General features: G+C 42.2%; 1 protein-coding gene and 1 non-coding gene across 3 annotated transcripts; one reads left to right on the top strand and one right to left on the bottom strand.

The window, feature by feature from the left end:
• Nucleotides 1-155,348: 155,348 nt before the first annotated feature.
• LOC124555425 lies at nucleotides 155,349-471,820 on the bottom strand. Of its 2 annotated transcripts, none has more exons than XR_006968552.1 (3): nucleotides 471,417-471,820; nucleotides 323,225-323,283; nucleotides 155,349-155,631 (listed from the first exon to the last, which is right to left on the bottom strand). XR_006968552.1 is itself a non-coding variant. In XM_047129329.1 (3 exons), exons 1-3 carry the CDS (start codon nucleotides 471,223-471,225, stop codon nucleotides 155,407-155,409), a joined length of 366 nt encoding a protein of 121 aa, XP_046985285.1. In that variant the 5' UTR covers nucleotides 471,226-471,328; the 3' UTR covers nucleotides 155,349-155,406. The 2 variants fall into 2 exon arrangements, 1 of the variants encoding a protein (XP_046985285.1); XM_047129329.1 differs by lacking the exon at nucleotides 471,417-471,820 and adding an exon at nucleotides 471,144-471,328.
• Trnas-gga lies at nucleotides 257,792-257,875 on the top strand. Its single transcript is given in 2 exon segments — nucleotides 257,792-257,831; nucleotides 257,841-257,875. It is a non-coding gene; the product is annotated as a tRNA-Ser (tRNA).
• Nucleotides 471,821-576,716: the final 104,896 nt, after the last annotated feature.

Below are 576,716 nucleotides of genomic sequence, written 5' to 3'. Positions count from 1 at the left end.
ATCCGAAAAAATGACGTTTTGCCGTTCGTGCACCCAGGTTCGTCGTTGAGTACACCATCGCAGGCGCTCCTGTCTGTGATGCAGCGTCAAGGGTAACAGCAGCCATGGTCTCCGAGCTCATAGTCCATGCTGCTGCAAACGGCGTCGAACTGTTCGTGCAGATGGTTGTTGTCTTGCAAACGTCCCCATCTGTTGACTCAGGGATCGAGACGTGGCTGCACGATCCGTTACAGCCATGCGGATAAGATGCCTGTCATCTCGACTGCTAGTCATACGAGGCCGTTGGGATCCAGCACGGCGTTCCGTATTGTCCTCCTGAACTCACAGATTCCATATTCTGCTATCAGTCATTGGATCTCGACCAACGCGAGCAGCAATGTCGCGACACGATAAACCCCAATTGCGATATGCTACAATCCGACCTTTATCAAAGTCGGAAACGTGATGGTACGCATTTCTCCTCCTTACACGAGGCATCACAACAACGTTTCATCAGGTAACGCCGGTCAACTGCTGTTTGTGTATAAGAAATCGGTTGGAAACTTTCCTCATGTCAGCACGTTGTAGCTGTCGCCACCGGCGCCAACCTTGTGTGAATGCTCTGAAAAGCTAATCATTTGCATATAACAGCATCTTCTTCCTGTCGGTTACATTTCGTGTCTGTAGCATGTAATCTTCGTGGTGTAGCAATTTTAATGGCCAGTTGTGTATAAGGTGACCGTCGAGACGGTGTCACCAAACGTGTGCTTCGTTAGTTTTCCTAAACCCGAATATGAGAGCGTCTAAAGTAGCGGCCATTCTTACAGTCTTCTCCCCACCACTTGGCATGCAAAAGATTGCTCTGAGTGTGTGGAAGTGTTTATATTCTGGCCCTGCTAGCTAGGGAGCATGAATTACGGAATTGGTTAGGCATCAGAGTAACTGTTATTTGTAGGTTCCTGAAAAGAGTTTCTCTGCCAAGTAACGTAATTTAATGAGAGTAGGTAACCTACATTTAGGGCAAAGAACCCGTTCCCTACACCATTATATTGTTTTTACTATCATGTTGTTTACAAAATGATTCAGGATAGAAATGGTTTACTGATAACTAAATTTAAAAAAGGCCACACAAATGTTGATCCAAGTATCAGGTAGTTATAGATGACAATGCTTTGCTACCCGATAAGTTAAAACAAACAAGTAAGAACACAAGTAAACTCTGCTGAAATGGTTTCTGCAATGTGCTGTACTTAAACAACGTTCATTAACGTAGTTGGAGAACCGTTCCTAACTGAGGTTCAGCATTCTGATCTTGCTTAGCCGAACGCAACACGAAGGAAGGTTTAGTATACAACTCAAAAATAAACAGTAAACTTGATGAAGAGGCACGCTTGTGACATCATATGCATATGTAACGTACTCGGCCGGCCGTTGTGGCCGAACGGTTCTAAGCGCTTCAGTCTGGAGCCGCGTGACCGCGTGATGGCAGGTTGGAGTCCTGCCTCGGGTATGGATGTGTGTCATGTCCTTAGGTTAGTTAGGTTTAAGTAGTTCTAAGTTCTAGGGGACTGATGACCTCAGATGTAAAGTCCCATAGTTGTTCAAATGGCTCTGAGCACTGTGGGACTTAACTTCTGAGGTCATCAGTCCCCTAGAACTTAGAACTACTTAAACCTAACTAACCTAAGGAGATCACACACATCCATGCCCGAGGCAGGATTCGAACCTGCGACCGTAGCTGTCGCGCGGTTCCATACTGCAGCGTCTAGAACCGCTCGGCCAACCACGGCCGGCTAAGTCCCATAGTGCTCAGAGCCATTTGAACAATTTTTTGTTACGTACTCCCTGCGCAATTGCAATGCGTCATGACCTTTGCTGCACGGTGTGTCATTGTATGTATAGAATGCAAGACAGCTGTATCTGCTCCGTGCTGACCGTCACCTATAAAACTGCTTATTCTTGTCTGAAGTGTCAGTGAAGTGTCAGACATTTACTCTTACCGAGTTCTTCTGTGAATCAGAAGACTGTTTGTCCCTAGTCTGTCTATAATGGCTGTGTACACTCGCCTTGTCGGTGGGGTGCTGCGCATAGTGACGCCCTCGCAGTTCTCACAAAAACGTATTAAATAACACGACTCTTATCTATCTGTCCACTTGGAGAATATACAAGTCTCTCAGCTTATTTGACGCTGATCTATTTAGAGTCCCTTGTGATTAAAGTGACCACAGAATAAATCTCTCTCCACACCCCACGGTGTGTTTAGCACTCTGTGTATAAATACAACGTTTTGGAGAGAGCTCTTTCTTGTCTGCAAATTGCATATATCGAGCTACCTCTCATATTTCTATGAACAACATTGCCTCCCTTCAAAATTGGAGTCCGCCAAATAAACTACTACATACAGGAATTATTTATTTCACTCTAAAAACATCCAATTAGTGTGAACTGGGCACTCGCCTCGCCCTTGGGACACCTGAGGCAGTTAACGCGCCGTTGGCCCCCTGTGGCGAAACAAGCTACGCGACAGAGTCGAGACCCGTGCTGCATCCCTTGCCGCCGTGATATTTATGACCCGTCTCCGTCCTTTGATACGGGTCTGCAATGTGGCTTTTAAAGAAGCATGTTGTGTCGTGGCTCGTCACCTACTCTCCGTTCCAGATCTGTGTTGCTACTGAAATGTATGTACACGCATATGGGAAAAGGGATTACTTAATTTAGTATTCTGATCAGCAAAGTACACTTTCATTTTCACTTGATATGGAAAGTAAGTCTGTTACGCCCAAAGTATGGCGTATGACGTATCATAATAATTGTCTCCTCAAGGAGATACCCATGAAGGCGGTAAAATGAACTGTCGCCTTATCTGTTGCCAATGGAATGCGGTAAAAATGGAGTGCTACCTTTCAAGAGATACAAAAATTGGACATAGAAGGCTAGTGAGGATCGAAGCCAGGCCCAGACCTGAGCAGTCTCCGCTATGAAAACTGCTGACACTGATCTTGGACACCACTTGAATTTGATTTTCTGACATCAACACTATTTAACACTAAAAAAGAACAACGAATCAAATTTTTTCTTAACAATTATTTCTCAGCATAACCTACCCTGCAACACCCCCAAAGGCTTTCCAGATTGTTTCTGATCACCCTCTATATGGGATTTAGACGTTCTACTAATACGGTAGAGTCCCGTTAATCCGAACTGATTTGGACCAGACCTTGTTCGGATTAGCGTAATTACGATGACGAGTTTCTAGAATGAAGTATACCAAGCAGATAAGTAGGTACACCATGGTAACAAATGGGAACAAGTGTGGGAACAATGGTTCACTCTCACTCCCTGCCCTTGTTGTTGTGCATTGTTGAGACCTTTGTAGTGTATGAGATCAGTGCACTGCCAGTTGGCTCGCAAAGCGCTTGGTTATGTTAATTATCGATCGCTGGCACCCGAAACAGTTTACTGTATTCCTTCAGGTGTAGTGGTGTACGTATTTTCGTCATGAGTAAACGGAAAAATACAACATTAACTCTCAAAGAGAAACTGAATGCTTTAAAGCAAATAGACAATGGTAAATGGAAATGAGCGTTTGGCGTCATTGTCGGGAGACCCCTTGCCGGGCAGTTCCGGCCGCCTTGGTGCATGTCTTACTACATTCGACGCCACATTGGGCGACCTGCACGCCGGATGGGGAGGAAATGATGATGAAGACAACACAACACCGATCGTTGTGTTTGGTCGTTGCGGACGCCACAAGACATCCGTTAAAGTTCGTTTGTTGATCCTTTTTTTTTTTCTTTTTTACAGAGGCTAACTAGCTCTCTGAACAAACACCTTGGGCTACCGTGCCGGCTAATAATGATGATTAGGACTACACAATATTACAATAGCCAGTCTCTGAGCAGAGAAAATCTCCGACCCAGCCGGGATTCCAAGCCGGGCCCTTATGATTGACATTCTGTCGTACTGACCACTCAGCTACCGGGGCCGGACCCATCGGGGAAATGTAGACAATGGTGAGAATGTATCAAAATTGGCAACGGAACTGGGTGTTGATAAAGCAACCATTTGTGATTGGAAGAAGAACCGAGTGAAGCTTGAACAGTCCTGAGCAACGTCTTCGGGGAAAACACTCGAAATTCGCAGACTTTGAAACTGTCCCAGTACGATAAAGTGGATGAAGCTCTTTTCCTTTGGTTTACGCAGGAAATAGAAAGGGGAACTCCTCTGAGTGGAGCACTGGTTCAGGAGAAGGCTGTTTACCTGAACAAGTTAACGAATGGTGATGGGTCTTTTAGTGCGGGTATGGGTTGGTTGGACAGATTCAAAACACATCATTGACTCCGTCAGCTAACAATTACTGGATAAATGCTTTCTTCTGACCGTGATGCAGTGAAGGAATGCTTGGGTGAGTTTGAAAAAGTGATAAGAGAGGGAAAGTATTCTCCTCAACAAATTTATAACGCTGATGAGACTGGCCTTAATTTTAGGGCATTGCCAACAAAAATCCTGGCATCAAAAGCAGAAGTCCATGCTCCTGGTTTTAAGATGTGCAAAGATCGTGTGACTTTATTAGAGTGCAGCAACGCTGCTGATAATCACAAACTGCCTTTAATTCTGATCGGCAAATCTGCTAGGCCCAGAGCTTTCAAAAATTGCAGCAAGAAGTCCCTGCCCGTGTATTATCGCAACCAGAGAAAAGCATCGATGGATGGTAAGCTGTTCAAAGAATGATTCACATAGTTCAAATGGCTCTAAGCACTATGGGACTTAACATCTGAGGTCTTCAGTCTCCTAGACATAGAACTACTTAAACCTAATTAACCTAAAGACATCACGCACATCCATGCCCGAGGCAGGATTCGAACCTGCGACCGTAGCAGGAGCGTGGTCACAGACTGAAGCGCCTGGAACCTGTCGGCCGGCTCAAACAATGGTTTCACGGCCAGTTTGTTCCCTCTGTTCGACGGTTTTCCAAGGAAAATCATTTATCTCTCCATGCAGTCCTTTTGATTGTTAACGGTCCATCTCACCCCAGCACTGAGGAATTATGTGATGGAGAAATTGTGGCGAAGTTTAACCGCTGAATGTTACACCACTTCTAGATTCGATGGACCAGGGCGTACTGCAAACATTAAAACTGATTTACAGAAAACAATGTTTAAGAAAGCTGATCCAAGATGACAGCATTCCTTTAGTGGACAAAATAAAAAAGACCAATACGAACGATGTTCTTTCTTGGACCGCTGAGGCATGGCAGAAAATTTCAGAAAATACTCTGAGAAAATCGTGGACAAAACTGTGGACATCTCTTGAATTTCAGGACAACCTAGTTGAAAATTAAGAGAAAAATCTACTACAGTTGATAAAGACAATCGCTAGTGAAGGAGACGTAGATGAGTGGGTGGCAGCGGGTGGGGCATGTGTAGAGAACCTTACTGACGCTGATTTGGTTGCTGCTGTGACTCAAGACCAGGAAGAAGTGGACTGCTGTGATGGAAGTGACAATGAGCCTGAAAGCGACTAAGGAGAGCTGGTGCCACACAGTGACGCAGCAGAAGCCCTTGACCTCGCGCTACGTTATTTGGAGCAACAACCCACTGCCACGCCTGATTTGATGTTTATGAGACGATGGCGCAACTATGCGGCAGACTACCTTCATTACGCCAAAAAATAATGACTGAGTTTTTGTCATCTAAAAAGTAGGGATTAAAAGTCCGCTGTATTTTAGTAAGTTTGACAGCTTTCCTTTCATTGTCATGCATTGTTTAAAGCGATTGTTTTCTTGCCAATTTTTCTGATACATGTTAATTGTAGTGTGTAAGTTAAAATAGTGTGTATGTACAGCAGTTTACCGCACAGTTTTTCATACTTAGACTAACATCTTTCATGCTCGGATTAACCGGACGTTCGGATTTCCGGGGTTCGGATTAGCGGGGCTCTAACTGCGGTTGCGCTGAAATGGTAATCATTTACTACATCCAAGCATATTGTACTCCTCATGCCTTTCATATCCCACCTCCCCAGTGCTGCAGTTTTAACGGCCAGTAAGGTACGTAGTCAGACATCTTTGTACGAACAAAAAATGGTTCAAATGGCTCTGAGGACTATGGGACTTAACTTTTGAAGTCATCAGTCCCCTAGAACTTAGAACTACTTAAACCTAACTAACCTAAGGACATCACACACATCCGTGCCCAATGCAGGATTCGAACCTGCGACCGTAGCGGTGGCACGGTTTCAGACTGTAGCGCCTAGAAATGCTCGGCCACATCGACCGGCCTGTACGAACACCCATAATCCTTTTGATATTGATGTGTGGAGAGCGTAGCTTGCTTTGCATAATATATTTTTCAGAGATCCTGCTGGTTGTTCTGATTAGGTCCGTTCTTTTAAAGCTAGCAGACTACCGTTGACCTCAGGGCATGTTATATATTTCTGATAAAAGCATATGTGAGTGAAGTAAGGCGATATCTTTGTGGATCACTTCTGCTATCAATCAAGCAGGTAGTTTTGACCAGCGTTTTCTTTCAGTCACTGTCAGAACTTCTCTTCTCTCTGGATCAGAGGTATCGTATGATTAAGAGCAGAACTAATACGCCACAAAATTCCACATAGGAAGGAAGATGAATGTTTTACACCCAGACATCAACCAAGTCAGTAGAAACGAAGTACTGTAAGATGGCAAGAACTATGCCCCTTACATGAAGTCATTAAAGATCACCGAACTCACGTTGAGCGAACAGTAGGGCTGAACAAAAATGACTGACAAGGCACAATGCATCTTGTAGGGGGTATAGTATGGACGTATTGGAATAATTAATGTTGGGTGATGGTTTTAAAGTAATTCACGTGACATGAAAACTTTGTGGAAACGCGTAGATTTACTGGAGGCTAGTTTCTCCCACGGAAGTATTCAGAGTTGACCACAGCCAGGTGGCGACGCGTGGCTGGGGAGCGGCAAAGGGAAGCGACAATAGGCAACTTAGGGCGCCTCAAACTCTGATAAAGCGGTAACGGGGCGCGGCCACCAGCTGCCTGAAGATGAGTGACAGTGAGGGGGTAATTGACCCCATGCTGGTGTACCGAGAAGCAGATGGAGAACCTGTACGCCTGTTGATAAATGTCCGTCATCCCATTTTCAGTGAAACATGTGAGAAAGCCGCACAAAGCTACGGTGGAGCTGTCAACAGAGCCCGAAATATGTGTGTTCGTGACTATAGCAACTTCACGCTGAATTCAAGGTCCGCATAGTCTGAAGTAAATCAGGTGAGCTGGCCGGTGTGGCCATGCAGTTCTAGGCGTGTCAGTCTGGAACAGTGTGACCGCTACGGTCGCAGGTTCGAATCCTGCCTCGGGCATGGATGTGTGTGATGTCCTTAGGTTAGTTAGGTTTAAGTAGTTCTAAGTTCTAGGAGACTGATAACCACAGATGTTAAGTCCCATAGTGATCAGAGCCATTTGAACCAAATCAGGTGAAGTGTGACAGAATGAAATACGCCGGCCTCCGATGGGAACGCAGGACCAAGGAATTTGAAGTACTCTCCTGGGAGTCAGAATTCCGGAAAAATTGGTGTTTTATGCAGATGCTAACCTTGATGGGTAGCCTGGGAGGAGCCAAATAGCAGAAGTTGAGAGGAAGTGAAATTTTGTGGGAATTTGTTCACTTCCCAGAGCAGGCATTGGTCGGCACTGGGAAGCGACACGTAATTAACGCGACTTGCGCTGCAATTGGTGTAAGTGATTCTGCTGGAGGGGAAACCGAGGTGAAGAGCGGCTGGCAGAAGTCTCCGTAGAGGTTTTCCATTCCTAGCTTGCCTAGAGTGCGGATTTGGCGTTCTTTACTCAGTTTGCCTGAGAGAGTGTGAGCATCTCTGCAGTTTGGGATCGAAAGTTTTCGTTCAGCTATGTACTGAGCAAGATAGCTAGGAGTGAATAAACGAGCGCAGCCTTGCAGCACCACGAGGGCGGCCGATGTCCGCACAACGACGCCGCCCTGCCACGCTGAATTCGGTCATATTGCGCCCGCTCCGACTCGAGTTAGGCCACTGATTAATTTGTTGGATCGTGTCGGCAAAATTTCCATGAGGGTTTCATGGGCCGCATATTGTAGAATTCTTCTTACACTTCGCATTACGCCTGGGTCAGTCGATAGGAATTAATTTTGATTTATCATGCTTTACTCCACGTAAACGCAAATTATTCCCATGCCTGTTAGGAGAGTCATGTAATGTGATGATTGAAGGTCATGAGTTAAAATAAATTTGTGCTAATCGACTGCATCTGTTTTCAACCAAGTAGTTGAAATCCCAAGTCACTTTCTTAATTAATTTTATGTTCAACATTTGCATCTGGTGTTCAATAGCTGAATATAACGTCAATGTGCACCCCTTTTTAATAAAAATGGATCAATTCTGAATCAATTAATGTCAACACTGCCACCGCAGTTCAATCAGGAGTCACAGGGCGTTATTACTTTCTTTGCGTTATCCGATTTTGCGGCAGTTTTGCACTCTCTGTTGATCTGTTAGTCAATTAGCTGGGGTGAACACACGCCAAAACCAAATAAGTGACGGGTGGGGTGTTACAGCACATGTTAGTACACAAATGAAAGCAGCTCTGTTCTTGATAAAGGAAGCAGAGTAGCATTTTCCTTGTAATGATATAGGTAAATTACGGAACAACCCAATCCGGATGGCCATACGGTGATCTGCGCTCCACGCTTCCCGAATGCAAATCCACTGTCCGAACCACTGCACCGCCTTGCTTCATCAGCATCTTCTGAGGATTTCATAAAAACCACAAGCATTCAAATGTTTTATACATATCATTTTTTCATCACCACTAGTGTAAATTATGGCAGTATTCCGTGATTTCTGCTCGAGGCCTAATTTGGGCCTTCGGGTTTCGTTTTTCAGTTTTGGAGATCTGTCTGTTCTTGAAAAGTGTTTTAAGTCCGTTGCATCCCAGTTATTATCATATGGTCAGGCGTTTTTAGGGATTTGAGAGTACTGAATGAGGATATTGTCGGAGTGATTCTGGAGGATTCCCATGTAGTTCATGTCGTTACCAAATATCTTTCAGTATATGTCTAAATTGTTCAAAAGAATTAGCGGAAACTGACTTTCTGGTATTTTAATTATGTTTTAATACTGGATCATCATTGCTCTTATAGTATAGCTTTGGAACTTGGCTTCTGGGGTGTGCAAAAACTAAGTCGCACTCCATTTGTACGATTAATCCTGCATTACAATGTTTGGTGACCCATGACCCGTCTTAACAAAATGCGTGTGTGTGTCTGTGTGTGGGTTATGTGTTTTTGGGTGAGAAGCACAGAAACACAGCTTGTCATTTTTGGGTAGGGTAATCTACAGAATACATACAAAGCTAAGTCTTAAGGGAACTTAAGCGCCACGAACATTCAATTTGTACCACAAAGTATGTATCTTAGACCCTTTTTTAAAATTATATCAATGTGCGGTCTCTCTTGCCAACAATACTTTGGTGCAGACATTCCCTGCTACCACAATTATTTCCAACATGACAAATATTAATTATTACTAACTAACCCTATTAATAAAATATAAACATCTTTCATAAATTGTGGTTTGACATTAGACGATAGAAATATACACGTCTTAACAGTACAGATAGAATATTCAGACTTGCCTTCTGTGTTCTCATCTGAAACCTACACTGTCGAAGATGTTTTATCGCCTTCATGTGCGTATGCCTCCCTTCAAACGCGTGTCTAGCCCTATATCCTTAAACCTTGTTTACTCCTTGTCCTTTCAGGAACCGTTTCCTGCCGTCCTCCAATATCACCCTCTATGTCCTTTATAATAGTCAGACTGACAGTTCAAAGAAAAGCCTAAATAAATGCATAAATTTACATTCTTCGGAATTCGATTCAGTATCTTGTCGTTGTTATCTATTCTAGCCATGTAGACCTCCACATTCCACTGTAACACCACATTTCAAAATCTTTTATTATTTTTCTCTGTACTGTTTATTCTTCACGTTTCGCTTTCACATAACACTATATTATCCCAAAATACTTAAATTTACATTAGGTGTTAAAGTATTTCTAATTTTCAGAAAATCTGTTTTTGCTATTCCTAGTCTATAGTTTATGTGCACTTTATTTCTAGCCTTGTCACTTATTTTTCTACGTAGATAGTTAGATGTCTTATATAAGGGCGATCAAAACGCTTCCCTTCGAAGGGCGAACAGTCCAAAATCGGTATGCCTATCAGGCAACATCGCAGTGACTACTGAGGCAACCACTCCAGCGACGCACAAGGTTGAAGATACTCGTTTGGCAAAACACCGTGTCCTGCTACGTGAAGAGCTGCCTGCTGTACATCCTCGTCCGACAGGAATCGTCGACACTTCAAGGCCATTTTTAGGGGATCTAAAGCGTGATAATTGCTTTAGGAGAGATCGGGACTATAGGGCGCGTGCTCGACTGTCTCCCTCTTGAGTTGGCCTGACTCCGGTGATACGACGTTTGCGATAAGGGGACGTGCATTATCTGCACTGAACTTGACGCACTATTCTACAACAGTGGCTGTCAACGGACACGCTGCCCCGTACACATTCTTCATTCTCCGATTAAAGTCTGTCAGTGTTTGTTCAAAAATTTTTCAAATGGCTCTAAGCACTATGGGACTTAACATCTGAGGTCATCAGTCCCCTAGACTTAGAACTATTTAAACCTAACTAACCTAAGGACATCACACACATCCATTCCAGAGGCAGGATTCGAACCTGCGACTGTAGCAGCAGCGCGGTTCCGGACTGAAGCGCCTTGGACCGCTCGGCCACAGCGACCGGCGTCAGTGTTTGTCCTTTAGCAGTAAAGAAAAGAATAACGGCATGTTGGTCCTGTTTGGACCCATTTGTTAATACGTCGCCATAGTGCACGTTACCGAGTTTATCGCACGCGCGTCGGAAGGCTTGAATACCACAATAAACCCTTGACTACATGTCGGTGCTTACACACTCGCATCGGAGTCGCGCTATTCTGCAGCAGTGCCCTAGAATGGAAACTTATTGATCACTCTTCATACTTTCAGTCACCAGCATTGCTTGATTTAATTTTACCTCGTTGCATTATCTGACTTTTCCTGTTGATGTTTACCTTGTAACGTGTTTTCAAGAGACTGTCCACACCTTTTAGTTAATCATTCAAGTCTGCTACAGTCTCTGACAATTACAATGCCGCAGGCAGACATTAATGTTTCTAAATTTCTCGTTATTTTCCTTTTATGCTGGGTCAGTGTATAGACTGGATAACATGGACTGCAGGGTAAAACTCTGTCTGATTCTGCCCACTAAAAAATGCCTTACACAGTTATGCAATAGAATATTTTAGACGTTTACACTGCATCAGCACTGACCGTCCTCTGATATACAAAAAGGGAAAGGGGACAGATAAAAAGGGAAGGATAACTTAGCAAATGGGACAGCTTTTTTAATCCGCATCACTGTATGGAACAGCTGAGAAAGATAACTATATAAACGAAGGAAAGTGACAACTTTGATGAAGAAGTGTTTGTTCGAATGAATTTACTGGTGGTTGGCCTGCGCTACTAAGACCAGTAGGCTAAAGCTCTGTATATGTAAAGCATGAACATCCTTTTCTCCTCCACTTGCTACTGTTTGCAATTCGTGATAGGCTGAAATCGTGTCACGTGACACATTCGGTCATTTTAGTGTTCCAGTCACATTTGTAACACGATACGTGTGATGCATTTTCCAAATTCTACACTAAAATAGTGTCACACTGCTGTGCTTCCAGCCGTATTCTTTGAGACCATAAGAGAAGTAAGTTTTATAGGATTTGTGAAACAAGAACTTTTTTATGCATTAACGTATATCCTAAAATTTAAGATGCGCTGAAAAATAATCATGTAACAAAGAACTGCGGTGTTTTAACTTGGATCAAATTCGAGGTCAAAGTTGCTGTGTAATGTGAGGTCAAATTCTTTACGTAGTGATGTGTTTTATTTGTCTGGAGTCGCTTGAAACACTCATAATTCTTATAGCATCTATTAGAGCCAACAAATCTCACTATTGCTTCACTTTGTTTTTTAGTTATTGTAAATTCTTAAAACTGTTGCATACTCTTTTCATTCATTTATTTGCGATGAACATCGTCACAACAAACAAAGAATTAAGAGAACAAACGACAAACATAAAGGACATACATATATGATAGTAACACAACAGTCGACATTTTTAATCCTCAGCATTTTACAACTGTTTCCATGCCAGACTACACAATCAGAGACAACGCTACTAGGAACAATACATACTTCAAACAATTTTTGTTGTAAATTTTTGCAGAAAGTTCAGACCGTAAATCAATTATGAATTAATTACGTTGGAATAGAGATATAGATATGTGGGCTGCTACATATCAAGCAGGACTATTATGAATGCTCCATGCTTGGGTGATACTTCTGTACTGTAGATACTGTTCACTGTATGCCCCTTATGCTAAAGAATTTATGATTTATATAATACTTTGCCACAGTAAAAATCCCTTGACATAAATACAACATTGTTGTTGTTGTTGTGGTCTTCAGTCCTGAGACTGGTTTGATGCAGCTCTCCATGCTACTCTATCCTGTGCAAGCTTCTTCATCTCCCAGTACCTACTGCAACCTACATCATTCTGAATCTGCTTAGTGTATTCATCTCTTGGTCTCCCTCTACGATTTTTATCCTCCACGCTGCCCTCCAATACTAAATTGGTGATCCCTTGATGCCTCAGAACATGTCCTACTAACCGATCCCTTCTTCTGGTCGAGTTGTGCCACAAACTTCTCTTCTCCCCAATCCTATTCAATACTTCCTCATTAGTTATGTGATCTACCCATCTAATCTTCAGCATTCTTCTGTAGCACCACATTTCGAAAGCTTCTATTCTCTTCTTGTCCAAACTATTTATCGTCCATGTTTCACTTCCATACATGGCTACACTCCATACGAATACTTTCAGAAATGACTTCCTGACACTTAAATCAATACTGGATGTTAACAAATTTCTCTTCTTCAGAAACGCTTTCCTTGCCATTGCCAGCCTACATTTTATATCCTCTCTACTTCGACCATCATCAGTTATTTTGCTCCCCAAATAGCAAAACTCCTATACTACTTTAAGTGTCACATTTCCTAATCTAATTCCCGCAGCATCACCGACTTAATTAGACTACATTCCATTATCGTCGTTTTGCTTTTGTTAATGTTCATCTTATATCCTCCTTTCAAGACACTGTCCATTCCGTTCAACTGCTCTCCCAAGTTCTTTGCTGTCTCTGACAGAATTACAATGTCACCGGCGAACCTCAAAGTTTTTATTTCTTCTCCATCGATTTTAATACCTACACCGAATTTTTCTTTTGTTTCCTTTACTGCTTGCTCAATATACAGATTGAATAACATCGGGGAGAGGATACAACCCTGTCTTACTCCCTTCCCAACCACTGCTTCCCTTTCATGTCCCTCGACTCTTATAACTGCCATCTGGTTTCTGTACAAATTGTAAATAGCCTTTCGCTTTCTGTATTTTACCCCTGCCACCTTTAGAATTTGAAAGAGAGTATTCCAGTCAAAATTGTCAATAGCTTTCTCTAAGTCTACAAATGATAGAAACGTAGGTTTGCCTTTCCTTAATCTTTCTTCTAAGATAAGTCATAAGGTCAGTATTGCCTCACGTGTTCCAGTATTTCTACAGAATCCAAACTGATCTTCCCCTAGGTCGGCTTCTACTAGTTTTTCCATTCGTCTGTAAAGAATTCGTGTTAGTATTTTGCAGCTGTGGCTTATTAAACTGATTGTTCGGTAATTTTCACATCTGTCAATACCTGCTTTCTTTAGGATTGGAATTATTATATTCTTCTTGAAGTCTGAGGGTATTTCGCCTGTTTCATACATCTTGCTCACAAGATGGTAGAGTTTTGTCGGGACTGGCTCTCCCAAGGCCTTCAGTAGTTCCAATGGAATGTTGTCTATTCCGGGGGCCTTGTTTCGACTCAGGTCTTTTAGTGCTCTGTCAAACTCTTCACGCAGTATCGTATCTCCCATTTCATCTTCATCTACATCCTCTTCCATTTCCATAATATTGTCCTCAAGTACATCGCCCTTGTATAGACCCTCTATATACTCCTTCCACCTTTCTGCTTTCCCTTCTTTGCTTAGAACTGGGTTTCCATCTGAGCTCTTGATGTTCATACAAGTGGTTCTCTTATCTCCAAAGGTCTCTTTAATTTTCCTGTAGGCGGTATCTATCTTACCCCTAGTGAGATAAGCCTCTACATCCTTACATTTGTCCTCTAGCCATCCCTGATTAACCATTTTGCACTTCCTGTCGATCTCATTTTTGAGACGTTTGTATTCCTTTTTGCCTGCTTCATTTACTGCATTTTTATATTTTCCCCTTTCATCAATTAAATTCAATATTTCTTCTGTTACCCAAGGATTTCTACTAGCCCTCGTCTTTTTACCTACTTGATCCTCTGCTGCCTTCACTACTTCATCCCTCAAAGCTACCCATTCTTCTTCTACTGTATTTCTTTCCCCCATTCCTGTCAATTGTTCCCTTATGCTCTCCCTGAAACTCTGTATAATCTCTGGTTCTTTCGGTTCATCCAGGTCCCATCTCCTTAAATTCCCACCTTTTTGCAGTTTCATCAGTTTTAATCTACAGGTCATAACCAATAGATTGTGGTCAGAGTCCACATCTGCCCCTGGAAATGTCTTACAATTTTAAACCTGGTTCCTAATCTCTGTCTTACCATTATATAATCTATCTGATACCTTTTAGTATCTCCAGGGTTTATTAATTCTATAGTATATAAGATACTGTGACCTGTCTCAGTAATAAATGAAGGCTTGCATAAGCACTGCAGTAAGAAAGCTTATAATAGTACGACTTATAGCCTGGTGGCTTGAATAAACCTTGTTCTCTCTGTAATAGTACATGTTATGTTTTAACTAGTTATTTTAAACTTCGTTCACAAAGCCTGCTCCAAAATTCTGGCCTTTGTCTTGCAGCTACGATTTTTCCTTCTAGTAACGATATTTTCCGACCTAATATTGGTTACGTTTACCTGTTGCTATTGTTGAGCATTCGAAATGATTAGTTTAAAACTATTTACAACACTAGGTAATCGGGCTCGCTGCCCTAACAGGAACTATGATACTTATCACTGTTGTTGTTAATGGCAGCAGCAAGAAAACTGGATTTTGTCCTCGTCACAAAAGAGATTTTGCGGTATACTTTCCTTAAATTTTTTGTTATGAGGATTAGAGACGTTCAACTGTTAAGCTAATACTCTGTCTTAACAATATTTGAGCTCCTAGCAGGGTAAGCCGATGAAGACGTCGACGGCCCTTGGCGCGCCGGCGACTGCCCGGAGAGCGTATTGCTCCCAAGGCCGGAGCAGAGTAGCGCTGCTATTTTAAGCCGCGCCGCGCGCTCTCTGCCCACAGCCGTCCGCAGGCACAGTCTCCACGACCAGCAGCTCTGCTCGTACTGGACGCTTCCTTGATAGGATAGCGTCCATGTCCACTACTATGAGAATGATCAGTGGTCCACACTAGCCATCTGCAAGTATGACCTTGCCAATACTTCTTCGCCAGCCATATACAAGATATCTTACACGAGCATACACTTTTTATTCTGCGATAATTTAAGTACAGCGTGGCAAGCTCAGCTGGTAAGAACATTTCTCGTAAAAAAGTAAGGGACCGGGTTCGAGTCCCAGTCCTGACAATAGTTTTAATCTGTAAGGTATTTTCGTAGCTACGAACACCCCGCTGCAGAATGATAAATTGGCACCGGAACTTAAGTTTGGATTGCTAGATGGAGATTTGAACCTCCGTCTTCTCAAATACGAGTCAATTAGGGTCCTCTGTCTTAGCGCTGAGCCACGTCAATCGGCTGATGAAAGCGAGACTCGCAGATATTACCCTGGTGTGCAAAACTGTATGTCAATGCCAAGTAACATAACTCATTGAAACTTTGAACATGCATAGAAATAACTGTTTCAGTATCGTACAGAAGACAACTGAAAGAAATAAGTAATGAGACGAATAGAAATGACACTTTATTTTAAAGAAAAAAATTACACTGAAGTCGCATATGGTCCGCTGGACGTTATATAGGGCGGACATGGTTCTTAATAGGGTGCGTGATCGTCATTGACGGCAATGCATGCTCTGTAACGTGCTGTTAATAGCTGCCGAAAGGTCATCGGCGCATGTGGACGTGCTGCAACACGTCTCCCCAACGCACCCAACACTATCTCGGTGGGATGTAAGTGGGGGGATTCGGTAGCCCAGTCCATTCGTCGAATATCCTCTCGTTCCCAGATCTCCACCTGCGCTGTTCGATGCGGTCGCATATTGCCATCCAAAAATGAATTCAGGACAAGATGCACTCTTCAAAAGACGTACGTGGGGAAGGAGCTCAGTCTCGAAATAACGTTAACTGGTGAGTAGACCCTCTTAAAAAGAACTGGATGTCAGTACGCCCATGCAACGTTATGTCTCCCTACACCAGCACACTTGGACCACCAAAACGATCAAGTTCTGCGTGTTCCTGGGTGCGTTATGTGTTCCCAGCTCTCACCATACATGAAGGTAAGAACACCATCCTCGAACAAGATCGTTTAGATCGTTCAGTTGATATGGTGTAAATAAATAAATGTCGTGTGACTAGGGCCTCCTGCCGGGTAGACCGTTCGCCGGGTGCAAGTCTTTCGATTTGACGTCACTTCGGTGACTTGCGCGTCGATGGGGATTAAATGATGATGATTAGGGCAACACCAGTCCCTGAGAGGAGAAAATCTCCGGCCCAGCCTGGAATCAAACCCGGGTACTTAGGATTGACATTCTGTCGCGCTGACCACTCAGCTACCGGGGGCGGACTGTTATGGTGTGAGGCGGCATAATGTTGCGTGGGTATACTGACCCCGAGATCTTTGAATACGGTGCACTCACCAGTCAATGTTGTAACAATGATGAAGAACATGCTGCGCTATATACCAGAGGCGTTTATATGTATGAATGTACACTACTGATCATTAAACTTGCTACACCAAGAAGAAATGCAGATGATAAACGGGTATTCATTGGACAAATATATTATACTAGAACTGACATGTGATTACATTTTCACGCAATTTGGGTGCGTAGATCCCGAGAAATCAGTACCCAGAACAACCACCTCTGGCCGTAATAACGGCCTTGATACGCCTGGGCATCTAGTCAAACAGAGCTTGGATGGTGTGTACAGGTACATCTGCCCATGCAGCTTCAACACGATACCACAGTTCATCAAGAGTAGTGACTGGCGTATTATGAAGAGTCAGTTGCGCGGCCACCATTGACCAGACGTTTTCAATTGGTAAAAGATCTGGAGAATGTGCTGGCCAGGGCAGCAGTCGAATATTTTCTGTATCCAGGAAGGCCCGACAGGACCTGTAAAAGTGTGCGTGCATTATCCTGCTAAAATGTAGGGTTTCGCAAGAATCGAATGAAGGGTAGAGCCACGGGTCGTAACACATCTGAAATGTAACGTTCACTGTTCAAAGCGCCGTCAATGCGAACAAGAGGTGACCGAGACGTGTAACCAATGACACCCCTTACCATCACGCCGGGTGATACGCCACTATGGCGATGACGAATACATGCTTCCAATGTGTCTTCAACGCGATTTCGCCAAACACGGATGCGACCATCATGATGCTGTAAACAGAAACTGGATTCATCCGAAAAAATGACATTTTCCCATCCATGCATCCAGGTTCGTCGTTGAGTACACCATCACAGGCGCTCCTGTCTGTGATGCCGCGTCAAGGGTAACCGCAACCATGGTCTCCGAGCTGATAGTCCATGTTGCTGCAAACGTCGTCGAACTGTTCGTGCAGATGATTGCTGTCTTGCAAACGTCCCCATCTGTTGACTCAGGGATCGAGACGTGGCTGCACGATCCGTTACAGCCATGCGGATAAGATGCCAGTCATCTCGCCTGCTAGTGATACGAGGCCGTTGGGATCCAACACGGCATTCCGTATTACCCACCGATTCCATATTCTGCTAACAGTCATTGGCTCTCGACCAACGCAAGCAGCAATGTCACGTTACGATAAACCACAATCGCAATAGGCTACAATCTGACCTTTATCAAAGTCAGAAACGTGATGGTACGCATTTCTCCTCCTTACACAAGGCATCACAACAGCGTTTCACCAGGTAACGCTGGTCAACTGCTGTTTGTGTATGAGAAATCAGTTGGAAACTTTCCTCGTATCAGCACGTTGTAGGTGTCGCCACCGGCGCCAACCTTGCGTGAATGCTCTGAAAAGCTAATCATTTGCATATCACAGCATCTTCTTCCTGTCGGTTAAATTTCGCGTCTGTAGCACGTCATCTACGTGATGTAGCAATTTTAATGGCCAGTAGTGTATTAATTGTACTGCATCATGCAATATCAGCGTTTACGAGCATACAAAAGTGTGTACGTTTAACGTAAGGAGGTTGGGCTAATATAGTCTATTCCACACTAAAATGCGGGGCTCCTTGCTTCTTGTGTGTGGTAAATTTGTTCCTTTATACTTCCGAATTAATAGTATCTTAGCATCACAATGATGAGAATCACTCCCCACAGTCGCAAGACACAGTCACCATCTTCACGGAGAATGCCATCGCGTTGAATTTTTTCTTCTGTGGAGAGTGGAGATAACGCTATTCTGTCGACTGTATTTTTGTTTCGGGCTCAAAATGGTGAACCCAGGGTTCATCACCTGTCACAGTCCAGGGCAAGAAGGCCTTCTCTTCAGCTTCAAAATGTTACAGTAACTCAAAACAGAGGTTTCTTCTATGAGATTTGTCTTCCACCTTAAGACAGCGAGCAACTCACCTTGCACACACTTTTGAGTATCCAATAGTGCAGATAATTGGATCCACATTTCCTTTGCTTATTAACAGGAGCAGCGCCAACTGCCGAGTAGTAAAACGTCGATCCTCGCGAATGAGAACATCAGCAACATGTCAAGTGTGACAGTCGCAGATGGTCTCCCTGCTCGCAGAAAGTCGTGGAGCTCACACCAACCGCCTTTTGGCGGCCTCATCCTCTGGTCAAAGGCATCAGCTGTACTCTGGTCGACTGCACATGATCCGCAGACTTCACACAAGCTTTCGTGGACGTTAGCCACAGTTTGTTTCTCCATAGTGAGAAACTCAGTGAAGACACGCTGCTTATAATATATAACACTTACAAACGTCATTTTTATCAAAACTAGGCATGATTGTCTTTGTGGATAGCCGCGATCGTTCTTTGAATAAAAATGTGGCATTCCAGTCTTTGATCGCTATTTTTTTATTTTCAATAACCGGTTTCAGGCTAGCTGCCCATCTTCAGATCTGTTACATAAAGTTAAAAATATAAAAACAAGATACATTCTATAGTTTCTGATAGAACTATCTTAGCTTACAAAATTTTTTTTTGAATGAATTAAATTACAAACATACCACATATTGCACTAACAGAGTAGCCTGTCAGTATAGAACTATTGGTTCGCTGTCATACCTAAAATAATTTTTAATCTTTTAAAACCTTATACCACAGTTTGGAGAAACCTGATTGGTAAAAGTAAAAGGTGCCCTCTAACTGTAAGAATTGTGCATATGTACTAAGATGTTATTTTATCACCATACATATTAATGGCGAATATACTTTTTAAAAATAAGACAATTTTTAAAGAAATAACATTTCCATAATCTTTTTTGAGTGGACCATGAAATGAAATAATTTACAATAATTTAAAAAAACGTGCGTTTCCTCTCCTTTGTATTGATTGCTGGTGGAGAGGATATCCCTGCGTCAGAACGTACACAGCGCCACGCCAAGTCCTCTTCCGCCGCGCCCAATTCACTTCGCCGCCAGTACGCTCAGGGCCGTTCCGCTGCAGCTGGTTCTTACTGGAGAGTGCTGTTGCATTCAAGAGTAAACCTAAAACATGTCTTTAAGAATCTCATAATAACCCCTGTGCATAAAATCACTTTGCTCATTAAGTAGTAGGTCTGGGTTTTTCATTTGGTGAGCGTATATTTCAATCTCTTCAAGCACGATGAGACAGAGACTTTTTGGAGCTTTATGTAGCACCTTCATTTGTTAATTTATATTGCTCACTTCATGCTTACTATCCTTTACATGCGCTCCAAATGCTGTCCGATTGCTATCACTGCAATGTTTCCTGTACTGGATTTTAAAATTCCTCCCTGTCTGGCCTATATAATAACTGTCACATTCAGCACATTTGATCTTGTATACTCCGGAATTGTTGTATTTTATTTGTTTTGTCGTTGCTGTTTTATGTCTTAGTCTATGTGCCATTTGCCCTTCATTCTGGAATGCCACAGCAATGTTTTTTGGAAAGCATTTAGCAATTCTTTCCGACACAAGCCCTTTGTATATCAGAGTGACAAACTTCTTCTTAACTACAATTTGCCTAGAATCATTACTGATACCCGCGGATTCGTTTTTGATCTTGTTAAACATACGTGTAACATCTTGTGTCCTGTACCCATTAGCTGTTACTACTTGCTTAATAATGCCTAGTTCTTTCTGCAACTCATCTTCCTTTAGTGGCAATCTCAGGGCTCTGTTGCACATTGCATGAAAGTACGCTCTTTTATGCTGTGTCGGGTGGGTCGACGTCGCTTCCATAATGTTGTCGGAACAAGTTCAAATGGTTGGTTCAAATGGCTCCGAGCACTATGGGACTTCACATCTGAGGTCATCAGCCCTAGAACTTAGAACTACTTAAACCTAACTAACCTAAGGACATCACACACATCCATGCCCGAGGCAGGATTCGAACCTGCGACGTAGCGGTCGCGCGGTTCCAGACTGTCGGAACAAGTGTCTTTTCTATAGACGCCGAAAACGTGCCTGCCTCCCTCCTTTCTGTCGGTCAAATCTCAATAGTTAATCGCCCCATTGTTCTCCATTTCTAGCGTGAATTGAATTTTTGGATGCTAATAGTTTAAAATTTAGTCATTTCCACTACTTCTTCTTTTTTCTCATTAAATAATAAAATAGTGTCGTCAACATATCGTCTGTAATAAATTAACTTCTCCTTAATTTTTGGAAAAGAGCTGAAAACTTTGTTCTGAAAGTCATTTTTTGTAAGCTAAGATAGTTCTATCAGTACCTATATAATCTCTCTTCTTAATTATATTTTTAACTTTATCTAACAGATCTGAAGATGAGCAGCTAGCCTGAAACCGGTTACTGAAAATAAAAGAATATCGATCAAAGACTGGAATGCCATTTTTAACGTCATTTTGTAACATTGCTTCAGCCACGTTATTTGTCGGAAGAAACGGGAATTTTGCACGCATACTCAGGAAACTTCAAGAATTCATACCTAATATCAATAGACAAAGTCCAAGAGCATCATACAATACACATTAGACAGACGTCTGCCGAACAAAGTTGTGAGAGATGTAAAAGACCCACGCTGGTTCGATAGCCATGTTAGAAAACTGGTTCGAAAGTAAAGAGAGCTTCACTGCAAATTTAAACGTAGCCGAAGCTTCGCAGATAAACAACAACTAAGCTATGCCAAATAAGCGCAAGGAGAGCGATGCGTGAAGCATTCAAAGAATTCTAAAATAAAAGTTTGTCTAGCGGCTTGACAGAACATTCTGAGAATTTTTACTCTTATGTTAAATCAATAAACGGATCGAAACCACGTGCCCAGACACTCTGTGAGCATAATGTCACTGAAACAGATAACGATACAGAAAGGGCCGAAATACGTTATGTCTTTCTCCAAAACTGTTGTACAGTGGATGCTGCTTTAAATCGTAGCACGAATGACAATATGGCTGATACCGAAATAAGTGACCATGGTGTAGAGGAGCAACTGAAATCGCTTAACAGAGGAAAGGCCACTTGATCTGAAGGGATATCAGTATTATTCTACACAGAGTATACGAAAGAACTCCTCTTCCGGCAGTAGTGTGTGGTACGTCTCTAGAGGAGCGAAATGTTCCTGATGATTGGAAGGGTCGTCGAACAGACGAATTAAACTATACACCTACATCTTTGACGTCGTTCAATTGTAGAATTTTAGAACATGTTTTATGCTCGTGTATCACGACATTTATGGAGATCGAAAATGTCCTCCGTAGGAATCAACGTGGGTTCCGAAACCAACGATCGTGTGAAACCCAGATCGGTCAGTTCGTCCACGAGATCCCAGAAACCAGTAGATATCGGCGCCCAGATAGATGGTGTGTTGCTTGACTTCCGTAAGGGGTTCGACACAGTTCCGTAGTACCTGCTAATGAACAAAATACGAGCGCACGGGATATCAGATCGATTATGTGACTGAACTGCAGAGTTACTGGCAAAAGGAACACAGCATGTCATTCTCAACGGAGAGAAGTTTTCAGTTGTGAAAGTAATTTCAGGTGTACGTCAAGAGAGTGTTACAGGTCCATTACTTTTCACAAAATATACAGAGTGAATCATCTAAAACTTGTACCACAAATTTTTCGGAAATGGAAAGTGCTATTGATGTGCGGTTTTCACAGAATGGATTCGTAGTCAGGAACTCGTGTTATAAGATATTGTAATAATACATAGAAAGTGTACTTTTTGTGCAAACATACACTTTTTAAATGGAACAATGACGACTGACATTAACAGACTAAAGGTAGGATAACTTATAATGTCAGTGGTTTTTGTTGCAGAATTCTAGTGCGAGTCGTTTACGAGCTATCGCATTTTGAAAATTTTCCATACCGACTCTTGTTTGTTCCATTCAACCTGCGTAGTTACTAGGTAAGGTGTTGCTATCTTTGCTTACAGCGTACTTGTGTGTTCCTTGAGTGCATTACCACTTGCTAGTCAGTTCGCGTGTGGCACCCCAAGCATTAGGTCGTGAGTGAACGATGAGATTTACAAATGCAGAAAAAACCGACATGCTCATGGGGTACGGAAAGTGTAGGAAGAATCCATTTCGTTCCTGTACGGTGTATGCGGCAAGGTATCCCAATAGACGTCAACCATCTCGGCAATTATTTATCAACCCCTTCAACCAGTTACGTGAAAGCGGTAGTGTAGCACCTAGACAACGTAAAAGAAGGAAACAAGTGACGACTGAAGAGGGAGAAATTAATGTTCCGTCTGCTGTTGCAGCTGATCCGCACGTTAGGTCACGCGCAATCACATGAAGAAGTGGCATGAATCAGGCAAGCGTCCTACGCATTCTCCACCGACAGAAGTTCCATCCGCGTCACATCTCTCTCCATCAAGAGCTGCACGGAAATTATTATGTGGACCGTGTTAACTTATGTGCATGGGCATTAAGACAGGGTACTCCAGATGTATCACGTATCTTGTATAGTGATGAAGCCACATTTACCAATCATAGTCAGGTGAATCGCCGAAACATGCGCTATTGATCTGTCGACAATCCCTGCTGGCTTCGTCATATAGAACGTCAGCGTCCATAGAGTGTAAACGTGTTGTGTGAGATAGTGAACCATCAGCTCATAGGCCTGTTTTTCACAGACAGAACACTGAAAGCGCACATGTATCGCAGCCTCCTAACACACCACCTTCCACGGATGCTAGAAGACATTCCTCTGCAGACTAGGAGGAAGCTGTGGTACCAACATGATAGCTGTCCACCCCATAGTGCACGATGTACTACAGCAGGTCTCCAAGAATTGTTTCCAAATTAACTTGGCCGGGCGTTCCCCGGATTTGACGCCCATAAACTTTTTTCTGTGGGGAAAGCTGAAAGAAGCTGTCTACTAGTACAGGCCAACTATACCCGATAATATGCAACGACGTATTACTACAGCCTGCTCAGAGATTTCCACTGAAATGCAGCAGTCATTCCATAAAACACGAAGTGTGTTTTGCTGCTGCCGGTGATCGTGTTGAACACAGCCTACGATGGTCTGTTTTCTCGGTAATGGTCAGGATCCACATAGTGTATGCACTTGTGTTGTTCTTTAGTATGTGCTACCACAGGTATTGTGCAAGCGTCGGTGGAGAAACTTTTAAAAATACGATATCTCGTAAACGATGCGCCCCAGAATCCTCCGACAAACGCCGCTAACATTCTAATGTACCCTATATTTAGTTTATTAACATCAATAGGCATTGGTCCATTTAAAATGGTGTATGTTTGCAGAAAAAGTACACTTTCTAAGTATTATTAAAATCTAGCTATCACTACGAGCCCCAGCCTACCAATCCATTCCGCGAAAGCCGCACATCAATAGCACTTCCCATTTCCGCGACATTTGTGGTGCAAGTTTAAATGATTCACCCTGTATTAATGACGTAGAAGACAAGGTCGGAGGTCCCATCAGGCTTTTCGTGGATGATGCTATTGTATACAGAGAAGTCGTAATACTAGAAAATTGCAGCGAAAAGCAGGAAGATCTGCAGAGGATCGACGCTCGATGCAGGGAGTTGTAATTGACCCCCAGCATTAACACACGTAACGCATTGCGTGTACAAAGACAGGAAAACTCATTATGGTATGATTACACTGTTACACAACAATAACTGGAAGCAGTTACTTTTATAAAGTATCTAGGAGTATGCTTACGAAGCGATTTCAAAGTGAACGACCACGTAAAAACAATCGCATGAAGGACACATGCCAGGTTGCGAATCATTGGAAGAATCCTCAGTAAATGTAGTTCACCCACAAATGAGGTAACCCATAAACCCCTGGTTCAACCAATACTTGATCGTTGCTCGCTAGTATGGGATCCGTACCAGGTATAATTGATAGCGGAAACAGTAGATCCAAAGAAAAGCAGCACGTTCCGTTACAGGCTCATTTAGTAAATTGTGACACTCCGCCACACGCCACAATTTCTTTTGTAGAGTATAGCTGTAGTTGTAAATATAACGTTTCGCTTTCGTAATATTGCTGTCGGTTGAGAAAAAAAGATGTGGGCCCTGTTTTGTGGACAGCCTTCGTATTTTTATTTAACGCATGGAAAAATCATTCTTTCGAGAATGGTCTATAACTAGAGTTGGGAGACGCGGCAAGTAAGGTGTTGTGTATTGTGTAAGGTGTTACTATCAAAGATCAGAAGTCCACCCTCCAATATGAATCGAGAACCGTATCACGTCCGGCATCTAATACGTCGAACAGTGAACGCTTGCGGAAAATTAGATGAATGCTAGCTATACTGAAGGGTTCTGATAACCTTCCTTTCCACATACCATCGACGATTAGAATCAGAAAAGGAGAAATGACTGTGATGCACCATGTACCCTCCGCCACATATTTTACGGTGGCCAACAGAGTACGGTTGTCTGTTGTTGCCAGCTTCGGAGATGCTATTGCGAATCCGAAATACACGAACACTGCACACGAAAATGTTTGAGCAAGATGAAAACGTACTGCATACCTATTATCAGTAAACCAAAACAAACAAATATTTTCTTTTAGTACTTTCTAAGCAAGAACTTATTTTTAATTGTATAATGATTTTTTGTACTTTACAAAGCACGTATGGTCAATCCAAGATACCGAACACGTCTCTCCCGAAAAGCACTACTATCAAATGAAGGAAGAAAGAAGATTAATGGTTAAATTTCTTTTCTAACCTGATTTGCATGGCAAACACCGCCACCAATGCCGGTGATTGGTTGATGATCAAGCGCTCCCTAAAGACAGGGATATCAGCTAGGGTAATATCTTAGAGACAGATTTATCATATATCTTGAAAATGATGACATGGTTGGTGAGAAAGTGAGAGGGCCAACAATAGACAACTTTTAATCTGTTCAGCGGCACTAAATTTGGAGTTCCTTCCTATTTGAAATACTGAAGTTAACTTCGATCTCATCAGTTTTCAGTAGTCCTGGAAATTTGATATTTTCCATTCCATATTTTCTTAAGTATTGATATAATGCGCATGTTACCCAAAAAAAATATTACGCAGCATTTTAGGTAAAGTAATGTGACACGGTCAGTGTGAGAGATCCTTGAATAAAATAGAACTAAATCATAGCTCCCTACCATTGATTTGTCTCCGTTGCCATGTACTACCGTACTAGCAAAAAAACACACACACACACATCAATATTTAGACTTAAGCGCCTAGAACCGCTTGGCCACACTGGCCGGCCAGAAAATGTTAGAATAATCTAGCTCTGTTCGGAATTGCACTGTGTGTGTGTGTGTGTGTGTGTGTGTGTGGGTTTGTGTACATGTGCACACAAGAAAGTTTGAGAGGGTTTGGGGTTTAGTTGGAGTGGTTCTACATGTTGTAGAAGTCATGTGAGTGACACGTGGTTGAAGTCTCAGCTATCTCTTTCATTCCTGTTGGATTTAATCGGTCAAAATTTAATTTTCGATACAGAAAATGTTAGAAAAAAAATGGTTCAAATGGCTCTGAGCACTATGGGACTTAACATCTGAGGTCATCAGTCCCCTAGAACTTAGAACTACTTAAACCTAACTAACCTAAGGACATCACACACATCGATGCCCGAGGCAGGATTCGAACCTGCGACCGTAGCGGTCGCGCGGTTCCAGACTTAAGCGCCTAGAACCGCTCGGCCACACTGGCCGGCCAGAAAATGTTAGAATAATCTAGCTCTGTTCGGAATTGTACTGTAAATTTTAGCAATGCTTTAGGATATTTTACAAATTTCTGAAAACTTCAGGGATGTTCGTGAATGTTATCAAATGTTCTGAAAATGGAGTACTTTCCAAATTTCCTAAATGAGCTGGGAGTTTCTGCAACATTTTCGGATGTACTGGAATTGAAATGTGATTTGTTTAGAATGATCTCGATGGTTCTTGAGTGATCCCTAATGTCCCGGATTTGGAAATACTTAGTGTTTTATAAAAATTTCTGTTTTTCAGAGTTTTTTTTTCTTTACTTTCAGGTGAAAGCATAGTGTGGCATTACTAAAGTGAAACAGAATGAAGAGTGCTATGTTCTTTGAGGTTGATTCTCTGGCAGCATACAAGACATTAACAATAAGTGAATACTCGACGCGAATATTTAAGTGTGAATTTTAAAAGTGATATTTAATGAGTTCGTGATTTTCAGTCTCCCATGCCAAAACGTACGGGAGTATATATTGCACCCTAAGTAGGAAGAAAGTCACAAAGAAAAGGAACAGGGGAAGTATGAGTAAGATAACTCGCTTCAGAACGGAATACTCTGGGGGAGAGTGTTGTACCTAGGATCACACTTCAGTCTAGTGACTGGTTTTAGAATCAGGTGAAGGACTCCGCTCTAGGGACCGCCATAAGGCAGTGTCCGCCATTTTCTACAGTTTCTGTGGTTGTTAGACATGAGGTTTTATTTATGCAGCATTTGTACATATGTCGCGTTCTACAAATTTAAATGTTGTGTAATATACGAGGGCTGGAACTTAAATAGTGGCAGCTATTTATTCACAACCGATACAAAAGAGTTACATGTTTGCACCTGTTACTGTGCTTCAAAGTAAGTCACCAGCGTTGTGTAGAACCCGTTACCAGCGATGTGGAACGCGTAGTACACCGTTAGCAGAGCCTCTTCTGTTGATGGTGTGAATGGAGGGGTCTGCTGCCTGTCGAATCTCTGGAACAGTTCTGAAACGAATGCCACGAAGTAGTTCCTTTATCTTCGGAATAAATCAAAGTCACAAGGACTTAAGTCCGGGGAGTATGGTGGATGGTACAGTACTTCCCAGTCCCATCGACCGAACAGAGCAGCCACAGCTTGCACTGTATGCGCCCGCACATTGTCCTGCAAATTGACGGGTGGGTTGCGCAGAAAGTGTCGCCGCTTCTTTCGCAAAGCTGGTCGCAGGTGATGCTCCAGAAACGAACAATAATACGACTTAAGTCCTTGTAACTTTCATTTGATTCCAAAAATGAAGGAACCACTTCGTGGCATTCGCTTGAAAACTGTTCCAGAGATTCGACAGGCAGCAGACCGCTCCATTCGCACCATCAACAGAACAGGCTCTGCTAACGATGTACTACGCCTTCCACATCGCTGGCAATGGGTTCTACACAACGCTGGTGACTACTTTGGAGGTTCGAATCCTGCCTCGGGCATGGACGAGTGTGATGTCCTTAGGTTAGTTAGGTGTAAGTAGTTCTGAGTTCTAGGGGACTGATGACCTTAGAAGTTAAGTCCCATAGTACTCAGAGCCATTTGAACCAACCATTTGAACTACTTTGGAGGACATTAACAGGTACAAACATGTAACTCTTTCGTACCGGTTGTGAATAAATAATTGCCACTATTTAAGTTCCAACCCTTGTATTAAAGTTATTTGGAATTTATGGTTTAATTCTCTAGGCACAAAATTTTTCGGTGAATAAAATTCCATATACTTTATAACTACACTCCTGGAAATGGAAAAAAGAACACATTGACACCGGTGTGTCAGACCCACCATACTTGCTCCGGACACTGCGAGAGGGCTGTACAAGCAATGATCACACGCACGGCACAGCGGACACACCAGGAACCGTGGTGTTGGCCGTTGAATGGCGCTAGTTGCGCAGCATTTGTGCACCGCCGCTGTCAGTGTCAGCCAGTTTGCCGTGGCATACGGAGCTCCATCGCAGTCTTTAACACTGGTAGCATGCCGCGACAGCGTGGACGTGAACCGTATGTGCAGTTGACGGACTTTGAGCGAGGGCGTATAGTGGGCATGCGGGAGGCCGGGTGGACGTACCGCCGAATTGCTCAACACGTGGGGCGTGAGGTCTCCACAGTACATCGATGTTGTCGCCAGTGGTCGGCGGAAGGTGCACGTGCCCGTCGACCTGGGACCGGACCGCAGCGACGCACGGATGCACGCCAAGGCCGTAGGATCCTACGCAGTGCCGTAGGGGACCGCACCGCCACTTCCCAGCAAATTAGGGACACTGTTGCTCCTGGGGTATCGGCGAGGACCATTCGCAACCGTCTCCATGAAGCTGGGCTACGGTCCCGCACACCGTTAGGCCGTCTTCCGCTCACGCCCCAACATCGTGCAGCCCGCCTCCAGTGGTGTCGCGATAGGCGTGAATGGAGGGACGAATGGAGACGTGTCGTCTTCAGCGATGAGAGTCGCTTCTGCCTTGGTGCCAATGATGGTCGTATGCGTGTTTGGCGCCGTGCAGGTGAGCGCCACAATCAGGACTGCATACGATCGAGGCACACAGGGCCAACACCCGGCATCATGGTGTTGGGAGCGATCCCTTACACTGGCCGTACACCACTGGTGATCGTCGAGGGGACACTGAATAGTGCACGGTACATCCAAACCGTCATCGAACCCATCGTTCTACCATTCCTAGACCGGCAAGGGAACTTACTGTTCCAACAGGACAATGCACGTCCGCATGTATCCCGTGCCACCCAACGTGCTCTAGAAGGTGTAAGTCAACTACCCTGGCCAGCAAGATCTCCGGATCTGTCCCCCATTGAGCATGTTTGGGACTGGATGAAGCGTCGTCTCACGCGGTCTGCACGTCCAGCACGAACGCTGGTCCAACTGAGGCGCCAGGTGGAAATGGCATGGCAAGCCGTTCCACAGGACTACATCCAGCATCTCTACGATCGTCTCCATGGGAGAATAGCAGCCTGCATTGCTGCGAAAGGTGGATATACACTGTACTAGTGCCGACATTGTGCATGCTCTGTTGCCTGTGTCTATGTGCCTGTGGTTCTGTCAGTGTGATCATGTGATGTATCTGACCCCAGGAATGTGTCAATAAAGTTTCCCCTTCCTGGGACAATGAATTCATGGTGTTCTTATTTCAATTTCCAGGAGTGTATTTATACGACATATGGTCAGCTAAGCCATACTATGTAGGTCGTGCACCATCTTGTACCTTGAACAAAAGAAGGTCTTTTACCATTGAACATATGATACTTGGAAATGAATCGAGTTCCTTTAATGTGTTAACAATTTCTACCTGTCTTTAAACTGAAATTTTTGATAGTTTCCAGTAGCTTCTACTTCAAAAAGTACTTAACTTGTAACTGGTGTCTGATAATACTTCTGCTTAACTTGATTTCACTTACTGATTATATGGTGTATAATACAGAAATAATGTGACAGACTATTAACTACATTATTGACAAGATTTTTTCACCTTCATCGCCTTTATATTTCAGTCAAATTTTCAAGAGTAATATTTATAATTTCAGAAAATAACATTAAAGCACATAAATATTGAATGACATCATTTAAAATCTGAATAAGAAAATACATTAAACTTTTATTCAAGGACCAGGTAGAGCCGAAAACCTTAAAAATTTTCCAAGGTGCAACACTCTCCCCTCTTATCAACAAATGGGAGAGAGAGATAAAGTGGCAAAAGCCGTGAGAAAACTCCATAGCTCCTTTTTCTACCGTTATCGGGTAATGTGTCAGACAAAATAAAAATATATGTTTCCTATCTGCAAGCAACAAATATTTGTGTTATTTGGCAAATTACTGACCTTACTCTTATCCCATGTAACACAATAGGTGAAGTGATACTCAAGAAAACTGTATGAGTGAAGCGGGCCGATGATGATTTTGATGTTGAAAAAGAATAGGGAAGGATTGAAGAGAGACTGATCCAAGACACGCTGAAATCGTTGAAGAGCTAGCGCATAGACGTCCAGATTTCCTTTTGATGAGAAAGATGTAGGGATTGACGTTTCTCTTAAACGGGCAATGGACAGCAAAGCATTGAAGGGACGTGGACCAAGACAAATTTTGTGTTTATGACACTGAAATGATAACCTCCCACGTCGTGAAGGACTACCCCAACATGTGGTGTGTATGCTCCGGACTTAGCAGACATTACCACATTGCATGGCTAGGAAGTCTTGCTACAGCTGTTTCGCAACGGCAGCATAAAAACCCATTTTCTACATAGTGATTTATTTTTATGTGGCGACTTATATATTTCATATATTCCATTGCTGCCTGACACTATAACTCTGCAAGTCAATGCCTCGAAACTCTTACCGTGTGGAAATTAAAATCAAAATTTCATCTTCTCCGGAAACAAAATTTTGAGGTTTATAGCTTCAAAATTACTTCAAATGGCACACACATATAAATAATATTAATAGAACACTAAATAAAATACGTTACAGTCTGCGTTTACTCTCTGTCAAAGCAAGTTATAGCACTGTCCGAACTGTCTACTTTGCCCAATTCCACAGCATCCTACTGTATGGAATTATATTCTGGGGTAATACACAACCTAATTCAGTCATCTTCTTAACTTTAAAAAAAACTGTATCGGCAATGCAACATGCTCGACAAACAGATTCTTGCAAAACAGTCTTTCAAAAGTCATCAATTCTACCTCTTCCTGTATGTACATACTAGAAATCTGTAAATATATTAGAAAGAATTTAAAAGATGTAAATGAAAACTTTAATACCATGAACATGATACAACACAAAAGGAAAAGTTTTATGTCCACTCAATAAGAACATCAGCCTATAAAACCTCCACAGTAAATAGCGCTGTACAAATTTACAGTGGTCATCCGTATAAAGTAAAAGACGTATCATCATTCTTACGCTCTTGTGAAACCCTAAGGCCATTCTTATTGGATCATTGCTTCTATTCAGTAGCAGAATTTCTAGATCATTTAAGATACAAAAGACTGGAGACAAGGCAGTGCAGCTACTGCAAGAACCTTTGTGGACAAAGCTAAAATTCATGTATCTGAAAAATGGTTCAAATGGCTCTGAGCACTATGGGACTTAACATCTGTGGTCATCAGTCCCCTAGAACTTAGAACTACTTAAACCTAACTAACCTACGGACATCACACACATCCATGCCCGAGGCAGGATTCGAACCTGCGACCGAATTCATGTATCTATTGAAGTAATTACTGTATTCTTATATACAGGGTGAAGCGAAATTCGCGCATTCGGGCTTCGCAGCGCGACTTCTCACAAGACAGCAATAAAAAATGTCTCGCAAAATTTCGTCTCGCGAGTACATCCAGAAGAAAAAGGACGTTAAGGAGTGGCAATCTGGCAACACTGTAACCACATGTATGGTAACTACTTCTGACAGCACGCGCTGTTTGGACTGTGCAGTTGGTGCAGTGTATAAAGTTTTGGGTTAGCATGCAGAAGGTCGAGGGCTCGATCCTGGCTTCGGGCGCATGTTTTTTATTTGCTAATTTCATTCTGACATTTCATTCTGTAATGTACATCATTTCTTAGGTCACACGTACCCTAAATTAACCACGTTTTGTAACGCTGAACATAACAAATACATGGTTAGACAAATAAGAAATAGACAGTTGAAACAAATGACCTGTCATAGGACAGAATAACTACAAAAACAATATCAGTTTGGAAATGCTAAAGGTGACAGGACAGTATCTTAACACACCATCTATTGGTCATTTATACTACATGTAATATGAGCGCTCAGACGTCGCACATTAGCAACCAGTGACAATAATAATGTCCATGTTAACGACCGCATGACCTTCACAACACAATACGATGTCCTCAGAACAAAAGATGCTCAAAGCGACCTCCCTCCACGTCCGAACATTGCGCAATTCGCCGGATCATACAGATCTGGTCCCTTCACACCAAAGGTGCATCCACAGTAAGAAGAGCAACATGAACATACTCTACCAATTCTTCCACATTCGTCGGCGGAGTAGAGTACATGTGCTCCTTCAGGTGTCCACACAGGAAGAAATCCAGTGAATTTAGGTCAGGTGAATGCGGTGGACATACAACTGGACCGCCACGTCCGAGCCATTTCCCTGGAAATGTTCTGTCCAAATACTGTCGAACAGTATTTCCAGAGTGTGGGGGTGCACCATCACGCTGGAACCATATCCTCTGCGGAACATGTAGTGGAAAATCTTCCATCGCATCAGGCAGATAGCTCGAGAGGAATGTGTGATACTTCTTGCAGTCAACTAGTCAGACAACATGTAGGGCCCAACCAACTGGCGCCCAATATTCCGGTCCAGTCGTTGATACCAAAGTGAACTCGGTATCCACGGTCGTGGGTGATGTGGGAGTTAACCTCATACCAATGGTGGGCATTGTGCATATTGAAGACATCGTCACGAGCGAATGCTGGTTCATCTGACCAAATGACGATGTTCATAAAGTCATCGTTGGCTTCCTGTTGTTCTTGGAACCATTCTCTGAATTGCATTCTTTGATGGCGATGTGCAGGATGCAGGTGTTGCGTGAAAGTTTAATGATAGGGGTGCAGCCCATGCTCGTGCAGCATGTTAACGGTCATGCTTTGTAAGACACTCAGCTGCCTTGCTACGCTACGTGTACTTCGCTGAGGTTCTTAGTCTATGACCTCCAGAATAGCTTCCTCAGCAGCTGGGGTACAAAGAGTCTGTGGACGACCTCTATCACGCGATGGCGGAAGGGGACAACCCGACTCCCGAAGGCGCAGCTCCAGATGACGAAACACATTTTTTCTTGATGGCGTCCACGAGGATATCTAGCAACCTATTCAAGAGCGGCAACACCAGCCCGGTTATCTGATGCACCAAGGACCAGAAGCATATCCACATATACATCGTTTGTCTATGCCATATGTCTGCCACACTGATTTAGTGATTTACAATGAGAAAATTCTATACGTGTACTCATTTACAATGAAGTCTGTCACGGGCTCGTTACTTTGCTCGCAACTAGTCCTTGTCTGGTGGACAGCGCATACAGTACAAACACGCGGTCAGTCTTGTGCGATGTTCCACCTAATGCACATTACCCGTCTGACAGATACTGTTCTGCATGATTCATCCCGACACCGCTAATTGTGAAACGTTCGGTTTCGAATTACACTGTCTCCTTAACGGTAACAGACGTGATCTTTCCACAGTCCTATCGATAGAATAATAATAATAATAATAATAATAATAATAATTCCCGTGGAGGCCCGGGAAAAGAATAGACCTCCGGTATATTCTGCCAGTCGTAAAAGGCGACGAAAAGAACAAACCACTAATAGGGCTAACCCTCCTTTTAGTGTGATTAGTTGGTTCAGGACAGAACTAAAGAAGCCTCGGACAAGCGCCGTCATGGTCGGGGACGACGCTTGAACCCTATGCCTGCCCACAATGGTAACGACACTGCTAGCCAACTGGAAAATGATTCAAATCCAAATAGAGGTGTTTTGCAGGATATGCTTCCTGCAACCACCCTAGAAAGAAAACAAAGACAGAGGATGAGATGGTCAGATGAAGTTAATCGACACCTCATGTTCTGTTATTACCAAGCAACAAACCTAGGAACCAACACAACTGGATACAGATCACAAGTATACACAACATTTATTACCAGATACCCAGAATTAAAATTTTTAACAGAACAACGACTAGCTGATCAGATGCGTGTAATAATCAAAATTAACAGGATACCCCAGTCAGAATTAGAAAACATCAAACAACAAGTACAACAAATACTGGAACAAAATAATGTGCAATCAGAAGAAGAAGAAAATACAGTAATGGACTCAAACATCCCAGAGCAAACAAACAAAGAACAACACGCATGAATTAAACAGTCAGAGGAAAACGAAATCTTAAGACAGCCACCAGAACAAGCACAAATAGAACACGAAGTGACACACATGTTAGAAATAGAAGAAAAATTTCAGCTGACATATATAGAATACAAAGACACAAATACAGACATTAGACCATTCTTGCATAGACCGCCAAATAACCCACAAGTCGAAACAACAATAAAAACTATCAACACAATCATACACAACAAAATAAATGAAAACACGACTATGGAAGAGTTACAACTACTTGTTTATATAGGAGCTCTCACTACACTAAATATACACACTAGGCAAAACCAACCAACACACAGAAGAAACGCACAAAACCTGCATGGCAACACAAGCTACAGATCAGAATAGAAAAACTGAGAAAAGACATTGGACAGCTAACACAATTTATAAGAAATGAAATGTCAGAAAAAAACGAAAAAGGTTAGGTAAAATCTCACAAGAAGCGATAGAGCAATTAGATGAAAAGAAGTAGAAATTACAAGCATTGGCCAAACGACTTAGAAGATACAAAAATGTGAAAATAGAAGGAAACAAAACCAAACATTCAACACAAACGAAAAGAAGTTTTACCAGACAATAGATAACACACACATTAAAATAGACAATCCACCAAACATAACAGACATGGAACACTTCTGGAGCAATATATGGTCAAACCCGGTACAACATACCAGGCATGCACGGTGGATACAAGCAGAAACAGATACATACAAGATGATACCACAAATGCCTGAAGTGATAATTTTACAACATGAAGTCACCCAAGCAATTAATTCTACTCACAATTGGAAAGCCCCTGGAAAAGATAAAATAGCAAATTTCTGGCTAAATAAATTCACCTCAACACATTCACATCTAACTAAATTATTTAACAGTTACATTGCAGACCGATACACATTCCCTGATACACTTACACATGGAATAACTTATCTGAAACCTAAAGATCAAGCAGACACAGCAAACAAATATTAAAGAAGAACTAAAAGAAAAATATAGACAAAGACTAACAAAAATACTGAAAACAGAATTGACAGCAAGAAACAAGACAAAAGCTATAAATACTTATGCTATACCATTATTGACCTACTCATTTGGAGTAGTGAAATGGAGTAACACAGACCTAGAAGCACTCAATACACTTACACGATCACAATGCCACAAATATAGAATACATCACATACATTCAGCAACTGAAAGATTCACATTAAGCAGAAAGGAAGGAGGAAGGGGATTTATCGACATAAAAAACCTACATTATAGACAGGTAGACAATTTAAGAAAATTCTTTATAGAACGAGCAGAAACTAGCAAAATACACAAAGCAATCACTCATATAAATACATCGGCTACACCACTGCAATTTCATAACCACTTCTACAACCCTTTAGATCACATAACATTAACAGATACGAAGAAAGTAAATTGGAAATGGAGGGCACCACATGGCAAGCAACCGTATCATCCAACACAGCCACACATCGATCAAGACGCATCCAACACATGGCTAAGAAAAGGCAATATATACAGTGAGACGGAAGGATTCATGATTGCAATACAGGATCAAACAATAAACACCAGATATTACAGCAAGCATATTATTAAAGATCCCAATACCACAACAGATAAATGCAGACTTTGCAAACAACAAATAGAAACAGTAGATCACATCACAAGCGGATGTACAATACTAGCAAATACAGAATACCCCAGAAGACATGACAATGTAGCAAAAATAATACATCAACAGCTTCCCTTACAACATAAACCTATAAAACAACATGTTCCCACTTAAAAGTATGCACCACAAAATGTACTGGAGAACGATGAATACAAATTATTCTGGAACAGAACCATTATAACAGATAAAACAACACCACATAACAAACCTGTCATAATACTCACCAATAAAAAGAAGAAATTAACACTACTGATCGAAATATCCATACCCAATACAACAAATATACAAAAGAAAACAGGAGAAAAAATTGAAAAATATATCCAACTGGCTGAGGAAGTCAAGACATGTGGCATCAGGATAAAGTTGACATTATGCCAATTATACTATCAACTACAGGAGTCATACCACACAATATCCACCAGTACATCAATGCAATACAGCTACATCCAAACTTATATATACATCTTCAGAAATCTGTAATTATTGACACTTGTTCAATTACCCTAAAGTTTCTAAATGCAATGTAACATATACCGTACAGTTAAAAGGAAGTCACGCTTGATCAAGGTCCGCGTCACCTTCCATTTTTAACCAGACGTAACGTCTGAGACAAGAAAGAAATAATAATAATAATAATGAATTGAGATACGTACTAAACAGCATGCGGTTACCAGACTCAATGTTGAAAGGCATAATTAGTGGGACCATGGTGATAAAACATACAAATAGTAACCGAGTTAGGACATTATTCACAAAGCACGTTGCTAGTCCTACTGGTAACGTAAGGCCCTAACGAATTGTAATGGACCTGAACGAGGCAAGAATAATAATTGGTACTAATCTATGGGACCAATGAAGGAAGGTACAAAGAAAACAGGTTTCACATCTGGCAGATGAAGTAGTGCAAATAAATTCACGTCCACGATGTGGAAAGGGCTTCTTCCAAAGTTGACCAGTCTTCCATTTCTACGATTGTAGTATGTAAGTGCAAATATTTTCTAGAAGACCTGCTGCAATCGCTGTTGACGATTAAGATGCCAGGTACCGTACCATCTGGACTACATTTATCAAATAAAAAACGTATGCCTCAACCCAGGAGCGAATACTCGACTTCCTGCATGCTAACCCAAAACTTTATACACGGCACCAACTGCACAATACAACCAATATGAGCTGACAAAGGTAGTCACCATACATGTGGTTACAGTGTTGCCAGATTGTAACTCTTTAACGTACTTTTGCTGCCGGATGTACTAGCCAGACGAAATTTTGGGAGAGACATTTTTATATCGCTGGCATGCGAGGTGTGTGTGTGTGTGTGTGTGTGTGTGTGTGTGTGTGTGTGTCCACAATCTGGAAAGATTTATAGGATGAATCAATAAATCAAATCGTCCTCCATGGAGCCCCCACTTGGAACCATCAGATTTTTATCTGTTTCCAAAACTTAATGAACACATTCGAGAACTCACTTTGGTAGTGAAGAAGCGGTACAAGGAGAGGTGAGGCTGTGATTCCGTCAACAAAGACATACATTCCACAATGACACTGTCAACATACTGGTAAGTCGTTGGGAGAAATATGTTCATCGCCAGGATGACTGTTGAGACATAAATATGTAGACATGAACAATGAAGATGTAGAATGTTAATAATGCTTATTTCACTTAAAAAGCTTTAAACTTTTTCACATAAATAATTCAGAGACATTACTTTTCAGGACGCCCTCGTCATATTTCCTGCAGAGGGCTATCAGCCGTTCCTATGTGACGAGTTCGCCGCAACCGATGCAGTAAGGGATGCCGAAGGTGGAACTATGCGTCACTCAAATGGTATCACCACCATTCTCCGAGAAGGTCTCCATATTGCCAAAGTGGTGGGATGTTGGGTCATTTATAGTACATACAAATTTATTCTTTGGTAACTGATTCGGCAATTGTACGTTCGATCAACGAAAAACCGCTCCAGCTGCTAATAAGAACTTTATTAAGACCACGACCGGTTGCAGCCTTTATACCCGGCTATTTTCGACTGAAAAGTTTTTTATGTTGCCGAGCAACAGTTATACAATAATATTCAAATGGACACACCGCCACTTGACTGTATTGTTGCTTATTTAATTACGACCCAGGTTTTGGTCTTTTATCCCATTTTTAAGTTACTGCCGGCCGCGGTGGTCTAGCGGTTCTAGGCGCGCAGTCCGGAACCGCGAGACCGCTACGGTCGCAGGTTCGAATCCTGCCTCGGGCATGGATGTGTGTGATGTCCTTAGGTTAGTTAGGTTTAAGTAGTTCTAAGTTCTAGGGGACTGATGACCACAGTAGTTAAGTCCCATAGTGCTCAGAGCCATTTGAACCATTTAAGTTACTGAATCTATGTCATTAACATATATTCAAGACATCACGCTAAAAATCGGCCATAAATGAAGGAAAATATTGACTCCCCACGAAATGCCAGATATAAAATCACCATCTTATAGAAAGATCATTAAACAATAGTGGGAGCACGTCATATTTAGTAAAAACAGGTTTACTTTGGTATCTATATTTTGAATTGGATCTAAAACTGCCATTCTCAGTGCATAATAAGCTAAGATGAAAAACAAAGCTTACACATGTACAGTATAAGTACAGAAAGAATAAATAACTTGCCTTAAAGATACCGTGCAAGTTCGTGGCTGAATCTAGATCCTTGCAGACATGCAGTCCACAATGCGTCTCGGCGACGTTAGCGCCCTCTACACTTCCCCGTGTTCGTGGTGCAAAAGTACCACAGAGACGCACTCAGGTTTCCTACAGCCATCTGGGTGAATTTGAAAGGTTAACGGTTGTACGATAGGGGACGTAACTTTACAGTCGATTTGGACACGCAGCCCACTGGAACTGTTTAATACTTTTACTAAATCTAAAAAAAGTTATATCAACCATTTATTGTTAAAATATGCAAACTAAAACGTCTAACGAATAAGAATACTACTCTTCTTGAAGCTAAGGATGCGAATACGTCTAATACATCGAAATGTAGAAATTTTTTTGGAAATTTGTGGTAAGATCTTATGGGACCAAACTGCTGAGCTCATCGGTCCCTAAGAACACACACTACTTAATCTAACTTAAACTAACTTACGCTATGGACAACACACACACCAATGCCCGAGGGAGGACTAGAACGTCCGACAGCAGGAGCCGCGCGAACCGTAACAAGACGCCCTAGACCCCGCGCGGCGAAATGTGCAGTTTTATACTCATGATACGCCCATTTTTCTCATTGGGCAAGTAACTTTTTAAAACCAACTGACTTGTACTTTTTTGTCATTTGATGTTTGTCTGCAGCAGAACGTAAGTTACGTATTTTTTCTGTACTTGTACTGTACATATATAAGCTTTGTTTTTCATGTCCTATTATGTAAAATATTTCTGTGTCCATCTTATTATGCATTGACAACGGCAGTTTCAGCTCAGCTTACCGAGCGTAGTGGCCCAGAGATTAACGCACTGGACTCGCATTCGGGAGCGCGACGATTCAAATCTCCATCCGGCCATACAAATTTAGATTTCGCCTGATTTCAGTAAATCACTCCGGGAAATGCCGGGATGGTTCCTTTGAAAAGGACACGGTCGATTTCCTTCCCCATCCATTCGTAGTCCGAGCCTGTGTTCCGTCTCTAATGACCGCACTGTCGATGGGACGTTGAACTTTAATTTTCCTTCCTTCCTTATAGATCCACTTGAAAATAGCCTGATATAAATTCTGAAACCAGTCATCGGTTTAATAAAGTTCTTATTAGGAACTGCAGCGGCTTGCTTTAATTAACTTAATCTCTACTAATTTCTCACTTACTCACTACTAGCTCTCTCCTGGCAATTTACAGAGCAGATCACTGATTGGACTCTTAGGTATACCGGCTAGTCAGCCTCTGTCTTGAATGTAGTTTGAAAGTAACACCTGAACCAACGTCTGCACGCTTCACAGATAGAGTAAAGCATACCACCATTGCCTATGTCTCATTTTTTTCCGTAGATGTCTCCTTATTAGTTTCATTTAACTAATTAGTGCAGTGACTGAAACAGTGAACTGCTATTCAACATGAACAGGTTCGGTTCACTGAACAACTACATATCTTTTAGCTTTTTGAATAGTTTCTCTTGTATGCCGCTCAGATAAAGACGTCGATTCAGCCACAACACATATGGGTGTTGTCAAGTTAAAGAGGTTGTGGGGAGCGTAGAATCAGAATAGGCGGCTAGGCGGCGTTCTTGACGAGTCACGTGGTCCCGCCACCTACAGGCCAGTATGCGTTTATAAGAAAAGGCTAGTCTCCACCGACATGTCGTTCTCCCGAGTGAAGGTTGTTAAAATATACCTTGTGACGTAATACTGCTCTTTGCTGGGTCGGACTACATATTGTTATACAGATTATCGACTGCCGTTATCATAACGACTTTGTGAGGTATTACAGAGTTTCTGGAAATATAATTCCACCTTGAAGTTTGGTCGCTCACGCCGACCTAGCTCAGATTTTGCAAACTTTTACTTTGTTCTGTAGACGTTAACTGAAGAGTTGAGATTAGAAGTGGTACAAGTGCTTGCTGTGGCAATCTGCATAAATGACTGCCAAAGATAAATTGCTATTTATAAATTATGTGACTTACCATCGAAACATCAGATAATTTCCGTTGATGGTCAGTTAGTTTGTGAATACTTGTAGGTATGGCTAGAGATTGTAGAGTCACTGCATTATTATTTATAATATATTAAAAATACTTGTACTTCTTGCTTCTTAAAACTCTTTAGAGTAAAACAGGTACAAGTGCTAAAACATCTTATTTACTGAAGATGTCATTTATTGAAGATTTTTGGTACAACACACGTGATATACAAAGTACAATACATGTTCACTTTAAAAGAAGGATAATGTGAGTAATTAAACCGAAATTATTCTAATAAGCTGAAAAACTGTAGATAAATGTCAAATAAAATTAAAAACCAGAGCCGGCCGGTGTGGCCGTGCGGTTCTAAGCGCGTCAGTTTGGAACCGCGTGACCGCTACGGTCGCAGGTTCGAATCCTGCCTCGGGCATGGATGTGTGTGATGTCCTTAGATTAGTTAGGTTTAAGTAGTTCTAAGTTCTAGGGGACTGATGACCTCAGTAGTTAAGTCCCATAGTGCTCAGAGCCATTTGAACCATTTTTTAAAAACCAGAAAGTAAAAACCAGAAAGAATATATATCGGAGTGGTTCCAGCACATACAAGAGATTATTCATAGTCCCTTTCCATAATCGCCTCACAGTCAGTGTCTATAGAATCGTAACCATTTCCTCCTATAGTATCTCTTGAAGAATGTCCTTCCTGGGCTATGCTGGTGATGCTGTACATTGTGTTGTGCATTATTGTCTTCCTCGTCGCTTTCTTTGACCACATCCTCTTCTTTCTCCGTTCCCTCTTCTCACACCCACGGTAATGTGGTCTCGGAATGGGATGTATTGTTATAGAACTCATGGTAAAGGTAAATAGATGTAGTTCTTCGTCTACTGAAGGTTTTTCCATTTCCCAAATTTTGTGTCTCACTCACCTTGATGCAAAGGCTGCAGAAGAGATATTGATTGGGGACCAGTATTGGGCCTCGTAATGCCCACTTACAAAAACTCAAGACCACAGTTTATTGCATACCTTAACGGCGTTTTTAGAGGATTTTCTTCGCTGATACAGAGCCGCCTGGTATTCCTCCCTTGTATTTTGTTTTCGTCTGTGTGTTTGGTAACTTTACCCTTTGCTGTGTCATCCATGAGTTTGAATGAAAGGAAGTTTTCTGTTTTCATTTCCATTAAGGAAAACGTTCTGCAGACCTGATTCACTGGTTCCATTCTGCCTTGGGGAACAAATACAAGTATGAAGTGTTTCTTTGCCTAGACAAAAATTTTCATCATGCGCCAAATACGTATAAATCGGTTCAAGGACCTTATGATCTATTGTATCAATTTTTAAAGTTCAAATGTGTGTGAAATCTTATGGGACTTAACTGCTAAGGTCACCAGTCCCTAAGCTTACACACTACTTAACCTAAACTATCCTAAGGACAAACACACACACACCCATGCCCGAAGGAGGACTCGAACCTCCGCCGGGACCAGCCGCACAGTCCACGACTGCAGCGCCCAAGACCCCTCGGCTAATCCCGCGCGGCCGTATCAATTTTCTGACCTTGCTTGAAAACGTACAAGCTGTATTTCAAAATGCAGTTTACTTAAACTTCAGTTAAATATTACTATCAGTACTCTTAAAACCGTGCACATTGTGCTATTGCTGTACTTTCAAAAAAATTGCATACCTGAATCTTCATTAAAGACAACAGTACTTCTCCTTCTGTCCGCCATTTCACTTGTATTTGATGTATTGTAAATACAGTCTAGGCATTGGCTTAGAGCTTACACTTTATCATCACAGAGTGCGGTACAATGCAGGAAATCGCTTGTAGTTGTTTAACTCAGAAGAGATCCACAGTTCTGCTTACCTATTGTGCATTTAGATGATTATCTTGTGAAATGACACTTGTACCACTTGTACTCTCAGACTCTAAATTGTGAATTAATAAAAGGTGTACACGTGGGTAAACAGTAAACAAACAAGCGCGTAAAAAAGTAGCGTTGAGGATTCCGGCCACAGTTGAAGACCATAGGATTCTGAACGCAACACGCATTCAATGAAGGCAAACATCGACCCCGAGTTTCTTGAACTTTGGCATCAGTGTAACAGCAGCAACTTCAACAACTATAAGAATAGTGCATAGAGTCGCGTGCCAAGCTGATGCAGAAAGTCTACTATGAGCAGCGGAACGAGTGCAGTAGCCTAAAAGTTTCATAATTTTCTCTACCGAAATTTCATTTTCCTATTCCTAAGCAAGTAGTAATACCAAATCCACCTCTGTCCAGCACGCCAGTGTGGCTAATTTCTACTTGTTCGCGATAAGTCACTACCCACACTTCGATGAATAGGTACTGGTGTGTTACACTATTGATAAGGAGCAACTGGATGTTCTCGATGGATTCACCAACACTGCGCAAGAGATTGCTCAGTTCACAGCAGATCACGGAACCCTCAACAAGCATTGGCCCAGACACCTGTCCATCAACGCCGCTGCTGGGCTCCAAACCTAGCACTCAGTAAATGAGCCGCGAACCACAAGAGGTGTCCTTCTCTGTTCAATGGCTGGATGAGCGTTGGGTAGCCATTCTTAAGTGATTCTGCCTGTGCATCAAGCAACTTGTGTATGCAGACCACTGTAAAATTATGTGTAGCAATGGGCTTACCAGACAGCATTTCTACTGGTCAGGCATGTCCCAGGACACTGCACATACTATACGTGACTAATGCTTCACCATGGCAAAATACGTCATAGCGACCTCGGGAGCACATCCATATCGACTACGATGGCACCATCCTCAGTGACATGTGGTTAGAGGTCGTCGACGCACACTCCAAACTTCCCTTTTTACCTCACTCCAATGCCACATAACCATCTGCAACTATTCGTGCCCCAAGACAGATATTCGCTTAAAGGGCGCCCTGTGACCTTGGTCTCAGACAACTTACTTTATTAGTGAGAAAAGTGCGCTCAGTTTAAACATTAATATACAATGGTTCCAGGGCTCTCGGGCGTCCAGCCGGATGCGATCGTTGAACTTCTACGATATTTCGGCGGATAACCTTTCCGCCTTTATCAGGTGGTTCTGATGGAATGGTCTGTCTGCTCATTGTCGGTGTTATTTATGTCTCCTTGCTCTCTATGAGTGACAGCCACCCAGAGGTTGCCTAAAATGTGGAGTCTTTGTCATTTGACATTTACTCCAAAAATAATGGGGTGGAGATTATAACTGGGACAAGGGGAAAGACTAGATTTACCTGAGCAAAGCAGGATTAAATAACTGGTATGTGCTAGTAGGACTAGCGGTTTTTCTTCTTAGTCCTCGCTCTTGGCACCGCATCTATGATGCTTTGCCAATTGCCATTGCGTGAAGATGGGATGAGAATTGATCAGGGCTTGGTCTTTCTTGGAGACGACCTTGTGTAGCTTTGCGGCTTCCCAGCCAAAGTCATATGGTTGGTGGGAAAGAGGGGGTTTGGGAACATCGGGAGGGGTAAAGAGGTATGGATGGTAGAGGTACGGATATGTACCATCTCGCAGTGAATCCGCTAGCATGTCCATCGCCATCTCAGAGCCTCGCGGTTTGTCCGGCAGCGGCAGGTGGTCGTGTTTGGCAGCCTCTTCTTGAACCATAGCAGTGATATCAACGACTTGTGGTGCTTCTCCGTCCTCTTCTTCCGGCTGCTGCGCCGCCTCCTCCATCTCATCGACCACCTCTCCAGCAACCTGCGTTTCTGCATCGGCCAGAGAGGCGGTCGTCTGGGATTCCACATCTACCCCCTTCCTAGTGGGGGTCGACGCCTCTTCTTTGCGAGTCGCAAGGGTCAAGGCTTCCTTCACTTGCCACACCTGACAGCGCGCCTCTTCCAGATCCGCCCTCAGAGACGCCCTCTCCTCCGCCATGGCGAATTTGAGCGCGGCGACGGCTTCGTCCGTGGCTTTCTGTAACGATTCACAGAAACTATCGTAGTCGTCTTCTTCGCGGTGGCGCGGTCCGCTTCCCCTTCTTGGATAGGGGTGCGTGGCGGCCGCCTTGTCTTGTTGGGCCACTTCTTCAGGTTTAGCGGTCTCAGTCTTCTTGTTCTGCTTGCTCCAATTGTTGATATAGCTGCAGCGACGATGATTTGCAGCATGTGCACCGTCGCAGTTGACGCACTTCGGAGCAGCCTCTCGCGGTTTATTCCAGACGTGTGTATCATGTGCCTTTGCACACTGCATGCAGGCGACCATGTTGCCACAAGACTTTGCTACACGGCCAAGCTGTTGGCACTTGTAGCACTGCTGCGTCTTCTTTTTCTTCTCGCTCTTCTTTCCGATTCACACTTCATCGGCCAGGTGCTCCAGTAGGACTGCGAAAAGGCGGGATCTTGATTTCCCCTTGGCATCGTCTCCCTTGCTACGTCCAGCCATGTCTGCGACGTATACCAACGGCGACAGTGACAGCGACGAAGTGAACTGTAGCGAGTCCAGCAGCGAAGTGCGTGGTGTTATATATGTCGGCGGCCGCAATCGGACCGTTGGCGCAGGGAATCGAAGCCCGGCTGCAGGACATAAATAACACCGACAGTGAGCCGACAGACCACTCGCTGAGTGGCAGTCGAGCGTGGAGCATCGGTTCCGCTTACTCCCGCACGTTCAGCCATAGGCCCCCGTTTGCACGGGCGTAAAACCAGAAGTGTCACCGGCTTTGTTTTTATCAAAACATTGACGGGCACTAGCAACGAGGTCTCGCAGCGTAGCAAAACGGCACTTGGAAAGTTTTGCGTGGCGTCGCCCGACATCAGAAATGTCATGTCTTCTCTTCGGATCGGAATTTCGAGCTTGGATGGTGCTTTGGGATCGCGCCGGTCTCATTCTGCCGACGACACGAGTCGCGTTGGCTTGTTGCCGCGGGCCGCTCCACCTACCTTTTCGACCATCTCGGTTGCCGCAGAGCCAGGCTCTGCTGCCCCCAAGAATAGGAAAAAAGTAAGCCAGGACCTGGAAGCAGGCTGCGGAACCAAAGAGAGGTTTTCCGCCGCTTCCGTCCAGAGCTCCACGTCTGCTATCGTGTTATGAGGCCAACAATGCAACCAGGAAACCCAACGGTGCCAACAAAAGTTGTATCTGGCAATCCCTTGGCAGCAACCCCCCTTTCCACTCCATACGTGGCGACGTCTACACAAAATGCAACTACACATAGAATGCTAACAAACAACTACATTGTCAGTATTTGCGATCCACTCCCTCCTTCCCCTCTCCTGAACCCGCTCCTGCTTGCCAACGCCCAAAACCGACTAGCCCAACACATCCTCGACCTAAACGGTGGCAGGCAGAAGACCCATCAACAGACTAAAATCCTCCCAAAACCCACTACTGCAACCCAACCCCCCACCCGATCCCAATTCCTTAAATCCTCCACCCCCCCTCCCTCCCCCCTACTGAAGTGCACGTCCAGGAATAAGCGGCATGCTAAGAAGGACCACAAGGACAGACATAAGAAGAGCAGGAATCCCAACCCAACTCACTCCCCCTACCCCTGAGGAGCCCACGGTTCCTGAGCCACCGGCAGCACCTGTCGTCGTCCTGGAAGGGAACCAGGAAACCGCTGCCCTGAAACGGAACCACGAAACCGGGGAGGATTCGGAAGGCTTTGTGCTGGCGAGAAATACCTTTCTCCAGCCGAGGCTTTCACCTACTCGGGTAGTGGAACCCACCCCAAACAGGTTTCAGGCAGTGGCCGAAGCGCCAGAGGAACCGCACGAAACAACAACACAGAATCACACATCACTCCTCCGCCCACCAATCGTCGCGTAACTACAAGGAACTCCATGACATGATCAAAACACAAATCAAGGGTAACAACTTCACAGCAAAACCTACAGGGGAGGACAAAATAAAGATCACTACACAACATAGAAGACTACGACTCCATAAAAAAGGCCCTCACTGACAAAAATATACCACACTACACATTACCCAACACCAAGACAAGAATCAAAATCGTCATCATTAGGGACATCCCCAGATAGCTCTCCCCTAAGGCAGTCAAAACAGACCTGACTGCCCAGGGATTTGCCATAAAAACTGTTGAGCAGATGGTCAAGAATGAGGCAGAGAGTAAGTGGCCATTATTCCAAGTCACTCTGTCAGGCATGCCCCTGAACAGTCGTGAGATCAAGGTTGTACTGGCAGTCCCTGTCACCATGCAGCCGCTCCACTGCAACAACAAGGTTGAGCAATGCTTCAGCTGTCAGGGACTGGATCACATAGCCACCCATTTCCAGATGCCCGTGCACTGCAGGAAATGAGCTGAACCCCATGACACCAGGACTTGTAACATGAAACACATGGACCTGCAGATTAGGTGAGCGCTGTGTGGGAAAAAACACACGGCAGGGCACAAAGGCTGTGCGGTCTACAAAAAACACACACAGAAGGTAAAGGGTGCGACGCCCCCCCTCCACCCCCCACACACGAAAACAAGACACCACCACCCCATCAAACCACACAGTGAGACAAAACAGGACAACACACACAGACAAAACTTGGGTAAAACCAAGGCCTGACACACCAAGGGCAACATATGCGGAAGTGGTTTCTCCATCAAAAAGCCACGGAAACGTCGAGAAATCGACCCAAGCCCTATCACCACAACACCACACACACACACACACACACACACACACACACACACACACACACTTGCAAGAACAACACCAGGAAAAACACAACAACCAGACCCACTAAGACAGAGGAAGTTCTAGGGAACCCCACACTTAATTCACCACCTTGGATCAGTTGTTATGCATTATGGTCCAGACCATGAACCTCATCATGGAAATGAAGGAATTCAGGGAGGCCCAGAGACAGAACACTCAGGTCCTCATTGCCCTTCAAGCAGCAGTCCAACAGTCGCTCCCCTCGGTGACTTCCTCAGTAGTTTCATCATGGATAGGCAACCAAATATTCAAGGCTTGACAAAGTGCGTCTTTAATGCAGATGGCATTGTTCATCAAGAGGTCGAGTTCAGAGAACTCATGAAGGAGTTTTCCATCGACATACGCATGATGGAGGAAACCCACCTAAAACCGGGTGTAAAACCGACAGTTCCCAACTACATTAGCTACCATAAAGACAGGCCAACCCAAGGCGGAGGAGTGGCCATATACATAAAAAGAGGGATCGCCAACCACCAGGTATACCTACCAGCTACCAATAAAATTGAAGCAGTGGTGGTGGAAGTAACAACTGCCACCGGACCGCTAACAATTGTTGCGATCTGCTGACCCCCACAAGACGAGATAGACGAGGGAGACATAGCCACTCTAGGGCAAATTGAAGGCAAGCTCATAATAGGAGGCGACTTCAGTGCCAAACATCCCAATTCGAACTCTAGAGTAACCTGCAGAGAATGCACCAAACTGCAAAAACTAGTGCGCGACCACCACTTCAAAACATGGGGTTCAATTATATTCGGAATATTCTATGAAGCTTTGATGGCTGCTGCTGCTCTGTCCTGAATATACATAGGCCTACCGAGGACGTTTCGGTCGTCTGCAGTGTAATTCCAAAATATTTATATTTTCTGCTATTTGCAGTGGTTCATCGTAAAGACATATATTGTCTTTGGTTGATGTTGTTCCTCCTCCCTGAATACCATTTGAACTGTCTTCACTTCGTTTACTTTTGGGTCATGTAGGGCGTCTGTTTTAAGGAGCTATACAGGGTGAAGCGTAATTCACGCAATCGTGCTTCGCAGCGCGACTCTCCACATGCCAGCGATAAAAAAATGTCTGTCACAAAATTTCGTCCGGCGAGTACATCCAGCAGAAAAGGGATGTTAAAGAGAGGCAATGTGGCAACACTGTAACCACATGTATGGTAACTACATCCATGAGCACGTTGTCGCCGTGCTGTACTGCGGGTGCAATCGGTATAGTTTTGGGTTAGCAAACAGGAGGTCAATAGTTCGATCCTGGGTTGAGGCATGCGTTTTTTTGTTTGATAAATGTAGTCCATGTGGTATGGTATCTGACATCTTAATAGTCAATAGCGATTGCAACGGGTCCTCTAGAACACATTTACACTTACACACTACAATCGTAAGAATAGAACATTGGTCAGCTTTGAAAGAAGCCCTTTCCACGTCGTGGGCGTGAATATATTCGCACCACTTCATCTACTAGATGCGAAACCTATTTTCTTTGTACCCTCCTCCAATGGTCCCATAGATTAGTACTAACTATTATTCTTGCCTCGTTCAAGTCCATTACATTTCGTTAGGGCCTTACATTTCCAGTAGGACTTGCAACGTTCTTTACGAATAATGTCCAAACTCGGTTACTATTTGTATGAGTTATCACCATGGTCCCACTATTTATGCCTTTCAACATTGAGTCGGGTAACCGCATGCTTTTTAGTATGTATCTCAATCCATTATTATTATTGTTATTATTATTATTATTGTTATTATTCTGTCGGTGGGTTGAGGAAACACCTTGTCTGTTACCGTTAGGGAAACAGTGTAATTCGAAACCGAGCACTTCAGAATTAGTGGTGTCAGGGTGAACCATGTAGAACAATACCTGCGAGACGGAGGAGGAGGAGGAGGAGATTAGTGTTTAACGTCTCGTCGACAACGAGGTCATTAGAGACGGAGCGCAAGCTCGGGTGAGGGAAGGATGGGGAAGGAAATCGGCCGTGCCCTTTCAAAGGAACCATCCCGGCATTTGCCTGAAGCGATTTAGGGAAATCACGGAAAACCTAAATCAGGATGGCCGGAGACGGGATTGAACCGTCGTCCTCCCGAATGCGAGTCCAGTGTGCTAACCACTGCGCCACCTCGCTCGGTCCTGCGAGACGGGTAATACGCGTTAGGTAGAACAGCGCACATGACTGATGGCGCGTTTATAATGTATCAGCTGTCCACAAGACAGGGAGTAGTTGCGAGCGGTGTAGCGCGCCTGTGACAGAATCGAATGTACATGTCTACACGCATCGAATTTTCTCATTGTAAACCTCTAAGCCAGTGTGGCAGACGTATGAATATGTGGATATGCCTCTGGTCCTTGGTGCACCTGATAACCGGGCTGGTGTTGCCGCTCGTGAATATGCTGCTAGATATTCTCGTCGACGGCATCCACATAAAAATGTGTTTCGTCATCTGGAGCTGTGCCTTTGGGAGTCAGGTTCTCTCCTTCCACCATCGCTTGACAGAGGTCATCCACAGACTCGCCACGCGTAGTGTAGCAAGTCAGCGTCGGCTGCACCCCTATCATTATGCTTTCATGCAACACCTACATCCTGCCGATCGCCGTCAGCGGATGCAATTCTGTGAATGGTTCCAATAACAAGCCTACGATGACTTCGTGAATACCGTAATATGATCGGATGAAGCAGCATTTACTCGTGAGGGTGTCTTCAATATACACAATGCCCACCATTGGTGTGTGGTTAACCCGCACGTTACCCGCGACTGTCGATATCAAGTTCACTTTGGTATCAACGCCTGTGCCAAAATATTGGGTGATAGGTGTTTGGGCCCCTACATGTTGCCTGACCGGTTGACTGTACAAAGGTATCATGCATTCCTCTCAAACTATCTGCCTGATGCGATGGAAGATGTTCCACGACATGTTCTGCAGAGGATATGGTTTAAACATGGTAGTGCACCTCCACACTCTGGATTTAATTTGCGACGCTATTTTGACAGAACATTTCCAGGAAAATGGCTCAGATGTGGAGGTCCAGTTGTATAGCCACAGCGTTCACCTGACTTAATTCCCTAGATTTCTTCCTGTAGGGACACCTGAAGGAGTACGTGTACTCTACTCCGCGGACGAATGTGGATGAATTGGTATCGTGTGTTCATGCTGCTCTTGTTACTGTGGACGCAGCTCTGCTGCGAAGGGTCTAAAGCTGTATGATCCGGCGGGTTGCGCAATGTTTGGACGTGCGGGTAGGTGGCTTTGAGCGTCTGTTGTTCAGACAACTTATTTTGCTGTGAAGGCCATGCGGTCATTACTATGGACATTATTATTGTCACAGGTTGCTAATGTGCGACATCAGAGCGCTCATATTACATGTAGTATAAATGACCAGTAGATGTTGTGTTATTATATTGTGTTATCATCTTTAGCATCTCGAAATTGATATTGTTTTTGTAGTTATTCTGTCCTATGACAGGTCATTTGTCTCCATTGTCTATTTCTTATTTGTCTAACCACGCATTTGTTATGTTAAGCCTTACAAAACGTTACAAATTTAGGATACATGTAACCTAAGAAACGGTGTATATTACAGTATGAAATGTCATAATGAAATTAGAAAATAAAAACATTGCTCCCCAACCCAGGATCGGACCATCGACCTCCTGCATGTTAACCCAAAAGGCCGGCCGGAGTGGCCGAGCGGTTCTAGGCGCTACAGCCTGGACCGCTCCGGTAGCAGGTTCGAATCCTGCCTCGGGCATGGATGTGTGTGATGTCCTTAGGTTAGTTAGATTTAAGTAGTTCTGAGTTCTAGGAGACTGATGACCTCAGCAGTTAAGTCCCATAGTGCTCAGAGCCATTTTTTAACCCAAAACTCTACCCACTGCACCAACCGTACAGCACGAGTAGTATGTGCTGACAGAGATAGTCACCATTCATGTGGCTACAGTGTTGCCAGACTGCCACTCTTTAATGCCCTTTTTCTGCCGGTTGTACTTGCCGGATGAAATTTTGTGAGAGACATTTTTTATTTCTGGCTTGTGAGGAGTCGCTTCACCCTGTATATATAACTTCCTTGAAAATGAATAAGGGCCAAATTAACAAATGGTTGTCTGACTATTACCTGTGGGTCTACAGACACTCATTCTTATATAGTCCAACCGGACAGTTTGTTTGGTTTAATAACTTCTAGATTAGCAAGACAGGAAGGCAGATTTATGCTTTCGTTTACAAAGTCGTTATATTTAATTGAAATGCCCCCCAACACCACAACACCACAAAAAAGTGAAAAGCTCTCGAAGTGACGTACCTTACCTGACCGGAAAATAATTACCAGTGGCCGGCCGCGGTGGCCGTGCGGTTCTAGCCGCTCCAGTCAGGAGCCGCGCTGCTGCTACGGTCGCAGGTTCGAATCCTGCCTCGGGCATGGGTGTGTGTGATGTCCTTAGGTTAGTTAGGTTTAAGTAGTTCTAAGTTCTAGGGGACTGATGACCACAGCAGTTGAGTCCCATATTGCTCAGAGCCATTTCAGCCAATTACCAGTGCTAAAAGTTGGTCTCTGTGAACAGCTAAGACGAGCAGAAACGGTTTCTGGTGGAACAAACTGACTCACATTACGTACGATAATATTTTGCATAAGTACTTCCACGTAGACATTTTCCTACTCCTCACGCTGGCTCTCTTCTATCTGATGAAATTGATGCTCCAGTTAATTAAATTTATGAAAGACGCGAATTCGAAACAGACGTAATTTTATATTTGTTATTGTACTAACAAATTGACATAACCCTTACACACATAAACTGATTAATGTACAAATACCTCCTGCCCTCAGCATAGTCATACAAAGATCGATTTCTCAATACACGTTTGAAAATTATATGAGAAGTTAAAGATATATTTTGTGAATAAAGTACGAACTTACTGCACCCGAGCACCAGTTAAATTCAGTTCGTAAAAGGAGTAAGACCCGCCACGCGTTGATAGTAGCAGTTAGTGTCAATCTGCTACACATTCGAGAAGAACACCTAAGCCACTACGATGTTCCAGTGCAACACGCCAAGACGTAAAGAAAAAGTACTCATTACCTTGTGTTGCTTAGCGGACAAATATAGAAGAACGATATATGCTTGTTGTTCTCGTTTCTATAATACGAACTCATTACTCCACTTTACATAGCTCTCTCTCCCTTTCAGAGCATCTTATCGTAGCGACGCTCATTGCCACTTCATATCTATGTCACCCCTCTGTCCACAGCAGTGCTGAAACGGAATACATGAAATTCAGCGGCTGACCATCACATAAAACTTCTAGCGACCACTTCCTGGTCAGCACTGTCTGCCTGCTCTCAACGACAACAACAAACTCCAACTAAATGCCACACTCCATCTGCCACTTCCTCGACACGAAACTGGCATACCCATTAAGGCGACCCCCCCCCCCCCCCCCCCCCGAAAGACCACAGGCAAAGATTTAAGTGCAGCTGATGTAGCAGAGAAAATGCGGAAATCGATCAATGTATTACCGATACAAGAGCAAAAGTGCGTGCCGGCAGGCGACATGGAAATAAATTTAATATATGAAAGATGCTTGATTAAAGCAGACACCTTTCATTTATTTTCCACTTCTCACTTTTCTAATCTTTGTAGTGCCTTCCGTAAGTACACTCTTACTGCTAATCCCAATAACATTTTGTCCACATACAGAATCATTTCTACTTTTGAGCCTTCCTCTGTTATGTTCGTCTCATTTCAACAACGTTCGCCTCATATGGTCTCCTTGGAGAACTCCAATCGTCGATATCATTTTCTCTGAGCAACATTCTTGTTTATTTGGATCAAATTTCGTTGAAGGCATGCCTCGATTGTTTTCACTAGCACGTCTCCCTCTCTGGTTAATCTTTTCAGCTTCCTTAGTATCTTTCCTCTATTTACTGAGATCTACAAAGTTTGCATAGTACTTTCTTCTTGTGTGTCTCAGCGTGTCTTCTATTTGGTCCTTTAAGTATTTCACTGCCTCCACAGTGCTCCAAACTGTCATTTAGGGATGTTTCACTGCGTCGAGTAGTCTTTTTTCGAGTATTTTCGTGAATATTTCGAAGGAAGCGTTTTGTAGCGCTACTCCTCAGTACGAATCCAGGGATGCTCTGCCTTCCTCTACTTCATACAGGATCTTTACTGTCTGTCTATTGGCACTTGTTCATCAGATCCTTCCATAGTTCCTCTATGCTGTAGATGGAGTCTTTGAGGTATTCCACGTATATGTTGTCTGAACTGTAGGGTCTTGTCCACTCGTCACTAATAGGGTACCTAAGGGATGCAGCGTTCTCGGAATGCTATACAACAATTCAAACAAATAACATTAGTAGTTTTATTTTTAGAAAACAAATTGACAATACTTAACTTTGATTACAGCAGCTATCACTAGCGAGAGGCGACATGAAAACAGTAAAATTCTTGCTATGCAAAAAGTCCAAGTGAGTCCTTGATACGGATCACGACAATCTGACAGCGTAGCACTAATGTCAGATGCAGACTGAGGCCGATCTGAGAGGCCGAGGCTGGTAGGAGTGGCGCTTATATTCACTTCTTGAAGGGGGCGCTCCTGGCGTGGAGCAGTCCAATTCCGCGCACCATTGGCTGACGTTTCCTCACCGCCTTCTCTGGTTTCCTGTTCGTCTTAGTTCCACTACTTGTGGTTACGCCAGAACATGAACCTGCCGCTTTCTTGTTTCCTTCTTTTATTGTTTGTCTGAGTTCTGTAGTTGTTATTAATTCATAGTTGTGTGTGGTCTCCATTGCTTCAGTTTCACATGCTTGTTTTTTTCTGTTTATTCAGTATTTCCGAGAAGTGTGTTTCTCACTTGTTCATGGGAATTTGTCCTGTTGTGGGTGGGAAAGCTATATCTGTCTGTTGTGTGTATGCCTGTATTGGTTTCGGACAATGGACCACAATTTCCGTCCGTGCAGTTCATGTACTTTTGCAGAAACAACACCGTCAAATACATGTTTTCTGCCTCTTACGGCAAAGCTGGGCGCTTCTAGAGCATATCCACAATGCAAATCTCAATAAGGAAGATGTGCTCCATCCTTTCTTCTCTGCTTACAGGAACACTACAGTCCAGGGCCAATCACTAGTTGAAATCCTTCGAGACCGTCGCACCGCACGCCAAAGGACCTCTGCGGCCAGCACTGCAACATCCGGTGTCCAGCGGTCACCCACGATATGTTCGGGACAGTATATGTCTCTGGTTCACCGCATAATTCCGGGCGTCGTCACACCAAGTCAGGGCCGCAAGATGTTCTACACAGAACCAAATGGAGCGTGCCTAGTGCGGCACGCGTATCATCTCCACCCTTGGACTGCCATTCATCGAGCGGGGAACAGCTTGGCTCCAGCGTCAGCCCAGCAGCATTTCCGGCGTCTTTCTATCACACCACCTCCGGTGGCCTCCTACAAGAACGACACAGCTGAGATACGCGACGACATCGCGCACCCTGGATCGCTCACTTCTTCCGCGACTCAAGCGTTCAACGCCGCAGACGCCCCGCCATCTTTGGCATTCGAGATGGCCGAGAGACTTCTGACCACCCTGTTGCCACCAAACGTGGGATGGAGCCTCCTCTAGTGGAACCGGGGAGCGAAACACCCAGCTATTATACACTCCTGGAAATTGAAATAAGAACACCGTGAATTCATTGTCCCAGGAAGGGGAAACTTTATTGACACATTCCTGGGGTCAGATACATCACATGATCACACTGACAGAACCACAGGCACATAGACACAGGCAACAGAGCATGCACAATGTCGGAACTAGTACAGTGTATATCCACCTTTCGCAGCAATGCAGGCTGCTATTCTCCCATGGAGACGATCGTAGAGATGCTGGATGTAGTCCTGTGGAACGGCTTGCCATGCCATTTCCACCTGGCGCCTCAGTTGGACCAGCGTTCGTGCTGGACGTGCAGACCGCGTGAGACGACGCTTCATCCAGTCCCAAACATGCTCAATGGGGGACAGATCCGGAGATCTTGCTGGCCAGGGTAGTTGACTTACACCTTCTAGAGCACGTTGGGTGGCACGGGATACATGCGGACGTGCATTGTCCTGTTGGAACAGCAAGTTCCCTTGCCGGTCTAGGAATGGTAGAACGATGGGTTCGATGACGGTTTGGATGTACCGTGCACTATTCAGTGTCCCCTCGACGATCACCAGTGGTGTACGGCCAGTGTAGGAGATCGCTCCCCACACCATGATGCCGGGTGTTGGCCCTGTGTGCCTCGGTCGTATGCAGTCCTGATTGTGGCGCTCACCTGCACGGCGCCAAACACGCATACGACCATCATTGGCACCAAGGCAGAAGCGACTCTCATCGCTGAAGACGACACGTCTCCATTCGTCCCTCCATTCACGCCTGTCGCGACACCACTGGAGGCGGGCTGCACGATGTTGGGGCGTGAGCGGAAGACGGCCTAACGGTGTGCGGGACCGTAGCCCAGCTTCATGGAGACGGTTGCGAATGGTCCTCGCCGATACCCCAGGAGCAACAGTGTCCCTAATTTGCTGGGAAGTGGCGGTGCGGTCCCCTACGGCACTGCTACCAGTGTTAAAGACTGCGATGGAGCTCCGTATGCCACGGCAAACTGGCTGACACTGACGGCGGCGGTGCACAAATGCTGCGTAGCTAGCGCCATTCGACGGCCAACACCGCGGTTCCTGGTGTGTCCGCTGTGCCGTGCGTGTGATTATTGCTTGTACAGCCCTCTCGCAGTGTCCGGAGCAAGTATTGTGGGTCTGACACACCGGTGTCAATGTGTTCTTTTTTCCATTTCCAGGAGTGTATATTTCCCCTCGTGCGACTAGCCGTCTCCATCAGCGACCCGGACATTTTTGACGTTAACGACCGCCTTTTGTGGAGAGGGACCTTGTACCTCGCCCAGATAGTGACATCGGTTCTATGAGAGACGATATGGACCTTATCGAGTCAAAGAGATTGCAGGGCACAGCGATTCAGAATACGCGGCGCTCGTGATGACTCACCTGGTCCGGCCAGCTAGAGGATAGAACACGTTTATGATGGATAGACAGCTGTAAAAAATGATAACTTCATGGCTGTGACTGCACAATTCATTGACTAAAACTGCATTCTGAAGTTTGTTATCTAGTTTTAAATGGCGTAACAGACATACAGCAGGAAACACTGCCAAGGAATTACAAAATTGTAGCTTTCACTACAGGTAATGTACCCAAATTGTGAAGACAATGATGATGTGCAAGTAGTAGCACGTACCTTGTTTTGTACATATCTTAACTACAACTGTGCAAGCAAGCCTTGAACCCATTTAGGATACAAGAGAAAAAATGAAGCCTAGAGTAGAATTTTTCAAACAAAGTCCTCGATCCCCCAAAAGAAATTACACAACATTCAAAAGCAAATGGATGTCCCGTTTTTAACACATAAACATGATTTCCCAACGACTCCACATATGAAATGTTCGGCAGGCTTTTGAAAGTAAAGAACATTTACAAGACACCCTCTCTATCCCCATTGCGGATTCGCAAAAAAGGTGTCCTCTGAAAGCTGGATAATTATTGAAAAGTCTTGTTAAGTACTGTCTACTTTTGAGCAGGTAACCAAAGAAATCAACCGTGAAAAAAATTAACTTTTCCAAAAGATGTTTTATTAAGTAAACGCTAGCAAAATTATTGTCTGAGATTGAGAAAGTCAGATTACAGCACTGAAACGTTAACTGCTAAACGTGTGTATGGACTTTGTAATCGCCTCTTTCAAATTATTGGATCCTCGCTTCAGTGAGCGCAGGTTTCCAAAGACTGGGCAGTGTTTAAAAGAAAATGAGGAAATCCTATTACCAAGAGCTGTGCAATATGACAAAAACCCACTCAATATTCTATACATAATTCGCCAGCAGCACCACCAGTTCTAGTTGGCACTTTCAGGTCTGACAGTGGCAATATTTGAGAAGATTTTTATCAAGCTGCAAGAGGGTTGATCCAAAGTGGTTCAAATGGTTCTAAGCACTATGGGACTTAACATCTGAGGTCATCAGTTCCATAGACTCAGAACTACTTAAACCTAACTAACCTAAGGACATCACACACATCCATGCCTGAGGCAGGATTCGAACCTGCGACCGTAGCAGAAGCGCGGTTCCGGACTGAAGCGCTAGAACCGCTCGGTCACAGCGGCCGGCGTTGCAAGTATATTCGAGCTTAATAAGTATATCAAGATGCCACTGATATACAGATCACATGCTCTGCCTCGTGATGACTGGGTGTTGTGTGATGTCCTTAGGTTAGTTAGGTTTAAGTAGTTCTAAGTTCTAGGGGACTGATGACCATAGCTCTTAAGTCCGATAGTGCTCAGAGTCATTTAAAACATTTGAGCAGATCACATGAGCCGTTGCAATGATAGGGAGAAAATCATGAGTTGTTTCCCACCTTACTTAAAATAATTAACCGGCTTCTTTGTATCGTGGCCATCTCTGTTCCGTGTGAGCGCTTATTCTCAAAGAAGGGGCAAACAATATCACACAGACGATTCCTTCTTTCAACTGAAATGGTTTCGGAAATGATATTTCATAATTTCAACTTTCAATAAATACAGCAGATCTACTGAGACATGAAACAGCAAAATCTCATCTTACTTATTGTGTACATCTCTGGACAATGTGCACTGAATTTTACAGGTGTCGTATTGCACTTGAATTTTATTGTATTTTTGTTTGGTCCACTAAATACACTCCTGGAAATGGAAAAAAGAACACATTGACACCGGTGTGTCAGACCCACCATACTTGCTTCGGACACTGCGAGAGGGCTGTACAAGCAATGATCACACGCACGGCACAGCGGACACACCAGGAACCGCGGTGTTGGCCGTCGAATGGGGCTAGCTGCGCAGCATTTGTGCACCGCTGCCGTCAGTGTCAGCCAGTTTGCCGTGGCATACGGAGCTCCATCGCAGTCTTTAACACTGGTAGCATGCCGCGACAGCGTGGACGTGAACCGTATGTACAGTTGACGGACTTTGAGCGAGGGCGTATAGTGGGCATGCGGGAGGCCGGGTGGACGTACCGCCGAATTGCTCAACACGTGGGGCGTGAGGTCTCCACAGTACATCGATGTTGTCGCCAGTGGTCGGCGGAAGGTGCACGTGCCCGTCGACCTGGGACCGGACCGCAGCGACGCACGGATGCAAGCCAAGACCGTAGGATCCTACGCAGTGCCGTAGGGGACCGCACCGCCACTTCCCAGCAAATTAGGGACACTGTTGCTCCTGGGGTATCGGCGAGGACCATTCGCAACCGTCTCCATGAAGCTGGGCTACGGTCCCGCACTGCGTTAGGCCGTCTTCCGCTCACGCCCCAACATCGTGCAGCCCGCCTCCAGTGGTGTCGCGACAGGCGTGAATGGAGGGACGAATGGAGACGTGTCGTCTTCAGCGATGAGAGTCGCTTCTGCCTTGGTGCCAATGATGGTCGTATGCGCGTTTGGCGCCGTGCAGGTGAGCGCCACAATCAGGACTGCATACGACCGAGGCACACAGGGCCAACACCCGGCATCATGGTGTGGGGAGCGATCTCCTACACTGGCCGTACACCACTGGTGATCGTCGAGGGGACACTGAATAGTGCACGGTACATCCAAACCGTCATCGAACCCATCGTTCTACCATTCCTAGACCGGCAAGGGAACTTGCTGTTCCAACAGGACAATGCACGTCCGCATGTATCCCGTGCCACCCAACGTGCTCTAGAAGGTGTAAGTCAACTACCCTGGCCAGCAAGATCTCCGGATCTGTCCCCCATTGAGCATGTTTGGGACTGGATGAAGCGTCGTCTCACGCGGTCTGCACGTCCAGCACGAACGCTGGTCCGACTGAGGCGCCAGGTGGAAATGGCATGGCAAGCCGTTCCACAGGACTACATCCAGTATCTCTACGATCGTCTCCATGGGAGAATAGCAGCCTGCATTGCTGCGAAAGGTGGATATACACTGTACTAGTGCCGACATTGTGCATGCTCTGTTGCCTGTGTCTATGTGCCTGTGGTTCTGTCAGTGTGATCATGTGATGTATCTGACCCCAGGAATGTGTCAATAAAGTTTCCCCTTCCTGGGACAATGAATTCACGGTGTTCTTATTTCAATTTCCAGGAGTGTATTATATGTACCTACCATACAACCACAGCTTTCTAAAATTTGTTGCACACAGAAGGACACTTACGTTTTTGATCACCTTGTTTAAGATTAATCATCCGATTTATGTGTGGAAATATTTACTTATGTGTTTATTTTTGAAAATATATATTTATTCAGCAGGTAAATTCAAATATCTAGTGCAATTGTGAAGTTGTAGATGATATGTGTTTAAAATAAGTATATTTATAATCCATAACTATAATTGAATATCTGAAGTTCATGCATCATTATTGGTTGTTTTGTACATTTTACAAGTAAGGTGATGCATTTAAAGGATACTTATGTAACTAAAGAAGCACATGTTCTACTATAAAATAAATGTGTTTACATATATAAATATACTGTTTATTGCATCCTGCAATATCAGTCAACATTTACTTAGGTAAGTGATGAATTAAGGTCAGTCACAAACCGTTCCATGTTTTGTTATTACGCAATAAACGCATTTCAATATTTGTTTGTGTATCATAAATAATAATAAATCAAGATCGATACATTCATACTTTTGTTTTGTGATAAAAATTGTATTCGTACCGCCACTTATTTTATCTCTAGTTTCCTGAGGAAGTTTATCATATAGTTCCCCAAAAAATGGAGCTTGGCATATTCCATACAGGCAAAATGATGACATATCTGCTTGCTGTCAGCACTTGAGGCAGCTACGTGTACCTCTACCTCAGACGAACTTCCTTAGCAAGAGTTTTGAGTGGTGCAGAGCTATATCTGTCAGGCACATCATCACGATATCGGTATCAAATTGGCAGTGCATTGTATGTATTGTTTTACGTTTCAGTGCTTATATTATATTTCAAGGAATCGTACCTATCTCTGCGTTTCAGTCATCTTGTACGCAACATGTTCTCTAGTTTTATCAAGGGCACGTATTATGAGCTGTGGATACTTGTGAATGGTAGATGAAAAACTGCCTTATTCGTCAGTTGTATCGTTTATTCTAATTCGTTATGTTACTTCTTTGGTCTGTCTCCATCAATTAGTCTCGTTCTATTTCTGCTCTGTGTGACAAACAAGGAAAAATTAAGTGCGAATGAGAAAAGAGTATGTGGCACACTCAGAAATGTGGATCATCCACAAGGACTACGAGGGGCCTTATAGAAAAAAATGGAAGAACAGTGATTCAACCTTTGGCTGGTAAGATGAGTCAAGGTATTCTGGTTTTCAGACAGGTACACTCCTTGTCTTTGGTGTGCTGTGACTGACTGGAGAACATAGAGCAACACATTTATTTGCCTTCTGACCACAGTCTAGAATCATGTTGGATGCATAAAAATTCACTGTATAAGACAATGAAACGCGCAGTTTTTTGAAACCCCTTACTTGTCTCCAGTGCAACGCAGAAGTTTGACATTTGGCTCCAAGGGGCCTAAAACCTTCCTCTGTAATGTCGCAAAAGTGTGGCACCCTGCGACGTCACCTTCTGACCTGGCGACGTTTCAAACAGCAACTTCCGGGCTAAGAGGCCGTGGTCACCGACTCACCTCGGAAGACGTAGCTCGCAGTTCGCAACGTAACGTCAGGAGGAAGAATTTCTACTGTTCGACAGCGGCCTCTTATCCCATACGTTTTAATTAATGATGCGAAAAAATGGCCAGAGCTGAGAAGTTAATATGAGAAGTAAGTTGGGTTAATGGTCTTATATTTTCACCAAAATTCACCGCAGTTCCTTCCAACACTACCGTGGACGTGTCACGTGAGGGAAAGATCATCACCGCCCCCTCCCCCTCTTATCCATATTTCACTCTTAGTTTTGTCACCTCTGCGATGGAGATGGAAGGTCATAACCGCGACACACAGCGTTGAAGTCGAGCGGTTTTATTATGAGTGGCCGAGGAAAACATTTCAGACAACCCGACGCTCAGTATCGAAATGAAAAAGCCTTAGGGTGTGGTATAAAAGGCGTCAATTAAACCACTTGTACTGATACAAGAATATAGATTTTTGCCGTTAACTTCAAATCTTCAAAAATTCATGGTTTCTGACCGCTGTCAATAGGAAGAATTTTTAAAAGCGCATTTCAAAGTTCCAAGTCATGCTGGCAGAAAGTCGCAAACAGGTACACCTCCATACTGTTATCTCCACTCACCAAATAAATTATAGCAGTCCATGGGTATAATTCCTTAATTCACTGCCTCGTTTCTCAACATACTATCTCAATAAATTATATCTAATAATATGCCAATTAGAGAGCACGAACAGATTATCAGACATAAAACGTATGAAAACTAGGTACTAGAATACTCGTAACAAAAAAAATGAATTGCAACAATTTCGGCTAAATCCAATATGTCAGACATACGAACGTCTGTCCTTGACCAATTGCAGCTTATATGATGCACGAAGCTGCCAAGACACCGGACTAAAAGTTTCGTAACTTTCTACACTATAAACGCTGCTCTGACACCTCGTCATACACCACGTGCGTTCCAGTTAGCTTCTCGCTGAAGTATATGACTGACGCATTGGGTATAGCTGTGTCCTCTGTATTTCACAAATTTTGCTTTCCTGTATTCCAGGACCACGTTATGAGAGCTTTCATCTGTGATAATCTTCACGTGCTCCTGAAAACAAGTATTTTGAAGCATAATTTATTATAGTGGCATATTGGCAAGTGAGGCACCAGATTATTAAATCTAACTCGTTCGTGTTTGTATGGTATATTTATACAGTGTGCAGTTTCATTGTATCAAAACATTACATTGTTTCGAAACAGTCACGTGTTTCAGGCGGCCCATCTACAGCAAAGTTACACCATAAAAGTCAGTCTACATAAGGGCTTCTGACTCTTCCTTGGACCTGCTAGAAAAGTTTAATCTCGTCGCTGCTACCAGATCAATCATTAATACTCTGCAGCTACCTAACTGCATTCCGCAATACTCCGATTCCCACAATTGGACTGGAAAATCAATGCAATCTCTAGCTGGTTCCTACTCCAGTGATATCCTCAATGACTTAATAGCATCTTTGTTCATAGTTAATGGATAAATGGTAACACAAAAATACTTCTATGAAGGCAAATATAATATGCAGGCTTCAGTTACATCTCATCAAGTGTATCACTTTTATTAAACATCACCTTTAGCTGGATGATGCCTCCGCACTCTGACACGAGGCATCTTCCTGCTGAGCAGGAGCACGCTCATCAAACTGCAACTCTCACCCAGAAAACCGGAAAATGACTGTTCAGAATTCGACGCCAACGCATGGGAAACCACTGCCCAAATCTTTTATGATTTCTGTATTGAAAAAGTTACTTTTGACAATGAAGGGTCACTAGCTCCCGACCTTAGAAATTTTAAACATCTGTAAACACTATCTGCACACCAATAGGAAGACTGCAAGGTTCCAACATCTGTGAGGCCTGCCACCCAGCCCCTTGATTCCGCGAAATCCAAGTAGCTCTACAGAATTGTTTTAACATTCAGGTTGTTCAGCTAGTCTGGCTCAGAAGCAGAAAGCAGCCACTTTACTGGCTATTTCCTGCCACCACTTACAGGGCTTTTCGGCAAACTGCTGCATCCAACCTGGACTTTTCGTAAGTTTATTTCCAACGTGTCCGCCTCCTTGGCTAAGTGGTCAGCATAGATAGCTGCCATGCAGAGGATCTGGGTCAGATTCCCGGTACTGCTAACGATTTCTCCTTGGTGAGAGGACTGGTACGGGTTGCGTCCAACCTCGTGATGCCAATTAAGGAGCTACTTGACCGAACAGTAGCGGCTCAACGGTCTGGAAAGTCTGCAAAACGGCCGGCAGAGCGGTGTGCTGATCACATGCCCCGTCATATCGCATCGGCACGACGCCCCAAGGCAGAGGATGACACGGCGGCCGGCCTGGCAAGGAGCTCGCTTATTTCCAACATGTGACTGAAAACGGCTGCTATCGTGGGGAAGCCACTAGACCTTAAGCCAGCACAGTTATTTATTAAAATGTTCTCCAACCATCAAGAATACAACAATTCATAGAATAACCTTACAAGTCCACAATAAAATTAAAACTTTTTAAAATCTTTTCCAAAAAGAGTCAAATACTTTAAATCACTGACCAGCAGTACACAGCAGCGCCACATGCGGCGCGTATTACAAAATTGTATGCCACGTTGGCATGTAAAAATCATTAAATGTGATCAGTAACAGCAGTATTAAAAAGCAAAATAATAATACAACTTTTTGAATCTTTGGCAAAAAAAAAAAAAAAAAAATTCTTAAAATCACTAACCAGTAATACACAGCAGCGCCACATATGGCGCGTCTTACAAAACTGTATGCCATATTGGCACGTAAAAATCATTAAATGTCAAACCGTGCAGAAAACAACAGAACTTTTTAAAACCTTTCATGATTGTGAAGGGCACTTACGACAAGGTCGTGTACATTTTTAATTTATTCAATGAGCAGAATCCGAAGATTAAATATATATTGGAAATTGAAATGGAAAAGAAATTGAGTTTTCTGGATTTGCTCATTACGAGACGTGATGAGAGCCTTGGCTTCTCAGTTTTTCGGAAGCCAGCGCAGTCTCATGCCATATTATGCACTGATTCCAATCATCCAATTAGACACAAGGCAGCCTACTTTCGTACTATGGTAGCACGACTGTTGAGTTTGCTTCTAAATGAGGACGAAGTTAATAAAGAGCTAAACAATTTGAAGCAGTTTGCAGTGGCCAAGGCTATAAGCAATCACTTGTCACCGGTTTGCACAGGAAGCATAGGCAGGTGAAACCAACAAGGACAGATGATAGAGAAAAGCACCTAATATTGCAATATAAGGGACCAGTCTCAATAAAGTTCGTCAGCTCGATCCTAAAAAGATTTAGGTTAGGATTCCGTACGAGGGGGCAACTAAGGTATAAGTTGAAACATAGGCTCGACGAGCATCATCCGGCATATGTAAGTTACAATGTGGATTCTGTGACACATTTTATATTGGACATATGGGTAAAAGTTTTGTCATCCGCTTTAAAGAACATGCAGGGCTTTCTAATAGGACTGTTTGGGAGCATTTAAAAAATGAGGGCCGTCGGTTTGGTAGTGTAGACAATACACTTAAAGTTTTGCATCAAGCATCGAAAGGCATGGAGCTGGATATTTTGGATGAACTAGAGAGTTTTAAGAGCAAAATTAAGGTACCAGATAAAGTGGTGAACGAACAACTCGATTTTCGTTTTAGTTGGTTCTTCGTTCTATTCCAAAATGATGTGTAGTTTATCTCTCTCCCCCTATCACCAATCCCGTTGTTACTTCCACCAGCCCGTGGACCGTGAACTCTTGTGTAACGAGGCTTCGCCCGCGTTTCCTTCACCCCATTTCCTTCCCCCAACAACCCTCCCCCCCCCCCCTTTCTACTCATTTCCTAATGTTCTTGTAGAGGAATTTGGTACCTGGGTTCATTGTCATGTACTGAGTTCAGTTTCCAGCTTTTTTAATCTATCTGGCTACCACCTGCAACTCGTACTTCCCCCCACCCCTTCACCCTTTCCACCCCCCTTTCTCATTTCATAAAAATACAGTGCATATTTTACAGTATGTGGTTCGGTTCTTACATCGTTATTATATTCTATTGCTGATTCAACGAGGAGTACAGCTCTTGTTTTAAGTATGCACTATTGTCTGTGGTCTTCAGAGGCTGCTGCTGGTTTAATAATAAAGTTTCTGTGTTTCGTGTGTCTTTACGCTGCTTGTGGTATGATGAATACGGCATATTATGAAGCTTGGTTATTGGTTGATTATGTGGTCTTCATCACTAAATTATTTTAAAAAATTGTTTGGGTTCTTTTCTGTTAGCATTTGTTATCTATACGGTTACTACTGAGTAACATATTGTTTCTCTTTTGTACATGGCAGTTTTTATTTTTTATCTATTATGTTGTAAGGAATTGGCGTATAGTCATTTCTGGTCCAATTTTCAGTAAGTTTCTCTTAATACTGTTACACTCATGCTGCGCTATCCATTTAACCTCCTCCTTTTTCAGATCCTTCATCTTCATTCTCCTCTCCCTCCCAGTTTCCCAGTCCTCCATCGTCCCCCCCCCCCCCCTCACCTCCTTCCTTCTCACTACAACCACACTCCCAACCTGCATGGGTATAGTTATGCTGTGTCTTCTCTGGTTGGCAAGTACATTTCTGTTGCCTTGAAAAAAGGACAACTTGTGATTTAATGTTTGTTTTTACGTGTGAGATATTATGAAAAAGCTGTTTTATCTGCACGGAATTCGTAAAGTTTGGTGTGATAAAACTTTTATGCTTGTAAATGGTCGGAAATGATGAGGATTTTAAGTCTCCTAGATAGTGCTGTTTTCTTTTACTGTTCGGTGGTTTCAAATAGTTCACAGTTTTTGGTAATGGATTTAAAAAGTAATAATTTCATTGTTGATTTGAACGGTTTCACACTTAATGATTTTTACATGCCAACATGGCACATAGTTTTGTGATACACGCCGTATGTGACGCTGTTGTGTATTACTGATCAGTAATTTTACGTACTTGACTCTTTTTGTTAAAGATTTATAAAAAGTTCTCCTACTGTTCTGATTTCGTTTAGTACTAATGTTGCTGTTGTCAATGAATGATTTTTACGTGCTAACATTGTATACAACTTTGTAATACGCGCCGAATGTTGCGGTTCTGCGTATTACTGGTCAGTGGTTTTAAGCATTTGACTCTTTTTGCTAACGATTTTAAAAAGTATTAATTTTATCGTGGACTTTTACGGTTACTGTATGAATTGGTAAAAACTGTCGTATTCTTGATGGTTGAAGAATATTTTAATAAATAAAAAGGTTTCCTCTATCCTGATAGTGCGCTCCTTTCCCGACACTTCCTTACGACAGAGGGAGGAGTAAACTGCCAGTTATCTGTATGCACTGTAAACGTACATTACACTTTATTTGATATCTTCAGAAACGCCATATTCGACTTCGTTTTGTACGTTTAAAACGATATGTTGTGTATCTTTCGTATATGCTTAAGAATTTGGTTATAACTGTATTACGCACGAGTGTAAATTTGGTTTTCTGCCCCGTATGTTGATCTGAAAACGGGTCTCTGTCAGAAACTAATCATCGAACGAAAAGTAAAATATTTGCAACTTGGACTGGTTTTTCGTTCTCTTTACAAAATGTATTGACAGATTACTGAAACGCTGAGCATAACTTGTAGGCTGGACAATGCCCCTTTCTACTAGAAGCCGGGAACTTGCTCCGGCTTCGGTAACAGCCAGTAGGACCTTAGGGTAAGGCCAGGAATGATACGTTACTAGTGATAACACTTCTCTGCATTGAACTGCTAAGCTGGACCAATTTTTCATAGGTGGAGATAAGCATCGCATGGACTAACCAATCATCTCCCCAGACCTGTATCCTACATAGCACGTTTGATTTGCATTAGGAAGACATAATTCATTGCATCGGCCGGCAGCTTTAGATATCTTCACACAGCTGTCATCAATCACAAATTCACAATAAAGTTAATGGTTCGCTGGTTTATTTGTTTTCTGCCGAGTTAATGTTGACCAATTCATTTCACTATGTTTCGGTAGCTTCCTTAGTTGTCTTCATCTCGTGTCGAGCGCATGTTCCCATATTGCGAGCAATGAAATCTGCACTCGACATCAAACGAAAATAAAATAGGAAAGCTGCCGAAATATCGTAGAAATAGTATGAAAAAATTAACTCGATTATCAACCCGTGCATTTAGTAATGTCGACACAGCTCTGCCTTCCGAGAGATATCGACTGCCTGTGGAGCTCATGAGTCACCTCACAATGGGACCTTGGTTTGATGAAATACCTCCCTCAGAAAAGTTTTTACCTGACTATCCAATGCAGAGTGACCAAATATATTGTTCGGTTATAAATTACTTACGACATATGTAATGCTAAGCTCTGTATATAATTGTTATAAGGACACTAATACGGCACGTAGGGAGTGTTGTGTTCCACAATGTAGAGCGAGCATTGTAATCACTTCTTTCTAACGAAAGGTATTCGTCTTCTTACGATTGTAGTAATGATAACACTACTGATCATTAGTTAAATGTCTTGCGTATAAATAGATCTAGTTTTATCGTGTGTGGCGGGGGCGTACTTTGAATACCATCGTTTCTGCCCCATTTTCCTGTTCAAGTCGCAAAAAATTCGCGGGAACAACGATTGTCGGTATGTCTCCGTGTGAGCTCGAATCTCTCTATGATAATCTCTCCTTATCTCTTTAACAACAACAATAAATTCACTTGTAAAGAAAAGAAGATTAATATTTAACGTTGCGTTACGAGGAGATCCGTAGGACACCGTCGCGTGTTTAAATTCGTCAACTTAAAATGAGCCAGAGTTTTCTGTGGCTTCATTTTTGTACATGTAAGACACGACGCTAAAACATTACAGTCAAGCATGCCTATCTCCAGCTACAATAACTACTAAGAATATGAAATCAAGAGTTAATATGAGCGTGACTTTTGTAAGGATTATTGAATCACAAACTTGTACCTCCAATAAAAGGACTATTCGCATTGCTTTACAGAACCAAAGGACTTTGCCAGGCGGAAAGTCATCTAATGGTATAATTAAAGTGATATACTTACCAATTTCCCTGATGAGTGATAAAAATTTGTTGGGGACGTTTTTGCGTAGATGAAAAATGAAAATTTATGTTAAATTCGATGGGACCAAACTGCTGAAGTCATCGGCTTACACACTACTTAATCTAACTTACGCTAAGGACAACACACACACACATGTCCGAGGGAGGACTCGAACCTCAGCCGGAGGGGGGGGGGGGGGGGGGGGAGCCGCGCGTGACAAGGTGCCTCGGACTGAGCGGCTACCCCGCACAGCTGCGTAGATTGATTTGGCTTGTAACCGATCCTGAAATTCATCTGCCGAGTGTAGTTAACGCTGAGACATTAGGTAGGACATTCCTGCAAACACACCTGATATTCCTCCAACCACAAGTTTCAAGTTCTTTCGTTGTACACAGGAAAAATATCACGCAGTTCAAGACAACAGGTGATTTCCAAACTGTTGCCGCAGTATGGCACGCAAGCTACTATCTATAATGCTTTCATAATCCCTTTCGTTCATTCTAGCAACGACCAGAAATAAAAATAAAAGCCAAAATGTGAAACTACGCATAGCTCCAGACTACCACACTTTTTCTACAATAATTCCATATTTCGACGTAGCCAAAACACACTCAGATAAACATCGTTCAATAGTCGCTGGGCAGGTCAATCCACGCCCATATGAGCAAAAATATTCTAATAATTTTATGAAGCAATTATTATTACTTGTATTCAGAAGGACGATGCGTCGAATTGCCATCCGCCCATCCAGGTTCTTATTTTCCGTGGTTTCCCACGACTTCTTAAGAAAAACGCTGCAATGGCTCTTTTTAAAAAGATAAAATCTATTTACTTTCGTATCCTTCCCCAATCCGAGCTTGTGCTCCGTCCCTAAAGACCTCCTCGTCGTCAGAAAATTAAATGCTGATTTTCCTCTTCCTTTGGTTCAAGGGATTTAGGAAAAACCGCGGAAAATTTTAGCGAAGGTTTGAATCTTTCTTTCCCACAAAAGACACAGAACAGAAGCTGCGACATGTACCCAGTGCCATCTCGCTTTGTAAGAACCTATAAAACATTGTGACTTATCGAGTTTGGTCTACATTGTATTTGACATTACCGTATTGCCAGTTCATACTCTTCGTACACACATTACATAATTTTTTGAAATTCTGTTTTTTGCTATCACACTAAATGTACGTAGCCAGTTAGAAATATTTTTAATAATATACTACATACAGGGTGTTAAGTGGTACAAATGGACATATTTCTATTGATGACTAAGGACAGTGTACTGAACAATATTACATCAGTACTGACTTCATTTGCAGACTAATAATTATAACAATCTATAACAATAGATAGATTGAGGAGTTCCTAGATAACAGAACGCAGCATGTCATTCTCAATGGAGAGAAGTCTTCCGAAGTAAGTGTGATTTCAGGTGTGCCACAGGGGAGCGTCATGGGACCGTTGCTGTTCACAATATACATAAATGACCTGGTGGATGACATCGGAAGTTCACTGAGGCTTTTTGCAGATGATGCTGTGGTGTATCGAGAGGTTGTAACAATGGAAAATTGTACTGAAATGCAGGAGGATCTGCAGCGAATTGAAGCATGGTGCAGAGAATGGCAATTGAATCTCAATGTAGACAAGTGTAATATGCTGCGAATACATAGAAAGATAGATCCCTTATCATTTAGCTACAATATAGCAGGTCAGCAACTGGAAGCAGTTAATTCCATAAATTATCTGGGAGTACGCATTAGGAGTGATTTAAAATGGAATGATCATATAAAGTTGATCGTCGGTAAAGCAGATGCCGGACTGAGATTCATTGGAAGAATCCTAAGGAAATGCAATCCGAAAACAAAGGAAGTAGGTTACAGTACACTCGTTCGCCCACTGCTTGAATACTGCTCAGCGGCGTGGGATCCGTACCAGATAGGGTTGATAGAAGAGATAGAGAAGATCCAACGGAGAGCAGCGCGCTTCGTTACAGGATCATTTAGTAATCGCGAAAGCGTTACGGAGATGATAGATAAACTCCAGTGGAAGACTCTACAGGAGAGACGCTCAGTAGCTCGGTACGGGCTTTTGTTAAAGTTTCGAGAACATACCTTCACCGAAGAGTCCAGCAGTATATTGCTCCCTCCTACGTATATCTCCCGAAGAGACCATAAGGATAAAATCAGAGAGATTAGAGCCCACACAGAAGCATACAGACAATCCTACTTTCCACGAACAATACGAGACTGGAATAAAAGGGAGAACCGATAGAGGTACTCAGGGTACCCTCCGCCACACACCGTCAGGTGGCTTGCGGAGTATGGATGTAGATGTAGATGTACTGTGTTTGTTGGCTGATTAGTAATTCAAAGAAAGAGTGGTACAGGCAAGCCATTAACATTAATCTTCCCCTGGGAAGCAGGCCAGGTACTGAAGTGTGTACACGTGGACGCAAAGTGGACAGTCTTAGAGACACGTGTAGTCCACTTCACAGTGCAGTTACCACCGTGCAGAAAACATCAGACAGCAAAAATTTTGTGGTGTGTCTCCGGAAAGACCATTAGATGCATGAGAAAAACAACCATCACACTGAAGTTGGTATATATTAAGGTAGCAATTATCACTGTGTCTGCACCTATACCCCTAACACACTGTATGTAAAGTTAGAGTGATGGATATTCAGAGAATCTTGTATTCTCTGTGGATTAGCAACAGGACGTACTACCTACAGAGCCGATGTCACTAACGAATATTGTGTGGTGGCCGTCGACTCACTGCTAGCAGGTTTGAATCCTGCTGGTGGAAGAAATTACACTAATGGAAATGGGAAGTTTACACCATAACACCTTGGCCAAACGCTACCAAACTGATACTCCAAGATTCCCATTCCTGTGGGACAGGTCGCGCGTTGTCACTGAACACCCGGCTCCCCCCGTCGGAAGTTCGAGTCCTCCCTCGGGCATGGGTGTGTGTTGTCCTTAGCGTAAGTTAGTTAAGTTAGATTAAGTAGTATGTAAGTCTAGGGACGAATGACCTCAGCAGTTTGGTCCCATAGAAGCTTACCACAAAATGGTTCAAATGGCTATGAGCACTATGGGACTTAACATTTGAGTTCATCAGTCCCCTAGAACTTAGAACTACTGAAACCTAACTAACCTAAGGACATCACACACATTCATGCCCGAGGCAGGATTCGAACCTGCGACCGTAACGGTCGCGCGGTTCCAGACTGTAGTGCCTAGAACCGCTCGGCCACTCCGGTCGGCTGCTTACCACAAATTTCCAAATTTTCCTGTGGACATGCTGATTAAAATTTCATCCTTACGTGAAATTATCAATGCAGAAATTCCTACAGATGAAGAATTGTGTGACTAATAATGGTTATTGGGTGTGTATAACGTTACTCGGATTTTTCAGATGGAGATCGTATCACAGCATGCCCAAAGGACGTTTACGTACAGTTTATTAACACCTTTCGGTATGTGAGAAAGTTTCAACTACTGACGTGAAGGACATGAGAGTATCATACCGGCAAATCGCACGTATAGTAGTTTGTGGTGCAATGACTCCAGAACGAGTGATGATAAGATAGACAACAGTATGGCAGGAAGGGTAGGCACTAGTCACTCCAGAAGGACTACACTACGAGAAAATCGAAGGATTGTCCGACTGGCTCTGACGAATAGACCGATGGCAACAGCTGCAGGCATTGCAGAGATTACAGGGAGCGTCTCATCACGAACCGTAGGGAACAGAGTACTGGAAGCTGCATTACATCTCTAGTAGTCGTTCGTCGTTGACCGGCGACACCACACCGCAGACAACAGAGACTTTCATGGAGTAGAGCAATAGTCAACCAGGAAACTGGGTGTCTGTCTGTAGTGTTCATCAGTGACTGCCGCTTCCGTCTGTGGCGGTTAGATCGACACCACTGTATCTGTAGACGATCTGTAAAGACCTCATAAAAGATCATGGGAAGCAGCAATCAGCGAGACCTATACATCTCCAACTTCTAGATCTGTGGTGTGCGGAATACTGGATATCAAATGGTATATTCTAACAGGATAACGTAAGACCCTCACTGCATTTCACACCGCAGACACCTTGAGGAATATACAGATCCTTGATTAGCAAGTCCAGACCCTAATTCCATGCCAATAGACCGTATAAGATGTGCTACGGGAAGATATATACTTTCGTACCAGTTATCAGTCAGCAGCCGGCCGGTGTGGCCGTGCGGTTAAAGGCGCTTCAGTCTGGAACCGCGTGACCGCTACGGTCGCAGGTTCGAATCCTGCTTCGGGCATGGATGTGTGTGATGTCCTTAGGTTAGTTAGGTTTAATTAGTTCTAAGTTCTAGGCGACTGATGACCTCAGAAGTTAAGTCGCATAGTACTCAGAGCCATCAGTCAGCAGTCTTCACTATATGACACAACATGTGTTTCAGGCATGGCAATAAACTCATTAGTGTGACACTGAGGCTGTTTTCTCCCAAATCTCAACAAATGCAAGGGCTTTAATGCATGTTCACACCTCATATTTATGTTGATGATGGACATCGATATCGAATGCAACGAAACTCTTATCATTTAGTGATCGTTGTACGACGAGCGTATCAGCAAAGCTTGATAAATGTCACATTAGTGTTTCACGGTGCGACACTTTCCATTTCCGTTGGTGTATTTCACCGATCAGGAGAGGAGAGGTAGTGGTGGTGGAGGCGGCGGCGGTGTAGAGCTCCTCATCATCAGACATTGCTGCAGTATCGTCAATTAAACTTCAAACCGCTCCACAGTCTCTCCTGGCGTGAAAGCATGTGCACCTTCGATGGTGATCAGTCCGTCGAATGAGGAGACTGAGCTTGGTGTACCCACCGGTGCTGCAGTTCCAGAAGGGCAGGCTACGTGCCGATACCGAGTTTCATTGTCACCTTCAGTCACACTACCGTCAATAACACAATTACGGCGCTGCAGTCCATATACAATATACATGAAATAGTCATACTTAAGACACATTACCAACACGTCTCATTAGAAAGGTGGCAAATGGGTGTGTTTGATTACTTAATACTATGCTGGCGTTCTGTCTTACGTTTGTTGATGTCCAGTATTTCCAGCAGGGTCATCTTTCTGCTTTTGCTTACAGTATGTAGAATTTCACATTCTACATAATATGCGTGGTTTGCTGTTAAAAGGTGATCGGCAAATCGAATCTCTCTTAATCTCCAGCTTCTCTCATTTTCAGATAACCTAACTGCCATAGCTCTGTCTTTATGTTTATTGAAAACGGCGAATAATGCTCCGTATGCAGTTCACATTGCTGCTGAATTATTTGGTCATAAAGTTACGTGTAACACAAAGGACTACCCCATTTTTCTTCCAACGAACGCTGGAGCGCTTTCTTTTCAACTTTCGGTCTCACACGTCTAGATATTCAACAGACCTGCGTTACAGTCATTGCAATCAAAGTTGATGTGTTTCAAAGTGGTTTTAATTCACTAGAAGCAGTTATAACGGCCATTGAGTCAGCAGAAAATGTCTCGAAATGTGTTTTTTTTTCTTTTTTTACTTCCTAAGACCCAAAGCAGCTAACTCTAAAGAATGCTTTTCATTTGAACGCTAGTAAGTAATATGTTGAACGACGTACGGGAACCGTAAACTATTAACTACAGCTGACTTCCTGCTGGAGGGTAAATTTAATATTTTATGAGCTCGGGCATAAAAATTCAGTAGCCACGCAGTTACATTTGCAATGCAAGAGGACGCTCCGTTATGAAGGATGATAGCGCGACTATCAAGTACAGATGTGCTCCGAATCAGCTGTGCGCTCTTGTTCGTGTTGTGGCTACGGAACCAGTTTGGCTGTGTACATCACGGCCGCGGCCATAGCGCACACAGCTATGCGGCCTCCATAAATAACGGCCCGGCAACTATACGGAATAATGCAGACAACAAAAGCATGTTGTCTGCATTCCAGCTCTCGCTACCTTCGGCATTTCGCTCCTAAAAAACTGAGCTGCTCTGTTAAACTGGGAGTCTTGCGATTCGTTCACTGTGCACAGCCGTTTCCCACTAAAAATTATGGACTATTTTCCCTTCGAAGACAACGCAAAAGGAAACAGAGAGCATATACCTTTTATGTCTCCCATCTGTAAAATAGCTGCTGCTTATACAGTGAGATAAATGCTTCCTGATCAACTTGCGATAAGAGTGATTACAAAGAAAATAATTTCATTTCACGTATTTCGATGTGCAACGTAGTTTACGATCAGGCATGTGAGATGTTGACACAGAGTATGTATCCGCAAAGGGCATATGTATAATCATCTCCTCATATGTCGCTATTGGGGTCATGGGATTGTCGCACCTCACGTACTCATGTTGTGAAGTGAAGGAACTAAGAACAATTACCATACAGTTAATTAATGAAATGAATGTCAGTGTTTCCAAAAAGTTTGAAGGCAATTTCATTAACCATCGTATATTGAAAGGCTTACTTTCATCGTCTGTGACGAGGTCGGGACCGTAGCTACTCAGAAATTACTACATACCACAAGTATTTGCCTGACCGCAAAATTCATTTATGGCTGTTACACTGAAAAAGTTGATTTAAAAAATAAATATCAATAGTTTGAAAACCAAGTAAAGTTTATTGCCTCAGTTTTCATTAAAATGACTTTAGGGCACTTGCATCTTCCAGAAACCGAAAATGTTCATAAATAGGGAAAGGGAATCTCAGAGTCTGCTTTGCAGTCTGTAAGTGCGATCACAAATAACAGTGAATAAGAATGTTTCTTGCAACATATGAAAATTTTACTCGGTTAATTCGTGGCGTGCCAAGTTCAGGAATGCTACTGGTAGGCCGTCAAGTTCAGCTGAAATTGTGCAGCAATGAGACAGTTTTTTGTATGAAGTCCAAGAAAGCTCCAGTGAATATAGGCACAAAATAACAAAATACGTTCCGCCAAGTTTATAATTTACGTCATTAGATACGAACAACTTACGAAGTCGACTACTGAGCATGACGTCGAAAACCTAGTTTTAGATATTGAAGTATAAAACTATGCTTCAAACCCACTTATTGATGCATTCGGTATGTATTTATTTTCGGGACTACTACGACAGCTAATATTACAGATTCCATTCATGTCCTCTCTTTTTCACAGTTTCGTTGGTCTCTAGTTAAGACTGTGGTTTCTACTCGTAATAATGAAACAAATTCACCGACTAGCAATGTGACTTATCACACATACCGTCTCTTTTCTCACATTTAGCCTTCTCTTTGTTTGGATCAAAAATTCGCGATACAGGTAACCTACTTTCTGGTGACATTTCATTCAGAAATTGGAATCGCTATGTGAAAATTGCAGTCCTCTTTTCCGATAACATCAGCCATATAAAACCCAGCTCTCACTTTTCTCATGTGACATCCAGAAAGTCATGGGTCAAGGTAGCCAGGTAGATTTGGCATATCTTTATTCCCGAAAACCATATGACTCACTATCACACCTACGCATATTATAATAAGTATTATTGTATCGCGTATAGAGCGAAATTCTTGACTGGCTTCAAGATTTCTCACCTGGGAAGATACAGCATATTATCTTGGACTAAGAGTCGTCGACAGATGTAGAGGTAAGCTCAGGCGTGCGCCAGGAAAGTGTGTTTGGACCCATGCCGTTCATGTTGTATGTTAGCGATTTTACAGTTAATATTAATAATAACCTCTGACTTTTCACAGATGATGTAGTTATCTATAATAAAGTACCGTCTCGAAAAAGCGGATATTAATAAGATTTAAAAGTGGCGTAAGGATTGGCAACCTGATTCACGATGAGTCACATTTGGCATCGGTCAACTCAGAAAAATATCTGGGTGTAACACTGTAGGGATTTGGAATTTGTAGTGTTTACGATATATCGAGACAAACACTGATAGGTCCGCTGAGCGACGCCAGACAAATAGGAATAGATACCATAATTTTGTATTATAGATTTTATATGAATTGATGTACTTAAAATGTTTGTTTTGTATTTATTTCATGACCTATCATCCAGTTTGTCAATGTGTTCCAGTGCGTTCTGACGACGCGGCAGCGGGTTTACCGGACGCTGTTTGGGTCCAACCGACAGTAAGAGGGCCGCAGACGACCTGGAAGACATCGTCGAAACTTAGTTTAATTATTAAAACTGTTTTGCTAATAAATGAACATAAAATTTTATTCATTTCCGTATCTAATGTTCGACTGTTAACATTAAAAATTGTAATACATCACATCGGTACTTGCTGATGACTGATTTGTATGGAATAAGTTCTGGAAAGACGTATTACGATAGTTCAGTTGCGAGAATTGGTTGATACCGCAATCTTTAATTTTGAGACATTCTAGTTGTATGAAGATTACCCAGGCAACTTTGAATGGCTATTCTTATAGCTCAGTGGAAGGTATTAGAAGCATAAATTAACAATGAAATGACAGAAGGTGTTCTTACGCACAGAACAGGATCGGAAGTGTAGCAATATCTCTGACAGCTAATATTGAGATGATTTAGAATGATTATTTTGCACTTCAATATTCAACGCGTACTGAACTCTAACGAAACTTTAAGAACTTTTAACGCTTGTTTAACCAGTTAGATAGTGATCTGATAGAAGGAAATCAGTGAACGATATTACTACGATTGTGAATTTAGAACTTGTGAGTTACGCTGAGTGAACCGAATAGCATCATTAACGACAGTTAGGCGTTGTTGAAGAACTTATATGCTCTGTGGTGGTGGATTACTGATTCCTTGCAAGTCAGTTAGAATTAATATCGGAGTGATGTTTGAAAACGCATTATTACAATCATCAACAAGAGTGTTATACCTCGCTGCGATTCTAGCTGACGTGGACATTGACATTAAAACTGTATTGACGAGGTGCAGTTAATGATATCATTTGAAGTGAGTTATTCAAACGTTTACATACTCAAGAAAAGGCTGTCTACAACTGTGCATAAAAGAGGACATTTGCACGAGAGGTTATCGTGTTGTTGGAATATTGTTGTATGAAGTCTTCGTTTGTTTCAAAATATCGCAAACTTTTCCCAAGAACGTAATTCAACATTATACGTCCAAATTATCCATGCGCCTACTCCTTGTTAGCGAAAACGGCCTTCTGTAGAAGAAAAGCATTTACATAGAAGAAGATTTGACTTACATGAATATTATTGATGGTTCGCCCAAGTCCTGGTTATACTACGATTTTCACTTGCGGCCTGGGGATACTCGGTCATAACAGCAGCTATACAAGAAATAAAAGTCCTTATTCGTTAATTAATTCGTAGCAGGCAGTCTGTAGTCGGCGTCAGGAGAGGAGGGACAGCGCAAGTTGAATAATCACATAGAGACACCCGCTTGTGGCGTTACACCTCGCATGCCCCCGCTTCCGCTAACAAATGACACCCAATGAAGGCGATGACATGCCATGTGGCCTTGGAAGCACCTAACTCGATCCTGCTTGCAGGAGTGAATTAAGCAATCACTTTGAAAACGGCCGGCGCTGTGGCCAAGTGGTTCTAGGCCCTTCAGTCTGGAACCCCGCGACCGCTACGGTCGCGGGTTCAAATCCTGCCTCGGGCATTGATGTGTGTGATGTCCTTAGGTTAGTTAGGTTTAAGTAGTTCTACGTTCTAGGGGACTATGACCTCAGATGTTAAGTCCCATAGTGCTCAGAGCCATTTGACCCATTTTTCACCCTGAAAACGGGTTAAACAAACTCAATCACGGGGATTAAGTGAACAGGGAGAGCAGTATGACAGTCATAACAATGGAAAGAGCCCAAATTCGTCTCCATAACTGAAATATATTTTGCTTTCCAGATTTAAACGGCAGCGTAAAAAGAATACCAAACATTGAAATCAGGAGGAGAGATTGTTCGATATCAGAAGAAGTGTTTAATATCAGGCTCATGGGTTCTAAGCAAGAGTTAAAATAAAACCTGTAAAATTGCAATCAATAAAGTCCATGTATTGTTAAGACAAGCGAGAGATAGAAACGCTAGCAATAAGGAGTAACAGTGGAGCATGATGGCGCGGTAGGCGATAGCCTCTCGCCATGTTGACCTGGCAGCTGCTGGCAGTCGCCCACGAGGTCCTCTGTGATGGACCTGGACGCTTCGTCTGCCTGCTCCACAACGTCGAAAAATGTGGAACTGAGTGAGCCTGCTGGGTCTTATTTAAAATCTTGGTCCCACAAAGCAAACAAGGGAGTGCTACCTTAAACGGTCGTTCCTACCACAAGCTGTGTATCTTTTCAGGGAATTCTGAGAGAACTCTCCAGATCTGTTACCTATCGTTGCCATTACCTGGCTGGTCCTAACCGCAAACTACATCAAAGAAATTAATCCCTCGCCACCTTGCGTCCTTCCTCAAACCAAGGAGCTTCTCCGACCGTCAGTGCCATCTTGCTGACCACCAATACCTATAGTTTGAAAGGCTTTGCCTTAAAATTCAACTGTCCCAAAATTACTAACGTACAAAGGGACTAGTGTTAAATACTGTCCGTCTCTCGTCTGGAAACACACAGAAGATCGAGATTCAACTTATATCTTAATTTACTAATAAAATAAATGTACTATCACACGCTCACCTCAATAAAGTCTTCAAAAAATCTCGCAACATCATGCGCAATCTAGCTCGAGGGGATCATTAACTATCATTGCCAACAGTGATGCCATGCCATATTGTTATTTTTATTACAGTTGTTGGATTCGCAGCAAGCCTGTTGGGGCTAAGGTCTCGGAGATCCGGCACGGGACAGAGAAACTGATACAATATCGCTGTCCGACATGCTTATGGACTTTTCCCAGACGTACGGGAAAGAACGACGCTGCAGAATATCAACAGAAAGTTGGTGTAATTGCTACTATTGGAAACAAACTAATTAACCTTCTCACATATTTTCCATATTTCCACTGAATAATGTCTTAAGGAAAAATTTTCTAGCTTAACTCATTACTTAAAATGCGGTTTTGATTGCACAAAAGCGAATAGTAAGAACAACATGTGATACTCACCCGCAGTCATCTTGTAGATACCTCTTCAAAGAGTTTGGCGTCTTAACTGCACCTTAACAGTATACAGTATATATATTCGCTAATGAAATAAATACTCCATCGTAATTTAAGGAGAATACTGATGACAATGCTTACAACACTAGAAGATGAAAATGACCTTACTTACCTATTACTAAAGGTGTCAGTGACTCGGAAAAGAGCTGAATATACACCAACAAAAATTTTTAACCTTTTGCCTAATAGCATAAAATGTCTGAGAGGTAGCAAAGCAAGTTGTAAATCTAACGTAAGATCATTTCTTCTAGACAACTCCCACTATACCATAGAGGAACTTTTATTTGAAAATTGGAAGCACGTAAGAAAAACCTTCTTTTTAAGTGCAGTTGTTTGAGTAGGACGGAAAAGTAACATGTTCATTAATGTTAAAAGTAATCATCTACACGCATCCTGTAAACTGATTCGTTCTAGACCACTTCGGTAAAAAAAATCTTCAAATAATCTATGGAAATGTAACTAACTAATTAACCAACTAATGTAGGGACATAATTCATTACATTACGGTCCGTGAACTGTATCCTCTCAGTAAGTATAAAATTTAAAATTCGCGAAAGACAAGATAACAGTTGAGGACTTGGAGGCATACCAAAACACTTCGTAGCGTTGTTGCATTGCATTAAAATCTTATTTATGGGCAGCTACAAATAAAACTGCCAAAAAAAATGTTTCAGAGGGAGCTATTAAAGTTCAGAGTACAAAGAAATGCTAATAGCTGAGGCGTTCAAGTCAGTTAATACATTTTATAGGCAGCATGCAAGGCACTGAAATTGTGCACATGATGTATTTTACAGCAACAATATTAATGTGGATAGTTGCATCTTCGAGAGTCAAAGAACTTCTTTCGCAGAACCGTTATCTGGCAGTGATTTTTGATGCCTTAGTAATGCTCTCAACGAAAATAAAACTCTAAAATACAAAATAAAGAGTATTGTGTGAAATGCATTCCATCATAACATTGGTGCTCAACAGACAGTTGAACTTCAGTGCTACGATCGATATCACTTGACACGTTAATCTGTATCAGTAAGAGAGATACACGTTGGTGTCAACATACCGTGTAACATCCAATTCCTAACCCTGCCTGTGAGACATTCTTTCAGCTAATATCTATGACAGTGACGTATTGTGATGGGAGGAGGCTTTCTTCAGTCTATCGATCTAATGGTCCTCTCGATCTAATGTCTTTACGTAATCGTCCTAAATGGACTGTGGCGGGAAACTACATGGCTGGTTTACGGGGAAAGTAATTTCCCCGTGACGGCTGGTGTTTCCAACATTCTTTGGAAAATAATTACAAAATTCCTGGCAGGGAGCAGTGCGTTACAGATGCTCTAGTAGCGGGAGCATGAAATACCCTATGAAAATGCCTACATTCTACTACTGATTGGCTGAAATGCCTAATTTTTAATAATATCGTGGTGCGTTTTGGAAGTTCGTGAAATTAAGGAGCTGCCAGCGTTAGTAGGGTATGGTAGAAATGGTGTACCCACTGGAGTGGAGGTGTTTTCGTTGCGTATTGTAAGTCGGGTGAAGGTGATTCTTCGTGATCAAGCACATTACGTAGTGCGTTATGGAAGACTGAGGGGATCCGAAGTGCGTTATAGTCAGTGGGGCATGGAATATTGCTTAGGCACTTTCCTGTGTTTGTCGGCTAGTGCAACAGATAAGTGAGCGTATACTTGCTCTGTAAATAGACAAGAGTTCAGTCAAGAGCGTGGAGCCAACAGCTAGCTGGAGGTGGTGTTGGATAAAAGTGAGGACTTAGCTAGGGTTAATTCATGACAATAAAATAATTTTTATCCATGCAATTTTGAGGATGATGTTTTTATGTGACTTAACCCCATTGGCTTTAAACTATATTTATGTTTCGTTGAGACGATTGTCGACATTAATTGATAGTGACCATTTGTAAGTAATACATGAACTGTTAACGGCCTATATACTCCAGTCCAGCACTCGAATTTCTGAATATTTCTGAAAGTAGTTAGATCGCTGGTGCAGTTAGCTCACACAGGACACCGTATGGTGTATGAAGAATTCCACCTTCCTCCTCAGGTATGTTCACAGGTTTGCCACGTATATTTTATTTTAATAAATTGTTAATCGTGATTCAAAAAACCTTTACTACTCTGTTGCTTATGGCTTTTGTAATCTTTTGACAGTTGTTCAGATGATGAGTTAATCTCGAAACGCATCAGTGAATATGGATTACTGAACACCAAGTGATAACGTTCTAGCGACCTAGTCTGCAGAGCAGTACGTCGCGTATTTTGTCACGAGCACCGCACATCTACATCTGCATCATACTTATTAAGTCACCTAATGGTGTGCGGCGAAGAATACTTCTGATACCACACACTGATTCTCCCTACTCTGTTCCATTCGCGAAAAGCGCGTGGGAAGCCTCTGTATTACATCTAATTTTTCAAATTTTCTCGTCGTCGTCATTAAGCGATATATGTGTGGGAGGAAGTGAATGGACTTTGTTGAGCATCTCGGTAACGCTCTCGCACCAACAAAACGATCCTATGACGAAACGCCCCGCTCTTCGCTGTACCTTCTCCAATCTCTTACGTAAGTACTACCTGGTGAGTATTATAGACTGATGAACAACCTACATCGACATCATTACTCTGCAATTCACGAAAGTTCCAGGCATAAGACTCACCGAACCACCTTTAAGCTCATTCTCCACTTCTCCGCAGCTCGTGGTCTTGTGGTAGTGTTCTCGCTTCCTGCGCACGGTGTCCCGGCTTCGATTCCCGGCCGGGTCAGGGATTTTCCCTGCCGCGATATGACTGGGTGTTGTTGTGTTGAATTCATCATCATTATTCATCCCCATTACGGTCGAAGGAAGGCAATGGCAAACCACCTCCGCAACGACCTTGCTTAGTCGGCGGTGCGGGTCTCCCGCATCGTTCCCTACGCTTGTCGGAGTATGGGACCTCATCATCACCCTCTGTTCCACTATCAAAAATGTACGCTTAAATTTTCCTGTACGAGATCTAATTTCTCTCAAAATATTATTATGATCATTTCTCTCCATGTATACGGGCGCCAACAAAATATTGTCACACTCTGAGGAGTAAGTTGGTGATTGAAATTTCATAAGAAGATCCCGCCACAGCGAAAAACGGTTTTGTTTTATTGACTGCCACCCCAATTCGTGTATCATATCCGTGGCACTCTCTGCCCTACTTCGTGATAATACAAAACGAGCTGCTCTTCTTTGCACTTTTTCGATGTCCTCCGTCAATCCTATCAGATGTAGATCCCACACTGCACAGCAATACTCCAGAAGAGGGCGGACAAGAGTAGTGTACGCAGGTTCTTTAGTACACCTGTTACATTTTCTGTCAGATAATCGCAGCCATTGGTTTACATTTCCCACAATGTTATGTATGTGAGCATTCCAATATAAGTCATTCGTAATTGTAATCACTAAATATTTAGCTGAGTTTACAGCCTTTAGGTTTGTTTGATATATCATGTAACTGAAATTTAGTGGCTTCTTTTTACTGTTCATGTGGATGACTTCACACTTTTTATTAATTACAGTCAATTACCACTTTTTTAACCACACAGATACCTTGTTTAAATCATTTTGCAATTCGTTTAGATCATCTGATGACTATACATGACGGTAAATGACAGCATCATCTACAAACAATCTAAGAGGTGTGCTCAGACTGTCTCCTAAATCGTTTATGTAGATCAGGAACAACAGCGGGATATAAAGCTGCCTTGGGAACACCAGGTATTACTTCTGTTTTACTTGATGACTTTCCGTCAGTTATTATGATCTGTGAACTTTCTGACAGGAAATCCGAATCCAGTCACACAAGTGAGACGATACTCCATAGGCACGCAATTTAATTAGAAGTCGCTTGTGAGGAACAGTGTCAAAAGCTTTATGGAAATGTAAAAATATGAAACCAATTTGACGTCCCGTGTCGATAGCACTCATTACTTAGTGAGAATAAAGAGTTGTTTGTACTTCACATCAACGATATATTCTGAACCCGTGTTGGCTATCTGTCATTAAATTGTTTTCTTCCCGGTGATCCATCATGTTCGAGCACAGTATATGTTCCAAAATCCTATTGCAAATCGACATTACTTATTCGGGTCTGTAATTCAGCGGATTACTCCTATTTCCTTTCTTGGGTAACTTTGCCACTTTCCAGTCTTTGGGAACAGATCTTTCTACGAACGAGCGGTTGTATATAATTGCTGAAAGGAACCCGATTGGTATGCAATCTGGACCGGAAGCCTTGCCTTTCTTAGGTGTTTTAAGCTGCTTCGCCACACCGAGGATATCAACGTCTAAGTTACTCATGTTGGCAGCTGTTCTTGGTTCTAATTCTGCAATATTTACTTCGTCTTCTGTTGTGAAAGAATTTCCGAAAACCGCGTTTAGTAACTCTGCTTTAGGAGCGGAATTATCAATAACACCACCATTGTTATCGCGGAGTCAAGGTATTGACTATGTCTTGCCACCTGTGTACCTCACATACGATCAGAATCTCTTTGGGTTTTCTGCCAAACTTCGAGATTCGAGATAGAGTTTCGTAGTGGAAACTATTAAAACATCTCGCATGGAAGTTCGCTCTAAATTTCCAGCTTCTATAAAACATCGCCAGTCTTAGGGATTTTGCGTTCTTTTAAATTTGGCATGCTTTTTTCGTTCCTTCTGCAATAGTGTTTTGACCTGTTTTGTGTACCATGGGGGATCATTGCCATTGCTTATTAATTTATATGGCATAGATCTTTCAACTGTCAGCGATACTATTTCTTTTAATTTAAACCACATCTGGTCTACGCTGTCGCTTACGCCTACAATACTTAAGAACTGGTTGAACAAGTGCCATATCAGAGCCTTCCTTCGTGGACGAGTCACATTTTCTAAAGTTTCTTCCTATAAATCTCAGTCTCGTATCTGCTTTTCCTACTATTTGTTTTATGTGGTGATTCCACTTAAAGTCGCTCTGGATATTTACTCCTAGATATTTTACGGCAGATACTGTTTCCAGCAGTTTCTTATCAACATTGTACTAATACAGTAATGGATTTCTTTTCCTGTGTATGCTCAATATGTTATATTCATTTACGTTCGGGTCAACTGCCAGAGGCTACATCATTCATCAATCCTCAGCAGGTCATTCTGCAAATCTGTACCGTCTTCTGGCTTTGCTACTTTTTTTATAGACAACCGCATCATCTGCGAACAGTCTTAAAGATCATCAGATTCCTTTTACTAGATCGTTTATGTACAATGTAAGCAGTAATGGTCCTATTACACTTACTTGTGGTACTCTGGAAGTTACCTTACATCTGTCGATTTTATTCCGTTAAGAGCGACGTGCTGAGTTCCATCTGCAAGAAAGTCTTTAATCCAGTCGCAAATCTCGTCAGATACTCGATAAGCTCATATTTTTTGATTAAATGGCAGAGCGAGACGCCTTTCTGAAGTCAAGGAATACGGTGTCAACCTAAACGACGTTGTCTACAACGCTATGGATCTCTTGGAGGAACAGTGTGAGCGGAATTTCAGTAGATTTTCGTTCTTCAAAAAAGTCATAATTCTTGAGGAGAAAACATGTTCCATAATTCTACAACAGATTGACATCAACGATATAAGTCTATAATTGTGTGCATCTGTCCTGCAGCTCGTCTTGGAACCGGACACGACCTGCGCTTTTTTTCCAGTCTCTAGGAACTCCTCGTTGCTTCAGCGATCTACGATAAAATGCTGTTGGAAGGGGAGCAAGGGTAGGTGGATTCAGGCCGGGGCTGCGACTGTGACTTGGCACGATGCCACAGAACCTCCGAGACACGGACAGAAGAAACGTTTCGAATATTCCCACAGTTCTTCGAATACAGGATCTCTGAATTTACCCAACGGGGTTTCACGTTAACTACGTCTCTTTCTTCCGAAGATTCTCACGTCAGTTTTCTGTTCATTTATGGCGACCTTTCGTATGGGCTTTACTGACGCGTTGCGACCGTAGTTGCGTGTCTTTGAACTCGTTCGTTGTCGGTTCCAGTGCTTCCAAACACTTGAACAATATTCTAGAACTAGCTGCACTACGGTTTCGTATGCAATTTCTTTTACAGCTAGTACTGCACTTTCGCAGAATCGTTTCAGCAAATGTAAGTCCTCTATTCACCTCTCCTAATTATTTGTTTCTTATGATCGTCCCATTTCATATCATTTCTTAGTATTATGCCCTAAACCTAAATATTTACCCGATACGACCTTCTCAAGATCTTCATCACTTATTTTGCGATCGGATACTTTACAGCTCTTTCACTTTGTGGTAGGTCTTATATCCAAATTACATACATTTAAAGAGACCTGTTATTCATTACACCAAGTGCAAATTTGGACCACATCATCCCTTTATTCCTTATGATCGTTCAACGCCAATACTTTCCTGTACTCATCTGCATCTTCAGTGAGAAGTCTTGCAACTTGGGGATGATTCTGAACCATCGCTTAGACTGGACTGAACACAAACTGCAGTCTGTAAAAAGGTGTCAGGGCCACTTGACTCACTGCAGAAATATAAGGAAGTATCTATTTCCTTTCGAGCTTAAAAGGGAGCTCCCCATACTTGACTATGGTGATGACATTTTCCGAAGAGTTTCGTACGATAGCTCATACATGCTGGAACTGATTGTGAATATTGTGACATATGCTTTTTCGACCGTATCACCCGAGTCTACGAACAATTATCACGGCTGCTTGCCGACAAGCGTAGAAATTATCATACTCTTCGTTTGTTCTATCATTTTCTCAATCATCTAAATCTTTCCAATTGGTATTCAGCTCCTTCACTACTATCCGAACTCCACAGCAGAAATGCTCGCTCTCAACAAAGTAAAATTCTCTGTGTGCCATCACATAACATTGCCATGTTCTCTAAATCATTTTCTTTATCAGGAATCTGACTTTAGACAGTCTTCCTCAAAATATCACAGAAGTTCCATACGAACATCAAAAGACAGCTCCTGATAGAAGTTCCGTGAAAATAGCCATTTCTGCCACATTCTATGCAACTAACTCTCGTCAGTCCCCCTCCCCCTCACCTTTTCCCTTCCACTTGTCAACAGGATTTTCTATTTATGATCTGTTCTTTCCGGAAAGCCACTGTCACTGTCATTTCAATTTTTTCGTTTTCCTTTATTCATGCTACTTCAGACTATACTAAAGATGGCTTCAAAAGTGCTAAGCTATTCTATATCGTTCTAAATACCTTCTACTATTATTATTATGTTCTAAAAATGAAATAACTTGTGTACGCTCTCTTCTCTCTTTCTTTCTTTCCAGTAATTTTTCATTCTTTCCCTTTGTTTCTCTCTTCTTTCTGCCGGCCATATTGCACCTGCATTTTTCTTTTTTCTCTCCTGTTAGCCCCTGAAACCTTTTACTTTTGCTCTGAACCTTTCTCTTTCTCCTACGTCTTCCTCCATTATTTCCATTTGCCTCACGTCTGCTCCAGCTTCCTTTATCCACATCAGTGGTGTTTCGGGGTTTCTGTCAAAAAAGTTTAAAGTTCTATTTGTTATCCTGTTTTGTTTCTGAAAGTATTTGTATGGAGTGTAGTCATGTATGGAAGTGAAACATGGACGATAACCAGTTTGGACAAGAAGAGAATAGAAGCTTTCGAAATGTGGTGCTACAGAAGAATGCTGAAGATAAGGTGGGTAGATCACGTAACTAATGAGGAGGTATTGAATAGGATTGGGGAGAAGAGAAGTTTGTGGCACAACTTGACTAGAAGAAGGGATCGGTTGGTAGGATATGTTTTGTGGCATCAAGGAATCACAAATTTAGCGTTGGAGGGCAGCGTGGAGGGTAAAAATCGTAGAGGGAGACCAAGAGATCAATACACTAAGCAGATTCAGAAGGATGTAGGTTGCAGTAGGTACTGGGAGATAATGAAGCTTGCACAGGATAGAGTAGCATGGAGAGCTGCATCAAACTAGTCTCAGAACTGAAGACCACAACAACAACAACAACAACAACATCCTATTTTCATCTATCCTTTTTAGGTGCCCATAGAATGCAACTGTTCACTTCTTCATCGTGGCTGATATTCGCTCGGTCTTTTCATAAGGTTCTTTATTATGTCTTAATTTTCATTTCCAGTTCTCATATTTTGGTCCCAAGATTTCAAACTCCAAGCACCTTCCCACGCAGTGAAGCGAAGTTTTATATTTACATAAGAAATATATTCCCAGCACCACATCTTTTACAGATCAATAGTGTAATTATTTGTAGTGGTATTGATGAAGTGTGCTTTAAGTTTAAAGAAACTTATATCTAACGTAAATTATGAACTGCGGCATATTAATTAAATGCCAAATAAAACTATACATTTATCAGAATCGACTGTCTTTTGCATTTCCGCAGAAATATCAGCGCCACTGCAATCACTTTCACAGAACTTTTTCGTCACAACGAAGTCTCCAGCGGCTTTCCACAGATTCGGAGCCGGGTACCCGCCGAAATTCTGTATGGCTTTGTATTCCATCGCCATCGTTTTGCGGGAACAAATCTGTTGAAATTCGAATCGGGTGTAGATACCAGAAAAGAAACACTTTCCGAAACCACCCAGGATCTGCGCTGAACACTTTCCCCAGTGGAATCGATACAAACAGATTTAACCTACACAGCGTTTGCAAGATGCTCGTAAATTCTTCAATGATTCTGGCACGTTATTCATGTCGCACTAGAGACACGCATCTCGTGAAAGATTCCCAATCTACTTCATCGACAAATTAATATTTTCTTTTAATTTAAATAACTCCCTTAGACTCAAAACTAACAACAAATATGAACAAATCTCACCCCTCGTTTAATTCCGCGCAGTGAAGCTCCGTACACAAATCGTTACTCCATAGAACAATAAATTATTCCCACAAAAAAATTCTCAGATAAGTAGATAAACATGCATCTGTCTTCCTAGGTAATCATTATTAATTTCCATTTTCCAAATTTCGCCGAGCTCCATGCACCCAAATTTGCGTGACCATAACTTGTAATTTGGAAATTACAACAAACATAAAACCATCTAAAAACTTAAGCTTAGCACATGCATACACATACATATATCCCTTATATACCCTCAAAACCCTAATTTATACGCATACTGTGGACTGATTTTTGACATGATACCGTTCACCAAATAATCGAGTTCTCCGACCTCCTCGCACCCAAATGTGCATCTTAAAGATCTCTTTATAATTCCGCATACCTTGTGCCAAAAAAATCCTTACGTACGAAACAACAAACAAGCTACAATAAATCCTAAAATAAAACATTTCAAATTACCCCTCCAAATAATCTTATAATCTAAACACACATACATTTATTTCTTAACGTACTTTCCCCTTCTTAATGTACAGTCACAATTCTGTCACATTTCTTAATCCTAGAAGTTTTCCTGAAACATGGTATTTGAGTCCGTAGGCATTAGGGTGCGAACATTGTGCCACTATAAATGGCCCATAGTACAGCTCAAACAACTTTTTATTTCTCCATCCACTTCGTTGGACTTTTCTTTCTTTCCTATTTTGTATTTAATAGGTTTGTACCGCCCATCATGCCCTTTCTTCCTTTCCGCTGCCAACTTCTCCATATGGGATTTTACCGCCTGTTCCCTCTCAGCTGCCGACCCAACTTGGCGCTGCGGGAACTCCACAGTTTCCGTTAATAGAAATTTCGGTTTGACGCCCGTCATCACCTCCAAGGGCGAATATCCAGTTGCGTTACTTTTCGCGCTGCTTAGAACATCCTCAAATGATCGTACGTATTCCACTCACTTTGAGTGATTATCTCTCTCGTAAGTCCGACACAGTCGTCCAACTTCTCGCATATACCGGTCGCAAAGGTTACTCGCCGGGTGGTACACGGACATTTTAATGTTTTTTATACCCTGGTAGTTCATAAATTTGTCCCAAACGTTTGATGTAAACTGAGATCCGTTGTCAGATAACAGCATTCCTGGTTTTATTACGTTTTATAAGAAATCCTTCTCTAATTTAGCTATCAGCGTCTTGCTGCTAGCTTTCCGTATCGGATAAAGTTAAATAAATTTTGAAAAGAGGTCCACAACAACAAATATGTACTTCGTACCGCCACGTCTTGTGGGCAGAGGGCCAAAATTGTCAACCGCCAATAATTCTCCTACCTTGGTCGGCACTATACTTTGCATTTCCCCTTGTTGAGTCGTAGTACAATGTTTTACTCGCTGACACCGATCACAGGGAGCCAGCTGTGCGGATACTCGCCTGGCGAGGTTATTAATGTCGATGTATTGCTCTATAAGTTCCTTACACTTCTGGGCCCCGTAACGACCGTGACTTACATGGACGTAATCTATCAGCTGTTCCACATACGAGGGCTATTCGGAAAGTAAGGAACGATAGGTCGCGAAATGGAAACCACAGTCAAAATCAAAACTGTTTTATTTGCAACAGTTAGCTACAACTTCCGGCTACTTATCTCCATAGTCAGCGATCCGACTTAGACGTTTGTCGTAGCGTTGTACCAACTTTCCAATACCCTCGTTATGGAAGGCAGCCGCCAGTGCTTTCATCCAATTCTTTATGGTGGCCCACAGCTCGTTGTCTGTGCCAAAATGTTGTCTTCATAGCCAGAGGTTCATGTGAGCAGAGATGAAACTCCAATTGAAAACGATGTCTTGAAGAAGAAAACTCACGACAGTTATGTAATGTTGGCTGCATAGCTTCAGGCGAAATTACTCGCCAGCCCTTCGTACTTAGCGGGAGATACTATTGTTCTAGGTATCTTTATGTGTTCCCTGTGTGTTCAGAACTAAAAAGGACGATGTAATGTGATCTACGGGCATACTAGAGACACTGTCCAACAGACCAGTGCAAAACTTCATACGATTTTCACTGTGGTTTCATTTCGCGACCGATCGTTCCTTACTTTCCGAATAACCCTCGTATTTGTCTGGAAAGTACGGTCTCCAGTAATCCTTCTTCTCATCTTTTCTGCGAAACAGCACACCCTTGTGGATCTTGAAACAGTGGGGTATTTTTTCGTAGCCCTTGCTGTCAAAGTTGATTTTGATGTTCCGTCCAAGGTCATCATTTAGCGCTCTCCGCATATCCCTGCAGACTGCACGAATTTCCTTTTCCCACGGTACTCCTTTCATGTACAGCAGCTGAAATTCGTTCTTTGTCTCCTCCCCTTCATTGTGTTCCTCTCCAACGGGTTGCCGTGACAGAGCATCGGAAATACAATTCTCGGTCCTTTAATGTAGCGTATCTGGTAACTAAATGGCTGCACGAACATTGCCCAGCGCATCAAACGGTCGTTTAGTATTCTACAGTCTTGCAGAAAGCTAAGGCCCTTATGATCGGATAGCACTGTTACCTCTCTACCTTCCAAATACATACGGAACTTTTTGAATCCATACACGATTGCAAGCAGCTCATTTCTGATATGCTGTATCCACATTCGTGTCTGTTGAGTATGCAGCTGGTGAGCCACACTGCGGTGTTCCATCTTCCAGTCGATTTGTTTTTCTTGGAAGATTTCGCAGCCTATCCCTTAATCTGAACTGTCTGACGACAAACAGAATGTAAGTGTCCTGTCGGGATAATAGAGCAGCTTTCTCGCACGCAGTTTATCGTATATGTTCTGAAGTTCTTTTTCACATTCCTCGGTCCATTTCTAGGATGCATTTTTCTTTAATAATTTACATAAATTTGTTTTATTCATTCCCCATCCCCCAAGAATTTTCGATAAAACCCACATGATCCGAGGTACGATTTTAATTGCTTTCTGTTGGTTGGCCTTTTACAATCCGTGATTGATTTTAGTTTCTCGGTACTCTGTAAAATTCCCTCAGATGTAAGAGTGTGTCCTAGAAACTGAATTTCCGCTCGGACAGTTTCGCATTTGGCACTCTTTAACGTCATTCCACTGGGATGGTCAGACGGGTAAGAAACACATGGACAGTGGTTGGATGGGCGTATTGATAGAGAGAGGGGGAGGAGGAGATGGACAGAAAGAGTGGCAGGAGGACGGAGGGGGGAGGGGGGGATGGACAGAGAGAAGGTCTTGTGGAAATGACACTGAAAGGGGCAAGGAAGAGATGGACTAATAGAAGATTGGAATAAATACATACTCGGGCAACGCCGGGTACTCAGCTAGTAAGGAACACATAAATAGATATAATATTGCTGATCCTATTTGATAAAACGTTTTTGTATAATGAAATGCTGAAAACATTATAGGTCCTGTAACATTCCCATGTCACTTCCGTTGCTGTGGAAAATTCACCGTTTACTATGGAATACTGGATCCTGTTAGTCAAATCTTTCTCGAGTCTGTCGCATATTTGTGGAGATACTCCGTATGATCGTAGTCTAGTTAGTAGTGAATTATTTGGTACAGTCTCTAAAGCTCTACGAAAATCTAAGAAGATGGAATTTGCCTGTTTACGTTGTCACATTACGAGTTGTCAATTCTCATAGCGTGAAATGAGACAGGGAACGTTAACTGCCACTACCCAGTGCGGCAGCCACGTAGGGCTGGCCCCAGTTAAGGAGAATAATTTGTGAGTGTGGTATTTTACCCAATGGGTTCACTCAGTTTAGGTTTAGCGGTTGAAAAAGAAGGAACAGCGATTACAGTGAAAGAAATATAAGATGGATATTGCATTTACAGGGAAATTACGTTACTAACCTTACAAACATAATACAATACAACCAAAAACAGCATAACGCAGCGATGAGACCCGCTCACTGCAACTTTAGGCTTGATTCTGTGGTAGACATTTAAAAGGTACAATTGTTTTTAATTATTAATATTGCACTATACAATATAAATGAATAACAAATAACGTATTGGAGCAATCGCAGCCGATGAAGTGTCAAACGAAAGCTTAGAACGTCATCAAACGCCACAGTAGGCTCCATTTCAAATCTTGCATGTATAGGTTAATTACAAATTTCATGAAACTTGTTTAAAATCTTTGTTCGTAAACGACTAAAAATATTGTAGCAAATGATACAGAATGTGAAAGGCACTCTCTTAAAACCTTGAAAAAAAGTAAATAAATAAGAAACATGGTGCCGTCAAGTTTGGAAAACCGTCGACAGGGGTGTCACTGGCGGTAGTTCCTGAAAATTTCAGCTGCTGACCTGGCACTACTCCACTGGCCACCACAGTCGCCGGACTTGAAGCCTTATGATTTTTTTCTTGTGGGAGCTACATCAAGGATGGTGTTCTTGTTCCACCTCTATGACAGAACCTCTAATACTTTCGACACAAACTGCTACAGTTATTCTTACCGTCTCTTCTAATGTGCTGGAACGGATTTGGGCAGAACTAGACTACCGATCAGATGTGTGCCGTGTGAAGAAGTGCGGACAAATGGAGCATTTATAAACACTACAAAAACTTTGCGAGTAGTTATGTTGTTCCTGTCCAATAAACCCTCCACAAGCTACACGTAGTATGAGGGCAGTATGAGTTACCTACTACCTCACCTAATCGTCCCAGATAATGATTACCTACAGATAACTATGGTGTATGCTTTAAATCGTTATGTATATATAAATGGCCAGTAATAAAAGTTGTATCAAATTTCTGTGGAAATAGGAATAATAAAAAACGTTTCCATGAAATAAAATGCATCGAGAAGGCAGAATGACGCATTTTCTTCAAAGTAGGAAGCTGCCCCACTTCTTAAGTTTTTAACTGTGAATACATAACTGGATATGCGTCCTGAATTAATGACCTGAAAATATTCCCCTTAGTTTGAAATCCGAACCATGAATGAATAACAACGCTTTATGACTACTGTTAATTAGTATTACTGAAACATAAGGTAACCAGCATACTTTCACAGCGCAAGGAGACAACAAATGGGCCATTAATATAAAGTAAATGGAGATAAATTGCAACCAAGGTTTTCAACTGTTCTAACACCATGTACTATAATACCCTGTTGTTAAAAAAAATTAAAGTCAGTGTCAAGCAACCTGATTGGAAAATTATGCGTTTCACTGATCACAAAGTGAAGAAAAGTAGAAATTTCGAGAATTCTTGTTAGTTGCACTGAAATATCTTGGGAAATATATGTTTGGGTTCGGAACTTCACGTATCATCAATATTAAAAAATTACAAAAATCCGATTGCCAAAGACGAAAACATGACTGTAGAGTTTTTGAGTCGCACAGATGCTGTACAACTCGCATATAAATATGTAGCATGAACTTCGTTTATAACTATCAGTTTCCAAGCTGGCCATATTTATTTTGGATTTCAAAGTAGCTGTTTCATATTGTAAACCGGGTCTAAACATTTTGATAATAACTTATGTAATTCTACAGTGGTGAGACTGAAAATATCCGCACCAGTTGTGACTTTGTATCATTATAAAAAACAATAATTTGTGACAAAACAATTTTGGATTTCAACGTAGCTGTTTCATATTGTAAACCGGGTCTAAACATTTTATAATAACTTATGTAATTCTACAGTGGTGAGACTGAAAATATCCGCACCAGTTGTGACTTTGTATTATTATAAACAACAATAATTTGTGACAAAACAATTTTGGATTTGGCTGGTTCAAATGGCTCTGAGCACTATAGGACTTAACTTCTGAGGTCATCAGTCCCCTAGAACTTAGAACTACTTAAACCTAACTAACCTAAGGACATCGCACACGTCCATGCCCGTGGCAGGATTCGAACCTGCGACCGTAGCGATGGCGCGGTTCCAGACTGCAGCGCCTAGAACCGCTCGGCCACCCCGGCCGGCAATTTTGGATTTCAACGTAGCTGTTTCATATTGTAAACCGGATCTAAACATTTTGATAATAACTTGTGTAATTCTACAGTGGTGAGACTGAAAATATAAGCAACAGTTGTGACTTTGTATTATTATAAATAACAATAATTTGTGACAAAACAATTTTGGATTTCAACGTAGCTGTTTCATATTGTAAACCGGGTCTAAACATTTTGATAATAACTTATGTAGTTCTACAGTGGTGAGACTGAAAATATCCGCACCAGTTGTGACTTTGTATTATTATAAATAACAATAATTTGTGACAAAACAAAGTCACAACTGAAGTGAATATTTTTAATCTCACCATGTAGCTGAGTGGCGGATGTTCCGTTAGTAAAATTCTGTGTAGTACTGTATTGTTTATGTAGTGAGAGGTTACCAATAATAGTAACAATTTTCTGTTTCTTTTAATAAAATATACTAGGAGCCTTAAGGCTAAATGGCGGTCATTGTTTCAGCATTTAATATATATTCCATAATGTGTGACGTCACCGAAGGAACGTTTAAGGGTGAGCAGCAGCATGCACGTGGTCTTACAGAAACGACCGTGTGGGTCGCTCTCGTGGTAGTGTTGTGGTTCTACACAATGGCAAAAGGTAGTTTCGTGCCATAGATCTACCACAGACATAAAGTATAGAGGCTACCGGTGCAGAAGTCAGTTTAAGGCGAATATTTGGCACATTATTTCGGCTTATCTTCCACCCTTCACCCACCACCGTCCCCCCCCCCCCCCCCCCCTTGTGAAACACAAACACTTTACACATGGAACTTTAGCGTCTGTTAGGTATCGGCTATCGTGTAATCATGTGAAGGGATCTAAACACAAAATATAGAGCGTGGAGCTGTCATACCGATAACATAAGTGGAGAGAGCTGTGTAGACACGCCGTGAGGCGGTCGCGCTGGGCGATATAGATCCGACGACCATACACATATTACTCCTGATACTAACAGAAATCCTAACATTCTGGAGCGTTTCGCCACGAAAACTTGGACCCAGACGCAACAACCACAGAGCTGAAGTCTTACTGTAGTCCAGTAGTTCTGGAACTAGCGAGTATCGGAGACGAAGCCGGGAAGATGGAAAACTCGCAAATACACTACTGGCCATTAAAATTGCTACACCAAGAAGAAATGCAGATGATAAACGGGTATTCATTGGACAAATATATTATACTAGAACTGACAACACATTCACGCAATTTGGGTGCTTAGATCCTGAGAAATCAATACCCAGAACAACCGCAATAACGGCCTTGATACGCCTGGGCATTGAGTCAAACATAGCTTGGTTGGCGTGTACAGGTGCAGCTGCCCATGCAGCTTCAACACGATACCACAGTTCATCAAGAGTAGTGACTGGCGTATTGTGACGAGCCAGTTGCTCGGCCACCATTGATCAGATGTTTTCAATTGGTGAGAGATCTGGAGAATGTGCTGGCCAGGGCAGCTCTGTATCCAGAAAGGCCTGTACAGGACCTGCAACATGCGGTCGTGCATTATCCTGCCGAAATGTAGGGTTTCGCAGGGACTGAATGAAGGGTAGAGCCACGGGTCGTAACACATCTGAAATGTAACGTCCACTGTTCAAAGTGCCGTCAATGCGAACGAGAGGTGACCGAGACGTGTAACCAATGGCACACCATACCATAACGCAGGGTGATACGCCAGTATGGCGGTGACGAACACAAGCTTCCAATGTGCGTTCACCGCGATGTCGCCAAACACGGATGCGACCATCATGATGCTGTAAACAGAACCTGGATTCATCCGAAAAAATTACGTTTTGCCATTTGTGCACCCAGGTTCGTCGTTGAGTTCACCATCGCAGGCGCTCCTGTCTATGATGCACCGTCAAGGGTAACCGCAGCCATGGTCTCCGAGCTCATAGTCCATGCTGCTGCAAACGTTGTCGAACTGTTCGAGCAGATGGTTTTTGTCTTGCAAACGTCCCCATCTGTTGACTCAGGGATCAAGACGTGGTTGCACGATCCGTTACACCAATGCGGATGAGATGCCTGTCATATCGACTGCTAGTGATACGAGGCCGTTGGGATCCAGCACGGCGTTCCGTATTACCCTCCTGAACCCACCGATTCCATATTCTTCTAACAGTCATTGGATATCGACCAACGCGAGCAGCAATGTCGCGATACGATAAACCGCAATCACGATAGGCTACAATCCGACCTTTATCAAAGTTGGAAACGTGATGGTACGCATTTCTCCTCCTTAGACGAGGCATCACAACAACGTTTCACCAGGCAGCGCCGGTCAACTGCTGTTTGTGTATGAGAAATCGGTTGAAAACTTTCGTCATGTCAGCACGTTGTAGGTGTCGCCACCGGTGCCAACCTTGTGTGAATGCTCTGAAAAGCTAATCATTTGCGTATCACAGCATCTTCTTCCTGTCGGTTAAATTTCGCTTCTGTAGCACGTCATCTTCGTGGTGTAGCAATTTTAATGGCCAGTGGTGTAGTTACACACCGGATCAGGTAAAACTTCCAGGTGGGAGAACCTGTGGAGGAAATTCTGCAAATGTTGACAGAAAGGGAAGTGCACTCGGTTATCGAAAAGCTTACATACGTACTCCACATCCGTGCCTCAAGCTCACCACTGAACCTGACGTAAGGGACTTGCCTGCCCATGGCATCTGGAACCTCATAGTCACCAATCGTAGGACGTGTAGGCTTTGGCAGCGGTATCACGATCCAGCTGAACGCCTATGCTGCGGAGCCTTGAGGAACAGTCGAAACGACTACATGAGGACGGGGGCCGCCGATGGCAAGAAAAAGACATCGGATATGGCAAATATCCAGGAAGCGGAAAGCGCCCACCAGAGAAAATAAGCTATTCCACTGCGAGAACGGTCTCGTATGTGACGATCGAGAAAAGGCGGGTGTTATGCAAAAAGCATTAGAGTCACAATTCAGAACCCATGTCCACGTCAACGACGAGAAAGACAGACAGAAAAGAATAATCACTGGACGAGTGACTCAAGTAGGAAATACGAGGCCAACAACTAAATTTGCGTCCCCTTAGCAATCCGACAGCATGTTCTCTAATTAAGCGTCAGGGAACCACATATCCCCTGGTTCTGACTATAGCTGCACCCAACTCCTACAATACCTACCTCCTCCTGCTATACCATACCTGACAAGCGTGTACAACGCTTGTTTAAACTTGTGAACATTTCCTTTCGACGTGAAAAACTGCGAAGGACGTCACCCCTGCAAGACCGAAAACTGCGGAACTAAGTACCTTCTAACAGGCCTTAGCAAAAGCCTTGTATTAATAATCCTCACTACCCTCTTTCTGTTGCTTGCAAAGAACAGTCTCCTTATGCCTGAGCAGTTTGATCTCTGCGTTGTGCATTCTATTATCCAACAATCTCTGTCTTGATAGAACAGACCTACCTGGCCGGGGCAGAGAGTGAATCAACAAGAGCACTATTCCTGGATATAGAAAAGACGCTTGACAGCACCTGACACGATGAACTCTTCCACAATCTGGACTCACCTAGATGCTTACAGCATATAATCTGGATTATCGACTCCTTTCTTGCACAACGACAGCTTTTCTTAAGAAATGGTAGTCGATCCAGCTATACACGACCGACTGAAGTAGGCGTAACTCAAGATTCGGTCTTAAGCCCTGTCCTGTACGCTGTCTACATGAACGACATTCCTAAACAGGTCCAACGGTGAGATAGCTCTATGTGTCGAAGATACTGCGATATACAACAGCTGTCGCAACCTCTTTTCATTCATCGTAAATTACAGCAGCATCTGGACAAAACTACGCAGAGGTGCATCGTTTTGAGCGTAAAAATTAATCCGATAAAATACCAAGCTATCTATTTCACGACTTAAGTCAAACTCCTAGACTGTCAACTCTCCTTTGGTGACCGGAATTTGCCTAGGCGTGACTCGTTATCATATCTATGCCTCGAAACTTACCGACGTCTTTCCTGACATAAACGCATTGCAAACGCCACTAACAACAGATACGCACTCCTGTTATGACTTTACCCTCTCTTGAGGTGTGAATAATCAACTATGAAAGGCATAATCCTCCTCTGGCGTCAGATTATTCTTCCAGCTATCCTGTATGGCTCGAAAGTATGGTCTATGGCGTCAGGCACCACCCTCAAACGTTTCCAAACCATCCATAATAAAGTACTGAGAATTATCTCAGGTGCTGACACATACGCTGGAAACACAACATTGGAGATCTCTTAGGACAGTCCACCATTTACGCCTTCATCCTAAGTAAATCAATAAGATTTTATGTGCTAACACAAACATCGCTCTACATAATGAATCAAAATTTAGGCAATGAGACTCCTTAATCTTTATATAAACTTCCAAAACTTATTCTAACACGCCACTTTAAAGATACACAAACATTAAACACAGGTAGTTACTCAAACCCATCCTCCAGACAATCATTACCTAGACCACGTTAGTGCTTCCTGAAGTTATACGGGCACAGACCAGTGGCGTGTCAAAATTGAAACCAAATGTAGAGCAAATGAGACCGCGGTCTTTGTTCTTCGGCCTTTTGTCGGTAGCCTGTCGTCGCTGGAAGTTTTCATCTTTGGCGAGTGATACTGAATCGCCACGTGTGTAAGGCGGCAGTAGAGATTGCCTGGGATACAGAGTAGCCACGCCAGTTAAACACTTTAACATTTGTTGGACTTATAATATTTGACGGTGGTTTTATTCAGTGAGCTGGAGCGCAAAACCAACATTAACGTTATCTGTGGGCCCAGATGCAACAAAAAACTTTGTCTATTTCGCTGAAATTAGTCTAATATTGTAACTCACCTATGGCAGGCTTGTTTGCCGGTTTTTGCAGTGATAAATAAGAATAATGAATTTTAATTTTATGCAGCGATTTACAGAGAGACTGTGTTGTCAGATTTTCGAGTGACTTTGCACGTATGTGTTCCGTTTACATTGCTCTGCTGCACTACATTAAATAAGATTTATCTTTGTTTTCATTTTAAATCCTCGGTAGTATAAGGCCACGGTTCATATATATGTGAATCGTTTTCAGTAAATCTTTATTTATTTCAAATGATATTTATTCTGTTGCGGCAACATTATTAAAACCCACAGGATTTATGCATATAGTTTATTTCGCTAAACTACCTACTACATTATAATTATATAGGTGTCATTCGTTAATAAATGCTTCGCTTGTGATATAATAAAGCAATTATTTAATTAATATAAGTATTATTTAAAGATAATTAATTATATTAATTATGTTAATATAATACAATCATAACTATACTTTATATATATATATATATATATATATATATATATATATATATATATATATATATATATATATATATATCTTTTAATACGGTACAAATGGCGTTCGAACGACCCCTATAACAATGAAGTGAGTCAAGCCGACAGTCTACGTCGTACATTGTCCATATCAGGAGCAGATTATACAGCCGCGGTGTTGTTGCAAGACGTCATGTATGAATAAAGCAAGTCGTGCTTCACACGAGCGGTTTTTTTTTCTGACTCCGCTGACCCATTGAGAGAAATTCGTATTCCTCTAGGGAGATCATAAATTTTTGGCTTAGAATATGCTCTATGACTCTCTAACAAATGGATGTGAGCGATATTGGTCTATAATTCTGTACATCTGATCTATTATCGTATTTGTAAACAGGAGTGAACTGACTCTCTTGCTGCCACACTGGACTATTTACTACTAAAACGATTTCCGATAAATATGCGTTAGGAACAGAGGTAATTCCGACACGTGTTGAATGTTAAATCTGAGTCCTTTTTTAGTGAGAGTGTATCAGAATCTGTTTCTGCAATATTCTACGCCTGATACCATGAAACCAAGATGTAGATTTGCCATACTTTAATATTTTGTTTAGAACGTACTTACACAGACCACGGTTTAAAACGTCTTTCAACCTTTAACACAATTGTTCTCCGTTTGACAGCTCTAATGTAAATGTTTTCAGTTCGTCTCTTAAATAAGTTGATAATGACTTGCTGTCAGTTCGGACAAACACAAAAAATATCCTAACTTTCTTGAAGACTGTTTGCCTTTGGTGACCATTGACTGTTCCTGTAATAACAACATAACTGCTAATTTCTCTCTCACGAAAGATACTCTCGTGGCAAAATCTCGTTGCTTAAATACCACATGTAACCTTGTTCTGCGTGAGAAAACCAAGGGAACTCCGTTCTTTTAAAGGGCCAGTAGCCAGTCAGAATTCATCTGGTATGACCTAATTATGGTGTCATGCGTAATACACTGACGAGAAAAAAATCTGAATACCAAGAAACAATGAATTTCCGGGAATAAATTGGTTTAGTTAACTTATTTAAGTCATTAATGCTGCAAGAGCACAGATTAACGTCGAGGTAATCCATTGCAAATATGAAATGCTGGTACGTTATACGAAAAATGTGTGTGTGAAATCTTATGGGACTTAACTGCTAAGGTCATCAGTCCCTAAGCTTACACACTACTTAACCTAAATTATCCTAAGGACAAACACAGACAACCATACCCGAGGGAGGACTCAAACCTCCACCGGGACCAGCTGCACAGTCCATGACTTCAGCGCCTAGACCGCTCGGCTAATCCCGCGCTACATTATACAACCTCGCATTTTAAGAAAACCAGATTTGCATCCTCGTTGTGGTGCTACTAGCGCCGCACTTAGGCAACTGATGTGAAATTAGAACAGACATCATCTTTCAAGTGTAGAAGCACACCAACCAACTTTTGTTTATGTCGCACAGCTCCTTTTTAGTGTTACGATTTTTTTCCGTCAGTGTAACATGAAACACATAGTAACAAAGTACACCCATTACACAGTTTAGTCACGTTAATGTAACCACTGCCTATGTTCAACGTCAACGTGCGAAAACCATTTACAGACGGTATATGGAAGCACTAGCAGTGGAGGGTACATAAAGCGTGTCGGGGAGTGGGGGATGCGGATAACAGTGCATGCGCTGTCGTGATACGGAAACGGAGTGATTTATCTGGCGTCCAAAAATGCATGATCAGCGTTTTCGGGCCAAGGGTGGAATCATTTCCGAAACGGCTAAGTTTGTAAATTGTTCATGTTCCACCGTTCAAAATGGTTCAAATGGCTCTGAGCACTATGGGACTCAACTGCTGAGGTCATTAGTCCCCTAGAACTTAGAACTAGTTAAACCTAACTAACCTAAGGACATCACAAACATCCATGCCCGAGGCAGGAGTCGAACCTGCGACCGTAGCGGTCTTGCGGTTCCAGACTGCAGCGCCTTTAACCGCACGGCCACTTCGGCCGGCATGTTCCACCGTGGTTAAAGTATATCGTGCATGGGAAAATGGCGCTATCCAAAACCGGCGCCGAGGCAACTTTGGTGTGCCACGGGCTGTAGATAACAGTGGTGAACGATGGGTGTGGGTACTTGTATGGGCGAATAGAAGTGCAGGTTTTGAGCAACTGACCGCCCAGATGAATCACAGGGCTACCAACATTGTCTCCTCAACGATCGTTCATCGAACGTTGCTGAGTATGGGTCTCCGTATCAGGCGCCTGGTTCATGCATCCATGCTGACCGCTATTCATCGGCGATGAAGGCTGGAATTTGCATGCCAGTACCGCAACTGGGCGTCCATTTAATGGCGACAAGCGGCCTTTTGAGGTGAATCTCGTTTTTTGCTCCATCCGATAGATGGTCGTTGGCGTCTACGTCATAAAACGTCTGACAGCAGACAACCTGTAACAATCGTCGGAGCGTTATTGATCTAGGAAATGTTTTCGTGGCATTCCCTGAGTAGGAGTGGTCTCTTCATTCTGGAAGGCGCAATGGATCAATAAAGGTATGCATCTGTCCTTGGGACCATTTCCACCGCTGTATGCAGTTTCTTTTCCCTTGTCGCGATGACATCTACCAGCAAGACAATGCAACGTGTCACCCAGGTGGGAGGGTACGTGTGTTGTTCGAAGAGGACCAAGATGAGTTTATCGTGCTCCCCTAGCCACCAAAGCCCCCACCCAGAAGAGAATCTGTGGGACCACCTCGATCGGGCTGTACGCGTCATGGACCCTGAACCGAGAAACCTAGCGCAGCTGGTCACAGCACTGGAATCGGCGTGGCTCCAAATCCTTGTCGGTACCTTCCAGAACTTCATTCACTCTTCTCCTGCACGTCTCGCAGCGATCCGCGCTGCAAAAGGTGGTTGTTCAGGCTTTTTTACAGGTGCTCATATTAATGTGACTGGACAGTGCAGAAGCTGATCGTTACAGCAGAGGACTTCATACTTTATTCTGTATTAGGACTCTCAGTAATTACCAAAAGTACACGGAGCGCTAGTTCGGTAATCTCGTTGGCGTGTTTTGCGATTACGAGTGACCTAAGTATGTTTACGGGAAAATGATATCATGCGGCTTGACCCAGGGCCAACGAGATATACGAGCCCTGCAAAGAACTCGTGACGTCACACTAATCGGCTTCTCCGCCACACTTCGTGAACGCTCGGCTCCTTGAAGGGCCCATGGGGATTGAATATTTAATTGAAAGGGTATCCACTAAAGGTTTTATTTTTGTCGTGTCTTATCGAGAACTGGAATGCATTCAAGCACGCAATCAATAATTATTAAACTCGAAGGAAATAGTTAGTCACTCCCCCCCTCCCCCGGAGACAGCTGCTGGCACTCGTAAGACCTGCAGTGTCACGTGCTGTGACGTACGCGCCACGGCCTGACTTTCCTGTGGGCCTCGGCTTGACTTGCCGCGAGAAATCCGCATTTGCTGGCGTACTTCTGCAACTGTCTTGGGTAACTGTTGTTTGTTCAAAATGGATATTCCATAACCGTGCTGAAAACGTCCGTATTGTCCCCAGAAACGCTAGCAATCGCGACGCAATTGCGTTCCTCCTCTCTTCAGATCAGTAGGCATACATTACGGTAGCGATTAAACACGCAAGTTCAAAAATGGTTCAAATGGCTCTGAGCACTATGGGACTTAACATCTATGGTCATCAGTCCCCTAGAACTTAGAACTACTTAAACCTAACTAACCTATGGACATCAAACAACACCCAGCCATCACGAGGCAGAGAAAATCCCTGACCCCGCCGGGAATCGAACCCGGAAACCCGGGTGTGGGAAGCGATAACGCTACCGCACGACCACGAGCTGCGGACAAACATGCAAGTCAATAGCACCTCTGTTCTAAAAATAAAGTAGACTCTTCAAAAGGGTTGCTGTGCATACACTCTCGCAGTTTTTCATCATTTCTTGCGTACCTTTCCATGTTGTGCTTAACATTCTGCTGATGGAGCCGCAGTTGACGACGAGTAGGGAAGGATTCTGCCACCACCAAGTACACAGTGTGATCCTGTCACTCTAATTATCCTGGAGTTGTTGAACGGAGAAAATAGATATCTAAATGAATTGCACTGACAACTATTTAAAATCAATGTAACCCTTGTGAACGTGTTACATTGTCAGACAAGAGGCATTGCCTCTGTTTCAACTAACGGTGCGTGTTATGATTACTGTACCAATTCCGGTTCTACAACCAAGGAAGTCATATAGAATTTGACCTTTCCTGCCTGGAGAGACATTTTTGTACGTGAAATTTGATTTGTGATCAATAACTGTAAATATACTTCTCTTGTGCTCTTTCGGAAAGGAATGGATGAGGTTAATAACTGTAATGTTTCTCTCCGTCAGCTCACTTCTTTGTGCATGTACGGACAGTGCGCAAAATGATTTATATTCTGTAGCGCCTATGATCGTTGACATAAATGGAGGGTCTTTATACAGCTTAGCTTGTTAAGCTCATTTTATCATCGTATTATATGTAAGTTTCTTGCAAATTTAGGCTCATACACATCCAGACTGTAAAGCCTCCTATTTTACTGCTTTGGTAATGGACGTGTTCCTTTGCTTGTGGCAACTGAAGCTGGTTTTCTTTACCACTATAAGTTAGTCTAACGCATTATTGCGAAGAAATGGTAATTTCTTTATATACTACCCTTTACATTTTCTTCTTTATACGCTGAACTGTCTTTCGCTATTGTTACAATTACGGATTATTTATGACACAGTTACTCCGGGGATGTAGTCGTATAGTAAACTTGTAAAAGGAAATCAAGTAAATTTTTATTGATTATTGTTTCACTTTGTTTTCCTTCTCATCTCCATCACATCTCAGTACCAATACCAGTTCTAAATAACTAGTACTGACTAATTCGACGAACACACAAGTTTTCAGCTGTTTTGTGATACAGTGAAGGGCTTCATTAACACATAAGTCGCTGCCTGCTATGCTGCGTACCAGACAAAGATGTTATACAGGTCTTCTCCTCCCGTATTCAGTGGAATGTGAACTTTATCGATAAAATCTTGTGGTTAACAACTTAAAAATAAACCATGTAAAATTATGGTCAACTAAAACAGTGACTTAACCATGTTTATTTTAAGACTATGCAATAGCTTGACGGTTTATTCATCATCACTACACTCAATTATCTCATTATAGTCTTTTTGAGTTTTATGCCGGGAAGAATTGGAGAAGGAACAAATCTCTCTTAACAGTTTTTTATTTCTCATTAATTATTCATAAAACCTCAGGTTGTTCAAGTGTTTAAGATTGTACTGGACACACACAACATTTTTTATATTTTCTATTGTAAATCTATTCATGTCTTGGGTCCACTTTTCATTTACAAGAGAAAAGAGAAGTTCCGAGTTAGCATTATGACTAGATATAGAAAAAGAGAAGTCTACAATTTCCAGCAGTTCAGAACAGCAAACAACACTAGACGACTGACTGAAATACGCACACCAGACTTCAACTGCCAGTTGATTTTGTTTCCGTTTACAATCTTTCAAAAATTGTATACAATTAAAAAACTGATCAAAGCGCAATATATCACTGACGTTTACGTTAATTTGTTCGTTGAGATATGTGGCACAGTTTTCAGCATCCTCCCAAATAAGAATTCTGAGAGCTGCATCCACTTCAAGGCCCCAAACTGTCGATATTGAGCCAAACACTTCTGTAGATGTTGAGTAGCAGGACTATACACAGCTGTCATCTCTTTGGTAAGGCTGTCACATTCCTGTGAGTGACCTGCTTCCCTTTCACGTGTAAGTATTTTCTTAATTTTTAAGGGCATATAAATATTTTTATACCTTCCCTGAAAGTTTCTAAAGTAGATTCAAAATCATAAATAGATTCAGCTACATAATTTGATTACTAATTATTGTTGTTGAAACCTGACACCAATGAATGAAAAAACGACAATTTAGCTTCACTTACTTCATCCTCGAATTTTTTTTTTACGTATCACAGGAATACAGCTTTGAGAAATAAAGTAAGGTTTCAATGCTGGGAACACATGAATCAACCTCTGAGTACAAGTAAATAGTGAAAACCACCTAGTTTTTGTATGGTATAACAATGGCCCTGAACATACAGTACCAATGGAAACGTACTTGATTATTTTCAAAACAACCGAATCAGTATCAGTCTTCAACTTAGAATCAGAACCATGCTGAACACAGTTGTGCAGAACATGTGCTGAAGAGCCCACTCCTACCAAGTTTGAACTTAATGACTTTTTTACATGGCTGAACACATTGTTCGCTGCAGCTCTTCCGATTTCACCAAAATTAGTGTTAGAATTATCACCAGCAAAAGCTGCAACTTTCTTTTCTATATTAAGTGTTTGTGATGTGTCCTTTATGTAAGTGGCCAGTGGGTCTGATTTTTCACTAGACGTGCAGTTCATTTCACTCACTTTCGTATTGATACCACCTGCTTTGGTATCAAAGTATTGTACTAGAATTGGGAACACATTTGAAGGACATAGCTTCTTCCATCTTTTGCAACACTAAAGCAAGAAATACCTCTCAGCTCATACTATAACGTTTATTGAATGTGTCGATAAACCAGATGTAACAATAACTTCAGCTTTAGTGTGGGTACATGAAACTTGCTTAGCAATGGTAGGATCTTTGTAGAAAACAGTGTGTAATTTAGTTGTGCAATCCACTGACTTAAAGCTATTATTGTGAAGAACCTTCAATTGCACATACCAAATCATTCTCTTTGCTTTGATTCGGAACGAAAAAGTTTGTAAATTTGAAAGACGAGCTTACACTCTGCACATGGGTCTTGTGTTTAGAATAGCTTTCATGTAATTCTAGATCCAACGCACCTGACAATAACGTGATGATATGAACCTCTATGATTATAAATACCTGCTTAGTTTAATACGATCCAATCTCAACCCTTACGATACTTACGCGACTTACCTTTATTACCAACTAATTCAAGCAGGGAAAATGAAACACTCTGCTTCATGTTCGTTTCTTCCTCTTTTGAATTATTTGTACTTTCCCATAAGCAGATCGTTAAACCCTGACTTTCTTATCGGCATTTTGTATTCAACTTCTTAATTTATTTTGATGCAAAAGACATATCAATAACTCAAATCTAACCGCAGCCTCCGAGGCTAGTAGAAGCAAAATCAAAAAACATAATGCGGAAGACAGAACATACCGGTCGAATACAGAATAGGCAAATTCCTAATGATGTCACCAACGACACAAAAATAAGCTTATTTTGTCGAAAGTATTACAGTGCATTTATTTACGATTAATTAGAGCTACGACTGATTTCCTTTGTTCAAAACTCGCATTTTTTTCTAGCTCGAAAAATAGGTCTTTTGTAGATTCTTATGAAATCCGCCTTGACACATTTTCTTGCCTCGAAAAGAGAACGTGTCTGGGAATATGAGAACGTATGGTAACCCTACTTCTGGCTACGTCACAATTATAGTGGAATTAAGGAAGGGAGGCGTGTTACGGTTTAACGAGTCAGCTTTCTTTGAGGCCTTTACACACACACACCGTTCAGTCGTGCACGGATTTGTTTGGTGCTGTCGGTGTTCGACACAGATTCGTTAATCGTTACAGCGCTTCCAAGGCCGCGCGCAGAATAGTGGTTCGGGGGGGGGGGGGGGGGGGGGGGGGTTCTGTGCTTCTGCTAGGAATACAAAATACGAGATAAAAAGTTTTTGGTTCAGCCCGGACCAGCGGCCATTTGTATAGCCATTTGAACATCTGTCTTACTGTAGCTATGTTACAGTACTTTAAACAAGGTCTGGATGACGAACCGGAGCTGGCGCCCAGGCAAATTGTGCGAATCGATTAATTCTTTTTGCTGAAGAATTTAATTGGACTGAACTTACGCTCAGCAAATGGCACAATTTGTATATGCACCATTCTGATTTTACTTGCAAAAGCAGTCCCCTTGTTCGGATTTTACTAGGAAAACTAGTCGCCCTTCAGTAACTCCGGACTGAAAGGTGACTGAGGGTTGAAATTTGGCCCTCCTGTGTATCGGACCCTTTTTCTAAGATAAGTTTAAACCACTTGAAAAAATCTTGCTTCCTTTGGATTTTACGTGCAAAAATACTAGATTTTTCTGGGAGATTTTTTTGAAGCGCGCCACTTCTGTCCTTTAAACTCGCACGAATCGGTTTATACTTTGCACGAAAGTAGATATATGGGTTAACTCAAAACGATTTTTTCTGTTCAATAACCTTTATCCGTTGTCGAGATATGATGGTTTAACTTATTTCTTGGAGGTTTTTCAAACTCAACACATCTATATTTAAAAGTTGAACGAATATGAACTGGTTCAACCTTTGCAGAAAGGCAGATAAATGGATACAGACAAAACAAAATTTTTAATCCAATAATCTTTATCCTTTGTCGAGACACGATGGTTTGAAGTCAAGTTATATGTAGCACATAACATCCTTTCTTTTGTGTACTGAATGCGAGGAAACGGTTAAACTGAATCAAATAAAAAATGCATTCTTGTACGTTTTCAAACCGAACTTCATTCGGATTTCAATTGCAAAAAACACATTTTCGAGAGTTTTTTATGGGCGCTACTACTCTTTTTGAAACTTACGCGAGCTGGTCCAAATTTTGTAGCAAGGGAGACAAATACATATAATTAATGGTCGTCCTGTCGTTTTGTGAAAGCTTTATCCGTTGCCACGATATAAGCAACACAGTTAGAAAGACATTTAAAAAAACCTATACCGGATCAGTCGTCATCCGAGTCAATAAAAAATGGTTCAAATGGCTCTGAGCACTATGGGACTCAACTGCTGAGGTCATTAGTCCCCTAGAACTTAGAACTAGTTAAACCTAACTAACCTAAAGACATCACAAACATCCATGCCCGAGGCAGGATTCGAACCTGCGATCGTAGCGGGCTTGCGGTTCCAGACTGCAGCGCCTTTAACCGCACGGCCACTTCGGCCGGCCGAGTCAATAAAAATCAACATTGGTTGGCAAGCTATGGCGGTCTAATGTGAAAATTAAAGTAGACTAAAAGTTGGGAACCTATCGTAGCACATAAACAGGCGAATATGTCCTGGGCAGAATTCGGCATGTAAAAGAAAGGATCTAGCTTTTCGACTTATCTGGTAGCTTCAAAGACATTTAAATCAAAACATCTTGACATAGTCACACTTTTTACGACTTAACCCTGCTTCCCCAGCGCAGTGAGCTCTCTTAGACCCACTCCCTGTTACATGTATGGCGAGGGATGTAAGAAAGAATAGACACAAATTTATGTACCTCTAAAGAGTGGGACGTATCTAAAATAGGAAGCATCCGAGAGTGTGGAAGAATGTATAATAGGAAGTATTCGAGACTGGGGATGCATACATCCTAAACTATAATACACGATGTGTCACGTTGCACGACACGGCAAGTGCCATGTTGGGCGACGCAATGGGAAGTGTCACGTTATACGACGTGACACCATATATAAAGTTTATGAATGTCAAATTTGTTACTTTACTTGACACGGTGCATAATATTACATGGCATGGGTGTTAATATCAACAAGTAAGAAAGTGCGAATATGTCAAGACGTTTTGATTTAAATGTCTTTGAAGCTGCTAGATTAAGTCGAAAAACTCGTTCCTTTCTTTTACATCCCTTGTGTTACGATAGGAGCGTTTTTCATTCTGGTACTGATATGGATGTGAAGATAGCTACAGTGACACCAATTAATATATCCTCGCGATGGCATCCGACACTTACTAGGGCTGCCAAGTCGCGAGGAACTAGTTCAAGTGCAGTCAACATACAGCCGATTAGCGATAAATCGGCGGGCTCCGCACAGCGAGGCAGACTAGTTTTCTCGTGGACGGTCGTGAAAGTGATTTTATTCGTCCGGTCTAGAAGACTATTGCGGTTGACTTAGATTCATTGGTTTCTCGATCAAGCTAGTGATGTCCCTTTGTTCCGAGTCGACTTTGCGAAACTTCATTGTATGAATTGCTTGTTGTGTTAGTGATTGTCTCGTTGGTAATAGAGCCCTTCTCCTTTATTCACTCACGTTTATTTCGAGGAGAACCAGTTTATAAGACATGAATATCGGCCACTGCATTGTTGAACGAATCATCATCTTCGGTTGCAATTTCGTATGTACAACCGAGAAAAGCCTAAAGCAAAATCGCTGCTTCTCTGGAATAGGAGTCCAACGGCTTGATCATTGTGTCATCTTGAGATCCAGATTACAAAGTAGCACTGGTTGTCATATCTTTTTTTCGTAATACATGGTAATGCCTCTTCAATTTAGGACAGCCAGAACATATTTAATAATGATTAGTGGAACTGTTATCGTCCAACCGTTTTCGGAACTTGGATGATCCATCCGTGCGTACTCTCCTCCCTCCCCTAAATGTGCATTTGCAGTTTGGTAACTTCAGACTCTCTCGCCAAAAATAACTTTATGGTACGTTACAGCACTTCACATGGGTCCACAGCCTCGTTGAATTTTTTGAATGACCACGTATTTGCCAGTGACTACATATATTTACCATAGATCCCACAACTTAAATGTCGACTTTAAGTTAGTTATTATCAAGTTGCGGTTGGTCCCGGCTGAAGTTCGAGTCCTCCCTCGGGCATGGGTGTGTGTGTTTGTCCTTAGGATAATTTAGGTTAAGTAGTGTATAAGCTTAGGGACTGATGACCATAGCAGTTAAGACCCATAAGATTTTCACACACATCTGAACATTTTTTATCATCAAGTGCTCTCGCTGCAAGCAATACTATGTATTCCATCCACATATTACATAGTCCTTGCATCGAACAATGAGAATCGATAACTGTCGCAAAAAATTACTCACACTATGCGACATAGCAACATGGATACAAGAGACGAAACAGACATGAGCTTGTACGCCTCTTGATAGCGTCCGTTTTTTCCCCCTCTATTGAGATTCGATTCCCACAAAAGGGGGCCGGCTGGCAGCAGGTTAGTACGCCGCTCTTCAGCTTACAGAATTTTTTTAAAAAATGAAGATAATAAATAATAAAAGCAGGCGATAAAATCGGTTTTAGCGTCCGTTACACACATCATTTATATAAAGGATCAAAAGACATCTCGCTACGATAACATTTCATAAAACTGACATATAAATAAAGCACTCCTTACTGAGCTTTCTAGTATATAACAGATGGAAATCATTTTCGAGAAGCTGGTTCGTGGTACCAATGAATATCAATATCGCACTTCATAGTCTTCCAGCTTCGCTAATTAAGATTTTCCATAGTTCCCTATATTAGCTGAGGAAAAATCGGGGACTGTTCCTTAAAACAAGTGACGCTCTATTTTCTTCGTTATTCTTCTCCAGTTTGACTTCACAGTTCGTCCCTAACGACCACCACGTCGAAGGGACGTTAAATTACAAACTCACTTTGTGTAATATGTCATTATTATTTAACTAAAGTGGCTGATTAAAATTAATAGGTAATTATTACATTATCCCCCTCACTAATCGAGGTCATAGTTATATTTCACTGGACGGATGTTAAACATCTGAGAAAAGTCATGACAAATCACGCACTAATGGTCTTTACCTGAAATTTAATGGTGCCAACGCATTTCCTCTGCAATTCGTTCAGTTATCAATCAACTGTGTTCAAAATAAATTCTTAGAAATCGATGCATTTCCGTCATTACCTAAGAGCTCTGGGTACCAATCAAATACCTCAGCCGAATAAGCAAATTAGAATGAATACAGCCACCAATTTTCCTTATTATATGGTTTCTCTTTCCTTCTTCTTTTTACCGTTAGTACTGCGTAATAGAAGTTTATCGTCATTAGTACCAGCCGTGAAAGGAAGATTTACTTCGTTCAAAATGTATACCTAACTTGAAGACGTAAAATTGCGCTGTTTTGTTATAGAACTCTCGTTTTGTTGATGTTATCCTTGTCCCCACAAAAATATTTAATGGCGAATGAAAGGCACACATGGAATGGATTACAGTATTTATTGTGTCATAATACGACTTTCAGTTGGCACAACCTTATGTAGTAATGACCCTTCTCTGAGAGAAAGCATTTTGTTAGAAGTACAGCGCAACTTTCTCAAGTATGTATTTTCTTCGTTACGTATACAATTTGTAATGAAACGAATGTTTAGTAATGCTAAATGCAAAGACGAAATCGACATTTCCACTACTATCATTAGCATTAAGACTTCTTATGCGGGAGAAGGGAACTTCCCAAGAAAATTTAATTATTTTATTTAGTGATGAAACATCAGGTAACCACTCCCCCTAAGCGTGTCGCTGAGGTTGTAATAATTTAATTGCTTAGTTCCTAGAGTTTTATTATTTTTGCATTAAATATCATAGATACTGTTGCTGCTGCAAGTGAGTTTTGATTCTCACACAGCAGTCGAAAAAAGGACCTGGTGTAGACAGAGTGCAACCGTTCTTCGTCACTAATAAGACAAATTCAGCAAGATTCGTGACTTATTTCGGAACAAAGAAAGCATCATCTCAGCCATTTTGCAGCTTGAATTTATGGTATTCTAACAAGTGACTTAATTTTAGTACTCAATTATTGTGTTTCTAAGCACATATTCAGTGAGGGTATCCCGATCATTCTTCTGTCTGTTTTTATTAACGAGGAAATTTATGGAACTGGTTGTCGCAGACTAACTTTCATATTCACTAGTGGAATGTTATCTACAGTCTCCCGTAAACTGTCGTGGATAATTCACAGCTGCCGCTAAGCAGCACGTAGCCCTTTGCCGATGTCAAAAAATGCACCATAATGAGTATTCCGTGTGGCTCTAAGCAGAGATTTGAACCAAAATTTTCGTTTTCAGTATCCCTATTTTACGAGATACATTATTTCACCCAAACCTTAGTAACAGACCACGGCTTAAATCTGCCACCAGCTGCATGACAATCCTCCAAAATTTAGAATCAACGTTTATACTGTAGATAAGAGTTCTTTTCTTTGGATTGCTAGTCCTGCAAGGTTAAGAGGAGGAAATGGGAAGTTATTTTGTGTAAAAAGAGATGTTAGTTTCCGTTTTTACTTAAGTGCTATGATCCGTTGCGACCGAATTAGATCATCTTCAGATTTAAAACTAAAATATAGACGGTACGTTGCTACTACCACCGTCAACTGATGAGCGTCGTTATTCCTGCAACGCAATGCCTCTTTTATGCAAATAGTCAGTTTTTCGAATAGTGCAACATAGAAAGCTAAAGATTCAAGCTCCACTTCGATTTCCAGGGAGTACTGAGTTTCCGGTGAAAGGCAGAGTCTGGATTCGGGCCTCATGCGATAGGCAAGTGTCACCTTCCACGAAGGATATTGATGTGGAAATGTACAGAAACCTTTCTGGATTCTTTCTATCACGTTGACTGCACCACACATTCCCGGATCACAAATCTAATAAACCTTGGATAAACGTAATGTGGATGATACAAGAAAAATCATAATCTAACTGTTCTGTGACAACTCCGGGCACAATACACTCATGTTCAGAAAAACAGAACACCTTGAACGCCTAGAGATATATTCACAGGACATGTACATCAGTATATTCTGTAGAAATGATTAACATTTCAGTCACCTCAGTTCAGCATGTGTCCTGCTGCGTATTAGACACACAGTACCCCATGCGCGTGATAACTTGTTGTTCCATGCGTGATGGCATCGACACGTATAAAGCGCTAATGGTGTCCTGTGGTACAGCCATAAGATCAATGAGAATTTACAAAGCTGAGTACTAATGCTATTAAAAGATATTGCAGACCAGAATTACGCGCTATAAGTTAATGTCTGCCTTGATACACTTTAGTTGTGTACGAAACTTTTCATTAATATGTGAATTTAGGTATGTCTTTGTTTTCAGTAAAATTGAGAAAACTTACAAATGCAACAGTAGCAGGGAGAAACATTGGCACCTAGTACGAATTTCATGTGAGCTGTTACCCAGTAGTCCTGCAGAAAATATTAGAACCAAAGGAATACCCAGAGAAGCAGTTGCAATACGACATTAATCGTTGTACATTCAGTGACTGAATTACATTGCTGCTTTTAATCAATCTGTGACTAAAACTGAAGCATAACTTTCGTTTCAACCATGGTCTAAAAGCTCTGAGATCACTGCTCACCGATATTATAAAATATACACGTACTGGACAGCGAGAGAGTTTCTTTCCGTTTGGAAACCTTACCTCTCAGTCTCAAGTAATGTAGCACTGTCGATGTGTCATCAATGAAATTAGTTAAAATATGTTCAAGACAATGAACTCTTTTAGGAAATATTTGTTCTTTATTTGGGCTTCGGACTTTCATTCGTTTGACCGGCTTCAATGGTTAGAATTTGAACAGAAAGTATTCTACAATGTCCAGAATAATTTTAGAACATATTATGCATTGGTATGCAACCAACACACGTGTTTGCCTTCTTATCACTTGGGTCGCTATTTCTGTAAGACTCACATCCATGACCGTATTGGCATTCGAATTATGGACTGCAACAGGAGGTGGAGAAAAATATGGAAACACCAAAAACATTATCATGCCTATACTATGTGGGAAAACCGTTGGCACTCAAACGGCTTCCCGGATCCTGTACGATTTTCAGGAGGCTCTTATACCATTCTCCTCGCAAAACGGTGGCAAGTTCAGGTAACGACGATGGTGGTGGGTCGTGATTATGCAACCTTCTTTCAAAAGCAGTCCATAAACGCTCAATAATAGTTAGCTTACAAAACTAGTCCTTGACGATGTGAGCTGTGTGAACATGGGGCCTGTCGTCCTGGGACACAGCATCGCTAAAGATGAACGTACACTGTATCGTGGGATAGACCTGATCAGCCCAGATGGTCACATAATTCTTGGCAGTAATGTGACCTTGCAAAGTAACTACGCGTCTGAAGGAATTTCCACGATATCGTTACGTAAATTATCACTGAACCCCCACCATGTTTCACTCTTGAGACGTAGACTCGGCCTGAAGCTGGAAACCGTGTGCAACGAAATTCATCCGACCAAATTACTTTCTTCCATTGCTCCATAGTCCAGGTTTGATGGCGTCAGCATCAAGTTTTTCTATTACGGGCATTTTCATCACTTATGTATGGTTTCGGAATTCCAGCCCCGCAGTTCCCGACTTATGGAGCACCCTTCGTATTGTTTTATTGATGACAGGGTTCGCGAGTGTGGTATTCAGTTCTGCAATGATTTTTTCAGCTGTCGTCCTCTTACTTTTCGTCATAGTCCTCTGCAACGACCGTCTGTCACGATTACTCAACGCACACTTTCGTACGCGTTGTTACTTAGCGTATGATGTCTTTCCGCTTTCCCTGCATGCAACATAAATGTTCGATACGGTGCCTTTTGAAACAGCAAACATTTCGGCTCCCTTGATGACGGAAGCACCCGCCACACGAGCACCAACAATTTGTCTGACGTAATGCACTAAACCACACAGAACACTGTTCTCACCACAACGTATTGAGCACATTGCACAGGTGCCGTTGGTGGTCAAATACAACAGTGTCACCTGCAGCCTTGGCTAGTACCTGCATTTACACTACTGGTCATTAAAATTGATACACCAAGAAGAAATGCAGATGATAAACAGGTATTCATTGGACAAATTTGTTATACTAGAACTGACATGTGATTACATTTTCACGCAATTTGGGTGCATAGATCCTGAGAAATCAGTACCTAGAACAACCACCTCTCGCCGTAATAACGGCCTTGATACGTCTGCGCATTGAGTCAAACAGAGCTTGGATGGCGAGTACAGACGCAGCTGCCCATGCAGCTTCAATACGATACCACAGTTCATCAAGAGTAGTGACTAGCGTATTGTGACGAGCCAGTTGCTCGGCCACCATTGACCAGACGTTTTCAATTGGAGAGAGATCTGGAGAATGTGCTGGCCAGGGCAGCAGTCGAATATTTTCTGTATCCGGCAAGGCCCGTACAGGACCTGCAACATGCGGTCGTGCATTATCCTGCTGAAATGTAGGGTTTCGCAGGGATCGAATGAAGGGTACAGCCACGGGTCGTAACACATCTGAAATGTAAAGTCCACTGTTTAAAGTGCCGTCAATGCGAACAAGAGGTGACCGAGATGTGTAACCAATGGCACACCATACCATCGCGCCGGGTGATACGCCAGTATGGCGATGACGAATACACGCTTCCAATGTGCGTTCACCACGATGTCGCCAAACACGGATGCGACCATCATGATGCTGTAAACAGAACCTGGATTTATCCGAAAAAATTACGTTTTGCCATTCGTGCACCCAGGTTCGTCGTTGAGTACACCATCGCAGGCGCTCCTGTCTGTGATGCAGCGTCAAGGGTAACCGCAGCCATGGTCTCCGAGCTCATAGTCCATGCTGCTGCAAAAGTCGTCGAACTGTTCGTGCAGATGGTTGTTGTCTTGCAAACGTCCCCATCTGTTGACTCAGGGATCGAGACGTGGCTGCACGATCCGTTACAGCCATGCGGATAAGATACCTGTCACCTCGACTGCTAGTGATACGAGGCCGTTGGGATCCAGCACGACGTTCCGTATTACCCTCCTGAACCCACCGATTCCATATTCTGCTAACAGTCATTGGATCTCGACCAACGCGAGCAGCAATGTCGCGATACGTAAACCGCAATCGCCATAGGCTACAATCCGACCTTTATCAAAGCCGGAAACGTGATGGTACGCATTTCTCCTCCTTACACGAGGCATCACAACAACGTTTCACCAGGTAACGCCGGTCAACTGCTGTTTGTGTATAAGAAATCGGTTGGAAACTTTCCTCACGTCAGCACGTTGTAGGTGTCGCCACCGGTGCTCTGAAAAGTTAATCATTTGCATATCACAGCATCTTCTTCCTGTCGGTTAAATTTCGCTTTTCACCCGATGTTTCCATGTTTCTGTGCCGTAAGGTTAATGCGTTGCGTAGAAAACAGAAAGGTGATACAAACCCGGATTGGCTCTGCGCACCAAATTATCGACCGTTGATATGTTACAGTGATCAGCCTGAGAACGGATTTTATGTTGCATTGAAGATGTGTCTACTCCTCAGAAACACAGCACACTAACAGGTTAAAACAAGTAATCAAACTAACAGGGTTTACTCGATTCCCAGCAACATGATGTGCACGACGTTTTCCCCCCACACGTTGTGCAACCAAGAAAAATTATGATTACAAAACCATACATCAAATGAACAATGAGGATAGTTGTATTAAGTATGTTCCCTGTAGCACAGGTTACCGTTAAAGAGGAAAAATAAATTTGTTGGTTGGTAACAGCTTAGACATCAAGAAAATGTGAAACCATGTCTTGGAAAGCAGAATTAGGGTCGCTAGAAATACAGCGCAGACATCTGGCTGAACTAAGACAGAATATGAAGCCTCCTCAGCCTGCGGCGCGTAAACAAGAGCAAGAAGAGAAGAGAAGAGGTGCTGAAGGGAGCGTGAGGATGGGCCCAATTACTGTCGTCCGCCCTGCGGACGGCCGTGTTTGATCTCATTATATGCGTGCCACACCGCCCATCGCAGCATAAGCATTAATTAAGTCAAATTGCAGCAATTATAGCCACAAATGTTCTCGTTTCAGTTTGAGGGGGAGATAACGTGGCACGCGTAAGAGCTGTTTTCTATTAGCAGCAGCAGTTCCCGTGGTGAAAAACGTCGCCGGCTTATTAAACGCTTCTCTCAATCAGACAGGCTTACTTGCAGTCTTTGAGGTCCGCTGTAGGACGGGCGTATGCACAGCCCGTAAACTTCTCACAGTAGCTGAAAGATTCTTGTTATGAATTTTAAAGGAGCAGTTTCTTGTAGTGGTGTCGAGCTAAAACCATATTACATTTATTATCGACCCAAACGTCGAATTTGACATCGTTATCTCTTGTTAAGTTTGATTCTTTCGGAGAGGTGAGCACTTTATTATTTCGATGTGAGATGCTGCTAATCGGACAGAAACTAATGAGAGCGAACGCTTTCCTACAGTTTCAGCTTGAGTAAAACAAAGGTTTCTCATATATTAACCGAATCATAGCGTGGATTAACGACTGTTTTGCTAGCTAAATTGTTGAGATTTACTGTCCGCACTCCCCTTTGGGTGAATCTCACGGTGCTTCCACACCGCCACCACACAGACAGTTAAACACGAAAATACACGTAACAGATTTTAATAGACGGTAAGCAGAAGCAGTAAGGTTTAACATCCCGTCGACGAAGAGATCATCACAGTAGGAAGACAAGCTTTTATTAGCGAAAGTGGGGGGGGGGGGGGGGGGGGGGGGGGGGAGGAAATCGACTGCGGCCTTTTCAAAGATTTCTTCTTAGCATTTACTATTTGGGAGTGAAGGCAAGCGCGGAAAATCTACATCCGGACTGCCGGACAGGAATTTGAGTAGCAGCCTTCCTAAATGCTGTTTTCGTTACCAATTGGCCATATCTTCTCATAGAATAAGTGTCACATTCATTGTAAGCAATGGAGCATTACATGAAGAACACTTGTAGTCAGATATTACTAGAAGGAAAAAAAAAAGAAATCACTATAGTCGAAAGAACTTGGTAAGTGCTAATAACGACCCATAACGTTCGCGAAGGAAATCTAAACAAGTTAAGAAATGTCTCACACTACATGCGATACATATCATTTTTTCCTCTTAAGTCCACGTAAATACCACATATTCCAAGATGAATGGTCAGTATTCAGAGATATGACATGAACGATCATTTGAAGCAAAAAATATAGTAAGCATTGGCACCAAAATACGTAGTTTAAGGGCTATGACCAGTTCTTCATCTTCGAAAATGTTAAACTAATGTCTTTTACTGCAAGCTCTTTGCTTTCCTTATTTTGGGAGTTAGTTTTATGGATCATAAGAAAAAAAAGTCCAGTGAACATGGGCTTAAACGCGTGTCTCTTAAGAGTTATGTGCATTTGTTCACCTTCGTTACTGCGAAACACATCTTTTCTACTGAACAAGTGCTCATACATCTTAAGGTCTGCTTTTTACAGCCCATGTGTCCTGGACAATTTTTCTAGTTTTGGCCCATACTGTCTACCCCTAAAATATAGAAAACCGAGAGCTTGTGGCAGAAGAGATTTGATTCACAGTATAGAAGATGAAGAAGTCGTAGCTCTTTAGGTATGCATTTTAGAGCCCATGTTTACTGGACCTTTTTGTTGCAAATACTCCGAAAATTGACTATTCCTCCTGAGACACGCTGTACACACTGAGGTGCCAAAAGTCATGGGATAGCCGTATGAACCAATACAGATGGTGAAACTATCACGTACACAAGGTATAAAAGGGCTGTGCATTGGTGGTGGAGTCATTTTTACTCAGGTGTTTCATGTGGAAAGCTTTCCGACGTAATTATGGCCACACGAAGGGAATTAACAGACTTTGAACGCGTTGAACGCGAAATGGTAGTTGGAATTAGACACATGAGACATTCTATTTCGAAAATCATTACGGATTTCAATATTCCGCAATTCATAGAGTCAAGAGTGGACCAACAATGCCAAATTTCAGGCATTAACTCACATCACAGGCAACGCGGTGGCGGACGAGAGAAGCTGCGATTGCATACGGTTGTTGGTGTTTACAGACAAGCAACTCGGCGTGAAATAACCACATAAATAAATGCGGGACGTACGACGAACGTATCCGTGAGGACACTGCGTCGAAATTTGGCGTTAATGGGCTATGGTGGCAGAAAACCGACGCTAGTGCGTTTCCTAACAGCACAACATCGCCTGCAGCGCCTCTCCTGGGCTCGTGACCGTATCGGTTGGACCATAGGGGACTGGAAAATCGTGGCATGGTCAGATGAGTCCCAATTTCAGATGGTAAGAACTGATGGTGGGGGCCGAGTGTGGCGCGTACCCCACGCAGCCATGGACCCAAGTTGCCAACAAGGCCATGTGTAAGCTGTTGGTGGCTCCGTATGGCGTGGGGTCTGTTTACATGGAATGGGTCGGGCCTTCTGTCCAACTGCATCAATAATTGACTGGAAATGGTTACGTTCGGCTACTTGGAGACCATTTGCAGCCATTCGTGGACTTCAAGATCCCAAACAACGACGTCGTGTCACTGGGACACAACTGGTGGCGATTGGTTTGAAGAAAATTCTGGACACTTCCAGTGAATGGTTTCGCCACCCAGATCGTCCCACACGAATCCTGTTGACAGTTATGGGACATATTCGAGAGGTAAGTTCGTGTACAAAATCCAGCATCGGCCACACTTTCGCAATTATGGACAGTTACAGAGGCAGCATGGCCCAACATTCCTGCAGGGAAATTCCAACGACTTACTGAGTCCTTGCCACGTCGAGTTACTGTACTACGCCGTGAAATGGAGGTCCGACACGATTTAGGAGGTATCCCATGACTTCGACACCTCAGTGTATAAGCAGAACACCGTGCCAGCCCCGATAGTCAGTCATTTTAATTCCTGATGCCGATGGTGTAGACAGCTGTCGAAAGTTCGAGTGGTTTATTCGAAATGACGGGCCTTGTAAACCTATAGTAATGTTATGAAACATAGAGACACCTCAAAACTGGTGTCGGAGTGATAGTGGAGGATAAATGCATGTCATTCATCGGAAGCGCTCTTTGAATTGTGTTACCAGGTCGCCTGAAGGATCGACTGACTGCGGCAACTTGGCCTCGACACTCCACGAGGGGCCAGTCCACCACGCAGTTTCAGTATGCCAAATTCAATCAACAAAGGATATAGCGGTGCAAAGGAGAAATGATTTGATCCCACTGACAGCCATGGGACTGTGACGAACCTAGACTCTCCAGTGTATCTATTCCCACAGAGAAGCTAGTAACACGGTGTCCTGGAAGAGAAGCATGTGAGTTTTTGAAGGAATGGAGAAGAACAACTGGCAAGTTGTCACTAAGGTGTCCGTGGGTACGTAACTGGAAAGAGGTAAGAAGATTCGGATTTAATGACGCGTCGACGACGAGCTCATTAATCACAGATAAGAAAGCTCCAACTGGGAAAAATTTAGTTTGAGGGAAGCAGTTGAAAATCTAAATCTGAATGGCTGGACGGAAACGTCAGTCCAGCTTCTGGTGAATACATCAATGACACAGCCTCTGCGCCATCATGCTCCTCTCATATTGAGGAACGACTACTACGTGACGTGATACGTAACTACGCTCACTCCGCAAACGTTCTGCGGTGATGACAACAAGCCGGCACCAGAAGTATACGTCTAGTCTCTTCCTGTGTGACTGTCAAGTAAAGGAACAGAACCACAGCAAATCTCCACAAAAACAGAACAACAATATTATGCTTCACCTTAAAGGTTTCATTATGAGCATCATGTCTGCCAGTAGATGGCGTTTTGTATGCTAGATCTTTCACAAAACGCTTATGCCACGTTTCCGCGGAACAATCACGTCGCTCACACCACTGGATGTGGCAGCGCCCTGCTCTTGTCATTATCACGTAGTGTTAATGGGATACCGCCGCGAAAATGACGTTCCTGAACATCTTTCGAACAGTAAATGTGCATCTGCAACAATACGCTCAAGCCACGTTACGGAGCGTGACAGACAGCAGATGATATACCACCATCATCATTTCCTTATTATTTCTATAGCGGATGGTGTGTGAGAGGAAAGGCTGTCACTATGGCTCTGTATGAGCTCCAATACATATCTAATTCTACCATCGTGATCACTACACAAATCTGTAGGTAGCATCTTCAGTATTAAAAACAAATCTTTTCCACGACAAGAACATCATTACCCGTTTTATCAAAACCAGCTTCAGACGCAGGTAATGATAACAGCAAACAATGGGGAAGTCTCCCATTGTAGGCCTGTGTACAATCCTACTGTATCTTACGAGGTTTGACTGCAGACTGTTGACTGTAGACAGTTTTTGGCACTTATCTTTTATTGCTTTACCGGATCCCGCCATTCCCTACATAGTTCTCCCATTGAAGTAATCAAAGAAACAGCAGTAGGTAGATCACAGCTTATAGACATGTGGGTATCATTGTCTCCAGTTGTTGTTGTTTTTGTTGTTGTCTTCAGTCCTGAGACTGGTTTGATGCAGCTCTCCATGCTACTCTATCCTGTGCAAGCTTCTGCATCTCCCAGTACTTACTGCAACTCACATCCTTCTGAATCTGCTTAGTGTATTCATCTCTTGGTCTCCCTCTACGATTTTTACCCTCCACGCTGCCCTCCAATGCTAAATTTGTGATCCCTTGATGTCTCAGAACATGTCCTACCAACCGGTCCCTTCTTCTTGTCAAGTTGTGCCACAAACTCCTCTTCTCCCCAATTCTATTCAATACCTCCTCATTAGTTATGTGATCTACCCATCTAATCTTCAGCATTCTTCTGTAGCACCACATTTCGAAAGCTTCTATTCTCCTCTTGTCCAAACTATTTATTGTCCATGTTTCACTTCCATACATGGCTACACTCCATACAAATACTTTCAGAAACGACTTCCTGACACTTACATCTATACTCGATGTTAACAAATTTCTCTTCTTCAGAAACGCTTTCCTTGCCATTGCCAGTCTACATTTTATATCCTCTCCACTTCGACCATCATCAGTTATTTTGCTCCCCTAATAGCGAAACCCCTTTACTACTTTGTGTCTCATTTCCTAATCTAATTCCCTCAGCATCACCCGACTTAATTCGGCTACGTTCCATTATCCTCGTTTTGCTTTTGTTGATGTTCATCTTATATCCTCCTTTCAAGACACTGTCCATTCTTATCTCCAGTAACATTCATTTAATGGCTTCACTGACTTTACCTCTGTTCACTTTCATTTCTAAGAACTACTTTGAGCAAGCACTGTTTGCTATTCGGATTCAAGGAACAGCAGTCGTACAGACGAAATGTACGAAGCGAACTGAACACAGTGAATGAACACTTACACCAACGTTCGTTACGCCACACTGAGAACGGCCCCCCTCGGACTGCATCAGTTGCCGTGGTAAGTAGTCTACATCTTCATTTACGTCATCATACATACTCCGTAAGCCATGGTACGGTGCCTGGCGAAGGGTACCCTGCATCACTACTAGTCACTTTCTTTGTTGTTCCACTCGCAAATAGAGCGATGGTATAATGACTGTCCATACGCCTCCGTACGAACCCTAATTTCTCTATCTTATCTTCTTGGTCCTTCCGCGAAAAAATCGTTGATGGCAGTAGAATCGTTCTACAGTCAGCTTCAAGTGCCGGTTCTCTGAGTTTTCTGAATAGTGTTCGTCGAAAAGAACGTCGCCTTCGCTCCTGGGATTCCCATTTGAGTTCCCGAGGCATTTCCGTAACCCATGCATGTTATTCGAACCTACCGGTAACAAATATAGCAGATTTCCTCTGAATTGCTTCATTGTCTTTCTTCAATCTGACCTGGCACGGATCCCAAACACTGGAGCAGTACGCACGAATGATTCCTATGTATGGCGTTCTTTACAGATAAACCACACTTTCCAAAGATTGTCACAATAAACCGAAGTTGACCATTCGCCTTCGCTACCACAAACTTTACACGCTCGTTCCATTTCATATCGCTCTGCAGCATTACGCTTGGATATTTAATCTATGTGACTGGGTCAGTAGCACACTACTAATGCAGCATTCCATTTTAAGGGTTTGTTTTTGCTATTCGTCAACATTAACTTATATTTTTCTACATTTGGAGCTAGCTGATATTCGTTAAACATACAAGAAATTTTGTCTAAGTCACCTTGTATCCTGCTACAGTCACTGAACGACGACAGCCTTCCGTACACCACAGCACCACTGCTACTCACCCTGTCCGCCAGATAATTTATATCTAAAGAAAATAGCAGCGGTCCTATCACACTTCTCTGGGGCACTCCTGACATCCTTGTCTCTGATGAACACGTGCCGTCGAGAACAACCTGAGGAGTCTTCGAGACACTCACGTATTTGAACCTGTTCCGTATGCTCGTGTCTTTATTAACAGTTTCCGTCTCAAGGACATTTATTATATTCAAACTGATAAAATGTTCAAGAATTCTGCTGCAAATCGATGTTAAAGATATTGGTCGGTAAGTTTGACGGTCCGTTCTTTTACCCTTCCGATATATAGGAGTCACCTGTGCTTTTTTACAGTCGCTTGTGACTTCGTGCAGGGTTATAAAAGCGCTCGCAGTCTGCATATGCGAAAACACTTCCGTTGTATCGAGCAGCTCCTGTATTTTGGAACGCAGACATCAGTCCTCTGTACTCCTCTGCCTGGGATGATCTCGAAAATAAAGCGTGCAGTTGAAGAACTGGAGCAGCGAATTATGTACTAAATGGTTCAAATGGTTCTGAGCACTATGGGGCTTAACATCTGAGGTCATCAGTCCCCTAGAACTTAGAACTACTTAAGCCTAACTAACCTAAGGACATCACACACATCCATGCCCGAAGCAGGATTCGAACCTGCGACCGTAGCAGCAGCGTGTTTCCGGACTGAAGCGCCTAGAACCACCTGGCCACGCGAATTCGTATCACAGCAGGAACACTCTCGTGGTTATCCCACGCACCCTGACTACAAAATTGTATGTCAGTCTGGTGATTGGACCTGTTGTACTACCATTCATCAACAGCATTCCAGGGGGCGTTTTCCAACAAGATATGGGACATCATCGGATGAAAATTCCAGCTTCATCCACAACCAGCATTAGCCGTCCCTGTATTGACCGACGAAGTGTAACTGGCACGGAACTCCATCCTACAAACTGACATCCGGCACTTGTTCAGCAAAATGCATGCACGTCTGCATGCATGCATTCAACATTCTGGCGGTTGCACCGGTTGTTAATGTACCAGCATTTCACATGTGTAATGGCTTTACTTACCCTTACATTAACCTGTGATCTTGCAATGTTAATTGCTTAAATGTGTTACCTAGACAACTGTATTCCCGAAATTTCATTGCTCCACATTAATCATTCTTCTATGTTACATAGTTTTTCATCAATGTATTTAAAGGGGTAAAATAGAGCAGAACATCGAGAAAACTGTTCTCCCGTATTACTATATTGAACAGAACACATAGCAACGATATAGAATAAGTATTCTGCTGAAGACGCGCAAGGCATAGCTAAAGGTGCGGAAGAAAAAGTGAAGAAGTTTCGGCGCGCATCATTCTCGTCACGTGTACGCTCTCCGCGCACGGCTACAGCTTAATTACAACCCGCAAATAAACACCTCAACCCAGTCTGATGCTCGTTAATCTTCTAGCTTTCCCGCTTTCTGTTAATTAAATATATCCGCTTGTCCATCACAGCGCCGAGGTCAACACTCCCCTGGCACCTGAACTTGGAGCGACGTGAGGTGGGAGTCTAATGCAATATAATTCATCAGCTCCGGCTGGCAGATACGCGCGGATTTAATTCATCCCGCATGGTAGGCTCTCGTAAATTATTCCCCGGAACGGCCCGTAGCAGTCCGCGTAACGAGTAAAAAAATAAATAAATATATTACAGCAGGTAGGTGCAATTCGCAGTTCTGTCTGTACGCGATACAGCTGCGAAGGCGTTACCAGAGAGCTCTTATTGATCTCCGAGAGTTTTGTGCGCGCACGGCGTATAGCGACGAAATGCTATCAGAGAGTGCGTAATTACAACTGTTGTGGTTCGTTGCAGCAATCACTACCTCGCACTCTTTTCACTGGACGCAAGAGGAGGACGCGATCTTAAGTAGTAGCAAACATGGTCGCAGATGCCATAGAAGGGAAGGTTTGTAGCCACTCAAAATTCTTTTCATTAGCAGAGCTATAATTCGTAGTCGCGCTGATAATCTTATTTCGGAGAGCTGCCTCCACCGACACTGAAATTGCATATCACGCTGTGATGTGATACTTCGTTTTGTACATCAGGAAATTGAATTTCGAATTAATCTGAAGTTCCAGCCAACGTTTCGTATTAATGCCTTACTATGTGGTAGTTGTGCGGAGTACCTTTTTATGATTGGACTTCTGTTATCAGATTTAGTTATAACTTTTGAATGTAGCAATGCGAAAGAATCGTATTTCCTTTTATTTACCTTTGTCCTACTTCTGTTACTAGTATAACTGTCTACACAGGATGAGACTAAACACTATTATCATATCTTCACGGCATGTTCCAGGGCGTTTATGGAACAGTTTTTGTATGGAAATCTGTATTTGGTATCGTGAGATTCCAGTTTCTCTCTTTCCTCGGAAAAGGACGCTGTTTAGAACTGTGCTTAATAAATGTTCATATGGAAGACAATCTCTGCATCTGACAAGTATTGTTTTCTCTCCAAGACTTTTTTGGGTTAGAGAAAGTAAGGAACTAAGACTAGTGTTTAACTCCCCGTTGGTAAAGAGTTAGAATCGGAGCACAATCATGGACTAGGAAGTACACTGGCCGTGCCCTTTCAAAGAAAGCATCCCGCGATTTGCATTAACAGATTTAGGGAAATCTAGGAAAACCTAAATCTGAATGACTGAATGGGCATTTGAGCCGTCGTCCTGCAGAATGCGACTACAGTGTGCTAATCACTGCGCCACCTCGCTCGGTTTGGGTTAAGGAACAGACCAAAGTCACATAGCGATAAATCTTGAGGGCAAGCTATGTTAAGAATAATGTCAAACCGTTCTTTCATTGCAGTATTTGATGTACGATGACGAGCATTGTTTTAACGAAATATTAATTTTTGAAAGCCAATATCGTTGTCTTCTGTTTCATATTATCCAAAAGGTTTCAGCAACGTTATGTAATAAGACACAGTCGCTGTTCTATCCTTTCCGAGACAGTCAATCGTGATGATTCCCTATGAGCTCTACAAAGCAAACGTTATGTCATTTCCCGCCAATAAATCGGTTTCCTCTTTTCTCGATGCAATTTGGCATTCCACGACTCATTATAGCTGTTATTTTGCCTCCAAAGTGTGGTGGCGGAACCATATTTCTGCAACTGTCACATAAGCACGTCAAAAGTTCGTCAGACTACACTCTAGAATATTCTTCCACGACACCGCAGGTTCATGGTTTTTATTATATCTTCAGGAGAGAAATCGCTTTGTATCAGTCCTACGTTGATTACGTAGAAAGAGACACTGTGAATTAGCAGCAATCAGACATTCGTACAATAGGGATCTATTTTCGGTCTTTGTTGTTTTTGACAGATATATATAAATGAAGTTTCACTTGCATTGTCAGAAGACGAATATTTTGTCCAGATTATACAGTTATAACAATAACAAGTAGTACAATTCCTCTCAATAAAAAGAGAGCTAATGTAATATTTCAAAATATCGACAGCTGGCTCAAGAGAAATGGATTATAATTAAACTTTGATAAGACTCGGTACAAACAATACAGCACCTCTTGTCGGATTTCACAAGCTATAAAACTAGTCTACTCAAACAATGAAATACGAGAAGCAGATATGGTTATGTTTTTGGGACTACAGATATACTACAAGTTAAACTGGGAAACCTAATGCCTAGGATTAATGAAGCGCCTTATTCACCTACATTTACAGTACGCATGATTACTAGTACATGTGTTTAAAATTTGAGGGAATAGTTTATTCTTTGTGTTTCCGCTCAGCTAATGAGCAACAGAATAATTTTTAGATATATTTGGTTTTAAAAGATACTGCAGAAAGTTCTTCAAGACATGTGATGTTTCGACAAAATTTTCTCAAAACATATACAGGGTGCTACAAAAAGGTACGGCCAAGCTTTCAGGAAACATTCCTCACACGCAAAGAAAGAAAATATGTTATGTGGACATGTGTCAGGAAACGCTTACTTTCCATGTTAGAGCTCATTTTATTACTTCTCTTCAAATCACATTTATCATGGAATGGAAACACACAAAGCAACAGAACGTACCAGCGTGACTTCAAACACTTTGTTATAAGAAATGTTCAAAATGTCCTCTGTTAGCTAGGATACATGCATCCACCCTCCGTCGCATGGAATCCCTGATGCGCTGATGCAGCCCTGGAGAATAGCGTATTGCATCACAGCCGTCCACAATACGAGCACGAAGAGTCTCTACATTTGGTACCGGGGTTGCGTAGACAAGAGCTTTCAAATGCCCCCATAAATGAAAGTCAAGAGGGTTGAGGTCAGGAGAGCGTGGAGGCCATGGAACTGGTCCGCCTCTACCAATCCATCGGTCACCGAATCTGTTGTTGAGAAGCGTACGAACACTTCGACTGAAATGTGCAGGAGCTCCATCGTGCATGAACCACATGTTGTGTCGTACATGTAAAGGCACATGTTCTAGCAGCACAGGTAGAGTATCCCGTATGAAATCATGGCGGTGAATCGAGGAAGTACAGTACAAACTGACGAAACTAAAATGAGCTCTAACATGGAAATTAAGCGTTTCCGGACACATGTCCACAAAACATCTTTTCTTTATTTGTGTGTGAGGAATGTTTCCTGAAAGTGTGGCCGTACCTTTTTGTAACACCCTGTATATACGTACATTAATGCCCGTTATCATTACGAAAATTTCTCTTTTATAAAAAAGATTGTGGAAACCACAAATATAAACTACGATTAAAGACAGCTTTTGCGAAGACTTCAAGAACAAAACATTAGCAGAGATAAGATTCAGATACATGGGTCCACACGTATTCAGTTAGCTGCCAGCATCTACTGAAAGTCTTGTCAGTAATACGATGGTGTTCAAGGCTGTACTAAAGAGTTTCGCTGGGATACTCCTTCCATTCAGCGGAACAACTTCTTTATCACTATACAACACCCAGCTCCATCCATTTCAATGAAACATGCAAAACCAATCATTTCATTTAGGTGACAACAAAAAACTAAACGATTCGTCTATAGCAAAGATTAAATGAATCTGCTAGTTCATGCCCTTTCATCATAAACTGTTTATATTTTTTCTGCTCGTTACAGAACAACCTCACCGCTGCTTGCCCCGCTTCATCGCCATCAAAGTGAAGTCCTCGAAGGTGTTCTTTAACTTCTGGAAACAGATGAAAATCAGATGGGGCCTAGTCGTGACTGGATGGAGGATTATCGATGACAGTGAACCTAAGGCTTTGGATTGTTGCAGATGTCGCAGTGCTCGTGTGCAGTACTGGCTGTCAATGCTGAAGGATAGGAATTTCAATTGTAGACACGTTTTCTGCGGTTAGAAACTCTATTACAGCATGCAGTTCCTCATGCATCTACGTAGTTATCTTACAGACTGCCATGTTACACACTACAGTTCGCAGTTCTCAAGCGGCAGAAGGCTCCAAATATGTAGACACGAAGAAAGAAGATTTAGAATGTTAATAATGTTTGTTTTATTTTAAAATATTGAACAATTTTCACCTAAAAAATTCTGAGGGATTGCTTTTAGAATATGAAGTAGCAGTGCCTGTATTATTAAGAAGTGCAGTGCAATGTTTCTTCGGACATACATGCATACCAGACCCTCGACTCTTGATAACGATGTCCTTCCTGTACAAGAATATGCATAACGTATGTAAGCAGATTGTGACAAAAGATTGACGACATATGGAAGTTGGGATCTGGCTGTGATTCGTGCACGGATAGCCGAAGCGGTTAAGGCGAACGAGTCCCGGTCTGGAACCAATTTTCATTTTCGTCATTCTAATATACAGCTCAATGTGGTTCATATTCGCAACTGGGAATATATTTCTTGTATTTCTCGACGGGTGCAGTCGCTGCAGTGCCTGTTGAATCAGAAAATTGCATACAAATTGCATCTTTACAAGGTGATGAATAGAATGAAATAAAGTATGTTAGTTAATGACATCGGTGCATGACAACAGTTAGTACCAAAAAATCTGAAATCATAAGTGATAATTCTATGGTTTCGTTTAATTAATCACATACGAGGTAACTTCAAGAAAAGATCGACTGATGCAAGCTCAGCTCACCATTATCTTAGTGGTAACCCAGAGCAACTTACAAGCATGTGTAGCTCAGAATTCTTCCAAGGTAACCGAGCGAGGTGGCGCAGTGGTTACACACTGGACTCGCATTCGGAAGGACGACGGTTCAATCCCGCGTCCGGCCATCCTGATTTAGGTTTTCCGTGATTTCCCTAAATCACTCCAGGCAAATGCCGGGATGGTTCCTCTGAAAGGGCACGGCCGACTTCCTTCCCCATCCTTCCCTAATCCGATGAGACCGATGACCACGCTGTCTGGTCCCCTTCCCCGAACCAACCAACCAACCATCTTCCAAGGTAAAGAATAAGAAATTTCTGTGACCAGAATTAAAAGATTGCATGCAACAGATTCTTTGAATAACTTTTTGTAGCAGTCAGATAATCTCACAGGTAACGATATAAAAATCCGTCCACAAATGAACATTTAAAAATCAGCATTTAAAAGAGCATAAACAGTTTAATAAAGTAACGTCTCATTGTTTCTGGCTTCTTCTGTCAGATTACCTCAAAAGTATACCATACGAGGGCATACTGAAAAGTAATACGGGAAATGTATTCGCAGTTGCGAGTATGAACCACGTTAAGCTGTATGTTACACTGATGACAATGAAAATTTCTGCCTGACTCGGACTCGACCCAGGACTTCTTGCATTACGTAAACGGTCGCCTTAACCACTTTGGCTACTCGTATTAAAATCACACCCCCTCCCCCCCCCCCCCCCCCTCCCATAAACTTCCATATGTTATCGTCCTTGTGGCACAACCTGTGCTCATACGTTGCGTATATTCCTGTCCAGGTAGGACACATTTGTTTAGAGTTGAGAGCCTGCTGTTCTATGTTACGCCCTCAGTGCTCTTTCTAAAAATTTTGAGAATAGAAATATTCCTACAGCACTTTCGTATCATTTGCCTCCTTCATCTTCCTGTCCAACTTCTGCAGTTTCTCTGTCCTGTTGTGGCGCTCCCGAAGCTGCTGTAGCGTCCTCTTCCCTCACGGTTTTAGCGTCTAGGCGTCGCATGCTCTACTTTCCGACGATTGCATCACATGGCTTCATATGGTACACTGAGGTGACAAGTCATAGGACACCTACTAACATCCTTTTGCCCAGCGTAATGCTGCAACTTGACGTGTCATGGAATCAACAGGGCCCAACCCTTTCCATGTAAATAAGGCCCACGCCATTACAGAACTTCCACCAGCTTGTACAGTGCCTTTTTGACAACTTGTGTCCTTGGCTTCATGGGCTCTGCATCAAATTTGAACCCTACGATGAGCTCTTACCAACTGAAATTGGGACTCATCTGAACAGGCCACGATTTTACAGTCTTCTAGGGTCCACCGATATGGTCACGAGCCCAGGAGAGGCGCTGTAGGCAATGTCGTGATGTTAGCAAACGCACTCACGTCGGTGTTCTGCTCCCATAGCCCATTAACGCCAAATTTCGGCGCAGTGTCCTCACGGATACATTCGTCGTACGTTCCGCATTAATTTCTGTGATTATTTCGTGCAGTGTTGCTCGTCTGTTATCATCAACAGCCCTACGCAAACACAGCTGCTGTCGGTCGTTAAGTGAAGGCCGTCCGCAACAGCGTTGTCTGTAGTGAGAGGTAACGCATGAAATCTGCCACTCTCGGCACACTCTTGACACTATGGATCTCGGAATACTGAATTCCCTAACGATTTCCGAAATGGAATATCTCATGCATCTAGCTCTAGCTTCCATTCCTCAACCAGAATCTTCTGTCGTACAGCCATAATCATGTCGGAAACCTCTCCACATAAATGAATTGAGTACAAATGACAGCCCCGTTAATGCATTGTCCTTTTATAGCTTGAGTACGGGCTACTACCGCCATCTGTATATGTGCATATTGCTATCCAATGACTTTTTTTCTTTTTTCAACTCCGTGTATGCTGATGGGTACTATAGTCTTCTAAACCATTTCCTACTCTTACAGATACTTTATCTTACCAGATCTTACCAGACTTCTACATCAAATTGGCTTAGGTACATTATGTACTTATTTACACAATACATTAAAACATTCTTTCGGCTACCTAAGAAGATGAAAGAGATGTAGCTCCCCGCGTAAGGCAGCGAATGTCTCAGAGTTCCACATGTTCATTAAATTCCATGTGAATACAGGCAGTAGTTACATGGACACTGTAATCGAGTTGTTTCTCAGTGCTGTACTGAACGTCAGCGGTGGAATGTAAATACATATGCTGTGTCGAACACAGCCTTATGAATATTGTGTGAGAGGTCACCGATTCTACCTCACGCTTAAAACTACTTGGACTCAGTCATCAAAGAGACTGTGTATATCAGAATGAGACTACTTAGGAGTACGTGTGTATCTCGTATTATACATCGTGGTGAAAACAAAGATGATGGCACCAATGGAATCCTTGGCCTGTTACATCTGTGTGATTTCGTTACTGCTGTGACGGGCAGTTGCATTCCAGATGATAGCAATTGTGATTAATGTCGAAATCTCAGATTTTCACAGAGAATTAACGCGACAAGTTAGTTGCGTGTTTCATTGATCAATAGCACGGTGTAACCATTATGATGTGGAACGTGTCAAATTCACAAGAAATACGCACAGGAAACAAGTTTTTTTTTAAATTATAGTGTTATACCTAAATATTTCTATTATCTATCGCATTCCCTTAATAGGCACAAAATTCATATAATATGCATAGTGCATCGAAAACAGTCTATACAAAATACACCGATATTTCGGAGACATTTGTCAGGCTCATCTATTTACTCTCTGTATGTCTGGAACATCGCTGAAAAATAACCACTGAGTGAACATAGCGTCATCACTGTGTTATCAAATAACACCACTCACGGCTTAGGCTTTAGGCCTCTTCAGACTGGCTAACTGCTGCGTACAAGGCAGTACCAGGGGCCATCTATGATCGTATGACATCTGATCAGCATGTCGCCAATAATTCCAGCAGTTACTGCCAGTTAATGAATCCTGATGGTGCCGCTGCTTCTTTTTTTCAAGCAGCTTCCCATCTGACCTCACGAAGCTGGGTGTAAATTGTTCCTGACCTCCATATCTCAGAGAAAAGTCTGAGAAGGTAGCAGGAATTGCGCCTAGGTGCTTCCGCACCGATGACAGTGGCTCTAACAATTTCTTTCCTTTAGCTAAGGTGGTAATCACTTCTGCTCATTTCCTTTCTGATAAATAGGATCTTTGTGCTTCTTCTTTTTACGTCAAAGTCACATAGATTTCTCTGCACTATCTGTTTAGGATTAACAAGTGTTTCTTAGTTGTCAGATAGATCTAAAACTCCTCCATGTTCTTGTTTTAGTTTGTTAGCAGGTAATGTACATATAATAATTTTAACTAGTTAAATGCGTTTCTTTTCGTATTAGGGGGCGGTATATCATCCGGGTTCAGGAAGTCTATAGGTGTTGTTGCCTTAGGTGGGATCTGCAGGTGTGCGCTAACTTACGTCTGATATAGACACGGTACATCTTTGTAATCATTCGGCCACGGAGGCGGTCAGCGATGGTTGCGGTTAAACAGAAATTGTAATAAAGTGTGAAACCAGTGACACAACAGTGTGCGCCCACATTCAGAGTAGGGTCTTTATCCGTGATGATGATACGAACTCTCATAGATGAAGGAAAAGGGTGTTTTTATCAGTTTGTGACCAGGAAATCAAGTTCAGATACAAACGAGGTGAATGTTACGTAGTCAAAAGTGTTGTGGCATAATGCTACCAGTGGAATGCTGTGACCTACGAATCGTTTACTGTATGACGATATACACTGAATTACTGCGTTCTTAGTTAACAGCACTGGTTAGCAGGTCCTTACCTTCCGATCAACTGCACTAGCATTAACTGTGTTTATGATTCTGTCCCATTTGATTTTCATGCGCTTCCACTGTTCCAACATGATGGAAACCTAGCTCACTATGCAGCTTCAACACGATACCACAGTTCATCAAGAGTAGTGACTGGCGTATTGTGAAGAGCCAGTTGCTCGGCCACCATTGACCAGACGTTTTCAATTGGAGAGAGATCTGGAGAATGTGCTGGCCAGGGCAGCAGTCGAATATTTTCTGTATCCGGCAAGGCCCGTACAGGACCTGCAACATGCGGTCGTGCATTATCCTGCTGAAATGTAGGGTTTCGCAGGGATCGAATGAAGGGTAGAGTCACGGGTCGTAACACATCTGAAATGTAACGTCCACTGTTCAAAGTGCCGTCAATACGAACAAAAGGTGACCGAGACGTGTAACCAATGGCACATCATACCATCTTCCTGGGTGATACGCCAGTATGGCGGTGACGAATACACGCTTCCAATGTGCGTTCACCGCGATGTCGCCAAACACGGATGCGACCATCATGACGCTGTAAACAGAACCTGGATTCATCCGAAAAAATTACGTTTTGCCATTCGTGCACCCAGGTTCGTCGTTGAGTACACCATCGCAGGCGCTCCTGTCTATGATGCAGCGTCAAGGGTAACCGCAGCCACGGTCTCCGAGCTGATAGTCCATGCTGCTGCAAACGTCGTCGAACTGTTCGTGCTGATGGTTGTTGCCTTGCAAACGTCCCCATCTGTTGACTCAGGGATCGAGGCGTGGCTGCACGATCCGTTACAGCCATGCGGATGAGATGCCTGTCATCTCGACTGCTAGAGATACGAGGCCGTTGGGATCCAGCACGACGTTCCGTATTACCCTCCTGAACCCACCGATTCCATATTCTGCTAACAGTCATTGGATCTCGACCAACGCGAGCAGCAATGTCGCGATACCATAAACCGCAATCGCGATAGGCTACAATCCGACCTTTATCAAAGTCGGAAACGTGATGGTACGCATTTCTCCTCCTTAGACGAGGCATCACAACAACGTTTCACCAGGCAACGCCGGTCAACTGCTGTTTGTGTATGAGGAATCGGTTGGAAACGTTCCTCATGTCAGCACGTTGTAGGTGTCGCCACCGGCGCCAGCCTTGTGTGAATGCTCTGAAAAGCTAATTATTTGCATGTCACAGCATCTTCTTCCTGTCGGTTAAATTTCCCGTCTGTAGCGCGTCATCTTCATGGTGCAGCAATTTTAATGGCCAGTAGTGTATAATAGCTGTCAATTGAGTTAATATTACACAGTAAGGGAATTAATTAGAGCCTATTTCATACTATCTATTGAACGTTTCACTAGTTTCAAAGTACTTCTCGAAGAAGTGGTTAGCACACTGGACTCGCATTTGGGAGGACGACGGTTCAATCCCGCGTCCGGCCATCCTGATTTAGGTTTTCCGTGATTTCCCTATGTCGTTCCAGGCAAATGCCGGGATGGTTCCTTTGAAAGGGCACGGCCGACTTCCATCCCCATCCTTCCCTAATCCGATGAGACCGATAACCTCGCTGTCTGGTCTCCTCCCCCAAACAGCCCGTTCTTCCTTAATCCGATGAGACCGATGACCTCGCAGTTTGGTCTCTTCGCTCAAACAACCCAACTAAGTACTTCTCGAAGAAAAAAGAAAAAAAGTAACCTATGGGCCGGTTTCCGCATACTTTAGACGTAGATTTATATGCAAATTTAAGACATTTTCGTACGTATTAAGTGAAGAATTTAGGTTGTTTTCATTACACATATATTTAGTAATGCCGTGCCTACTCGAGGAATTAAAGGTTTTAAGTTCTATCTTTTATTTCTTTTCAACACGCGTAAAGTGCTTATCGTGCATATGCGATCTTAGGCCTAGTTTTTCGGGTACACATATTTTGAGTTTTAACGTTAGTTTAAGAGCATTACGTTACTACATTAATAGTACACACGTATATTAGTGTATAACTTAGTCACCTTTTGATATGTTGTTAATGGAGTATTACTGTTATTGCCCAGATAAATTTTGTAAAAATATAGTAAACAACCATGAACGAGAAGTGTTTGAGCTACCGCAGGAAAGCTAATTCTGAGGTTCTTTGCAGCTGTTGTGACAGATGGTTACATTGGGGGAATGTAGTGGGATGGGACTAGGGAAAATAAATCGGTCTTTTCAATGGTATTGCAGAGTATGTTCAAGGGATAGGAAAATAGCTGAACAAGAAGGGAAGATTAGAGCCCTTGAGGCTGAATTGGTTTGTGTTAGGGAGGAACTGATGAGATTATGGGGGCAGAAGAGTGAAAACAGGTGGGAAGTGGTAGCATGGAACAGAGGCCACAGAAAGAGAACAGTATTTGGCAGTATCATCATTGGTACAAACAGTAGATTTGCCTCGCTACCTCAGATATCTAAGAAAGAGGCTCATGTATATGTAAGTGTAGTCAGTACTCAACAGACTTTCACCAGGAAACCAACAGTTTAAAAAAAATAGAACCGGAGGTAGCAGCCATGGAAGAGGCGTGGGCCAGATCTCGCACGAAAAATTAGGTGACAGGTACCAGGTCACCAGTTTTTTCATGCCCAGTGCATGTCTTAGCCAAGTGCTAGAGGATGTTGGATCACTGACCAAGGGTTTTCAAAGCAGGATCTTGTTGCGGAAGTGGTGGAGCCGGAAACAGTATTGACAGGGATCAGGGAAACAATACCAAGTGTGATCTGGTAAAAATAGCATCTGCAACGAACCATGCAAATGTTAGCTTGGTTGCTGCTTTGATGCGATATGATCGGCCCCAACGGAACAGCTCTGTCAGAAGGGTCAATATGGATCTAGAATAGCTGCGTGAGGTGGCTACTTTGTCAGTCTTAGGCTTGGTTCTTGTTGATGTTATTGGTAGGTAGAACTTCATAAGACATGGCCTGCTTCTCAATAAGAAAGGGAATGTTAAATTGGCTGGGATGATAGCAAAATCTTTAAGGGGTTCACCGAATGTCATGTGAGTACCTCTTTTTTAGGCTAAGATCAGTGTCCAATGACTCAACATGGAATAAAGTTAAGCTTAATGAGAAGCTCAGACAAGCAGGTCCTAGAGATGTTAAAATATCTCAAGATTCTCATAAAAGTACAGTGAAAAATAATGTTAGTACGTCACAAGATTCTCATAAAAGCACAGTGGAAAATAATGTTAGTATGTTGCATCAGAATGTCAGAGGATTAAAAAACAAAATAGATGAGCTTGTTGTTTGTTTAGAAGACTTACAAACTGCGGGTGGAATAGATGTACTATGCCTGCCTGAACATTGTATAGTCACAGATATGGAAAAGATAAATGTAGGTTGATATAAGCTTTCAGTACATGTAAGTAGGGACACTATGGAAAGACGAGAAGCTGCCTTACATGTTAAAGTTTATCGTTGTGTGAAAAATTTAGAAACTAAAACATTTTGTGTAGTGCAAGATATAGAAGCATTTACGTGTGAGCTCAAACTGAATAATGGTACTTTTATAAATTGTGGCTGCGTATAGGTTCCCACTGGGAAATTTTCAGCTATTTTTGAAAAAAAAACTGGATTCTTTGTGGTGCTCTCTGTCAGACAGTGGACAGTGGGAAGCAAATTATTTTTTGTGGGGATTTCAATATAGATTTTCTGAAAGAGTCCAATACGAAGCTTGACCTTGAAGTGTTACTTGGTTCTTTCAAAGCAAGATAGATAGATAGTGTTTTTATAGACCAAGATAAATTTAATCAAATAAAAACTTTTCCTCTTAAGAATGGTCTGTCAGATCATGATGCACAGCTAGTTACAGCATAATTATGACATAGCTCCATATAGTAATGCAAAACAGTTCTCCAAAATTAAACAATTGCAAATTTTAGGGAAAGCTTGCAACAGTTAGACTGGAATGAGATTACATGGAACCTGATGCTACTTTAATATTTAACCAATATCATGATACCTTAGTGAGTATATCTGAAAACAGTTTCCCTAAGAAAACAGTGAAATATAATCGTAAGACACCACTAAAAAGCCATGGCTTACTAAAGGGATAAAAATATCTTTTAAAGAGAAAAGGGAAATGTGTGTTACATCTAGAAGGAGTAATGATTCAGAAACAGTGAAACATTATAAAAACTGTAGCACTGTATTAAGAAAAGTTATTAAAAAGTCCAGAAATATGTGCATTATTTCTGAGATTAGCACCTCTGATAGTAAAATTAAAACAACTTGGAATATTTTTAAAAGGGAAACAGGGCAACCGAGAGCACAGGAACATTGTACTTCTATCAAACTCAATGAAAAGTTCGTTAACAAAAAGTCAGAAGTAGGAAACATTTTAATAATCCTTTTTAAATGACGTAGAGAAAATAAGATCCAGCTGTTCATTAGAAAATGCAAGGCACTATATAGAAGATGCAATACCTTTGCAATTTGATAAAATTGATATTCAACCAACCTTTCCTACTGAAAGTAGGAAAATAATAAATTCACTCAAAAGTAAAAGCTCGCATGGAATTCATAGCTCCAACAGAGTACTAAAAGGTTTTCCAAACAGATATGTAGGATTCTCAGCCACAGATGTAGTATCTCACTGAAACAGGGCATTTTTTCAGATAGACTGAAATTTGCTATTGTTAAACCATTGCATAAAATATGCGACAGGGCTAATGCTAACAACTACTGCCCAGTCTGACGCCTGACTGCTTTTTACAAAGTTATTGAAAAACTAATGTATGCAAGAATACCATCACATAGTTGCAAAAATTAATCACTAACAAAATGTCAGTTTGATTTTCAGAAGGGCTTTTCAACAGAAAATGCTATGTACACTTTCACTGATCAAATGTAAAATGCTTTGAATAACCAAAAATCGCCCATTGGCATATTTTGTGATCTCTCAAGGCTTTGGGCTGTCTGAATCATGAAATTCTTCTAGATAAGCTTAATTATTGTGGTATGAGTGGAACAGTGGAAAAATGGTTTACTTCATATTTAACTGGAAGAATGCAGATGGTTAAAATTAATAGTATAGATAGTCTTCAAAAGTCAGTAGAGGCCTCTAACTGAGGAGATATCAAGAATGGTTTCCCACAGGGTTCAGTCTTGGGTCCCTTGTTGTTCTCAATATACATTAATGACTTGCCACTCTATATTAGTAAAGATACAAAGCTCGTTCTTTTTGCTGATGATACAAGTATAGTAATCACACACAACAAGCAAGAATCAATACATACAATTCTGTGCAGTAAATGGCATAACACCACTGATAAATATACTTTGATCATAAATCTGTTGCTAAGGCAGAATATTGAAAATGTCTGGGTGTGTGCACTGATGAGAAATTGAATTGGAAGGAACACATTGATGATCTGCTGAAATAGTCAGGTTCAGCTACTTCTGCTATTAGGGTTTTTGCAAATCTTGGTAATAAACATATCAGCAACTTAGCCTACTATGATTATTTTCATTCTATGCTTTCATATGGCATCATATTTTGGGGTAATTCATCATTGAGAGAAAAAGTATTCATTGCACAAAAGCGTGTAATTAGAATAATAGCTGGAGCCCAACCTAGATCACCTTGCAGACATTTATTTAAGGAGTTCGTGATATTCACAATACCTCCGCAATACATATATTCAGTTATGAAGTTTGTTATTAATATCCCATCCCAGTTCAAAAAAAGAGCGAAGTGCATAGGTACAACACCAGAAGAAAAGATGACCTTCTCTATTCTGGGGTAAATCTGACTTTGGCACAGAAAGGGGTGAACTGTGCTGCCACAAAAAATCTTTGGTGATTTGCCAAATAGTACTAAAAGCCTGACAGCCAACCAACATTAAAAAAAATTCCAAATGACAACTCCTTCTGCTCAATAAATAAATTTTTAGATATGAAATAGTAACTGTAAAAAAATTAATTTTATTGTGAGAAGAAAACTTACGTTACACTGAAACGTTTCACATCATTACGAAATGTTGTATTCATGATCTGTGGAATAAGTGTTAATGTAATGTCTATTCAAACGAGTAAGTACCTGTGGTATATGAAGATGAACACACGGATTTATATACATACACTGCCAGTGGCATGCAAGAAACACCAAATCTGATTTATTTCTAGTAAATTTGGATATGTATGAGGGGCAGTCAAATGAAAATCAAACACCCGTCACAACAGCACTATCGACTGGTTCCATTCAAAAGTAATAATCACACGCGTTAAGACATTTATTCAAATGAGAGGCGAAACTAGGTGTGGCTCGTGGTTTCCGTACTGGAGAAGGCTGCGATATTAATCGATCGGAACAAACCTAGAATTGGAACTACGCTACATACCTTGCATGTCATCACAACCAAGTTTTCAGAAAAGGGGGAAGGGTCAATATTACACTCTAGCCAAACGTTTACACACTGTATCTTCTCTCCGTTTCATGATCAACTACTTAATAACGTCAAAAGCTAACTCCAAGATAAACCCTATAGGTAGCTTATTTATCCCCTGACGTCGCATTTCCCGATAGTTTACCATAAAAAATCGTATTAAAAGACGCATTTTGGAGAGCTTTTTAATGCGGTGTACATAGCTTCGCTGCACGCTTAATGTTTTGGTGTTTTTATTTCTAAACTTCGGACTTTAATATTTTGCGCGCTCGAACCGCGGCGTTTGAGTTCGCGCAACGAAACAGTGATGTTTCCGTGACGTCACGGGTCTTGTGCTGTGCCTGACTGATGTGAGTATCCGTCATGTTAATTTACATATTGTATTTGTCGTATCATTCACACTTGTGTATTACGAATTTAAGCAGTTAAAGTGATATAGCGTATAAAAGATCTCTCCCAAATGTTTAGTTTTTAGTACCATTTCTTGTGCTAAATGTCTGCAAATTTACATTTAGTACAGTAGGCCGTACTATGAATGAGGACGAGCTTTGGAATATGTAGCGTCAGTAACTAAACATGTCACTATCCTTTTTTATGCACTTTATTTCGTAAGCTAAGCTGATAGTTACAACAAAAGAGTAGCTTCTTATCACCTCTTAATGCACTTTCGCTTACTTTAATTCATTTGTTTGTAGATGAAATCAGCTGTCTCCCCTTATGTGCTGCAAAATATTCTCCGACCATTTCACTGAATTGTGGCTGATTCAGTAGTTCTTTTTTGTGAGAACACATCGCAAGTGCACAAAGTCTCTTCTCGCTCATAATATTACCCATGACAACAAGAAGTGATGGTCTGGGGTGCCATTTCTTTTCATAGCAGGTCCTCTTTGCTTGTCATCCGCTCCACGGTGAACAAACCTTACCAAACTTCATTCACCATACGCACTCTGGTCATGCGTCTGCCGTGAAGATATGTAATGTCATTGGGTACACAGTACGATCTCCTGTAGTTCTCGTAGCCAAAAATCTAGGCAGCAGCTATTACGTTTCTGAATTGTTAAGGTCGGTGGCTGTCCCTTGTCTGCGAGTTTTCCATGATCACATCTTGCCCGTGCTACGCTTACTAACATAGAGCGTTCGACTGTTTCCGTGGCCAGCTTGTTCTCCAGACCACTCAACCTTTGAAAGCATATGGTAATGTATTGCCGAGATACTAGCCCGCAATCACTCGCCAACCACTACGATTTATAAACTCTGGCGTAGTATCGAGGCAGCATGGTATAACTTTTACGTATCTAATATCTCAGCTCATTTCGGCTCGATACCCAGCCGAATTAGAGGCGTTGTTACTGCCAGAGGTGGCAGCTCTTTGTACTAAATTTCACAACCCGTATACCCGCAAATCACCTACAAATTTAATCATGTATTCTTCCTACGATATTGTAGACGAACAAGTAAAAAATATCGTTATTTTTTACCACTCCCGGAGTTGCAGTTTTAACGGCTGCCAGTGTATTTACACACGGAACTGCTATCATGCGTTTCTGTACAGGTTTCATCCTTGATTGGTTTCTATACTTATGTAATTGATGATTATTCCATCCACAGAAAATTACGCACCACCTAAAAGATTTGAAACCTATGAGGCATGTTTGGTATGCTTTCTGGAGTTGTATGTCCGCACATAGGTCTCAACACCACTGATTCTGAAAGATTCATCATGAATACTAAAATTACAATTCATTTCATGCTTGACACAGTTGTATATTCATACGACTGTTTTACCCTTGGATAAATTCATTTTATACAGTAATATACGCAACACATACATGGTGAGTTCTTTGTGTGGACGGAAAGTGAAATGATATACAGGGTGGTGCATCTGAAGTTTCGGATGAGATTATCTCGAAAACTATACGTCGGGTAAAAATAGTGGGTAAGACAAATTCGTAAGCTCAAAGGGGAACATAAGATGATACTACTCGTGACCTCCAGCCCACGCCCCCTTGGGTGGGGCGGGGGGCAACTATTAAATCTTAAACGGAAACACCCATTTTTTATTGCAGATTCGGATTCTCCATAAAAAAAAGTAATCAAGTTTTGTCTGAAACAATTTTTAAACCATTGAAAGATGGTGCTGAAATCGAGAAAAATTAAAATTGGGGAAGAACTCAAGAACTCTTATTTTGAACTATCCGAGAAGGACGCATCAAATCGATACAAAATGTGCACCAATTCTTTCATTAATTTTTTTTTTTTTTTTTTTTTTTTTTTTTTTTTTTTTTTTTTTTTTTACAAAATGTGTCAGACCCGCCACAGTTTTTGATGGAGGGAGGCGGAATGGTAGTGACCAAACTGCGAACTATGGCTCAGTATAAAGGTCGGTGCAATGCGATCAAACGTCACTTCACTTTCAGATTGTGAACCGTAAACATCAGCTGACAAAAGTAACTTATTCTTTAGCGAAACCTGGCTCACTATCCTCCTACAGAGATTGTTGATATGATGTTAATTTTAGGTGGATGCCATAACATTTATGCTGCAGCTGCGCAATTGTATGCGGATCGTTTGCCAAAGAGGCGACGTCCAAGCGAACACATTATTCGAATTTGTACTTAACGAGCTCGAAATGCATGCATGCACCGTCCACCTCGTCATCGCGAATACAATGAAAATGACGCTTGTGCCCTTACCGTTCTCGCCTGTGTTCAACTGGATCCCGAAATTACTTGTCGTGCGGTTCAGAGACAAGCTAGAATACCAAAATCAACTGTTTTGAGAATTTTGAAGGCACATAAATATCATGCGTATCATATCACACTGACACAGACATTAACGCCGAAAGATATGCAAATACACGCGCATTTCTGCCAATGGGCCTTGGAAATGATATGAGGTGACAATGATTTTTTTAGATTCGTTACGTTCACCGTTAAAGCCACATTCAAAAACAATGGCGAATTAAATCGTCATGAATGTCATTATTGATCCCCTGTCAATCCACACTGGCACAGACCCGTTAACAATCAACACAAATGGTCGTTAATGGTCTGGTGTGGAATTTTAAACGGTTACTTGATAGGACCGTATTTTTTTGACCGAAATGTTACTGGGGAATCTTATTTACAACTTCTCCGGTATGATTTGTTGGAGCTAATGGAAGATATTTATTTAGAAACTAGGCAACGAATGTGGCTGCAACAGGACGGAGCAGCTCTCCATTATGCTAAAAATATGCGGAACGTTTTAAATCTACGGTATCCTGGTCGGTGGATAGGACGCTGCCGACCAATTCAGTAGCCTCCACGTTCACCAGACCTAACATCTCCTGATTTTTTCCGTGGAGTTGTTTAAAAAATATTGTTTATGAAAGACAGCCCACAACCAGAAACGATATCGAGCAACGCATTCGAAGAGCGTGTGCAGCCATACCACGGAATGGGCTGCTCAAAACTGTGGACAACTTTCGCAGACGATAGACTTTATGCATTGAAGCAAATGGGGATAATTTTGAACAATTTCTTCGTGGCTAATTTCATTATTTAAGCACCCCAAATTTTGAGAGGCAAGGGGGAACACACTAATGAAGCACCCTAACATGTGAGAGGCAAGTGGACTCACACTAAGGAAGCACCCCATGGGAACATCATTCTACCACGTCCATGTCGTTGTTCCTGGATAACGCTAAAAGTAGGGTACAGTACATTTTGTACAAAAATAGCTTAATTTGGCTTAAGGAATGAATTGGTGCACATTTTTTATCCATTTTATGCGTCTTTCTCGGATAATTCTAAATAAATTAGAGCTCTTCCCCAATTTTACTTTTTTCTCGATTTCGAGCCATCTATCAATGGTTTAAAAAATGTTTCAGACAAAACTCGATTACTTTTTTATGGAGAATCCGAAACTGCAATAAAAAATGGGTGTTTCCATTTAAGATTTAAAAGTTGCCCCCCGCCCCACCCAAGGGGGCGGGGGATGAAGGTCACGTGTAGTATCATTTGATGTCTCCCTTTGATCTTACGAACTTGTCTTACGCACTATGTTTACCCGATGTATAGTTTTCGAGATAATCTCATCCGAAACTTCAGATGGATCACCCTGTACAGATAATTATGAAACGAATCGAAAAGTTATTAAGCATATCTCAGGCAAACTAATATTTTCGGGTCTACTGTTTTTGTTTCTGTTATTTTTTCCTCACAAATTAAAAGTCCGGAAGACATAACACCAACGAATTCGTACGTAAAAAGTCGCTGTGAAAATTACATCCATCTTGCTCGTCTATAGGAAGTACGTTTATCGTAAAATGCACGAAAAACTACAGTAGTGAACCAAGCGAAAGTGGGTCGTAGCTTCGGAAAAATGGTTCAAATGGCTCTGAGCACTATGGGACTTAACATCTACGGTCATCAGTCCCCTAGAACTTAGAACTACTTAAACCTAACTAACCTAAGGACATCACACAACACCCAGTCATCACGAGGCAGAGAAAATCCCTGACCCCGCCGGGAATCGAACCCGGGAACCCGGGCGTGGGAAGCAAGAACGCTACCGCACGACCACGAGCTGCGGACTAGCTTCGGAAACGCTGTACTTAATCCAGACTTGGCCGGCAACGTTATTTGGCAGGCGTTGCCTAGTATCCGTCTCGTATTGTCAACAGTAGCTGGAAGTCACCCTTGTGGCTGCTGATTCCCAAAAGACATTTTTACAAAAAAATGTATGACATTAATTACGATTAGGCCACAGGCCAACAAGAAATCGGAAGAGCAATTTACGTCTGCACATTATCTGCACTTTCTGCAGACGACTTTTCCGTATGTATCGAAAAGCCGCCCTAAATCTGCGGCAAATACCTACTACCATACCTACATCTACATTTCAGTGAAGTGAAAAATGCTGTGGGAGCTGAGTCATCACCATCGGCATGTTGCTCCATATGTTTGAATTGTTCTCTCTGACTGTGTGTTTTCCATATTCGACATATGATTAATAGTTGTCGAAATCCGAGTACTATAATCAGCTGACGTGCCTTCACCTGGATTAACGCTTCGTTTCTTGACTCTGAGTATGGAAAATTTGAAGGTCTTGTAGTTTACATTGTTCTTGTGTGGATACGAGGTCCGTGATTGTTGACTGATAGTCTTCAACCGATGTCCATCGAGAAGAAAGGAAGGTTACAATTTGGCTTTCTGTTGGTGATGATGTTCTTAGAGATGTAGCGAAGTTCAGTTTGGAAAACAGTGGGACCAAATATCAGTTGTTTTCATTTTGAAGGAACTACCCCGGCCTTCGCATTAACAGATTTGGGGAAACGACACAAAACTTAAATCTGAACAGGCGAAAGTAAGTTTGAATCTTGCTCTTCGCGAATAGGCGTCCTTTGCCTTACCGCTATAGAAAGTTTTTACTGTGTCTTTGTAGATACCGTAACTATGTTGTCATATGTGAATCTATGATTCAGAATATTTGTGTCTATTCACACAGAAGTTAAGTAAAGCAGAAGTGAATGGAGTTTATCGTTAATCGGTATTTATTTAATCATTCTTCTTCTTCAAAAAATGGTTCAAATGGCTCTGAGCACTATGGGACTTAACTTCTTAGATCATCAGTCCCCTAGAACTTAGAACTACTGAAACCTAACTAACCTAAGGACATCACACACAACCATGCCCGAGGCAGGATACCTGCGACCGAAGGGGTCTCGCGGTTCCAGACTGTAGCGCCTAGAGCCGCTAGGCCACTCCGGCCGGCTCCTCTTCTTCTTTTTCCCGGCATTTTCCCTTGTCTTCACGGGGTCGGCATTGTATTTCTGGATCAATACTAGAGGTAGAGGATAGCTGGATGACTTCCCCCCCCCCCCCCTCCTCCGTCCCCCGCCCTCCTACTGGTAATGAATTTGTGTACCCTATTTATCTACGTCTTGTATTATCCCATGTGAAAGTGTGAGAAAGTTTTTCTAAACATTTGTGAATCATGTAAGTGGGGTAGGACGTGGGTACCAGCCCAATATTCACCTGGTTGGATGTGGAAAACTCTCTAAACACCACATCCAGGTTGGTCCGACGGGCGGACTGGATCCAGGGCCGGAGCGCCTAGTTGATAAACCGAAAGCGGTGTGCTAACGCGCACGGGTTGAAACATCCCCTTAGAAAAATTATAAATGACTGTGCTGGAAAACCTCTTACGTTATTTGATTTTCAAACAGCTGAGCGAAACTTAACGTACTCAGACAGTTTTCTCTTTACTTATTCTGATCATCACTAAACTGACACGCAATATTTTTAGCGCAACGCAGTCTGACTTTCAATAATCCCTACAAAAGAATGGCCCTGACTAACAATAACCTATACCTTACATGAATCACTTAGCTCACAAAAATATTCGTTACTCAAACTACTGTAATACAGCGAGCACCAATACTGCCAGCTAAATAAAAGATTCTAACTACTGAAGGCACTACCTACTGACAGGTATAGTTAGCAAATGAAAGATTTTGATGTAAAACAAACAATGTATTTACCTTAATAGTGTTCAAAAGTCATCAGTCTTACAAATTTCCTTTTTTTGACGGACACACGTACAGATCGTCCGCTCCCAAAACTCTGCCATCTCTCTCCCCACATCCACCACTGCTGGCGGCTCACCTCCAACTGCGCAACGCTACGCGCTGTTCACATCCAATTGCCCAACACTACAGTAGCAAATATTCCAACAATGCAAATCAGCCACAGACTGTACACAGCACAGTCAGGGATTTTCATACAGAGCGCTACGTGGCGTTACCAACATAAAAACCTAAACAGCCTACTTACGGGGTATCTGGACCTGTCAGACGGTGTTTAAATCATCGGCAGTAATATACCACATGACATTAGTGGTCGGTGAAGAATTTCACTGTGGATATTGCCCCAGATTACGTTCCATTTATTTGATAACGAATTTCTTCCATAAGATTTTTCCAGTTGTTACTTTATCATAATTTCTTAGATAGGTTGTTTGCTAGATTTTCCGTGTGGATAGTTGACCTTGCGTGTGTGGCTGAATGCAGTCGGCACAGAAGAGAGACGAAGATTAAATACAGTACATAATGTATGTAAGCGTTACGGTAGTACTCGCAGCTCTGTTGTAAGGGAGAAGAGGATCCGCTTCCAAGCATAGCGAAGGAGCTCAGCCCCAGCACTCACCGCAGCTCCGTGGGCCATGAGTTGTTGGCTGCCTGGGCCCTTCCTGATAAATCACACGACCGTAACGAGCGGGCAGCGTCGCATCTTTGGCGATGAGACACATTTATTGCGCCCCCGCTGTGTCCACAACTATTAGCGTTGTATACGACGCTGGGCCCGGCCCGCCTAAACATGAAAATTAACTCGCTACATTTCCAATGAAATATCTTTTTATTAAGGAGAATAAAATTTGACTGCAGATTGTAATAGAGGCGCTGACGGTCAACACAAGTGCCGCGTCGTTGTAAATCAGCTGGCTGCATCTCATTTAAGCGGGAACATCTGCTGGGCTGATAGGCTACTTCTGTCTTACCTTGTCGGGCGTGGGTGGTAGCCTACCGGCTGTCATATTCGCTTCCTTTCTCTTTGTTTGTGTGTGAGTCTTCCGCCCCACATTTACAGTCCATCTGAGCCACCGAGCAGAGTGCATCAGACACTCAGAAACAGCCTCCATATCCGGGACACTAACGCACGCTACTATTCAGGCGTTCGGCCTCGAGACAGCTTGTTTCCATCGTGCTGGTGACCGTATTTTTTTAGCCAGAATTTACCTCACAGGAGAATAGAGATGCTGGTGTACAGTTACTTATTACCAACGTACGCCAATAACTTGGGTTTCATTACAGACCTCTTTGCAGTATCCCATAAAGTCAGGATCAGCAGTCCAGCATATCCATCTGTTGGATGAGAAAGTTAAGTTCGGAGACTACTTTCATACTATTCGGAAACAGTGGGTTACGTGTCAGAGCTATTTTCAGTTCTTTACCTTGTCTGATTAACAACAGAAATAGTATTAGACTCTCTATACACTCAACACTATCGTCATAATAAAAGAGACCTGCACCACCGATCGTGAAAATTGCATCAATAAGAACAAGACAAATTACTGAAATGAACTTTATACCACAGAATACACATATGACAGTAAACGCATCGTTATGGTTACAGAATTAAGCATGAGCACTGACTTTGAGAATTCAGTATCCTGTGCAGCCCGCATGTGCTCCAACCAAAGGCACAGTGGCATGAAAGCAAAGAGAACCTCCATTATAAACTAGCATATTTTCTTTATTTTATTCGGTCCAGTACATATGAAATCGTTGGAGAGGTCTTTGATGCACTAGATGCAGTGTAATAAGGGGTACAACCCCTTTCGTTCATACGCAAGAGAAGCGCATATTGTTCAGTTTAGACACGCGTGGTTTGCCCAAACTGAAGCTCGAGTGGGGTGTATCTGTAGAAAGTCTGCGGACGGAATGGGTTAACGATATAGGCACCATACTGCAAATACTTTCGTTAATTATGAACAAAAGCTAATATTTATTAAAGACATAGACTTCATCGAGCCTCTATTTGTTCGTTTACCACATCACAGTAGTATGCAAACATTGGTATATCACTTTTCATGAAAACTGTTAATGTTTGTAATGTGAAACTACTATCGCCAAACGTATACACCATTGTAAAATCTGTTATTTCAAGACTGACGTATGTTCAAGTTTAACAGTCGCGTAGAGTCGTTCTCATACACGATCGTGCCATCACATCGGTGTCGTATTGAGCTTTGTGTGATGGCGTTATTCACTGCGTTAGCAAGGCTAAAAGCGCAGATCAGTAAGGTGTTATACATCTACGTTAGATCTCATAGAACCTTTAAATAATTGTGATCGGGATAAATGTGTATTATATGAGGAGTGTTACCACCAGTCCTTTAACTTTTATGAACGCTCTCACATGGCATGCGCTGCCGAATTTACAAAACTTTCTATAATCCAATTACGTCATTCTATGACAGTTTACCTGTATCCATGGCAAAAGTTTGATTGTCTAATAGGATTACACAATTGCAATAATACTAGCGAAGTTCACATCAAAATGGAGGCAGACTGATCCGAAAAAAGCCGCCTATACTGTCGCAGTAAGTAAAAACTAAATTTACATCCATATCGACAGATAAGTTATAGTCATGGCGATACATTAAAGTGCGACCCATCTTTCTGCCATAGAACCAGCACCCAGCATTATGCTACTACCAATAATGATGTAACTTCCCGGATCCTCCCGAAACCATCTGAAGATGAACCTGAAAAGGTTCGAAAACCGGTTTATGGAATAAAGCATTATTATTCAAAAAAGTGAGTGGTTGCAGTTGTGTATAACTCATTTACATACAATAAGTAAAAATTTACATGGTTACCTTTTGATCTATCTGAATAAAACACCTTTTGTTATATATACTGAGCTTGCGCCATAATAATACACATATAAAACGGTTGCGTATGATTGATAGGTCCTAAGTTTTTATACACAACGAATCATCAAATCTTGCACTCCAAATACTGTGGATATGGAAAGTGCTATTGATGTACTGTTTTCACAGAATGGATTGGGAGTCAGAGGTACGTACTGATAGCCAATAATAACATCGTAATAATACTTAGAAAGTGCATTTTTGTGCAGACATACATTTTTTTAAATGGAACTGACATTAACAAACAAAAAGTAGGGTAAATTAAAATGTCAGTGGTGTTTGTTGCCGGATTCTGGTACGAGTCATTTACTAGATTTCGTACTTTGAAAATTTTCCACACAGACATTTATTTGTGCCATTCAACCAGCGCAGTTGCTAGGTACGAGATCGTTGTGTTCGCTTACAAGGTGCTTGTGTGGTCCTTGAGCGAACTGCGACTTGCTACTCAGTTAGTGTGTGACAGCCCAAGCAGTTGGTCGTGAGTAAACGATGGAATTTACCAATGCAGAAAAAGCCGACATGCTCATGGTGTGCCGGCCGCTGTGGCCGAGAGGTTCTAGGCGTTTTAGTCTGGAACCGTGCGACCGCTACGGTCGAGGTTCGAATCCTGTCTCGGGCATGGATGTGTGTGATGTCCTTAGGTTAGTTAGGTTTAAGTAGTTCTAAGTTCTAGGGGACTGTTCACCTCAGATGTTAAGTCCCATAGTGCTCAGAGCCTCAAAGCCAGCTCGCGGTGTATGGAGAGTGTAGGAAAAATGTAGTTCGTTCCTGTACGGTGTATGTGGCAAGATATCCCAATCTCAACGATCTCGGCAGTTATTTATCAACCTCTTCAACCACTTACGTGAAATTGGTAGTGCAACACTTATACAACGTAACAGAATTAACGACCGAAAAGAGAGAAATTAAGGCTCTTGCTGCTATTGCAGTTCATTCGTACGTTAGCTCTCATACAATCGCACGAGGAAGTCGAATGAGTCAGTCAAGTTTCCTACGCGTTCTTCGTCAACATTCCAACCCTAACACATCTCCATCAAGAGCTGCGTGGAATAGGTCATGAAAATCGCATTAACATCTGTACATGAGCATTAAGATGGATACTTCAGATGTATCATGTGTCTTGTTTAGTGATGAAGCCACATTTACCAATCATAGCCAGGTGAACCGCCGAAACGTGCAGTATTGGTCTGTTGACAATCCTCATTGTCTCCGCCAGGTGGAACGTCTGCGTCCATGCGGTGTAAACGTGTGGTGTAGGATAGTGAACCATCAGCTCGTAGGCCTGTTTTTTACAGATAGAACCCTGAACGCGTACAAGTATCGCAGTCTCCTAACAGACCATCTTCCACGGTTGCTAGAAGACATTCCTCTGCAGACTAGGAGGAAGCTGTGGTAGCAACATGATGGCTGTCCAGCCCATGGTGTAGGAAGTACTGCAGCATGTCTTCACGAATCGTTTCCAAATTAACTTGGCCGGCCGTTCCCCGGATTTGATACCCGTAAGTTTTTTTTCTGTGGGGAAAGCTGAAAGACGCTGTCTACAAGGACACACCAACTACACCCGATGATATGCAACGACGTGTTACTGCAGTATGCTCGGACACCTCCGCTGAGATGCTAGCTCGTGTACAGCAGCCGTTCCATACCAGACTGGAAGCATGTATTGCCGCTGCCGGTGGGCAGCAGTTTGCGGTTGTTTCCTGATGATGCTGTGGTGAATGATGAGGTGCCAAAGTTGAGTGACAGCATGAGGATACAAGATGACTTAAACGAAAGTTTTATGAATGGCAGATAGCTCTAAATGCAGAAAAATGTAAGCTAATGCTGATGAGTAGGAGAAACAACCCGTAATGTTCGGATACATCGTTAGTATTGTCCTGCTTGACACAGTCACGTCGTTTAAATATTTGGACGTAACGTTGCAAAGCGATGTTAAATGGAACGAGCATGTGAGGATTATGGTAGAGAATGGTCGACTTTGTTTAATTGGGAAAATTCTAGGAAAGTGTGGCTCATCTGTAAAGGAGACCGCACATAAGACGCTAGTACAACCTATTCTTGAGTACTGCTCGAGTGCTTGGAATACGTACCAGGTAGGATAACAGGAAGACATCGAAACAATTCAGAGGCGGGCTGCTAGATTTGTTACTGGTAGGTGCGAACAACACACAAGTGCAACAGACATGCTTTAGGAACTCAAATGGGAATCCCTGGAGGGAAGGGGACATTCTTTTCGAGGAGTACTACTGAGAAAATTTAGGGAACCGGCATTTTAAGCTGACTGTAGGACGATTCTACTGCCTCCAACATACATTACGTGTAAGAACCACTAAGGTAAGATACTAGAAATTAGGGTTCATACGGAGTCATATAGATAGTCGTTTTTTCATTGCTGTATTCGTTAGTGTAACGGGAAAGTACACGACTAGTAGTGGTACTGGGTACCCTTCGCCACGCACCGTGCAGTGAATTGCGGGGTATCCATGAAGGCGTACATGCATGTTTTGAACACATCCTGTGATGGTCAGTTATCTTGTTACTGGTCAGACTCTACATAACTAGTGCATGCACTTGCGTTGTTCTTTAGTGTGCGCTAGCACAGGTATTGTAGAAATGTCAGTGTGAGAACTTTTCAAAATACGATATCTCCTAAACGACTCGCACTAGAATCCTGCAACTAACACTACCGACATTATAATTTACCATACTTTTAGTTTGTTAATGTCAACACACTTTCGAAGTATTATTACAACCTGTTGATTGGCTAAAAATAAGAGCCCCTGACTGCCAATCCACTCTGTGAAAACCGCACATCAGCAGCACTTTCCACATCCGCAATATTTGCGGTGCAAGTCTTAGGTGATTCACCCGTATTTGATTTCCACAAATGTTCATAGCTCACATATAGCTTTTACACTCTATGCTGGAGCATGGAACCTGAATATAGACAATACGTTAAGATTATTTAACTGTATTTTTTTCTTACGGCAATTTTCACTGTACAAACGTATCGTATCCAAGTATTTCAGTTCCTTTGTACCACATATAATGGCTTCAGTGACGCAGTATGTTACCATACAGACTGTGGTAAATAATTTTATGTGATATGGTACATTGCGTTATGACACTTTCTCCGGCGTTCTCATCATATGTCATTACACTGAGACTTAGATCGATAAGTAAATCTCACATGTTTTCTCCACTGTTATACAGGTTACCTGTTGTTGATCGGTTGATCAAAACCATTTGAGCCGTAGGTTACGCACAACGGCTCGGGAACTATTCCATAAACATCACTTTCTTCAAGGATGAAACTCTCCGAAGAGTGGCACCACCAAGCATCGGCCAGTAGTCGTATTGTGGTACGGTCGCGTCACGAGTACCCGCTGTCGGTTGTGCGAGGGGCACAAGAGGAAAGTGCCCTTTGCGCATGCGCCACATGTGTAGTGACGTCCTAGTAGTAAACATCAGCCATTTTAAGTCGGGTAAGGGGGCCCATGCTGGTACATTTGACAGTACCGTCGGCACCAGCTGACGTAACTACAAACTGCTAAGACGCGTGTTGCAGGATAAAGCAAAAATAACCAATCTGTGTTCGCTTCTGGCGAAATTTTCTCTCCAAGTGGTAATACCGCCGACCACTGCTTATGGATATGATATTGCAGTACCTTTGTTATTCCGAATTACAATGTAATGTTCCTTTGGACCTGCATGCATGTCCAAAGGAACATTGGATCATAATTCGGAATAACACAGCCGGCAGCGATGGCCGATCGGTTCTAGGCGCTGTAGTCCGGAACCGCGCGACTGCTACGGTCGCAGGTTCGAATCCTGCCTCGGGCATGGATGTGTGTGATGTCCTTAGGTTAGTTAGGTTTAACTAGGGGACTGATGACGTCAGATAGTCCCATAGTGCTCAGAGCCATCTGAACCTTTTTTTTTTTTTTTTTTTTTTTTTTTTTTTGGAATAATACAGGCACTGCAATACCGTATTTATCAGCCAACACTGGGCAAGCGACTTTCAAGTAAAATGTCTCCCCTGTATGGGAACATACGTAATAGATGTACGAATACAGGTTGTAGATACATGGCTGACGACATATGGAAATTTATGTCTAGCTCTGAGTCGTGCTCGGATAGTCTAATAGTAAAACGACCGCTAGCGATAAGCGGGCATTCCTGGTTCGAGTCCCGATCCGGCACAAATTTTCACTGTCGTCATTCCTTTATACAGCTGCTGGTTTTTCATATTCACAACTACAAATACATTTAAAATACTGGCTATGGAGAATCACGACGAACCGTTGTGCCGACGCATTCTAAATATGAGTGTAGACTAAAACCTGGGTTGACCAGAACTACTCCCTCTTACCCTACGTTCTCAGTCAGTTCCCTCTTCGAAGACATGATATTGATATTAGAGAGACCACATTGGTGATGCTTCACTTACAAATCGTCGCAGAGCATTCGCTCTACCTCTACCGCACATTTATGCTATCCGTGTACGACCGTTAGTCTCATACGAGGTACTGTGAAATTTCTTTACAGCATCAGAGTTAAACGCCGTGAGGTCTGGTCAGGGGTATGGCCCTGAACGGCTCTCGGATACAAACAAATCCTACACGTCCATCTACTGCTATGATGTTTGACTACATCCAGTGTTCTAAATGGATGTGACCAGGTCGAACAGCCGGCCGGGGTGGCCGAGCGGTTCTAGGCGCTACAGTCTGGAAGTGAGCGACCGCTACGTTCGCAGGTTCGAATCCTGCCTTGGGCATGGATGTTTGTGATGTCCCTAGGTTAGTTAGGTATACGTAGTTCTAAGTTCTAGGGGACTGATGACCTCAGCAGTTAAGTCCCAAAGTGCTCAGAGCCATTTGAACCATTTTCAGGTCGAACAGTGAAAGGTGGCTACACTGAGCCACAGTGCCAGAGATTGCGCCAAAGAGTATTATTCCGCCGCCTCCACTGGCAGTGCTTGTTGAGAACTCGTAGTAGAGAGTGCTTGCTGAGATGTCGTAGTGAAAAGTTCTTGTCGAGAAGTCGTAGTGGAGAGCGCTTGTTCCATGTTTTATGCAGTTGTTTGATGGGATTGACAGCAGATGTTGTTCTAATGGAGATATTGTAATGATTAGAGTGCTTTTCATCAATATATATGAAGGTAACAAAACTCGCTTTATTTTTCATTATTTTAATGTCATAAATAATGCGTCATTACAGGTTCAGTCAACAAAGCATCTGGCTTGTGTTCTTGTATTAGAGTGTAATCCTGGTTTTCTTGAGCAATTATAGTATTTCTAATTTTTTTTATCACTTCAGTATAAATGGTATTTGAAGTTTCTTGTCTTATTGAAGAGGAACCGTGCCAGATGTGTACGTTGAGTCATACTTCCACACACAGAACAGTTATACTTGTGCTTTGGTTTCGTAGGTTTTATAGTTGCTGGGGACTTAATTCATTAATTGTGTTAACAAAAATTTTCATTTCATTCTTTGTTGTTGTTCTATGCAGTCAGATTGCGTACAAAAACTAGTCAGGGCCAACCGTTTATGAGACTTCGTAATCGGACAGACGACAACTACTAAAAATTTAAAAAGTATTTGCATTTCATATTTATATAATTGAGCCCCCATGCAACAGATCGAAACCTTGTTGAAGGAACCAGGTAGACACTCGCCTGGATTAATTGGGGGAAACAATCAGGAGGGCAGTACGTGGATTACAACCCTCCTCCTCCAGAATACGAATCTAGTGACTTACGTTATTACTACGCCAGCTCACTCTGTTTGTTCGTCAACAAAGAACTGCTTTACCAACAAACTTCACTGAGTCTGGAATTTCTTTCTTGGCACTCTCATTCAACACATACATTACTATTTTCTCATAGGTGACTGGATTAAAGAAACGGGACAACATTGCCATTTGCGTATCGAAATTTTATCTTTCTTTATTTAGTAACACAATTTTCATAGTACAGCGTTTGACGATTCTTCAGTAGGTGATCATCCCAGATAATCGGTCCACGTAAAAAATAAGAACAGAATGCTGCAGTCCGGTTAACAAATTAACACAACGTACACCGCTCACTTGCTTTGCTTCAATTTCAGCCGCTGCCAAGCGTTTGAGGAACAGTGGTTTCACAGTCTTCTGACTGTCTTCAGAATTTCCAGTCCAGTTTCTAACTTCGGTACTGCAGCGTTTCAGAGTTCCCAGCACCTGCAACAAAACAATGTTTCCATTATAGTGAGCTATAATTTCAGATACCGGCGTTCTGTCTCGTGTTCCTCAATACGGTGAAATACTTATCAAAAATGGAGAAATATTCCTTTCTTGAAGGAAAATTCTGAATGACTTAGCATTTGAAACCTTAAATACTATGGACATTTATACATCTGAACGTTAAATAATTATCAGGTACATATATGAAAAATCAAAATGTAAACATACAATTGTTGTCTGTCCTTATGGTAAAGAAAACTGTTTCATCTTAACGAAAGAATTCAAAAAGTAAAAGATTTCAAACAAAATATTTTTTGCAATAATCACTGAGATAACGTGATCATAACCGTTATTTAACTGTTTTCAAGAATTTCCAACACAAACAGTATTATTGTTGTTGTGGTGGTCTTCAGTCCAGAGACTGGTTTGATGCAGCTCTCCATGCTACTCTATCCTGTGCAAGTTTCTTCATCTCCAAGTAACTACTGCGACTTACATCCTTCTGAATCTGCTTAGTGTATTCATCTCTCGGTCTCCCTTTACGATTTTTACCCTCCACGGTGCCCTCCAATTGGTAATCCTTTGATGTCTCAGAACATGGCCTACCAACCGATCCCTTCTTCTTGTCAAGTTGTGCCACAAATTCCTCTTCTCCCAAATTCTGTTCAGTACCTCCTCATCAGTTATGTGATCTACCCATCTAATCTTCAGCATTCTTCTGTAGCACCACATTTCGAATGCTTCTATTCTCTTCTTATCTACACTATCTATCGTCCATGTTTCACTCCCATACATCGCTACACTCCATACAAATACTTTCAGAAAACATTTCCTGACACTTAAATCTATACTCGACGTTAACAAATTCCTCTTCTTCAGAAACGCTTTCCTTGCCATTGCCAGTCTACATTTTATATCCTTTCTGCTTCGACCATCATCAGTCATTTTGCTTCCCAAATAGCAAAACTCATTTACTACTTTAAGTGTCTCATTTCCCAATATAATTCCCTCTGCATTGCCTGATTTAATTTGACTGGATTCCATTATCCTACATCTACATGTTTACATCTACATGTCTACTCTGCAATTCACATTTAAGTGCTTGGGAACCACAGTGCAGAGGGAACCACAATCATACTATCTCTCTACCATTCCACTCCCGAACAGCGCGCGGGAAAAACGAACACCCAAACCTTTCTGTTCGACCTCTGATTTCTCTTATTTTATTTTGATGATCATTCCTACCTATGTAGGTTGGGCTCAACAAAATATTTTCGCATTCGGAAGAGAAAGTTGGTGACTGAAATTTCGTAAATAGATCTCGCCGCGACGAAAAACGTCTTTGCTTTAATGACTTCCATCCCAACTCGCGTATCATATCTGCCACACTCTCTCCCGTATTACGTTGATGTGCACCTCATATCTCCCTTTTCAAGACACTGTCCATTCCATTCAACTACTCTTCCAGGTCCTTTGCTGTGTCTAACAGAATTACAGCGTCATCGGCAAACCTCAAAGTTATTATTTCACCCCCCCCCCCCCCCCCATAGATTTTAATTCCTACTCAAAATTTTGCTTTTGTTTCCTTTACTGCTTGCTCAATATACAGATTGAATAACATCGGGGAAAGGCTACAACCCTGTTTCACTCCCTTCCCAACCGCAGGTTCCCTTTCATGCCCCTCGACTGTTATAACTGCCATCCGGTTTCTGTACAAATTGTAAATAGCCTCTCGCTCCCTGTATTTTACCCGTGCCACCTTCAGAATTTGAAAGAGAGTATTCCAGTCAATATTGACAAAAGCTTTCTCTAAGTCTACAAATGCTAAAAACGCAGGTTTGTCTTTCCTTAATCTATCTTCTAAGATAATTCGTAGGGTTAGTAAAGCCTCATGTGTTCCAACTCCAACATTTCTACGGAATCCAAACTGATCTTCTCCGAGGTCGGCTTCTACCAGTTTTTCCATTCGTCTGTAAAGTTTTCGTGTTAGTATTTTGCCGCCGTGCCTTATGAAACTGATAGTTCGGTAATTTTCACACCTGTTAACACCTGCTTTCTTTGGGATAGGAATTATTATATTCTTCTTGAAGGCTGAGGATATTTCACCTGTCTCAAACATCTTGCTCACCAGATGGTAGAGTTTTGTCAGGACTGGCTCTCCCAAGGCTATCCGTAGTTCTAATGGAATGTTGTCTACTCGCGGGGTCTTCTTTCGATTTAGGTCTTTTAGTGCTCTGTCAAATTCTTCACGCAGTATCTTTCCGTTCGAGCTTTGATTTCTCTTATTTTATTATGATGATCATTTCTCCCTATGCAGGTTTTGTGTCAACAAAATATTTTCGCATTCGGAACAGAAAGTTGGTGATTGAAATTTCGTAAATAGATCTCGCCGCAAAGAAAACCGCCTTTGTTTCAGTGACTGCCACTCCAACTCGCGTATCATATCAGTAACACTCTCAACCCCTATTGCGCGATAACACGAAACGAGCTGCCCTTCTGTGCACTTTTTCGATGTCCTCTGTCAATCCTACCTGGTAAGGATCCCACACCGCGCAGTAATATTCCAGCAGAGGACGGACAAGTGTAATATATGCTGTCTCTTTACTGGGTCTGTCGCATCTTCTAAGTGTTCTGCCGACAAAGCGCAGACTTTTCACCTTCCCCACAATATTATCTATGTGATCTTTCCAATTTAAGTTGCTCGTAATTGTAATTCATAGGTATTTAGTCGAACTGACAGACCTTAGATTTGTGTGATTTATCGTATACCCAAAATTTATCGGATTTCCTTTAGTTACCCATGTGGATGATCTCGCACTTTTCTTAGTTTAGTGCCACTTTCCACTTTTCGCGCCATACAGAAATTCTCTCTAGATCATTTTGTAATTGGAACTGAACGTCTGATGATTTTGCTAGACGGTAAATTACAGCGTCATCTGCAAACAATCTAAGGGGGCTTCTCAGATTATCACCTAGAACATTTATGTAAATCAGGAACAGTAAGGGGCCTCTGACACTACCTTGCGGAACGCCACATATCACTTCTGTTCTACTCGATGATTTACCGTCCATCACACTACGAACTGTGACCTCTCTGAGAGGAAATCACGAATCCAGTCACACAACTGAGAAGATACTGCATATGCACGCAATTTGATTAATAGTCGCTTATGAGGAACGGTATCAAAATCAAAAAAATGGTTCAAATGGCTCTGAGCACTATGGGTCTTAACATCTATGGTCATCAGTCCCCTAGAACTTAGAACTATTTAAACCTAACTAACCCAAGGACATCACACAACACCCAGTCACCACGAGGCAGAGAAAATCCCTGACCCCGCCGGGAATCGAACCCGGGAGGTATCAAAATCCTCCTGGAAATCTAGGAATATGGAATCGATCTGAGATCCCTTGTCGACAGCACTCATTACTTCATGGGAATAAAGAGCTAGCCGTGCCGCATAAGAACGATATTTTCTGAATCCGTGTTGGTTATGTATCAATAAATCATTTCCCTCAAGGTGATTCATAATGTTCGAGTACAGTATATGCTTCAAAATCTTACTGCACATTGAGGTCAGAGATATGGGTCTGTAATTCAGTGGGTTACTTGTATTTCTTTTCTTGAATGTTGGTGTGACCTGTGCTACTTTCCAGTATTTAGGAACAGATCTTTCGTCAAGTGAGCTGTTTTATGGTGTATGATAGCAAAGAAAGGCGCTATTGTGCCTGCATACTCTGAAAGGAACCTGATTGGTATACCGTATGGACCGGAAGACTTGCCTTTCTTAAGTGATATGAGTTGTTTCGCAACACTTAAGATATCTACTTTTATGTCACTCATGCTAACAGCTGTTCTGGTTTCGAATTCTGGAATATTTACTTCTTCTTCTTTCGTGAAGGAATTACGGAAACTGTATTTAGTAACTCCGCTGTAGTGGCACCATCTTCGGTAATATTTTCATCGCTATCGCGCAGTGACGGTATTGACTGTTTTTTGCCACTGGTGTACTTTACATAAGACCAGAATATCTTTGAGTTTTCTACCGTATTTTGAGACAATGTTTCATTATGGAAACTATGAAAAGGATCTCGCATTGACGTCAGCACTAAATTTCGAGCTTCCGTGAAACTTACCCAGTCTTAGGGATTTTGCATTCTTCTGAATCTGGCATGTTTTTTTCGTTGTTTCTGCAACAGTGTTCTGACGCGTTTTTTGTACCATGGTGGATCAGTCCCGTCTCTTATTAACTTATGCGGTATGAATCTATCTGTTGCTGTCGATACTGTATCTTTGAATTTGAGCCATATCTGGTCTACACTTACATAATTAACTTGGAAGGAATGGAGACTCTCTCTTAGGAAGGCATCAAGCGAATTTTTATCTGCTGCTTTAAATAGATATATTTTGCGTTTAGTTTTATTGGTTTTGGTTGATATGGTTCTGAGCCTCGCTACAATGACCTTGTGTTCACTAATCACTGTATCCGCCGCTCTCTAGCCAGCCGAAGTGGCCGTGCGGTTCTAGGCGCTGCAGTCTGGAACCGCGAGACCGTTACGGTCGCAGGTTCGAATCCTGCCTCGGGCATGGATGTGTGTGATGTCCTTAGGTTAGTTAGGTTTAACTAGTTCTAAGTTCTAGGGGACTAATGACCTCAGAAGTTGAGTCCCATAGTGCTCAGAGCCATTTGAACCATTTTTTGACGCTCTCTAGTAGGTCAGTATTATTTGTGGCTAAGAGGTCAAGTGCGTTTTCGCAACCATTTGCAATTCGTGTGGCCTCATGAACTAATTGTTCAAAGTAATTCTCAGAGAAAGCGTGTAGTACAATTTCGGAAGATTTTTTCTGTCTACCCTCGGCTTTGAACATGTATTTTACCAACAAATCGATGGTGGATTGAAGTCTCCACCAATTATAACTGTATGAGTGGGGTACTTATTTGTAACGAGATTCAAGTTTTCTTTGAACCGTGCAGCTATTATATCATCTGAGTCGGGGGGTCAGTAGAAGGAGTCAATTATTATTTTGGTACGGCCGTTGAGTATAACCTCTACCTATAGAGGTGTATAATGTTTTCTTCGCCACATCAAAAGGTTTAACGCAGTACTGCGGCACGCTTTATGGAATGAGATCGAACTTTTATCTGGTTTGTTAAGAAACTGTTTTAAAAATGTGTTTGATCACTGGCTCTTTACGCAGTAATCCATGAGGTGTTGCCAAATTACCTCAGTGAATGTTTGACGCTGAAAATACCTACATACCAGTGCAGATGCTTGCAATACGGGATGGGTGAGGTGTACGTGAAGAAAGCGCTTCCATTGATCAACTGTATTAGCTATTAACCATTCAGTTAAATATTCTCTCGTTTTTTGTGACTTATCACTTTTACAGGATCAGTTAAAGAAAAATAAAGAAGTAAAGAATATTGCAACAATACTGCTACTGCAGAGTACATACAATACAGACCAGTTCCTTTACAGAAACACCTTTCCATAGATACTCTGAGCCGTTCTTGCATTACATCCCCGTCTCTATATACTCGAGTTGCACATCGGCCGCCGCGCGGAGTAGCCGCGCGGTCTTAGTCGTCTTGTCACAGTCCGCACGGCTCCCTCCGTCAGAGGTTCGAATTCTCCCCCGGGCATGGGTGTGTGTGTGTGTGTGTGTGTGTGTGTGTGTGTGTTGTCCTTAGCGTAAGTTAGTTTAAGTTAGATTAAGTAGTGTGTCAGCTTAGGGACCGATACCTCAGCAGTTTGGTCCCTTAAGATCTTACCAACACCGCACATCAGCCATGTCTACATCAGCCGATTCACCCACAATGAAACGCTGCTCACTTGCAGATATAAAACTGCGGAAAGCAAAACAACAGACAAAACTAAACGGTTAGCTACTAACGGAGCAAAAGGTCATTTTATTGTGCTTGACAACAGCCAGTGTCCTTAGACACCAGAAAATTATTCTGTACAAATATTCGGTACATCACATATAACATATACTGAATTGGTATCCTTGTGATTAATAAAATCAAATCGCTCAAAAAACAACCATTATCAGTCTTTTAAAGCATTTTTGTTGGCTACCTGAATTTGATCATAAAGGCATCTTACGATTTGTTTAGTTATTATTTAGTTTTTAATATTTCAAAACAATACAGTATTATAGGTGGATATTCAGAAAAAAATAAAATACAATTTTTCGTGTACAATGTTCAGCATAAATTGTGAACAAGATGAAGTACTTGACGTAGGTTACGCATAGTAGTTTGACTGACAATGGAGCAAAAACTGATAAAATCTTCTTATACAGGGTGTAACGGTTATAATGGTAGATATTTTTATATCTGGTACTTTAATATGTGTACACATCAGTTTGTTGGTTGCTTTTCTCTGAATAGAACTGTCTTCCCACAAACACGTCACAAACTTTATGACCTGATGGTTCCTGCACAGTCGTACTGTACCACGAACGAGGAGAATACAAGTGCCATAACCATATTTCCCAGAAACGTAGCTCATTAAAAGAGGAGTCACAATAAGCGAACAAGTATCTCGGCTTATCTATAGATACTCGACCGTTTGTGACAAAACGGCCGTACAAGTTTTCCAAGCAATTTAGATATCCAGAATGAGGTTTTCACTCTGCAGTGGAGTGTACGCTAATATGAAACTTCCTGGCAGATTAAAACTGTGTGCCGGAGCGAGACTCGAACTCGGGACCTTTGCCTTTCGCGGGCAAGTGCTCTACCAACTGAGTTACCCAAGCACGTCTCACGTCCCGTCCTCACAGCTTTACTTCTGCCAGTACCTCGTCTCATACCTTCCAACCTTTACAGAAGCTCTCCTGCTATACTATTTTCCCATCTCCAGCTAGCACAGTAGTATCCTGCTACCCTATCTTCGACGTGAAAACGTAGCATTGTTCCATTTTTGACATGTGTTTGAAGTAAATTTCGGTCCATTATTCTCAGCTGAACTGATCGCTGTTTGAGAAAGTCCACATCATCATGATCAACTCGTGTTGTTGCATAAAAATTTCACACACAGAGGAAATTCGGTAGCGTACTGACCGGGAGAGATAGTGATTCCGGTTCGAGATTCCGTCCAGTAAACAGTTTTAATTTCTCAAATACAAAAAATGAATCGTATACTCTGCCTAGATTAAACGATTTTTTCAAGTTAAAGGTTTGTTTTTTCCCAGTCTGAGAACGATCAAGTATTCCAGGAATTTCAGTAATGCCGAAAGGTTATTTATTTTTTCGTATGAAAGGCCAAGTGTCATAACAAAGACTATCAAAAAAGTCGTGCTGTTTCATTTATATGTCTGGATTTTAAAAATAAAAATTAGATGGGAAATTTGTAACTGCTTATTCGTCTTTTAAATGTACAGGATGTAACCAAACTCTACCGTTAAATTTTTGATGGTTGTTGAGGAATATTTTCTGAGTGGATTGATAAGGCATCTGTCGTCTCCAGTAGCTCGTTACGGAGTAATTGCATACTTTTGATTTGTCACTCCCATTTATCTTAGTATCTGTGTTGCGTCGAAGAATCTGCTCAACATCCGAAGTGTCGACGATATATGATGTGTGGTTTGTTTGGAAACATTCCTGTCCCATTCCCTCACGGTATTTGCTGCTGACAATGCTAACGCCCACTTTACTCTTCGCCCTCTTGCTTGCAGTCGCTATTGCTCAGTTCCGTCTCTGGTAGGGTTTCATTGTAGGTTCACTGATGAAAAGTTATATGCTATACTGGTGTACGTGTTGATTGAATGAAATGAAACTGTCTCACGAACAACCATATTACAGTACGTTTGCACCTGTACCTAAGTGCCTACAATAAACCGGATTATTCCGTTCTGGTGATAGCATATTATAGGATTTATCACTGTTGCGAACGTATTTTCACTGAAACTGGGATAATAAAGCGAATAAATGATAATTACCTTCTTACTCTGTAATGACCTACAGGTCCCTTATTTAGAAAACATCGCTGAAAAACCTTTGAAAATTTTGATGTATAGAGTTTAGGATGGAATATCAGTGAATTTTATATGAGTATATATAACACTGACAACAACGAAAATTTTTTTACTTGAACTGCAATAGGAAAGAGTTCAGCGCAGTTTCGATATCGAAGTCGTCTGAGATAAAACTTCAGAAGTTTTCGCATTTTTGGATAAATGTTTCTCTGGTTTCTTGCCATGCCAAGAAAAGCGATGAGCATCTATTCAAGAATTTCGCCATTAGCAACTACGTTCTCATACTATCGCATTTTGTTTAACACATGTTATCTTAGGTGTTCATATGTTTTAAGGGTGGCTGTGAATTAGATGAGTGTCAAAACTGGCTTATGTCATGTCATTTAAATTACAGCTGTGAGCACACAGTTAGGCATGAAATTAGCTGGAATTGAAGAAGAAAATGTGAATAGTCTGCCTTGCCTGTGTTAACGCAGCTATCGTGACCCTAAGCGTGATGAATACTAACCTTTTTGTTCTTAAGTATAAAGGATTTGCAGAGGATTATTTTTGGCATTAACTCAAATCATAAGCTCCATATTGTACAAATGTTTCACTCCTACCGCGCCTTCCCTAAGCAAAAAACCTCATCTAAACATTAGGAGAGGAGTTTTGCGTACATTCCATTTGTCCACGAACTATATTAACATTACTCTGAAGGTTATTGGTGTGTTATAGGATCATGATTTGAGTTTCTGAAGCGAGGATGTAGAACCACCTAGCATTCGCAAATCTGTGGGAAATACCACCTAAGCAACACCTCTTGTTTACGTCTCGCACTAATATAACAGCATTACCGAGAAAAGAAACTTTTGTAAACAGTCGTCGCCAGTTTTGTAAAAGCCTCGTCGCTACTGCTGTGGAGGCCGAGTTGCCACTGTTGTGTATGGTAAGCCGAGTTTGTGAGTTCATGGAACGCCTTAATGTGCGGTACACCACTAAGACAATTCCTCCCTGCCATTATTACACAGTTATGCCCCAGGGTCAGGTAACAGGATAGAAGAACAAAGGTTCTACAGCACTCCAGCAAATTAGTAACAAAGTCACACATATGAGACGAAAAGATTTACTTATCTTTGTGACTAGCTGAATAATGAAGCCTGCAACACTGCTTGTATTATAACACAAAGAAAAGGCCCTCAATGGGTGAGTGCAAATAATCGTAGTATATGGTTCAAATGGCTCTGAGCACTATGGGACTTAACTGCTGAGGACATCAGTCTCCTAGAACTTAGAACTACTTAAACCTAACTAACCTAAGGACATCAGACACATCCATGCCCGAGGCAGGATTCGAACCTGCGACCGTAGCGGTCGCGCGGTTCCAGACTGTAGCGCCTAGAACCGTTCGGCCACTCCGGCCGGCTTCACATTATATAGCAATTGCAGTTTACAACATCTGTCTGTTCACTTCTAAATTCACTAAACGACGTTCCCTGTCTAAGTCAACCCTGGACGATGATCTATAACCAAGTGGACGAGAGCTGCTGTTCTGTCTTCCGAGTAGGCTTCTCTCCGTTATCATCCTGTCATTGGCGGATTGTACTCGACCGGCAATTTGCAGAGGCGGAGTCGATATCTTCATCCTCAGCACTACCCATGGCGCTGGTGGAACTCGCACAAGTGGCGAGTCTCTATGGCACTGGCACCAGCTCGCATCTTTACGTCTCTGGTGTTTTTGCTCTGGCTGTGTCTTGTTCGGACGACACAGCAGAAACCTAACAGTCAGTGATGACATTTCAACCTCAACCTCAAAATCCACACCGAGACAGCAAAATACAGGAACGTCCGATATGTTTCCTCATCTTTTAACATCAGCCTGTCTGGATACGTGGAAAATGTTCTGTAACACTTGTTGCAGAAGTACTCTTGGTGACAAGGCAGACCAATAGACAGGCCAGGAAATGAGCGAAATGTGTCTGTTGTAAGAAGAAATCCAAGCAACGTGTGATGGGGTAGTATCTGGTTGAAATGCAGTGGTGTCAGCGAAATTTACAGTCCTATGGATATACATGAGTGAAATGATAATTATGCCCAAATTAGGTTCATGAAAACATGGTCGCTCGATTTCATCAAAAAGGCTTACACATTTTTTCCCTCGTATTTTGAGATGCGACATGCAGTTGTGGGCCGAAATGAGGTGTGTCTAGTTTACTTTAGTAAGAGCTCGTCCTAAAAATCACTGTACTAGCTCACGGAGGTGAGTTCCACAACTGCTGTTCGATTTTTTGTATGTGGTATGTGAAAGAAGTGCGTTTTTCCTGCTTCTCCTCTTCTCCTGCAGACACAGTGTTGAAATACATTATATGAACTGAGTAAGAGACTGCAGCGACTGCAACGCTGCTAATAGCATGTACTTCAAACCAGATCGCAATGGATGAAAATACGATGCTCGCAAAGTTAAATCTTGTTTATGAAATGAGAGTAACGACAGGTCGCGCGAGAGAAAAGTGTCCGCTGATTGACCTTTCAAAAATACAGAGAAAAAACTTCTGGATTCGCTGGTTGTGCCACTCCCTTGCCGAGCTCCGGTAGGTAAATACGTAACCACGATGCAACCCGAGAATGCGACCTGTTATTTTTACAGTTACTTTCAGAAATTTGCTATTAATCTTTCATGAGTGATGACTTGCCCTCAGTGGCATTTTAATCTTATGTTCTCTGAAAATTACGAGTATTTTTGAGTACTATTTTTGTGTATCGACTTACTGTAACGAGAGTTCTCTAGTTTCCTCTTTACATGCGTTTGCTTTAGTTATGATGTTAAACAAATGTTCTTCATTCGAATAGTAGATCATGAAGTTCTTGTTCTGGGTGGAGCCCAGTGGTGACCTTATACACTGTCCAGCCACGGTAATGTGACCATCTGTCACAGACTAAATAACCACCTTTTGCAGCGCGGACGTATAGAAAGAGAGTAGTGATTTTTTGGAAGGTACCGACAGGGATGTGGGACCAGGCCGACTCCAGTGCTGTGGTCAGCCGCGCCATGTTTCTCAGTTGAGGATCCAAGGCGCCAACAGCTCGATCGATATGGACCCACAAATTCTTGACTGGTTTTAAATCCGGTGATTGGTTCAAATGGCTCTGAGCACTATGGGACTTAACATCTCAGGTCATCAGTCCCCTAGAACTTAGAACTACTGAAACCCAACTAATCTAAGGACATAACACACATCCATGCCCGAGGCAGGATTTGAACCTGCGATCGTAGCAGTCGCGCGATTGCGGACTAAAGCCCCTAGAACCACTCGGCCACCGCGGCCGGCTAAATCCGGTGAGTTTAGTGGTCCAGTGCGTACAGCTAACTCATCCTGGTGCTCTCCGAACCACGCACGTGCACTGCGAGCTGCGTGATACGTTGCATTGTCCTGTTGGTAGATATCTTCACACCGAGGAAAAAATAAACTGCATGTACGGATGGACATGGTCCCCAAGGATAGATGGAAACATGTGCTGATTCACTTTGCCTTCCAGAATGACGAGATGACTCGCGGAATGCCACGAAAATTTTTTCCAGGAAATAACGCTCCCTCCTCTTTTCCGCACCCTTCTGATTACTCTTGCAGGGCCGTACACGTAAACGCCCATCTGCCCAATGGAGCATAAGACGTGGTTTATCTGAAAAGGCCACATGTCGCCTTTTATCGGGTATCTAGCTGCGGTACTGGTGTGCAATCTCGAGCCTTCGTCGCCGATGAACAGCAGTCAGCATGGGTGCATGAACCAGGCGTCTGCTGCGGAGTCTCGCACTCAGCAACGTTCGGTGAACGGTCGTTAAGCAGACACCGTTTGTAGCCCTCTGGTTCACGTGGGAGGTCGGTTGCTCAATAGCTGCACGGTCTCTTCGTCCGTACCCATCTCCGCCGCCGTTGTTTACCCCTGTCATCGATGCCCGTGGAGCACCACACTTGCCTCGGCACCTGTATTGGGTGGGTTGGGTTGTTTGTGGGAGGAGACCAGACAGCGAGGTCATCGGTCTCATCGGAGTAGGGAAGGATGGGGAAGGAAGTCGGCCGTGCCCTTTCAAAGGAACCATCCTGGCATTTGCCTGGAGTGATTTAGGAAAATCACGGAAAACCTAAATCAGGATGGCTGGACGCGGGATTGAACCGTCGTCCTCCCGAAGGCGAGTCGAGTGTGCTAACCACTGCGCCACCTCTCTCGGTTGCATCGGTATTGGATAGTGCCACTTTGACATGCACGGTGTATTTTAACCACGTTGGAAAGCAAACGGTTTAAAAAATTAGCCGTTTTGTAAATACTTCCATCCGTGGCATGAAACCCAATGCTCATGCCGTTTTGGACGTCAGATAAATCGCTCCGTGTCTTCATTACAAAAACGCGCTGTTTTTCTTGCCACCCTACACGCTTTCTATACACTCCACTGCAATTGCTGCCGCCTGGCGTCGATGACAGTTATTGCACGTCGACGTCGAACAGGCAGTGATCACATTAATGTGACTGGGCCGTATATTCTGACACTCATTCACTTCACCGAGTAACATTTCCCCTAGCTGCAGGCCTATTATGAAGCCCAACAACAAGTGCACGGTGGTTGTAGTTAACTTTCGCCACTTAGGTGAGGTAGGCTGAAAACTATTTACCGCACTGGTACCAACGTCACAGGAATGATATTCAGACTGTGAGCTGCAGGATTGCGTTGTTAGTAATGATAGAGAGTTTGCCCCTGGTAGCTGAGTGGTCAGCGCGACGGCATGTCATACCTAACGGCCCGAGTTCGATTCCTGGCTGGGTCGGAGATTTTCTCGGCTCAGGGACTGGGTGTTGTGTCGTCCTTATCATCATCATTTCATCCCCATTTACATGCAAGTCGCCGCAGTGGCCTCAACTTGAAAGACTTGCACCAGGTGAACTGTCTACCCGACGGGAGGCCCTAGCCACACGGTATTTCCATTTCCAATGTTGGAGAGTAAACCTGCCGTTAGGAGACGGTACTGGAACGGCCACGTAGGACTGAAACCCAAGGATCAGTGTGCATTACAGCCGTAGACAGTCAACATGGGTCCTGAGAAGGGGAGCTGGGCTTTAGTTGTAAGGCTGTTTATCAAAACAACAGCAATAGTGCTGCTGCTCTTCGAGAGTATCGACTCATTAAATGAATACGGAGAGGTCCTCTTTGCGCACCGGGGCTAAAAAACATTATTCGGAAGTTCAGATTAACTGGCGATTTGGAAGCTCTCCTGGGAGAAGCCGACGGTCAACTGCGCCACAAATTATTGAAGAAATTACTGTTGCCATGGCTAAGAATGCTGCACGCAATGTGCGATCTTCAGGCAGTGCACGAGCTGTGTCACGACAGCTGAAAATTTCATGGTACATCATTCGAAAAATGCTACGAACAACTGTGAAATGGTATCTTTGCCAAATTCAGATTACCCACCATAGTTTGTCACGTGACGCAGACATTCGAGTAGACTTTGCTCTTACGTTTCTTGCAAGTCTTGAAGTTGACAACATGTGACTTGGAACATTTTGGGCCTAATAAAGCACACTTCTCACTGGGGCAGTGAACACTCACAGTTGTCGCACTTGGGGATCCTCATCGCCAACGAACGTTCATGAAGCCTCCTGCATAATGAGGGCGTCACTGTGTGGTGTGGCTTCATGACACAGTTCATGACTGGAGCACTTTTCTTTGAGACCGCTACGGTCGCAGGTTCAAATCCTGCCTCGGGCATGGATGTGTGTGATGTCCTTAGGTTGGTTAGGTTTAAGTAGTTCTAAGTTCTAGGGGACTGATGACCTCAGATGTTAAGTCCCATAGTGCTCAGAGCCATTTAAACCATTTTGAACCAAGGACGTGCAGTCTGAACGCCCCACATTGCTGTGATCTGCTTCGCCAACGTATGCTCCTCCCTCCACGGGAGAGAGATGCTTTGGACTCAACTGTTTTCTTTTATGCACATTGCTCGTGATATTACTCGGCTCTCGGCACGCCGTAACACATTTGGAGAAAACCGAATCATTGACCAAGAAGATCACCAGGTTTTAACCTGTTCTTTTTCTGGTCGTGGTGCTACTTGAAGGACTGGATATGTTGACGAGATAACGCACTTTGGTGGTTGAAGACGAGCATAGCGGGGGAGCAGCCATCGTCCCACCTAATATGTTTCGGGCAGCAGAAGAGCAATCTAGTGTGGCTCCAGGCTGTCATGGGTGCAGATGGTCGTCCCACTGAGCGACGTTTGAAACCTGGAACTTAAACATGGTACACAGGTCGGACCGCCAGAGCCGCAGGAGCCGGCTTCGCTCTCTCACCGCCCACCCTCCCTCCCGCCACCTTCCACCACGGCACAACCTTGTCGTGAGTTGGTTATAAGGACCAAATTTCATCGGATTAGGCATACTACTGTGCTGTCTCCGAGTCGTTAAGACGCTCTCCGAGCCCCATTTCGCTAAACACCTGACACGGTATCACTTCGTTACAGATCTTACGACGATGGTGTGGAAATTGCCATCATATTTATGTGATTTGAACTGGCTTATATCACCTTGGAACCATTCCTGTGTACATTAGGATCATCCGAGTCGTGTTATATGCTCTTGCACACTTCACCCCCCCCCCCCCCCCCATTATTAAGCGAGTACACATCTGGTGCCGCGAGCTACCAGTACCACGCACTCACCGATGCTGATAGAATTGTTGCGCTTGCCTTGCCCTCCCCCCCCCCCCCCGTCCATTTATGTCCATACACAGTACTTCTTATTCACCATCACGAACCCTTTCGTTGTGTACTCCAGGTAGTTCATCTCATTTCACTGAATATAACTCTCTAGGGACTGGGCGATCTACTGATTTTTGTTTTATAATGATGAGACAAAACGTTATGAAAATATGCATAATCGCTTGTTTGTCCGTCTTTGGAACTAAATGCACCACTGATTCTGCGTATCAAGGCTCCGACAGTTCGTTGGTAGGTTTGTGGAGGTATGTGGCATTAGATGTCTACGTACAGGTCATGAAATTCGCGAGTGATGGCATCCGAAAGCGACGCAAATGGGTTCCATAGGATTTACACCAGGCGAATTTGGTCGCTGAGACACCAATGTGAGTTCACTATAATGCTCCTCAAACTACTGTAGCACGGTTCTGGCTCCGAGACAAGGACAAGTATACTGCTCGTCGGGGAAGATATCAAGCATGAAGGGATACAGATAGTTTGCAGCTGTCAGCGTGTCTTCGATTACTACCACAGGTCCCATGAAGCGCAGGAGAATGTCTCCCAAGTTTCATCACTATCAAAGTGAATTCCTCAAAGGTGTTCTTTAGGTTTTGGAAACAGATGAGAATCGGATAGGCACAAGTCGGGACTGTATGGACGAATATCGACAACAGTCAACCCAAGGTGTCGGATTTTCGCAGGTATCACAGCACTTATGTGTGTCCTGGCATTGTCAATGATTCGGTTTTCTCCAAATGTGTTACGGCGTAGCCGAGAGCCGAGTAATATCACGAGCAATGTCCAGACCTTCTGTGACTAAAATGGTACTGAAATAGAGGATGACAGACTAAAGGCCGAAACACTAAATCTCTTTTTCCAAAGCTGTTTCACAGAGGAAGACTGCACTGTAGTTCCTTCTCTAGATTGTCGCACAGATGACAAGATGGTAGATATCGAAATAGACGACAGAGGGATAGAGAAACGATTAAGATCGCTCAAAAGAGGAAAGGCCGCTGGACCTGATGGGATACCAGTTCGATTTTACACAGAGTAAACGAAGGAACTTGCCCCCCTTCTTGCAGCGGTTTACCGTAGGTCTATAGAAGAGCGTAGCGTTCCAAAGGATTGGAAAAAGGCACAGGTCATTCCCGTTTTCAAGAAGGAACGTCGAACAGATGTGCAGAACTATAGACCTATGTCTCTAACGTCGATCAGTTGCAGAATTTTGAAACAGGTATTATGTTCGAGTATAATGACTTTTCTGGAGACTAGAAATCTACTCTGTAGGAATCAGCATGGGTCTCGAAAAAGACGATCGTGTGAAACCTTCAAAGCAGTGTGCCGTACAAGCACTTGTCGAGGGGCATTCACATGAAACATACAAATTTTATGCAACACGCCGAAATAAGGAGACGCATCCTATCTCAGAACTTAAATACGATCAGTTAATATCTATAAAATGGCTTACAGTGTTCTGGGACAAATTAATGACTTGTCTAAGTCATTAGTCTTGCTCTCTCAAGCTTAAGATCCCGTTATGTTGTAGTAGAACAGATTTTGATACTAACAAGTAGTGTCAATAATTTTTAATTTGACGCGTAACTTCTGTTGTACATGCAACTGATACAAATTTTAATATAGGAACTAAACTGGAAGCCGTGTTCCTTCACGGGCTGTGTAGCGCAACGAAAGCTTCTAGTTTTTCTCCTTGGTTGAGCGTATCACTGAGAAATCACAGAAACTAAATACATCGATGACGGAATTGCTGTTATTATCAATGGTTTTCACTGAACCCCACATCAGGTGTCTAACTGTTATATAGGGAGAGCAGCGAATTTCGGTATATTTAATGGTAAAAAGCGGAAAAATTGCGTTCTTTCCATTAATGCTGTTTTATTACTGAGGATAGTGATCTTATTGGCCCATTTCCGAGTAACTGGCGGCTACAAAGATACAATGTCTTTGTAGGCTAGGCAGTTTTAGCTAATGACGGATTAATAAGACGAAAACCGATTAGTGATAAGCAAATATTAGTAGAACAAAACACAGTTTGTCTATCAACCTCAAATATGGAATTATTCTGCAAAACAAAAAAAAGGTCGTAGAACCCTTTCCCACATTATCAGTATGTTACGACTGCACGGCTAACTGTAAAGATAAATTTTGTGTGCCTTCTTAAAAGAGCTTTAATAAGCAAATAGCTTATTTCTCAGTCACCAAACACTCTGTCTGTATAGGCCAAATACGACTTTTATACTACAATTACTTGGAAAGAGTGCGGGGTGTAACGACACATTTGAATTGTTGTAAGAGATACTGCCTGGTTATACTTAGTAACGATTAAATTGATTCGAACATTTTGTAGCTTGTGTTTCAAAAAGCTTTCACTTTGAATCTAAATAAAAAAGTCTAAGTTTTGGGTTATTATAAGCCGCGTGCACAATACTACAACTTCACAAGGATATACATTATTATTAAATTCGTGAATGTATAAAAGACAAGAAAATCACAGTTAAACCATTATCAATCTATTTCATTAGGTAGTGGTGTTACAGAGCTGGAACGCAATGACGTGGTCATTGTCATGATAATGGTCGTTATTATAACAATTTAATTTTGTGTTGGACATTAACCTGGTCTGAATCACGCTATCCTACTTGTTCCCAGCAGTAACGAACAAGCAGCAAAGCAAAGGCTTTAGAAACAGGCTAAAAGGACGTGTGTTTCAGTCACATTACAATATTTCTATTTAAAAGCAAACGCATATTTTCATCAATAATTCCAACTGATGATTGTAGGTTGTTAGCCAGCGCCGTCTCGTGGCGTCTTTCTGATATGGAAAGACCAGATTAATATGAGTCATATTTACCGTGGAGTTACAAGAGCACAGGAATTATGAACTAAGATATTTTTATGGCACTTGAATTAGCAGTACTACAATAGGGGTAATGAACAAACAATTCGGATATCTGATTCATACAATGAAGATACATTTCTGCAGAGTGCCAAAGTACTGCAAAGTACTAAAGTATCACTGTCGAAGACATATTCCATCTGAAATGCTACTCCTGGCTAGATCCTTTGTTTCCGCAAGAATATATCTGACGAAGTGCCTAAAAAGCAAATATGCATGCTCAGAGTATACGTTTGTGTTCCATATGCAATGACAAAAAAAATCGCAGCATCAAAAAGTTATTAATGTAGAGTAACAAAATTTCGGGAATACATTTGTCTAGGTAACATATTTAAGTGATTAGCAATGCAAGATCACAAGTTAATGTAACTGGTATATAAGCCATTGCAAATTTGAAATACTGATATATTATTAACTGGTACAACTTCCAGAATGTTGAATAGAAGCACGCAAACGTGCATTCATTGTGTTTACAGGTGCGGGATACCAGTTTGTAGGTGGGAATTCCATGTTCATTGCACTTGATCGATCAGTACAGGAATGTTTAATAACGTTTCTGGATGCTGGGGTTGTCGTCCCAAACGTGTTCGATTTGAGACAGATCTAGTGGTCGAGCAGGCCAAGGCAACATGTCGACACTGTAAGTGGACGAGCCTTATCCTGTTGGAAAGCACCCCTGGAATGCTGTTGATGAATGGCAATGCAACAGGTCGAATCATCAGACTGACGTACAAATTTGCAGGGATAAAACACGAGTGTGATCCTGCTGTCATATGAAATCGCACCCCAGACCATAACTCCAAGCATAGGTCCAGTATGTCTAGTATGCAGACGGATTGGTTGCAGTCCCTCAACTGGCCTCCTTCTAGCCAACATACGACCATCACTGGCACCAAGGCAGAACCAGCATTCATCAGAAAAAACAAGAGACCCCCATCCTGCCCTGCAATGAGCTCTCGCTTGACACCACTGAAGTCGCGTATGGTGGTGGTTTGGGGACAGTGGAATGCACGCTACAGGGCATCTTTCTCGGAGCTTTCCTTGAAGTAACCGATTTGTAACAGGTCGTTGTGTCACTGTGGTGCCTACTATCGCTCAAATTGCTACTGAAGATGCAGTTAAGATGCACCACAGCCGTACGCCGAACACGATGATCTTCCCTTTCGGTAGTGCCATGTGGCCGTCCGGAGCCCGATCTTCTCGTGACCGTATGTTATCGTGACCACCGCTTCCAGCAGTCATGTACAGTGGCAACATTCCTGCCAAGTCTTTCTGCAATATCGCAGAAGGAACATCCAGCTTCTCGTAGCGCTGTTCCACGAACTCGTTCCAACTCAGTGAGGTGTTGATAATGGCCTTTTTGTCGCCTTAAAGGCATTTTTGGCTATCATCGAGTCTCTACGTCCAATCTCAGAGGTGATTAACGCTCACCACCGTTACCCCGTGTATTTAAAACAAACCTGATTTTCAACCTTACAGTGGCCATATTAGCGCCACTGTTATGCTACTGACGAGAAATTAGGAATGACATCATCTTTCAGATGCAGAAATACTCACACCGACTTACACATACACACACACACGCGCGCGCGCGCGCGCGCACACACACACACACACACACACACACACACACACACACAAAATCAATCCTTACATCAAATGAAAGAATTGCATCTACTTCGCGAGTCGAAACACAGTGTTATCAGGAGTTTAGGAGCATGACTTCATTATGCTGGCGCCCTACAGTTTCGATCATTACAATGGAGGTAACATCAGTACTTCAAAAATTTAAACATTGAAAGGTGACTACACTGAGCCAATGCGCCAGAGATTGCGCCAAAGAGTATTATTAAGCCGCCTCCACAGTGCTTGGGGAGAGCTCGTAGTAGTCAGTACCTGTCGAGGACTCGTGGTGGTCAGTACTTGTTAAGAACTCGTAGCAGAGAGTATTTGTAGGCAGTGCTTGCTGAGATGTGATATTGGAGAGTTCTGGTTGAGATGTGATAGTAACGAGTCGGTGCGGAGAGATCGTAATGATTAGAGTGCTTTTCATCAATATAAATTAAGGTAACAAACTACTTTTCTTTTTTTCTCATTATTTCAGTGTTCTAAATAATGCGTCATTACAGGTTCAGTCAACATAGCATCTGGCTTGTGTTCTTGTATTAGAGTGTAATCCTGGTTTTCTTGAGCAATTATAGTACTTCTATTTTTTTATCACTTCAGTATAAATGGTATTTGAAATTTCTTGTCTTATTGAAGAAGAACCGTGCCATATGTGTACGTTGAGTCATACTTCCACACACAGAACAGTTACTCTTGTGCTTGTTGTTGCGTTGGCTTTATAGTTGCTGGGGACTTAATTAATTAATTGTGTTAACGAAAATTTCATTTCATTCTTTGTTGTTGTTCTTTGCAGTCAAATAGCGTAATAATACTAGTCAGGGCCAACCGTTTACGAGACTTGCGTAATCGGACATACAGCTACCAAAAAATATTTGCATTTTATTTAATTAAGCCCCCATGCACGTGGCGACCGCTGCTTCGGATCGTCCCTTGGAATTCTTCTGTTGTAAAAATAGTAGACAGTAGTATTATTGTAGTAATTTGTAGTTTAGTAATTGTAGTCTATATTGCATGTGTAGATTTGGTAATTGGCATTCTTCTAATGGTATTTTTCAGAATTTAATTTTATTGTCTTGTATACGCGTTTGACAATTTAGTGCAGTTATTTCAATCGTTCGTTAATCGTGTTTGAGGGAAACATATCGTGTGAATGGTATTGTTGGTGATAACGTGTTATATTCTCTGTAATTTTCGTATTGTGACGAGTTTTGTATGTTTTGTAAATGATTACGCGGTCAATGAAACAGGCAAAAATGATGAATAGTCAGAATAACGAAATTGTTGACATGGCGAACTCGCCAACACAGGACAACAGTATGATGAATAATGGTGTTGAAAACAATTTAATAAGTAGGGAAAATAGTCCGGAAACAGTTCAAAATTTTTCTCAATCAGAAAATTCACAGATTACGTGATTAACGACAGAAGAAATGGAGCAGTTAATGAGTGCAATATTATATTTGGGATCACAAATGGGAACAATGGAAAAACGGTTAGACTCACTGGGATCACAAATGGGAACAATGGAAACACGGTTTGGATCTGAATTAAAAACAGAGATAGGAACTTTGGGATCTGAATTAAAAACTGATATGGGAACAATGGAAACACGGTTGGACTCACAAATAATAACAATCAGAACTGAGATGGGAACACTGGAAACACAGCTAGACTCACGAATAGGGACATGTTTCAAAAATATGAAAGATGAGTTAAAGAAAGAAATCAGAGAAGAAGTACAACCGATTTTGAATTCTCACAATAATAGATTAATTGCAGTAGAGATTAGACAAAGGGAACAGGATAGAGAACAGGAAGAAAGAGATCGCGTGATAGTACAAAAATTTTCAGAGTTAAATTTACAACGTGCACACGATAAGAAAGAAATATTTGAGAGAATCGAGGAATCCGTACCAAATGACAGAATAAATAATCTAACACAACAATATGAACAGTTAACTACCAAATGTGTCAATACTGAAACCCGAGTCGCGACACTTACGGAAGACGTAAATAAACAGAAAGAAAAAATAGGTGATTTAGCGGAAAGAGTTGAGGAGATATCAGATAAATTGACAAATCTTAGTTTACATGGGGACAGAGATTCGGATGATACAGCTCCATTACCATTCGCAGAAACCGAAGAGTACCAGAACATAAACAAACATGTTGAAAATCAGGGAAAATTTAATGAACGCGTTAAAAGGGAAGTTGAGGCATTACGAAAGCAAGTCAAACAGATCGAAGGCGAAATTGTAGGAAAAGACAGCAAAAGAAATTTGGAATCACAGATAGCAGAGGGCTTTGAAGAAAGTAATTTGTTTCATGTACGGGATGCAACAAGAGAGCGCCAGGTGCGTGAATTTAACAATAATCGTCATTGTGACTGGGACAGACGCGGTAGGTCTTTGTCGCCACGAGGCGAAAACTTTGACTATAAACACTTTTTGACTGTTCGGAAATTTAAGATCTTCCGCAATTCTAAGAATGACATACATCCATGTGCATGGTTAGATCAATTTATGTACGCATTTCCGCCAAATTTGCCACTAAGTCACAAACTGGAAATTATGTGCAGCTATTAATGTCCTCAGGGGATTCACTACTCTAAGTGAATATGTGCCGTAGCGTGCATAGGGCCCCGAGCTGCAGTGGTGCTATTTCCCTTTTAGTTTTCTGCACCGCTGCCTACTCTTTTACTATTCTTTGCATCTGTCAAACCAACTCTTCGACTATCAATCTATCTACAGAATCGTTAAACAATAACCTGATATGACTAATTTACCCAAAAGTGACTTCGGAAATTACCGTTTGGACTTACTATATTTTCTGCAGCATTCATTCGTAGTTTAAATGAAATTTTACCTGTTCATCTTCGTGACAATATTACTTCATATGTTGACGATATTCTTATTGCTAAACATTCTTGGTGTGAGCACAACAAAATTTTGGATTCATTGTTACGTATCTTTGCAAGAGTTGGCATTACAGTGAACTTGGAAAAATCTGAATTTGGTCGTTCACAGGTGAAATTTCTCGGTCACATTATTTCTACAGAAGGTATTCTTCCTGATCCAGAAAAATTAGACGCTATTCGTAATTATGCTGTTACTACCACAAAACGTGAGGTTCGTAGTTTCCAAAATTTTTGTGGAATGATATACTTTTGAAAAATTTTTGTGGAATGACATACTTGTGAGAAACTAACAGCTACATGTAAACATGCGGAGAGTACAAGGATACCGCGCTGTGTTTTGGCGGCGGCACATACTCAAAGCAACAGTCAAGTCTGCGCGCCGCTCAAGGCAGTCGTTGACCGCGAACAATTGCTTCCTACGTCACGCGCCTACAGCTGATCGAGCGCTCAGTGCGAATGCACTGACAGCCGTAAACAAATACACAGTTTAATTTCTCCGATTAAATTCAGTATAAAGCTATAGTGACTTGATGAATTATGTTATTAACATTCAGTATTTTTCAGGATACGGTTCTATAAAATATTTAAGAACTTCAGGTAAATTCTGTGTGTCTCCGACGTTAAGAGGACTTGCTATCGAGAAAATTTCAGAAAGAATGTAATTTCCAAGAAGAAACTAATAAACTAAAAAGGTAACTATTAATTGAGTTCATTTTTCAGGTAACATATTTCCACTTAGGTACGTACTTTAGACGTAATTTGCTGCTCGCGATTACGTGATTCATACTTTGTGCTAATTTCATGTTCTACGAAATTACTTGTGAAGCGACGTGCTTGCGTACGTTAACTGATTTTGACAATGATTATTAATGAACTGGGTTGTAACTTGTGCATATTATGCATCGCTTGGCTGCACTGCTTTTTCACTGATGTCATATTTTTTTTATTATGTACCTGCTGTGCTTATTTATTTAAATTATAATTGTCACCTGATTAGTTGTGCTGATATGTATGTAAGTTATACTTTGTGATTTATCTGCTTGCGCCTTCATGTTTACTTATTAAGATTACATATGAACATTTATTTGCTTATGCTGATATGATGCTAATGACCTGTTTGCTGCTATGTGTATGGATTGCATATTTATACATTTCTGTTTGTCGTCACAACTACTCTTTAATTTGGTATATAGCAATGCTGATGTACAGTGTACGAACATAGAGTTTAGGTTACACTATGGTATAGGTTACAGATTGTTCGCTTGGCAGAGCCTCGTTGTAAGAATTGTGCTGCATCCACTTGTTGACATTCTGTTCTCTACTGGTATATTTACTCGCTATTGCTTATTTTAAGATAAGAAAATGAACTGCTATAATTCGACGAACGACATTAGTACAAGAAACTTCATAGAAGTCACATGAGCTGAGGTTTTATGGAAGCTGTATAAATTTATGCTAATAGGAAGGAAGCTAACGACATGACATACCAAAACTAGGTTTAGACCATTGACAGTTATTACACTGCATTTTTCGTGAGCAATTGAAATAGGAAGTGACACTTGACACAAGAAATACTCCACATGTTTGCTTCTGTTTGCCATAATTCTTGAAGTGGTGTACACACTGTGAAATATTATGATCATTCACACTCCGTAATCGTACTTAATTACTGAGAGTTATTCGAACTAAGTCTGTTAGAGGTCATGTATGCATTTCTTTGTTTATAATTCATAATGAGTAGAAGATTTGGGTCAGATGGATTACACAGAGGTTGTGTGTTGACAGTGTGTCTTCGGATTATATGGGATGATAAGGTTTGTATTAGGATTTTATCTGTACTTGTTCGAAGAGACTGACTAGAGGAAAGAGTTGTTATGGAAGTGAAAAGATATTGGTAATAAGGTTTATATGTATCGATGTATTGAAGAGGTATTATTGAGATTATGTGAAGTTGATGATTATTGGAGTTTTTGTGGACAAGAGGTAAGGTAAATGATATTGATGATAAGGTTTATATGTATCGACGTAAGAGGTATTATTGAAGTATTGAGATTATGTGATGCTGATGATTATTGGAGTTTTGGTGTATAAGAGGTAAAGTAAGTGAGGTGCATATTTTTTTTTTTTTTTTTTTTTTTTTTTTTGTTGGTCTATATGGAACAAGGAGGATGAAGATAGCAGACTAGAACACTAAAGTAGAAGGAAGATAGTCTATACACACACTTTGTTAAATCACTAAGCAGTACATAATATTTTTTTTTTTGAAGAGAGGAAGTATTTGCATATCTTGGCACACTGACAGTTGTTCAGCAACCGTACATTTTGATCTGGCTTGGCAAACATTGGTCTTGACATGATGACTATGACGTTGACTAACTATTATTGACTGTTATACATTGCTGCCACTACTACTTGATACACAAGATGAACATCAAATTTTGACAGAGTTACATTTACACAGTTAACGCTATTCAATTACACAGTAGTACTTAATGTGGATGAAAGATGAGTGAGTGTGTTTTGTGTGTTTTCCTTTCCTAATCCTACCCACCTATCTCCTAAATATTATTTTGTTTGTTTGTAGTGGCTTGCACTGACACCCATAAATATTATAGGTTTACTGATATTTGAGTATTTGTAATAGTTAATATGACAATTATCTGACATCATTTGAGTGTTTGTTATGATTTGTATGTTTAGTGTAAAAGCATTTGTATGTGCATTCAAACTATTGTTCATGCCTGAACTGTCTGATTAGTGATAGTGAATATTATGGACTGTTACCTGCACTTTTTCAACATGATGGGTGCCACTTAGAAATGTTTAATTTCTGCTGATGAACTGTGTGATTAGTGATAGTGAATATTATGGACTGTTACTTGTACTTTTTCTACATGATTGGTGCCACTAGGACATGTTTAATTTCTGCTTATAAACTCTGATGAACAGTGTGATCAGTGATAGTGAATATTATGGACTGCTCTCTGGACCTACTCAACATTGCTGGGTGCCACTGTTAGAACTGTTTCTACTGAAATGATGTTACTTCTTGCTGTCTGCACCTACTCAATATTACTGGGTGCCACTGATGGATTGCTTCTACTGAACTAATGTCACTTGTTGCTGTGTGTACCTGCTCAACATTACTGGGTGCCACTGATGGACTGTTTTTTACTGAAATAATGTGACTTATTGCTGTGTGTACCTGCTCAACACTACTGGGTGCCACAGATGGAACTGCTTTTACTAAAATGATGTCACTTGTTGGTGTCTGCACCTGCTCAACATTACTGGGTGCACAGATGGAGCTACTTCTATGGAAATGATGTCACTTGTCGGTGTCTGCACCTACTCAACATTGCTTGGTGCCACTAACAAACTGCTTTTACTGAAATAATGTGACTTGTTGCTGTGTGTACCTGCTCAACTTTACTGGGTGCCACTGATGAACTGCTTCTACTGAAATAATGTCACTTGTTGCTGTGTGTACCTGCTCAACATTACTGGGTGCCACTGATGGACTGTTTTTTTACTGAAATAATGTGACTTGTTGCTGTGTGTACCTGCTCAACATTACTGGGTGCCACTGATGGAACTGCTTCTATTGAAATGATGTCACTTGTTGGTGTCTGCACCTGTTCAACATTGCTGGGTGCCACTGATGGACTGCTTTTTACTGAAATAATGTGACTTGTTGCTGTGTGTACCAGCTCAACTTTACTGGGTGCCACTGATGAAACTGCTTTTACTAAAATGATGTCACTTTTTGGTGTTTGCATCTGTTGACCATCGCTGGGTGCTACTACTGGAACTAATCATGGAAAGCATGTTATGTGAACATTTGTATAAACTTATTTTTTGTGTATTGTGTAAACTATTATGTAAAGTCACATGTATGAAAGAATTTGTATCGCTTACTGTATTTCATATATTAGGTTATTGAAAGGTCAGTGCAAAGCAAAATTTTAACTAATTATGTGATATTTAGGTATTAATATTATCTTTTATTTTTGTCTGTATTTTTCTGGACGAATTTGGTGGTATTTTCACCACCAATGCTGGCAAAAATACCATCAAATTCTGGTCTGTGGAGGAGGGGCATATGAAAGGTGGCTACACTGAGCCAATGCGCCAGAGATTGCGCCAAAGAGTATTATTAAGCCGCCTCCACAGTGCTTGGGGAGAGCTCGTAGTAGTCAGTACCTGCCGAGGACTCGTGGTGGTCAGTACTTGTTAAGAACTCGTAGCAGAGAGTGTTTGTAGGCAGTGCTTGCTGAGATGTGATATTGGAGAGTTCTGGTTGAGATGTGATAGTAACGAGTCGGTGTGGAGAGATTGTAATGATTAGAGTGCTTTTCATCAATATAAATTAAGGTAACAAACTACTTTTCTTTTTTTTTCTCATTATTTCAGTGTTCTAAATAATGCGTCATTACAGGTTCAGTCAACAAAGCATCTGGCTTGTGTTCTTGTATTAGAGTGTAATCCTGGTTTTCTTGAGCAATTATAGTATTTCTATTTTTTTATCACTTCAGTATAAATGGTATTTGAAATTTCTTGTCTTATTGAAGAAGAACCGTGCCAGATGTGTACGTTGAGTCATACTTCCACACACAGAACAGTTACTCTTGTGCTTGTTGTTGCGTTGGTTTTATAGTTGCTGGGGACTTAATTAATTAATTGTGTTAACGAAAATTTCATTTCATTCTTTGTTGTTGTTCTTTGCAGTCAAATAGCGTAATAATACTAGTCAGGGCCAACCGTTTACGAGACTTGCGTAATCGGACATACAGCTACCAAAAAATATTTGCATTTTATTTAATTAAGCCCCCATGCAACATATTGTTAGCAGACTTTCTTGTGATCGTTTTTTTCTTGGGCTGAATCGTACTACATGTAAGTGGCAGTTAGGGTGCAACAATGATTATCTGAGTAGCTGAGTCTCTAAGTAAGGCTGCACAACGGCTGCCTTAGTTCCAATCGAGCGAAGTGATGCACTGGTTAGCATACTGGACTTGCTTTCGGGAGAACCACGGTTCAGACACCGTTCGCCCATCCAGGGTTAGGTTTTACGGCATTTCCTAAACAGCTCTAGTTAAATGCCAGGACAGTTCCTTAGAAAAAGTCACAGCCGATTTTCTTCCCCATCATTTCGTATTACGAGTTTGTGCTCCGTCGCTCATGACCGCGCTGTCTACGGGACGTTAAACACCAGTCTTCCGTTCTTACTTTTCGTCTTACGGTCTAACTGACGACAGTATGTCCCATACCTTTAGGGTTGAAATTATGTAGACGGTACAGGAATCTAAATTGAGTATGCTGAAATACAGAAGTGTTGATCTGAAAATTAATATTTCAGGCAGTAGGATACTTGAATTAGCATTGCGTATGAGGTACGTGGTTTTAAACAGCTTCTGTTTCACAATAATAAAGTACCTGCCGCTCTGAACAAATATGTTACTACCTTTAAAATCAACAAGATCGAACATGATACAATTTACAATTCATGGCTGGTTGTCAGAGATGGAGTATTAATCACCGTAGAAATTAGCAGATATGCATTTAATTTCTTGTACAGTAGGATGTTCTGCACGGGAAGCAGAGCGAAGAGTAAGGTTTAGTAAAAAAAGGCAATATAGCAGCTGGATGCAATTTATTGCTGTGGATACAAAATTATGAGCAAATGGGTCATTCAATCCACTAGGAGGCTACCCAGATTCTCGAAAAAGAATTGTTAGCACAGTACAGTTTGAGGAGATTTACTTGCTTGTGAAACTTATACTTGGAATACAATGGGGAAACAGGGGCAACTCAGAAATCAGTTATGTGAATGGATTATGTTGTGAGGGATGCATTTGGTCTGGCTGTCATTATTTTGAGCAGTTTTTATAAGTTTTAGTTGTTGTTGTGAGATGCGACTTAATAAACTCTACGTAATCGTCTCCGACCATTATTTCTTTATATCAAAGTACTTACTTTAGCATCTTCTACCATCTTCAATAGTTTGGGATAGTCTGTGTAAACGTTTAGGTGTAGGAATCATCTGCGTGATGGTCGCTCGTCTGGTCTCGTTGGCCATTGGTTAATGAGTTTGAAACTCCAGTTCATATAAATCCTAATGCTAAATAAGAATAATTTCAATTAATTGGTTACTGTGAGAAAGGGAGCCTTTAAAATATCGTACTTCGTTTTGTAATCTGAAAGTTCCTCCTAAACATTTGCGATTGCGTACGTTCACATAGCGCAGGAGTTGCGCAGTATCAGTGTTTTACACGTGATCTTAGGCGCTCCCGATTTCAATTAACACGAGTTCTGGGAGCATTCATCTAATGCAAGTACATTTTACTCTTACTTCTAATTACCCTGAAGTAGCCAGAGATGAAATGTTACACAGGGTGTACATTTTTACATGTCCCGTGTTTTCCCCCATCTTACTTTTATTCAGCGTTTGTTTCGGCATGACACGAACCAGCAATGACGGGCAACTGCGCATTAATGACGATCATTTTAATTTTATGGCTGGATGCCTTCCTGTCGCCATTAGTCAACTGTGTTCACACAGGTGGTTTATTCGTCTACGACCAACTGCCTTGAGTTATTTTATACTTTTGTTCTTACTGAACATAAAATAGCGTTATGAGGAACATATATTACTGAAGTTTGGCCTTAACAAGTCGGGACTGCATGTAATAATAAACGCCGTTGAGATATGTATTTTAAGTCCACGTTTGTCATCAACCTAAACAACCACAATGGTAAGCATAACTTCATTATGTGGTCTACCTTAGGTTATTTAATTGCATCTCTAACACTTGAAAATATATTTACTCTCCAGTAGCAATCTATTTAACAAACTTGACAATAAACCAGTCAAAACAGACATTTACCTTATTCTTAAACAGCATAAAATATTTTTCCGTGCCTCGTAAAATGTGTACAGAATATATTTGCAGCGAGGCGATGAACAGCTTAATGGGCTTCTGCTACCGTAATGGCTACACGGCAATAACAGCCCACAATTGCAAACTCAGGGACCGCCACTGAAACAATTTCCTTTCATCTGGTGAGCAAAATATCACCAAACAGGTGCAAATATTTCGGTTGGCGAAGATGTCAGTGTGACATGCGAAGTAGGCTGTCCGCGGCCGCACATATAAGCATACAATGGCTCTTAGCACGCCATTGTATGATCAATCTTATTATTCAGCACGGCTATGCGATCGTAAGAATTTAGTGATATTCTCCTGCGACACCGACTATGTTTGAGGTAATACGTATCATAAATATAAATTCCAAGGAGGGGAATGACACGGCCAGTGTGAGCTGCCTCCGACGTCACGGCGGGCGCGCACAGGAATGCGTCCACTGCCGTCGCCGCCACAAACTAAGTACGTGCAGGCTGTATGCGTGACCCATGTGAACGTACTGCCAAATGGCACGTACCAAGTGCATAATTATTTTTATGATAATGAGGTACGCTAAATTTTTCTTCTTTTTTATGGGCTTATACTTGTGTTGCAAGGTCAGTACTTGCTGAGCAGTCATCCACTGTGGGTATGCTACTATTTTCCTGTGGTCGGAGCTGCTACGTGAGAGCACGTCACCTTTAATGGAGGACGAAGAAAAGTCTTGCACGGCACATGCCTCTATATGTTTAAACTTTATTCCGCGTGTGACTGCAGCCTTCCTCCTTTCATAAGCGTGTTCCATAAATATCGTGTTTAAGTTTTTGTCTCGGAATCGGAGATCGTGAAAGGGCCTGAGAGTGATCTAAGTGGTTCATCATTAGTCGGTTATTATATTACATAGTAAAAAGCGCATTGTGATGCGAATGCAGACAATGGACAACAAATTCGAGAGAGCCATAGTTATAATAATGGGTACACGTCACAAGATTAAAAAACATACTGTCCACCCTGCCAGTCCAATAAATTTCGAGACTGGATTAAAAAAATACACTTCCGGAAAAAACTATTACATCTTTTTAGAGGATTCTACACAACTGGCCATGAAAATTGCTACACCACGAAGATGACGTGCTACAGACGCGAAATTTAACCGACAGGATGAAGATGCCGTGATATGCAAATGATTAACTTTTCGGAGCATTCACACAAGGTTGGCGCCGGTGGTGACACCTGCAACATGCTTACATGAGGAACGTTTCCAACCGATTTCTTATACACAAACAGCAGTTGACCGGCATTGCCTGGTGAAACGTTGTTGTGATGCCTCGTGTAAGGAGGAGAAATGCGTACCATCACGTTTCCGACTTTGATAACGGTCGGATTGTAGCCTATCACGATTGCGGTTTACCGTATCGCGACATTGCTGCTCACGTTGGTCGAGATCCAATGACTGTTAGCAGAATAAGGGATCGGTGGGTTCAAGAGGGTAATACGGAACGCCGTGCTGGATCCCAACGGCCTCGTATCACTAGTAGTCGAGATGACAGGCATTTTATCCGCACGGCTGTAATGGGTCGTGCAGCCACGTCTCAATCCCTGAGTCAACAGATGGGGACGTTTGCAAGACAACAACCATCTGCACGAACAGTTCGACGACGTTTGCAGCAGCGTGGACTATCAGCTCGGAGACCATGACTGCGGTTACCCATGAAGCTGCATCACTGACAGGAGTGCCTGCGATGGTGTACTCAACGACGAACCTGGGTGCACGAATGGCAAAACGTCATTTTTTCGGATGAATCCAGGTTCTGTTTACAGCATCATGATGGTCGGATCCGTGTTTGGCGACATCGCGGTGAGCGCACGTTGGAAGCGTGTATTCGTCATCGCGATACTGGCGTACCACCCGGCGAGATGGTATGGGGTGCCATTGGTTACACGTCTCGGTCACCTCTTGTTCACATTGACGGCACTTTGAACAGTGGACGTTACATTTCAGATGTGTTACGACCCGTGGCTCTACGCTTCATTCGATCCCTGCGAAACCCTACATTTCAGCAGGATAATGCAAGACCGCATGTTGCAGGTCCTGTACGGGCCTTTCTGGATACAGAAAATGTTCGACTGCTGCCGTGGCCAGCACATTCTCCAGATCTCCCACCAATTGAAAACGTCTGGTCAATGGTGGCCGAGCAACTGGCTCGTCACAATACGCTGGTCACTACTCTCGATGAACTGTGGTATCGTGTTGAAGCTGCATGAGCAGCTGTACCTGTACACGCCATCCAAGCTATGTTTGACTCAATGCCCAGGCGTATAAAGGCCGTTATTATGGCCAGAGGTGGTTGTTGTGGGTACTGATTTCTCAGGACCTATGCACCCAAATTTGCATGAAAATGTAATCATATGTCAGTTCTAGTATAACATATTTGTCCAATGATTACCCGTTCATCATCTGCATTTCTTCTTGGTGTAGCAATTTCAATGGCCAGTAGTGTAATTCACTCAAGATTTACTGTTGCAATAGTGCGTATGAGGTACTTGAAACGATTACATTTACAGATCAGCAGCACAAGCGAAGAGGTACCAGGTATCGACCCATGCTGAAAAACCTATATTAATACGTGGTGTAGCCTCCACGGGCGGCAATTCACGCGCTGAATCTGGCATCCAGTCGATCGTTCATATGGTGAATACTGTTCTGTTATACGTTATCCCACGCCTACTCGACCCGTCCACGTAGTTCTGTAAGAGTCGGATGAAGTGCCGTACAAGTCACTTCTCGTCTCGTGTTCTATTGGAGACAAGTCCGGAGATCGTACTGGCCAAGGAATATGCTGCACTTGGAGAGCACACTGATTTCCTCAAACAGGGTGCGAGCGAGCGTTATCCTTTGGAACAACACATCACCTTCCTATAGCAAGAACGGCAAAACGCGCAAACGACCATCACTTGCGTGCAGGCACAATCTGCTTTCATCTGCGCCAGTCGAACCGTGCTCGTCGATACTGTGACGTGAGTGGAAGACGGGCTAGATGTGTGCTTGCCCGTAGTCGACTGCTAATGCTAATAACCAGTTCGCAACAGTTCGTGTTGACACGTCTAGGAACACAAGCCCTCTTATCTGTGGTGTGCTAGCAGTACGAACCGCCACTCCTGGCATTACAGTACGACGATCCTGGCGGGAATGTGTGCGAATCTGTGCTCCGTGGACGTTCAGAAACTCGTTTACGAGTGTAAGAATGTTCACGTGACAACTGGTACTAGCAATGTTGCACAACTGACGCAGCACGTCTGCCTAATGTGACAACTCTCCGAAAGGACCATCCCGCTACTCGGAGGGTCACAATTTCATAACTTTCAAACTCATCCATTCAGCGGTAGGAAGCACGAATGCGTCTCCGTGGATAGTTAGCTGCTTGCTTCACACGACTGCACCACACTGAGTCCTCTGGCTGTGAGCATTCCCTGCAAAAGCAATGTCACTGCGCTATCTGTTGGCGAACGAAGTTGAAACCATTATCGGTTCATCTACTATCCCCAACGTGGCATATGCCGTCATCGGAAAAAATCGATGTCGTCTTTCCAGGTGTACAAATTTTTTTTCGGCAGTCTCGAAAAAAGTTAAGGTGATGATTTTAATTTTTTAGATGTTCTACACAATTTTTCCCAATTTGAGTACAATGCACAGAACGTTCATGCAACAACGTGAAAATGTCGAAAAATTCGTTGTTTGAGACGTTGTTCCACTCGCGCATCACATTCGCATCTTCTTCGGGTGGTGACCCATCAGAGACCCAAAATTCACCCTGTCGTTTTGAGGTGGGTTCGTAGTGATAACACCAAGTCTCGTATCTCGTGATGATTTGTTTCTGTAAAAGAACTGCACTTGTTTTTCATTTCAGTCAAGTCGCAGCATGCATTCCCGAGTCGCTGTTTCTGTTCGGAAGTCTAGGTATGCGAGATAACCCTTGCACACATTGTTCTCTTTCTCAAAACATTCCGGAGAATATCTTGAACACTTGATTCTGAGATGTTCAGTTTGTTGCTGCATTCTGACACAACAACGTTGACACACTGTGGCCAGACATCCAACATTGGCTGCTCAAAACTGACTAGTCGAATGCACAACTGTTGTTTATAGTTGTTAGTCCAAATTTGGAAATTTGTGGTAAGGATTATGGGATCAAACTACTAAGGTCATCGGTCCCTAGGCTTACACACTAATTAAACTAACTTACGCTAAGGACAACACACACGTCCATGCCCGAGGGAGGACTCGAACCGCCGACAGTGGGAGCCGCACGAACCGTGACAAGACACCCCTGACCGCACGGTTTCCCCGCGCAGTTGTTAGTCCAAGCTGGCACCGCAGTTACTATCAGGAAGAAAATCAGTCTCGGAACGTTTTGGAACGACGGCGTATGTATGTTTGGTTAAATGTTTTGGCACTACCATGTTTGCTTGATGATGAAGTCAAGTCTCGAAACATGCAGTAAAAATGTAGTAATTTAAGCTAGATAACAGAACTGCAACTAGTAGCGGCATCTATTAAAGTGTTATATATTTTTACAGAAAGCGTTAACTGCCATTATGGCGAAAACCTGCGCTCAGCCTCCGACATACAGTTTATGGGGCTAGAAACCGTTGTAAATATTGCACAAAATTTTCTGACGATATCATTGGATATAGAGGAATGAAGATCAAGGTGGAACGCCGTGTCATTAGAGACGCAGTACCAAACGGTTGCGGACTAGTATGGGGAAAGAAACCAGCCACGTCCATTCGAAAAGAGCCGTCTCAACATTCGACTCTAGTGCTTTAGAGAAATTATTGAGAAAATGAATTTGGGCTGCCGGACATGGCAGTGAATGTCTCCTCTTCCAGAATACGAGGCCAGTATCGTAACTATCACGCCAACTTTCTCGATGAACGTTCTGCCAGGCACTTAACTGTGAACCGCAGAATAATAATGTAGGTGTAAACGCAAATGTAGATCATTGTGCAGCTAAGGAGTGGTATCGGTCCTGCTGCGGAATAATTACTCTTATTGAACTTCTTCTTGGCCCACAATCCCCATCTCTTGTGTCTATGGGCCACCGAAGAGCCCTTGATTTCACTCTTCTTGGCACACTCAGCGCGACTGACACCGTGGCGTGCGTCTGACCTGCTTTGCGATGTCTAGGGCATCTACCCTGCGAAAAGAGGCTAAATGTCGTCGGTGCGGTATCACGTTATAAACTTGAGAAATAGTACATTCTGCTTATCACTTCTATTTAATTTGGTTTTAAATTTAAGTAATCCTATGAATGTACTCATTACTGAAGGCCGAATACTCTAAAAGTAAGCGAAATATTGATAGAGTTATGCGCTAAAGCCGGCCGAAGTGGCCGTGTGGTTCTAGGCGCTGCAGTCTGGAACCGCGAGATCGCTACGGTCGCAGGTTCGAATCCTGCCTCGGGCATGGATGTGTGTGATGTCCTTAGGTTAGTTAGGTTTAACGAGTTCTAAGTTATAGGGGACTAATGACCTCAGAAGTTGAGTCCCATAGTGCTCAGAGCCATTTGAACCATTTTTTATGCGCGAAACCTGACACATATGTGGAACAGAATATAGTAAATATGGTCTACAATATGGGAAATATGCCCTATAAATACGTTGACCACGTACTTAAAAGAAATGAACTAACATAAAATAGAAACAGCTTACAGAATGAAATACTTTATTAACGATTTCCAACATCAACGGTAATAAATTAACCTTGCTGACGGCTTTTATCTGTGTCTGTTACAATATGTTCTAAATATTTTTACCGGATTCTCAGTAATAAATTTGTTAAGTCTGTTTTCCAAACTGTAAAAGATTACAACCGCTTCAAATGACGTTTGAATACAGGAATTCAATGTAGCAGTGCTACTAGGAGAATCTAGTAGGCTATGTAGTATGCGGTCTCACTTGCGTATTACATTTTGATTAAGACTGATTTCGGGTGGCAGACATCTATCAAATAAATCCTGTATAGAAAATTATAAAATTAAAGTTGCAGGTACCTATAACTTCATTAACTGCCTCATTACGTACGAGAAAGGTTATTGTAAAGATAATTTGTATTGGTGCTGGTTACATCTCACATTACCGTACTTGATGAATTTTTCATAATTTCCGTCCAGTAAGAGAAACAATTTTTTTTAATAAATTAAAAATGATCGTAGTAGTACAAAGTAACCTGAACCCTGTTAAATAAGGGTTGAATGAGTAGCAGTGTATTTGATCATATCTCCTTGAAAGATTTTAATGTTGAAATATTTAAGAAACATCTTATTTACACTGGAAATTATAGTTTTAATATCAGTGTGCAGGTATCTTTATTCTTATGCTACTCTGTACAATGAATGTGTCAGACAAATTACATGGTTTAATTTGGAATAGAAAGCCATTAGCATTTTTCTAGTTTTTTTTTTCTTGTATACGACGGCATCTGTGACCATTGCGAGAAACTGTTATTCATTTTCTTCGCTAGCCATAAATTAGCTCAAAAATCGTAAAATTCATTACAAATATTACATTAATGCACTGCCTGATAAAAAGAAATATAGCACCCAGAAACTAAAGAGGAAACGAAATGAAACTTACGGGTCGAGAGAGTATGTGAAGTTATTTTAGTGATTACAAGGCCGAGTCAACTTTGCAAATAACGTTACAGTATGAGCCCACTGAACATTATATGTTGCGCTCCCTCTGGCCTGGGTGCAGGCATTAATTTTTTTTTTTTTTTTTTGAGAAGGGTGGCATATAGCCGTAATATCATCTCCTGCGGCAAGGTAGCCCATAACTGTTGCAACTGGTCCATGATATCCTAATAGCTGACACTTGGACGGCGTTGATGTCCGCCTGCCGCTTGGGTTCTGAGGCCATCCTTGGTTCCTTTCGGCGGCTGGCTGATTTGGTGAAGACAACCAGCATCGCACGCGGAGTGCAAGCTGAGCTTAATATCTGCAGCATAGTGCCCAGAGTCGATCGCGGTCCTCTGGTTTGGAGCCGCGTGGAGGGTCTAAACCAGAGGCTCAGACGACTCTGCGACTATAATGGTTGCAAATTCATCGACCTCCGTTATTGGGTGGAGAACTGTAGGGCCCCCCTAGACAGGTCAGGCGTGCACTACACACCGGAAGCAGCTACTAGGGTAGCAGAGTACGTGTGGCGTGCACACGGGGGTTTTTTAGGTTAGAGGGACCCCCCCTTGGGCGAAACGATAAAATACCTGACGGCTTACCAGAGAGGACATTATCATCGTTGATAAAGAACGTCCGTCCTCAGAGACCAAAAACAGGAAAAGTTAACGTAATATTGGTAAACTGCAGGAGTATCCAGGGCAAGGTTCCTGAATTAGTATCTCTTATTGAAGGAAATAGTGCGCATATAGTATTAGGAACGGAAAGTTGGTTAAAACCGGAAGTGAACAGTAACGAAATCCTAGACACAGAATGGAATATATACCGCAAGGATAGGATAAACGCCAATGGTGGAGGAGTATTTATAGCAGTAAAGAATTCAATAATATCCAGTGAAGTTATTAGCGAATGCGAATGTGAAATAATCTGGGTTAAGTTAAGTATCAAAGGTGGGTCAGATATGATAGTCGGATGCTTCTATAGACCACCTGCATCAGCAACCGTAGTAGTTGAGCGCCTCAGAGAGAACCTGCAGAACGTCGTGAAGAAGTTTCGTGATCATACTATTGTAATAGGGGGAGACTTCAATCTACCAGGTATAGAATGGGATAGTCACACAATCAGAACTGGAGCCAGGGACAGAGACTCTTGTGACATTATCCTGACTGCCTTGTCCGAGAATTACTTCGAGCAGATAGTTAGAGAACCAACTCGTGAAGCTAATGTTTTAGACCTCATAGCAACAAATAGACCGGAACTTTTCGACTCCGTGAATGTAGAAGAGGGTATCAGTGATCATAAGTCAGTGGTTGCATCAATGACTACAAGTGTAATAAGAAATGCCAAGAAAGGAAGGAAAATATATTTGCTTAACAAGAGTGATAGGGCACAAATCGCAGAATATCTGAGTGACCACCATCAAACGTTCATTTCTGAGGAAGAGGATGTGGAACAAAAATGGAAAAAATTCAGAAACATCGTCCAGTACGCCTTAGATAAGTTCGTACCGACTAAGGTCCAAAGCGAGGGGAAAGATCCACCGTGGTATAACAATCATGTACGAAAGGTACTACGGAAACAAAGAAAGCTTCATCATAGGTTTAAGAGTAGTCGAATCATAGCTGATAAGGAAAAGCTGAACGAAGCGAAAAAGAGCGTAAAGAGAGCAATGAGAGAAGCATTCAACGAATTCGAACATAAAACATTGGCAAACAATCTAAACAAGAACCCTAAAAAGTTTTGGTCATATGTAAAATCGGTAAGCGGATCTAAATCCCCTATTCAGTCACTCGTTGACCACGATGGCACCGAAACAGAGGACGACCGAAGAAAGGCAGAAATACTGAATTCAGTGTTCCGAAACTGTTTCACTGCGGAAAATCGTAACACGGTCCCTGACTTCAGCCGTCGCACGGACGCCAAAATGGAAAATATTGAAATAAACGATATCGGAATTGAAAAACAACTGCTATCACTTAGTAGCGGAAAAGCATCCGGACCAGACGAGATACCCTTAAGATTCTACAGTGATTATGCTAAAGAACTTGCCCCCTTTCTATCAGCAATTTATCGTAGATCGCTGGAAGAACGTAAAGTACCTAGCGACTGGAAGAAAGCGCAGGTCGTTCCCATTTTCAAGAAGGGTCATAAATCAGATGCGAATAATTATAGGCCTATTTCGCTTACGTCAATCTGTTGTAGAATAATGGAACATGTTTTGTGTTCTCGTATTATGACGTTCTTAGATAATACAAATCTCCTCCATCATAACCAACATGGATTCCGCAAACAGAGATCATGTGAAACTCAGCTCGCCCTATTTGCCCAAGAAATTCACAGTGCCGTAGACACTGGCGAGCAGATTGATGCCGTATTCCTGGACTTCAGGAAGGCATTTGATACGGTTCCGCACTTACGTTTAGTGAAAAAAATACGAGCTTACGGAATATCGGACCAGGTTTGTGATTGGATTCAGGATTTCCTAGAAGAAAGAACACAACATGTCATTCTTAACGTTTCAAAATCTGCAGATGTAGAGGTAGTTTCGGGAGTACCGCAGGGAAGCGTGATAGGACCTTTATTGTTTACAATATACATAAATGACTTAGTTGACAACATCGGTAGCTCCGTGAGGCTATTTGCAGATGACACGGTTGTCTACAAGAAAGTAGCAACATCAGAAGACTCGTACGTACTCCAGGAGGACCTGCAGAGGATTAATGCATGGTGCGACAGCTGGCAGCTTTCCCTAAACGTAGATAAATGTAATATAATGCGCATACATGGGGGCAGAAATCCATTCCAGTACGATTATGCCATAGGTGGTAAATCATTGGAAGCGGTAACGACCGTAAAATACTTAGGAGTTACTATCCGGAGCGATCTGAAGTGGAATGATCACATAAAACAAATAGTGGGAAAAGCAGGCGCCAGGTTGAGATTCATAGGAAGAATTCTAAGAAAATGTGACTCATCGACGAAAGAAGTAGCTTACAAAACGCTTGTTCGTCCGATTCTTGAGTATTGCTCATCAGTATGGGACCCTTACCAGGTTGGATTAATAGAAGAGATAGACATGATCCAGCGAAGAGCAGCGCGATTCGTCATGGGGACATTTAGTCAGCGCGAGAGCGTTACGGAGATGCTGAACAAGCTCCAGTGGCGGACACTTCAAGAAAGGCGTTACGCAATACGGAGAGGTTTATTATCGAAATTACGAGAGAGCACATTCCGGGAAGAGATGGGCAACATATTACTACCGCCCACATATATCTCGCGTAATGATCACAACGAAAAGATCCGAGAAATTAGAGCAAATACGGAGACTTACAAGCAGTCGTTCTTCTCACGCACAATTCGTGAATGGAACAGGGAAGGGGGGATCAGATAGTGGTACAATAAGTACCCTCCGCCACACACCGTAAGGTGGCTCGCGGAGTATAGATGTAGATGTAGATGTAGATATTCACACATATTCTGTTAAGGACAAATCTAGGGATCTTACTGATTACGGTAGTACCAACAAACAGTTCACAGGGACATGTACCATCTGTAAACGAGCATTGTTCTGTTGAAAAATGGCACCACGATACTGTCGCATGAGTAGTAACACAGGAGGATGTACTGTGTGCGCGATGTACCGTTGTGCCGTCAGAGATTCTTCAGTTACTACCAGCCGAGACCTAAAATCATACACGATGGCTCCCCACTACATAACGGAGCACTAAAACCACTGCGCCTCCCCAAAACATTGCAAGAACGGTACCTCTCTCAACATCGCCGCTATACTTATGGTCGATGGTCATCCGACGTAGTGCAGAACCACGGTTCATCGCTGAATACAATACAACGTCATGCTTTCCTGTAACGGCACCGCTGCAATCACAGCCATATGTGCTCTGCTGTTACGGGAGCCCAAGTATGGGACGATAACTCCTAGTCCAGTTCCTGATAGCCTCCAACCAATGGCGTGGGATGACACAGAGTGTTGCAGGGAGTCCATTACTTGTCGTCGGATGTCAGGTGTACGTGCGAAGGGGTACGATGTGCTTGGTGCACAATACGGCGCTCCTCTCTTGTTGTTGTCAGACGTGGTCAACCGGAACCTTGAAGAGAAGTATGCCTGCCCTCCTCTACCAGACCTCGTTTTTAATTTAATTCGTATGGCTAGGGCCCCCAGTCGGGCATACAGTTCGCCGAGTGCCGATCCTTCAATTTGACGCCACTTCGGCGACCTGCAGTCAAATCAAATGGTTCAAATGGCTCTGAGCACTATGGGACTTAACTTCTGAGGTCATCAGTCCCCTAGAACTTAGAACTACTTAAACCTAACTAACCTAAAGACATCACACACATCCATGCCCGAGGCAGGATTCGAACCTGCGACCGTAGCGGTCGCGCGGTTCCAGACTGTAGCGCCTAGAACCGCTTGGCCACCACGGCCGGCGACCTGCAGTCGATGAGGATGATAGGATGATGATGAAGACAGCACAACTCCCAGTCCCTGGGCGGAGATAATTCTCCGACCCAGCCAGAGATCGAACCCGGGCCCAGAGGATTGACAATCCGCCAAACTAACTATTCAGCTACCGGTACCTCAGCTGACACAGAGAATTGCAGCTCCAATCATTTACATATCCGACTATGATGTGTACATGTACGAAATTACATTGACGTACGACTATGTTTTCGGGCTGCTTCGCTTTTCTTGATAGCCAGTGTATTTCTGAGTAAGATCACCGAAGTTAAGCGCTGTCGGGTTAGGCTAGCACTTGGATGGGTGACCACCCGGTCTGCCGAGGGCTGTTGGTAAGCAGGATGCACTCAACCCTTGTGAGGCAACTGAGGAGCTACTTGATTGAGAAGTAGCGGCTCCGGTCTCGTAAACTGATATACGGTCGGGAGAGCGGTGTGCTGACCACATTCCGCTCCACATCCGCATCCTGTGACGCCTGTGGGCTGAGGATGACACGGCGTCAGGTCGGTACCGTTGGGCCTTCCAAGGCCTGTTCGGACGGAGTTTAGTTTAGTTTAGCGCATCTCTGAACTTGAAAAGTAGCGTAAGTACGCTCCTTTTATTACATTACGTTTTACTCACAGTTTCGTATCAGTCTGAAAAAAGTAACTAGTATGTATTTATTGCATCATGCACTATTCTGCCAATACTAGCGTAATTAATCTGCTCCAGTACGCTACTAAAAATCATATGTGGCGATTCAGTTTCACTTTCATACGGATGTATCTTCTGTATGAGTCAGTGGTCTCATCTACAGAAAGCCAAACGGGCGCATCTCCAATTGTCTTGATATCCTAAATATTAGCAGAAAATAAACAGCTAAGGACAGAATTCAGCTATTTCTTCTAACACGCATATTCAGTATATTCTGACAGTATTTCTGTTTCGCTTTTGGTGTCACCCGAAAAACAGAACCTGGATCAGGGCGCCTCTTTCTTAATGCCGAGTATCTGTGAATTTTCATGCCAGTACATTTTTAAAGCAGTGCCGCTTTCAGGTTCATCCAGGCTATTTTTTCCGGCACAAGCACCCCGCACAGACTATTACACAAAAGACTGTTTTCTGCAGTACTGTCAATACTCTGATAATGATGCGTATTTCGCTACCAAATGCGAAAGTCATCATTAAATTATTGTATCAGCAATTTACTTGCAGGTTTGTTGTAACTTCGGTGTGTATAGCTACAACAGTCTTAGCGGCCACTCTATCCGTAACTGAAGCTGATACTGTTTTAATTGCTCTTTCCTTCAAGTGATATCACAAATTATACGTAAATGTACAATAAAGAGAATGAAAGCCTCTAATTGCTATCACCATAATACAATGCAATCTTGATCCATCTAGTGAATAAACGTCACTTGACGACGATAATGATAGTTTCGTATAGGTGAGCATTTAAACTTTACTGTGTAGCTACTTATCCGTCATTTACTAAGCTTTCTTTTTACGTTCGCTAGGAGAACGCGATACATTTAGTGGGACATACGTTCCACGCTTTCACAACAAGATTTATACCTTAAGTTTCACATGACAAACATGAATTTATGCAAAAATCCAGCCTCTAGTCATTACTCAATGTATTTAGTAATTACTATTGATTACTTTATTTTTCATTTTATAGTATATATCTATTGAAAATACACTAGGTAACGTAAAGCCCGTACCCATAAACGAGACTGCATTCGAACCACCGCTTACCGGTTTACGAAGCAGCGACGCTAACTTATTCCGCCAGTAATATGCAGTGGACTGACTTTTGTTACCACTAAATTACGTGCCTGTCTGAAACAGGAAGTGCCTTCCTGAAAAAATATCACAGTTTCGGTCAGACGAGAAATCTTGTAGGTAATAAATAGTCATTGCCCAACTTTTGTCGTTCCGTTTTCTGATTTTTCCGTTATACTTAACATTTGGACGCCAGTGTGGACCAAACAGTTACTTTCTACTATAAAGATTATGTATAAGTGCGCACAAAATCTTCACTATCTATTGAAGAAAATAATAATAAATATATTCAAAAGCACAAGTGCTCGTGAAAAATGCTGATTTAGAAAGAAATTCTATTCCGTAAGTGCAACGCTAACACCTACAACTTATTAAAAACCAGTTCAGTTTAATGGACTGTCTTATGACTCATCGTGGCACTTCACATCGAAAAGAGTTGGAAAATGTACCTCCGGTGAAGTATGGCAAAGTTTCGTCGGAGAAACGTCAAAATACAATAGACTCAAGGGCTAAATGTAGGCAGTCAGTGACAATAGCTAAGCGTCATGCCGCTTGGATATGATACGCTATAATACGTCCAAACTCACAGCTGTGTCTAATGGAACATTATTATATTTGTTTCTCCAGGGTAAAATTACTGCTTTCTCGTTAAAAATGAAGGTTACTTAAGATTGTGCTTTATTTTACGTTAACATTGCTTTGTTTATTTTCTGTGTTTACACATAGAACGTGAAAACTATGTTATTTTAAAACAAATAGTTGTGTATACGCTAACCTTAACCCACTGCGCGTAGTTTTCAGTGCGAAAAACTCTGTGTATTGGAATAATTTGGGAAAATGTGCGAATAAATTTTGTTCTGGATAATTCAGCAATTACCTCTCGGTATACAGTAAGCCAAAAGATCCACATACTTGTAAATTTTCGAATATATTTTACACTTGCTGTAAAAACTGTTACATAGGATTTTGTCTTGCTGAATTCGCAGATTTTTCTTCTCAACCGACGTAGATTGTGCATTGGTTAACTAAATGGACCCTCATGTGGAAGGAGCAATGTTCGGAGCCTCGCACGGTATCCTGATTTAAATATTTCCATGGTTTTCCTAATTCGGCTACAGAGAAGTTTCTCATTTTTTTATTTGATCCCTTGCTCTGTTTCTAACTCCTCAGCTGCATCGTGAACTGAGAACACGTGCACTCCAAAAAGAACCTAAGTAAAAACAGCCAGTGACCATAATCTTTTTTCGATCACAAACGTCCATTGAAGTCGTGGTTCTTTTTAATCCTAATCACGATTTACAAACGAACAAAACATAAGAGAGGAAAGGGAAAAAAGACTACAAACAGCTAGACGTCGAACTGCAGAATCGGGACGAAATCCGAAAATATATTTTATAATTAAGCTACGTTCGTAATGCAGTGTACCGCAGATGCCTTCTCAATGATATTTTCCAGAGAACTGATACCTATCCATATATTAAATTAGTTGAGGTTTAGATCGAGCTTTGCATCGACATTCGTCAGTTTGTAACTCTAAAGTAAAACAAATAAAGGTTCTTCTTTTCTGTATGCTCAAAAAGCCGGTATACCCGACTAGATACTTTACCATCAGGTATAGTAGTGGAATAACATATTTGTGTACCAATAGAGTATAGCAAATTGTATGAATATTTATTACTATTATTTTTACGTGCTGTGATTAATGTGTGTGTCCGAACGTGGATGTAAGCTTTGTGTGTGTGTGTGTGTGTGTGTGTGTGTACAGAAGCACGCATTATTTGTTGTTTGATGTTCTTAGTATGACGCGTCATCACTGAACAGTATTTTCAAACTGTATTGTATCTCCATATTCTGACTGTTTGAAGAGCGTCGGGTTCTCATTCAGATAATGGTTCCCGTCCTCTTATAAAAGAATGCAGAAGGAACTTCTTACTGGAGCGCTCCCACAGTAATGCCAGTCGTAATAACGCTAATTACGTCCTACAAGTGCCACTTCGATACCACGACGGCTGGTACGTCTGTACATATCAAACACAAGTCACGTGGAAATTTTAGTAAGGCATACGAATAGTACCAAACGGTGCTTCTACTATTGTATTATTGTTGGCACCAACTAAATGCCATTCAAGGCTTGGTCACAGTCATGATTTCCAAGCGAATAATTTCATCTACAAAGATTGTACACACTCTTCACTACGACAAAGCAGTGTTATATGACCAAAGATCGTCACTGTTGCACAACCAGGAACATTCTATTTTTCCAAAGGGGAAATATAAGTTGGCACATTTCCGGAGTCTCGTCGTTTACCCAGATCTGAAAAAGGAATAGCTTTTGCCGCCGTGAATGGCTTCTTGGTCTACATCAGTCGCACTTTTGCAATAATTCATATCTTTATGTAACTATGGCATGTATTCCTTGACGTATGAAGAAATTAGGGCTGCATTTTCATGTAACTCTCTAAGAGATCACTCCTCAGATACACTCAAAAAAAAAAAAAAAAAAAATCACGAAGGAGTTATGCAAACTGATCACAAATTGATATTCATACAGGTATCGACGGAAAATGCGAAATTGTTAACTTTGGCGGTCGATGGATGTATCTGTGACGCTGCAGCGCCAATTCACCGCGCAGCAGGTGAGTATGCTAAACAGCGGTAACAGGGCACAAAGTCTTTCTGAATTCCATGTACTCAGCTCGACAGTAACTGTTGCTCGAAGACAGGCACGTGAACAATATGTGCAGACGTCAGCATTTGAAAGAGGACGTCTAGTTGGACCACAAGGACCATTAATAGGCGGCTCACAGAAAAGAGGCTGAGCTCACGGCACCCTTCGCGCTGACTTCCATTGACCTCTTTGCACCAACAAGCGCGTTTGCAATGGTGTCGATCACATGCGGCCTGTAATCTCATTCAGTGGATTAGAACTGTCTTCAGTGACGAGTCATGCTTCGAACTGATCCTCGATGAACAGCGAAGACGTGCCTGAGGACGCCCCGGAGGAATTACGATCTGGAGTGTCTTTTTTTTTCATAGCAGGATCCCACTGGTTGTCATCCGCGGCACCCTTACAGCACAGCGGTACGTCGACGATATCCAACGCCCCGTTTTGTTGCCCTTCATGACAAGCCACCTTGGGCTTACATTTCAGCAAGATAATGCACGCCCGCACATGGAGAGAGTTTCTATTGCTTGTCGTCGTGCTTGCTAAACCCTGCCTTGGCCAGCAAGGCCACCGGATCTCTCCTCATTTGAGAACGTTTGGAGCATTATGGGCAGGTCCCTTGACCGCTCGAGATTTTGACGATTTTGCGCGCCAATTGGACAGGATTTGGCACGATATCCCTCAGGGGGACATCCAGTAGGTCTGTCAATCAATGCCAAACCGAATATCTGCTTGTGTAAGGGCAAGAGATGGACCAACGCGTTGTTGACTTGCTCAGTTTGTGAAGCTCTTTCTCTGTGATAAATCATCCAATTTTTCTGAATATTTAAACATTTTTTCGTCTGTACATGTCCATCACATCTAACAATTTCCGTCCATTTCGGATAATTTCTTCGTGGTGTGTCTTTTTTGTGTATATCCGGAATCATTAAATACAGGATGAAGCAGAACTCCATCGATCACCTTTTAGAGCTGACAGTACGGAACAAAACAAGGAAATAACGTCCAGTAAACATGGGCTCTACAGAGCCTACTTTAAGAGCTATGAGCACTTATTCATCTTCGCGAGTGTGAAACATCTCTCTTCTATTGAATAAGTGCTCAAAGTTCTTAAGGTATTCACTTTAGAGCCAAGATTTACTAGATTATTTTCTTGTTTTTGTCCATACGACCCCTGCGAAACTCTGTTGGTGGAGTTCTGGCTAACCCTCTATATATCGAGGTGCTGTTTCTGTTAAGTTATAATGGACGATGTGGTGAATTTTCTGACGTAAGCAAGTAATTTTTAAAGTTTGTAACTGTTAGGTTTATGCACCAGTGGAAAGCATCATAGAAGAGGAAGTCAACTACTTAGCATGCGTGACAACGGTCATGTTATATGATGATACCAACACCGTAAACCACTGTCGCCATCACAAGAAGAGGTCCTCTACCCTACAATACCAAATGCAAGTAAACACATAAATCTGGTACAGTTTGTATGTTCATACGGGCGCTTGAAGCCTGCCAATATGTACTCCGCTCTTTTGGATCAGACAGCTTGCTCTTGAAACTATTCAGAATTTCACAATGAACACGACAGTCTACAATGTGGACATACATCATGTGATTAAAAGTATCTGAACATCTGGCTGAAAATGACTTACAAGCTCGTGGCGCCCTCCATCGGTAATTCTGGGATTCAATATGGTGTTGGCTCACCCTTAGCCTTGATGACAGCTTCCACTCTCGCAGACATACGTTCAATCAGGTACTGGAAGATTTCTTCGGGAATAGCAGCCCATTCTTCACAGAGTGCTGCATTGACGAGAGGTATCGATGTCGGTCGGTGAGTCCCGGCACGAAGTCGGCGTTCCAAAACATCCCAAAGGTATTCTATAGGATTCAGGTCAGGACTCTGTGTAGGCCAGTCCATTACAGATATGTTATTGTCATGTAACTACTCCGCCACAGGCCGTGCATTATGAACAGGTGCTCGATCGTGTTGAAAGATGCATCGCATCCCCGAATAGCTCTTCAACAGTGGGAAGCAAAAAGTTGCTTGAACGTCGATAAAGGCCTGTGCTGTGATAGTCGCACGCAAAACAATAAGGGGTGCAAGCCTCCTCCATGACCGGCCTGAGCGGCCGAGCGGTTCTAGGCGCTTCAGTTTGGAACCGCGCGACCGCTACGGTCGCAGGTTCGAATCCTGCCTCGGGCATGGATGAGTGTGATGTCCTTATGTTAAACGTTCACCAGGCATTCGCCATATCCACACCCTAGCATCGGATCGCCACGCTGTGTACCGTGATTCGTCGCTCCACACAACGTTCTCCCACTGTTCAACCGTCCAATGTTTACGCTCCTTACACCAAGCGAGGCGTTGTTTTGCATTAACCGGCGTGATGTGTGGCTTATGAGCAGCCGCTCGATCGTGAAATCCAAGTTTTCTCACCTCCCGCCTAACTGTCATAATATTTGCAGTGGATCCTGCTGCAGTTTGGAATCCCTGCGTGATGCTCTGTATAGATGTCTGCCTATTACACATAACGACCCTCTTCAACTGTCGACGTTCTCTGTCAGTCAACAGACGAGGTCGGCCTGTACGCTTTGTGCTGTATGTGTCGCTTCATATTTCCACTTCACTATCACATCGGAAACAGTGGGCCTAGGGATTTTTAGGAGTGTGGAAATCTCGCGTAGAGACGTATGACACAAGTGACACCCAATCACCTGACCACATTCGAAGTCCGTGAGTTCCGCGGAGCGCCTCATTCTGCTCCCTCACGGTGTCTAATCACTACTGAGGACGCTGATACGGAGTACCTGGCAGTAGGTGGCAACACAATACACCTGATATGAAAAACGAATGTTTTTGGAGATATCCGGATACTTTTGAGCACATAGTGTAGTTATCGTTTATGTTGAATGTCGCCAATCTGTCCGAGCAGCAGAGCTTTCTGAAAAATATTTACTTATGTACTGCTGATATAGTCGTATATATGGGTCTGCTACCTAGAAACTACGGTAGACCATAACTTTACATCTTGTATTGTAAGTATTATTTCACACCTTCAGTTAATAACGAATTTTGGAGTAATACTTTTTCCATGTAATACCCTGAAGGTACCCTGTTGGTGACAAGCGCTCATGATATCACCTTAAAATAATATGAATAAAATCTCAAGAAACTGAAAATGTGTAAAATAAAATACGCTAACGAAAAAGAACAAATACTGATAACATTATAGCAGCAGTACCACGCAGTCCACACGTAACTACGAGGCAGCTAGAATGTGCAAGTGGCATCAGCTAAAGGGGGTGTTCTGCCATTACTACATTCTAATGCATTTCATCGTTTCCCCGTTTTGCTACATGCACAGCTTCATGGCAATGACTTTCTGAATTGGTTACTGTTCTCCAAAAGGTGTCTACGGCAAAGACAAAGTGTTTCCATGCAAGATTTTATTTACAGATGAGGTATCGTTCACAAACTATGAGCAAATCAAACTTTTCAATATGCGCTGCTGGCCAGTTGGAAATGACGCTATCTGTGAGAAGTGGATAAGCAAAGACGTGCCGCGCGGGATAGCCGCGTGGTCCAAGGCGCCTTGTCACGGTTCGCGCGGCTACCCCCGTCGAAGGTTCTAGTCCTCTCTCGGGCATGGGTGTGTGTGTTGCCATTAGGGTAAGTTAGTTTAAGTTAGATTAAGTAGTGTGTAACCTTAGGGACCGGTGACCTCAGCAGTTTGGTCCCATAAGACTTACAAAAAATTTCCAAAAACAACGACTGCCAAGGTGTAGTAGTGGCTTTTCAAGAATCTCATCAGTGCTTCCTGTTTTAGTGATAAAATTCTCAATTACTAAAAAATATCCTGTCACAATTATTGAAAGAAACCTCACTGGATGAAGAGCAACTCACTTGGTAACAATAAGGCGATTTCCTGCCCATCCCGCATACATAATTACAGATTTTCGTAATATAACATTTGGAGGTCATTGCATCCGTCTTTCGGGAAAACCAAAATGACCTGCACGCTTACCAAACTTAACACTGGATTTTTCTGAAGGAAAAATTCGAACAAGACGTCTACAAGGAAACAGGGACGACTCCCAAAAACACGCAATGCCGTCTCATACGGGCCACTACTGCGATAAATACAGATAAAATTCAACGTACGGCATCACTTTATTACACGTATCAATGGTGCTTACAGTGGGCAGACATTTCGAAGGCATTTTCTCTTGATGGTGGAGCACTGGTTATCTTTCAAGTTCCGCATGCGCATAATAGAGAGGGAAAAAAATTCGCACACTAGGGCTTCGCAGCACGATTCCTCACATACAAGCAACACAAACATGTTTGTCACAAAATTTCATCCTGCGCGTATTTCAGGCAGTAAACAGAGGTTAAAGATTGGTAATCTGGTTGCATTGTAATCACATGTACGGTCAATACCTGCACAAAGCTGTACTGCTGTGCAGTAGGTGCAGTGGATACCATTTTGGGTTGCAATGCACGAAGTCGAGAGCTCGATTGTGGGTCGAGGTGTATTTGTTTCTATTTGCCAATTTCATTCTGCCAAATAGTACTCTAATATACACAGTTCCTTAAATCACACGTCTCCGACATTTACGTCGGAGTGGCCGAGCGGTCCTGGGCGCTTTCGTCAGGAACCGCGCGACCGCCTCGGACATGGATGTGTGTGATGTCCGTAGATTAGATAGGTTTAAGTAGACCTAAGTTCTAGGTGACTGATGACCTCAGATATTAAGTCCCATAGTGCTCAGAGCCATTTGAACCAATTTTTTTTTTTTTTTTTTTTTTTTTACATTTACGTCGTAATATTATTTAACGGCAAACACAACAAAAACGTGGTCAGACAAGTCAGAAACAGACAGCTGAAACAAATGACGTGTCATAGGACAGAAAAACTACAAAAGCAATATCAATTTCGAGATACTAAATATGATTCTACAGTTAAATAACTCTCCATCTACTAGCCATTCATACTACATGCAATACGGACACTCAGATTTAACACATTAGTAACCAGTGAGAATAATATTTTCCGAATTAATGACCGTATGACATTTAAAAAAGAATACATTAACTTCAGAGCAGATGCACAAAGCGACCCTCCTGCACGTCCGAACATTGCGCGACCCGCTGGAAAAATTAGTGGAAAGTTCCTATGGGACCAAAATACTGAGGTCATCGATCCCTAGACCCGCTGGATCATACAGTTCTGGGCTCTTCGCAACCTGGCTGCATCCACAGACACAAGAGCAGCGTGAACACGAGCCATTAGTTCTTCCACATTTAAAGTCGGAGTAGAATACATTTGCTCCTTCAAGTGCCCCACAGGAAGAAATACAGGGAATTTAGGTCAGGTGAACGCGGTGGAGGGCACAGAACTGGACCTCCCGGTCCTAGCCATCTCCCTGGAAATGTTCTGACTAAATACTGGAGCACATTGATTCCAAAGTATGGAGGTGTTCATCATGTTGAAACCATAACCTCTGCCGAACATGAAGCAGAACATCTTCCATTGCGTCAGGCAAATTGTTTGAAAGGAATCCATTATACCTTCTTGTAGTAAACAGGTCAGACAACAAACAGCGACCAAATCTCCTGCTGTCCAATATTCCGGCCCAGACGCTGATGCCAAAGCGAATTGACATCCATGGTAGTGGGTGATGTGCGGGTTAACATCACACCAATGGTGGGCGTTGTGCCTATTGAAGACACTCTCACGAGTGAACGTTGCTTCACCCGACACAATTACATTGTTTGTGAAGTCGTTGGCTTCCTGTTGTTGTTAGGACCACTCGCAGAATTGCATCCCCAGACGGCAGTCTGCAAGATGCTGTTGTTGCGTTAAAAAATAATAATAGGGATGCAGCCTATGCCTGTGCAGCACATCAACGACCGAGAGTTGCGAGACATGCAGCTGCCTTGCTACGTTACATGTACTATGCAGAGGTTCTTGGTGTATGACATCCAGAAAGCTAGAGTACGGTGAGTCCGTGAACGACCTCTGTGACGCAATTGTGGAAGCAGTGAACCTGTCTCCCGAAGGCGAAGCTCCAGACGACGAAACACTTGAGTAATAAAGTCATCAGAAGATCAAAACAAATTGCAAAACGATTTGTAAAAGATATCTGAATGGTGCTAAAAGTGGCAGTTGACCCTAAATAACGAAAAGTGTGAGGTCATCCACATGAGTACTAAAAGGAACTCGTAATCTTCGGTTACACGATAAATCAGTCTAATCTAAAAGTCGCAAATTCAACTAAACCTAGGTATTACAATTACGAATAACTTAAATTGGAAGGAACACATAGAAAATGTTGTGGGGAAGGCTAACAAAAGACAGCGTTTTATTGGCAGGACACTTAGAAAATGTAACAGACCTACTAAGGAGACTGCCTGCACTAAGCTTGTCCGTCCTATTTTAGAATACTGCTGCGCTGTGTGGGATTCTTACCGGATAGGACCGACGGAATACATCGAAAATGTTTAAAGAAAGGCAGCACGTTTTGTATTATAGCGAAATATGGAAGAGAGTGTCACAGAAATGATGCAGGATTTGGGCTGGACATCATTAAAAGAAAGGCGTTTTCCTTGCGACGGAATCTTCTAACGAAATTCCAATCACCAACTTTCTCCTCCGAATGCGAAAATATTTTGTTGACACTGACCTACATAGGAAGGAACGATTACCACGATAAAAGAAGGGAAATTAGAGCTCGTACGGAAAGATATAGGTGTTGGTTCTTTCCGCGCGCTGTACGAGATTGGAATAATAGAGAATTGTGAAGGTGGTTCCATGAACTCTCTGCCAGGCACTTAAATGTAATTTGCAGAGTATCCATCTAGATGTAGATCTGGATGACATCGACCAGGATATCTAGCACCATATTCACGAGCAGCAGCACCAGTCCGGTTATCAGATGAACCAAAGACCAGAAGCATAGCCACATACTCAACGTTTTTGTATGTCATACGTCTGCCACATTGTTTTAGAATAACACAAGAAGAAAATACGATATGTGTACGGATGTGCATGGAGCCTGTCACGGGTGCGTTACTCCGCAAGCAACTAGTCCCTGTCTGGTGAACAGAGCATACGGTATAAACATGTTATTAGTCGCATCTAAGGTACATCATCTGTCTTACAGATTTTGTTCTGCATGATTCAGCACGACGCTACTAACTGCTAAATGTTCGTTCTCGAACTACACTATTTCCCCAACGGTAATGGATGTGATGTTTGCCGGCCGTTGTGCCGAGCGGTTCTAGGCGCTTCAGTCCGGAACCGAGCTGCTGCTACGGAAGCAGGTTCGAATCCTGCCTCGGGCATCGATGTGTGTGATGTCCTTAGGTTACTTAGGTTTAAGTAGTTTTAAGTCTAGGGGACCCATGACCTCAGATTTTAAGTCCCATAGTGCTTAGAGCCATTTGAACCACTTGATGTGATGTTTCCACATTTCCATCGACAATAATAGCAATAACAATAATAATAATAATAATAGTAAAGCGTGGAGATACATACTAAACAGCATGGGCTTGTCAGACTCAATGTTGAAAGGCATAATTAGTTGTTCCATGGTGATAATACATACTAATGGTAACCGAGTTTCGAAATGATTTGCAAAGCGCGTTGCTAGCCGTACTGGTGACGTAAGGCTATAACGAAATGTAATGGACCTGAACGCGACAAAACATAAACTAATCGGTGGGACCAATGAGGGAGGGTACACAGAATACAGCTTTGGAATCTAATAGTTGCAATGTTGCTAAGCAGCTCGCGTCCACGACGTGCAAAAGACTTCTTTAGAAGCTGACCAATGAAAACGATTGAACTTCCATTTCTCTGTTCGTACAGCGTAACTGCAAATATTTTGCATAAGACCCACTGTAATCGCTGTATGACGATTAAGACGCCAGATACCGTACCACACAGACTACATTTACCAAATAAAAACGAATACTCCTTGACCCAGAATCTAACGCTCGACCTCCTGCGTGCTAACTGAAAACGCTATAGACTGCAGCAATTGCACAGACCTACTGCTATATGCTGACAGAGGTAGTTACCGTACATGTCATTACAGTGTTGCCAAATTGCCAATCCTTAATGTCCATTTAATGCCGGTGATATGGAAAGGACGGAATTTTGTGATAGAAATTTTTATGTTGCTAATATGGGAGGAATCGCACTGCGGAGTCCGAGTGCGTGAATTCTTCTTCATCCTGTATATCTCTGACGTCCTGTTAGAAGGCTCTCTCCAATGACACAGAAAAAGTATATTCTTCGAATTTAAGAAATCGATGTCATAAGTTGGCAGTTATAAACATTAATAATTACTTGAGTGCGTCACGTAAATAGTCACAGTGTCCGCTGCAACTTAACAAAAACCACATCTGGATAAATGTACTCGTTCTGGATATATTTGGGAGGATAGCCTGTCTGTTACTCGTCCTGCAAGTGTATCTCGCATAGACCAGTGTAGACCCGATTTGAAGACAGCTGATTAATAGCATTCTGCTCATTAAGAAGAACTGATTGTTGATGTCACGACTCTTCATAAAAAGAGTACATAAAGTACAATTTATTCAAATAAAATTCTTGTACGAAAATTCTGCTCTCATTTCTATGTATTTCAACATGTTCACTGCTGCCATTTCGCCGGCGAACACTGCAGTGTTTCGTTCCCGACGTTGTGTGACTGAAGTGGGTACATGCTTCTCTCAGTGTAATACGGTGTCAGTGCACCCCTGATTCCTTCAAGAATCCAACCCCCACGTGTGAAACAGCTTCAAACTTCTAATTACAAGTGAATTAATGTGCTAAAAAATTGACGTTAAACACGTACGAGAAAAAAAAGTTTGTGGGGCGTAGATAAGTGCTCCCATTATCAAACACAGGTGATCTGCAGTCGCTTTTAAACAAAAGCTACTTTTTTCTCAAGTATCACAATATTCATGACGTCATATCTCCTGAACCATATGTCGTACATTGATATAAATTTGTAGGTACATTCAGTGTTATATGCGGACACTTGCCAGAAAATTGTTACTAATACAGTTAGTAATGAAGAAGAAATAAATTAAAACGTAATGCCTGATGCGTCAGTTTTACTGCATGAACGGCGCAAATGTAGGAAGCAATAAACTTCTTTCCTTTTATCATTTTGCAGAGGATGTCAAAGAGAAAACTTTTTCGCAAAGGTTTGAAATTATGTATAAAAATTGTTGTAGTCGCTAAGTGCTCTCATTCTCAAATACAGGATGAATATCATCCTGGCATTTGCGCGCCATCAGATATGCTGCCTCAAGACAAAACACACAGCTTCTAATTGTAATATCTGTCTTATTGTGTTAAACTTTTAACATAAGATCATATCTCGTAATGAGTAGATTATGAAAGCATTTTAAGTGCTTAAATTCGGTCGGTAACCACGCGAAACATCGAAAATCAAATTGTAGGTCCCCTGGAAGCCGCTAGCCAAGCATCCTGCAACTGATAGCGGGTTCTGGGATGCTGATTTAGTAATATCTATGGATAGTGGTTTAGTAATATCCATGGATAGTGTGTTAAGTTCTAAAAAACGAAGTTCCAATGGTTTATCAAGATACTGTACCTGATTTCCCCTACACCGGCGTCAACTCAATCACGAAATAAAAATTAGAGCACAATACTGTAAATTTAGTGGAGAGTGTGGCCGCCGGCAGCCACACGGCATCATTCAAATGGTTCAAATGGCTCTGAGCACTATGGGACTCAACTGCTGAGGTCATTAGTCCCCTAGAACTTAGAACTAGTTAAACCTAACTAACCTAAGGACATAACAAACATCCATGCCCGAGGCAGGATTCGAACCTGCGACCGTAGTGGTCTTGCGGTTCCAGACTGCAGCGCCTTTAACCGCACGGCCACTTCCGCCGGCCGGCATCATTCGTCCCTGCTGTGTCCGCCTACAGCCTCGTGGTCGTCGAAGTACTGAGGAACACATATAAAAGTTAGATAAAAAGCATGAACTGCTACAAACGTGCTAGTTATGCGGTCTATTAAGAAGTCATTCCCTACAGCACGAAGTATCGGCTGCTCAAATGGTTCAAATAGCTCTGAGCACTATGGGACTTAACATGTCCCCTAGAACTTAGAATTACTTAAACCTACCTAACCTAAAGACATCACACACATCCATTCCCGAGGCAGGATTCGAACCGGCGACCGTAGCGGTCTTGCGGTTCCAGACTGAAGCGCCTAGAACCGCTCGGCCACACCAGCTGGCCTCTGCTCAAATCCTGGCCTATAAAAAAAGCCCGGAAGGAGATGGACTTATACACTGACGAAAAGCGTACTGTCCCACGGTGTGTGACAGTGGCGGTCTGTGGTCAGAAACTTACCTTAAGCTGTAAGTTAAATATATATAAGATAAACAACATGATGAATTAAGTCCACAAACATGGTGTTAAGTGGTCATCAAGGTCTTCATTAGAAACATTCTACATTGACTGTGGATACGAAAGCATTACGAACCGTCATTATTCCAAATACAACCGTACTTGTCCATTCTAGTATAAATATATATTTTTTGAAGATAATACATAAACTCATTCCAATATACACTGACGCGACGAAAGTGTTGGGATAGCGATACGCACGTATACAGATGTCGGTAGTGTCGCGTACAGAAGGTACAAAATGGCAGTACATTGACGGAGCTGTCATCTGTACTCAGGTGATTCATGTGAAAAGGTTTCCAACGTGATTATGGACGCACTACGGGAATTAACAGACTTAGAACGGGGAATGGTAATTGGAGCTAGACGCATGGGACATTACATTTTGTAAATCATTAGGGAATTCAATATTTCGCGACCCATCGTGTCAAGAATGTGCCGAGAATAACTAATTTCAGGCATTACGTCTCATCACGCACAACGCAGTGCCAGACGTCTTTCACAGAGCAGAGGCGTTTATGTAGGGTTTTCATTGCTAACAGAGAAGCAACACTGCGTCGAATAACCACAGAAATCAATGTGGGACGTATGGCAAACGTATCCGTTAGGACAATGCCGCAAAATTTGGTGTTATTGGGCTTTGGCACCAGACGACCGACGACAGTATCTTTACTAACAGCACCTCTCCTGGGCTTGTGACCATATCAACTGGAAGCTAACGATTAGAAAAACGTGGCCTGGTCAGATTTTTTTTATTGTTCCTTTTTTATTTATTGTTTTTTATTATATATAGGTACTGAAGCCACTGCAATGTCCGTGCGACGAGCGCGGCAGGCAGGTGGCGGCAAGGAGGTCAGGGGTCAATTAGTCCGAGGCCTGGCCATGGTGCCGCCCCCATACCCGTCACCACTCACATTGGCTGTAAAGGAACATTGATTTTTTGAGCCAGACTATTCGCTTGATACATCAACGGGGGAAGGTTTGAGAGCTCGAACAGCTATCCAATCCCCGTTTTATTGAATGCAATATGGAGCATATTATCATACTTGCGACGCTGATCCGCGTAGTTTTTAATTTTAAAATATTCCGTTTCCATGTGTGACAGAAATTCGCTGTAATCGTCGCCCGTCAGCCGATTGAATACATGACTTGTATAGTGACCCAACAGCCACATGACGGCATTATTTTTAGTTGGCGGAAAATATTTGACGTCTGGTCTGTGCAGTAAGTTCGTGTCTATGTTATTTTCAGAAGGCCTATTTATAAGGGCGAATTGTTGACGAACCCATTGCCAATTGCGCATGCGGTGACTGCAAGTATATCTGTGGAGAACAGTATCCACTTGGTGACAATCTGGACAATGGGCTGTGTCGCTTAGCCCAATCGCATGCAGGCGCTCATTTGTGCTGATAATGTTGTTGACCGTTTTGTACCACGTCGACCTGACCAAGGACGGAAGTACACTGCTGCTGATGTTCGCCCACAGGACATCCCAATTGACACCAGTACGCTTTTGTTCGATTTTGTTCTTGCCCTCATATTGTTTCCTGTGCTCCAGAATGTCCTTGGCAGTTAAGGGGCGATGTTGGACAAGGACCTCGCCCAAGTAGCTCTTTTCCAGATAATATGTGCGGATGTGGGAGAGCTGGTAGTCGATCGTCTGTACATTGATCGGCGGTTCTACGCTTTTCGGCGCGATTGCCTCAACCAACTTGGCCGTAAGAGTGTCAGAGTAGCTTTGGATTAAGGATGTCCTCCGTTTAATGTACAAAGCCGTTGCTTGGCGTTCAGATCGGTTAGACCCATACCGCCATGCAGAGGGTCGAGGGTCACAGTCTTCACGTCAACTCGAAATATTTCCCCCCGCCACAGAAAATTCGTCAACTTGTTCATTATCTGTTTGGCTATGACGGTGGGGAGTGGAAAGACCTGTACCACATAATATGCTCTCGACAGGATACATGTATTTATAAATTTAACCCTCTGAAATTGGTTCATGCTGAGATGGACGTTACCTATTAAAGCACACTTGACTTTGAGCGAGACATCCCGCCAATTTGCCGTTATCATCTTTTGTGGGGGGACCGTCAGTATCGTCCCAAGAGATTTGTGTTCCATAACATGGTTATCCCATTCTAGGCCGACATCGTCAAGTCCCCTTATACGGAGAAATTTGCTTTTAGTTTCATTCATTTTTGCGCCAGAAGCGGAACAATAGCTTCTGAGGTCTGCCTCCAGTTGAATCACATCTTTCCTGTTCCTCACGACGATACCGACATCATTAGCATATGCACCAACTGCAGTTTTCTTCCCGGCGATCGTTATGCCCGTCATGTGCTCTTGTACTAGCCGCAGCAATGGTTCTAGTGAGATGACAAAGAGCAACATGGAAAGGGGGCTTCCTTGGAGGACTCCCCTTGCGATGGTAATTGGTCATGTGAGCTGGCAGTTGACGGAGATCGTGGCGGCCAGACCAGTGATCATACTGCGCACGACAGCGATGGAGTCCTGCCGGAAACCCATCCTCCGCATCGTTTCGAAGAGGTATTTATGGCTGACACGGTCAAATGCTTTATGAAAATCGACAAAAAGGAGGCCGCAATTAATGGTGCTGGAAGACGACAGAGCGACGATATCTCTATATTGTGCTATAGTCTGAAATATTGATGGCCTATAAGCACAAGTTTGCTGTTGCCCAATTATGTTTGCGGTCAACGGCATCATTCGTTTGTTTAAAGCTCTCGCAATAATCTTATAATCTGAATTAAGAAGAGAAATCGGCCGGAAGTTGTTAATCTTTTTACATCCCTTATTTTTAGGAATCAACACGATTTTAGATTCTTTAAGTTCTGGTGGTACAAACTTTACCCGCAGGACGTCGTTAACGGCTTGTGTCAACTTATCACCTATGATACTCCAATATCGTTGATAGAATTCGACCGGAAGGCCATCAGGGCCCGGCGATTTCCTTTTAGGGGAGCCACGAATTATTTCAAAGACGTCACCTGGACTAAAAGCCGAAAATAAGCTGGCGTTGTCGTCGGCCGTAATTGTGGAAGTTGTAAAAGCAAATAACTCATCCGAATCGTCCTCTTGCGTTGCTTCTGCCTCATACAGGGCACTGTAATACCTGTGGATTTCTCTGATTATATCGTTTTGCACAGTGAGGACAGTACCGTTTTCTAATCTAAGTTCGTCCAAGAATATCCGTCGGCGGTTATTGCGGTGTTTAATCTACATCTACATCTACATCTACATTGATACTCCGCAAGCCACCCAACGGTGTGTGGCGGAGGGCACTTTACGTGCCACTGTCATTACCTCCCTTTCCTGTTCCAGTCACGTATGGTTCGCGGGAAGAACGACTGTCTGAAAGCCTCCGTGCGCCCTCTAATCTCTCTAATTTTACATTCGTGATCTCCTCGGGAGGTATAAGTAGGGGGAAGCAATATATTCGATACCTCATCCAGAAACGCACCCTCTCGAAACCTGGACAGCAAGCTACACCGCGATGCAGAGCGCCTCTCTTGCAGAGTCTGCCACTTGACTTTATTAAACATCTCCGTAACGCTATCACGGTTACCAAATAACCCGGTGACGAAACGCGCCGCTCTTCTTTGGATCTTTTCTATCTCCTCCGTCAACCCGACCTGGTACGGATCCCACACTGATGAGCAATACTCAAGTATAGGTCGAACGAGTGTTTTGTAAGCCACCTCCTTTGTTGATGGACTACATTTTCTAAGCACTCTCCCAATGAATCTCAACCTGGTACCCGCCTTACCAACAATTAATTTTATATGATCATTCCACTTCAAATCGTTCCGTACGCATACTCCCAGATATTTTACAGAAGTAACTGCTACCAGTGTTTGTTCCGCTATCATATAATCATACAATAAAGGATCCTTCTTTCTATGTATTCGCAATACATTACATTTGTCTATGTTAAGGGTCAGTTGCCACTCCCTGCACCAAGTGCCTATCCGCTGCAGATCTTCCTGTATTTCGCTACAATTTTCTAATGCAGCAACCTCTCTGTATACTACAGCATCATCCGCGAAAAGCCGCATGGAACTTCCGACACTATCTACTAAGTCATTTATATATATTGTGAAAAGCAATGGTCCCATAACACTCCCCTGTGGCACGCCAGAGGTTACTTTAACGTCTGTAGACGTCTCTCCATTGATAACAACATGCTGTGTTCTGTTTGCTAAAAACTCTTCAATCCAGCCACACAGCTGGTCTGATATTCCGTAGGCTCTTACTTTGTTTATCAGGCGACAGTGAGGAACTGTATCGAACGCCTTCCGGAAGTCAAGAAAAATAGCATCTACCTGGGAGCCTGTATCTAATATTTTCTGGGTCTCATGAACAAATAAGGCGAGTTGGGTCTCACACGATCGCTGTTTCCGGAATCCATGTTGATTCCTACATAGTAGATTCTGGGTTTCCAGAAATGACATGATACGCGAGCAAAAAACATGTTCTAAAATTCTACAAGAGATCGACGTAAGAGATATAGGTCTATAGTTTTGCGCATCTGCTCGACGACCCTTCTTGAAGACTGGGACTATCTGTGCTCTTTTCCAATCATTTGGAACCCTCCGTTCCTCTAGAGACTTGCGGTACACGGCTGTTAGAAGGGGGGCAAGTTCTTTCGCGTACTCTGTGTAGAATTAATAAGGTGATATAACGCAGCCGTTTCGTCCTCGCTGACAGATCTGGCTTTTGACCTAATTTTAAGACCCTCCAGTTGTTTTCTCTTTAAGCTTAATAATTTAGCTTTAATTTTCTTGATGTCGGACCTGTCTGAGCCATCTGCCTGATCATACAAGTCCCGTAAAACCATGTAGTAAAATTCCATTGTACGGTGAACTGCCCGAGATCTCTCTATACTGTATGATATGATTACTTTCCGTAATTTGGGCTTCGCCTTGCGGGTCCACCACTCCAAAACACTCGTAAAGTTGTGTACAGAGTGCAAGCAAAATTCCCAAGCTGTCTTTAATTCGGCCTCGAGCTCTTCGTCTGTTAAAAGGCCGACATTCATGCTCCACTGCTTCCTAAACCAGTGAGTTGGTTGCCGGTCTAAGAGTATGCAGGCACTCACACTACAGTGGTCAGAAAAGCTGACTGGAGTTATTTCCACTTGTAGCAGATTCCTCACTATGTGACTCGACATATAGATTCTATCAATCCTGCTGCTGGGATAATGTGAAATTTGCGCATATTTCACAAGCGTGGGATAATTAACTTACCACGCGTCGCTCAATTTCATTTGGGAGACAAGAAAGTTTAATTCATGGGAATAACTAAAAATGGGGGACTGATCTTTATGGTGTAATACACAATTGAAATCGCCTGCAATGATCAAGTTTGGAGAGTCTCTCCGCAATAAGTAAATGATATCCTCCTTAAAAAACTTTGATCTGTCAGCGCGCACTTCCAGATGGCGCATACAGGATGATTACACTGACGTCCATGATATTCACGCCTATCCCCCGTCCAGAGTCTAACTTTTCGACATCGGTTAGAGATGTTCCTTCCCTGACTAAAATCGCTGTGCCAGCACTACATTCGGGAGCGGAACTGATTATTGCAACATAGCCGGGAATGTTAATTTGCCGGCTGGTGTGGCCAAGCGGTTCTAGGCGCGTCAGTCTGGAACCGCGAGACCGCTACGGTCGCAGGTTCGAATCCTGCCTCGGGCATGGATGTGTGTGATGTCTTTAGGTTAGTTAGGTTTAAGTAGTTCTAAGTTCTAGGGGACTGATGACCTCAGATGTTAAGTCCCATAGTGGTTCAAATGGCTCTGAGCACTATGCGACTTAACTTCTGAGGTCATCAGTCGCCTAGAACTTAGAACTAATTAAACCTAACTAACCTAAGGACATCACACACATCCATGCCCGAGGCAGGATTCGAACCTGCGACCGCAGCGGTCACGCGGTTCCAGACTGAAGCGCCTTTAACCGCACGGCCACACCGGCCGGCTAAGTCCCATAGTGCTCAGAGCCATTTGAACCATTTGAATGTTAATTTGCCATTTTGCGACCTCTTGTAAAAGGGCAATATCCGTACCAGAGTCAAACAAAAATTGTTTTAATAAAGAAAGTTTTAACTCTGACGTAATCCTATTGGTATTAAGGGAGGTGATAGTGTAGGCCTGTAGCATATAGATAATGAGATGTAAAAGTATAACAAAGCGATGGCATGGCGCTCAAGAGTGCCGTCTGCAGGATTAAAAAAAGGGATAATGTGAGCAGCCATTGAAGGATTATTGGATCAGGAAGCTAAATAAAGACCATAACAAGTGATACTCTGTGAATCATAGGCCGGTTGAAGCAAGAACGACACAGTGAATGCTGCAAACCATAACCGGATAAGAGGACAGAAAGAAACACGAAGAAGCTTTGCAACCTTAGGCGACAACACGGAACAAACTTGGAACCAACGGAATTACTACTGTGGGGGATGGGCTTCGCCGAGTTCTTTGCTGTTGTCATCACCGAATCCTTCCCTCACAATTTCATAACTAATATTTCGGGGTACTACATCCGCTTGCGACGAAGTGGAATTTCCCTTGTTGCGGGGACCGGAGAGATTTGGCTGTGGATTGAGCCTTCATCGTGGGGCGTTTTGAGGTCCCGGAGTTTTTGTGGATTCTTTGAGACCCGGTGGCGTCGTTGTCGCAGCACTGCCGCCGGCAGCTGGCTGGTTGGTAAACACTTTCGCTTGTGTACTTCCGCCCGGAACTTGTTGTCGGGCGTCAGCTGTAGCGCGTTGTTGACACAACACTTCCTCACCGTGTGCGCGTTGTAGCGGCTGTTGTCCTTCGGGCGCGGCACGCAAAATTGGAGGTTCCTGTTCATGACCTGGCGTCTCAGAATCCGGCATCCCCTCAAATCCATCCGCACTGGCTTCAAAATCGACCCGCATAACATCATCTGGTACTAAATCCTCCGCGATTGATGGTTTTGGTTTCCGGGCTGCAGGAGTCGTATGAGACACTTCCTTTTCTGAATGCTCATCACTATGTTCCAGCGGCCTTTTCTTTTGCTGAGATTCACTTTCAAGACAAACTGGCGCACCAGTTTGCCGTCCTACGAGTGGTGGAAACGCATCAGCGGTTATGGGCGGGGTCTCGGAGGTAGTTGCCTGGGGAGCATCAACATCAGGGTGTGCAGAAGAACCAGAAGTATCTACTGCCATTACCTCGTTAAGTGTCAATCTACGCCGCGGCTGGAGATTATTTTTCAAGACAAAAACCTCGGCGGGGACAGTCCTGGCGAAGATGGCCTAATTAATTGCAGATATGGCAGGTGGGGGCCTGACCAGAATATATAATGTGAGCCTTATAACCATCGACCGTGATGTAAGAAAGAATGTTCATTTTTACTTGCATGTCCACAGATCTAATCCCATTGAAACATTGTAATTTGTAGCAAGACGACCAGTTTTAGTTGACAATTTCTTTAACCTCACCAAACTTAGAAAGTTCATCTTTAATTTTAGCATTGTCAATATCTACGGGCAAGTTAAGTAATCGAAGTGTCTGAATGAGGTATCGGCACGTGTTACAGTAACTATACTAGTGGTGCCGTCGCGATGAACAAAAGGGACTTGTTTGCCGATTTTTTCAATAAGTCGATCAACTGCAACTGGACTGAGAAACTTGACAAACACGTAATAACGATCAGAATCTAGCTGGGTGGTGTGCACAGAATCAGAAGTGATGCCTATTACGTCGGTTAGCCAGTCATGAATCTAGAGGGCGGTCGGTTGAACTCGGCGGGTATCCTTGTCAAAGCCAAAAACCAGGGTGTTTTTCCGTATGGTGGTAGACATGGCGCTGCAGCTGTAGGGAATCCGGTCAAGCCCGAATCCCGTACAAAATCGGCAAGTTGCTGACGAAAAGGACGACCACAAAAAAGTACAATACACGTGAATCACTCGGAACACAGAAACACACAACGGCAAACAGTAAACACTGGCAAGGATAACGACGATGCGGAGCAACCAGCTAGCACGTCCGACCGCGGCGACAGCGAAAGGCGGAATGGTCAGATGAGTCACAGTTTCACTTGGAGAGATGATGGTAGGGTTCGAGTGCGGCACAGACCCCACGAAGTCATGGACACAAGTTGTTAACAACGCACTATGCAAGCTAGTGGTGGCTCCATAATGATGTGGGCATGTTTACGTACAATGGACTGGGTCATCTGGTCCAACTGAACCGATCGATTGAATGGAAATGGTTGTGTCCAGCTACTTGGAGACCATTTGTAGCCACTCAAGGACTTCATGTTCCCAAACAACGATGGAATATTTATGGATGCCAATGTACCATGTCAGAACATTTCGGACACTTCAAGCGAATGATCTGGCCACCCAGATCGTCCTTCAGTGGGACTTAATCGAGAGGTCAGTTCGTGCACAAATTGGTGCGCTGTCAACATTCTCCGCAGCTCGTGGTCGTGTGGTAGCGTTCTCGCTTCCCACGCCCGGGTTCCTGGGTTCGATTCCCGGCGAGGTCAGGGATTTTCTCTGCCTCGCGATGACTGGGTGTTGTGTGATGTCCTTAGGTTAGTTAGGTGTAAGTAGTTCTAAGTTCTAGTGGACTGATGACCATAGATGTTAAGTCCCATAGTGCTCAGAGCCATTTTTTGTCAACATTCTCGTCATTATGAACGGCTATAGAGGCAGCATGTCTCATATTTCTGCAGAGGACTTCCAACGACTCGTTGAGCAGATGCCACGTCGAGCTGCTGCACTACGCCGAGCAGAAGCAGGTCCGACACCATATACGGAGGCAGTCCATGACTTTTGTCACCTCAGTGTAGTATATAATAATAATGTCGTGTGACTAGGGACCCCCGTCGGGTAGACCTTTCGCCGGGTGCAAGTCTTTCGATTTGACGTCACTTCGGCGACTTGCGCGTCGATGGGGTGGAAATGATGATGATTAGGACAACACAACACCCAGTCCCTGAGCGGAGAAAATTTCCGACCCAGCAGGGAATCGAACCCGGGCCCTTAGGATTGACATTCTGTCGTGCTGACCACTCAGCTACCGAGGGCGGACACCTCAGTGTAGTCAAAGTGAGACATGTGATGTTTACACCTGCAATATCTTTTGATTCGTTTGAGATGTTGATAACATATTTTCAAATAGAGCTGTAGACAAATAGGGTAAGCGGCTCACAAAGTAATAACTAGCATATGTTCGTAATATAATTAACTACCGTTATTCAGACATCAATTTCGTTATCTCAAATGTAACTACACCACATTGTCTAATCGAGGATTACTATTTTGGATACAAATTCTGTAATATAACCATTCCATAGGATTGTTAATAAATTACACAATAAATATTTATTTAACTTGGGTTTTCCTCTTAATGTTTCGATATATTGAATACTACACTATCCAGAAGCTCATGCAACTCAAGGGTAAAATGCTTCTCGAAGGAAGGAGATATTTGAACAATTATTTAGCGCTCAGTGGAGGATGTGAATGGAATGGAATGGAGCGCAACCAGTGTCTACAGAGATCAGGTTTGTTGAGATGTATGGCGAAAATCATTCGTTGTTTGTAGAACATCTACATTGTTTGATGATTACTAATTTTTAAATAATTTGTTATTCTAGACAACGTGTTCAACATTCGTTATATACGGGGTGAACCAAAACTTCATCAAAAAACTTTCGGAAGTGGTAGTATGGACCACAACAAGTAAAACCTGTCTAGTAAACATTGGACCTAAACTGCATGCATAATAGCTATGAGCAATTGTCCAGTAGAAGTTATGCGTCTCACAGTAGCAAAGACGAACAAGTGTTCATAGCTCTTAAAGTTTTCATTTTAGAGCCCATGTCTACCAGACATTTTTTCTTGTTTTGATCTATACTACTACCTCTGAAAGTTTGTAGGTGGAGATCAGGTATACCCTGCATGAAACACACTGCCTGAGTTCCCTCAGTACACTGACAGTAACATGCTCTCACCCACGCCAAGATGCCTCCTTCCCAACAGGCCTGCAACATTATTACCTCCCGCCGCTCTGTCGAACATGGAAGCATACCTTCGATGCACTGTGGTAATAAAACAGCAGCTAATTAGAGACGAGAGCTCGAAGCTTGTCCAATAAGCAGACCGCGTTGGCTGTACCTAGCAGTACGATTTTGCCCGACGTATAAGATGTGTTTTATTTTGCTGTTCTTGAGTTGTCGTGTGATATATAGCACCAGTCACCGTGATTAGGTAACAAACAATGAGCTAGTCGACATTCACATTGCCCTTGAAACTGTGAGTTCTACGGGAAAGAGAAGATGTTGCACTGAACAGTTACTAAATAAAAGAGTGTTAGCAGCTGACAACACTGCAGTTGTAGACCAGTGTTCGAGAGTAATGGGCATATCTTTACTCAAAGAGGCCAAGGCAGGACACCGAAAAACAGTGAAGGTGCGACAATTTGATGAAAACATTTTTTGGCATCTATAAACTACGACTCAATCAGCACCAGAACAATATATTATGGACTTGATATCACCTACCAGCTTATCTGGAATGCCGCAATTAAGAATAGTTTGCCCTCCCGCCGGAGGTTCGTGTTCTCCCTCGGGCATGGAGGAGTGTGTTGTTCTTAGGATAAGTTAGTTTAAGTAGTGTGTAAGTCTAGGGCCCGATGACCTAAGCAGTTTGGTCCCTTAGCAATTCACACACATTTGAACTTTTTTTTTTAATTTGCTTTAAAAGAAGTTTTTTAAGAATGACCATAGTTTTTTTTTTAATTATGCCGATACCCCAAAAATGTGACTTCCCCCTATTTCATTCTATTTAGGCATGATGCTATTTCACTACCGCAGAAGTATTTAAAACCCACAACTGTAACATGAGGACAAATGAAAATTCCCATTTCATACATGATCGTGATCAACACGTAAGATTTTCTGTAAATGACTAAACACTAATCGTTTGTGATAAATGAATTGAGCTTTCGATCTGCCTCCCTGATTAAAAGAAACCGAGGATAATGTTTAGGCTATAACACTACATCAACGACGAAGTCTTTAGGTAAAGTACACGACCAAAGCTAGGACAAGAACAGAGAACAAATCGGCCGTGTCCTTTTCAAAGGAATCATCCGGGTACTCACCTGACGTAATTAAGGGAAATCACGGACAACTTAAATCTTAACGGTCGGACCGAAGTTTGAACTTCGCTACTCCCAGGTCCGAGTCTAGTGTCTTTATCCCTCCGTCAGCAACAGGAAGATTCTATAGAATTTTACGCACCTTGGGAACATTTGGCGAAAGTTTTTGGGTACTTCGAATTGCGCATTATAGCGCAACTGTACAGAATAGTATGTGCAACTCTTGTGTAAAATAGTGTACAATGAATGTCTTTGGAAAGAAAGTGTTGCTCTGGGCATCTGTAAATGATGTTTAATAACACAATCAAAAGCAGTAATAATGTTCTGAACATTTTTAAAGACTGTTTGACATTTTGAAAGCAGTTGCACGGGTGTGGAGTGTTTTGTGCCAGCCACAGCGCATAATGTGCAGGCACTCATAGGGCTCGTGATGGAGCAGCAGAGGCCAGATTTTTTATCTGTATCCTGTATCAGTGCATTTGAGCAAAAAAAATATTTTTGGCAATTTCCAGTAGCTCGTTCGACGATCTGAAATAAGTTCAGAACAGATGCTTTTTGTTTCATCATTAGAGTTAGGATGCTGGGCAATTTCCAGTAGCTCGTTCGACGATCTGAAATAAGTTCAGAACAGATGCTTTTTGTTTCATCATTAGAGTTAGGATACTGTATTTCTTTAGTTGTTGTAACGGTATCATTGTATCACTAAAGAGCCTGAGTAATAAACCAGTTTCCTAACAAGTAAATGAAATTGACAGGGGAGCTGTACAGAGGGATCTCCAAGTGATATTGTTGGGGGGCTGTAAGGTTGGAGGGCGTTGGGGGTGAAGACTAATTTCGTTAAATGTGTAGAATGAAAAGTATGTCCCTTGATTGTACTTATTTCTTTAACACAGCGATTGTATTTTGTATGAACTGTTTGTGCATTGTGTATTAAACCGTGGACCTAGAAACGTCGGAGAGGCTTCGTTCTGTAGTAGCTCTCAGTGGTTCACAACCCCGTAACATGCCACAGCAGTCCACCCACCCCACCGCCGCCCCACACCGAACCCAGAGTTATTGTGCAGTTTGGCCTCCAGTGGAGCCCAACCCCAAATGTTTGCATGGTAAAGTAATTATGGTGTACGAGTACGTGGAGACAGTATTTGTGCAGCAATCGTCGACATAGTGTAACTGAGGGAGTAAGGGGAACCACCCCGCATTCGCTGAGGTAGATGGGAAACCGCCTTAAAAACCATCCACAGGCTGCCCGGCACACCGGACCTCCACACTGATCTGCTGGACGGATTCGTGCTGGGGACCAGCATGCCTTCCCACTCGGGAAGCAGCGCGTTAGACAGCGCAGGTAGCCGGGTGGGCATGAACTATGCAAGGCACGCTATTACCACCCACACAACACACATGCTACTCTATGTTTAAAATGATCATTGTAAAATTTGGTGCATCGCACTGAGGATCTCATCGCTGCTCCAACTTCATGACTTGCTATCACCTTATTCACCCAGTTTGCACTGAAAGGGAAGGACAGCAATTACAAGGTGTTGGCTAAGTAACATTCTGTGACTACAGTGTTGCTCCCCTGTGTCTACAAATGATGATCACATACTTTTCTTTTAATTCTTCATGATTAAACTTGTAGAACTTTGTGGGTAGGAAAATAAATCTTCATTCTTATATATTCTATGATACATAATTATTATTAAGTATTGTAACAGCCTCGATTTTTTCGATCTGTTTTCTGAGGATGGGTAGAGAAGCAGGAGCCCACATGCCTTACCACCATTGCCAATGCTGCAGTGTCAGCGCTGATGTTGCGGCGTGACCAATAAGATTTTTCCAGTTAGTTCGGTTGAATTTTACCTGTAGCGGACGTGGATTCCATCTTGCTCTCTGTTACTGGCTTTGGCACACATAAGATCGATCCTGGAGGGACTGAAATTTTCGGCAATGCCCCCATCCCTACCCATATGTAGGACCTCTGCATCATTTCTCTCCACTAAATTACTTTGGTGTCAATTACAGTTTCACATTATTGCCCCTATATTCACAGCATATCCTGTCTCCTACACTCCTAACTTGGTCATTCTGTACAATATATAAAACAGGATGTATGAATATATATGAGTGTGTGTCCAGAGTCTCCTACTAAACCACTCAATCGATTTCAACCAAATTAGGTTCACACAATGTTTGCTACCTGAGAATCAGCACTGTGGAGGTTAGAGCCTCCTATCTCCCATGGGAGCGGACATAAGGGCAAACATGTAGGCTGCCCTGCATGACAGACATGGCTGGCTCTGAGCACTATGGGACTCAACTGCTGAGGTCATTAGTCCCCTAGAACTTAGAACTAGTGAAACCTAACTAACCTAAGGACATCACAAACATCCATGCCCGAGGCAGGATTCGAACCTGCGACCGTAGCGGTCTTGCGGTTCCAGACTGCAGCATGACAGACATGATGTGTGGATAGTATCAGCATGCCTTGAAGGGACAACAGATGCAGATGGATACAACTGAGGAAAGAGGGAGGAGAGGGAGAGTGAATGAGGATGAGGATGAGGTAGACAGAGGAAGGGAGGCTGCGATGCACAGCGAGAGAGGGAGAGGATGAGATGGACAGAGTGAATGGTATGAGGAGAGGAACAGACAGAGAGGAGAGCAGGTGTGTTGTGTGGTTGGTAATTGCATACCTTGTAGTTGCTATACATTTGGGGATGAGCACAACTGAGCTATGAAAGGGAAGGAGGAGATGGATAGGGAGAGAGGGGAAAGGATGAGATGGACAGAGGAATGGGGAAGGGACATGTAGACAGAGAGGTGAGAGTAGAAGATTTACATAGCGAGACAGGGAGGAGGAGCTGTAGAGATGGTGTGGAGGAGGATGAGATGTACAGATAGAGGTGTGAGGGTGAGGTGACAGAGAGAGAGATGGGAAGGAGGGGATTGACAGACAGCGAGGGGGCTACAGGAGATAAACAGAAAGAGAGGGGGAGGAGGAGACCGGCAGATAGAATGGGGAGGAGGAGATGGACAGAGAGAGAGGGAGCAGAAGTTGGACTGAGAGAGGGGGAAAGGGTATAGCGTCAGAGAGAGGAGAGGAAGGGGTGGACAGAGAGAGGGAAATGAGGAGAGGAAGGGGTGGACATAGAGAGGGAAATGAGGAGAGGAAGGGGTGGACAGAGAGAGGGAAAATTAGAGTTGAACAGAGAGTGGGAGAGGAGTGGATGGTCAGAGAAGAGGATGATGAGGAGCAGGAGGGACAGATAGACAGAGGGTAGGAATATGGACAGGGAGAGAGAGATGGGGGAACGGAAGTTTGACAAAGAGAGTGGGGAGGATCAGATGCACAGAGGATGGTGAGAATGAGATGACCATAAAGAGGGGAAGGATGGTACAGAAAAACATGGGGGATATGAACACAGAAAGGTGAGGAGGACTTAGACAGAGAGAAGAAGGGGGCAGTAGACAGAGAGAAAAGGATGGAGGAGATGGATAGACGCGTGATACATGTATTAAATGGACCATGGACACGTATACCGTGGCGGCAATACACCCCAATAGTCGAAAAGAGTAAGGAAAATTCTCACAGTCGGAACTGCTTCGGACAGCTTTCAACTGTCAACTGGTATCGACTACAGAATGAAAACGATGCCCGTCAACACGGCACCAGAAACATTGATGCTTTTCCAAAGAAGCGCTAACATACCACCAGCTGTATGTGTACATATCGCTATCTCATGTCCTAACACTTCAAAGTATGCTCACGAGGGCGAGGCAGCAGACAAAAGGTTGGTCTCAAAAAATGGTTCAAATGGCTCTGAGCACTATGGGACTTAACATCTATGGTCATCAGTCCCCTAGAACTTAGAACTACTTAAACCTAACTAACCTAAGGACATCACACAACACCCAGCCATCACGAGGCAGAGAAAATCCTTGACCCCGCCGGGAATCGAACCCGGGAACCCGGGCGTGGGAAGCGAGAACGTTACCGCACGACCACGAGATGCGGGCAAGGTTGGTCTCCGCTTCTCTGTACATAAACATTCAGGTCGCCTCCTATCGTCATTCTGTATGTGGAGGCTAATCTCAGCAATTTCACCAATAGATACACTGATCCACGAAGAAGGTTTTTGTGTGTAATTTATAAATACTTCGTACAAACTGAATTATGATGAATTAAAGTTAGGATATGATGACGATGCCACTGCAATCTAACGAACAGCCACCATAACTCGAGAGACTAACAGTGTCTTGAGGCAGGAAAAAGCGTAAAATAAGAATCGCATCGATTAGTATGGTCTAGTGTCCCATGAGCATAACGTGAAGTTGGAAAAGTCGTTTGTGGAATGGGGGCTTTCTACGTCAGTACCTTGTTTGGGAAAACGTTTCATACTTATGTGCAGTGCGATGGAGTCGAGAAAAAAAGAGGTAGAGCGTTTGGCTGAAAACTGAGTAGTTGTTGGATCGAATCCCAGCTGGTTCACTTTTTCTCACTCTGCCTTTTAAGTAGCATTCATCTCTCAGTCATGTGCAGACTCGCCAGAAACGAAACGTGGCTCGGGTTCCACGTTACGCCGTAGCTCCCCTTTTCCGGTTAGATAACTGGTTAGGGACTTGCAAGTCATCCAAGTGACATGAAGTCAGCCATAAAGAGTCAACGACAAAGAACTGCGGCGTGAGTCTCAACAATGCATCACAGTGCATACTAAGCTTCACAAGAGGAGTGTTATGATCCTGATCGTGTAGATCATGTGTGTGTCTTCTCATTTCCTCTTTTACTTGTGCCGCCCCAGCCAGCCTCCGAGACACACTAAATCACCCACAAGCACACATACACCCATGATTTGCATACAGTATTTAGATTGGTTGTACACATATTACTTACACCACGAGTGCTTCCATCATTGTCATGAGAATCACACCAAACGATAGTTCAATATGGAACGTATAACATCCATGCCTCCAGATAACTTTTCTGGCGTGTGTTGCTTACATCGTGTAAGTTATGCGAAAGCGGCGATATTCAGTTACTTGACGTTATTCTCTGAGTTTTATTCGTGGCCCCCAAACAAAATACGCTACCCTAGGCAAGTCATCTGGCCGTAGATACTTAATGCTACCCGTAGGAAGCAGGACCGGTTCACTAGTAACAAATAATTGCTGGTGGTCAGGTTTGAACGAGCGACACACAGCACGCCAGCCAGCGACACACTACAGACTGATGACCATAGCTGTTAAGTCCCATAGTGCTCAGAGTCATTTGACACACTGCACTACAGTTTGAGAGACTATTTGTGGCAGTTGAATGCTTCAGTCAGTCGCGAAGTAACGCGTCTTGCGTTTAGCTTAACAGCTGTTTGAGACGCGTTCGCAACGCTTGGACACACCTCAAAAGTGGAGCCCACAAAAGACGCCAGCAGTAGCTCTCCTAACAGACGGCCTACTGTTTGCTATCAGAAACTACAGAGTTTCGCTTACCATTTCATTTATTCACGACAGCCTAAGATTTTTAGAGAACTAGAGTGCCTCATGCTACTCGTAACAAGTGAATTCATGCTTCAGAGCGTCTGCGAATGTTAATGAACAGACGATTTACTGAGCTACATAGTAGATGACTGGCTCTGAGCACTATGCGACTCAACTTCTGAGGTCATCAGTCGCCTATAACTTAGAACTAATTAAACCTAACTAACCTAAGGACATCACACACATCCACGCCCGAGGCAGGATTCGAACCTGCGACCGTAGCGGTCACGCGGTTCCAGACTGAAGCGCCTTTAACCGCACGGCCACACCGGCCGGCCTACATAGTAGATGGCAGGCACTATTACAGCCTTACCATCAGTTGTCTATTTTTTTCATTTACTGTCGTTGGGTGACGATGGTCTGGCAGCAGTATATGTCCACTAATTACACGAGAGCATTTACAAAATAAACTGGCATAATTAAAAAAAAAACATTGGAAATTTAAATATCTTAAGGCTTTTAGAATTGTTATGTTTGCACACTGGAAACATTAAGTAGCAGACGGCCGTCTTTCACAAGAAAATGAATAATCTTTATGAAATACTGCAATACTTCACTTCATGGCAAAAAGTTGTAAGAAATAAGCATAAGTGAGGGCCGTGTTCGTTGTCGGAGAGGAAAGAGGAACGTTATAAATCCATGCAGCATTCGATGGAACGGCAATAAACGGATACAGTCGGTGAGGCGTTGTTCGGGGATATGGAGAGAGTTGTAGAATTTTGGTGGAGCGGAAATCCATTTTTCTCATATAGCGTCATAGCAGGTACATAAAATTCTCAGCGGTTACCTATGATGCCCTCAGTTCTAAAGCCATTTATAAGTTCGACTGACATGCAGCATTCGATGGAACGGCAGTAAACGGATACAGTCGGTGAGGCGTTGTTCGGGGATATGGAGAGAGTTGTAGAATTTTGGTGGAGCGGAAATCCATTTTTCTCATATAGCGTCATAGCAGGTACATAAAATTCTCAGCGGTTACCTATGATGCCCTCAGTTCTAAAGCCATTTATAAGTTCGACTGACGTCAAGTTGTTTCTATGTGAAGTTCTTCTTAATTAAGAGTCACGTGTACAATGTCTAGATCGGTAGATAAATAAATGTCCTGTGACTAGGATCCCCCGTCGGGTAGACCGTTCGCCCGGTGTAAGTCTTTCGATTTGACGCCACTTCGGCGGCTTGCACGTCGATGGGGATGCAACGATGATGATTACGACAACACAACACCCAGTCCCTCAGCGGAGAAAATCTCCGACCCAGCCGGGAATCGAACCCGGGCCATTAGGATTGACATTCTTTCGCGCTGACCACTTTTATTTTTACATTTTCTTCGTTGTTGATCGTTGTGTTTCGTCGTTGCGGACGTCACTGACATCCGTTAAAGTTCGTTTGTTGATCCTTCCACTCAGTTTTTTTTTTTTTTTTTTTTGTTACAGAGGCCAACCAGCTCTCTGACCGAACACGCTTAGCTACCGTGCCGGCGACGTACACGTAGGCCCTGCTTGACATCAAATCGTTGTAAGCGGTGCGAACCTGTCTGCATCGACTTTTCTACACCGTTTTCTCCGAGATGAATTGTTGCAAATGTCTTTGGGTCTGGTTCTCTTGACCAGAGATCACAAACGTGCATAGATCCCCACCCGGTATGAGTCAGGAGCGTATTACTTAATTTAGAAGCTGTATTCAACGAAGAATTTTATCAGAAATTAAGTCCGCATTCACGTAAATAAAAGAGCGGAATGTCGTAAACTTATTCGTAGTACTGGCGCACAATCCACTTTCCTTTTATAATGAAGAGAGGAGATGAAACATTTCTAAGAAAATCCGGTAGTCATGATATCATGGCTGGAGCTTCAAAATATTTCACTGGCCTCTGTCTGCGCAGTCTCTATGCCACAATGACAGATAAAATTGTAATCCACCGAGAGATTTACTAGCAGATTTCTTCTTATGAAATTCATCCAACCCGTCCATCATCACATTAGCTGTGTAGAAAGGCGCGTCGTTTCAGCAGCGACGTTACGCCTAAAAACAGATGCGTAGCGGAGAGCAGCACAATAGTGAAGTGTTTTGTTTCGGCGGGCGGCCTTTGTCCGAGAGATTCGTCACCGCCTTCAAATATACACACACCACGCTTCCCTCACACCCGCAGTCGAACCGTGAACAAAGGTTTTTGCGCACGATCCGGCCAAACAGACTGCGTATAACGCATGTTAGTGCCGACGATTGTGGGTATGTAGTTCCTCCGATGCTACGCCACTTCTCGGGAGTGTTACGTGAAATCCTCAGCATCCAAAGGTTCCACACCTCACGAAAGACTGTAGCTCCACCATGTTCCCCGCGCCTCATATAGAAACGTTCATTTTATCCTCTCGTCACTGCGCATTTTGGCTGCCCGCTCTAAACAATATAATTACACAAATACGTCTACAGACCACAAAAGAAATTGCACAGTACCCTGTTATATTTCTTCTCACTGCACCACAAATAATAATTTTTCTTCCATTGCACCAGAAGATTCCGTACAAGAACACTGAATGCTCACACAAACCTGTGAAGTTTTTCAGACTTTCTTTTCAACTGCTGCAGAAGACTACTTTGGCAACTCAGTTACAAAGGTCAGTTGTAGGACGATTCGTCGAGAGACAACATAGAATTGTTCGAACTGTCGTAGTTCTCTTGAAAGGGCGTTGATCTCAAGAACGGATGCAGCAGGCGATTTAGTATCCTCCCAGGTACAAGCGCATGGTTTCTATTGATACTATACTCATTCTGCATTGATGTTTTAAAAATATCGCAGCTAGATGTCTTCAACTTGTCGAAAAAAACTTGAATTATGACATGTAAAGAAATCTTTTGTTAAACTGACACGTTCCACATCATTATGAAGTGCCGTATTCATGATCTATGGAGCAGGTATTAACCTAATCCAATCTGCTCTCTAAAACGTACACTGCATATTCAGTTGCGATGAACAAAAAATGCACTTAGTATCTCCTATGATACTCAAGCACTCATATTTCAGAATACATTAATTTATGACAGATTTTTGTTAATTCTATCCTTCTCGTTATGAAGTGTATTACTTTTCCTACAGTAGCGAAACGATAATCTTTAACATACCTTATACGACACTCAAAATTTATAAAATTATGAGGCGAACGAAACCATATTCGACTACTAATAAAGTTTAAATACACCGCCCGACAAAAACAACGCGGAACACCCAGAATGACATGGGAAAACAAAATGAAATTTCACACGTTGAGAGGGCACGCAATTTTATTTCAATAATTTCAAAATCGAGTCAAATTTACAAATAACTTGGCAGTATGAGCCCACTTACCAGTATGTCGTTGCACCCTTCCGCCCCACCCTGACCTGGATGCAAGAACTGATTCGGTTGGAAAAGATTTCGTAAAGCCATTGCATTCAATCGTGAGGCAACCTTCCCCAAAACTGTTGTAACTGAACCTTGATATCCTCGATGTTTCCATTGAGACGAAGTTGACGTCAGAGCTCGTCCAGTACATGTTCTATTAAGGATAGATCTGCGGAGCTTGCTAACCACGGGACTACCTCAACATCAGGCAGACACTTCAGAGAGACGTTGGTAATGTGTGGACGAGCGATTTCCTCTTGGAAAAATGGCACTACGATACTGTCGCATGAGAGGTAACACATGGGGATGCAGGATGTTCATTACGTACAGTTATGCCGCCAGAGCTCCCTCAGTCACTACAGACATCTGTGTATGCATGAATATCCAGGGTGATTCCGTGATGATGTTACGAATCTTCAGGGAAGGTGAAGAAGGATAATCTTATCAATTTGAGGTAACGGACCCTGGTTCCGGAACGAACGACTCGGAAGTTATAAGGAAAAACCGTTTTGATAACTCTGACAGTGGAATACATGTACCGGAACTGTTTTTGCCTAGATGGTAGAGCAGACAACTCTGACACATGGAAGTATGGATCGAAACAAGAAAAAAATTCTATTAACAATGGGCTCTAAATGCGTTCCTTAAGAACTGTGAGCACTTGTTCAGTAGTGGAGCTGTGTTTCATAGTGGCGAAGATGAACAAGTGTTCATAGTTCCTCAGGTATACATTTCAGATCCCATGTTTCTTGGACTTATTTCCTTGTTTTGGTCCATATTGCCAGCTCCGAAAGTTTCCTACCCTAGAGTTTTAGCAACAGCAGTACCAGTACGTGCATTCCAGATATCAGAACGATTTTCGCTTATGATTTGCGACTCGTTGTTTTCCGGACCAAGGTCCCTTACACCAAATTGCTACATTTTTCCATCTCCATCATCCCTGAAAGTTTTTATCACCATCACAGAATTACCCTGTCTATACAAACATATACAAACGCCTGGGCTTATAGCTTCGACGGTATGTAGCGTCGCTGGATGACATTTCCGGACGCGGGTTCTTATGCTCATTTTGTTCCTTAAGATGCCTTCAACATCCCCTTTGAGGTCTGTCGGTGTAATTTTGAAACACCCAGTATATGTAGATGTTGATGGGTGGAAAAGTAGATTCAATACATCCAGGTTTGCATTACTTGATAATATTGCACAGAATAGTGAGATTATCACATGTATACAGGAGTGTACATGGGAATCTTAAGCTCAATGTTCCTATTAACTATAATTTTTCGAGATGTGGCTGGAAAGATGTAATCTTTTCAAAAAGGTATTTTGTAAGCCGCTTATTCTATGAATGATCAATCACATTTCCATAAGAATCTACCAACGAACCACAGCACAAGATGTATTGAACTACTAATATTATCTGCACTCATCTAGCGTATTGCTGTACGGTATGAGATCCTTCCCAATAATTGTCTAACAGAGCAATACAGCCGATTTACAGCCCCACATTCTTACCAAATCCATGCTTGTGCTTCCTCTCTGATTAATGTTCCAGAACCGATTACTTTCTACAAATAGAGCCAGAGAGGCCGTTTCTCGGTGTTGTTTGCCTGGAAGCTGTGCTTCCACAGCAGTCAACTTCCATGTGCCTTTATTGCGAGTCTCCCCCCGTCCCCGCTGCCGAGCAGACAAACTACAGAACGAAAGCGTTAATATGGAATAGTTTTGAGTCTCGTCGACACGTTAATTTCTTCAAGTACTATCCTCTTCGGTACAGAATTTCAAAGTGTGCTTTATCTCTTTAACAGAATTCTGTATTGAAAAAAATATGTTTTCTGATCTTTAATGTAGCACTAACGTGTGATACCGTTGTCGTCTGCCTTACAGTCTGCTTTCTACATTCACAAGTATACTTCAAAAGCCACCTTATTATGTGTTGAATACGGTACTTTTGTAACACTGTCACTTCCTTCTTTTCTTGTTCCAGTCGCATCTAATTCACGGGAAGAACGATTACTGATAAGACTTCATGTGGTCTCGAATCTCTCTAATTTTATCTTCTTTACCTTCATGGTCTTTGTGCGAGATATACAGGACATAGGAACGTCGCGCTCAGAATTTTAACTGTAGACCATACCATGATACAGGACGCTGCTCTAGCAGCACGGGCCACTGGAGATGACCAAGCATCTCCTCGATACTTTTACGAGTACTAACTGAATCTGTCTACATCTACATCTACATCTACATCTATACTCCGCGAGCCACCTTACGGTGTGTGGCGGAGGGTACTTATTGTACCACTATCTGATCCCCCCTTCCCTGTTCCATTCACGAATTGTGCGTGGGAAGAACGACTGCTTGTAAGTCTCCGTATTTGCTCTAATTTCTCGGATCTTTTCGTTGTGATCATTACGCGAGATGTATGTGGGCGGTAGTAATATGTTGCCCATCTCTTCCCGGAATGTGCTCTCTCGTAATTTCGATAATAAACCTCTCCGTATTGCGTAACGCCTTTCTTGAAGTGTCCGCCACTGGAGCTTGTTCAGCATCTCCGTAACGCTCTCGGGCTGACTAAATGTCCCCATGACGAATCGCACTTCTTTTCGCTGGATCATGTCTATCTCTTCTATTAATCCAACCTGGTAAGGGTCCCATACTGATGAGCAATACTCAAGAATCGGACGAACAAGCGTTTTGTAAGCTACTTCTTTCGTCGATGAGTCACATTTTCTTAGAATTCTTCCTATGAATCTCAACCTGGCGCCTGCTTTTCCCACTATTTGTTTTATGTGATCATTCCACTTCAGATCGCTCCGGATAGTAACTCCTAAGTATTTTACGGTCGTTACCGCTTCCAATGATTTACCACCTATGGCATAATCGTACTGGAATGGATTTCTGCCCCTATGTATGCGCATTATATTACATTTATCTACGTTTAGGGAAAGCTGCCAACTGTCGCACCATGCATTAATCCTCTGCAGGTCCTCCTGGAGTACGTACGAGTCTTCTGATGTTGCTACTTTCTTGTAGACAACCGTGTCATCTGCAAATAGCCTCACGGAGCTACCGATGTTGTCAACTAAGTCATTTATGTATATTGTAAACAATAAAGGTCCTATCACGCTTCCCTGCGGTACTCCCGAAATTACCTCTACATCTGCAGATTTTGAACCGTTAAGAATGACATGTTGTGTTCTTTCTTCTAGGAAATCCTGAATCCAATCACAAACCTGGTCCGATATTCCGTAAGCTCGTATTTTTTTCACTAAACGTAAGTGCGGAACCGTATCAAATGCCTTCCTGAAGTCCAGGAATACGGCATCAATCTGCTCGCCAGTGTCTACGGCACTGTGAATTTCTTGGGCAAATAGGGCGAGCTGAGTTTCACATGATCTCTGTTTGCGGAATCCATGTTGGTTATGATGAAGGAGATTTGTATTATCTAAGAACGTCATAATACGAGAACACAAAACATGTTCCATTATTCTACAACAGATTGACGTAAGCGAAATAGGCCTATAATTATTCGCATCTGATTTATGACCCTTCTTGAAAATGGGAACGACCTGCGCTTTCTTCCAGTCGCTAGGTACTTTACGTTCTTCCAGCGATCTACGATAAATTGCTGATAGAAAGGGGGCAAGTTCTTTAGCATAATCACTGTAGAATCTTAAGGGTATCTCGTCTGGTCCGGATGCTTTTCCGCTACTAAGTGATAGCAGTTGTTTTTCAATTCCGATATCGTTTATTTCAATATTTTCCAGTTTGGCGTCCGTGCGACGGCTGAAGTCAGGGACCGTGTTACGATTTTCCGCAGTGAAACAGTTTCGGAACACTGAATTCAGTATGTAACGAAACATGCTGCTTTTCTTTTGATCTTCTCTTGTTTCTATATCAATCCTATCTCGTACGGGTCTCAGACTGACAAGCAATATTCAAGTATTGGCCAAAAGAGTGTTCTGCAAGTTACTTCCTTTGTTAATAGACTACATTTCCTGAGGATTCTTTCAAAGAATCTCAGACTGGTATGTGCCTTTCTTGCTGTTAGTTTTGTGTGGTCATTTCACTTGAAATCGCTCTTCGCGCATACTCTTCAATATTTCATGGAAGTAACTGCTTCCAGTGATCGTTCCACAATCGTGTACTCATACACTAATGGGTGTTCTTGTCTATGTGCACGCAATACGTTAGATTTGTTTATGTTGAAGGTCAACTGCCACTCCACGAAGCTTCTATCCTCAGCAGATCTTCCTGCCTTTATAGTGTTGCGACTTCTCTGTATACAACAGCATCATCTGGTATGTGCCTTTCTTGCTGTTAGTTTTGTGTGGTCATTTCACTTGAAATCGCTCTTCGCGCATACTCTTCAATATTTCATGGAAGTAACTGCTTCCAGTGATCGTTCCACAATCGTGTACTCATACACTAATGGGTGTTCTTGTCTATGTGTACGCAATACGTTAGATTTGTTTATGTTGAAGGTCAACTACCACTCCACGAAGCTTCTATCCTCAGCAGATCTTCCTGCCTTTATAGTGTTGCGACTTCTCTGTATACAACAGCATCATCTGCGGAAAACCTCACTGAACTAACAACGTTATATACTACGTCATTTATATATATTGTGGAAAGTAATAATTCTTTAATGATCCCTTTGGGCATGCCTGCAGTTACTTTTACGTCGGTAGACTTCTCTTCAATCAAAAGGACGTGCTATGTTCTGTTTGCTAGAAACTCTTCAATCCAATCATACTGTTCTTCTGATATTCCGTACGCTCGTATTTTGTTCATTAGACAGCAGTTCGGAACTGCAACTAACGCCTTATGGAAGTCAAGGAACATGGAATCCACTTGCGTGCCGGTATCCATTTCTTTATAAGTCTTCTGGACTAACAGAGTGAGCTGGATTCACACGATCGTTATTTTCGGAACCCATGTTGATTCCTAGAGAGGAGATTTTTGGTCACCAGAATGTCATAATACACGAGCATAAAACACGTTCCAAAATTCTACAAAAGACTCGAGTCAGAGATATAGGCCTATAATTTTGTGGAACGATCAGTGATTTTGTCCAATCATTAGGAACGTACTCCTCTAGGGTTCTGCGGCACCCTGCTACTGGAAGAGGGGAAAGTTCTTTGGCAAACGCTGTGTAGAATCGAATTGGTATCACGTCAGGAACAGTGGCATTTTCTCTGTTGATTGATTTCAGTTTCTTTTCTATCCCTTGGTCACTTATTTCGATATCTATCATTTTGTCGTTCGTGCGCAAATTTAAAGGAGGAAGTGCAGTGTGATCTTCCTCCGTGAATCAGTTTTGAAAAAAAAAATTAAAAAATAGTTTAGGATTTGGGCCATTTCTGTGTCATCCTTTGTTTCACTGTCATTATGGTAACATAGTGTCTGGACAAATGGCTTCGATCTGTTTACAGATTTAACATAAGACCAAAACATCTTAGAGTTTTCTGTCAAGTCGGTAGATAGAATTTTGCTTTCGAATTCGTTCAATAATTCACGCATAGCCCTCCTTACGCTAACTTTGGCTTCGTTTAGTGTTTGTCGGTGAGTCTTTGAGTACGTTTAAATTTCCAATGAAGTTCTCTTTGCTTTCGTGGCAGCTTTCTAACGTTAATGTCGAACCACGCTGGGTCTTTTCCATCTCTCCACTTTTCTCTGAGCACATACCTATGTAAAGTGTATTTTACGGTGCTCTTCAACTTTTTTCATTGACGTTCAACATTATCGGTGCTGAAGATGAAATTTTCATGTTGATCTTTGAAGTAATCTGAAATCTGTCTTTTTTCCCCTCTTGCTAAAATGAAATACCTTTCTAACTTTCTTTGTACTCCTATTTGCAGCCGTATGCAGTAATGCAGTAACAGCGTTATGATCACTGTTAACAAATTTATAAAATATAGAAGAAACTTATAGTTATGTCGTATAAAGTGGACCTGGCCACCGTTAAAATCCATGTTATAATCGATCAGTTACCTGGACTTTTACGGCAGCTGTCACCTTATGGCGGAGGATATTACGTAAGACTTTGCTCTGATTTTTAACAAACTGGAGATATGTGACTGACTAATATCAAACCACGACTTCAAGATGTAAGAGGAGGACTACCGGGGAAGTGATAATGTGTTTGTTAACAACGATAAGGCTGTTACATTTTCCTTGGCTAAAGATCGTGGCATTGCCATGCTGGAAGCTATGATCTATAAGTGAGGAATGGACTGTGTGTTTGGCCCTATGGAAAGCCGTATAAATGTACTAAATGCCAAATATAACATTTAAAAAAAAAATTTGCTCGCTCTACTCTATGCTAGTCACTTCAGTGTAGTGATGAAAATTATAAATCAGGCACCAACAAAGACGACACAGTTATTATACATTAGTGTCATATTAAAGCAGGAGAAATATATTTTTCACAAGCTAGGACTTTCTTCTTCGCTGTACTACAAAAGCAGGCATATATTACCGAATTAGGATTGGTTCCTACAGACAATGTTATGCCACAGGTCTTAAGGAAAATAGCAAACTTAAACTATTTTCTATAAAAGGTTTAGGATATAAAACATATATGTAGCGCCCATGTCGCTCTGCAATTTGTCTACCAGGTTAATAAGAGCACACAAAGGCTTTCTGTGTAGAAGTACGCCTTCCAGACCATTATGACTGAGAAAGGATTATTAAATATACTCTCTCTACCAATAGTTTTAATTACTTGCCTATAAACTATGTGGAAATTTATGTTAGCCACTTAATACCATTGCTTTTCTTCTGTACTGGCTTTGTCTCATGTGGAAATTACGTTTCAAATTCAAGAGGATGGAATGTTCTTCAAATTAACCTTGGATTTTTCATACAAATTAAACACAACGTGGTCCCCCAGGAGTCAGAACTCTCAACAAGAATATCCTCACTGCAATTAAAAACCAGCAGTACTACTTAATACCCTAACAACTACTGCAGAAGAAAAGGAATAGAAACCAAAATCACCACACTAGTTAAACACTAGCCCAATAACAAATATTATCTAAAATTTCCTGTAACGCGTCTTACTTCCAACTTGCATAAATTTATACTGGAAATAAAATGTTTTTGAAGTTAGTCCTGAAGGTCACACAACACAACCGTTTACACCGCGTTTTGCGAAGTGAAAAGTGTTTGTTAAACCACAATTATCAAAGTACATTTAACATGTGTATGACGTATCCTCTGGACGCGAAAGAAGAAGGATCTGTCACAGCAAAACACAACAAGCTGACAGTGCAGGACATTATACGGATGGTCAGCCAAAACCATATAAAGTAAAATCAAGTTTTTCAGTAACCAAAACCCACTGATGATGACACAGAGGTGCCGAAACATCTTTGTCTAACAATGAGAAGCAGCGTTTTGCATAAAAGGCGGAACTATATCCACACACATGGTCCACGGCTGTCTCGGTGCCATCGTTTAGCATCACAAAATGACTCTGAGCACTATGGGACTTAACTTCGGAGGTCTTCAGTCCCCTAGAACTTAGAACTACTTAAACCCAACAAACCTAAGGACATCACACACACCCGTCCCGAGGCAGGATTCGAACCTACGACCGTTGCGTTCGCGCGGTTCCAGACTGTAGCGCCTAGAACCGCTCGGCCACTCCGGCCGGCTTAGCATCACAGATTTCATGCAAGCCCCATAGTGTAATATTGTTCCATTCAGCCTGCGAACTTGGTGCAGAGCAAGTTTCAAGGAACCATTCACTTTGATGATGGCATACCTGAACACAACCAAAGTTTCTGCCAAAGACCATTCCTTTTCCTGTTTTACAGGGTGCTTAAACCTCTCACCTTTATGTACTCTGATGAGGTGTGGACGTCCAACATCTTTTCGCCTACTCATGATTTCTCCACCCTACGACAGTAGAAATTAGGTAACGTTTGGTAATGGCTGAGGGAACTCTAATGGCACAACGTTCGTCACGGACATCCTGGGTCGTCATGTGTTTCCTCTCATGTGTTTGTATCCCGGTGTCATTTTTCAACACGACAATGCCCGTCCACACACGGCTGGTATCTCTATAAACTGTGTGCACGAAGCTGAGGTACTCCCGTGGCCAGCAAGATCCTCAGATCTATCCCCAATAGAACGTGTGTCCGATGTCATCTCCGTCTCAGTGTCAGTATTCCGGATATCAAGTGCCAGTTAAAACAGTTACGGGCAGCTTACCTCCGGAGAGGATATTACGGCTCCATGACATCCCTCCCAACCGAATAAGTAAATGCGTTCAGGCCAGAGAGGTTGCTACGTCATAATGATAAGTGGACTCATTCATTGTAAATTTGACTCGATTCTGTAATCTCTGAAATAATGTACTATACATCCTCAAAGCGTGAAGTTTCTTTCCTTATCTCCTCTCCTTCTAGGTGCTTCACTTTTTTTGTCAGCCAGTGTACTGTTCCTTGCCGCGTCATGTGTCCACAAACCCAGCAAGCAGCATTTAATCTCGCTGTGGCCAATGATCAAAATGTTTGGCTAATCAGTGTATATTCCTTTCGCCACATATCTGAGTCATATTGTATTAAACTCCAACAAAACTGAAGCTTCAAATCGCTGTAAAGCATTCTATACGTATCCTAAACTGTCCCGCCGTTAAGAAGACATACCAACGCTAATACATTCGACTGTCATTTGTCATTAACTTTATTTGTACGCTAGTGCATATTTTGGCCCCTGCTGATAACAAACACTCTATCAACGGTACTCTCTCTGTACTGCATACTGCATAATAAGTGTAGTTATACCGCTCCTCATCTGTGAACATCTCTGTTACTTTTTCTTTTGTTTCCTTTTCTTTTCGTAATCTGCTTAGTTCACGCTGCAAACGAATGCTAGCAGTTAAATCTGTTGCCTCTTCATGGTGCTATATGTATGGTCCAACAGCTATAGGAAGTTCTTTGTTATTTTATACGCCATAAATATTCATAAATATAAGTATTGTAAAATGAAATTGCATAAGAACGAAAAATCCAACTATGTGAAATACTGTACTTTAAAAAGATGGGCAGACTTATATTCAATAAATGCAAAATGGTCGAAATAACCTCTGAGACCAAAGAAAGCAAAAGTTATGAGTCGCGAGGAGGAGTAGCAAGAGAGAATCGATAGAGGGCAGTCGGCACGTATAGTGTTTGCGAGTTGGTTCACGTGATGGTTCAAATGGCTCTGAGCACTATGGGACTCAACTGCTGAGGTCATTAGTCCCCTAGAACTTAGAACTAGTTAAACCTAACTAACCTAAGAACATCACAAACATCCATGCCCGAGGCAGGATTCGAACCTGCGACCGTAGCGGCCCTGCGGTTCCAGACTGCAGCGCCTTTAACCGCACGGCCACTTCGGCCGGCTTGGTTCACGTGAAGGATGATTGCGAGACAGCTGTCCATTGCGCAAAAAGCACAGTGTAAATGCTGTAGTTGTTGAGGACGACGACGGAGCATTAAATGGGCTCATCGTTCTACAGCTACATTGAAACAGAAGTCGGAGGAGGAGGACAAGATGACGGCATGTGGCAGTTGATCGTGACCTGTCTTAACAATTGTATGAAATAGGCTCAGTAAGAACTGTATTGTGAAAGTGCCTTACTACGTTCTCTTTCATTTCGACGTTTGCCTAATAGCAGAACGTACAGCACCATAAATACTAGGTTCAATCGTATATGATGAAGTGGTATTCCAAAGACGCATTTTTCAGAAATATCTGTATATCGCTGCACGCGTGCCTGATATGTCTCTGCTTCAGCGCCAGTTGTCATGTTCGGTTGTTCAATAAGTATTTCCCAGATAAATATATTCTAAATGTGTATTTTAAGTATATTGTTCTCCATATGTTTTTTTTTTAATTTTATGAAATATAAAACATCTCGTGTTGTATCTGTGTCTTCTTTTCACATGTGGAGTATTTTTTAAACAGTATTTTTTATTTTTAATAATGTTACACTTGAAATTGTAATTACACTAGTGTCGTGTCATTATTGTAAATCTGTACAATAATGAGGAAAAACAGAATTGTTCGGATCAAAGAAACGCTAAATGCACTTTGATTTTTCGCACTAAGTCATTTGACAACTGCAGTTTCATGACAGGAGCAGGAAGGAAGAAAGGATTTCCCCGTTCTTTCCCTCGGCCGATCAACGTTACCCAAGCCCAATGGCAGAGGAGTGGGGGACAAGTGGTGTGGGAAACGCTGCGTGTCGGGACGCCTAGTTCGCATCACTGATTATGATATTGACACGGCGAGTGTTAGACGCGCAGTCTACTGTTTCTTTCGGTTAACGGCCTAAAGACTACGAATATTTTATTATTCGTACATGTATATATTATACGACAATGTACTCAGGAACTATTTCGATGAACCTAGAAAATATTTTGCATTTACTACGTACGAAGTTTGATCAGCCACAGTATGACGTGGACACTATGATCACTAGCGAAGAAAATACTTTTGCAGCACTGTCAGAAGATTTGATTAAAGACGCCATCGATAATGACATAATTATGGAAAGTCACACTACCTTAAGGCTTGAAGACGAAAGCGCAATTTCAGGTCCTATTCTAAATGAAGAACATTGTGAAGAAATGGTGGAAGAGAATAAAAAAGCAAAATGTGACTCAGACCTTGGGTATAAACAAAAAGCCGTTACATTTGGCGATCTGGTACAAATAAATTTGAAACTGTAAAACATAGAAACAAAAAGGTCACAAAGAGAAAAGATCTCTATAAACGAGAAGCATGAATTGCTGCAGGTATCCCCAAGTATTTACTAGACAAATTTCAAATTGTCATGGACAAATCAGTACTGATACATGATCTGAAATAAAGAAGTGCGCTTTACAAGCGAGGAATGATAGTAATTTATCACAACATTTGTTCAAGGCTTCTTCAAAATGGATTCACAATTTTAAAGTAAGGCACTAGATTGTTTCAAGTAAAATCAGTAATTCATCAGTCAAGGGCAAATGGCGAATAAAGTGGAACTGAGAGGGACGTCTTACGAATTCGTGAGGACTGAAATCGAAAATTGTGTGGTCTGGACAGACCAATGTGTATAACTCTGGCCAGTCAGACTTCAGCTTGGAAATTGAGGCAGGAGCAATGTTATTCTACAGAGGAACATCAAAAAATGAAATTCTAGCAAAATCCTTGAATGCTTTAACATGTAGTTACACGATGCACCTCATTATATATGCAGGCGGAAACTTAATTGCACCCTCGCTAACAGTTTTGAGAGAAAGAGATGGTTATTTCGCAACAAAAGTTGACAAAGATTTATGCAAAGCAGATAATGTCCTTGTGTTCACTTCTACGTCTGGTATATTGGCGTCAGACCTCGTAAGGAAATGGTATGAATAGGTTTATATACCTAATACGAATTAAGTCTATCTTGTGTTTAGGTTCATGCACAGGGAAAAACGAAAAAATACGTAGCACAATTGATAAACATGGAAAACAGGCGAATATTTAAACTATTTCTGCCGGAATGATCACTACGATTCAGCGATTATTCGGCCTTGGAACAAATTTTTGAAATATTTTTCAGACGTAACTATACAATTACAACGTTAACATGCAATCAGGAAATAAAATTCTAAAAATGCAATCCCTCACTCGCAATCAGTTTTCTTCTCCCACATTCGTCAACCTTCACAAATATGCATGGTACTAGAGTGGTTCCACTCAACAATAACCTCCTAAATATGAGACATATGTCCACTATTGCTTTAAAAACTGTAATCCTGTTTGTGGCTCCTGTCATGAAACTGAAACTGTCCGATTTACTTGGTGTATTCAGTATTTTTTACGCTAGATAATTCCGCGGTTCCTCAATACCGTACAAATTTACAATAACGTTACAATAACGTACCAACAATTTCAAACACATACACCAAAAAACTTTTGCATCACCCCCGTTCCCAGAACTCCTGAAGACAGACGTTGACTGTAGATATTGTATCACAGACACAGACTGTTCAGAGATGTCACTAAACCCATCCAAAAATTTAAAACAACCATGAATGATCAGCACCTATTAGACGGAGGTGATCCGACAGCCGATCAGTTCCAGTCATTCCACCAGGAAGGAGGTACACGGCTCGTGTTGTCTGTAGTTCAGCCAAGCCTAGACGGTCAATACCGCGGTTCGATCGCGTCTGCGTTGTTACTTTGTACCAGGAAGGGCTCTCAACAAGTTAAGTGTCCAGGTGTCTCAGAGTGAACCAAAACAATGTTGTTCGGACATGGAGGAGATATGGAGAGACAGGAACTGCCGATGACATGCTTCGCTCAGGCCACCCAAGGGCTACTACTGCAGTGGATGACCGCTACCTACGGATTATGGTTCGGAGGAACCCCGACAACAACGCCACCATCATGAATAACGCTTTTCGTGCAGCCACAGGATATCGTGTTACGACTCAAACTGTGAGCAATAGGCTGCCTGATGCGCAACTTCACTCCCGACGTCCATGACAAGGTCCATCTTGGCAACCACGACACCATGCAGTGCGGCACAGATGGGCCCAACAACATGCCGAAGGGACCGCTCAGGATTAGCATCACGTTTTCTTCACCAATGAATGTCGCATATGCCTTCAATCAGACAATCGTCGGAGACGTGTTTGGAGGCAACACGGTCAGGCTGAACGCCTGAGACACACTGTCCAGCGAGTGCAGCAAAGTGGAGGTTCCCTGCTGTTTTGGGGTGACATTATGTGGGGCCGACGTACGCCGCTGGTTGTCATGGAAGGAGCCATAACGGCTGTACGATACGTGAATGCCATCCTCCGATCGATAGTGCAACCATATCGGCAGCGCATTGGCGAGCCATTCGTCTTCATGGACGACAAAAAAATGGTGCAAATGGCTCTGAGTACTATGGGACTTAACATCTGAGGTCATCAGTCCACTAGAACTTAGAACTACTTAAACCTAACTAACCAAAGGACATCACACACATCCATGCCCGAGGCAGGATTCGAACCGGCGACCGTAGCGGTCGCGCGGTTGCAGATTGAAACGCCTAGAACCGCTCGGCCACAACGGCCGGCCATGGACGACAATTCGTGCCCCCATCGTACACATCTTGTGAGTGACTTCCTTCAGGATAACGACATCGCTCGACTAAAGTGGCCAGCATGTTCTCCAGATATGAACTCTATCCAACATGCTTGGGATAGATTGAAATGGCTGTTTATGGACGACGTGACCCACCAATCACTCTGAGGGATCTACGACCTTTCGCCGTTGAGGAGTGGGACAATCTCGACTAACAGCGCATTGATGAACTTGTGGATAGTAAGTCACGACGAATACAGGCATGCATCAATGCAAGAGGACGTGCAACTGGGTAGTAGAGGTACCAGTGTGTACAACAATCTATACCACCACCTCTGAAGGCCTGGCTGTATGGTGGTACAACATGCAATGTGTGGTTTTCATGAGCAATAAAAAGGGCAGAAATGATGTTTAGGTCGATCTCTATTCCAATTTTCTGTACAGGTTCCGGAACCCTCGAAACCGAGGTGATGCAAAACTTTTTTTGGTAAATTTGAAAAGATTACTCCAAATGCAAAACGAAAACACAGATACGACACAACTGACAAGTGGTATAGCATTGAAGCGGACACATCTTATATCTCATTTCTGGCAAATGCTTTTTTGGAATAACACTTCATTATATATGACTGAATTTGGTATTTATGGTGCTATACGTTTTGCTATTACTCAAGCGTTGAAATGAAACAGAAAGTAGTGTGGGGGTGGGGATTTCGAAAAAAATGACTTTTTCGACAAATCTGAGTGCAGAATTGTAACGTACAGCAAAAAACCACAGAACTCTTATTTGAAGTTTTGTGTGTATCTGTTACTGTTTCAACGGTATTCATTAAGAAATATTGAACTCAATTCAACTCTTCTCAAGTGGGGCTTTCACCCGCCTAACTGCCGTATGGGCTCGTATAAAAATGCGTGTCTCTTATTTTGATCTACACTACAACATATTAAAAGCAGATGAAGCGTATCCCTAGGTTTACTAATTTTTGTCTGTGTGTTTTTTTATATTTTTATTTATTTACACGTCAAGTTCCGTAGGACCAAATTGATGGGCAAATCTCCAAGATCATGGAACATGTCAGTGCATGTAATTACAACATAAAAGTAATAACAGATAAAAATAAAATGTTTATGAGCCCGAAAAACTCAGTCCATAAATAAACGCAATCAACAACACAACAAGAATCAGCTTAATTTTTCAAGGAACTCCTCGACAGAATAGAAGGAGTGACCCATGTACTGCTAAGATTTTTGAATTCGAGTGGTAGCTTATTGAAAATGGATGCAGCAGTATACTGCACACCTTTCTGCACAAGAGTTAAGGAAGTCCCATCCAAATGCAGGTTTGATTTCGCCGGCTATTAACTGAGTGAAAGCTGCTTATTCTTGGGAATAAACTAATATTGCTAACAAGAAATGACAGTATGGAATATATATATTGAGAGGCCAATGTCAAAATACCCAGACTCGTGAACAAGGGTCGACAAGAGGTTCGTGAACTTACAGCACTTATTGCCCGAACCACCCACTTCTGAGGCAGAAATATACTTTTAGAATGGGAAGAGTACCCCAAAATATAATACCATTTGACATAAACGAATGAAAATAAGCAAAGTAGACTAATTTTCGTGTCGAACGATCACTCACTTCAGATACCGTTCGAATAGTGAAATGGCTCTGAGCACTATGGGACTTAATATCTGAGGTCATCAGTCCCCTATAACTTAGAACTACTTAAACCTAACTAACCTAAGGACGACACACACATCCATGCCCGAGGCAGGATTTGAACCTGCGACCGTAGCGGTCGCGCGGTTCCAAACTGAAGCGGCCACTCCGGCCGGCTCGAATAGTGAAACTGGCAGTATTAAATCTTTGTACAAGATCCTGAGCATGGACTTTCCACGACAGCGTACTATCTATCTGAACACGTACAAATCTGAACTGTTCAGTTTCACTAATCATATGCTCATTCTGTGAAATTAAAACATCAGGTTTTGTTGCATTGTGTGTTAGAAACTGGAAAAATTGAGTCTTGATGTGATTTAGCGTTAGTTTATTTTCTACAAGCCATGAACTTAGGTCATGAACTGCACTGTTTGAAACTGGGTCGCTGTTGCACACAACATCCTTTACTACCAAGCTAGTGTCATCAGCAAACAGAAATATTTTAGAGTTACCTGTAATACTAGAGGGCTTGTCATTTATATACATAAGGACCAGGAGTGGCCCCAATACTGATCCCTGGGGCACCTCCCACTTAACTGTACCCCACTCGGACCCCACATTACAGCCATTCTCAATATTGTGAATAATGACCTTATGCTGTCTGTTGCTAAAGAAACAGGTGAACCAATTGTGATCTACTCCCCATATTCCGTAATGGTTCCACTTCTCGAGCAATATTTTGTGATCAACACAATCAAACGCCTTAGTTAAAACAAAAAATATGCCTAACGTTCGAAACCTTTTGTTTAAACCATCCAGCACCTCACAGAGGAAAGAGAATATAGCATTTTCAGTTGCTAAACGACTTCCAAAGCTGAACTGTACATTTGATAGCAAATCGTGTGACATAAAATGATCAATTAACCTTACACACACAGCCTTTTCAATAACTTTAGCAAAAAGTGACGGCATAGAAATAGGTCTAAAATTGCCTACATTCTCATTTTCTCCCTTTTTATAAAGCGGCTTTACTACTATTTTAATCGTTCAGGAAACTGACCATTCCTAAAGGAAAAATTACAAATATGACTAAATACAGGGCTAACATGTGCAGCACAGTACTTTAATATTCTGCTAGGCATTCCATCATATCCATGAGAGTCCTATTAGTGTTCAGTGATTTAATTATTGACTCAACCTCCCCCTTGTCTATATCAGAGAAGAGTATTTCAGACATCAATCTTGGAAAGACATTTGTGAAAAAAGTTATATGATTCCCTACAGAAAATAAATTTTTATTTACCTCACCAGCAATGCTCGGAAATGATTATTAAATACTGTACATGTATCTGGTTTATCAGCAACAGAGATATTTTTACTGTGAACTGACTTCATATCATCGCAGAAGATGCTGAATAGCACTGTGATGTAGTGGTTATGATACTAAACTGTTGCATGGAGGGTCACCAGTTCAAAATTCATCTGGATTGTACGATTTTAATTTTTATATTCGGTTCGAGTCGATTCTACAAGTATCCACAAATGTCTAGAATCATTGTACTGGAATATTCTGTGGTCTTGTATATACTATATGTGTTCAGGCTGGAGGCAGTTCGCTCTGAGCTCTTGTATCTACAAGTGCTCAATAAACCTTCGTTAAGTGAAGTTAGTGTTCATCATTCATCTAATTACACCTTCATCTACGTAACAATATAGTCGACTTTGTGCTGCTGACCAGACACTTCCTTCACAACTGACCATATGGTTTCAATTTTATCCTGTGAATTAGTTTTTCTGTTTGCATACCACATACTATTTGCCTTTCTAATAACATTTTAAGCACCTTAAAATACTGTTTGTAATGGGCTACTGTAGCTTGATTGTGACTACTTCTAACATTTTGATATAATTCCCACTTTGTTCTACATGCTACCCTTACCCCACTAGTCAGCCACCCGTGCTGCCTGATACTGCTAGTACACCATTTAGGACTTCCTAATGGAAAGCAAATCTCAAAGAGCATGAGAAATGTTTTAAGGAAAGCATTATATTTATCATCTATGTTATCGGCACTACAAACATCCTGCCACTCTTGTTCCTTGACAAGGTTTAAAAAACTCTCTATTGGATTAATTTTCATACATGGTTTGTAATTATATGTTACATTTGTTTGAGTACAAAAGCCTTTTTGTGTTACAATTTGTGCATCATGGTCTGAAAGGCCATTCACCCTTTTACTAACAGAATGCCCATCTAGTAATGAAGAATGAATAAAAATATTGTCTATGGCTGTGCTACTGTTCCCCTGCACCATAGTTGGAAAAAAACACAGTCTGCATCAGACCTTATGAATTTAGGAGATCTACCAACATACTTTTTCTTGCTCTATCATATACAAAATTTATATTGAAGTCACTACATATAACTAATTTCTGGTAATTTCTACAAAGTGAATCAAGAACCCTCTCTAGCTTGAGCAGAAATGCTCTAAGTCAGAGTTAGGGGATCTATAAACAACAACAATTAGAAGCTTAGTTTCACTAAATTCACCTACCCCTGCACAACATTCAAATATCTGTTCAGTGCAGTGCTGTGACACATCTATGGACTCAACTGGAATACTGTTTTTTAGGTACATAGCCACTCCCCCATCCCACAAGGAACTCCTTGAAAAACTAAGTAGTTCACTAACTTTATCTCTAATACCTCTTATATTTTGTTGAAATATGCAAAACCCTTCTCTACTTGGAAATATGACGTCCTCTGAAGGTGAGCCCTTAGTTACAGGGAATTCCTTTAAGCAGTATACCTATCAGCAGACTAAAAAAGGTGCAGCTCTAACACCAACTACTACAGGAATTTTTCCATGAGTGATCCCAACACCACCCACTACACTGTCACCTATAACTGTTGCCAGCCTCCCCTTCCCATACCTATTGATGTGCAGGTCATGCCTAGTGAAACCCGATCTACTGATAGACCCAACTGGCACCACTAAAATGTGACCCATGCCCTCTGCCATCACCGCCCTCTCCAGCCCATGTTAAGCGCCTAACAGCCGCATTAAGATGGGGTCGATCATGACGCTGACACAGTTTCACGAAATGCACATTAGTGCCAACAGTTTGAGTAGCTATCTTTACCAGGTCACCATCTACATCACATTCTCTGTCCCTATCAAGACTGTTCCCATCTCCACCCACTATCACTACCCGATACTCCTTCCTAAAATTCTTACACAACAACCTTGCGCTGTCAGTCACCTGAGCCAACCCTGCACCAGGCTTCGCAATGCTGGTGACCTGGTACTCACTCCCCAACACTTCCTGCAACTGCTGGCCCTCACCTCTACCATGCGAACTACCTAGCAGCGGAACCTTCTTCTTTCTGTTAGACTTTGCAACTGACATAGGCCTCCTAACTGCTGAGGCCTGCTGCATGTTCCCTACATCTACAGCTACAAGAGGCTCCTCTCCACTGAACTCTGACAGTTGGTCAAACCTATTGCAAATAGTCAAAGTATAACTGTCTGAATACCTCCTCCTCCTAGCTACTTTCTTGCCTGTTCCCATTCCCCACCACCCTTCACCATCCTCAACCTATCTAGTTCCTCCTTTGCGCGTTGTAACTGCAGCTGAATGGTACAGGTCTTATGCTCCTGCTCCTCTATCAATTTATTTCTACCAAAGATTCTGCATTCCCAGGAGAGGATCTCGCTAGAATGCCCACTGGCTTCCCCACTGCATTCTCCCCAGTGAAAATACTTTGAACAATCCCACACTGTAACCCACTACTCACAAACCTATGACAGAGCCCACACTTCTCACTCATGATAAAATTTTACAGTTACTGAAAGAAACTATATTTCTACGTTACTTCAGTTACACCAGTAGAACTATTTACAGAACTAACAATCGCGGTCTTCAAATTCTCGGTCAACTAAGAAAGCAACTACTTGTATTAATACTACTACACCACAGCTAATACCAGTCTGAGGTGTGGGGTTGAACTGTTATTCTGTTATTCTGCGCAACAGATTAATCTGAGATGTACCCTTTACCCTGTGGCTCCTGCAAGATGTAATTTCCACCCCCACACTACTACAGAAGTCGGACAGACGCTCCTAACGTTCTAAAGAGAAATGCCTGAAAAACTTTCAGCAATAAATATCTTCTGGAGTCGTCCGCTGTAAGGAAATGACACAAAAATTCACAAAATTTCTTACGTAACTAGTCGGATATTTGGGTACTGGAGTAGTGCTAGTTAGTGTAAGAAAAACATGAAACTAACGAAAGTTATTATTTATTTTGCAAAAATTCTGAGAAATCACAGTGGCACTTTTAGTTATGAATTGAACAAGTTATATCCTGGCTCTTTTCACAATGTGAAGTTACCTCTCAAGGATAGGATTCGCTAATGAAATTTCTATACAAAGTTTAAGATGGTTGTTGACTTGGCAGAATGGCTAAGAGGTGCACCTACTCAACTTGAATAATTATCCTTTAGAATGTTGCTAGGTACGGTCGAGGCTGTCGCGTGTGAAATGCAGTGAAGTGTACTGTTGTGGAGGAAATATGGGGCTCGCAATAGCTGTAGCACACAGTACCGTAAGCTGCGATGACTGCTGTCTGCCCTGCTTGCTGCTGACGAATAAGATAACTCTCGTTCTATCTGGATTGACCTTCGCCAATCAAACTCTCCCTATGCCTTGATGAAGTCAAGGATTCCTATTCGCCCCTAGTCTAACTATTGGCATGGTACACCGGTCAGATAACCAGTCCACCGTGATGCCACTCACAATTCGCTCGCGGGCATTTAACTATAACTCTGTCCATTCACACTGTACAATAAGTGTGCCGGCCAACACAGTGAACAACGCTTAATTGCAAGGACTCAATACAGAGTCGCCCTTTGATTCGCTCTCGACAGAGGTGCTCTCCCAGTGAAGTACTGAGTAGAGATTTGTTCCTCGCTCCAAGAGCGACAACGGAACGGCGCCTCTCCACGCCAGACGTGAAGGGGTATATCTTTTGGTCTCTTCCATTATACCTTCAGCTCAAGGCATCAGAAATATCGTCTGCCAATCAGCATTGCTCTTCTAAAACGGGAGAACGACGTTTCGTTTAAGGCGACCAATCAGGAAACCTGCAGCATTGGTGTTTGGCGTTTGCTGTCTCCCTGTGAAAATCTCTGAAACTGCGTGCTATGTGCAAAGAATTCGTAGGCTGGCTACTCCCACACAATGTAGCAGAATTTGCTTTTAAACCGAACAGGGAGTTGTTCCCCCTTTCACCGGCCGACATAGGCTGGGTCGTCCTCTGAAGGGACCAGCGTCCCATTGTGCAGTTTCTCTCCCGAACTAAAAGCTTCTGTGACCGTTGTGTCTGGAATGTATGGGTGTACACCAGCCTCGAGTATTTCAACCACAGTGTGCTTACTTGTTAATTGCATATCGTTTACATGAATTCATACAACATTGACTTTGTCTTATCGAGTTTGGGTTCGAATGAAGCGTCTTGATGTGCGGAATATGATTTTGAGGGCGGAATATGAAAGCAATGAAGGACAGGAGACCACAACATCTTACACCAGTACCAACAAAAATTCATAACATTATTAGCTAAAACAAAAATTCAAGTGGCCACTGGAACACTCAACGAAGTTAATACATTAAATGAAAATTTTACTGAAATATTTCACTAGAAACAATAAGAAACATCAGCTGAAAACTAAACAACTTTCAATGCAACAGAAAACTCTAAAAAAACACAGCGAGCGAACGTTTCCAAATATTTATTAAATCGTTATTTCGCCACAAACAGCACGAATCACCGCTGAAAGCTATTACATTTAATAACTGTATGACAGTGTACAAATAACTTAGTCAGTACTTAGCTTTGTAACGCCTCACCAACATGCCCTCAGCGATAAATTGCTTTCTACATGCAAATGAGCTATGCAGTAGCGATTAGTAATCTTTTTCAGCTATGATATTTTGTGTTGTGCTGAATGACATTGTCTGTGGTAACTCATTTGTCAACCGAGTGTGTAAATTTATTCAACAGAGAAATTCTTGAGTGAAAAGTATATGATTGGCTACCTACAAATAGGGTTGTAGCATACGAATCCTTTGTATTAGGGTAGTCCTGTACATAATGTCATATCACTAAACCAGGAGGGTGACATGTTGAATTGACGGAGATAATTGTGTTATCATTCATGGTAACCTATGGAGGGTTTGGAAACCATAACGTACCATCTCAATTTTATTTTTCTCTTTACGGATTTACTCACAGATACAGAATCAAATTTCGCCGATCTTATTTCAACTATCCCACTTTAATTTCATATGGCTGTTGTGATAGTTTTCTCTATTAACGCCTGATTTCGGCCTTGATATGAAGGAGAAACCCACTGACTATTCCTTTGCTATCAGGTGAAAGTTTTCATTCCAAATGATGCATTTTCTGCACTAGTCCGAGTGTTACAATAAAAAAGGCATATGGCGCAACGACCTGATGAAAATCTTTTAACTGAACGCCACTTCGGTGACTTGCGTGTCCCTCAGCCAACGACACTCGGTGTTCCCAGGTGCTTACCAATACAGGAACCAACTGGCCCCGACATCACTTAACTTTGGTGATTGAGCGGAAACCAGTGTTTCCAACGAGGCACGGCCGTTGGCAAGTTCGAGTTTGCCGTATATTATATCAATATTTCTGTTTTGTCGGCATCTGTATTACGGCCTAGACGGAAAGGCAGCCGACTTGGATGATCTGCTAACTGAAAATATTAATAATAACATTAAAACGGAAAACACTTCCTAATGTTCTGTAAAATTACATTTATTTGGTCTCTAACTGGCTTCTTATGCCGTCTTCAGAAGACAACTTAAAGTCGCAATCACAGAAAAAAACATTATGTGCGACGTCCGCAGATATTATTTGTACAAAACATACAAAAATGACACAAAGCGTTCACATAGAGGAACATCTATGAAAACATTACTTTTTGTTACATACACTTACGTAAACTGAAAATGGGGCAAACAAAGTTATATGTTGAGATACATTTAACAAAAAAAAAAAAAAAAAAAATGGTTCAGATGGCTCTGAGCACTATGCCACTTAACTTCTGAGGTCATCAGTCACCTAGAACTTAGAACTAATTAAACCTTACTAACCTAAGGGCATCACACACATCCATGCCTGAGGCAGGATTCGAACCTGCGACCGTAGCGGTCGCTCGGCTCCAGACTGTAGCGCCTAGAACCGCACGGCCACTCCGGCCGGTTACATTTAACAGCTGATGAGAAATAAGATAAATTTACTGTTTTAATCTAGTATTTGTAACAAAAACTTGATTTAACAAATGGGAGAAAGGAAATTCAGGCTGATAATTTAATACAAGCACTAATCTGGAATTCTGTGTCATGTGTTTGCTGAGTTCCATTATTTTCAGTATGGTCATCCTTCTGCTTTTCTGAACAAAATATAAAACTTCACATTCGATATCACATGAATGGTTTTCTGTTAAAAGATGATCAGCAAAAGTGGAGTCTTCTTTCCTTAATCTCCATCTCCTCTCATGCTCATATAGCCTAATTGCGATAGGTGTGACTGACTGGCCAATGTATACTTTTTCCCACTGCTTACATGTGATTTTGCACATACAAATCTGTGCCAAAGATTAATAATTCTAACCCATTACAAACAACTGTTAATACAGTTGAGAAATGCGTGAAACCCTACTATATATATATATATATATATATATATATATATATATATATATATAGGGGTCAAGGCGGTTGGTAGAGGTAGCACCTTTGCTTGGGGTTGACTCAGTACTGGTCCTCACCACCCCAGGGATGAGCTGAGGAGGTATGCAAGACCTTTGCCTCTGAGGAAGCTACGTCCAAGACTGTCCGTGCGTGGTGAAGAGCCACATCCTACACGAGGTGACCCTGTTAACGCAGAACACGGCGGATCTATAGGAGAATACCTTGAAAAAAAATCTCACATTCCAAATCCTCAATGCGTCTGTACTCGAGTCGAGCGGCAGCGAGGTCAGCGTCTGTCCATCTAGTAGGTGCGGCTGTATTATATGCTCCAGGAACTGACAATCCCTGGTTCTAAACACCCAGTGGAAACACTGGACCAAAACTTACAAGCTATCATGATTCGTGAGAGTAATGACAGAATTACCCCAGGTGGTAACCAATCCACTCGTCGACAGACGACAACTGGGTTTTCGGATTCTGGGGAACCCGGGCCATCACGATCAGAGTTCTCAAGCAAACTTCGTCCCAAGGTTCCCATGTACATTGGTACCTTTAACATTCAGACCCTAATTCAACCTGGAAAATTACACAACTTAGAAACAGAGCTAGACCAACAAGAAATTAAGATCTTAGCGTTACAAGAAACTAGAATTACGGATGAAAATACAATAGACTATGGAAACTATCGCATCTTCAAGAGCAAGACTGACAAACGAATTGCCAATGGTACGCCACTCCTGGGCATGGCATTTGCGGTGCACAGAAATATATTAGGCTCAATTGGAGAGGTCTCTTCCATAAATAATCGCCTCATGACCATGCGTATCCAGTGCGCCAACAAGAAATACACATTGATAAATGTTCATGCACCCACAAACATAGACAACAAAAAACGCCAACTACAAACTGAAAAATTCTGGACTAAACTTGAAGATGTCATGGCCAAAATTCCCCGGGATGATATCAAAATCTTAATGGGAGATTTCAATACACAAATTGGCAGAGAGAAAGAACACCAAAAAACTGTAGGAAAATATCCAGCACGCAGATTCACCAACAGATACGGACTGAGATTTATTGAACTATGCCAACAAAATAATCTAAAAATAATGTCTACATCTTTGAGAAAAAAACCTAGAAAACAAAAGATCTGGAGGTCCCTCATACAAGAGATCGGCGAATATCAGATTGACCACATTGCCATCTCCTATTTCGTACAGAAAGAGATCCATGATGTCCAAGTCCGCAGAGGGGCGAACATTGACTCAGACCACTACTTAACACGCATTAAAGTGAAATTCACCCCAAAAAAATTCTATCCGAAGAAAACACACATGATGAAATTTGACACACGAACAATCAAAGAAACCAATCTGAAGGAGGAGTGGGAAAAGGAACCAGCTGACTCTTGGGAAAAATTTCGAACAAAAATTACAAAGAAGGCAAAAGAACTGATCCCATTGAAAAAGAACACAAAACACCCCTGGTGGGACTCTGGATGTGAAAAAGCGCTGGAAGAAAGAAAGAAAGCCTTTCTGAAGTATAACAGTAAAAAATCCCCAGAAAATTTAGATCACTTCCACAACACCAGAAGACAAGTGGCAAAAACAATCAGACAAGTCAAGAGGAAGTACCTCAAGGAACAGTGTGAGTCTATTGAAGAAAATTTGCGTAACTATAATGTACGAGACTTCTATAAGACCTTTGCTGGGAGAATCAATGGATACGGCTCACGAAATCTATGTTTCAGAAAACCAGATGGAAAACTAGCGCTCACAAATCGGGAAAATTGTGAGGAGCTGGCAAGATACTTATCCGGACTCCTCAATTGCCCTGAACCTTCTTCAAGATTCCCTCAAGAAACTGCTATCTACACAAATCCAGAATCCCCACCACCTACGCCGGCCGCGGTGGTCTAGCGGCTCTGGCGCTGCCGTCCGGAACCACGGGACTGCTGCGGTCGCAGGTTCGAATCCTGCCTCGGGCATGGGTGTGTGTGATGTCCTTAGGTTATTTAGGTTTAAGTAGTTCTAAGTTCTAGGGGACTTATGACCTAAGATGTTGAGTCCCATAGTGCTCAGAGCCATTTTTGAACCCACCACCTACACTAGAGGAGATCCAAAGACATATTCATAGACTGAAAAACAACAAGGCATCCGGAGAAGATAATATCACTGCAGAACTACTTAAAAATCTTGGACCAAATTCCCTCAAAGAACTCACTCAAATCATCACAGACATTTGGCAGACAGAAAAACTACCAGAAGATTGGAAATGCGCCCTAATTCATCCACTGCATAAAAAGGGAGACATGGCAGATATAAACAACTATCGAGGAATCTCCCTTCTCCAAGTCACTTATAAAATCCTCTCAGCTTGTCTTCTTCAACGAACACAAGAACAACTCGAACACAGTATTGGTGAATACCAAGCTGGCTTTCGCCCTCACCGATCCTGTGCAGAACAAATTTTCAATTTGAAGACAACACTAAAATACAAAGCAGTCAGAAACAGTCCGATCATTTGTTCCTTTGTTGATTTCGCAAAGGCTTATGATTCAATCGATAGGCAATCTCTCTTTATTATCCTTGAGGAGCTAGGACTCGATCCGAAAACCCTAAACCTTATCAAAGAAACTCTCACAAACACAACTTCTAAGATAAAATTCCTGGGTGAAATATCAGAGCCCTTCCTGATCAAAACCGGCGTCAGACAAGGTGACGGCTTGTCTCCACTCCTCTTCAACCTTGTCTTAGACAAAGTCATCCGAGAATGGGAAAAAGAACTGAAGAATCAAAATTGCTGGAAGCGTATACAACTAGGAAGATCTAAAGATGGTATTAAAATTTCATGCTTGGCATTTGCAGATGACGTGGCCATTCTAGCAGAAAACGAGACCACAGCAATTAAACAGATAGACATTCTCAAAGAATGCGCCGAAAAAGTTGGGCTACAAATTTCCTTCCAAAAAACCAAATTCATCTCCTCAAAATTTGAAACTCAAAAACTGACTACAAAATATGGACAAATTGAGAGAGTTCCATTCTTTAAATACTTAGGCGAGGTCCTAGAAGCCACAGGGGGAGAGAAAACTGCACAAAAAGTTCGACTGCAAAAACTGAAAACAGCATACTGGAAAACCCACAACATCTACAATAAAAAGTGTCTCTCCATTCACTCAAAAATACGACACTACAATACAGTAATCAAGCCCGAAGCACTATATGCCAGCGAAACACTCACACTCCATAGAAAAGGCGACCTGGAAGGCATCCTGAAAGAGGAACGCAAAATCATCAGAAAGATTCTTGGCCCAAAAAGAACGGAAGATGGATACAGGTTACAGTCTCGGAAAACTACAGAAAAATTATCTAACCTCGCCGCAGACATCCGGAAAAGAAGACTAAAATTTTACGGTCATATCCACAGACTCCCAACACCCAGACTCTCCCACAAAATTTTAATATACATTGAAAAATTGAAAACCATACCCTGAATACAAGAAACCAAAACAGATCTAGCAAATGCACAAATAAATTCTTCAGAAGTTATAAACAGAAATGTATACAGGCAAAAAATCAATAGTTGGAAAGTACAACCCGAGAATGAAGTTTGCAAGAGACAGGGGACAAAATGGACAGAGGAAAGAAAGAGAATTCATGGGGAAAGAATGAGAGAAGTTTGGAGAATTAAAAAATTGAATCGGAAAAGCTTTGCGTGATCCGTATGGGTCCAATCGCACATAATAATAATAATTATATATATATATATATATATATATATATATATATATATATATTAAGTGATTAGAACAATTCAGAACTTCATTAGCCGATATTTTTAGTCTGACGGATTTACAAGACGCCGGAAAGACTAGTCCTGACAATGCCGAAGAAAAAGACTGATTCACTCTCAGTTTCATGGAAACAGCCGGCTTTACCACAAGGAAGAGCTGCAAATCTCAAACAGCCACCCGGATCCAGCATATCAAAGACTTGTACGAAAGACACCAGATGACAAGAGCTATTTTAATAGATGTTACGACAACATACGATAGGCTACTGTGAAATCCCGTATTTTATTTGAAAAATCAATAAAATTACACTGTTTCTCAACCTGTGCTGTCAGAAATATCTTTCAGAATGGTGAATTCTTTTTGAAGTTCTAATGTTGTTGAAACAGGTAGAGGAAACAGAAAAATTATTTCCCTCGGGGAGTGTGCCACTATTAGGGTTATTTTTGTTTAACATCTATAAAAATGATCAACTTCTACCAGAAGAGGCCCAAAGTTACATGTACTCTTCTTAACTCAAAATACTTTCTACATTACACAAGACTAATCCGGATTGAAAAACACTGAAACACTGTGCAATTCACAAGTACCTCAGGCTTACTTTGAATCACATCTCGTCAAACCGTCCCAGCCGCCCGAGTGGCCGAGCGGTTCTAGGCGCTACAGTCTGGAACCGTGCGACATCTACGGTCGCAGGTTCGAATCCTGCCTCGGGCATGGATGTGTGTGATGTCAGGTTAGTTAGGTTTAATTAGTTCTAAGTTCTAGGGGACTGATGATCTTGGAAGTTAAGTCCCATAGTGCTCAGAGCCAGAACTGTCCCAACATGAAACTCAGAGTAGCTACCAGAGATGATCTTATGTGTAAATCGACTGGAACAACATGCAGAGCACCACCAAAACTATGATGGCTTCTGCACTTTCTTTGTACTACTCTTTCAGTCGATTATGTGCGCCTTAATGGCACAGATCTCACTATGTCATAGCAGTGGAAAGGACATGCAGTGGGATGGACAAAAATATGGAAACACAAACTACACATACCACATTAAAGTGCCTAATACGGTGTAGTAAAACCATTGGCATTCAAAACACCTTCGCGTCGTCCCGGAATGGATCAATACAGGTCTTTTACTGTTTTCAAGGGAATCTCATTCCACCCTTCCTGCAAAATAGTGGGAAGTTCAGGTAATGATGATGGACGTGGACAGCGATCACGCACCCTTCTCTCCAAAGTAGACCAAAAAGGCTCAATGATATTGAGGTCTACCGATCGAGGTGGCGCAGTGGTTAACACACTGGACTCGCATTCGGGAGGATGTCGGTTCAATGCCGCGTCCGGCCATCCTGATTTATGTTTTCCGTGATTTCCATAAATCACTCCAGGCAAATGCCGGGATGGTTCCTTTGAAAGGGCACGGCCGACTTCCTTCCCCGTCTTTCCCTGAGACCGATGACCTCGCAGTTTGGTCTCTTCCCCCAAAACAACCCAACCCATATTGCGGTCTGGAGACTGTGGTGGTCAGGTGAGAAGCGGCAATTCATCCTCGTGCTCGTAAAACGAGTCCGGGACGATGAGAGCTTTGTGAACAGGGGCTCTGTCGTTTTGGTACACGAGGAACAAACACTGAACCATGGGACGGACCTGATCAGCTAAAATAGTCATATTATCCTTCGCAGTTATGCGACCTTGCAGAGTACCCATGGGCCCCTTGGAATACCATATATTCTCTGAATCCCCACCTTGCTTCACTCGAGGAATGTAAACTCGCCCTGAAATTGGAAACCCTGTGCAACAAGACACATCCGACCAAATGACCTCCTTCCATTATCCATAGTCCCCGTTTTATGGCTTCTGCACCACTTTTCCTCTTCCGGGCATTTGCATCACTTATGGGCGGCTCAGGAATTCCAGCTCTCCCTGCAATTCCCTGTTTCAGGAACTACGTTTGTGTTGCTTTGGTGCTGACAGAGTTCGCGGTAGTGACACTCAGTTCTGCACTGCCTTTTGCTAGTGTCGTCCTTTTATTTTTCTTCACATTTCTCTTCAATGACTGTCTCACATTTCTCTTCAATGACTGTCTGTCAGGATCACTCATTACACTATTTCGTCCTCGTTTTGACTTAGTGTATGGTGTTTTCCCGCTTTCCTTGTATGCGGTATAAATCTTCGATACGGTGCCTCTTGAAACACGAAATAATTCCGCTGTCTGGCTACAGAAGCACCAACTACACTAACACTAACAATTTTCCTACGTTTGAACTCACTTATCTCCGACATAATGCACTCGCAACTGCACAGAACACGACTATGACTACGAGTGACACTTGGAAGGACTTGAGGTCGCTGCACAAGTGCCGTTCGTGGTCACATACAACAGCTCCACACGTAGGCTTGGCTAGCATCTGAATTTATCTTCAAGCTTACATTTCTAGCGGCGTTTCAGCATTTTTATCCAACCCCTATAGTTCTCAATCAGACAGACCACATTAATACGATTTGTCTGCAGCGGATCGGTCTGGAGAATTTATACTGCCTCGGTGTAATTGCTCTTCCTATCGTTCAATGAATAAAAGTTTTTCCTTCAAAACTGAGACGTGTTAGAAGCTAGTGTACTGAAAGATTAATGGTAGTCGAAGAACTCTCTCCTGGCCATACAGAATAATGGATCACTGGAAGTCTCTGGACCGACATGGCTTAGGCGTCCAAAGGAGATGTGATTTCAATGTAGATTCTAGATGTTTCTGAATGTGGGGTGAACAGACTTAATTTTAAATGTTGCGATGCCTTTCATATCATCACGGTTACGGAATTCAAATCTGTAAATGATTAACAATTGTTTTGATTTTCTTTCATTAGCTGGCGAGGTATTTATGTATTTTATATCATTTGCTTCTGATACGATAAGTAAATAAATCATTACTACCCGACCAGGTAAACTGTGCTCCCGTACATAATGGTAAACGGAGATGGTATAGAGGCATGCTTCTGCAGCTGCAAGTGGAGTGTTTCCTACTGATGATCGGATAACCGATCACTGCAGTAAGTGCAGAACCTTCGATTCATGGGAGAATGATAATAACGACCCTCCTTAGAGGGCCACCTACCGCATTTCATTTAAATAAACGATAACAAAATCAGGTGATCGGACAAAATATTAGATCAAAAATGGTTCAAATGGCTCTGAGCGCTTTGGAACTTAACATCTGAGGTCATCAGTCGCGTAGACTTAGAACTACTTAAACCTAACTAACCTAAGGACATCACACACATCCATGCCCGAGGCAGGATTCGAAACTGCGACCGTAGCAGCAGCGCGGTTGCGGACCGAAGCGCCTAGAAGCGCTCGGCCACAACGGATGGCAAAATATTAGTGATACCCTTAACAGAGCACTCTCATAACGTTGTAAAACGCTGTAGATGATATGGAGCTAATAACAGGCACTTATCTGACCCTACACCTCTGACTTAAGCCAAGGCAGTTAGGGTTTGCGTACGTGTCAGTAGGTTGTATAGAATCACCGCAGTAAGATATGTCGACGTGACAGAATTCCAGAAAGGGGCTACCGTGTTTGGATGCGCCCGTGGCAAAACTATGAATGAAATTTCCTGGTTTGTTAGAGCGTCAATGCCAACTGTCCAACTTATCTGCAAGGAATGACGCATCACTCGCAGCCCCGTAACACGGTGTAAGAAAAGAGGCCTTATTAAGACCCTAACCGACAGGAACCTGATTATCACTCTTTGTTAATGACAGTCCGGCAGGAATTGCTGCTGTCTGTGAACACAGTCACATGTCAACCAGTTTCTGAGCGTACATTTCGAATAGAGCTCCATGTAATGGATATTTGAAGTTGGATACCTAACAAAAGAACATTACTCACAACGGCACGTAAATCTGCACATCTTAAATAGGCTAAACAGCACAGAAAATGGACAGAAACTTACTGTTGGTGTATAGTGTGGTCCGATGAGTCGGAATTTTGCCTATTTTCAAATGAACTTTTAAGCTGCGGCATGTGGAGAATTTAGTTCAGGCCGGAGATGTTTCTGTGATGCTTTTAGAGTGTTTTTCTTACCATGAGTTGGGTCCACTCATTAAAGTTACCGTAAACATGAACCATGGTGTTAATTTAAACATTTTCGTTGACCAAGTGTTGCTCTTTCTTCTACATTTTCATGATGAGTATGCTCTGGACACTCTCGTCTTCTAAGACGGCAAGATGTTCACGAGGTCGCACACTTACGTTCGTAGTTTGACGAACACTCAGACATCTTATTGCGTCTTTAATGGCCCGTTACAACTTCCTATCATAATCCCATAGCAAATGCCTGGAACCGTTTGGGACAGGGAGAGTAACGTAACAGTTATCATTCATGCAACTTGGTACCTTCCCACGATCTAACCATCAGTCAGATATTGCATGCCTAAAAGAAACTTATAGACTGTCTTCATCTACATCTACATTGATACTCCGCAAGCCACCCAACGGTGTGTGGCGGAGGGCACTTTACGTGCCACTGTCATTACCTCCCTTTCCTGTTCCAGTCGCGTATGGTTCGCGGGAAGAACGACTGTCTGAAAGCCTCCGTGCGCGCTCTAATCTCTCTAATTTTACATTCGTGATCTCCTCGGGAAGTATAAGTAGGGGGAAGCAATATATTCGATACCTCATCCAGAAACGCACCCTCTCGAAACCTGGCGAGCAAGCTACACCGCGATGCAGAGCGCCTCTCTTGCAGAGTCTGCCACTTGAGTTTATTAAACATCTCCGTAACGCTATCACGGTTACCAAATAACCCAGTGACGAAACGCGCCGCTCTTCTTTGGCTCTTCTCTATCTCCTCCGTCAACCCGACCTGGTACGGATCCCACACTGATGAGCAATACTCAAGTATAGGTCGAACGAGTGTTTTGTAAGCCACCTCCTTTGTTGATGGACTACATTTTCTAAGCACTCTCCCAATGAATCTCAACCTGGTACCCGCCTTACCAACAATTAGTTTTATATGATCATTCCACTTCAAATCGTTCCGTACGCATACTCCCAGATATTTTACAGAAGTAACTGCTACCAGTGTTTGTTCCGCTATCATATAATCATACAATAAAGGATCCTTCTTTCTATGTATTCGCAATACATTACATTTGTCTATGTTAAGGGTCAGTTGCCACTCCCTGCACCAAGTGCCTATCCGCTGCAGATCTTCCTGTATTTCGCTACAATTTTCTAATGCAGCAACTTCTCTGTATACTACAGCATCATCCGCGAAAAGCCGCATGGAACTTCCGACACTATCTACTAAGTCATTTATATATATTGTGAAAAGCAATGGTCCCATAACACTCCCCTGTGGCACGCCAGAGGTTACTTTAACGTCTGTAGACGTCTCTCCATTGATAACAACATGCTGTGTTCTGTTTGCTAAAAACTCTTCAATCCAGCCACACAGCTGGTCTGATATTCCGTAGGCTCTTACTTTGTTTATCAGGCGACAGTGCGGAACTGTATCGAACGCCTTCCGGAAGTCAAGAAAAATAGCATCTACCTCACCGAAATGAGATTATTATGAAGGTTAGAGACAGTGTTTCGTGGAATCAGCGTGATGCCTGCTGAGGGTGCCTAATATTTTGTCTGATGGTCTTATAAGACGTTTTTTCTTCTTTTTTAAAGACCTTAAACAGTTGTGTCAAAAGCAGTGCGGTCATGAAATATACTTGTTAGTTTCGAAGTACATTTCATCGGCTTTCTCAGGATGATACTGTGGCTGTCGGAGAGATTTAAAATATTCATCTTGCAGAATGTTGTGTAATGATTGAACAGGCGCAAAAACGAATCGTGGACTGGCCCTGTTGTTTGTCAACAGAAATGCGCACTTCACTACGTTAGCCGTCCACGGTGGCCGTGCGGTTCTGGCGCTGCAGTCCGGAACCGCGGGACTGCTACGGTCGCAGGTTCGAATCCTGCCTCGGGCATGGGTGTGTGTGATGTCCTTAGGTTAGTTAGGTTTAAGTAGTTCTAAGTTCTAGGGGACTTATGACCTAAGATGTTGAGTCCCATAGTGCTCAGAGCCATTTCAACCATTTTTCACTACGTTAACACTCATTTCACGTTTAAAGTGTTGTGCCCATTTCAGTTAGAGAAACTAATTACCGTCTTACAATAAAACGTCCAATTCGGCACCTGTGTTTAGCCACTCTCAGTTGGCCAGTCATTTAGATCCTTTTAAAATGGGATCACAATGGTAAAATATGTTTTCCCGATTTTTTTTTTATTTATTTACTTTTTTTCTCCTGGCTTGAAAGCCCAACTCTGTGCGAGAAGGGCTACAAAGCGTCTCTTCAGTTTCTCCTGGTGTAGATGAAGAGAAACAAACACGACTTTACTTGTACTCTATATACTGACGGCTCATTGCCCCAGGTGCAGAAAAACATGGCCGTTAACATCTCTAATGTGGAAAATATCACCAAGGAATTGGAAAACCAAAAGAACGGCTGTAAGAACGGCTACACAGAAAAAACAGGTTCGGCGAGAGCTATACTGAACAACGGCTGTACAGTCCTGACAAATATGTCTCATGGACTGTGTCTCTTACGTGCAGTGGTATACTGCCTGGAAAAATTGGACCACTTTTGCGGAGACACGCAATCAAGTTTTACACCAACCTAGAAAAAACCGGCAACTGCTTGGCAGTATCACAGGTGACCACGAATTGCGCAACTGTGCCAATGTGGCATGACATTAACTCATTAAGAGAAAAAGAATTAAGCATCTATACGAAGAGGAGGAAGTGAGGTGAACCTAACGCAATGTGGTTTTATTTCGGTGAGTACAGAATCAACTTAAATCGACAACGAAATTCACATTACGAGTACGCTATTGGTCATTGTCAGTAGGAAGCTGTACCCCTTCGGGCCGGATGAAAGTAATGCTGTGCTGAGTACTTCAATTATTGTAACTGGCCCCTGATATCTTGGATATTGACGCTGTCGTGGAGTTCAGCTGGGTCCACACATGTTCTATAGGTAACGAGCGCTACCTAGTGGAAGGTGGCACGACGGTGCGCTGCAAACAATGCCTCCGAACTTTTTAAGTGAACGCTCTTAAAACGTTATACATGAAACAAATTTTGTTAACATTCTACATCTTTATTCTTCATGTCAATATAATTATGTCTCAACATACTCCCCCTGTCGAAGAAAACATTTCTTCCAACAAGAGACTAATTTCTCGAAATCGTCTCTACCGATTTTCGTCCTATTCGGATAATTCCTTAGTGTTGCGTAAGTTTTTTTCTGCCTTACAGGGTATTTGCCGTCATCACTTTCTTGTGCTGCTTGTGCTTTGAAGCAACGGCGATCCTAACTCTGCATTCGAACGTTGCTTTCTGGAGAATACTCGTTACGATTCAGATAAAATTGACATTGTGACTTGTCTAGCTGTCTCACGTAGCTGAACGTCTTCAAAATAGCATCGAGCATGGCTATGAGAACGAATACTTCGTACATAACCTTAGATCCGTATCAGTATTTCTCTGACTGCCTCTCTTATGCACATAGCCCCGAAGTGGTGTCACTGCGAGCAAACCTCACGCTGGCCGGATAACACAACGGCTTACCTCTGTACTTCCGCAGCTACCCAGCGAAATCAAGCGTGACATTGGGAATGGAAGCAGAATCTCCGATCATGGGAATCGAACTGAAGTTTGCCTGAGCGTAGACGAAAAAAGGGAAAAGAAATGCGCGGCGCAGAGCACAAAGAGCTGTCAGTACCATTAAAGTGTCAACGACTCGAGAGCTCACAAGAACTGTGACACCTCCTCGCAGACTCGGTTACAGTTCATCTTCACGCTTTGACAGACCTATTGCTTACCATAACATCAGCTTAACTCCAGCGACAAGGGAATACGGCCTGCACGATCCAAGAAATCCGACAGACATGTTAGAACAACGAACGTCTGTAAGTCAAACTGCTTTCTTTTTCAGGATTTCCAGAAAATTGTCGGTTGGTGATAGAGACAAACGCGATTATCATGACACGTTGTAACTTATTCAATGAAAGCTAGTGTCTCTCCTCATCGTCACCCCAAAAAATGTTAGTAATCACAACAAAATGTGACTTTATGTTGAGCACATATTACCCATTACAGGAATTTTGAAACAGACTTAAGCAAAAATTAGCTATACTGACGTTTAGAAAAACCATCACAATAGCTAGATGGTAATATATTATCTTTTCCGATTTCTGTATTTTTTACTGTATTTTCACATTTCATCCAGACAGCTCGCAAAGCGACTGCAAGAAGTCGCTGTCAGTGTATGCCAGCAGCGTTTTCGCACATGAGAGGTACCGCAAAAAGTTATCCTAGTCGTGAGCTCTGCTAGACTGGGAACGCTCCATCCACAGATAATCTATTCGGACCTTTACACTGAAAGAGATTTTCAGCACTAGTATTTGGAAGAAGGGGGAGAAGAGGTAGTGACGAAAAGGTCCTGTTCACCAGACATAACGCCAGTGTTGTGGAGTAAACGCAAAACCTCTCCACAAAGTGTCTTGTAGTAACCAAGTAATTGATCTGTCCTTCGGATGTAACTTTAAGCAACTCTTAATGCAAGCATAGTGTTTTATTCTCTCTCTCCCTTACATCCGTAGAAACATAGATAAAACACTACACTATGTTAAACTACCGCTGCCATTCACTTCTTCTTCTACGCTCCAAGCACGAGTGTTAATAATAAAGATTTTATTATCCGTCAGTTTTAGTTCATATACAACACATTATTCTGGACTGCAAAATCATTGTTCAGATGGAGCTTTAACTCTCTTCTCTTAGTCGCCCCACTTAAGACCTAGATTAAGTCTCAATAGTGCATTGATATGTAAGCATAGGCTTTAGCAGCCGTTGCCACTATCAATAAAATTCTTCAGGGTATGTGACTACATGGTCTACATGTAAAATTCTCCTGCGTTTCAGACACGTTTGCAGTTGGCCTTCTTCAGGGTATTTTGCTGACAGAGGAAGACTATTTGCAACAGGAAATGTAGCAGGAATTTTAAATATTGACAGTTCGGTCACATACCTTGAAGACTTTATTGACAGTGTGATGATATGATCTTTACCCATTATTTTTTTTTCAAACATCGTTGCCCAAAATCTACAAGTCTTAATTCCCGGGCAGTATTGAAACTATTACCTGCGTAACTAAAAGACTGGACTTATTACAGCGATTTCAGACCAGCGAAAATGGAGTAATGATACCTGTCAGAGAATTTGCTTTCAATTCTTCCTTTCATTCAGTGTCGTTATTTTGATATGTTGTTGTTGCGGTCTTCAGTCCTGAGACTGGTTTGATGCAGCCCTTTACGCTGCTCTATCCTGTCCAAGCTTCTTCATCTCCCAATACGTACTGCAGCCTACATCCTTCTGAATATTTTGATATAAGAACTTTGATTACCAGAATAAAGCTTCCTGAGCAGCTATGACTATACAAGGCAGGAATGTATACTTCACTCACAACAGTACACTATCGTTCGCTGATAACATTACTGTGGAAAATTTTCTCTATTTACGGGAAAACCTTCGCTTCTGAATAACACTTCATACATTCATTGGCTGTCTTGGAACAAAATTTCTATACCATCTGTGTTTTCTGTTTCTATAAAAGAAATTGTGGATGAAAGTCCCCTTAGCAATGAAATCATAAAATATGGAGCACCAGGCTGATGAAGGATGGCGAAGGAAATCGGCAGTGTCCTTTTCTAAGGCACGATTCCGCCGAATTTCAGGATGCTTAGGGAAACCATTGCAACCTAAATATAGATGTCCCAACAGGGTTTTAAGCCTGCTGCTCCTCAATAGAAGACACGACTTTACTTCTGTGTCACCTTAGAAGTTTTCTTTTCAGGTTTTTTATTGGGACCCGTTTTTCCTCTCGGAATTAATCCAAAAGAAAGGAAAAAGCACAGGTTACGATTCTCTGTTAACTAAATATTTTCAGTTAAAGTAACATTTCTTGTGGTGAAGAAATTCAATCACTCTTGACGTCTGGAATTCTTTGATATCTAGCATCATCTGTATATATCTTTCAGTTTAATATCCTGAATTTTAGGCTAAATTCTTTGAAAAAATAATTTTTTTATCAAAGCAATATATCTGGTAAAACCGCATCGCGTTCCTTTTCCTTTGGATTTGTACTGTCGCGGACGAATGGCTTTATTTGGTTGGATTTTGTCCCACTATTAATAAATTATGGTATTTAGGCAACTTTGAAAGTTGTTTTATACTTGCTCTTCAATTTCTGCAGCAGTTGTCAGTACTGTGGTTTTAGAACGCCTTTGAAGCGGTCTTCTGTTTATAACACGTATCTTTATGGGGAAGTTCACCGTCTGTCCGGAAAGTTCCGAGACTAATTTTATTCCTGGCGTATAACGACGTCAACTCAGTAACTACGGTGGCAGCTTGAAGTAACAACTTACTATAAACTGGAGTAAGGCCCAGGTCATAGCAATCTATAAAAAGGGTAGAAAATCGGATGCACATAACTACCGGCCAGTTTCACTGACATCGATTTGTTGTAGAATTATGGAACATATTTTATGTTCAGACATAATGACCTTTCTAGACTACGAGAAGCTCATGTGCAGAAACGAGCACGGTTTTAGAAAACAGCTGTCATGCGAGACACAGCTGGCCCTCTTTGTGCATGATATACAACAGGCTCTAGATACCGTCTCCAGGTTGATGCCATATTTCTCGACTTTTCGCACTGTCGCTTGCTGCAAAAAGCGTGCGCTAACGGTCTATCCGATGACATATGCGGATGGATAGAAAGTTTTCTAACAAACAGAGAGCAGTATGTCGTCCCGAGTGGGATGACTTCAACAGAAACAAGCGTAACATCAGGTGTGCCCCAGGGCATCGAAATAGGTAGGCTGCTTTTTGCGATTTACGTAGACGACTTAGTTGATGGTATGGCATTAAACTGTTTGCCGATGATGCTGTAGTCTACAGGAAAGTAATATCACACGAAAGTTGTGAACAAATCTATAAGGATTTACAGAAAATAAATGCGTGGTGTAATGACTGACAGTTATCTCTCAATATTAGTAAGTGTCACCTACTGCATATAGCAAGGCGAAAATCATCATTAATATACGAGTACAAAATAAATGACCAGTCTTTGGAAGCGGTAACATCCGTCAAGTATCTGGGTGTGACTGTTCGAAATGATCTCAAATGGAATGATCGGATTACACAAGTAACGGGTAAGGCGAACTCTAGATTGCGGTTTATTGGTAGAATCCTGAAGCGATGCAGTCCTTCAACAAAGGAAATTGCATACTATACGTTAGTTCGTCCAGTCTTAGAGTATTGTTCGTCTGTATGGGATCCTTACCAGTTGGGTCCCATTCAAGAGATTGAAAAGGTCCAAAAAAGAGCGGCAAGATTCGTGACTGGTACATTTAGCCATCGCGAGAGCGTTATCAATCTCATAGAAAGTTTGAAGTGAGATACACTTGCAGATAGTCGACGCGCTAAACGGAAGGGGCTGCTCACTAAATTCCGAAATCCGATCTTCGCCGAGGATGTAGAGCATATATTATTACCACCAACTTTAAAATCGCGCAATGATCACCATTCAAAGATAAGGGAAATTAGAGCTCGGACTGAGGCGTTCAGACAGTCGTTTTTCCCTCGTGCAATCCGCGAGTAACAGAGTGGGGCCGGCCGCAGTGGCCGAGCGGTTCTAGGCGCTTCAGTCTGCAACCGCGTGACCGCTACGGTCGCAGGTTCGAATCCTGCCTCTGGCATGGATGTGTGTGATGTCCGTAGGTTAGTTAGGTTTAAGTAGTTCTAAGTTCTAGGGGACTGATGACCTCAGATGTTAAGTTCCATAGTGCTCAGAGCCATTTGAACCATTTTTGAACAGAGTGGGGGAAATGTGACTTTGGCGCGAATTGTGCCCTCCGCCACACACCGTTTGGTCGCTAGCGGAGTATATATGTAGATGTAGATGTAGAAACAACAGAAGTGCATCAACCAGTCACCTGTAAGAAGGCAATTGTTGTAAGTAGTGGGCGTGCGGCCGTTGTGTCAACGCTTTTGTGACACAAATGGCAATGGATCAACATCTCTATACGAAGTTCACATAAAATTCTCCACAATGCTTTCAAGAAGGGAAAATTGTGTACAAAGTATGTCCTGCACACTTTGATTCTCGACCAATAACAACGAAACGTGGACGCCTGCCGCGACTTGATAGAAAGGCAAAACGTGGACAGTTCTTTTCGGAAAAAAATTGTCATATGTTACGAGAATAGAATTTATTACTACAAACCTACTACAGAACGCCAAAGTGCAGAAATATACATGACGATACAACGCTTTCATGACATAACCGACATACAAACCAATTTGACGCTTGATTTGAACAACAGCTCTAAGAGTAACTTTCGTGACAGTTTCACATGGTTGAATGAACGTTCTGTGATTTGTACTGAAGTGGAAAGCGACCGTGTATAACACCTGAAGTATTAAAACCACCGCCTTAACTTTCCCAGCTCAGTTGTAACACGCAGCTCATCTCCATTTGTTTTGTCACCTTTCTGGGCTGACGGAAAAAAAGCGCAACACCAAGAAGGAGTTGTGCGACATAAACGAAATTTGGTAGACGTGTTTCCACATCTTAAAGATTATGTCTATTCAGATATCACGCCAGCGGCACTATGAGGGTTCAAATCAAGTTTGCTTCAAATACACATTGTAACGGTCGTGGACGTTAGTTACCTTTAATATTGGACGTGATATTAGTTAAGAATGCCTTAAAGGTGACACAGACGCCGTTATCAGCACCTCACTGCGTTTGAACGACGTCTTCTAATAGGGATACGAGAAGTTGGATGTTCCTTCTGCGATATTGGAGAAAGACTTGGCAGGAATGCAGCCACTGTACATGATCGCTGGCAGTGGAGCTCACGAGAATATACGGTCGCAAGAAGACAGGGCTCCTGACGGCCACGTGGCACTACCGAGAGGGAAGACCATCGTGTTCGGCGTATGACTTTAGCGCGTCGTACTGCATCTGCAGCAACAATTTGAGCACCACTTGGTACCACAGTGACACAACGAATTGCAACAAATCTGTTCCTTCAAGGACAATTCCCAGCCAGGCGCCCTGTAGCGTGAATTTCACAGACTCGAAACCATCGCCATTTGCGACTTCAGTGGTGTCAAGCGAGAGCACATTGCAGGCCAGGGTGGAGGTCTGTAGTGTTTTCTGATGAAAGCTGGTTCAGTCTCGGTGCCAGTTATTGCCATATGTTGATTAGAAGGAGGCCAGTAGAGTGACTGGAGCCAACCTACCCGCATGCTAGACACACTGGACCTACACACGGGAACCAGCTACTAGATGGTTCGATTAGTCTTTCGCCCCTATACCCAGCTCCGACGTTCGATTTGCACGTCAGAATCGCTACGGACCTCCATCAGGGTGTCCCCTGACTTTGTCCTGGCCAGGCATAGTTCACCAGCTTTCGAGTCCCAACGTGTACTCTCTAGGTGCGCCTCACCTCGCAATGAGGACGAGACGCCCCGGGAGTGCGGAGGCCGCCGCCCCGTGAAGGACGGGGAAGCCCCATCCTCCCTCGGCACGCGCAACGCGAGATCTTCACTTTCATTATGCCTTTAGGTTTCGTACAGTCCAATGACTCGCACATATTTTAGCTGCGCTCGCAAATCCTCTATTGCAGTTTTTAAATCTCTAATTTCGTTTGAACTTTTTGTTGTTTGTCGCGTTGCGCCCGCGGCCCAGTTTACTGTTATATCGTCAGTTTGGTCTTGCTGGAAATGGTCATCTGTCGACGTCATTGCGACTGTTGCAGTAGGCTCGTGCGTCTCGTAGATTCTGTCTGCAGCGAGCAGCAGATTGTCAACTGATCTTTCGTCGTATACAGGGTGTTACAAAAAGGTATGGCCAAACTTTCAGGAACCATTCCTCACACACAAATAAAGAAAAGATGTTATGTGGACATGTGTCCGGAAAGGCTTAATTTCCATGTTAGAGCCCATTTAAGTTTCGTCAGTATGTACTGTACTTCCTCGATTCACCGCCGGTTGGCCCAATCGAAGGAAGGTAATGTTGACTTCGGTGCTTGTGTTGACATGCGACTCATTGCTCCACAGTACTAGCATCAAGCACATCAGTACGTAGCATCAACAGGTTAGTGTTCATCACGAACGTGGTTTTGCAGTCAGTGCAATGTTTACAAATGCGGAGTTGGCAGATGCCCATTTGATGTATGGATTAGCACAGGGCAATAGCCGTGGCGCGGTACGTTTGTATCGAGACTGATTTCCAGAACGAAGGTGTCCCGACAGGAAGACGTTCGAAGCAATTGATCGGCGTCTTAGGGAGCACGGAACATTCCAGCCTATGACTCGCGACTGGGGAAGACCTAGAACGACGAGGACACCTGCAATGGACGAGGCAATTCTTCGTGCAGTTGACGATAACCCTAATGTCAGCGTCAGAGAAGTTGCTGCTGTACAAGGTAACCTTGACCACGTCATTGTATGGAGAGTGCTACGGGAGAACCAGTTGTTTCCGTACCGTGTACAGCGTGTGCAGGCACTATCAGCAGCTGATTGGCCTCCACGGGTACACTTTGCGAATGGTTCATCCAACAATGTGTCAATCCTCATTTCAGTGCAAATGTTCTTTTTACGGATGAGGCTTCATTCCAACGTGATCAAATTGTAAATTTTCACAATCAACATGTGTGGGCTGACGTGAATCCGCACGCAAATGTGCAATCACGTCATCAACACAGATTTTCTGTGAACGTTTGGGCAGGCATTGTAGGTGATGTCTTGATTGGGCCCCATGTTCTTCCACCTACGCTCAATGGAGCACGTTATCATGATTTCATACGGGATACTCTACCTGTGCTGCTAGAACATGTGCCTTTACAAGTACGACACAACATATGGTTCATGCACGATGGAGCTCCTGCACATTTCAATCGAAGTGTTAGTACGCTTCTCAACAACAGATTCGGTGACCGATGGATTGGTAGAGGCGGACCAATTCCATGGCCTCCACGCTCTTCTGACCTCAACCCTCTTGACTTTCATTTATGGGAGCATTTGAAAGCTCTTGTCTACGCAACCCCGGTACCAAATGTACCGCTGTTATAGCCCAACGTGCTCTATAGAGTGTCGAAGCGTTGCCTTGGCCCGCTCCGTCATCAGATCTGTCTCCAATCGAGCACATACGGGACATCATCCACAACCAGCTTCAACCGTCATTTTACGGGTGCAACATGCTTGGAACTCCATCCCATAAATTGAAATCCGCACCTGTACAACACAATGCATTCACGTTTGCATACTCGCACTCGACATTCTGGCGGTTACAGCGGTTATTAATGTACCAGTATTTCACATTTGCAAAGGCTTATTTCACGCTTACATTAATCTGTGATCTTGCAGTGTTAATCGCTTAAATATGTTAACTACACAAATGCATTCCCCAAATTTCGTTACTCTATATAAATTATTTTTTGGGGTTGTGATTTTTTCCGTCAGTTCTATTAGCCAATTTATGTCTTATCCTCTTCCATACTTTTATAGGGTCTTTAGATAGGATTAAATAATCTGGTATGACTACCATCTTGCTTATGGTGCAGAGCGCGGTCAGTACTACATCCCTGTATCGAATCACATTGTTCAAATATCGTTTGTTAAAATTTTGTTGTGTATGTATTTTTCATACTTAAGCGCAGTTGATCTTCAGATAGTTGAGTTTCATAGGATGCTTTGGTGTCGTGTGCTTCTTGCTAAAAACTGGTATATGTAGGATGGATTCATCAACTAACTTAATTCACATACTCTGGCACCATGTTTTCAGTGCGTAAGCAGCGGAGCCTCTGTTGTCCCGCAAATTAAAATAACGAAATAAATGCTTTGTTATGGTACCATTTTGATCACTTAGGATTTTAGTTGTCTGTTTCACGTAAATAGCTTTGCGATTTCACAGTCTTGAACCAGTTTCTTCTCATGACGGTACTGGGGTTAGAAATAGTAATGAGTAGATTCAGGCTCCACATGTACAATGCTAATGCTGAAATTTGCTTAGCAGTACGTTGAGGGATGGGTGAAACCTCAACCACTTGATAAAATTTCGAATGTTCGTATGTATTAACGTAATGCGCCTGTTGTTCTCTATTAAAATTTGAGAAGTGCATTGTTAAGGAATTTTAAAACTTTTTTGATTTTCATCCCAGTTGACGGTGGTCATGTCCTGCAAAGTGGACAAGATGGAGATCCATGGTTAACGTTTTTCTTTTATCTCCGTTAACCATTCCTGTCTGAAAAACGTTTCTATGTCATCTAGATGCATTATTCCTGATTCTGCATATTTAATTTTTAATTTTGCACCACTATGGTCTTGGTATCCTTGGAGAATTTGTGTACCCGTGTGTGATTCTACTAACCCATTGAAATATACACTAATGTCGTCCTTCTGGATCTGAACTACACTTTTAATTCAGGATGTATGTATTCTGATAGCTTTTTATCAAGTTTTCTTAGCAAGGGTTCCACAGTGATGACAGATGCTAAAAGTGGATAACACGGTTTTAATGCTTTGCTGGTAGAGGTGTATATAGTTCTTAATAACTGTGAGAAAGATTTCCCCGAATCCAAAGAATCCCATGACTTTGGAAAGGTAATTTTCGATAATGCTTGACATTGTCAAGAATGAGGAAAAGCTATCTTAATGTTAAATACAACCATTATTTGTATAGATCGCGGATTTATAGAATGATATGACATCTTTCGATTGAACTAGCAGATCTAAAATAGTCAGAGAAAATATTTTCATAAAAAGTTCTATCTACGTACAATGTTTTCAGTATAAACAGAAAAAAAGTAACAAAGAAAAAAACCCACAAAATATCGTTACAAATCGTAACACTTCACTCATTAAAACTACTATGTGTTCCGTGATGCTGCTATTTAAGATAAAAAGAGTCTTGCATTTGCTAGAGAGCACCACTGTACGCACAGTTACATTACAAAATTTATCATATTAATGCCAAGTTGAACAGTATAGAAAGGAATGTTGGTAGTTTAAGTTACGATAATGAAAGAGTTCAGTAAGATAAAACAATAATTCTAATAATCAGGCAGCTGATTAATAATGGGAGTTAGAAATAAAATGCAAAGTACGAGTACAAAAAGGAATGTTATATCCTCAGGAGATTCATTACTCGGAAATTACGAAATAATTTTTAAAAAGTTGCAAAATACGGAAGGGCAGGGAGTGAACATTTCTCCATGAAGTTGGTTGCAGCCACTAGGGCCGCTATATACCGGTGCATGTAGCTTGTCGCCGCCAGTTGCCAATGGAGGCCATGCGGAAGCATTTCCACCGTCTTCCCGTGATGCAGTAAGCGTCATAATCACTCCTTTCTGCATATCAGTGTATCAGATTTTAACTCACGACATCGAAGTATCGGTCCACTATAGCAGCTCCCAAAAAATATTAAAATACTTGTTCCGATTATGCTTGCACTGTTCATTTAAAATCACATCCGGAAAGCAAATTTAAGCTACTAAAAATTTCAATTTCCTCTAACACATAAACTAATCTTCCATTATTTGCTGTAAGTAGGATTTTTTGTTACGTTCTACGTTTTTTGCAGAGTATTTCTTTTTGACTATGTGTGTTCCCAAAAACTGTTTTATTTTGGAAGTATGTGTGCTCTTTAAGACGTGAATTTAACGACAGTTCCGTCTGTCCGACTTAACATTAATCTGTCACTACAGTTCATTTAGTACACACCTGACCTCCGAATTTGTCGCGTTTCGGTCCAATTTTATACCGGAGACGCAAGCTCTTGTCTTTTAGAAAAACAGTTGTAACGTTTCCAACAAGCCCACATTCATTTTTATATTGTTCAACTTTGTATTAATAAGGTAAATTTTATCATGAAACTGTGAAGACAGTGGTGCCCTCTAGCAAATGAGTGACTCTCTATATTAAATAGCAGCATCACGGAACACGCAGTAGTTTTAACGACTCCGGACTTTGTGGTACAACATGTGACGTGTTACGCTCTGTAACGATATTGTATAGTTTGTTTTTTGTTACTTTCGTTTTATATTGAACATATTTTAAGTAGATAGACCTTTCAATGAAGAATATTCTTCGTCTATTTTAGATCTGAAAACGATTGCTAGCACAATTGAAACCGGTCATATTATTTTATAAACTCGCGATCTAAATAATTAAAGGTTGTGTTACATAGTTTTACTATTGTACGTGTGGTGTCGGACATATCAGAAAAAACAGACACCACACATATAATAGCAATATCTAAGCTTTGACGGACTTTCACGATATGTATGTTCAGTGTGGATGCACCCCAGGTCCGACCTCTTGTGGCAATCACGCGAGATGCTGCGAGGAAACTGGACTGTGCAGGGGGGAGGTGGAGGGGGCGGGGATGGGGGGGAAGAGAAGGGAATGGAAGGGAAGGGAAGGAAAGGGTAGGGCACTACGGAAGTACTGAAAGAGACGTTGGAAATTTGGGTCAGACGTGAAAAGCGCTCGGATAGTCGAAGCCGTCAAGGTGACCGTTCGAGTAAAGCGGGAAATCCGGGTTCGAGTTCCGATCCGCCACAAATTTTCACTTGTTGCCACTGAATTATTTCACTGCCCTAACATGGCTGTCTTCGGTATTTCTCCTTCATTTTATAGATTTACTGTTGATGATCTCCTATATCCTCTGACAATCATTTTTTACTGTGCTGTAACTTTTCTTTGTTGGATTTGTGGCATGATTTTCTGTCGGAGTGATTATTTCGCTCTTGTGACTCTGTTGATTGTGATTCTTGTGTTCAAATTAGTTTTCTGAGTATCCTATTTTTGGATTTAGTTTCCCTTGTGCACTCTAATGTTCTTTCTCCACACTTGTCGCTTTAATTGGCCGACTTCTTACATGTATATAGACGATGAGTCTTATGTTCTTTGTTTCCAATGTATGTACTGAAGCCAAGGACATTTGCCTTCCCTGTTTGTTACTTTGAGTATATTCTGAAATAACTGTTGAGTTGAAATGTCTTTACGGTTTCACATTATCAGCTCTCGTGCCTGTCTTTTTTGCAAACGTATCTATAGTGCTCTATTTCATCTCTATTTTGGGGCCGTTAGAAACCGCATATTCCCACTTATTATCCACAGATCACTGTGTTTCGTACATCAATCTGTTTGCTATAGATGTTAGCTATTTTACTCCTTCCATAGATTATTTTTAATTATGATTTTACTTAAAAACTGTTTTTGTTGGAAGTCAGAGATCGTTTATCTGTTCTTGGGATTAATCACCTCAGCAATAAATAAACAAAAACTTGTATGCTTTAACTAAAAGCAATGCGAGAATGGCTGTTCCCAAGGAATATAAAAATGTCGATTCTCTGGCGTTCAAATTTGCTTAATTTAATTGCCTATCAGGAATTTGAAACAGTTCTTTGCTTTTACTTCTATATACTTCCTTCTCTTTTAATATACACAGTTGTTTAGAAGCTTATCATTACTAGCCTGTTAATGTATTGTCCCACACGTATGAGCCTCATTCTGTGACATGGCTTCTACAATCCCAAGGTACATGGTATCAGATGCCTGACACAGATCACACAATTCCTGTAAATTAAGAGAAAGTGGTTATTTAGCTCAGAACGCACTCGATGATACAACCTACGGAATTTCCAGTCGGGATGACAACTCTATTCAAAGTGTGTTATTTTTCAAATCGTCATAGCTAAGTTCTGATCTAACAGTAGGAACTTCTTTGCCCGAAAATGCCATTTCCATTGTAGAAGACACACGGTAATGCTATGTGTGTCTGTAGAGTATCATATATTAAATGTACTCCCTGAGTGTAGTCATCTGGCGATCATATCAGGTACCGCATTGGACAATGATTGGATCTGGGTTTGGTGCACTATCAGTTCCGGAATCCAGTATGCGCAAAGAGGAACAGAAAGTTAATGTGGTCACGTATATGACAATTTTACGAAGACTTAAATGCTGAGCCGCAAAAGACGGTGGCGTTTTTGACTTCAACCCGCCCGTCATTCCTCGTTACACTTTTTATTACTCAGACCGAACAGGTCTCCGAAGGTCCAACGGTACCGATCGACCGCCGTGTCATTCTAAACCGATAGGTATCACTGGATTCGGATGTGGAGGGGCATGTGGTCAGCACATCGCTCTCCCGGCCGTTACCAGTTTTCGTGACCGAATCCGCTACTTTTCAGTCAAGTAGATCCTCAGTTGACCTCACAAGGGCTGAGTGCACCCCACTTACTACCAGCGCTCGCCATACGCGGGCGAGACCCATCCAAGTCCTAGCCAAGCCCGGCAGTTCTTAACCTCGGTGGTCTGACGGGAACCGCTGTTACCACTACGGCAAGGCCATTGGCTTATTCCTTGTTATATAAATCCATAAAACCAGTCTTCAGACTAAAGATGATACCAATAAAAAGAGTAATAATATAATAGGAAATGTCTGTGCTACTGTAAAGTAGGGCCCTCCACATCAAACCCGTTAACGCATATCAGGTGTCAGTATTTAGAGCACATAATGCTACATAATAAGGACCATGTGACGTGTGGAAACTGTCATTTGGCAGTACATGAATCTAGAAGTTCATATTTATCTCCACAATAAGGCGGAACCTCGTGAAGCTATCGCATGGTTTAGGAATTGGATTCTCCGGTATACGTGGTGAAGAGTGAGATATAATTAAAGCCACAAAACTTTAACCCAAAAAGAAAACAAAATTGGCGAAAAGCACCGTCAGAACAAACACACCAACTTTTCAAGTCCGTTCTCTGTAACGGCAAATAATTCGTAATAAATTATGCAGTATTATGCAATACAGACACAAAGAAGTTTATGAAATTAACTTCCTTCTCAAAGGAAACACACAGTGCAGACATTGCAGATTCTTGATTATCTGTGTATTGACATTCGGAGGATTTTGACGCTGCATAGTGCAACCACCGTTTACGAATACCATTTAGCTGTGAAGCGGATCAAAATTCATCTTCACTCCACTCTCTTTCCCGCAGCATAACCGCCTTGCCGAAGAATCCACTGACAGCACTCCAAAAGATGTAGAGACTCAGTTGCAAGTAAACATTATTCTAGCAAGATGTGAAAAGGATGATACTTATGCTAATGAAGAAAACCCAAAACGTATCACTGCATAATATCAGTTTCTCGTGGCATTTAGTGAGAGCTGACATGTGTATTTGTTGTAGTAAATTCCAAGAACGGCGATTTTTACTTCTGTGGTAGAATCACCTGTTCTTCAAACAAGTTTTCTCGAAGCAAACTTAAATGTTGCGTGAAGACTTTTGATGCCATTCGCGAAGAAGGGAAGAGTGTCAATCCGGAAACTGAAGTGAAGGAAGGAACGTTAGAGAGTAACGTCCCGTCAACGAGGCCATTAGAAACGGAGCATAGGACCGGATTAGTGAAGGAGGAAAAAGGAAATCTCCGCCCTTCCAAAGGAACTATCACGGCATTTGCCTTAAGCGGTTAAGGGAAATCACCGAATACCTAAATCTGGCTGGCCTGAAGAGGTCTGAACCAGCACCTTCCCGAATGCGAGTCCAGCGAGCCAACAAGTGCTCCACCTTGCTCGGTATCCAGAAACTATCCAGAAACTATTCAGTGTGCACTTCTACTGTTCTTTATTAGTTTCGATAACGTCCTTCTTCAACTAATCTTATGTTACCAATACTTCATTTGCAAATACAATTTTGCAATCGGAAGAGGTGACAATATAATAACTTTTTATGGAAAAAGTGTACTGAGAATGATTCCTACGTGCCCAACAATAAAGACGTTCAACTTGGTGGTTCTACCGTACTCGATTCAAACTCTCAAATGGACAATAAACAACTAACCAAACACGTCATCTCGCTGACACACATTTTCGTTGAGACGGACACAAATCTCCCGATTGTTTGTCATCCAACCCACAGGAAGAGCAACATAATATTACAAATTTTCAAAGAAAATTTACTCCTCAGAGCAACAAAATTGTTGCATCACTGAAATTTGTAATAAAAAACTGCTACACTGATGCCCATAAGAAGCACTGTTCAATGAAAGACAACCACAAAGATCTCTTTATCTCTGTGATGTACGAAGGAAACAGGTTGCTCGTTATTTCATAAATCGCTTTCGACTGTTCCTCCACGTGAAAACAGGCCGCCCACGAGTCATTACCTACTTTCGGTGAAAGAGTACGGAGCCTGACCTTGTACCACTTCGGGAAACTACATGCTCCTGTCTACAACATCAAAGTGAGTTAAAAGCCAGTCTTTGAGTCAATGCCTTCTTAAGAGACAGCTAACTATGTAAGTTTAGATCAGATGTAGCTTAAATTCAAAGAAATAGTATCGACAGCAACGGTGAGATGTATATCAAATAACTTAATAAGAGACGGAACAGACTCCCCCCCCCCCCCCCCCCCGCATGGTACGCACAATAGATCAGAACACTGTTGTAGAAGCAACTCGAAAAACATGCCAAATTAAAAAGAATAAAAAAATCCCCAAGATTGGCTATGTTTTACAGAAGTTCGAAATTTAGCGCAAACTTCAATGCGAGATGCTTTCAGCAGTTTCCACAACGAAACTATGTCTCGAAATCTGGCAGAAAATCCAAAGAGATTCTGGTAGTGTGGGAAGTACACCATCAGCAAGACGCAATCTATATCTGCGCAATAGCGATTGTAATATTACCGATGACAGTGCACTAAATCGGAGTTATTCAATATGGTTTTTCCAAATTCCTTCGCCAGAGGTAACAAAGAGAATATTTCAGAATTCGAATCAAGAACTGCTACCGATATGAGTAACTTCGCAGGAAAGCAGTTTAAATCACTTAATTAAGGCAAGTCTTCCGGTCCAGATTGTAAACCAATTAGGTTACTTTCAGAGTATGTTGATATAGAAGCTCCGTACTTAACAATCATATACAACGCTCGCTCGACGAGAGATCCGTACTAAAGACTGGAAACTTGCACCGATCGCCCCAGTACTCAAGAAAAGAAAGGAGTAATCCGATGAATCACAGACTCAAATCGCTGACGTTGATTTGCAGTTGGATTTTCCAACATATACTGTGTTCGAATATGAATTACCTCGAGGAAAGTGATCTGTCCACACAGTCAACACGAATTCAGAAAATATAGTTGTTGTGAAACACAACTAGCTCTTTGTTCTCACAGAGTAATGAGTGCTATCGATAGGACGTCCAAATTGATTGCATATTTCTACGTATCCATTCCTCACAAGCGACTTCTAATCTAATTGCCTACCTATGAAGTATCTTCTCATTTATGCTACTATATTCGTCATGTCTTGTCGGATAGGTCACAGTTCGCAGTAATTGACTGAAAGTCATAGAGTAAAACAGAGATGAAATCTGGCGATTCCCAAGGAAGTGTTATGGGCCCCCTGCTGTTTCTAATGTATGTAAATGATTTATAAGGAGACAATCTGATCTGTTGTCTTAGATTGCTTGCAAACGATGCTGTCATTTGCCGTCTAATAAAGTCATAAGAAGATCAATGCCAACAGCAGAATGATTTGGACAAGACATCTGTATGGTGCAAAAAGCGGCAGTTGACCCTAATAATGAAAAGTGTGAGGTCATCTCCCATGAGTACTAACAAGAATCCGTGAAAAATTTGTGTTACATGATACATCGCAAAATCTACAAGCTGTCAGTTCAACTAAATGCTTAGGGATTACAATTACGAACAACTTAAATTATAACTAAAGCGTAGATAAGGTTGCGAATAAGGCAAACCAAAGACGGTGTTTTACCGGTAGTACACTTAAAAGAAGCTACAGGTCTACTAAAAAGAGCACTACACTTGTCCGTCCTCTGCTATACAACTGTTGTGCGGTATGGGATCCTTACCCGGGAGGACTGACGGAGGACATCGAAAAACGATACTAAAGTGCCTGTGTTATTACGAATTACGATGCAAAGTTTCATCGGACATGTATGCATCGTACTTATCCGCCGACACGGGCAAGCGACTTTCAAGTAAAATGTCTGCCCTGTACGGGAATATACATAGTGGATGTACGAGTACAGATTATAGACATATGGTTGACGATATATGGAAGTTTGCGTCTGGTGTGAGTCGTGCTCGGATAGCCAAATGGTAACGCGGCCGCTCGTGATAGAGTGAAAATCCGGGTTCGAGGCCCGGTCCGGCACAAATTTTCATTGTCGTCATTCCATTATGTAGCTGATAGTTGTCCATACTCGCAACTGCGAATGCCTGTCTCGGACATCCAAAAATTACCAGAGAAGGGAGCTCGATTTGTATTTTCGCGAAATAGGGGATAGAGTATCACGGATATGATAAGTGAGTTGAAGTGGCAATCATTAAAACGAAGGCGTTTTTCGTTGCGGTGAGATCTTTTATCGAAATTTAAATCTCCTAATGCGAAAATATTTTATTGACAAGCACCTACATAGGGAGAAATGATCATTGTAATAAAATAAGAGAAATCTGAGATAGTATGAAAGATTTAAGTTTTTGTTTTTTCCGAGCGCTGTTCGACGGTGGAACGGTAGAGACATAGCCTGAAAGTGGCGCTTTGAACCCTCTGCTAATTATTTAAGTGGAAATTGCAGAATAATTACGTAGATGTAATGGTAGCATGGTATGTTGCCTAATTTCTTTAAAAAAAAGTTCAAGTGTGTGTGAAATCTTGTGGGACTTAACTGCGAAGGTCATCAGTCCCTAAGCTTACACACTGCTTAACCTAAATTATTCTAAGGACAAACACACACACTCATGCCAGAGGGAGGACTCGAACCTCCGCCGGGACCAGCCGCACAGTCCATGACCGCAGCGCCTGAGACCGCTCGGCTAATCCCGCGCGGCCTAATTTCTTAATTAGATCCACCAATGTGTAGGGGAACTGCTTATAGGCCGCTTGTATAGTTTAACGAGCAGCGCGCTAACATACGGGCTAGGGAGATGAGACAAATCCCAATTGAATCCACCGAAAAAGCAACGACCGTTGGTCTAGTACACTGACCAGAGTGAATGTGGTGTTAAGCCGATTTTCCACGTTCTTTACGCAGATGTTGCACTTGTCATTAACTATCGCTTCTGAGGAGACGATACACAGTTAAAAAACAGCACACAGAAGAATTTCAGAAACATATGGCCCACACGATTTCTCTCCATCAGGTCCGTCCGCAGCTCGTGGTCTAGTGGCTAGCGTTGCTGCCTCTGGATCACGGGGTCCCGTGTTCGATTCTCGGGCGAGTTGGGGATTTTGTCTGCCCGGGGACTGGCTGTTTGTCTTGTCCTCACCATTTCATCATCATCACATTTGTGACAGTGACTGGATTGGGTTGTGTAAAAAATGGTCTTTTGTAAAAATTCGGACTTCGTACTGGCGCTGATGACCGCGCAGCTCAGCGCCCCACAAACCAATCATCATCATCATCCCTTAGGTCAACTGACGATTGCAGCATCCACCCACAAAGTTAAAATAAATTTACGAAATAATGACAGCAGCGAACCCCGTACTATGGGATAAACATAAGGAAAAAAAGAGACAGAAAGACCAAAATAAAACTGACCAAAAAATGTTTTACGGAATTTCGTGGCTACGTAATGAAAACAGTAGAAAGATCATTAGCAACTATCAGAAACATGTCCGAACTCTGGAAAACATTGCACGATAGTAAAAGGACCTGCAGGAAAATCCGACCAAACTGTGTCACCGGTTATTTGCGTAAGTGGGAATTAAAAGATCTTCGTGCCAGAACTTGAATCTTTATTCCTAGAAATATTATATTTTCCAGACTAGCCTGGGCGTGTTCAGTTCTTCTGCTGATTTATCATCCAAGTGCTATCTGGGCATGTGAATCTATAGTTTTTCGGTCCTCAGGTGAGGTCTTGTTCAGTACGTTGAGTTTTGCCATCTCACGTTTCCTTATGTTTTTTTTTTTTTTCTTTTTAATGGCTCTGAGAGCTATGGGACTTAATATATGTGGTCATCAGTCCCCTAGAACTTAGAACTACTTAAACCTTACTAACCTAAGGTCATCACACACATCCATGCCCGAGGCAGGATTTGAACCTGCGACCGTAGCGGTCACGCGGTTCCAGACTGAAGCGCCTAGAACCGCACGGCCACATCTGCCGGCCACGTTTCATTATGCATCAGAAAATCCTAACCAGAAGTCGGATGTTAAGTTTGATGATTGGAGTGCAATTTATGGACAGTTTTCTTTCAATCATGTTTCATAAAGGTGTTATAACAAATAATGTAAGTAAATTCTGCAGTTTGGACCATGAATTATGTAATGGCCATAGTGACGTATTGGACATTTGTAGGGGACGGAAATAACCCTTACTTACCCACTGTGAAATGTCTTCCACAACATTCCACTCTTCTTCGGCGTAATTGAAATCATTCTCATACGCGATTTATCGTATTTAAGTTGATTTTGGCAAAACTGTCATTTGTTGCAGTTTTCTGTTTTAAGTACTTACTTGTTACAATAATGCACAACTGGTCAAGGCCTAGATATTTACTTTCAGTTAATTCGATATAAACCTTTTCTGAAGGTTATTTTGTTCTTAGTTGTTGTCAGCAGCTGCAGACTATTTCAACAGAGAAAAAGTCAGTCGTCAGTTGCACAAGAAAACCTCTATTTGGCTCACTTTACCGGTTTCGTCAGTTTAAATTACAATCTTCAGAAGTGAAATAGGCTCAAATCATTGGTAAGCCAACGACAAAAAAATACATGATATGCGTGGCGAGTAGCTAACAGTTTACTGCCAAATCTCACGTCGTACATAGTACGTGCGTTGAAACTCAACTAACATACTAATGACATGAAGGGCATTGAACAGGCCTGTAGACAAAGTAGGAGCGCTAGTGCACATACAGGGTGTTACAAAAGGGTACGGCCAAACTTTCAGGAAACATTCCTTACACACAAATAAAGAAAGATGTGATGTGGGCATGTGTCCGGAAACGCTTAATTTCCATGTTAGAGCTCATTTTAGTTTCGTCAGTATGTACTGTAGCGATTCACCGCCAGTTGGCCCAATTGAAGGAAGGTAATGTTGACTTCGGTGCTTGTGTTGACATGCGACTCATTGCTCTACAGTACTGGCATCAAGCGCATCAGTACGTAGCATCAACAGGTTAGTGTTCATCACGAACGTGGTTTTGCAGTCAGTGCAATGTTTACAAATGCGGAGTTGGCAGATGCCCATTTGATGTATGGATTAGCACGGGGTAACAGCCGTGGCGCGGTATGTTTGTATCGAGACTGATTTCCAGAACGAAGGTGTCCCGACAGGAAGACGTTCGAAGCAATTGATCGGCGTCTTAGGGAGCACGGAACATTCCAGCCTATGACTCGCGACTGAGGAAGACCTAGAACGACGAAGACACCTGTAATGGATGAGGCAATTCTTCGTGCAGTTGACAATAACCCTAATGTCAGCGTCAGAGAAGTTGCTGCTGTACAAGGTAACGTTCACCACGTCACTCTATGGAGAGTGCTACGGGAGAACCAGTTGTTTCCGTACCATGTACAGCGTGTGCAGGCACTATCAGCAGCTGATTGGCCTCCACGGGTACACTTTGCGAATGGTTCATCCAACAATGTGTCAATCCTCATTTCAGTGCAAATGTTCTCTTTACGTATCAGGCTTCATTCCAACGTGGTCAAATTGTAAATTTTCACAATCAACATGTGTGGGCTGACGAGAATCCGCACGCAATTGTGCAATCACGTCATCAAGACAGATTTTCTGTGTACGTTTGGGCAGGCATTTGTTGGTGATGTCTTGATTGGGTCCCATGTTTTTCCATCTACGCTCAATGGAGCACGTTATCATGATTTCATACGGGATACTCTACCTGCGCTGCTAGCACATGTGCCTTTACACGTACCATACAACATGTGGTTCATGCACGATGGAGCTCCTGCACATTTCAGTCGAAGTGTTCGTACGCTTCTCAACCACAGATTCGGTGACCGATGGATTGGTAGAGGCGGACCAATTCCATGGCCTCCACGCTCTTCTGATCTCAACCCTATTGACTTTCATTTATGGGGGCATTTGAAAGCTCTTGTCTACGCAACCCCGGTACCAAATGAAGACACCCTTCGTGCTCGTATTGTGGACGGCTGTGATACAATACGCCATTCTCCAGGGCTGCATCGGCGCATCAGGGATTCCATGCGACGGAGGGTGGATGCATGTATCCTCGCTAACGTGGGACATTTTGAACATTTCCTGAATCAAAGTGTTAGTGACGCTGGTACGTTCTGTTGCTGTGTGTTTCCATTCCATGATTAATGTGATTTGAAGAGAAATAATAAAATGAGCTCTAACATGGAAAGTAAGCGTTTCCGGACACATGTCCACATAACATATTTTCTTTCTTTGTGTGTGAGGAATGTTTCCTCAAAGTTTGGCCGTACCTTTTTGTAACACCCTGTATAAACTGTAAGAAATTCCGCAACAGTTGAAGCGCAAGTACGCATTAATCTTCATACAACCATGTAAAATGATTAACAAAAGACAATAAACCATGAACAAAGTGTTAAGCCAACAGAGATATAAAAAATAGCATTACCATGTAAAGAGAGCTAAACAAAAGAAGGTATACTCTTCAAATTTTATCATCAGTTTATGATGGCGCCATGGGTCACAGGAACAGCAGCGATACGTCGACCTGTTCAGTACCCTGCAAACAAGATCGGCCGCTGGACGCGCCGTAGCATGAAACACAATTAAGGGAGCTGCAGTCGAGCTTCGATAGCACGGATTGGACACAACCGACCAGAAGACTGCGATGGGCCCCAGCGCGTGTTTGCAAGTTGACTTGGTGTGTGGAAACGTGCCTGTAGCTTACCTAGACGCAAAGGAAAACCCTGTGTGTGGGAGCTAATAAACAAGTCAGCGTGTGACGATTACACATTAAAAATAAGTAGCAATTTGTGGCCATACTAAGAATACATCGTGAGAAAGTAAAAAATCTATTTTACATTAAAGCTATTAGTACATATTGGATAGAAACAATAAAATAAAATTACATTAAAATCTGTGTCCCAACCAGCTTCAAAAGTGTAATCAGATACAATAAGAGTTGGACATTATGTAGGCTACTGTAAGTCATTTAACGAAGAAGCTATACATTCAAAAAACAATTTGTTTTTCAGTGTGAGTTGATCGTTCATTAAATCCTTAGAGTTAAGGTGGGAATGTTTATAAATTTCAATTTTTTCTTTTAAAGAAATCATTTTGCACCCTTGTCTAAAGAGTAACAATTGAAGCTAGAGGGACTTACCTGCTTGTTTATGGTAAAATGTTTCCGTAAGTGTGTGAAGCACGCTGTAATTAAGGTTGTACCAACGAAGTGCATTGGAGAGTGTCGTTTCAGTTTCCTGTTGAAAACTGTCTCTTCTTCTAATTATTTCGATCTTACGATCAATTTATTTATGTTTTTAAACTACGAATTTATAGCTCCCAAGTTCTCGGATACCAGAAAGAGCTCGAGAAAAATTTACAGTAGGGCTACATACATAACCAGTTAACTGAAAAACTGGCTGAATAAGTTAATTTAACAAATTGGCATGTGGCGGCAGCACGTAGCACTAACTTCAGAGACAGCCAGGTGAGCCACAACCATATCGATTCCAAGCGCCATATTAACAATATTTGGGTTTTCAAAGGGTTTTTTAAGCCCGTTTCTCTGAATGCTAGGTTGTGTCTCACCCTCTCCCCCCCCCCCCTCCCTGCCTGTGTCAGCCCACACAAAAAAGCTAAACCTCGAAGAAAAGCGGAAAACTGTGTAACTGGCGGGTAGGTAGAAGGCATTACTCCTCTCAGAATAAAATGTCGTTGTGAGGTCACAACGACACGACTAGTATCAGATCCACGTTGATCAAAGTCTCGTCAGGAGCAGACACGACATCTCGTCAAACCAATGCACAGAGCATGACAGAGGCTACATCGTATCAACGTGAGATATGTTGTGTCCTATTACATAAATGTATCGAGTGAGAGAAACGTGACTCTATATTCCTCTGGACCCACCCTAATCTCTCTTATCATACTCCCATTATTCCTACGCGATATGTTAGATGGTGACAGCAGAATTGCCGCCAAGTCTTCCTCGAATATGTTCCTTAAATTTTCGCTACACGGCTATCAAGAACATCTTTCTTCCAGAGATTTCCATAATCTCGCTATACGATACTCTCTCATTGTTATGGGTTAGTCATCATCACTATTAAACAGAGCAGAAATTTTTTCCAAGTCTTTCTACAGTTGATTGCAATGAAAGAAGACAAGGAAAGATAGAAGAAGGAAAGGAGATTTACAACATCACGCCATTTTGATTATAACCATGTTCTGTTAGGAGAGGTGCTTGCGTACTTGTTTTACTTCCAAAGATAACGTGAACAGGTCTGTTGTGCGTCAGTACACTGCACAGAAACTCAAGCACGCGCTGTCTTGTCCGAAGAGGATTTTAAGAAGTTTTGTCCCTATTAGAAATTTCATATGTTGTCGAGCGTTACAGGTACAAGAAACCTGCTATTAAAACTGCCTCTATCTCGGTATTGTACATTGATTTAAACGACATACAGCCGCTGGTTCACTACATCTTTTGTCTGGTCATACAGTGCGTATTTTGCTGCCACACGGCGGAAAAGGATGTAAATTGCTATCTTGTAACTTCTTTCACTGAGCAATTTAAAATTAAGTTGTGCGTTGCAATAACGAAAAACATTTTCTGAGACCATAGTTCAGCATCAAGTAAGAAGGGCCGATTTGTAGACTGGGAGCGGAGTAGACAGTAGAGTGAAGACAGATGGGGAGCGACCGCTTGGCGGTATTACACAGCGGGCATCCTGGTGGCCTGTCGCCACGCCCTGCCTTGCTTAACCGCCGTTTCGACACAACTCGTTGGCTAACGCTCATTGGTCAGCAAGCAGAAATTTGATTCTCTCCCGTGTAGCAACGCTTGAACATTTTACAGCTTTAAGTCTCCTTCGAAGGGAACCTAAACTTTCTTGCGAAAACATTTTCTAAACTCACGAAAAACAGATGAACTAGACTGTTGCTTTCAAGTGGATGAAGATCTTTAACGGTGTTAATTTTTTATTTTTGTTGCATGTTTGTTTTTAATATGCAATCTGAAAGCACACCATTATAAACAAGTCCTCTACACTACCGATGAAAAGTTTCGATCCTTTATCACAACAATGGATTTCTGGTTAAAACGGGGATATCATTTTGAATATTCTATCATATCCCCGTTCAGATAACAAAACAAGTATAAACATTTAAAAACTAATCGCCTCCTATGTATTTTACTAGATGTTCGCATAAAGCGGCGCTGATGAGTATTCACAACAACACTGATGGGCCTTTATCTGAGATAGTTCCATCTGAACAGGCGTCATTCCTTCAGCTGTGTAGCAACAGTTCGCATTATTTTACAGTGCATTGTGTGCATCCAGCTGTGTATTAGTGTTCCTGATCAGGTTCATACAATATTACATCCCAGTGGGACAGAAGCAGGAGACTGAAGTTGAAAAAGTTATGTAATTGTAGATCTGCATTAGGAAGGCTATTGTAGGAGGACTATAGCAAGAAAAGTTGGCCTAGCCCAATCTGCAGTGGAGTATACATCTCTGCTAATGCAAGTGTTTCGCGACCTGTAAGATGCCGAGTCACATCATACAGGGAAGATGATTTCATACATGTGCAGAGTAAACGTCAGGGGACTCGTACTGCGCCTAAAATTTGCGAATAAATAAATAGTATGTGAGCAGCTCCAATCTCTGTCTCAACAGTGGCTCGCCATCTTCGTGAACAAGCTTTAAGGGGCTTCATAGCGGCCGAAAACTCTTTATCACGTAAACAAAATACCGTGGCAAGACTGCAATGGGTACAATAGCAAAAACACTAGAGCGTGCAGCAATGGCCCACAGTATTATTCACGGATGAGTCTAAGTTTGAAGTATTTGGGAGCCTGATGTCCAATGTTTCTTAGACTTAGGGGAGAACGTATGAAGAGTCAGTGTCTGACACCAACGGTGAAGTACGGTTGCGGTGAGTCATAGTGTGGGTATGTTTCACGGGCGGTAAAGTCGGTGATCTAGTGAAAATTAATGGAACATTAAAGAAGGAGGGGTATCTCAGGATTTCGATCACAGATACAGCTCCACCTCACAAGAGAATTATTGGTGTGTTCTGCAGCAGGGCAATGATCCCAAACATGCTTCTAAATTCTGCTGAGGGTAAATCAATAGAAAAGAGAAATGTAGAGAACTGAAGAATATGGTTTGGTCAAGTCAGTCACCTGTCATAAATGTGAAGTCATCTAATGTTGAGGACCTATGGAATCATTTACAGGTGTTTCGCACTGCAACATCTTGTAAAACATTACAAAATCTCGTCTCCATAATGCCAAGAGCATGTGCAGCTCTTTTGAGGACCTAGGGCGGATACTCTGAAAAAGCTGAAATGTAAATCAGATTGCATTTTACTTAATAATAGAGAGAGAAAATGCTTATTGTGATAGTGTAATTTATATGATGTGGTTGTACATTAAAATATAGTATATGGTTCTTATCATGGGTGAACTTTTGACTGAGTGCATATTTAATAATTATGTTTACGGTACTAGCTGTTTCTGTAACTTCTCTCTTTCGGCAATGCAAAATCATGCTAAGGCGAAACTAATGAAATGAAGAAACTGAATGGTAACTAGTACTCTCACATTGTTACACGAAATAAAAAAAAACATGGGAACGTCTTACATATCTATACACGTGATGACCCCAATGTGGCTCGCATTTGAGTATGATATTAACAAGAGTGTCACAATGCGATATAAAAACATGTGGCATATAACTAATAGTTATCACATTACGTAACGATTCGTTTACAGCCAGTGCTCCTAAAACTACTGAAGAAAATAAAGACGTGCAAACGAAACCGCAAAGGTATATGTCAAGGAAATTTTCAAATGTATGCAGGCCCAAAAAACAAAGTAAGAAGATGACCACAGAAAATCTTTGGCACGAAATCGCAATTAAAATAGACGGGTTTAACAAAAGTGGCATTTATTAAAACACATTATCCCACTGGAAAGTAATTTTATGTAGTCCAGATGGAAAAATACTTCAAAAGCAAGGTACACCGAACACAGAAATGCCCACAGACTCAACCCCCACAGGAAATCTGAAGTCACCACAAGTGTTTTAGTTTCTGATTGGCCGGCCGAAGTGGCCGCGCGGTTCTGGCGCTGCAGTCTGGAACCGCGAGACCGCTACGGTCGCAGGTTCGAATCCTGCCTCGGGCATGGATGTGTGTGATGTCCTTAGGTTAGTTAGGTTTAACTAGTTCTAAGTTCTAGGGGACTAATGACCTCAGCAGTTGAGTCCCATAGTGCTCAGAGCCATTTGAACCATTTTTTTTGTTTCTGATTGCTTATTTGTCAACATAAAAACAGACCTCCAGACATTCCATAAAATGCATAAAAGCCGTAGAACAAACCTTTATGAAGAATTATTTCACAAAATGAAAAACGCAGATAAGAAAAGTAGAATTTGACTCACTTAATTTCCTCAGATATTTTATACTATTCTAAAAGCACTTGTTCTACTTGAATCGACTGTAATATGACACAATGTTCTTCGTATAATGGGGAAAAATCTCCTAATCCATTGACAAGTAGATTATAAATAAGCTTTGAATCGTAGCTTGTAACTTAGTTTTGATTTGATTTGCCTAAGTATATTCGTTAGGTAAGAAGAGACCACGCACAAGCCCTGGTGAGGAATGAAACAGGTCGCGTCCTTTTCATCCGACCGTTCGCCTGCATCTCGTTACATGTAGGGACAGGTATCTTAACACCAATCTTCCAAAATTCGAGTCCTGTGTCTCAACAAACCACTGAGCAGCCTCACTCGGTATACATATACGTAATAGTGTTTTTGTTGATGTACCACATATTCGCATCTTTACGTGATTATTCTGCAAATTTTTCGTGTGTAATGGACCACAAGAGAACCATTTCTGCATTTGAAGAATAAGTAGGAAATGTGCACTGCCATTTCGTTTCATTAGTAAACACGAGCGCAATAGCTCTTCCTGAGTTTATTTCTCTAAACTGTTGCGTCTTGAGAGCGATTTTGTACCACGCAATTGATGCATGACTATAGCTCTCATGAAAACAAATTAAACGAATGTTAGAAAAAAGTTACATTTTCATTCACTTCAATATCTCTACTGACTTGCACTGTCTGTACATATGGCGCACATAGAGGTATTTCACGCAAAAAGTTGGCCACAATTATCAAAAATGTTCAAATGTGTGTGAAGTCTTATGGGACTTAACTGCTAAGGTCATCAGTCCGTAAGATTACACACTACTTAACCTAAATTATCCTAAGGACAAACACACACACCCATGCCCGAGGGAGGACTCGAACCTCCGCCGGGACCAGCCGCACAGTCCATGACTGCAGCGCCTAAGACCGCTCTGCTAATCCCGCGCGGCCCCCCACAATTATCATTTGGTATTTTCTACACTCTGAGAACTTAGGGAACGTATATGTAGGATAATGATGCATGTATATACTTTGTAACATGAAATGAAACGAAATTATGGTACTTTTATTAGATTCTTTACGTATTAGTGTTATTCCCCTGTGAGAAGCACATCTTTTAGGAAAGGTTTGCTGATTTTATTTGGCTTCAGTCTCATGCGTGTTATTAATGGACCAGAATTCAGTGGTAGACTGTTTATTATGTCCAGATTTTATTCTTCTCGTGAGAATTTCCTGCAAACGTTTGTGTGTACAGATGAAAGTGCTTACTGCAAGTCTCAGCTGCTTCTTCCGGTAAACTGCCTCTGGGTAAGAGGGCATGTTCAATGACAGTTGCGCCATGCACGAAAATCCTGTGTTCAGTGGGAGACATAGGTTGCCAGGGATATAAATCAATATAGAATCTTGCTGTTTCAACAGTATATGCAGAAAACTTGTCTGTCTACCTTGCGTCCATTGTAAATACCCTCTAGAATAACCCTGAACACATGAGTTGGAGATCTACACGTGTTATTTCTGCTGATGTTTCAGGTTCTGCAAAAAATCTTGTGCTGGTATTTCTTTCATTTCCATAGCCTTGCTTGCCAATATCTATAATTAATCCTAGTCAATTTCTAAACATTTCTTGTGTTACGTTTCTCCTCTCTTGAACAAGTTCCTTTTTCTCTTTTGAAAGAATTTACCACTTCTGGATGTTTATTCCGTAGAACAAATGCAATAAAAATTCTAAACATTTAATTCGGGCATACAGGGTAGACAGGCTGAATTGAAGAGCTTCTGCATTCATTAGTTCAGTTTTTGATAATTCATTAAAGTCTTTTGAGGTAACCTCGCAAATGTAGCATCCCATTGTTGATGCTGTCTCTTTGCTGCATTTCAGAGCTTTGCATCTACCATAGTCGTCAACAATGTGTTTTTTATAGATACATCGTCCTTTGCTCTTGCAATTTTTGTTTGGAGTAATGTTTCAATTTGCCAGCTGATATAATCAATTTATTTATTAGTAATATCAGCTGTTTCATGGATAATTCTTATTGGTCTGCACTAGTGAGGTGAATATGACGTAGGAGTTTTCCAAACAATTAGATCTTTATCAGTGCGACTAATAAGTTGCAGAGCCACTAAAGATGACTGAAATATGTTCTTATCAGAATCATGGTCGTTTTCAGATTCTGATTTAAACCCCATTTTTAGATAAGTTCCAATGCATTTATGTCATCACTCGGAAGATCATTTCAAATTTCTTCCAAATATAGTATTAATCGCTCACATGTGTAACCAAGCAAGGCCTGAAGTTCAATCTTCACACATGAAACGGGACCTTTGGTCTTTTATATACCATCGATTTCTGCAAGCTTGGACTCAGAATTCTCTGCTATGATCTCCCCAAACAAACAGGACTATTACAGAGTTCCCTGCCTGCATCTCACAGGGAATGCACCGTCCTCTGTCGACCCTGTACTGGTCACACTTGGCTGACCCATGACTACATTCTCTGACATGCGGATGCCCCCACTGCCGATGCAGAGTCTGCCTGGTGGTGACCCACTTACAGGCTTCACTTATTTGGCTACTGTGAGATGGCATCTTAATCTTTCTGTCACACTACCTCTTATGCTAGCAGATGACGCCAAATTGGCTGACCCAGTTTTACGTTTTGCCCACGAAAGTGGTTTCCATTCATCCCTCTGAGGTAAGGCTTTTCGGCATCAATGACTGCCAGAGAAGTTGGTGGAGCACCTCTCTCCTGCTCACCACCCCTTGGGTGGGTATTCGACAATATTCCTGGGTTTATTGTGTATTCCCAACTCTCACCATATGAGGGTATATCCCGGATCACTACTCAGACTGTATCTGCTCTCATCTGACTGCATGACCCCCTTGCTCGTTGGACCAGTCCCTGTGCTCTTGGAACCATCGCAGATGGTGCAGTCCTGTTAAACGTGGTTGCAGTAGTACCCATTGTTTGACGTGGGTCTCTTCATGACTGTCCCATAGTGTTGTGGTCATCTGCTGCTGTAGTTGACATTACATGAAAGCAGTCTCTTTGCCTGACGACCAATACGTTGCGTTCGTTGACGTCTAGTTTTCTGTGCGTGACTGGGAGACCTCTGGCAACATTCTACAGCGCTTTTTCATTTGCATCGAGTAGTTAATGCGCTATGGTACTTTATCTATTTCTTCCTTAAGTGTCGTCGAGCAGCGTAGATGAAGATAAGTGTAAAAGTGGATTGATTACATCGAGATTTGCATCGATTGACAATATTACACAGAACAATGAGATTATTTCACTCATAATCCACATGTATACAAGACTATACTTGGGATCCTTAAGCTTGAACCTTCAATTAACTGTAACTTCTCGAGACATTTATGGGAAGATGTAATCGGTCGAAAAGATATTTTGTAAGCCACTTATTCCGTGGATGATGAGTTGCATTTCCTTACGATTCTGCCAGTGAACCCCTGCATGGTATCTGTTGTATTATGTATACAATCTAAATTAAGATATTGTATGCTTGTTGTTGATTCCAATGGCTTACTACCAATAGCGTCAACAAACAGCAATGGCCCTCGTCACCTCTTTATATACAAAATATGTTATATTTATTTCCAGACAGTCCGCCGGCCGAAGTGACCGAACGGTTCTAGGCGCTACACTCTGGAACCGCGAGACCGCTACGGTCGCAGGTTCGCATCCCGCCTCGGGCATGGATGTGTGTGATGTCCTTAGGTTAGTTAGGTTTAAGTACTTCTAAGTTCTAGGGGACTGATGATCTCAGAAGTTAAGTCCCATAGTGCTCAGAGCCATTTGAATCATTTTGAACCAGACAGTTCAAAAAATGGCTCTGAGCACTATGGGACTTATCATCTGAGGTCATCAGTCCCCTAGTACTTAGAACCACTTAAACCTAACTCACCTAAAGGCTTCACACACATCCATGCCCGAGGCAGGATTCGCACCTGCGACCGTAACGGTCACGCGGTTCCAGACTGAAGCGCCTAGAACCGCTCGGCCACACTGGCCGGTGAACCAGACAGTCCCAACATCAGTCCTGTGAAGTTCTTATTCCTGCATTTCGCTACAACTTACTGGCTTTGCAACCAGCTATACAATCGTCTACATCTGCACCTAAACATGTACTCTACACGCCACTGCGCAGTGCATAGTGGAAGGTACGTTGTAGCAGTACTATCGATTTTCTTTCCTATTCCACTCTCAGATACCGACTGAGGAAACAAAATGATAGTCTTTATGTATCTGTACTCAATCTAATCCCTCTTATGATCAATACACCGGATATACGATGGTGGTGACATAATGGAGTCTGTCCTCGTTGACTGCATTTTCCGTCAACAGTGTTTCGTGAGAAATATGTCGTCTTTTCGCAGACCTTTCTCCATTACATACTGATGTGTTAAAGTGATACATATATTAAGCGACACTTGTAGCAAAGCTCCTTATTTCTGTTTCTTTTTTTGTGTGTGTTTCACTTTTTCATTTCGTGTCCACACCAAATGCACACAGCACACGTTGGTTGTGCGTCTATGTAAGAGCAGCCATATCCTGTAAGAAGGGCTACCACCTCCTATACAACCGAAGACTGCACTTAGAATTTGTATCAAACTTCCAATACTGTCTATCCAAGTGTAGGATAGTGTTGTGTGCTACGGTATCCCTACCAGAAAGGTTTCGTAGAGAAGGACACGGCCAATTTAGATCCCATCCTTACCTACCCTAAGAGGAAGAAATGATCATCATAATAAAATAAGAGAAATCAGTGCTTGCACCGGGAGATTTAAGTGTTCGTTTTCCGTGCACTGTTCAAGGGTGGTTCGATGAACCGTCCACCAAGCACATCATGTAGATGTAGATGCAGACATATCCCACACTTATGCTTCTTCTGCCATAAACGTCCCACAGTACATTATGTTATACGAGGACACCACCTGTATGAGTTTGTGTTATCGATTTAAAACTGTAGGCAGACAGAACATAGTTGATAACCTTTTCTCAGTCTTGATTGTCTGGAAGGTGTACTTCACCACTAGTTAACTTTCTTGTGTCCTTAGTACCCCAGTAGACAAATTTGTGAACGGAATCTTTAATATGGGAATTGTTTAAGTCTGCTCGACAACGTTCCTTTAGGTATCATCCATCTCGACATAGAATTTCGATTCATGGTATATCGCTTTAACAAGGTTCTGGACTGAGAAAAAGTTTTCCCCAGCTTTAATAAAGCATTTATGCACAATACCTATGTCATCTGTTTTCGTGTCTGTGTTAGAAAAGATCTACCCTGTATTGGTCAACCTTTTTTTAAAATTAAAGTATCCTACATGTTGAATTTTGTACAGAAATCAAACAACTTTTTTAGTAGAGTATTGCAGTGTAGTACTGCTTCCTACCATTAACAATTGTTCCGTTAAAATTTCAGCTCTCTACAAGACACTTCCTGCTGATACTGAAATGCAATTTTCTTACTACTCCAGCAGAACAATAGAATCAGATGCGTTACATAGTTTTCCACACAGTTTATAGGCAAACAATTAAAACTGTGGTCACATAAATAATAGTTTATAACCTTTTATCGGCCTTGATTGTCTGGGAAGTGTACTTCAACACCACCCAAACTTTAGTGTGTTCTTATTACTCTAGTAGACCAATTGAAGAACGATATTAGTACTACATATCGCAATTCGAGAATATCCCTGCTTTTGATGATATTGTGGAGAACAGCGCCTCAGATTTAGAACAAGAAGTTTTTCTCCGTCTTTATTAATATTACACTTACGTGCAATAGTACGTTATACTTGTTGTTTAAGGCGATGATAGTCTTCTACACGTAGCTGTTACGATAGTTGCGGCAGTAGATTCACTACAATACCCATTTTAATGTCGTCAGTTCCACATTGTAGCAGGAGGGTATTTGTTTGTTTAAGTAACGCGCTACGGTAATAGTTAAACATTAAATCATGGGACACTGACAGGTGCTCACTGGCTGTTAGATAACATCACCGTTCTGACGATTCATTGGCAGCAGCACGACACTACGCATTAGCATGGTTAGGCAGGTGCAGTTGCAAGTGATGTGCTATGGCAGTATTTGCGTGGTGCTCGGAGAAGAAATCCAAAACACCAACTTATCTTTTATGTCCCTCATCTTTGAAGTATAGTGTAAACTGATGTGCACCTAGTAAACAGCATCGAATCCATCATTTTTATGCAAGTACGTGAACCTACGATCACTCTCCTCCAAAATCAGTCAACTTTGCGACACACTTTACAACAGAATCAGTGTCCTCTTCTTGTCCAGTTACCTTTCTACTGCAGAAACGAAAAGCTGAAGATGTCCCCCTACGTTTCACCTCCACCCCCCCCCCCCTCCTCTACCCCCAATGAAACAGAGGAGACTGGATATGTGTCAACAATTTCTTTTGTGTTTTGAGTGTGAGGTTACGGGTTCCTTTATAAAATTGTGATAGGTGATGAAAGTGTTAACAGCTATATTATCACAATTATGACATCACCAGGCAAAGTCATGCGCACAGTGTTCTGGGATGTTCAGGGTGGCCGGCCAGAGTGACCGAGCGGTTCTAGGCGTTACAGTCTGGAACCGCGCGACCGCTACGGTCGCAGGTTCGAATCCTGCCTCGGGCATGGGTGTGTGTGACGTCCTTAGGTTAGTTAGGTTTAAGTAGTTCTAAGTTCTAGGGAACTGATGACCTCAGAAGTTAAGTCCCATAGTGCTCAGAGCCATTTGAAACATTTTTTTGTTCAGGGTGTGATGCATTTGTAATTCATGCCTAAAGGCACCACCATAAACACCGTAAGGTACTGCGACACCCTCATAAAACTGAAAGCACGAATTCGAAAATTGCCTCCACAAACTGAGCACCCACTCCATCATCATAACAATGTAAGACCACACACGAGCGCTGAGACATCTGCGACGTCTTAGGTTCAATGTTAACAGATCGTCCTCCATACCCGACTTGGCTCCATCCTATTTTTATCTGTTTCCAAAACTTAAAACACCTTGGAGGGGCCGGCCGGAGTGGCCCAGCGGTTCTAGGCGCTCCAGCCTGGAACCGCGCGACTGCTACGGTCGCAGGTTCGAATCCTGCCTCGGGCATGGCTGTGTGTGATGTCCTTAGGTTAGTTAGGTTTAAGTAGTTCTAAGTTCTAGGGGACTGATGACCTCAGACGTTAAGTCCCATAGTGCTCAGAGCCATTTGAACCATTTGATCCTTGGAGGGCGTCACATTGATAGTGATGTAGCTGCTTAAGCAGACGTGACATTGTGGCTCTGTAAACGAAGTCAGACATCCTACAGCAACACATTGGTCTCTCGTTGGGAGAAGTGTGTTCGTCACCAGCGTGACTACGTTGAGAAATAAATATGTAGACATAAGGAATAGGGCTGTAGATTTTTAATAACGATGGTTTTATTTAAAAAGACTTAATAGTTTTCACATTAAAAAATCGGAGGCATTACTTTTTAGTTCGCCCTCGTAGTCTCTTTCTTCTGATACTATGTTCTGGATTTGGGTATTACTTGTAGTTCTCGTAACTTTCAGTGCTCAGTACCAGACTAAGCGAAGTGACGTCTTGACGTTTCATCCGATGTGAACATACCTCTGTTTGACAGTCTCCTTCCTTCCCGTTCAGTGATGATCATTGTGAATCGACCTTTACTTCTGCCATAGCACATAGGAACAGTGAGTTCTATCTGCTAATGTATTCTTTGACTCGTCCAGCATCGTCGTCAACGACGAGGCCTTCGATTGTTGTCGGCGAGTGGCGCGGAAGCGATGCGTACGGCGAGCAGTGTGTGGCGCGTGTGAGCGCTGCCGCTGGTTCCGGCTGCTGCCCGGGGCTAAACCGTTAGGCAGCTCTCATTGTGCACGCCTAGCGGGACTCGGGTGACGCAGCCACGCGACGCGATGCGACGCCAAAATCCTCAATCGGCGCATATTGTCAGGGGCCATTGTCAGCCTCAAGCCTGCAGCGATGCATTCCCTTTGGCGCTGCTATCGTGCAAAAAACAATGCGCTATCTGAGACGTACGTTTCCTTATGCACTTCCATGTGTCTTGATTAGAGCTAACTGATTTCCGACAAGGGCAGTATCCTGTTAAATGACTCACTCTCAACATAGCTGAATCCTACTTCACGTAAATATTTGACTTTTGGAGAAGACCGTAGGCAATATACCAGCATTTGCACAGTGCAATGGTAAGGAAATTTCAAAATTCAGTAGTTCAAGGTTCCCGTTAATAAACGTTGCAATTCTCTTTGGAATTTTATTTTCGATTTACTGGTTTTGAGTTCGCCCATATTATGACTTTTATTAGTATTGTTACTTATGTCAAATTGAAATAATCAAAGGGTAACGCTAAATGCATTACTGCATATTCTTTTTCCAGTACAGAAATTACTTAATACTTTGAAGTGATATGAAGTGAAATTCTGAAACTGTAGTAAATAATCGCCGTATCTGCAACGATATGAATGAGATCCCACTGAGTCTGCAAAAACATATACTCTTCTCTATTTCTTAGCCCAATCGTATTTCGGCGTTTCTCTCCATCATCAGTGTTTCTTAACTTTGTTTCATACTTGACAGTTTCAAAAATATATTTCAAAAGCAATAATGATGGTATCTTATGAGTGTCAGATCTGCTGTTTTGGATGTCACTACTGCGATTTGAAATTTCTACCCAGAAATTACTATAACATTTTTTTTTTAAATTCTCTACAACTTTCATAAAGGAAAGTATTGTTGAACATTTACATGACGAGCTGCAGAGGTAGAATGTATAGATGTTCTTGAATATAACACAATATAATAATAAGCAATACAGTAAAAACCGAGCGACGTGGCGCAGTGGTTAGCACACTGGACTCGCATTCGGGAGGACGACGGTTCAATCCCGTCTCCGGCCATCCTGATTTAGGTTTTCCGTGATTTCCCTAAATCGTTTCAGGCAAATGCCGGGATGGTTCCTTTGAAAGGGCACGGCCGATTTCCTTCCTAACCCGAGCTTGCGCTCCGTCTCTAATGACCTCGTTGTCGACGGGACGTTAAACACTAACCGCCACCACCACCAATACAGTAAAACAGAGATTAAGTTACTAGAACTAAGAGTTAGTAGAAAGAGTAGGCTTAGTTTTCATATGTTGTTATTGCTATTATTACTCAATATATACATTTTTCTTTCATGTATGAAAGACCCCCTATTGTTTACACAAAAGAACAAAATAAGTTTGAGTAAATAACTGTAGAAGAAACAGATTTTTTCCTAAAATAATTGGATTTTATTCCTATCGATATATGTGCAAACACTGTTATTGGAAAGCATCAAAAAACAATGAATCCATATAAATTTATGAGGATTTATGTAAACGACATACTAAAAGTATAAAATGTTTCCATAGGTAAATTTCGTACCATAGAAATTAACCAAAAATCTTAACATTTAACTCAATTAAAAGATTTGCAATGGACAACAGTTAATCACTTTTACAACGAGTACAAATCCGAAATTTCAGTAGTGTGGGAAGAAGGAAACAAAATAAATCATATGGCGAAAGCATTATAATTTAGGAAATTCTACATGACTGTGACCCCTAATAATAATAATAATAATAATAATAATAAAGTTATCTACTTTATTTCGTCGCTGGTCTACGCTTCAGCGACATTGATAGGAAAATTTAAAAACCTTTTGTTCCAAAAGGGGCTCACGATTAATGACAATTAGGCGAAGAATGTAAACGAACTTAAGTGAAACGACTGAGCCATGATGATTTCGTCACACGCTTGGTTAGATTTATGGCGGTTTCTTAGCAACTGATCGAGGTATGAACGACCAGCAGATGAGTTTGAAACATCGTGACAGACTTCTCCAGTACGCAGCGACTTAGTTTGTACCCCAGCACCTGAATCAGTCGACAGGGCCTTGAAGCGTACTCGGATGGCTCAACTAGTATAAGTATAGTCCGGTTAGACGAAAAATATCCAGACTGTGATATGAAGAACATCATTAGAACAATATACTGAACGAGGTGATGCAATGGTTCGTATTCGAAGGAGTGGGGATCAAAGCCCAGTCCAGGAATCGACAGTTAGGTTCCCGGGGTTCCTTTAAATCGCATTCCGTGAGAGCTGGAATTGTTGTTTCAGTGGGACCACAGCTGTCTTCCGACCTAACATCAGCCATTTGAACTAATACTCCACTTCTAATAACATGACATGGATTTTAGAATTCTTTCGTCATACGAAAACGTGTATTGAAATTGATACAAGGATGTATGAGACATAATTTGGAAAATGCTTTCATCTATTTCCACTTGCCGTTTCTTCTAGATTTGACTGGCTCTGAGCACTATGCGACTTAACTTCTGAGGTCATCAGTCGCCTAGAACTTAGAACTAATTAAACCTAACTAACCTAAGGACATCACACACATCCATGCCCGAGGCAGGATTCGAACCTGCGACCGTAGCGGTCACGCGGTTCCAGACTGAAGCGCCTTTAACCGCACGGCCACACCGGCCGGCTCTAGATTTGAGACATCAGTTTAACCTCAGCATAGGTATAAGTATTTCCTCGCACCATGTGGCGGACTGGTGATTCAACCAGTCCACATCATAGAAGTGGAGGTTCATCATCCGTAAGGCGTTTGTCAGGAAAACAGTCGTTCACGTCTGGAACGTGTGAGCTGATGCGGTCCCCTTCTTCCAGTGTATCCATAATAATTATTAAAGCGTCTTCCCCAATTACGATATACTAAGCGTTGTTCCCGGGAACTGACAGTGTTCGCGAAATCTTCGCCATAGACTGTAACAAGTCTACGATTAATGTCACGTGATCTGACATTTTCCACCTGCAAAATCAGAAACATGCCTCCTCACCATCGTTGCTCTAACTATCGAGGGAACGATTGTGTCACTTGTAGTTGGGGAGTATACGCGGTATGTAACTGTGTGATAAGCAAGCTTAGTCCGTGATGATGATACAAACTCTCAGGGACAATGGAAAATGGTAAATGTATCAATTTTACCAAAGAGAGCGTGGTCCAGAAACGACCGGGTGCAAAGTTATTAGCGAAAATCGATCTAATATCTCTGACAGTGGAATACATGTACCGGTAATGTTGTAGCTAAGATTATAGGATAGGCATATTTCAGTGATGATAGAGTATACTAAAAACAGAACATAATATCTAGTAAATATGGGCTCTAAAATGCATACCGTAAAAACTATGAGCACTTGTTCATCTTCACTACCGTGAAACACGTCTTATGCGCTGAATAAGCGCCTATAGCTCTTAAGATAGGTATTTTAGAGCCCATGTTCAAGAACATTTTTTTCTTTTATTGGTCTATACTACCTCCTCAAAGAATATGGAATCCAAACAGCTTGCAGTAGAAGAGATGTTTTCACAAAGTTACATATGGAAAATTGCTCATGGGTTTTAAGGTAAGCGTTTTAAAGCCTACGTTTTCTAGAATTTTTGTTCTTGTTTTGGTCCATACTAACACTTCTGTAACTTGCCTACCCTATAATAATAGCAACAATATTACCGGTAGATGTTGAGTTGTAAAAGTACCGTAGGTTACTGTAGACAATTGTAAGTAAGCGTGGACTACAGTAGTTTTCCTAGTAGCTTTCGTCAGTGAAAGTCATACTCACGTCACCTGTATGATAGGTCTGTTGCATACCTATCGCGCGTTACCTCATAACGATATCTTCCTTTACATATGCTACCAGTGTCTTGCTAGATTCTCCTAAAAACCGGACGTCGTGAACCGTCTAGAAACTGAGTAATGATATATAAAGGGCCAGGAAACCTGTGGAACATTTTTGTTCTACATAGTTATCCTCCTGTCTACTACTTAAAAGTAAACAGTATGCAGAGGAAAATTTTAATTGTCAATGGTCAAGTCACGTTCTACTCGAAAATTGTTGATTGTTAATGCGAAACAGAGGGATGCTGTACCAGAAATAAATAAAACAAGACAGATTTCTCGCATAGAGCTACAAAGCGCAATTTACTCATCAAACAGGCAAAATAAAATAACACAAAACAAAAATATATCAGAATGTTCTATTGAATACAAAATAACAGTAATTATATACACACATCAAACAAAGTTTTGCATCACCCCGGTTCCCAGAACTCCTGAAGACAGACGTTGACTGTAGATATTGTATCACAGACACAGTTCCTTTGACTGTGCAGAGATGTCGCTAAACCTGCAGAAAGATGTAAACAACCATGCATGAGCAGCGCCTATTAGACGGAGGGGGTCCGACAGCCGATCAGTTCCAGTCATTCCACCAGGAAGGAGGTACACGGCTCGTGTTGTCTGTATTTCAACCATGCCTAGACAGTCGATACCGCGGTTCAGGTGTGTCCGCATAGTTACTTTGTGCCAGGAAGGACTCTCAACAAGGTAATTGTCCGGGCATCTCGGAGTGAACCAAAGCGATGTTGTTCGGACATGGAGGAGATACAGACAGAGGAACTGTCGATGACATGCCTCTCTCAGGCCGTCAAAGGCTACTACTGCAGTGGATGACCGCTACCTACGGATTATAGCTCGGACGAACCCTGACAACAACGCCACCCTCTTAAATAATGCTTTTCGTGCAGCCACAGATCGTCGTGTTACGACTCAAACTGTGCGGAATAGGCTGCATGATGAGCAACTTCACTCCCAACGTCCATGACGAGGTCCATCTTTGCAACCACGACACCATGCAGTGCAGTACAGATGGGCCCATGAACATGCCGAACGGACCGCTCAGGATTGGTATCACGTACTCTTCACCGATGAGCGTCGCGTATGCCTTCAACCAGACAATCGTCGGAGACGTGTTTGGAGTTAACCCGGTCAGGCTGAACGCCTTAGACACACTGTTCAGCGAGTGCCGTAAGATGGAGGTTCCCTGCTGTTTTGCGTGGCATTATTTGGGGCTGACGTACGCTGCTGGTTGTCATGGAAGGCACCGTAACGGCTGTACGATACGTGAATGCCATCCTCCGACTGATAGTGCAACCATATCGGCAGCATATTGGCGAGGCATTCGTCTTCATGGACGACAACTCGCGCCCCCAACGTGCACATCTTGTGAATGACTTCCTTCAGGATAACGACATCGCTCTACTAGAGTGGCCAGCATGTTCTTCAGACATGAACCCTATCTAACATGCCTGGGATAGAGTGAAAAGAACTGTTTCCGGGCGACGTGATCCATCAACCACTCTGAGGGATCTACTCTGAATCGCCATTGAGGAGTGGGGCAGTCTGGACAAAGAGTGCCGTGATGATGTGGCACCGATACGTAATGCGAAACTGACCATTACATGCGACGAGTGGTGGGCCCGCTGGTATAAAAGGAGGCAGGAAATATTGTGTTGTCAATAGAAAATTAGTAACAGCAGGATGGGTCGGTCAGAAGGCCTCAGTGGCTTCGACTGTGAGCTACTCATTGTATTTAACCTGAGTAACAAATACATCAAGGAAATTTAAACCCTTCTAAACCTCCCCAAGTCGACCGTTGATTTGATTTTGAAATGGAAACGTGAAAAAACAACCACAGTTAAACCAAGACTAGGCACACCTTATGTACTGACAGACAGCGCAGACAGCGACCGTCGAGTACTGCGCAGGGTGGTTGTAAAACATCGCACGAAATCAGCGTAAGGAATCACTCGTGTGTTTCAAAGTGCTGCCAGCTATCCAAGTAGCACAACGACAGTGCGAAGGGAGTTAAAAAGAATTGTTTACAATCGTCGAGCAGCCCCTCTTATACCAAACATTACTAAGTCAGTGCTAGGCGAATCTTGAGGTTATGTAAGATTCGACGTTACTGGAGAGTCGATGACTGGAAAAGAGTGATTTGGAGTGATGGCATACTCTGTACCTTGTAAGGTTTGGCGTATGCCTGGAGAACGTTGCTTGCCAGCATGTGTAGGGCCAACAATGAAGCACGCAGAAGGTAGTGTTACGCCATGGGGGTATTTTCGTGGTTTGGGTGTGTTCCAATTGCTGCGCTTAAGAAAACGCTAAATGTGCAAGGATATGAACACATTTTACAGCATTGTGTGCTGAGCAGAGTAAATGAACGTTTCGCAGACGACGATTGCATCAATGTAGTAATGTACCCTGTCGTAAAATAGCGTCTGTGAGATTGGTTTCTGGACAATAATAATCCTTAAATAGAATGGCCTACCCGGAGTCCCAACCTGAACATCTTCAAGATGAGTAAGAACGTCAATTTCGGTCCATAGCCCAGTGTCCAACAGTACTACCTTCTCTGTTTTCGGTTCTTGAGTAAGAATTGTCCGCTAACATGTGTCCATGTAGTTTTGATAAAATAGTTCACCCCATGCTGAACTCACGTGGTTTTAGACGATCATAAGAGTTAGTGCCTTTCAGTTTAAAGAATCCCTTCGACCACTAATTTCTTCCTCTGAAAATAACTTTGGAATAAATATTGGAAGTTCACTTAAACTGGACTGAACTCATAGCTTCAGTTTGTAAGTAGGAGTCACCCCTCTCATATATATACGAGGTGTGGCTAGAAAAAAACCGGACTAGTACTGGTGAAACAATAAAACGAATGCAATAAGGCTGAAAGTCGCGTGGCCTGTCACGTGACTCTCGCTCCGCCTACTGTTCGAGTTTCATCTGCCTCCTGCACTCAGTCTGCCCGTGGCGTCTGTTTTAAGTAGTTGACGTTTTGTCTGTGCGTCGGAAAATGTTGAGTGTACAGAAAGAACAGCGTGTTAACATCAAATTTTGTTTCAAACTAGGAAAATCTGCAAGTGAAACGTTTGTAATGTTACAGCAAGTGTACGGCGATGATTGTTTATCGCGAACACAAGTGTTTGAGTGGTTTAAACGATTTAAAGAGGGCCGCGATGACACCAGTGATGACACTCGCACTGGCAGACCATTGTCAGCAAAAACTGATGCAAACATTGAAAAAATCGGTAAACTTGTTCGACAAGATCGCCGTTTAACAATCAGAGCAGTGTCTGAGTTAACAAGAGTTGACAAGGAAAGTGTTAGGCAGATTCTTCATGAAAGTTTCAACATGAACAAAGTGTGTTCAAAAATGGTTCCAAAGTGTCTCACAATTGAACAGAAGGAACGCCGAAGAATGATTTGTTCTGACATCCTGGAAAACATTGAAAGTGATCCCACCTTCTTACAAAATGTTATTACTTGCGATGAATCGTGGTTTTTTACTTACGATCCCGAAACTAAACGCCAATCGATGCATTGGAAAACTCCTGGTTCTCCACGACAAAAAAGCACGAATGTCAAAATCGAAATTCAAGGCAATGATGATTGTTTTTTTTTTTTTGACATCAAAGGGATTGTGCACATTGATTGGGTACCAGAGGGACAAACAGTGAATCAGCATTACTACATTAGCGTCCTGGCTACCCTACGTGAGCGAGTACGGAGAAAACGGAACGATTTGTGGAGAAAAAAGTCATGGATCCTTCACCAAGACAATGCCCCAGCTCACAGTGCGTTGTCAGTGAAGACGTTTTTGGCAAAACACAACATTCCCATCTTAGATCATCCACCCTACTCACCTGATTTGGCCCCCTGTGACTTTTTTCTTTTCCCTAAAGCCAAGTCAGCTTTGAAAGGAACTAGATTTGAGACTGTTGAAGCAGTAAAAGAAAAAGCGACGGAAGTAATGTATGGACTTACCGAAAATGATCTGCAGCATTGCTATGAACAGTGGAAAATTCGTATCGAGCGGTGTAGAGATCGAGGAGGAGAGTACATTGAAGGAGATAACATGAAATTGTAAATAATTGTAAATAAATGTTTTTTCCAGCATCAGTCCGGTTTTTTTCTAGCCGCACCTCGTATATCCTGTGAATCTGCAAGAGAAGTTTGTGCAATCACCATTCTCGAGCGGTACGACCCTGTCCTGTGAGGAGTTGCACATGAGAGCTCACGCCAACTACAATTGGTGATGAACGCTTGTGTGCGACTGTTTTAGTGCGTTCGTCATTTCGCCCACATCACTATATGCCCTGGGGAAATGTCTTGGGTAGGTACAGTCAAGCGTAGAGAACATCACACACTCTGTATTCTTTATTTTCAACTAAATTACTGGAGCCCTTGTTACTAGTCTTAGACCTTAATACTTCTCACTGAACAACATTTCAGAAATACTCGTTCTCAACGAAGCTAACTCGACTGCGTCCCACCCATATTACTTCTTTCCTGAAACTCTTTGTATTGCGGGGACATAACAGTGGAAAGATCTTCTGAAACGTTACAGAAGTTACGTACGCTTCCTACTACAGCCAGCCTCCACCAAAATTTCAATCTCTTCCATAACTACTTCAATATCGCAAACAGCCAAAGTTGCAAAGTAGCTCTGTTTATTACGTGATGATGACTAGCATCGGGTTTCTAGTCATAACACATTCTCAATTCATCCATCCAATCAGAATAGATATTACTCCACATGTCAAAAAATTATGACAATCGCTATCCAAAGGAGTACAATACAAGTGATGATGATCACTTGCTTTGCACTCCTTTGGATGATTGTCATGATTTTTTGCTATATAGAGTAACATCTACTCTGACTGGATGGATGATCTGAGAATGGGTTATGAATAAAACCCGCAAATAGTCACCATCAAATAATAAAAAGAGTTATTTTTCGACTTTGGCTGTTTGTCATATTGAAATAGTACCACAAGTTGCTGACCCTTCAACATCCCAGCATACTGGAAACCCGTTTTCATAACTGTTTGCATTATCTCGATTCAGACTGGTCTCATTTCCCTCCACCGTAACCGCAAAATCCTATACAGAAACAGACTGTCTTCTCATTCTTAGGCGTCACTTCAACCTTCTAGATTGTCATTATCGAATGCATTTCAGACGAGCCTGACACTGGCTCAAGAATTAGTAATACACGGCCTCACAAAAAAAGTGAGGCATGCAGAACACATGGTCGGTTATCAATGTAATTTCGTACACGTACCCATCATAGTTAGGTACGTAAATGATTAGAGTCTCAACTCTTTGTGGTAAGTAGAAAGACAATCAGTGTGTATTAGTGTAGTTTGTGTTGTTGCCAGGCCTGATAGAGTGACTACGGAGCGTAAACAGTGTCAGATGTTGAATAATCTGTGTGAAGCACACAGAGGTGCCATGTACTCGTGTGAGACAGCGTTATGACCACGGGTTAGAAAGGAGCCTCATTGTGGGTCTTGATTTGGTCTACTTGACGAATCGTGCAGTGTCCAGATTTGTCGGGCATTCGGAAGTGACAGTGGTCGGGTGGTGGACTACGAGGGAATGTGAGGGCAGTCGTACTCGTCGTCAAGGTTCTGGTCTATTACGTCTGACCGTCACAAAGGAGGATAGCCGTACTGTGCACCAAGCACCTCATAGTCCCTTCACAACTGTGTCTGCCATCCGACAACAAGCAATGCACTCCTTGAAACAATCTGTGTCGTCTCGTATCATTGGTAGGAGTCTAGAAGCAGCCGGACTATTGAGCACCGTTTCGTGCGCAGGCGACCGTAAACACTACAACACAAATTGCAACGTCTGGAGTGGTATTGAATAATGGTGTCGCATTGTGTTCAGTGAGGAATCGTGGCTCAACACTACCCCGGGCAATCGTCGACGGAGAATATGGTGGCGACCAGAGGAGAGGCTCCATTCTTCAAATGTTTTGGAGATGCACAGTTGTATTACTCCTGGCGTCAAAGTGTGGGGAACCATGGGGTATGACATCGGGCCACGATTGTTACTAATTAGGAGAACTCTAGCGGCACAACGTTACGACATGGACATCTTCCCTCCTAACGTGCTACCTCTCATGCTGCACTATCGTGGCGCCATTTTTCAGCAAGACAATTCTCGTCCACACATAGTATTTGTCTGTATTATCTTTCTGCATGATGCTGAGGTACTGCAGTTTTCAGAAGGATACCGAGAGGTGTAACCGATAGGACATGAGTCAGATCATCTCAAACTCCAGCTCCGTCCCAGTGCCAGTATCAGGGATATCAAGGACCAGCTACTACAGCTGTGGCCAGCTTGCTTCAAAAGAGGAAAAACGGCTTTTTAACACCCTTCCCAACCGAATCAATGTATCCATATAGGCGAGAGGGGAAGGGACGTCATCTTGACAAGTGGGTTCGTACTGCCAAATTATTTTCAAATTTCATTCAGTTTTGGAATCAATCCAATAAAATCACATACCCTCTCGACTCGTGAAGTTTCGATTCTTCCTCCCATGCTTCAATTTTTTTGTGAGCCAGTGTATCAGTAATGTGCTTTTTTCTAAAAACGTTACTACTCTCATTTCTTCTCATTATTATTATTATTATTATTAGTAGTAGTAGTAGTAGTAGTAGTAGTAGTATCATTAACATCATCATCAAAATCGTCGTTACTCACCGTGATTATTCATGTTGATTTTAGGTCACATATTTTTCAGAGGGATACAACAACTTCTGCTGATTGAAGTCATTGTATTTGAAATAAATCACACATGTCCTACACAACATTACAGTTTTCTGTCTACAATATTATTATATGATCAAGAAGTATCACACTCCTACTGTAACGATTTACTGCGATTATCGAAAATATGGTGTTGGTTGCTGAAGATCGAAATTCACGTTCTTTTACGGTGCACGTGCAGTCGTGACTTAAAAAATGATAAATGATTTACGCTGCTAACTGTAAATTTTTTAGCATTATGTATTCGTAAATGAATCACAAGAATATATGGAATTCGAGACGCTTGATATACGATCTTTTGCTGAATTTTGTATTTGTATAGTTCCTTGTCCGATATGATTGAAGACCTAAAAGCCTGGTTTAACAAATAAATAACTAAAAATAAATACACACGGTCTACAGTGATTTTATTCTCATTAATGTTCCTGGGTGATCAAAAACTAAATCCGATACTGCCGAATCGATTTAATGTCTCTTTCCCGTAATACGCTAAGTTCGTACATATTTTCCGTTTGTATAGTGTCTCAATGTTGAACAGCGGCTAGAATCCGTTTTACGAACACTGCAGAGATCTATGAGCAAAGAGCACGTAGGTGTGTCGCCTAAGGCGCCATTTGCACACCTGCTACATCCTTCTAGGAAGTGTTTAATAAAACATATGAAGGGATTCCCGTTCCAAGACTTTGCACTGCAATAACTACGGATTTAACCTTGACCGTGAGAATGCATATCCCCGTGTTGAAACAACTACACGTAGCTATTTAAGCTGTTTTCTTTAGCATCAAATACAGTTTAAAGCTGTAACCCGTCATTTTAATCCACTGAACTACGTTCAGAGTTTCGTCTACTTATGGACTTTGAGATTTAGCTCATGTTTATTGTTTACTAAAAAGTTTTTCCAGCCTCTTGAATTTAAACATTTATATCAGCAAATCCACGACTTCCGTGGTTATTGTATTTATCTTCTGAATCTTTGCCTTCTGAAACAACAGATTCGCTGCTTCTGTTAAGCTTGTGAGGTTGTGTGTTAGAATGGCCATGGAGTAAAATATATTATAAACAATGTGTTATATGTCTATTTATCACGTCCATACGTTCATACATTTTTAATGTCTGAATATTCAGCATGGACGTCCATACGTTCATACATTTTTAATGTCTGAATATTCAGCATGGACGAAATAAGGGGTTCCAAGATAAAAAAAAAGTCACACAAACACACTGGCAGCTACATAAATAACACAGATGATTCTCCTTGATCAGCCTCTGTCGCGACGTCATTGTTGGAGCGTCAAACAAGCTGTCATAACGATGAAATGATTCCTAAATCCATTGTATTTAATGTATTATTCATTTAGCTTGAATACCAGTTTACAGTATAATCACTGAGTTATTATTAACAAGGGGTCCGTCATGGTGTGGCAGTTTTTTAAGCATGCAAGTCTTGTTTATAGCGTGTTAAATGAACTGCGTTGATATGATGAAAGTTGTTTTCTGTTTCAGGAAGTTAAAAATATAAAGTATACCACAATACCACCAAACTAAAAACATACAGGAATGGCAATGTTATGTGCAGGGTGTCCCAAAAAAACACCGACCACGCTAGAAGTCAAACTGATCGGTTTCCAAGAAGGAACTCATACCAGGAAATGCACGACTTGCGCGCTGGAGAGTATCGAAGTCTGAGAACGAACGATTGTGACGGTTTGTTCTGATTCGTTTTGGTTCTGAATACGAAAAGTATACAACCTTTTAGCCATCTGTGTACTGCGAATGGACGACCTGAGCAGATACGTGCAACCATTTAGCCATTGTGTACTGTGGATGGACAATCTGAGGCTAATAACACTCCTGTCGCCAGGTCTGACGCCTCTCGACTATTTTCCGTGGAGTAATATGAAGAGTATGGTGCATGGCACACCTGTCACGTCAGCGGAGGACCTTATTTCTCGCTTCCATGGAGTGACTAAAATACTTCAAAGGCAACCGCACGTATTGGTTCATACGCGTGAGGCTCAGCATCGCCGATGTACACTCTGAATTGACGTAGGAGGTACGCAATTCGAAGCCCGTCTTTAATGTAGACAGCGCGATGTGCTATTCTTGTTCGATTTATTGACGTAATGTGGAACGCACACACATCCCTAACTTCGACGGTCTCCAGTGGACAAGCCGTGCGTTTCAGGATACGAGTTCCTTCTTGAATGTACTACGGGAGGACACACTGATTGGTTTTTCAAGAAGGAACCCATATCCAGAAATGCACAACTTATCCATTGGAGACCGTCGAAGTTAGGGATGTGTGTGCGTTCCACATTACGTCAATAAACTGAACGTGAACCAGCACATCGCGCTGTCTACATTAAAAACGGGCTTCGAACTGCGTACCTCCTGCGTCAATGCAGAGCTTACATCGGCGATGCTCAGCCTGACGCACATGAACCAATACGTACATTTGCCTCTGAAGTATTTTAGTCGTTCTGTCGAAGCGAACAGTAAGGTCCTCCGCCGACGTGACAGGTGTGCCCATGCACCTTGCCCTTCATACTACTCCATAGAAAACAGTCGAGGGCTCTCAGATCTGTCGACCGGAATGTTATTAATCTCAGGTTGTCCATCCGCAGTACACAATGACTAAAGGGTTGCATGTCTCGGCTCAGGTCGTCCATTCGCATTACACAGGTGGCTAAAAGTCTGTATGCCTTCCGTATTCATCAATTTGAACAGCATTTTGTTCAGGCGACTAAATTAAAGGTAATCGATATTTACAGGGTAGACGTTTTAATTAATTCCTGTTGATCAAAATATCACACTAAGCTGAAACTAGGTGTCTGACAGCCTAGATATTCTGAATGCCTTCTCTTGTTTGGAAACATATCTAAAATTAACTTACGCAGTACATTCATGTCAGGTTTGGCAGGATTAGCTCGCTGAAGCTCCCCCCTCCCCCCCCCCCCCCCCCATTACACCTATTATTTCATAGCGAATAAGAGGTGATTCTGGCTCTCAGTAAGTGTTAGCAACGTTATGCTTAAGGAGGCAAACCAGGGCAGGAACTTTTTTAACCCCAATTTTTTATTGGCTTAAAATGTTCCTTAGAGAGTCTATTTTTAAGATTCATTCATGTAAAGTGTGCCAAAAATACTAAAATATGATAAAACCGCGATTTACTGCATGGGTGTCTGGCGCTCATGGGCACTCGAATGCGACCTATGTAATACCATAATAGCTACCGACGGAACAGGGCTCCTGTTAGTTTCGGATAGAATCACAGAGAGCATTACTATCAACTAAAATCCTATTGTCAACAAAATTTCTTTTCGTAATATGACTCGTTCATGGTAAACATTCTGAAAGCACGTCCTTGTCTCACATCTTTCTAACTTGTCATGTCGCATGTTACGAAGTAACAAAAGAGTGTTAGAAAATGGAAAACAATTGTATTTGTACCGCTGGAAAAGGTTCTAAAATTAATCCCAGTCATGCAAAAAACGCGTCGATTGGTAAGCGGAAGCCAGTTAATCAATATAATTTCATCAAAATGAGAGTGTTTGGACATCGGAGAGAAAAAAAAGCCAACTGTACTGTGCTGGCATTGCCAATAAAAGGTTTGTTCAGTTTCAATATTATAAAACACAAGTTTGAACTTTAAACGCTTGTTTTTTCCGAGCAACATTTTGGCGAGAGCTATAATTCATGAAATATACATGCCACTACATTATACCTTTTTGTGACTTGAGTCGGCGTTTTTTCTATTGTAGTTCGCAGGATTTTTGCGATGTATTCTAATTCCAATTTTTGGTGAACGAATTTGTAACGGCTATTTTTTCAACAAAATTGACTTTTATTTCAAAGAACCGCTATTTAAAAAAAAATTAAATAAACCTGCGTACTGCGCTAATCGCTGTTAATGTAGTGAAACTGGATGCAGATCATCTATGAAAAAAGAAAATACACGGAGGGTTCGATGACTCTCCGACGACGGCGTCGTTCTAGACGGCAAAAGCTATGGCTGGACAATGACGGGGTCGGAGACCCCTTGTCAACTTTCAGCACAAAAGTTCCAGCAGTCGCCCCACGGGATTTGACGAAATCACGAACAACATCAATCTGGATGGCCAGATGGAGTTTTACCTACATCTATATGATTATTCTGCAATTTGCAGTTCAGTGCCTGGCAAAGGGTTCACCGAGCCACCGTAAAGCTATTTCTCTACTGTTCCAGTCTCAAACAGCGCGGGAAAAGCGAACACTAAAATCTTTCCGTGAGTGCTCGGATTTCTCTTATTTTATTACAACGATCATTTTTCCCTATGTAGGGCCGGCCGTGGTGGCCGTGTGGTTCTAGGCGCTGCAGTCCGGAACCGCAGGACTGCTACGGTCGCAGGTTCGCATCCTGCCTCGGGCATGGATGTGTGTGATGTCCTTAGGTTAGTTAGGTTTAAGTAGTTCTAAGTTCTAGGGGACTGATGACCTAAGATGATAAGTCCCATAGTGCTCAGAGCCATTTGAATTTTCCCTATGTAGGTGGCCGTCAACAAAATATTTTCGCATTCAGAGGAGAAAGTTGGCGACTGAAATTTCACGATAACATCCTGCCACAACGAGAAATGCCTTTCTTTTAATGACTGCCACCCACTTCGTGTGTCATATCTATGATACTCTCTCTCCTGTTTCGCGGCACTGCAAAACGAGCGCCCCTTCTTTCAATTTTTTCGATGTCCTCCGTCAGTCTTATCTGATACGAAACCCACACCTCGCAGCAGTACTGCAGAAGACGATGGACGAGCGTAGCGTAAGCAGACTCTATACTAGAGCTGTTGCATCTTCTACATGTTTTACCAATAAAACGTAGTTTTTGGCTTGCTTTCCTCACAACTCTTAATGATTGTTCCAATTCAAGTTATTCCTAACTGTAATCCTTAGGTACGAGATGAAAAGTAATGCCTACGAAGTTTTTATGTGAAAACTCTTAAAGCTTTTTTTAAATAAAACATAAATTATCAACATTCTATATCGTTATTGTTCATGTCCACATACACTATGTGGTCAGAAGTATCCGTACACCCCAAAAAGCCTCGTGGTGACTGGGTGTTGTGTGCTGTCCTTAGGTTAGTTAGGTTTAAGTAGTTCTAAGTTGTAGGGATGGTTCATGGTGTGGGTTCCTATAGTCATGTCCTAGTTCATGAACCATGGGCAACGTATGAGTGGCCAAGTAAGTGGTCCCGACAGTCGGGATACCAGTTACTTTGGAATAAGGCTGGGCATCTCGAACATATTCTGAGTCGTGGTCACCTTTGTGCTCATACGGCAAAGACTACCAAATCCACCGGTTAGTCCCTCAGCCGTTAGGGGTAAAACCCAGTGCGACTCGGGGCAAGCAAGGCTAGCAACCTGCTTCCCTGGTACTTTAAATATGATGCTGGCAACAATCAGAGCAAAATGCCTCGGACCTTTGGAGGTGATGTAGTCCCACCTCTAACTGACAAACCAGGGACTCCTAAGATACGACTTGGCAAACAAATGGTAATGAGATGGGGAGCTATTAATATCAATGGGGGCTACTCTGGGAAGAAGGTAGAGCTGGCAGAGGCTGCAAGTAAGATGGGGCTGGACGTTTTAGCTGTTAGTGACATTCGGGTAAGGGGTGAGAAAGAAGAGGAAGTGGGAGAATACAAGGTCTACTTGTCTGGAGTCAAAGCAGGAATAGCACAGTGGGGTGTAGGGCTTTACATCAGGAAAGAAATGGAACCCAGCGTAGTTGCAATAAGGTATGTAAATGAACGACTGATGTGGATAGATTTGACAGTGTCTAGCAAGAAAATTAGGATTGTGTCAGTATATTCGCATTGTGAAGGGACTGATCAAGATAAGATGGACAGTTTTTATGAGGCACTCAGTGATGTAGTTGTTAGAATAAAGGACAACGACAGTGTTCTGCTCACGGGTGATTTTAACGTCAGGATTGGAAATCGAACAGAAGGGTATGAAAAGGTTATGGGTAAATTTGGAGAGGATATGGAGGCCAACAGGAACGGGAAGCAACTCTTGGATTTCTGTGCCAGTATGGGCTTAGTAATCATAAACTCCTTTTTTAAACATAAGAACATTCACCGGTATACGTGGGAAAGCAGGGGAACCAGATCTGTCATTGACTATATAATAACAGATCAGGAATTCAGGAAGGCTGTGAGGGACACACATGTATTCAGGGGATTCTTTGATGACACTGATCATTATTTAATCTGCAGTGAAATTGGGATTGCGAGGCCGAAAGTGCAGGAGGTCAGGTCCATATTTAGGAGGATAAGAGTGGAGAAACTTCAGGATAAGGAAATCAGGCACAAGTACATAACAGCGATCTCAGAAAGGTACCAGTTAGTTGAATGTAGTCAATTACAGTCATTGGAAAAGGAATGGACAAGGTACAGGGATACAGTACTAGAAGTGGCTAAAGAATGTCTTTGAACAGTAGTGTGTAAGAGTAGGAGGAAGCAAACAGCGTGGTAGAATGACACAGTCAAGGCGGCCTGTAAAAGGAAAAAGAAGGCGTATAAAAAATGGCTACATACTAGAACTCAGGTAGACAGAGAAAGTTATGTTGTAGAAAGAAACAAATCCAAACAGATAATTGCAGCATCCAAGAAGAAATCTTGGGAAGACTTTGGAAACAGGTTGGAGACATTGGGTCAAGCTGCTGGAAAACCATTCTGGAGTGTAATTAGCAGTCTTCGAAAGGGAGGTAAGAAGGAAATGACAAGTATTTTGGACAGGTCGGGAAAATTGCTGGTGAATCCTGTGGATGCCTTGGGCAGATGGAGGGAATATTTTGAAGAGTTGCTCAATGTAGGTGAAAATACGATCAGTAATGTTTCAGATTTCGAGGTAGAATGGGATAGGAATGATGATGGAAATAGGATCACGTTTGAGGAAATGGAGAAAATGGTCAATAGATTGCAGTGCAATAAAGCAGCTGGGGTGGATGAAATTAAGTCGGAACTCATCAAATACAGTGGAATGTCAGGTCTTAAATGGCTACACAGGATAATTGAAATGGCCTGGGAGTCGGGACAGGTTCCATCAGACTGGAAAAAAGCAGTAATCACACCAATCTTTATACATGGAAACAGAAAAGATTGTAACAACTACGGAGGTATCTCTTTAATCAGCGTTGTGGGTAAAATCTTCTCAGGTATTGTTGAAAGGAAAGTGCGAGTATTAGTTGAGGACCAATTGGATGAAAATCAGTGTGGGTTTAGGCCTCTTAGAGGTTGTCAGGACCAGATCTTTAGCTTACGGCAAATAATGGAGAAGTGTTATGAGTGGAACAGGGAATTGAATCTATGCTTTATAGATCTAGAAAAGGCATATGACCGGGTTCCTAGGAGGAAGTTATTGTCTGTTCTACGAGATTATGGAATAGGAGGCAAACTTTTGCAAGCAATTAAAGGTCTTTACATGGATAGTCAGGCAGCAGTTAGAGTTGACGGTAAACTGAGTTCATGGTTCAGAGTAGTTTCAGGGGTGAGACAAGGCTGCAACCTGTCTCCACTGTTGTTCATATTATTTATGGATCATATGTTGAAAACAATAGACTGGCTGGGTGAGATTAAGATATGTGAACACAAAATAAGCAGTCTTGCATATGCGGATGACTTAGTTGTGATGGCAGATTCGATTGAAAGTTTGCAGAGTAATATTTCAGAGCTAGATCAGAAATGTACGGACTATGGTATGAAGATTAGCATCTCCAAAACGAAAGTAATGTCAGTGGGAAAGAAATATAAACGGATTGAGTGCCAAATAGTAGGAACAAAGTTAGAACAGGTGGACGGTTTCAAGTACTTAGGATGCATATTCTCACAGGATGGCAACATAGTGAAAGAACTGGAAGCGAGGTGTAGCAAAGCTAATGCAGTGAGCGCTCAGCTACGATCTACTCTCTTCTGCAAGAAGGAATTCAGTACCAAGACTAAGTTATCTGTGCACCGTTCAATCTTTCGACCAACTTTGTTGTATGGGAGCGAAAGCTGGGTGGATTCAGGTTACCTTATCAACAAGGTTGAGGTTACGGATATGAAAGTAGCTAGGATGATTGCAGGTACTAGTAGATGGAAACAATGGCAGGAGGGTGTCCACAATGAGGAAATCAAAGAAAAACTGGGAATGAACTCTATAGATGTAGCAGTCAGGGCGAACAGGCTTAGATGGTGGGGTCATGTTACACGCATGGGAGAAGCAAGGTTACCCAAGAGACTCATGGGTTCAGCAGTAGAGGGTAGGAGGAGTCGGGGCAGACCAAGGAGAAGGTACCTGGATTCGGTTAAGAATGATTTCGAAGTAATAGGTTTAACATCAGAAGAGGCACCAATGTTAGCACTGAATAGGGGATCATGGAGGAATTTTATAAGGGGGGGGGGGGGCTATGCTCCAGACTGAACGCTGAAAGGCACAATCAGTCTTAAATGATGATGATGATGATGATAAGTTGTAGGGGACTGATGACCATAGATGTTAAGTCCCATAGTGCTCAGAGCCATTTGAATCATTTGAACACCCCAAGAACATACGTTTTTCATATTAAGTGCACTGTCCTGCAACCTACTGCCAGGTACAATGGTTAGCACACTGGACTCGCATTCGGGAGGACGACGGTTCGATCCAGCGTCCGGCCATCCTGATTTAGGTTTTCCGTGATTTCCCTAAATTGCTCCAGGCAAATGCCGGGATGGTTCCTTTGAAAGGGCACGGCCGACATCCTTCCCTAATCCGATGGGACCGATGACCTCGCAGTTTGGTCTCTTCCCCCAAACAACCTACTCCATATCAGCGACCTCAGTACTCATGGGGCGCTGCGCGGAGCTCACGGACTTAGAACGTGGTCAGGCGATTGAGCGTCACTTGCGTCATACGTCTGTACGCGAGATTTCCACATTCCTGAACATCCCTAGATCCACTGTTTCCGGTTTAATGGTGAAGTGGAAACGTAAACGGCTACGTACAGCACAAAATCGTACGGGCTGGCCGCGTCTGTTGACTGACAGAGACCGCCGACAGTTGAAGAGGGTCCTAATGTGTTAGGCAGGCATTTATTCAGACCATCACAAAGGAATTCCAAATTGCATCGGGATCCACTGCAAGTACTATGACAGTTAGGTGGGAAGTGAGAAAACGGATTTCATGGTCAAGCGGCTGCTCATAAGACACACATCACGCCGGTAAATACCATACGACGCCTCGCTTGGTGTAAGGAGCGTGAACATTGGACGATTGAACAGTGGAAAAACGTTGTGTGGAGGGACGAATCATGGTACACAATGTGGCGACCCACTGGCAGGGTGTGGGTATGGCGAATGTTCGGTGAACGTCATCTGTCAGCGTGTGTAGTGCCGACAGTGAAACTCTGAGGCGGTGGTGTTAATGGTGTGGCCGTGTTTTTCATGGTGGAGGCTTGCACCCCTTGTTGTTTTCCGTGGCACTATCACAGCATGGGCCTATACTGACGTATTAAGCACCTTCTTGCTTCCTACTGTTGAAGAGCAATTCTGGGATGGCGATTACATCTTTCAACACGATAGAGCACCTGTTCATAATGCACGGCCTGTGGCGGAGTGGTTACACGGAAATAACATCCCTATAATAGACTGGCCTGCACAGAGTCCTGACCTGAATCCTATAGAACACCTTTGTGATGTTTTGGAACGCTGACTTCGTGCCAGGCGTCACCAACCGACATCGATACCTCTCATCAGAGCAGCACTCCGTGAAGAATGGGCTGCCATTCCCCAAGAAACCTTACAGCACCTGATTGAACGTGTCTGCGAGAGTGGAACCTTTCATCAAGGCTAAGGGTGGGCCAACACCATGTTGAATTCCAGCATTATCGATGAAGGGCGCCACGAACTTGTAAGTCATTTTCAGTCCGGTGTCCGGATGCTTTTGATTACATAGTGTATATATTTCTCAAAATAGTCACCCTGCAAACGAACACATTTCTCCTAACGAGTGACCAGTTTGTTAATAAAGTCACTGTAGAATGTTTGACTTAGTGGAGTCTGCTTGCACCGTTTCATCACTATCAAAGTGAATTCCTCGAAGGTGTCCTTAAAGTTTTGTAAACAGATGACAATCGGGTGGGACCAGTCGGGACTGTGTGGAGAATGGTCGGTAAAAGTGAATCGAAGGCGTCGGATCTCTGCAGATGTAGCAGCGCTCGTGTGAGGTCTTAAATTGTCGTGCTGAAGGAGAGGATGCTCCATGTGTGGACGAACTCATCCAATTCCAAACTCGATTACAGCATTCTGCCGGCCGTGGTGGCCGAGCGGTTCTAGGCGCTACAGTCTGGAACCGCGCGACCGCTACGGTCGCAGGTTCGAATCCTGCCTCGGGCATGGATGTGTGTGATGTCCTTAGGTTAGTTAGGTTTAAGTAGTTCTAAGTTCTAGAGGACTGATGATATTAGAAGTCCCATAGTGCTCAGAGCGATTTGAACAGCATGCTGTTTCCCACGGACCGACATACGAGTAGTTCATGTTATACGCTACAATTTTAGAGGCAAAGGGCTGCAAACATGTAGATATAAAGAATAAGGATGTTTAGTGTTCATAATGTTTGCTTTTATTTAAAAAGCTTTAAGAGTTTTCACATAAAAAATTCGCTGGCATTATTTTTCAGCTTTCCAACGTATTTAATAGAATTCACAGCCTTTACATTTGTGTGATTCATCATGTAACCGAAATTCAGCGGATTGCTTTTAGTATTCGTGTGGATTACTTCACACTTTTCGTTATTTAGAGTCATTTGCCACTTTTCGCACCATACAGGTATCTTTGTTTTGCACAAATATTCAATATGAGAACAGTGACTTACTGCCTCTTCACTTTGATCAATGTGAAGAAGAGAGACAATATGCAGAACGAACCGATAATACTGTACGATTTGTTTGCTCGTTAGTATTGGGCATTGTTACTGCGTTAGAGCCACCGTAGAATAACAACACATTTTCGCCCAGTTTTGAATGAAATGTCACCTTCTCTGACTTGAATTCTGACTTAAAAACAGAAATACATGCCCCCACAACAAACCCTCACAGCGTGTAATATAGATTCATACACACCTTCCACATTCCCATTTTTAATAGGTTCGAATTCCAGGGTAACCTTGGGGAAGGGGATTCCTGTTACTATATGTAGCTCTAAGAGTGTGAAATGCAACTGATGCGTGGCGTTTTTCGGTGCATTTGGTTCGGAACTATGGAAGAAACTGTACGCGAACGCACAGAATAACAACGTCTGAGAATTCCAGCCGGCCGAGGTGGCCGAGCGGTTCTAAGCGCTACAGTCTGGAACCGCGCGACCGCTACAGTCGCAGGTTCGAATCCTGCCTCGGGCATGGATGTTTGTGATGTCCTTAGGTTAGTTAGGTTTAAGTAGTTCTAAGTTCTAGGAGACTGATGACCTCAGAAGTTAAGTCCCATAGTGCTCAGAGCCATTTGAACCATTTTGAGAATTCCACAAACGTGCTATTCTCTTTGATGAGGTTTTGTTTTCCTGCAGACAGTGTCATCATCAGAGACCAAGCAGTTGCTCGCGTTTCGTAAAGAAGAGGAAGATTCTCATTGAAGAACCCTTCCTCACATTCTCCATTCCCTGAAATAATTCAGGAATACCACGGAAAATGGAAGCCCCTTTACAGAACAGAAGTGGAACCTGACATGGAAAGCAGCACACACACTACACCTGTGGTCATTTTAGGCATCTCATGTGGCCGTTTTATGGGCTCAGGGTTTAAGTGACCTGAACTATATTCTTCCTGGTGTTGTCCTAACCTTATCGCACGTGGACGAGGTAGTACCTTTATGAAAGGTACGAGAACCATACTAAGTGATAACAAAACTAGCGTGTTCTCTAGAAGCACATTATTTGTATATCTCCCAGTTAAATATGAAAGCCAGCTTGTCACAACAAAGAATACACAGAGTTAAGAAAAAATGGCATGTGGCATATTTCTCTAATGGAGTTCTGAAAACTACAAGTACAAATTAAAAACCCTATAAAACATGAGATGGTCTAAAACCACCCCAAAATTACGGAGTCCAGACCACGTGTTCTTTGGACCTGAATAATTTTATATCATCTCCCAACGTGACGTGAAACTCCAACATTGGTCCAAAACTACATACCAGACATTAATACATGAACCCTATGCGACCAAAACTACATATCAGGCATTAATACATTAACCCTAAGCGAAGGGCACGCCAGTGGAAATGGATATCTCCCTCTGTTGCGTCCGCAGCTCGTGCTCTAGTGGCTACCTCTGGATCACGGGGTCCCGGATTCGATTCCAGGCCGAGTTGGGGATTTTCTCTGCCCGGGGACTGGGTGTTTATGTTGTCCTCGTCATTTCATCATCATCATTTGTAGCAATGGCTAGATTGGACTGAGTAAAAAACTGGACTGTGTAAAAATTGCAACTCTGTACGGGCGCTAATGACTGCGCAGTTGAGCGCCCTACAAACCAAACATCATCATCATCCCTCTGTTGCCCTGATACTTCCCAAGTCAATATACTCGTGAATGCAATTCCTGGTTGTTTGATTTAACAAATTTTAGAAAATTCAACTGACTAAAGATTATATTTCAATACGAATGACTGGAAACAACAAAATGTATCAACTACTGGTGAATCTTCCGGGCTGCGTGGTCGTAGTCCATGAGGCATTTCGTTCAGAGCGGCCCTGGGCTTTTTCAAATGTGCCTCTGGTTCTGTTGAGTCGGACGTCGGAGAGCGCTATAAGTGCCCTGATAAGTGAATATAATCGTCAGGGATAATTCTTGTCAGAGATAAGACTTAAATATCGAACTGTCGTCTTTCAAAGATAAAACTTAGCTATCGATTCTGTAGAGCTAATGTCGATTTATCAGTAAGTTTCGTGTCTTCTTCTCTGTTATAATTGTTCTCATTTTCATATATTTGTATCTATTCGCTATTTAGCAGTAGATTATAGTAAGTCATTGTAGATAAAATTTTGGTTTCTGAAAACTTCACTACATGTTTTCTTGACTGAAAAGTTTCATGGACCACGGCCGTACAACCCGGGAGATTTATCAGAGTCTAAGACATCTTCACTTTATGAACAAGAATCAAGACTCTGTGATACATGCCAGGCCACACAAATATAGGGCTATGTATTCTAGCTGCTGCCGACACCATCGGCACATACACACACACACACACACACACACACACACACACCACAGTATACAAGCCGCTAACGGCCGGAAGCCCAGCGGCCAAATATCGTTGTGCACCCACGAACGAGTCTCTCGTCAAAGAAAGTAGAACCCCGATGATATAGCAGCCACGAACTTAGAGAAGTAGAATGTCATCGAGATTCAATTCGTGCGTGAATAGAGGGATGTGAGTGGTGATTAAATGAGGGTAGATAAAATAGATTCCTTTTCACACGTCCTATTTGCGAGTCCTGTAATTTCGGGATTCTGCTAACTCTCCTACTACTGAAACCATGAAGTGCAAAGACATGTTACAGGGTGGAATGGACATCAAACAGCACTAACTTTGGATAATTAATCTAAGTTCAGAGCCAAAATTCAATTTGTGTCTTAGCATTGTGCCACATTTTTATAACACATGCAACTTATTAAGCATAAGCTCCAATATTAATGCTGACGAATTTATTCTAAACTATAAATATACTTTATCGACATCCTTAATTCTTTAATTCAATATCTCCTATTGTAATAATAGTATTGATCGTTTGAGTACGTCAACTTACCATGAAATACATTATCACAGGGAGTATCTTCGTCGTAGTTGCCAAACGGAGAGCTGAATCTGTAACAATGCAGGCATTAACATTAGAAAATGAAACTTACAGGAAAACAGAATAGTCGCTGTCATCAGATAGCAACAAGATAATTCATTCTCACAGAAAATTTAGATAGCTTAAAAAAGCAGACTCAGTGGTTAAACAGTTGTGCAATCAATCATAGCAGCTGTACGAAAACCGCCAATAAAAGAAACTTACGAATATTACCATTTAATGTCGAGATTATTAGAGGTTCAAACAAGTTCAGACAGGAACAATCCTTTAAGCGATTTAGGAATTCACGATAAACCCATACCTTGACGACTTAACTGCGATTTCAATACTGCTCCTCCTGAGTGGGAGCCGCCTATGTACGGTTAGCTTATTCACCACAATTTTACAGGATTGAGTAATGTGGTAGAAGAGATGTTTGTCTGTTGGTAAAATTTAGAGAGCCCTGAAACATCCTATGCCTATCTGAGTACCACGTACCAACAGTATCATATGTAAAAGATTGCATTCTAGCGTCTTACTCGTATAGAACTAAAATGTGAAAAGGAGGAGTTGATACGTACATTAAGACACAACACAAATTCAAAAACATTGAAAGAAGTAGACTTTGTAGTAATCAATACACAGCAGCGAGTGATTGTGAATTAATACTGAATAATAGTTCGCTTTTTATTGTAATTGTATGTAGCTTCCGAACGCGAAATTTTGAACTGTTTAAGAGGACTATAGCTTCCCTACTACGCTATCTGTTAGACACCAGAAAGCAGTTAGTCTGTGGTGACTTGAATGCAGTTTTTCTTAAGGTTCCGACTGGAAAAATGACCTGTTAACCTTATTTTGATCCTACAATTTGACCTCAACAATAAAATTTCCTACTTGGGTGGATGAAAACATTGGATCCCAGTTGATAATGTTTTATCTGATGAGCCTCAGAAGAAAAAAAAAACTCAGTAACAAATTCTCTCTCTGATCATGATGCACAGGTAGGGTAAATGAGACAGTATCTCACATATTACATACTTCTCAGTGGAAATCAGGAGGAACAATTAATGATTCCAAGAAAAACATTTTTAAGAATAGTTCACAAGATATGGCCTAAGACGTTATTCACTATGAATGAAACACTAAACGCAAATTTAATCTATTCTATTATAAATTCATACCATTATTTGAAAATAGTTTTCCACGTAAGCTAATCAGGAAGGACATTCGAAATCCATGTAAAGACAACTTGGTTCAGTAGGGGGATTAAAGTATCTTGTGAAAAGTAAAGAAAAATGTATCTGATGGCAAGAACATGTAAAGGTCCTCAAGTACTTGTACGCTACACTACTCAAAATTAATCAGAAAAGTATTAATAAATCGAGAAACATCGATAGTATGTCAGTTATCAGTAATTGGCGTAAGAGACTTAACGCTACATGGATTGTAGTAAAACAAGAGACAGGACAACAAGCTATGGAACTGGATAACATCACTGTTAATTTAAATGGCTGGGCTATAAACGATCACTCACAGCTAGCATATATGTTTAACAATCATTTCTTAAGTGTATTGGAACTATAGGGACAAACAGTTCAAGAGAAAAATCAGAGGAGCATGTTGAACATGCAACTTACATAAAATTCAGTCATATGGATGTCTCACGCATTTCTCATCCTGAAATTAACGAAATTACATATTTTCTCAAAAATAAAAGCTCATATGGATTTTAATGGAGTTTCCAGCAGAGTACTAAAGACTTGTTTCCATTCACAAACACTGGCTTTTATGAAATGTATAGTGTATCAATAACGCAGGGTGTTTTTCCAGAGACTGAAATATTCCGTTGTTAAACCACTATATAAGATAGATGATAGATGTCAATAGCTACCCACCCATTTCACTACTGACAACATATACTCACCAGATTTGACAAGCACAAAATAACAAATTAACACCAGCTGATATTTTCTGCGATCTGTCAAGGCATTTGACTCCATGAATGTCAGTATTCTCCTGGATAAACCGAACTTTTATGGAACTGATTGTAATAGCAAACCAGTGGATAATATCATATCTAACTGAAATAATGCAGAAAGTTATACTTAGTAATTCAGTCAATATAAGCGGGCAAGAGTCTTCTGACTGGGGAGAAATCATTTAGGGATTCCACAACGCTCGATCTTAGTTCCACTATTCCTTCTCATATATGCAAATGACTTTCTGTCTAACATACAGCAAACAAAATTAGTTCTTTTTGAGAATAATATTAGTGCTGTAATCAATCAAAACAAACAGCTAGCCATAGAAGAAACGGTAAATAATGTTCTTGAAAGTATTAGTGAGTGGCTTTCTGTGATGGTCTCACTCTCAATTTAAAAAAGACGATACTTCTTTGTGTCAGCATGATAATGCACATTGTCATAAAGCAACATGTGGGAGACAATTTTTGGACACTAACATTGCTGAAACGGACTGGCCTGCCCAGAGTCGCGACATGAACCAATGGAACACCTTCGGGATGATTTAGAATGTAGACTTCGCTCGATATCCTAGCATCCAACATCACTACCTTCCTTGAATTACGTTCCTGACGAAGTATCGGCTCCCAAACCTCCACAGACATTCAGGTGCCTCGCTGAACAGAAGAGTTCAATCCGTCATAAAGGCAACACAAAAGCGACGCACCCCAACTGATGGCCACTAACAGGATGGATACTTTTGATCAGATAGTGTTATTGAGACCTTTATCAGATCGGACAAAGAGGGGGCTTCAACAGTATTCAACGACAAGTAACACCATTGATCTCAGGCTTGTTCGAATAGTGAGAGAGTCTAACAAGAATGCTGGCAAATCCCTCATAGGATGCACTTGAATATTAACGCCTTATATGTCGCGAAAATTTATTTTGACCATTTCAAGAGCTGATTTTTCAGGGAATATTATACGAATAGTCATCATCATTCTACCTATCGTTACTGTAAAAAGATAGAAATAAATTAAATTACAATGATAGTAGCTCGCAGAGAGGTGTATAAGTAGTCACTCTTTCCACAATGCATCCCTTTATAGTGATTCGAAGAATATAGATATAGATGTAGACAGCAGAATCTATTGTATTGTATTGGCTTAGCCAATGATAGTAATAAAACGTCATAAACTTGTCAGAAAGTGCTTCAGAAGTCTAAGATTAATACTCAACACAAAATAGTGCCTTGAGAACCATGCAATCTTTCGTGGATGATTAGTCGAATACTTATCAACACTATGGTCCTGCTGAAAATCTTTATTGCTTTGAACAAGTCTTACAGGGCTCAAAGTAAAGGATTTATTGTGTCTACTATTATTGTATGAGACTTCTCCTTTGTTTGAAGATCACAAATGTGTACAGGCACCACAGCACAACCGTCGGATCCTGGCAATGATGTCCCCAGTAACAATGAATCTTCCACATTTGGATTTCTCACAGGATGAAACTGAGCATCCGAAATATAAATATCTACGTACAGTGCATTTTATCACTTTTCATCCAGCATATTTGAAAATTATTGCTTAAACCATAGACCACAAGGAAGAGCTCTACTGATAGAAGTAAGTTGACGCCATTTATTTCCGACATGATGATACTACAGAATATACATATGTCCAGAGTTTCTTCTATTTACGTTAAGCTGTCGAGGAACTATCATAAAAATGAGAAAGTTGTTTGTATCTCCCTGTATTTAATGTAACTATTCAAATCATGGACATCAAAACGTCATGGAAAATCGACTAGAAATACCAGAAAAGACCACCCATGCCATGTCATAGACACATCGTCAAAAAGAAATGATGTTTGACACTTTATTGCAGAGACAATCTTTTTCAGAGACTTCTTGCCTGCAGAAAAATTAATTTTATATGTTATACAGTTACCAAGGAAATAAAATTGAAAGCAGCAATAAAGTGTGGATTACCGACACAAAATGACGTTGGTTGATTTTCCTCAAGGTGGAAATCAACTCGTTTTCTTTTGTCTTGAATACAATACGTACCACGACAGGTAACTCAGTCGGGAGAGGCGCGATTAAGGGTGCCCATCCTGTTCGTGAGATTCACGACAGATTTGGAGTCGCACTGTCAACAATGAGTGATTTAACGATGAAAATAATGGCTGAACATTAGGAGTACTCTGTATCAGCTAAGAATGGCAAGTATATCGACACCCATTTGTTCAACATGTGTGTATGCCACACAGGATACCGTTCCTCCTCCCTGCAGCTGCCTCTAAAAGACTGACGCACACTCCGAGAACATACCTCAAACAGGTTTCTAATGGAATATATTCACCAGCAGTACATTGTGTAGTTTTGAAGTTGCGCCGGCCGTAGTGGCCGAGCGGTTCTAGGCGCTACAGTCTGGAACCGCGCGACCGCTACGGTCGCAGGTTCGAATCCTGCCTCAGGAATGGAGGTGTGTGATGTCCTTAGGTTAGTTAGGTTTAAGTAGTTCGAAGTTCTAGGGGACCGATGACCTCAGCAGTTAAGTCCCATAGTGCCCAGAGCCATTTGAACCATTTTTTTCAAGTTGCTGTACATATATGAAGCGGATTATCAGTCTTCTGACTTATTTGATGCGGCCCACAGCGACTCTCTCTCCCGTGTCGATTTTATCATCAGAGAGGTATTTAGACTCAACGTTCTGAACTGTTTGTTGGATATAATCCATCTTCCCTAATATTTCAAAACATGTCCAATCATTTATCACTTCTTATAATCATTGTTTCCACGTATCTCTTTCATCGTCGATTTCGCGGTGAACCTCCTTCTTTCTTACCTTTTGAGCCTACTTAATTTTCAGCGCCCTTCTACAGTACCACATCTCAAACGATTCGAATCTCCTTTTCCTGGTTTTCCAACGGTCTGTTGTTCACGTCCATGTACTGCTGTGACCCAGACGTACATTCTCAAACTGCTTCCTCATGTTAAGGCCTACGATTGATATTATGAGACTTGTTTAGCGAGGAATGATCACTGTGCGTGTGCTAGTCAGTTTCCCATATCCTCTTACTTCGTCCGTCATGTGTTGTTTTGCGCCCTTCACATGTTCCACTACGCAGGCTCCAAGTTAGTCAATTGCTAGTCTCATTTCTGTTGTGCCTCATACTTTCGTCTTTCTTTTGGTTTACTGTCAACACATACTAAGTGCTTCATTCCATTAAACAAGTCCTGTAATTGTTCTCTACTTTCACTGTGGGTACCCATATCATCAACGCATCTTATCATTGATATTTTTCACCCTGAGTTTTAATCCCTCTCCTGAACCTTTCTTTTATTACCGTCATCTCTTCTTCGCTGAACTTGCTGAACAGCTGGGGAGGAAGACACCGCCGTTCACTTAAAGCCCTTTTTAATACGAGCAGTCCCCTCTTGCTTTTCCATTCTTATTGTTTCCTCTCGGTTCTTGTACATAAGGTACATTAACCGTCTTGAAATTACGGCTTATGCCTATTTTCCTGGAAATTTCAAATGTTTTACACCACTTTGCATTGTCAAACACGTTTTCTAGGTCCTCAAATCGTATGAAAATGTTTTGATTTTCCTTAAACTTTGACTCCATTATCAAGCCCAACATCGGGACTGTCTCTCAGATGGGTGTATCTTTCCAGAAGGCAAAGTTACCGTCATGTAACAGATCCTTAGTTCTCTTCTCCATATCACGTATTTTATTTCTGCTTCCACCAGCTTCTAACTGATTGCGGGGTATTTTTGGAATTTATCTGCCTCTGCGATCGTCAGAACTGATGATATCTTTATCGAAAGTCCGATGGTATGTCTCCAGCCTCATAGTGTCTACACGCTAGGTAGAATAATTGTTTGGTTGCCGCTTCCCCCAGTGTTTCAGGAATTCCGAAGGAATTTTATCTGTTCTTTATGATTTGTTTCATCGTAAGTCTTCCAAAGCTCCGTCAAATTCTGACTCTAATACTATCTTCCAAATCATCTCTTCTTCTATCACGTCAGAACATTCCTTCCCTTGCAGCTATGGGCTTGTATCGTTGACGTCTATCTGTTACATAAATTATGGAACATGTTTTATGCTCAAGTATTACGACGTTTCTGGAGAACGAAAAACTCCTCTACAATAATCAAGAAGGTTGCTGCGAACAGGGGTCTTACGAAACTCAGGTCCCGCTGTCTGTCCATGACATTCAGAACGCCGTAGACGTCAGTGCTAAGTTTGATACCTGTTCCAAGACTTCAGGAAGGTATTTGATTCAGTTCCGAACTGCTGTCAAGCGAAAAAACGCACGAGCTTACAGAGTATTGGACCAGATTTTTTACTGGATCCAGGACTTCCTTGCAGATACAGTTCAACACGTCGCTCTTAGTGGAACAAAATCGACAGATGTAAAGGTAATTTCAGGAGTATTCAAAAGAAATATGGCAGGACGTTACTGTTTACAATGTACATAAATAACCTAGTGCATAGCGTCGGAAGTTCCATGAGGCTGTTTGCTGAGGATGGGGTTGTCTATAAAAATGTAGGAACGCGAGATAAATGTGGCGAACTGCAGGAAGACATGCAGTGGATTGGCGAAAGGTGCGGAGACTGGCAGTTGCCCCTGAACGTAAATGAATGTAACATATTGCGTTTAAATAGGCGAATAAATCCACTACTGTACAATTACAATTTCGGTGACAAATTAATGGAAACAGTAACTACCGTAAAATACCTAGGAGTAACTATCCGTTGCAATAGAAAGAGGAATGACCACATAAAGCAAATAATAGGAAAAGCAGATGCCAGTTTGAGATTCATCAGAAGAATCTTATGGAAATGCAATTCATCCACGTAAAAAGTGGCTTATACAACAGTTGTTCGACCGATTCTTGAGTATCGCTTATCAGTGTGGCAACCTTACTAAGATGGATTAATAGAAGAAACAGACAAGACAGAACGGAGCGCGGCGCCAGAGCATTGCGGAGATGCACAACAAACTCCAGTGACAGACGATACAAGAGAGGCGTTGTGCATCACGGAGAGGTTTATCATTGAAATTCCGAGAGAGTAACTTCCAGCAAGAGTTGGGCAACACATTACTTCCTCAAACAAAAGTTACGTGAGATGACCACAACGAGAGCATGCGATAAATTAGTTCTAATACGGATGTACACAGACATTCATTCTCCCTATGCACCATTCGCGAATGGAAAAGGGAAGGGGGATCAGGCAGTGGTACCAGCAGTATCCCCTCCCTACACAGTAACGTGGCTTGCGGAGTATAGAGGTAGAGGTAGAGGCCTTCAGCATGCTGTTTCCATACACCCGCTCTCACCTCTAGGTTTAAAAGCGAAATTTCCTTTTTAGTCTGTGTTGCTGCCATTTCTTTTAATTTCACCGAAAGTTATTTTGGCCCCGGGCAGTGGTGGGATACCAGCAGACTGTCGCCCACAATACGGCCTGACAGCCACGAGTGACGTTCTAGGATGCCATTTATTTTCATAGCAGGACCACTTTGGTTGTTATCCGCGACATCCTTGTAGCACATGGTATGTTAACAATATTCTGCGCCCCGTTTTGTTGCTCTTCATGACAAGTCATACTGGGCTTACACTTCAGCAAGATAAGCTGCTCGCCCAAGGCGAGAGTTTCTATTGCTTTTCTTCACGTTTGCCAAACCCTACCTTGGCCAGCAAGGTCGCAGGATCTCTCCCCAATTCAGAACGTTTGGAACATTGTGGGCAGGGCCCTCGAACCATCTTAGGATTTTGACGATCTAACGCGCCAATTGGATATAATTGGCAACACTTTTTTGTCTTAGTATGTACATTTCGCCAGGGGAATTGTGTAGACCAACACGATTGGGCACTTGCTTCCTTCATCGTTGGCTGTTGAGAGACGGTCAGAGGTTCTACACAATCCCATTAAACGTCCGCCATAAGGAAATCCTTTAATCGCCTGTCTGAAAAGTGCACTGCTGGCAAATGGGCCTCATCCGGTTTTCGGCGTACTCGGTACATTTCCATCCGCATGTAATAGAAAGTACCGCAATTCATCACGCGTTATTTTTGCGTGCTTAGGGCGTCCAGTGGCAGTTTCTCTGCGTCCAAACTAATCTGTTTACCCTGTGCCGTACGGTCAACAGAGATACACGTATTTGGCGAATGCTTCTATACCACATAGCATTATGGTGGTTCTGGATGGTATGGCTGCTCATTTCTTATTTTTGATGTCCAACCATGAATTTAGTCTTGATCCGGTGCATGATGGCTCCTCTATCCAGTGTTACAATCTGTGATAACTGACCACTACCCATCTCTTCAACACGTCGTTGTCCACAGCACCTGAAACTGGAGGCAGCGGTTTTCTTCTACTCGAGATATACACAGACACAGGCAAAAACCAGCACTCTTATACACCAGTTACACGTAAAAGCAGCCGAGCGGTTCTAGGCGCTTCAGTCGGTCGCAGGTGAGAATCCTGCCTCGGGCATGGATGTGTGTGATGTCCTTAGGTTAGTTAGGTTTAAGTAGTTCTAAGTTCTAGGGGACTGATGACCTCAGATGTTTAATCCCATAGTGCTCAGAGCCATTTGAACCATTTTTTAACCTAAAAACACCATCTGATAACCTACATTGCCAAATACTATTATCCTTAGGCTTTTTGTGATTTTAGCTACAACTGTGTTAGCATAACTAGTTACAAAATTTGGAAACGTCTGTTTCTAAAAGAGACAAATAATTCCGAAACTCTTTACCCAAACGTGATTCAAGATGCCTGTGCCAGCATCAGAGGAATTACTTTTGTTTCGTACAAACATTTTAAAATATATTCTAATTATTCTAATGACGAAGTACTAGGTATAAGTAGTTTTGTTATTAAGGGTGTGACTTCTGTTTATTATTTTAATTATTATTTCATTTTCTTGTAGAATATTCATTCGTTTTTAGTAGCTTGTCTTGTTTAAAAGTGTGAGTGGACATTCCCAGAAAATCAGCATCAACTGCATGTATTGATTTCCTTCCAATTTTTATTGGAGGTTTTTTCCTTCAAGTACATATTCCCGACATGAAAACCAAGAGTCACAGCATCTTCTTCCTGTCGGTTAAATTTCGCGTCTGTAGCACGTCATCTTCGTGGTGTAGCGATTTTAATGGCCAGTAGTGTAATTTTTCAGCATTTCCCCTGACCGTCATCTTCAAGTGAGACAATGTTGCGTAGACTCTCCCAGCTGTTCGGTAGCAGTCCAGAGGAGAACACAATTAATCCGGTAATGTTAAATAGTAATTCCTATAAAGCAAAACATTCAAGAAATCTGATCGATCATCGATAAAGCTGAATCAAATTTATAATTACGTCTAAAGGCTTTGGGTTGACATGTAATCATTTCTTCTGTATGCCACCTGCTTTTCATTGCTTCATAGTTGGTGCGTGCTGACGTTTTATCAGACATTCGATGAACTATTTACTGCGTACGCCTCTTTATCTTTCATCCAGTGTTGTGCATGCTCCAATTTTCCACTTTCCAGAGCATATTTGTAAATTTTTTAACTTTTCACAGTTGAAGGAAGGTGATGACTCAGTTTTCTTCCCCAAGAGCCAACAGAAAGTGTCGTTCTGTCGTAGTGATTCAGTGCGGAAGTTTAGTAAGGTGGATAACTGTGGATGGATAAAGGACTCAGAGCTAGACGAACAATGAAAGCGGAAACGTTCGAAAAAACTATCTCCAGAAAGAGGTAAGTGGCGCTCTGTCTAGTCCACGGCTAGAACAGCAACATGTCAATGAACGGACAATTTCTTCTGGAAAGCAGCTGGATGCCCGTGGCGTACCAACGCGAGCTGCAGGAATTGTTCTCCGCGGCTTTCAAAGGACAATGCTCGCTGCAGCAGAGAAACAGACAAGAAAACACGGAGGTACATGGGCACAGATAAGAAATGCGACAGCTCAAGTGGCCGCCTGTGTTAGGGAATCGTGTCTTCGTTTCGTTAAAGAGCGCAGGAGCACGCTGCGGCAGCGTCTGCAGGATCACGGCGCTCCGCGGCCGCAACTGATTTGGCTTCACGAAATCTGGAAATGAAATGTCTCACGGCGACGCAGTACGTGAGCGGCAGAAAGTTGCCGCCTGACCTCCGATGCACTTCATGGCTACGATCGGCGTTTAGTTCCACGCCAGGGACGCCGACAAACACCTCTGGTTTGTGAACGTGCCAGAGGGGTGCGTGCAAGTACATAACGACTTCAGAAAGTAAGTTACACATGTCACACAAAGACCATTGCGCAACAAGAGTGGCGCATTGTCAGAAGCGACAACATGTTCCGGGTTTCCTAGAGACAGCTCTGCTACCGTGCGCATAACAGGTGCTTCACAGCGAGCGACTGAAGTGGAGCGGCAACTGGAAACGTACTCAAAGTTGAAGTAAGCGGTACCGTACGATTCTTGCGGGCAAAACGTCTACACTGAACACCGATTCACCGTGAAATTCTGGTAGTATGAAATTTAATGTTGCGTCCCGCCTTAGTGAAAAGGCGCCAACAAATTTTACCATGGCTGCGCAGACTTGGGTGACGCTGATTGGGAAGCAGATCTTACACCACGTGATTTCCATCTGTTCGGTTAGCTGAAAGAACGTCTGGGGAGAAGAGTTTTTATAATGATGGTGACGTTCACACACCTATTCTCGAATGGATCCGTCACCAAGGAACGGATTTCCATCGTCGAGGAATTGTACGGTTGATAGAGCGTCCCGGCCGTTGATGACGTAGATGTGGTGACGATAATGAAAAATGTTGTTACGTATCTGTGTCACCGTCAAGTGTGCTGCATCATTCAGTAAAATTTACTTGACCTCCCGCAATACTTACAAAACTTACTTTTTCAAGTCCTCTCGTAACAAGTGACAATATGAGGTAGCTGCCCCTACACCCCCATCTATCCCGACCGTAAAGATATCAACTCTCCACGAACTTATTTAGGAAACTATCTACTACACACGATATCAATGAAACTGTTGGGTTAATCCAGCTCACAAAATGATATTAATAAAATTATGTGCTAAAAGATATTAGTTTTATGCATTTTCTCCGTCTAGCTCAATCGTCTGGTCCAGCGAGATTCCTTTCGTTTCATTTCTAAGAAAGACTCTTCAAAACAAATTTTCCCTTCGAAGTACTTTAGTAATTTCAGAAAACAGAGAAAAGGAGCGACCATGAGATATTTCGAAACCTGGAAGAAAAATTAAACTTGCTGCTAGAGGCAGGAGGTCATGAAAAAGGAATCGCTGCTTATAATAAGACGACTGCTGCCACAGAAGTCACTGGTGAGGCAACAGTGCGTCTACTGAAAATAATGTTAACGAAAACAGTGCAAAGAAAGCAGCAAAATTGATCGATAGTGGTTATTTTGGGTGGAAAATGCAACCAGATCCTTTAAGGTTTATTAAATGGTTTATTATTCCCTCAGCCAGCATTCGAGACACAGCAGGATCATCGTCAGATGTTCGGCATTCATAGAAACTACCTTTTACGCCGCGTGCAGCTCAGGGTAGTATGGACGCCTGTGACATGTGCGAGCTAAAATCGTGCAAATCGGTGGAAGAATATTGTGTACCAAAGCAAACATTGTCCAAAATGTTTCTGAAATGGTGGGTAAATGTGAAAATATTTCGTTGTTATGCGAGTAGAATTTAAATAAATTCAAGCATTAAATAAGGATTTGAGAAATCACAAAATATTATAACCTTAAGATTTGTGTAAAATCAACGAAAACCTGAAGACAGACTTCATATTCAGTTGATATGTGAAAGAATTCTGCAGTGACAAAGTCATAGCAAGAAGTTTGGCAGTAATGATGACATTAAAAAAACTGCACAAGTGCGTAGGACTCGTGCTCTGAGTGTTCCGTAGAATCTTAATTACATTTATGTACTGATGAGTGACTTTGCATCAAAATAATGACATAAGCCGGCCGCTGTCGCCGAGCGGTTCTAGGTGCTTCCGTCAGGAACCGCGCTACTGCTACGTTCGCAGGTTCGAATCCTGCCTCGACCATGGATGTGTGTGATGTCCTTAGGTTAATTAGGTTTAAGTAGTTCCAAGTCTAGGGGACTGTTGACCTCAGATGTTAAGTCCCATAGAGCTTAGAGCCATTTGAACCACATGACATAAATAGTCGTATCTTTTGATTACATTGATTTAGAAGCTTAATTTCTTTACACGCCAAGCGACCATAGTATTTGACATAAATTTCAACTTGATACCTCTACACGTTCCTGAGAAAAAGGGCTCTTAACATAAGGACAGACGGACGGACAACCAAGTAATCCTGTAATGATTCCGTTTTCGCCGATTGAAGGACGGTACCCTAAAAGTGTAAAAAAATGTAACTGGGATCTTTTTTACGCTCTGAAATGTTCGTTAATTTGTTTATGATGACATGGCAATGATTGTCAGAACCTAAATTTGAATTATTGGTAGTCAGTACAAAACGCGTGTCGTATTCCATCTTGAATTGTTGTTTGAAATTAACATTCGTCGATTCATAGAATGTGGACTGTACCTTATCAAAGCCACCACCTTGCATGTATGCAGAATCCTTCACACTGATGGAGTCGTGACACTGCGCCAAGGGACAGCCACATTATATTCGGGTACCCGCCATCATACGCGAGATCCAAACACACGAACGATATGGAGTCAATACTGATGATGGAAGAACTTATTATTAGTATTTCACAAGGGGGAAGAGAAATTGTGATGAACGGGTTCTAGTCATCAGACTGGGCGAATATCCCAGGATAATTCTGAAATTCATTTACATAGTCTTATGGAGCGATGGCATGTGACAATTTTGGTGGTGATCAGTCCCCCATGTGAACAACCCGAGTTCGTTCAGCAGCACCAGTCGTGCTGTTTGAAAGAACTAGCCTAGATGTCAGCATCGACACCTTCTCTCTCATTATCATCAACACAAACATAACACTATTCTATCCACATACTCATCAGTCAGCTACACTAAAATAGCCACACTCAGGGTACCAAACACGACAAGCGTAGAAGTAGCGTCAACAGGAAAATTTTGCACCAGGCAAACTCTTGTGATAAAAAGATTGTGAGGGCGAATTCGAAGAACCTAATAGAGGCAACTTTTAGTTTAAGTTCTGTAGCACGTCGAGTGGTACGATTGATTTCCCCGCCTCCAGAGTCTCATTTTGTATCGAGTGTTACGCATGAGGTGGCTGCTAGTGAACGGACATCGCACACACGCGACTGCCGCGAGCGCTACCGTGGACGAGCAGGTGGCCAGCACTGACGCCGGAAGTCAGTCAACAGCAGCAAGTAAAACCAACAACATCTTCCGGAAGACAGCCCAGTCGTAACGGTGGAAGCGATGGACGAGCCTGCCGTGAGTCACCAGGGGCCAGATTGGCAAAGCGGCCGAAGTGTTCTAAGGGCAGGCTGTACCTGAAACTGTTGGAGTCAGTTGCTGCACGGAGACGAACGAGCGAGTTCTGGGCCGAGCCGACAGCGAGGGCCTCGAGAAACTGGTGTGCTGCGATACTGTCAGCAATACGTCACTACGTTCTGTGCAGCGCGTGGCTGCTGTGTGGACACAACAACCTGGTGGAATGGACAGTGTCTTTTTCCGGCCGGCTGGACAGCGATCTCAGTAGAGCCGGAGAAAGGGGCTTCTGCATGTCAAGAAGAGCACTATCTAAGTGCTTTTGCAGCAAACGGCTTCAATCTGTTGTTTTGTGGTTGATACAGGGCACTGTGTGGTACAAGAGTGGTGCATTGTATGTACTTGGACTGATGACCATAGCTGTTAAGTCCCATAGTACTCAGAGCCATTTTTTGTATGTACTTGCTAGCTTCGTTCATCACGGAAGTCTGTTGTTGTTAAGTGATAATATGTAGTTGTTTATTGATGCCGCACAGGAGTGTGGGTGTGGGTGCGGGTGCTATGACCGCAAGCAGTTCAATTTGTTTATCACAAACTGTGAGTGTTATTAATTGTGTTAATACTAAAGTGTTTTGTTGAAACTACACCATTAGCGTTGTTACTGAGAGTCCATTTTGTTACTTGTTCTAAGAGATTAACCAGTTGTTTGTACTAGGGTGTAATAAACTACTAAGGTATATGTGTGTAAGTAGTTTGGTAGAGCTTGGTAGCTGTCTGGTGATGGTGGTAGTAGTAGGACCAACGCATAGTTGTTTATGATCTTAGTTAAGTCAAAAGGTTATTTTACCATCTTCTTTCCTGCTGCTGAAGTGGTCTCAGATATTATTACTGGTTACTGCCAAGGGCCAAGCATTGTAAACTGTTAATGGTGTTGCTCAGTTGTGTATGTGAGGATGGGGGAGAAGGTTCGACTTTAATTCTTTAATTTAAAGGAAAATATTTTGTTGCGTTGATTGGGTGCAGTACTGTTTAAGGATCTTTGTGGGGCAAAGATATGTCTGCGCAGCCCCCAGTCCAAACCCCACTCCACCCAAATCCTACACAGTTTCTAACTCAGTCAGAAGGATTGTATGCCAAATTACATCGACACTGTCTACCGACTACTCACCCCCCCACCCCACCCAGTTCCAAATATACTTGCCTCTTATCTGGTTGTTGACATCAAGCCTGAATTCAAAGCTAGTGTTTAATCTGACACACAGCATTGCTCTGGCACTCACCACATTTGAAGTGTCCCATTCTAAGGAGACGTTAACAAAAGAAGACAAGCAGTGACAATCTCACAAATTTATTGAGAAACACAGTAGCCACACTACTAAAGTTTCTGTGAGCCTAAATAGATCAAAATTTTCAAAAAACAAAATAAATGAAAATTCTCCACCAATAAATTGTTTAAAAGTTCCAAGTTCACAAAATAAATAATTGCGTTCCACAATGTTTGAAATAGTCAACACTTTAAGTAACCAAATAAAGCAATATTCAGAACGTCAGCGTGAAAGTAAACAAGTATGCAGCCAACTTCATTTTATAAAAAGAACGAACATTTGACGAAATCTTACGTTGGTACCTCACTTGCTGAAGTATCAAGAGTCCAACAGAAAGGAAAATTTAGAATTCCGACAATGACAGAAACCTTTGTCTGGTGCTACCTTGTCAGTAAGTAGAACAGTACAAAAGACACCAAGTCCCAGCCGATACGTCGCCAAACACTTAAAAAGAGTCTCAAGCCAGTGGAGGTGGGGTGCTGCCGAGGTTGGGGGTTGAGTCCTTGGCGCATCGTACGTGAAGGTCTTGCGGTTTCTGGCTGCACGGAACTGATCACCGAAGCTCGTGCACCGGCCAAAATAGCAGATAGGAGCCTCGCAGAAGGATACTTCCGGGCCTATTTTCGACAAGTAACACGACGGATGCATGGAGAGATGCGGTTTGTCAACGACCTCTATCATCGCCATGTAACCGCCTGGTGGCCTGGCCAGAGCGTTGTTGATGCCCTCTGCTGACCTGGCCACTGAGTTCCACGGATGTGAAGTCCCACATCGTCTGAACTGTAGGGGCTGAAGTTGCTGCAACCCACACGATGTATATGTTGTGCGTGGTGTCGTCAGCGCCTGCTCTCTAGGGCACGACGGCAACGTTCATTTATTAACTCATGAGCTAAACTCATTCTTATTGTGGTGGATAGGCTTCAACAACCGTGTTAGAAAACAGTTTTATAAATAAGCCTTAATACAACTGATGAATTATTTTGACGTGACCAACAAAAGAGTACAAGACTCTTCAGTTCCCCTCTATAGCTACGTCGTCATCGCAAATGGCTGTCATGTGGAGAAGCTGGGTTCAATTCCCTTGGCTACCACGAATTTTTCGTTGGCCGGAGGATTGGTACAGGTGCATTTATCATCGTGGTGCCAACTGAGGTACTACTTGAATAATAAATAGCGGCTCCACAGTCTGTAAAAACGGCAAAACGGCTGGAAAAGTGGTGTGCTGACCACATCCCCCTCCCCCCCCCCCCCCCAGTACAACATCCGCAAGACGCCACAAGGCAGAGGATGATACAGTGGCAGGTCGACATCTTTCAGGCCTTCAAGAGCTGGACGAAGAGCTTGTACAAGTCTGTTTCATAAAAAAGACAAGTAGTGCTCTCATGGGTAATTAGTTCCATGCTCAGTTATATCAATACTCCAAACCACTGCACAGACATTTGCTATTTTTAAAAAATCAAATTTGGCGCAATACACGATCTGTTGCTAAATCAATACATTGATGCCTGCGCAGAAAAAAATAAACTTCTTGTGCAGTAGAGACGGTGCGATGGCGAGCTTAATGCTAATATCCATTACTACTAAGCCACATATGGACGTCAACGGATATCCTGTATTATTCACTATGATCTGAATTATGCTTGCTGGATGTCAATAGATAGGCTACATACAAGAGGCACGCTTGAAGGAACTTACAATTCGTTTTTGCACCATGTACCCCACCTTGTGTATAGAGAGCACATTTTGCTGGTTCACCTGATAAATACGTCAAGGGCGCCAATAAAAGCTGACCAACCAGCAGAAGTCGGGTGGGAATTTTGTGAATATCATCATAGTAAAATACTCATACCACGACAAAAGGGGGGGGGGGGGAGGGGGAGGGAATTAGTGACGTAAAGTGTGCCACCCAGTCGTTAGCGGAAATCCTATTTCCTCTCTCTAAGTAAATTTGCATCCCATCCTGGTAAACAACCTGGGCAACTCCCACTCCAGATGGTCAAATTATTTGTGGACTCACTAATTCCTATAACATGTGCGGTTGCTGTCTGTTATTGATTATTGTTTTATAACTTTATTAACTGAGGCAGTTCTCTCTTGTAGGAAGCTTAAGAAATTATTAAATCCCATTTTGATTAACAGTTCATTTATGTCATTTTTCTGATAAATAACTTCCTTACTAATTAAAAGAAGTACAGTACTGTAAACAGTTGCCAGTAATTATAGTTATCCACAAGTTGTAAGTCATGGGAAACCCCAAAAGGGATAGAAATGAGCAGGAAGTGTGTCAGGAACATAGCAATAGTTATTTGTTACCCTTCAAATACGAGATACTCGACCGTCCTCTTTATGACCCTGAACTGGCACTCAGCGAATTCCATCTCATTTGGGCATATTGTAGAAGCACCCGTAATTTGCAACCTGTACAGATACTCACAGTACCATTAAGATGTCCAAAATTTAAAGTTAATTAAGAAATGAGAGTATACTTTTACTGAAAAGGATGTCACACGGATTGCAAATAAAATGCCCAGAACATTCATTTCAATTAATACTGTACAAATTATAAATATGGGGACAGATTTAATAAAATTAATTATGGAAGTTACGTAACTTGTACACAGATTTACTAAACAGGAAAGTTTTCACAAAAATACCTGTATACTGTTAATTGAGAATATATACAAGCTCCTGGGGTAGATTATTTAAGTTGGGTGGCCTATCGTATCGCACATGAAATGTTTTCTGGTACAGTTTCATTCTTCCCACCCCGTAGGTGTTTCAATATCCAAATGTTAAGCTGCTCCAAGTATACATTAAGAATGCCACCTATATTTGTACATAAGCAACAGTTACCCAGCGAGATTCTCATGCAAAAACCGCATTTGAATGTTGGTTGTTGATGAGAAGACCATGTTATGCCTCGTATAAGGAGGAGGCTCCGGGGATATCGAATGTCGCCAAACTGCATTTGTCCACGTCATATGGGCCCAGCCTCTGGAATGATGGTACAGGATGCCATTGGGCAAACAACACGATCACCTTAGGGTTGCGAAGCCGGTAATTTCGACGGCAGCTGCTACATTTCTAAGGCTGGTGGCTGTCCCCTAACTCTGATGCCTCCATGATGTTACCTTTCAACAACGTAACGCAACACTGCGTGTTGCCCGTTCGTCTGGCCTACCTTGATATAGAGATTCGACTGCTACCATGGCCAACACGTCCTCCTAATCTCTCACTCACAAAAACAACTGTCACGGGTTACCGAGATAATGACACACCACCTCGAACTAGGCACTACGATCAATTAACGCTAGCATATAGTCGAAACAGCACGGAATGACGTACCCGTATCTATCACCCAAGGCCATTGCGACTTGATGCCCAGCCTGGTTAGAGCCATTGTTGCTGCCAGAAGTGGCAGATTTTTGTATTGATTTTCGAACCTTGTATACACCCAAATCACACAGAAATTTCGTCATTATATTCCTCGTACTACAGTGTATATGCATTATAAGAACAATTCGTTACTTGCTATCCTTCTTGTTATGGCATTTTAATGTCCATGAATGTATATATGACTTTGTAACACATGAATGCCAGTGATATCACAGGCTCCCTATAAATTGGTACAGGATCTCATTTGGCAGTCAGAAAGAACTGTACGTTGCCAAGACTAGTTGGTGGTGCCTGTAACCTCCCCAACTCATGCAGGACGTGATCTGTATTGTTCATATCCGGAGATGAGTCTAGCCAGTACGATGTGAGGGACATCTTCATCCATCAGAGCAAATTGATGCGGAAATACGTTATCGTCCATTAAGCAACTTTACCGCTGAAAAGTCGCATTTGCAACTGCAATACTTCGTACCTGCACTCAGTGTCATACTACTGTGTGTATCTGTGCAGCAGTTAGTTTGATTGGAACGTTCTTAGTTATATGCTGGGCCATTATTAAGACATGCTGAAATAAATGTTTTTTGAGCAGAATACATCAAGTGTGTATCTTTGTCATGCAGCTGTTAATCATCAGTTGTTGTGCAATGTTGTGCTGTGTTTGTGTTGCTATGGATGATTGCGAAAGTGAAAGAAATTAAGATTGAACAACCCAATCACGTTCATTTGCCGGCGAAATAATTGTGAGAAAAATGTCTCCCACCATGAGAATTCAAGTCAAATTTTTCTGGTTCTGACATCACCATTAGCGCGTTAGCGAGATTACCTAAGGACACACATTCCAGTTTATTTACCTGTCGAACGTAGTTAATTTATGGTACTTTTGTTGCCTTAGTTTCTGTATCAACCTCCTAACTCACGAGATCGACTAAATACGCCACGCTTACGAGCCAGGACTTACAAATTCGACAAATTTCTTTGAAACAGCGGAATATTTTGTTAAGCAACTTTATTGGTTGTACTGTGATGTAGCATCCTCAAGTGGTAGCGATACTGAGTATATAATCAAGGACTATGTAGAATTATATAGGAGAAGTATGTAATGTCAGTAATTAATAATAACTTTCTACTCATTAAGTACCAAAAACTGAATGTTTCAAAAATTTTTAAGTGTTCTGCAGGTGACCGAAAGATGACAATAGCATACGTTCTCCAGGTACAGAGGCACTTAAGTCTGTATGAAGAGAATTTAACAATGGCACAGGCAACGATCAATTCTGTGGTCTTTGGCCGCGAGGACATGAAACTGAGTGTTGCCAATTCTGAACCAAAGTATTTTTCACCGTCACCTTTTGATCTACAGTCTTAGCATTAGAAAACAACCATCAGTATAGGAAGACTGACCTGCTTCATAAACACTCAGTCGAACAGCAGAAAAGAGCAAAAGAACATGACAAAAAGGCGGATGAGCGACATTAAAGGGCAAAAGAGCGTAACAGGATTGCTGATGATCATTACAAACAAATGGAAGAATTTTTCAAAAAGATAAATCAAAATTTCAGGCGGCTAGAAGAGGATAGAAGGGACAATGAGTAAAGAAGACAGGAGAAAGGAAGAGGAGGAATTACGTGAATTAACGGACAGACTCTGTCATACACGCGGCGGTACCGTACTGCCTCTTGTCAACGTGCGGTCGGCTGTGCCGGTGTGAATAGGATAACAGGACGTCGAAGAAGACGAAATTAGAAAACATCTAGTTTCTGTGGTGTCACCGCCAGACACCACACTTGCTAGGTGGTAGCCTTTAAATCGGCCGCGGTCCGTTAGTATACGTCGGACCCGCGTGTCGCCACTATCAGTGATTGCAGACCGAGCGCCGCCACACGGCAGGTCTAGAGAGACTTCCTAGCACTCGCCCCAGTGGTACAACCGACTTTGCTAGCGATGGTTCACTGACAAAATACGCTCTCATTTGCCGAGACGATAGTTAGCATAGCCTTCAGCTACGTCATTTGCTACGACCTAGCAAGGCGCCATTACCAGTTACTATTGATACTGTGAATAATGTACAGTCAAGAGCGACGTTCACCAGTTATGGATTAAAGTTAAGTATTCCACCAGCTACGTGCGTTTTTCTAAATTCTAATTTCCTTGACCTGTTCCAGACCTCACGCCAGCCTGCGTGAGCTAAAACGCGTGCCTTTCGGCTTCCTCTAATAACCCGGTGTTGGCTCTCCTGCCAACCCACAACAGTTTCCATTCAGAGGCACACGCTGTTTCCAAAGAGATCGAGTGGTTTTCATCCTAAAATTTGGATCGGACAATTCCAAGATGGACTTTCCAGACCATGTCCTTCCGGTTATAAAGTCAATTTAATTTGCGCACATCTGCGAGAAGATAATGCGGAACGATTCGAGTGACGGCGGTAAGGTGCAAGACCTACGAAGAGTTTAAACAGGCGTTTCTGCACAAGTTGTGGACGCAAGAAAAGTAGGGGCGTGTCAGAATAGGCATTTTGATGATGAAGTCTTATGCAGGAACGCAGTTTCGTAGTTCAACGCGCTTTTTTAAAGAAGTGGTCAAAAGACACCAGTTCTTGGACGCACCGCTTGAGCAGAAAGAGCTAATATAGACCTGCCAAACAAAATTAGCTAATGGAATTCAAAAAGATATAGGGTTAGCCGGTCGTTGTGTGACTCATGCGAGTGCATTTTTTGTCGGTTATTTGATGAGCTTGCTTATGACAGTGAATATGATGTCAGGGAACCCGTGCGCTTTGTACGAATGCACTACGGACCGCCACAACACGGACCACCCAATGCAAACTGGCGAACGAGGCAATCACCCCGTAAAAATGGTAGCAGGTGGAACCAGAACTATCCTCGTAGCGCATGGGCGCAGCCATAGCGGGCAGATGACGGGTGAAATTACGCAGTGAGTGATGATCAGAGAAGAGAAGGTATGGAAATCATTGAAATATGAAACCCAGCTCCACATCATAACCACAGCAATGACGGAGAAAGAAATAACGAGAGTAGTACTGACTGTCATCACCGTCTCCGGAAATCATTACACTGAATGCATGGGGAATAAATATGCTGTAATTATGTTGATGATCGGGAGCTTCGACGAACTCTGGTAGTGTAGGAAGAAGAGGAAATTAGTATCATTTACCATGTAGGTAATATTGCAATAGATAACAGGATATTACAAGGCATTTTGGACACTGGAAGCCAGATTTAGGCTTTGGATAAATGTGTGTACGATGTCTGTGACAGGAAATGGCATTGGCAGGTTTTAACAGTGAAAATATAAAGATTCGTGGTGCTGTTCGCGGAAAATCTGCCAAAATCAGCAAACAAGTCCAAGTTGGTTCAAGTGTCACAGATTCAGTGGATCTTCATGGTAATCCATGGGTTAACAATCAGAGCCACATTAGGCTTCGATTTTATGTACAGGTACGAGATGGTGCAGCATTTAATTGAGAAAACTGAAGTGGCGACATTTGCTGACGAAGAGGTGGTCTTGCGTCTTAATGATTACAAAAATAGTGACGGAGCATCGAATTGTGAAGCTCTTAGCCTTGCAGGAGGGGGGTAGCGATGAATTACTTAACATAGAGGATGAGATTACCAAGAAACTTCGGCATAATGAATCCTCAGACGTCAAGAAAGAAATTGGTAGAGTGCTTCACGCGCATTTGCGCATATATTCGGATGCGTCAGGAACAATAAGAACGTACCAGTACCAGTTTAAAATAAAAGAACACCGAAAATTTTTCGTTAAGCACTATCATGGTCAACTGATATACAAGGGAAAGGTGCAGCAGGAGATATGGGACATCGTGGTTGTCCACTTAAGCCTTGAGCCATGCGATTCAGATACATTCATGTTGAAGTTGAAGACAACTTCATTATATCTTCGTTGCTTGTGTGTGAGAATGAACATTATTATGGCACTCTCCAGAAAATATTTTTCAGTGTAGGACACAAAGTTTTACTGTTGATTAATAACTTTTCGAAGAATGGTAAGACAAGAGCAGGTAGCTCGTGAACTTTATTATGATAGACACCGTTTGTAATGTGGGAAGGAACCAAATGTTGTCAAGATGGGGCAACAGACATGAACTTTATGCCAGCGACCCCATTAATTTCGGGCGAGGGGTACCATCAGTTACTTGGATGTACTATTAACTTGGACTTACGAGTCGTGTCGTGCATCCGCGGGGAAAATTACAGAAACTATTAACATTAACTATTTTGTTTTTGCATTTTTTCGTGTGTCGAAATTTTCATGAAAACAATTCGCGTGAGAACAGTCAGTTTGCCCGAAAACAGTCAAGTGTCTGTTTGTATTGTACTTTTATTTTTACATTTCAGGGACTATTGTATAGACTGGCATATGGACCGACCGAAATGTATTCAATAATTTTGACGAACGTCATCAGTGGTGATGCAAATTGGTTGTTTATGTCATTTGACATGTGCCTTGTTACTTATGCAGTAATTCCGATGTACACAATCAGCAGTGTTGCAATTTGCACATATTTCTATACTTATGATGTATATGCTCAGGATAGCTGCTATTATCTTCCTAATTATTTCATGCTGTCTATGCGTGATGTCTCAGTTACAAGACTTATTTACCAATATCTATCTCACTTTGTTTATAGAAGAGAGTAAGTGTTTCTATATGAGAATTTATCTATAGTTTTTGGTATTCCTGATATTGTATTTGCGTTTACACATGTTGTATGAAGTGACAATTGTATGTCTTAGAAATTTACAAGTTTGCACTTCTACATAATCATACAAAATCGTAAGTGTGGCACGATTTTATTTTATTACGTATTCGTTGTCATATATTAGGTTTCTATGAATGTCAATGTATCTTTGTTATTCTTGTTGTTCAGTGTGATGCACTACGCAGTTGGCTATGACTTCATGGAATGAGTGATTTGAAATTGTAATATAGTAAGTGTGGATGCAGTATCTAATTGTAAATTGGTTTGAGTATGCGTGGAATTTGAACACAAGCAATCCACGTTTTTGTGAGATTATCAACGCACTGCCTTCATTCACGAGCATTGCAAAGATATTATGTGCGTGTAATATTATACTATCTGGTGTTTCCCCTTTTTATTATAGGTTCTCCAAACAAATAAACCCTTGCACCAGTATTTATGAGTGAATGTGAGGAGGTAAAGAATAAGTGTGTTCATGTATTTTCATATTGTCACCTTGATACTAGGTTAACTTTTTTCCCCCATGGTATGAAACTCATCAGACGATGAACATTCAAAACAAAAAACAATAATAGTACCCATACCCCAGTAGAAATGTGTTTGATGAACTTGCGGTATAGATTAATCTTAGCACAAGTTCATTGTCATCCATTTTAAACGTGGTGGTATGATGTTACGTGGCAGTTTATTCCCAGCTGCCACGCAACGTATTTTGTGATGTAATATGCACATCCCCACAGTCGGCGTAGTCGATTAACCATGATAAAATCCGCGAGAATAGGAGTGTGTTCAACTTATTTATGAAATTATTGTTGTTTGGAACTTGCAGGGTTCAAATGGCTCTGAGCGCTATGGGACTTAACTTATGGGGTCATCAGTCCCCTAGAACTTAGAACTACTTAAACCTAACTAATCTAAGGACATCACACACATCCATGCCCGAGGCAGGATTCGAACCTGCGACCGTAGCGGTCGCGCTGTTCCAGACTGTAGCGCCTAGAACCGCACGGCCACCCCAGCCGGTTGAACTTGCAAGTTCTGCTGCAGTTGACCTGCGAGTTTCCTATGGTGGCAAAAACGGAAGAGTTAAGTCAGATGACACTTGTTGCCAGGCGATGGAAGAGAGAATACTTTCTGCCGGGTGACATGCTAGCGGCTGAAGCGACGCAAGAAGGACGTCTTCATATCAGAACTGAATAAAGGGGATGGGCTGGGCTCAGAATGTCCAGCCGTGACTGCCGTCGTCTTCCACATTCGTATCGTTGAGCAGTGATAAGAGCAAGCCGGTGATGCATTAATTGAATCGAGGGGGATGCGAGCCTAGTTAACTGTCATCAGGTTTTAACTGACAGTTTCAACGTTCACAGCCAGCTAGGTGCTTCCATCATCCACTTTTGGCAAATCTATTGTTGTAGGTACTTACGAGATTATTTCGGCGTTATTTCTTTAAAACACTAACCATTTTCGCAGTCATTGGCCATCTGCACATCTTAGTTTCATGATTAAGCTTTCATGGGTACATCCAGCTGCGCTAAGGCCAGATTTCATAGTTAAAATACTTTCGTCCACTTTTTAAATATTAATTAGCCATTGTCCACTTATACTTATTGTAGTGGAGAATTCATTTTTTCGATGTTTTAAGATAATAAACCGAACTGTTACAGTGACCAACAATTCCTTTTTGTAATTTTTGTGAGCCCCTTCATTAATATATTCATGTGTGGTGTGGTACCAATACTTCCACGGTTGACTGAAAAATACCTAGTAGTTTTTCTACAATAAGGCATATCGGTTGTGCGACAATGTTTCACAAATTTATAAAATTTTTGGAGGAGTTTCCCATCCCTGTAGGACACCGGAGGTCGGCTTCTAGCATCTTAGCGATATGCTAAATAGCTCAAGCGACACCTCACAAATCCTAACATTCCAGATGAAGTTTTTCAGAATTTTCTGTAAGAGATCTATTTAGGACGCTCATTAAACGTTTCATTCTTATCATAGACTTTCTTTGAGCAGGAGCTTCTAAACAAAACTCTGCAAGAACAGACGCCTTCACTTTTTAGTTATAGTTTGATGGAACAGCATGTACTTCCATGATTGGTATAGTCATTCGACAGACCACCGCTTTTTATATTCAACCATTTATTGTTTTGAAATACAACAAAGAAAAGGTTTAACAAATGTGATTGCATAGCTTAGACATGATCAGTATATCCTCGAAATTATTAACACTTGACAGGAAATTAATAATCATGTAGTATGAGGATAAGAAGGGCGATTACAATAATGAACATTTTGTATTCCCAGGAACATTTTTTTAAACAAGAAATTATTTTTCGTTCTTCTTGCAAAACGTTTTATTTGCACGTTACGTATTATTTCAACTGCCACTACGTGTAACCTGGAGAAATTCAAAAGCAGGGTTAATCGATTGCTTACAGGATTCTTCTTTCCTACAATAGGACTTTCAGTGTATCACAATACAATAGACTAGCGATATTTATGTTAACGATAAGCATGATACGTTTAATTTTTTGAAGATGCAAGTGATCTGTCCAATTTTTGTCAATTTCACTGTATGCATATGAGGTTAGGAGAAAGTTGCAAATCAAACCGCGCACACACGCACACACACACTCGAGCTCACACACACACACACACACACACACACACACACACACACACACAGTCACACAAAACAATGATTTGTGTCTGCTGCATTCTCAATCTGCATTGTATCACGACTATCAAATCGTTTTTCCGACTCTCTTGTTCCTTCAGGTGATTATATTACTGACTACAGTGTGTTCTTTATCTTCATTTTCCTTTATTTGGAGCCATGTTGTTAGCAGTTTACCTCAGTGCTGAAGCTTCAGAAACTTAAGAAAAGATACGATAGCTCGTTAACTAGTTCAATAATGGTAGCGTGAATGTATGACCATCGCCGGGCCACAAGGCCATTTTACTGCCTCTCAGATAATGCCAAATGTTCTACTATCGTTGAAACGTTACTTGTCGATATCTCTCCCTCACGCAACTCATTAAGGCTGTTACTCACCTGTGATATCTACTAAACAATTATGTAAATAATATCTGCCAAATTTGCTCAAGTATGCAAGTTATAGAAAGTAGGCACTATTTGCTACACATTTCAGTCCAGTTGCACTGCTTTGTGGAGGTGCTTCATCTGTATGTGCTTTAAAGATCGCAATACACTTTATGATCAAAAATATTAGGACTCCTGTTAGTGGACATTCATACGGGCTGTGTTCACTTTTCGCCTTTAGGACAGCTTTATCTCTGCTGGAAATATTTTCAGCGAGATGTCTGAATGTCTGTGGAGAAATGACAGCCCATTCTCCTTCAAGAACCGAAACGAGAGAAGATGCTGATGTTGTACACTTAGGTCTGGGGTGAAGTCGCCTTTCAGACTCATACCAAAGGTTTTCCACTGGGTTCAGGTCGGGACTCTGGGCAGACCAGTGCATTTCAGGAATATTTCTGTCCATAATCAATTGCCTCACATATACAGCTTTTTGACAGGGTGCATAGTCATGCTGATACAATCATCATCTCCGAAGTGCTCTTCTGCTGTACTCAGTACACAATTCTGAAAAATATGTTCATATCCTTCCGCATTTGGCGTTTGCTTCAGCCTAATAAGGCGACCACACCCTAACCATTAAAAACACCCATATACCTCAACATCACCTCCTCCACACTTCACGATTGGCACTATGGGTGATCACGGGTAACGTTCTCCAGATGTTACGCGGAGACTTGTTTGAAGTTATAGGTTCAACGTTCTTTCAACTCCGACCATAGATGAACACGCATATCCTCCTGTAGAATTTTTATTATAACTGTGCACTAACCTGCGACAACCACGGTACGACTTCTGACAATGTGAATGTTTTACCCAGATATGTGGTAATTTGAATCATATTTCAGATCCCCTGTTCAAACTTGCCAAGGTATTAGTACTTTCAATGATCGTTAAACCATTTCTTTTCATCTTACGTGTAACAAAGTAAGTTAATGGAGATTCTTATCTAATATCGTAGTAAGATGAGTTCTTTCATCATTGTTTTGGTGGTTAATACTAATAATTCGTTTACGTCGGATATGCAGGGCCATATTAAAACAGTCATTTAAATATTCAATTAAAGTATCCCAGAGCATTCTCTTTCACACACATAAAACTTACACAGACATCACTAAACCAAACCCTTCCATCGGACTGCCAGAGGGTATACAGGGCGTCCCAGAAGCAATGGTCAATATTCAGGGATATGACAGGAACAATCAGTCTGCTGTTACTGCTTCTCAAGTGACAACACAATACTTTCTCCTTCCTTTTATACTAGAGGGTCCGCCCGAAACGCGTATCGCATGATAAAATTCCTTTTATTCACTTTTATGTAGACGGACGTTCAAAATTGTGCAAACGTGTGTGAAATCTTATGGGACTTAACTGCTAAGGTCATCAGTCCCTAAGCTTACACACTACTTAATCTAAATTATCCTAAGGACAAACACACACACCCATGCCCGAGGGAGTACTCGATCCTTCGCTGGGAGCAGCCGCACAGTCCATGACTGCAGCGCCTCGGACCTCTCGGCTAATCCCACGCGGCTAGAAGGACGTAACTTGAAAATTAGCAATATAAAATTGCACTCAACTGAGCATGATAGGACAATAAAATTGAAAGATGTTACACGAGAGAGATTTGGCTATTTCGCTAATGCGTAGACTGCCGGTTTGCAGTACATTATATCTTCTTGGTTTCATATAAAGGCAACACGCAGATATTTGTTGCCACTTATCTTAAACGATGGGTGTCATATATTTTGTAGAAACAGATTAATACGAATAACCTTGAGTGATAAAACACATCCTCTTCAACGAAGGAAGTCTACGAGGACTCAACGCTAGAATTAGACTGTTCATCCTGGAAACATCAACTTAAACATGGTCGTACAGGTTTTAGAAGGTCCCGGATGCGATAGTGCTGTTTCTTCTGAAGAAAAGATTGATAAAATGTATGGTGTCGCAATCGAAGGTCTCTGCATCCGAATTGGTGATGATTTTTATGTGGAAGGCATCTAGTATAAAGGGATATATAACCTTCGGAATGAAATTCTGTATATGAAGCCCTTGAGTGTGTAATGAATATGCCCCTTCTGTTGATTGTAGATGGCCGTCTTCAGAAAATTTGTAAAATAATCAGAATGTCTTGTGGATTTTTATGTTACTATAGATAAAACTTAGCTAAAATCCTGGAGACAAAACTCAAGTCAAAATACTGGCTTGGTGAATGTGAAAGAGAACGGAAGAATTAGAGGGATAATTGTGAGACATCTTCATTTTTTATGCGGGTGAGGGAAAGCGAGGAGCAGTCACACTTTATTTTTTGTGTATGTCACAGACAATGAACTATAAAGGTACACATTACACAGAGACATACAATTAAAGGGTCTCGTATCCTAGCAGTTCGCGTAACACAAAGTTCTGAAACTCCTTCTCCATTGGTGCTACTTGCCTCTGGAGCAAGCTACCATGAACGCTGTTATGCATGATTCAATATCTTGTTGATTTAAGAATACACCGAAGCACTTCCTTCTGTCAACATCATACATTTTCCCTAAAAAAATTATCATCTATGAGAATTTCCTTTTGTGAAACAGTGAAGCCAATGATATAAATCTTTTCAATTTCTTCCGTTTCTCAGTTGGTCACGTCATTTTCTCTTACTTCTCTATTACTTTTGTTCTATCGCATTCCTCTTTCTCTCCCTCTCCCACTTCATCTCTCATGTCCATTACTACCACGCTTACCTCGCTCTGCAATCTATGTGTTTAATTTATCTTAACTGTTCTACTTTTCAGAAAGAAATAGAATTTTTTTCCTGTGGCTATTCCTGTTATAGCTATTAATGTCATAGCTATTTCTAAGTACTGGACCCATACTACACTGGTGTCCAAAATTAAAGCAACAAACTGCTATTTCCCCGTCCTGTAACTAATCCACGATATAATTATATAAACTGTCAACAGATGTCGTTACGATCGTGTTCTGCACGGAAGATGGCATTGTGAACAACGGACAACCACGCCAACAGTGACGTCAGGGCACCTATCAAGCGGGATAGTTTTTGTAGAGTAGTCCCACATCCACAATCACTGTGTACTCAGTCGCAGACGGTGCAGTATGACCCAGAGAAGACGCCTACAGACAGTCTGACGTGGAGGGCCATAGGAAGACTGGAAGCAGGAGAGTCGCAAACTGATGTGTCCCGATGGCTTAATGTGAATCGTTCTGTTGTTTCTAGGATGAGGTGACAGTTCTTAGAGACCGAAACTGTATTCCGAAGACCAGGAGAGGGCCGACCACGTGTGACATCAGAAAGAGTGGACCGTTATTTGGCTGTAACGAACGACGGTATCGCCTTAATACTGCACTGCAACTGGCATCTGACCTCGCAGCACCTCCTGGACGAGTTTTATCGCAGTAAACGGTTTACAGAAGGCTTCAGCAGAGTGGCTTTTATTGGTGGAGACCTGCTGTCTATTTACGTCTCGCGTGTCTTCACAGAAGGAAACGTCTCGAATGGAACCGTCAGCGTCACCCGGACGGTCGAATAGTGGGTCAATGTTTCTTCACAGATGTGACTCGATTTAGCCTAGAGAGTGATTCTCGATGGATCTCCATCTGGAGGGCACGTGGAACTCGATTTCAGAACCCAAACATTGTGGAAAGAGACCGAGACATGAGATTGATGACACCATTCTCAGCATGTCCCGTCGTTGTCAGGCCTGTATTGGTGCTAGAGGTGGTCACAACCCATACTGAGCACGATAACCAGTTGTCAGAATGTGTGTGCAAATCCGTCAAGTTGGAGAAAAACCAAGCATATTTTTGTCTACCATTATGTATTTTGCATCTGATTAATTTCTGTATTCTTTAAACTGTTACTACTTTACTATCACCTGTTTATACTGTTTTGTGACAAAATAAGCGTAACCTTGCAAAATTTCCGTCTGTTGCTTTAATTTTGGACACCAGTGTACATGTTCTATAACACGTGTATTAAGTGCACGTAATGTAAAAAGTGAGAATGCTTTGTGAGATGTAAGAGGATAAATGAATCAATAAACAAATTAAAATAAATAACCCAGGTACACAGAGTAACCATGTTGTTGTTGTTGTTGTTGTCGTCGTGGTCTTCAGTCCAGAGACTGGTTTGATGCAGCACTCCATGCTACTCTATCCTGTGCAAGCTTCTTCATCTCCCAGTACCTACTGCAACCTACATCCTTCTGGATCTGTTTATTGTATTCATCTCTCGATCTTCCTCTACGATTTTTAACCTCCACACTGCCCTCCAGTACTAAATTGGTGATCCCTTGATGCCTCAGAATATGCCCTACCAACCGATCCCTTCTTCTAGTCAAGTTGTGCCACAAATTTCTCTTCTCCCCAATACTATTCAAAACCTCCTCATAAGACATGTGATCTACCCATATAATCTTCAGTATTCTTCTGTAGCACCACATTTCGAAAGCTTCTATTCTCTTCTTGTCTAAACTATTTATCGTCCACATTTCACTTCCATACATGGCTACGCTCCATACGAATACTTTCAGAAACGACTTCCTGACACTTAAATGTATACTCGATGTTAGCAAATTTCTCTTCTTCAGAAACGCTTTCCTTGCCATTGCCAGTCTACATTTTACATCCTCTCTACTTCGACCATCATCAGTTACTTTGTTCCCCAAATAGCAAACCTCATTTACTACTTTAAGCGTCTCATTTCCTAATCTAAGTCCCTCAGCATCACCCGATTTAATTCGACTACATTCCATTATACTCGTTTTGCTTTTGTTGATGTTCATCTTATATCCTCCTTTCAAGACGCTGTCCATTCCGTTGAGCTGCTTTTCCAGGTCCTTTGCTGTCTCTGACTGAATTACACTGTCATCGATGAACCTCAAAGTTTTTATTTCTTCTCCATGGATTTTAATGCCTACTCCGAATTTTTCTTTTGTTTCCTTTACTGCTTGCTCAATATACAGATTGAATAACATCGGGGATAGGCTACAACCCTGTCTCACTCCCTTCTCAACCACCGTTTCCCTTTCGTGAACCTCGACTCCTATAACTGCCATCTGGTTTCTGTACAAATTGTAAATAGCCTTTCGTTCCCTGTATTTTACCCCTGCCACCTTCAGAACTTGAAAGAGAGTATTCCAGTCAACATTGTCAAAAGCTTTCTCTAAGTCTACAGATGCTAGAAACGTAGGTTTGTCTGTCCTTAATCTATTTTCTAAGATAATTCTTAGGGTCAGTATTGCCTCACGTCTTCCAACATTTCTACGGAATCCAAATTGATCCTTCCCGGGGTCAGCTTCTACCAGTTTTTCCATTCGTCTGTAAAGAATTCGAGTTAGTATTTTGCAGCCGTGGCTTATTAAACTGATAGTTCGGTAATTTTCACATCTGTCAACACCTGCTTTCTTTGGGATTGGAATTATTATATTCTTCTTGAAGTCTGAGGTATTTCGCCTGTCTCATACATCTTGCTCACCATATGGTAGAGTTTTGTCAGGACTGGCTCTCCCAAGGCTATCAGTAGTTCTATTAGAATGTTGTCTACTCCTGGGTCCTTGTACCGACTTAGGTCTTTCAGTGTTCTGTTAAACTCTTCACGCAGTATCACATCTCCCATTTGATCTTCATCTACGTCCTCTTCCATTTCCATAATATTGTCCTCAAGAACCTCGTCCTTGTATAGACCTTCTATACACTCCTTCCACCTTTCTGATTTCCCTTCTTTGCTTAGAACTGTGTTTCCATCTGAGCTCTTGATATTCATGCAAGTGGTTCTCTTTTCTCCAAAGGTCTCTTTAATTTTCCTGTAGGCACTATCTATCTTACCCCTAGTGATATACGCCTCTACATCCTTACATTTGTCCTCTAGCCAACCCTGCTTAGCCATTTTGCACTTCCTGTCGATCTCATTTTTGAGACGCTTGTATTCCTTTTTGCCTGCTTTATTTACTGCATTTTTGTATTTTCTCCTTTCATCAATTAAATTCTCTTCTGTTACCCAAGGATTTCTATTAGCCCTTGTCTTTTTACTTACTTGATCCTCTGCTGCCGTCACTATTTCATCTATCAAAGCTACCCATTCTTCTTCTACTGTATTTCTTTCCCCCATTCTTCTCAATCGTTCCCTAATGCTCTCCCCGAAACTCTCTAAAACCTCTGGTTCTGTCAGTTTATACAGGTCCCATCCCCTTAAATTCCCAACTTTTTGCCGTTCTTCAGTTTTAACCTACAGATAATAACCAATAGATTGGGGTTCAGAGTCCACATCTACGCCTGGAAATGTCTTACAATTTAATACCTGGTTACTTAATCTCTGTCTTACCATCATATAATCTGTCTGAAACTTTTCAGTATCTCCACGCTTCTTCCATGTATACAACCTTCTTTCATGATTCTTGCATCAAGTGTTAGCTATGATTAAGTTATGCTCTGTGCAGAATTCTACCAGGCAGCTTCCTCTTTCATTCCTTACCCCCATTCCATATTCACCTAATACTTTTCCTTCTCTTCCTTTTCCTACTATCGAATCCCAGACTAGAATTTTCGTCTCCCTTCACTATCTTAATAATTTCTTTTATCTCATCATACATTTCATCAATCTCTTCGTCATCTGCGGAGCTAGTTGGCATATAAATTTGTACTACTGTGGTAGGCGTGGGCTTCGTACCTATCTTGGCCACAATAATGCATTCACTATGCTGTTTGTAGTAGCATACCTGCACTCCTATTTTTGAATTCATTATTAAACCTACTCTTGTATTACCCCAATTTGATTTTGTATTTATAACCCTGTATTCACCTGACCAGAAGAGTTGCTCCTCCTGCCACCGAACTTCACTAATTGCCACTATGTCTAACTCTAACCTATCCGTGTCCCTTTTCAAAATTTTCTATCCTACTTGCCCGATTAAGGGATCTGATATTCCACGCTCCGACCTGTAGAATGCCAGTTTTCTTTCTCCTGATAACAACGTCCTCCTGAGTAGTCCTCGCCCGGAGATCCGAATGGGGGACTATTTTACCTACGGAATACTTTACCCAAGCGGACGACATCATCATTTAACCATACAGTAAAGCTGCATGCCCTCGGGAAAAATAAAGGCTGTAGTTTCCCCTTGCTTTCAGCCGTTCGCAGTCCCAGCACAGCAAGGCCGAGTTGGTTAGTGTTACAAGGCCAGATCAGTCAATCATCCAGACTGTTGTCCCGCAACTATTGAAAAGGCTGCTGCCCCTCTTCAGGAACCACACGTTTGTCTGGCCTCTCAACACATACCCCTCCGTTGTGGTTGCACCTACGGTACGGCTATCTTTATCGCTGAGGCACGCAAGCCTCCCCACCAACGGCAAGGTCTATGGTTCATGGGATGGAGAGTAACCATAAGCAATATAAAATTCTTAAATATGTTTTCATCGCCAGCATATTTGCGAACGTATATAGTCTGATTCGAGGTATACAGTGAATGAAAGAATAAGCTTTAACACACTATAAAAAGAATTTCACTACGAAATAAAAACTAAACAATATCCTAAATAAAGGTAGTCTGTCCAAAAGTGTAAGTATCTGCACATGTGTAGAATAGACGTCTGCTCCCGGTTAACATTAAATACCAAGCTTCTCCACGCCGTTCATTGTAACATGCTTCGATTCCCTTTAAAATATTATCCACAAGTAGGTCGGCGCGTTGCTCCTCAAACCTGTCCAGTTCTTCGTCAGTGGCCGTCCTGGGGTCATTCAGTCAAGGAGAGAGGTTTCCAATGACGACACACAGACCCTAAGGGTGCTCAATCTGGTTCATATCAACAGATGCCTCTGGTCGTTACATTCAGTTGATTCCTGCCTTATAGAAGAAGGCATTCACGAGGTGGGCGTGATATGCACCTACATTATCGTCGTCACCGAAATATTGATGGTAGGTCTGGAGAATGACTTGAGGACCTACGACGAATATCAGGTGTCAGAAAATTCCTTCATTAGAGAGTAATGATATCTACACGCCACTGATGCGGGTTCCTGTCCAGGTTTTCCCTCACCATGGTGCTTCTGGTTTTATATTCTTGTTTGTAACGGACGCCTAGGTGACAAACCTACTGTGTAGAAACGGTTGTTTAAATGGTTCAAATGGCTCTGAGCACTATGGGACTTAACATCTGAGGTCATCAGTCCCCTAGAACTTAGAACTACTTAAACCTAATTAACCTAAGGACATCACACACATCCATGCCCGAGGCAGGATTCGAACCTACGACCGTAGCAGTCGCGAAGTTCCGGACTGAAGCGCCTAGAACCGCTCGGCCACCGCGGCCGGCAGAAACGGTTGTTGATCCAGGCAAACAGTACGAGGCAGACGTTCAACGTTTTGTAGCTCACGATAGCTGTATAAATGTAACGTATTGCGCATACATAGGAAAAGAAATCCACTACTGTACACCTATACTATTGATGACAAACAGCTGGAGACAGCGTCTGTCGTAAAATATCTAGGAGTAACTATCCAGAGCGACCTTAAGTGGAATGACCACATAAAACAGATAGTGGGAAAAGCAGATACCAGATTCAGATTCATCGGAAGAATCTTAAGGAAATGTAACTCACCCACGAACGAAGTGGCTTATAAGGCGCTTGTCCGCCCGATTCTTGAATATTGTTCATCTATCTGAGCTCCGTATCAGGCAGGACTGATAGAGGAGATAGAGAAGATCCAACGAAGAGCGGCTCGTTTCGTCACGGTATTGTTTAGCTGGCGAGATAGCGTTATGGAGATGCGAAACTAACTCCATTAGCAGACTTTACAAGAGAGGCGTTGTGCATTACGGAGAGATTTACTATTGATATTTCGGGGCAGCACTTTTCTGGAGGAGTCGGACAACGTGTTACTTCCTCCCCCACATACATCTCGCGTATTGAGCACGAGAAGAACACTCGAGAAATTAGAGTCAATACTGAGGCTTACCGACAATCATTCTTCCCACGCACTAGTCTCGAGTACAACGGGGTTGGAGGGATCAGATAGTGGTACCGAAAGTACCCACCACCACACACCATTAGCTGGCTTGCGGAGCATGATGTAGATGTAGATGTGGTATAAACCAGTTCGGAATGCTGCTTCCCATGTTCAGACTAACCTAAGGACATCACACACATCCATGCCCGAGGCAGGATTCGAACCTGCGACCGTAGCGGTTTGAGCAACAACGCGCCGACCAACTTGTGGATAATATTTTAAAGGGAAGCGAAGCATGTAACAATGAACGGGGTGGAGAAGAGCGCACGTTCTGAATTTGAAATGACCCTTCGAGGCATGTTTACAGACTGAACATTGTACACAATCCGTATTATCCCGTTCACTGTACCTGGCGATTTCGGAAGAGTATTGAGAAAGAGGTAAGAACATAAATAATGCAGTCACGATAGTGGTACAAACCTTTTATGAGCAGTTTAATTAAGATCTTGTAGTTGCGGAATTCGTGTGTGTAATCATTGAAAACAATCACGTCTTTTTCAAAATGGTTTCTGTCGTTCTTCCCAACCACTAATTTAAACTTCATTTTGTCTCCTGGATTTAAAAATACATTGCGAAAGATATTTAATCTGATGGCCTTAGTTTCAGCAGGAGACATACACTGCCTTACAAAAAAAGTGAAGCACCTAGAAGAGGAAAGGGGAACGAAATGAAACATCATGGGTTTGGAGGGTATGTGATGTTACTTCATTGATTAAAAAAATCGAGTCAGATTTATAAAGGATTTGGCAGTATGAGACCACTTATCATTATGACGTTGCACCCCCTCTGGCCAGTATGCACGCACTGATTGCCGCGCGGAGTGGCCGCGCGGTTTGAGGCACCATGTCACGAATTGCGCGGCCTCTCCCGGGGGAGGTTCGAGTCCTCCCTCGGGCATGGGTGTGTCTGTTGTTCTCAGCATAAGCTAGTTTAAGTTGTGTGTAAGTTTAGGGACCGATGACCTCAGCAATTTGGTCCCTTAAGAATTCACACACATTTCAACATTTTGATTACGCACTGATTTGGTTCGGAAGGGTATGCTCTCCTGAGATAAACTGGCCCACAGCTGCTGTAACAGGTCAGTCATATTCTGGTAACAGCACTGGGACGGAGTTGTCGTCCGAACTGGTCCCACGCATGTTCTGTCGGGGACAGATCTGGGGTTCTTGCTGGTCATGGGAATACCACAACTTCACTAAGAAACTGAATAGAGACACCTGTCATATGTGAACGAGCATTGTCCTTCTGAAAAATGGCAGCACGATTCTGTCGCATGGGAGGCAACACATGATGAGGAAAACAGGCTGTGACGTGCCGTTAGCCGTTACAGTCCTCTTAATCACTACCAACCATGACCTGAAGTCACAACTGGTAGCTCCCCACATCATGACACCAGGAGTAACACCGTTGTACATCCTCACAACATTGGAAGAATTGGACCTCTCTCCAGATCACCGCCATACCCATCGACTTTGGGGTTCCCGGGTTCGATTCCCGGCGGGGTCAGGGATTTTCTCCGCCTCGTGATGACTGGGTGTTGTGTACTATCCTTAGGTTAGTTAGGTTTAAGTAGTTCTAAGTTCTAGGGGACTGATGACCATAGATGTTAAGTCCCATAGTGCTCAGAGCCAGCCATCGACGTTGGTCATTCGGGGCAGTGCGAAACTGCGATTCATCGCTGATTAGAGTGTGACACCATTTCTTAGCAGTTCATGTTTACCGGTAACGACGCCACTCCACACGCAGCTGTTTGTGTTGTTACGTTAACGTCAGCCTATGCGTGGGGCGGTAATCCCCTAGTCAGGTTCCTGTTAGTCTCCGTACAATAGTGTGCGATGACACAGAATGTAGCAAGGAGCGCATTACTTGTTCTCGGATGACAGGCGCAGATGTGAAGGAGTTACGATGTGCATGGTACGCAATACTGCGATCCTCCCTTGTGGTGGTCATACGCGGTCGATCGGAACCTTGTCGAGTATGACTGCTCTCACGTTCCCATACATTCTGACACTGGGCCACTGTCGTATCCGAATGCTCCACATATCTGTATATTTCACTATTCGACTAGCTGGCCAAATGGAGGCCCACAATGAGGTCTCTTTGGCTTTCTATCAACGCTGTCGCACCCGAGTAGAGAGCATCCTCGTGTCCTACACCTAAATCTACATACATACTCCACACGCCTCCGTATGGTGCATGACGAAGGGTATCTTGTACCATAACTAGTCGTTTCGTTCTCTGTTCCTATGGTTCAAATGGCTCTGAGCACTATGGGACTTAACAGCTGAGGTCATCAGTCCCCTAGACTTAGAACTACTTAAACCTAGCTGACCTAAGGACATCACACACATCCATGCCCGAGGTAGGATTCGAACCTGCGACCGTAGCAGCAGCGCGGTTTCAGACTGAAGTGGTCCTTACGTGAAATGTATGTTGAAATGACTTTTCTCTAAATTTACTCAATAATGTTTCGCGAAAAAAATATCGTCTTCTCTTCGTGGATTCCGATTTCAGTTCACAAAGCATCTCCGTAACACTCTCGTTTTGTTCGAACCTTCTGGCAAGAAATCTAGTGACTCCAATCTGAATTGATTCGATGTCTTCCTTTAATCCGACCCAGTGCAGATCTCAGACACTAAAGCAGTACTCAAGAATGGGTCGCACTAGTGTTCTATACGTAGTCTCCTTTACAGATTAGCTACACTTTCCTAGAATTCTACCAGTAAACAGAGGTCGACCATTCTCCTTCCCTACTGCCGCCTTCACGTGTTCGTTCCATTTCATATCGCTTAGCAGCGTGACTGCTAGATACTTAATCGATGTGACTATCTCAAGCAGCACACTACCAATGCAGTATTCGAACATTACGGAACTGTCTTCCTACACGCCTGCCTTAACTCAAATTTTTCTACGTTTAGAGAAAGCTGCCGTTCATCACACCAACTAGAAATTTTTTCTTAGTGCTCTTGTGTCCTCCTACAGTCACTCAATGGCGCCACCTTCACATACGCGGACAGTCGCCTCCACAGTGATAACATCTGTCGTTCTTCACGCCTCTTACATATCACAGCAGACCTGGTATCAAAACTAAACGCGAACAACAGTAATCCATTCTGGTGGCCATTCTACCTTTCAGAGAATTGCAACGCTATCATTTACATACCCACTCATGGTGCGTACGTGTACGAAGTTACATTGGTATTCGACCATGTCTTCCAAGAGTTTCTCTTTGTTTGTCAGGCAGTGTATTTCCAAAATCACTTGTCCATTTTGGACATCCCATTTCTACAGTTGCCTCATAGCATTATTTTGCTTTTTCCCCAACAGATTTTTATTCAGATTTAGTATTTTATAAATGACTGTCCAATAGTTTATTTAGTGTCTCCGGACTTACAGAAAGCTTTTATTATAAAAGTGTTAGCCGTACATTCATAAATCCGGAACTCTACTTGAATGTGATATATGTCCGGTTCTGAGCTTCAGAATAGAGATCGCTACTTTCATCCATCTTAACAGCACTTAACAATGTTTATTGATCTACACCTGCCTATGATCAACTGCTCTTTATCCACAGGTGTTCAAACTACGTAGCGGAAACGTGTTAGTATGCGAAGAAACCAACGATGAAAAGAAGGAAGGTTAACGTTCAACATTGTGTTGACTCAAGCGAGGGTTCGGGAAGAATAAGGAAGGAAATCAGCAGTGTCCTTTTCAAACAAAGCACATGGCACTCTCCTTAAGTGATTTAGAGACACCATCAGGGTAGCCTTTCGAGAAAAAAAATGCACATGTGTTCTCATAAAATATTTTCCGCAATTAAAGAATAATATTATTACACAAGACGTACAGCTGCTCGAAGGAGAATATAAGGACTGAAACCGAGAATCCACAGAGCTTTAGGTACAGACGAAACGTTAGAATCAGTCAATCTGAAAAAAGCTAATTATTGACAGCTAAACAATTAAAAAATGTTTCTAAGTATAAAATTTAATAAATTTTCAGTTAATGGTATTATTTGTAACGTCCGAAAATAAATACCGTTCTTGCTTCCTTTATGTGAAAATTGGACGCTAAGAATACACGTCAGAGTAATAGAGGTCCCAGATATGGCAATCTCATTATTGTAAAGGAAGTGCAATAGACTATAACTAAAGATTCTTAATGTAAATGACTAGATACTAAAATATTGGAGAAATTTAAAAAGAAAATTTGACAATAGTGAGCGCAGTTAGACTACCAAAGACTCTGCTGAGCTAGAAACCAAAACAAGGCAAAAAAAGGCTGAACGATCGAAGAAAACGTAGATGGTCCAAGACTTCTGAGGTTAGGATAGACCATAAAGAGTTCAAATCTTGAAGATTGTGCTAATTAAAAAGGAAAAGAGAACCATGATAGTAAATCATTACGACTAAAATTTACAAATATGTCCAAATTATTTAAATGCTGTTCTAAAGGGTCTATTAAAAGTACGAAAAATCTAATTGTATTTTTAAGGCGGCTTTTTAACAAAAAAAATGCTCAAAAACTACTCCCAGCAGTCTAACATGTAAATAGTGGGAAGGAAAAAGACAATCCTAAAAATCATATCGACATTGTTCACTGAAGATCGTCTAAAGAAAGAAAGAAAGAGATGTAAGGCATAAGCTCCTTACCTACACCTCAGTACGAAATCCTCCTTAGCTACTAGAAAGCCGAAGCCTTTTCGTTCCACTTTTAATCAGTTGCGACTAAAATAACTGAGAACATTTATAAATCTGTGCAAACTGCGTAATCCTGCGTATCCAGGTGAGCTCAGCGTTTTCTGTCTTTTGTACTTTGTCCTCGTCCTTTTTTCTCTCTTTCCCGATCAGAAAGCTTCCTAGCCACACCCTCCGCTTCGGCAGAACATGTTTTATGGTTTATAGCTGAACGTCTCCGCACCTACAAAACAATGCAGTGGATAAAGTATTTGATAAGTGGGTCTAAAAGCTACAATGTGCCATAAAACATGGCTATATCGCTCCGTAATGCTTCGGCTAGATATCGCTCCGCTCATTCTCTTCGAAGAGTGGGAAGAGGATATTTATTCGGGACACCTGTGGTGTCCATACACCCAGAGGCTGTGTGTTAGCGTTTATCTACGCACCGATTACCATTTACACTTACAATGTAAATGCATTCCAGAGATTTTTATTTCGAAATCATTTTATTTTTCTTGAGTGCGTTCTGTTTCAGATGCAGGCGTTCATACACTATCTACACCAACGTTCTCTGTGAATTACTTCGCATTTTATTTCTTAAAAGCTCTCGTTTACTAATGTTAGAAATTGCATACAGTTAAACAGCACATCATCTCACTAGAAAATTTGTCTGTCAAGCACTGTGAATTTATTTAATCACGCATTCAATATATTGCACTGTGAATGAAAGTGTACTTCCTACCACTACTAATCCTTTTCCTGTTCCTTTCGCGAATACGACGATGAAAAATGACTGTTCGTTTGCTAACACGTATTAAATACCGCTTTCTTGGTCGCACGCCCTGTCTGTGAAATATTCTGTTGATACAGTGCAATCAGATTACAGCCTATACTGAATACTGGTTCTGTAAATTTACTCAATAATCCTTCTCCAGAAGAACAAGATCTGTTTTCCAGAGACATCCAAAAAACCTTCGAAATCTTGTCAATATTACGAAACCGTTCGGCTCCCGCTGCAAAATTACAAATCTGAATTTCTCGAATGTGCTACTTTATGACGATTTCATAAGTATCCCAAACTTTCCGGTAGTGATCAAGAGTAAAAGTTTAAACTGCTGGTGCGTTATTGGATTGGATCAAATGTTAGATATGACGACTGGCAGTAGCTAACGGTATAATATGTAATGTGCAGAGGGATTGGAGAGGCACTTCGGTGTCGTAAAGGTACGAAATGATTGAACTTCCTAAAGTTATGACTGTAGCCCATCACCATTGTTTGTGAAAGTTACATATGAAACGTTCAGTTTTATCTTCATTATACATCGTAGTGGATGATGGGATTGCAGCCACGAACAGTAGTAACAGTAATGACAATAAATAAAATAGCCTTAGGCTGCAGTTATGGTTTTATAGGTTTTATTCCATGACCAATTTCGAGAGTTCGCGTCTCGTCTGCAGATGTACCTGTGAACATAGTAAACATCTTTTCCGAGATTGCATGTGTCAATATATATATATATATATATATATATATATATATATATATATATCATAACAGTATTTCTTGTAATGTATACGCTGTAAGCTGACCAGCCTACCTGCCGTAGGGTTAGGTTAGAGGCCTTGTGCTAAAATTTTAATACACAGGAATTGTAATTATTCATAACAAATACCAATACTAAGTTATAATATTTTCTGTCTTTAGGTGTTTATGTCGTTACACATCGTTATTACTCAGTTTCCATACGAAGTGAACCTACATATATTTGGATTGTATAACCACTCTCCAACATAAAAAAAAACATTCATGGCGCTGACACGAACTTGAACAACGATCACGAATAAATATTAATTGGAGAAATACACTGAGGTATAATGAAAACTATTTATGCCCCATAGGTTATACTTTCGAAACGTGGAGCTATGTTAGTATTCACATGTGGGAACATCATGAGATAATGTAGAGGTCACTAAATCACAGCCAATATCTTTTCTGACCCACAGTGCCATTCTTCACAGTCGTCGTGAAATATTAGTACAATAGCATTCTCCACCTTACGTGTAACACACCAATATATAATATTGCTATCCTCGTTTTCGTTCAGAATTAAAGAATCTTTACAAACAAAATCAATAAATACGTAATACATTCACTTATTTGTGACCAATACGATAAAACTGGAGAAACAATATCACACACTGTTTGGGCCTCGTGAACTGCTTAATCATACTTCCGGAGTTATATAATTGTAAGAACGTCAAAAGTAGACCAATAATTAATAGTCACAAGAACCATTAATACTAAACAGTGCAGGTAAACTATACCGTTATTTAATACGAACTATCGTATATGGATTTGTATTTAAATCACCGCTAGTCAGAAAAGCTGCCGTTACATTACACCACTGATGCATCGTTATGGTGGTTCCCGGATACTAATAACCACACTGCACCCAGCGACAAATGATAAATGATAAAATGATAAGGTCTGTGGATAGGGGCGTGCGAGGGGGGGGGGGGGGGGGGGGGTGTTGAGAGAGAGAGAGAGTCTGTAACTATATTATATAGCATATTAGAGAGTGATTCTTTCATCGGTATATGACATTACACGCCTAAGAGTGGTATGAATGCATCGCCTGTAGATGGTATATACAAGGGCTATTCGGAAATTAAAGTCCGATGAGGCAGGAAATGGAAGCCACTGTAAAAAATCCGATGAAGTTTTGCACAGATGTTTCGGGCAGTGTCTCGTATGTCCGTCGATTGCATGTCGCTCTTTTCAATTCTGAGCGCACAGTGAGCACGTAAAGATGTCTAGATAAATGGTGTCTCCCGCCAAGTATGCATTCGGGAGGACCACGGTTCAACCCTGCGTCCAGACATCCTGATTTAGGGTTTCCGTGATTTCCCTAAATCACTTTAGACAAATGCCGGGATGGTTCCTTTGAAAGGGCACGGCCGACTTCCTTCCCCATCCTTCCCTAACCCAATGAGACCGATGACCTTGCTGTTCGGTCTGTTCTACCAAATCAACCAACCAACCGCCGAGTGTAGGGGCCTGATAAGAGATATTGCCTGGTGTCATGCAGCCCACATAACATATCTGTCATGCGTTTCCTTCTTCATGACAATTCTCAGGCGCACACTGCAGGGGCAATGTAGATTATCCTGCAGCTTTTTCGATGGGAAGTGTTTGATCACAGCCCGTAACTGGATTCCCCTGAATTTCATCTCTGCTCACATGAACCGGTGGCTATGAAGATAACATTTTTGCACAGACAACGAGCTGTAGACTGAATACAGATATGGCAGAAAGCACAGACGGTTTCCTTCTCTGATGATGGTACTGGAAAGGTGGTACAACGGTACCACAACTAAGTCGGAGAGGCGACTGTGTAGAGAAGTAGCTGGAAGGTGTGGCTATTGTTGCAAATAAAACATTTTTTATTTTCACAGTGGTTTCCATTTTGCGACTGAACAGGCTTTACTTCCCGAATAGCCGTCGTGTATGGGAGTAATGCTGTTATCTAAATTGGGAACAATCTATAATGGACGACAGTCCGACACTTTACACTGACAAAAGTAATACTATGAGAACTAATGTGAGTCAGAGCATGTTTGGAATCTTACTGACAATTTATACAACCCGTACTAGTTATGTAAGGCATAATTATATTAAAAACAGCACTCTTAGTACCCTGGGGCTACATCTATTAGACAGCACTCGAATAAACGTAACGTTCACTGGGTACCATTGGTCGTGCGATACATACAAGGGCGCAATTAACACGTAATGGAATGTAAAAGTTAAGGGTGTATAAAATACAATGAAAATTAGAAAATCGTCAACCTTATTATAGTGTAATCGTCGCTACATAATAATTTCCCAGATCGCTACAGGTTGTCAACTGAAGGATACTTGAACACTGCATGGAAGTGAATAAATATTAGTTTGGTTCGTATTTCCATTAGATCAATCATAAAGCCAGCATGCAATACTCACTACCGTATGTCCCTAACGCCATAAAAAGCGTCACTATGTCGGTGGACAACAGACAACGCACACAGTGAACTGTTCAGCGTCCAAATCACATATCAATGACCTCAGAATAGATGCCTCACCCGTGCAACCTGCTCCCTAGTCTATCATCATGGTACAAGAGCAATGTAGTATGCTGCACCACATCTGCTCCCTACCCATCAACAAGCCACTTTTAATGTATACCATTTCCCAACATAACGTCCATTCCTTCAACCTTAATAAAACATTCCCCCAACCTTATCACACCATGTGAACCTCTCTCTATATCCCCACGGTACAGATGATCCCCTTCACCTGACCAGAGGCGAAATTGCAATTCCTATTCGGCTACAACCCTGGTACAACAATCCCACAGGACATCTTATCCTTACACTCTTATCTAAAACCTTAACTGTTACCTTCACCACCATCAGTTTTCGATTCAATTACCCCATCTCCTATGACTTCCTCACCACCATGGAACATAACTTTTCCCATCTGTATTATTGTCATTGACCCCAACATCCATAGTTGATCCCATGCAGAACTCCAATAGTGGTACCAGTTTACAAACTCAGTCCAAGATGACATTGTCCCATTACGCACTACACCTGTCCTGAAAGCAACACCACTCCCAATGTCATCGGAGCGTCTCCCAACCTCCTAGGCTGCCTCACTGCAAATGTTCTCAAGCCCATTGGAAGTAATCACCATCCTAATCTCCTCACTATCTCCTGTATACTACCTCATTCCCGTGCACCCCACCCCAATATCCATCCAAAAATTGTCCAAATCCAATCCTGTGCGAATTGTAATGTTTCAAACTGACAACATCCCACGTACCACGTCCTTCCTGCAGCAGACATTGCTCCACTCTTCCCTCACAAGCCGTACTCCTTCTCTGAGAATCTAGTCACTTATACCACTCTCACCTACAAACTAGAGATCAGGGTATACTGACACACACTGGCAAATACAGACACACGTCAGGAATTCATTACATGCTAAAAGACGCTGGGACTGGCACCAGACATGCAACAAGCTCAACGCTACACTCACTATTAACTCTTCCACGTACTGGAAAGCATTCCATCAACTCACTGGCAGTAATTCCATTCCTTAGTACCTGCTCCTACATAGCAACTGTCCCTTACCCGACGACACTCATTTTCATTACTCTCTGTTCCTTATAATCCATTAATGTACAAATACCACTGTTCCACTCCTGGCTCCCAGCTTCCAGTATTTGGACAACATACTGCAAACAGAATTAAATACACCCTCCGAGAACACGACATAAAACAAGAACTCCATAAAATTCGCACCACTTCTCTTGGTCACAACCACATCACCCATCGACACCTCAAAGAACGCCCCTTCTCTCTTCTAGTCACCCATGAAACACTTTATTACACTCTTGACTCTAAAGGTCACTATCCTGAACAGTGGAAAAACTCCAAAACCTACTTTTCCTCAAGCTGTACAAACCCCTACTGTAATCTCCCATTACCGACACATCAGCCTCACCTCGGTGTTTTTATCAAGGTCTTTGAAACCATCATTTCTCAATCATGCATCAGCACCTGAACCAACACCATCTCCTTCCTGTCAACCAGTGTGCCTTACATCCCAACTTCTTCACTGATAACCACCTGCAGTGCCTCAGTCACCTCCTATTCCACCATCTCAACAATTGTATATTCGGTATTTTTGTTTCCCTCGACATAGAGAAAGGTGTGGCAACATGGTCTCCTATTCAAACTCCAGAAATACGCACTTCCAGTTAACAATGCCTGCCTTATAGTATCCTTCCTATCTAATCACCCATCCTTCGTCACTATTAACAATATCAATGAAACTTCCTGGCAGATTAAAACTGTGTGCCCGACCGAGACTCGAACTCGGGACTTTTGCCTTTCGCGGGCAAGTGCTCTCCCATCTGAACTACCGAAGCACGACTCACGCCCGGTCTCACAGCCTTACTTCTGCCAGTATTTCGTCTCCTACCTTCCAAACTTTACAGAAGCTCTCCTGCGAACCTTGCAGAACTAGCACTCCTGAAAGAAAGGATATTGCGGAGACATGGCTTAGCCGCAGCCTGGGGGATGTTTCCAGAATGAGATTTTCACTCTGCAGCGGAGTGTGCGCTGATATGAAACTTCCTGGCAGATTAAAACTGTGCGCCCGACCGAGACTCGAACTCGGTACCTTTGCCTTTCGCGGGCAAGTGCTCTACCATCTGAGCTACCGAAGCACGACTCACGCCCGGTCTCGCAGCCTTACTTCTGCCAGTATCTCGTCTCCTACCTTCCAAACTTTACAGAAGCTCTCCTTCTAACCTTACAGAACTAGCACTCCTGAAAGAAAGGATATTGCGGAGACATGGCTTAGCCACAGCCTGGAGGATGTTTCCAGAATGAGATTTTCACTCTACAGCGGAGTGCTAGTTCTGCAAGGTTCGCAGGAGAGCTTCTGTAAAGTTTGGAAGGTAGGAGACGAGATACTGGCAGAAGTAAGGCTGTGAGACCGGGTGTGAGTCGTGCTTCGGTAGCTTAGATGGTAGAGCACTTGCCCGCGAAAGGCAAAGGTCCCGAGTTCGAGTCTCGGTCGGGCGCACAGTTTTAATCTGCCAGGAAGTTTCATATCAGCGCGCACTCCGCTGCAGAGTGAAAATCTCATTCTGGAACAATATTAATTCCTGTAGCTTCCATCCCACTGCACATATTCCCAAATGTTCCGCCCTCTCTCTCTTCATTTCCCCTACACTGCCGATACTCCCAAACCACCTTCGTCAGTCCTTCAGTATGCTAATGACACTGATTTCCTTGGCCCCTATCCTGAACTCCAGAAACCCCAAAGAGCCCTTCAAATTCACCTCAGTCAGTTTACCTCCTGGTGCAATCAGTGGCTCCTTACGATCAACTCCTCCAAAACCCAGGCAATAATTAGAGGACAAACCGTCCACACCTTCCATCTACATGACTTTTACCTTACCATTTATGACAGTCCTACCTAATTAACTAACACACTAAGCTACCTTGGACTAATCCTGGATCAGCAGTTAGCATGGAAACCCCATCTACGAACCATCTAACACAAAGCCCACAATAGACTCAAACTTTTGAAACTACTCACTGGGCAAAATTGGGCATTACACACTTCCACTATCTCCCCCACTTACAAAACTTTGATCTGACCCATCCTCTCCTGTACTAATAGTACATGGATGTCTGCCAACATCGAAGTTCTGTAAGTCCCCGTTTTCAAGAAGGGACGACGAACAGATGTGCACAACTATAGACGTATATCTCTAACGTCGATCAGTTGTAGAATTTTGGAACATGTATTATGTTCGAGTATAATGACTTTTCTGGAGCCTAGAAAACTACTCTGTAGGAATCAGCATGGGTTTCGAAAAAGACGATCGTGTGAAACCCAGCTCGTGCTATTCGTACACGAGACTCAGAGGGCCATAGACACGGGTTCCCAAGTAGATGCCGTGTTTCTTGACTTCCGCAAGGCGTTCCATACAGTTCCACACAGTCGTTTAATGAGCAAAGTAAGAGCATATGGACTATCAGACCAATTGTGTGACTGGATTGAAGAGTTCCTAGATAACAGAATGCAGCATGTCGTTCTCAATGGAGAGAAGTCTTCCGAAGTGAGAGTGATTTCAGGTGTGCCTCAGGGAAGTGTCGAATGACCGTTGCTATTCACAATATACATATATGACCTTGTGGATAACATCGGAAGTTCACTGAGGCTTTTTGCAGATGATGCTGTGGTATATCGAGAGGCTGTAACAATGGAAAATTATACTGAAATGCAGGAGGATCTGCAACGAATTGACGCATGGTGCAGGGAATGGCAACTGAATCTCAATGTAGACAAGTGTAATGTGCTGCGAATACATAGAAACAAAGATCCTTTATCATTTAGTTACAATATAGCAGGTCAGCAACTGGAAGCAGTTAATTCCATAAATTATCTGGGAGTAGACAATAGCAGTGATTTAAAATGGAATGATCATGTAAAGTTGATCGTCGGTAAAGCAGATGCCAGACTGAGATTCATTGGAAGAATCCTAAGGAAATGCAATCGGAAAACAAAGGAAGTAGGTTACAGTTCACTTGTTCGCCCACTGCTTGAATATTGCTCACCAGTGTGAGATCCGTACCAGATTGTGTTGATGGAGGAGATAGAGAGGATTCAACGGAGAGCAGCGCGCTTCGTTACAGGATCATCTAGTTATCGCGAAAGCGTTATCGAGATGATAGATAAACTCCAGCGGAAGACTCTGCAGGAGAGACGCTCAGTAGCTCGATACGGGCTTTTGTTAAAGTTTCGAGAACATACCTTCACCGAGGAGTCAAGCAGTATATTGCTCCCTCCTACGTATATCTTGCGAAGAGACCATGAGGATAAAATCAGAGAGATTATAGCCCACACAGAAGCATACCGACAATCTTTCTTTCCACGAACAATACGAGACCGGAACAGGAGAACCGACAGAGGTACTTCAGGTACCCTCCGCCACACACCGTCAGGTGGCTTGCGGAGTATGGGTGTAGATGTAGATGTAGATTAAATCATTGAATGTCATGCACTCTGTCTTACATTGCGCATTCATTTACCTTCCCCCATTTGAATCCTCCACCATCTCATCAAATTCCCACCCCTCCCAGCCCAAATCGAACATCACCACATATCCTACACAAACTCGATTTCAGTAACCCTGCTTCTCCTCTCCTCACCAATCTTGGTACGCTGCCGCACCTTTACAAATACACCCCACCGTCCCCATATGTACACACACACACACACACACACACACACACACACACACACACACACACACTCTCTCTCACTCTCACTCTCTCTCTCTCTCTCTCTCTCTCTCTCTCTCTCTGTACCTCACACTGGCGCAACCGCAACTTCAACAAACTCCCCCGCTCAAACAATGAGATCCACTTCGATATATATCCATCCTAGAACTATACCTCTTACCCACCTATCCCACTCCACATCAGGGTTCCCCTCTCCTTTTCCCTCTCCATCTCTCCCCTTCCCTTTATTTATTTATTTATTTATTTATTGTTCCGTGGTACCAAATTAAGGAGAAGTCTCCATGGTCATGGAACGAGTCAATACATGAAATTATAACACGATGGTAGAAACAGATAACATGAAATATAAGAAACATATTCAGGAGACAAGTCGTAAGTTTAAATAAAGAAAATCAACAATGTAGCATTGGAATTTGCTTAATTTTTCAGCTCTTCCAGGCGCTCCTCGACAGAATAGGAGTGAGCCATGAGGAAACTCTTCAGATTAGACTTAAAAATGTTTGGGCTACTGTTAAGATTTTTGAGTTCTTGTGATACCTTATTGAAAATGGATGCAGCAGAATACTGCACTCCTTTCTGCACAAAAGTCAGGGAAGTGCATTCCACATGCAGATTTGATTTCTGCTTAGTATTAACTGAGTGAAAGCTGCTAACTCTTGGGAATAAGCTAATATTGCTAACAAGAAACGACATTAAATAAAATATATACTGTGAGGGCAATGTCAGAATTCCCAGACTATTGAATAGGGGTCGACAAGAGGTTCTCGTACACCCCGTTTTTGAGCTAAAAATACCCTTTTTGAATCAGAAGAATTACCCCAAAAAATAACATCATACGACATAAGCGTATGAAAATATGCGAAGTAGACTACGTTTCGTGTTGAACTGTCACTTATTTCAGATACTTTTCTAATGGTAAATAAAGCAGCATTTAGTTTCTGAACAAGATCCTGAACATGGGCTTTCCACAACAGCTTACTATCTATCCGAACGCCTAGGAACTTGAACTGTTCCGTCTCGCTTATAATATGCCCATTCTGTGTGATCAAAATATCGGTTCTTGTTGAATTGTGAGTTATAAACTGTAAAAACTGAGTCTTACTGTGATTTAGCATCAAATTATTTTCCTCAAGCCACGAAATTATTTCATGAATTACATTATTTGATACTGTTTCAATATTACACACAAGATCCTTCACTACCAAGCTGGTGTCATCAGCAAACAGAAAATTTTTAAATCACCTGTAATACTAGAAGGCATATCATTTATATAAATAAGAAACAGCACCAGACCTTGGGGAACGCCCCACTTAACAGTGCCCCACTGGGACTGAACATCACTACCACTCTCAATATTGCGGAGAATTACCTTCTGCTTCCCGTTCTTAAAGTAAGAGGCGAACCAATTGTAAGCTACTCCCCTTACTCGATAATGGTCCAACTTCTGCAGTAATATTTTGTGGTCAACACAGTCAAAAGCCTTTGTTAAATCAAAGAAAACACCTAGCGTTCGCAACCTTTTATTTAATCCGTTCAAAACCTCACAGAGAAAAGAGAATATAGCATTTTCAGTTGTTAAACCATTTCTAAAACCACACTGTACCTTTGACAGCAAATTATGTGAATTTAAATGCTCCAGTAACCTTGTATATACAACCTTCTCGATAACTTTAGCAAACACCGATGGCATAGAAATAGGTCTAAAATTGTCAACATTACCCCTGTCTCCCATTTATAAAGTGGCTTCACTACCGAGTACTTTAATCGGTCAGGAAACCGACCACTCCTAAAGCAAAAGTTACAGATATGGCTAAGTACTGGGCTAACACACATAGAACAATACTTCAGTATTCTCCTAGATACCCCGTCATATCCATGAGAGTTCTTGGTCTTTAGTGATTTAATTATTGACTCAATCTCCCTCTTGTCAGTACCATGGAGGAGCATTTCAGCTAACAGTCTCGGAACACCTTTTTCTAAGAGCGCTATATGATTCCCTGTTGGGACTAGGTTTCTATTTAGTTCACCTGCTATATTCAGAAAGTGATTATTAAATACTGTACATATATGCGACTTATCAGTAACACGGACATTCCCACTACGCGCTGATTCTATATCCTCGACCTGTCTCTGCAGACCAGCCACTTCCTTTACGACTGACCATATCGTTTTAATTTTATCCTGAGACTTAGCTATTCTATCTGCATACCACATACTTTTTGCCTTCCTTACAATACTGTTTGTAATGGGCTCCTGCATTTAGATTTTGACTGTTTCTAACGTTTTGATCTAATTGCCACTTTGTTCTACAAGATATTCTTATCCCTCTAGTCAGCCGCCCAGGCTGCCTGTTTGTGCTAGTACCCTGTTTTAAACGTTCTAATGGGAAGCAACTTTCAAAGAGCACGAGAAAAGTCTTGAGGAAAGCATTATATTTATCGTCTACTGTATCAGCGCTATAAACATCTTGCCACTCTTGTTCCTTGATAAGGTTTACAAAGGTCTCTACAGAAACTGGACCAGCTTTCCTAAAAAGCTGATAACTATATTAAACATGTGTTGCAGCACAAAAATCTTTTAGAGTTAAAATTCGTGCATCATGATCTGAAAGGCCATTCAACTTTTTGCTAACAGAATGCCCTTCTAGTAATGAGGAATGAACAAAAATGTTGTCTATGGTTGTTCTACTGTTCCCTTGCACTCTCGTTGGAAAGAATACGGTTTGCATAAGATTATATGAATTAAGGTGGTCAATCAGCATCCTTTTCCTTGCACAGTCACTTATACAATTAATATTGAAGTCACCACATATAACTAACTTTTTGTATTTCCTATAAAGTAAACCAAGAACCTCCTCTAGCTTTAGCAAAAATGTTGTGAAATCGGTGTCTGGGGATCTATAAATAACAACAGTTAGAAGTTTAGCTCCACTAAATTTAGCCACATCTGCACAACATTCAAACACCTTTTCAGTGCAGTACTTTGAAACATCAAGTGACTCAAATGGGATGCCGTTTTTCACATACATGGCTACTCCCCCACACCGCAAAGAGCTCCCAGAAAAGCTGCCAGCCAACCTGTATCCTGGTAAAAGAAGCCTCTGAATTATCTCCTTATTTAAGAAGTATTCAGATATACCAATAATTTCAGAGTTAACATCTATAAGCAGTTCACTAACTTTATCTCTAATACCTTGTATATTTTGATGAAACATACTAATTCCCTCATTACTCGGACACCTAAGCTTTGTCGAAAGTGGTTCCTTTGTTAGAGAGACTTCCCTTAAGCAGGAATACCTATCAGCTGACTTCAATCTAAAAAAGGTGCAGCTCTAACACCCACAACTACCGGAACTTTCCCATGAGTGATCCCACCACCCCCACCTATGCTATCACCTATAAGCTTTGCCAACCTCCCCTTCCCATACCTGTTGAGGTGCAGGCCATGTCTAGTGAAACCCGTCCTGCTGATAGACTCCACCGACACCACTGAAATGTGACCCATGCCTTCTGTCATCAGCGCACCCCCAAGTCTCATGTTATTACGCCTGACAGCTGTATTGAGATGAGGCCGATCGTGACGCTGAAACAGTTCCACGAAATGCACATTCGTGTTGCCAGTCTGAGTGGCTATCTTTTCCAGGTCACCATCTATGTCATACACCCCATCACTGTCAATACTATTACCAGCCCCACCCACAATCACTACCTAATCCTCTTTAGTAAAATCCCTACGTAACCCCCCTATGTTAACAGTCACCTGAGCCAATCCTGCATTAGGCTTCACAATGCTGGTGACCTGGTACTCACTCCCCAACACTTCCTGCAACTGCTGGCCTACACCTCTGCCATGAGAACTACCTAACAGCAGAACTTTCTTCTTACTCTTAGACTTTGCAACTGTCCTAGCCACCGTAACTGCTGAGGTCTGCTGCATACTTCCTACATCTACAGCTACTAGAGATTCGTCTCCACTAGAGTCTGACAGTTGGTCATATCTATTGCAAACACCAATAGTAAAACTATCTGAAAATCTCCTTCTCCTAGCAGATCTCTTGCCAACAGCCAGCTCCCATTCCCCAACCTCTTTCTCCCTCCTCATCCTATCTAGCTCCTCCTGTGTGTGTTTCAACTGCACCTGAAGGGCACAGATCTTACGCTTCTGCTCCTCTATCAACTTACTCTTGCTACATAACCTGCAGTTCCAGGAGAGGATCTCACCAGAATACCCACTGACTTCCCCACTGCATCCCCCCCACCCCCCAGTGAAATACTCACACCGCAATCCACTACTCACGAACCTACGGCAAAGCCCACACTTCTCACTCGTGGTAAAATTTTACAGTTACTGAAACAAGAACACTACTTTATCTAAGTTCCGCTACTACAATAAGAAGATGTTAAAACCCTGAATACAATAATCACAAACTTACTCTACAAAGGAAGTAACTACTATTATTAACAGTATTAATCAACAACAAATGAGAATATAACAAAAGACTAACACAGAAAGAAAATCAAACGTCTAATGACACAGTAACGAAACTGAAAACAGATCCTAAAAATTTCTTCTGAAATTATTTCACCGGAAAACGCCAAGAACATTGGTTGAAGACTACTAAAGTTCCTAAATAAACCACTATACACAAACAATTAATTAGTACTTAGCTTTCGATGCGCCGCTACAGCTGCAACTGGTCAGCGCGGAATGTAAACACAGGTATGAGGTTAAGTTGCTCGATACGAAACACAAATATCAGGTCACAACACAAGAAAGGCAGAGGTGAATGAAGAAACCACTAATAAGTCACTTATATGGTAAATACTATCACAAAAACAGTTAAAATATGTATCTGAAACCTAAAAATATATAAAAACTTAGAGAGCGATCTCACACGCAGTCACGCGCTTATGACGTCACACGTCTTGCTGCCATTGGCGTACATCAATACCAAACTCCTCCTTACTTTCTGTGTTCCCACTACCCACCCTAACACGTAACTGCTGCTAGATAGTTTCTTATCTAACAGTATCCCTATGTTTTCTACAAACACCCTTCAACCTTATACAGGGTGTTACAAAAAGGTACGGCCAAACTTTCTGGAAACATTCCTCACACACAAAGAAAGAAAATAAGTTATGTGGACATGTGTCCGGAGACGCTTACTTTCCATGTTAGAGCTCATTTTATTACTTCTCTTCAAATCACATTAATCATGGAATGGAAACACACAGCAACAGAACGTACCAGCGTGACTTTAAACACTTTGTTACAGGAAATGTTCAAAATGTCCTCCGTTAGCGAGGATACATGCATCCACCCTCCGTCGCATGGAATCCCTGATGCGCTGATGCAGCCCTGGAGAATGGCGTATTGTATCACAGCCGTCCGCAATACGAGCACGAAGAGCCTCTACATTTGGTACCGGTGTTGCGTAGACAAGAGCTTTCAAATGTCCCCATAAATGAAAGTCAAGAGGGTTGAGGTCAGGAGAGCGTGGAGGCCATGGAATTGGTCCGCCTCTACCAATCCATCGGTCACCGAATCTGTTGTTGAGAAGCGTACGAACACTTCGACTGAAATGTGCAGGAGCTCCATCGCGCATGAACCACATGTTGTGTCGTACTTGTAAAGGCACATGTTCTAGCAGCACAGGTAAGAGTATCCCGTATGAAATCATGATAACGTGCTCCATTGAGCGTAGGTGGAAGAAACTAAAATGAGCTCTAACATGGAAATTAAGCGTTTCCGGACACATGTCCTCATAACATCTTTTCTTTATTTGTGTGTGAGGAACGTTTCCTGAAAGTTTGGCCGTACCTTTTTGTAACACCCTGTAGAACATATTCTCTCCTCCGTAAATCCTTTTCTCTCAGTACAGTTTCTTCAGGTTCTAAATGAAAGTGTAGTTCTCTTTCTTTGACGAAAGTCACCTTCCGTCGACGAGTTTTAAAATGTATATACTTTAGTTTTTACTTTCTAGTTCTTTGATTTAATTTTTTTTAAACAGACAATGGTCACAATGTTTTTTCTTACGAAAACGCCAACCAAACTCATGCTTTTTATTGTTTTTGAAACCCTACGTAAACTTTTCACCTTAACAATAATTGTTTTCATCTATCTTTATATTTCTCGAAAGCTCTTGGCTGAAGAGTGGAATACTGTACTACTGACAACCCACCACCCACTAATACGTGGGCGAGAGCGGCGAAATAACAAGAAAGGGAAAGCAAGATGCATTCGTACCTCCATCAGGTGCGTAATTTCATTTTCATATACAGTTAAGAGACTGAGCCTCTAACAACCCATATAGTATTGTTTCAGACTGTATTTCTTTTTCCTCTCTCTCTCTCTCTCTCTCTCTCTCTCACTCTCACTTCGCTGACACTTGTACCACTCAGTGTAGTGCAGTGCAGTGTTTCTCAAAGTGAGTTCCGTGGACCCTTGGGAGTCCGTGGGACCTATCCAGAGGGTCTGCGACGCCTAAAAATTGAAATGTGTTGTAATAAAATGGAACTAACAGCTGTTATGCAAGAAGTACTTTTTCAGTTACTAATAATAAATCTGTGGTGTCACCGCCAGACACCACACTTGCTAGGTGGTAGCCTTTAAATCGGCCGCGGTCCGTCAGTATACGTCGGACCCGCGTGTCGCCACTATCAGTGATTGCAGACCGAGCGCCGTCACACGGCAGGTCTAGAGAGACTTCCTAGCATTCGTCCCAGTTGTACAACCGACTTTGCTAGCGATGGTTCACTGACAAAATACGCTCTCATTTGCCGAGACGATAGTTTGCATAGCCTTCAGCTACGTCATTTGCTACGACCTAGCAAGGCGCCATTACCAGTTACTATTGATACTGTGAATAATGTACCGTCCAGAGCGACGTTCACCATTAATGGATTAAAGTTAAGTATTCCGCCAGCTACGTCCGTTTTTTCTAAAGTCCAATTTCCTTGTCCTGTTCCAGACCTCACGCCAGCCTCCGTGAGCTAAAACGCGTGCCTTTCGGCTTCCTCTAGTAACACGGTATTGGCTCTCCTGCCAACCACAACAAAATCAATTAGAAATTATACCTACGTTTGTAAATTTAAATGTTTTCCTGCTTTACTATATTTCTGCCCAGAAGCCAGTTAACCGTTATATAGGACTACTTCAGGTAAGAGAAATTCCTTCTTTGTAAGTACAATTTTTCAAAAGCAGTTGTACATTCACTGCACAATGACCCGGAATTACATGAATTTCGTCTTCAAGTGACGGAAAGCTCCCACCACTAATACCAGTTCCAGTTCTTTTTAAAGGAAAGGAATTAAATGTTAGTCATTCCCATGCTTAGAATCATCAAGCCTCCCTCCCCCTCCCGGTTCTGGGATTTCTAAAAAAATCCGCCACTGCGAGTAACTCTTGACTCAAATTTAGTGCGGTTAATGTAAAATTGTCTTGGAAGATAGATCGGAACAGAGAAATAAGAACGTTGCTTTGGTTCAATCACTTTGTGAAAATATTAAAAATATCGAAATGACATACACACACACACTGATTTTTAACCGCTACCTGTCAAGCAAACGTAAGGACAGCTCTGAAACAATAAAGTTGCACTGCGGACTTGTTATTGTTGAAGCAAAAATTTTCTGCTTCTTTAGTTTTCCATGCGTGATCAATTAAAATAAACAATAAAACAAGGGACTTGCTCTATTGTTAAGCAACAAGGAAAATTACACTCGATGTTGTCCTTTTTCCTTCTCTAGCAAGATCAAGTGATTAGATGCGGAAAACACGGCTTAACTGCCTGTCACATTTTCAAGTTTTTATCTCCACTTTACAGTTTTAACCCTTGGTGTTTTCGAAGATAGATACAACAATACGCTTTATCACACGCATTTTCTTTATCAGTTTAATTCAAGTGATATTTGATTATAACGTCTCCACACACACCTCCAGTCCCAACGAATGGAGTTAGTCATATTTTTCCACTTCAGCATTAAATCGAAAGACACATGAGGGGAAAAAGTTTTACTGGAGAAAACAGGTATTAGAGGTAGTCACAGGTGTCACGTGTTCATGGCATGACACATGCCACATGAGTGAGTGGAGACGGACAAACAGCAGATGTATACACATTCATCTGTCGTCGGCCATTCGTTTCCTGAGCTGCGCAACGTTCTTTTGTGTGGCGATATTTGTTAAGTTGCAAGTGGTTCGATGATTGCAATCGTCTGAAGTAAAACGAAAGACTATTGGTGATGTTAAGTCGGAAAATCCTTCTGAAAGTGAGCCTTCATGTTCGCAAGCTACTACAAGTGAACGTGAAAGAAAGAAGAGAAAACTAAGCAGGTATTGTGATGACTACCTTCGTTATGGATTTACGTACATAGGCAGTGATGACAGTCAGCAGGCTCAGCGTGTTTTGTGTTAAGAAGTACTAAGCAACGAAAGCATGAACCCTGTTAATCTTCAAAGACTTTTGGAGAAGAAATATGAGGGACATCTTGGTAACTCGATAGACTTTTTTTTATAAACAAGCTCAGGGAGATGAAACGCAGTAAATGTGTAATGTCAAAGACAGCAGTGGTTGGTAGTACTAACGCGAAAGCTACTTTAGCGTCATATCATGTGTCATTGCTAATTGCAAAATCTGGGGACGCCAATACAGTTGCGGAAAATTTAATCCTACCAGGTGCAAAAGTTATGTATGAAATTATGGTAAGCGATGCAGCTGCTAAGGAAATAAACTCAATTCCCCTTTCCTACGGTACAGCTATAAGAAGAATTGATAGTATGCCTTTCAATGTGAAACGACAATTAATTTCAAAAATTCAAGGTACTCATTTTATTCTTTACAACTTGATGAAAGTTCTGACAGATGGAAAAGCAAATCTGTTAGTATTCGTCAGTTTTGGGTGCAAAGAGACAAAATGTGTGGAGCTCTTGTTCTGTACAGAGATTCTTCGAAAAAAGGCTGAAGACATGTTTTGTGCACTTTATGAGTTCATGATAAACAACTTTATCAGGTGGAATAAATTTGTTGCAATTACTACGGACGCAGCACATGCTTTTACAGGTTTGAAGAAAGGCCTTATGGCTCGAGTGAAGCCTTTAGCACCAGAAGTAAAGTGTACTCATTGCTTCATACACAGAGAAGCTTTAGCAGCGAGAAAAATGGGTGAGGATTTGAAATGTGTCCTGGATGAAGTTACAAAACTTGTTAATTTCACTCAGTATCGTTCTCTAAATTCACTTCTTTTCACAGTTTTATGTGAGGAAATTGGCAGTTAACATACTCAACTTATCTTACATCCTGAAGTGCGTTGGCTGTCAAGAGAAAAAGTTCTATATCGTTTATTTGAGCTGTGTGATGAAGTGTGCTTGTTCTTTTAGACAAACAATGTTCCCTTTCAAGTGAGAAATTCTGTGATTTTGATTGGTTGTGAAAAGTGGCTTATTTGGTGGATATTTTCTTTCTCGCCGAAATTAACTTAGGCCTGCAAGAAAGAAATATTAATATCTACAAGGTTGAGAGCAAAGTTGAAGCTACAGTTAAGAAACTGAAGTTGTGGGCAATACGAGTACAAAACAACAAGTCTTCATCATTTCCAGTACTCAAAGACTGCATTGACTATTCAGGCGAAAAACACTCGCTGTAATGCACAAAACACTTGTAGGACACTTGAGAGCATTAGCTCCAAGTTTTCGAGAGTACTTCCCTGTCCCAGAACCCGATAATTACTGAACTGAAAATCCTTTCACTAGTGTAGAAATCCATGACATACAAGGTACGAATCTCTCCGTCACAGGAAACGAACAGCTATTGGAACTATCCTACGATATTTCATGTAACAATGTTTCCAAAGAAAACGAACTGTGTTGCTTTTGGTTGTGTATCCGTTGTGAAAGACTGATAGTAGCAAAATTTATTCCAGATTTCAGTGGGACTATAGAAACCACAAGGAATTTGATTCCTGACATCAGTGAACCCACGTTTAAGAACATTGTTTATCAGGTGGATTTCCAACAAAAGTAATTGATTTTCAGTTACAGTACTTACTGTACTGCATTACTGTATTTCCCGTATTACTGTACTATTATTGTTCTCTGTAATTTACTGTATTTGCAATTGAAATTTGGTTCACTATGCAACGATCATGTATCTTAACAACAAATTACTTATTACATTATTTTTCTTGAACTTCTTCTTGTCAGTGGTAATTCTAATTAGTACATTTTTAATACCGTGTGAAATTTCAGACAGCATTGCAAGGGGGTCCGAAGATCACTTTCCAAATAAGGAGAGGACCCACGTTATCGGAAAGTTTGAGAACCACTGGTATGGCGTGTCGCCATAAAGGCTTGGTTGGAGTGAGGTACAATACAGTCGATATCTACCTTTCCGATATCATTATTTGTCCCAATGTGGTTATCAGTATTCAGGAACCATCATGACGATACTTCAGTGCTCTAATGTAACGGCACCTTTCGTGACTCGCGGTCATATAAATACATATACACTTACGATGGTTTGGATTAAACAATGTCATAGGTTACTTGTACTATCTAGTTATAATGGGTCCTTTGACTCTAACGATTATTGGTCTACTTTTGACGTTCATATAATTACATACATCGGGAAATAATATTAAGCAGCCCACGAGGCACAGAAGAGTAGTAGTATGAAAGAGGGCGTTCTGGTGCATTTTTATCTAACTTACGAGTTGACCCCCGACCACTGATAATAAGACAATTAATTGGTCTCTTACGTAATAGCGTTCTCTGTCTACTCCCCTCTCACTCCCTCCCCCAATCCACATTTCTCCACCCTCGCATAGTGGTTCTTTTTGGGGGGGGAGGGGAGGGGAGGTGTCCAATAGTCACTCGGCCAACTATCGGTGTCACTCGGCCAACGAGACTCCTGAGGCCGGGACTACGCGTGGAGTAGAATTTCACACTATCGAATGCGTGAGCAGCAGAAGCATCAGTCGTCCGCCAGCAGCAGCAGCAGCAGCAGCAGCAGCGTCAGAATCACGTAGACTCGCAACATTGGAAAAAGACACATTTTGTACTGTAGCAGACAGCAGCAAGAAGCCAGTAAGTATTCGTCAAATATATTAGTGACACTGTTTCCATTATAATTGTTAATAATTGTTTCACATTGATATTATTGCTATTATACTTGTTTATTTCAGCAGTGTTGCTTCCAGCAGCAGCACGAAATTAGAGTATGGAGCAGTGGCAATATAGTCAAACCAGAAACTATATGCATTGTCTGCAGTTAACTTTGGCACCAGCACGCAGTGCCATGGGCAGGTTGTTGAAAATATTCCCGTCTATCGGTCGTGATGATGTAGCACTAGCTCAAAAAAATACTTCCCTACTTGTTGTGAACAGCGGTTCAATACACACAGAGGTATAGGTCAAAAAATAATTATAAGTTAGTTGTATTATGACGCAATGCGAGTGCCACTTTATTTTTATTTTTATTATTATTTTTAGAGATTCTCCACGCAATTGTGTGGTAGTTTCGTGTCTGGTTGCAGACCATTCGACAATATTGTGGCAACTACACTCATGCTCATAAATGAAGGATAACTGCAGAATGTGGTGCCACACAACGTGGCACTACACAAAACTGCCGCTAATAGCATAGCCACATAGGGAACACACACGACACAGATCTGTAAGTCCGCGGTACTGTTGACAAGTTGAGAAAACCGTCCCGAACACACGTGCTACAAAACGCCACCGTTTCCTGCGCATGTACCCCAACATCAATATGGGACATGATCACCATGCACACGTACACAGGCCGCACAACGGGCTGGCATACTCTGGATCAGGTGGTCGAGCAGCTGCTGGGGTATAGCCTCCCATTCTTGCACCAGTGCCTGTCTGAGCTCCTGAAGTGTCGTAGGGGTTTGAAGACGCGCAGCGATACATTGGCCGAGAGCATCCCACACGTGCTCGATGGGGTTTAGGTCTGGAGAACAGACAGGCCATTTGCCTGATATCTTCTGTTTCAAGGCACTCCTCCACGATGGCAGCTTGGTGGGGCCGTGCGTTACCATCCATCAGGAGGAAGGTGGGACCTACTGCACCCCTGAAAAGGCGGACATACTGTGCAAAATGATATCCCGATACACCTGACCTGTTACAGTTTCTGTGTCAAAGACATGCAGGGGTGTACGTGCACCAATCATAATCCCACCCCACATCATCAAACCACGACCTCCATACAGGTCCCTTTCAAGGACATTAAAGGGTTGGTATCTGGTTCCTGGTTCACGCCAGATGAAAACCCGGCAAGAATCACTGTTTAGACTGTACCTGGACTCGTCCGTGAAAATAACCTGGGACCACTGTTCCAATGACCATGTACTGTGTTCTTGACACCAGGCTTTATGGGCTCTCCTGTAACCAGGAATTAGTGGAATGCCGCTTGCAGGTCTCCGGACGAATAAACCATGCCTGTTCAGTCGTCTGTAGACTGTGTGTCAGTAGAAAACTGTTCCAGTGGCTGCGGTAAGGTCCCGAGCAAGGCTACCTGCAGCACTCCGTGGCCATCTGCGGGCACTGATGGTAAGATATCGGTCTTCTTGTGGTATTGTACACTGTTGACGTGTCATACTGTAGCGCCTGGACACGTTTCCTGTCTGTTGGAATCGTTGCCATAATCCTGAGATCACACTTTGTGGCACACGGAGGGCCCGTACTACGACCTGCTGTGTTTGACCAGCCTCCAGTCGCCCTAGTATTCTACCCCTCATAACGTCATCAATATGTGTTCTTTGAGCCATTTGCAACACACAGTCACCATTAGCACGTCTGAAATCGTCTGCACACTTACTCGTTGCACCGTACTTTGATACGCACCAACACACATCTGCATATGCGGACTGCTGCCAGTGCCACCGTGCGACGACCGCAGGTCAAATACACTGCATGGTCATACTCCGAGGTGATTTAAACCAGCAAACCGGCCCCTAGACGTTGTTTCACCATGTATCAGCATTATCCTTTATTTATGAGCATGAATGTGTCATATTGCTTCTCTAGTTTTTTACATCTACGTTATTACTCTGCTATTCACAACAAAGTGCCTGACAGCGGGTTCAGTGAACCATCTTCAAACTGTCTCTCTACCGCTCCACTCTCGAAAGGCGTGCGCGAAAAACTAGCACTTAAATTTTCCTGTGCGAGCCCTGATTTCTCTTATCTTATCGTGATGATCATTTCTCCATATGTAGGTGGGTGCCAACAGCATGTTTTCGCAATCGGAGGAGGAAACTGCTGATTGAAATTTCATGAGAAGATCCCGTCGCAACGAAAAACGCCCTTGTTGTAATGACTGCCACTCCAATTCACGTACCATGTCTGTGGCATTATCTCCCCTCTTTCGCGCCACCTCGCTCGGTGTGGTAGTATGCAAAAGTACGACTGCCGCGCTGAGTTATCGACACTACTAACAAGGGCCGGCCGCTTCGACCGAGCGGTTCTAGGATGTGTATGATGTTAAAAAAATGTTCAAATGTGTGTGAAATCTTATGGGACTTAACTGCTAAGGTCATCAGTCCCTAAGCTTACACACCACTTAACCTAAAGTATCCTAAGGACACGACACACACACCCATGCCCGAGGGAGGACTCGAACCTCCGCTGGGACCAGCCAGATGTGTATGATGTCCTTAGGTTAGTTAGGTTTAAGTAGTTCTAAGTCTAGGGGACTGATGACCTCAGATGTTAAGTCCCATAGTTCAAATGGCTCTGAGCACCATGGGGCTTAACATCTGAGGTCATCAGTCCCCTAGAGCTTAGAACTACTTAAACTTAACTAACCTAAGGACATCACACACATCCATGCCCGGGGCAGGATTCGAACCTGCGACCGTAGCGGTAGCGTGGTTCCAGACTGTAGCGCCTAGAACCGCTCGGCCACTCCGGCCGGCTAAGTCCCATAGTGCTTAGAGCCATCTGAACTACTAACAAGATACATGAAATGTATTCGCAGTTGCGAAAGTAGACAACCATGAAGTGTATAGTGCAATGACGACAACAAAAATTTGTGCCGGACTGGACCTCGAAACCGAATTTCCCGCTTATCGCGAGTGGTCGACCTACGGCGAGGCTATCCGAGTACCCTCCACTGCGAACCAAACTTCCATATGTCGTCAAATGCGAATACATTTCATATATTTCATAACGACTGTGCACGCATGTCCGAATGAACATTGCACTGTAGCTCTGAACAACACAGTCACTGCAATATCATACCATATCACATCATATCGCACTGCTAACAAGGGGACCGCGCCTACTCATCATCATCGATTTCGTCCAGATTTATGGTATATCCACGGCTTGACCAGAAATATAAGTGATGGAAGTGGAAGCTCCATACAGATAAGAAAAAAATAGTATTTTTGGCGTGGGTCGCTCAAAGCATGAAGCATTGATGTTAACGCATTTTCCAGGCAGCAGCCGGCACAGCGGAAAGAGTACCGAAAGGTAATTCGACGGTCATGGCATCGAACCCGTATGGCGAAATACTTTTTTCCGTTTTTACGTGTTACACTGCAAATAAAACCGAGATAGTGCTCAGCACATTGTGTTTGAAGTGATGAAACTGTATCTGCACGGAAAATCAGTTTCTTGTCTCGGTGGCTCGTGGGAAGAAAAAGAAATCCATAATTATACTACAAGATTTTCCGAGATGAATAAAGATTGCCATCACGCAGTATTAAAATGCTTTCCCCCAAACGAATTCGACTAGTGTAACCCTGTTATGTCTATTTTTAACTTCACCAAAAATAATTTGGTCAAAAAGCTTCAAAACTGCTCTTATCTCATTCAGAGAGAAAAAGAAATCACATCCCGAGAAGACTGTCCACTGCGCCAGCTGCTCCCTGGAAACCAAACTGATATAAATGGCCCTTTCCTCTCCCTACCACGCAAAAAATGCAGTTTTTTTAACGCTTGGCCATCTTGAATTCTCATTTTTGTCGCTTTCATTTCTGGCCAAACCATGCACATAACATAAATTTGGGTGAAATCGGTGAAGACGAGTAAGCGCGGTCCCCCTGTAAGTGTTTTATCTACAACGATATTGAAACAACTCTGGTTCTTGCAATATCACATACCTTTCAAAAAATTTCAGGATACTTTCAAAATAGGAGTCCAGCGAAATCTGCATGTAGCTAGGGCCTCGTGTCGGGTAGGCCGGCCTCCTGGCGCAAGGTTTTTGGTTGATGCCACTTCGGCGGCTTGTGTGAGGACGAAATGATGATGAAGACAACACAACACCCAATCACCGAGAGGAGAAAATCCCCTCCCCGCCCTTTCCGGGAATCGAACCCATGGTACCGCATTCTGCCGCGCTGGTGGAGGATAGCAGTACGATAACTGACACTTAATGTGCTAAACGTAAACCATCATGGTATATCTATTCCTCGTAACCCAATGTTTTCGTGGCGAATCAGAAAAAAACTGTATTGTACTGGCATTCAAATTTAGATTTTTTATTTTCTCTGTAGTTTACGTTGTTTATATCTAGCATAAATTAGGAGATTCTGAAGATCCTGTAACACAGCATCTCTCTGTCGATACGGAACACTGTTATATATAGGACACGGTACTTAATAAATCATACATGTAATTTATATTATGATCTGATGTTCCTATAAAACAAATGTACAATTACATACCAAATATAAAAATTGATTCCATGCTGATGTTACAAACTTTCAGGGAGAAGGGTAAATGTATCAATTTGAGGTATGGGATCCTCGTCCGGGAACGACCAGGTGAAAGTTATAAGCGAAAACCGTTCTGATACGTCTAACAGTGGAATACTTGTATCGGTACTTTTGTTTTTAAGATAGTAAGGTACGCAACTTTCAGAGGTTTTAGCGTGGACCAAAACAAGGAAAAATATCAAGTAAATATGGGTTCGAAAAGGCATCCATTAAGAGCTGTGGATACTTGTTCAGTAAAAGAGACGTGTTTCACAGTAGCGAAGACGAACAAGTGTCCATAGCTCTTATGATACGCATTTTAGCGCCCTTGTTTACTGAACATTCGTTTTTTTTATTTAGTCCATATTATTTCCTCCAAAAATATGGAAACAAATGCAGTAGAAGAGGTGTACCTCACAGCATCGAAAATAAACAAGTGCTCATAGCTCTTGAGGTATGCATTTTAGAGCCCATGACTACTAGGCATTTTTTTTTCTTGTTTTGGTCCATACTACAATACCTGAAAGTTGCTTGTTCTGCAATCTTAGTAACAATAGCACAATCACTGGCAGAGGTATCAGAAAGATTGTCGCATGTAACTTTCGACTCGGTCGTTTCCGGACCAGGACCCCTTACCCCTCTCTGAGGAGACAAAAATCATGGAATAGCCATATGCAGAAATACAGATGGCGGTAGTATCGCATATACAAGGTATAAAAGGGCAGTGCATTGGCGGAGCTGTCATCTGTACTCACGTGATTCGTGTGAAAAGGTTTCCGATGTATTTATGTCTGGGCGACGGGAATTAGCAGACTTTGACCGCGGAATGGTAGTTGGAGCTAGACGTATGGGACATTTCATTTCGTAAGTCGTTAGGGAATTCGATAGCGGTCACTGCTAACAGAGAAGGAATACTGCGTGATTAACTGCAGAAATCAATGTGGGACATACGACGAACTTATCCTTTAGAAAAGACCAGCGAAATTTGACGTTAATGGGCTAGGCAGCAAACGACATCGCCTGCTGCATCTCTACTGTGCTGGTGACCATAACAGTTGCATTCTAGACGGCACGAAAACCGTGGCCTGGTCACCACTCGTGCAATACAGGGTGCCTAGGAAGCTGTTTTCTCGGATAGCTAGACAACATACAAGCAGACATGGAGTTTATCACAGTAATTGAGTTGACAATACTTAACTTGCGTTTATACCATGAAGTGTCGCAAGCAACTGGCGACGTGCAAATTATCAATGTCTTCGCTGTATACAATTTCCATGCAAGCAATTAATATAAGGCACAAGTCTCAACAAAACAGTCAGGATGACGGCTCGTCTTCTACTGCTTCTCTTCTAATGCAGCCATCTTAGAGCGGCCGAGGCTCGCTGCAGCGGCCCTTATACTCTCTTCGGATAGACGCTGCTCCTGTCGTGGTGCGGTCCTAGTCAGCGTATCATTCGCTGACGACGTCTCTCAGCCTTCTCTGCGGTTACGTTCCATGCCGCCATGCCGACGTACCGGCGTTTGGTGTTGCGCCGGAACATTCCTCCCCCCCAAAGCGACGGAGCGTCGTCGTGTAGGGAGCGCGTCAACGGCGGGGGAGACCGGAGGGTGGACGCTGCGCTGGACCGGAAGCGGTGGCTACAGGGGACGTCAAGCTTCCGGTCGTACCCCGCCATCCGGCCTCCACTCTGGCGGAAACGTCCCGCGGAAAAAGACCAGAAGGGTACGAGTTCACCTCCGGAGGCCAATAACCAGATGTGGAAGGCGTCGGCGGCTGTGGTGTGGGCGGATCCAGCTGCAACGGTAGGACGAGAGGAGGCGAAAGAGGTGGAGGCTCCGTCTCCATCTCCATGGGGTCGTAACGCGGTGTCGTGATGACACCCACTGGCGGCCACTGTGGCCGCGCTGTCCTCGTAATCTGTGAATCTGGGGGAAGAGACACTAAAAGAACATTGTGCACGTGACAGTAGCGAAGTTGATTGTGATGTCAGGACTGTAAGCCGTCTGGACGTGAAATAAGACGCATGTAAGCGCCAAGTCGACGGACGATCTCGCCTCACGCCCACCGTCTGCTGTCGCAAACACCCTGAAAAATACAATATCACGCTGCGCGAAGCGATACTTGCGGCCTTCCTTCGGCGCCGTATGCTGAGAAGGTTGGAGCAGTGTCCGATGGCTGCGGCAGTGAAGCAATTCCGCCAACGATGGTCCATCTCGTGTGTGCGAACGATAGGAGGCGAGAAACAGTTCCAACGCCTGATCTCTGGTGTGTACGGAGCGAAGTTAGGGCCATCTGCTGCTTCAGGTTCTGACAAAACGTTCCCCTTTGCCGTTTGACTGTGGATGGAACGGTGCACTAGTTAAATGCTGTATGCCATTTCGTTCACACAATGTTTCAAATTGATTTGACGTGAACTGAGGGCCGTTGCCTGATACTATGACTTCAAGTAAACCTTCGACGCAAAAAAATAGAGGACAACACCTGAACTGAGCTACGTGACGTTGTCGAGTTCATTGGCACAGCAAAAGGAAACTTGCTATTCGAGTCAACCACAATCAACCAACGAGTGTTCCAAAACGGTCCCGCAAAGTCTATGTGCACACGTTGCCATGGTGATTGCGACTTAGGCCAAGCAGAGAATTTTTGTAGCCCAGCGGACTGATTTTCCGCACATGTGTGACACTGTGATGTCATCTGTTCAATTTGGGTGTCCATACCGCGCCAAATACAGTGACGACGGGCTAACTGTTTCGTACAAACAATCCCCCAGTATCCGTTGTGAAGCAACAGCAACACTTCTTTTTGAAAAGCTTTAGGGATCAACACACGTGACTGTCCACTGTCATTCTGAACATGAATTACACCTTTGTGTACAGCGAGGCTATGCCGACGTGCAAAGTATCGGCGCTTTACAGAGTTCTTTATGCTAAGCAAAGAATGAGGCCAAGATGTGCAAATGTATGTTAGCAAAATGTTAAAACCTGAATCAGCTACCGTGGGCTGTGCAATTTTCCTATAGTTCAGCGGAAAAAATTGAAGCAATTCAGAATCCTGAGCATCGATGTGACAACAAGATGCAGCAAAGTGTCAAAGTCTGTGTCAGGGCCAATCGGAAGACGTGAAAATGCGTCCGCATTACCATGTTCAGCCGTCGGGCGGTACACAATCTCGTACTGGTAATAAGACAACAAGAAAGCCCATCTTTGCAATTTTTGGGCAGTTCGTACAGGAGCCTGTTTCGTCGGATGAAACAAGGACTACAAAGGCTTGTGATCCGTTACTAAGTAGAATTTTCTGCCATACAAATAGTGGTGGAATTTGGTGACACCATGCACAATAGCCAAAGCCTCTTACTCGATTTGTGAATAGTTACACTGAGCTTTGGGCAACACTTTTGAAGCGAAAGCAATAGGCCTGTCTATATCACCAATTCTGTGCGAAAGCACTGCACCGTTTCCGTAAGAGGAAGCGTCAACTTGTAATACAACTGATTTGTCAGGATCAAAGTCAACTAAGCATCGATCACTGAGCAATGCATCTTTAAGTTTTTGAAAAGCTACTTGGCACTCAACTGTCGAAACAAAGGGACATTCTTGCGACGCAAGCGATGCAATGGAGCTGCTATTTGTGCAGCATTGGGTATGAACCGAAGGTGTTCATTTTCCCTCAAACTGACTGCAATTCTGTGACATTGCGAGGAACTGCCAAATCTCGTATTGCTAACAAATGCAACTGGAGAGCATGTACACCATCACTGTTGATATAACCAAGATACTGCAACTCAGGTTTAAAGAAATCACACTTGTCCAGTCTACACTTTAGCCCCGCATCAGGTAACACACGTAACAAAGCACGCAAATCTGCAATATGTTCTTCAAGTGTACGACCTGCTACGACAATATCGTCCAAATAGTTTGAACAGTTTGATTCTTGCACAATCAGCTGTTCCAAATATCGTTGGAAATTGGCGGGTGCGGAAGCACTGCAAAAAGGCAAGCACAAATATTTAAACAAACGCCGGCCGAAGGGGCCGTGCGGTTAAAGGCGCTGCAGTCTGGAACCGCAAGACCGCGACGGTCGCAGGTTCGAATCCTGCCTCGGGCATGGATGTTTGTGATGTCCTTAGGTTAGTTAGGTTTAACTAGTTCTAAGTTCTAGGGGACTAATGACCTCAGAAGTTGAGTCCCATAGTGCTCAGAGCCATTTGAACCCTTTATTTAAACAAACCCAAACAAGTATTTACTACGCACACTTTTTGAGATTCGTCATCGAGCGGTATTTGAAGATACACGTCACGCAAATCAATTTTTGAAAAGTAGCTTTCAACGCCTAATCTGCCCATGAGATTCTCTCGGCGTGGCAATGCATAATTATCAAAAAAATGGCTCTGAGAACTATGGGACTCAACTGCTGTGGTCATAAGTCCCCTAGAACTTAGAACTACTTAAACCTAACTAACCTAAGGACAACACACAACACCCAGCCATCACGAGGCAGAGAAAATCCCTGACCCCGCCGGGAATCGAACCCGGGAACCCGGGCGTGGGAAGCGAGAACGCTACCGCACGACCACGAGATGCGGGCGCATAATTATCAATCACAGTTTGTGGGTTGACAGCAGTCTTAAAGTCAACACAGAGGTGAATGCGACCTGAAGGTTTGTGGAGCAAAACAGGTGGACTTACCCATTGACTAGCTTTCATGGGCGCAATATCTATACTCTCTTACAATTCCTTAAGTTCAGCAGCGACTTTGTCCCATAATGCAATGAGACCAGTTCTGACCCGGAAAATTTCGGCTGAGCATTGTCTTTCAGAATAATATGTGCAACAAAATTGTTAGCGTTGCCTAAACCTTCAGAAAAGAGGTCCGGGAATTCTTTTAGCAAGCTAGCTACATTGTCTTTTGCATGGAATACAGACACTGACAACATATTGTCCTGAATGTTAAAGCCAAACTAATCAAGACCAAATATGTTTGCACAGTCGCGTGATTGCAGCCCGGTAAAAGTCACTGATCACGTATGCGAGCGATACATAGCAGGTAAAGTACATTTTCCAAGAACGGGAATGTATTGTCCATCATAAGCCGTCAGGTGCATGCTAGTTTTAGACAGGTGTGGGGAGCTTAACAGTTCATACGTGTGACGATTTAGCGGTGTGACAGAGGCACCTTAGTCCAACTGAAATTTCACACGTTTCCCACAAAGAAGCAACTGAACAAAAGGTTTGTTGGACTGGCGTATCACTGAAGAAACTGCACGCTTGCTAGTGTTGCCAACGTCTGTTGCAGAGCTGGAAACATGGCGATAATAACATGGGCCTTGTGGCTAAATTTAAATTTTTGTGAGTGGGCGAATTCTTATGTTTGTTACGTTGCAAGCTTATGGATCGTACATGTTCTTCCCTGCCACAAGCGTTACACTGAGCTTGTCGGGAGGGGCAGTCCTGGCATTTGTGCCGTTGAGTGGCATTGAGGGCAAGACTTAATTCTGTTCGCCTGTGTAGCCGTCTGCTTAGCGAGCTGCTTACGTAGCATGGAGCGTTGTTTACTCAGTGCAGCGAGCGCAAGCTGCCGCTGAATGGGCTGGCCGCCAACAAGGGACTTAACCCAACAAATAGGTGCCTGCTGAAATTCATCGGCTGACAGGGCACCTGCATCGTACTGCTCTAGTATTTGCACTACCTGCTGAAATGATGGATTGGATTGTTTCAAATTTGTTCTCTGAGTTTGACATCAGGTACATTGTACACGATCACATCACGCAACGTAGCATCTGAATATAAAGCCCCGCAAGCACTTTTGAATTTGCATTTCCTCATCATACCCTTCCCGTCTGTTACCCACACGCGATAAGTTTGTTCTGACTGTTTTTTTTTTTTTTTTTTTTTTACAATTAATGAATTGATACCTAGCTGCTACCATATTCACTTGTTGGTCATAATAGTTAATTAGCGAATCTACAACCTATTCATACGAAAGTTCATTCGGAGTGGCGTTAGTAAATAGTTTCTGGGTTAGTCGGAACACTGCTCTCCCTACAGTGGATAACAAATATGGCAGTTTCACAGTACCTGGTACGTTGTGAGCGAGTACATGGGCCTCGGATAATTGCAACGACTTGAGCCATTCCTCATCTTGTTCATGGAACTGGCGAAAAGGCGGTATAGCTGTAGATGTTTCTATAGGTGGTGCTCGCTCCGTCGAGTGCACAGCGTTGGCCAGTAGCTGCTGCACCGTGTTGAACAGTGCAGATATTTGCAGAGTCAGAACTGAAACATCTGCATTAGCTATGTTGCATCTTACGCTTCCAGCTGTGACGCCTGAGCATGAACTGGGATTGTGGGGTGGGCATTTTGGAAGATACAGATGCAAGGAACAGACAAGCAAGCAAGAAAATAAGAACAAAAGCAAAGAAAATTTCTGCAATGCCCAACACACAGACTCTTGAAGCATGTAAACGGCTCTGCAAAGTAAAGACAAGAGAGAATTAAGGAGCCAGCGAAACAAAAAACAAAATTTAATGACCGTGAGGAGCGGGGTTGGTTTGGGAATCCTCGTCGACAATCTGGGATTCTGCCCACTCATGTCATATAGGGTGCCTAGGAAGCTGTTTAGTCGGATAGCTAGACAACATACAAGCAGATCATATTGACGGAGTTTATTACAGTCATTGAGCTGACAATGTTGAAATTGCGTTTCTACCATGAAGTGTCGCAAGCAATTGGCGACATACAAATAATCAATGCCCCTCACTATATACAATTTCCATGCAAGCAATTAATATAAGGCACAAGACTCAACTAAACAGTTGGGATGACGGCTTGTCTTCTAGTGCGTCTTCTACTGCCTCTCTTCTAATGCGGCTCTTCTAGTGTGGCCAAGGGTCATTGGAGCGGCGCTTATATTCTCTTCGGATAGAAGCCACACCTGTAGTGGTGCGGTCCTAGTCAGCGTACTATTGGCTGACATCGTCTCACACACTTTTCTGCAGTTAATTTCCATGCCAAAGTACTGGCGCTTTCTGTTACACAGGAACAACATGAGTCCCGATTTCACTTGGTAGGAGCTGATGGTAGCGTTCGAGTGTGGCGCAGACCCTACGAAGCCATGTGCCCAAATTGTCAACAAGGCACTGTGCAAGCTGGTGGTGTCTCCATACTGGTGTGGGTTGTGTTTACATGGATTGGACTGGGTCCTCTGGTCCAACTTAACCGATCATTAACTGGAAATTGTTATGTTCGGCTATCTGAAGACCGTTTGCAGCCATTCATCGAGTCCATATTCGCAAACAGTGATGAAATTTTCATGGATGACAATGCACCATATCACCTGGCCATAATTGTTCTCGATTTGTTTGAAGAACGTTCTGGACAGTTCGAGCGAATGATGTGGCCACCCAGATGGCCTGACATGGACGCCATCGAACATTTATGGGACAAAATCGAGAGGTCATTTCGTCCACAAAATCCTACGCCAACAACACTTTTGCAATTATGGGCGGCTTGAAAAGACAGCACCGCTCAATATTTCTGCAGGGAACTTCCAACGACTTGTTGAATCCATGCCACGTCGAGTTGCTACACTACACCTGACGAAAGGAGGTCGGACATGATATTATTAGGCATTACGTAACTTTTGTCGCCTCAGTGTATATTTTCGCTTCTCTACTATTCCTGAAAGCTTGTAACATCATCACAGAATCACTCTCTAGCTAGAAGCAATATGCTCTCAGATTGAAAGTATTGCAGAAATTCTTGGCTATCACTACATGTTGGCTGTTACCTAATGAACTGTTTTGATTGATGAAAAACTGTCTACAGCGTTATATGTTGTCCTAGCTAACTCCAGAAGTGCTGGAATGGTGCTACGCGGTAGACACTGAACAACGTTTGTATTAGAAGACTCTGTGACTTTCACTATCGATTGCTAGACAAACGTAGCGATAGTAAGCAACAAGCTAAAGGTCCGTGGCTGAAAAGCAGTCCCACAACGGCCGCTATTATTTTCCCCGAACTTGGCTACAAATACACTATGTGATCAAAAGTATCCGGACACCCCCAAAAACATACGTTTTTCATATCTGGTGCATTGTGCTGACACCTACTGCCAGGTATGCCATATCAGCGACCTCAGTAGTCGTTGGACATCGTGAGAGAGCAGAATGGGGCGTTCCGTGAAATTCATGGACTTCGAACGTGGTCAGGTGATTGGGTGTTACTTGTGTCATATGTCTGTACGCGAAATTTCCACACTCCTAAACATCCCTAGGTCCACTGTTTCTGAAGTGATAGTGAAGTGGAAACGTGAAAGGCACGTACAGTACAAAAGCGCACAGGCCGACCTCGTCTGTTGACTGACAGAGACCGCCTACAGTTGAAGAGGGTTGTAACGTGTAATAGGCAGACATCTATCCAGACGATCACACAGGAATTCCAAACAGCATCAGGACCCACTGCAAGTACTATGACAGTTAGGCGGGAGGTGAGAAAAGTTGGATTTCATGGCCGAGTGGCTGCTCATAACTCGATAAACGCCAAACAACGCCTCGTATGGTGTAGGAGCGTAAATATTGGACGATTGAACACTGGAAAAATGTTGTGTGGAGTGACGAATCACGGTACACAATGCGGCGATCCGATGGCAGGGTGTGGGTATGGCAAATACCCGGTGAATGGCATCTGCCAGCGTGTGTAGTGCCAACAGTAAAATTCAGAGGCGGTAGTGTTACGGTGTGGTCGTGTTTTTCATGACGGGGGCTTGCACCCCTTGTTTTTCGTAGTACTATCACAGCAAAAAAATGGTTCAAATGGCTCTGAGCACTATGGGACTCAACATCTTAGGTCATAAGTCCCCTAGAACTTAGAACTACTTAAACCTAACTAACCTAAGGACATCACACACACCCATGCCCGAGGCAGGATTCGAACCTGCGACCGTAGCAGTGCACTGCAGCGCCAGAACCGCACGGCCACCGCGGCCGGCACTATCACAGCACAAGCCTACAATGATGTTATAAGTACCTTCTTTCTTCCCACTGTTGAAGAGCAATTCGGGGATGGCAATTGCATCTTTCAACACGACAGAGCACCTGTTCATAATGCACGGCCTGTGGCGGAGTGGTTATACGACAATAACATCCCTGTAATGGACTGGCCTGCACAGATTCCTGATCTGAATCCTATAAAACACCTTTGTGATGTTTTACAACCCCGACTTCGTGCCAGGCCTCACCGACCGACATCGATACCCCTCCTCAGTGCAGCACTCCGTGAAGAATGGGGTGCCATACCCCAAGAAACCTTCCAGCACCAGACTGGACGTATGCCTGCGAAAGTGGAACCTGTCGTCAAGACTAAGGGTGCCCCAACATCGTGTTGAATTCCAGCATTACCGATGGAGGGCGCCACGGGCTAGTAAGCTACACTCATGGAAATTGAAATGAGAACACCGTGAATTCATTGTCCCAGGAAGGGGAAACTTTATTGACACATTTCTGGGGTTCGATACATCACATGATCACACTGACAGAACCACAGGCACATAGACACAGGCAACAGAGCATGCACAATGTCGGCACTAGTACAGTGTATATCCACCTTTCGCAGCAATGCAGGCTGCTATTCTCCCATGGAGACGATCGTAGAGATGCTGGATGTAGTCCTGTGGAACGGCTTGCCATGCCATTTTCACCTGGCGCCTCAGTTGGACCAGCGTTCGTGCTGGACGTGCAGACCGCGTGAGACGACGCTTCATCCAGTCCCAAACATGCTCAATGGGGGACAGATCCGGAGATCTTGCTGGCCAGGGTAGTTGACTTACACCTTCTAGAGCACGTTGGGTGGCACGGGATACATGCGGACGTGCATTGTCCTGTTGGAACAGCAAGTTCCCTTGCCGGTCTAGGAATGGTAAACGATGGGTTCGATGACGGTTTGGATGTACCGTGCACTATTCAGTGTCCCCTCGACGATCACCAGTGGTGTACGGCCAGTGTAGGAGATCGCTCCCCACACCATGATGCCGGGTGTTGGCCCTGTGTGCCTCGGTCGTATGCAGTCCTGATTGTGGCGCTCACCTGCACGGCGCCAAACACGCATACGACCATCATTGGCACCAAGGCAGAAGCGACTCTCATCGCTGAAGACGACACGTCTCCATTCGTCCCTCCATTCACGCCTGTCGCGGCACCACTGGAGGCGGGCTGCACGATGTTGGTGCGTGAGCGGAAGACGGCCTAACGGTGTGCGGGACCGTAGCCCAGCTTAATGGAGACTGTTGCGAATGGTCCTCGCCGATACCCCAGGAGCAACAGTGTCCCTAATTTGCTGGGAAGTGGCGGTGCGGTCCCCTACGGCACTGCGTAGGATCCTACGGTCTTGGCGTGCATCCGTGCGTCGCTGCGGTCCGGTCCCAGGTCGACGGGCACGTGCACCTTCCGCCGACCACTGGCGACAACATCGATGTACTGTGGAGACCTCACGCCCCACGTGTTGAGCAATTCGGCGGTACGTCCACCCGGCCTCCCGCATGCCCACTATACGCCCTCGCTCAAAGTCCGTCAACTGCACATACGGTTCACGTCCACGCTGTCGCGGCATGCTACCAGTGTTAAAGACTGCGATGGAGCTCCGTATGCCACGGCAAACTGGCTGACACTGACGGCGGCGGTGCACAAATGCTGCGCAGCTAGCGCCATTCGACGGCCAACACCGCGGTTCCTGGTGTGTCCGCTGTGCCGTGCGTGTGATCATTGCTTGTACAGCCCTCTCGCAGTGTCCGGAGCAAGTATGGTGGGTCTGACACACCGGTGTCAATGTGTTCTTTTTTCCATTTCCAGGAGTGTATTTTCAGACAGGTGCCCGGATACTTTTGAACACATATTGTAGCAGCACCATATCAACAATACTTCACAATCTGACAGGATTCTAAGCACCTGGTTTACATAAAGACGACTGGGTCGGTAGTCGAAATATAGCGCAAAGAATAGAATGAACGACTCAAATGATAACCCGAAAAAATACCATTCATGTCATGTTCAGCCTTAAGACGGGGCAGGCTACAGTTCTCTGTCACATTCGTTCCTGTGGCGGTGTTGTTCTCTTATGCCCAATAGAATTACCTTACACCGATTGTTTGTTCAAAAAATAAAAGAAAACATTGACAGTTTGTGTCGCTCCTAGAAGCATACTCTAATTGCCAAATTGGCTAAGCCTACTGCTCCCGCCAAGCAAGAGATTTGGGTTCGAATTCGGACTCGGCACAAATTTTCTCTGCTACGTCATGTCGTTGTTGTTGTTGTGGTCTTCAGTCCTGAGACTGGTTTGATGCAGCTCTCCATGCTACTCTATCTTGTGCAAGCTTCTTCATCTCCCAGTACCTACTGCTACGTCATAGCCTACTCAAAATGCTGAAATAGTTGTCCAGAATACTCGATTTATAATACGTATGTATTCCTATTTAATTCTCTTCTAATTGTTTTTACGCGTATTTTTTATTATAAAACGAAGGGCACTCAATAAATAACGCACCACTTTTTTTTTCTCGGCCAGTTTCGGATGAACAAATGCAGAATTTGTTGTGCGACATCGTGGGATATTCCCGTTTCAGCCCCTGTAGTTTCATAAAGTTCCGATATGTGCTGGCGCTATGGTAGCCTTCAAAGTGGTGTCTGTAAAGAAGGTGCGTTCCAAGCATAGAACTCTCATTAAATTTATTTTGGTGGAAAACCATAGCATCGCAGATATACATAGATGCCTGCAGCATGTCTACTGAGACCTGCCAGTGAACAAAAGCACAGTGATTGGTGGGGCGAGGTGTCTGTCATCATCGCAACAAGGTCGCGCAAACTTGTCCGATCTCCTGTGTGTCGGCCGACCGCACACAGCTGTGACTCCTGCAGTGTTGGATCGTGCGGACACTCTCATTCAGGGTGATCGACAGATCATAATCGAACACATCGTTGCTCAACTAGGCATCTCTGTCTGCAGTGCTGACGCACTCGTCCAACAGTTGGGGTACTCAATGCTGTGTGCCTGCTGGGTTCCTCTCCGCCTAACGGAAGACCATTAACAGCAAAAGAGGACCAAATGTGTGGGAAGCAGTACGTGTATGATGGGGAGGTTATTGATGCAGCAAGGCTTAGGCTCCGACATCTCCCAGTAGAGTGGTACCTCGCAGTAGGGTGGCGTAAGGCCGTCTCATTTAGCGCAGATTATGTTGAAAAATAGGGTTTTGTAAGCAAAAGAAGAGGAGAAGGAGATTAGTGTTTAACATCGTGTCGACAACGACGTCATTAGAAACGGAGCAGAAACTCGGATTAGAGAAGGGCGGGGAAGGAAATTGGCCGTGCACTTTCAAACGAACCATCCTGGCATTTGCCTGAAGCGACCTAGGGAAATCAGGAGACCGGACGCGGGTTGGAACCGTCGTCCACTGAAATGCGAGTTCAGTGTGCTAACCACTGCACCACCTCTCTCAGTTTCTAGCTAAAAGTGTGTGGAATAACGTGGTGCATTGCAATCAAGAATAAAACCAGGCTGCATTCAGAAAAAAAAATGTTACATTACCTACTGAACGCCCATCGTATTCCGAGCGAGCTCTGCTTAAAAATCTCAGCCACTTTTCTGTGTTCAGTCGGCACACTGAATCTACAGCGTGATCAGAAACACTCTGAAGGGCTTGTAAGGGTGTTGAGGGGTAGGTTGTACTGAGAAAAAATTGTTAAGCCGAGCGTCTTCCTCATTTGGTTTTCTAAAACCGAACAACAGAGCGATAAAAAATTGTACATGGGACGGATTGAAACCGAACCAAAGGCTAAACAGTCTCGTGCGATATGATCTACGCTATGAGAACAACTGACAACAATTGTATCTAGTGGGCCGCTTAAATTTGCGAGCGCGAAGGTCAGATTGGCTAGCTTCAATGTTAATTAACTCAGAAAGGATGCAAAGGAAAGAATGTCTTTTTTAACTATTATCTACCAGCATAAGCTACTCTGCAACGTCCTTACAAGACTTTCAGATAGTTTGTGATCACCCTGAATGTCACTAACCGGCTAGCCCAGATTGCACGGCAAGATACCCAAGCCCATTTTCAGATTGCCTATGTATTGTCTTCCATGGGCAACAAGAATTTGATTTTCAATATATCACCTAACTATTGACCGAATTTAAAAATTTAAAATACTGTCATGATCTAGTCATTCCATCTTATATTAAACGTTTAACTCAACAAGGCAATTATAACAGTTAGAACTGAGTTTGTCTCGAGGCAACGTAACTGACAGCGTGCAAATGCCTGGACTTTATTCATCTAGTATTTGAGAATGAGAACGCTTAGCAGCTTCCAACAAACTTTACACATAATTTCAAACCTTCTCGAAGGTTTTTCTATTATTCCACCCATGAAATAGGATTAAAAGAATGAAGTTTACCCCTTACTACATTTCCGCTGTTTATGCGGTAATATTGCAACAGTAAGCATGAGGTTTTAATTTATTACTTCTTTGCATGAGGTTTTAATTTATTACTTCTTTGCTACTAAGTCTATTCGCAACACAGTTGTCAGACAGTATACACATATACTACTGAATGTACCGGCAAAATTATATTAATTTGCGATACATAGTTTAGGAGATATAACGTCATAAATACTTATTTGCGTGAAAAAGTAGCTTTTGCTTAAAATAGCGTGCAGTATAACTTCAAAATCAGGCATGACGTTTTAATTTATTGTCCGCAGCTCGTGGTCGTGTGGTAGCGTTCTCGCTTCCCGCGCCCGGGTTCCCGGGTTCGATTCCCGGCGGGGTTAGGGATTTTCTCTGCCTCGTGATGACTGGGTGTTGTGTGATGTCCATAGGTTAGTTAGGTTTAAGTAGTTCTAAGTTCTAGGGGACTGATGACCATATATGTTAAGTCCCATAGTGCTCAGAGCCATTTGAACCATTTTTTTTTAAATTTATTACTTATTTACTACAGGTTCTATTCACATCACACTTCAGATACAGTATCTGTATGTATCAGTGAATGTACTTTCAAAATTATTTCACTGTACGACTAATACACTACTGGCCATTAAAACTGCTACCCCACGAAGATGACGTGCTGCAGACGCGAAATTTAACCGACAGGAAGAAGATACTGTTATATGCGAATGATTAGCTTTTCAGAGGATTCACACAAGGTTGGCGCCGGTGGCGACACCTACAACGTGCTGACATGAGGAAAGTTTCCAACCGATTTCTCATACACAAACACCAGCTGACCGGCGTTGCCTGGTGAAACGTTGTTGTGATGCCTTGTGTAAGGAGGAGAAATGCATACCATCACATTTCCGACTTTGATAAAGGTCGGATTGTAGCCTCTCGCGATTGCGGTTTATCGTATCGCGACATTGCTGCTCGCGTTGGTTTAGATCCAATGACTGTTAGCAGAATATGGAATCGGTGGATTCACGAGGGTAATACGGAACGCCGTGCTGGGTCCCAACAGCCTCGTATCACTAGCTGTCGAGATGACAGGCATCTTATCCGCATGGCTGTAACGGATCGTGCAGCCACGTCTCGATCCCTGAGTCAACAGATGGGGACGTTTGCAAGACAACAACCACCTGCACGAACAGTTCGACGACGTTTGCAGCAGTATGGACTATCAGCTCGGAGACCATGGCTGCGGATACCTTTGATACTGCAACGCAGACAGGAGCACCTGCGATGATGTACTCAACGAAGAATCTTGGTGCTCGAATGGCAAAACGTCATTTTTTCGGATGAATCCAGTTTCTATTTACAGCATCATGATGGTCGCATCCGTGTTTGGCGACATCGTGGTGAACGCACATTGGAAGCACGTATTCGTCATCGCCATACTGGCGTATCACCCGGCGTGATGGTATGTGGTGCCATTGGTTACACGTCTCGGTCACCTCTTGTTCGTATTGACGGCACTTTGAACAGTGGACGTTACATTTCAGATGTGTTACGACCCGTGGCTCTACCCTTCATTCGATCCTTGCGAAACCCTACATTTCAGCAGGATAATGCACGACCGCATGTTGCAGGTCCTGTACGGGCCTTTCTGGATACAGAAAATGTTCGACTGCTGCCCTGGCCAGCACATTCTCCAGATCTCTCACCAATTGAAAACGTCTGGTCAATGGTGGCCGAGCAACTGGCTCGTCGCAATACGTCAGTCACTACTCTTTATGAACTGTGGTATCGTGTTGAAGCTGCATGGGCAGCTGTACATGTACACGCTATCCAAGCTGTGTTTGACTCAATGCCCAGGCGTATCAAGGCCGTTATTACGGCCAGAGGTGGTTGTTCTGGGTATTGATTTCTCAGGATCTATGCACCCATTTGCGCGAAAATGCAATCACATGTCAGTTCTAACATAATATATTTGTCCAATGAATAGCCGCTTATCATCTGCATTTCTTCTTGATGTAGCAATTTTAGTGGCCAGCAGTGTAGTTTAGGAGATTTGACGTCGTAAACATTGAGATGCCAGAGAAACTAGCTTTTGCTTAAAATGTGGCGCAAATTATCCTGTTTATATTCCTCCAGGGTTTCATAATGAGAGCACTTATCAACTTCCAACAAATTGTAAGCATAACTACAAATCCTTCCTGAGCTTTTTCTTACTCATATGCTTAAAAGCAAACGTTTAACACATCAACTCACCTTGAAAGTAATCAGACGTTTGAAGCTGTTTTATACATCGGAATTTGAATCCTTAAAGGATCGTGGGCTCACTGTTTTCCAGCTAAACGGATAAACTCTGCCCGTCGCCGTCTCTGCGTTTATTCTGCGCCTCTACATCAGATACTTCTATGAAGTCTGTGCCCCGCTACCTCCCGCGATGCCAGAAGGCAAAAGCCTCGTTAGCGTGTGGCCCGAGGCAGACGCAGTAGCTGCCAGAATACCCACCACATCGCAGGGACAGCGGTAGCAGTACTTACTTTCAATTAAACAGCACCGCCTAATGTGGCTGTCACTCGATTAGCAGCCGATGATTAGACGTTTCGCCGCAGACAGCGCGCCGCCAAAGAAACAATACGCCGGCTCACAAAAAGGCGAGCTGCGCGCCTCCACTCAGGCAGGCCGCCCGGCGCATAAATAAAAACAAAATCCTTGTTTAAGAAGCGATGATGCCACGGGCTGCTAAGAGGTCGCCTCTAATGCCGCATATAATAGCGCCCACTCACGGCAAAGGATCCGCACATCTTGATCGGAAACACAAATGAGCAGCTAAAGTGGAAGGGCCGACGCTTCTACGGCAGCGTTCCCAGGTGTACACCGGCGTGCATGCGCGCGCACTTACGCACGAGCACACGCACGCTCACGCACGCACATGCACACACACAAACACACACATACACACGCACACACGCACACACACACACACACACACACACAAAGCAAGAGAGAGAGTCAGAAAGAGAGGAGGGTCAGAAGAGGCAGACAAAGAGAGAGAAAAGTTATATCGTGGGAGGGGGGGGAGGGAGGACGGAGAGCAGACAGCCGATTTGGGAAGAAGAAAATGTATGACACGATTTCGTTTTACTGTCCTAAACGCGTTCTACTGAGTACTAAGTACTGCTGACAGTTTTTTTTTTTCTTTCAGCAATTGGAGGTCGTTTATTTCGTAACATCTCGCCCGTTAATGTCGAAACTCGAATTCTTCGAAGCATGAAATCAATTTGAAGGAGTGTTCTCCAAGCCGTGATAACGTCAAGAACATGATGGAGATGTTTCTTGGAAATATGCAGGGCGATTCAAAAATACAACTATATATTTGTTTATTGCAGACAAACTATGATAGATAGAAACACATTGTGCATGTCACTGGACAGAGGAAGGTTCAAAGCTTTCTATTCGCACAGACACCAAAGATTTGACCGTACATTCAACATGAGAATCACAAATTGCTCGAGAAATAACGAAACGGTTGTCCATTTCACTTCACACACGGATGTATAGGTACCTGTTTATTGAATCGACAGCTTCAACCATTCGATTTCTCAGCTCTTGAAGACTAGCTGCCATAGGTAGGACAAAGTCCGTCTTTTATGTACCCCAGCAGAAAAAAAATCGCAAGATGTGAGGTTTGGTGAACTGGAAGGCCAAAAGCAAAGAGCAAAATTTTGTCGTACACCTCTTCCAATCCACCGTTCTGGAATGATAATGTTGAATCATTGGAACCTTCGTAAGGAAACAAACAATTTTTCAGTATGTCGAGGTATGACAGTCCTGTCACAGCAACCTACTTAAAAAAGAAAGGTCCATAAACTTCGTGAACAGAAAAGCACAAAAAGCATTCGGTTTTGGTTGAGTCTCTTTCATGTTCGAAGGTGACGCCAAGATTATGCGATTCCCAAATTCTTACATTAGAGTGGTTTACTTTACCTGACAGATGAAAAGTCGATTCGTCCCAAAAGATGGGTCGTTCGGAAAACATGTCCTCTGCCATATCCTTCAGCACTGAAATGCAAAATTCGTACCTTCTGTTATGGTCTTCGGGACGCAATTGCAGCAGTAACTACCAACTTGAAAGTCTTCATATGCAGGCGTCGTTTCAGAACATGCCACACCGTTGTTTCAGGAACTTGAAATTCCCGGTCTGTCGGACTTGTGGACTTCAGAGGTCTTCATACGAACGTATCTCGGATACGCCCGACATTTTCATCAGATGTGCGTGGCTGACTGGTGCTCTTCCCTTTGCATGTGCAACAAACTTCCAAAAATTTTGTATGCCAGTCATAAATCTGATGATGCAGAGACAGCTTCTCCCTGAATCTACGGCAGAATGCACGTTGCACTCAATAGTGGGCTGATTTAGCGCAGATCCCCAAGCAAAAAATTATTTCTCTTGTGATGTAGTCGCCATATTGCTACAAACAAAAACTTAGACTCCTCCACTACGTCGGCCGGAGTGGCCGAGCGGTTAAAGGCGCTACAGTCTGGAACCGCACGACCGCTACGGTCGCAGGTTCGAATCCTGCCTCGGGCATGGATGTGTGTGATGTCCTTAGGTTAGTTAGGTTTAAGTAGTTCTAAGTTCTAGAGGACTTATGACCACAGCAGTTGAGTCCCATAGTGCTCAGAGCCATTTGAACCATTTGAATCCTCCACTACCCGGTGACATGCGCAATGTGCTTCTACCTTCTTTATAGTTTGGCTGTAATAATTTAAGTCTCTTCTTTGTTTTTGAATCACCCTGTACTGGTTCATACGTGCCTCCGTTGCATCGGCAGCGGAGGATCGGCTGGAAGTACCTGCTCAAAATTCTGGTGATGGAAGTTGTTTGCACCAGTATTTGGCTTTCAATGCGACGACACACAGTTCCTCTGCATCTATCGACAATACGTGTGTGGCAAAAGGTACTTCCATATAACTATCGTTGCCCCCCCCCACCCATCTTACCCCCCAAATTACCCGCCCCCCACCTTACCCCCCACCTTACCCCCCCCCCACTTGACCCCCCCCCCCAACCACCACCACCGCCACCACCACTCTTGTTACATTCACGCATCGTGTATGGAAGAATGACTGACGGCTAGCCTGCATCACAGTAAAGCCGTCCTCAATATGAGGGTTGATTTCAAAATAGCAATGCTTTACTGGACATGATCCTGCTGAAGGTGGTATGCTTTTGCCTTTCACCAACCACTGAACTGACTTACTCAGCCAGCTACAGAGAGACCTACAAAAAAGTCTTTTTAACAACTCCTTAATTATTTAACGTGGCAGATAGAGGCAGTGCAAGGTTATATGAGTGTCGGTATTTCTGTCTTTAGATTTTTTGTTTCAAATATTGAAAACCCTGATGATGGAGATTTCACTCCAAAATTCGTGTTAGGAAATATAAATCTGTTAAATGAACCACTGACTGTCGATCGGCTTTTAATCGTAAAGTGGAGATCTACGCCATAATTTGAATTCGTCTCTGAACCACAGGACAACTTGACGTCTTTCACATTATTAAATAATTGCTACAGGTGAATTAAGCGATAAATGACATCAGTTGTAGGATCCATCGAGGACTCAGCAGTAAATGAAGGACTGTCTTAATAGTCCCTAATATTGGAGATGAGCTACTACGTGATGCTCTCGCGCTTATTAAACGAACTCGTGACGTAATGTGCTGTTCTTCTTTGGATCTTCTGTATCCAATCAATTCACCCTATCTGTTAACGGTGCCGGACCGAAGAGCATTGCTTATAAATAATGAAGCGAAAATCTTGTAAACTACTTCTTTCGTGGGTTAATTACTTTACCTTAAGATTCTGTCAAATAAACTCAATCTGTTATCTGCTTTCTACTTCAGGTCGCCCTGGACACATGCTCTTAGAAGCCTTTCCGTCGGGAATATTTTCTAGTGATTTTTTGCCAAACGCGTAATGGTAAAACAGTGGGTCTCCACGTTGTTTGTGCTTCATACATTACATTTATTTATGATGGTCAATAGCGCGTCCCTTCACATAGCGGGGATCCGCTGCAGGTTTTCCTGCATTTAGCTACAATTTTCTGACGTTTTCTACCCAGCACCCTCGAACATGATGATGTCATTGTGAGCAAATGTCGTGAGTAACATCCAAACGAAACTGTAGATGGCGAACCATCCGTTGTATAAGGAAGTTGAATTCCATGGCGGTTATCCACACAAAACAAATTGTACAATTGACTTATCATGCTCAGACAGTAAGATAGCCGGCCGCTATGACCGAGCGGTTCTAGGCTCTTCAGTCCAGAACCGCGCTGGTGCTAGGTCACAGGTTCGAATTCTACGTCGGGCATGGATGTGTGTGATGTCCTTAGGTTAGTTAGTTTTAAGTAATTGTAAGTCTAGGGGACTGATGACCCCAGATGTTAAGTCCCATAGTGCTTAGAGCCATTTGAACAATTTTTGAACAGTAAGATAAACTTTATTTTCATTTACCCCAAGAAAAAACATCCAGCATGTTCGACATATGGCTAGCCATAATACACATTCGTATGAAAAATGTAATTGTCTTGGTTCCCATCAAGAAACAATTCCGACAGTTTTCTAAACAGTCTTACAAAGACAAACTTGATACAATAAGTTTACTTCGTAAATCAGATATGAAATTGTCATTGTCAGTTAATTATATTCTCACTTAGAGAACCCTTGCAAATAATCACTGCATACATTTCTCTCTCTATTCCATACTGCAAACAATCTGTCGTATCTAAATATGCGCGACAAACATTTAGTGTAAATTTAGATTCATCACTATCAACAATCGCAATGTATTTTAACAGTCTGGCCAAGTTTGTGCTTAATCAAAATCGCTTGACAAAGCTGGTCTTTACTGTTTTCCATCTGTACGTGTTCTAACGTAGCTCCATTCTAATTAATTTTTGTTAGATATTTATTAAATACATTAAAAACTGTTTTTGAAGTCTGATTTCGGTAAACGTTCTTACATAGATGCTGACAGCTGTATATGACTGGTACAGATCGCTTCACAATTTTGTATCAGTTTATCTACATTTATTTCTTAAACTAAATCGGGCAGTGGAGACTTTTGGGTGGTGGCTGAAATATTATCACACAAGGAAGTGGATTCGAAGTCTACCCGCGGTCACTGTATTGTACAACAGAAAAGCTTTCCTCAAGAGTTGGGGGGCTTGCTGGGGTGGTTCCCCAGGTACTGCTCGGCGTATTCTGTAGTTCCAGTTTCCGTGCGTTAATCCCTGACACGCGACCGGAATGGTACCTTAGATGCCAAGTGCCTGCTCGAGATGCAACAAGTATCTATTTAATATAGATGCCAACAACGAATGAAACGAGAGAAATCTCGCATCATCTCAACAGTATTTCTATTCGTGCAATCCCGTGTATTTCCTCCCCTTCTACACTCCGAGTTTGCTTCATCAACCAACACAACCAACAGTGAGAGAGCATTAAGACATAGTACCAACCTTATAAATTGCCTATGCATATTTCTAGGCTGTATCAGGGAAAATTGCGTAGCGTTGTCATCTATTTTCATGCTTCAAGGCAAATTTACGTCCATCACATTGACTAAAAGCTTGCAGCCGCTCCTCATAAGAGAGTTTGGCCTAAGTACAGAGAACTTGGAATTCTCATCATTCGTTTCCCTGGATTCGTCCCGTGGCGGTTATTATTCACTTCCTGGCTGTCACCCCGTGCTGGCAGTGCAATTTGAAGATGTGTCACTACCTCAGAGTCTGTATTCTGAGCAGCTTGCATTTATTTGGTTGTTTGTGCATCTTGGATGTGGAGAACGTTAGTATATTTCTCTTGTTTACTTGAAGATCCGATGTGCGCAGATGAGGAATTCTGATTTGTTCTTCTTTCAGCCCTTCTAACAACGTCAATCAAACTCCCACATTATTAGCTTCTTTTTTCGTGTTAATTTTCTATTTTTTTCCAACGCTAATACTAGAATAAGATTCCTTGTCATGTATAAATTTCAACAATAATTTAGTAATTTATGAAATTGATTTCCATTTATAATCCCTACTTCTTACAACTTCTACCATGATTAGGTGACCATATTTAATAAATATAATTAGAAATATACTAAGGTGATGTTTCAATGTGATGGGGTTTCCGCTGTGTGCAAAGGCCAAATTATTAATGGAAGGTTGCATGACATATAAAGCTGTTTATTGTGGTGATGAGTGACTAGGGCCTGCAGTTTTTATTTCGGAGCGCAAACCGTTACTAATGCAGATTAGTTTCGCAGCACACAGTTTAACACATCCATACCCATGTTGTTTCCATGGATCTAAGTTACATGCTTTATAAGTGAGCTACAAACATTTTCCGATGAGCTGTGACTGTTCCAAAAAGGAATACGATTGGAAATATGTTATTTTTTGAATGTGACACAATGGTTGCCTGATGAGCTGAGTTTCTTAGGATTTTCTCAAATTATACCACGAGAATCCCGGAATTGTGCACAACAGTATGTCAAGGTTCAAAAATGGTTCAAATGGCTCTGAGCACTATGGGACTCAACATCTGAGGTCATCAGTCCCCTAGAACTTAGAACTACTTAAACCTAACTAACCTAAGGACATCACACATATCCATGCCCGAGGCAGGATTCGAACCTGCGACCGTAGCAGTCACGCTGTTCTGGACTGAAGTGCCTAGAACCGCACGGCCACAGCGGCCGGCAGTATGTCAAGGCATTCAACTTCATCAATCATTGTCCATTACTAAGAATCTGCAATAAACGTATTATTCCGTCATATTATTATTTCTATTAACTGGATTCAATTCTTATTCGCTTAATGTAATGACGTGGTCCATGAATATCGGATTAAGTTACGAAATAAATAACAAAATGAATTAATCATATATTGTCATAATAAAATCAGTACTAATTTTTCAAACATTAAAAAACCGATGAAATTTTTAAGTTTTCAAGGATATTATCTATCGAAACCAATTAAGGCTTCGAAAAATGATTTGCTGAAATGATAAAAGTTGCTCAAGGCGGAATTTTCGTAGTAAATCATTACGGTGTAAGCATGAAAGAAAAGTTGCTGCAGTAAACAGTAGAAATATCTCTCATGTGGATCGTGAAAAGTAGATTCGACTAATACACTGCCTGACAAGGCACCCAGAAGACGTGACTGGATGTCAATGTAACTTCGTACACGTAGACACCATCGCCGTGTGTATAAATTATTAGAGTTTCAATTCTCTGTGAGAGGTAGAACAGCCACGAGAATGCATTAGTGTTGTTCGTGTTTAGTATTGTTACCAGGTCTAGTAGGGTCTATAACGGACACGAACAGCGTCAGATGTTGAGAGGGACACCATTGTGTATCTCCATTTGGCTAGTTGGCAACATCCAGATCTCTGGGACAGTCACATGTGTCAGTGTCGCGATGTTGGATTGTACGGGAGCGAGAGGGCAGTCATACTTATCGTCGATGTTCCAGTTGACTACGTCTGACCACCAGAAGGAACGATCGCTATATTCTGCACCAAGTGTATCGTAATCCCTTCAGACTTCAACTGCCACCCAAGAACAGGTAATGGACTTCCTGCTACATTCTGTGTCATCCCGCACCATTGGTTGGAGACCAGCAAACCAGACTAGGGAATTACCATCCCATTTGTAGGATGTCGTTGAGACAACGACACAAAGGCTGCAGCTGCAGTGACGCCGTGACCGGAAACCATAATCTGTTGATGAATGATATCACATTGTGTTCGGCGATGAATCAAGGAGCTGCATCATCACAGATGACCACCGTCGGAGAGTTTGATGACAGCCTGGGGAGAGGTTCCATTCTTCCAGTGTTTTGCAGAGACACAGCAGTGTTACTCCTGGAGGCATGGTGCAGGGAGCCATGGGATATGACTTCAGGTCACGGCTGGTAGTGATTGAGAGAACGTTGATTGCACAACAATATATCATGAACATTATACGTCTCATACGTCAGTATCGTAACGCAATTTTTCAACATGACGGTGCCCATCCACACATTTCATGTGTCTCTATAAACTGTCAACGTAATTTTGAGGGACTCCCACGGAAAGCAAGACCCCAGACGTGCCCTCTATTGGACATATGTGGGACCAGCTCGGACTGCAACTCCGACCCAGTGCCAGTCTCCAGGATATCGAGGAACAGTTATAACAGTTGTGGGCCAGTCCGCCTCATGAGAGGATGCAACGGGTTTAAGACACGCTCAACTGAATCAGTGTGTTCATCCAGGCCAGAGGGGGTGCTACATCATATTGATCTGTAGGCACATACTGCTAAGTTATTTGTAAATTCGACTCGATCTTGTCATGACTGAAATAACTTCACGTACCCGATCAACCGTTGAAGTTTAACTTCGCTTTCTCCTCCGTTTCTACGCTCTTAAATTTTATTTTATTTTATTTATTTATTTATTTATTTTTGCTTAATTCATCCTTTTGAGAACAGTCAAGAAATTTGTCTACAGAATTGTACTCTACCAACTTTCTGGTGCAGTTTGCACTTAAATACGGCACTGAAGTATGCCACAACAGTAACGTCACAATACAAGATGTTGCGCAACTGACTTTGAGAAGTGTAAGTATTAGCGCACGTTTCATGCATACAGAAGCATGGTCAAAAACCTTTGTGTTTGTCTCGTGCAAGTATGACGTCATCAAGAGTTAAATGCGGAAAATTTGAAAATTGGCCGGAACACATACACACACCCGTGCGAGAGCGCACAAGCATCTGCTAAGCTCCACCTTCTGTGATGACTACCTTGTAATATTGGCGCTATTATTCTGTCTATATTTTCAATTCTCTTTTGAAATCCAATACGATCTCCCACCATCTCTTCCCAAGATTCAGTGCATACTATAGCAGCGTGTGCTTGGTGTACTGTGCATACAACCGGCATTGAACTACGATTGTTGCGTGATCTTTGTGTAGTACTATTTGTTGTGCTAAGAGCTAAGCTCTAAAATTACATTGGTAACAAAAATGATGAAAATTGACATCAAAGCTACTTTCCATACATAAGTACTACAAAGATCTCATTACTGATCAGCAACACATGTGGGATGACGTACTCTGACGTTTCGCGGAACTGTACTATGACATAAATCTACGTAAATGGATTTAAATATGAGTTGAGAAATTTACAACGACAAGCAGAAAGTAAATAGAACGATAAATATCTTCTGAATCATTGAAAAACTACCTGCTTCTAGATTATAATCACGACACTCATACACTTCATTCGATCGAATACATTCTTTTTATGCTATGCAATACTCATTCACAACTGAATCGATTGTAAGCCAATCTCTCAATTCATACCGCTCCTGTAGGGGATAGGCATTGTGCATTTATGCTCTATGCATTATGCGTTAGGCGATAGGTGTAAGGCGTTCAGCACACCCCTCAGGCTTGGGTTCGGACCTAGAGGTCCCGGCTTCATGTCCTGGTGAGGACATTTTTGCTATAACATCGTCATTTGCCTCAAACCCTGCTGACGCCATGTGAAGTCAGTGATTTTGAACACGTTGCTACATCAAGATGGTGGAAAACTTAAACATCTGAAGATGGAGGTGAAAGAGATTGTGCACCAACAAGAGAAGAATATCGACTTGCCACAAACGTGTTTGCCCCCAAAACGAGAGAAATATAAATATTACAAATTTTATTATATGCTTGTTGTGACACAGCGCAGGACATATACGTCTTCAAGCAATCAATAGCTATAGTCATCTATCTTGCATGATGGATAGGGCCTGGAACCGAAATTGTAAGAGAGATCTCAGTTAATTCCGAAAATTCAGTATTGCACTCTCTGGGTTGCTGCTCGTCTCTCGAAGTCTCTGGCGGAGTATCGAGACTCAGCGACTGGGACTTCTATTTCTACAACTCATATTTTCCTCAAAAATCATTCATATAGCTGATGTCTGCAAGACACCTACTTCAGTAAAAACACACCAATGTGTCTCTTCAGCTATAAACATTGTAAGATATAAATACAGAAGATACTGTCTGAATTTTTAAACGATACGACATGAATTTGTAGACATATAAGATGCTCTTGAGAAAAACTTTACACCATTCGCGGAAGACTGTACAAGGCAAGCACGTGCGTGATACGTTTTAAATGAGAGATCTGCCGAACACAACGCTCAGGTTGCTCGAGGAGGCATGCTGCATGATATACTGACTGACTCGCCTCTGTCAAGCAGTCATGAACAAAAGCATCTCATTTTTGCATCATTTTCAAAAGTTTTGCGAATGATTTGTTGGGCGTTTTATTAACACTCAATTATTTATCGTACTATGGATGTAAGTTAATGAGACGAAATAATGCTTGATGTCTCTACACTTTTTCGACATTGTGTTTGACTCTGGGCTTGCCGTAACATGACATTCGTGTCGATTAGACAGCAGCATCCTTGAACTCGCTACCAGAACGTTCAGCAAGCCTCAACTTGTCTGAGAAAAGCACAGGTACATTGTGTTCAGTCGGCGGTATATAACACGCTACTAGACTGAGAAAGTATAAACTCGCCGACTAAGTGCTGTTCCTTGTCGGAACGTCTCTCCAACCGATAGCTTAATAGGAAAATATTTATAGTTATAAAACAATTACCAGTAAAAAGTTTATCATTGGTGATGCTGAGACTGTCCTCTATTCGTGCATCATCGAATTACAAAAAATATAAGTCTAACATGCACTACTACTAATTAAATTTATATTTATGCTTATCAATTACTTGTTATAATTCAAGAAAATAGCCATTTCTCTATAGCGTGAGACTCCTCATTACCAAGATTTTTTTTCGGAACCATGTATCACATCGTCTTAGATTATCGTGATTTCCAACACCATAGTCAATCGATATGCTCCGAAGGAAATTGCATTTCAGATGTTGCATGGTTCTCAAGTAGCATGGTTGCATCTGAGGGTTTTATTCTACAGTATCCTACAGTGAGTTTGATATAACTTCAGCAATACCGCTAATGCGAAAATCACCACCGTTGCAATTTGGGCTCAGCAGTAGACTACGCCGAATGGTATCCATTTAGTTATTCTACCTGAGTCGCGTGTCTTGTTGCCAGAATATGACGTGCATAATACTGAGGAAAATGGTTGTCCATTACTTGCTGCACTCCTATCGAAAATGAGTGTAGACATACGAACCAAAGACTACTGAGTTAAATGTAAAGTTGTTGAAACAGTGATGGTAAGATCGTCACTTGCGAGATTTTCCAGATGTCCGTGAGTGGAGTGCATCTTGTTGTTGAACTATTGAATAAATTTTATGTTTTTATAATAAAAATTTATCTGCACTGCGATCGAAAAGATGTGCTGATAGGGTAAGTTGACTGCAGTTTTAGTTTATTAGTGAAAATGTGATTTATTTATTGTATGAACATATAAACAAAATTTTTAACTAGAATACTTTTGTTGCTGTTTTTTCCTTCCCAGTCCCCTCTGTAAAATAATGTTGATGCCTCGTTCAAGTAACTATTACAAAGAGATAGAGATAAATGAAATTTGACATAAACACTTTTTAGCGAAGTATAATATAGAGAAGTAAAATTTGTTGATGAGGCAGAATTTTTGATGCTCATGTATTTCTGGTAAATAATGGAGATGTTGAAATACAGTAATTTGTGTTTCAATTTTCCGCCTACTACTATTTTTTTTTAATTTTCCGTGCATCTACAAATTTCTCACATTCATCTCTTGGTGACATCATACTTCGACAGTCAAGGCTAAAGGTCATTAACCCTCCCCCTGCAAGTAGGCAAGCTTCACCAACGCTTGCACTTTTCGGGGTCAAGTGGACGCCATTTTGCATTGTGATGTTACTGGTATCACATATTTCATTATCCATTTATCTTCAAAGTGCACCAGATAATTGGTAGCCCTACGGCTTTCTCTGACCCCTCCATCATATCACGAAACAGGCCGCAGTAGCTTGAAATCGAAAACGTAGTGTTACCAAATAGAACAGTAAAAGTACATATTACAGAGTATCTAAGTTGATACAAATGTAAACGGAAATCTTAAAAAACATGTAATTTTTAGTTACCTCGAAAGCAAAAGTTGGAAGCGTTTAGTAAGACATTATCCGTGGGATGAATTAATGTAAGACAGAATTAGCAAACAAGAAGAACTTTTCACCTTAAATTACACTGATATTAGGCTAAGCAGATAATTATTAAAACATGGTTTCTACCTCGAAATAGAGATATACGGAAATGAAACTGAAGAGATGGAAACAAATCTGTAACTATCCAGTTTGGTGCATTTGCAAGTTTCATTATATTGCTAGATTAAGTAAGGAAGAAGCAAGATTACGGTTTAATCTCCCATCAACGACGAAGTCACTAAAGGCAGAGCGCTAGCTTGGATTTGGGGGAATTCACCTATTTAGGCAAATCACGAAATACCTAAGGCTGGATGGCCTGACGGGAACTGAACCGCCAACCTCCCGAATATGAGTCTAGTGTTTTACTACTGTGCAGATTAAGAACCTCGCAGGAAGTCCCGTACCAATATATTAAATTCGAAAAGCGTCTTTTGGACACATCATATGATTCGGGACACTACAAATATATCTGGTGGATAATAATGCTTAGGATAAACCAGAAAGAGTGAATATTGGTCATTACGAAGAAGATGCAAACATTCACGACGGAAAAAACCATCACCAAAAAATAATTAATGTAGAGTAATGAAATTTTGGGAATACATTTGTCTAAGTAACATATTTAACGGATTAACATTGCAGGTTCACAGGTTAATGTAAGCGCGAGAAAAGTCATTGCAAATGTGAAATGTTGGCACATTAATGACAGCTGTAACCATCGGAATGTTGAATGCAAGCATGCAAACTTGTATGCATTGTGTCGCACAGGTCCCGTATGTGAGTTTGTGGGATAGTTCCATGAATTTTGCAAAAAATGGTTCAAATGGCTCTGAGCACTATGGGACTTAACTGCTGTGGTCATCAGTCCCCTAGAACTTAGAACTAATTAAACCTAACTAACCTAAGGACATCACACACATCCACGCCCGAGGCAGGATTCGAACCTGCGACCGTAGCGGTCGCGCGACTCCAGACTGTAGCACCTAGAACCGCTCGGCCATCGGGGCCGGCTGGCTGCTGCAGACACAGCACGATGCACCACAGCCATATGCCGAACACGACGGTCGTCCCTCTCGGCAGCGCCACGAGGCCGTCCGGAGAGTGGTCTCCTTGCTACCACACCTTCCCATGAGCACCGCTGCCAACAATCATGTACAGCGGCTACATTCCTGCCAAGTCTTTCTGCAGTATCGCAGAAGGAACATCCAGCGTCTCTTAGCTCTATAACATGTCCCCATTCAAACTCTGTGATCTGTTGATTATGGCGTCTTCGTCATCTTAAATGCATTCTTGACTGACATCAACTCACTACGACCAACCACAGAGGTAACTAACGATCACGACAGTCACAACTCGTATTTAAAGCATACCTGATTTGCATCCTCATGGCGGAGCTACTAGCGCCACTCTTATGCGACTGGCGCGAAATTTGAGTAGATGTCACCTTACAGATGTAGAAACACTCCTACAAATTTTCGCATATCTCATACGACTCCTTCATGATGTTGTGATTTTTTCCGTCAGTGTATAAGCCAAAACACTATAACACTGTCCGCCGCGACACTGAATGCAGCCTTGTGGCGTTGTGGGCACCCGACGTGTTAGGGGAAGCATATAAGTGAGCAGAGACGGCTGGAGAAAAGTTCTAGCAACGATCCGGGGTGCGTATGGGCAAATCCATTGACATAAGGCATATTGTTTTGATCAGGTATCTGGGAACAATCATCTCGGAAACGGCGGAGGTGGTCAGCTGTTGTCATGCATTGCTAGGAACATCTTTGGAAAGTGTCTGAAGGATGGTGAAACCACAAGTAGGTGACAATGTGTTTGACGTCCACCATTCCAAAACGTGGTGGTCAGAGGCTTGCCTGCCGTGTAAAGCAAGAAAGGCGTTATTTGTGGCAGATCAGACGACGGAGCACAATGCCAGTGCAGGCACAAGTGCTTCGGAGCCCACCATTCAGAAGACACTGTTGAACATGGAGCTCACCAGCAGACGACCGATACGTGTTTTCATGTTGACTCATTGTCGTCGTCAGTTACGATTTACAACGGGCATGGGATTATCGAGATGGTACCGTGGATCAATGAGAACGTGTCACCTTGCCGGATCAAAAACGTTTCTTGTTACATCAGGTCGATAGTCGTGACCATCTACGCCAACATCCAGGCGAACGGCTCCTCGAAACATACGCCATGCCACGAACGCAGGCCAGTGAGGGCCAGTATTCTGCTGTGGAGGACATTTACCTGGGTTTCCATGTGACCAGTGATAGTACTCGAAGGACTGTGGACTACGTGAACATTATTACGGACTACCTACATCCCCTCATGTCTAATATCGTCCCCGATGACGATGGCATCTTCCAAGAGGATAACTGTCCGTATAACAATGCCAGAATCATGTTAGTGTTTTGAGGAGCTTGATAGTGAACTCACGTTGATGTCTTGGCGACTTAGTTTGGCTGATGTCAACGCGGTGGAACACATCTGGGAAGCTATCGGGCGCCACCTCCGCGCTCACAAACTACCTGTTCGCAATAATTTACGGAAAGTGCGTACCCTGTGCACAGACATCTGGAGCCACATACCTTCGGAAACCTACCACGGACATCTCGAATCCATGCCAAGCAGATCGATTCTGTATTGTGTTCCAGAGGTGGACCAACACGCTGTTAAGCCAGTGGTCATAATGTTTTGGCCCATCGGTGTAGGCTGAAACCTGTACAGTAAAATGTGGATGATTACGCAGTAAGGAACGAACAGGAAAAGAGCACTGCTACTTTGATTAAGAAATGACTGCAACATTTATACCGCATTTAGCAGTTTGGCTGTATGATGTGTTCGCAAGGCACTTCATGTCCATGATTTTTACAGGCAAAGAACTTATTGTGTGACAGCTAATTTAGCAATTCACGAAATTCACGAAGGATCTGAAATAGTACTTGGGAAAATGTGAAACCACTCATCAGCCCTGCATTCTTTCTTCCTTTAATTTTGTTTCATTCTAGACCATAGCTGGTTTTGAAAATGAAACGGAAAGAAAGAACCTGAGTCTTAAAAACACAGATTTCATGAAACATCTCTTTTCAGGTATAATACTAACTTAGCGGATGAGCTTCTGACGCCACAAAGATTCTTCGATATAACTATAGGATTGTAGTATACTTTATCAGTCTGTGAATTCGAAAAGGATGCAACATAACTGATAAATTTTGTATATGGACAAGAATTCATAATTAAAGCAGGATGATGTTTAATATTTATGACAATTTAAAATGGAGGAAACACGTTATATAGTTTCTTAAATATCACAGTAACTTACACCTTTGTGTGATTCTAATCTTTGAAAGAAATAGATCAGTAACGTAACATACTTCGCTTTCTTTTAGTTCATTAAAAACATATGCAATAATATTTTGCGTAATTCAACTTTATCAAAGAAAATTTCATTACATAAACCCTTGCAATAATACTAACACACAGCATATAGCCATATTTCAACAAGATATATGTCAAATAGTCTCATACTTTAACTCTTTTCTGCGTGTTTTTTTGAGGAACTATTATTGTCGACATCGTGGTTATTAGAGACTTACCACACATTTGGTTGGCAAAGGATGGGGGAAATACACTGATGAGCCAAAGAAACTGCTACAGCTACCTAACATCGTGTAGGGCCCCCGCAAGCACGCAGAACTGCCACAACACGACGTCGCATGGACTCGACAAATGTCTGAAGTAGTGCTGGAAGAAACTGACACTATGAATCCTGCAGGGCTGTCCATAAATACGCAAGAGTACGAGGGGTAGGGGATCTCTTCTGAACAGTACGTTGCATGGCATCCCAGATATGCTCAATAATGTTCATGTCTGGGAAGTTTGGTGGCCAACGGAAGTGTTTAAAGTCCGCAGTTCGTGGTCGTGCGGTAGCGTTCTCGCTTCCCGCGCCCGGGTTCCCGGGTTCGATTCCCGGCGGGGTCAGGGATTTTCTCTGCCTCGTGATGACTGGTTGTTGTGTGATGTCCTTAGGTTAGTTAGGTTTAAGTAGTTCTAAGTTCTAGGGGACTGATGACCGTAGATGTTAAGTCCCATAGAGCTCAGAGCCATTTGAACCATTTTTGAAGTGTTTAAACTCAGAAGAGTGTTCCTGGAGCCACTCTGTAGCAAATTCTGGACGTGTGGGGTGTCTCATTGTCTTGTTCGAATTGCCCAAGTCCGTCGGAATGCACAATAGACATGAATGGATGCAGGTGATCAGACAGGGTGCTTACGTACGTGTCAAATGTCAGAGTCGTACGTAGAAGTATCAGGGGTTCCATATCACTCCAATTGCACACGCCCCACACCGTACAGAGCTTCCACCAGCTTGAACAGTCCCCTGCTGACATGAAGGGCCCATGAATTCATGAGGTTGTCTCCATGCCCGTACACGTTCATCAATTTTAAACGTGACTCGTCCGACCAGACAACATGTTTCCAGTCATCAACAGTCCACTGTCGGTATTGACGGGCACAGGCGAGGAGTAAAGCTTTGTGTCATGCAGTCATCAGGGGTACACGAGTGGGCCTTCGGCTCCGAAAGCCCATATGGATGATTTTTCGTTGAATGGTTCGCACGCTGCACTTGTTGATAGTCCAGCATTGAAATCTGCAACAATTTGTAGAAGGATTGCACTTCTGTCACAGTGAACGATTCTTTTCAATCGTCGTTGGTTCCCTTCTAGCTGGATCTTTTTCCGACAGCAGCGATGTCAGAAATCTGATGTTTTACCGGATTCCTGATATTCACGGTACACTTGTGAAATGGTCGTACGGGAAAATCCCCACTACATCACTACCTCGGAGGTTCTGTGTCCCAACGCTCGTTCGCCGACTATAACACCACGTTCAAACTCGCTTAAATCTTGATAACCTGCCACAGTAGAAACAGTAACCGATCTAACAACTGCACCAGACACTTGTCTTATATAGGCGTTGCCGACTGCAGCGCCGTATTTTGCCTGTTTACATATCTCTCTATTTGAACACTCATGCCTAGACCAGTTTCCCTGGCGTTTCATTGTAGATCATCCATGAACTTTCTTAAGGAACCATCCAGGTATTCGCTTAAAATGATTTTAAGAAACAGCAGGAAACTTTAATAAGGATGGCTGGGCGATGATTTCAACATTGCGCCTCCTGTATACAAGTCAAATGTCATAATATACGACTATCTATCTCAATTTGTTTTTACAATGTTTAGATGTTTGTGGTTTCAGTTTCGGAGGCAGAGGTGATAACACATGTTTAAAAGGGCCTGAGAAACCCCCTAAAATACATTTATATTGTCCTCGATACCAAAAGGACCAGAGAAAAGCTAAATGCAAAGAAAGCAATTTCATATAAAAACATTTGAGAAAAAATGCAGGCTTCTATGGTGGTGAAAGGATGTGTAGCATACAGCACAGACCGTGAATATGTCGACTCACTGTGAAGTACAACTGCGTGTAAAAAGAAAAAGAGTACACTGGAAGAATAAAGCGCATTCTTGTACACTATCCGATGAAAAGTATCCGGACAGCCCTATGTAATGCGGAATGGTCCACTACATGCCACGAGAGACGAACCCATCGACATAAAAGGAGGCGCGAATTACTGAGTTGCCAGTAGAGAAGCGGCAACAGCAAAACAGGTAAGTCAGGAAAGCTGAGTGACTTCCAACGTGGACTAGTCACTGGGTGTCACTTAAGTAACGAGTCCAGCAGGAACATTCTCCAACTGCCGAAGTCGACTGTTGGTGAAGTGATTGTGAAGTGGAAACGCGAAGAAACAACCACAGCTAAACCAAGACCATGCAGACCTCATGTTCTGGAGTTAAAAAGAATGGAGTAAAATGGTCGACCAACTCGTCGTAAGTCACAACCTTTCTGTAGTCCATGCTAAGTGACACTTGAAGTGGTGTAAAGAGCGTCGCTACTGGACAGTGGATGACTGGGGACGAGTGAGTATTGATAACAGTGAAGTTTGAAGGAGTTGGTGTTACAGTACGAACGTGTTTTTCGCGGTTAAGAATGTGGTCCCCTTGTTGCGCTTAAGGAAGCGCTTAATTGGAGAGGATATGAGCACGTTTTATAGCATTGCATATTGTCTACAGTAGAGGAACAGCTTGGGGACTATGACTGTTTGTACCAGCATAACATTCCACTCTATCATAAAGCAGCATCTATGAGGTGATTGTTTGTGGTAGAGTCCCGATCTGAACCCAACTGAGCACCTTTGGGATGAGCTAGAACGTCGAATTCGCTCCAGAAGGCTGCGTCCAAATTCACCACCTTCTCTGGTCTCGGCTCTTGAGGAAGAATGGGCTGTCATTCCTCCACAAACATTCAGACAACTCATTGAAAGTGCCCCAGCACAGTTCAAGCAGTCATAAAGGCGAAGAGTGGACACACTTCATATAATGTCTCCACGAAGAGTCCAGATACTTTTGATCAGATAGTGTATGTGTTTCTTGCTATTATAGTATACCTTTCCGCTGCATTTTCCTTTACATGTAGAAACAGCTGTAGTAGTTTCTTTTGATGGTAAAGACATTATAGACAATGTACATATTCAGTGTTGAACAGAGTCAATGTGTGCAACGTGGAAAGTATTCTGCAAACTATGGACTGGAGTTACTCAGAAAAATTGTAGAATCCCAGCATGTAGATGATTGAATTTTGATAATATCCGGTGTTGTCCCGAATGGTGTTCCACGTAGCTGCCACGATACGAGAGTAGGTTGACAGGTTTGGTATAACACATTGTCAAAATTTTTCCCGAAAACCAAAGTTTTGCAAAATATAATTTCAGTTCAGGACAGTACATTAACCGCGGAGACTAAAATTTTTTATTCACTCAGACAAGAATTTTGTTTGCAATTTCGCATATTTTTATTAGTTGTAAGTACCGATAACCTCTTCTTTCGACGAATATTTGTTCCCTCTATAACTTTTAGTAGACAGAAAAAAAATATAGTTACACTGAGATAAAGTTCGAGAACAGGGTGGGTAGGACCTTTGTACGACAGTTCTTCACAGATTTTCCACATCCCCCCCCCCCCCCCCCCCCCCGTGATTCACCCTAAACTTAGACATCCCAAATACAGATACACGAACAAGAGTATTTGCTGGTGCTGGAAAACGTTTTCTGGGCTGATTTAGGTCTCTTCTTCTTTTCAACGCATTCTGCAGATAACCAAATAACATTGTGTAATAATACACAGTAACTCTTCCGGACATTTCCAAGAAGTCAATTATGATGATAACTTTTTCCCGTCGTCCGTCTCATCATTTTGTTTTGAATACTGTTTTGTCCCCTTACATAACAGTGAATTTACGTTCTCGCCACAGTCACAAAACAACGCTGTAAGTCTTTCGGATTTTTCAAACGTAATTTTGAAATTTTCTTTCTCTAGCGTTTTTTGTTATGAACTCGCCAAACGCGCCATCCATTCTGTTCTCATCTTCTTCACAAAGATATTATACCCTGTTCACATGAAAATCGTACCACCTCAGTTATTTCACGAAACGTAATTTGGTGTCTTAGTCACGGTACTATTTCTTCAAAAGAACCGTGTATAGGTATCGGTATACGCCAGATCGGGACTACTCGTATGGCTATGGTTAAATTAATTAATCCCGTTACAAACAGTCTTTAAGTATTGGTGCAGTCCCCATAAACTTCCCTCGACTCATTTTTCAGCTGTCCAGTTTTTAATAAATATGTTTCATCACATGTGTGCATTTTGCAAAACGTGTAGCACAGACCACAAATATCTGAACTTTACACCACTTTGAAAGTTTGTACAAAAGCTGTACAAGAATGACGCCCACTTACCAGTTTTCCTAACAATGAGTAGAATTTTATCGGGTTAATCAGACCATTCTCGTAGCAGCAAGATTCCATCAGTTATTCGAGATAAAAAAAAACGGACGGTGGTAGGGCAGTGAGTCGCAAAGCTTACACAGGGGAAAATCAGTTCTTTACTATGTGAACATCACACAAAAAACAAAAATGTTGACTGAAAGAGCAAGGCGCCAACCAGGTTTACTAGCTAAGAACTAGTTAGGAAAAGCTGTGATTCTTCATACTGTTTCGTGAGCTGCTTCTCGTCATGGCAATGTCCTTTTCGCCAGCCAATTTCTTGGGTTAAAAAATGCGCTTCTGTTCCACTGATAGGGTGACCGTTATGTAAGAAGGAAGTATTGAGATTAAGGAAATTACCAGTGAGTTCTCGTGTGTGGCTTTTTTTCATTTTTTGGGGGGGAGGGGGGGCTGTTGAGACAGGGAGATATTTAGGGAACCAGCTGAATCGCAGAATATGAATAAACGCAATAATATTATATCACGCTGTCTTCCAGAAGATCACTCCATATTGCTACCGCCGTAATTTACGAGAGAGTGAGGACGAATCTATTCCCTCGTCACGTGTATATTGCTACATTTCTATAGCGATTACAAAATAGAGTACAATATTATCCACATATCAATGTATCCATGAGCTTGGTGCCTTCTATACATCTGCAGGTTTGCTACTGACATTAAAACTAAGTAAATGCAGTACGGTACGTTGGTAAGTTCGTTAAATGTGTGCGGTACGTGTTAAGCGTCGCTGGTTCCGAGCCATTTCGCAAGCGCGCTACTATGTGGCAACGCTGCCGAATGGCACTACGTCATTTCAGACGGGCTTGCCGCAATCCCTTGCCGCAGTGGTTGAGAAACGTGGGTGTCGACTTCTCAGAGGCAGGGTTAAACAATACCTCCCACACATGGTTTCCGCAATGTCATCCCATACGATGGTGTTTCACAATGCGACCAGTGCAGAGCTGAAAATAATGGATCGGGTTCAAAAAGAAAATAAAACAAAAAAATAATGTTGACGATAAAACTAGGAGCTTAGTTAAGGAAACCATCTCTTACACAATCTGACGAGTGAAGTGATCGGGTGTACTGTCAGAAATGCTTGTAACTGACAACGAGATGATTAACGGAGTCATTGAAAGAGTAGACAGAGAACGTGGAAGTTTCACAGAACTGCAAGTTAAAAATGGATAACATCAGGAAAGTCTGCAGTAAACACTGACCGTTGATGCAAATACTGGCAAGGGACACAAAAACAAAAGTGATACACACAACATCGATTCACGAATTCGTTGAAAAGGAGAGACGAGAAATGTCGTATGGAAGACAAACAACAGGAAACCAAGTACAGGAAATTAACAAAATGCTCAAATTTAATAATATAGGGAAATGGATAGTTCCAATAGGGCCACCGGGAAGAGAATTAGAGGAAAGCATGAGAAAGATGAATGCAGCCTACCAATTACGACTGAGTATCTACCTAAAAACATGGATCCCAAACAAGGGAAAAGTAATCCTTTTTATCATCGTGGTATAGCCACAAAGGCTGCATTAAAGAAATTTTTGTCACTGAACAAAAAACGACTATTAGAGAACAAGGTAAAAAGCAGAAAGTCCTGCATCAAAGAACAAGGCCCAAACAAGAACAGCAAAAATACAACACATGACCAAACAAGGAAATTTGCCAAAAATTGGAAAAACCAAAACTTTTTCAAAAATGAATCTGTCCTTCTATAGACACATTTAAAAATGGCACCAGACGGAACATCCATAAGAATCCTTGAACAAATGGAAAACAGTAAGACACAGGTAAACAGGCCAAAATAAATTAAATAGGCTGTAGTAGAAACAAATATATGAGAGGAGGCGTACACAGCAAGCTTGATTTCAGAAAAACCATCAGCGATGTCAATAAATTATAAGAACGATCTATCTGGATGAAGGGGAGGAATGTAGCATATACAAGAGGAGATTAAAAAACAAAAAATACTAAAGAGAAGCACTTGAAATGATCTGTGGTTATTGTAGTTCTCAGTTAAGCTGATACAAACCGAGAAAAAGAACACTAAAAAGGGATATGGACGCCCTCAACTGACACATCCTACTGTCTACGTAGTAATTCGCTGTTCTTTATGTTTCGGAAGTTGATACAATACAGCTACGGATCGCAAAGATAACGAATTAACAAATTAATAGGAACACTTTGGATTTCACAGAACGTCGAATCAAAACACCTTTCAGACCTCAAAATTTCCAATTGTTATTTTATTGAACAACCAGTTTCGGCGATATGTTACGCCATCTTCAGGCTCCCTGACCGATGTTTAGGAAAATTTCCACCTGGTCCAGTGAAAATAGGGGCAGCATTCGATGACTGGTATCCGTAGTTTTTTGACACAGCGATCCTTTCGATCATCACTTGTCGGCAAGCGTCGGCAAGTTATGATCGAAGGGGTAACTGTGTCAAAAATATACGGAGGCGGACACCTTCGACTGGAGGCCATGCAATGATCATTACTTTAAAATCAGAGTAATTCGATGGTCCATGGAGGCCTACTGTCCTAACACCATCCGAGAAAGGAATAACTAAGGGATATAAAATGATACTGGCTCATAATACACCCTCCATCACCGGGTGCTGGCTCAGGCAGTGATGTTGTAGATGTATACCAAGATATCAGGGAGGTAATATAGAAAATATACAAAGAATGGCCTCATGATCGTCTCAGGTTTCTTCAGCAGGTTGATGAGTGTCACATCATGACCATGATATCAATGCAGATATCAATGCAGACGATCATGTCCTACGATTAATTTATAGAATTACTTGAATGTTACGATAGATGTTGCTTACGATGTATTCGTTCGGCAGATTCTTCTTGCACATTATGCGTCAGTGTGGAACCGTCATGGACTCGGATCAGTATAGCATATTCAAAGGAGAATTTCGTTGTTCGTCAAGGGTGTTTTTAGTTAGTTTGAGTTAGTTTGAGAGAAATGCTCAACAATCTCCAGTAGTAGACCAGCTGCTATATATCACGTAGACTCGTAGAGGCTTATTCTTATAATTCCGAGAATGTAGGTACAAGATGAGTCAAGAATGATATTACTTTTGCCATGCAATGATCATTACTTTAAAATCAGAGTAATTCGATGGTCCATGGAGGCCTACTGTCCTAACACCATCCGAGAAAGGAATAATTAAGGGATATAAAATGATACTGGCTCATAATATACCCTCCATCACCGAGTGCTGGCTCAGGCAGTGATGTTGTAGATGTATACCAAGTTACCAGGGAGGTAATATAGAAAGTATACAAAGAATAGCCTCATGATAGTCTCAGGTTTCTTCAGCAGGTTGATGAGTGTCACATCATGACCATGATTCGTCGCCGAGGAAGTAGGACACGGTTGTATACGACACTGTTACAGTTTTTTTAATCTGCCACAGCCTGTGTTTCGATACATTACTCTCATTGGTTCATCCCTATATCTTTGAGGATTTGTTTCTCATAAACATCGCGAGGAAAACTCGTGGCATTTCAGCCACCTAAAGTGGTTGGGAGCAGATAACCTTTTATTCAGAACTGTAAAACTTGGAGTTACCTGAACGGCGATGGATATTTCCAGGTACACGAATATTACTTTGTCTGAAGAAACAAAACCATCGAAATGTTCGCAGGCGTTTATTAAAGTCTTCGTTTCTTACCATCAAGTACTAAGTGAAGAATTTCTAGTTAGTATCAAGAGAAACTATCTTCCTTCTATGATGATCAGCCCCATTTTCTAAAATTCTGTTTACGCAGTCTCTTTTCTTTCCGACTGTTAGAAAAGATTCAAACCAAACCAGTCAAACATGAAAACATTGTCTCGTTTGGTTTGAGTGTTTATCTAACTATTCTAACAGTTGGCAGATAATGTTTGACGTGATCTCTGTATCAAGCAGAAGTCTACGGAAACCAGTGTTTGAAAGTTGGCCCCTACTTTAACCGGAACCGAGGTTGGAATCTTCCTACGCGTCGGTCAGGGGGCCTGAAGATGACGTAGTAAATCGCCGAAACTGGTAGCCCAATAAAATAACAGTTTGGAAATTAGACGTTTGAAAGGTGTTTGATATTACATTCCAATATTCTTTGTAGTCCACCGCTTCCATGTAATCAGACTTGATTCATCAATAATGTTTTTGCAATAAAACCAGATTAGTTAGTTAATATTATTACCTCGAGAAATTTGTGGGATAACGTCCTGAAAATTCTCACCTTCCTTAGATCTGTCTGTATAATAAAGGTACATACAGAATTCCTGTAACATTTCCTTCTCATCCCCTGGAACTTCTCCATTTTTAACCATTGTGTCACTCCTCTTATTCTTCATAGTATTACGCAAGAGCTATTCTGTTTGATAGATCATCTTTATGTATCTCTTTCGAACTTTAAATATTCTCTTGACCGTTAGCCATTCCATACTGTAGAATTGCCTTCCATTTCATTTGAACCTACCTGATTTCTGTCTCTAAAAGCAACTGATATTTCTATCATGCAAAAACCCTTCTTGAATTCTGCTATTTGGGCCTATTTTTCTGTGTACAGTACAACTGAATATATATAAAAAGTTATATATATTGCTTTATATTGCTTGTCTACACGTATATATTAGCGGTTGGGTGTAAGAGAAGCAGAACGATTCACATTGTTTTTTTTACTGTCGGGCCTAGTGGTCTAATGGTGAGGGTCGTGCTCGAAAAACGAAAGGCCGTGGGATCGAATTCCAATCGGAATACAAAATATTTCAGTCTGTATTTAAGGTAGTCTGGGCCTCTCACTATCGTAAGGATCCGCTGAGAACGACACGTGGTTCGGAAACTGTAGGCCCCTTTACCCGGTAGTGTTAATGGGGTGGGCTAGGTACGCCGAAGTGACGTCCAATTCAAAGACTTGAACCAGTACGTTGAGCCACATGGTATTATTATTATTATTATTACTTTTTACTTTTACATTCTAGAAGGTTGAAAAAAGATGCATACGTCTGAAACGTATCCTGTACTTTGAAGTGAGAAATAAATAAGAAGCAGCCGCTACTTATATTATTCAATAAACATGTGGTTGATGGAAGCCATCGAACGTACAAGAACTTCTTCTCAGAGAGTTTCAATAAAGCTTTCCCAGTGAGGATTCTGTGATAGTCAAACAACTTTCCCACACCCCTCTGGTATGTATCACTACAACGAAATTATAGAACTAAAATCCCAGACAAACGCTAGCACTCTTTCTTCCCGTTACAATCAGAAACAATTTTTCAACAGGACAGTTTCTTCCCGTACCACAATAATATAATGAGCTCTTTTATTGATTATGCATTTAGTGGTAATTGGATTGGAAGAGGCGGACCTATGCCGGGGTCACCACTGTCGCCAGACGTAACTTCATTAGATATCTCCTGTGGGAGCCTTTTAAGGAAAACGTGTATCCCATTCAGTGTGACTGATGCTGCAGATTTGTGTTGCCAGTTTGCAGAGGTGATAACACTCGTCAAATTAGTTGTGGTAGAAGATCAACTACGACTTACAGTAAGGTCTTTATTGCCTTCAAATAAGAATGGCGCACAACAAAAGTAATCTTGCACAGAAGTTAGGCCCGACGCAGTGCATAAGCCGGAGTTAGTGTAACTGCTGTTACTGTAGCCTGTGTTCTGGAAGTAACGGAAGGTTTCGCCGTTGTGACACGCTGCTAATTGAATAATAGTTGGGTTGCGTGATGAGGGCCGCTTTGGGCCGGCACTTTTTACCGCTCTTGATTTTATCGGGCGCCGTCTTATTGGCTGGCGGCTGGTAGACACGGACAGCTCCTCATCTCCCACGGCGCCCCCTTGTTATCTCGCGGTAGCCAGAACACATTACAGCGCATGATTCACACCTCAGAATGTAATCATTTCCTTAAGTGGAGCCAGCTACTGGTCGACGGAATGTCCAGTTGGCCCACTATTCTGTACACAATTCGAGCCACGAAAAGGGCATCTTTTCACACACAAAGCAAATTGGTAGTTCTGTACGAGCCCTTCGCATTTCCGTGGTTACCTCAGAGGGGGGATAAGAGGTTAGGTAAGGAGGCAGGAAAATAGTCTGCTGAAAATAAGGCCGAGGGAGGCCAAACGTTTCTCAAAAGACACCTTCACACGCAACACGAGTGTCTCTAGTGCTACGTATTTCCTGTCGCTCCTCTTAGCGAAAATCGTAACATCACAAATACTCACGAGTATGATGAAATAAACTGAGAGGACAGCCTTCAAGTTCCCTAAAGGAATATATTACGGCACATGAACGGATAGAGTTCTGCTCGCGGAACTGAAACCTACTTTATTCGCCCCCAAGAAGGAAGATGCTTTCATAGCGTATCAGATATAGCACCTCCCAAAATACCCGAGGAAAGTTAGTATTTTCTCCCTTTATCCAGTTCTGTATTATCTTCTTTTGAAACATATGTGAGGTTCATTTAATAAATAAAGCAGAGACTGTCAATAATGAGGGGATGCACAAGCAGCAACTAAAGATATGACGACTAAACAGGTGTTTTGTTTCATTCGTAGCGCACTCTTTTCTTTCTTTTTGCTAAAGAAACCTTGAAATGGTTCGAAAACGTGACAAAAATCAAAGTGCTTTAAATCAGATTTGCGCTGAGGTAACTGTACCATAATATAGTTTGTCGTCGAGCTAATCGATCTCATGCTGTTCGCGCGAATGTAAGCCACGACCAAAGATCATGAAGGGTGGAACATTCAACATATAAATGAATTGTAAAACTTGATACAGATACTCTCGAAGAATTTCATCGTAAGAAATGTGAAGAACTTTGTTAGATCACAGGGATTCTATCCCTATCAGTGTTTCTGATTACAACAAATGAAATAATAAAAGAAAGAAATAAAACAAATTGTTTGAGATATGTAACTCATAACTCAATTCCTGAACAAAAACAGAAACCACAGGACTCTGCAGCGTTACTTCAACAACAATTCGACGTTGAAAAATAAGCATACTTGCCGTGGCGCCCGGTTGTCATGTGCTGATATGCTGTAAATATCACATTACAATTATGCCATTTCGCCTCGAATACCAGCCAGAAATCACACGAAAATCACGCGATTTCTCTTCGAATGCATGTTGGTATGCAAATAAAACGAACGGAAACATGTTTATTAGTGCTGTGTCCACGATAACTCGAAACCAGTATCGAGTGCTGACATTACGATCTTCTGTGCTGCGTCCAGCTTGCAAGGGAACCGACGCAGCTGTCTGTTTTCTATTGCACATGCAGAACCAGGTGAGTGTCTTTCGTTGAAACTGTGCGTAGCGTATTGTGGAAGCACAGAGTATATGGGCTTTCTTAAAGAACTGTCATGTTGAAGATGTAGGCAAGTGGTCTGAAGCACAGACTGGTAATTTGCAGACCCGGATTTCATTCCCGCTGATACCAACTTTTTTAATTTAATTTTATTTCTCGAATGTTAAACTATTAACTATAAAATTTAAAAACAACGCTTCAGTTTATATAAGTAAAATTAATATATTCGATTTAGTTACGATTAGAACCTTTGTAAGTCAAAAGGTTATAGGCTAGATGATGGTAAAACAAGCGAGTATGTGAAGAAATTAGGTATAAAAGTGTTTTCTGTAGATGATCTGCTAAAGAGGCCCTTTTCCATTAGATATTTGGAGGAGAACGTGAGATTTAAAGAGTAAGACAGAGGTACTTCAAATGTAAGTCTAACAACAGAGTGTCATGGAATGAGGCTCACCAATTTTGCTTACAAAACACAGAAAATTTGTAAAAACTTGCAAAATATTTTGATCAACTTCTTAATTGTCCGGATCAATCCATAAGCTTGAATACTCAAAACTTCATGAAAATCTATAAGAAAATTTACACCCAACTAGAGAAGACATTTTAGATGTTATTAAATCCTTATAAAGCTAGTAGAGACGACTATTACTGCAGAAATTTTGAAATAACCACTATCAAAAATAAAAAATGAGCTAGACTTTATCTTTGAGAAAACTTGGAAAACAGAAAAACTCCCAGTAGATGGAAGGTGGCCTTTATATATCCACTAAACAAAGAAGGCAATAAACAAGTTGTTAACAATAACAGAGGGATTTCTTAGCACCCAATTACATGTAACATACTTTCCAAGATTATACTAAACAGAGAAGAAACAAAACACGAGAGTAATTCAGGTGAGTATCAAGGTAGTTTTAGAAAGGACAAATCATGTACAGAGCAAATATTTAATCCAGAGTCAATCATTTGCTACATATTACTGAATTCGAAAGATCAGCACTTTTCTTTGAAGCTAGGTGTAGCGTACTTTGCAAGTGTAGAGATTTGAGGGATTTTTAGAGCTTTGCTGTCGTGACTCCACCAAGGACGAGGCTTTTAAAGCATAGGCTGGTAATACACAGGTACCAATTTTTTTTTCATTTTATTTTATTCCTCACAGTGTTAAGCTATCAGTTACGAAATTTAAATATGCATAAACATTCCAGTTTATATACATGAAATTAACATACTCAATTGAGTTACGATTGCTACTACTGTAAGTCAAAAGGCAATAGGCCACAACTTTGTAGCACATTAGTATAGTTTTGCACGACTCGCCAAATAGTTCAAATGGCTCTGAGCACTATGGGACTTAACATCTGACGTCATCAGTCTCTTAGAACTTAGAACTACTTAAACCTAACTGACCTAAGGACATCACACACATCCATGCCCGAGGCAGGATTCGAACCTGCAACCGTAGCGGTGGCGCAGTTCCAGATTGACGACTCGCCAGTTGCATCGAACATTCACTATTAATGAAAAGTGGAGCAGGAGTTGAAATCATAATCAAATTAAGTGTTCAAATCCAGTTTGCCACGGGAAGAAATCTTCCCCATTACAATAAAAGGTCGAACAAATAATGACCTTCTATAGTAATACGGAGATTAACGTAAGGCCCACAGCGTGGTGTATGTCTTTCGACGTAATGTTATCTCAGTAGCTTACATGTCAGTGTCGCTACTTGCCTGTCCTAAATGCCTCTTGTATGTCACCAAAAAGTTAGGTAGACTCCAATATCGAATTTTCCACTATAGATAAATACGATCTGGCCACCGGCCATCGAATCAGGAGCTCTGCGTCATCAACTAGCAACTTCAGCTAATATAGCATGGAGGTAGTCATTCACTGCTGTACTACAGTTAGGTGAACTAAGCTGTGCAGAGGCATGCGTGTGTATCACTCTTAGGTGAGTTAGCAGCTGGACTACTTATCGTTCAATATTGGATCGCTTGATGTCTGTAGAATGTTTTTCCTGTAATTCTAGCCACGTATGTGTATGCAACACTGTAGTTCTGATTATACATTAAAACTTAGCTAGTGTATGGACCTTATATTGTCGGCACCCTGACATCTCGTGATAGAAAGGTAGAAAAGAATAAAATCAGCGTTCAACGTGCAGTTCTCTAACGTGATCGTTAGACACTGAACACAAGATTGGACATAAGTAGAGATGAAATTAGCTGATGTCTTGTCAAAGTAATAACTCCGGCGTTCAACTAAAGTTATTTATGGCACAAGGTAAATTCTAAATCAGGATGACCGTACGGTGATTTTAACGTCTCTCATCCTGAATACATGTCCAGTGCACGAACTTTCTCAGTATCTGACCATCAAGTCATTGTGTTCCATTAAGGGTGCTTTATTGTCGACGGTGCTATTTTGTCACACCACTACAACGCATGCTACAATTTGTCACTGTTGTAACTTCAACATTCTTCTCATGTGCTGTCCGGATACTTAAGGGCATGAAAAGTTATTTATTCGAATGTTGGGTAACTTATGAAAAGGTTTTCCAGAAACAGCTATCAGTCACAAAAGTTTGTAGACCTACTTGCATTGTTTAATGAAGCGACATGTTTTGAGGTGCAAACCTCACCTTCAGGCTACAATTGTAATACAAAAACATTTGGCAAACACATAGATTTTAAAGTCTCTGCAGTCTTGACCTGTGCTTCGGTCATCGTGCGGAGAAAGGAAGATGAATTGCTGGCTAGATGCGAAAGAGGGCTCTATGCCGCTGTCTTGGCAGGATAAATGCACAGATCATAATAACTGACTCGAGGAGCGGGATTCAGACTCCGTGCTTACCGTCGATCCATCTTGATTATGGTTTCATGTGATTTACCAAAAGCACTTCTGGGCAATACTGCAACAGTTCCTTTCATATGAATACGATTGTTTGCGTACGGCATCATGGACTTCTGGATTTAATAACTGACGGTAAAATTGAAAGAAATAGGCCAGCTACAGTCTATTGCACAAGAGACATTTCCCATCAAATATTTATATTTGTAGCATAACATTTCGACAAAGAAGAATTTAATAAAAACATAATTTACATAACCTTCTCTGGGAAATCGATGTGCCGCCAGCTTAAGTAAAGGAACCATCAAATCCAACACCACAGTCCTTTACAACGGTAGATCCCACTGGAGGTATATCCTGGGTCTGGAAGACATATCAGTCAACTATTTACGGAGAACCTACAGCTAAATGTGGAAATCCATCCACCATTCGGCTTGGCACGTTTCGCACACGGAAGTTATTGCCAACGGTGAAATCCATGTTCGAAACCAGGCAAAATAGTAGACCAACTAGGGTCACATACGATGTTTAGAGTTTAGTGTTCCATCGACATCGCTATCATCAGAGAGAGAACCCGACCTCTGATCAGAGAAGGACGGAAAAGAAATTCCAGACACTTCTCTCTAATTATTCAGTGAAACACTGAATAATGAAATCAAGGTTACTCGTTATCCTTCTACTTTGCTTTCCCTATTACGAGTCTGTCTCTCAATTCATACGAGCATCACATGGCTACAAAATGGGTCTCTGGGTGTGAAATTGAGAAAAATAGGGACTCTCCTCTCTGAAACCACTATAAACGCTTTATTGGTATTCACATAGCTGCACAGAGGAATTAAAAAATGTCTATCCTGTAGCACTAACGCAATGTGTCACATGAAAACAACAATCACAAGGAATGCAACAGTTTCGTTCGATTCAGTGAAGTGAGTGATTGCGCTGATAGTGTAGAGTCCGCGGAAGAAATGAAATGAAATGTCGTGTGGCTAGGGCCTCCCGTCGGGTAGACCGTTCGCCTGGTGCAGGTCTTTCGATTTGACGCCACTTCGGCGACCTGCGCGTCAATGGGGATGAAATGATGATGATTAGGACGACACAACACCCAGTCCCTGAGCGGAGAAAATCTCCAACCCAGCCGGGAATCGAACCAGGGCCCTTAGGATTGACAGTCTGTCACGCTGACCACTCAGCTACCGGGGGCGGACTCCGCGGAAGAAATTCTTAGGAGCGAGGCCGAGGCGCTGCAGAATTTTTCAATGAAAGCTTTTAAGACATTATTGTAAAACATTAACATCATGGACGCTATAGTTACCGAGAGAGGTGGCGCAGTGGTTAGCATATTGCACTCACATTCGAGTACAAACCCGCGTCCGGTCATCCTGATTTACGTTTTTCGTGTTTTCCTTAAATCGCTTCAGGCAAATACTGGGATAGTTTCTTTGAAAGGTCACGGTCGACTTCGTCCCCCATCCTTCCTTTATCCGATGGGACCGATGACCTCGCTGTTTGGTCCCCTCCCCAAAATCAACCAACCAACGAACGCTATAGTTCTGACTTCATGCGCTACGAGCGCTGATGTCGCGTCACGTGATGAGGTGGCCAGCGAGCTTAAGTATGTGAATCAGGCTGTGGCTCATGCCTGGTGTAGTTTCCCCACCCACAACAATGCGCTGCAAAAAGTCTAGCAGTTTCGCCAGATAGGAAATGTTGAATCCCAATGCAGAAAACACTCATACATCGGATCTGTATTCATCTCTTTTGTAGGAACTCCTAAGCAAACAATTTTTGTCACGCAGATACCATTTAAAATCATTATGAGGATTATTTGACGGTGTAGATGCTTTAGGATTCAGAAACGTCTACATCATTGGAAAGAGAATCCGCCCGCCACTGATTGTGAAATGAGTTCTTACGTATTAGCTTTGCATTGAGTATCTAATTTATGTTTGCTGTATGTCTTTTCGACCACTGACTCGAGGGTGGGTAGTGGAATACGTAAAACAATAGCCGAACTGTTAATCAGGCCAATCTACGCAGTGATATGAAGGGCTTATTTCAATAGTGGTACAAGTCCATTACCTCCACTTTTCTGTCTATAATGCTTCTGACATTAATGGTCCAAACAAACAGAGAGAAAGGTTTATCTCTAGCAAGAAGCCATATGCTTGAATATTTCTGGTATCTCAATTGCAGATTTTTCAGCGCTCATTTAACTTTAGGACTCTGTATCTCAGAATGAACAAAAGTGGACTTGTACCACTATTGAAATAAGCCCTTCATATATTCTTTCTAATGTATTTTATCGTTAACCCATTGATAGAACGCCTCTTCAGTATCTAGCCTGTATATCGCTGACAGGCAAATATACACTACACTATCTGATCAAGAGAATCCGCACACTTATTAGTGGATATCAGTATGTGGTGTATCCACCCTTCGCCTTTGTGACGGTTTGAACTCTTCTGGGGACACTGTCAATGAGGTTTCTAAATGACTGTGGTACATGGCAACCCATTCTTCCTCAAGAGCCGGAAATAGATGGTAGTGATGTTGGACGCTGGTGTCTGGATTGGAATCGATGTTCTAACTCATTCCAAAGGTGTTTTATTGGCTTCAGGTTGGGGCTTTCGGCAGGCCAGTGCATTTCAGGAATATTATTGTGCACAGTCCATTGTGTCACAGATACTGCCTTATGACAAGGTGCACTGTCATGCTAACACAAAAAACCATCGTCTTCGTGCTGTTTCTCTACTATACGCAGTACACAATGCTTTAAAATGTGTTTATACCCTTCCGAAATAAGCGTTTTCCCTTCGCAATAAGGGGACCATATCCTAACTACTTAAAACACCCTCATTCCCTAATACCGTAATACAAATCTCTATGTACTTCACTGTTGGCACTGCATATGATGGCGGGGAATGTTCTCCGAGCATTCGCCAAACCCGAACCCTTCCATCGGATTGCCACAGGGTAGAGCATGATTCATCATTCGTTTCCAATCATCCATTGTCCAGTGGCGTCGTTCTAACACCACCTCAAGCGTCTCTTAGCATGGGTACGGGAACGTGTAGCTTATGAGGGGCAGTCTGACCATTGTAACACATTCTTTTTAAGTCCCTTCCCATAGTCACCATGCTAGATGGACTGCTGGTAGCAGATTGGAGTACACGAGTAAATTCCTCCGCTACCTTCATGCGATTTTTTACAACCACCCTCTGCACGATTCACTTGTCCCTATCCGCCAGTACATGTGGACGGCCTCGTCATTTGTTGTTCTTTCGCGTTTCCACTCCGCAACTACATCACCAACAGCCGACTTGGGTGGCTTTAGAAGGGTTGGAATGTTCATGATGGATTTGTTACTCAAGTGACTTCGCCGACCGGTGTGACCGAGCGGCTCTAGGCGCTTCAGTCTGGAACCGCGCGACCGCTACGGTCGCAGATTCGAATCCTGCCTCGGGCATGGACGTGTGTGATGTCCTTAGGTTAGTTAGGTTTAAGTAGTTCTAAGTTCTAGGGGACTGATGACCTCAAATGTTAAGTCCCATAGTGCTCAGAGCCATTTGAACCATTTGAACTCAAGTGACTTCCAATGTCTATTCCAAGTTCGAAGCCACTAAGTTCTCCTGATCGGCCCATTCTACTGTTACTGCCTCTCTGCTAACAACAGAACATTCCGCCGCATGGTCTGAGGCGCCTTGTCACGGTCCGTGAGGCTCCCTCCGTCGGAGGTTCGAGTCCTCCCTCGGGTATGCGTGTGTGTGTTGTTCATAGCGTAAGTTAGTTTAAGTTAGATTAAGTAGTGTGTAGGCTTAGCGACCGATGATCTCAATAGTTTGGTTCCATAAGATGTTACCACAAATTTCCAAATTTCCACAATACTCCCCGCTTCCTTTTACACTCGCGGCATGTAATAGTCAAGTCTATATTATACAGGGATGTCCAGATATTTTTTATCTGATTGTATATACGCTCTGCAATCATTCATAGACGCGGCTTTAATAACATAATTGTAGAAGTAGTCAGTATTTTATTAAAATAGAATAGTCGACGGTACATTAGCTCTGCAGAAATAGCAAAATTTGAAGCAGCCGTATTCTGTTTTCTTATGGTGTACACCTCGTTCGCAGGTAGGATACCTGATGCGGATGAGAAGCTTCGCGGAAGTTTCTTCCATCTCGAGAGCCACCAAAGCCAACAGATTTTCGTCATGCACTCAGACTCTCTTGACGTCTTTTTATTAGAACTCGGATTATCCTCCAGCCAACAAGCAAAACACACACACACACACACACACACACACACACAGAGAGAGAGAGAGAGAGAGAGAGAGAGAGAGAGAGAGAGAGAGAGGAAGTTTGCAGATTTCCAGCGAGCAAGAATGTGTGTGATTCACCTGCATACGAGGCAAATACGTAGAATGAAGACAAGACATGTTGTGATTAAAGATTCTCCTTTTCTGTTGAATCTGAAACAAAAGTGACAAGAGAATACCCTAGAGACACACACAAACTGCAGTTAGCTAACCAACACTATTACTGGCAGCATGGGTAGAGTGCACTGGTCGACATCTATCGTCGCTGCTTTGTGTCGTGGGTTCGAGCCGCATCTTGGACGCGGGTGTTAGCTTTAAACGTGCGGCTATGTGTATGTGTCCTAAATGTGTCTACACTATAACGTGATAATTTGCAAATCAATAAATAATAAGTAAATATACAATATGAGTATGACTAACTTGTAACCATTTGTGGTGGTAAGCCTTAAAAAGTGAAATCCAATTTTTACAAAAAGTCTGCAGTAAAGTTTCGGAAATGTACAGACTATTTTGTAGGGCTCAGCGAGAGTCTTTCGGGCTACGTGCGTCTGTCCATGTGCCATGCAGCACAGGGAGCAGCCGACCTCACATTAGGCACCCACATGCTCACACCACTTTCAAAAGTCATCTTTGGTATCTGTAGCTCTTCATAATAGGAAGCCTGAATTTGGTTTTGGACTCTAAACAGATCACTTGGATACCGATCAACCCCGTAAAAAAAGAAATAGAGAAATGAGATAAAATGCTACAGATTTTTTCATTCAATTTACGTAGATACGTTGCAGTGAAAAGCTGTTCCTTTTACAAAGAACAAGTTTTAGTTCGGTTCTGATAGTACTACGTAGTCTGTTTCTTTTCCGCCTCTGAACAGCAGGAGAGGTTTTAAAACGCTGAGTGATTATGATGTTTAACAGAATGTAACGGATAATTCGACATCGAATAAGCTATCTCTATTCTTCCCCCTCCCCCTCCCCCCACTCTTTCTCCATGCCTCTCTTCATCCCTCTCTTTATCTCTTTCTCCAATAATAAGCTCTCCCTTCCCATTAATTCGGCTCATGTTTCTCTCTCTCTCTCTCTCACTCACGCACTCACTCACTCACTCACTCCCTCTCTCTTTCTCTCTCTCTCTCTCTCTCTCTCTCTCTCTCTGTCTCTCTCTCTCTCTCTCTCTCTTTCACACACACACACACACACACACACACAAATTATTTTTTTGGAGAGGTCCGTTTGTGTTGAGCCAACAGACCAACGTGAGCCTCATCGCAGATATTGCGAATTGTTTATTAGAATTTTAAATTGAGTTTCGCTAAGTGAAACATTTTGTTAAGACTGCTGTTACAAAATAACAAATCAATAGAAGAGGCCTCACTCATATTCATGCAAAGAAATGATATATGTAAGGATTATTAAAAAGAGAAAGAAAACAAGAAACAAAAGAAGCTGAGAATGGATACGCTGCTTTTTCTCTTACGAAATATTTGCTTACCGTGATGAGCACAGACACAGCGGAAGTGTCTTTTTCGGAAAACTGTTATTACCGACCTATAAACTTTTACTATTTGCAAAAAAAATTCTTAAGCCATTTCTGCCAGGAACGTTTTCATTTGCCTTAATATTTTCCTGAATATATTTTTTTGCATTACTGGCGCGAGTGTCGAAACTTTTGTTAACACTCAGCAACTGTTTTAGAAGATTCCGTTATGTATTATAGGGTCCTCCTTATCACTCTTGAGAGCTGAGTGTTGGGCCCTCTGTGGAAACAGTCATTAATCTGACATTATTTCGACGCTAAAGAAAAATGAGAACTACCTACAAGGAGCCCAGTTTTCAGAGAAAAATGTAATATTATCCTGCATTCCAGTAGAAACTGCTCTGACGTAGATCGTGAAAATAGGGTAGACTAATCGCTGGCTGACAAAAAAAAAAAGAACTGTAGCACCCAGAGGCATGGCCGGTTATCAATCTGACTCTGTACACGTACACACCATCAGCAGGTACGTAAGTCATTTGAATTGCAATTTTCTGTAACAGGTACACTGGCCACCAGAGTGCATTAGTGTTGTTCGTTGGTAAAACATCCTCGGGTTTCAAGCCGCGTCAAGTGATTTACTGCCCGCGAGTATTCGGCAGAGATCTCCTCTGCCATTGTCAAGTGGGTGGTCACCCACTTCACAATGGCAGAGGAGATCTCTGCTGAAAGCTCGTGGGCAGTAAACCACTTGACGCGGCTTGAAACCCGAGACTGTTTTATTAACGGATATCGCCGCGAAAGCATTCATTCGTACAGTGTTGTTGTTCGTGTTTAGTTTTGATGCCAGGCCTGGTAAGGTATATAAGGAGCGTGAACAGCGTCAGATGTAGAACGATCATTTGTAGGACACGGAGATGCAATGTCCTCGTCTGAGATGTGATCAGCACGTGACAGAGTTTCAAAGGGGCCTCATTGTGGGTCTCTATTTAGCCAGCTGGTCGAATCATGCAATATCCAGATTTGTGGGGCATTCGGATGCGTGAGTGGCCCGATGTTGGACCGCATGGGAATTTGGGAGCAGTCATATTCGTTGTCAAAAGTTTCCGGTCGACAAGTCTGGCCCACCGGAAGGGCGGATCGCCGTATTTTCCATCAAGCACGTCGTAACCCCTTCACAGCTGCGCCTACCACCCTAGAATAAGCAATGGTCTCTCTACAACTTTCTTTTGTCATCCCGCACCATTGATCGGAGACTAGCAACAGCCAGATTAGGGAATTACGGTAGCATGCGTAGGCTGTCGTTAACGCCTCAATGCAAACGGCTGTGTTTGGTGTGGTACCGTTGCCGGGAAGCATGGACTCCTGATGTATGGTGTTTCATTGTTTTCAGCGAAGAATCACGAGTATGGCGGTGACCAGGCGAGACGTCTCATATCTTACAATGTTTTGGGGAGGCAAAACCGTGTTAATCCTGGCGTCGGATGTAGGGAACCATCTGGTATGATTTCAGGTCACGCCTGGTAGTGATTGAGAAAACTCTAACGACACAACGGTACGTCGCGGACATCCTGCTTCCTCATACACTTGCCTCTCATGCAACAGCATCGTAGTGTCATTTTTCAACAGGGCAATGGTCGTCCACACATGCCACGTTCTCTATGAACTGTCTGCGTGATGCTGTGGTACCCCGGTGGCCAGCATGATACTCAGATCTGACTCCGACAGAACATTTGTGGGAACATTTAGGAAATCAACTCCATCCCAGTGCCAATATTAAGAATACTAAGGACCAGTCACGACAGTTGTGGGTCAGTTTGCCTCAGGAGAGGATGCAACTACTTTATGACACCTCTCACAATCGAATCAGTGCACTCATCCAGACGAGAGTGGGTGCAAGATCGCACTGTTAAGTGTCTTCATGCTGCCAAGTTCTTTGTAAACTTTACTGGATTGTGTATTCATTTAAATAACATCACATACCCTCTCAACCACGAATTTTTGTTTCGTTTCCTCTTTCCTCCTCTTCCCTTCGGGGTGCTTAACTTTTCTTCTCATACAATGTATATCTAAATGTACATCAAACTTAAATGTATTACTCTATTCTTATTCCCGCGATTCACAATGGGAAAGATTCTAGTGCAATGGAGAATATTCAGAGGATCCTCTCTCATATTTTGAAGTCTCCGTATGCAGATGTCTTTGATTATCTATCGGTTCCAATATTTTAGATTTTTGATACTGTCATGCGAGACACAGGAACTTGTAGCCTTTCATGCTGTCCTTCGCTCCGTAATTTAGATGTCCGCTGTTATTCCAATCTGTTTCGGGTCTCACATACTCGGAAAGTATCCCAGTATAGGTTGTATAGGTAGGTGGCTTGTCAACAAACTCCATATCTTTAAACTACAGATTCCGATTATCTCACCTATAAAATGAAGTCTTTTCACCTTTTTTATCCATGAACGAACCTATGTGATCGTTCAATATAAAATTCAGTGTATATTTACCCGCAGGTATTTGTATCGTATATCCCACGCTCAGGGCCGGTTTAAGGCACAAGCAGCAGAAGCCGTCGCTTCGGGTGCCAAGCTGAGAGGGACACCAGAGCAGCCACAACTCTAGGATTTGTGCAGTGGACGTATCACAGTTATATCGGCAAGCTGAGGTTGCAATATTTGTATGCAGTGCGTATCACAATTAGTAGCGAAAACTGACACGAGTGAAAGTGGACTAGGGAAGCGGGTGGGGGAGGAGACGCGGCAAATGATAAGTCGCTTGTGTACAAAAATGTTCTCGAACTGGCGCTGCTCACACCAGCTCTGAACCAATAACCGTGTATTCCAAGGCCGCTGTTATGCTCTTCATAAAATACGTAACTTTAAATTTCTCCACTTTCAGAGCCAGTTAACAGTCTCTGCAAGAAGCTGAAATGTTGTTAAGAATCGACCGGATATTGTGCAGTTCCTAAAACATTTCAGCATATATGACTTTGACATTGTGAAAACTCTGTAGTTGCAAGTAACCTTATCAACCAAATCAGTGATATACACAGTAAAATGGTCTTGATACGCCAATTTACAGTTATGTGTCGGATCCTCATTGGAACATCACAAAATTTTCTTTCGGGAACAGTATATCTGCATCTGCACCTGCATCTACATCTACGTCTATACTCCACAAGCCACCAGATGATCTACATCTACATCTACATCTACATTGATACTCCGCAAGCCACCCAACGGTGTGTGGCGGAGGGCACTTTACGTGCCACTGTCATTACCTCCCTTTCCTGTTCCAGTCGCGTATGGTTCGCGGGAAGAACGACTGTCTGAAAGCCTCCGTGCGCGCTCTAATCTCTCTAACTTTACATTCGTGATCTCCTCGGGAGGTATAAGTAGGGGGAAGCAATATATTCGATACCTCATCCAGAAACGCACCCTCTCGAAACCTGGACAGCAAGCTACACCGCGATGCAGAGCGCCTCTCTTGCAGAGTCTGCCACTTGAGTTTATTAAACATCTCCGTAACGCTATCACGGTTACCAAATAACCCTGTGACGAAACGCGCCGCTCTTCTTTGGATCTTTTCTATCTCCTCCGTCAACCCGACCTGGTACGGATCCCACACTGATGAGCAATACTCAAGTATAGGTCGAACGAGTGTTTTGTAAGCCACCTCCTTTGTTGATGGACTACATTTTCTAAGCACTCTCCCAATGAATCTCAACCTGGTACCCGCCTTACCAACAATTAATTTTATATGATCATTCCACTTCAAATCGTTCCGTACGCATACTCCCAGATATTTTACAGAAGTAACTGCTACCAGTGTTTGTTCCGCTATCATATAATCATACAATAAAGGATCCTTCTTTCTATGTATTCGCAATACATTACATTTGTCTATGTTAAGGGTCAGTTGCCACTCCCTGCACCAAGTGCCTATCCGCTGCAGATCTTCCTGTATTTCGCTACAATTTTCTAATGCAGCAACTTCTCTGTATACTACAGCATCATCCGCGAAAAGCCGCATGGAACTTCCGACACTATCTACTAAGTCATTTATATATATTGTGAAAAGCAATGGTCCCATAACACTCCCCTGTGGCACGCCAGAGGTTACTTTAACGTCTGTAGACGTCTCTCCATTGATAACAACATGCTGTGTTCTGTTTGCTAAAAACTCTTCAATCCAGCCACACAGCTGGTCTGATATTCCGTAGGCTCTTACTTTGTTTATCAGGCGACAGTGCGGAACTGTATCGAACGCCTTCCGGAAGTCAAGAAAAATAGCATCTACCTGGGAGCCTGTATCTAATATTTTCTGGGTCTCATGAACAAATAAGGCGAGTTGGGTCTCACACGATCGCTGTTTCCGGAATCCATGTTGATTCCTACATAGTAGATTCTGGGTTTCCAGAAATGACATGATACGCAAGCAAAAAACATGTTCTAAAACTCTACAAGAGATCGACGTAAGAGATATAGGTCTATAGTTTTGCGCATCTGCTCGACGACCCTTCTTGAAGACTGGGACTATCTGTGCTCTTTTCCAATCATTTGGAACCCTCCGTTCCTCTAGAGACTTGCGGTACACGGCTGTTAGAAGGGGGGATATTTTGTCTACCACTGTCACTCCCCCCTTTCCTGTTCTAGTCGCAAATAGTGCGCGGGAAGAACGTCCACTCTCAAACTTTTAACAGTAATTTTCCACCGTGACATTCGACGTACCTGTTCTATCGTCCGCCACTGGAATTGCATTGATTAGCATCTCGACGCGCCCACGCTAATTAAACTAACCGGCGACTAAACACACTGTTCTTCTTTAGGTCTTCTCTATTTCATCTATTAATAATATCTGACAAGAGTCTGAGATTTGTGAGCGCTATTCAGAAGAAGAAAGGAAGATTAGAATTTAACTTCCCATCGTCAGCGAACTCATTAGAGACGGAGCACAAGCTAGGATTACGCAGGTATGGGGAAAGAAATCGTCCTTCACCTTTTCAAAGGAACCATACCGGCAACTGCCTGGAGTGATTTAGGGAAATCACGGTAAACCTAAATATGGATGGTCGGACGAGGATTTTAACCGTCCTTCTCCCGAATGCGAGTCCAGTGTGCCACTGCGCCCGTGCGCTCAGTAGCAAAACTGAACTACGCTCTAATCGCACAAGCAGAATTTTTTACTCGAATGAATAAAAATCTGCCACTTACTGAAGATTTCTCTCAATTACACTAAAGCTGTGGTCCCGATAAACTGGTTGTTTGTAATTAAAGTGCAACTACTCACGGAGGGCCAGTGTGTGCTTTAATTATCGTATTGCAGTGCAACTTGTTAGATATGCTAATGCATTAATGAGGGACGGATTTACGCTTAAAAACAAATTAGTTCCAGTTGTAGCCACCAGGTGCAAATCTCGTTCTGTACGCTGTTCTACGATGGTATGATATTCACGTTTTCATTTGACAAGCCATAACATGAGTGAACAGTATGGCTGTTGAGAAACTGGTTTTATGTAACTGGATCAATAACAGTGCTGCATTGAGGGAATATCGCCGACTGAAATGTGTTAGGAGAGAGGCGATGTCACTAAATGGTTTAAAGATGATGATACTGAAAATTGAAAACATGGGTGAGCTTGGTGTGGCACCTGGAAGAGGAAGGCGACCTACCCCGCTGGAAGTTACTGACGAGGTTGCTGTTGCTGTAACTGACCATTCCATGTTCAACAGTAAATAAATTTTTGTGGTCTACTTGACACTGGTTCTCGTAAAAGTTGCAGACGGTGCAGCAACTAAAACCTCAGCTGTAACTTTCTGAATTTTCTCTTCGGTTTCTGGCACGAATCGAAGTTGATGACATATGGCCGGATAATATTCTGTGGAGTGACGAGGCACATTTTACGCCACAGGGTGCAGTGAATACAAAGAACTACCGAATTTGGTGCACTGTTCAATTGCGTTTTGTGCACGAATAGCCATTGCACTCGCCGTATATGACTGTGTGGTGTTGATTGACAAGCACTTTCATTCTCGGTCCGTTCTTCTTTGAAGAGAACACACCAGAGTGCCTGCCAGATGTACCGTCACGTCTGCACGTTATCGAGGTCTCCTTGTATGGTATGTGATTCCTGATTTGGAAGAGGGCAACTGTGTGGCAACCACTGTTTTCATGCAAACCAGGGCAACACCTAATGTCGCTCGCACACTGAAAGACTTGCTTCATTCCACCTTCCACAAACGTTATCTCCAGAAGTTTTCCAGTTTCATTGCCTGCAAGATCGCTTGATCTGAATCCATGGGACTTTTGGCTCTGGGGATATCTAAAAGAACGCGTTTACCAGGGACACGTTCGGTCTCCACCTAACCTGAAGGCCAATATAGAATAACACGTTACTCGGATTCCACCAGAACTGCTCCAAGCAACTATTGGTCACGTCGTTTTAAAGTTGCAGCATCTGGTCGACGTCTCTGATGCTCATACTGAATAAATTGTGTAAGCGGTGATTAATAATAATATTAACATTATACCTTTCTCACTTGTTTGACCTTTTCTGCCCACACCTCTTTCCTAATCCATTACATATGGAAAGGCTTCTACGAGTATACATTTTTGTTGCATTCATAGTGCCGGATTTTCATCTGGGGGTCACAACTGGAACTTTTTTTTTCAGCATCAATCGGTTCTGCATTAACTCTTTAGAATATCTACCAAGTTTCGCTGCCATGCGATAGTTACAGCCCACTCTAGACCTCTATGAGTTGCTACACTTTAATTAAAACCACTCGGTATGTCCCTACAGCGCATCAGAAGTTACTTCTGTTCATGTAAATGACCATTTGTTCAAGAAAGGACCCCGCATTCTTCGTATCAATATAATTCTGAATCCCTTAACTTGATTAAATATCAAACACGGGAGAATTTTATACAGCATGTGTTGATGGGTTACAAAGCGAATACTTTCCTAAAGTAAGCAATCACAGAATGCAAACAATATACATAATCAAATAAAATGAGACCAAGTAGATATTGCTTTTTATACTCCTTTTTCAATATGCAGCTGTTCTTTAAAGGCTGCTGTTCAAAATTTCCGTTGTAATGATGATGACAGAATGTATAGCTACGCACTCCATCAGTGTCAGGATATAGGAACCTATCTTGCGCGGCTGTGAATCCTTGAAACTAGTTCCATAAATTATAATCATCTCCGGTCTACGCTCCAAAAGAGAAGAAACAGCATGGCAAGAAGTATGCTGCAATTCCACATACGCAACAGTAGTTTTTTTTTTCATCTGAGCATCCATGGTATCGTCCATGGAATTACCATACTTCGTTTTTCACCATAACAGTTGAGTTCTAATCAGAAAAAAACCTAAGATGTTGTGTTACCCCGTTTGCTTCTCGTTTCGTAAGGATGTAATGCATGCACGCAAATTTCAAAAATGGTTCAAATGGCTCTGAGCACTATGGGACTTAACATCTGTGGTCGTCAGTCCCCTAGAACTTAGAACTACTTAAACCTAACTAACCTAAGGACATCACACACATCCATGCCCGAGGCAGGATTCGAACCTGCGACCGGAGCAGTCGCGCGGTTCCGGACTACGCGCCTAGAACCGCTAGACCACCGTGGCCGGCACGCAAATTTCAAAGCACTTTTATTCGCAGAGCTATAAACTCCAAAGTTTTCTTCTCTTTGTCCGTTATGGTTGGTCTCTAATAGTGGGCAGTCACCTGTTCATGATTTCGTAGCTTTTTTTCTAATTCTGCGGCTGGGTGCCCTTTCTGTCTCTGCAATCGTCAGTTATTCTGGAGGAGGACGCTCATGTACATCATCTACCTGTGAATCGTGTAAGCTTCGTTACGCCCGCAGGTACACGCGCTTGTGTGTGTCTGTGCCTCTGTGTAAGTGTGCCTGCATGAGTGAGTGTGTGTGTGTGTGTGTGTGTGTGTGTGTGTGTGTGTGTGTGTGTGTTCGTAAGTTAACTATTTGTGCACTGTGTTTCCGAAGAGTATATGAGTACCTGGAGATGAATGTGCGAGACGAGTGTCAAAAAACCAAAATCTGTCTTGTTGGTGTGCCACACTGATTCGATACGTGTCTGGCTCACCTCCCTGTCTCGCAAGCTAGCCTGCTGCGCTTTACGCTATACGAACACGTCCACAAAGACCACATTAATCATATATAAGTTAATGTAAAACAAATAAATACAAGCGACAAGCACAGACCTGCGAAACTTACAGGCGTGCACATTATTTACATCTACATCCACACAGACACTCCGCAAGCCTGAACGGTGTGTAGCGGAGGGTACCCTGTACTACTAGTCATTTCCTTTCCTGTTCCACTTACAAATAGAGAAACGGAAAAATGACTGTCTGTATGTCTCCGAATGAGCCCTAATTTCTCGTATCTCATCTTCGTGGTCCTTACGTGCAGTGTGTAATGGCGGCAGTAGAATCATTCGGCAGTCAGCTTCAAATGCCGGTTCTCTAAACTTTCCCAACGGTATTCCTCGAAAAGAACGTCGCCGTCCATGACATAGACTTTACAACCTGATGATGAGAGCATTGTCTCTTGAAACGCGTTGTTAAAATATGTATAAGAATCGCGGTTGAATGCTAACAGTGATAACCAGTATAACGACAACTGCTACCTCGACTCCATAATGGATTATATTAAATCAAGAATAGGTCGTTCCAGCGTCCTAGATGCGGTCTCCTTTAAAGATAAACCACGCTTCCTTAAATCTCCCAATAAACCGAAGTCGACCCTTCGCCTTCTCTACCACAGTTCTGACATGCTCGTTCCATTTCATATCGCTTTCCAACCTTACGCCCACATATTTAACGACGTGACTGTGTCAAGCAGTACGCTACTAATACTGAAACCGAATATTACGGGTTTGTTTTTCGTACTCATCCGCAATAACTTACATTTTCCCACATTTTGAGCTAGTTGTCATTCATCACTAGAAATTTTGTCTAAGTCATTATGTATCTTCCTACAGTCACTCAACTTTGATACCTTACCGAACACCACAACGTCATCAGCAAACAGATCGCTGCCCACCGCGTCCGCCAAATCCTTTATGTATACAGAGAACAAGAGCAGTTCTATCACACTTCCCTGGAGCACTCCTGACGATACCCTTTCTCTGATGTATACTCTCCGTCGAGGGTAACATACTGGATTCTATAACTTGAGAAGTCTTCGAGACACTCACATGTCTGTGCATTTATTCTATATGCTCGTACCTTGTTAACAGCCTCCAATGGGGCACCGTGTCAAATGCTTTCCAGAAATCTAGAAATATGGAATCTGCCTGTTGCCCTTCATTCATAGTTCGCAGTATATCATGCGAGAAAATGGCAAGCTGAGTTTCGCACCAGCGATACTTTCTAAAACCATGCTGATTCATGAACATAAGCTTCTCAGTCTCAAGACAATTTATTATATTCTAACTGAGAACATGTTCAAGGATTCTGCAGGAAAGCTAAGTCATGAATATTGGTCTGTAATTTTCCAGGTCCGTCTTTCAGCCTTCTTATGTACAGGAATCACCTAAGCATTTTTCCAGTCGCTTCGACTTCGTGCTAGGCGAGAGGTTCGCGATAAATGCAAGCTAGGTAAGGGGCCAATGCATGTAAATGCGAATTGGGATTCTATCCTGACCTGATGACTTATTTTCTTTCAAATATTTCAGCTGTTTCTCTACACCAGAGATGCTTATTACTATGTCGTCCATAAGGGATTCTGCCCGAGGGTCAAATAACGGGATGTTTGTACGATTCTCCTGCTTGAAAAATTTCTTGAACGCGAAATTTAAAACCTCGGCTTTCGTTTTGCTATCTTCATCCGCCATACCAGACTGGTCAACAAGGGACTCAATGGAAGCCTTAGACCCATTCAAGTATTTATGTAGACATTTTGAAATTTCTAGTGTTCCAAATTAAAAAGTGGCAGGAGAATCCATGCCAAAGACTAATAATATGCCCGTAAAATGTGTATTTGGGCAACACTCCCTGCTTTGACCGAGATACAGAAAAGGAAAATGTTACCACTGACGATTGCTTTACTGAACAAAGCGAAACGCGAGAGTTATGAGTAAAAGTGTTTTAGTAGTTGCGTGGAGAGCATCTAAATCTATACGAACTATAAAAATGGATGTACTTATGTAAGTATGAGTATGTATGTATGTTCCACATCTCCTCCTAAACCACTGGACCGTTTTCAACCGAAACTTGGTACACATATCATCTACTCTATGGAAAGGTGAAAAAGTAGTATAGCCCACGACGCGAGAATACCCATACTTTAGTTATCCAGTATTTCAGAATGAGAGCACTTAGAGACTTGCAACAAACTTTGTATGTAATTTCAAACCTTTACGAAACTACGTTTTGCTGACGGCCCCAACGAAATGATGATAATAAAAAAGTTGTTTTTCATGCAGTAAAACTGCCACATGAAACATGACGTTTTAATTTAATACTTCTTTACTAATAATTGTATTCGTGACACATTTTGCAGACAGTATCCACATATACCGCTGGATGTACTTGCAAAATTATATCATTGTACAGTACATACTTCAGGGGATACAACATCATAAACATTAATATTGCGTGAAAATAAAACTGCAGGGCAAAATTTGCTGGACGTACAGGTCAAATATGTGTACAAAAACGCGTAAAGAACGTTAAATATGTGTGAAATATTTTTGGCATGTGCAAAGACACGGGTAAAAAGCTCATCCTGAACCCCTGGAACAATTTCAATTAAATTCGATACACATATTAGTTACAATCTAGAAAGAAATACTGTAGGGTAAGAACCACCAGCCTTCTTCTGGGGTGAGCGTGATAACGTGGAGAGAAAAGGGAGGACGAGCAAATGGACAGTCAGCGAGAGCGAAGGAGGAGATAGACAGATAGGAGCAGGAGGAGAGGACAGAGATAGATGAGGGGGAAATGGACGGAGAGAGGGAACAGAAGGAGACAGACAGAAAGTGGGGGCTACAGGAGGTGGACAGAGAGAGGGAGGAGGAGGAGATGGACAGAGAGAGGAAGGAAGAAAAAATGGTTCAATGTCTCTAAGCATTATGGGACTTAACATCTGAGGTCATCAGTCCCCTAGACTTAGAGCTACTTAAACTTAGCCGGCCGCGGTGGCCGAGCGGTTCTAGGCGCTTCAGTCCGGAAACGCGCGACCGCTACGGTCGCAGGTTCGTATCCTGCCTCGGGCATGGATGTTTGTAATGTCCTTAGGTTAGTTAGGTTTAAGTAGTTCTAAGTTCCAGGGGACTGATGACCTCAGATGTTAAGTCCCATAGTGTTCGGAGCCATTTGAAACATTTGAACTTAAACCTAACTAACCTAAGGACATCACACACATCCATGCCCGAGGCAGGATTCGAACCTGCGACCGTAGTAGCAGCGTGGTTCCGGACTGAAGCGCCTATAATCGCTCGGCCACAGCGGCCGGCTGGAAGGAAGAGGTGATGGACTAACAGAAGACTGGAATAAATAAATACCCGGGAAACGCTAGGTGTCTCAGCTAGTTAATAAATAAACTTCACGCGCATATATTGTGGGTCAACTCACGTACCTCTCCACCGTGTCTCCTGAAGTTAGAGCATGTGACACTGTGAATGGTGACTCGCTCACAGCATGTGAACATTTAACTCAGCTCTTAGTGACATTCAAAAGCAAGGAAGAAAGATTAAGATTCAGCTGTCTGTCAAGTGGGTCATTAGAGAAAAAAAAATACGGGTTGGAGACGGATGGTGAAGAAAATAAGCCTTTTTTCGAAGGACTCATCCCAGCATTTCAGAGAAACCACGAAAAACTTAAATCAGAACCGCTGTCCCCCCAAATCCCAGTTCATTGTCTGACCAATGCACCAGGTCGCTCGGTATGTGCCATTCGAGAAGAGTCGGCTACTGCATGCGTGAGTGTGTCGTGCGTACGCCTGTGATGAGTGTTTTTGCAGCTTGGTGTTGTGTTTATGTTACTATGGGATGAGAGGAAGGGACAGCCTACACACACACACACACACACACACACACACACACACACACACTATTAGGAGGGGCGTTCAATAAGTAAAGCAACACAATTTTTTCTCGGCCAGTTTCGATTCAAAAATTGCGGAATTTGTTGTGGAACATCGTGGAATATTCCCAATTCCGCTCCTATATATTCACATAGTTCCTATAGGTGGTGCTACACGTAGCCTTCAAAATGTATGTGCATTCCAAGCAGAGAGCTGTCATTGAGTCTCTTTTGGCTGAAAACCAGAGCATCTCAAGTATTCATAGGCGCTTGCCGAATGTTTACTGATACCTGGAAGTGAACAAGCACGGTCAGTCGTTTGGCGAGGTGTCTGTCATCATCGCAACAAGATCGCGCAATCCTGTCCCATCTCCCGCGCGTCGGCTGGCTGGTACACAGCTGTGACACCTGCAGTATTGGAACGTGAGGACACTCTCATTAGAGATGATCGATGGCTCACAGTCAAAGACCCCGCTGCTCAACTGGACGTCAGAGTCTGATGTCCTCGCTCACGGTGCAACGATCAGTTCTGAAGTGCACTGTGATATGCTTAAAAGATTGAAGAAACGATTTCAGCGTGTTGGTAGCCACAGAAATGAAAACAAACTTCTCATTCTCCATGATAGAGCAAGGCCTCACACAAATCTGCGCCTCCGAGAGTTGCTTACAAAATTTCACTGGACCGTTCTCCCTCATCTACCCTACAGCCGGGATCTCGCACCTTACGACTTCCACCTGGTTGGTCCAACGAAGTATACACTCCTCGGGTAGCAATACGTGGATGATGCGAAGGTTATTGATGCAGTAGATGTCGACCAGTAGAGTGGTACCATGCGGGCATACAGGTCCTCCCATTAAGGTGACGTAAGACTGTCGCATTGAATGGAGATCATGTTGAAAACTAGGGTTTTGTAGCCAAAAGGGCGTGGAATAACATTGTGTATTGTAATCCTGAATGAAACGAACCTGCTTTCACGAAAAAAATTGTTGCATTGTTTATTGAACGCCCCTCGTATAAGATGGTGCAATGCAACGGCGAACCAGTAACACTAACGTGTTGGAGGATTTCACTTTAGTCCTAAGGCTCATTAAGTATGAGACTAACATTAACTTTCGAAAGATAGTTTACGTTTGGTTACAGAGAAGAGCAATCGGCCATTTTTCTATTTTAGAAAAATAGCCATATCTACTTTTGAGTACATTATCATTCTCCTTCACATCACACGATAAACACGTTTTCTTTCGACTTTCGTTTTATGTCAGATGCAACGTCATGGAAAAAGTATTGCTAATATTCAGTTTCACTGCACTGACAGTGATTTTCACTAACTTTAACCTCATACACACCTAAGAGCCAGAGCCTGGAAAAATTTCGGTGCCTTGTGACGATCATGTTAATATCTCCCTCTCTGGATTGCTGTTGAATGTACTGCAGATATGCTTCACTCACTTGCGTGCAATAGAGAGTGTTTCAGAATGATTCTTACTATTTCACAAAACTGTATCTTCTACATGAATGAAGACAAAACTTTGAGTGAATCTGAACTAAAAGTATCGGAACTAAAAGTTTACTATGGTGTCAGTCGTAAGTTGACTCTGCGGTTGCCGGTGGGGATCACCATGGTGCTCCTCCCTCGCTCGCCCGCTCATTCATTATTCAATGTGAGCCGGGTCGAGATGTGGATTAATATAGCAACAGAAGGCGTCTTGCGTTCGTCATTTCTACAGATGTAATTCAGTTACAGCCGTGCGGCACGATTTTCGTCGAGGGTACGGCACTGCACTTCCTACAGCTCAAAGCATCCGACAGTGGCACCACCAGATTCAAGACACTGATCGTTTATGTAAGGGAAAATGCGTTCGCCACCACCGAGTGTTCATTCAGTACACAGAGCGCATTACGCAGTTTTGCGCGTAGTCTACAGAAGTCTCCTCTTTGTGTCACGCGGGAGTTAGCTATTCCTCATGCGTCTGTCAGGCGTGTTTTTAGGTGATGTTTGTGTTTCAAACAGTACAGGACTGATTTGCTTCAAGCTCTTCATGATGGAGATTAACAACAACGTGTAGAGTTTTGTGAAATCACTCTGGGCGTGAAGATGGAAGGTAACCATTTCCTTTCAAGTTTAGTATTCAGTGACGAGGCTACGTTCCATTTAAGTGGAAAAGTGAAGAGCTACAACGTAAGAATATCGGCAACACAATAGCCACGTACCATAACCGAGAACGAGAGAGATTCTCGAAAGCCGGCCGGAGTGGCCGTGCGGTTCTAGGCGCTACAGTCTGGAACCGAGCGACCGCTACGGTCGCAGGTTCGAATCCTGCCTTGGGCATGGATGTGTGTGATGTCCTTAGGTTAGTTAGGTTTAATTAGTTATAAGTGCTAGGCGACTGATGACCTCAGAAGTTAAGTCGCATAGTGCTCAGAGCCATTTGAACCATTTTTTTGAAGATTCTCCAAAGCTACTTGTGTTTTGTGTCGTTTCCCCAGAAAAGATTTCCAGACCATTCTTTTTTGTCGAAAAGCCGTTTACAGGAATCACGTACATAGTTATGTTGAAGATCTGACTTTTTCCACAATCGTAAAAGATAAATAAAAACTGCAATGTGCAGCATCTAGTGCAAATTTGATCTGACACAAGGAGGTGATCAGACGACAATAACGAAGTCCAGAATGTGTTCAGACTATCTTTTTGGGAACTGAATTTCTACACTTGGCGTATTCAGAAGCAGTGGGTGGATTTTTTAGAAAATTGTTAATCGTTTATGAGAAAAGTTTATTCGAGAAAGCTCCGCGGAGTAGGAACGGGAAAAGTCGACCTGGTGAAACCCATACCGGTATTTTCGTTCTTAATAACCGGTATTTTTCAGTATTTGTTTGGTCTTGGTTACATCGGATTTTTTTTTAATTTTTTAATAATAACGAAGAAAAAACTGATATCAATTAGTCATAGCACCAGTACAAAATTTTTCCACTTTTAAATTAACTTTTTTTTTTTAAATCTGCGTTGGTTTGAAATATTGCTTTTTTACAGGAAACGGGAAAAGTGATCAGAGGTGTTTTCATAACAACGTGGACAGAAACGACCAAAAAACAAAAGAAAAGGTCAAATGGTTCTAAGCACTATGGGACTTAACAGCTGAGGTCATCAGTCCCCTAGAACTTAGAACTACTTAAACCTAACTAACCTAGGGACATCACACACATCCATGCCCGAAGCAGGATTCGAACCTGCGGCCGTAGCAGTCGCGCGGTTCCGGACTGAAGCGCCTAGAACCGCTTGGCCACAGTGGCCGGCCACCAACAAACACATGGCATCAAAATCGTACAGCACTGCTTAGATTATAACATCCCTGTTGGCGAGTGTCGTGGCTTAAGGTACGTGTGTACGTACAGTGAGCAAGACTTGCCCACAACTGTAGTTTCTAGCTGTCGTCCCCGGACATCCGTTGTATTGCAGAATGGCACCGACCCTAGTCCGGAAATATTTTAGCGAAGTGACGTAGCAATGAAGTACAATGCTTCATTTGCTTTAAAAGATTAAAGATTTGTCTGTCATTGCTACGAAACAATACAAGAGGAAGGAAAGTATGGTAACAGAAATAAATTAAAAACTTAACAATTCATTCACAGTATTCACTAAAAACAGAAAATAGCCGATCTGCTGCCTGTGTGTACGTTAGATATGTTTATAAGCTTGTAGACCTCGAAAGCGAACAAATTAGCACGAAAAACAGAGTTCTTCAACCTCAGTTATTACCCTTATCGTTGATTATTCATAATACCCAGCCAAGGGTGTGTTTTACGATTACAACATGATTTTTGAACAGAGTTTCAAAAAAATTAGAATCTGTAGGAGAATAGTGGTGTTTTTTTGTAGTACTCATCCACTCACCACTTTTCGAGATAAGCAGCGAAAGGTGGACGAACTAAAATTTCTTTTATTTGCCTATTTAATTTAATATTTTGATTCTACGTATCTTGAAACAGTAAGAGCCAAAATTTTTCGATCTTTGTCGACTACTACTTTTATTACAGGAAATAATAGCAATAAAGAACTGAAAATCGATCATTTCAGAAACCAGTTACTTTGAGCGGTTTTAACAGTGAGGTTAAACTGGCGAGAAAAAAAAACCGATATAATCGAAAGCGTTTGTTTCAGCAATAATCGCCATCCCTACCGTGGCGACCACGCTCAGAAAATTGATACATCTACATCTACATTTATACTCCGCAAGCCACCCAACGGTGTGTGGCGGAGGGCACTTTACGTGCCACTGTCATTACCTCCCTTTTCTGTTCCAGTCGCGTATGGTTCGCGGGAAGAACGACTGTCTGAAAGCCTAAATGACTGAAATACGCTAGTTGCTTAACTCGCTGACACAAAGAAAAATCGCCGTGAATGCCACGTGCAGATGGCTGATGTCAGTCACAACGAAATCTTTGCCCTCTTGTTTTCCGATAAAATACATTTTCATATTGGTTAACTCGTCAATAAAAGAACTGTTAGAAATAAGCAATGGAACATCTGCATGTTAGCGTACCACGAACACGTTATCCACGAAGAGTGAACGCTATTTTCTTCGGAGGGTTATCTATCCGATTACCTACGTAGTAAGTAATCACGTCATTCCTCTACAGTGAGCTGTTGCGTTGGTCTGTGGTCGTACCAATCACGAGATATGAATAGGTGTCAGTTCTTACAATGAGACCGCTCGAAGGGCAATGTCTGAAGGCTACATTTCATCACTACATCTTTGGCGCTGAGTATGCGCTCCCATTCTACGAGGAAGGTATCATCAATTTTATGCCTGTCGTTTCATTAAGTTTTTTCCTGCGCTAATATCCAAATTTTAAGCTTAATCAAGAAATGAGAGCTTTTTTCCCATCAGAACATTGGAAGGGTTTCAGATCAGGGTACATCTACATCTATACTCTGAAAACCATTGTGTAGAGCATGACAGAGGGTTCTTCCCATTGCACCACGTTTCATTAGCTAACAGAGCGTGTGAAGAATAACTGCTTAAATGCCTCTGTGTGCACTGTAATTTGTCTAATCATTTCTCCATTGTCCATATGGAAATGATATCCAGGGTGTTATAAAATATTCCTGTATTCCTGTCTTAACACTAGCTCTATCTTCAAACATCTGTCAGATCACGTTTTCCGTTGTTTGCGGGACGCTCTTCTGCGAGTCAAAAAAACCTGTTATCATTCGTGCTGACCTTCTTTGTAAAAGTTCATTGTCCTGTATTATCCCTATTTGGTATGGATCCCACCCTCTTGAACAATACTCCAGGATGTCTCTAACGAGAGTTTTGTGAGCAGTCGCCTTTGTAGACTTAATATATTTTTCTTGTATTCTGCCAATGAACCGACACGTGCCACCTACTTTATCTAAAACTGAGCCTATGTGATTATTCCATTTCATATCCCACTAACTGTTGCAGCTAGGTATTTACTTGAGTTTAGTGAGTCCTTTTGTGACACACCGATATTGTAGTCGTAGGTCACCAGTTTTGCGTTTTGTGATATACACAGTTTCACATTTCTGATCAGTTAAGGCAAGTTTCCAATCTTTTCACCACATTGAAATCTTATCGAGATCTGACTGAATATCTGTTCAGCATTTTTCAGACAGCACTTCGTTATAGATAACTGCTCCATATGCAAAAAGTGTAAGATCACTAATAATACTATCTGCCAGGACATCTATACAGTTTGTGAACAGAAAGGGCCCCAACCTCTGGAACACGTATGAATGTACTTTTACATCTGTCTGTGAGTCTCCATCCAAGATAACATGGTGAGACCTCCCTACCAAACAAAAGTTCCCAAATGTGTGTGAAATCTTATGGGACTTAATTGCTAAGGTCATCATCACTAAGCTTACACACTGCTGAACCTAAATTATCCCAAGGACAAACACACACACCCATGCCCGAGGGAGGACTCGAACCTCCGCCGGGACCAGCCTCACAGTCCATGACTGCAGCGCCTTAGACCGCTACCTCCCTACTAACAAATCCTCAAACCGGGCACAAATTTCGTTTGCTACCCCATATAATCGTGATTTCTTTTGTAAGCGTTGGTTTTCTACTGAGTTAAACGCTTTTCATAAGTCAAGAAATACTGCACTCACCAGAGTTCCCAGACCTATGGCCTTAGGATGTCATATGAGAGCAGCGCAAGCTGGTTTTCACATAAAACTTAATAAAAGATATTTTGAATCGCCTTCTTCTGACGTTTCTACGGATTGTTGAAACACTAGGAACAACAGAGTACTTCAGTGCCTAAAAATGGTTCAAATGGCTCTGAGCACTATGGGACTCAACATCTTAGGTCATAAGTCCCCTAGAACTTAGAACTACTTAAACCTAACTAACCTAAGGACATCACACACACCCATGCCCGAGGCAGCATTCGAACCTGCGACCGTAGCAGTCCCGCGGTTCCGGACTGCAGCGCCAGAACCGCACGGCCACCACGGCCGGCCCTTCAGTGCCTAACTGATCTATCTCATTCTGAATCACCCCATACTGTTCAGGATAAAAGATCTATCTTTCATATCAAGATTTTTCTCCCTTCATTCATCATCATTGTGTACTTCCAGTCGTTGCTCTCATCGACATTTTCAGACATTTATGGGTCAATTAGTATCATTTTTATCATTCAGAGACCCACATAGAATGTGAACCAAATCAATAAGGTCACCTCTCGAAACCCTTTAGGTACTACTCCACAAGTTCTTTTCTATTCTAAATATTTTATGCAATTTGATGGTGTATTTTGCGATACTGTGACTCGTGTAACAGGAATCTGATCAAAAACTATTCCACAGTCACTTCGAACTTGTTTTTTATTGTTTTTTTTCTTTACTGTCCCACTTTCAACTCTTCTCAGACCACTTGAAATACAGTGAAAATGACACAACTAATTGCACAGTGTTTAATGCTGTCTACACGTAGAATTTGACGATTGATTTGGAAAATACTCTTGCATGAAATTTTATATGTGTATGAAATCTTAACGCCGGTATGATAACATTTACGCAAAGCATAGAAGAACTGTTTGGATATTTTTATGCTTTTTACACAATGCGAATTTTGGTAATAAGATTAGTGGTTTGATATTAAAATGAGATGTTGATGCACCGAAACAGCTCATGTAACAAACCACTGAAAAGTGGCTGTAGAAAATTTTTATCAAATACTTGTAATTTTTTATTCTTTTCTTTGATATTAAAATGAGATATTGGTGCCATGAAACAGCTCATGTAACAAACGACTGAAAAGGGGCTGTAGAAAATTTTTATCAAATACTTGTAATTTTTTATTCTTTTCCGGAGATGCGCTGTCAAATACTACTGCCTCAGTGTACAAGAGTGACTAACTCTGGTAAACGTTGTACATATTTTTGTCTCTCATGGCCTCTGTCATTAATATCCTTTTCTTTCCATTACAGTTTTCTTTTCTGATCATTTCCGTTAAGGACTCCCAGTTTCATTCCTTCTCGCATTTCTTCACGATTTCCTCGTGTTCCGTATTTTAGATAATAGTTTTCTCTGCTCTTCAGCCACCATCAGTAATTCCCCATTTCAAACATCTTTTTGATCCAACTGTTTATACAATGTTTTGCCTCATACTTGCTACTCGTGCTTTTTCTGTTGTCCTAGTTTCAAATATGCTCGTCCGACTTGCATATTTCCTCTTCGGATCTATGGTATGCAGTCACTCTCCTCCACAATCTTTCTCTGAACTTTGCAAGGTTGTTCAGTCCTCTTATTTATTTTACTCTGAACTTTCTTACATTTATACGACATTCTATATTCAATTTTTTTATTCTAATTATTTTTTCCGGTATTTGCTGCTTGCATCAATTATAAAACTTACTGTTACATTAGACACATAGACAGATGAGCCAAACTATGATGACCACCACAAAGTTGAATGCCGCCTGATAGCGTTGCGGGCGTGTGACGCAGTAAGGAGAACGGAGCAATCACAAATGCGGAATCAATTATATGAACGCGTGGTGTCTGTTTTTTCGGACATTTCCGAAAGAACAGACACCACGCATTCGTATAATTGATTCACCTCGATGGGCTATGAATCCACCACCTTCAGTGCAAATGCACAGTCACGTTAGACCTCCTGCAGGAATCTTAAAGTAACAAGCAAGGGAGACATGGACGAGGCCTGCGGATAGGTAGCACTAGGTGGGAATGTTGGCTGGCTGAGGGACGTAACGAGATACTCCACGCAATTGCGACAAACACTGTGTCCAAGTGGCACAATGGTTAACACAAATGTCTAGTAAGCAGGACATCCTGGTTAGAATCCCAGTCCGGAACACATTTTCACTCGTCGCTACTGACTCCACTCAAGTCCTGATGCAGCTGTCCCAGGTGGCACAGTGGTTAACACAACTCTTTAGTAAGCAGGAGATGCTGGGTTCGAATTCCGCTCTGGCACACATTTCCACTCGTCGCTGCTGACTCTGCTCAAAGTCCTGATGCAGCTGACATCGTGAATTTCTTCCCTTCCTTTCCTTCCTCCTCCCCCCCCCCCCCCCTCCTCCCTTCCCCCGCCAGTTTACATAGAATGGGGAATCATTCCAGCGATGATACGGGCCGAAAATAGAGAAATCCACTGTCATACGCGAGTTTCACAAAGGGCAGATTGCTATAGTCCAGTGCCTGTGAACGATCAAATCAGAAACAGCGGAGCTGCTCGACTGTTCGCGTGCTACGGTCGTGAGAATCTGTCGAATGTGGTTGCAGGACGGTGAAACCATAAGTAGGCGACAAGAAGTTGGACGTCCATGCCCCTTCACAGAAAGTGGAATTTGGAGACTTGCCTGCTATGTAAAGCGAGATAGGCAGTGACCTGTGACAAATATGACGACAGAGTACTATGCTGGTGCAGTCACAAGTGTTTTGGGCACACCGTTCAGTGCAGACTGTTGCACATGAGGCTCTACAGCCGACGACCTCTTCGTGTTCCCATGCTGATCCAGCGGCGTCGTTAGTTACGATTGCAATGGGTACGGAATCTCCGAGGTTGGGCCGTGGATCATTCATCGAACCACTGACGCAGATCGATGGGGGACATTCACCTAGGCTTCCACGGTATCTGTAGAAGTAATCGAAGGCACCATGACAGCTGTGGACTACATAGACATTATTACTTGATATCTTCTCCGACGGCAGTGGTATCCTCCAGAACGGTAATTATCCGTATCAAAAGGCTCCCATTTATCTACGTATTTCTCTGAAAATTTCTGCACGTCAGTGCATATATTCACGACATGGGCTGTGTTTTGTTTGGAATCAAACGTATTCAATAACCCACGTTTATAGCTGTCAACAACAGTAATTTCCACATTATTCTTCACCCTCAAGCTCGCATTCAGTATTTACTTGTTCTGTCTCGAATTTGTTTTTCCGGTAGTGTTAGTCGTAAATCAACAGTGATACAGAGCAGCACAACAGCACGGATAAGTATAATGATGAAGAGTTGGCCGGTATACACTTCGTGTTTGAATCACTGAATGCTATGGAAGAGCGGTACAACGACGCTGTGGTCCTGCGCCGCAGCAACAGCAACAGTACTTTTGCATTCATACATAGGCATCTACGAGAAACCGGATCATTCTGTTTTAGTGATTGCATATTAACAGGCTTCTTCACTATTGGTTGGTTGGTTGATTTGTTTGAAGGGACCAAACAGCGAGGTCATCGGTCCCATCGGATTAGGGAAGGATGAGGAAGGAAGTCGGCCTTGCCCTTTGAAAGGAACCAGCTCGGCATTTTCCTGAAGTAATTTAGGGAAATCACGGGAAACCTAAATCTGGATGGCCGGACGCGGGTTTGAACCGTCGTGCTCCCGAATGCGAGTCCATTGTGCTAACCACTGCGCCACCTCGCTCGGTTTCTTAGCTGTTGCAAAGGTATTTTCACAGAAGTAAAGGGTACTGGTGTAACAAACAGAATAGATCACGATTATATTATTACTGTGTAACGAGCCACCGGAGATCTCGGGTGCCTCATACTAAAATACTTCAGAAATATCCCTGTATCACCTCCGAAATTTTGTCGATGCCGTTTCTATTCACGCTGCATAATTGGTTCCAGAAACTAATTATTCTATGACTTACAGGGTGACAATTTTTGAACTGTATGAAATAAAATCGTCATAACTTCTGAGGGGTTTGTGTTAGGACATTCAAGCTGCACGGTTGGCCGCGAGGCATGATGGGAACTAGTATGCTCATGCGCGGTTTGGTTTAGCGACGAAGCCCACTTTCATTTGGAAGGGTTCGTCAATAAGCAAAATTGGCGCATTTGGGGGTGAAAACCCGCCATTCGCGATCGAGAAGTCCCTTCACCCTCAACGGGTGATTGTGTGATGTGCAATGTCCAGTCACGGAATAATCGGTGCGATATTCCTTGATGGCATGATAACTACCGAACGGTACGTGAAGGTTTTGGAAGATAATTTCATCCCCATTATCCAAAGTGACCCTGATTTGGACAAGACGTGGTTCATTCAAGACGGAGCTGGACCCCATCGAAGCAGGGCAGCGCTTGATGTCCTGGAGGAGCACTTTGGGGTTCACATTCTGGCATGGGACTCGATTCGCCGTCATTTTCTCCGGATATGAACACATGCGACTCCTTTTTGTGGGGCTGTATTGAAGACAAGGTGCACAGCAGTAACCCCAAAACCATTGCTGAACTGAAAACAGCCTTGTATATACTGTTACCTTACTGTACTTCTTTGTAACTGTACTTCTTTGTACTCCCTCTTCATCTGTTCTGCTATGCATATTGAGGTCACGAAAGATACTCTACAAATATTCGAGAGGAGCCGATTATAAATTCCCGTGCGGTCATCTTGATTTAGGTTTTCCGTCGTTTCCCCAAACCGCTTCATCCGAATTCCAAGATGACTCATTCACGAGGCCATGGCCGATTTCTCCTCTAACCCCCTTCGGAGCCCATAAAATGCTGCGTTTCTAATTACCTAGATGTCGACAGTGCGCTAAACTACAACTGTACTTATTTTCCACTTCATACAATATATTGCCAGCAACCTGCTCTTTACTTTCGTACAAGCGTTTAATTGCTCCGTTACATAACAACATGAAAATTACTTCAAATAGGTACAAAGACGGCCATAAAAATTGCAAAACCACGAAGGGTAGCAAATAACCCAGGTGGGTATGAACATGGATGACAGTAACAGGAATATCATTACATGCTGCTTCAAATCTATACCAGAGTTAGTCAATCCCAGTGACTGCAGTGTGGTGTGGTGCTAGTCTCCTGGAATCCCATGACCAGATGTTTTCAAATGGTAAGATATATAGAAAACATCCTATTCTGGCAACCGTCGAATACCCTATTTCTCGACAAAGGCTAGGACACCAACATGCGGTCTTGCCATATCCTGATGAAAGATAGCATCAGGGGTCTTCGGCCTTAACAAGTCGGAAATGTGCCGCCTGCTGTCACACTATCGTCTATGTGAACCAGAGGTGATCTTTTTGTGCACCCAACGGAACCCCATATCATCACGCTATATACTGGGCCAGTATAAGGACAATGAAGGCAATACGACAATGTTCGTTCTCTTCAAAGTCTTATTATACGGATACGTTCATCGCAATGCTGTACGCAGATCCGGGAGTCGTTTGAAAAGACGACAAATCATCACTCCGTCTGCAGTGATGGTCTCTCTGGTCCTGCGTCAAAAGTATCCCCGAAAATGGTCTCAGTGTTCACTGGGTACCAGACGACATAGCACTGTCTTTGTGAATGTAAACAAACACATAAACCGAAAAAATAATGCAGTGTCTGTCCTTTCGGTCGCTAGTCGCTTGGGGCCGCTGAGATCCTGCATGGTGTCGAGTATGGCACCACTGAGCAAAATAATGTCTCTGAAGCGTAAATGTACCGTGCGAATGACTAGGGTGAATGTCTGTACAGCGTAGCGTTGTGTTTATGTTGTTGCGAATGAGCAAGGAAGGAAAGAAAGTGAAATAGCGTAACCCAGTCCCAACACAGAACCTGCTCCATTCTAACAGCATCAGGTCAGCACCTCTATGACACTGACCAATCGCCATCAACAGTTTATTTTAGCACCCCCCCCCCCCCCCTCCCCCAGTGACCTAGAACTAACAAGCTGGTTCCCCGAACTCAGTTATTTAAATCCCGCATGATTCCCTCGAAAAGGATGTGGATTCACTCCATGATGCTCTGTGGAATGGTTTGCTATCCAAGCCAGCACAATGTTGTCATCCAGACTTAGATTTTCTTTAGTTTTCCTAAAATGATTAAATGACTAAGGCGAATTCTACAATGATTATTTCGAAAAGGATGTGGCCAAGTTCCTATTCTATTAGAACTTAGGCTCAGTTCCTAAAAATCATCTCGTCGACGGAACCTTAATTCCTAATTTTCCTTTTCTCGTTATCACTGTTCTTCATTTACATGTTCATCTCCTTCTGTAGCTTATTGTCATTGACCATGAATAAATGCAGATTTTTTTTTTTTTTTTTTTTTTTTTTTTTTTTTTTTTTTTTTTTGCAGACACGTTACTTAATTAAAAGGTTATTTGAAAAAATTCTAAGCGTGGCGTTCTAGCTTCTAAGGGCGTTAGTATAAGAAAATAAAAATAAAGTGAATGAAGACGGAGAATAATCAGCGAAAAATAATAATGTAAAAGAAATAATAACTGCCTGCTCGCAAAGACCAAGAGTCTGTTAATAATAAACTAATTCATATTGTTAGTATCCTCAACATAATTTGAGAATAATGTGTAGAGCGAAGAATGTTTGATACCAACCCAATTTATCGTCTTTGGGAACATAAAAAGATGTTGGTTTAAGGTTCATTCAACGCGCGGTCATTAGAGAAGAAGCTCTGAAAGGACAAACTAGGAAGGAATCAGTGTTCTTTTCAAATGAACCGTCAAATATTCGCGATTTAAGGATAACGCGGAAAACCTACATCAGAATGGCCAGACGGGGATCTGAATGCCGCTCCTCCAAAATGCGACTCCCTTGTCTTAACCACTGCACCACCTCACTTAAAAACTACGAAGCCACACATGTCATCCTGGAAATTAACCTCATTGCTGTTCACAAGCAATTAATTTACGAAGAGATCTAGTAAGGTGACACAGAGGTTAAGACACATAACGCCTACTTGAGTGAAGCCTGCTTTCAGCAAGGCAGGGATAAACACTTCCCCACAAATCCTTTATGAACCTGAAGTATTCACACATGAAGAGTATTCGTCTGCTTTTAGAGTGATTTAAGTGAATCGTATTTACCGTCAAACGATTGTATATACCTCGTTATTAATTCATAAAACATATTTTCCTATTACTCTAAACTGCCAACGGGCCATACAGCATCCTTCAGTGGATGGGAGTCTGCCACGATTAAAGCCTTAAACCTGAGAATGAAAATCTGCGACTTGTCCTTACAATTTTAGGAGTCTTCAGTTCATGTGTAAGCTTACTCACGTTATTGCGGACTTTTTTAAAATTCCATTTAATGTTTGATGATGCGCTCGTGACATAAGAAGTTCGCTAAATGGAAAGATGGCAATCCTGAAATGTTTCCTGAGATTTTATATATGAAATTCTATGAATACCATTTTTTTTACAGGCGGTCATGTAGCAAGATGGAGCAATGGTTAAGGCCCTGGACTCGTATTCGGGTGGATGGGGGTTAAAATCATCGTCTGGCTATCCAGATTTATATTTCCCGGATATTTCGTAAATCAATGAAGGTCGGAGTGCTGCCGATTTGTTTCCTAATTTCTATCCAAGCTTGTACATACTTGTCGTTCACTCGATATTCAGTCCTGATGTTTCTTCCTTACATTACAAGACGGTGTTCCTTTTATTATGATAATCTTCATCAGAGACCCAAGCAGAAAATTTCTGTTGCATTAAATCGCGCGTAGGACGGACTGTAAATCACATTATTCTTTACACGTCTCTGAAAACAGCAGAACTACCCACTATTATTTAGAACTCCACATAACGAAATACTGAAAACATAGATGATATGAAAAGTTGTCCGAGCCCTTGCCAGGTTGTAACTACGACATAGCAGTGTCATGTAGAAGCCCTTTCAAGCAGCCTGACATTCGTGTATTCACATATCAGTATACTTATTCACCTTTATTGCCATTTATGAGCAATAATTAAAGTGCCGCTAGGGTGAACTGCGACATAGAGAGATAGGACATAAGATTTAAAAACAGTTACCACACTGAATTTAAAAGCCTGTTTTCGAGCTAAGGTCTGTGATCTAATGAAAAAATTTGTTAAGAAATTCACGGACAAGCAAGGCTTGAAATTAAGAAGTCCCTGAAATTCCAAAATTCTTTAAATCATATCTTAAAGGCCTCTCCACAAACAACATATCCCGTCTTCGGGATTGTAAATCCCTATTAGTAAGATAGGGAATAGCATTCCTAATAAGTTAAGTTTCCGCCGTAACAATAAATACACTAGAGACTGGCAGCTCCAGACAGGCACCAGGTAAAAAGTATAACTGAAACAAGCACTTATACTTTTTAAATCTCGTCTTCATAACGTTTTAATTTAGTGGTTCATTTCCACCTTGAGTGTGTAGGCTAAACTAAATGCACGTTATTAATATCGTGTGATAAAACTATCGTGAACGACAATTAGTACATACTGTAGTAAGTGTACAGAACCGTAGTCTCGGTAGTAAGTGCGCAGAATCATAGCTTCCTCTCTCTGTTAAATTAATATTTGATCCTTTCTGTTGCCCTAATAGTTCTGTTTCGTGCTGCTATCTACGGAGCACTGTATGTGTATGAATAAGCAAATGAATGAATGAATGGATGAATGTATGTATTTATAATAAATTTTCATGCAGCGGTGTTAAACTGGTGCTCATTTTTCACTAGCTGAGAATGATAAATTTCTAAAGACAATAATCATTTAAAGAACAGTTGCATATTAAGACGCCGCAGAACAAGTATTTGATTAGCGTGTGTTGATGTGGAGCTACGTAGCAAGGAAATACATCCGTGAGCACGTCATACGTGAATTACAGATGTCCTCATTCAAATTCTGTAAGAGATACTCTTAATATTTCCTTTGCGGAGCTGTTCTAAAACAAAAATATTTGCACTTCGGCGATAGTTACAGATGTGCCCCATTTCCAAGAATGCTTTTGAAAGGAACACACCCCAATACTTCCAGCACCTCCAAATTGTTCGATAATAGCTATATTCTCTTAATCAATTACTCCAGTTCATGCTGCATATCTGCAGTGTTTCTGTTGCAATATCAAGCTTATGAAAATGTGATATTATTATAGATAGCACGAAGACCACAAAATACTAGTGATAAACTAAGATAATTTTACTAAGATGCGCAAATTTTTGTTTGAAAAAGCGTTCTCTTACAAACACTGTTTCCAAATGCAACAACATACAATGTATTTGATTGTACTGGATTTCGGTTCGCAGTCTCGATGAATTTTTTGAGTGACAACAATGTCTCGATTAACTGCAAATATTTATTGTAGATCTCACAAGGCCAGTTTCGGCTTTAAGCCATTATCCAATTGTTTGGGTTAAAGATATGAAAAGTATGTGAGCTTCTCTTGCGTTTATAACCAACGCTACCAAGAGCCATAAATGCTCAAACTCATTTTAATGGCTTATAGCTAAAACTGGGATTTACCGCAAATATATACAGTCGGTGATGAACAAGTTGCCGTTGAAAAAATGTAATAAAGTAAATATTTCAGTCATTCAGTACTAAAAATATCAGTATTGCTCTGCAAAGTGGTGATTAAGAGATAAATTTAATAACTGGGTGTTCAATCTCGTTCTCAAAATAAAAATAACCGTTTAGTTGCAATGCAGATATATTTTTACTTTGTTTACGATAACGCAGGCTCTTCACACTTTTCTTAACTTCATTCATCTGAGACGTATACTTTTGTGTGAAGATTGAGTTAGGAGGTCGTTAAGTTACATTTCAGTTCATTATAAACTACATTACTGTGCAATGTTTCCGAATCATTTCTCTTTACACTTTCGTGAAAAATAAAGAAAAAAGGAAAAAGCTCTATACTCGAGCGCTGATAAATGTAGTTTGTACCAGAACACAAGACGTGCAGCTCAAACACCATAAAATTTATTGTATAGTGAACTATTATGTCTTCGTGAAAAACATTTTAAAGAGCAGAGTAGGCCTTGCTCTGTCATCAAATCAAACTGTATCTCTGAAAGAGCAAAAACAAAAAGTGAAATAATTATACAAAGTGAACATAGCAAAAATACCGAGAAACAATCGTGAAAATGTCCATTTTCTCCAGGAAAAATCCGTTGAATTACGGAACTTTTTTCACTGAGTTGGCTTAACATTCTTCTCATGCTGTGCATATGTCCATACGAACTATAAAGAACCCAATTTTCTCCGAGGAAGGATTCAGAAATTGGGAATGCATTTGAAAATATTTGTATAGTCTGGATGAATTGTACTGCAAAGCTGTAAGAAATCACAGTAATCTGCTATCTGGGCTGGTTCAAACCTGTGGGTAGAATTAAAGCAATAAGTGTAAAGTGCTAGTACAGATGCCTCAGCAGTCGTCGTTACCGATTTATCTAATTAAAAAAGCGTTTAAACTGCCTTCTACATCTCTTACGTCTCAATAGTTATCCTATAAAACAAAACAGTGCAAATTTTTCCATGAATATATTTCCCTTAACTAAGCTGTTGCCTAAGCTTCAGATGCCATGAACAGGTAAGAGAGTTTTTTTTTTTTTTTTTTTTTTTTAAATAACTTCATTAGCCACTTTCATTAAAGCAGTCATTGCAGTGAGGAAGACTGTTCCGGAAGTCTCAATGTTATAAGGGTGCAAGCAAATTAAATCTATTCCGTGAAATAATAGCGTATTTTAAAAATTTCGTTTACACAACCACAGTAAGTTTATCGGTTGTTGTCGCCTACATGTTTTAGATGAACAACGGACATCGTGCACATATTAGTGAAGCTCATAAAATTCAGAATAGTTCCATGTTAAAACTATCGAATGTTAAGTACGTAAATTTTCTAATACTTTGCTTATTTATATAAAAGCCGCAAGTCGCACAGAAATCGAATGTCTAACCGAATCATCTTTATCCGCATAGGAGTCAAAAGTTATGCAGAACGGTTAACCTAACTCAACGCATTTATTTAATGTGAAGCAAACTGAAATCATCGTACTCTGCGTTTTGAGCCACTTCATGGAGATTCCGAGTGATGCACTGTGTTAATAGGTACTGCAATTCACCATACCAGCATTTCAACTTGCGTTGCGTGTTTTCCACTACATAATTGTGTTCTGTAAGATGACGAAACATTCCACTACTTTGATGATTCCTACAATTGATTCCGCTATGAAAAAGATAAAATGAATATTTAGTTACAGTTTCATTCAGTAGCGTATTTCGCAACGTCTACAGATTTGCTTTTCATCAAACGAAAGTTTGTAGAGTGTGACGTGGTACCGTAGAGCGGAGGGGGAAGGGAGGAGCGTTTGAATGGATGTGTGTTGCCCCAGGGTGTGTTGGTACACGACAGTGAGCGGTAATGGGGAGGGAGGGGCAGCTTCAGCTGCAACGCAGAGGATAGGGTAGTAGTCCAGCTGCACCCAGCACCATTCGAGTACGTAAGGGTCATGTTTTAGATTGCAACTGTCAAAAGTCATTAAAGCACCCTTTACAAACAAATGTGATCTAGCAGTTATGCCTTAAAAACGTAATTCATAGCAAATGTAAATTAATGCACTAAAACACACACCAACAGGTGAAGCAGAATATGTACGAAATTTCTGATTATTAAGGCAGACAATATATTAGAAAAATCAACAACAATAGCAAGTAAGAAAAAGTAGAATAGAAAAATTTACCTCAGAACATCTGTAACAAAAAATGTACCTAAAGAACTACAAAACTGGGGCATGACACTACAGTGGTATTGCCAGAATGTTTACACGCATGCTGAACCTTAACAGTCAACCATAAACTAGATAGGCTGGACGTATCACAAAGGTGGTTCAAATGGCTCTGAGCACTATGGGACTCAACATCTTAGGTCATAAGTCCCCTAGAACTTAGAACTACTTAAACCTAACTAACCTAAGGACATCACACACACCCATGCCCGAGGCAGGATTCGAACCTGCGACCGTAGCAGTCCCGCGGTTCCGGACCGCAGCGCCAGAACCGCACGGTCACCGCGGCCGGCTATCACAAAGAAATGAAACAAATTAACAGCAGGAACAGGTGACTGTAAAGTGAGACGTGATGAGAAAATTTCAAATCTATACCGAAAATACTTTAAATAATGGCAAAGAGAGGGTTCATATAATTTTGGACATCTTTACAGAATGACTGAAAACAGATTAACGAAGCAAATATTCAAGTATTTTTGTCAAAATGTAAGTAGGCTTAAGTCTGGATCACAGAAATTTAAAAAATGTCTGAAATAATATTCAGGAATCGTAAACTACAGAAATAGCTCAGTAAATAAAATGAATGAACGAATGACACCTACGCTGAAAAAAAAATCATTATCAAAGTGTACTGAAGAAAGAAAACCAGAAAATGGAGATAGTATGATGTAACATGAAAAACAGTAAACAAAGAAGAGGAATTTAAATAGGTACGTTATCCTAGGAAATCTACACGAAACTCTACACCTGTACATCCATATTTTATTTTTTAGTCGAATAAATGAAACACTGCAATTACTGTAAACATACAGTCAGAATTAGATGAAACACTAAATTCGTGTCGGAAGACTATGACTAATATCAGCACAGGAAAGGATCTTTTATCTTTTCCAAGATAAAAAGCCTCACAAACTGTGCTTTGCCGAAATGGTTCTTACTTAAAAACATAAGACTCAAAATGTCACAAAGTCATCAACAGAAGTCAGAAATATTTATGAATTTATTCCAGGAATACATTTACTTCGGATGAAGAGGAATAATTTACAAGTGACAGTCCGCCGGAAGGAAATGATTGAGCTGCTTGCCCCTTTACGGAACTGGATCGTTTTCTTGTTACGTACTGAGCAACTCTAAAAATGAAGCTGTGGTCGGTGTGAGTCGCGTAATTTTTACTCGTGGCTGCGAACTGACACACATAGGGACCAGTTTAGCAGGCTGGTGCATTACGTGGATACATGACACAGGGTTTGTTAACTAAGACGAGCAGCTGTAGCCACGTTGTCCAGCTTCCATCCCAACACCAAGTTCTCATCTCAGTAGATTTTGTGTGGTCTTATATTTACTGCAAAATGTCGAGAAGCCACTCTGACCGGTAAAAAGCCATAATGAATGTCAATAAACCTACAGTTTACAGAAAATAAACGCCCATTTATAAAGGTTGGATCTGCCTACAACAGGATTGTCACTCCTCAGTAAATAGTGTACTTACACAGTAAAGGAACTAATGATTCAAACTGTGATACTCACAGGTCCGACGCATAATCGGATTAAAACATTACGTGACAGTAACACTTCACTCTTTATAATTCACCCATTAATTTCACGTTTACTATTTTGGTCCTGTTGAGGCATTTCTTGTTCCGAATCATTGTCATGCATTAAGTGAAAAATGATGGCAGTACTTGTAAGAAATAGTGTCAATAAAATATCTTGCAGGGGCATTTTACACCTCTATTTTTAACGTAAAATGTATGCTTCCGTCTGGTAGCGAAAAGGAGAAACAAGCATAGATGGATTAATAAAATGCAAAATGATTGAGGATGATATAAGAAAATTGTATAGAAAGAGCCTTCGCTAGCTTTGAACGGAAACTACGTATGTAGTCGCGACAGTTAGACATTGCTATGCGAAAGAGCAACTGGCATTTTGCTGCAAGTATGAAACTTAGCTCGTGACCAAGCCGCTCAAAGCAACAAAGCACATTCGTGATGGAGACGCTTGCCAAGTTGATGTTCCAAAGCTTCGCGGAAGGTGACTCATTCCTGAACAATTAACACGATTCTCTCGCAGCTTAGCAACTACTACACTCGTGTAAGGTTGCCGATAAACCACTTACCGTTAGGATCCACGTTGAATAAAACATTTTGCAGCTTTAAAATTGTTCTGAGAAATAGTATGTGAGCAGGTGATATTAACATATACTATAAGATGGGAGAAAAGAACGCAAGAACCATTAAAAAGTTATGTATATAATGTTCAAACTTAGAAACCTGGGACACAGGCCGCGGCCCTGACAGAGTATAGAGCTCTATCACAGAGACTACTGCAGCGCCATCTGTTGACACAACGACCAACTCCAAAGAGGATACCAGTTTTTTGCCGTACTCACCGCACAATATGCTCGCCAAACAAATGACGGTCCTGCGTAAAGTCGTGCAGCTACATGTGATGACTGATTCCGTTAACAAAGGGCGCCAAGCGAGTCTGCCATTAATGTCACTTTTCACGTACGCAGCTCGCACCTTCTCGGGGTAGTCACATAATGCGCTATGACAGTCATAACTAATGCAACAGAGCACCTGGTAAAAAACAGGCCTATTTCTTAGCTTTACCTAACGCACAGCATGAAAAATGGTCATCGCTAACACAACGAACTCGAATATGACAAACACGGCGGTAGTAGTGACGTATCGTAGCCACTGCAGCAGAGGCTGTAGAATCTACCCGTACACCGGACACTCGCTGTTAATGGACCGAGTGCACGAGCGAAACTGCAGTGGAGAGGCGAGTTTACATAGCAGAGCGGGCAATGCAAGTGGAGCCGGAACCGTCAGCTAGGCAGATCCGGGAGCGCCGAAGGTCTGTCTGCCGGCACGGGTAATTCCGACAGGCTGAGACCTCGAAGCGAGACCAGCTTCGGATCCGTAACGGGCAATACGTTCACCTCTCGCGAGCTCGCAGCTAAATCAAAATTAACATTTTGGCGCCCACCGGCTGCCGATTAACGGTGCGTCGACGGCCGCGGAAGCAGGATACAGGATGCAGGCGCCGTCGGCCCTCTGTAGGCGCTCGTGCACGTGCACATGCTCGGCTTGGCTTTTGACGCACCACACGGGGGCCATGGTACCACCGTCACCAGCCACTTCCTCCCTCTTCGTCTGCAGCTGTACAGTATTTTCTTCCTCCTCCCCTGTGGTCACCTCGGAGAATCCAATGAGATGGTACAGCCGTTAATACGTTAATTCTCAGGCGAACTGATATTCCAATGTCTAGATTACTTAAATCAATTCAGGCGAACTAGAACTAATTTACACAATAACTCCACGGCCGATCATTTTCTGTCATCCTTGTCTAACCGCGTCAGTGGCCCGTATCTAAATCACCGGAAGTGTTAAAATTTAATCCCCCTACTACGCTATATAACCATAAAGCCGACGACACGTGAAAGACTCAGTTGGGGGAGATTTTAAGCAACTCCACCTCCACCCAAAAAACATCGAGGGGGGAAATTACTGCTTAGTAAGTGGTGGGCGAGGTGACCATATGTGTTGTGCGTACTGTAAGACCTTCGGTACACACACCATCAGATTATTTGACTTGTCGCTCTAACGAAGTAGGCGAGTGTCAGCAATATGTCTCGTGGTCTTATTGTGGCGCGTTTATCTTCTGCCGTTAAGTCAGACGATGGAAATGCCACTTGCACGCTTAGAGTAGCAGATTGACGGTGACCAACTTTAAACAGAACATGATTAATTTTCACACACATTTATTAAAATAATAACAAGCATAAAATTGCTTAACTTGGTTCTGGATGCTATTTACAACTGACAATCTGAAGTTTCCCTGGTATTGGTATGTTAATCTTATTCTCATATATCTCTGATACTTGACAAAGTGTCTATACATTTCTCTTCATGGCTATGTACAGGAATATGATAATCTTATTAGGCGCAGACTGAAACTTGACTGCAGACTGAGTAATCAGAGGTCTGTACACTCGTTATAATACCTCGAGCGTTCAGGTATTACTGCGCGAGTGTGATCCGCGAGGAGAAAAGGTTCTACGTTAGCAGCAATCTTATTGGCTGCGTTACATGTTAATACGCGGATCGGCGGAAGCAGAATTTGGTCCGTCTCTAAGACAGCGCCATCTCGTAGTGCGGAGACGGACGAGCGCTGCGCCTGAGCTGTTGTGCTTAACGGGGCGCGCTCTATTGGGAAAGTTGTGTACGCGCTGACTACGCGGAACTATGAACACAACACCATCTCTTGCAGAAATGTTATAAGAGCTTCATTTGACTTGTACCTCGAACAGCTTGTTTGGCACCGTTCCCACTGTGCAAATATCATAGCTTGGTTCGTAACAGACCCGATCCCTTTTATGATGTACATATAGAGACCGGGATCAGTGGTCACGGCCGGCCGGTGTGGCCGAGCGGTTCTAGGCGCTACAGTCTGGAGCTGCGCGACCGCTACGGTCGCAGGTTCCAATCCTGCCTCGGGAATTGATGTGTGTGATGTCCTTAGGTTAGTAAGGTTTAAGTAGTTCTAAGTTCTAGGGGACTGATGACCTCAGAAGTTAAGTCCCATAGCGCTCAGAGCCATTTTTTAGAACAATTAAAGATGATACACAGCCCCCTCGAGATACACACGAAACGAGGAAGTATCTTAAGAAACAGCGCCTTATTGACAACAGACACAAAGAAAGCATAAATCCGTACACAGACAGTTGATAATCGAAAAACAAACCACTGTTCTGACAATTCTTATATTACCGTCAAATGGCTCTGAGCACTATGGGACTCAACATCTGAGGTCATCAGTCCCCTAGAACTTAGAACTACTTAAACCTAACGACATCACACACATCCATGCTCTAGGCAAGATTCGAACCTGCGACCGTAGCGAATATTCTGTTCAAGAGTGAAATCAAAATACTGCATGTATGCAGAAGGAAGTAGTTTCATCATCTTAAAGCGCGTCTCTGTAGTGAGTGAGATAGAAAACAGTGGATGTATGTCAGAGGTTCGAAATACATGCACTGCATTAGAGTATTAAGAGCATTGTACTGCACATGACTAATACACTACTGGCCATTAAAATTGCTACACAAGAAGAAATGCAGATGATAAACGGGTATTCATTGGGCAAATATATTATACTAGAACTGACATGTGATTACATTTTCACGCAATTTGGGTGCATGGATCCTGAGAAATCAGTACCCAGAACAACCACCTCTGGCCGTAATAACGGCCTTGATAAGCCTGGGCATTGGGTCAAACAGAGCTTGGATGATGTGTACAGGTACAGCTGCCCATGCAGCTTCAACACGATACCACAGTTCAACAGTAGTGACTTGCGTATTGAGACGAGCCAGTTGCTCGGCCACAATTGACCAAACGTTTTCAATTGGTGAGAGATCTGGAGACTGTGCTGGCCAGGGCAGCAGTCGAACATTTTCTGTATCCAGAAAGGCCCGTACAGGACCTGCAATATGCGGTCGTGCATTATCCTGCTGAAATGTTGGGTTTCGCAGGGATCGAATGAAGGGTAGAGCCACGGGTCCTAACACATCTGAAATGTAACGTCCACTGTCCAAAGTGCCGTCAATGCGAACAAGAGGGTACCGAGACGTGTAACCAATGGCACCCCATACCATCACACTGGGTGATACGCCAGTATGGCGATGACGAATACACGCTTCCAATGTGCGTTCTCCGCGATGTCGCCAAACACGGATCCGACCATCATGATGCTGTAAACAGAACCTGGATTCATCCGAAAAAATGACGTTTTGCCATTCGTGCACCCAGGTTTGTCGTTGAGTACACCATCGCCGGCTCTCTGTCTGTGATGCAGCGTCAAGGGTAACCGCAGCCATGGTCTCCTAGCTGATAGTCCATGCTGCTGCAAACGTCGTCGAACTGTTCGTGCTGATGCTTGTTGTCTTGCAAACGTCCCCATCTGTTGACTCAGGGATCGAGACGTGGCTGCACGATCCGTTACAGCCATGTGGATAAGATGCCTGTCATCTCGACTGCTAGTGACACGAGGCCGTTGCGATCGAGCACGCCGTTCCGTATTACCCTCCCGAACCCACCGATTCCATATTCTGCTAACAGTCATTGTATCTCGACCAACGCGAGCAGCAATGTCGCGATACGATAAACGGCAATCGCGATAGGCTACAATCCACCTTTATCAAAGTCGGAAACTTGATGGTACGAAATATTCCTCCTTACACGCGGTATCACGACAACGTTTCACCAGGCAATGCCGGTCAACTGCTGTTTGTGTATGAGAAATCGGTTGGAAACTTTCCTCATATCAGCACGTTGTAGGTGTCGCCACCGGCGTCAACCTTGTGTGAGTGCTCTGAAAAGCTATTCATTTGCATATCACAGCATCTTCTTCCTGTTGGTTAAATTTCGCGTCTGTAGCACGTCATCTTCGTGGTGTAGCAATTTTAATGGCCAGTAGTGTATTTTGGAAACTACGTGGCTTAAACACTTTAGCGTGTTTAAGTGCAGAACCATGTAGCCTTAGGAGGGCATGTGTTTAGTTCTACAATCATGTCCCTCTTGCTAGAACCTTCTTGGTACTGACCTCAGACACTAGAATGATACTTCAGAACTGATAGCACAGTTGATTTTTGTAAACTGCTTCAAACTCCGTCCATCTGGAGTTCCACCATGCATAAGCCAAATGTATCTTCTTAACCATCTGTTATAACACCACAACACTCCCATATCTACTATACATCGATAAGAGTGCTAACCTCCTCGACATGCACGCATCTGGAGAGATCTTGTGCACCTGGATGGGTGCTGTGAGTAAGACTGGTGGGGAACAGTCTTTGCTGAACAGTAGTTAAGGACTCATCTCACTCTGTTCCTTCATGAAGTGTAGAATGTAGTGGGTATAGTGCCCTCTTATTTCTGGTCAGTTGCAGATTAAATTGACGACAGTGGTCTAGGGAGGGTTTGTCAAGGACAATGCAGGGAGATCTTTCAATATCCAACTTGATACTATGAATGAGAGAATACTCTGTGCCTCCAATGCACATAGGAAAAGACTGCCAATCGTAATCGTAAAATCCGCACTATGATTGGAATGCCAGAAGTATGTAGACAACGTAACTGCATCTGTATAGTTGTCTGGTATATTTTGGTGTATATGTCCAAGAATTAGTCATGAATGGACGTACTGTGCAGTCATCTATCTACATTCGCAATCTAGTATATGGTATTCACAAAGTAGTGGAGGGGTGGTTTGGCGATGATACAGAAATTTGCAAGCAAGATGCCATGTCACTGGTTGCCGTTGAAATTACGGAAAAACTGTTAAAATTGCTAAAATTGGTCACACTATTAACTCTTGTGCTTATTACAGTACATCACCCCATATCGATGGTGTCGTTTCGATCCCATCCTTCCACGGGGTACGCTGTTGATTACCACGTAATGATTGAGTGACACTATTTGTTTGAGCTGGGGATAGTCTTGGTGGGAGCAACACCTGGGAATGGCCAACACCGCAACAGTGGTCGCTTACATGGCTGAACTATGAGAAATCAATGCTCTTGGTCTCTTCAGAACGGAACACCAAGACATCTGCTACCCCATCACTGTGGAAGAGGAGATTAAATGTAGAGGTCATTGCCTTGGATACCTGTTTGGAAACACTCCACAATGCCACAAACTTTTCCAATTTCCATATGTTGCGATATGTTCCACATTTTTGTCAATAAGAAACACCACCTCTGTCTTTTACTTCAACCAACTTATGAGTTGTGAGGGAAGCATAGTTTACATTGTTTGAGCTGGGGATAGTCTTGGTGGGAGAAACACCTGGGGATGGCCAACACTGCAACAGTGGTCGCTTACATGGCTGAACTATGAGAAATCAATGCTCTTGGTCTCTTCAGAACGGAACACCAAGACATCTGCTACCCCATCACTGTGGAAGAGGAGATTAAATGTAGAGGTCATTGCCTTGGTCACACTATTAACTCTTGTGCTTATTACAGCACATCACCCCATATCGATGGTGTCGTTTCGATCCCATCCTTCCACGGGTATGCTTTTGATTACCATGTAATGATTGAGTGACACTATTTGTTGGAGCTGCGACAGTCTGGTTTCTATTCGCAAGAGACATAAAATTCACACCCAGCGACAGCATGATTTTTGTTCACAATACTTTGGAAAGACGAACAACACTGAACATTCACTTGAAACACTGCACTAGAAGGTTGGCAAAGATGACATACCACAGCCGAGGGCAGGTGGGGGGAACCTGGACGGATGATGGGAAATAAAAGGGGGGAAGGAGAGGAAAAACGAAGGGGGGAAGGGAGGAAAGGAGCCGATGGAGGACGAGGACCCATAAGAGGGGGGGGGGCGCTGGGCAGACGCGAAAGGGAGTGGGGAAAGGCAGAGGAGGGGAATACAAAAGGACTTAGGTGGGGGGGGGGGGAGAAGGGAGGTAGGGAAAGGTTAGGTGGGGAGAAAACAGGATGGAAGGGGGGGAAAGGAGGGGTGGGGTGAGGATCAGAGTTGATAGGAGGGATAAATGGAGGGAGAGAGGGCATTATCTGGGAGGGGGAGTTGACGGAAGCCACCTTGGGAAAGGAGATGAAGGGTGTAGAGATGGAGGGTAGGGGGGATACAAAAGTGAAGGCATGGCAGAGGGTGGGGACAGAAGAGGAGAGGACCAACCAGGGGGTGAGGGGTATCAAGGCGGCGGGAGGTGTAGAGTATGTGGATATGTTCAAGGAATAGGAGCAAATGGGGGAAAGGAATGAGGTCATATAGGATCTGCATGGGGGACGGGAGGCGTACACAGAAGGCGAGGCGGAGTGCATGATGCTCAAGGATCTGGAGGGACTTATAGAATTTGGAGGGTGGGGCAGATATCCAGGCAGGACTGGCATAACAGAGGGGGGGGACAGATTAAAGATTTGTAGGTGTGGAGGTTGGTAGAGGGGTGCAAAACCCATGTCTGGCCAGAGAGGAGTTTGAGGAGTCAGAAGCGGTTGTGGGCTCTGGACTGAATGGAGCAGAGATGAGGGATCCAGGTGAGGTGACGGTCAATGGTGAGGCCAAGGTAGGTGAGGGTGGGGGAGAGGCTGACAGGACGGGCACAGACAGTAAGGGAGAAATCCAGGAACCGAAAGGAGTGAGTGGTACAACTTACGATGATTGTCTGGGTCTTGGAAGAATTGATTTTCAGGTACCACTGGTTACACCATGCAGCAAAAAGGTCAAGGTGATTCTGGAGAAGGCGTTGGGACCGTTGGAGGGTAGGAGGGAGGGCAAGGAATGCAGTGTCTTCGGCATACTGCAAGAGGTGTACTGGAGGGGGGGGGGGCATATCTGCTGTGTACAGAAGGTAGAGGAGAGGGGAGAGGACAGACCCCTGGGGCACACCTGCAGAGGGGTAGAAGGTGTGGAAATTGTCATTATGCATGGTAACATAGGAGGGGTGGCGGGAGAGGAAGGAGGCCATCAGACGGATATAGTTGACAGGAAGGGCATAGGTATGGAATTTAAACAGGAGACTGGGATGTCAGACACGGTCGAAGGCCTTTTCGAGGTCGAGGGAGACAAAAATGGCGGAGCGACGGGAGTTAAGCTGGAGGGAGAGGAGATGAGTGGGGTATAGGAGTTGGTCAACGGCAGAGAAGGAAGGTCGAAAGCGACACTGGGTGTTGGGGAGGAGATGGTTTCGGTTGAGGTGGTGGTGGATGCGCCGGATAAGAATGGATTCCACGAGCTTGCTGAACACCGATGTGAGACATATAAGACGATAGGAAGAGGCATCAGATGGAGGATTGTTGGGTTTGGAGAACATCAGGATACGAGAGGTTTTCCATAGGTCGGGGTAGAAGCCGGTGGCAAGGAAGAGATCTGATGCAGTCATGATATTTATAGCGAATTCCGCGCATGTGAATCGCCCTGGCGGTTTACGGCGCATGCGTTAGGAGGTGACATGCGCGAGGCAGCCAAGTTGTGTGTGCTGTCCTTAGTGGTGAAGTAAGAACAATTTAATCGCTGAGTATCGTCTGAGCATGTCGATTCCATTGTGACCGCATAATTTTAATAACTAGATTCCAGTTTTTATCCAGCTGAAAGCCGTTATCACGATTTATTGAGTTATCACGGATTTTTTAATTACAGAGTCCCAGGAGGTGGAAACCGGTGCTAAAATTTTGGTATTATTGTATTCCATTGAATGTCCCATGGAAATGCAATGTTCTGCTACTGCTGATTTTAAAGTTTGCCGCAGTGTCTTTTGAGTTCCACACAGCGTTCGTGGAGCATTCGTGTCGTCTGACTTATATATATATACAGAGCCACACTCACAGGGGATTTTATAAACACCCGCCTCCCTCAATTGCAGATCGTCTTTAACGGATCCGACTAAGGCCCTGCTCTTTGCTGGTGGACGGGAGTTGACATTAATATTAATCTTCCTAAGCAATCTGCCTATTTTAGAAGACAGGTTCCCAGCATATGGAAGGAACGCAGTCGATTTTTGGTCGTCATCAGTGTCCTCAGAGCGCTGCTTCTTGTTATTGTACTTGTGCATGGCCTTCCGTATTTGACGCGAAGTATAGCCATTCTCACTAAAAATCTTTTCCAGATGCACTAATTCTTCGTGAAGGCTACCAGCATCCGATATCACATGCGCCCGATGAATTAAAGTGCTAAGAACACCGGCGGTTTGTGCGGGGTGATGGCAGCTGGACGCCTGAAGATATAGATTCGTATGTATGGGTTTTCTGTACACCGAATTTCCCAAAGACCCATAATTCTTACGGCGTACTAACACGTCTAGAAAGGGTAAAGTCCCATCTTTCTCAACCTCCATAGTAACCTTGATGTTCTTATGTAAAGAGTTTAAATGACAAAAGAATGTTTCTAGTTCTAGTCTGCCACGAGGCGATACAACGAAAGTATCATCTACGTAACGCCAGAAAACCGTAGGTTTTAAGACGGCCGACTCAAGGGCTTTCTCCTCAAAGTCCTCCACAAAAAGATTGGCCACCACAGGGGCCAAGGGACTCCCCATGGCGGAACCGTCAGTTTATTCAAAAAATTCGTTATTAAATAAAAAATAAGTTGAGGAGAGAGTACGTTCAAACAAAGGCGTCAAATCATCACTGAACAAGTTACTAATAAGATGTAGCGAGTCAAATAAAGGCACTTTGGTAAAAGGTGAGACCACGTCGAAGCTAACTAGTAAATTCGAGCTGCTCAACTTAACAGTCTTCAAACCGCATCAAGTCCCTTCAGTACTTCGTCTACTCACCTGAAGATGGCCGGACGTCTCTGGGCCGAAATATCGTGGCAGAATGTTGATGGGATCCGGTGGCAAACCCGAAAATTACTGGAAGAACATTAGCGAAGTTTTTATAGTTCGTAGTTTTACTCCATTAGATGTTACAAAAATAACCTGGTTAGACACTGTAATGTCAAGGAAGACTCGGTCACCATTACACAGTCGTCACTTTAAAGGAGATTATGACACGTACAGAGTGATATTTACGCACCAGCATTCGATATAGATGAATTATAGGTGTTACGCTCCTGAATTTCGTTGTGCAGTCCGTATATAATCCGCATGGTTGTGAACTTCCTCCTGTATGTTAGTGCGCTATTTTTCTCGTTACAATAGCTCTCTTCCTGTCAGCCTTCTCACTAATGGAACAGTGCTGTAAGAACGTGATGGGATTTCGAGGGAATTAGCAGTCTGTAAGTCTGTAACTTGGCGGGGGACATCTCGTACTCGTCGAAATCAGGCGGATTCAAATGCTATATGTCGAATAAGGGAAGATTCGTGAAAATACGACAGGTAAGCCATACTATGACGAAAGGAGGGTTGAGAGATGAGCTCTTTACCGTTTCTTCTCAGTATTGCGGGCAAATATACACTACTTGCCATAAAAATTGCTACACCAAGAAGAAATGCAGATGATAAGCGGCTATTCATTGGACAAATATATTATACTAGAACTGACATGTGATTACATTTCCACGCTATTTGGGTGCATAGATTCCGAGAAATCAGTACCCAGAACAACAACCTCTGGCCGTAATAACGGCCTTGACACGCCTGGGTATTGAGTCAAACAGAGCTTTGAAGGCGTGTACAGGAACAGTTGCCCATGCAGCTTCAACACGATACCACAGTTCATCAAGAGTAGTGACTGACGTATTGTGACGAGCCAGTTGCTCGGCTACCATTGACCAGACGTTTTCAATTGGTGAGAGATCTGGAGAATGTGCTGGCCAGGGCAGCAGTCGAACATTTTCTGTATCCAGAAAGGCCCGTACAGGACCTGCAACATGCGGTCGTGCATTATCCTGCTGAAATGTAGGGTTTCGCAAGGATCGAATGAAGAGTAGAGCCACGGGTCGTAACACATCTGAAATGTAACGTCCACTGTTCAAAGTGCCGTCAATGCGAACAAGAGGTGACCAAGATGTGTAACCAATGGCAACCCATACCATCACACTGGGTGATGCGCCAGTATGGCGATGACGAATACACGCTTCCAACGTGCGTTCTCCGCGATGTCGCCAAACACGGATCCGACCATCATGATGCTGTAAACAGAACCTGAATTCATCCGAAAAAATGACGTTTTGCCATTCGTGCACCCAGGTTCGTCGTTGAATACACCATCGCAGGCTCTCCTGTCTGTGATGCAGCGTCAAGGGTAACCGCAGCCATGGTCTCCTAGCTGATAGTCCATGCTGCTGCAAACGTCGTCGAACTGTTCGTGCAGATGCTTGTTGTCTTGCAAAGGTCCCTATCTGTTAACTCAGCGATCGAGACGTGGCTGCACGATCCGTTACAGCCATGTGGATAAGATGCCTGTCATCTCGACTGCTAGTGATACGAGGCCGTTGCGATCGAGCACGCCGTTCCGTATTACCCTCCTGAACCCACCGATTTCATATTCTGCTAACAGTCATTGGATCTCGACCAACGCGAGTAGCAATGTCGCGATACGATAATCCGCAATCGCGATAGGCTACAATCCTACCTTTATCAAAGTCGGAAACGTGATGGTACGCATTTCTCCTGCTTACACGAGGCATCACAACAACGTTTCACCAGTCAACGCCGGTCAACTGCTGTTTGTGTATGAGAAATCGGATGGAAACTTTCCTCATATCAGCACGTTGTATGTGTCGCCACCGGCGCCAACCTTTTGTGAATGCTCTGAAAGGCTATTCATTTGCATATCACAGCATCTTCTTCCTGTCGGTTAAATTTCGCATCTGTAGCACGTCATCTTAGTGGTGTAGCAATTTTAATGGCCAGTAGTGTATACAACCTCTCACACACGACTCGCAATGTGACTGCAATGATAAAATTAAGGGCTAATACGAAGGTTTCTACGGAGAGGCAATTAGCAGCAGACGTTCTATCTTTTGTTTTCTCGATAAATAAGAGACACCATTCTTCCTTGAGTTTTGTGTGCCTATAAATGGATGGACCGACGTCTTAATAGGTAGACTAAATTTACATTTATTTCGCAAGCCGTCGTCCGGTGTGTGGGGGATTGTACCCTGCACCAGTATTAGTCATTCCGTTTCCTAGACCACTCTCAAATAGAGCGAGGGCTCAAAAGGCTCTGAGCGCTATGGGACTCAACATCTTAGGTCATAAGTCCCCTAGAACTTAGAACTACTTAAACCTAACTAACGTAAGGACATCACACACACCCATGCCCGAGGCAAGATTCGAACCTGCGACCGTAGCAGTCCCGCGTTTCCGGATAGAGCGAGGGAAAATGACTGCATATAGGCCTCCCTACGAGCGCTAATTTCTCATATCGTATCTTCGTGATCCTTATGTGAAATGTACGTTGGCGGCAGTAGAATCCTTCTGCGACCAGCTTCAAACGCCAGTTCTCAATACTGTTCCTAGAAAAGAACATCATCTTCCTCTAGGGATTCCCATTTGAGTTCTCGAAGCATCTGCCCACTAATTTGGCGGGAGCCAATAGGAACGCTTCGATAGGGCTGTATTCTGAGGGAAAACTGGATGTGCAGGCTCGTACACGTTTGGGGTGTGGCGGTCAGTAGGCAGGTATTTTGTTATTACTTGCTGCGTCCGCCTTTCCAGGATATTTCGAAGACATGTCTCAGAAAGTTTCAGTTTGCAGGAAGGATAAGAGGAAGCATTTTGTTCAACACCCTGGTATTTCTCACAGCGACATTTAAGAGCCCAGTCCTTCTGAGAAATATAGGACAACTTTTGCGAGTCTAGAATCATTAACAGCTGTCCGGCATGGCAAGCGGTAGGTGGTCGGCCGGGAGCGGTACAGCTCTGAAGTACGGGCGGAGGTTCGCGACCCGGTGGCAGCTGTTCACATGCAGTCCAGTGGCGGAGGCGTCGTGGGAGTGGAGGAGAGAGTGAAACATCCTACAACCCCTCATAGACTGAACAGATTAGTTCAGGAGCAGTATACCAGACTTCTAAGTGACTTACTCCCATCAGAGGAAGTGACTAACTAGCCTGTGGGAAGCCTAAAGAGACGTCATGGAAGCGTCTGTAATGGTTACCTGGGGAGTGTAATCCGACTGCAGGAGAAAATTACTCACCATGCAAAGGGACTATCATGATCACTTTAATTAATTAGCTCATCAATTTGATATCAATGACGTGCCACCGGTGGGGGGAAGAGACGGCGAGAGTACCACGGATGTGACTGAGAGTTGGAGCGGAAATCAGACGTTTTTTCGTTGCGGTGAGATCTTTTAATGCAATTTCAATCTCTCATCTACATTAAATAGAGACGATCATCGTAATAAAATCAACTATATTATCGAATTTATGAAGTGGGACGTAGTATAATCCTGATATTTACAACTCGCCTATGCTGTTGCCTTGAGAGACTTCGTATGTGACAAGACGTTTGTTTACTTTAAGAGAATTCAAAAATGAGGAGGCATCCTGTGACAGAGGTAGAGCATGCTCTTAGCACTCCGTCATGTGCCAAAAATGAGTTTAACATTCTATCCCTGTGATACAGCACGTGGCAGATAAGAACAGATTTGTCTACCTGACCAGAGAACTCCGCTGAATAGGTCAGGCGTCCACTATACGCAGGAGGTGGCTACACGGGTAGCAGGGGCTGTGTGGCGTGGACTGGGCGGTTTCTTAGGTTAGAGGGTCTCGGGAAAACACGAGAAGGATTTCAGTCACAAAGGGCGCAGGCTGAACACAGGAAGAACGTAGATACAGGAACTATTGGTATAACAGTTGAAAATTGTCGTAGCTGTGTTAGGAAAGTATCAGAGCACCAAGCGCTAGTAGAAAGCACTGATGCTCGAATCGTTATAGGCACTGAAAGCTGCCTAAAGCCGGGTATAAGCTCAGCCGAAATTTTTGCGAAGAACCTAACGGTCTTCCGAAACGATAGGCTAAACACGGTAGGCGGTGGCCGGAAGTGGAGGCTTATGGACGTTGTGGCTCACGGTTCTCCTGGCGTGCTGGCTCTTCAGGTACGTAACATACCCAGTAGTTGGCGTTGGACAAAACTGGAAGTAATTGGAGGTGACTGGTCAGTTTTCTTTGACGTCTTAAGACACTGTGTTCAGGAAAGATAATCAGTGCTACATTCATAAAAAATATCGTACTATATATTTCCCATGTTTCTATTGGCTGGGATGCGACCTGCGACTCATAAATAGATATAAGTGTGTTCCATTCCCAAAAGATGTTCTACAGGAGTCCTGTATACAAGAGCAAAGTGTTACCGGTGCAGCCTCGAACACATGTGCACCCTGTTTATCGCCCACCACCTCGATCCTCCCCCCCCCCACCCCCTCGTGTCTTCTGTCCTCCCTAGCCCCAGTCCGTTGCCGTGCCTTTACTCTTGTGTCCCGCCCCCTTTCCATCTCCACACTCTCCACCTCCTTTCCCAATGCAACTTCCAGCACCTACCCCTTCCAGATGATGAACTTTGCCCTGATATCCACCCCTCCTACCAACTCTAACCCTCACCTTCCCCCTCCTCCTCAGGGCTCCCTCTCCCCTCCCCTTCTCTTCCCCTGAGTGGTTTTCCGCCCTCCTACAACCCCTCCCTTTCCTATGCCCCCCTTCTATGTCTGCACTCCTTCCTGACTTGCCTTCCATCTCCTGCCCAGCCTGTCTCCTGCCTCTTGGTGCAACCCCCCCTCCCATTCCCCCTTTTTTTCTTTTACTCCCTCCCCCTTCAACCCCCCTCAACCACTGCACCTTCCTCTCCCCTCTTTTTCCCTCCTCTCAGGCCTCGGCAGGTCCCTCACAGCAGTTTTTATTCTTCATGTGTGCTCCATGTTTTTTTAAGTGTCTCTTGTTCTGTGTGTTTTTATACTGTGGCCCCCTTTTAATTTCTGTGTGTGACTCCAGTGTGTTTTAAGTGCCCCACAAATCGCCAACTGTGTTCTTTTAACTTTATGTCAACTTTTTTAAGTATCCCCCCCCCCCCCCAATGAACGTCCCTGTGTCAGTGTATATTTTAACTTCCATTGTCTCCATTTACTATAATTTTATATACCCCTTTTTCCGCCCTTATTTTATGTATAGTTGCCTTTTTTTTATTTTTTGTAATGTCACTCAGATGAAGAGTGGCGGACTGTGCTGCTGCCATTTCCCTGCCCCATGTGGGGCAGGAAAATGAAATCACAATTAAGAAAAACAACAGGTGCAGTGGGACAGTGGGTTGCTATTCTAATATTATTATTATGCATCCTTATGTTCCTCCCAGCAGCAGCTATTCACTTGTAGATCAGAACCAGGCTACTCTCCTGTGATTTTGTGATAGCTTGCGGTCCTATCATTATTACTCATCCCTCGCATATGGGGCTGTTGGCTGGATTGGCTGGAGCAGCTGGAACAACTCCCTAGAGCTAGACCAATAGCGAAAATATCCACTCCACATCCAGCAGTTACTGACATAACTAGACAGAGCTACTGTGTAGTGCTCGATCAATGGCAGCTCAAATTGTTTAAATAAACAATATTCCACATTTCATATCAAATAAAGGCTGATATCTGTCCTATGTGGCAGCCCATCATAGACTGAGTCCTTTTCCCGCCAATTTCAAAATGGAGGATGGTGTGGGGGGGGGGGGAGTGTGAAGAGGGGAATGGGGGAGGTCCAATAGTGCCCTTTGGTGGTGGTGTTGTGAGCTAGGTCATTTGGTCTATGAACTTCAAATTGAACATACAAAATTTGATATTCCTGCCAATAAATTTAAATTTCCTGTCATTTTTTGAATTTTCCATCAAATTTCAATTTCCCAGCATTTTCAAGGGTGAAGAGGAGAGGAGAGGGAGGGGGAGGGGAATGGAGAGGAAGGTGGAGGGGGGAGGGGCATCGGGACAGGAAGGTGAAGGGGTGGGGGAGGGGGAGGGGAAATGGAAAGGGGAGGGGAAGGGGAATGGAATTGGAAAGGGAAAGGTGAAGGGGAAGGGAAAAGGAAAGAGACCCAGATTTTTACTGGTGAAAACGCATGAAATCATCAGGGAGTTGGGTAATTAATTCATTAATTATTTAATTTGCATTATTAATTTGATATCAAAAGTTTCCCAAAGTATAGTTTGCCCCACCACTTGTAAATACCCTTATCCTTCCATATCATCATCGTATTTTCATCAGTTTTATGTATTCTGCATCAATTTTGTAATTATACCAAGTTTTACATAATTTCAACGCATTTCACGCAACTCTTCAAGGTCCAATCCACCACTCTCGATGAGTTGTCACATAAACAAAATGTCTCATGCATTGACCTCGTGACGCTATCAGCCGGTGACATTGCATCATGGTTCTCAATTTCTGTATCACTGCCATAGCACCGCATTCATTACTCTGTGAGGGTCATATACGTGTGGACGCATCGTGAACCCTGCTACACTGCCTACATCACATGACACACATACTGTTTCTTAGTGTAGGGAATAGCTATCAGCGGAGAGGAGTTTCAAAAACTACATTACTTAGCCGAAACCCTTGACAAATTTGGTAAGATTTTATTATGATTTGCCATCTCCCTCTACGGTGGATGGGAGTCACAAGGTATTCTCGCATGAATAAGATAATGTCGGAGATTGAAAGAGCTCACTAAAACCTTTGATGATTACCACCCCAACTAACGAATCATATCCATTACAGCACTCCACGCTCTATTTCAAAACGAGCTGCCCCTTCCGTCTCCAGATTCCACCATAAGTGCTGTGTCATACACGATCTCTCTAGATGCATATGTGCTTAGGAGGTGAGTAATAGATATGAGCCTGATACACATGACAGTGTTGTTGTAATATAACCGATGATGATGATGATGATGATGATGATGATTATGATTATGAAGAAGAAGAAATGTGTGGTTTATACATAATGAAGCTCCAGATGTAAGGAGTTTGAAACATTGTATGTAAGTCAGTTGTGTTATCAATTCTGTACTATTCTTGTAGTGTTTAAATTACATACCAAGAAAGTACTGGGAAGAGAGAAATGTTCGTAGAACATAAACATACATTCCTAATGCTACACAGTTCTGCATGCTATAATATTAAAGCAGTGTGAATTCCGATACCAGAATATTAGTCATGTGGAATGAAACGCTGTTAATGCCCCAATGCTGGAAATGTATTTCTCAGTACATGACGTACATTAACCCTGCGAGTTTTCTGTCCCACTCACTATGATCAGCCACTTTAAGATATAAAACTACTACCTTCTACACCAAGAAAAAAAATTGTTCTTCGTGAGACATGCACTATATAGCGTACCAGAGGTTTATAATGCCCACTGTTCACATCCAATTACCGTCAAGAAATTATGCTATGCTCTCATCAGTCCTATAAAATGATACTCAGCAACGGAAAATATATGAAGCAACATCTTATGAGGAAATAGGCATACATCTAGCAGCGACATGTGAAATTACATGTCATGCTGCACTAACTCTGTGAACAAAACACAGTCTGTTCCACAGACAACATCTGTCAAGAAAATGTATGCACAGGGATTACAGTACCTCACAAACCCCTGTCACTAACTTAGAATCACTGCAGTAATTAAACTGAAGACTCGATGTGTAAGATGCGGCAGGGAAATGGAGTACTTTGCATACATCTTCGTTTATCTAGAGGAGTTTGTCGAAATAGGTTTTCCATCAGTCTGGTGGACATGATTCATCAAACACGCGTTGGAAGTCCTCTCCTGACTGTGGTACGAAAGGGTTTGCTGTTAACGACAGCAGGTAGATAGCGCTCTAAGTCACACATGTAACATGCAATTGTATATGAATCGAATACAGGTTATACCACACAACTGATACACGTTAAGAAAACAATGCAAAAAATGGTTAAATGTGTGATAAATGACCTCCCGCAATACATACCCCTCTCTAGACTGCATCATCAGTCTACCATTAAATCATATCTTGTTTCAGCCCCTCTCAACCGATTACTCTATCCACTTTCTATCATCGTCTAACGCAAATCCACGTCAATCTAGAGGCAGATGGTTCTCCTTTCCAAGAAAGCATCAAAGACAACAGTCAACCTGTATATATGCCTATTACCTCAATAGGCATAAAGTAGAATGTTATTAAAAACCATGCAGCAACTGTTCTGTAAGGTTTTTGTTAGCTGATACCGCATGGTTGTCATTGGTAGAAAGTAAAGAGAAGTACATTGTAAATATTGTTTGTTATAGTTTAAAACACATAAGCAGTCTTGCACAGGGTCAAACATGCGATCCATTCTGCAGTTATACAGGGTGTTACAAAAAGGTACGGCCAAACTTTCAGGAAACATTCCTCACACACAAAGAAAAGAAAGAAAATATGTTATGCGGACATGTGTCCGGCAGCGCTTACTTTCCATGTTAGAGATCATTTTATTACTTCTCTTCAAATCACATTAATCATGGAATGGAAACACACAGCAACAGAACATTTGCACTGAAATGAGGATTGACACATTGTTGGATGAACCATTCGCAGAAGTGTACCCGTGGAGGCCAATCAGCTGCTGATAGTGCCTGCACACGCTGTACATGGTACGGAAACAACTCGTTCTCCCGTAGCACTCTCCATACAGTGACGTGGTCAACGTTACCTGTACAGCAGCAACTTCTCTGACGCTGACATTAGGGTTATCGTCAACTGCACGATGAATTGCCTCGTCCATTGCAGGTGTCCTCGTCGTTCTAGGTCTTCCCCAGTCGCGAGTCATAGGCTAGAATGTTCCGTGCTCCCTAAGACGCCGATCAATTGCTTCGAACGTCTTCCTGTCGGGACACCCTCGTTCTGGAAATCTGTCTCGATACAAACGTACCGCGCCACGGCTATTGCCCCGTGCTAATCCATACATCAAATGGGCATCTCCCAACTTCGCATTTGTAAACATTGCGCTGACTGCAAAAACCACGTTCGTGATGAACACTAACCTGTTGATGCTACGTACTGATGTGCTTGATGCTAGTACTGTAGAGCAATGAGTCGCATGTCAACACAAGCACCGAAGTCAACAGTACCTTCCTTCAATTGGGCCAACTGGCGGTGAACCGAGGAAGTACAGTACATACTGACGAAACTAAAATGAGCTCTAACATGGAAATTAAGCGTTTCCGGACACATGTCCACATAACATCTTTTCTTTATTTGTGTGTGAGGAATGTTTGCTGACAGTTTGGCCGTACCTTTTTGTAACACCCTGTATATTGCAGTCCCCAAGTTGGTAATATAATTCTCTTTAGCTAAGGACACTTTAGAAAAATATATATTTTATGTCATTCTAAAATTGATCAAAATTCTGTTATTTCTAGCCGAAATGGCAACATATCGCACAATCTGTTCACTCAAGCGGTACTCAATTATTAAAACGGAACGACATGTATGTGTGGAGAGGGGGGGGGGGGGGGGGGGGGGTGAAGAGCGGAAGGGTTATGTGATGTTCGTTTCTAAAAGGTTTTATCAGCTGGCTGCATAAAATTTACTTCCTGTATGTTCAAATTAAGCAAACGTGCACGAGAAAACCCTAAGGCTGCCTGTTGAAAGAACATGGCACAAATGGTATTGATTTGTTTAAAATGACTGAAATTTTATCTGACCCGCATGTTATCACGTCGCTTCCGGGATATGACCTTGTATTAGAAGAGTGGGCTGTTTTTTGATAGCAAAGAGGGAATACATTATATTAGAATTTTTATTCGTGTAGCAATACAATGGTGCCAAACCATTCTCTGAACCAGCTTCGCCAAAAGGGCATTACATTTGCCTGGTCTATTGCCTGTCAATGGGCTTCTCAGTTCCTCAAGCAGTGTTTGCGCTGTGCTCCCTGTTTGGCTTCTTTTACGCCGGGTAAAGTTTTTTAATCCTGGCCTGCAGCACTGGTGTGGTCATAGCTCATCAGAACCCAGATGACACTGAACAGCCCATCACTTCTGTGGCACAATGCAATTATTCACAGGTGGAAAAGGAGGTACTGTCTATCATTTTCGGAATTATAAGGTTTCACATCCCCTTGTATGAGGCAAAGTCCTACTCATCAATGACAATAAGCGACTGGTCTCCTTATTCAGCCCTCGTTCCCAGCTGCCAAATAGAACTGTCCACCGATTGCCGAGGTGGGTGCTAGCTCTTCCTCAGTAATTATTTTTATGACATTCAATACCAATCCACCACCCAGTATGCGAATGTGGATGCACCTTCACAGTTGTCAGTGGGATCGACTCTAGAGTTCAACTGACAGGAGGCTCTCGTTTTCGCCTTGGACGATGTCTTGCGGCAGACGTTATTGGATTTTCCTTTGACAGTGCAGGAGGTCACAACCGCCACAGTTGTCGATTTGCTTTTCCACAAAATTGTTTCAGCTGTCCAAGTGGGGTGACCAGAGCGTGTTCTTTCGGGAGTTGATTCAGCGTAGCGTACGTTCTTTCTCCTATATGATCGACTCAGCGTTGTCGAGAAGGTCGTTGTGTTAACCATGGAGGAGCAAAGTCGTCGAGTGGTCGTCCCTACGACACTGAGCCCTTACATAGTCCAGCTGCTGCATGCCTTCACTGGGCTATGATGCATACGAAGGCTTTGGCATGTTGTCATGTCTACTGGCCAATAATCAGTCACGACACTGAACACCTTGTGTGAGCTTGTGTGGCCTGTTCACGAAACCAGGCTCGGGTGTCATATCAGTTTTCTCCTTGGACGGTTCTGAAGTACCCTTGGGACAGGGTGCACATCGATATTGTAAACCCATTTGTGGAAAGCATGTGCTTACTGGTTGTTGATACATTGTTAAATGTGCCGTATGTCACCAAACTGTATTCCATAATGTCGACAGCAATTGTTCACATGTTGTCAGTAATTTTTGCTATCGAGGGGAACCCTGGACCCTCATATCCAATAACAGTCAGCAGTTTGTGTTGTGAGAGTTTGAAGACTTTCGCAGTGCAATGGTATCCAGCATCTGATTACTAGCCCACTAAACGCAGCATCTAACTCATAGGTGGAGCGTTTCATGTGTATATTCAAGACCCCAGTGAAGAAGTCTGCGCCTGCCTTGTCCCGAAACAATTCACTGTCATATTTTCTGGATATGTATCAGACGATGCTAGTTAACGGATGTAGTATGGCAGAATGTCTGCATGGGCACCAGCTGCGTGGTCTATTGGATTTGTTGCACCCTGAAATGAATGCCCCAGACAATCGCAGCCCAGTGTGTTTTCCTCATGGAGTTGTTGTTTGGGTCCAGTCATTCAGCCAGCGAGTAGCTGTCGGGTTTAGTGGTGGGCGACTAAGGTCAGCAGTTGTTCGGTTAGTCTGGAGCCGCTGATTCGTCGTTCCAGTCAGTTGTAGCCATGACCTGTTGGACCTTAAATGTTGTCATCTCGCAGGTCAGCTGGACGACGAGATTGGTCACGGCTTTATTCTGAATGGGGAGGCGGCGATTCCCAATTCTAACAGCATACTCACCCGCTGCTGCCTGCACCACATCATCTGCCATCCTACATTCGATCGTGGAATAGGTTGAAAGTAGGGTTAGCTCGTGTGCCTACTGCTGCAGAGCCTATAGAATATGAGCTGTTGCCCTCTTCTCCCTGATCGCCAGTGGCAAAGTCCTCGCCCCCGCCCATGTCCTCTCGGTTCTAGGCGCGCAGTCCGGAACCGTGCGACTGCTACGGTCGCAGGTTCGAATCCTGCCTCGGGCATGGATGTGTGTGATGTCCTTAGGTTAGTTAGGTTTAAGTAGTTCTAAGTTCTAGGGGACTGATGACCACAGCAGTTGAGTCCCATAGCGCTCAGAGCCATTTTGAACCGCCCATGTCAGTGGACGAACTGTTACCCCAGCCACTGCAGTTTTCCAACCCTCTGGTGGAGCAAGCTCCTTCGGGGTTGAAACTTCCTGCCAGATTAAAACTGTATGCTGGACCAGGACTCGAGCTCGGGACCTTTGCCTTTCGCGAGCAAGTGCTCTACCATCTGAGCTACCCAAGCACGACTCACATCCCAACCTCACAGCTTTACTTCTGCCAGTACCTCGTCTCCTACTTTCCAAACTAAAGCTGTGAGGTTGGGGCGTGAGTCGTGCTTGGGTAGCTCAGATGGTAGAGCACTTGCCCGCGAAAGACAAAGGTCCCGAGTTCGAGTCTCGATCCGGCACACAGTTTTAATATACCAGGAAGATTCATATCAGCGCACACTCGGCTGCAGAGTGAAAATCTCATTCTCCTTCGGGTTGCCTCCTTCGATGATCAGTCTGCTGCCAAGGAATCTTGCGCCCTCTCCAGTCTTGCGCCAGGTGTCATGGCACAAATTGACTTCTTCAGGGGTGGTAAGGATTTAGTATTTCTGTCAACAGACATCAAGATTTATTAAGAGGAGATGGAGTGGTTATCACAGTGAAATAGTACATGACACTGTCTTGGAGGGCACGTGCGAAGCCTAGTTTGGGCAGAGCGACTGACGTAGATATTTACCTGCTAGCGGCAATAGGCCTATTCCAGCAATTCTAATGTTGATTTCAACGTCCACAGACAACCATCCACCTTGCGCATTGTTCCATTTCAATATGCTCTGTTGTCAGCTGGCTGCAATGGCAGCGTGTTGTGTTTTCCTCTATATTCGCTGTCTGCGTGGTGTTCGGACTCTGTATTCCACTATAGATTGAATTGTGTGTTGAAATTCATTCCGTCTCCCAGGTTTCAGCGCCCTGGTGTGTAGTCGACCCACCGTTGGTTAGTATACAGGGTGAGTCACTAACTATTGCCACCAATAATAACTCCGAAAGTATGATAGTAGCTGAAAAGTTTGTGGGACAAAAGTTGCATGGGATAACGGGGGCCATAATATGATGGTTTTTTGTTGCTAGGTGGGGTCGCTTTAGGGATATGAAGGTCAAAATTGTAGTTTTTTTATGGGATACTATAGTTTGGTACTTATTTTGCGATAGCGGCTATTGAGACGAATCCAATGATGTGTAACAATAAGGTCTTTGAACGTCACCGAAGATCACAAAGGTGGCATGAGCGTCTATTTACAGAAGGTGTTCGAAATGATGACCATTGGTATCAATGCAGTGCTGCAATCTTCTTATAATGGATTGAGTTGTATTCCCTATCACATCGGCACTTATCGAAGCACATGCTCTGACAGTTCTCTCTCGCACATCTTCAGGTGTAGTTGGAACATCTTTATAAACAATATCTTTTACGTATCCCCACAAGAAAAAATCCAGAGGCGTCAAGGCTGGCGAACGAGCCGGCCACGACACACCACCTCCGCACCCAGTCCAACGATTTGGGAACTGTCTCAGCAACTCATTTCTAGTCATCACCGAAAAATGTGCCGGACACCCATCGTGTTGATGCCACATCCTGTTCCTTGTTCCTAAAGGTATTTCTTCCAATAACAGACCTAATGTTTCTTGCAGTAATGTGGTGTACTTCCTACCATTAAGATTTCCTTCGATGAAACAGGGGCCTATAATGCTGTCCTCCAGAATCCCACACCATACATTCACCGACCACGGTTTTTGGTGTGCAATCTGCCGCAGTCAACATGGATTTTCAGTTGCCCAAAAATGTATGTTGTACAAATTAAAATTTCCATGGTTCGCGAACGTAGCCTCGTCAGCAAACAAAAACAAATTAATAAATGTGTCATTCCTCTGAATCTGAAGATGAACCCATCGGCAGAGCTCTGTGCGACGCATAAAATCCGTGCCAGTTAATTCTTGGTGGAGACTGATATGCTAAGGATGATATTTATGGCGATGCAGAACACGAACAACACTACTCTGGCTCATACCAGGTTCACTTGTGATTTGACAGAAGAACCTCGAACCACAGTGGCAATAGTATAAATTTTCGTTTCCTCGTTAGTAACTTTCCTTTGCCGGATATGTTCCCAATACGTTAAAGATCCAGTTGTTCTCAGTTTATCATACACATATTTAAATGTACAACGTGTAGGGTGAGTACGTTGAGGATATCTTTCTGCGTATAAGTCTCTAGCTCTCACTGAATTTCGTTGGCATTCTCTGTAAATGAGAAGCATATCGACTTGTTCTTCGAAGGAATAAATCGTCCACATTCGCTTCATTCGACGATACTAGACTTATCTTTCCTATTAGTGTTGTATTGCGAAACGGTCAACTGGTGTTTACCTTTCAATGGTTCGTTAGAAAATGGTTCAAATGGCCCTGAGCACTATGGGACTTAACTTCTGAGGTCATCAGTCCCCTAGAACTTAGAACTACTTAAACCTAACTAACCTAAGGACATCACACACATCCATGCCCGAGGCAGGTTTCGAACATGCGACCATAGCGGTCGCGCGGTTCCAGACTGTAGCGCCTAGAACCGCTCTGCCACACTGGCCGGCAATGGTATGTTAGATGGATAGGCCATATTCGGCGAATATTTAGTATTTGCACGATATACGAGAGAGAATTGTCAGAGCATGTGCTTCGATAAGTGCCGAAGTGATAAGGAATACCAGTCAATCCGTGATAAGGGGATTGCAGCACTGATTGATACCAATGGTCATCACTTCGAACACCTTCTGTAAATGGACGTTCATGCCACCTTTTTGACCTTCGTTGACCGTCAAAGATCTTACTGTTACACATCACTGGATTCGTCTCGATAGCCGCTATCAGAAAATAAGTACCAAACCACAGTATCCCATTAAAAAAAAAAAGAACAAAGTTGCCCTTCATATCTCTGACACGACGCCACCTAGCAACAAACAACCAATGTCATATTATGGCCCCCGTTGTCCCATGCAACATTTGTCCCACAAACTTTTCAGCTACTATCATACTTTCGGAGTTATTCTAGGTGGCAATAGTTAGTGACTCACCCTGCAGATAATTTGTGCCGATAATGACTACCCTGCAGTGATGTCATATCTGTGTCGAACTAAAACTAGGAATGCAAAACTATATCAAAGAGTAAAGTAATATCTACCACATAGTTACTAAAGATTCAAAATATCGGTAATGATGAACAGACCTGCAAATGAAGACACAGCTCACATGGAACATCATCAGGTCTGAAACAGGCACGCAGCCAGTGGCAAAAAATATTAGCTTAAACAGGAATATGGACAAGAATCTGATACCACTTCAGTAGCCAATAGTTTTAATGAGTACTTTAGGAAAATAGCAAATGATATTATTCGAAATCGCTTTCAAACTCTTCGTATGCAGCACAGTGAAATCTACAAACCTCCCAATGAAATATGTGTCTCAGACATATCGTACAGAGTGACCTCATTAACATCTACATCATTACGTTGAAGTTCACTCTTAAGTGCCTGGCAGAGGATTCTTCAAACCACCTTCATACTCTTTCTTTGCCACCTCAGTCTCTAACAGCGCATGAGAAAATTAATACTTAAATTTTTCTGTCCGAGTACTAACTTCCCTTATTTTATTTCGATGTTTATTTCTCCCTGTGCAGGGTGGCAACAATAAAATATTTTGGCATTCAGAGAAGAAAGTTTGCGATTGAAATTTCGTGAACAGATCTCGCCACAACGAAAAACGCCTTTGTTTTAATGACTGTTACCCCAACTTGCACATCATCTGTGTGACACTTTCTCCTCCATTTCGCGATAATACAAAAAGAGCTGCCCTTCTTTGGACTTTTTAGATGTCTTTCGTCAGTCCTATCTGGTAAGTGTCCCACACAGCACAGCAATAGTCTAGCAGAAGACGGACAAGCATAGCGTAGGCAGTCTCCTTCAGTAAACCAGTTGCTTATAAAGCGCAGTTTTTATTTTCCCTTACACACAACATTAAATATGTGATCGTTCCTGTTTGAGTTGTTGTTAATTGTAATTCCTAGGCATTTAGTTGAACCGAAAACCTTTAAATTTATGTGCTTTGTCATGTAACCGAAATTTAACGGTCTTCTTTTGACGAATGTGGGTGATCTCACACTTTTCGTTATTCATAGACAATTGTCACTTTTCGCACCATACAGATATTTTATCTAAACCACCTTAATCAGTTGCACCTTTTCGCACCGTGCAGATATTTTATGTAAACCATCTTGATCGTCTGATGACATTACTATACTGTAAATGACAGCATCGTCTTCAAACAGTCTGAGAGGGCTTGTCAGATTGTCTCCTAAATGTTTTAGATAGATTACGAACGGCAGAGGGTCTTATCACTTCGCTGGGTAACGCCGGATAGCACTTCTGTTTTATCGATGGTTTTCCGTCGATTACTACACAACTGGACCTACACTCCATACGCACATTTAATTAGAAGTCTATTTGAAGGAACGGTGTCAAAAGCCTTCTGGAAATCTAGAAATATGGAATCAAGTTGAGATCCCCTGTCGATAGCACTCATTACTTCGTACGAATAAAGAGCTACTTATGTTTCACAAGAAATATATTTTCTGAATCCGTGTTGACTGTGTGTCACTAGACTGTTTTCTTCAAAGTTATTCATAATGTTCGAACACTGTAGCCATATTTTCCAAAATCCTACTGCAAATCGACGCCAGTGATATGGGTCTGTTATTCATTGGATTACTCCTACTCCTGTTCCTGAGTATTGGTGTGATTTGTGCAACTTTCCAGTCTTTTAGTACGGATCTTTCGTCGAGAGAGCGGTTGTATCAGTGCTAACTATGGGGCAACTGTATCAGCATACTCTGAAAGGAGCCTAACTGGTATGCTATCTGGACTGGAAGACTTGCATTTATTAAGTGCTGTAAACTGCTCCCCTACACCGAGGATATCCACTTCCAAGCTACTCGTGTTGGCAGCTGTCATTGATTCGAATTCTGGAATATTTACTTCGTCTTCTTTCGTGAATCAATTTCTGAAAACTAAGTTTAACAACTCCGCTTTAGGGCCAATTGTGCAATCTCGGGTTAAATCGAGGGATGGCTAACCGAGGATTATGCTAACCGCGGGTTAACTTTGAGCACATGCTGTATGACACCATTTTATTCCCTGGTTAGTTATTCCTGGAATAGAGTTCCTGTTCAGTTAAGTTGGCAACAGCTTAAGAGCTCACTGGATGTTTTCGCGTGCATCGTTTCATACGCACTTTAGTCGTCGTCAGCAAAAATAGCGTGTCTAACGCGAGCGGTAAGCGTTCCAGATCGCAAAATAGTTCGTTTAATGATATTTTGAGACTGGTAGATCCTGTAGACGATTTCAAGAGCGTAGTAGAAAACAAGAAAACCTCTAAGGTCTCCTTCAATGAAAACATTAGTGTAAAACCTTCAACTAAGTTTGTAGGGTACTTGCATATATAATGGTATAACGATCTATCCTAAAATTAGTTAAAGGATTAGGTGTTTGTTATTTGATCAGTAAAAGATCTTTCTAGATTTCAGAATAAAGTTTGGGAAAAATAGCAACAAATTTCCATTCATAAACAACTTCACACAGATAGACAGAGCAACTACAACAGACGTACGATTTTTTCCCAAGAAAGAAACACATAAATATTATGCCTGGAAAAAGTAGCAGAGGCTACAGATATGTGGTGCCACAAACGTGTAATGTAAGTTCCAAGTTGTGTTCAATGAAATTTACGATTTGATACAGTTGTCAAGTTGACATCACAATCCAAGTAAGGACATAATAAAAAAGCAACTGTGAAATGTGGCCTGGTGTGTGAAATAGTTGGTCTTTTCAGAGTCTTCAACTGTGACAACACAGACATCATTCAGATTGATTTGACTGACAATACTGAGAAGTGTTACTAGCCAGCTTGCTGTTGTATTTATGTCTTAGAAGAATTAATTCATCACAGCAATAAAGGGTTTTACAGAAAGTATCTTTGCTAAATTAATGAACATTGTGCATCCACTTTTGCGGTTATTAGGCATATATAAATCTTGTTTCTGTAATGTGATTATTAGTAATTATATTGAGCATATATATGAAGAGTAAGATGCCAACATTTAAAATAAACAACCATAATATTTTTTATAATCCTAGGTTAGAAAGTACCTGTAGAACATATCCAAACTGGAAGCAGTTACTGTATCTCACCCTAAGTGTTTGAGTAACAGTAGCTATTTCATACATAATTTTCGCTTTTTTCAACCATTTTTAGCAGCTATATGTAATCTGGGCGGGGAGGGGAAGTAACTGAAGGCATGACATCTTCTATGTGTCCTTCCTTTTCTGCAGTCATCTCAGCTTACAACTATCAGTTTTGTTTTCCAAATAAAAATACCTGTTCTCAGATGTGGAAGAATTAGCAGAGTTGCGGTTGGTGCTGCTTCAAAGGTAGCATGACAAGAACAAGAAAAGGGAGTAAGAGCTATATTGGTTAAAAAAGAAAAGAGTGTGAAGTTCAAAATTAGGATCAGAAAATATAAATTAGACAAATGATTACAGAATAAAAGTCTATTATTCCATATACACGTGTTTATTTTATTTTCACTTAATTACACCAGAGAACTGAAATAATTAATAAAACTGCCCCTTGTATATGCTGTCCAATCTCATGCACATACACTACTGCCGTTAAAATTGCTACACCAAGAGGAAAGGCAGGTATTCATTGGACAAATATATTATACTAGAACTGTCATGAGATTACATTTTCATGCAATTTGCGTGCATAGATCCTGAGAAATCAGTACCCAGAACAACCACTTCTGGCCGTAATAACGGCCTTGATACGCCTGGGTATTGAGTCAAACAGAGCTTTGATGGCGTGTACAGGTACAGCTGCCCATGCAGCTTCAACACGATACCACAGTTCATCAAGAGTATTGACTAGCGTATTGTGACGAGCCAGTTCCTTGGCCACCATTGACCAGACGTTTTCAGTTGGTGAGAGATCTGGAGAATGTGCTGGCCAGGGCACCAGTCGAACATTTTCTGTATCCAGAAAGGCCCGTACAGGACCTGCAACATGCGGTCGTGTACTACCCTGCTGAAATGTAGGGTTTCGCAGGGATTGAATGAAGGGTAGAGCCACGGGTCGTAACACATCTGAAATGTAACGTCCACTGTTCAAAGTGCCGTCAATGCGAACAAGAGGTGAGTGAGACGTGTAACCAATGGCACCCCATACCATCACGCCGGGTGATACGCCAGTATGGCGATGACGAATACACGCTTCCAATGTGCGTTCACCGTGATGTCGCCAAACACGGATCCGACCATCATGATGCTGTAAACAGAACCTGGGTTCATTCGAAAAAATGACGTTATGCCATTCGTGCACCCAGGTTCGTCGTTGAGTATACCATCGCAGGCGCTCCTGTCTGTGATGCAGCGTCAAGGGTAACCGCAGTCATGGTCTCCGAGCTGATAGTCCATGCTGCCGCAAACGTCGTCGAACTGTTCGTGCAGATGCTTGTTGCCTTGCAAACGTCCCTGTCTGTTGACTCAGGGATCGAGACGTGGCTGCACGATCCGTTACAGCCATGTGGATAAGATGCCTGTCATCTTGACTGCTAGTAATACGAGGCCGTTGGGATCCAGCACGGCGTTCCATATTACCCTCCTTAATCCACCGATTCCATATTCTGCTAACAGTCATTGGATCTCGACCAACGCGAGCAGCAATATCGCGATACGCTAAATCACAATCGCGATAGGCTACAATCCGACCTTTATCAAAGTCGGAAACGTGATGGTACGCATTTCTCCTCCTTACATGAGGCATCACAACAACGTTTCACCAGGCAATGCGGCGATGACGTCATCCAATATGGCGACGTGTAGCGCATGACGTCATCCAAAATGGCGGCCATGACGTCATTCAAGATGGCGGCTTTTGGCGTGAAGTTTGAATTTTGGCGGGTAAGTGCCCTGCCCCCCTCCCCAGAAAAATGGCTGGAAGTACAAATTCAGCAGGATAATGCATCAAACCACGGTTATCTCTACTAAGCTAAGAAAATCATGGGAAGATAGGTCACTCAGGGCTACCTCCACTAACCTAAGTAACCCGACCGCCACTTCTTCCTATAGACTGGCGCCATGTTTCAATTTTGGTAGTAAAGAAAGATCACTTGGGGTTTCGCTACCAACCTAAGAAAAACGCGGGAAGATAGGTCACTTGGCCTTCCTCCACTAACCTAAGTCACCTGACCGCCAACTCTTCCTAGGAACTGGCGCCAAGTTAGATTATTGGCAGTAAAGAAAGGTCACTTGAGGTTTCGAGACCAACCTAAGAAAATTGCTGCAAAGAAAGGACACTTGGACTAACTTCTGTCACCCGACCGCCACCTCTTCCTAGGGATTCTAGGGGAATGGAATCAGCCTAAGGTGGGCTGCTGCAGAGAGGAGGAACTGTACTTTATTTATTTTGGAACAATTTATATAGGGATGGAGTATATTTATCACAGTGATACAGAACACACGCTCTGACATGCCACACAGCATACAGACCTGCAAACTACTCCTAAATAACTCATGTATAATGCTCTACACACATGTGTGCTAATTGTAAACTGTCAAAATAACGCATTGCACAGCCTACAGACATGCAAATCACTCGTAAATAATGTAATACATTTACATCCAGAGAGCCAAACAACTCCCAAATTGTCAAAATAATAATCCCTCTAAAAGACTCTGCAAGCATGCTTGTTAATCCTCAACTATCGAATCATGCACCAGTCTTTATTGAAACAATTATAGACAGCATCTCCATCCAATCTGTTCGCCAGGAGCTCTGGACTCCAACTGACTTAATGCACACTACCACCAGCAGAGGGTGCTGTCGTCCATGACGTCATCTGATGACGCGACTACCGTTATTCAATATGACAGCATACATTGTGTTCACCACGAGGACTAGTACATATTGACACCACCAGAGAGCGCAACCATGGACTTGTAATGAATTTTCGTGAATGCCATGCCCACCTAGACTTGGAAGGAAATAGTTAAAGTCTCCACCACGATTCTCAACCGACTGCCACGTCCCCTTACCAACCTGTTGTTGGGCTAATGTACACTAACGCGTACTAAAGTGTACTAACGCGCACTAAAGTATACTATCTTGTACTAACATGCACTAACCGACTAACGTGTACTATCGCGCACAGTGCTTGACATCATCCAAGATGGTGGGGGGAAATGGCAGGAAAACGACTCTGCCTATGATAGACATACGTTTTTATTTTGCAAGCAACGTCTCCACCACGAGATCTAGACTCCAGCTGACCTAGTATACATTACTACCACCAGATGGTGCTGCCTTCTCTCCTGTGACCTAATCCCAGATGGTTGTCTGGAGGGGGAAAATGGCGTGAAAATAACTCAGCCTGCGCTGGGCTGCTGGGGAGTTTTAAGGAAGGAATGTTTTTTCGAACATTTTATTTAGGGATGGAGTATATTTATCACACACATACAAAACACACGCTCTGACATGCCTGGGGTGACGCCACACAACTCACAGATCTGTAAACTACTCCTAAGTAATGCTCTCCAGACACACAAACAACTCCTAATTTAGCGAAATAATCTCAGTACAAACATGAACACTCTTCCCAAATAATGCAGCACAGTGATGTGTAGACACGCTCAGTGCTCGTAAACTGTCCAAATAATGCACAGCGCAGCTTCCAGGCCTGCTTTCAAAATAATCCAACAGACACGCAATCAACGCACACAGACACTGTCCGCCACCCCCTGTCCAGTAGTGTGTACTGGAGGTTAGCGGCAACCCCCACGAAGTGATGCGGCCGTCAGCTGTCAAACTACACACAGATGCCCTCAGGCATGAGGCGGTGACATCCCATTCATACTTTACACCAGAGAAATTCTTATCCAAATATGTGTTCACCGAGGCACCGATGCTGGCACGACCGGCCAGGGACACACGCGCTGTCACATTCGCGAGCCACCACCGAATGCAGGTGAAAGTTGCACCTATTTTCACGTATACTGCCACTGTTATACTGACGTCACATAATTCCAAGGTGCAGCCCCTATATGCAAGACATCTCTGGACAGCACTTGTCTTTACCGGTGATGACAGAGTAGCTACAAACCTTCGCAAACGCATCTAACAATGTTCTCAATCTTATACTCATGTCACGTCACTGTAAAAAAAAAAAAAAAAAAAAAAAAAAAAAAAAAAAAAAAAAAAAAAAAAAAAAAAAAAAAGACTGTGTCGACCTCGCGGAAATTGTATACTGCCCCAGAAATAGTTAACGCTCACTTTCTTGATGTCTCAGCTTGTATGCACAAAAATTCTTGCCCTAACAGAACCTGTTTACGAAAATAATGCAGAATAACGTCGAATGTAGTCTTCCCAGCGCTCCTAACGTGATAGCCTTCCTGTCCTCAACATACGCAAATGTTCTCACCGCTATGTAGAGGCTCCTATATCCCAGCACAAAGGATCTGAATGAATCGGGCATTATGATTGGCCCCTGCCGGCTATTTCTTTCAGAATTGTCCCTTCCTAGACTCAACTAGCCTTTGCTCTGTTGCAAATCCCTTTTTTCCACGCCTCTTGGTGCTACCCTTTCTCGTCATTTGTTTTTCCTTGCCAGTTACCACATCTCCTTGCTCTTTCTTTTTACAGGCTCCTCTTGCCTCGGTTCGGCCACGTCTGTCAGTGGCGACACACCCAGGGGCTCGTCTTGTGATCTGTTACTGTTTGTAAACAGCTGTCGCTTTCGTCTGACTAGCGGTATTGCTGCTTCTATTTGGGCAGTGAGGTCCTCATACTGTGTAACGCTGTTATCTGTTAGTGTGGACTCTCCCTTTCGTCCGTGTTTGATTACAGACACGTAACTTGCTCTTTCTGTGTTTACAACTCAGGCTGGTTTCGGTAATGTTGCGTCCTCTGTGGTTTCCTTTAATTCTACCCATTCATTTTGAACCTTAATACCTCTGCTCGAATAATCAAGTACCACCCTGTGCTTTTCTAAGAAGTGCCTCCTATTAATCCTTCGAATGGCAAGTCCATTTGTGCCCCTACGACTTGGAAATCATGATAATATTCCGAACCTCCTTTTGTATCCAGTTTTAATTTAACCTGCCCTTCAGTTCGAATCTCCTTATTTGCGATACTTCTTATCGTGACAAGCATTCTGGGGTCTCCTACTTTCCATTTTAATGCAACAGCTTTGATTAAGCTAACGTGTGTTCCACTGCGTACTAACAGCCCAATCTGGCTCTCTACTGTATCATTTGCTATGTAACTGTACATAGTCATTTTTCCTGATGTAGTCTGCTGTGTGTAGTATGCCAGTCGCAGCATAATGTGACTGCTGCATGACACTCTTGTTCCATTTCCTGGCTTCTCTTGTCAACGTATGTTGGACCAACAACTTTCGTTACAATCACTTGCATAGTGTCCCGTGCAACGACATTAAAACATGTAACAGGTTTGGCTCTAGTGCAGGGTGGAAAATGTATGATCAAGTTGCCTTTAGTACACCTCACTGGTGGAGGACATTCTCCATGTGGACCATTTCCTCTGAAGTGGCCAACATCTATTTTAGTTTTGGGTAGCTTAGTTCTCATGGGTTGGGGCTGTGACTCCTTGGTCTGACTAATCTTGCGTATCTGGACTTTCCTTCTGCATTCTAACACTAAATGACCTTCTTTCCCGCAGTTATAACACCATTTCTTGCTAACTTGCTTTGGAGATACTACCTGTCGGTTATTTTTTTCTTTTTCAGACGTAATTGCGCTCTCTCCTGTACATGCTAAATCAATGGCTTCTAACAGAGTGATTCTTTCTCCTTGAGCTCGCACTACTGTCTTTATTCTATCATTAAATGGGCCTTGTATAAATCAGCCCTTCCTAACTTGGCTATCAACGTGCAACTGTCTGGAATCTCGTCTGCCGTCATCACGTTCCTCATGGCTTCCCGGAAGTGAAACTGCATTGAATCTACTCGAGACCCGATTGAACGACACTTTCATCCTTTGTTTGCTGGCTATTAAAGATTTTGTAAGCATATAAATCTAGTGTACGCTTATTTGCATAATTTTCCATCAGACTCTCCCTCACTCTGGACCATGTCTCAATGTGATCTCTAACTTGGACTTTACTAAGGGCAGAACCTATTAATTATTTGAGAAACGCTCGCTTAGAGTTTGGTTTCACTAGTTTGTAAGCACTGTCACAATTACCTAGAAATTACCAGAGTTGCTCCCCGTCTCCGTCGAAATTCTAATTATGTTGTTGCACTATAACTTACGTACAGTCGGTTAGCACTACTGTTGGGAGTTGAATCGGTGGTAGATGTAATTTTCACTAACCTTCTCAGTAGTCCTGCACTACATGCTGGCTGGTACTGTTGTGTTGTGAGCCCCATGCTCACGTCTGCAGTCGATGACGACGCCTCAGTGGTGTTGTGAGCCTCTCGCTAACATTGGCAGCCAGTGATGCCTCTGGAATAGTGAGCCTCTGGCCCAAGTCTGCTACCGCTGTCAGTTCTGGTTCAGTGGGCCTCCTGCCCATGTCTGCTGGCAATGGCACTTCTGGTAAGATGGGCTTCCTGCCCACGTCTGCTGCTGATCTTGTCTCTTGTTCATGTCTGCTTCCGCTATCTGTGCCTCTTTTGCTCCTTTTCTACTTCCCCAGCACCTATCCCTGTGCTCTGGGTGTGTGTCTCTCCTGGACGGCCACCTAGTACCGCACACCTGGCACCAGTTATTCTTCCGCTCCTGCCACGTCCCGAGAGGGAGTGAGATTGGCAGGCTGCTACAACTCAGTCACATGTTGCTACAACTTACATCTGTCGACCCTCCCGACGAGTGGAAGTAGGTGTACGTAGCTTGCGAAACTCCAACAGCTGGAAGAATCAAGCTATGAGGTGATGCAGAGTACAGAGGATTGGTTAGGGAAGCAGTGTATAAGTCATCAGTTCCCTCTCATCTGAAAAATGAAGATTATTCAAGCTCCCATCTACTGAATCTACTTCCATGAGTATTACGGAGCCAAAGCTAGCGAATAGTTCTAAGTCCCATGTCTGGTGAAGAACAACACAGAGTCTGTATCTCTATACACCGCAGATCTCGACTACTTACTGAGTCCTCATGAGCCTTATTTATACGGCTTGTGTGCCGTCATCGGGCGGCTTCTAGAACATTCTATTATGCACTAGGCGAGGCTAGTCACGTATTCAGTATACTTCCATTCCCATATAAGGTGAGCTGAGGAAATTTCCCATGTCGTGGCCTGGCACTGTTTGGCATGTAGCCCTTTTCGTTCCCTGGCACCACTTGGTCAGCGCTGGCCATTATCACTTCTCAAATATTGAGACAGTGCTTCCTTCCCGAGGCTGGCTCACAGCTGCTCCAGCAGAATAATTCTTAAGTGTTCTAATTCATATGGTTTGCGGGATCGAGTTCTGCAACAGTGGGCCTTCTGCTCTGAAAGATCATATCGCTGATGTTTCGTTGAATGGTTCGCACACTGACACTTGTTGATGGCCCAGAAATGAAATCTGCAGCAGTTTATGGAAGAGTTGCACTCTTGGCACATTGAACGATTCTCTTCAATCGTCGTTGGTCCCATTCTTGCAGGATCTTTTTCCGGCCGCAGCGATGTCGGAGATTTGATGTTTTACCGGATTCCTAATATTCATGGTACACTCATGAAATGTTCGTATGGGAAAATCCTCACTTCATCGCTACCTCGGAGATGCTGTGTCCTATTGGTCAGGCGTTGACTATTACACCATGTACAAACTCACTTAAATCTTGATAACATGCCATTGTAACAACAATAACCAAACTAACAACTGCGCCATATGCTTGTTCTCTTGTATAGGCGCTGCCGACTGCGCTGCCATATTTGCCTGTTTACATATCCTGTAGGGGAACTCGGGGCAGAACGGGATAGCGGGGCACAATGGGAAATTGCTCTTTTTCTACACTGGACAGTGCTGGGCATGTACTATTTCTCCGAATGGAAGGAAAGTCAGGGCAGTCATTTTCATTTAGTTAGAAGTGCGACATCTAAGTGAATTGTTGACCGTCATGTTACCTCTTGCGTTGTTCCAACGTTTGTTGAATTTCAACGCCAGGTAAGCTGTTAATTGTTAACTGTATACCCTAAAATGACACATTCCCTTAAAGTGCATGGCTTTTGTTATACTTTAGTTATTTAATGCGTTTAAATACGTCAGTTATTACACTCAATAAAAGTTGTTAACCTCAAAAGTGCTCTTGAGGCGGAACGGAACGGGGCAGAATGGGATAGTGTCCCGTTATGCCCCGTCTTATTTTGATGCAAGTAGAAAGCAAACTATATTCTTTTTTCTTTCCCCTTTGCTGTTCCAGATGGTGTGAACGTACATGAAAAAGACTGATTGACAGCAATGGGACGAAAAAGCAATGTAAATGGCAGTTTCAGCCGTTTCATCTTCCCAAATGGGATTTTTAAAAGCATCTAATCAGTTCAACGTGCCGAAATCAACATTGGAAAGATATGTGCGTAAAGCTACGAATAATCCTGACTACATAATTGACAAATCAGATGGGAGAACAAGAACATGAGCTGGTAACATATCTCAAGTCAATGGAAAGCGGACTTTTGATCTAACAATGAAAGATCGCAGATTACTAGCCTATCAACTAGCCGAAAGAAATGGCTTACCACACAGATTTGACAAACAAACTTGTCTAGCTCGACAAGACTGAGTTAAAGGATTTATTACGAGGCATCCTAAACTGTCTATTTGCCAGCCAGAAAATACTTCTGGTGCTCGAGCAATGGGATTTAACAAAGTAGCAGTTTCACAGTTTAACTCTCACCTCAATCATGTTATTGATAAGTACAATCTGACTGCTAATAAAATATTCAACTGCCATGAAAGTCGCTTGACATTTAATCCTAAAGTCAGTCGAAAATAATAGCACTTACGGGGAAAAGGCTAGTATGAGCGGTAACATCTTCAGAACGTGGAGAAACCGTTACAGCAGTCATCTGCACGTCTGCATCTGGGTTATACATGCCGCCCATGCTTATCTTTCCAAGGAAGAAGAAGAAGAAACAAGAATTTGAGCTTGGATTGCCTCCAGGAGGCTGGTCTGAAGTTCACCCCTCGGCATGGATCACTAGCGAATTATTTCTAGTATGGTTTAGAAAGTTTGTGGGATTTTCCAAGGCCACGAAAGAATCACCTGTGTTTCTAATTGTTGATGGACATTTAACTCACACTAAAAACCTGGAGCTGTTTGATATGGCTAGAGACAATGGTGTAGTCATCCTTTACTTACCGCCACACACTTCACATAAATTACAATCCCTGGACGTAACGTTTTTCAAGCCCCTGAGTCTTTATTACAGAGAAGAGATAAAAAAATGGCTAAGGAGCCATCCAGGAAAAGTTGTCACTCTTTTCCAAATATCATCGCTATTTGGGGCCGCGATTTTACGTGCTGCAACGATGCCGACGGCTATAACTCGCTTTAAGAGAAGTGGAATGTGGCCGTCTGACCTGAATGTGTTCTCAGACGCAGACTACCTCCCATCAGCGCCAACAGATATTCAGTTCGAAAACTGCGAAAGTCCGACTACAAATGTACAGATGGACCATCTAACATATTGATTACAGGCTCGCCTGTGTCTACTGAACCTGCCACTAATAGGCCTACGACTAAGACTGACCAAGGCTCAATCATTGACCTCCAGCCTGCAGAATGCTGTCGCACGTAAAGTAGGCCTACAGAAGGGAGGAGGGTGCACAAATATGAACAATGTCAGGACAGAGACGTCAGGTGCAACGCAACTTAAGGCAAAAATATCGAACTGTACACCTAAGAAAACCTAAACAGAAGACATCAAAGACCTTGAGAAAAATAAAAGGAAGAAGATGATGGAGAAGAGAGAATCAGAGAGAGAGGATGCTGAGTGTCTCTACTGTGGGGACTTCTACTCCGTTTCTAATGAGGACTCGGTCGCATGCCAGAGGTGTTTCAAGTGGGCACAAAATTCATGTGCTGGCATAGACAGTGAAGATGAAGAGGAAATACTGATTTGTGACTATTGTCGAAAGGACTAGTAATTAGTGGTTTGGTGGTTATTAAGCGTTGTACATTTTTCAGAATGACATTAAAATACTGTTTTATTTTGAAGAATGATTTTTTAATTGTCTAAATTACACATTCCTTAGACTGAATTGCCTTTTATACAACATTTTGTCATAGTTTAATACGACATTCGTAAATTAAATTCAACGTTTATGCAATAACTTAACAAAAAATAACCTTATCCCACTCTGCCCCACGGGTGGGGCGGAACGTGAAATATGCAAGACTTTCTTTGAAAAATTGTAAAAAATGCAAAATGTATTGTTTTAAGTGATTTTAAAATAAGGTACATTAGGTTACACTATAAGGTGTTTTTTTATAACTTTAAGAAGTGTTTCCTTGTGTTTCCTTATTTTATACAAATTGTTAAACATTAAGTATCCCGTTCCGACCCGAGTTCCCCTATTTGAATACGCGTACCTGTACCAGTTTCTTTGGCGCTTCAGTGTAGATTCAATCATTAAAAAGTTCTGTTGGTTACTTGGCAGGCATGAATATGTGTTGTAAAGCTATATGTTAGATAGTAATGCACAACAAGCACGACTCAGTTATTTGCTGATATAATTAACTATTTTGTTTGGAAAATTGAACGGTAATCAAGTAAGTATTAAGCTACCAGTGGGAGGCAAACAGCGAGTACACACATCAAAAATGGAGGACATACAGAGAGACAGGAATTGTCTATGACATGCCTCGCTCAGGCCGCCCAAGGGCTACTACTGCAGTGGGTGACGGCTACCTATGGCTCATAGGAACCCTGACAGCAACGCCACCATGTTGAATAATGCTTTTTGTGCAGCCACGGGACGTCGTGTTATGACTCTAACTGTGTGCAGCAGGCTGCATGATGCGCAACTTCACTCCTGATGTCCATGGCGAGGTCCACCTTTGCAAACACGACACCATGCAGTGCAGTACAGATGGCCCAACAACATGCCAAATGGGCCGCCTAGGATTGGCATCACGTTCTCTTCACTGATGAGTGTTGCCTATGCCTTCAACCACATCCTCCGACCAACAGTGCAACCATATCGGCAGCATATTGGCGAGGCATTCGCCTTCATGGATGACAATTCGCGCCCCCATCGTGCACATCTTGTGAATGACTTCCTTCAGGATAACGACATCGCTCGACTAGAGTGGCCAGCATGTTCTGCAGACATGAACCCTATCGAACTTGCCTGGGATAGGTTGAAAAGGGCTATTTATGGACGACGTGAGCCACCAACCACTCTGAGGGATTCACGCCGAATCGCCATTGAGGAGTGGGACAGGCTGGACCAACAGTGCGTTGAAACTTGTGGATAGTGTGCCACGACGAATACAGGCATGCATCAATGCAAGAGGACATGCTACTGGGTATTAGAGGTACCGGTGTGTACAGCAATCTGGACCACCACCTCTAAAGGTCTCGCTGTATGGTGGTACAACATGCAATGTTTGGTTTTCATGAGCAATAAAAAGGGGGGAAATGGTGTTTATGTTGATCTCTATTCCAGTTTTCTGTACAGTTCCGGAACTCTCGAAACAGAGGTGATGCAAAACTGTTTTGATGTGTGTATTTAGTGTAACTGTAAATGTGGCAGCTTTTTCCAAAGTAGGAACTTTCTTTTTCCTGCTGTAGGTATAAATATAACTGTGCAGAATATATGTAGTATATTAATGTTAATACAGATTGTCTACAATTTGCTTGTTGTTACGGTAGATCTTGACTCAGTCCACATCCCTGTGTGTTCTCAATCTACAATGTAATTTCGTTATAGATCAAAGTTTGTGCTTTTTATTAGCAGCAAAATTAATGACCTTCATATATGCCCAGAGAAGTCTTTTAACCCTACACACTTCACAAATAAATGAAAATCGCAGTTATGAAAGGGAACTATTTCAAAGTCCTTGCAGAGGTTTTTCCATTAGTTGAAAGTTAGGATGGATGCTGGTCCTTGGATGCAAAACTTGATGAATGACTAAGATTTGAAGACGGTATATTGTTAATATCCAGATCACTACACAAGTATAATCAACATTTTGTAATATATTACGCTTACTATCGTTTTTATTTTATTTTGTGTAAATACCTGGCATTATGCACATAAACGAATTTCCTTTTTTTACAGAAGCATATAACATTTCACACGTATTGTGGAATCGTTAGAAAATTAATGCTGCTTGCGAAATTGTTATTTTGTCTTCCACTCCCGTGGAAGTGGTGAACTACAAGAACTCACAGTGAAAATAAAAACGATTATTCACTAAACAACAGTTATTCTATCACTTGTTACAAATATTTGTGAATACGTTTCAACGCGACCACATGTAAAAGCAGTAACCTTTGCTTTGTTATCAGGAATTTCGGAAAAACTACGTTAACTGCACTACTACATGTGTAACAGTAGTACTACAGTTCGTTGAATTGTCAAAATCAGCGCTTGATTTCAGCTATAAATGGGAAAAACTATTCACACGCCGCATAAAGATAGGAACTCGGCTTTCTGCCCTGAGTCACGTGACTTTGCTGTGGGGTTAAAGCCTGAACACGTCAGAGATAGGGACATGCGTGTTCTATGTTATATAAGGTCTATGGGTAATACCACAGAACACCAATATACTGTATAGGTAATACTACTATTGGCATCGTACAGTGAAGGTATTGATTGTTCCTTGTCGCTGAAGGGACCGATGACCTCTGCAGTTTGGTCCCTTTCATCCCTCAACCAACCAACCAACCAACCTTGTCGCTGGTGTTTACGACCAGAATCTCTTTGGATTTTCTGTCAGCTGTCGAGGCAGAGTTACGTTGTAGAAGCTATTAAACGCATCTCGCATTAAAGTCTGAAATAAGTTTCGAACTTCAGTAAAACATTACCAGTCTTGGGGCAGGTTGTACATTCTCCGATTAGGAGCCCGTTAAGCTCCATTCTCGAAATAGAGCGAGAAACGCGTCGTACATACCCGGAATAACGCCTAACCAGAGAATAAACATTGGATAACTTAACCGGCGATTTCTGGTCGATTACCGAGCTTAACCGGGGAATATGTTTTCTAGATGGCAAGAATAGTAACACATGCAGACAGCGATGGCGAGATTTTGGATGAACCGTTCATGAGAATGAGGAAGAAGAAGAAAGTGAGACAACACCGATTCCGAATTTAAATCTAAATTTCACTTATCAAAGGAAGCCGTGCTTCACCTTTTCAGTCTTGTGTGGGGCATATGACGGACTTCGTGGATTCCGTTGTGTTAGTTATATAAGTCCGGCACATTGAAATGGTGATTCGTGCCAAAATAATCTTGCTTATCTCCTGTGTGTTCCAACTGCTGCGTAATGGAAAGGACTGTTCCGTTTTATTTAGCATACAGTGCCATAATAGACTTAACCAAACTAAAAAACCATATCGTTTTGTGTAATATTTATATTAACAGGTTTTCCTGGCCGGCCACGGTGGCCGAGCGGTTCTAGGCGCTTCAGTCCGGAGCTGCGCGACTGCTATGATCGCAGGTTCGAATCCTGCCACGGGCATGGATGTGTGTGATGTCCCTAGCTTGGATAGGTTTAAGTAGTTCTAAGTTCTAGGGGACTGATGACATCAGATTTTAAGTTCCAGAGTGCTCAGAGCCATTTGATCCAATTTTGAAGTTTTTCCTGTTTTAGACAAAATATCGATTTTTCGCTTTGCTAAACGCTTTAGTAAAACAGTAGTGTCTGAATTTCACTCAGTCACATTACGTTAATAACAGAAAATATTGTACCACTCTGTTTTATGTTGGGAATGTCCCTTTTTGTATACACTACAGCAGTGTCAGAACAACTTTCTGCCTTTTAGTGAAAATATTAGGATCAGAGGCCCATTAATGCCTCAGAGCAACAACATTGTCTCCCACATATCGTTACTCACTGAAGCATGTGAACTATTTGTGCTTACTTAGACTAAGTTTAACACAGTAAGACTGAGAGGAAAGTTAGCATTTTAGCTATAGAACATAGCTGTTGTGTTTCTCAGTTATTAGTATAATCCACATAAGCCCAACCATTCTATCATAAAATAGTAGCTATATATGAATGTTATAAAAGCAGAAGAGGGATCTGATTATTGAATATGCACAGTTGTCACATGTGGAAGGAATGCCTGGAATGTTATGGTTTTAACTTTCCTTGAATATCAAGTTATTTTCATTGTCCTTCCTTGTGTCAAACTGTAGCTAGATGAAAGGAACTTACACTGAAATGTCTTATATTGTACTTGTGTGAAGTACCACTTTTCTGAAATAGGTGGCTTATTATGATTGTTTAATATAATAAAAAGTCTGATAATACACCAATGTCCTGAGTTCATTCAGTCACACCTGCAGCATAAAATATTAGTATTCACTCTAATCTTCTAATGGGACAACACTTTTCCATATTTTAGTGAATGTTTCAGAGCAACAAAATTGTCCACCAGGTGGCATTACTTCCATAAAAATGTAAATTATTTGTGTTTACTCCTGCTATATTTTAACACAGTAAAATTAACAGAGAAGTAATTTATATTTTTAAGAAAGCAATAGCAGATAACTGTTGTATTTCTCAGTTACTAATATTATCCACATAACAACATTCATATTTATCATAAAGTAAAACTGTTACCTTTGTGTTATAAGAACATAGGTACTTGTCATTCAGCTAACAGGAATTTTTGGTTTTTGAATCTACATAGTCATAACAGAGGAAGGATTGGCTGGCAAGTTATGTTTTTAAATTTCTCTTGAACTGTCTCATGTCGTTCTTTTCTTTATTTCAGAAATGATCCTGTTCCACCAATGAACAAGCGACCAAGGACGCTCAAATATTTTGCCTCTGGTGATATCCTTCTGTCCTGTGGAGACTTCATTGGTATTGTTAAGGGTACAGTCAGCACGATTATTAAAAGGATGAGTATGACACTGGACAACATGCACAAGAGACAGTTAATTACTTTGGTTCTCTGATGAAATTAAATGACAATAAAATAAACAAATGTATATTATTAATATATTTTATCCTGAAATCGTTTGTTTTAAATTTTATTTTCTGGTCCTAATTTTGAGCTTTATGCTCTTTTTGAACCAATACAGTTGTTCCTTCCTTCTTTGATTCTAGTTAAGCTACTTTTGAAGCAGCACCACCTGCAACTCCGCTAATTCTTTTACATTTGACAAAAGGTATTTTCGTTCCGAAAATAAAACTGACAGTTCTATGCTGAGATGCCTGTAGAAAAGAAGGAAGAACACTGTGCATCAAGTTACTTCCTCTTCCCTCCTTGAATACATGTAGCTGCTAGAGATGATTGCATAAGTCAAAATTATATGAAATATTTACTGTTCCTCAAATATTTAGGATTATAAAAAAATAATGGTTGCTTATTGTAAATGTTGCCACCTTGTTCTTCACATAGAAGTCTCAATATAATTAGTAATCACATCATAGAAACAGGATTTATATATGCCCAAGAATTGCAAAATTGGATGCACAAATAGTGCTCAATAATTCATCAAGGGTGTTTTCTGTAGAACAGTTGTCACAGTTTGTTGGAAAGACTGAAAAGACCAACTATTTCACAGAGCAGACCTAATTTCACAGTTGCTTCTATATTATGTGTCTACTTACAGTTCACTATCTACCATACAACTACATTTGATGGAATTCTATCGCGTGTAGAAATGTTGCATCTGAATAGACTGTGGCGTCCTTCTGTTGCCAACTACACTCCTGGAAATTGAAATAAGAACACCGTGAATTCATTGTCCCAGGAAGGGGAAACTTTATTAACACATTCCTGGGGTCAGATACATCACATGATCACACTGACAGAACCACAGGCACATAGACACAGGCAACAGAGCATGCACAATGTCGGCACTAGTACAGTGTATATCCACCTTTCGCAGCAATGCAGGCTGCTATTCTCCCATGGAGACAATCGTAGAGATGCTGGATGTAGTCCTATGGAACGGCTTGCCATGCCATTTCCACCTGGCGCCTCAGTTGGACCAGCGTTCGTGCTGGACGTGCAGACCGCGTGAGACGACGCTTCATCCAGTCCCAAACATGCTCAATGGGGGACAGATCCGAAGATCTTGCTGGCCAGGGTAGTTGACTTACACCTTCTAGAGCACGTTAGGTGGCACGGGATACATGCGGACGTGCATTGTCCTGTTGGAACAGCAAGTTCCCTTGCCGGTCTAGGAATGGTAGAACGATGGGTTCGATGACGGTTTGGATGTACCGTGCACTATTCAGTGTCCCCTCGACGATCACCAGTGGTGTACGGCCAGTGTAGGAGATCGCTCCCTACACCATGATGCCGGATGTTGGCCCTGTGTGCCTCGGTCGTATGCAGTCCTGATTGTGGTGCTAACCTGCACGGCGCCAAACACGCATACGACCATCATTGGCACCAAGGCAGAAGCGACTCTCATCGCTGAAGACGACACGTCTCCATTCGTCCCTCCATTCACGCCTGTCGCGACACCACTGGAGGCGGGCTGCACGATGTTGGGGCATGAGCGGAAGACGGCCTAACGGTGTGCGGGACCGTAGCCCAGCTTCATGGAGATGGTTGCGAATGGTCCTCGCCGATACCCCAGGAGCAACAGTGTCCCTAATTTGCTGGGAAGTGGCGGTGCGGTCCCCTACGGCACTGCGTAGGATCCTACGGTCTTGGCGTGCATCCGTGCGTCGCTGCGGTCCGGTCCCAGGTCGACGGGCACGTGCACCTTCCGCCGACCACTGGCGACAACATCGATGTACTGTGGAGACCTCACGCCCCACGTGTTGAGCAATTCGGCGGTACGTCCACCCGGCCTCCCGCATGCCCACTATACGCCCTCGCTCTAAGTCCGTCAACTGCACATACGGTTCACGCCCACGCTGTCGCGGCATGCTACCAGTGTTAAAGACTGCGATGGAGCTCCGTATGCCACGGCAAACTGGCTGACACTGACGGCGGCGGTGCACAAATGCTGCGCAGCTAGCGCCATTCGACGGCCAACACCGCGGTTCCTGGTGTGTCCGCTGTGCCGTGCGTGTGATCATTGCTTGTACAGCCCTCTCGCAGTGTCCGGAGCAAGTATGGTGGGTCTGACACACCGGTGTCAATGTGTTCTTTTTTCCATTTCCAGGAGTGTATATCAAATTATGTCTATAATTGTACACAGTTTTGAACTTATGTTCCGTGTGTGTGGTGCCACCAATCTGTTGCCTCCCCTACCTTTTACGAGTATTATAGTTACGTGTTTCATTCTTCAAGATAAAAAGAATCGTTCGTCTGTTGTAGCTGCTCTGTCGATCTATGTTAAGTTTTTTGTGAATGGAAAATGTTGCATACTTTTTCCGTTCTTTATTCGGAAATCTAGAAAGATCTGTTATTATTCATACAAGAAATACCTGATCCTTTAACTAACTGCAATTGTTACACATATTAGTACCCTACTTATAAAGTTACATATTTTGCACTAATATTTTCACTGAATGAGAATGAAGCAGTTTTCGTGTTTTCTACTACACTCTAGAACTCATTTACAGTATCTACTAGCCCCAAAGTATCCTGAAGCGAATAGTTTTGCGATCTGGAACGCTTATCACTCATATTTGACACGCTATTTCTGCAGACGACGACTAAGAAATGATGAAATGACGTAAGCGAAAATACCCAGGCTACTCTTCAGTTGTTGCCAACTTGACTGGACATCAACACTATTCGAGGAATAACTAACTGGGGAATAAAATGGCGTCATTCAACGCGCATACCAAGTTAACCCTTGGAGATTTTTGTGTTCTTTTAAATTTTGCATGCTTTTTTTCGTTCCTTCAGTAACAGGGTTCTGACCTTTTTTGTGTACCATGGAGATTCAGATTAAAGACACTGTCGTGGTTTTTCTGATATTCTACACTGTATTATAAATCAAACACAACATTATATTGTTGAACTTCTGAAGCGTATTATTAATCGTTCCTTTTCCAAATGTACATACCCAAATCTTCTAAAGCTTGCGAAAGTGATCCTCATGCACAAATAGGAAGCCACAGGCAATGTTAACAATTACAGATCAGTAGCTCAGCTTAGTGGCTTCACAAAGCTTTTGAGAAGCTCTTTGCTATAGTTTATTAACAATAGTTCTTACAGCTAAACTATCGTCAATGTGTTATATGCTGTGGATATGAAACACATGCTGTAACAGAGAAACAGTAGTACAAGTGTTTTGTGCACATTTCCAGTCATCAATCATATATGAAGTAATACTCTGGAGAAATTCTCCTTGTAGTCAAATTGTATTTAAAACCCAAAAACAAGTCATCAGAATCATTTGCAGCATAAAAAGACAAGATTCATGTTTTCTTTCCGCTACTGAACCTCCAATGCCTGAACAACGAAATAACACTCTTTACAAGTGTACATTTGTGAACCTCAAATGTATACACGAAGCCAGTTCTGTGCACAGTTATAGAACAAGAAACTGCAATTAAATTTATGTATCCTATGTCACAACATTGATGTATAAGAAACGTGGCCATTATGGAACATAATTATCTAATCATCTTCGTAACAACATGAGCTGAGGTCATTTCTGATGGAACCGAGTTCATTCTGTGTAACATAAAATTACCAGGCATATTTTAGCAATGATGTGTGTGATGAACTGTATGTATGATGTTGTATTAACATAATCATGGGTATTTGCAATCAAACTTGCACATACCCATCACTTGTGGTAAATTCTATTCATATTTTTATAAATGTGTACTCTTCATACCCTCAGTACTTTCCATTGACTTGCCCTATGTCTGTACAAAATGTCACACAACCAAAAAGAGGAGTGTGTATAATTCTCCATATAAATCTGGAGAATATCCATTGGGAAAATAATTATGTACTGAGGCACTTTTATTAAAAACATAGACTGGTGTGGTACACTAAGCCAGCAGTAGAAGAGCACTATTTGAAAGAGACGTATAACACCAGGAGGGGGAAGGCAATTACTTCAGTGTGGTCGAAATAAAACTGTTCTGAGATGAGCAGTTTGTAATAACAGTGTTATAACTTATTCACACCATTAACAGTGGCAAGTTCTGTAAAGTGTAGTTCAAGAATCAAGAATTTTATTCACCGTAGATCATTTTACAATGATATTGGCTTCGTCATACAAAATGTACTAGTACATACAGAATAATAAAATAAACTTCTGTCAATACATTATAGAATACATTTGAAGCATGGCAGTGTACCAAATTACAAAGGATAGCTTTTAAAAGTTAACGCAACAAGCTATCTTATAATCTAATATAATATGGTATTTTATTGTTTATAGTACAAACTTTGTAATTACACACGATTAACCACAGCACAAAGTAATATGTTTAACTACAGACAACTTTTAAATGCTTATATTCTACTCAGGCATCTCAAAGAATTCTTTAATGTCATAGAATGGATGATCTGACAGCCAGCTGTACCACTTAATGTTAAAAGAATTTGTATCCATAGACTGAACATGAACTGGCAGTTTATTGAACATTTTGAGTGGGTTAACGTTGTGGGAATTTCCTGTTCTCGCTAATCTGTGGCGCAGTATGTCTAAATTACCGTTAGCCCTGGTGTTGTGTTCGTGTATTTCCCTTCTGGCAATAAATTCTGAAATATTATTTTTAATATAGAGTACAGACACATAGATGTATAGATTTATAATTGTAAGTATTCTGAGTCTGGAAAAAAGAGGACGACAGTGCTCCTTATGACCTCTTTTACGTAATATACACATGACTTTTTTTTGTAATTTCAATACGTTTTTGATGTGAGGGGAGTGCCCCCATATAATCAGACCATATGAAATATGTGACTGGAATAGCCCAAAGTATGTCACCCTGAGGTACTCCAAGCTCACTACCTCCCTTAGTTTCAAGAGAAGGTATGCCACCCGAGATATTTTATCACATACATGATTGACATGTTCCTCCCAACATAGTTTTGAGTCAATGTGAATACCTAAGAGTTTTACCGACTTATTGCCTACTTCATTTGATGTTCCCATTAAAAGTTGTTGTGTTTTGTCAGGGTTGCATAGGAGCTTATTGGCTGCAAACCAGTCCAGGGCCTTATCTAGTGTTTCTTTTGTTAGGTTATTCAGATCTGAAATGTTCTGATGTGTTGTAAGTAGTGTTGTATCGTCAGTATAACACACAACAGGGTGAGCTATATTTTTAGGTAAATCATTAATAGCGACAATGAAGAAGAAGGGTCCAAGGATAGACCCTTGTGGTACACCTGTGCTGATTTCCATGATGGAAGAATTTAAATTTCTGACTGAAACGAATTGTTTTCGGTTACTTAAATAAGAATTTATCACAGATAAAGTGCTCCCTCTCACCCCATAAAACTCTAGTTTCCCCAGTAGTATGTCAACAGGAATGCAATTGAAAGCTTTGCTTAGGTCACATAATACCAGTGATACCATGTTATTATTTTCAAAAGCTATTAAGGTTTGGTCAATGATTTCCAAGATGGCCCATGTTGTGTTCTTCCCCTTTCGAAAGCCAAACTGATTGTTACATAGGATATTGTGTTTTTCAAAGAAGTTGCTTATTTGTGTGTGTATCAGCGCCTCAAATACCTTTGAGAATATTGGAACAATGGAGACTGGTCTGTAGCTTTGGGGGAGATGTTTGTCTCCCTTTTTAAAAACTGGGACAACTTTTGATACCTTGAGTGCATCCGGAAAAACTCCAAATTCTACACATTTATTAAAAATATAAGCTAATGGTTTGGCGATTGAGTGTATTGTCTTTTTAATTATGTTATTTGATAACCAATAACAGTCCATACTTTTAGAACCTGAAAATTTGGATACAGCTTTTATAACATCAGCAGGTGTGACAGCCCTCCATTTAAATGCCAGGTTAACAGGCAGTGGTGTTCCAACAAGGTTCATTGCAGATGAATTTGTTGCTTTGATACTGTTACTTATTTCTTTAACTGAGTTTAAAAAGTACTCATTTAATTCTTCAGGATCAAGCAGAGCTGTTTCTGTGCATTTCGGTGTATTCTCTTGTTTTATTATTTGCCAGGCTGCCTTGCATTTATTGGGAGCTCTTTCTATATAGTTCTCCACTGCTTGCTTTTTTGCCAGAAGAAGTTTAGCTTTATAGTATTTTTTGCATTTCAGATATGACCTATGAATGTTCACACTCTGTTCTGCCCCTTGGTCAGAGGCTTGTTTATGCATCTGGTACAGCATATGCAAGTTTCCTCTAATTTCTACTAGCTCTTGTGTGAACCAGTTCAGACTTTTCTTTTTCATTTCATTTGGATAACTAATTTTTTTTACTGGTGAGCAAGAATACCATAAATCTGTGTACTTTTTAAAGAAGCTACCAAAGCTAATTTCAGCTTCCCTTTTTCCAGATTGACAATTATATATAAAGTCCCAATCTGCACTTCCTAATCTATCAACAAACATATTTATGTACTCTTCCTTCTGTCTTTGTACCACTACTACTTTAGATTCTTCAGTTTTAACTGGCTGCCTCTTACAGAGTGTAAGGAGTAGTGGCTCATGATCTGCAAGTCCACTTCCTGCAAGTCTAACTGTAAAATCCTCCCTATGGAAACTCACAACAATATTGTCTATACAGGAATTCTTATGTGTGGTACAGTTATTTGTACAATAGAGGTCTAATGATCTTAGCATATTCAAAAATGTCCTAGCAACTGGTCTCTGTGTGTTTACCATTTCTATGTTGAAATCACCACATATAGCAATTCTTGTTTTACTCTTCAATATTTTTTAAATTATTAATTCACATTTTTCAATAAACAAATTTACATCACCATCTGGCGACCTATATAGACTAACTACCACTATGCCAATGTATTTCATTTCATCCTCAGGTTTTATTTTGGCCACCTTTTATCTCCTCACACATTATGTTGTTCAAACATTTTATGAGCCCATCCATCAAGCAGTTCTGCATAAGGCAGGGGCACAATGTGCCAAATTGATCAGATCTTTCTTTGCATATGTATGTTTTGATCTAACTTAAGCTGTACTGTACAAAACTAATAAGTGCCTATCAGTTGCATTCTTAAAAGCAACTACTCTTTGATCACAAAACCAGTTACTGGAAGTTTTTCACTGCATATTTAATTTTACTGGCCAGCAACTTTTGCACATAGACACTACAAAACAACACAGTGCCAAAGAGCTAAATGTTACCTAATCTACCATTTCAGTATGATAAAGCAATATACTACAGTTTTTGTCCACAACTTCCAGTATGCAGTTAACATGTTTGCTTTTGGATCATTTTGACAGAGTATTTTGTGCAAGTGTCCAGCACCTGGAGACATGATACATTTTTGAAAAATAATTTTTCTCTTCTTCATTGAGACATCATAGCTAGCTTGAATTCTGGGCTGCTGCCCACTGTTTCATACCTTCATCGATTGATGCTAATGTGTTAAGAGTCCTCACAGTGATAGATGCTGAACAAGGAACACCTTTGGTGAACTTTCCTCCCACTGTCTCAGCCAGTAGCATGGGCTAAGTGGAGTCACATGGTGCCTCAGGTGCAGACACACAAGAGACTGCATGGACACATCATCCCTCTTGCCATGTGTTAGACTTCCATGAGCAAAACTTCAGGTTTCTGTGGCCACCTCTCACTTTCTTTTAGGCTCCAATGTATACTCTCTTCCAGAAATAAACCTCTTTACATATCAGTTTCTTGGCAGATAATATTTTGTCATTTATTCATCCACGTTAATTCAGATGCCAGGTCCCTCATCTCTCATGCTTTTGTGTACAATTCTGTTGTCAGATAAGTGAGATGTGTCTCAGCATCCACTGTGGAATAGTTGTCCAAGTTGTTGCCAGTATCACATATGTTAGCAATGGGCAACTGCTGGGCACATCTTTTAGTGTGGCCTGTGGCCACCTCTGGTTTGAATTAAGCCAGTGCTGTGAAGCACACAGATTCCGTCCTCACTATGCCACACATATCCAGCATTGCACCTCTTGTGCATGTTTGTGCACACGGATACACTGTCTTGCCATGTGTGAGTCATTTGTGTCGCACTGCTTCCATTATAGCTCTCAGCTGCACTGAATTCTAGCCAGCTAACACACAGCCACAGCCTATGTCCAATTCAAGTCTCTGCTACTCACTGACTGCCTGCTACTCAAACTTGGTCTGCATTTGGTGTCCTTACTGCCTGTTTTTACCATCGCCATGAGGGCCCTGGGATCAACACCGGTGTAGTCCTCACTTCAAACCATCCACATGCTGCCACTATCCCATGGGCCATGATGTCTGTGGCATCATGATGCACCGCCACCACCATCTTCATGTGATGTCATTAATGTAAGTGTTGCCCGCCTGTACTTTTGTATCCTGTCACTGACCTACCAGCGAAAGTATGTGCCGACTAGCAGCCTGAAGGAGTAGAGAATCATAGCCTTGTATGGTTTGTTTTATTTTCTATGCTATTTTGGTTCATAATTGTTACTGTAGGCTCCTCATTTGCTGTAACCACGCCTCCAAAAACACAACACTGGGGTAAGAATGCCTCAGACAACAAGGATGAAAACCTTACTGATTCCTTACAGTGAAGTAAAGACTTAATGATGCCATGGTCAAAATACAGATTTGAAAGAGAAAAATGCTAGCCTAGCATCCCGACAAGCTCCACCAAAGGTAGATTTTGGTGTTCAAGCTACCCTTGGTAAAGCTAGAGGAGTTGAAACTAGCTCAGCTACTGCCTCGCCTAAACCATCTACTATTGTCAGTAGTTTTTCTGCAGTCAGTTCTATTCCCTCCTTCTTGGGGAAATCCATAGATAGTGTGGAAACCTTTTTGCAAAATGTTCACAATTTGGGCCATGTTTGCAATTGGCCTGACACTTTTCTGTTGAATGCGGCATGATTTAACTTAATCGGAGGTGCACGCATGTATGTGTAGTTGGTTGACACCTTAAAATTTGCTGAGAGATATGGATCCCTGGCAAAAGGTTTAGAATATCAGCATTCCAACAAGTGTGGCATTTGTTAATGCTCTGACAAACTGTCCACCCTCAGGCAATGGTCTGGGGAAGATTTCAAACAATTTACATATTGCATAAGAACAGTCTTGTGCAAAACTTATACCCTTGGTCGGGATATGACCCACAGTCATGTACTCTTTGCAGGGACTGAGGCACATGCAACTGATGTTTTCATGCACAGTATTAATTTGCAAATTGGCAGAGGGGTTAAGATTGTGTCCCTCATTTCACTCCATGAAATAGTCCACCTGATACAATTATGTGAAGAAGCTGGATGCTTTGTTACCAACCTCATGTGTAACTGTGAGTTGTGCCATGTGTTTACTAATGGATCAGTCTGTGGCTGAGAAAGTGTGCTTGTCACATGGCTGATACCTGTTTAATAACACCTCATTGTCCTAATTGTGAAGATTTGGGCATTTAAGAATACACTGCCCACAGAACCAAACAGATCATTCTGTCATCATGTGCATTCTAATCAGGGAAACAGCATGAGTGCAGGCCCTACCACACAATACCACCCTAAGCAAAGTCAATTAACCCCATAAATTATCAAAGTTTGAAGGAGGTAGCAAACATGATTGTGAGGGGAGAAATTTGAGGAAAATCAGCCCGAATTTTAGTAGACACGAATGCCCAGATAAATTTAGCATTTCTTTCTCCTGGTGATAAGCAGCCATTAAAACTGTCCCAGTGATGTATTAATGGTTTTGTTACTGAAGTTATAAATTCTGAAGTTGCAAGTTCAGTTATGTTAAAAATCAGTAACACCACTTATGAATTTGAGATGGTAGCAGGGAATCAGAGAAGGCCTGACTTTGACATCATATTGAGAAACGATTTTCCATGTCAGTATCAGGGTGTGATTGACTTCTGGGCACACACTATCAAATTTGATGAAGCAGTTCACCAACTTGGCAGTGACAGTATCCGAGGAAGGGGCTCATTCCCTGAAATTCCGATACACCACATATCTTTGTGTTTAAAGAATCCACCAATGTAATGATAACTGGCAACACCAGAAACATTCTCTGGCTGACTGTCAAAACGCAGAAACCTAAGGGGATAGTCGTTTTGACTGACCACTCACTCAGAATTATGTCCTTGATAGAACACAAAGACATGTGAAATGAAACCTGTGCAGAGCAGAAACTGTGGGAGAGAAAATTCTATCCTGTGTGTTCAGATAATTTTGGAATCCAAGATGTGACAATACCAAGGAGAACTATACTGGCCAGTATGCAAGAAGTAACAGAGAATGAGAAGTCCATTGCCAAAAAGAGGGTTAAGGACAAAGGAAAATTATCAGCAGTCTGAGTAGTCTACACAATCACATCACCTCTGAAGCAACAGTTACAGAATAAGATGTCCCATCTAACTGACCATAAGCAAAGTTTATTATACCTAGTTTTAGAGAAGTATCTGTGGGTTTTTGAAGAGAAGCAATACTTGCCGGATACTGATCGTGTACAGCACGATTTTGAACCAGAAATGCAAGGCCTATTTCCCATAAACTGTACCAAACATCATACAAGCTTCAGTCTGTTTTGGAAGAAACGATCCAACAAGTTGATGCCAGAATTATTCAACCATCAGCCAGTCCCTGCTTGAGCCCGAATTTCATTGTCCTGAAAAAATCTATTTGTGGCGAGAAGACTTACTACCTTTGTATGAACATGAGCAATAAATAAGGTCACCAGCCCTGATAGCCATCCCATTCCACATATTCATGAAACATTGAACCAGTTACGAAATTATAAGTTTTTCACTACATTTGACCTGTGCTTGTGCTACTATCAGATCCCGATGGCCCCTCAGGACTGACCCAAACTAGCTTTTGTTTTACCTCTTGGCTTGTACCAGTTTTTGCAGATGCCTTCTGGCCTAAGAAATGTACCCACGACATTTCAAAGGTTTACTGATTTGTTGTTAAGAGGTCTGAAACCCACTACCTGTCTGGTCTATCTGGATGATGTAATCATTTTCTCTTGGACTATCTAAGAACGTAAAGAATGATTGAAAAATGTATTGGTGAGCTTACAGAATGCCCATCTAAGTTTGAAATTGCAAGATATTTTTTTGCAGAGTCGCGAGTCCAGTACTTGGGACATATTATCAGATCTGATGGGATGAAACCGAACCTGTGATTGATGAAAGCTATGGATAACTTTCCTGCCCCAACCAGTATAATGATATTATGAAGCTTTCTGGGGTTAAGTAATTACTACCATCATTTCATAAACGATCAGGCCACTCTGACTAAACCTTTAACCAAGTTATTAAAGAAAGGAGTAACTTTTGAATCGTCCACAGAATATGAAACTGTCATGCAGAAAGTTAAAGAAGATTTGACGAGTTCCTCTCTGTTGATATATCCTGACATTGAAAAAAAACATTTATACTCTCCTGTGATGCCTCGGACTTTGCTCTTGGTGTTGTATGTTTGTGTTTTGCTCAGTGGTCATAGGTGATGCAGTAACATATTCCATTGTCTCCTTAACAAATGCATACAAACCATTTGAAACTGTAGCCCTTGATGTAATTCAACCTTTTTTCCAAAGTCAAAGCAAGAGAATAAGTACATCCTCTCAATAAATTACCAGTTTTACTGATACATAATATTAATGTCAATTGCTGGTATTATGGCTGAAACCATGGCTAAAGCATTTATAAATCACCTGGTGCTACTATTTGGCAACCCTGATGCTATACTAACTGATCAGGAACAAATTTTATGTCCTCATTATTTGTACAAGTATTCAAACTGCTTACAATTAAAAAGTACAGAACTACCTGCTTTCGTCCAAATTATAATGACCATGTTGAATGCATGCATAAGACTGTTAAATGAATGTTACTCTATTATGCCTCCTCATGAACCATAGACCTTGGCGTTGGTGGGGAGGCTTGCGTGCTTCAGCGATACAGATAGCCGTACCGTAGGTGCAACCACAACGGAGGGGTATCTGTTGAGAGGCCAGATAAACATGTGGTTCCTGAAGAGGGGCAGCAGCCTTTTCAGTAGTTGCAGGGGCAACAGTCTGGATGATTGACTGATCTGGCCTTGTAACACTAACCAAAACAGCCTTGCTGTGCCGGTACTGTGACTGGTTGAATGCAAGGGGAAACTACAACCATAATTTTTCCCGAGGGATGCAGCTTTACTGTATGGATAAATGATGATGGCGTCCTCTTGAGTAAAATATTCCGAAGGTAAAATAGTCCCCCATTCGGATCTCCGGGCGGGGACTACTCAGGAGGACGTCGTTATCAGGAGAAAGAAAACTGGTGTTCTACGGATCAGAGCGTGGAATGTCAGGTCCCTTAATAGGGCAGGTAGGTTAGAAAATTTAAAAAGGGAAATGGATGGGTTAAAGTTGGATATAGTGGGAATTAGTGAAGTTCGGTGGCAGGAGGAACAAGACTTTTGGTCAGGTAAATAAAGGGTTATAAATATAAAATCAAATAGCGGTAATGCGCGAGTAGGTTTAATAATGAATAAAGTAATAGGAATGTGGGTAAGCTACTACAAACAGCACAGCGAATGCATTGTTGTGGCCAAGATAGACACGAAGCCCACGCCTATGACAGTAGTACAAGTCTATATGCCAACTAGCTCTGCAGATGATGAAAAAATGTGTGCTGAAATAAAAGAAATTATACAGATAGTGAAGAGAGACGAAAATTTAATAGTCATGGGTGACTGGAATTTGGTAGTAGGAAAAGGGAGAGAAGGAAATGTAGTAGGTGAATATGGATTGGGGGAGAGAAATGAAAGAGGAAGCCGCCTGGTGGAATTTTGCACAGAGCATAACTTAATCATAGCTAACACTTGGTTCAAGAATCATAAAAGAAGGTTGTATACATGGAAGAAGCCTGGAGATATTGACGGGTTTCAGATAGATTATATACTGGTAAGACAGAGATTTAGGAACCAGGTTTTAAATTGTAAGACATTTCCAGGGGCAGATGTTGACTCTGACCACAATCTGTTGGTTATAAACTGTAGATTAAAACTGAAGAAACTACAAAAAGGTGGGAATTTAAGGAGATGGGACCTGGATAAACTGACTAAACCAGAGGTTGTACAGAGTTTCAGGGAGAGCATAAGGGAACAATTGACAAGAATGGGTCAAAGAAATACAGTAGAAGAAGAATGTGTAGCTTTGAGGGATGAAGTAGTGGAGGCAGCAGAGGATCAAGTAGGTAAAAAGACGAGGGCTAATAGAAATGTTGGGTGACAGAAGAAACATTGAATTTAATTGACAAAAGGAGAAAATATAAAAATGCAGTAAATGAAGCAGGCAAAAAGGAAAACAAACGTCTCAAAAATGAGATCAACAGGAAGTGCAAAATGGCTAAGCAGGCACGTCTAGAGGACAAATGTAAGGATGTAGAGACTTATCTCACTAGAGGTAAGATAGATATTGCCTACAGGAAAATTAAAGAGACCTTTGGAGAAAAGAGAACGACTTGTATGAATATCAAGAGCTCAGATGGAAACCCAGTTCTAAGCAAAGAAGGGAAAGCAGAAAGGTGGAAGGAGTATATAGAGGGTCTATACAAGGTTGATGTACTTGAGGACAGTATTATGAAAATGGAAGAGGATGTAGATGAAGATGAAAGGGAGATACGATACTGCGTGAAGAGTTTGACAGAGCACTGAAAGGCCTGAGTCGAAACAAGGCCCCGGGAGTAGACAACATTCCATTAGAACTACTGACAGCCTTGGGAGAGCCAGTCCTGACAAAACTCTACCATCTGGTGAGCAAAATGTATGAGACAGGCGAAATACCTTTAGACTTCAAGAAAAATATAATAATTCCAATCCCAAAGAAATCAGGCGTTGACAGATGTGAAAATTACCGAACTATCAGTTTAGTAAGTCACGGCTGCAAAATACTAACACGAATTCTTTACAGACAAATGGAAAAACTGGTAGAAGCCAACCTTGGGGAAGATCAGTTTGGATTCAGAAGAAATATGGGAAGACGTGAGGCAATATTGACTCTACAACTTATTTTAGAAGCTAGATTAAGAAAAGGCAAACCTATGTTTCTAGCATTTGTAGACTTAGAGAAAGCTTTTGACAATGTTGACTGGAATACTCTCTTTCAAATTCTGAAGGTGGCAGGAGTAAAATACAGGGAGCGAAAGGCTATTTACAATTTGTACAGAAACCAGATGGCAGTTATAACAGTCGAGGGGCATGAAAGGAAAGCAGTGGTTGGGAAGGGAGTGAGACAGGGTTGTAGCTTCTCCCCGATGTTGTTCAATCTGTATATTGAGCAAGCAGTAAAGGAAACAAAAGAAAAATTTGGAGTAGGTATTAAAATCCATGGAGAAGAAATAAAAACTTTAAGGTTTGCTGATGACATTGTAATTCTGTCAGAGACAGCAAAGGACTTGGAAGAGCAGTCGAACAGAATGGACAGTGTCTTAAAAGGAGGATATAAGATGAACATCAACAAAAGCAGAAGGAGGATAATGGAATGTTGTCGAATTAAGTCGGGTGATGCTGGAGGAATTAGATTAGGAAATGAGACATTTAAAGTAGTAAAGGACTTTTGCTATCTGGGGAGCAAAATAACTGATGATGGTCGAAGTAGAGAGGATATAAAATGTAGATTGGCAATGGCAAGGAAAGCATTTCTGAAGAAGAGAAATTTGTTAACATCGAGTATAGATTTAAGGTCAGGAAGTTGTTTCTGAAAGTATTTGTATGGAGTGTAGCCATGTATGGAAGTGAAACATGGACGATAACTAGTTTGGACAAGAAGAGAATAGAAGCTTTCGAAATGTGGTGCTACAGAAGAATGCTGAAGATTAGATGGGTAGATCACATAACTAATGAGGAGGTACTAAATAGGATTGGGGAGAAGAGGAGTTTGTGGCACAACTTGACTAGAAGAAGGGATCGGTTGGTAGGACATGTTCTGAGGCATCAAGGGATCACAAATTTAGTATTGGAGGGCAGTGTGGAGGGTAAAAATCATAGAGGGAGACCAAGAGATGAATACACTAAGCAGATTCAGAAGGATGTAGGCTGCAGTACGTACTGGGAAATGAAGCAGCTTGCACAGGATAGAGTAGCGTGGAGAGCTGCATCAAACCAGTCTCAGGACTGAAGACCACAACAAGAACAAACTCTATTATGTCAGTCAAACACACTCCAGCTGGACAGATACATTCCTTTCATACAATCAGTTTAAAATAGCAGAATTCATGAGTCAACAGGGTACACCCTGCTCAAGGTAGTTTATGGTCATTCCATGTGCCCTACCTTCAAGATAGATAAGCTACCACTGTGTAGACTCAAAGGAAATGAGGATCTTAGCACACAGATTTAAAGGAATCTAGTGTCAAGTCCAACGTAACAATATGAAGGCAATAGCCAAGCCAGTGCAGAGGAAAAATAAAAGAGCAGTACTGTCTCTGTATCAGTCATGCAACTGGGTGTTATTACAAAAACCTACAGTTAATAAAGGCAAAACTAAAAAGTTCATTCCACCTTTAGAAAGGCCCTTATCAAATCATATGTTTGACTTACTCTGTCAACACAGAAATACACCTACTAGATGGTCCTGTGATAATTCACTTTGATACGTTAAAACCTTATTGAGGGGGTGGTGTAGCACCTCAGTCTACTCCTCTGATAGATCAGCATAGACACAAGCCACTGGCTGTTAGGACAGTGGCACAGAAGAAGAAACCAGTTCCACCATCACAGGCATGGCCTAGATATCCTCTCTGTTCTTGGCACCATTAGGTGACACTGTCACATGATCAGGAGTAACATATTACCAATGCAGCTACAATTATCACACAGAATCAAGGTCCTCCAGGAACTTACAAATGGTGAGGTGTGTCGAGTGAACACAGAGATTCCCAGCCAATTATGACAGTTCTTCCTAGTGCACTATTCTGTTTTAACCTACTCATACACTCTTATCTTATTCTGTTGGCATGGTTTTGGCACAGATTTACACTCTGGAGATATAGTTTCCTTGTTCTTTGGGACACAAAATAGATCAATCTCTCCATTCTCGTATTGGCAGCTATTTTACTAGCTGCCTGTGTATAACTACAATTATAATAGCCAAGTGACACCCTTAGCTGACTCAGATGAGCCTTGGTGAAATACCAATAATTTTAAACATATGTTTTGCACTGTCGAGAGTGCATGTAGACGAGTTTCCTACCTTTTTCCTCTTGGGAACAGGGCCATGTATCTCAATCAAATGCTTGCCTGCTGCATGGCATAGCACCACTTATTTGTAGCCTACAAGTCATTGCATGAATTTTGTTGTATGTATTTTGCTTTCGGATTTTTATATGTTTGCATATCCAGAGAAAGTGAGAAGAGGTTACCTGCCCCTTATTCCAGTAGTGTCCTCTTCTGTAACTGATCCTCTTCTTGTAGTCCCTAACATCTTGTTGTAATCTCATACCTTACACATTTTCTTGAGATGAGTATTAGAACTTCCAAATGAAAGTCAGACAGACACAAATATAACATGCCAAATTTAATTATTTAATTGTAGTCCTTGAGCTCTACCTGGAGTGAAGTATTTAATTCCTTTTGACAATTATAACCAAGACATCTTTCACACTCCTTACACACACTTCTATTAACACCAAAAGAATGATCCTATCCACAGTTACACAAACACAGTAATTAGGTTCAGTGGACCTGAATAAACAGATTGCCCCATTCATTAAAAGTGTTTCCATACATGAAGTGGGTAAATTCCATGGTTTCCTTGTACATCATAACTTTCAGTCTCATTGGTGTTTACTGATACAGAGATTTTCAGCTGTTTTTAAGGTCTTGGGTGGCTTTATGAAGACATATACACTGTGTGTTGCTAAGTGTTACATGCAACAGTAGCAGCCATTGTTGAAGGTGGGGCTAATGCCCCTTGTCCCACTTCCCTCTCACCCCTTCACCCACTATGAGGAGGTAGAAGCAATGTATCTGTCACTTGCCAAGTTTGCTGCTACTGGCATGTGGCTGCTATAATTCCTTCACTTAAAGATTGACACATCAACAATATATTTTAGAGCTTTTTGTAACTACAATGTGTGCCATGTCGGGGTTTGTGACAATGTGTCTCATGAATAAGTATGGGCATTCTTTTCTTTGCTGCCATAATGATGCACTGTTTATGGTCTTGGCTGTTCATGGACAGGACTACTGGTCGCTCTTGAAAGTAATCTGCAAGGGGTAGTCAGGCACTGAAACACACTTTAACGAGCACGCCTCCCTGTGAACTCACATGTTGCCTTCACTATCATTCTCCTATTACATACTATGTAAGTTTCTACCTTCTATCGAGTGCATCAAGTTAAAGTGTGGTATTGTATTTCTCTGTTTAACCACCATTGTTTGGTCGCCATCATTCCATATTCAGCTGTCCCAATAAGGGGTGTTATTTCAATGTGTAAAAGCAATCTCCTGCATACACTGCATCAAGCTGTAAACCTTGCGAAGTCAAATTTTTATCATTCCATAATAAAAAGGCTAAACTGCAATATGTGACACAAAAACTGATAAAATGTAAGCATACTTTAGTCAACACTAAGCAGCCTGAAGCCCTCCATTATCTACAGGATGTAATTAACTTGGTTAATGATGTCAGTGAACAGGTATGCATCATTTCTGATGCCATTCCACCCCATCATATTAAGAAATCATGGTTTACAGCAGGAGGATCTGTATTTAAAACTGTGTTTGGGACCCCTGATTATGCTAACACCAAATGATGGAACACCACTATGCAACATGCCACTGCCCTTTCAAATAGTAATCGTGACAAGCTCAACCACCAACATGTGTGATGCACACATCTAGAAGAGAATCTGCTTGCCTCCATTTAACACATTCAAACAATTATCACTGGGTTGATACAACAATATGAGATATTTAAAAATGTTGTTACCCCAGATCTCCTGTTGATACATGAGGATTTATCCAACCTCACTACTGTGCTAGCAGTGACACGAGACATACAAATGCTTCTCTAAAAGACTCATGCAGCTCAGTTACATGTAAATACTTTGCATAGTATTATCCACCTATCCACCTAGGTTTACAACATAAACTCAGTTCCACCCTCCTGCCCATTGATTTGTTTATGCCTGTATTAACCGATGTCTCCCCTCACTTATGGTACCTTTAGAAATCATTTACTCTGTCTTATTATTACACTGCTGCAGATGTGGAAATAACCACCTTAATGACAGCCTCTTAGTGCAAATAAAACTACCTACACCTTCACCACCTGTGAATTTGAATATTACCAATTACACACATTCCCTGTTGTGTGGGAACCATTACAAAAATGTATTACCTGGCACACCCGTGATTCCTTATCAGGACTGGGAAACACGTGCTACCTTAATGGTTGGAAAGCTGCAACGATGTGTCCAAACCAAGAATTATTTGTTTTCAGATCTAACAATTCGATCAGATATATGAAGCTGTGTGATACCTCTTATGTAAGCTGAGTTTAGCAGATCTCCACACCTTCGAATTTGGATTACACTGCAATCACCCGTATTCATCCCTGTCAGTAATAGCAGGCTGTACTCTGTACCCAAACTGTTAAGTATTATCCCAGTCTGCTGCAACCATACCCTGGTGCCTCAAACTTTTCATGTATCTGTAATCAACAATGTATTGCTATTCAGTAGTTCCCACTGTGACATTATCACTTCACCCTTTAAACTATCTACTCAGTTGGAATGCCGGTCATTGTGGCCGAGCGGTTCTAGGTGCTTCAGTCTGGAACCGTGGTGCTGCTACAGTTGCAGGTTCGAATCCTGCCTCAGGCATGGATATGTGTGGTGTCCTTAGGTTAGTTAGGTTTAAGTAGTTCTAAGCTAGGGGCTGATGATCTCAGATGTTAAGTCCCATTGTACTTAGAGCCATCTAAAGCATTTGAACTCAGTTGGAATACCACTTTAACATTAGTGTGAAAGCATTTCTGTTGTATCAACTGCACTAACCTTTAGCAGTGAATTCCCATAACATTTTGTTGCTGCCCACTTAACGTTATAGACGAGTACTTGCCACAATCCTTGTAGAAGCTTATTCTGCAGGAAAAAGAACTAATTAGCATGAATTTTTCTATCAGATATTTTGAAGATTGGCACTGGCAGAAATATACATTGACTGTGACATTGCATAGCAGCATTTCTACTCCTTTATCCCTAGTGCTGCTTGGTGTTATCCTGTGGTTTTCATACAGAAGACGTTTTTGTAAATATTTCTGGAAACCCCCTCAACTTGTTGTTCCTGAGTACTAGTCACCAGGCAATTTCACAAGCCATTGAAGCAAGGATCCCCCACCCCCTTAGACATGTAAGGTTAGTTGTAAGGTTATTCATGATAAGTAATTTTCAAAGGGATTATTGAGTTCAATGCCAGTACTCTTATACTTAATGAACAAAACTGAGTTTCATATTACTAGTGGTGAAACAAACTAATCTTTCTATCATTAGTGAGGTGTACCAATTGAAAGGAAAGAGCCCCTTACTACATTAATGACTTTCTTATTATCCCAGAATGCACCACCAGGAACCACACCTCTGCAGCCGTGTTGCATTTTGCAGTTGTACACCAAGGTCTACCCCATGCCACCACTGCTGTGTGGTCTCCACTGCCAACTACAATCCTCCACCTGCCACATTTTCACACCACACCTCTCTGTCACCAATCAGCCTACCGTTCAAGTGTGCCAAGCAAGACATTACAAAGACACATGGTATGAACATTCTTATTTTGTGGTAATGGAAAGACAACAAAGAGACAATTTATTGTGACTCTTATGTTGAACCCTACCTTATCACTGTAATACTTTAAGATTTAATATATGTCCATATTCTCTGCAATGCAATATCAAAATATTTAACCCTCTCTTAGTTTTTAGGGCCCTGTTTCAAGTTGATGATCCAATGGAATCTAAAGTTTTGGTCTATCTTTGAATTCCCATCAATATCTATAAATTTCTTACCATCGGAAGGGGGGAAAGATTTGTGGGTGTCCCCACCTGGGGAGGACAGATGTAATACATTTTCAAAATATATTTATTTGTCCTCTTTGCTGAGACATTATAACAAGCTGGGATGCTGGGCACCCACTCATGGTCTCACATCTTCAGCGAGGGATGCTGACATGTTCTTACAATGATGGGTGCTGAACAAGGGACACCTTCAGTAAATTTTGTTCAACCTCCTCAGCCAATGGGATGGCATAAGACAAATCACGTGGTGCCTCGGATGTAGACACACAAGGAGCTGCATGGAGATGCAGTTCTCTCTTGCCCATCGGTGCTTGCACCACTAACATGTTCCCTTTCTGCTCGCCCATGCCATGAGTTAGACTTCCATGAGCTATTCTTTGGGTTTCTGTGGTCATCTCTCCTCCTCTCAAGGCACCAGTGTATACACTCTTTCAGAAATAAACATCTTCAGGGACCAGTTTTTTGGCCGTTAACCTTTTGTTGTTCATTTCATTGCCATAATCCAGATGCCTACTTCTTCACCTCTCATGTCACCTTGTACAATTCAATCCCTGACGACAAACATTGAACATACTAAAGAAATACAATATTACCATGCAATGTAGGTAAGAAACTATTAATTGAATAAAGTGAAAGAAGGAGCAGAGTATCAAACTGATCAATAAAGCAAGTTTGTAAGACAAATCACCTAAACAGTGTCTCATCTTGAAAGAGAGAAGTGAGAGGTATGAAGTTATAGTGGAGAGGTAAATATTTATCAAGTTAAACAGAAGACATACCTTATGGAAGGCAAATATACATTGATGGAAGAAAATTACAGCAACAAGAAGGAGTTGGGTGAGATAAATGAAAGCTGGTCGGCGTGTTTTTTTACATCTGAAAAATGATATCTATTCAGATTGTGCAACAGTTGCACAAGAGTGGTGCTACTAGTGCCACTATGAGGATAACGCTGGCCCACATACCATTGTTGTACCCCAACACGCTCTACAAAGTGTCATGTTGCCTTGGCCTGCTCGATCACCAGATCTATCTCCAATTGAGCACATATGGGACAGCATTGGGCGACAACTCCAGCATCATCCACAAACAGCATTAACCATCCCTGAATTGACTGAACAAATGCAACAGGCATGGAACTCCATCCCACAGACTGACATGTCACCTGTGCAAAACAATGCATGCACAGTTCCATGCTTGCATTCAACATTCTGGCGGTTACACCAGTTATTAATGTACCAGAATTTCACATTTGCAATAGCTTATCTCGTGCTTCCATTAATCTGTGACCTCGCAATGTTAATCACTTAAATATGTTATCTAGACAAATGTATTCCCAACACTTTGTTTCTCTATGTCAGTTATTTCCTGGTGCTGCAATTTTTTTTCCATCAGTATAGGTAATGGTCAACGACTGAGGAAAAAAATGGTTCAAATGGCTCTGAGCACTATGGCACTTAACATCAGAGGTCATCAGTCCCCTAGAACTTAGACTACTTAAACCTAACTAACCTAAAGACATCACACACGCCGATGTCCGAGGCAGGATTCAGATCTGCGACCGTAGCGGTCGCTCGGTTCCAGACTGAATTGCCTAGAACCGCTCGGCAACAGTGGCCGGCGCAATGACTGAGAGAAATGTTGACAAACATACTATCACCACAGGCTACAGTCCAAACAAAATTTAAAAAATCGGAACCGACAGTATGAGCGATAACATTAGTATGCCCTGGCTATCGTCCAATGTTGCAACTTACTTGCATGATAATTGCAGTGTGATAAAACAATATGTTTCCTGCTGCGCTGACCAATAGTACATCTAGACAATACTGTAAAAGCTAAATTACAGGAAAGTCACTTTAATACGTTAGGGCTATGATGGTCAGAATTCCATGCAAGGAATGAGACTGTAACTTCATTTCCTCGCTCCCTACAAAGCCCTGCAGTAATCTGGGCCAAATTTGTGTTTTTGTTGAGATGTAATTTGTTACAGATTAATTTTATAGTGACATTACACTATCACTGCAAATGTGCAAATTGCACCTGTTGTGTTAAGTCTTAAATTTACATCCATGACTTGCGTCTTCAAGGAACCTCTGGTGTCTCCAACTGGCAAATGCACAGTTCAGCTAGCCACAGTAGCATGATCTGCTGACCAAATTGTGACCTTAAAGCACAACCTGATAAGAGGCATTGCCAGCACAGTCATTCAACTGTGAGCTTACACAGTTGACCACAGTGCGGTGCTGCTAGTATGCAGGTAGCCAACTCACACAAAAATATAATACAGGATCCCAGTGATAGAGGTTGCAAGTTTGGTGCCCAATTTTTATCAAAAGTGTTTTTATCCCACTGTATGCCCAATTTAAAGGGATCAATAAGAATTATGGAGTAGAGGTTTCAGATGTGTCCCCACTACTGCAACTTCACTGGAGCCACAAATAATGCATACAAACACAAGGTGGGACATGTTGCATACAGACACAGGGTGGAACATGTTGATTTGTAATGTGTGCTATGACAATGTCATGATTCCAGAGGTCTCTTGTGCGATGGTGCTGTAGTGCTGTGGTTTCAGTAGTCACCCAAGTGATAGATTGTGTAATGCATTAGTGGTCGCTTGTAGGATGGGATATGTCAGTGAGTACAGTGGTTGCCCAAGTGACAGATTGTTTACAGTGTTTTTCAATGGTTGCTCCTGCAACAGGCCCTGTATAGTAACTAAGTGGTCATTCCAGTGACTCGTGTTTCATGACATTGTGATCATTATGTGGTTAGTTTCTTGAACCAACAATGAGATCAGTAAATGTTAACTTAGTGAGCAGTTGTGTCTTTTAGTATGCCTATTATACTTTCTACATAAATAATCCCAGAGTGGAGACACCCAGCTAGCACAAACCAACTGCTTTGCATGTGTGCATACATCATAATTACAGTGAAACCCCGCCTTTACACTTTCCAAGGGACTTGAAATAATGGCGTGAACTGCAGGAAAATGAGAAATGTAGGAAATGGCTTTTTTAAGTTTTACTGGTCATGTATGGGGCCCCCTTTTCATTTTTGTAGTTTTCTATGATATATGTAGATAATAGGCAAAAAAATACTCATCAGGGAATGTTATTATTATTATTATTATTATTATTAAAGGTTATCTGAATTTAGTGCTATGTTGTTTAGCAGGTGACATGACATTCACCGACACTTTAACACAACAAATCCCATTAAAAATAACAAATAATGCAAACCACGTGGCCACCATGTTGATTTACATGTTTGCAAAGATAAAGTGATGCAGTTGGCAGTTTTAGTATATATATTTGAAGTCTATGAAAAGTGCCTGTCAAGCATATACTGCATTAAAGATCTCTCTAAACTGCATAATTTTTAGTGTAACTTTACTGCAAAAGTGATGTCAGCAAATGTATACAGTACCGGCCATTTGGGTCGACCAAAGAATCTGATCCCACCCATCGGCTTTGACCCATGACGTAAGGCTGTTGTTGTGTGTGACGTCATGACGGCGCGGAGTTTGGGTTGTGAGTGTGGCGCGTTTGCAAGTGTCATTGTGTTGCAGTTCATGGTGCCCTCTGGTGGTGTGTTTAGGGGTTTCGTGTTGTGTAGTGTAATGGGTTCAGTTTGGTCTTACCCATTCTAGTGGCTTGTTCGCGTTTTGGCTGTGTTTCGAGCAGAATTCTTTTCAGTGAGTTAACGATTTAGTGGTTTTGTGTGAAAGTTATTGTAGTGCTGTTCGCTGTAGGTCGTGTGTTAATTTGAGTAAATTAATTGGTTGCTGTTTTTGGTTAGGTATGGATATGAAGGATAAAATCAACAGTATGCACTTGAACGCAATGATGGGCAAGACTCCATTGGAGCTCATTAAATTTTTGCAGCTCTTTGATTTGATAGTGGAGGTCATCAAATGCTCTGTTTGTGGGCATGAAATGAGATTGGCTAAAATTCCAGCATCTCGGACCAGGGACGGTTATATGTGGCATCGCCGTAAGGATGGCCTGTGGCGCTCGATATATCACGGTTCCTGGTTCAAGAAGTCTAGGTTGGGCATGCGTGAGATTTTTTTGATGACGTATTACTTTTGTTGTAGATACTCACATAGTTTTTGTGCGCATGACACTGGCGTGAGTAAGAGGAGTGTGCTTGACTGATTTTAGTTTTGTCGTGAAGTGTGTTCTGAGTTTATTAAGTACAGGGGTAAGTTGGGTGGGCCTGGGGTTGTCGTGGAGGTGGACGAGTTGCAGATTGGGAAAAGGAAGTGTGGGAGGGGTAAGTCTGTGGTTGGTCTCTGGGTGTGGAGGACTGTTGTACCAGGGGGTGGGTGTTCCAAATGTGTTTTCAGGGTTGTGGAGGAGCGGTCTAAGGTGGAATTAGTGGGGTTAATGGAGGGGTTTATAGAACCGGGTTCCACCGTAGTTTCAGATGCATTTTCTTCTTATAGGAGTTTGGGTGAGAGGGGGTACAATCATTTAGTTGTTAACCATAGTTTAGAGTTTAAAAATTATGAGACGGGGGCTTGTACAAATACTATAGAAGGTATGTAGGGGGCCATTAAGTCAGTTCTTGGGAGGAGGAAGAGGCGTTATTCCAACCTTCAGTCTCTTGTAGATGAGTACTGTTGGCGGAAGAGTGTCCCTAAGGGCTACTGTTTTTTTCAGGTTTTTTTAAGGGCTATAGTAGAATGTATAGGCTGAAGGTGGTTAGTTAGGGTGGTTTGGGTGGGTGGCTGCGGCTCAGGGGGAGAGGGGGGTGAGGGGGTTTAGTTGTTGGTACTGTTTGTGGGGGGGGGGGGGGGTTACGTGTTGGTTTGTGATTTAGTTGTGGAGGATCTGTTTTGTTGAAGTTTTTGTTGAGTTGTAGTGTGTGATAGAGATTTTTTTTTATTCTGCGTTTGGTTTTTGTTTATGGGTATTTTATTTTGGGGTGAGGGGGGAGGTTGGGTTGGGGGTGATGTGTGGGTGGGTTCGGTCTTTCTTTTGGTTGTATATTTTTGTGTGTGTGTGTGTGTGTGTGTGTGTGTGTGTGTGTGTGTGTGTGTATGTGGCTGTTCAGGTATCGGGAACTGCTTTTAAGTTATGTTCAATGCCAATTTATGGGATCAGGAGCTGCTGTTTAGCTATATAGGTCAAGGGAAGTGCTAGATTCTAATTTGTGGTTGTGGCTGTTCAGGTATTGGGAGTTGCTGTTGAGATATATAGAGCAAGGGAAGTGTTCGATTCCAGTTTGTGGGATCGGGAGCTGCTGTTGAGCTACATAGGTCAAGGGAAGTGTCCGAGTCTAGAGGATATTGTGTTTAGTGGAATTTGGGGAGTTTTGTGTTGTCAGTTTTTTTCGTCATTTTGTGTGGTTTTGTATGAGGGTGTGTCTAAATTTGTTTATATTCAGTTCGTCCCCACCCAAAAACCCCCAATTTCCCGCGCTTGTCCTGTTAGTGTCATTAGGTTTTATGTGGAACTTATGTGTGTTGGTTTTTCGATGTACACTCCTGGAAATTGAAATAAGAACACCGTGAATTCATTGTCCCAGGAAGGGGAAACTTTATTGACACGTTTCTGGGGTCAGATACATCACATGATCACACTGACAGAACCACAGGCACATAGACACAGGCAACAGAGCATGCACAATGTCGGCACTAGTACAGTGTATATCCACCTTTCGCAGCAATGCAGGCTGCTATTCTCCCATGGAGACGATCGTAGAGATGCTGGATGTAGTCCTGTGGAACGGCTTGCCATGCCATTTCCACCTGGCGCCTCAGTTGGACCAGCGTTCGTGCTGGACGTGCAGACCGCGTCAGACGACGCTTCATCCAGTCCCAAACATGCTCAATGGGGGACAGATCCGGAGATCTTGCTGGCCAGGGTAGTTGACTTACACCTTCTAGAGCACGTTGGGTGGCACGGGATACATGCGGACGTGCATTGTCCTGTTGGAACAGCAAGTTCCCTTGCCGGTCTAGGAATAGTAGAATGATGGGTTCGATGACAGTTTGGATGTACCGTGCACTATTCAGTGTCCCCTCGACGATCACCAGTGGTGTACGGCCAGTGTAGGAGATCGCTCCCCACACCATGATGCCGGGTGTTGGCCCTGTGTGCCTCGGTCGTATGCAGTCCTGATTGTGGCACTCACCTGCACGGCGCCAAACACGCATACGACCATCATTGGCACCAAGGCAGAAGCGACTCTCATCGCTGAAGACGACACGTCTCCATTCGTCCCTCCATTCACGCCTGTCGCGACACCACTGGAGGCGGGCTGCACGATGCTGGGGCGTGAGCGGAAGACGGCCTAATGGTGAGCGGACCGTTGCCCAGCTTCATGGAGACGGTTGCGAATGGTCCTCGCCGATACCCCAGGAGCAACAGTGTCCCTAATTTGCTGGGAAGTGGCGGTGCGGTCCCCTACGGCACTGCATAGGATCCTACGGTCTTGGCGTGCATCCGTGCGTCGCTGCGGTCCGGTCCCAGGTTGACGGGCACGTGCACCTTCCGCCGACCACTGGCGGCAACATCGATGTACTGTGGAGACCTCACGCCCCACGTGTTGAGCAATTCGGCGGTACGTCCACCCGGCCTCCCGCATGCCCACTATACGCCCTCGCTCAAAGTCCGTCAACTGCACATATGGTTCACGTCCACGCTGTCGCGGCATGCTACCAGTGTTAAAGACTGCGATGGAGCTCCATATGCCACGGCAAACTGGCTGACACTGACGGCGGCGGTGCACAAATGCTGCGGAGCTAGCGCCATTCGACGGCCAACACCGCGGTTCCTGGTGTGTCCGCTGTGCCGTGCGTGTGATCATTGCTTGTACAGCCCTCTCGCAGTGTCCGGAGCAAATATGGTGAGTCTGACACACCGGTGTCAATGTGTTCTTTTTTCCATTTCCAGGAGTGTATTTTCATGTTCATCATGATTACGTAATGACATCATAGGCGCCATATTGGATTCGTGGTGTATGGTCGTTTCCGCTATATGTATGACGTCATGGGTCAAAGCAGACAGGTGGAATTGGGCACTTCTGTATTTCCGGCCATTTATCTTGCTGTTTTTGATTTTGCATATATAGGTGCATGAAATATCGTAAAGTGCGTTAAATATGGCATTACACTACAGATCAATCTGTCACTGCAGCCTTTATTTCACACTCACTGACTTACTCAGCTCCCAGCCAAACTGACACTTTCAAATCAACATAGACATGGGTTACGACAGAGATCGGTCTGTATCCACCACCAAAATTCCAGGGAAGGAAACCATACTATACTTAAACATTTTATGTACATATTAAAACGCCATTTATATTTATTATACTGACCTTTAATTTGGCTGGTCTATAAACACGACATTAACAAATGGGTACAGTAGTTACTATTTTATGGCAAAAAAATCCAAAATTGTGGATTGTTTTAATTTTGTCTGATGAATTTTTTCAGTGTGGTTTTTGTGTTCATAAACACAACGGAAAACTTTGTCATTAACATCTGCAGCTGAAATATATTTTTTAATCATTTCCACTGCTACGTTAACAACTGCAAATGAGGGAACCTCACTGTCCTCATCACTATCACTGTCACTTTCTGCGTTTTCTTGTGTATGAAAGTCGACAACGCTGTCAACAGAAACACTTTCCACAGTGACGACGTCATCATCAATGTGTAAGAAATCGTGAACCGAATGCTGAAGCTGCAGCTTTTCCCTAGATGATAGATGATGCAAGCAGTTTTTCACCGTCGTCACTAACACGTCTGGTGCGTCAGATCCATTTCCGTCGTCGGCTTCGATGAATCCCACTTTTCGGAAACGATTGGAGATGGTGGCTGCCGTAACTTTTGTCCATGCCTTCGCAATATAATGCAAAGCATCTAAAATTGACACTTTAAAGGAGGCTGGGTCTTTCCCAAATTCCATCAAAGTTAATGCCTTCTGCACAGTCGCCTTCCTATTGGGTGCTTTGAAGGCGTGGATGATACCCAAATCCAAAGGCTGTAATTTGCTTGTGCAGTTTGGTGGCAGAAACTCTAATTGCACATTACGTAGGGTAATATTTCTGGGATGGGCAGGGCAACAATCCACTAACAGGAGAATTTTTCTGTTGTGAGTGATCATTCTTACACCAAGACAATGCAATTGTTTCTCGAATAATTCCGACGTCATCCACGCTTTTTTATTATTACTGTAGTTCGTTGGTAGTGTTTTTATGTTTTTAAAACACAGTGGTTTTTTGGACTTGCCAATCACAAACGGTTTAATTTTTTCGGAACCGTCCGCATTAATGCCCAACATTACTTTGCTGTGTTTACCTCCATGGCAGTTTTCGCTAATAAAGGCAAGTATTTTATTTGGCAATACTCTGTAAAACAGACCTGTTTCGTCAATATTGAAGATATCCTTCAGTTTATGCTGTTTCAAAAGGTCTTGTAACCTTCCAGTCTGTAAAAGATCTTATGTCCACGCTGTTTTCTTCGCCACATACAGTTCTGTACATTGTACAGCTTCTTGAATCTATCTATCTACCAATTTGATGCTGTGAAGTCAATCCCAAGTACACTGGCGACTTTCAGCGCCTTTTCGCTCAACATCACACCGTTTATTGGAATATTGGACGCACATGCTGCCTGAAACCAGTTCTTCGTAATTTCTTCCAGTTCTGCATATTTAGAATAGCTGGCATATTTCATTTTTTTTAATTTGGCCCACTGTTACTTACACTTTGCAAAATAGCCTCTCCGTTTTTCACGATAATATTCAATTCCTAAACTCTGCTAATGCAACACGTGTTCCACGGTGAGCATCAACTCTTTCCAGAATTTTGACTTTTTCTTCCACAAAAAGGGTTTTCCTGTCTGTTTTGGCAGTACCGGCATTTTCCATCCTAAACTGAGACAGAAAACAGCAATGTGAAAGGAACAACTAACCAGAGACTTAAATCACTTCACACAATACTACGAACACGTTACGCGGCACGCACAAAGTACCGTAACAAATACAAACTCTTGGCATTGCAGTTGTCGAGAGCAGCTGTGTCGACTGGAATCGACTCACTTCGGTTGTAGGAACAGGCTTGTCGTGTCGCCAACATTAGATAGCAAACAACATTGTACAATGTGTATACTAACCATAAAGGAAACTACCGTATTTAGCAAGTTACAAATACTGGAAAATGGATATCCTCTGTACACGATCATTATCACAGGGTGAAGTTAACGCCGAAACGATGCGGATACAATAAAGAAAGGGAACTACTTACTCTAGCACACAGTACTGACAGATAAAGTTGATATCGACTCGAAACAAATGAATGTTCCTCAGAAGTTGCGCGTTCTTCCGTCTTCTATCGAAACAGTTACTCCCATCAGCCACTTCGCCGAGTTGTTGGCGGCGACAGGATACAAATCACGTTTCCTTTCCTACTTAAGATTTGCTGAGTGTAGCACCCCGGTGTCACGAAAGTTAAACGTATAACGTACGTAAACACTACTTGAAGCCAAACGCTGTGCCTGCGTCATTTTATGTCAATCACGCCAGGTTTTTTTCTCCACAAACATTGATTCAAAATGGCTCTGAGCACTACGGGACTTAACTTCTTAGGTCATCAGTCCCCTAGAACTTGAGCTACTTAAAGCTAACTAACCTAAGGACATCACACACATCCATGCCCGAGACAGGATTCGAACCTGCGACCGTAGCAGTCGCGCGGTTCCAGACTGTAGCGCCTAGAACATTGTCTCATAAAACGTAAATCTAGGGAAAATTACTGATATGTTAACGTAAAAACGGGTGCGAATTAATGTTGCGAACATAGGAAATTTGTAGGGAGCGATAAAAAATGTCGTAAACGGCGGGAAAACGTTAATTCTGGGAACGTAAAAGTGGGCTTATACTGTATCTCCAACAAAATCCTTTCACTGACCACACAACCACTGCTGGCATTGTTACCTCTTCATTGACCAGCAAACTGCATCCCATTGTCTCCCACATCACCATCCAACTACTACCTTTTTGGCCTACATGTTCAGCCCTCTGGTTGATGCAGGTCGAGGCCAGCTTTCATTGCAGTAGCATTACATTGGAGCATACAAAGTACAGTTACATTGTCAGCCAATTTGACCAGCACTATGCCACTGAGGTCATGGACATCTTCACTGCACCACCACCCATTGAGCCATACCAGGACCTCAAGAGGCATATCATATGCTGCCTCTCTGTGTCCCCAGTTGAGAGCATATGTCAGCTAATTACTGCCAACAATGTTCGCAACAGAACTCCATCAGAGTTCCTGCACAGCCTCCACAGCATGGTCGACATTGGCACAATTCCAGATGAGGTGCTCCATGTGCTTTGGCTGAATTAGCTGCCTAGCTATGCACATACCACCCTTGCTACTTGGCAGACACTTCCACTGCAACAACAGTGGCCCTCCATACCATGGTCAAGGCCCTCTCCCCAGCCCCATGTTCTGCCACTACCAGCCTAACCAACACCACCTCTAGCACAACAGCATACCACCTTCCCACACAGCAGACTGCATTACTTTGGCACCTACAATGGCCAACCAGGAATTCCATCTGCTTTTGACCCAGATTGACATACTCACAGCTCACATTTCTGCTGTTGTTCCCACACTGCCATTCCCTCATGTGCACATTCATGAATGTCATTATGTCATAGGCGAGCACACTATGTGTTGGTACTTCCACATGTTTGCTGAGCAAACTTTCCAGTGCTACCCACTGTGCAACTAGCCAGATGACAGCAGCATGTTTAAGTATGCACGCACAGATGCCAGGCTGCTCACATTGCTTGTTCATCTCGGAAAGAAGGTATGGCTAGCATTTCCTTATAGACAGTAGGTCTGACCTGTGTGTCTATCCATGGCTGCTGCTCCCTGAGTATCGACCAACAACTCTATTTCAGCTGTCAACCGTCAGCAGCTCATTCATCACCTACTATGATGTCTACCCAATTCAATTAGATCCAGAACTGCACCGCATCTTCTGCTGGAAATTCACCATCACAGATACCTGAGAATCAATCACTGGTGCTGATTTCCTAGCACATTTTCCGCTCCTCCCTGACACTGCTGACTCTCATCTCACTGACAAGGACTCTGGTCGCTCAACTGCCGGTTTTCACCAGGTTGTGCAAACCTTTGCACTGAAACGTGTCCACATTGGCAATGCAGGGCAGTACCAGGACCTTCTCGATCATTTCCCTGCCATCATACGCACACCTGGAGCACCACAAGAGGTACAGCACAGCATGGTCAATCATATCCACACCACACATGGCCATCCTTTCAGCAGACCATGAGGACTCACGCCAGAATGTCCTTCTGCTGCTAACGCTGCATTCGACATTATGGTTCAGGATGGCATCAATCACCATTTGACAGCCCCTGGTCTTCTCCTCTCCACCTTGTACCAAAGAAGGATGCATCCTGATGACCCTGTGATGACTATCGTTCTCGTAAAGCATGTGCCATCCCAAACAAATATCTGGTACCAAACATTCATGACATCAACCACGCCCTCAGTGGCATTTCAGTGTTCAGTATCCTTGACTACATGAAGGCGTTCATGCAGATACCAGTCACCACTGAAGACATTCCAAAACAACCATCACCTCGCCCTTTGTCCCGATGGAACACTATACATTACATTTTGTCTCTGAAATGCAGCACAGACACAGTAATGATTCATTGACATTGTGGTACGTGACTTCTCCTATCTTGGCAACATATTGGTATTCTGTTGTTCTCTGCAGCAACACTGTGAACAACTGACAGCAGTATTTCAATGGCTAAATGGTTTCAGACACTCTGGATGCATCTTTGGTGACCCCCAGTGACATTCCTTCATCATCACATTTGTGCATATGGCATCATTCCCCTCACTGAAAAAATTTAGGCTATTCAGGAAATTCAGTGCCCATGAACTGTCTGAGAACTCCGTCAGTTCCTTGGAATGCAGAAACTTATACCGCCAATATCTCCCCAGCACAAATTCCATTGTGGTCGTGCGGTTAAAGGCGCTGCAGTCTGGAACCGCAAGACCGCTACGGTCGCAAGTTCGAATCCTGCCTCGGGCATGGATGTTTGTGATGTCCTTAGGTTAGTTAGGTTTAACTAGTTCTAAGTTCTAGGGGACTAATGACCTCAGCAGTTGAGTCCCATAGTGCTCAGAGCCATTTGAACCATTTGAACAATTTCCATTCAAGAGCCACTGACACTGGTCCTACCACATGAAATGGTCCAGATTTATGGGGTTTGGCCTGTTCTCAATCTCCTTACTCTGGTCATCATGAGATTGTTAGGTGAGGTTGCCATCAGCAGGAACATCCAGATGGTGTCACTGGACTACATAAAGCCAACTTACAAATTTCTACCTGAGACAAAATCTATGCCCTCCCATCAGCCAGCCTCATTGCCACCATCCCCACCATCCCCAACACCACCACCACCACCACCACCACCACCACCACCCCTCCACCACCACCCTCCACCACCACCATGACCACTACCACCACCACCAACACAACCAACTCTCCAGTCAGCAAATTCACTGATGCAAAACCATGAATTCTGGCTCTGGGCAAACAAGCGCACTTGCCAACCTGATTCACCTCCATGCTCTGCTACTCCTGGGAGGTGCAAGAGAGGGAGGGGGCTGTGTAGCTACTGCAACTGGCAACTGTTGCACAGTTCAACGAATGACAGGACTATGATCTGCTGAGCAAGTCGTGAACATACAGTGTAGGCCTATAGATAGCACTGCAGCACAGTTAGTCCAGCTGTGAGCTTGCAGAGTCAGCCACAGTGCGGCACTGCTAGAATGCATTCAAAACCCCATGTCTGTTCCAAATGGTTACCCTGACCCACAAAATTGTGAGCTAGACGCTCCTAAAAGACCCAAGCTGAATTACTTTGCACAGACAGATTTACTAATGCAAAGAAATTATTGCCCTAGCTTTGGATTCTAAAGTTGAAAATTGCATAATATTAAAAATGAGATTAATTGGAGGCATTAACAGAAACAAGTTTTAAATAAATATATTAACTTATTCAATTAAAAAACAAAAATGAAACACATCTGGCTATCTAACAACCTCAGTTAATATTACAAAGTTACATTCCATGGAATACACCAACTGGACCTGCTGGTTCTTGGAGTTACTTGAAAGTCATGAGAACATACCCTTTAGATACAACTGACATTCTAAAAATGACCCAGGAGCTTCTAACTAAATGAATACAGTGACTGTTGCCTAATCGTTGGACACAGAAATGCATGAATGTACCAAAGCAGTGCTGGACTTGAGACAGAAAACTGCAATGATCTGACTAGATTCTGACTGAGGATCACCCTAAGGTGCCAGGGCTGCTAATAATGCTAATCGTGAACTGTCAACATAAGATGTGCAATATGTTGCGTCATGAGTGTCTCTCTGACGTACAGGGTGAGGAACGTGGAACTCTGGGCCTAAGACCAACTCCTAGATCCACCTTCATCTCTGTCTCTGGATGAGCTCTTCCATGTGCACTTGCCCCCATCCCTGAATAAACTCCGAATTTTCTAGCTGAATCATATAGCCTCCCACCCACCAAACAAGAAATGACCACCAACTGCTGTAAAAGAACTGTCAGCCTGCCATTAGTGTGATAGCTTCTTCAGGAAAAGTCCCACCAGAAAAACACACCACACTAAAACTCCAATGACTTTGTGATGAATCCCTTTTTTCGAAATAACTTATCCTTATGCTCCATCTCCCTGATATCGCAAGCGTTTTTACCAATCACGCACTGCCATGCCCAGCAGCTAGCCTCACCTCAGCAATTCTCAGAAAGTAAGGAACTGCCCTTGAGGCTATGTTCTTGTTTTGCAGCATGCCATGTTTCTTTAGGAAAGCACTATGTTGTTTTCTGCCGAAGGCACTCTTCAGAACATGACAGTGTGTTTGTCGAACACTGACAAAGTTTCACCCCTCAGCACTCCTCAGCTGCAAAACTGGAGGCAAGTTGTCCTCTGGTCCTCTGGAGCTCACCCAGTGATGCAACTTTCGTGGAGACAGCACCTTACACTACCTTCCCTGTGTGAATGCCAAAGTCCCTACTGGCCACTTGGATGTGCTGTTTCATTACATCAGACACTGCCTCGCTCATCCCAAATCCGGGGTGCACCCTGTTCACAAGCTCCCTCAGAAACCAAGAAAAAGACGTCTTGCACCATGCTAAATGTAGTTAGTTAGAGGTCAGTATGTCCAGTCACTGCAGTCCAGTTCACTTTTATAAACCATTGTTGTAATGTTCTGCCACCTCATTATCCTCTTAGTACAGTGTAATTCTAATATTAAATGAAAAGGAACATACTAAATGGCTTGCTACTTTTGTGTGGACTTGCGAACCTGCATGAAAATATAATACAGGACTCCAATAAAAGAGGCTCCAATTTTAGTGTATAATTTTTACCAACAGCATTTTTACCTCACTGTGTGCCCAGTTTATGCAGGTACAGATGGATTATGAAGCAGAGGTTTCAGAAGTGTCCCCATAGCTGCAACTTTGCTGGACCTGCATATAATGCATACTCACACAGACTGAAGATGTAACATGCTGATTTGTTATGTCAGCTGTGACAGTGTCATTATTGAAGTGGTTGCTTTTGTAATGGGGTATGCTGTGGTTTCAATGGTCACCCAAGCAACAGATTGTGTAGTGCATTAGTGGTCGCTTGTGCAGCAGGATATGTCAGTGCCTGCAGTGGTCAGCCAAGCAACAGATTGTTTACAGTGTTTCTCAGTGTCCCTCCTGTGACTGGCCCTGTTCAGTGACTAAGTGGTTGCCCTTGTGATGGGTGTTTCATGACGCTGTAATTAGTTTCTTGTACCAACAGTGCTATCAATAAATATCAATTTAGTAAGCAATTATATCTTTTATGTGCCAAAACATGCCTGTTATGCTTCTTATGTACCAAAACCCAGAAGATAGTATTTTATGATATTTAGTCTTAACATATGGGGCAGATTTACACTATGTTGCATTCAACCACCCAAGTATAGTCTACATAACACAGCAATTGCGAAATGCTGTCTTTTGAAAGGAGATCTTAAAAATGTCGAAAGGCTTCTGCAAAGAGTTTGTTCATGGGTAAGTTAAGTCTGTAAGACACTTTGATCACTGCACTTCATTAGTAATCTGTTATTGTGTATATTACAACAACCTGTTCAAGTAGGCCAACATGCTAACAGACATTTGTAACATACATTAACGTAAAATCATTTCAAACTGTTCTCCAACACTAACCACACTGGCAATTAATTAGAAGTACTCACAACTCAAGAACATGTCATTATTGACGCTTACACTGGATAATGTGCTGTGTAAAATTCACTGTCTGCATTCTCAATATGAGGCGGCTAGAAACTGGAATGCCAATCACTATTATCATGATCACTTACAGTAAAGTTTCCACCAACAAATTTACAATAAAATTCCTCCACATCTTTGGTCAAAACTGACAAACACTGCACATTTTCCTCACTTACAGCTGATTCTAAGTAATAAGTCAGCTATACAGGGTGTTACAAAAAGGTACGGCCAAACTTTCAGGAAACATTCCTCACACACAAATAAAGAAAAGATGATATGTGGACATGTGTCCGGAAATGCTTAATTTCTGTGTTAGAGCTCATTTTAGTTTCGCCAGTATGTACTGTTCTTCCTCAATTCACCGCCATGATTTCATACGGGATACTCTACCTGTGCTGCTAGAACACGTGCCTTTACAAGTATGACACAACATGTGGTTCATGCACGATGGAGCTCCTGCACATTTCAGTCGAAGTGTTCGTACGCTTCTCAACAACAGATTCGGTGACCGATGGATTGGTAGAGGCGGACCAATTCCATGGCCTCCACGCTCTCCTGACCTCAAGCCTCTTGACTTTCATTTATGGGGGCATTTGAAGGCTCTTGTCTTAAGGGGTGGCAGAAGCCCCCTCTCATATTTCTATCTTACTCTGAGTAATTCGATTTTCCTCTCTAATTGCATGCGGTGAAAATTTGCTATTTCTTCACACGCAGACTTCCCACGCAGCGTCTCTCATTACCCGGGTGGTCCGGTGACAGGTGGGCTCTGCTGATCTTGAAAGTGTTAAGCCAACGGGTCTGAGGGAGTCAAGTGAATGCTTTCCAGACGCCAACATTGGCATAATAGCGATGGAGACACGCCCACAAGGGCATGATGGAGTGGCTGGGCTAGAGGTTCCGTTACTTCGCAGAAACTTACCGAAAACACTTTCTGGCAGGCTAACAGCGAGGCGTGGGAATGACTTGTGTACCCAGGCAGTCTTGGCGGGCAAATTCCAGCGATTTCTGCAAAATCGTAACTGTGATTGGCTTGCTCAGGGCATAGCTCCATGACGTAGCAAAATTGGCGCAGAAATTGGTGCCAAGAATCTCCATTGGTGGAATGGTAGTGCTTCGGCAATAGAGTGGAATTTTCCGCCGGTTTTCGAGTTGCTGATTGGGACGTTTAACCACGGACACTGTCGTGGGGGTGGGAATGTTATGTGTTCGGTTTGTACGGGTGCTCTTGTGGTAGTCGGCTCTCGCCTTTCGGTCGGAGTAGGTTACAGGACTGAGCTCTCGCTGCTCTGGATAGCCTGCCTTCCGTTGGCTGTCTAATATACTTTTATTTGATTGTAACTGTGTAACGAAGTTGCTGAAGTTTCGACTTCAACGTAACTTTCCGAGTACAGTTGGCAATTGAGAGTTCTGTGTGCATGCGGCCTATGTTGTCTGTCTTGGGCAGTTTTGGCTAAAGTTGACTGTATCAGAGATACTTTGTGACTTCGCTTGTTAAAATCACTCACTGTACCGTCAGTGATTGTGTGGTGAGCCTTCTTCGTCTCCCTCAGAGGCGCATTTGTATTGATAGGAAGTCTTTAGTCTGGAACAACCAGACCAGGGCAATTGGTTTCGGACTATACTCGCGACATTATCATCACCAAGATGGGACGTCGAAGCAACCAGCCATCGCTTCCGGTACGCCAGATCGTGTCCTTGCAGTTAAGAAGACAGCTTGGTAATGTATGTCCGCAGCACCGGCAGACTAGGGAATTTACACTGTGATAATCAGAGCTCAGCAGAGCACGCCTGTTCATCTTTTCTAACTTTGTTCTGTCTTGGGTGTTCATTGTCTGAGTTACCACTACCGTAGCAGCAATTAATGTTGAGTTGGCTGGGTGTTTCTCTTAAGATTTGAGTTGCAAGGAATTGGCTCCACATACCACTTCATCATAAATGTCACAATCTAGTTTATGGACAACTTCACCTTCACAGCATTTATTTGAGTATCCAATTTGATGTATTGTAAATGTTTCATGTGTTTTGTTTATGATTTTGAGTTTAGTCATAATAAATCAAATCGTTATTTTTGGACAGAACTTTCATTCTGTTAATCGGTAGAGCAACCCTTTCATTTCTCACTATGTTACTGAAACTTTCCTTTATTTAATTAATGTCTATCAAATTAAATTATTGCAGGTGCCAAACTCTTTTCTACTCCACTTGCAGGGTCGATTACAGTCAGTTCGCGTTTCTTCTTAATCTATGTGCAACAACAAAAGTAGGAGATAGAAAAGGGGGGGGGGGGGCATAGAGCATCATTTCCATATGAAGATTCAAGAAGAATTTAGTGTTAAATACACTGCTAGCCCCGGCACCTTGCAGTCTACGCAACCCCGGTACCAAATGTAGAGACTTTTCGTGCCCATATTGTGGACGGCTGTGATACAATACGCCATTCTCCAGGGCTGCATCAGTGCATCAGGGATTCCATGTGACGGAGGGTGGATACATGTATCCTCGCTAACGGAGGACATTTTGAACATTTTCTGTAACAAAGAGTTTGAAGTCATGCTGATACGTTCTGTTGCTGTGTGTTTGCATTCCATGATTAATGTGATTTGAAGAGAAGTGATGAAATGAGCTCTAACATGGAAAGTAAGCGTTTCTGGACACATGTCCACGTAGCATATTTTCTTTCTTTGTGTGTGAGGAATGTTTCCTGAAAGTTTGGCCGTGCCTTTTTGTAACACCCTGTATATAACAGCCTTACAGCTGCAAGAATACATAAATTCCAAAGTTCAACCAGAACACCAGCAATACAGTGGCTTCCCAAACAGGTCTACATAGGTGCAGAAAGCCAATGTGCTGTTCATGGCAAAAATATGTTCTGAAATAAACAGCAGAACAAGTTACACATTTTTCTCAGTTGAGCTAATTTCCAAGATATATGGCATTTGAATATGATTCTTTCATTTCACAGCTTCAAGAAGCTACTGCTCTTTGCCTTCTCCTCTTCAGACTTCCACTGAAGAAATACTGAAACAACCTTTAGTTATTATATGAGGATACTCACCATCCCCCCACTTGAATACAACTGTTTCTTTGACAACTGTAACCATGTGCTTTTTCTGCACATGTAATTTCAACTCTGTCAAAATGTGGCACGAATAGCTGCATTTGTCCTCAAGAAACTTAACATTGTAATCTCACCTACCCTCTTTGGCTGTACTTTATGCACATTCCTCAAATACACCATAACTGGAATGGCCAGCCAATCAGCATCAATATTTGAGTGCACTGGCAAAACAGTACTGACTAAAGTCACCATCTTTAAGAAGATCTTTGATTATTTGTACTGCTTGTTTAACAATCAGTTAAACTGTGTTATTTATAAAATGCATTTTACTTATTTTTTTCCATTCATCAAAACTGTTTCCAAAATATTTAACATTATACCTTGCTTATGCAACCACTTGTACCAAAAAATTGCTTACCTCAAAACAAACTTCACATTGTTGCAAGCTACATAACTACTGTACCACTGGTACACACAAGCTACTACATATGTTATTTGTTTTTGGTAATATAAAATTACATAATATATGCAATAATCATAAAGCTTTATAACAAAACACTTTTTTCGGGAATAAGAAAAATTGTTCAATCTTTTAAAAAGAAAGCATTGGCTAATTTTCTTGTAGATCAAGTTATGTAATTCTTGGTACTCTCTAAAAGAACAGTAGTTCCACAAGTGTAAAAAAAGTACTGTGTGATTTTTCTCTGCCTTCATAATTTTTGGCATTTTTGTGAAGATTGTGCACTTAAGGGCCATTCCTCATCCTTCCAATAACAAAGTGTAAGCATAACAGACAAAAAATTAGTCATCTCCAGGAAACATCATACTAATACCAAATAACACCAACCCCTAGCTTGTAAATGGATTCAATTCAGTGAGGGAAACAGCCCACAAACTTCTTCAGATGTATTATATCCAGCTGAAGCTGCTCATTGATTAATAGATCATGTAGGACTACCGAACAGTGGGGATGTTCACTGGTCTCCAAATAGTACCATTCATTTACTATAAGATTAAGACTGGGTGATATAACAGGTCATTTGAGATGTAATAGCATGTCTGAGTGTTCGGCAAACCAGGAATGTCAACATGCAGCACTGTGAACAAGGCTGTTGTCATCATGAAATGTGGGAGTGTCCAAAGCCTACTGAGTTTGAAGATTTAGAAGGAATGGCAACACTTTATCACCAATAATGTTGAAATAAACGTCATGGTTAATATTTATGGTAATCTGAATGAGTGGGTCCAAATCATGGTATAAAAAACACCCTCAAAATATTGCCACCACCTTGAAGTCACTCTATACCCTCCACACAGAGCAGCTTAAATACTTCATTGGGCCTTCAGTGCACTCAATGCATTACAACATTAGAAAAAGAGGCAAAATTGTGACTTCTCAAATGACAGCACACTCCTCCAGTCAGTTACTGTCCAGTGCCTATGTTATTTGGCTGTTGAAGACACACAGCTGTATTTGCTGCTGAGAGCAATAGCTATTGTAAGCAGTTTCCTTCACAGTGTTCCCTCAGAAACTTGTTGAGACTGACCCAGATTCACTGACAGTAGCAACTCATATCAGATTGGAAACCCATTGTTACTGATTAGGCATGGCACTTGTCTCCAGTCCATGTTCGTTGAGATCTTTTTATGACCACACTTCTGATGCTAAGTTACATAGATGTGAGTAGTACATTGTTTCTTCTAGACACACTTGTCCATCCATATCAATACACCAACAGTTGGGCAACTCATAGTGTGGTGACGGACACATTAAAAAATGCCAGTTCATTTCTGCCCTTGAGACACATCTCCACCTCAACGCACACTGCTGCAGTGACTGTATATAATTTATTGGCACGTGCACACCATTTCACTGCCATAACTTACATTAATCCTGGAGGCTCATGTAACCACCTGGTACCAGGTCTAGATAATCCACAGGGCTCCAAAGTGACTAGTGTGCTCTTTTAAGGGAGTGACTAATATTTTCTCTGGTGAGCTTATTTAGTTAGGCAAAGTTAGTGACATCTATAACTTATTCAGAGTGTCTGACTGGATGAACCTGAACATCCTGTTACATAAAATGTATGCTTTTTTAATAATGGTACAAAACTGGAATCATTAACTTCTTATTGAAAAAGAAGAACCATTATGGCAACTTGCAGATGGAAGGGCATCATTAATTATAAAACTTAGAGATGAGAATGTTTGACCTTTTTAACATGTCACTGACTTCAGGGTTATTAGAGACAGACCACCTGGTTGGCGTAAGAAAGATTAGGAAAGGAAGCAGTCACAGACTGTTCATCTACAAATGAGTGACCTACAACATCATTTGAAGCAGGGGCCAAATTATTAATTTTTGTTTATGATGCAAGAATTAATGTTGAAGCAAATGAAGAAGTGTTAACTGTGAAAATTTTAAATGATATTTTGTGCAGTACTTACCTGGTCCTCCAAGAATTCTTCTCTGAATTTTTCAAAAAAGGCTGTTCATTAAGTTGGGTACATATAAAACATAACATCAGTAGCAAATATAGCATCCTCAAAAAGATCTGTCGTAATCTATCCTACTTCACATGGTTACATTGTGCAAGAACTTTAACTATGACACTCATGCTACGACACTTTTAAAATCAAAAGTTTAGTTACTTTTGCAATAGAAACAAGACAGAGATATAAATCAGGATATAAACACTATGTTCTTTCATAAATGTCAAAATGGTTCAAATGGCTCTGAGCACTATGGGACTTAACTGCTGAGGTCATCAGTCCCCTAGAACTTAGAACTACTTAAACCTAACTAACCTAAGGACATCACACACATCCGTGCCCAAGGCAGGATTCGAGCCTGCGACCGTAGCGGTCACGCGGTTCCAGACTGTAGAACCTAGAACCGCTTGGCCACTCTGGCTGGCTCATAAATGTCCTATGGCGTAATATTCTGGGATAAGTCTACACTGAAACCTGAAACATTCATTCCTCAGAAGAGTGTAATAGAATTATGTATGGGATTCAAACTCATAAATCTTGTAAATATTTACTAAAGCAATTATGACTATCGTTAACAAAAAAAAAAGGTCAGTACATTCACGTTACAATAAAATTTGGTATCAGTAATGACTTCTACTTTGGAAATAACTTGGAAATTCATAAATCAACTACTCATAGAAAGCTGTGCCCCATATTCATGACTTGCACAAATTTTATTTCTGTGATCTTAAAGTTCCCTGTGAATACTCTTTTAACTACAAGAAATCTCTATGTATACCCCCCCCCCTCCCCCCCCCCCCTCCCCCCCGCCTATGTAATGGAGTTTCGTTTATTCTTCACTCATTCAGTTACACATTGTGTTCTCTAAGATCAATCTGAAGAGAACCATTCATGGATATATAACACATCACCTTATACGTTAACAGGCAGAAGTAATCAATGAAGGCTACTTCTAAAAGGTAATCTAACAACAAACTATGACCAGCATTGATTCACTTTTACTAATAATGATAGGAACTACTTCCACATTATTTTATAATAAATATGCATATTAACAGAAAAAGAGCAACTTTGAATAAAGCCACTGGTTCTCTCCATACATTAGTCAACTTTATAATTTTATATAATACTTCACTGCCAGTCTTTATGTCTTTTTACTGATTTCAGTTACCTCTATAGACAGCTATACAATGGAAAAATTAAAAACCTAGAATGAGATTTTCACTCTGCAGCGGAGTGTGCACTGATATGAAACTTCCTGGCAGATTAAAACTGTGTGCCCGACCGAGACTCAAACACGGGACCTTTGCTTTTCGCGGGCAAGTGCTCTACCATCTGAGCTACCGAAGCACGACTCACGCCCTGTCCTCACAGCTTTACTTCTGCCAGTTTTTAGTCTCCTACCTTCCAAACTTTACAGAAGCTCTCCTGCGAACCTTGCAGAACTAGCACTCCTGAAAGAAAGGATACTGCGGAGACATGGCTTAGCCCCAGCCTGATGGATGTTTCCAGAATGAGATTTTTACTCTGCAGCAGAGTGTGCGCTGATATGAAACTTCCTTTCAGATTAAAACTGTGTGCCCGACCGAGACTCGAACTCGGGACCTTTGCCTTTCGCAGGCAAGTGCTCTACCATCTGAGCTACCGAAGCACGACTCATGCCCGGTCCTCTCAGCTCACAGCTTCTGTAAAGTTTGAAAGGTAGGAGACTGGAAACTGGCAGAAGTAAAGCTGTGAGGACCGGGCGTGAGTCGTGCTTCGGTAGCTCAGATAGTAGAGCACTTGCCCGCGAAAGGCAAAGGTCCCGAGTTCGAGTCTCGGTCGGGCACACAGTTTGAATCTGTCAGGAAGTTTCACATCAGCACACACTTTGCTACAGAGTGAAAATCTCATTCTGCAAACATCCCCCAGGCTGTGGCTAAGCCATGCCTCCACAGTATCCTTTCTTTCAGGAGTGCTAGTTCTGCAAGTTCTGCAGGAGAGCTTCTGTAAAGTTTGGAAGGTAGGAGACTGGAAACTGGCAGAAGTAAAGCTGTGAGGACAGGGTGTAAGTCGTGCTTCGGTAGCTCAGATGGTAGAGCACTTGCCCACGAAAGGCAAAGGTCTCGAGTTCGAGTCTCGGTTGGGCACAAAATTTTAATCTGGCAGGAAGTTACATATCAGCGCACACTCCGCTGCAGAGTGAAAATCTCATTCTAGGTTTTTAATTTTTCCATTGTATAGTTGTCTATAGAGGTAACTGAAATCAGTAAAGAGACATAAAGACTGGTAGTGAAGTATTATATAAAATTATAAAGTTGACTAATGTATGGGGAGAACCAGTGGCTTTATTCAAAGTTGCTCTTTTTCTGTTAATATGCATATTTATTATAAAATAATGTGGAAGTAATTCCTATCATTATTAGTAAAAGTGAATTAATGCTGGTCATAGTTTGTTGTTAGATTACCTTTTAGAAGTAGCCTTCATTGATTACTTCTGCCTGTTAACGTATAAGGTGATGTGTTACATATCCATGAATGGTTCTCTTCAGATTGATCTTAGAGAACACAATGTGTAACTGAATGAGTGAAGAATAAATGAAACTCCATTATACAGGGGGGGGGGGGGGGGGGTAGTTAGTGTTTAACGTCCCGTCGACGAGGTCATTAGAGACGGAGCGCAAGCTCAGGTTAAGGAAGGATTGGGAAGGAAATCGGCCATGCCCTTTCAAAGGAACCATCCCAGCATTTGCCTGAGAAGATTTAGGGAAATCATGGAAAACCTAAATCAGGATGGCCGGAGATGGGATTGAACCGTCGTCCTCCCGAATGCGAGTCCAGTATGCTAACCACTGCGCCACCTCGCTCGGTGGGGGGTGGTGGGCGGGTGGGAGGGGGGGTATACGTAGAGATTTCTTGTAGTTAAAAGAGTATTCCTAGGGAACTTTAAGATCACAGAAATAAAATTTGTGCAAGTCATGAATATGGGCACAGCTTTCTATGAGTAGTTGATTTATGAATTTCCAAGTTATTCTCAAAGTAGAAGTGATTACTGATATCAAATTTTATTGTAACGTGAATGTACTGACCTTTTTTTTGTTAACGATAGTCATAATTGCTTTAGTAAATATTTACAAGATTTATGAGTTTGAATCCCATACATAATTCTATTACACTCTTCTGAGGAATGAATGTTTCAGGTTTCAGTGTAGACTTATCCCAGAATATTACGCCATAGGATATTTATGAACCGGCCAGAGTGGCCGAGTGGTTCTAGGTTCTACAGTCTGGAACCGCATGACCGCTACGGTCGCAGGTTCGAATACTGCCTTGGGCATGGATGTGTGTGATGTCCTTAGTTAGGTTTAAGTAGTTCTAAGTTCTAGGGGACTGATGACTGCAGCAGTTAAGTCCCATAGTGCTCAGAGCCATTTGAACCATTTTGACATTTATGAAAGAACATAGTGTTTATATCCTGATTTATATCTCTGTCTTATTTCTATTGCAAAAGTAACTAAACTTTTGATTTTAAAAGTGTCATAGCATGAGTGTCATAGTTAAAGTTCTTGCACAATGTAACCATGTGAAGTAGGATAGATTACGACAGATCTTTTTGAGGATGCTATATTTGCTACTGATGTTATGTTTTATATGTACCCAACTTAATGAACAGCCTTTTTTGAAAAATTCAGAGAAGAATTCTTGGAGGACCAGGTAAGTACTGCACAAAATATCATTTAAAATTTTCACAGTTAACACTTCTTCATTTGCTTCAACATTAATTCTTGCATCATAAACAAAAATTAATAATTTGGCCCCTGCTTCAAATGATGTTGTAGGTCACTCATTTGTAGATGAACAGTCTGTGACTGCTTCCTTTCCTAATCTTTCTTACGCCAACCAGGTGGTCTGTCTCTAATAACCCTGAAGTCAGTGACATGTTAAAAAGGTCAAACATTCTCATCTCTAAGTTTTATAATTAATGATGCCCTTCCATCTGCAAGTTGCCATAATGGTTCTTCTTTTTCAATAAGAAGTTAATGATTCCAGTTTTGTACCATTATTAAAAAAGCATACATTTTATGTAACAGGATGTTCAGGTTCATCCAGTCAGACACTCTGAATAAGTTATAGATGTCACTAACTTTGCCTAACTAAATAAGCTCACCAGAGAAAATATTAGTCACTCCCTTAAAAGAGCACACTAGTCACTTTGGAGCCCTGTGGATTATCTAGACCTGGTACCAGGTGGTTACATGAGCCTCCAGGATTAATGTAAGTTATGGCAGTGAAATGGTGTGCACGTGCCAATAAATTATATACAGTCACTGCAGCAGTGTGCGTTGAGGTGGAGATGTGTCTCAAGGGCAGAAATGAACTGGCATTTTTTAATGTGTCCGTCACCACATGAGCCTCCAGGATTAATGTAAGTTATGGCAGTGAAATGGTGTGCACGTGCCAATAAATTATATACAGTCACTGCAGCAGTGTGCGTTGAGGTGGAGATGTGTCTCAAGGGCAGAAATGAACTGGCATTTTTTAATGTGTCCGTCACCACACTATGAGTTGCCCAACTGTTGGTGTATTGATATGGATGGACAAGTGTGTCTAGAAGAAACAATGTACTACTCACATCTATCTAACATAGCATCAGAAGTGTGGTCACAAAAAGATCTTAACAAACACGGACTGGAGACAAGTGCCATGCCTAATCAGTAACAATGGGTTTCCAATCTGATATGAGTTGCTACTGTCAGTGAGTCTGGGTCAGTTTCAGCAAGTTTCTGAGGGAATACTGTGAAGGAAACTGCTTACAATAGCTATTGCTCACAGCAGCAAATACAGCTGTGTGTCTTCAACAGCCAAGTAACATAGGCACTGGACAGTAACTGACTGGAGGAGTGTGCTGTCATTTGAGAAGTCACAATTTTGCCTCTTTTTCTAATGTTGTAATGCACTGAGTGCACTGAAGGCCCAATGAAGTATTTAAGCTGCTCTGTGTGGAGGGTATAGTGTGACTTCGAGGTAGTGGCGATATTTTTAGGGTGTTTTTTATACCATGATTTGGACCCACTCATTCAGATTACCATAAATATTAACCATGACGTTTATTTCAACATTATTGGTGATAAAGTGTTGCCCTTCCTTCTAAATCTTCAAACTGAGTTGGCTTTCGACACTCCCACGTTTCATTATGACAACAGCCTTGTTCACAGTGCTGCATGTTGACATTCCTGGTTTGCATGAATCCTCAAAAACTGTAATATTTGCTACTAAAAATAATCCACTAAAGAGCTCAAACACACCCATACCAAACAGCACCAAAAGAATAATGTAACATGCTTAGGCTTAATCTTACAAAGACCCATATACATTTCCAAACACATATAAGTGACAGCCAGGTATTTTAAGTAAAGGTCAGTGAACACACGCTGGTTGCGGCTCCATATGAGTGTTTGTAGTCCATAAACATACAGGTGGCACCAGCACATAATTGAGTTAATCATACAATTATGATTTCGAGTTCGAGTCACGGTCGGGCACACAGTTTTAATCTGCCAGGAAGTTTCATATCAGCGCACACTCCGCTGCAGAGTGAAAATCTCATTCTGGAAACATCCCCCAGGCTGTGGCTAAGCCATGTCTCCGCAGTATCCTTTCTTTCAGGAGTGCTAGTTCTGCTAGGTTCGCAGGAGAGCTTCTGTAAAGTTTGGAAGGTAGGAGACTGGAAACTGGCAGAAGTAAAGTTGTGAGCACCGGGTGTGAGTCGTGCTTCGGTAGCTCAGATGGTAGAGCACTTGCCCGCGAAAGGCAAATGCCCCGAGTTCTAGTCTCGGTTGGGCACACAGTTTGAATCTGCCAGGAAGTTGCAAATTAAAAACCTGTTTAATATGAACACCATGTTAACCATAATTTACACCCTGTCGTTCAGTTATTGTGATAATTTATAGAAGTGGTTAATTATGTCCTCTTTTATTTGGTTTTTTAATATCTGGGGATTTCCAGTTTCCTGCCAGGTGATTATCAGATTAGTACTTGTTCCATAGATCATGAATACAACACTTCGTAATGATGTGGAACGTATCAGGTTAATAAAAGGTGTCTATACAAGATATTACATTACACAAAATATTACATGACATGACACTTAATTTATTTTATTTTTTTTTTTATTTTTTTTTTATTTTTTTTGTGCGGTTGGGGAAATTACCCACTTATTATATCCAAAAATTCATCTAATGAGTAGAAGGAGTTGCCATTAAGAAAGTCTTTTAATTTCCTTTTAAATGCTATATGGCTATCTGTCAGACTTTTGATATTATTAGGTAAGTGACTAAAGACTGTTGTGGCAGCATGATTTACCCCCTTCTGAGCCAAAGTTAGATTTAATCTTGAGTAGTGAAGATCATCTCTTGTCTTTGAACCATGCATGTACACTGCGAGCTGTGTGAAACGTTGTATACTGGAGATGGTAATAGCCATCGTGATGACGAAAAACAAACTGCAAGTAAGGGTGAACATGGTCCCCAAGGATAGATACATACCTGTGTTGATCCACTGAGCCTTCCAAAATGTCTTTTTACTGGTTTCAGTTACCACTATAGTCGACTATACACTGGAAAAATTAGAAACCTGTTTAATACGAACACCCATGTTAACCACAATTTACATGCTGTTGTTCAGTTCAGATCACCCAGAGAATGCCATGAAAACATTCCCCTGCCCCTAATGCTCCTTCATCTGGTGTGGACCTTCTGACAAGTGTTGCACAGTATTTGCTTTAAGTTTGATGGAGCATAAGATGTGACTCATCTGAAAAGTCCACCTGTTGCCACTCACTGGACATCTAGTTGTAGTACTGGCATGCAAATTCCAGCCTTTGTCACCGACAAACATAAGTCAGCGTGGGTGCATGAACCAGGTGTCTGCTGTGGATGCCCATACACAGCAACATTTGTTGAGTGGTCAATGAGGAGACACCGCTAGTAGCCCCTTCGTTTCACTGAATGGTCAGTTGCTGAACAGTTGCACATCTATTCACCCATACACATCAGCACAGCTGACATTCAGCTCTGTCATTTACGGCTTGTGGTGTACCACAGCTGCCTCGGCACCGATTTCAGATAGATCATTTTGCCATGCGTGATACACTTTAACCAAAGCAGCACACAAACAGTTTCCAAACTTAGCTGTTTTTGAAATGCTTCCACCCTTGGTCAAAATGCCATTGATCATGGCCTTTCCAATATCAGACAAATCACTCCAGTTTCACAATTTGACAATGACTGCACTGTTTTCAGAGTCCCCCCCAACATGCTAACGATGCTACGTGCCATCTGTGAGTGGTTATAGCATGTCGGCATCAAACATCGGTGATGGTCACATTAATGTGACTGGATCTAGTATTTTTACTTTCAGTATTGTGGTTGTGAGCTGCACAGTTCATGTTAAATTCAGACTTGTGATTAAAATCAAATGTCATTAGGGAGTAAATGCATTGGCACATAAGTGTAATAAGTTCAAGCTCCCTAATGAGGTTTCTGTAAGATGGTTGTTTAATCAACTTTACATTACATTCTTACTGCATGATTCTGTAGAATAAATGGGTACTTTTTTACCTCGGCTGGACTGTCCCACAAAAATATGGCATAGGAGAGTGTTGAATGAAGCCATGCAAAATATTTTAGAAATCGTGCCTGCAGGTCAGCACAATGAGAGAGAGTTCTAAGCTGAACTGAATTGTATGATTAACTCAATTATGTGCTGGTGCCACCTGTATGTTTATGGACTCCACACACTCATGTGTTCACTGACCTTTACTTAAAATACCTGGAAGTCACTTATATCTGTTTGGAAATGTGTATGGGTCTTCGTAAGATTAAGCCTAAGCATGTTACATTATTTTTTTGGTGCTGTTTGTTATGGGTGTGTTTGAGCTCTTTAGTGAATTATTTTTTAGTAGCAAATATTGCAGTTTTTGAGGATTCATGCAACATCTATGGCAAATCATTTATGTAATCCAATAACAGGAATGGGTCAATCACCAAACCTTGCAGTAAACTATAATTCAAGTTGTCCCATTCTCAATATAATGTTATTCCTGTGACATAAATTGTTAACTTGGACCTCTGTTGCCTATAATTAAGATGTGACACCAGCCATTTAAAGGGAATGAAATTTTCATTTTCTTATTAGAACTATATGGTCTATACAAAGTGTAGATGAGATCATATGTCAACACACTAATTTTCCTGTTTATTTCTGTTAGAGGGTAGTTTGTGAGATAATATATGGATTTCTCTGTAGAGAAGCCTTTACACAGCTTAAAGATTATTATCAGAATGGTGAATTAATATTCTGTTACAAGCTACCCTCTCAAAATGTTTTGAGAACACAACAAGGAGGGAGATGTGCCCATAACAGAAATCACCTGCTTGTTTCCATTTTTAAAATAGTTATTACTACTGCACTTTTCATCTTTCAGGAAATATATCTTCATTCATCAAATAATTACAAAGATAACTCAAAATTCCTGCTGGCGCTATTGTGTTTGTAGTAGAGCAGGGCTTCCCCTTAGGGGTCCGCCAGCTCTTTCTAGGGGGTCCGCGGCCACCTTTCACCAAATCATGTAAAATAATGAGTAAAATTACTGAATAAAAATGTGAAAATCAAATTATCACAATTTTTTCGGGTGAAAAACGTGTAGTTTTACTTCAGGTCATATTCCCAAGCAGCCTTTGCGGTTCCTGAATGAGAACGCATACACCGTTTAGTGCCGGAGAATGCGGCTTCTCCGATCGACGGTTTCGCAACAATACGGGGGTCGTTTGTGAGTCGGCTCACGGCGCTAGATGCACTGAAACCTTTTACGTATGCACTGAGCGAGCTTTGTCAACCAATCACAGCGCTCGCTGGCACGTATGCGGCCCCAGGCATCATTAGATGTTAAACTTGCTTTGTCAGTGCACTACCTATTTCATAAGTTGATTTTTGACCAGTTTATTACTTATAATGTGGATCGGTGACTGAAGTCAGGATCATTGAAGAAGGGTGCAGTTTCTCCATCGCCTTCACAACAAGGGGAGTTTCCAGTTGAAATGAATGAGGAGGGAGGACAACCAAAGGAAGAACAATCACAACAAGCTCCACAGCTGGATTTATTATGTGAAAACGCTGCAAGTACTCCACTGGTTGCAATATTCTGTGGAAGTGGAATAACCAAGAAGCGTAAGTACAATGAAAGCTATCTAGAAATGGGCTTTATGGAGACAAAGGAGGGTAAAGCTCAGTGTGTAATTTGTGCACGAGTCCTGCCGAACAGTTCAATGGTTCCAGTTAAATTGCGCCGTCATTTTGAAGGTACTCACCCGGATTTCCAGGCTAAAGACATCAATTTTTTAAAAGGAAGAGTGCTAAACTAGCTGCTTCTCAGCATTGCATGAAAACCCATGCAAAAACAATTAATGAAAATTCTTTAAAAGCTTCTTTCTCGGTTAGTTATCGAGTGGCAAAAACAGGCGAAGCTCATACCATTACAGAAAATCTCATAAAGCCGTGTGTTAATGATATTGTTTCTTGCATACTAGACAAAAAGGCAGTAAAGCTTGTATCTTCGGTGTCATTATCAAACAATACTGTCAAGAGGTGCATTGTTGACATGTCAAATGATGTGAAAGACACTCTTGTTTCTCACATCCAACACAATTCATTTTCTCTGCAGGTAGACAAATCCACTGATGTTGCAGGATTAGCGATTATATTGGATTTTGTCCGTTATGAATATTCTGGATGTTTTGAGGAGGATCTCTTATTGTGCAGACCACTACCTGCCAACACAACAGGTGCTGAAATATTGGATGATTTTTTAAGGACTAATGAAGTTTCATGGTCTAATTGCATAGATGTATGCACAGATGGTGCAAAAGCTATGATAGGTCCTACAGTCGGAGCAATAACGAAAATAAAATAAAACGCCAAGAATTGCAGCAGTAGTCATTGTGCTCTCCACAGATATGCTTTAGCTATGAAACAAATGCCTGTTTCGTTCAAGAAAGTTTTAGATGAATCCATTCAAATCATTAACTACATAAAATCAAGGCCGTTGAAGTCAAGACTTTTCACAATACTGTGTGAAGATATGGGAAACCTTCATCGTTCCCTACTTATCCACACAGAAGTGAGGTGGCTCTCACATGGGAATGCACTCTCTCAATTGTACGAATTAAGATTGGAAGTCTTAGCTTTCCTTTTGGAGCAAAACACCAAATTAGCAGACCTTACTAATGATGAAAATTGGCAGTGTATACTTGCCTATTTGTGAGATATTTTCTCCAAAATGAATATTTCACTCCAAGGGCAAAGTGAAACAAAGGTCACTGCTATCAACAAAGTTCGAGCATTCAAGAAGAAAATCAATTTTTGGGCAGAGAGTGTCGAGGAGGTGGAGGTCGAGTGTTTTCCTCTTCTCAAGGAGTTTTTGAAAAATAAAACATTGGCGCTTGGGAAGAATTTGTTTCATCAAATCCTGGAACATTTATGAAGCTTGATGTCATTGTTGGAGCATTATTTCCCAACAGCTGAAGATAAGAAGCTGCAGAAATACGAGTGGGTGGTCAACCCATTAACTGCATCCAAAATGCCAAACATTCTATCATCAAATGAATATGAGTTGTTGATAGAAATTGCCACAGACCCTACCTTGAAATCAAGTTTTGACATTGACGGTTATTCACACTTTTGGATCTGTTTGGATAACAAGAAATACTACCCCTTGTTGACAAGGCAAAATGTGTACTTCTTCCGTTTGCTACAACATACATGTGTGAATCTGGATTCTCGATTTATGCTGCCCACAAAACTAAGTACCGAAGCTGTCTAGATGCGGAACCAGACATCCGTCTCCAGTTGTCAACAATTGAGCCCAACTTTTCAAAATTGTGTCAGCAGAAGCACCCTCAACTATCACATTAGGATTCCATTATTATTCCCACAGACTCATCTATAGTAAAGAAGAAAGCATTTTTCTTCGTAGATGCTCAGTGAACGTACCTGAACCATAACTCTGTAGAAATTTTGTTTCTGTCTTCCATCATTTACAAAATAATTATTAATTGAATTCTGTTGGCATTGATATTTTTGTTACGAAAATTAAAATGATCTCTAAAGCTCATTTCTTTTCTTCATAATATATTTTGTCCTCTCAATTAAAAATATGGCCTACCTATACTTCAATTACAATTACTTGCTATTACTCTGACACTATATTGTGGCAACTGGCTGCGAGCGTAAACACATGAGGACTTTTCATGTGCCACCTTGCAAAAGGTAAACCTCCTCTGCCAGAATTGTTTTCTTTGAAAAAAAAAAGTAATTTCAAGTTGTTTTCATTCATCTCTAAACCAGAGGCTATTGATACTTCAGGGGGGAGGGGAGGAGGGTCATAGGGAACATGGCACATGCATTAAGAAGCTTTCAGTTCCCACGGGTTTCGCTCTGAAATTTAAAGTTACTATGCTATTGACTGACTAGAGGTCCGTCATGGATTTTTGACTGAAGAAGGGGTCCGCCAGCTGAAGAGGTTGGGAAGCACTGTAGTAGAGTTTAGTAACAATGTTGAAATATTACCATAAGTGAAACAGTTACTGTTTTTTAGTGAACTACACAAATCTGTAATATCCTTGACAGTTGATATGATAAAACTACTGTCTTTTCATGGCGAATGTTTGTTATTGATAGATTTTTTCCAGAGTACATGGTTTTTGCATTTTTGATGACACAGTGCAGAATTTTCCAATATCATTTAGAATTTTTAAGTATTTAGTGAAGTTATCCTACTGCATCAAAGTACTGTTTGCCCTAGCACCCGTGCCAAACACCTTTCCATTGAAACACCCTGGCAGATTAAAACTGTGTGCCAATTGAAGACTCAGGCTCAGGACCTTCGCCTTTCACAGGCAACTACTTTTATCGACTGAGTTACCCAAGCACTACTCACAACCCACCCCTACAGCTTTACTTCCACCAGTACCTCAGGTCCTAGCTTCCAAATTTGACAGGAGCTCTCTTGCAAAACTTGAAAAATTAGCACTTGTGGAAGAAAGGATATTGTGGAGATATGGCTTAACCACAGACTGAGGAATGCGTCTGGAATGAGATTTTCACTATGCAGCTTCTGTGAAGTTTGGAAGGCAGGAAATGAGGTGCTGGTGGAATTAAAGCTGTGAGGACAGGTCATGTGTTGTGCTTGGGTTACTCAGTCAGTTAAACCACTTGCCCACAAAAGGCAAAAGTCCTGAGTTCAAGTTTCGAGCCAGCACGCAGTTATAATCACCCAGGAAGTTTCATATCAGCACATATTCTGCTGCAGAGCAAACATTTTATTTGGGAAATATCCACCAGGCTGTGGCTAAGCCACATCTTCACAATATCCATCATTTCTTGCAAGTTTCGCAAGAGAATTCTGGGAAGTTTGGAAGGAAGGAGATGAAGTACTGCTAGAAGTAAAGCTGACATGCTTGGGTAGCTCAGTAAGTAGAGCATTTGCCCGCAAACGGCAAAGGTCCTTAGTCTCAGTCTCAGTCTGGCACACAGAACTTTTAACCAGCCGGAAAGTTTCATATCGGTGCACACACTTTTCCATTGTTTATCAAGCAAATTCTTTTCAAATACTGTCCTGTAACATAGTCAACATCTATATAATTCTGCAAAACTGTACTTTTACCTTTCTTGATAAAACTTATTAATAGGAATCCTTTCTTGCTACAGTACAATTATGGTCAGGTAAACCAGATATGTTTGAGCTAATATCTATTTCATGGGACCATGTTGGATTCTGAAATAAATTATTAATCACTGTTATGCTATGGCCATCAATTTTTTTGGGACATGGGGATGGTACTGGGGAACAAATCTCAGTTGGAGTTCAGTAAATCTGAGGGTCAATTGTATAATCATCACTAATTGGAGATTAAATCTGACATTATATCAGAAAGGGAACTATGTTCAGGACTCAGCTCTGTTGTATAACGCTGAACCTTCATCCTCCAAAGCATGTTCAGATTTCATTTTAGGTAGTGCGTAACATGCTTGGCAACACAGCTAAAATCGGCTATCGATACGATTACTGCACTTCAACCACAAACATTTATCATACATCGTAGATATGCAGTATTTATTATTGAAGGTGTCATGGTATAACCATGGAAGCAAGTAAACAGAAAAAGGAGAGATTGCCAAACTTTCCTCAATATGGGAAAGATTTGCTGCTAGAAATTGTGTTGGGTCAGTACAAAGACATAATTGTGTGCAAAAAGAAAGAGTCAGTGTGGCCGACAAGGTAGAGGCATGGAGAGAAGTTGGCGATGACTTTAATTCTCTTGTAAGGCCGACACGTTACGGACAGCACTGCAAGCTGTTGCTGTGTCCACTTTAAACACATCACCAACCACTAAACGAAAGGTTCCCATGGCATAAAATCTTAAGGTTAACAGCAACAAGCACATTGCAGTCAGTGATTGGTTTCTTTTGATTGGTTTCATCAGATAGGCTCTGAGCCTTAATCTCAACTCCACAGTAGTTTTCTCGAAATGAAACCTCAGCTTAAATGACATGTTATTTAACTCCAAGACTGGGTTTACCCTTTCACAGAACATGCGGAGAGCTCATTAGATCTCATCTTTGTCGTCCTCTGTGGACACAACTGCATGCTCAGATGTTTGTAAAATAAATGAAAGGAAACAATGTAATTCACACAGAATTTTGCCCAACAGTGGTCCAGAATGCGTGGAAAATGGACAGTATGATATGGTTTCTGTGGTTTGGAATGGTAATGCTGTTGTAATTATCTATATGACCAATAATGTACACAAAGAAGTAACAAATGGAGGGGAAAAAAAGGAAAAATCAGAAATTGATGGGTTCATATGCCAGTAAGTAGTATTTCAACATGCTTACGTTCTCTTTATCAGTGCATGTGGAATTATCATAGTAGTTTAAGGACATGTTTGGTAGCTAAAAATTTAATAGGAATTGCATAGTTACTGCCACTTGAGGCGAAGGACAACATATAAAGTGATGCTGAATAGTTATTGGCTACTGTCAAAATTCCCATACTTAACTGTTCACTGTAAATATTTTGAATTTTCTTTCTTACTCTCCTGCTAAGTGCCTAAAATGTCTTTGAATTAATCACATAAATTACGAGTTGCCTCCCAAGAGCTGTTATGAGTTTGATCGTTAAGCACACACGGTAGCCAGTAATTTCCTTAACCTAACCTTCCATTGCAAAAACAGACATAATTTCTTATGGGATAACAGCAATCAGTGATTTTATAATGTTACTTAAAATCCGTCTTGATTGTAAATTTTTTATTCAGAATCATCTCCAGATCTGATATTTCAGTTACAGGAGTAACCCGTCCAAATCCAGCAACTTTCACATGCTACGTAACATGTGAAAGTTAGTGGATTTGGACGGGTTACTCCTGCAACTGAAATATCAGATCTGAAGATGGTTCTGAATGAACCGAAACCGGTCATATGAATAAAAAATTTGCAATCAAGACGGATTTTTAGTAACATTATAAAAACTAACCTTCCATGTCGAAAAAAAGTATTTTGAGCATCAGCAGTGTGAAAATGGCATATTCACATATTTACTTGTCATTTTTTGTGTTAATAAAAACTTTTTTTATTGTTTCAGTTGGTATCTGCTAAAAACAAAAGTGGTGAATCGTAGTGCCACTACATTATAAACTGACGATTAGAGCTGAACCTGACTTTGAACCGCAAATTTTCACCAGTCAAATATGATCTGACTTAATGACAATATCATTTAGTATTCATGTTTATGCAACGTAGATTTCCAGATTAAGTTTGAACTAAGGTCATGTTCTATTTTAACCTAAGTTAAATGCTTTTTACAATCAACGCTAACTGTTCTCACTAATATGCTTAGAACCAGAGATGAAATATGAGCACCATTAATATCAAAAGCTCAAGTCTCAAAACAATAACAGCATCTGGTGATACAGTATCAGTAATAAAACTTATAATTCGGCAGTGAAAGTCAGATGAAGAACCACAGTCAAAATGAATACAATTTCTTCGTCTGGTCTTACAAGAGAAACATAGTTAATATACATTATGCAGGTAAATGCACCTGTATCTCATTTACCTTCACAATGTACATTTGATATTCTAGAAATCACTTATGCAGAAATACTAGTGCAGCGTAAATAAATTAAGGAACAAGCATTAATCCATTATGTTGTGTACAATAAATCATCAACAGTTAATTTATGATTAACATTCGGCACTTCAGTGAACATTTGATGACAATAGCAATATAGTCAACCAGCAAAAGCAGTCCTATTGTATAAAAACATATTATCTTTTTCGATCAAGTCGAAAAATGGAAGCTCAAATATGTGAATTTTCTTATGTAGATGTGTTTCATTATTTGTGCATTTAAGAAATAATAAAGTGTTTCGGTCTCTATATTTTTGTGTGTGTGCCGTGTAAAAAGAATGTACCTCAAGTACCCACTAGTGATGAGACAGTTTATCCTCTGCATGCATTCTGATACATACTATGACCTGTGGACCCCACTACCATAGTAAGGATGAGCCTCAGACCTCACAAGAGACTTTATCTCCAGAGTCTACGCCTCCCGTCGACCTTAGTCATTGCATGGGAAACAAGAATATAAAAATTAGACTTTTCTAGCCAGCCAGCATGTAATTGTGGTTAACACAAGTCGCCAAAATTTCCATTTTCACAGTGTCGATTCCAATATTGAAAAATTTACTATTGCCATTTCGCAGCTGGACCTTACAATTGGTGACCAGTTGCCAGATATGTTTGACAAACAGTCTGTCGCTGCTCCTCAAGACATTATCTTGGAATGCCCCCAGAATCATGCCTACAGAAAACCATCAAGAGTGACTCAGTGACCGGTACTTCCCCTCCCAAAGTGCTTTGCACCCAATGCATCTGGGTGGGACAAAATCTACTATTGGAACAAGCACTAAAGTTTTTTTGGTTCTTGTGTTTGCTCCCACCCATATGAACAATATTATCAGCTTTTCTGGCCCTGCCCATTGATGAACTGGCACAAAAAGCAGACTATTGCTTATGTTGATTCAAATTTGTGTGAAGTGAAATCTGAGGTTATGGCAGATGAGCTGAACTGAGCATTTCAATCTCAGCGGCTGTGTCGTGTAGGAAACTTCTTTCAAACATTAAGGATTGATGATAATGTGTGTGTTAGTACATCACAAAAAAATTGTGCTGGGATTTTTGATGTGCATACATGGTGTTAGAAGCCTCTCTCAGGATTTTCTGTTTCCGGATTTTGAACCACTAAAGTATTTTACATACAAACTCTCACAGGATCATATAGAACTTTTTTTCCCATCAGATCTAGGTTTGATTTGAACAATAATATCACCACATTACAGTTGCTCTCTGCTCTGAGAACAATGTTGCTCAAGAACAATGTTACTGCAAGTGACAAGAGTAATGTTGATGACATTGACACAGTGAGCTCTTTCAGTGTTCATGAATTCATGGGCCATAAGAAGCAAAGTGATAAGTTCACTCGTGATAGTGAAGATTCTAGTTACTTTGAGGCTCTTGATTCAGCAATACTCAGAGAATACCATGAGAATGTTATTTCTTTTATATCAGGATATGTTGTGAAAATGATTATGCAAATGTTATGATGAGCTGAATGCAAAGAACTGATTACTCTTCCCTACTCATGTCCAGATGATCACACTTACTGCAAGACTCCTGTGGCAAATCCAGGTGCCTTTACTATGAAGGTCGACACAGGCAATTTGCTTCACCAATCTGTAGCAGTGTTTAAAATAGTGCAGCATACAAAAAAAAAAATGCTTTCGTTCTGCTTAGAGAGTTATCTTAAGCTCAAACCATTTTATGACACGCTTATTAATTCTGTTCTCTTTAAAATAAAATATATATATATAAAAAAAAGCCAATGTATTTGGGAAATCACAAAAGCGCATACGCTAGTTTCTGTCATTGACTGTGAAGACATGCGTGAGTCACGATGTATTGCCACTGTGTGCCTTCAAATTAGATTAAAGGCACGCACAAAAAAGCAACAGTTGCTGCACAGGGTAACTATTCTGGCATGAGGCAGAGATTAGGGAAGCTAATTACATTTGCTAATGTATGACATGTGAATACATATTAAATGAAGTAAAACAAATAATAAAAATGTGATGTTTACATGTTACTAATTTGATCACCTCCTTCCTTTCCTAAAATTCGTGCGTGTAAATTAATATAACAACCTGTTATGGGAATCATATTAACATTAAATATATTTCCCCTGTTAGCAGCTGAAATTAGCAACAAAGCAATGGTTTACCAGTTTTGTTGCCTAATGATGTGTACAAAACTTTTCTCATTACGTGTTGAGAGAAATGCATTTTCCATCACGTGTTATAGTGTGAAAGTTCGCCACATATCTAATGAAGTAACTAAAATAAGAAATTTTTCACGTCAATGTTTTCGTCATTTTGTATAGCTATATAGTATCGTCAATAAGGAAATAAAATGCGAAAAGGGAAAGCAAGAAATCTTTTACAAAGAGGTAAGATTTTTGGGACGCATAATTTGTCAGCAGCTTTAGCGGCGGTACGAAAATTATGTATGCAAACACAATAATCGCGAAATTGATCGTGCAAGAAAGGGCTATCAGGTGCAAGGCAATAACTAGCTAACAGTGGACTGTAAACTAAACACACACAGCATCAAATAGTGTACATAAATCTTTTTTTTTTTTTTTTCAATTCCCCCCGAAGGGGGCGGGCTGGCAACAGCTTAGTACGCTGCTCCACAGCCTACAGACTTTTTTTTAAAAAAATGAAGAAGAAAGAAACAAGGAAAAACAGGCGATAAAATGGTGACTTGAAGTGTAAAATGGCGTAAAAATGCGGAAATTTAAAACAGAAAGGAAAAGGGGTAAGCAATACTGATGAAATACACAGGAATCAGACAAGTAACATAGTAGACACACAATTAAAAAACATGGCGACAGTCTGGTTTCTGTTCGCAAGAGATAAAAAATCACACCCAGCGCATAAATCGTCGTCGTATTTTCTCTATATAGCAGAAAAATTTGACATCTTGCCCCGGTTTAAACATTGCGGCTGTGACGTCACACGTCACGGCTTTGCTTTGGGTAGTAATCTCTCCGTATTGGTATTGAGTTCACTGAGTGTGAGCCTATCCGTGCTGCCATCTCATAGAGGTGTTGAGAAACAGTATGACGACTGATCCGTATGGGTATTGTCCGCTAAACACTGGGCGTATAGGGGTTTATTAAGTATCTGCAAATATTGCAAAACAAAGTAAATTGACTACGTCGAGGTATGCTAGGTCCATGGAAGTACAAGAATAATAAATTTCATTGCAATGGTTCGACACTCGTTAACTGTCGATAGTTTTGCCGGGTAGTCTTGCAACCTATAAATAGCGAATCCGCGGCGCTATAATTGAATGAGATAATTAAAGTGCAGAAGATTCAATAGTTGAAGCACTCGTCGTAAATTTGTTTGTAGTGTGAACGTAGAAACTGAAAGATTGGTGTGGGAAACCACTTTAACTCCGCCTGCAGTTACTGTTGGAGTGAATTAAGTAGCTCTGCAGTTGCTGTTGCCGGTCCCAAGCCCGGATAAAGGAGGAGGGTTGGCAATTAACAAAAGCCGTAAAAGAATTGACATAAATTAATTGGAGGCATCCTGTAAAGCTCAGTGCCGTAGTTATAATAATAATATCGATAACGCCTATATTTTCACCTTACTTGCATGTTGTAAATATAGCGACGACCTGTACCGCACGCCTCTTGCCCTATATTTTCAACATAGTTGCGCGATGCCAATACAGCAACTACCAGTACCTCACGCCTCTGTAAATATAGCTTAACTCGGCCATCGGAGGGACCGAGCGTATCGAGAAGGAATGTTGCAGCTTCCCAGATGTCTTCAATCGAAACGCTGTTGGGCTCAGTTGTTCGTACTGAATAAAACTTTTCGAGGTTAACACTATTCTTATAACAGTTTATGAATGCACAAATTGCACCCCTCCTCGTTTCTGACAGTTCTTGTTATTATCTATCAGTGAGACAGCGAAAAGGGACTTACTTGTCAGGAAGAAAAAATAGCATGTTCTCTCTCCAAAGTCGAGGCGAAGTTACGGCAGAAGTGGATACAAGGAACCGTGTATTCCAACCACTGCTTCGCAGTATATTTATTCCTTAATGAAATCTGTTGCAAATAATATGTATCAATTTCCAACCAATAGCTCAATACATACTATCATCATTAGTCCCGGTAATAACTATCAACATAAAGACCTAAAATCACTTAGCTTGGTCCAAAAGGGGGTCCAATATCCAGGAACACATTTACAATAAATTGCCAACAACCATTAAAAGCTCAATTTCAGATAAACCACAGTTTAAACAGTGTTTGAAAGTATATATATATATATATATATATATATATATATATATAGAGAGAGAGAGAGAGAGAGAGAGAGAGAGAGAGAGGGAAACATTCCACGTGGGAAAAATATATCTAAAAACAAAGATGATGTGACTTACCGAACGAAAGCACATATCCATCCACACACATATGTGTGGATGGATATGTGTGTGTGTGCGAGTGTATACCCGTCCTTTTTTCCCCCTAAGGTAAGTCTTTCTGCTCCCGGGATTGGAATGACTCCTTACCCTCTCCCTTAAAACCCACTTCCTTTCGTCTTTCCCTCTTTCCTGACGAAGCAACCGTTTGTTGCGAAAGCTAGCTGTTGAGATCAGCTTGAGTGAAAATGTCTGTTAGATTTCAGATTTGATGGCACTTCGTCACAACAGTAAAGATTATGTGTGTATTAATTCTGTAAAAATTAGCAGTTCCAGTTTACTGTAATGTATTCACATATTTTGACACTATCCTGACAAATGATCAGGGAAGTGAGCATTATATTCAAATGCTCTATGTTTTTTTATGTTATCTTTTCTGACATGTTCCACACCCACGAGAATTATTATCTCATTTTTGGGTCTATGGAATGAAAACTTAATCTAATCTAGAGAAAAAATTCCATCCTATTGAAAAAGTTGATATAAACTATGAATTAAGATTCATTCTGGGTCTTCAAATTACCACAAATCCAGTATTAGTTTATATTTAGAATTTGATTTATAACCTCTTTGTAATGTTTACATGTGTCTCATCTTCATTTTCAGACATGATACAGAAAGAAATCAATGTATTACTAACAGTAGATCTGGCGAAAATTACAGTAATTCCTTAGACTGCCCTCATCTGAAGAAAAGTTTGTTTCCTAGTTTGTAATTGAGCTTATTTTTGATTTACTAATGGTATGACCAACCTTCTGTTTCATTCCCAGAAACATTTACTATTTACACTGAACCTAACATTGTTATTAACATTACTAGCAGAAAATTAAAATAATGATAGGGATTTTTTGGATGCATTTCCCACTCTGATGCCCTACTGCCCCCTCTATCTGTCAACATCATCATCTGGGAGAGCACCTCCCTTGGGTGCAGATTGTAGACAATGAGCATACTCACAGTTTAAAAAGTTCTGTATATTAAAGCATAGGTGTTCAAATTGAGTGTTTGAATTCAGATCTTCATGCGGTACAAAAGAAATGACAAATAATTGTAAAACATATTTTGATTCACTTGTTCAGAATGATGACAATTCTGTTTGCCTCTTGCCTGTAGAAACATGTCATACACCAAAATTTTCTGTGATGTTATTCTTGGTAACAACTTGGTTATGTGTAGATGTTGATGTGTTAATGCTGATTACTTACTTGTGAAGGGAGTGTGAAGTAGGCCTACAGTTAAAGATACATTTAGTTGTGTGGATGGTTGTTGTGTTAGAGAAAATATCTTTATTGCTAATTCACTAAGATACTATAAAACATTTCACTGCAGCAGCAGGTAAATAAACAAGCATAAACTTTTTGCAGGGCAACTCGGTTTACTGAACAGATGCTGAAGTAGAGCAAGTTATACATGTGAAACAATAATCTTGTGTTTGTTGCTTTATTCTGTTTCACCATAGTCACAGGCATTTCTAGGTAGTAGCCCTACTGCTGTGTTGACATTGTGAAGTCCTTTAAACATTCTCTAGTCCATGTAATAGTTTTGCCACAAGTTTCATGTCAGAACAGACTCCAACACTTATTGTACATTATTTGCCTGCAATATTGAAATACTGAATGGGAATAAGGTATTTACTTATTTTCGTCTACACCAAAGCATTTACATGCAGTCAGTGGCATCATGAATAATTTTATTAACAACTTTTATATTGGGAATTGGCAGAAAATGGTAGTGACAGTGACATAATCAACTAATTGATATGTGAAAAGTGCAGTGTCTCTCTAATTTCTCCTGTTCTTTGTTGCTTCCTGTTCTGGTTTGTATTCTAATGTGAACACATGTATCTCTTGTATCTGTGCACAATAAAGTGGGGTTTACTCTGAAGTAAAAAAAAAGGGTCATAGAATAGTGATATGCACATATACAGATGGTGGTAGTATCATGTATACAAGGTATAAAAGGACAGTACATTGACAGAGCAGTCATTTTTACTTGGGTGATTCATGTGAAAAGGTTTCCAATCTGAGTATGGCTGCACGAGGGGACGTAACAGACTTTGAACGTGGATGGAAGTTGGAGCTAGATGTATGGGACATCTCATTCCAGATATCATTAGGGAATTCAATATTCTGAGATCCACAGTGTCAAGAGTGTGCCAACAATATCAAATTTGTGGCACTGTGGAAGCTCGTGGTGGTTCAGTTATGGTGTGGGCTGTGTTTACATGGAATGGACGTGGTCCTCTGGTCCAACTGAAACAATCAATGAATAGAAATGGTTGTGTTCAGTTACTTGGAGACCTTTTGCATTGCTAGGTAGTAGCCATGGAAGAGGTGTGGGCCAGATCTTGCAGGAAAAATTAAATGACAGGTACCAGGTAACAAGTATTTTCAATCCCAGTGCATGTCTTAGCCATGTGGGGTCTAGTGTAGCAGGGGATACAGAGAGCAGTTTACCATTTTCGCTTTTGCTGTTATGTTTCAGTTTC

Source organism: Schistocerca americana, chromosome X (assembly GCF_021461395.2).
Source record: "Schistocerca americana isolate TAMUIC-IGC-003095 chromosome X, iqSchAmer2.1, whole genome shotgun sequence".
In the NCBI taxonomy this organism is placed as follows: domain Eukaryota; kingdom Metazoa; phylum Arthropoda; class Insecta; order Orthoptera; family Acrididae; genus Schistocerca; species Schistocerca americana.
The sequence above is the reverse complement of the archived record's forward strand: the minus strand, read 5'-3'. Positions and strand labels throughout refer to the sequence as shown.

Coding starts and splice junctions, on each gene's coding strand:
- LOC124555425 (XM_047129329.1), bottom strand. CDS start 471,225: ATGTTAATATCACCTGCTCACATACTATTTCTCAGAACAATTTTAAAG. Junction 323,284..471,143: donor ATTCAACGTGGATCCTAACG/GTAAGTGGTTTA, acceptor GCATTGTTACAG/ATTCAGCTCTCCGTTTGGCA. Junction 155,632..323,224: donor CTGTGATAATGTATTTCATG/GTAAGTTGACGT, acceptor GTTTTGTTGCAG/GTGCTGGGAACTCTGAAACG.